The 576,716-nt window shown below is 39.3% G+C and overlaps 5 protein-coding genes, 2 long non-coding RNA genes and 1 pseudogene across 33 annotated transcripts in view; 3 read left to right on the forward strand and 5 right to left on the reverse strand.

The window, feature by feature from the left end:
* LOC110256047 lies at nt 7,593-82,256 on the forward strand. 22 transcript variants are annotated; one of them, XR_002337237.1, is made up of 7 exons: nt 12,600-18,174; nt 31,029-31,041; nt 40,630-40,684; nt 48,457-48,723; nt 78,273-78,283; nt 79,545-79,685; nt 81,935-82,256. It is a non-coding gene; the product is annotated as an uncharacterized LOC110256047 (long non-coding RNA). The 22 variants fall into 22 exon arrangements; XR_002337241.1 differs by lacking the exon at nt 12,600-18,174 and adding an exon at nt 27,607-27,696; XR_002337242.1 differs by lacking the exon at nt 31,029-31,041.
* On the reverse strand, nt 20,341-27,495 carry C1H9orf152 (chromosome 1 C9orf152 homolog). Its single transcript, XM_003122069.4, has 2 exons — nt 27,287-27,495; nt 20,341-22,350 (listed from the first exon to the last, which is right to left on the reverse strand). The coding sequence occupies exons 1-2, from the start codon at nt 27,477-27,479 to the stop codon at nt 21,824-21,826; spliced, it is 720 nt and encodes a 239-aa protein (XP_003122117.1). The 5' UTR covers nt 27,480-27,495; the 3' UTR covers nt 20,341-21,823.
* On the reverse strand, nt 73,540-87,360 carry TXN (thioredoxin). 2 transcript variants are annotated; one of them, XM_021083263.1, is made up of 5 exons: nt 87,130-87,360; nt 81,999-82,103; nt 81,742-81,801; nt 74,362-74,427; nt 73,540-73,799 (listed from the first exon to the last, which is right to left on the reverse strand). In XM_021083263.1, the coding sequence occupies exons 1-5, from the start codon at nt 87,343-87,345 to the stop codon at nt 73,737-73,739; spliced, it is 510 nt and encodes a 169-aa protein (XP_020938922.1). In that variant the 5' UTR covers nt 87,346-87,360; the 3' UTR covers nt 73,540-73,736.
* Nucleotides 104,925-105,565, forward strand: LOC110259655 (annotated as a pseudogene).
* On the reverse strand, nt 121,480-150,121 carry TXNDC8 (thioredoxin domain containing 8 (spermatozoa)). The gene is given in 6 exon segments (NM_001195372.1): nt 121,480-121,515; nt 122,718-122,783; nt 135,737-135,802; nt 141,116-141,175; nt 145,261-145,365; nt 150,098-150,121. Coding segments are annotated over 6 exon segments (357 nt in total).
* SVEP1 (sushi, von Willebrand factor type A, EGF and pentraxin domain containing 1) lies at nt 176,761-381,159 on the reverse strand. The gene is made up of 48 exons (XM_003122075.5): nt 379,900-381,159; nt 340,850-341,105; nt 337,516-337,692; nt 307,612-307,770; nt 305,876-306,055; nt 295,605-295,784; nt 291,588-291,785; nt 288,591-288,709; nt 286,327-286,456; nt 280,236-280,343; nt 279,364-279,495; nt 278,351-278,545; nt 276,358-276,479; nt 274,010-274,118; nt 269,837-270,001; nt 269,093-269,326; nt 266,613-266,774; nt 264,647-264,808; nt 258,963-259,124; nt 258,473-258,564; nt 256,890-256,986; nt 255,173-255,286; nt 254,447-254,560; nt 253,421-253,622; nt 248,382-248,539; nt 245,622-245,823; nt 243,451-243,626; nt 239,874-239,998; nt 238,779-238,902; nt 237,856-238,026; nt 236,656-236,829; nt 235,608-235,727; nt 229,543-229,719; nt 229,235-229,319; nt 228,081-228,272; nt 226,636-226,803; nt 215,076-215,748; nt 210,376-213,167; nt 207,543-207,768; nt 205,442-205,597; nt 202,820-202,883; nt 199,292-199,465; nt 197,454-197,630; nt 193,552-193,722; nt 191,643-191,738; nt 189,440-189,535; nt 184,214-184,307; nt 176,761-179,570 (listed from the first exon to the last, which is right to left on the reverse strand). Exons 1-48 carry the CDS (start codon nt 380,434-380,436, stop codon nt 179,549-179,551), a joined length of 10,719 nt encoding a protein of 3,572 aa, XP_003122123.2. The 5' UTR covers nt 380,437-381,159; the 3' UTR covers nt 176,761-179,548.
* LOC110256901 overlaps nt 391,716-576,716 on the reverse strand; it is a 206,996-nt gene continuing 21,995 nt past the window's right edge. The window contains exons 2-6 of one of the 2 annotated variants that reach the window (XR_002338980.1): nt 556,067-556,231; nt 514,731-514,853; nt 509,774-509,792; nt 466,138-466,261; nt 391,716-391,849 (exon numbers count right to left, since the gene is read on the reverse strand). This is a non-coding gene — a long non-coding RNA (uncharacterized LOC110256901). The remainder of the gene's footprint in view (nt 391,850-466,137; nt 466,262-509,773; nt 509,793-514,730; nt 514,854-556,066; nt 556,232-576,716) is intronic. The other variant, XR_002338981.1, reaches the window with a different exon arrangement.
* On the forward strand, nt 459,511-567,898 carry MUSK (muscle associated receptor tyrosine kinase). 4 transcript variants are annotated; one of them, XM_021074436.1, is made up of 16 exons: nt 459,511-460,296; nt 474,214-474,340; nt 482,305-482,456; nt 486,121-486,248; nt 487,972-488,113; nt 506,738-506,767; nt 514,751-514,875; nt 527,075-527,234; nt 538,985-538,991; nt 544,644-544,907; nt 548,457-548,632; nt 549,314-549,337; nt 556,069-556,270; nt 557,051-557,242; nt 558,361-558,509; nt 559,977-567,898. In XM_021074436.1, exons 1-16 carry the CDS (start codon nt 460,218-460,220, stop codon nt 560,657-560,659), a joined length of 2,640 nt encoding a protein of 879 aa, XP_020930095.1. In that variant the 5' UTR covers nt 459,511-460,217; the 3' UTR covers nt 560,660-567,898. The 4 variants fall into 4 exon arrangements, with proteins under 4 accessions (XP_020930095.1, XP_020930099.1, XP_020930102.1 ...); XM_021074440.1 differs by lacking the exon at nt 549,314-549,337 and having other exon boundaries at nt 559,977-567,897; XM_021074443.1 differs by lacking the exon at nt 506,738-506,767 and having other exon boundaries at nt 459,512-460,296; nt 559,977-567,897.

The following is a 576,716-nucleotide window of genomic DNA, read 5'->3' on the forward strand; positions in this document are numbered from 1 at the left end:
AATATGAGATCACAGGTGAATTGGGAAGCTTCCTCCCCGGTTTCCTCCTGCCTTCCCTCCACTTCCTCACCTCCCCCAACCCCCAGTCTCCAGCCACTCCAGTCCATTCCACGTCTTAACCCCTGGACCTAATTGTGCCCAGACCTTCTGTTTCCTGCTCTTCCTTACCACCACTCTGCTTCCTGGGGTCTCCATTCCAGCTGCCTCTTTCTCCATCTCTCCCACTTATACCATCTCCTCCAATGCCCCCCCCCACCTCACCACCCTGTACCTCCCAGGATATCCAACCATATCTTCCTGTCCTGAGCATCCATGGGCTTCTCTGTGGCATCTGCCAACCTCTGGGTGCCAAGAGTTCCGAATTTTGAGGGGAAGATGGGGTGGTGACAGATCCCTTTGAAAATTTGATCAAACTTGAACAATGAAGGGTAACATTTATAACACGCTAAGAATGTGACAGACACTTTCCATGATTTCCTTGAATGTAATCTATTTCTTACGACGACTCCATGCAGTGTTCTATTTTGATTCCCATTCCACGTTTCAGGGAACAGATACCACGTAGCTCCTAAATATCAGCGCTTGAATTTGAACCTGGGCTTGGATGCAAGCCTCACTTGTACCTACTCTCCCCATGAAAATGCACCAGCAGCTTCACATTCAAGGTCCAGTAGACCTCAAGATGCATGTGGGTTGGAGGGACCTTGCCACATCTCCTCCCACTGTGCTCTCCAGGAGGAGGGCTCTAGTAGACCAAGGCCAAGGCCGTGACAGGGCTCAAGTCTTGGGGCGAAAGCCTGGTTTGGGTGGCAGCAGCAGAGAAGTTTTTTTATTCAAATGAACTCCCTCTGGGCTCTTTGCTTTGGGATTAGTTCTCCCAGGAGAGGGTGGGAGAAGACGGCCCAGGCACCCCTGTTGTCAAAAGGGAACCAGAGGCGACTGCAAATGGGGTGATGAAAATGTGCTAAAGTTAAATTGTGGTGAGCGTGGCACAACTTTGCTTTGGCTGGAAATCACGGAATTGTGCACTTAGAAATGAGTACATTTTAGGGTATGTAAATTATACCACAACAAAGCTGTGGCAAAACCCAAGGGGATGGGGGAACAAAGGAACCAGAAGAGTCCAGGGCAAAGGAAACCCAGGAGACCGCACAGCCTCAAGTGGAGAGGAACTAGAGGAGTCAGGCCCACATGCGGCCACCAGCTCTGCAGCCAACCAGGAGGGCTTGCTGTCCTCCGGGTGCCTCTCTGGAGCCAGCAGCAGCTGAGTTGTGCCCAGGTGTGGATTCAGCATCCGGGTCCTCTTTCCATCCATCCCTGCTCACAGCTGGGGCATCACGCAATGTCAGGTGAGTCTAGCTTCACAGGACCAAGATTTGGCGGGTGGGGCTGCTGGGCACTCAGGCTGCTTAATGCAAGGGAGTGGGTGGCGGAGTCTGATGTAGTCAGACTAGAGTTTGCGGGGGGTGGTTCTTACTGGGGAGGCTTTTCCTGAAAACCCACCAGTGGGAGGCATTAACCTGTCTTGAGCAGAGGGCAGGTATGCAGGACTTTTGCTCTGTGGGGAGCAGCAGCAGGCCTGTGGCCACTTCCCCCAGTTCATCTCCCCATTTTTATTGGCTGCAAAGAAACTATTGCAGGACACATGATGCGTGAGGTTACCTTGGAGCATCGCTCCTTTTAGTTATGGGCTCCTTGGCCCACAAGAGTGTGGTGATTATAGCCCTTCCTGCATACAACCCACTCAAAATCCAGAACTGGAATGCTCGGGGGACAGAGAACAAATGGGGAGTTGAAAGGTTCAAGAGGTTTTCAGTGACATCAAGGCAAAGAATGGGGCCTCAGGAAATATCTAGAGGTGCTACACCAGCAATTTCTAAATGTTACCCAAGCATTCAGATGCTTTTTCTCAGAGAAGAGAAATGTTTGCATGATACAGACTTAAAACAAACAAACAAAAAATTCCACCAAGGAGTTCCCGTCGTGGCGCAGTGGTTAATGAATCCGACTAGGAACCATGAGGTTGCGGGTTCGATCCCTGGCCTTGCTCAGTGGGTTGAGGATCTGGCATTGCCTTGAGCTATTGCATAGGTCACAGGCACGGCTTGGATCCTGCATTGCTGTGGCTCTAGCATAGGCTGGTGGCTGTGGCTCTGATTTGACCCCTAGCCTGGGAACCTCCATATGCCGCGGGTGCGGCCCTAGAAAAGACACACAAAAAAAATTCCACCAAGCTATAGTCATCTCAGTGTCAGTTAACCTTGATTGGAGAATTACCCAGACATTTTGCTCCAAGTCCAGAGGCAATGGGACTCTGAACAACTGGAGTGGACCCGCTGGTCTCCCAGAGAAGTGAAGGCTTTTCCTTGCCTTCCCATTTAGACAACACTCAGCCTCTGCTCTGGTCTTCAGCTGGTAACAGTGATTTGCCTCTAAGGCACACGGCCAAACTTTTGAACATACATCCTTGCCACTTGGCAGGGAAGGGGGGGTGGGTTATTAAACACTGACCTAGCACTAAACCCAGAGTTTCTGGTGCAAAAGGGCTGGGGTGCAGCCCAAGAATTTTCTAACTAGTTCCCTGGAGATCCTGCTTCTGGTTCAAGGGACCTCTCTGAGAATTGCTGGTCTGGAAGGTAAGTAATGAACGGGGGCTGGGCCCTCTACTTATGTTTGAAAACTTGAGGAAGTGCAGGGTTTATAAGCTGCTGAGACAGTCACTTGTGATTCTGGGCTGTCTTTGAATATTTTGGGGGGGGGGAGGCTTTCACATGTTTGCTGAGCACAGCAACTCACCAGTTTGTGGGTCTTGGGTAAAGCGGGACCTGAACTTCATCCACACTCAGGTGAGGGGTCTGTGACCAGGGCTGAGCAGATTTAAGAAGAAAGTATCTAGGTTCAGGCTTTAACGTCAGGGGGCATTCATTAGAGCCTTGGGAGAAGGTCTTATCGTGCAGGCTGATAGCAATGTCGGGGCTCAGTAACACACATTTGTTTGTATAGCATGGTTGCATAATTTAAGATGAACTGCACTCAGCGGAAACGAATCTGACTAGGATCCATGAGGATGTAGGTTGGATCCCTGTCCTCGCTCAGGGGGTTAAGGATCCAGCATTGCCGTGAGCTGTGGTGTAGGTTGCAGACGAGGCTCGGATCTGGCATTGCTGTGGCTGTGGTGTTAGCTGGCAGCTGCAGCTCCGATTCAACCCCTAGCTTGGGAACCTCCACATGCCATGGGTGCGGCCCTAAAAAGACAAAAGAAAGATGAACTGCAAAGTGAGAGGTCATTCTGATCTGGTCTAGAATAGCATGTCTCAATTCTGACTCCGCTTCTATCACCTGGAGAGCTTTAAAGTTTGCATTCAGGAATTCCCGTCATGGCGCAGTGGTTAACGAATCCGACTAGGAACCATGAGGTTGCGGGTTCGATCCCTGCCCTTTCTCAGTGGGTTAAAAGATCCGGCATTGCCGTGAGCTGTGGTGTAGGTTGCAGACACGGCTCAGATACCGCGTTGCTGTGGCTCTGGCGTAGGCCAGTGGCTACAGCTCCGATTCGACCCCTAGCCTGGGAACCTCCATATGCCGCGGGAGTGGCCCAAAGAAATAGAAAAAAGACAAAAAAAAAAAAAAAGTTTGCATTCAATTGGTGTGGGCTGGAGCCCAGGTAGTCACATAAATTAAAAGCACCCCAGCAGGCTCTAACATGGAGTAAGCCTTGAGCATCACTGGCTGGTGCTGTTGCCTAGTCCTAAGGATACATTAGCATCATTCATTGCGGTTGTTTAAGCTATTGGACCTCATCCCTAGATATTCTGATCACTTTATCTAATGAGGGTCCAAATATGGGTCTGCTTTAGCAGCTCCTTAGGTGTTTCTAATGTGTATCCAGGAGTTAAGAATATTTGCTGGTGGAGGAAGGTGTTTGCATTATGACCTGAGCCACTTCAGAAAGCTCTTGGGGGCAACATCAAAGTGAAATGAGTAAAGGTCCTTGAGGGGCTGAACTGGCCCAGCTTATTGGTCCCAGGAGACAGAGCCGTGTGTTGGTGACTGAAGGAGGGGCTTTGCAAAGGGGCTTTGTTGTTTATTCTCTGAAACGGACTCTCCTCCCTCTGGGAAGCCTCTAGCCTCTGGCTGACAGCAGCCCTAGCAGGTAAACCTTTTGGACCAACTGAGGGATAAAAGCCACAAGGGGGCGCCAGAGGCTGCTCTGACCTATAGCAGGTGCACACAGAGTGAGAGCCAGAGTGGACGAAGGCCAAAAAGACAAGATTATTTCTAGCAGATAAAGCTGTGGCCATTTCTCCCATTTATCCCGATAAGTGTTTGCCAGTTTCCGTGGTGTAAATATTCCTAGGAGGGCTGACTTCAAGATGCCAACATTTAAACAACTGGCTCTCAAAATTCCTGAATATTCAATAACTGGTAGAGAACAAAACTACTGTAACTAGAAGACGTACAAGGTGACCTAGAGGTGTGGAGCTAGAGCCTAAATTAATAAGAGACTTCGTTGTCTGGGAATGGCTTTTATGAAACAGTCACAGCTGGTGGCAGTCAGAGATTCAGGATTCTGCCCATTTCTTCTGCTGATTATGATTAGCCCTTTTTGATACCCAAACCCCCCTGCCTAGGTCATGTGCCCACTCCTGTTGCCATGGTCTGTGACAGAGGAAGGGGAGGAAGAGATGTTGGGAAGACCAAATATGTCAAACAGCCAAGTTCATGTTGAAGACACGAGTCATCAGCCCAGTGTCTATGAGCAAGTTCGCTTTTAGTGTGTCTCTCTGATGTTTCTCAACCTTGGGGATCCAGCAGGAAACTCATGTTTGGGTCTTTCAGTGGAACAGTTGATCATTTGCAACCTCTAGATCTTATTTCTGACTTACGGAGCTGCTATGAAGATTAAATAAGGGGCTTGGTGAATGGTTAGTACAGATGCGCTCAGAGTTCCCTTCTTTTATCTTTTTATTCCATTTGTTTTCTTCCAGTTTTATTGAGATTTAATTGCATACAGCATGGGTAAATGTTAAGGTGTACAGCATAATGATTTGACTTTACATCATGCAATAATTATCCCAAAAAGTTTATAGAACACCCATCATCTCCTACAGATACAAAATAAAAGAAAAAATTTTTTCCTTGTGATGAAAACCCTTAGAATTTACTCCCTTAACTCACATACCTAACATATATAGCAGTGTTAATTACATTTATCATTTGTACATTACATCCCTACGACTTGTTTATTCCTCTCCCTCACAAGGGCAGAATTCCCTTCCTTTAAAGCCCTGCATTCAGTCAGCAAATACCAAGTGCCTACTATGTCAAGCTGAGTATATAAGAAGAAATTAAAATGAGGTTGGTTACAATGGCGTCAGCTAGGATTGGAGGAGCTTTCCTTAGCATTGGGACTGTAGGAACGAAGCTCTTCCAAGGTCAAGTAATGTTTCCACATATGCTTACTAAATAGAGTCACCCAGTGATCGCCTATACTGTCTTAGATGCTTTTAATTTTCCTTCTCCCTGGAGGACCCATACAATTGTGGTATAAATCTGGGCAAGGGAGAGATCTAAGCAATAGAAGTAAAAGCCAGAAAGATTCCAGAACTCACCAGTGGAGAGTCAAAGGATGCTAGGAGCTTGCAGACATTTAGGTATGGACTTTCCAAGACAAACATGAAGGCTACACAATCACCTCATCGGGAAGGGTGAGGTTCCTCTCGCGATTTTCACTGTTTTCCATTTGACTTCAAGATGCTCCCCTTTGCTTGCGAGTATGAAATGTGGCCACTAGGTGGCAGTGGTCGCTAAAGTAAAAGCAGCTTCCTCAGCTAAGAGCCTTCCTGGGGAGTCAGGAGGACGGTTCCCACTCTTCACACAAGACAGGAAACCGTTAGGACTTACATAACAGCTACTCCAAAAACACCGCAATGAAAACACCACTTGCACAGTCCGATATGGAGGGCAAATGCGGCTCTTCACTTACACCTCAGTGGAAAACTGACGGTTGCCACCAGGTGGCAGCAGACACCCACATGCTTCCGCCACTAATGGCCTATAGTTCTTAAGGGCTCGCTCTGCACCAGGCATTGTGCTGAGCAGTTTACAAGGATTATTTCCTTCAGTTTTTACAACACTCCTTCGAGGCACCTACTGTTGGTATAATCTCCATTTTACAAATGGGGAAACTCACACGCAGAGAATTCGAATACCTTGCTAAGCATCCTAAGACCAGCAGTGAGTGGGTGGAGGATTCCCGCTCAGGCAGCCTGTGCTCTGAACTCCCAAACTTTCCTTCTCATAGACTTGATTCAATAACACATCTCCAGGTTTGGGTCACCTCTACTTTCTCTTAGTAGAGCCTCTCTCCAGCACCAGCCAGTATCAAGGGGGAGATGGTAATATGACAGCTGAAAATTGGGCTTGTCTGTTAAAGCAGTGAAGGTATGGGGATGGGAATGGGGCATAGACAGTCTCTGTTAAAATGTGCAGCCACTGTCACTGAACGCCAACACAGCCTAAATTCTGGCTCTTTCCAAATGCTTCCCTGAGCTCATAGGCAAGTGGTCTGCCCTCTGAGTTATGGAAATCATAGAAATAATCTCCAGCTTTCCAACCTGAAGCATCTGTTTTCCTCAACTTCTCCTCTTCACACTATGGAATCACCCCCCCTCTAGGTGTCTGTTGCTGTATCAGGTAAAGGCAGACTTTCAACAAAGGGACTCAATCATTAATTCAGTGACTGAAAGAAGATAAGAGTTTATTTCTCGCTCACATTAGAGTCCAAGGGGAGAAGGTCTGAGGACAGTTTATTTTTGTCTTTTTAGGGCCATACCTGCAGCATATGGAAGTTCCCGGGCTAGGGGTCAAATCAGAGCTACAGCTGCCGGCCTACACCACAGCCACAGCAACGCAGGATCCGAGCTGCGTCTGCAACCTACACCACAGCTCACAGCAACGCCGGATCCTTAACCCACTAAGCGAGGCCAGGGATTGAACCCACATCCTCACAGAGATTATATCAAATTCTTAACCTGCTGAGCCACAACAAGAACCCCAGTAGTCTGTTTTAAGCAGTCTTTTAGAGTCAAATCTTCTCCATCCTGTTTCTTGTCACCATCAGACCTGTTGTCGTGGGGATGGTCCAGCCTTAGGAAATGGTCAGATGCAGTAAAGACATTTACTGAAAAACCAAGGGTGTCTGTTCCCTGGATCCTCATTATCTGTGGCTTCCCTGCATTAAGACAGAGGACTGGCTTCTAGAGATTAACAATGATTCCAGGACTTCTGCTGCAAACACAGGTGCTGGCAAGGGAACAACTTAGATGAAGTCCAAAGGAATAAGCTATTAAAACTTGATCAAGGGAGTTCCCGTCATGGCTCAGTGGTTAATGAATCTGACTAGGAACCATGAGGTTGCGGGTTCGGTCCCTGGCCTTGCTCAGTGGGTTAGGGATCTGGCATTGCCGTGAGCTGTGGTGTAGGTTGCAGACACGGCTCAGGTCCCGTGTTGCTGTGGCTCTGGAGTAGGCCTGCGGCTACAGCTCCAATTCGACTCCTAGCCTGGGAATCTCCATATGCTGCAGGAGTGGCCCAAGAAATGGCAGAAAGACAAAAACAACCCACCAAAAAAACTTGATCAAGTTTTCACATCCTCCCCCACAAAACCCTCCACATCTAGTTTGTGTAATTGTAAATATGGGAAAACATAAACTGTGGGATGAATAGTTATTGGGACAGATGAACATGAAAGAATCATTCACTCGTCCTGAAAAGTCCTCTGGATGGAGTGAGATACCCTGTATTTTAGCACAAAGGATAACGCATATCTCCTTGTGCCACCCAAATATGTGAATACCCACGTTCCACAAATCCTGCCCATCACAGGAGCAGCGTTGGCATGCTTAATGGGGACTAATGGGCGATTAGCCTGGGCTATGAGGCCACAAGAACGCTCACGCACGGATACAAACAAGGTGACGGTGTTCAGACACCCCTCAGTACGTTACCTGCCTCTCACGCAAGGGCAGCTGAGGAAGGCTTCCTGGAGCTTCTCAGGGTCACAGAGCTGCTTGTCCTTGTGTTGTTTTCTCTGACTCTGGTTGTAAACCATACAGATTAACCTGAAGAAGATTCTGGCGACTGCTATGTTGTTTAGTCTGAGTTAATCTCGTCTGGTCTGGAATGACCTCATGCTTATCTCCAGAGCGTCTGGGGCATGCCAGTGACCCTTGCTGACATGCTAGAATGCATTAATGAGAGATAAATGATCTTCTTTGACCGCAGGTTCACGAGTTGTTTGAGTATATAAACTGAACTCCGAGGCCCTTCAGCAATAAAACACTTAAGGTAATTCATGTGTAATTAACACATCTTCTTGATGCACTTTCATATTCCTAATCTTAATGGCACCCAAAGCACGGTCCTTGGCAGTCAGTCTGGGGACTTGGAAAGGTAAAGGCTCATTATATGGGGAACGAGGAGGGGCTCAAAAGAGTAACTCTCTGGTCTTTGTAAACGTTACCAAAAAGAATTCAGGGGATCCTCTTTACTTGCCAGTGAGTGTAGAAGCACAAAGCTCACTCCAGCCAGACCCTAGAACGTCTCTGTTCAAGCCCCAGGTCCACCTGCATCTATATCCAAAGTGGAGGAAGAGTAAACCTGGGGGGCAAGAGCGCAGAGATGGTTCTAGTCTCAGACTAGAGCATACACTTCCACTCTAATGGATCTAATTCCAGGAGGCTGATCAGTGAGTGAGCAAGGCTGGATATCCCTCAGAGACTCAACCACGTGCAGAGAAGTGACGAGGGTGGGGGATGGACCAGCTATCGGTGGAGGAAGGCAGCTGTGGAAAGGGGTGAGTGCCCAAGACAGAGCCATGGGGATGAGACAGAGGATGTGGTCAGAGAGGTCAAAAGGGAACCAGAGGGGGTAGCTGGGCAAGTATACTTAAGTTTTTTAAAAAGAAGCATTTATTTTTTTTAGTTAATGAATTTTATTACATTTATAGGTGTACAACAATCATCACAACCAAATTTTAGAGCATTTCCAACCCAAACCCACAAAAAGAATCATTCATTGAGGTGAAATTCACATAGCAAGCAATGAACCGTTTTAAAGTGAGTAAGTCAGGACACTTAGTACAGTCGCAAGGCTGCGCAACCCCCAGCTCTGGCTAGTTCCAAAGCATTTCCGTCGTCCCCAGCAGAAACACCGTCCCCATCATCGTTCAACAGTCGCTCCCCACGCCCCCCAGCCCTGGGCAACCTCTGATCTATGGATTTGCCTGTTCCGGACGTTTCATAGAAATGGAACCATACAATATGTGGCGTTTTATGCCCGGCAGCCTTGCTTAGCATCATGTTTCCAAGGTTCATCCACACGGTCGCGTGTATCAGCATCTCTTTCCTGATGAATAGTGAATTGTATGGACGGATCCCCTTTAGTTTCTCCATCCATCCACTGGTAGCCATGTGAACTATTGCCAGCATTGGGCTTTTGTGAACAGGGCTGCTCCGAATGGGCGGGTCCACACACCTGTTTGAGTTTGTTTCCACTTATTTAGGGGCACACACTTTAGGGGTGGAATTGCAGGGTCATATGGTAAATCTGCTTCCCTTCATTCATAACTTTTTTCTTTTTTGATTGAAATATAGTTGATTTACAATGTGTTAGTTTCAGGTGTACAGCACAGTGATTCAGTTATATATATATACACACATATGTATCAGTCATAACATACACACATATATACACCCATATGTATTTAGATTATTTTCCCATCTAGGCTATTACAAAATATTGAGTAGAGTTCCCTGTGCTACACAGTAGGTCCTTGTTCATCTATTTTATATATAATAGTGTGTATATGTTAATCCCCAAATCCTGATCTATCCCTCCCCACCTCAGTTTCCTATGTCTGTGGGTCTATTTCTGTTTTGTAAGTAAGTTCATTTGTAGCCTTTTTTTAGTTGCCTCATACAAGCAGTATCATGTAATTGTTTCTCTTTCTGATTTAACTTCACTTAGCATGATCGTCTCTAGGCCCATCCATGTTGTTGCAAGGGGCATGATTTCATTCTTTTTATGGCTGAGTAGTATTCCGTTGTATTCATACTCACTTCTAACCACACCCACCTTAGAAATTGGGGATTAGTAGAGGGTTGTTGGAGAATTCAGAGGCCCACCCCCTCAAGAGGGATGAGTAGGAGGAGCCTGTTCCCGGGAACCTGGGGAAGAGGGGATTTAAAGGAGCCCTCCAGCGGCAGGTGAAACGTTCTCTGAAGATGGAAACAGGGAACTGGGATGTGGCACACCTGTGAACCCCAGCAGCCTCCGGTTGTGCTGGCCGCTTCCCTAACAGCACAGCCAAGAAAGGGGCTGTGTGAGTTCCGCCCCATCTCCTGGACTGTGGGCACAAAGCCCAGTGCCTGTTTCCCCTGGAGCAGAGATGGGCCCCTCATTCCAGAGGGATGGCTTGTGGTTTTCTTGGATCCCATACCCAAGGGGTGGCCTGGAGAAGGGACGGCAGCAGAAAGAAGCTGGAGGTTGAGCTGTGCCTGCGCGGGAGCTGCAGGTGGCTGCAGCCTCCAGGGCAAAAGAAGAGGCTGGGCTGAGAGGGTGAGTCTCCCAAACCAGGAAAGGCAAAGTGTTTAATTCCTACTCTGCCCATCTCACAACCCTATTAGTCAAGGTTAAGGAACTCCCTCACCTTCCTCCATCCCAGCCCCTACTCACTTCCAACCCTAGAGAGGAGGGACACTCTCTAAGGAATTTGGGGACAGGAGCTTAGAGCCCCAGGTGAGCAAAGAGCTCACCGAGCTTCCCACCCCTCTCCCACCGTGGACATCCAGCGGCAGGGACTTGGGAGGAAGAAGCGTTACTACCTTTGAAGGAAGTGAGAAGTTTTTGTTTTCTTTTGTAAATTACGCCAGACAGGATGTCTTCAGTTCTGCAATGAAATTTTGTTTTGTGACTCAGAGGGGTCGGGAATGCGTTCCAATTCTGTGAGAGACCAGAAAAGTCACAGGCTAGCTGTGTGTTTCATCCGCGGCTGCGGAAGGCAAAAGCAAAGTCGTGTGTGACCATCTCCCAAGAGTCGAGCCTGTTCAGTGCATTTCAGGCATGTTACTTTTGTACCTTAAGAACGAAGCACGTGACTTTCCTCTATACCTGTCTCTTTTGTCCCAGCACAGAGTCTGGCTTGTGGGAGACGTTCAGAGTCTGGAGGTGTGCTCTGTTAGCAGACTGCTTGCTTGCTTATCACTGCACAGCAGCCCCGACTCATCAAGGGAACACAGGGCAGGGTCTGCAGCCATCAGCTGGGGCCTCCTGTACCTCGGGGGTGGGGCCTCTGTGCCCTTCCTATGGGGCACATGGCGTGGGGGGGGATCACCCCTTCCCGCTTCAGCAGAGGCTAACAGGACTGCCTTTCTTTAGGTCAGAATAGGAAAATGGGGCCAGAAGTTGCCAAGTGAAACTTGTTAAAATGCCATAGTGTCTCCAAAACAAGTGAACCATTCTCCACCTCTCTGTGCGCGTGCTTGGGACACAATGGAATATTTTTTCACTTAAAACAAACTTGCAAGAGGAAATGTACCCAATGTGCCCCATGCTTCCTGATCAGGCATGAAGGCAGGGGGCAACCTGTGTCCTGACCACTGGGTCTCAGGCTTGAGCCTGCGTCAGATTCACCTGGAGGACTCGCACAACCAGACCGCTGGCCCCACCCCCAGCCTTCCTGCGTCAGAGGGTGTGGGCGGGGCCAGAGGATTTTCTTTTCTGACCCGTTTCCAGGTGATGCTGATGCTGGGGGCCGACAGAACAGACTTTGAGAGCTGCTGAGCTAGCCTAGAGGAGACGGGCTGGGCGGCCCCTGGCGACCTCAGACCACTCTGAAATTGTTTAAGTGTCTTAAAAACACTCTTTGCCCACCCTCTTCACTTCTGGCTAAATACCATAGAGAGGGTTTTCAGGAACTTCTTTTTGTTATGCTTTTAAAAAATTTGTTTTTAATTGAAGTATAATTGATTTACAATATTGTGTTAGGTTCTAGTGTACACCAAAATGACCCATTATACATATTTTTTCAGGTTCTTTTCCATTATAGGTTATCACAAGATACTGAATATAGTTCCCTGTGCTATACAGCAGGACTTGTTGTGTATCCGTCCTACACATAAGAGTTTGTATCTGTTACTCCCAAACGTCCTTCTCCCACCCCCTCCCCCATGCTATACAGAAAATCCTTGTCATTTATCTGTTTTACATATAGCAGTGTTTATCTGTTAATCTCATACTCCTAATTTATCCCTCCCCTCCTTTCCCCTTTGGCAAATGTAAGATGTTTTTGTTTTTTGTTTTTTTTTCCCTAAGTCTTTGAGCCTGTTTCTGTTTTGTGAATAAGTTCTTTTGTTTTGTTTTTTAGATTCCAGATATAAGTGGTACCATATAATATTTGTCTTTCTCTGTATAGTTTATTTCACTTACTATGATAATCTCTAGGTTCATCCATGTCACTGCAAATGGCATGATTTCCTTCTTTTTTATGGCTGAGTAGTATTCCACTGTATACATGTACCATATCTTCTTCATCCATTCATCTGCTGATGGACATTTAGGTTGCTTCCATGTCTTGGCTGTTGTGAATATTGCTGCTGTGAACATATGGGTGCATGCGTCTTTCTCTGTCTGACTTTCTCTGGCAGCAGAGAGGAGCCTGTGATTTGGGGGGGCGGCAATTAGCCTCAGGCTTCAGGTTGCCAGTGTAACTACATGTGTTGTGGGCAATACTTTAAGAGGAGAGAAAGGCTCTGGATAATCTGGCAGGTGGCGTCTGAGTCTGGCAGGTGCAGGAATCCATGGCTGGGGCAGGAGCTGGGTAGGGATCTCTTGTGGGAAAGGAACATCAAAATGGGGTCAGTATTGCCAAGAGAGCTTGTTAAAGTGGAGCTTGGAGGCCCTTAAGGGAGTGCAACTTGGGCTTGTTTCAGCCTGGATGGACTCTTACCTTTTGACCTGATGAAGTTATGCAGAACACCTGCCAGAAACGTACCCTACCCTAACTCCTGACAGTCCATCCACTTATAGAACCCCCTACCCTAAAACAACTTGTGATTTCCTTAAGGACAAATATCTTCTGGTTCATGTCAGAATCAAATCACAGTTCTCACCAGGCAACTTATAACAACCCTGTGGCTTTTTGTCTTTGTCAGCCCTGACTCTTTCTTATATCTGTCTCCCCAATAGCAATTCTTAAGAATCCAAGTAAACTCATTTCAGGCACCTGCATTTTTATTATTATTATTTTGGTTGACACTCAGGACCCTCCCACACAAGAGCACCTGCATTTCTTGGGAAGGAGTGCAGGGCCAGCTCTCAGAGACTTGCTAACCTGGATTTGGACCTGATATTGATATTGAGGGCCCCTCAGGCCTCCCTTAAAACCAGTTGGAGGCAGGTTGGTAGGAGATGCAGTTTTGCCACCACAAGATTTTTCCTGCATCTATTTCTCCTATAGAGAGTTGACATGTTGCTGAGTCTTTTTTTAATTAATTTTTTTCTTTTCCGTTATGGTTTACTACAGGATATCAAATATAGTTCCCTGTGCTATTCAGTAGGATCCTATTCTCTATTCATCTTATACATAATAGTTTGCATCTGCTAATCCCAAATGTCACTCTCCTGCCCCCACCCCGGCAACCACAAGTCTATTTTCCATGTGAGTCCATTTCTGTTTTGTAGATAAGTTCATTTGTGTCATATTTTAGATTCCATGTATAAGGGATATCATCTGATATTTATTTTTCTCTTTCTGGCTTAACTTAGCATGATAATCTCTAAGTCTATCCATGTTGCTACAAATGGCATGATTTCATTCTTTTTTCTGGCTGAATAATATTCCATTGTGTACGTATACCACATTTTCTTTATCCTTTCATCTGTCCATGGACATTTAGGTTGTTTCCATGTCTTGGCTATTATAAATAGTGCTGCTATGAACATAAAGGGGCATATATCTTTGGAATTCTAGTTTTATCCTGATTTATGCCCAGGAGTGGGATTGCTAGATCACATAGCTGCCAAGTCTTGGTTATTATCCTGGACTTGGGAATTCAGGGGGTGGATTCATCAATGAATAGATAAAGGAGAGAGAAAAAAATTCCTAATACATAGAGGGTATATCAGCTTTCTGGATGGAAGTTGAGGGGAAAACTTAATGTAATTGGCACAAGTCATAAGGCCAAGAAATTCAACTCAAATGAAAAGTTCAGTCCCTTGAACACGGATTCTAGGAAACCTGTTGTTCATTAGCTGGAGGAGAAGCACAATTGCAGCCAGTAAAACATCTTCAGGAATGTATGTCAGATGGAAAATGTTGGGAATAGATGAGTTGGTTCTTGACAATAAGGAAGTGACCTAGAAGGATGTTTGTGCAGAGTAGGGATAACCAATGCCACAGGGCTGGGGAAAGTTTAATTTCAGGAAGCAGTATTTAGAAAAAAGAAATCAAATGGTTCTCTGGCATCCAGATGAAAGTACCAGTTTCACCATCAGCACTTGAGGAGGACTATGCTGCTATAGAAATAAGTGAGGGGACGGAGTCAGAAGCAGGTGGTTTAACTTACTGGTGGTAAAAGATAAACAAAGGCACATTAAACATTTTAAGAGTTTGAGAAGTTCCTGTCATGGCTCAGTGGTTAACAAATCCGACTAGGAACCATGAGGTTGTGGGTTTGATCCCTGGCCTTATTCAGTGGGTTAAGGATCCGGTGTTGCCGTGAGCTGTGGTGTAGGTCACAGACATGGCTCAGATCCCAGGTTGCTGTGGCTCTGGTGTAGGCCGGTGACTACTGCTCCGATTAGACCCCTAGCCTGGGAACCTCCATATGCCACAGGAGTGGCCCAAGAAATGGCAAAAAGATTTAAAAAAAAAAAAAAAAGAGTTTATTTGAGCAAAACATGGTTCCAGTTGAGCTGCACCAAACCAGAAATGGTTAGGAACACGCCATCAACAGGAGCTGGGGAGAGACTTTTATATAGAAAGGACTCAGAAGCACAGTAAGGAAATTGACTGTAGCTTAAAGCCCAGTTGGCTGCTTGTGATTGGTTGTCCTTAGGTTTTGATTTCATAACCTCGAGGCATTTATGAAAGTAGGTTTTGGTTTGCTACCAAAGGCCACCCAGGGCAGGAGAGCCACCTCAGTCAAATGGGCCTCCTTGTTTAATGAACTTAACAGATGTTAAGTGTTTAGAGCACGGTTCTGAAGTGTGGCTGCCTGAGTTTGGGTCTCCTTTTGCGATTTGCTGTGTCACCTTGAACAAGGTATATAACCGTGTCGGGATTATGGGCCTTAAATTTGGGGTACCACACTCACAAGTTGGGCTGCAGAGATCTTAAATGAATAGGACAGTCACCCCAAAGGAGAAGGATCCCTGTAGGAAGGACCTGAGCCTGGAGGTACCACCACAGAATAGTCCTAATTTTTCCAGAAGCTGAAAAAACTTTCAAATGCCTCTCTCAAAATGCAAGAAAACCAAGTAAAAAAAAATTGTTTTTCCGTATAATATATAAGATCAAAAAAGAGACTGGACGTAAAGTATTAGGTAGTGGTCATGGCAATGCTTCTGGGAGGCAGGTGGTGGGTAGGTGTGACATTCAGAGGGAGAACTTGACTTTAGCTCTCTAAGGAGGGTAGGAATTGGCCTCTTAGGGCCCTTCCCCCTACCATATCCACCAACTTCCTCCATCAACCACTGTGGGGGAGACGCCTTCCTGTATACACAGGTGCTAACAGAGCCGTAGTTGATGGGAGAGCAGGGGACCATGGCAGAAGCCCTTTCCCAGCCAGTGGCTTAGTTGGTGTCTGTTGTTGCAGCAGGAGGGCTGGAGGTGGCTATGAAGGAGCCTGAAGGCTTAATAAGAGAGCCAGGATGGAGCCACAGGCAGGATGCAGTATTCCCCAGGAGTAGACCTGAAATCCAGATGCCTGGGAAGTTCTGGACTTGGAAAATGGCTGGGGATTTTGATATTTCCCTCCCTTCTGCCTGGGGAGTTCTACTGCAGGATTAATTTCCTACCCAAAAGCAGCAACAGAGTCCTCTTACCCAGCTGAGACACAGGGAGGATGGGGACAGAAGCTTCTCTCTCGGTCCACAGCCCCCTCAGTCTAGTCCTGCCGGGGGTGGAGAAAGTGGGGGTGATACCATCAAATAGTGATTATCATAGGAGAGTTGTGATGCCCATGGAATCTTCCTTCTTTTCCCCCAAATGATGTATATAATCCACAATTGAAAAGGAAAAGCACAAAGGACTCCCCACATTTTAAGAAAGGATAGGTCTGTAGGCCAGCCGTAGTCCTGAGAGCTGTGGTTCCCAAAGTGTGTTCCCCACGCCAGCAGCATCAGCATCAGCATCAGAATCAGCATCAGCATCAGCATCAGCATCAGCATCCCCTAGGATCCTGTTAGAAATGCGCATTCTTGCCCCGCCCCTTCACAAGTGCTGAATGGGACACTGTGGGGGCAGGACCAGCCATCAGTGGTTTTAACAAGCCCTCTGGGTGACTCTGATGCCCATCAACATTTGAGAAGCACACCCTGGAGCTGGCTGAGAGACAGATGCCGTTTTGTCAGAATGGGCACAACCCTTTGTCTTCAGTGACTTAAGGCTGGCAGGACACTGCCCTTGGGCACTAACAAAGGCAACATTCCCAGGGTGAACCCATCCCCCCTTAAAGTGCCTGCCTGAGAAATTGCACCCATGCCAAAACAATTTACTTTTTCATTCTAGCCAACACCTGCAGGAAGATAGGTAGGGTCCTTGTCTCCTAGTCTCTGTGGGAGGGTAGGAACTGAACTCTGCTAAGACAGGTTCATATGGACCAACCCTACCCTTTCTTTCTGTAATTTTTCATTTCCCTGACTTCTGAGCTCCTGCTTGCCCTCCTCCCTACTCCCCCTTTCTCCCTTGAGATCACCCACTCACCTCTGGACACACAAGTGTCCACTTCCCTATTGCAGTGGCATACTAGTGATGCAAATCTGTGCTTTCCACTTTAACCAGTATTCTGCTTTGTTGGTCTTTGATGGGACCGTCAATATTTGTGTAGCGGCCATTCCCTCTTCCCCTGTTCACAGAAAGGTGAGAGGCAGAGAGGCCATGGAATGTGTTTTGTTTTGTTTAAGTTGCTAACATCTGCAAGAAAAGGGCCAGGCCACATATTATTCCCCAACTGGATGGCTGCTGGGCATGCAGTCTTGCCTGGTGAGATGGAGAGACTTCAGTGGGAAAGTGACCATATAGGACAGCCCGGAAGGTGGGGTGTAAGGGTGATCACAACACATAAGGGCAGAAAATACCCTACACTCCTACTCTTGTCCACAGGCTCAAGTTGGGCCAGCAGAAGTAGATGAGGCTGGAACAGAGGGGAAGGAGAGGTGGACTTCCAATGCAATTGTGGGGGGCTGGTGGGGGTGGGGAGCGGCTAGCATAACCATTCTCACAAGGGACCCCCAGGTTAAGGGAGCTGTTGCCGTGGTTTTCATCAGCAGAAGCCGCTAGGGGCCACCGCCTTTTCACCCCAAACCCGCAGACCCTAATCTGCAGGTCAGTGAAAACGATGTCAAGGGAAAAGAGACCAAAACTACACCACAGCCATTCACACAAAGGGTCTTCGGTGCCCGTGTCCCTTTACTCTAAAGCCAAGAGGCTGTGTGCATAGAAAGGGGAGGGGCGGGTGAGCAAGAAGGCCATGCCCCCCACCCCCCCCAATCTTACAGGTGAAAATCAAGGCTTTGCTTGGGGGTGGGGAGGTTGGTGGGATCTGACTTGACTATGAAATAGACATTTGAATTGTTTCAAGTCTTTACAACTGGAGTGAAAGCTTTAATGATGGAAGGCACCTGGAACGTTCAGGAATCAGGCTGGGCTTCCACGGGGGAGCCTGCCCCCTAGCCGGCAGGGTGGATTAGAATTGACAGCTACTCAGAAGGATTTCCCCCCACCCCCCCCGGGGCTCTTATGGCCTCATTTTACAACTGGGGAATCTGTGGCTCTGAGGGTTAAGTAACTCAGATCAGGTCACAACTACCAGTGGCAGTGCTGAGACTGGAGCCCAGATACACCAGCCGCCAAGCCCTGGAAGATGGAAGCCTGTCTCGCAGCAGCCCCTGGTGAGGGGAGTGGGGGTGGGGGGAGGTGGAGTTGCGGGGAGCCCTCCCTGTGGGCTGAAGGCTGGGTGACCCTAAGGTAATCTGCCCAAGACAGGATTTACAAGGTAAGCTGGCTCTTCTCAAGTTTAGGAAAACCTTATCTGCTAACACTGGGGAGAAGGTGGGAAAGGATATTTAGCTCTGGTCCTGACCAGCAGAGGAGGCGCAATCAGAGCAGAGAGTGTGACAGCCCAGACATAATCAGAGCCCTTTGCCCCAGCACGTTTAAGCATCTCTGGGTTGGGAGCAGTGTGCGGGTGTTTGGCAGAAGCAGCCTTGAGAGAAAGGAGAGGAAGGGTTCAAATCCATCCTTCCCCTTGCTCCTCTCCCTTCAAGCTCTATCACAGGGAACTCTTAATCCTCAGCTCCACCCCAGGCAGGAGGATGGCCCCATCCTGGGAGAAAGCCATGCCTCTGGGGCAAAGACCCTCTCAGACCAGCCTGGGGGGCCCTCAGTTGACTCTGACTTGAACTTGCTAACACTGACCTGGTCTGCCCTTGGCTGAAAAGTTTTCCCATATTAGGCATTGCCTCTTGGACTTTGGCCTCTTAAACCGGAGCCCAAGGAAAAGCGACTCTGAATGGAAGACTGTGGACTCTAGAAAAATGGGGGGCTGGGGAAGGTTTGCAGTTAGGGGAGGGACCTGTGTGAAGTCTTGCACTGTCTCTTGTCTCTGAGGTCTGAGACGTCTCACTCTAGGCTGTCCTCTTCTCCAGGTCACACCTCTTCAGGTGTCTCCTCCTCCCTCTACTCTCCTCTTCTGAGTAAGGATTGGAAAAGTCCTTAGTGATTTTCCAACTAAGTAAACTAGGAGTTTTCAAGAGTCCTTCTGGACTCTCTCCTGGCTACACTCTGCATAGATAAGCCCATGCTTTCTCTATATACTCTGTATACATATACAGATACATATACATATATTTCTCTGTATATACCTCTGTATACTCCAATTTGGCTCCTAGCCTGGGAACCTCCACTTCCATATGCCATGAGTGCAGCCGTAAAAAGAAAAGAAAAAAAAGGAAGTTCCCGTGGGACAGTGGAAACGAATCCAACTAGGAACCACGAGGTTGTGGGTTTGATCCCTGGCCTCGCTCAGTGGGTTAAGGATCTGGCATTGCCGTGAGCTGTGGTATAGGTCGCAGATGTGGCTCAGATCTGGTGTTGCTGTGGCTCTGGCGTAGGTCATTGGCAACAGCTCCGATTCGACTCCTAGCCTGGGAACCTCCATATGCCATGGGTGCGGCCCTAAAAAGAAAAAAAAAAAAAAAGAAAAAAAAAAGTACCTCTATATACTCATGACAGTTCAATTCTTACATCTTTCCCATAATTCTAGACTCATGTATCCAGTTGCCTATTTGATACCTTCATTTGTGTGTCTCTGAGCATCTCAAACTCAGTACCCTTCAAATAGAACTTGTAATTTTTCATTGGTAAATCCCGTTGACTCCATCTCCAAAATACACGTATATATCAAATGTATCTATTTTTTTCCCCGTCTGCTCCCACTTTTGCTTGAGCTAACAGCATCTTCCTCACTGAACTTGCCCTAGCCATTTTTTTTCCCCTGACATTACATTCTAACATGACCAATCTCCATAGAACAACCAGAGTCGTCTGGTCAAACTTTAGTCTCAGTGTAAATCTCTCAATGGCTACTTACTGTATTCAGAATAAAATCTAATATTGTAGGATGACCTGGCTCCTGTCTATTCATGTTAGTCATTAGTTCTGCTCAACAATATTTCCCTTTCTTCTTTCTGGGCACATGAAAGGAATGCACTTCCTCATACCCTTGAAGCGGAGATATACCCATGTTATGTACTTTGGCCAGTGCAACATAAGCAAAGTGATTTGAGAGTCAGTATGTGACAATCAATGCACTTTCTTTTCCAGTTCCAGTGATTAGAGAAACCAGTATTGAAGCAGCCTGAATTGTTGGTAGGAGAGCTGCCCTGGACATCTGCCCAAACCCACAGCAGAATTTTCATGAGTGGAAAAAAAAGTTTCTGTTGTGAGATTTGGGGATTGTTTGTTACTCGGCAAAACATAGCCTGTCCTGAATAATACACTGTAGAAAGAGGAGTTACTTGTGGGAATTCTCTTTAAAACAAAAGCAAAGGACAAAGTTTTTTCAGAGAATTTTCTTGTTTTTCATTAGACTATAAAAAATTAACAACAGACTCTTATTAATTATTCATAAAAGGAATCACCATGAATCCCCAAATTCAGGGTGGCCCAAGGAGAAGGCACATACATATTTCTGATAGGTAATGACACTCCTAGTTAATACCTCCAGATATGGGTGGGTGAGACTGGATCACCATGGGCAAAAAGGGAAGATGTGGGTAAAACTTTACCAAGAAAGAATCTGGCAGGTGATAAAGGCACCTTAGAAGTGTTTAAGTATCATTATTCAAGTTAAACATTAGCCACATTACGATACTTTCTTCCCCGTCACCCAAGTAACACCTGCTTCACTTTGTCTTTGGTTTAAAATATACCAGGAGGAATCTGAGTGATTCAAACCCTGCTGAAAAGGGAGCAATTTTTGAGGAATACATACTTTCCAAGCAGGAACATCTCTTTGCTGTCTTCTCTTAGGGTGCTATTACCATATACCTTCAATGATGGACAGTGTTTAATTTGGAGAGAGAGGGAGGGAGGGATTGAAGAAAGGAGGGAGAGAGAAGATAAACATGAAAGAAGGAAGGATAGAAGTAAAGAAGGAATTTCCGTCAGCTCAGCAGAAACGAATCTATCATCCATGAGGACGCAGGTTTGATCCCTGGCCTTGCTCAGTGGGTTAAGGATCCTGTGTTGCCTTGGCTATGGTGTATACCAGCAGGTGTAGCTCCAATTCGACCCCTAGCCAGGGAATCGCCATATGCCTTGGGTGCAGCCCTTAAAAAAAAAAAAAAAAAGAGAGCGAGAGAGAGAGAGAGAGAGAGAAGGAAAGAAGGGAGGAAAGGATGGGGTGGAGGGAAATAAATTTGTAATCAGACGAGAATGTGCAATCTCAATGAGACTAACCCTTAAACACACAAAGCAGTAGGTAGCATTGTTCTGACCCAGGGTGACCATACCTGGGGAGGCTCAAGCTGAAACGAGGTGGTCACTACCAATGCACATAGTGACTTCTCAGTCAGCTGGCCTCCAGACGTGGCAACGAGAAAAAGACAATTCTCAGAACAACTCTTCTCCAGAACATGTGAGAAACCTTCAGAAGATGCTGAAAACAAGATTGCCCGGGCCTGTTGACTCTAGAGCACTGCTAAGGTATCCATTGGCTAGTGTCTCTGTTTCATGTTTCAAAATTCTCTAGTTCTAAGGATGGAGCCGACGTCCATAGCAGCGTCTTCTTAATAGAAGCAGAATGAGGCTGCTATGATCAGACAGTGCTTTTTTCATCCTAAACTATGAGCGACTCTGGTCTGGGCCCACTCTCTTTATTTTTAATGACAGGACCATGTGTGCACTGTTAAGTTCATTTCCCACTCAATTGATTTAATCTAGTTCTGCAGTCAGCTAGAGGCTCTGGTGTCTCTGACCCCGGGATGCTTCGAAGAGGGTGTAGACAGCCTCAAGGTTGAGATTTTTGAGGAGAAAGCTTCAGGCTGGGCCATATAAGCCCAGATTCCGGGCTGCTTGGGAGATCCTGGGAGTTTTCTTCCGGGGAAATGGATAGTGAGCTGGTTTTCCAGACCTATGTGGGTTCTTTATGGAAAGGGGGCGCTGAGTGCCAATGTTTAAGCTGGATCCCCTTGCCTCTGTTTGGGTATCACCCACCTGACCTTCAGGCTGGGCTGCCTCTGGCATCCTGATCCCTTGCTGAGTCATCTGACTGTCTTCAGACAAGCCCGTGTCTCCTTCCTGAGGGAGCCTTTGCTCAGGCCCCACAAACTTATCCTTGTGCTTTACTTGATGACTGGTTTCCTGGCGGAAGGTTTGGACCAGGCGGTACATCTCTAGGTGTGTGTGCCATGGAGATTCAGAGGTCCAGAGACTGCCTCTGTCGGCCTCCTCTAGCATCCCCTCTGGCTCCGAGTCTGCCTCTTCCAGGGATAGTGAGTGCCTCCTCTCCTTGTTAATCCACACGGCACTGACCACGGACTCAGCAGGAGCAGGGATGTTCCCTCCTGAGAAAACAAAGCACCAGCAGGGTCACCCCTGGAAGGTACAGGGGCAGCTCTCTTTGTTGTGGGGGGGTGGTTGTTTCAGAGCTTTCAATCTGGAGGAAGGTCATGCCCAAAACATCAGAGGCCGGATACCTAGTACATTACATGTGTATATCCGTATATAGAGGGATAGTCCCAACTGAATATGAACTCACACACCCCCACACACTCACACCCCCATGAGCTTTTTCTTTCTAGCACACACACACACACACACACACTCATGCACAATTATTCATTCATTCAACAAATATTTATTAAGTACTTCTAATGTGACAGGCATTATTTCTTCCAGGTCCTGGGAATACTATAGTGAAAAAATCCACTACTGTATAGAGACAAAATCCAGCCCTTCATGATGTGTTCCAGGAATAAGCAAATGCATTTATAGTAAAGTTTCTGGTGGTAATCAATGCTATGGAAAAATTCAGCAGATAGAATTTACTAATAGACTTCAGGGTTTTTTTGTTTGTTTGTTTTTTGTCTTTTTAGGGCCATACCCGAGGCATATGGAAGTTCCCAGGCTAGGGGTTGAATTGGAGTTGCTGCTGTTGGCCTATGCCACAGCCACAGAAATGCCAGATCCAAGCCACCTCTGCGACCTAAGCCACAGCGCCCAACAACGCTAGATCCTCAACCCAATGAGAAGGGCCAGGGATTAAACCCACATCCTTATGGATACTAGTTGGGTTTGTTACCGCCAAGCCACGACTCCTAGACTTCAGTTTTTGACTGCAGTGAGGGAGTGGACCCTAGGAAGAGCGAGGGAACTTGCATTTCAGGCTGAAAGAATAACAGGGGGCAAAGCGCCCGTGTGCTCACCCCCAGGTATGGATTCACATATATTGGCCAGTGGAAGAGGTTATTCCTCACTTACTGGGTCTTGTGCCGTGGGATTCTAGTAATGGGATTCCCACCCAAGGCAGAGGAGGGGGCAGCTGTGTTCTGAAGCAGCCCTTCTTGGAGGCCTGGTCTTTATCCTTTTGTCCCATGGACACTGTTCTGGGAACATGTTTGCAACATCTATTGCTTCCCTGAACTGGCTTCAGGGGTAAGGAGGCAGGCAGGTGTCTCCCATTTCTGTTTTTCTTCTTCTTTTTAGAGCTGCACCTGCGGCATATGCAAGTTCCCAGGCTAGGTCTTGAATTGGAGCTCCAGCTACTGGCCTACATCACAGCCACAGCAGTGTCAGATCTGAGCCTCATCTGTGACCTACACCACAGCTTGTGGCAATGCCAGATCCTTAACCCACTGAGCGAGGCCAGGGATAGAACCTGAATCCTTGAAGAGACTATATTGGGTCCTTAATGTGCTGAGAGCCACAGCAGGAACTCCTCCTTTCTTTCTCAGGGACATGTTTTTACCACTTTGTGGAATGTGATCATTTCTCATCAACTCTTGATAGCAACGAGGGTTGGCAGAATGACTGAAAGGCACTTTCCTATAGAATCCTCTGAAATATCCGTGAAGCTCCCTTGAGCATTCTGACCTTTGTCACTGCAGGAGGCCCTGTAAGTGACAGAGTATACGGTGAGAGTGGAGAGATGGTGTTGAAGGAATAAAGCCAGAAGGAAGCCCTTGAACTCTAGTACTGGGAATCCAAAACACCTGCCACTCCATTTCTAGAACCTAGATCCGTCCCATAATGCTAAGACAAGATGAAGAAAGCTAGTTCCAGAGCTCTTCCTTCCATTAAGCAGCTTCCAGGATACCTGCCCTTCCAGATACAACTCAATGTCCTGAGACACAGAAATCTAGTTTTAGTGGGAGCCACTCTGTCTTCCTGGGTTTCTCTGCCATACTAGACACAGAGGATCTCTGTCTTCTAAATTCTATCTACTTGCTTGGCTTCATGGTATTAATACCTCCTGGTTTTCTCCCACCACTTAAGAAAACGGAACTGGGAGTTCCCGTCGTGGCGCAGTGGTTAACGAATCCGACTAGGAACCATGAGGTTGCGGGTTCAGTCCCTGCCCTTGCTCAGTGGGTTAACGATCCGGCGTTGCCGTGAGCTGTGGTGTAGGTTGCAGACGCAGCTTGGATCCTGCGTTGCTGTGGCTCTGGCGTAGGCCAGTGGCTACAGCTCCGATTCGACCCCTAGCCTGGGAACCTCCATATGCCGCGGGAGCGGCCCAAAGAAATGGCAAAAAGACCAAAAAAAAAAAAAAGAAAAGAAAACTGAACTGTTTTGTAAGACACACAGCATAAAACTTACCAATACATCATTTGGCGTCCAGTTCAATAGCGTTACGACAGTCACGTTGTTGGGCAACTAATTTCCAGAACTTTTTCATCTTCCCAGACTGACACTATACTCGTTAAACCATAAACTTTCCACCTCCCCGACCCCTGTCCCTAATAACTACCATTTCTTCTTTTTTTTCTTTCATTTTTTAAAAAGTTGTATTGAAGTAGAGTTGATTTACAATGTTGTGGTAATTTCTGCTGTACAACAAAGTGATTCAGTTATACTTACACACACATCCTTTTTTTTTTTTTTTTCTTCAGATTCTTTTCCCATATAGGTTATCACTGACTATTGGGTAGAGTTCCCTGTGCTGTGCAGCAGGTCCCCATTGGCCAGTCATTCCATATACCACGGTGTGCATATGCCAATTCCAAACCCCCAGTCTACTGTGTATCTCTACGAATTTGACTACGCGAGGTCCCTCCTAAAAGTAGATTACGGCATTTGTCTTTTTGTGAATGGCTTGTTTCACTTAGTATAGTGTCCTCAAGATTGATTCACCTATGTTCAAGATTCAACATGTGTGAATTCCCTTCCTTTTTTAGGCTAATATTCATCTGTTACCATTTTGACGTCCATCTTCCCTGACTTCTCTTTCTCTTCTTGTGCCTCAGTATTTGAGTATTCGAGGACTCCAACTGGCATCCCAGCCTCTTATCAATTACACAATTGACCCTCCACAACTTTGCCCATGCTGGTGGCTTCAGCTACCACCTATATGTCAGTGACCCCAGATCTATGTCTCCAGCCCAAATCTCTCCCCTGAGATCCAGCCTGGTTTGAAGTTTTACAGCCAACTATCTCAGGTGCAGCATATTCACAAACAAATTCATCTCTCCCTATAAGAAATCTCTTTCTCCTATATCCCCTAGCTCAATGAATGGTGCCACCATCTACTCTGTTGCTAAAGTATAGGCAGAATTGCTTTTTTGCCCCCCACCCCCAACGTTTTTGTAATCTTACTCTGAATTCTCCCTGGAGAACCACCTTATTCCTCACGCCCAGTCCAAGTGCTTAGATGTCCCTCCACCTCCGTGACATAGTGACCTAGTCCTCAGCCAGTCAGCACAGAAAGCCCTGAGGAGCTTGACACATATTAATTTATTTAATTCCTATACAATCCTATACTTTGGGTATTACGGTTATTTCTACTTGACAGATGAGGAAACTGAGTCACGGGGTAATTTACATGACTTGTTCAAAGCTGCACAGAGCAAGTCAATGACTGAGCTGGCACTCAGGCTCACCTTCTCTCCAGAGACCAAGGACAGGTACACGCCATCAGACAGCGCACTGCTTCTCACAGTAAGAGCAAGAAGGTGGACTTGCAAACTGCTAGAAATGCCCTAAAAGATCTCGACTGAGCCTTGGGGGTCAGAAGTCTCCCCTGGGGAAGCAGAGCCTGAGCATCCCTCCATGCATTAACCTGCTGGAACTCATCACATGGTGATGGAGGTGCCAGTTCTGAGTTACAGGATGCAGAAGAATGAACCAGGAGGAAGGCTGGGGCAGGGGTGGTGAATTCTATGGGGCGTGCTGAGTTTAAGATGTCTTGGGGATATGCCCATCACATGGGTTTGTGAGTCTGAATCTAAGTGTGTTAAATCTGCTTTCATTTGATAGGGGTTTAATTTAACAAATGCTTGCTGAGTGACAGAATGAATAAACACCCTTGAGGATGGGGTAGGGCTTTAGGAATCTTGCAGCTTATGCCCTGTAGAGATGGGGGACTACTTGACTGTGTCTGTTCAATTCAAACAGACCCCAATGGCTGGCAAACAGCCCAAGGCATGAGAGATGAGTGTCTTTGGCCCAAGGCAGCACACTCCCTGTCCTAGTCATTGTGGTCCTCTGGCCCCTGATTCCCTCCCAGCCTGGCCAAGAGCAGGGTGGGCTTTTCAATGAGTCCTGAACTGTATAAACAAGCACAGAAATTCCCAGGGTAGAGCCTTGACCTTCAGGGGGGAGTTCTTTCTATCTCTCTTGTCTCTCTGGGTTAGAGGAGGATGAAGGGCTGAGATGCGACAATTGCTTGCTGAGCCCTGGGCTCCAACCTTCTTCCTGGAATAAATCTGAATTGCCAAGTGGAAGAGGCTTCTTCCCTGGTGGAAGGGAAGGGCTTCTGGGTGTCATCGAACCTCCCTGGCTGTTCTTTGAGGTGTGAGGGCATCCTGGGTGCCTCTGGGGTCCCTGAGCCTGTGTTTCCTCTGGCTGGTGCCTGTGCTGGGGCTGTTGTCTTCACTCTCCAGGGATAGTTTCTCTGCTTTCCTGACAGTTCCTTGGTGAGACCCAGCCAGGAAGCACAGCTCCCACCCCCCCACCTGGCCTTGCAGAGTGGCCAAGCCCAGCTCACCAGGCAGACCAGTTCAGCAAGATTAGAGTCTAAGAGCAGAGGCCAGGAAGAGCGTGCTGCCTGCCAGCTGTCTGCCTGGGGGCCCCTGGCACAGTTGGCAGGGGGCCTGAGCCCAGCAGGGCTGCCCTGAACCAGCCTCCCTGCTCTGGCTCTGCCTCTGGAGGGCCTGCCTCCCAGCTCTTCCCCACCAGGAGGGTCAGCAGAGCCTTGGCACTGCCCACAGCTCAGCCATCCATTCCACCCACAGCCAGGCCCTCCTCCCCTTCTTTCCCTCCCCAGCACCCACCCAGCCCTACCTTTCTGGAGCACCACCACGTGGGCCTGAGCCTTCTGCTGCCGTCTCAGGCCTTCATACTGGGCTCGCAGGAGCTGGACACTGAGCAGGGGCCCTTTGCCGGGGGCCTGGGTCCCGGAGCCCTCGGCCATGAAGTGAGACCCCAGCTGCCAGAAGTGGGGCAGGGCTGGGCACGGGCAGGGCAACCCCTTCATCCGGATCCGGGAGAAAAGCAAACACTGATGGGCGGGGCTGGGGGAGGAGGGGGAAGGGGAAGTGAGGAAGGAGGGGAGGAGGACGAGGTAGGGAGGGGGAGAGGGACGGTAAAGAGAAGGAAAAATCAAAACTCGGAGGGGAAGGGTGGCTAGGAGGGAAACTGGAGCGGAGAGAAGGAAGGGGATGCGAAGAGGGAATGAAGAATGGGGGGAGAAGGTAAGAGTGGTGGCCGATGAAGTGGGTGGGAGAAAAGGGAGGGCAGGAGGAGGGAGGGGCAGGGAGTGAATAAAAGTGAGAACTTTTGACGGGCCGGGCTGAGGGGAGGAGCTGGGGATAGAAAGACAAAAAGCTCGAAGTCCTTTTGGAATCCAAGGAGTGTCCTATTCTGAGTCCTTCACTGCTTGATCCCAAGTGTAGAATCCGACCCTGTAGAATCCAACCCGAGAGCTACGGTGAAGCCTCCTGTTTCCCTGCAAAGCTGGAGCCAGTGCGGGGAGATGCCAAGGGCCCGCTTGGCTCATGCCTTTTGGACTGGACCCTGGATGCCTGTCAGTAAACCTGTCTGTCTGGTTGGCAGTTGGAAAAGGAGCTGGTGTCTTGGGGATGTGTGCCAACATCTACCAGGGCAGAGGGAGTCCCAGTGGCAAAGGTGCCCCCTGAGACCTCTACTCACCCCCTAAGGGGCAATCCAAGAGAAAGCCCAGCCCTAAAGTCACCGGGTGGGGGCGGGGTGGGCAGACCCAGGGAAGCCGTGGCCTCTAGCCAGCCCCACCTCTTTGACATTTGATGTAGCCTCTGCAGTCTCGACATTTCCAAATTGGTGTTTATCTTACCCACAGCTAGGTGCACCCTCCTGTTCCGCTTGGTTTGCCAGCCCCACCGTCTCTACATCCTCTTAGATTTGAATCCTAAACCCTTTCTCCCTTACACCAGCTTCAACCTATCCTGGCTCCATCTGGCCAAGTAAATTCCTTTCTGTCTCCTGTTAACATAATTACTCAGTTACCCAATATACCTACAAAGGCAGTGGAAACAGTAGCAGCTGAATTTAAGAGACATTTTGAAGAGTAACTGGATGGGATTGAGCTGTTAGAGGTGGTTTGAGAGATGGAGGGTGAATCTTTGTTGGCTGGTATATGCCGTACACATGTATGCTGTATGCTTCGTCCGGTGGTATGTGCTGCTGTAACAAAGTACCACAGATTGCTTGGCTTAAACAATAGAAGTTCATTGTCTTATAATTCTGGAGGCCACAAGTCCAAGATCAAGATGTCAGCAAGGTTAAGTTCCTTCTGGGGATTTGAAAAGGTATCTGTTCTATGCCTCTCATTTTGCTTCTGGTGGCTCGCTGGCAACCTTTGGCATTCCCTGACTTGTAGAAGCATCACCTGACCTCTACCTTTATTGTCACATGGTGGTCTCCCCATGTGTGTGTCTCTGTGCCCAAACTTCCCCTTTTGATCGAGACACTAGTCATGTTGGATGACGACTTACTCTAGTGACCTCATCTTAAGTCAACTATTTATATCTGCAAATGATCCTTTTTCCAAATAAGGTTACATTCTGAGGTACTGTGGTTAGGACTTCAAAATACAGATTTGCATGGTGGGGACATAATTTAACCCACACTGGGTAGGGAAATGGTAATTCTAGTCACAGAGGTGGCATAAGAGTGGAGCAGATTGGGGTGAGGGAGAGGAGGATGGATTTGTTTTAGATGTTATATTTGAGGTGAGCATGGTTGATGGGTCACCAGAAGGGAGTCAGAAACTTGGTAGAGAGATGCAAATGTTATCATCTATGAAAATGATACAATTCATTATTGGAAATGGTTTATCAATAGATGGTCACGCATATAAAGAATTGAGAGATGGTCCAAAGTTACTCTTTTTCCTTTTCAGTTTCCATTAGCTTGTTCAAGTTCATCTTTGATGAGCAGAAGAGAGGTCTCCTCTGTGCACTTCTACTTTCTTCTTTCTCTGCCCTTGACCCAGGGTCTAACTTCTTTCTCTTGGCATCTGGTCTGTCATCATATTCTAGCCATAAAAAGAGGGGTGAATGGTCTAGGCTGATGGTGCTTCTACAAACTACTTCTGTAGCACAAGTTCTGTGCAATTATATTTTTGTTTTTGTTTTTAAGGTCTTTCTCTCTTTTCCCCAACTCCTCAAGACCTCCTCAAACATCCAGGCTTGGGCTGGATAGGGCTCCATCAGGGGAGAGGGTATGCCCTCCTGGAAGATGGTTATGGAAGTGGAAATATTCACCCCAACCTCATAAGAATGAAAGTCTTCAGCCCATGTGTGGGAGCTGAATGATATTTGGAGTTGAATGTCTTGGAGTTGAATGAAATTTCCAACTTAGGAAGATATTTCAATATACCAAGCTCTAGCAAGACCAGTATTTAAAGGGCAGGCAGAAATTAGAAGGTAATATTGAAAATGGAAAAAGGGAAATCAAAATCATAGGGGGAACCAGTGAAGAAGGGCATCCCAGACTGTAAAGAAGGAAAGAAATGTTGCAAAAGAGCCAGGTGGCCCAAATGGGGGAGACAGAATAGCCCAATCACCCCTCCTGCCCTGGTGAATGGCATCTGAGAAATACATGCAGGAGACTGGTTCTCAGTCTGGCTACACACTAAAACTACTTTGGGAGTTTTTAAAGAAACATCAGTGCTTGGGTCCCTCCTCTAAATATTCCAATTCCCATAGTCTGGGGTGGTTTCCAAAGACTGGTCTAGGTCTAAAGTCTCCCCCACTGCTCTAGAGAGTCACCTGCCCACGTTTCTGAGTCCCTGGCTGTCTGGTTGAGAGACACATGGCAGGAAATAGCCCAAGCTTCTTCATCCCTTTTTATTATGAAGTCTCTCCAGCATAAGCTGAAGGCAAGAGGGGCCCCTCCATTCTAGGCCAGCAGCACCTGCCATATAATTAGACTCAATTTCGATTATATATTGGCATCTGTCAGTCTTCATCTTTTAATATGAATAGTTACCTTTTTCTATGGTTGCATCTTTGTAGGTGTTCTAATGAGAATTAGGAGGGTTTACCAACTGTTGGTTGCCTGCCTTTCAGAAGCTTAAACTCCTTTTAGTTCATATGGTTCCTCTCTCTTAACAAACACACCTTTAATCTATTTGGAATTGATTTTAGTGTTAGAATTTCAGATAAAGCATGAATCGAGCTATTTTTTTTTCCTCCAGGTAACTGCCCAGTTGCACAATACAACTTATTGGATCAACTTCCTTTCCCCGTGATTTGCAATAACAGTAATAAAAGTGTAAGAAAAAATTGGCAGGAGTATCTCATCCTGGAGAGTCTTCAGAAACAAATGAAAAATAAGATTGAGCTGGAACCCTTCCTGGAAAATCATGACAGTTACCACTAAAAGGGCATGCTATATTATTTAGGTGGATGCCCCAGGGGGGAGTGAGAAATACACTTCAAGGTTGCTCTGGGTTCAAGATAACCAGAGTAGGGATGTTATTTGAAGAAATATTTTCTTTTTTTTTTCCATGTGGTTTACATTCTACTGAACCTGAAAATGAAAGTCTGTGTTGAGAGGTAAGCATGTGTTTAATTTAAAAGGGCCACAATGATAGGGACAGCTGTCCTTGTAGCTATTATGGGAACTTACAGTAAAGGAAATTAGACCTAGAGGATTCAAGTCCACCCATGTTCAATGGACTCAGCTCTTCAGTAAGGCTGGGGTGACAGGGGTGTCATCATCACTAGGATACCATTCCGGAGAGGATCACTCAGACTAGAGGCACTACAAAGGCCAGTTATTTGTAGATAGACATTCAGAGACATGAACAAGGAGCCGGTAGGGAGGTGGTTTGAGAGCCAAAGGCCCAGAGAGCCAGGTATATGTGGGGGTGGGTGGTAGACAGGAGTGGATCCTGGAGAAGGACTTAAATTTTGAGTCCTTTTCACTAGAGACTCCAAGGAAAGCTTAAGATACTCTGATTTTGCTTTAAATTTTTTTCATTTATTTTTTTAAATTATAGTCGATTTACAGTGTTGTACCAATTTCTGCTGTATACCATTGTGACCCCATCATGCATAGATACACACACACACACACACACACACACACACACACATATACACATTCTTTTTCTCATACTATCTTCCATCATATTCTATCCCAAGAGATTGGATATAGTTCCCTGTGCTGTACAGTAGGATCTCATTGCTTATCCATTCTAATGTAATACCCAAATTCTGTGTCCATCCCACTCCCTCCTCCTTCCCCCCGGCAACCACAAATCTGTTCTCAGTGTCTGAGTTTGTTTCTGTTTTGTAGATAGATTCATTTGTGCCGTATTTTAGATTTCACATATCGGTGATATCATATGGTATTTGTCTTTCTCTTTCTGACTTCACTTAGTATAAAAATCTCTAGTTGCAGACATGTTGCTGCAAATGCCATTATTTCATTCTTTTTATGGCTGGGTAGTATTCCGTTATATATATGTACCAGTTTTCTTAATTCATTCATCTGTTGATGGACATTTAGATTGTTACCATGTCTTGGCTATTGTGAACAGTGCTGCAATGAACATAGGAATGCATGTGTCTTTTTGAATTACAGTTTGTCTGGATATATGCCAGATTGCTAGATTATGGGGTTGCTGGATCATATGGAACAATTGATTGCTGGATCATATGGTAGTTCTATGTTTAGTTTTATGAGGAACTTCCATACCGTTTCCCATAGAGGTTGTACCAATTTACATTCCTACCAACAGTGAAGGGGGTTTCCCTCTTCTCCACACCCTCTCTAGCATTTATTATTTGTATACTTGTTAATGATGGCCATTCTGACTGATGTGAGGTGATACCTCATTGCATTTTTGTTTATTTATTTTGCTTTTTAGAACAGTACCCATGGCATATGGAGGTTCCCAGGTTAGGGGTCAAATTGGAGCTATAGCCACCAGCCTACACCACAGCTGCAGCAACGTAAGATCTGAGCTGCATCTGCAAACTACACCACAGCTTACAGCACCACCAGATTCTTACCCCAGTGACTTAGACCAGGGATTGAACCTGTGTCCTCATGGGTACTAGTCAGATTCATTTCTGCTGAGCCACGATGGGAACTCCTGATGTTGAGCATCTTTTCATGTGCCTATTGCTTATCTGTATGTCTTCTTTGGAGAAATGTGTATTTAGGTCTTCTGCCCATTTTTATTTTTTCTTTTTTTTTTCTCTTTTCCTGTTGTTCAGTTGTTTGAGTTGTTTGTATCTTTTGGAGATTATGTCCTGGTCAGCTGCATCATTTGCAAAGATTTTCTCCCATTCTGTGGAAGCTACCTTGATGTTTAGCTTTTCCTCTTCTCTGTAGTAATTCACTCTGAAATTATCCACCCTTACAGCTTAGTGGTGTAGCCTTAGAAAGACCAAAAGGGCAAGATAGCCAAGGATAGGAAGCCTTCCTGGCAGGTCTTCTCCCTGGTTCCAGTGAAGGGGGGGCCTCATCTTATGGAGTGGACTGTAACTTGGGGTTCCACATAGACAGACAGTGTTTGTAGGAGAGCCAGGTGTGATGGGAAAGGAGTCAGGATGTTGAAGAGTGCTCCAGGGCAGACAAACTTCTAAGTTCAAGGTTCTCTGCCTTATATAATTAGAAAGATTCCTCTCTGAAAAAGGAGTGTGTGTGCCAGATGTATTGAAACAATAGTTAACACTTACTGAGCCCAAAACACCATGGGCCAGGTAGGTGCTAATCACTCTGTGTACATACACATTTTTCTATGATGATAAAATATACCTAACATGAAGTTCACCCTTCAAACCATTTTAAGTGTACAATTCAGTAGCATTGAGTAGATTCACAGTATTATACAACCATCACCACTCTCCATTTTCAGAACTTTTTATCATTCTGAATAGAAGTTCTGTACCCATTAAACAACACCTCTTCATTCGTCCCTCCCACCCATCCCTCTCTCCCCATAAAAATTTTTGGAAGTGCATCTGATTAGTGGAGCCCAAAGCACCTATACTCAGTGAAGAGAAGCCTAGCTGCAAGAACGTCTGGGAAATGTAGTTTTTTTTTTAAGTGTCCCAGATGTTATAAGATAAAAGAGAATTGAAATGGATGTTGACAAATGCAACCCACAGTATTAGCCACCCATCCTAATTCCCAAAAGACCAAGCAATTTCAAGACTCAAAATATAGATTTTTTTTAAAATGTATGCTGCATAATTCAGACTCTCTTCACCTAGAACATCTTTCACATTCACTACATGGTAGGCACAGTAGATTATTACAATGTTCAAAGAAATCAGTATCTAGTTGAATAGGTATATCCCTCTGAGAGTTCTTTGGTCTTTGCTGTCATTGTAGCAAATAAAAGAGCAATTGAAATAAATGATAGTGCTTTGATGCTAGGTTATATTTTAACTGAAAGAATGCAGATGTCTTGGTAGGGATCATGGTACAGATATAATGGAATATTTTATAGTCTTGAAATATAGGTAAAATTTATTTTTTACTTTGTATTTTTTTTTTAGGGCTGCACCTTTGGCATATGGAAGTTTTCAGGCTAGGGGGTGAATCAGAGCTGCTGCTGCTGGCATACACCACAGCCTTAGCAAAGCCAGATCCAAGCCATGTCTGCGACCCACACCACAGGTCATGGCAATGCTGGATCCTTAACCCACTGAGTGATGTCAGGGATCAAACCCACATCCTCATGGATACTAGTTGGCTTCATAACCCGCTGAGCCACAATGGGAATTCCTAATTTGTATTTTTTTTTATTGGGTAAAACTCAGATATCATAAAACTCACATTTTTAACTTTTTAAAAATGAACGATTCAGTGGCATTTAGTACATTCACAATGTTGTACAACTATTACCTCTGTCTAGTTATGAAACATTTCATCACCCCAAACAGAAACTCCATACCCATTAAGAAATTACTTTCCCTTCCCCTAGATCCCAGTCTGTCTTGATCACTAACTGCTCTCTGTCTCTACAGATTTTCCTCTCCTGGATTTTTCATATAAATGGAACCATGCAATATGTATCCTTTTGTGTCTGGCTTCTTTCACTCAGTGTGTTTTCAAGCTTCGGCTATATTGAAACCTGTATCAGCACTTCATTCCTTTTATGGTTGAACAATATTCCATTGTATGACTATATCAGCTTTTGCTTATCCATTCATCTGTTGATGGACATTTTGGCTGTTGTAAATAGCACAATTTTGAATGGTGTTTCTATGAATGTTGGTGTACAGGTTTCTCTTTGAATACCTCTTTTTAGTTCTTTTGGGTACTCTACCTAGGAGTAGAATTGCTGAGTCATATGCTTGTAGCGTGTTGTTTTCATTGCAAAATGTCCTTGGCTGAAAAGGTTGCATTTTGATGATATTAAAATATTTTATTGTGTTATCTGTTTTGGCTTTTCTGTTGATACACCAAGAGCTTTGCCCTGCAGCAAGCTAATTTTTGAAGCTTAGTTGGTTCACATGTTTGACTGTTTGGAAAGGAAGCTATAGTTTATAATTTTTCATTATGTAATGACTAACTCCTTGTCTAGAATCAAGATTTGGGAAATTAAGCATACCTCTCTTTTTTTTTTTTTTTTTCTTATGGTTGCACCTGCAGGATATGGAAATTCCTAGGCCAGAGATTGAATCTGAGCTGAAGCTGTAGCCTGTGCTGCAGCTGCTACAGTGCTGGATCCTTTAACCCACTGCACTGGGCCAGAGATTGAACCCGAGTCCCTGCAGCAACCAAGAAGCTGCTGTTGGGTTTTTAACCCACTGCACCACAGTGGGAACTCCGACAAGGATACCTTCCAATCTCTTTGTTCTTCTTTGCCCAACGCTGTTATTTCAAATGGATTAAACTCCATTGTGAAAAATGCATAAAAGTTTTCCCAAATGTATTTTGTTGTGACATATCGGAATCACTACTGTCAGGGAGGGGGACATTTTTCCCTCTATCCTTTTTGAGTTCTTGTGGCTGAACTAATAATTAAATTGATATAGGAAGATTAACAAGAGAAAAAGAAATTTGTGCAGCGAGAGGTCTCATAAGAATGGAACCTGAGAAGTAGCCAAAGCAGGCAATTTTTTACTTTTTGGACAAAGAAACAATCACTTGGTGAGGAATCGACAGGACAAAGAAACTTAGGTTTCAGGTGCTTGACTGGTGAAGAATCTAAATAGATTTTAGGCTTGGGGTGGAATATAAAGCAGTAACAAATTCTATTATATGAGCCTGTTGGTACAAATTCCCCATATGGTGACAAGGGTGTCCTTCTCTCTCCAGATGCAAGGACTGCACCTTTCACATGAGAGATTTACTTCCTGCTTTCAGGAAGACAGAAAAGACAGTCAGAGTGTCCCTCTTGCATTGGCCATTTTTTTCTTTTTTTCTTCTTTTTTTAAATTTTATTTCTTTATATATATATTTTTTCTACTGCACAGCATGGTGACCCAGTTACACATGCATGTATACATTCCTTTTTCTCACATTACATCTTCCATCATAATTGACTAGGCAGAGTTCCCAGTGCTACACAGCAGAATCCCACTGCTAATCCATCCTGAAGGCAACATTCTGCATCTATTTACCCCAAGCTCCCTGTCCCTCCCCTTCCCCCTTGGCAACCACAAGTCTATTCTCCAAGTCCAAACTGAAAGATGGGCAAAGGGCCTGAATAGACATTTCTCCAAGGAAGATATACAGAGGGCCAACAAGCACTTGAAACAATATTCAACATCACTGATTATTAGAGAAATGCAAATCAAAACTACCATGAGATACCACCTCACACCAGTCAGAATGGCCATCATTAATAAGTCCACAAATAACAAATGCTGGAGGGGGTTTGGAGAAAAGGGAACCCTCCTGCACTCTTGGTGTGAATGTAAGCTGGTACAACCACTATGGAGAACAGTATGGAGGTATTTTAGAAAACAACACATAGAACTACCATATGACCCAGCAATCCCATTCTTGGGCATATATCCAGACAAAATGCTACTTAAAAAAGACACATGCACCCGCATGTTCATTGCAGCACTACTCACAATAGCCAAGACATGGAATCAACCCAAATGTTCACTGATAGATAATTGGATCAAGAAGATGTGGTATATGTACACAATAGAATACTACTCAGCCATAAAAAATAACAAAATAATGCCATGGATGGAACTAGAGACTCTCATACTGAGTGAAGTAAGCATTGGCCATTTCTTAAGTAACTTTAATTCAAAATAATATGCCATTGTGGCATATACATATATATGTATATATACATATTCTTTTTTTTTGCTGAGCCATGAAGGAATTCCCATTGTGGCATATTTTGGGGTAGCATGCCCTGGGCTCCAATGTTATTTACGCAATTACTACCTCATGTAATGATTACATAAAATCATTAAGTGAAATGTAGAGGCAGTGTAGTGATTTTGGTTTGAATCCTGGCTTTGCCACTAAAGAGTTGCAAAATCTTCTTTCTTAATCTCTCTGTGCCTCAGTTTTCCCACCTGTAAAATGGGGCTAATAAGAGCACCTTTGTAAGGATATAAAGTCCTTAGGACAGTACCTGGCATGAAGTTTGCACTATAAAAGTTTGTTGAGTGTAAATTCACAGATTGGTCCAGATAATTAAAATACCATGTTGCCATTTGCAGCAACATGGATGGAACTAGAGAATCTCACACTGAGTGAAATGAGCCAGAAAGACAAAGACAAATACCATATGATATCACTTATAACTGGAATCTAATATCCAGCACAAATGAACATCTCCTCAGAAAAGAAAATCATGGACTTGGAGAAGAGACTTGTGGCTGCCTGATGGGAGGGGGAGGGAGTGGGAGGGATCGGGAGCTTGGGCTTATCAGACACAACCTAGAATAGATTTACAAGGAGATCCTGCTGAATAGCATTGAGAACTTTGCCTAGATACTCATGTTGCAACAGAACAAAGGGTGGGAAAAAAAATGTAATTGTAATGTATACATGTAAGGATAACTTGATCCCCTTGCTGTACAGTGGGAAAATAAAAAAAAAATTAAAAAAAAATAATTGTGTAATTACAATTTCCGATAAGAACTAGGTGAAGAGAATACTATAAATAAATAATGCATATGAAGTGTTTAGGTGAGTTTCTTGTCCTTAGAATGTACACAATTAAAGTTATCTATGATTATTCATTATTCCAAAATTATTATAATTTATCCAGTTTATTCGCCTGTTTAAAAAAAAATCCATCTTAAACTAATGTTTCCTGCCCTCTAGAGGGGACTTTGAGTCATAGCCACACAAGCAATTGAGAATCTCAGGTAGAGTGTTTGGTTTGTTTTGTTTTCCTGAAGTGCAGTTGATTTACAATGTTGCAATAATTTCTGCTGTACAACAAAGTGTCTCAGTTATACATATACACACATCCGTTCTATCTCAGGGTTGAGCGTTTTGGATGTTTTGGTAGCTGTTAAGAGCTCCTGCTGGCTGGGATATCCAGCAAGGTCATTCGTGATGCCTTGGCCCCATATACCCATAACTTCCTTCAGAGGACCTCCTTGGGCATGCTTGGTGCCGTGTGACCTCACCATCCTCCCTGGGCACCATCTACAGCTGTGAAGTGGTCTTGGGTAAGAACTCTACCAAATAAGTCTCCCCATACAGGAGGGTGATAGGCCCAGCTAATCAGCCTTCAAAGCAGATCAAGACAGAGCCAATGAATCCCAGTCAAAGAAAAGAGGTGGAAAGTATTTGAACCCTGATGATGGCAGAGTATCAAAGCAAAGAAGGCCTACTATTGACCAGCCAGGGCTGCCTCCCATACTGAAGACGGTGCGGTAGCCCCAGGAGTGTCGAGGTGGGGGCTCTGACTTGCCTTTTTCCTACTTTCCCTGAACATCTTTACTCAGGTAGTTCCAGTGTTAACCTAAAAAAGATGCTTTCATTATCCATCCCCTTGCATCTTTGCAACCTCCTGAGAAACAAGTATTTTTCTGTCTGTCTTAGGGGCTCAGAGACGTTGAGGTACTTACCCAAGATCTCACAGCTAATAGCACAAAATTGGCACCTTGCTATCAAAGTTCATGTTCATTCCACTACTTTATGACCCACGTTCCATGGTATTGAAACCTGAGTTAAATGGAGATATGAGATGAGATGTTCTCCCACAGTCTATTTTAGTAAACCCCCTTTTAGCAATAACAGGTAAAAGAATTTAAATCAGGTTATAATTTTATACAGTTTTATACAAAATTTATCTAGTCACTTATGATGGAGCATGATAATGTGAGAACAGGGAATGTATATATGTATGTATGACTGGGTCACCTTGCTGTATAGTAGAACGTTGACAGAACACTGTAAACCAGCTATAATGGAAAAAAAATAAAAATCATTACAATAAAAAAATGACATTCAGTGATTTTCATAGCTGGAATTAAAATTCACCATACAATTATTTAATTGAAATAATGTAATAAAATTCCCTGAGCGAATTATCACACATTAAAAAAAAATACTTTGTACGAGCTTGAAAGATAAGTTAACATCTAGGAACAGTTTGATCTCTTGCTCTGTCATCTTTCAGTTTTCCCTTGATCAACTCATTCTGAATCTGATCCTTGATTGAAAAGCCTTCCCCAGCAGTTTAGACCCATATTCTTGGGGATGGTTCTCTGTTTTAGTCATAGTCAGATGACCGCAGTCCTAAGATGTTTCAGCTAATTCAGGAGTTCTCAGCCCTAACTGCACATTAAGAATTTCTTGAGTAAATTAAAAAAATGACTTATGCAGGGGCTTCATCCCACACAGGTTGAATCCAAATCATAGGAGGAAGGGCTTGAGGATCAGAACTTTAAAACTTACTAGGGCGCAGCTGAGGCCAATAACCACTGAACTATGTAGATGGGTGGATTGGGGGGTTTGCGACTGGCATATGCACACTATTGTATGTGGAATGGTTGGTCAGTGGGGACCTGCTGTAAAGCACAGGGAACTCTACTCAATATTCTGTGATAACTTATATGGGAAAAGAATCTGGAAAAGAATTGATATGTGTACATGTATAACTGAATTACCTTGTACAGCAGAAATTAGCACAATATTTTAAATCAACACCAAAAAAACTTTTAAAAATGAAATAAAAAGATAATAAACATATCCAGGCGTTCCCTCCGTGGCACTGTGGGATAAGAATCTGGCTGCAGGAGTTTTCCTTGTGGCACAGCAGAAATCCAACTAGTATCCATGAGGATGCAGGTTCTATCCCTGGCTTCACTCAGTGGGTTGGGGATCCGGCGTTGCCATGAGCTGTGGTGTAGGTCGCAGATGTGGCTCGGATCCTGTGTTGCTGTGGCTGTGGTATAGGCCAGCAGTTGTAGCTCTGATTTGACCCCTAGCCTGGGAACTTCCATATGCCTCGAGTGTGGCCCTAAAAAAAAAGAATCTGACTGCAGCGGGGTTCAGTTCGCTGCAAAGGTGCAGGTTTGATCCTTGGCCAAGGTCAGTGGGTTAAAGGATTGGGTGTTGCCATAGTTATGGCATAGGTTGCAGCTGAGTCTCAAATTTAATCCCTGGCCCAGGAACTTTCATAAGCCATGGATACAGCTATAAAAAATATGTATATATCCAACAATAACTAACTAAATAAATGATCATTTGTCAAGCTACCTAGTTTTAGAGAAACTTTTAGGGTTCACACTCCTGGCAGGTCTGTTTGCAGACTGCATTTCTATGGTGGGATGGGGGGATGGCATGAAAGAATGTATGTAGTGCAGGCCTGAGTTTTCTGCCCCGTGTTAATACAGGTATGGCCTGAGCCCTCTGCACTGCTGCCTGGACTCTTGGCCCCTTACACATTCAAAGAGAAATTGCAAACCTGATTTCACAGATTTGCAGCCTGGGCTTTACTCACACCTGTAAATTTTGCCCTGGCTTGTTACCCAGGCTATGAGTCTCTGTTTATTTTAGACTGTGTTATCCAAGTCGCAGCCTCTGTTGTTTGCCCACCCTGTAGACATCTGAATAGCATGTTCATTTGTGCAGGGGTCCAGATGTGTACACTAAACTCCAGGGACATTCGCAGGAAGCCCCGCCCTTCTCTGCTTTTGTTTTGTCCAAAGATTTTAGCTGCATCTATGTCTTTTGGATCCCAGGAAACGTTGTTCACAGCCCCGGGCTTACAGAAATCACCCGACAGGAACTGGCCAGGTGAGAGCTGCTCAAGTTGGCATAATTCTCCTTTTGATTTTTGACATTTAATTCGGATTTTTGATATTCAAGTGGGCTATTTTTGTGTTTTGGTGGATCTGGCAATAATCCCAAGAGCACAAACTTTTTTGAGGATTGGAGTCAGGTTAAACATGGGCTGGGCCTTCAACTTTTTAGAAGTTATTTTTCGGAGTTCCCCAGTGCCCTAGCAGTTAAAGATCTGGTGTCTCTGCTGTGGCTTGGGTTACTGCTGTGGTGTGAGTTTGATCCCTGGCCTAGGAACTTCGGCATGCCACAAGAAAGCCAAAAAAAAAAAAAAAAAAAAAAAATGTTATTTTTCCATTTGTCCTGGGTTGATTCTTTTGCTGCAGAAACTCTGGATGGAGATGGGTCTGGGTGACTTCCTACTTCCTCATTGGTGAATCATGAAAGAATAAGCCTTTTATGAGCTTCTATTTAGCTTCTGTGTGCTGAAATTTAGCCCAGTTCCTTTAGTAGAGTGGAAGGTCCATTGAATGGTCAGGGAAGAATGAAAGTAGCAGGGAGGAGTTCCTGGCTCAGTGATTAACGAATCCGACTAGGAACCATAAAATTGTGGGTTCGATCCCTGGCCTCGCTCAGTGGGTTAAGGATCTGGCGTTGCCGTGAGCTGTGGTGTGGGTCACAGACACGGCTCAGATCTGGTGTTGCTGTGGCTGTGGTGTAGGCCAGTGGCTACAGCTCTGATTGGACCCCTAGCCTGGGAACCTCCATATGCCACGGGTGTGGGCCGAGAAAAGACAAAAAGACAAAAAAAAAAAAAAAAAAAAAAAAAAAAAAAAGTAGTAGGGAAACTGACTCTGCTTAAAAACAGAAATGTAAGGGAGAGAATCAGCTCTGGCTTCTTCATACTTGCCATCTGCAGAAGCAGATGAGGTTGGAGAAAATTTTTGATCCATCTAGAAACTAGAATTTGTACTTTCCTGGAAGGTTAGTTGGCATACTACCTGAAGACAACCCTTGACTGTTTATCGACAACAATTGCATTCCCCCCAAAAGTTCCTCTATGGAATTCCCCTAAGGGCTCAAGCAGAAGGTAAACCTAAATTAAAGAGATTTCAAGCTACCTACAAACATAGCAAAACAGAAAATTCCCTTAAAATAAAATTCCTTTAAAATTCTCTTCAAATGTTCATGACAAAGGAGGCACTGCAGAGCAGTGGGGATGGTAGAGATGATTCTTTTAATAAATCGTACTTGATTAAATGGGTAGCCTAAGGGAAAAATTAATTTTTTTTTTTTTTTTTTTTGCTTTTTAGGGCCTCACCCACAGCACGTGAAAGTTCCCAGACAAGGGGTCGAATCAGAGCAACAGCTGCCAGCCTACCCTCAGCCACAGCAACGTGGGATCTGAGCCGTGTCTACAACTTACACCACAGCTCAAGGCAATGCTGGATCCTTAACCCACTGAGTTAGGCCAGTGATCAAACCTGCAACCTCGTGGTCACTAGTCAGATTCATTTCTATTGTGCCACAACAGGAACTGTGAAAAAATCAATCTTGATCTCTGTCTCACATTATACCCCAAACTCAATTCTAAATGAATTATAGGTCCAAATGTAAAAAAAAAAAATCTTCTGGAAGAAATCATAAAATAATATTTATTTACTTGGGGAAGGCAAAGTTTGTTTAAATGGGACAGGAAAAATTACTGCTAATAAAAGATATTGTTGATAAAATGGACTGCATTAAAATTAAGAAATTCTTGATTTCCTATTGGAGATACCATTAAAAGTAAAAATGCAGAGTTCCCATCATTACACAGTGGAAGCGAATCCAACTAGGAACCATGAGGTTGCAGGTTCGATCCCTGGCCTCACACAGTGGATTAAGGATCCAGCATTGCGGTGAGCTGTGGTGTAGGTTGCAGATTCGTCTCGGACCCTGTGTTGCTGTGGCTGTGGCGTAGGCTGGCAGCTACAGTTCCAATTTGACCCCTAGCCCAGGAACCTCCATATACTGAAGGTGTGGCCCTAAAAAGACAAAAGACAAAAAAAAAATAGTAAAAATGCAAGTTACAGAATGGATATACAAATATTAGTCAGTAAATCATATCTAGAAAATGTAAAGAAATACAGATCAGTAAGAAAAAGATAGATATCCAATATAGAAATAATCAAAAGACTTAGGTACTTAGAAAAAAAGCCAATAAGTTTATAGAAAATGTTCAGTCTTTGCATCACTGAAGTCAATAGCTGAGCTTTTTACAGTAGGTATAAAATGAATGAAATATTTACTTCAACTTTCTTCTTCTGGTAGTTCAAAATACATATAATAACTGTTAGTTAAAATGACATTTGTCCCTGCCACAATCTAATTGAACTGAATATAAATTTCTTGTTTGAAAGTATGATCATTTCTTCTAGCTATAAATTCCATTTGAATCCTTCATCTTTGGTAATAATCATCTGTCTTATTGTTTTTTATTTGGCCATTCTAGCACCAAATTTTTTTTTATTCTACTTTGTTTTCAAACTTTAAAAAAAATGTTTTAAAGTATAGTTGATTTATAATGTGTTGATTTCTGCGGTATAGCAAAGTGACTCAGTTATATGTATCTATTCTTTTTCATATTCTTTTCCATTATTACAAGATATTGGATATAGTTCTCTGTGTTATACAGTAGAACCTTGTTATTTATCCATCCTATATATAATTGCCTCTGCTAATCCCAAACTCCCAGTCCTTCCCTCCTCCACCACTCCCACCCCTGGCAACCACAAATCTGTTCTCTATTATCTGTGAGTCTGTTTTTGTTACATAGATATGTTGGTTTGTATTGTATTTTAGATACCACATATTAGTGATATCATGATATTTGTCTTTCTCTTTCTGACTTACTTCGCTTAGTATAGTAATCTCTATATCCCTCCATGTTGCTGCAAGTAGCATTATTTCATTCTTTTTAATGGCTGAATAATATTCCATCGTGTTTATATATACCACATCTTCTTTATCCATTCCTCTGTCGATGGACATTTAGGTTGTTTCCATATCTTGGCTATTGTAAATAGTGCCACAATGAACATTGGGGTGTACATATCTTTTTGCATTATAGTTTTGTCTGGATATATGCCCAGGATTGCTGAATCATGTGGCAACTCTATTTTTAGTTTTTTGAGGAACCTCCATACTGTTTTCCATAGTGGCAACACCAATAGCACCAAATTTTAAATTCATGTGTACTACTTGCCCCTGTTTTAAGCAGATATTGTGCAATCTGTTACACAAAGATTTCTTAAGCAGGACACAAAATGCTTAGTTAACACTGATTCATTTTTTTTTTTTTTTTAAGAACTTTGAGTCAAGTCCTCTGTCAGCTGGGACTTTGTTCAATGTCGTCATTTGTTTACTGTTTACACACCTTTCCCTCTATTTCTAGCCATTGCATGTGTGCATTTTTCTGTGCACAAATGATGCTTCATATCCCTTTAATAAATATCTAGTTTACTATCATAAATACCAACATTTACCAGAAACAGTTCTGGAGGCTGGTTGTAAAACACGTAATGTGAGTAATAGCATGCTATTCTTTGAACTTTGATTGTAAAATCCAGTTTTTACTGTTTTAAAATGTAGGCTTTATTATTTCTACAGTAAGATATGGTGAGGCCAACAGATCAGATATCTGTCGTTGAAAAGACAGTTTGTTCCTCAGAGTTCCCAAGAAGAGGAAACACACCACGCCATGCAAGGGCCACGCAGGGAAGCACCAGGGTTAGGAGGCAAAAAGTGCAAGGGCACTTTGGCAACATGGGCAAGAGGCATCATTGCGGTTTCCACAGGAAGGAACAGGAGGCGCAGGATAAACAGCTGAGGGGTGGCTAGTTTAAGCAATTTCAGTGGGTTCTGGAGCAAAGGGACTGTCTCTGGGTGCCTGGTATCTGTCATCACAGCCTAGTGATGGCAGGCCTTGGGTCTGGATTTTCAGAATCCTAGGTCTGGGCTCAGTTCAGCTGGGTAGCAGGGCCCCTTCATTGCAACTTTTAGAAACACACCTATATTCATTTTTCATGCTAGAGGAGCAGATGTTGTGCTGGTAGGAGACACAGCTTGGGAAATTACAAGGAAGTCTTCCTCTTCCATACTTGTGACACATGGTGAGACTCACACTATGGATTTTTAATAGGATATTTTGTGGCAGTGGGAGTGGGGGGCTGACGAGGCCTGCTTGTCAACCCAGGTCCTGAAGTCAGTGGAGCCACAGAAGTAAGAGGAAAGAGACACAGAATTAGAGTGGGGATCAGGGGGCTACCGCCTTCAAGAGGCAATAGCAACCCTCTGAGCCAACTCATGGTTTTTATTTACTATTTTCTACTTCCCTGTATGTGCAGGGGATACATCAGTATTTTAGTTCAGACTCAATGGAAGCAAGATATGCTAGGACAGTCATTCCTAAGCACATAAAGTAATCATAAATGTTTTAGCCCTCCCAGGCCATAATTTGTTGTTTGCTTCAAGACATCTATGGCCTCTCCCACAAATCCCCCAAGGCTCCAGTCCTAAGAATGTCAGAGCTGAAGGTTTTCCTTCAGCAACATCAGTGCTTCAGCAATCTTGTTTTCAAAATGCCATTTTTTTTGATGTTCTCATTCGTTTTGCCTCAAGGGTCATGAGAGAGTCACAAGACTTTGTATAGACTGACCTCTACAGTCACTTTATGGCACCAGTCTTGTCTTTCCATTCTTTGTCACGTCGCATATTCATGCCTCCGACAGGGGGCCTTTGGGGTAATGGAGACAAGTGGATAGTGGCTCCAAGTGTGAGAGCCTGATAGAGGAGGCTGTGGATTGTGTGGGCTCCAGTAAGTCCTGCATGCTCATAGGTGCGTCCTGTACAAGCTCTAGGCATTGGCCAGCCTTGGAGGGAGCAATCCCTCCAGGGCCAGTAAGCCCCCAAATGTTAAAACATCAGAATAAAAAGACATACTTAATACACTCTGTTTGAAAGACTTGGTGTTAATGAAATACTGTATTTTCTACCTTGTTTATCTAATGGAAAATCATTACCATTCATTTACAGCACATTTGTGTTTTGCTAGATATAAGTTTATGCTGTCAAAAGGGTTAGAGTCACTTTCCATTGTCATTATCCAACCTGGTACCTGGCATCACAGTGACATAGCAGCATTCCAGAGGTTTTGTCCTTTTTGATACATTTGCTGGTTTCGTGAATATATTTTCTTTATCTTGCAAGGTGCGGCCCAGAGGTACATTTTGTTACTTCTGAAACATGCATTTGACATGAATAATTCTCTTTTCCATCTCAATGTTTTAATTAGTAACCAAGGAACACACACACACATATATCTCAAATAATATGAAGTTGCAATATTTAATCTAACTTAAAGTTCAATATAGGATTTTATAAGGATCAGTCATTATTTTTCATTATTTTTATGAGTAATTGAATCTTCATTAATACTTTATAATAATGTTTTAGTTCTAAATTTTACATGGATTATGCTAAATAAAAATCTGTTCATCTTTGTTGCTGCTAGTTTTTTAAAAATATAAGCAGCCTTCTTATTGAGAAATTTTCTATTTATCCCTTTCAGTTTTTTCTCTTTTGTTATTATTATCTATTTCTAGCATGATCTTGACTTGTATTCATCTCAGTGATCTAAATGATTTTAAAATGATGCATAAAAAATAAAATGGCATGTAGTTGCTTTCAAATATTCAAAATTTGAATATATTTTAACCTAAAATGTAAATTAAATGTTAGAAAATCAAAAAATTAGAATTGTTTTAAAAATTATTTTTCTCTTTATTGAAAAAAAATTTTTGGCCACCTCCCACAGCATGCAGAAGTTCCCAGGCCAGGAATTGAACCTGCGCCACAGCAGTGACAACACTGGATCCTTAACCACCAGCTCACTAGGGAACTCCTATTTTTCTCTTTAAATATTCACAATTACCTCAAAAAGTGATGGAGAAAAATATAAAGATTATTCAATGAAGGTAAATATTTCATTTAATCTGTGAAAATAAATCTTGTTAAATAGCTTTATAAAGAATAAAACTTTTCAATCCTAGAAGTCAATGTCCATCTGCAATATACATGTTTACCAGGTAAGAATCATCATTAGTATCACAGTTCAGACATTATATCTAGGCTTATATATTTATATCTAAAATCAAGAGCGATATAAATTCCATAATATCATAAAATATTTCTCAGTTGCCATGTGCAACTGTTGCAAACACTACACTATTTTGTGAGTACCTCAGGAACTGAGATTTGAAATATAAAGAGAAGCAAGAAGAATTCTCTAGCATTACAGAGATAATACCTTGTAATGCAAGACTCAACTCCTTCAAGGTTGAGAAGAATTAATGAGTTAATAACAGAAATGCACTCCTATATATAAAATAGTTAAACCACACAGACCTACTGTATAGCATGGGGCCTTATATTTAATTCCTTGTAAGAACCTATAATGGAAAAGAATCTGAAAAAGCATATATATGTGTGTGTGTGTGTGTGTGTGTATAACTGAATCACTTTGCAGTACACCTGAAACTAATACAACATTGTACATCAACTACAATAAAAAAAGAGTCAATACATGTTATTTTTTTTCTCTTACCACCCAATTCCACCCAGTTCCTCTCTGCCCTCTAAAGCAACATCCATCTCCTACATCATCAGGGACCTGAATGTCACAACTCTTAGTTTGTGGCAACACAAACAAACATGGAAACAGAACTGATGCTTACAAGAACAGTGACTTAGTAATTCTCTGAAGGGAGCCAGATACATTCTTCATGAGTTTCACTGAGACTCATTGCAATGTATGTCTTTTGGTGGATAGACGCACATATTTCTTTGGGGGTATTTAACACTCTGGTTAATTCTTAAAGTCAGCTTTTTCATCCTTTTTTTTTTTTTTTGTCTTTTTAGGGCCACACCTGCAGCATATGGAGGTTCCCAGGCTGGGGGTCCAATTGGAGCTGTAGCTGCCAGCCTACATCACAGCCATGGCAACGCAGAATCTGAGCCACGTCTGTGACCCACATTACAGCTCACGGCAATGCCCGGATCCTTAACCCACTGAGCAAGGCCAGGGGTTGAACCTGCATCTTCATGGATGCTAGTCAGATTCATTTCCACTGAGCCACAAAGGGAACTCCCAGCTTTTTCATCTTTATAATAATATCTGTAGGTAATGACAGAATCCTGTAGGTTCTACTGCCAAAATATCTATCACTTCTTAAACTTCAGTGTTCTAAGAGTTGCCTAGAGCCAGCTTATTTATAATGCAGCTCACTGGGTCCCACCCCTAGGATTTCTAATTATATAGATGAAGCCCAGGAATTTGCATTTGTTAGAAGTTCTCAGGATCACACTCTCAGAAATACTGGTCTACACCAGCACTTCCTCTTCAACTCCACACATAGGAACAATCCAAGTCCTCCACTTTCTCACTGCGCAGACTCCCCACTGATTTCCTGACCCCGGGGCATACTAATGTGACCAACCCTCATTACCAGTTGCACATCCAAATCACCTGGAAGATGTTTAAGACTTTACAGATGCCTGAGCTTCACCTATAGCAATTAAATCAGACTTTCTGGGGGTGGAGATCCAGCTATTAGCATAATTTTAAAGCAAACCCAGTAGATTCAACTAAGCAGCTGGGTCGAGAATGAATATTCTAACCCATCTGCTGCCTCCCATGGTCTTTTTTTACCCTGACTTAGAGTATTCTGGGTTTTCTTCTTTCCTAGAGCAGAGGTTCCCAGTCTGTATCCCAGGGAAGGCAAACAGACCACAGGTATGGCACACAACATTAATCCACCAGTAAGGAGGAGGCTCGAGGGACTGTGGGCTTCAGGACCAGTAGCATCTCCTGCAGCTCTTTGGGTGGTAGCCTGAACTGATGAAGTTTGGCTTCCTCTCCGCCATCCTGTGTCGACCACTGACGACTGCAGAGACGTACCCATGGAGATGCAGAAGGAAACACTGCCTAGGCACTCCAGAAATTCAACCCCAAGGTATCACTGGTTGGGGAAGGGTTGCGATGCAGCACAGGGCTGGGGGAAAGGCCCAGCTGCCCGCGGCAGCCCCCAAATCTCTGTCTTCACGTGTATTTGACACTTTTGCCTGAAATTCGCTGGTGTACCCTCTACATGGCTACAGGGTGACACTCCAACAGTGAGTGTGTATTCTAAGTTGCATTACCATTTGGAAAGATTTGGTTTGAAGACATGAAAATAAATTAGACATTTATTGGCATGATTACAGTAAATCTTAACACTATATCGTGCAAGGAAAGAGAAGGAAAAGCTGTTTTCTCAAATAATGTTTCAGATGTTGGTTGTTCCATTGTTTATAAAGTTGTATTACCTTCTTGTGTGATTAAGGTATTTTTGGTTGATGGTTATGAGCTATAATATGAAGAGAAAACTTTCAAAAGCGTCATTAGGGTTGTTGTTTGTAGCATAACCTATCAAAAAAGTTCCCAAATGTTGAAATTATCTACCAGACTTCAAGGTATCAGCAATATTATAATTGTGACCTACTTTGTAGAGTTTTTGAGTAAATGGAAGTTCACAAGCTGAAAATATATTTGCAACATAAAATCAATAAAAGGCTGGTATCCAGAATGGGCAAAGAATGCTAAAAAATAAGAAAAGGATGAATAGTAGAAAAAGGGGAAAAACTTGAACAGGTATTTCACATGAGACTGAGTAGCCATTAAGCATATCTGAAACGCTAGATATCATTCGGAGTCCCTGAGATGCAAAATAAATGTGATTGCACAGCCACTAAGCCAGATTTACTCAAATTTAAAACTTTGAGAAAACTTAAGCATTGGTGAGCATGTGGAGTAACAACTCTTTTTACCCAGAAGTACCTGGAAAAATTGGCATTATCAAATAAGATTGAGCAAACTCATGCTCAAGGTGTGGTTCATGGGTCAGCAGCACTGGCATCACCTGTGAGCTTGTTAGGACTACAGAATCTTAGGTCCTGCCTTAGATCTAATTGAACCAATTAGCATCTCAAGATCTCCAGGTGATTCTATATACATGTGCTAATGTTTGAGAAGCACTGCTCTATGATTTAGTGATTCCACTCTAAGCATTTACCTTGAAGAACTTCAATCATGGCAGCATTGTTTGTAAATAAAAACTGTGATTAACCCTAGTTCAATAAGAGTGAAGTGGACAAATTAAGGTGGAATACTATACAGTCAGAAAAATAAATGAATTACAATTATGCATATTAACATGGATAGCATTAGCAAGCATTAAATTGAGTGCAAGGAGCAGATCTCAGAATAATACATTTAGAATAATTCCATTTATGTTTGAATATGTCATATTTATTTCACAAGTGAACCTTTAAAGAGTTCATGGAAGCAAGCTTAAAGTTTCACATTAAACTAGGATGGTTTTTGTGGAAGTATAATTTAGTATTTAATATCCTTTCTAATAGTTTGGTTTTTGTATTACAATGATTTGAAATAAAATATTAGTATTTCACTAAGACATATATAGATGTCCCCAAATCCTTTCCACTTTAACCTGGTGGGCTGCTCAGATATTGTTTTTGTGTGTAGGTGGCTGTGTGTACCGTGAAGCAAAACACATTGCAAAGCAGAGACCTTAAAGCCAAATTCTTTCAAAGGCTTTCAAGGTCCCAGCCGGCCTTTGTGGTTTCATTGGTTGCTTTGCTTAAAATTCAAGCTGGATTCCTTGCCCTTCTCCAAAGATATCACCATGCCACTAAGCTTAGGTTACTTCTGGAATGCTCTGGCTGCCCTTTTTCTTTCCTTTAGGCCTTGGTCACATACTATCACCTTTGTAAGGGGTTTTCTCAATTCCTAAGCAGAATAATAACTCTTTCTTTTCCATAGCTCTTCATGACCTAAATCAGATGGTTAGCTGTTTTGACCTTTTTCCTCTACTAGATGATGAGCAACTCTAGAGCAGTATATAAATTACAGTATATCCACATAATGGAATACTCCATTTGCCTTCTTTTCATGGCCTAGTTTTTCTCTATGCTGTGGAACTGTAAATCCTGTATTCATTTTCATTATGGCATGAGTTTGGTAAAAGCGTAAAGCACTTAGCCTTATCTCTAGATTTATTTGTTATCCACTTTGGGGAAAAGACCTTATGTGACAACTAATGACTGAGATTTTTTATAAGGTAAGGTCTTTATTAACTCTAACAGCTTTAATAGTTTAAATCGTTAACAATGTATACTTGCAGCTATGAAGCATCTATTTTAACTGCTTGGTCCATAGTAAAGCAACCAAACTTAACAACTATGAAATTTTTTTCAGAGGTTGGCAGGAAAGCGCTCTAAAACTCTGTAAGTAGGAGGAAAGAAAGATCAAAATATTTGTGTTTCTCCCCTAAAATGTTTCTTAAGTTAAAAGATTATCTGTTAATGATCTTCTGCAGCAATTTGGATATTTACCCATCTCGCTCAGACAATCAGAATGAAACCCATTGACCACAATCACTGTCAGAAATCTGAGCTTCAGCAGGTCTGCTTCATCCCCTGGCTGTATCGTACATCTCCTCAACTGGTGATTCTCAATCTTGGCTGCATATCCAATCACCTGGTGCCCAGGTGACACCCAAGACCAGTTAAAACAACATCTCTGGGGGTAGAATTCTGTTTATTTAAAGCTCTCTAGTGGATTCCAATGTGCTACTGAAATTGAGAGCCATGCCCCTAATCCGACCAACGCCTGCCCCATGCTTCCCCCCACACCCCCAGTCCCTTTCAGAGTCCCTGCTGGAACCTTGATCAGGACCCATCTCAGTGTGTTTTTGAAACATGAGTTCCTGTCTTGGCTCAGTGGTTAATGAATCTGACTAGGAACGATGAGGTTGTGGGTTCTATCCCTGGCCTTGCTCAGTGGGTTAAGGGTCCGGTGTCGCCATGAGCGGTGGTGTAGGACAGCGGCTACAGCTCTGATTAGATCCCTAGCCTGGGAACCTCCATATGCCGCAGGGGCGGCCCTAGAAAAGACAAAAAAAAAAAAACAAAACAAAACAAAACAAAAAAACAGCTCCATCTTAATAGAAACCACCTAAGTGTTCTCTCTCCTCAGGCTTTCACACCTTACACACCTCAGATCAGGAGGTGATTTGAGATTTTCACTTGTTCCCAGTACCCCCACACAAAGCACTTTTTCTTGTAAAATCTCCTGCTCCTTTGAAACTCATTCATGCTGTTTTTACCCTCCTTATTGCTGCTATCTGTATTCCAACTCCATCCTTCACTGAAGATGGTTCAGGTCAAAAGACACCTTCCAACCCTATTCCCATGTTCTTGGCAACCCATCTAATCCCCTGGTCACAGATCCTTGATCCACTGGGTTCTGACCATCTTCCTCTATCCCCACTCACTACCCTCTCCTGGTCACCTTAACCCTTATCTTCCTTAGAAACTTCATTATCTCTAATAACTTAAAAATCCACTCTGCCTTCCATCTCCCATCTTTAGTTTGCTTGCTCAATCACTCCAGTCTTTCTTGACTTTGTTGAGACCTCTGATCCCCAGATCCACTACTTTTCCTCCATACCTACCACTTCTTTCTGGACTCTCTTCTCTACTCATCTGGTCTTAATTCTATACTGTATCAGTATAATCAATCCTTTGAAAATGCTACCAACTCCTTTGCATCCTCCCTCTATTGGACTTGCCTAAGATGCAATCCTGCTTGCACTCTGATGCTCCACCTTTGATTGGCTGCACTGAAGCAGCTGAATGTGGCTGGGAGTGCACAGAATAGGGCTTGGAAGTTCTAACAAACTTCTCATTGGGCACTCAACCCTGTGCAGAAACTGTGCTCTGCTTCCCTGCTTTGAAGACTACTATTTCATATATTTTCCTGAGAATTGCCTACTTGCTGTCCTCCCATTTCCATCTTAAACAATAGAAACCATATGATGGAAATTCCATCTTCCTATCTCCAAAACCACAACACTGTTTAAAACTGCATGCATCTTTTTTGCATAGGTTTATTTCTGGGATCTCTGCTGTGTTCTACTGATCTATGCATCTTTTTTTTAATGCCAATACCATGATGTTCTGATTACTATAGTTTTGCAATATAGTTTAAATCAGGGAGTGTAATGCCTCCAGCTTTGTTCTTTACAAGATTTTCTTGGTGTTGGGGGGCTTTTTATACATCTATGCAAATTTTAGAATTGTCCTATTTTTTTGTGAAAAATGTCATTAGAATTTTGATAGGGATTGTATTGAATCTGTAGATTGCTTTGGGTAGTGTTAAAAGGGACATTTGAACAATATTCCAACCCATAAGCACAAAATATCTTTTCAGTTATTTGTGCCTTTAATTTCTTTCATCGATGTCTTATATTTCTCAACGTACTTATCTTTTGCTTCCTTGGTTAAATTTATTTCTAGGTATTTCACTCTATTTGATGTAACTGTAAGTGGGATTGTTAATTTCTTTTATAATTTATTAGTGTTAGTGTACAGAAATGCAGTACATTTCTGTGTTTTCATATCCTGTAGAGTTACCAAGTTCATCTCTTTTAACAGTTGTATTTCTTATTGAAGTGTAGTAGAGTTACAATGCTGTGTTAATTTCTGCTGTATATTCTTTCTTTTCTAGTATGGTTTATCTCAGGATATTGAATATAGTTCCTTGTGCTGTACAGTAGGTCCTTGTTTATCCATTCCATATGTAATAGTTCGCATCTGCTAACCCCAACTCTCAATTGATCCTCCACCACATTCCTCCCACTTGGCAAGCAAACGTCTGTTCTCTATGTCAGTGAAACTGTTTCTGTTTCATAGATAAGTTAATTTGTGTCATATTTTAGATTCCACATATAAGTGATATCATAGGTATTTGTCTTTTTCTTTCTGACTGACTGACTTAGTAAGATAATCTCTAGTTCCATCCATGTTGCTGCAAATGGCATTATTTGGCTGAATAGTATTCCATTTTTTTGTGTGTGTATACCTCTGTTTAAAAATCTATTCATCTGTTGATGGACATTTAGGTTGTTTCTATGTCTTGGTTATTATAAATGGTGCTGCCGTGTACATGGGGTGCATGTATCTCTTTGAATTATAGTTTTGTCTGAATATATGCCCAGGAGTGGCATTGCTGAGTCATATGATAATTCCATTTTCAGTTTTTTGTTTTTTTTGTTTTTGTCTTTTCTAGGGCCACACCCATGACATATGGAGGTTCCCAGGCTGGGGGTCTAATCAGAGCTGTAGCCACTGGCCTACGCCAGAGCCACAACAACACGGAATCTGAGCTGCATCTGCGACCTACACCACAGCTCACAGCAACGCTGGATCATTAACCCACTGAGCAAGGCCAGAGCTCAAACCCGCAACCTCATGGTTCTTAGTCAGATTCGTTAACCACTGAGCCACGGCAGAAACTCCCTATTTTTACTTTTGTGAGGAACCTCCATACGCTTTCAATTTATAGTCATACCAACAATCTAGGAGGGCTCCCTTTTCTACATACCCTCTCTAGCATTTGTTATTTGTAGACATTTTAATGATGACCATTCTGACCAGTGTGAGGTGGTACCTCAGTATAGTTTTGATTTGCATTTCTTTAATAATTAGTAATGTTGAGCATGTTTTCCTGTGCCTATTGGCCATCTGTATGTCTTCTTTAGATAAATGTCTAGGTCTTCTGCCTGTTTTTCAATTGGGTTGTTTTTTGTTGTTGTTGAATTGTATGAGTTGTTTGTATATTTTGGAAATTAAGCCCTTGTGGATAGGATTGCTTGCAAATATTTTCTGTAATTATGGTGTTGTCTTTTTGTTTTGTTTATGATTGCCTTTTCTGTGCAAAAGCTTTCAAGTCTGATTAGGTCCCATTTGTTTATTTTTGTTTTTATTTATATTGCCTTGAGAGACTGACCTAAGAAAAGATTGGTAGGGTTTATGTCAGAGAATGTTTTTGCCTATGATCTCTTCTAGGAGTTTTATGGTATCATATATTATGTTTAAGTCTTTAAGCCATTTTGAGTTTATTTTTGTGCCTGGTGTGAGGGGGTGTACTAACTTCAGTGATTTACATACAGCTATCCAACTTTCCCAGCACCATTTGCTGAAGAGACTGTCTTTTTCTCATTGTATTTTCTTGTCTCTTTTGTCAAAGATCAATTGACTGTTGGTGTGTGGGTTTATTTCTGGGCTCTCTATTCTGTTCTGTTGACATGTATATCTGTTTTTGTGCCAATACCACACTGTTTTGATTACTGTACGTTGTAGTATTATCTAAAGTCTGAAATCAGATTAGGCCTCCTGATTTGTTCTTCTCAGGATTGCTTTGGCAATTCTGGGTCTTTTATGGTCCACATAAATTTTAGGATTATTTGTTCTAGTTTTGTGAAAGATATCATGGGTAATTTAACAGGGGTTGCATTAAATCTATAGATTGCATTGGGTAATATGGCCATTTTAACAATATTAATTCTTCCAATCCAAGAGCATGGGATAGCTTTCCATTTCTTTGAACCATCTTTAATTTCCTTTATTAAACTTTGGGTTTTTGTTTTTTGGGTTTTTTTTTTGTGTGTGTGTGTGTTTTGTCCTTTTAGAGCCGCACCCATGGCATATGGAGGTCTCCAGGCTAGGGATATAATTGGAGCTGTTGCTGCTGGCCTACACCACAGCCACAGCAATGACAGATCTGAGCCATGTCTGTGAGCTACACCACAGCTCCCGGCAACGCTGGATCCTTAACCCACTGAGCGAGGCCAGGGATCGAACCTTCAACCTCATGGTTCCTAGTCGGATTTGTTTCCGCTGTGCCACGATAGGAACTCCCTTTATTAAAATTTATAGTTCTCAGCATATAAATCTTTGACCTCCTTGGTAAGATTTATTCTAAATATTTTTTTGCTGTGATTTTAAAAGACTTTTTTTTTTACATTAATTTTCTGATATTTTGCTGTTAGTGTTAACAACACTGATTTCTGTATGTTAATCTTTTATCCTGCACCTTTCTGAATTTGTTTATCAGCTTTAGTAATTTTGGTATGGAGTCTTTAGGGTTTTTTATATGTAGTATCATGTCATCTGCATATAATGACAATTTTGCCTCTTCCCTTCCAATTTGAATATGTTTACTTCTTTTTTCTTGTCTGACTGCAGTGGCTAGGATTTCCAATACTATATTGAATAGAAGTGATGAAAGTGGGCATTCTTGTCTTGTTCCATATTTTAGTAGGAAGGCTTTAGGCTTTTCAACATTGAGTATTATATTGGCTGTGCATGTGTCAGAAATAGCTTTTATTATGTTGAGAGATTTTCTCTGTTTACCCACTTTGGTAAGTTTTTAATCATAGATGGATGTTCAATTTTGTCAAATGATTTTTCTGCATCTATTGAGATGATTATGCGGTTTTTGCCTTTTCTTTTTTCTTTTTTTTTTTTTTTTTGTCTTTTTAGGACCACACCCACAGCATATGGAGGTTCCCAGACTAGGGGCTAATCAGAGCTGTAGCTGCTGGCCTACACCACAGCCACAGCAATTCAGGATCTGATCCACGTCTGCAACTTACACCACAGCTCACGGCAATGCCGGATTCTTAACCCACTGAGTGAGGAAAGGGATCAAACCCACAACCTCGTTTCCTACTTGGATTCGTTTCCACTGCACCACAACGGGAACACTTGCCTTTTCTTTTGTTGGTGTATCACATTGATTTGTACATATTGAACCACCCTTGTGACCCTGGGATGATTCCAACTTGGTCATGACGTATGATATTTTTAGTCTTTTTGCCATTTCTTGGGCTGCTCCCGTGGCATATGGAGGTTCCCAGGCTAGGGGTTGAATCAGAGCTGTAGCCACCGGCCTATGCCAGAGCCACAGCAACACGGGATCTGAGCCGCGTCTGTGACCTACACCACAGCTCATGGCAATGCCAGATCCTTAACTCACTGAGCAAGGTCAGGGATCGAACCCGCAACCTCATGGTTCCTAGTTGGGTTCGTTAACCACTGTGCCACGACGGGAACTCCAGATGTAAGATCTTTTTTAATGTGCTGTTGGATTCTGTTTGTTAATATTTTGTTGAGAATTTTTAATCCTATATTCATCAAAGATACTGGCCTATAATTTTCCTTTTTGATAGTATCTCTGGTTTTGGTATCAGGGTGATTGTGGTTTCATAGAATGTCTTTGGCAGGGAGGGGGTGAGGAGGTCCTTTTCTTTTTGAAGAGTTTGAGAATGATCAGTAAAAGTTTTTCTTTTTATGTTTGATAAATTGCCTGTGAAGCCATCTAGTCCTGGATGTCTGTTTGCAGGGAGTTTTTTTAAAAAATTATTATATATTCAATTTCATTTCTAGTGATTAGTTTGTTCAAATTATGTATTCTTGATTCAGATTGGGGGCTTTATGTCTCTAGAAAGTTGTCAGTTTCTTTTAGGTTGTCAATTTTGTTGGCATATAATCATAGTATTTTCTGAGTTTTTGTATTTCTGTAGTATCAGTTGATATTTCTCCTTTTTCATTTCTTATTTTATTTGGGTTCTCTTTTTTATTGAAGTATATTTGATTTACAATGTTGTGTTAGTTTCAGTGTACAGCAAAGTTATTCAGTTATACGTATATCTGTTCTTTTTCAGACTCTTTCCCATGTAAGTTATTATAGAATATTCAGTAGAGTTCCCTGTGCTATACAGTAGGTCCTTGTTGATTAACTATTTTATAGATAGTAGTAGGTATATATTAATACTAAACTTATAATTTATCTCTCTTCTTCATATTTTCCCTTTGGTAACCATAAATTTGTTTTCAAAATCTGTGAGACTGCTTCTGTTTTGTAAATAATTTGTTTATCCTTTTTTAGATTCCACATAAATGTGATATCATATTTCTTTCTCTGACTTCGTTTAGTATGATAATCTCTAGATCCATCCATGTTGCTGCAAATGGCATTATTTCATTCTTTTTATGGCTATTTTTTCCATTGTACATATGTACCACGTCTTCTTTATTCATTCTTCTGTTGATGGACACTTAGACTGCTTCCATGTCTTGGCGATCATAAATAGTGCTACAGTGAACATTGGGATGCACATATCTGTTCATATTATCATTTTCTGCAGATATATGCCCAAGAGTAGGGTTGCTAGATTACATAGTAGGTCTATTTATAGTTGGTTTTTTGTTTGTTTTTTGAGGAATCTCTTTACTGTTCTCCGTAGCATTGTACCAGTTTACATTCCCACCAACAGTGTAGGAGGATTTCCTTTTCTCCACACCCTCTCCAGCATTTATTGTTCGTAAACTTTTTTTTTTTTTTTTGCTTTTTAGGGCCATACCCACGGCAAATGGAAGTTGCCAGTCTAGGGGTCAAATCAGAGCTGTAGCTGCCAGCCCATGCCACAGCCACAGCAATGCAGTATCTGAGCTGTGTCTGCAAACTACACCACAGCTAGTGTCAATGCTGGATCCCTGACCCACTGAGCAAGGCCAGGGATTGAACCCACATCCTTTTTGCTACTAGTCTGATTTCATTTCTGCTGCGCCAAACAGGAGCTCCTGTAAACTTTTTGATGTGGCTATTCTGACCGGTGTGAGGTAATACCTCATTATAGTTTTGATTTTCATTTCTCTGATAATTAGTGGTGTTGATTCTCTAGTAATTAGTGATGTTGAGCATCTTGTCATCTGTCTTCTTTTCACCTGTCTGTTCTTTGGAGAAATATTTGTTTAGATCTTCTGCCCATTTTTTTTGTTTGGCTTGTTTGGGATTTTTTTTTATACATAGCTGTATGAGATTAATCCTTTGTTGGTCACTTCATTTGCAAATATATTCTCCCATTCTGTGGATTGTCTTTTCATTTTATTTATGATTTCCTTTGCTGTGCAAAAGCTTTTTAGTTTAAGTCCCATTTGTTTATTTTTGTTTTCATTTTCATTACTCTAGGATGTGGACCCAAAAAGATTCTGGATGGAAATAGATCCAAAAGGATGCTGCAAAATGAGAGTTTTCCGCCTATGTTTTCCTCTAAGAGTTTTATAATATCTGGCCTTACATTTAGGCCTTTAATCCATTTTGAGTTTATTTTTGTGGATGGTGGAAGACAATGTTCTTTTTTTTTTATTATTTTTTTATTATTTTCCCACTGTACAGCAAGGGGGTCAGGTCATCCTAGATGTATACATTGCAGTTACAGTTTTTTCCCCCACCCTTTCTTCTGTTGCGACATGAGTATCTAGACATAGTTCTCAATGCTATTCAGCAGGATCTCCTTGTAAATCTATTCTAAGTTGTGTCTGATAAGCCCAAGCTCCCGATCCCTCCCACTCCCTCCCCCTCCCATCAGGCAACCACAAGTCTCTTCTCCAAGTCCATGATTTTCTTTTCTGAGGAGATGTTCATTTGTGCCCTATATTAGATTCCAGTTATAAGTGATATCATATGGTATTTGTCTTTGTCTTTCTGGCTCATTTCACTCAGGATGAGATTCTCTAGTTCCATCCATGTTGCTGCAAATGGCATTATGTCATCCTTTTTTATGGCTGAGTAGTATTCCATTGTGTATATATACCACATCTTCCGAATCCAATCATCTGTCGATGGACATTTGGATTGTTTCCATGTCCTGGCTATTGTGAATAGTGCTGCAATGAACATGCGGGTGCATGTGTCTCTTTTAAGTAGAGCTTTGTCCGGATAGATGCCCAAGAGTGGGATTGCAGGGTCATATGGAAGTTCTATGTATAGATTTCTAAGGTATCTCCAAACTGTTCTCCATAGTGGCTGTACCAGTTTACATTCCCACCAGCAGTGCAGGAGGGTTCCCTTTTCTCCACAGCCCCTCCAGCACTTGTTATTTGTGGATTTATTAATGATGGCCATTCTGACTGGTGTGAGGTGGTATCTCATGGTAGTTTTGATTTGCATTTCTCTTATAATCAGCGATGTTGAGCATTTTTTCATGTGTTTGTTGGCCATCTGTATATCTTCCTTGGAGAAATGTCTATTCAGGTCTTTTGCCCATTTTTCCATTGATTGATTGGCTTTTTTGCTGTTGAGTTGTATAAGTTGCTTGTATATTCTAGAGGTTAAGCCCTTGTCAGTTGCATCATTTGAAACTATTTTCTCCCATTCTGTAAGTTGTCTTTTTGTTTTCTTTTTGGTTTCCTTTGCTGTGCAAAAGCTTTTCAGTTTGATGAGGTCCCATGGGTTTATTTTTGCTCTAATTTCTATTGCTTTGGGAGACTGCCCTGAGAAAATATTCATGATGTTGATGTCAGAGAGTGTTTTGCCTATGTTTTCTTCTAGGAGTTTGATGGTGTCCTGTCGTATATTTAAGTCTTTCAGCCATTTGGAGTTTATTTTGGTGCATGGTGTGAGGGTGTGTTCTAGTTTCATTGCTTTGCATGCAGCTGTCCAGGTTTCCCAGCAATGTTTGCTGAATAGACTTTCCTTTTCCCATTTGATGTTCCTGCCTCCCTTGGGAAGACAATGTTCTAAACTCATCCTTTCATATGTAGCTGTCCAGTTTTCACAGCATGACTTATTAAAGACACTATCCTTTCTCCATTATATATATTTGCTTCCTTTGTCATAGATTAATTGACTATAGGTTTCTGGGTTTATTTCTGGGCTTTCTACCCTGTTCCACTGACCTATATTTCTGTTTTTGTTCCAGTATCATACTGTTTTGATGACTGTTACTTTGTAAAATAGTCTTAAGCCAGGGAGCCTGATTCTTCCAGCTCCATTTTTCTTTCTCAGAAATGCTTTGGCTATTTGGTGTTTTTTTGTGTTTCCACACAAATAAAAATTTTTTTTTCTAGTTCTGTGAAAAACAGCATTGGAAGTTTAATAGGGATTGTGCTGAATCTTTAGGTTGCCTTGGATAGTACAGTCATTTAAACAATATTGATTTTTTTTCAGTCCAAGAACATGATATATCTTTCTATCTGTTTGTGTCATCTTTGATTTCTTTCATGAGCATCAGTTTTCTGAGTACAGGTCTTTTTCCTCCTTCTGTGGGTTTATTCTCAGCTATTTTATTCTTTTTGATTTGATGATAAACAGGATTGTTTCCTTAATTTATCTTATCTTTTGTTTTTAGTGTATTTGAATGTGAGAGCTTTCTGTGAGAGATTTCAGTACATTAATTTTATATCCTATAACTTTACTGAATTCATTGATGAGCTCTAGTAGTTTTCTGGTATGTTTAGGATTTTTTATGTAGTATCATGTTGTCTCCAATGACAGGTTTACTTCTTTTCCAGTTTGGATTCTTTCTTTTTCCTCTCTGATTACCATGGCTAGGACTTCCAAAACTATGTTGAATAATAGTGGTGAGATTTGATATCCTTGCCTTGTACCTGATCTTAGTGGAAATGTTTTCAGTTTTTCACCATTGAGAATGATGTTAGCTGTGGGTTTGTCATATATGGCCTTCATTATGCTGAGGTATGTTCTCTCTCTGCCCACTTTCTGGGGGAGTCTTTTTTTTTTTTTTTAAATCAGAAATGGGTGTTTGAATTTTGTCAAAAGCTTTTCTTTCTTTTTTTTTTTTTTGGCATCTATTGAGACGATCATATAGTTTTTATTATTCAGTTTGTTGATGTGGTATATCACACTGGTTGATTTGTGGATATTGAAGAATCTTTGCGTCCCTGGGATAAATCCCACTTGATCATGTTGTATGATCTGTTTAATGTACTGGTCATTTTGCTAATGTGTTGTTGAGAATTTTTGTGTCCATGTTCATCAGTGATGTTGGCCTTTAATTTTCTTCTTTTGTGGTGTCTTTGTCTGGTTTTGGTATCAGGGTGATAGTGGCCTCATAGAACGAGCTTGGGAGTGTTCTTCCTCTACAATTTTTGGAAGAGTGTCAGAAGGATAGGTGTTAACTCTTCTCTATGTGTTTGATAGAATTTTCTTGTGAAGCTGACTGGTCCTGGACTTTTGTTTTTTGGAAGTTTTTAATCACAGTTTCAATTTCAGAACTTGTGATTGGTCTAAGCATATTTTCTATTTCTTCCTGATTTAGTCTTGAAAAGTTTACCTTCCTAAAAATTTTTTTTTTTGTCTTTTTTTCTAGGGCAGCTCCCGCAGCATATGGAGGTTCCCAGGCTAGGGGTCAAATCGGAGCTGTAGCCACCAGCCTATGCCACAGCCACAGCAACGCAGGATCCAAGCCCCATCTGCAACCTACATCACAGCTCAGGGCAATGCTGGATCCTTAACCCACTGAGCAAGGCCAGGGATCGAACCCGAAACCTCCTGGTTCCTAGTTGGATTCGTTAACCACTGAGCCATGATGGGACTCCCCTTCCTAAGAATTTATCCATTTCTTCCAGGTTGTCCATTTTATTGGCATATAGTTTCTTATAGTAGTCTCTTATGATCCTCTGTGTTTCTTTGTTTTCAGTTGTAATTTCTTTTTTTCATTTCTAATTGTATTGATTTGATCCCTCTCCCTTTTTTTCTTGATGAGTCTGGCTAATGGTTTATCAATTTTGCTTATCTTTTCAAAGAATACCTTTAGTTTCATTGATCTTCTATTTTCTTTGTCTCTACCTTATTTATTTCTATTCTGACCTTTATAATTTCTTTCTTCTACTAACTTTTGTTTATTCTTTCTCTAGTTGCTTTGGGTGTAAGGTTAGGTTGTTTATTTGGGATTTTTCTTGTTTTCTGAGGTGAGAATGTATTGCTATAAATTTCCCTCTTAGAATTGTTTTTGCTGTATCCCATAGGATTGGATCATTGTGTCTTCATTATCATTTGTCCCTAGGTACTTTTTGATTTTTCTCTTTGATTTCCTCTTTGATTTCTTCAGTGATCCACTGGTTGTTTAGTAGCATATTGTTTAGCCTCCATTTATTTTTTTCTTGTTATTGATTTCTAGTCTCATAGTATTGTGGTCTGAAAAAAATGCTTGATACAATTTCAATTTTATTAAATTTACTGATGCTTGATTTGTGGCCCAAGCTGTAATCTATCCTGGAGAATGTTCCATGTGTACTTGAGAAGAAAGTATATTCTGCTGCTTTCAGATGAAAACGTCTATACACATCAATTAAGACTATCTGGTCTAAGGTATCATTTAAGGGCTGTGTTTCTTGTTGATTTTATTTCTGGATGATCTGTCCATTGATGAAAGTGAGGTGTTCAAGTACACTACTATTACTATATTATTGTTGATTTTTCCTTTATAGTTGTTAGCAGCTGCCTTATATATTGAGGTGATCCTATGTTGGATGCATATATATTTACAATTGTTATATCTTCTTGGATTGATTTCTTGATCATTGGGTAGACACTTTTTCCATTTATAGAAGACCTTTCAGTATTTCCTGTAAGTTAGGTTTATTTTTTTTCTTTTAAAAGTTTAAATATTTTTGATACAGTAAAACCGTAGTTGTAGGTGTATCATCATCTTTTTTTTATTACTCAAATGAATTTATTTTTAGTTTTTGTTTGAGACCTTTTTTATCTCTCCTTTTATTCTAAATAATAATATTCCTGCATAGAAAATCTTAGGTTGCTGATTTTTCCATTTCAGGACCTTGAATACATCTTGCCACTCCCTTCTGGCCTGCAAAGTTTCTGTAAAGAAATTAGCTGATAGCCTTATGGGGGTTCCCTTATAAATAACTTTTTAATTTTCTTTGGTTGCCTTTAGAATCTCTTATCTTTAAATTTTGCCATTTTTACTATGATATATCTTGGTATAGGTCTTTTTGGGTTTATCTTATTTGAGACCCTCTATGCTTCCTGTACCTGGGTATCTGTCTTCTTTAGGATTAGGAAGTTTTCAGCAATAATTTCTGCAAATACATTTTCAATCCCCCTTTTTTTCTTCTCCTTTTGAGATCCCTATTATGCGTAGATTGGCATGCTTTATATTATCTCATGGGTCTCTCATATTGCTTAAATTTTTTTTAAAATTTGGGTTTTTGTCTGTTGTTCTAATGGGGTGATTTCCATTCTGTCTTCCAGATCAATTATACTTTCTTCTGCATTATTCATTTTGCAATTCTTGCCTTTAATTCAGCTTTCATCTCTGCAAATGGATTTTTCCAATTTTTCTTGGCTCCTCCTCATAATTTCTAGTTCCTTTTTTTGCAGTAGTCTGCATTTCTGTTAATCAGCTTGTTTTATTTTAATTTTTTTTGCATTTTTAGGCCTGCACCCGTGGCATATGGAAGTTCCCAGGCTAGGGGTCGAATCAGAGCTACAGCTGCTGGCCACAGCCATAGCCACAGCAATACGGCATCTGACTCGTGTTTGTGACCTACGCCACAGCTCATGGCAACGCTGGATCCCCAACCCACAGAACAAGGCCAGAGAGTGAACCCACATCCTTGTGGATACTAGTCAGATTCATTTCTTCTGTGCCTCAATGGGAGCTCCTGAAAATCTTTCTTAATTCTGTCAGTATTTTCATTATCTCCTTTTGAACTCAGTGTCTATTGGACTGAAGAGGTTTGTTTCATTGTGCCTTCAGGGAGATCTTCTTGGTCTTTTACCTAGGACTGGGCTCTCTGCTTCTTCAATTTACCTCTATTTCTCTTATTCTGTGAATTTTGAAGAAGTATCTACTGTAGTCTTGGAGAGCTATTTATATGGAGGAGTGTCCCTGCATAGCTTGTGTGGGTTTAATATTTTTGGTGTGAGGGCTGTTGTAGTATGGATGCCTTCTACCTCTTTCCTCAGTATGTGCTGGCCATTATCTCCTTGATATGTGTGTGCAGATATGGTGGCCCATACACACTTCTTGGGTACAGGATGCTGGGAACAGTCATTGGTGCCTACTTGCAAGTCTTTCAGTGGCAGTGACCTATGCCCACCTCTGGAGCCTGCAATAGCAATGGTGGCTGGTGCCCACCCCTGGAGCTTGTGTAGGTGGTGTCTTGTTTTCAGAGAGCATGCGTGGGGAAAGACGATCCTACAGCAGTCCTGCCCCTTTCCTCACATCCCCCACGGTCTAACAATTGTTCCTTGCCTCTCTGGCAGGCCCAGGTTCTTCTGTATACAACCTTGGTTGCAGCTGCACCACACTGCAGCACCTTCAGACTGACTCCATGCAGCCATCTCCAGTCTTATCTCTAGATTGGACCTCTGAAGCCCAAGCTTCAGCACCCAGCCCCTGCCTTGCACCAGCGGTCAAACTGGGGAGCACAGGGTGGTAGCACTAACCATCTATTCAGATCTTTCTCCGTTTTGCCTTCCACAGACTGGTTGTTGTGCTCTCTTCAGAGGCCCCAAATCTCCCCCTCCATCCTGGCTGATTTCCCTGCTGGTGAGAGGACTTCCCAGTGTGCAGGAACCTTTCCTCTTTTATAGCTCCCTCCCAGGGTGTAGATCATGTCCTGATTCTTTTCTCTATTTTTTTTTCTTTATTCTTTTGTACTATCTAGTTATGTGGCGATGTTCTCGCCCTTTCAGAAGACTGAGGTCTTCTGCCAGTGTTCAGTAGATGTTCTGTGAGAGTTTTTCACATGTAGATGTATTTTTGATGTATTTGTGGGAGGAGATAAGTTCCATATCCTACTCCTCTGCCATCTTCATCACTCTCCTCCAGAAGTTCTAATAGTTTTTTTAAAGTGGAGTCTTTAGGATTTTCTATATATAATGTCATAAACAGATAATGATAGTTTTACTTCTTTCCTTCCAACTTAGATGCTATTTATTTATTTGCCTAAATATTCTTGCTGAGACTTCCAGTATGATGTTGAGTAAAAGTGGTGAGAGTGGGTCATCCTTGTCTTATTCCTGACCAGCTGTTGGCCATAGAGTATAATGTTAGCAGTGGGCTTTGTCCTATGTAGCCTTTATTATATTGAGGTATGTTCCCTCTACACTTTGTGGAGAATTTTTTTATCATAAATGGATCTTGAATATTGTTAAATGCTTTTTCTGTATTTATTGATGATCATATGTTTTATCTTCATTTTGTTAATGTGGTATATCACATTGATTTTTGTAGGTATTAAATCATTCTTGCAATCCTGGAATCCCACTTTTTTATGTTTTTGGTTTTTTATTTATTAAAGTATACTTGATTTACAATATTGTACCAATTTCTGCTGTACTGCAAAGTGACCCAGTCATACATAAACATATATATATACACACACATTTCCTTTCTTACATTTCTCCATCATGGTCTACCCCAAGAGTCTAGATATAGTTCCCTGTGCTATAGAGTAGGACCCCATTGCTTATCCATTCTAAATGTAATAGTTTGCATCTACTAATTCCAAACTCCCATTCCATCCCCTTCCTTCATCTTTTTATGGCTGAGTAGTATTCCATTGTATAAACGTACCACATCTTCTTAATCCATTCATCTGTTAATGGACATTTTGGTTGCTTCTATGTCTTGGATATTATGGATAGTGCTGTTGGGAACATAAGTGCAGGTATCTTTTGATTTATAGTTTTGTCTGGATATATGCCAAAGAGTGGGATTGCTGGATCATGTGGTAATTCTATGTTTAATTTTCAGGGGTACCTCTGTACTGTTTTCCATAGTGGTCATTACAATTTACATTCCTACCAACAGTGTAGGAGAGTCCTCTTTTCTCTACACCCTCTCTAGCATTGTTATTTGTAGACTTGTTAATGATAGCCATTCTGACTGGTGTGAGGTGGTATCTCATTGTGGTTTAAGTTTGCATTTCTCTAATAATTAATGATGTTGAGCATCCTTTTATGTGCCTATGAGTTATCCATATGTGTTTGGAGAAATGTCTGTTTAGGTCATCTTTCCATTTTTTGATTTTTTTTTTCCTGTCATTGAGTTCTATGAGTTGTTTTTTCATTTTGGAGATTAGGCCCTCTTGGCTGCATCATTTGCAACTATTTTCTCCCATTCCATAGATTGTCTTTTCTTATTTATTTCTTTTTTTATGGTTTCCTTTGCTGTGCCAAAGCTTTTAAGTTTGATTAGGTCCCATTTGCTTATATATTTTTAATTCTATTGCTTTGGGAAACTGACCTAAGAACATTTGTGCAGTTTAGGTCAGATAATGTTTTGCTTATGATCTCTTCTAGGAGTTTAATGGTGTCATGTTTAAGTCTTTAAGCCATTTTGAGTTTATTTTTGTGCATGGTGTGTGTGCATATTCCAGTTTCATTGATCTACATAGAGCTGTCCAGTATTCTCTGCACCACTTGATGAAGAGACTTTTTCCCATTTTATATTCTTGCCTCTTTTGTTGAAGATTGATTGACTATAGGATTCTGGGTTTATTTCTGGGCTCTCTATTCTGTTCCTTGATCCATATGTCTGTTTTGTACCAGTACCACACTGTCTTATTAATTATTGTAGCTTTCTAATATTGTCTAAAGTCTGGGAGAGTTAATGCCTCCTGCTTTGTTTTTTGTTTTCTTTTTTCTCCCTCAGAATGCTTTGGCAATTTTGGGTCTTTTATGGTTCCATATAAATTTCAGGATTATTCTAGTTGTGGGAAAAATGTCACGGATAACTTGATAGGGATTGCATTAAACCTGTAAATTGCTTTGAGTAGTATGGCCATTTTAATAATTTTTCCAGTTAGGAGCATGGGATATCTTTGCATTTCTTTGGATCCTCTTTCATTTCCTTGATTAATGTTTTATAGTTCTCAATGTATAAGTCTTTCACCTCCTTGGTCAGGTTTATCTGTAGGTATATAATTTTTCTTGGGTGTGATTTTAAAAGGTATTTTTTAAATATTCCTTTTCTAATATTTCATTGTTATTATACAGAAATGCAACCGACTTCTGAATGTTAATCTTGTATCCTGCTATTTTGCTGAATTTATCAGTTTGAATAGTTTTGTGTGAAGTCCCTAGGGTTTTCTGTGTAAGTTATCATGTCATCTGCATAGAGTAATAATTTCACATTTCTCTTTCAATTTGGATACCTTTTACTTCTTTTGTTTGTCTGATTGCTGTGGCTAGGACTTCCAATACTATGTTGAATAAAAGTGGTGAGAGTGGGCATACTTGTCTTGTTCCACATTTTATTTTTATTTTTTTGTCTTTTTATTTTTATTTTTTGCCTTATTTTATTTTTTGCCATTTCTTGGGCTGCTCCCGGGGCATGTGGAGGTTCCCAGGCTAGGGGTCAAATTGGAGCCGTAGCTGGCAGCCTACATCAGAGCCACAGCAATGTGGGATCCAAGCCATGTCTGCAACCTACACCACAGCTCATGGCAATGCCAGATCCTTAACCCACTGAGCAAGGCCAGGGATTGAACCTGCAACCTTATGGTTCCTAGTCGGATTCATTAACCACTGCGCCACAACAGGAACTCCTTGTTCCATATTTTAGAGGAAAGTCTTTCAGCTTTTTGCCTCTGAGTTTTATATTGGGTGTGGGTTTGCCATTAATCATTTTTATGTTGTTGAGATGTTCCCTCTATGCCCACATTGGTAAGAGTTTTTATCATGAATGGATGTTGGATCATGTCAAATAATTTTTCTGCATCTATTGAGATGAGATGTAGTTTTTTAATTTTTCTTTTGTTAATGTGGTGTATGACATTGATTGATTTGAGTATATTGAGCCATCCTTGTGAACTTGGGATGTATCCTGCTTGGTCCTGGTGTATGATCTTTTTTATGTGCTGTTGGATTCAGTTTGCTAAAGTTTTGTTGGGAATATTTGCACCTATATTCCACGAAGATATTGGCCTATAATTTTCTTTTTTTGTAACATCTTTGGTTTTGGTATTACAGTGATGGTGGTTTCATAGAATGTCTTTGGGAGTGCTCCTTCTTCAATCTTTTGGAAAAGTTTAAGAAGGATGGGTATAGGTTCTTTATACATTTGGTAGAACTTGCCTGTGAAGCCATGTAGTCCTGGACTTGTATTTGTAGGGAGTTGTTTTGTTTTTGTTTTTGTTTTTCCTAATTGCATGTTCAGTTTCATTTCTAGTGATCTGTTCAGATTATCTACTTCTTTTTGATTCAGTTAAATTGATGGGCTGTATTTTTATTTTTCTAGAAGTTTGCCATTTCTTCTAGGTGTCAAATTTGTTGGTGTATAATTGTTCATAGTTTTATGTGTTTTTTTTTTTTTTTGTATTTCTGTAATAACCATTGAGGTTTCTCCTTTTTCATTTCTTATTTTATTTGGCTTCTCTCTTCTTGGTGATTCTGGCCAGAGGTCTGTCAATTTTGTTTAACTTTTCAAAGAACCAGCTCTTGGTTTTATTGATTACAGATTAAAAAACAATAGAAAAAAATAGATTTCTGCTGATTTCAGGTTTTGTTTGTTATTCTTTTTCCAATTCTTTTAGGTGGTAGGTTAGTTTGTTGATTTGAGATTTTTCTTCTTTTTTGAGGAAGACCTGTATCACTATGAATGTCCCTCTAAGAACTGTGGAATCCCATTGATTTTGAATGATTGTGGCATCCCATAGATTTTGAATGGTTTTCATTGTCATTTGTCTCAAGGTATTTTTTAATTTCCTTTTTCATTTCCTCATTGACCCATTGGTTTTTCAGTAGCATGTTGTTTAGTCTCCATGCAGTCAGTTTTTTTCACATTTCCCCTCCCCCCCAACCGTGGTTGACTTCTAGTTCCATTGTGATTAGAGAAGATGATTGAAATAATTTCTGTACTCTTAAATTGGTTGAGGTTAGTTTTGTGTGCCAGTATGTTGTCAATCCTAAAGAATGTCCCATGTGCATTTGAAAAGAATGTATATTCTGTTTTCTTGGGGGGGGGAGTAATGTCCTGAAAATGTCAATTAAATCTGTTTTATTGTGCCATTTAGGATCTTTGTTGCCTTATTGATTTTTCTGTTTAAATATGTCTATTGATATTAAAGTCTTAAAGTCAGGTGTTAAAGTCTTCAACTATTGTTGGAATAAATCCCACTTGATCATGGGGTATAGTCCTTTGATACAATGAACTTGTTTTGCCAATATTTCATTGAGGATCTTTGCATCTATGTTCATCAGGGATATAGGCCTGTAATTTTCTTGTGGTGTCCTTATCTGGTTTTAGTGTCAGGGTAATGCTAGACTCATAAAATTAGTTTGAAAATTTTCTCTCCTCTTGTACTTTTTTTGAGAGTTTGAGAAGGATTGGTATTAATTTCCATGATTCAATCTTGGAAGAGTTTTTTATTTCTAGGAATTTATCTATTTTTTCTAGGTTGTCCAATTTATATATAATATTCATAGCAGTCTCGTGATCCTTTGTATTTCTGTGGCATCAGTTGTTACACTGATTTTTGTGTTTAGATAAAGATTTGTCAATTTATCTTTTCAAAGAACCAGCTCTTGGTTTTTTTCTGCTATTGTCTTTTTGGTCTCTTTATTTCTGCTTTTTATTTTCTTCTCCCTACTAACACTGGACTGTATTCCTTATTTGAGGCATATGGTTATTTGAAACCTTTCTTGTTCTTTGAAGTGGGCATTTCTCACTATGGACTTCCATCATCCCACAAGATTTTATATGTTATATTTCCATTTTCCTTTGTTGCAAGGTATTTTTTTCTTGTCTGTTCCATTGGCGGTCAATGTATGTTGTTTAATCTCTAGATATTTGTGAATTTTCCAGTTTTCTTCTAGTAATTAGTTGCATATCATTTTGGTCAAAAGATGCTTGATAGGAGTTCAGGGTTTTGTTTTTGTTTTTTGTCTTTTTAGGGCTGCACCTGCAGCATATAGAAGTTCCTAGGCTAGGGGGTTGAATTTGAGCTGTATCCAGTGGCCTATACCACTACCATAGCAATGCAGGATCCAAGCTGCATCTATGACCTGCACCAGATCTCAAGGCAACACTGGATCCTTAATCCACTGAGCAAGGCCACGGATGGAACCTGCATCCTCATGGATACTAGTTGGGTTTGTTACTGTTGAGCCACAATGGGAAATTCAATATTTCAGTCTTAAATTTTTACCAAGGTTTGTTTTGTGGCCTAGCATGTTGTCTATCCTGGAGAATATTCCATGTGCCCTTTAGGAATGTGTATGCTGTTGCTGGATGGAATGTTACACATATGTCAGGTCTGTCTGGTCTAATATGTCATTAGAGGCTAATGCTGCCGTATTTTGTCTGCTCTCTATTTGTCTGGTATCTACTATTATTGCATCACTGTATTTATTTATCTCAAATAAGGTTGCTTTATATATCTAGGTCTTCATGACTTTCCTTTTATCTGGGACTAGTCTCTCCCAGTGTGCTCTGAATCTCATTCCTTCTTGGCCACACAAGGGATTCCCTTTTTCAGGTATCCTTTCCCCCATAAAGTTCATCCCTACTTATGTATCATTTCCATTAGCATACTGGAAAACCCACTGTCTCACACAAAAAATGCCCATTAACCCTTCCTCAGCTCTACTTCAGAGAAATTTTTGCATGAGTTCTACAGAATCTGCTTCCCTTTCTTTCTATTCTATCTACTTGAACATTCTTAACTGGTAAGCAATGCATAAGCACCTTGTTATGAAAAATCCAAACATATATGAATAAAACTAAAAACCATCAATCTCTACCTACCCTCCTCACTAGAAGTCGCTGTGACTAGTTAAAAATGTTTCTTTTAAGATCTTCTTATGCTAATGTACACACATATTTACCTATAGATACCTAACATGTCTTATGTTTAATACAAATGAAATTGTACTGTTCTGAATTGTTCACATTCTGTAACTTTTTTCACTCAGTGACTGAAATTTTATTTCAGTATTAATAGCTCCTTATTCTGTATTACCTAGAAAGGATCTATCATGTTGGATTTAATCATTTCTCTATTGACAGAGATCAAATTTTGTTCTTTTGTAAGTAATTCTGTACCAATCATCTTTGGACATATTTCTTCACAATTGATACTTCCTTTAGGATGGTATGAAGTGATTTTGGGTCAACTCTTCAGTTATCACTAATCTTGCTTCTATCCCTATCCTTCCATAAGAATTCTGTCACACCCTCCATTTTGTTTTCCTGTCATCTTGGTCTCATAACAGCATTTGATAATTGACATACCTTCCTTTTTGAAACGTCCTTTTCGCTTTTGGGATAAAACCCTCTTTTGGTTTTCATTCTTCTCTGGCTTCCTTTACATCTCCTTTGTTGGTTCCCATTCTCCTTGGTCTCTAGATGTTGGGCACTCATCAGGGTGTCTTGGGCCCTCTTTGCTCTGGATTCTCTTCCTGGGTGATCTCACACAGCCCTGTTCTTAAGAACCGTCTATATTGTAGGCTTTCATCCTATTCCATTCTACACTAGAACCCATCTGCATGACATCATTCATCTTAAATGTACACCACCAACATGTGTCTTTATATGTCCGGAGAGAACCTGACCCACTTCCTCTAATCCTTACCCCATTTACATGGCACCCCAACTACCTAGCTGCTCAAACCAAAACCCTGGTACCTGCTCTAGAAGAGGAATTCTACTAGCTACTTCCAGAAACCTTTGGATTGTCTTTCCTTGGATGTTAAAAAGTCAACACTCAGTTTATTCCCTTTCTACCACCTCTCTGCCATCCCCCAATTCCAGTTGTCATCATCTCTGGCCTCGGTAAATGTCAGAGCCTAACTTGTTTTCCAGTTTCTCACCTCCCTCTCCAAACCGTTTTCCAGAGAGCTGCCAAAACAAGCTCTTAATATCCAAGCACATTACTTCTGGCTTACCCTTCAATGGCTTCCCTTTGCACTTAGAACAAGGAAGGCTTTGGATGACTGGGTGCTGCCACTCTCTGGCTCTATTTCATGTCTATAATGTACCAAGTTCTTTCAGGACTTCACCTTGTTGCATGTTCTTTTCTCTGCTGGAAAGAGTCCCTGGCTGTTTTCTGGTCTTTTTTTTTTTTTTTCCCCCTTAATCATCAGATCTTAGCTTAGTCACCTCACAGAATCACTCCTTCCCAAGCAGGTTTCCCTATAATTCTGGATTACTGTGCCTATTTGTTTGTTTCTGGCATCAAAGGATGTACTGCAATCTAAACATTCTTTTGCCTGCCTCTCCAGAATGTTGGTTCTATGAGAAAGGTGTACACAGTTGTTTCCCTAGCCTAGCACAGTGCTTGCCATGTAATAGACATTCAATTATTTGGAGAATTTATCAGCATCCTGATTTTAGATGTGGAAAGAAAACCAGGTAAGGGCCCATCATTTTACTAGTTATTTGGATTGTTCCACTGAGAGGCAGTGTAGTGGTTCAGAATATGTACTTGGGCTCTAGACCCCTTGGTTCAAATCTCAGATCCTCCACTGACAAGTGTGACAAGAAGTTCCTAACCTCCCTGCCTATTTGCTCACTGGGATTATGGTACTCACTTCATAGGATTGTCAAGATTAAATAAGGATATTGATGGGCATATGATTAAATTCTATGATATTATACAAGTTTAAAAGCTTTCTTCAAACATTCTTCCAGCTCTTTGCTGTGTCTAGAACACAAGGAAGAATGTGAAATAGACACTCTGAGAATCAGAGTTCCCATGGTAATATTTGTTGGAAGTCCCCTGTGAACCACCTATGGAGAATTCCTAATTGCAATAACAGGACTCTGTTACCATTAGCAAAACTGGCAGCTCACTATACTTTTGGGACAGGAGTCTCAAACTAAAACAATTCTTCATGGGTGGGTATTACTTTTGGTCATAGGACCATTCAGAGAGCACAGATTTGCTTGCTAGAACAAAGGCAACCATTTTCTCTGTTCATATGGGTCCAAAAAATAACAGAATTTTAACATACTGCTCTATCACCTGTGTACTGCCCCAACAAGATTTTTCTAGAAATATACTACAAATTGTAAAGGAATCAGTGTCCTACAAGGTTACTAAAAAGTGACCAAAAATATATGAAAATAATTAGGACACTAAAAATATCAAATGATCAGTTTTCATTTATTTAAAACTATTCAAAGATACCAGGAGGTTTTAAAAAGGGTAGAGTTACTATTTTATTATCACTTATCAGATGGTGATTGGGTATATAGTCTTCATACTTGATCTTTCCTTTTTGTAAATAAAAAATTACAAGTTTTAAACAGCCAATGGCTGGTCATGTCTTCAGAAAACATGATTAGATTAATTCATTAATGGTGGCTTCAAGTTTTTCCTTGTTAGCTCCAGAAAATTCACCCACCTGTTGAGAATATTGAATTGCCATTAGATACAGCATTGCACCCCTATTCTGTTTATCAAGGGGAAAAATAGCCTCAAAAAGTCAAAAGCAAACATAAGATTTTTTACACAAACACTTTTTTTTTTGGTATTTTTAGGGCCATATCTGTAGCATGTGGAGGTTCCCAGGCTAGGGGTCTGGGATGTGAGCTGTGTCTGTGACCTACACCACAGCTCATGGCAACAGTGGATCATTTAACCCACTGAGCGAGGCCAGGGATCAAACCTGCATCCTCACAGATGCTAGTAAGATTTGTTTCCACTGAGCCATGACGGGAACTCCACAAATATCTCTTAAAGATAAATACACTTTGATACAAAGCACAATCACAGGTATTTAGTGACTAGCTTTAACAGAGATCAGTTATTAATGATCAGTTATCAGGGAGATGTCACTTAATGAAGGCCGTATGTAAATATTCTTAAAAAGAGGAAGTGGGTACGTGCTTTCCCATGTAAAGGGTAAGTCGCTTCCGTTTCTTCCTTTATACACCACACTCTCCTTCAAGGGCAGATGTACCTACCTTCTGTCCCTTTTTAAAAAACTGGAAGGTTGGCATGCATTTGACTTCACACTCTGAAGCAACATCCTGGGGGGAAGAGAAATGTACAAAAAGAGGATTAAGAACAAGAGTTAACACTGAGTTCTGATCTAAAATCTGATTGTTTTTTCTTGTTAGGCACCCACAACTCAGCATTAGGCCTTTTTTAAAAAGTATATTAAAATTGATATGATAATATGGCAGCGCAAAAGCCAAACTGGTGACATTCTCAATTAAAATTCTCACTAATACATACTCTCATCTGAGAGATACTAGCATCAGATACTGTACAATGACCCAAGTTATTTAATCCAATTATTCCCAGTTTTATTGGAGTGGGGTACACAGATGATCATAAAGGCTAAAGTTACTCATTTACAAAGGAACTGTTCAAAAGTAAAGCCATGGTAATCTAAAGGGACAGCTCCACACTCAGTTTTCTGCTTTTATTTATTTATTTTTTTAGCAGCACCTCACTCTCAAATATCTAATTTTGGGGGAAATAAATGCCATGAAAAATGTTTTTGGCTTGGACAAGAGTATCAGGTGAAGAGGTCCATTAGGGGACTGACTATGTCAGTTTGGCACTCAAAGAGGGTTGGGAGAGAAATGAAGAACCACACAGCCCTAAGCAGCAAAAGCTGTGAAGGACAACAACCAAGGAGGCAGAACTCCAAGAACCAGGTCACGGAAACTTTCACAGGAAAGAAAGCTCAGCTACACACACTGTGGCGACATCTGGTTTGGGATTTAGGAGTGAGGAGCACAGAAAGGAAAAAATGCACCAGGCTTTGGATTGAGTCACCAATTAATGGGAGCGCACCAGCCTAGCTTCACCTCTTCTGAGACTGGAAGAAAAGCACGGCTTTGTCAATTGGCATGCATACGTTTGGGCAGGAAGGGCGGGAGGCCCTAGTGTTTAGGAGTTCTTACCAGATAACCTTTACTTCTAATTTAAAAGCTGGACAAGGAAAAGCACAAGGGTAGTAAATGGCTGGAATAAAAAAAGGCTAGTACGTAATGATTCCCTCCTAGGCTCCAAGCACTGACACTCACTGAACGCAAGAGTTATAAGGAAATTGCCCAAAACTTGTGCTAAGACCATCTATCATCTTAATTGCACCAAATGTACAACTCCAGTAATTCCCTTGCAGTGTGAGCATCCAGGATGGACAACAGGGTGGTGAGCTGACAGGAAGATAAGCTGCACATGTCAAGGTTCTGGGCAAACAGTGGATGAGGAATCCGGAAATCAGAAGGTGACAAGTTGGAAGGGTAGAGGGGCTAGTTTAGCTAAAAGGTCAAAACTGGTCGTCCAGGGAACTCAGTTGGGCCCAGATAGGTCAATTGGCTTATGTAAGTGCTTAAAAAAAAAAAAATCTTTGAATTACTTGCCTGGCTGCAGATACCTCTTGGACTTGAGGATTTGGGAACACTGAGCTGACCCCTCCCAGCTCTGGGGGAGCAGCTGTTTATTGCAGTCCCTTCTCTTTCTTCCTGGCACTTGTAAGCTGCCAGCTGGATACTATCTCTCATGCAAGCAGTCGGCGGAAGCCTCAGTGGAGGAGGGTGTTGGTTTTGTTTTTATACCCACAGAGGAGAGGAAGGGCAGCGGTCGGTAAAGGGTGTGCCACCCTCTACCCTACTTCTAGTTACAGCTGCGTACAGGGCGCTCAACTGACCTGCAACAGAACCTACACACCGATCACAACTTCCAGAGGAAAAAAGCAAAGTTTTAGGAGCAGAAAGAGGGTCCCAGTCAATGGAAATGAGAAAGTCCAATCACTGATGTGAAATGCCAGATACCTTATGTATCCATCTATCCAGAGCTCAGCATTCTTGCATTGCTACTACTGCTTAACTTAAAATTAGTCACTAAAAAAGATAAATGCTCAGAGGTGGCATCAATGCAATCAATGAGAAAGATTCTCAAAGTGTTTTTAAAATCATGGTCCTATGTTTTATGTCTTAGAATTGCAGCTAAGTCTTTATATGGTAAATTTTTAGTTAAAGCATTACGAATTCCTCTTTCTGGGTGTGAAAGTGATCTTTAAAGGTGACACAGGATTCTTATCATAAAACTGGGGCTTTAGGTTGTCTGCAGCTTATGCACATCCTTGTGAATAAATTTAGGCTTGTCCCAAGGCAAAAAAACAAAAAAACAAAACCCTAAAAATGCAAGTGCTGAATTTAAGATCATTGTCATTTTTAATTATTCAGGTAAGTATAATCTACATTCAAGGCAGAAAAATTGGAAGATGGAAGCCATTCTCTCTACCTGCTTCTATAAACATGTATTATTTATGCACCTAAATCCATACAGTGTATATAGCATGGGTTTTATAGTGTACATGTGATGGACTTTTCCCCCATGAAAATGTATGCAATCTTTTTTTATAGTCTGAAAGCTATATGGATATATCATTTAACTCCTTTGCTGGCCAATATATAAAAGACTCTGATTTTTGCCTAATGTAAACACTTTCAACTTCATATATAAGCATCTCCACACTCTGGTTCAATCCCCATCCCCGAAAGCACTGCTAAGAGAAAAGAAAATACTCATTTTAAAGGCTCTAGATACACATAACGATACTTTGTCCTTTGAATGTGTCAATTTATCAGTGTATCATGATTTTGGACACAGAGTGTAAAACTTTTCATGTAATCAGATCCACGAGCCCTTCCATATTCACTGGAAGCATGGGCTTACATGGATTTAGAAATGGACTCCAGTTCTGCAAGTGAACTGTTCAGGCCCATTTCCTGAGTGGTCACTAAGAAAAGCAGTTAATCAAATTCTTAAGAATATAAGAAACAGGGTAGTTAATGTGCTGCACAAAATGTATTTTACATGTTCAGTATTTTCTAGAATTATGTTTGGCTTTCTCCTAGGTTATACTTGGGGATAAAGAACGAAGTAGAGATGCAACATCTTAACCCTGAATGGTTAACCACTAAATACATGGTTAAATAGATTTGAGTCTACTTTTTTGGACTTTCTAGTCCTGTCCATAATCTACATGCCTGATTGTTTGTTTAACTGGTGCTGTTAATCTACTCTATAGGGCTTGTCCTTTTCCATCCCCTAAAGACTCCCTTTTCCAACCAGTTTTTTTTTTTTTTTTCTTTTTCTTTTTTTGTCTTTTTCTAGGGCTGCACCTGCGGCACATGGAGGTTCCCAGGCTAGGGCTCTAATTGGAGCTGTAGCTGCTGGCCTACGCCACAGCAACACAGGATCGGAGCTGAGACTGCGACCTGCACCACAGCTCCTGGCAACGCCAGATCCTTAACCCACTGAACGAGGCCAGGGATCGAACGGGCAACCTCACGGTTCTTAGTTGGATTTGTTAACCACTGCGCCACAAGGGGAACTCCTCCAATTAGTTTTTTAAAAATAACTTTCCAGGATTTTCTTGACCACATTATTTCAGAATGTCATGATAGATTTCCCAAAAATGCTGGATTAGATCGAGGTAAACTTAAGACAAATGCGAGTATTGATAGTATATGAGTCAACATTCAGGAACACAGTATATTCATCTGATAACATCTTTTATGGACCCCAGTAAAAGTTTAGTAGTTTTTTTTTGGTCTTTTTAGGGACACACCCTCGGCATATGGAAGTTCCTAGGCTAGGGGTCGAATCAGAGCTGTAGCCACTGGCCTATGCCACAGCAAGGCAGGATCCTTGACCCCCTGAGCACGGCAAGGGATTGAACCTGCGTTCTCGTAGATACTAGTCAGATTCGTTTCTGCTGAGCCACGATAGGAACTCCAGATTTAGTAGTTCTATAACTAATACTTGGTCTCTATTGCCTTAAGTTAATGTTTTACCTTTTTTTCTTGTTTTCTATTACTTGTTCTATGGGCCAATTTGCCTGTTCCTGCAGTGATCTGAAAGGTATGCACAATTAAAAATTTCTAAGTCCATTATCTTTGAGGCTTTAAGACATTTTTTTTTTTTAGTAGAATTGATTTACAGTGTTGTGTCATTAAGACACATACTTGATCCTAAGTTTATCACTTCCTTCATTTTAAAAACAGAAAGCTAGCCACTCCCTAACGACAGCTCTACTTCCTGCCTCTTTTAAACAATCTGGAATTTTAAGAATTACATAGTAAAACTCACTTTTGGGGGGTGGGGTATACAATTTCTGTGAGTTCTGACAAGTGCATAGTCATATAAGCACAGCCATGATCATGATACAGAACTCCTTCCTCCCCCAAACTTCCTCCTTTGTGGTCAAACCCTCCCCCACCCCAGTCCCTGGGAGCTACTGACCTGTTCTCCATCCTTATGGTTTTGCCCAATCTCCCATTTTTATTAGCTTTTTATTAGAAAGTCTAACAGGCTAAGTTTTACCTTATTACATTTCCTTTCAGTGGATTCTAACTGAGCACTCTCTATAGCCAAAATAACTTCAAAACCTTACTGCCTGTTCTTTTTTCTTTTTTTTTTTGGTCTTTTTGCCATTTCTTGGGCCACTCCCGTGGCATATGGAGGTTCCCAGGCTAGGGGGGGTCCAATCTGAGCTGTAGCCACCGGCCTACGCCAGAGCCACAGCAACGCGGGATCCGAGCCGCGTCTGTGACCTACACCACAGCTCATGGCAACGCCGGATCGTTAACCCACTGAGCAAGGGCAGGGATCGAACCCGCAACCTCATGGTTCCTATCGGATTCGTTAGCCACTGTGCCACGATGGGAACTCCTGGCTGTTCTAATCAAAATGGAAACACATGGCATTCTAAAAGGTTGCAAAACTAAGGGGGTCTAAGTTAACTTTTAACCTCCAATATCATACCCTTTAGAGTTGGGAGTAGAGCCTGGTGTTAAGGCAACAAGCTCAGTCTATCATTTTCAAGAGTAGGATCCACAAGTCTTTATGAATACAGAACTGTTTTGTGTGTGTACCACACTCATGTCCACACCTCCTAAATGTCCATTGAAATCTATCACATTTAAAAGATAGTTTCTTCTGGCCTGAGTGTTTTACCCTGGGTCTGGAGTTCATAGACAAGAATTATCTACGTAAAAACTTTAAATAAAAGGGATGTTTTTAGGACTGAATTTATTTTAATGACATGACCTAATATTCAAAATAATGAGATTGATGTACTTTTTTTTTTTTTTTTTTAAATCCCTCGCCTGTATTCTTACAGTGCCAAAATGAGGGGATGGTCTTAATCTACAGAGTTCCAAAGCAACCAGAAGATCCTCTCAAGTCATCCAAAAAACAGCTCATTGAGGATGAAATGCTTTTGTTTCAATGACCTGCTCTGATAAGTCTGCTGAATGTCCAGGTGAGTAGGAGCTGGGAGCTTGCTGCTATGTGTACAGGGTGACCAAAAGGTTCCAGATTTAGTCCCATTTTTTATGCTGCAAAGGGCTATTTAGGTTGTGTAACACGTCATTAAAAGTATTCAAAGAAGAAAAAGGCTATGCTCAAAGAGAAAGGCCCCCAACTTGTGAGAGGGTCACTTCACAGTCTACAGACATCTAGACACTTTCAGGGTGACCAAGAGGATGCCAACCAGACCTAAAGGAGAAGCTGTCACTTAGATGTCTTGGCCTGTCCTGTGAATCTATTTCCCAAAGGTTTTGGATAGAGGCAGAGAGCATCCATCCTGGGCCCAGCATGGTACAGGAGCCAAATCCAGAGACTATGGCTCAATCCACCTTTGTTCCTCCTGTGCTGCAGTTCCATTATCTGTTCAGTGGGGTCCTTACACAACTGGTTCTCCTGGTTACCACCTGAGTGAAATGACACAGTGCAGGCAGAGGGCTTTGTGCACCATCTAGCATAGGTTAGTACTTCCAGATAGCAAGTGGATACATTATTTTTTATCTCAGAGGGTTGGCACCAGCTTCTCTAATTCCTTCCAGGTGCCATCTCCACCTGGCTAAGGTGACTAGATAGAAAAAAATAAGACTCTAGGTTAGGTTAAAAGGAGGAGTAAGAGTTTGAAACACATGCTATCTACTCTTAAAATAAAACCCTGGGACACAAGAATAACTCCTTGACAATCACAAAGATTTATTCATTCTACATCTACTACAGGCCAGGCAGGTGTGCTAGGTGAAGGAGAAACAAAGGTGATTGAGACAGGGTCCCTGATTCCCAAGAAACTGACAAACTAAAGGACAGCCACAGACATCATTAGCATAGCAGCTAAGCTCACTGTGTACTTAACAAACGCCAGGCTCTGCTCTGAGCACTTCACAGGTCTTAGCTCATGTGACCCTGACAACTGCCTTAGGATGCTGGATTAACACTGTCACTTTACGGAGAATCATACCGAGGCACTCACTGAGAGGCTACCCTTCCCAAGGCCACACAGCTAGTAAGGGATGGAGCTGGGAAATGAAGGCAGTCTAGAGCCACCATCGTCCCATTCCACAACCATCAATCCACGAGAAAGAGGGGCAGAGGACACCAGGGGACATGGAGGAAGGAAATTAACCTCGGCCTATGAGGAGGTAGCAGGAGGAGAATTCCTGGAGAAGATGTGATGCTTATGACTAGGAGGTCAACCAGCAGACAATAAGGATGAAAAATGTGCTGGGAATAAGCAATTTGGTATTGGGAGGTGATCACAGGCTTAGAAACCACACACCTGGTTTTACAGACCTTTGCTCAGTGAATAAGCAACCTTACAAGGTTGGTGGGGCAGGTATTAAGAGCAGGTCCTAGACAGAAGGACCCCAGGGCTTAAGGGAGAGGAGAATGAGCCTAAAATAGAAGTCACAGGGCCAGGACTGGAACTCAGGTCTAACACCTTTGTTGCCATTTCATACCCTAACCCCTCCCGCCCTGCTGGGGCTAAGTGAACCTGCCTGCACATATTTAAATCCTGGCTACTTGCTAACTGTAACTCCATGCCCAACTTCTCTGTATTTTCTCACCTGAAAAACAGGCATGATGACAGAACCAAGCATTAAATAAATCCATACTTGTAAGGCACATAGAACACTGTGTCTGGCACAAAGTGCTAAACAAGCATTTGTTAAATTAACCTTAGAAAATTCCCCCAAATTCTTCTCTCAGCACTCTATCAGGCACCTTGGTGCTTGCTCTCTTGTTGAGCATCTCAGAATGATAGGTAGAAGGCTAGTCACCTCTCTTTCTAAAAGCCCACATAAAAGACAGGTAACAGAAGCCTCAACCATTGCATTTAAGGATGGGATGTACGTAGCTCCTGACATACAGGATTAAGCTCATAACTGGCATAGTTCTGAAATAAACTAGCTAGGGTTGTAGCTCTAGTATTTTTCTTATGAGAACAAGCAATGTGTAATTCAGAGAAAAAAAACAATGCAAAAAAAGCTCAGCATTTTTTCACATGTCCAACCACGTACCTGACAGTCATCCACATCTACTTCAAGGAACACGACATTGGAATACTTTTCAGAGAGAGACTGGAAAATTTAAAATAAAATTTAAATTCAATGGGCTGCATGTGTCAAACCTAAATTGTTATGCTATGACTTTTAAACCAAAGACCCACCGACAGCAAATCAATACTTCTTTAACTGTCCTTCTTTTTCCTAGCTTTGTGACCACCAACCCAACCACACAAATAGCTTCACAAGAGCAGAAGGTGGTTAATACTTACATGGAAGAAAGGCTTGATCATTTTGCAAGGCCCACACCACGTGGCTGAGAAATCGACCACTACGAGTTTCTCTCCTGCACTGTTCAAGGCTTCCTGAAAAGCGTACTAAGAAGGGAAAGGAGAAAAAAGCATGTGTTAAATTTATTTCCAAAAGCCTTGATAAAATGTGACACAACACACAATTTGGAGGTCCTGCTTTCAGAGCTTATTTTTTAATTAAAAAGTGATAACAAAGAAAATAAACTGTTTCGAAAAAATCCTAAAAAGGTGTGATGTTACTTGGTAAAATGAAACAAGTACAAGGTATACAGTGTATCACTATTCATGTCTTCATAAATATAAAATAATTGGTTAATCCACATCTAAACTGGCAAACAAAAGGAAAGACATTTGCATTAAAAATGTCTCCCCATCAAGTATGTCAGAGAAAGACAAATACTGTCTGAACGCACTGATATGTGGCATCTAATAAAAGTGATACCAAAGAACTTATTCACAAAACAGACAGACTTAAAGATTTTGAAACCAAACTTATGGTTGGCAAAGGGGAAGCGGTGTGGGGAGGGAAACATTAAGAGGTTGGGACTGGCACACACACACTACTATACACAAAATCGACAAGTAACAAGGACCTCTGTATAGCACAGGGAAATTTATTCAATACTCTGAGGTAGCCTACATGGGAAAAGAATCTGAAAGAGGATGGAGAGATATGTATATGTAGAACTGATTCACTTTGCTGTACACCTGAAACAAACAACATTGTTAAGTCAACTATACTCCAATAAAATGTGTATTAAAACAAGAACTAAAGCATACAATTAAAGAGTCTCAGGGGGACACTAGACTGACTGTGATGGGTAGAGAGTATATGGTACATAACACAGCCATACAATATAATACAAATGAGACCTAACACTTCTAAACAGAAATATATTAGCCTCTAAAACAAGTTAAATAAAAAGTTTCCACATCCAATCTAGGTATAGGGTAGATATTAGACACTGAGTAAATGCTCTTTGATAGAAGGGGTCACACTTGAGTTGAGAAGGCCAAATCCTAACCACCAGGCCATTTCAACTGAATAAGTCACAAAGGCACCGAATTTTGCAACATTTTAAAAATGAACACGTTCTGATTAATACTGTGTATGGCAGAACACCCAAAAGTTCGAAAAAAGGAAAAAAAAATCAAGTAAAACAATCTCCAAACCCCTTACACTCAATCATTTTTGACATCAAACACAGGTCCTGGTACTCTTTTTAATGGAGTTTCTGGAATTGAGATCCTACTCTTCATCTATGTTGATTCCTGCCTTCACTGTTGACCAAATGAAAGAGTTTCAGTTCTTCACGAAGGGAATTTTCTTTAGTTACTTTCGTAAGCAAAGCATGTTGAATAAAATTCCACCAGCAGAAGGTGGAACCAACCTCCCTGAATAATTTACCAATGGTCTTGATACTGTAACCCTAGCAACCTAACCTTCTAGTTAACAAGGGACTCAATTTTAACTACAATTAGTCAGCTGGTGCTGACCAAAACTAAGGTCATAAAGAGAAATCAAAACACAAACATCTATCTCTGAATTCTTGGTTTTCTTCAAGGGGAAAAATAAAATGCCAGTCACATTGGTTTTATTAGCTCCCCCTCCCACCTCCTTTCAAAGCTGAGAGTCAGATCAGATCTGGTCCAGTTAAAAACAAAACAAAACACCAAAAGCCCCCAAAAACCTTAAGTGAATTCCTCTGAAGTTACTTCTCTAGATTTCTAATCTCTACCTTACTTTTTTGGGGGAAACAATTCACAAATGGTGTTCCCTAGAATAGAAGGTCATGACTTTTGTATCCTTTTTAGTTATGCAGGTACTAACCTGCATAAAACACAGCACACCTTTGGGTGTGGTGAGGTGTGTGGGTGTGGTAGAGGGGCACACAGAGTGTAAGAAGTAGAGAAATTATTTTTCCAAACCATCAATTTTTGCCAGATGAATTTCCTTCAAAGCCTTCCTTAATGTGATTTTTTTTTGGGGGGGGGTGTCAAACCAGCCATTCTTTACTGAAAGATACAAGTAAGACAGGAAAATAAGGAATGATGATGTCTGGTCAGATGAATGCATGGTTTTGTCAACATGGTTGGCCTTCAGTCAATGTTGGTAAGGTTACTTTCAACCTAGAGTATCTTTCAGCAGTTAACTTTTGGCTTCACTGAACATGAGCCACCAAGCCAGGTATATGTAAGACTCCATGACAAATTCTATTCTCCAGATACTTAAGTTTGCCTAAAACAGCTATCAATTTGAAGAAATGTTATCCTAGTAAGTGGCAAACCACAATTACTAGCTTCCAGAAATGACCAGTGCGGATTGATAAAGGTGCCCATCACTGACAAATATCGTGAAAATAAAACAACCAATCTGGGGCGTAAATAACAGCAGAGTTTAGCATCTCTTTTCCCAAACACACCTATTCCAAAGGTAATCAACAAGCATGAGAGTGGTTTGTAAAGCATTTAGCAAAGTGCCTGGGTGTAGAAGTTAGGAGCTGCATAAATGGCAGCAGCCATTCTTAAAACTGTTGATTGTTTCTCACATTTACAGTCCATTATCCCACCTGTATCCGAAACAAATCCCAGGGGCTCAAAATTACCCAAACCCCAAAAAGAGCTGTCTTGGATGGATGGCCAATGGCACCAACTTTGTCCACCAGGATGCAACTTTAACAGGCACTCAACATTTACAAGAAACATTCAAATTAGCTTAACTTTTGATTGATTCTGGATTGCGGGTCTGAAAATCAACTGATTCCTTTGGCTCTCTGAGTAATGAATTTCCTGTCACCCTGTACCTCTTGTCATTGATCAGAGGAGGAGGGGGCCATAACTATGACAACTCAAATAGTGAAAGTGTGTGCCAGGAACCTATCAATTTTCTGGGTGTAGTGTATGGATTCTGAGACAACTAATACAGACCAAAGATCTCATTCCTTTAGTGGGTTCTCAGGTTCTAATGATGAGGTGGCCAGACTCTGCAAAAGACTACTTCCAACACACCCATAGATTGTTACTTGTTACTCAGTAGATACTGAATAAAAGTATGTGGTTTAAAAAACAAAAACAACCCCCCCAAATACCTCAATTATCTCCCTTTTCAACCAATGAGAAGGGTGTGAATAAACCTTAAAAGGTTCACATCACTTGACCCAACCACTGCACTCAAGACCCTAAACTGAGGAAACAGCCTGAATTCCATTACCCAGAGTTATAAACAAAAACATTCACAGAAACATGGAAAACTGCCTAAATGCCCAACAATGTGTTCAGTTACTGAAATGATTACAAAAAGCTTCTAATTACATGGAAAGTGTTCAGGCTAAATTAGACCACAAATACACATCTCAGAAATAAAAATAATTGCAATTATTTTGTGGCTGCTTCTAGGAAATAGATCTCTCGCTTCCCACATTTCTACAATATTTTCACGTTTTCTGGTTGTAAAAGGCACAAAAAGATAAGGAATTATTAACAGAGAAACTTCCAAGTCAACTCCAGCATCTAACAGGTCGAAGCACTCCAGGCGGGGCCTTTCCTCTGCTTTACCCAGATAGGGGGTATCCAGGGGAAACGGTCTTGTGCCACAGTTGGCGCAACACCAATTTTCTCACACTCACTTCTCTGACTCTGCATTTAACATCCATTTCTTGAGGGGCTACAGTACACCAGACCCGGTGTTAGGCTGAGTTTTCCCAGCAGGAGGGCATTAAGTTTGCAGTAACTCTCGAAATGGAACACTTTTTGTCTTGGGCAGTCCTAAAAGGACAGAACCATGCCAGGAGCACAGAGCCGGGCGCGGCCGCTCCCAGGGGACTCCTGGCTCCAGCGAAACCCACCGATCGTGGGTGAATCACAGATGGGTAGGGCAGTGGAGGCCCCTGGGCCCGGCCTTGGGGACTGAGTCATTCCAAAGCCTGCGCTGCCGGAAACACGCCCGGAACCGCAGGAGGAGGAGTCCTGAGGGAGCGACCTGGACTTCACTTCCTAGCGGCTACCTGGGCCCCTAGGGCCTGACTCGTAACACGCGAAGGGGGTGGGGAGGGGCCTCCTGCTGGGAGCGGCACCCTCTGCACGGATGCAGAACGCATCATCTCTGCAGTCAGGCAGTGATGGGGAAGGCCGAGGGTCTCCGGCCTAGATCCACTCCCCAGGGAGGGCACGCCACCCAGCGCGGGTGGATCACACCGCTCTCCCGGGAGGGAGTGGCGGCGGGCAAGCCCGGGCTTTCTCCAAGGAGCCCTCCATCTCCTAACCGGCCCGTGTCCGGGTAAAAATGGGGGCCAAGGGCAGACTCCCTCCCCTCTTCACCCAACTAGAATGTCCTGGCAGGGAGGTGGCGGAGGCGCAGTGGGGGGATTCCTGGGCGCTCCCCACGCGCCTGTAGCCCCGGGGCGCACTGGTCACGCGGGCTCCGCCCTCCAGGGCTCCCTGCCCCACTCCTCCCTTCCTCTGGGGCGTGCTCCACCGCCTCAGGGGCGCCCAGGCCCGGGCTTCCAGCAGCTCCAGGCCGAGAAGCAGCGTCCCCTACCCCCAGGGATGCGGAGGGCCGGCCTGCCCACCACCAGCCCACCACCTCCCCCAGCTGCGGGGGCTTGGCGTCACGCCTTGGCCTGCCCCGGGAGCTCATACCTTGCTCTCAATCTGCTTCACCATTTTGGCTGCTGGGGTCTGACGAACGACCTTACGGTAAAAGAGATGGAAGCGGATCCAAAGCGGTGGACGGAGCAGAGAGAGCGCGCAGCCCGCTTTCCCTTTATAGCAACGGGGGAGTGGGGGCGGGGCGGGCGGGCGCGCGCGGCGTGCGTGTGGCGGGGGCGCGCTCGCTTGGGCATCCTGCTCCCGCCAAGGCGCCGGGGTAGGCTCCGCCTCCCGGAGCCCTCGGAGAGGGGGCGGGACTGCGGTCGGGGGCGGAGCCGGGGAGGGGCGCGGGCGTTGGGCGGAGTTCCAGGGAGTCCTCCGCGCCCCTCAGCACCGCCCACCTGTACCTGCGTTGGAAGTGGAGATCCGCGGGGGCCGTGGAGCGACCTCAAGGGACCCTACAGTGAGAGGAGGCGGACGGCTACCTCCAGAATCACAGGGTTACCTGCGTAGGGGCCAGCGTGGTCATCATCCGACGCTCCCAGGCCAGTTCAGGATTCCTCAAAAGGGTCGCCAGACCGTCACACCCCCAGTTCCGAGAACCCCACAAGTGCTGAGTAACGATAACCAGGAAGTCTCTCTGCGTGTGCGCCCCCGCCTCGTTTTCCCTACTTTTCCGCGATGGTTGTCGTCCCTCCTTCCCTCCTTTCAGTCCTTTCATTTTCACTGGTGAACCTGCTGCTTCGGCGTGACACAGCAGTTTAGTGCTGTAGTGACTGGCGGGGACTGGTTGGGCTCCTGCGGGTTGTAAGTGCGGTCAGAGGGACGCAGTTGTGACCCTGAGCAGGCCACCTTCCGGTGCCTCAGTTTTCCTTTCTGTCAAATGAGAATCACAATGGTTCCTAACTCCTGGCGGTAGTGTTTTGAGGATTAAATAAAGTGCTGGTAGAGTGGTTAGGGGGAGTGTTTGGCACCTGGTAAAAACTCAAAAAAAGTTATAATTAAAGCTGTTGTGAGTACTAATTAGTCTTGCTTGGTGTCGTGGGGTTGGGGGTGGGGATCATGCTTGGAGACTTTATTGTGGCACCGGTACACACACTTGTGTGTTTTTACTACCAGCTGTAGAGCCTGGAACAGAAAAATGGGCTATTTGTGCTGATACAGATTGGCTTTGGCAGGACTGAGGATTGTGGAAGGTATGTAAGCAGGCATGGTGAAGCCAGGAGGGCAGCAGCCGGAAGTGGGCAAGCTGTTGAGCTGGAGAGGGGAATGACAGCCAGAAGGCTGGAAAGGAGTGGGATTATGTTGGGAAAAGGAGGGTGGAGCCTGACTTTTCAGGTGGGGGCACTCTGGCTGCAGCTACATTTAGGTGTGATTGGCGGCCATGGTGAAACTGCTCCCTGGCTTCCCCCTCTCAGTCTTAGGCATCCTTCCCTCTGCTCTTTTGGACCTATTGTACGAAGTTTCTAGAAAGTTGAGGGCCAGGGGTTAGGGTATAGACAAGGCATACATTCTAAGGACAGTCCTAGGCAGAAGGAGGATGGGTTGGCCTGAATGCAGCAACCTTCCCTTAGAAAATAAGGACTAGCAGGACAGAGAAGAGGCATTATGGGTTATCAGGAGCCCAGTCTATGATCTGCTTTTCTACTGCTGTGTTTTCAGCCCAACTTACATCCCAGCTTCTAGGCCTACTGGTACCTTTACATGGGAGATGATAAATAATTGAGCTGTAGAAAGGAGAGGTACAGACCTCCATTGGCCATCCAAACCACGCTCAGCTGCCATCTCTTCAAGCATCTTCCAAATGTCCAGGACCAATATAGAGGCGGGTTATGAGGGATGCTCTGATTATAGGGAACAGGGAATTGGGAAGCTACCATTTGTATTAAGAGTCCAGACACTGCAATTAGATTCTCTGTCCTCATCCCCACTCTACCACTTAGTGGCTGGGTAACTCAAGTCTAAATAGACTTCCTGGGCCTCAATTTCCTCATGTATAAAATGGGAATAATAATGCCCCATGCTATTAGAAGGGTCAAGTGAACTAAAATATATGCAAAGTGCTTAGAATCATGCCTGGTACACAGTAAGTGATATATAAACTATGAATTACAGACTATTAATGGAATGGTGACACCCTTGTGGAATGATGGCAGAGGTGGACGGGGAGACTGTAAAACAGGTGTCAAGCCTAAGTGAATTAAGTTGTCAGGAAATTCATAATAAACAGGGAGCCCTAATAACATGAATCTCAAGGAAGAGGATTTTTTTCCCCCCTCAAAGAGTGAAAAAAAAAAAAAAAAAAGTGGGCTAGACTTGGCCCTACCCAAAGAGGATGGTCTACAGGGACTTGGGAAACTCGACTCTGTAGGATTTCAGTTGTGGCAAGGAGGTACATTTTCTGGGGAAAGTGAGGTAAAGGGGAATTCTTGGGACAGCCCAGTGAGGGAGGATCCCTTTGTGCAGAAAGGAGAGGGTGAGAAGAGCTGAGAGAGGGTTGATAGAAAGGCTTTCATTTGAGAGTTTGGCTCTGTGTATTATTAGACCTCTCAGTGGCAAAGAGAAATTCCAGCTCAGACTGAATTAACCAAAAAGAATTAGCAACTCAAACAACTAGGAACTCTAGGAGCCTAAGATGTCACAGGAGCTCCAGAACTATCCGTTCATTCTCAGTGGACTCTCCACCTACTTTGACTAGCCCCTCTAGGCTTAGGTCCCTATCATTTTATCCCCAAGGAAGAGCACTCCTCTCCCTGGTTACAGTCAGTGCCCTGGAGGCTGACCTTCACTGACTTGATCTGGGGGTGGGGGAGGGCATCAGCCTTGCTTGAACCATTTATTTCAACCAGGAGTAAGGAAAATCTAGGGTTTTTTCCAGAAAAAAGGGAAATGCATTTTGGACAGGTAAAAAATGGTATTTCTACATCATCAAGAGGAGGAGTAATGAGTAGCTTGGGTGTTGAGCTAGCTTTAGGTTTCTGGGTCAGCTCAGTCTGAGGCTCCCTGGGGGAACTAGAAAACTAGGTTTGCTGTCTTTGTTCAGGTTTGCATTTGAAGAAAATGCAGCTCCAGGGCTCTGAGCAAGCTTTTCTCAGATCATGGCTTTCTCTAAGTGTGGCCTTCTACTTCCTCATTCAGCAGAGCTGAAGGTACTTGATGAAACTGCAGATCCCTGGCCCACATGCAGGCAGACTTACAGAACCACAATTTTTGGAGGTAGATTGGTGGATTCTGCATTTTAAAGCAGCACCACAGGCGATTAGGTACACTAAGATTTCATAAACTTTGCCCTGGGATCTGCACAGGGAGGTGAGCATTAGCTAAACTTAAAGACTTTGTCCAGGAAGAGAGCTGAGATGAGAATACTACAGAGAACATGTAAGCAATATAAGATTAGGAACCCAAAATGTATGGTAAAGAAGATGGTCAAAGAAAAGGGAATAAATACAAGTGCGAAATAGTCATTCAGTGCCAGGCCTAGAGCTGGGTATATTGCATCATTTTTCTCAATATCTCCTAGGAGATAGAGTGAATTCTTCCCATTTTACAGAGAAGAAAACTGAGGCCCAAAGAGGTCATCTGGTCACAACAAGTGTGCACAAATTCTTATACCCTGGTCACAAAGTGGAGAAAGTGCCAGCAAAGCAAACCCTTTTCCATGGCACATGGAAGTTCCCAGGCGAGGGGTCAAATCGGAACTACAGCTGCCAGCTCACAGCAACGCCGGATCCTTAACCCACTGAACAAGGCCAGGGATCAAACCCACATCCTCATGGATACTAGTCAGAGTTGTTACTCCTGAGTCACAATGGAAATTCCCCTTTACATATCTTAAATATCCCTCATTTCACCAGTGAAAAATATCTAACACTCCTTTTGCTAATTTACAAACTCTAACTAGTAGGCTATTTGAATACTTTGCAGAAACTCCCTCTAGAACATTAATTCTTATTTGGGTGTTTTTCAAATGCTGATTTAAACACCCCAGGAGTGGACTCCTGATTAGGGTACTTCAACTGTTAAATTGTTTAGATTTTAAAAACTAATATGCATATAAATATATTTCACACTTTCAATGCTAAGTATTTAATGTAAATTTCAAACAGTGTAATAACCCCTGTGAGTGGCCTACTCTGCACACCACTGCTCTTTACATCCCTTAATCTGGGGGAACCCAACCCTTACCTTACACTGGACAAAAAAATAATTCAAAATTTACTATATAAATTCTGGAAGAAGACGTTGGAGATAAATCTTTGCAAGCTTGGGGCAAATATTTCTTAGGGAGGACACAAATTGCTAATTATAAAAGAAAAACCTAATCGATTTGACTTCATTAAAATTTGAGGTGTCTGTTCTTTGAAAAACAGCATTAAATAACTGGTAAAAAAAACCAATAAACATGGCTGTGACTGGAACACACCCTTCTCAAAAGAAGATATCTGAGTGACTAGTAAGTACACAAACAGATGCTCAACATTAATGATCATCAAGGTAAAAAAACAAAAACATAAAACATGGCTGTGATTGGAACACACCCTTCTCAAGATATCTGAGTGACTAGTAAGTACACAAACAGATAGATGCTTGACATTAATGATCATCAAGGAAATTCAAACCACAATGATTCAAACCACTTCACACCCACTAGACTGGTGAAATTTAAAAGATTCGGTGATAACACCGAATCTTGGTGAGGTTGTAGATTAACCAGAAATAACTTTGATGTATTGCTGATAGGAGTGTAAAACTGTTCATCTGCTTTGGAAAACAGTTTGATAAGTTTGTTCTGTTTTGCTTTAAATATATATATATATATAAAACTATATATACTATATATATATAGTTAAGCATTTAACATAGGGTCCAGTAATTCCACTTCTAGATATTTGCACAAAAGAACTTAAAACACAGATCTGCACAAAGACTTGCTTATGAATGTTCACAGCAACTTTATTCATAATAGTCCCGAACTAAGCTAAACCCAAATGTTCACCAACAGGTGAAAACTACCACCAATATTGCTAATTGAAGTGATATATCTTACGATGGAATATTTCTCAGCAACAACAACAACAAACTACTTATATACATAATAATATGCATGAATTTCAAAAACACTGTTGAATGGAAGAAGCCAGACATGAAAGACTATGTATTATAAGAATCTGTTCATGTTAAGTTCTAAGATTTATCTATAGTAACAGAAATCACTGTTCTGTAGTGCCAATGGGTTAGAGTAATCTATAGTGACAGAAAACAAGTCAGTGGTTTCATGATGCTGGGCTGAGAGGGTTACAGGAAGGCATAGAGAAACTTTTTGGTGATTATTTATTTATTTATTTATTCATTTATTTTGGTCTTTTTAGGGCTGCACCTGTGGCATATGGAAGTTCCCAGGCTAGGCGTTGAGTCAGAGCTGTAGCAGCTGGCCTATACCACAGACACAGCAATGCCAGATCCTAGCCACATCTGCAACCTACACCACAGTTCACGCAAACACCCAGATCCCACTGAGTGAGTCCAGGAATGGAACTTGTGTCCTTATAGATACTAGTTGAGTTTGTTATTGCTGAGCCACAATGGAAACTCCTAGATCTATACACTTTTGTAATTCATGAAACAATGCACTAAAGATGGGCACATTTTATTTCTTATGGGTGCAGATTATACCCCCGATAAACTTGATTTAAACAGCAAAAAATGTGGTATCTGAATGATCCTTTCTGGTCACAGAAGCTGTCCTTAAGACATTGAAACACAAAGCAGAAGAGAAGGGTTAAACTGAAACATTTAGGCAGTGCTCTAATTTGGGCCACATAAGTTTTAAGTATGGCTAACTCAAGGACAATGCATGCAAAAGTAGATATTCCTTTTATAGCTAAAATAGCTTATATATATAAGATATAAGATGTTAAACATATACAATCTAATTGGATGACCTGCCCTCCTTACTCTAAATTCAGAGACCTGAAGACTCAATAAGGGAAAAATATACGAGTACATAGAACCAGATAGCCTCTTTAAAAAGGACCACCTGGGGAGAATTTGAGAAAGCAAATGGTTGAGAAAGATAGGGTAAGAATCTTCACACCCTCAAATGAGGTAAAAAACAAGGATGTCTGCTCTCATCACTTCTAGTCAATATTGCACTGCAGTTATAGCCAGAGAAATTAGGTAAGAAAAAGAAAAAAGCATCCAGGTTGGAAAGAACTGAAACTATCTCTATTTGCAAATGATATGATATTGTATATTGAAAATCCTAAAGATCTGAAAAGCTACTGGAATCAGCATGTATAACAAGGATGCAGGATATAGGCTCAACAGATAAAATTAAAAAATAATTAATTGGATACAAATTTAATAAAATAAGTGAGAGAATTGTACAGTGAAAACTGCAAAATCTCATTGAAAAAATTAAAGAGTTAAATGAAGAGACAACTTATGTTCATTGATTGGAAGACAGTATTGTTAAGATGTCAATACTTCCCAATTGATCTATAGATTCAGTATAATCTCTATCAAAATCTCAGGTGATTTTATTTTTGTCTAGAGTTGACACGCTGATCCTGAAATTGATATAGAAATGAGAAGGAAACACAGAATAGCTAAAAAAATCTTTAAAGGAAAAAGCAAAGCTGGAGCATTCATGCTTTCTAATTTCAAAACTTCTCACAAAACTGCAGTTATCCAAAACAGTGTCATATCAGCATAAGGATAGACATATAAAGCATTAGGATAAAATTGAGAGTTTAGAAATAAATCTACACATCTATGATCAGTGATTTTCAAAAAGGGTACCAGACCATTGTGGGGAAAGTATAGTATCTACAACAAATGGCGCTGGGGCAACTGGATATCCCCAGGCACAAGAATGACGTTGGACCCATACCTTACACCATTTATAAAAATGAACTGAAGATGCATTAAAGACTTAAATGTAAGAGCTAAAACTACTAAATGCTTAGAAGGAAACACAGCTATACATTTCCATGGCCTTGGATTAGGCAATGATTCCTTAGATATGGCACCAAAAGAACAAGCAACCAAATAAAAAAATAGATAAAGTGGACATCAGAATTAAATATTTTTTTTTTGCTCCAAAGCATACCATCAAGAAGTGAAAAGAAAAAATTTAAAATTTGTATGGAAATACAAAAGACCCTGAATAGCCAAAGCAATCTTGAGAAAGAAAAACAGAGCAGGAGGAATAGGCTTCCTGACTTCAGACTATACTACAAAGCTACTGTTAACAAACAGTATGGTACTGGCACAAACAGAACTATAACCCAATGGAACAGGATAGAAAGCCCAGAAATAAAATCACACATCTATGGCCAATTAATCTAAGACAAAGGAGGCAAGGCTATACAGTGGATAAAGGACAATCTCTTCAATAAGCAGTTCTGGGGAAACTGGACAGCTAAATGTAAAAGAATAAAATTAGAATATTCTCTAAAACCATCCACAAAAATAAACTCAAAATGGATTAAAGATCTAAATGTAAGTGTGGATATTATAAAACTCTTAAAGGAAAACATAGGCCAAACACTCTTTGACATAAAATGCACCAATATCTTTTTGTCCTAGAATAACCAAAATAAAAACAAAAACAAACAAATGAGACTGTATAAAACTTAAAAGATTTTGCACAGCAAATGAAATCATAAACAAAAGGAAAAAAACCACAGATGGGAGAAAATCTTTGTAAACAAAACAACCAACATGGAATTAATCTCCAGAAATACACAAATATCTCATGCAGCTTGATATAAAAACAAAACAAAACAAAACAAACAACCCAATCAAAAAAATGGGCAGAAGATCTAAATGGACACTTCTCTAAGGAAGACATATAGATGGCCAAAAAGCACATGAAAAGATTCTCAACATCACTAATTATTAGAGAAAAGCAAATCAAAACTACAATGAGCTATTACCTCGCACTGGTCAGAATGGCCCATAAAAAAGTCTACAAATAACAAATGCTGGAGAGGGTGTGGAGAAAAGAGAACCCTCCTACACTGTTGCTGGGAATGTAAATTGGTACAGCCACTATGGGGAACAGTATGGAAGTTCCTCAAAAAACTAAAAATAGAATTGCCATATGATCCAGCAGTCCCACTCCTGGGCATATATCCAGAGAAAACCATAGCATGAAAAGATATTTGCACTCCAATGCTTATTGCAGCACTATTTACGATAGTCAAGACCTGGAAGCAACCTAAATGTCCATCAATAGAAAAACAACATAAAGAAGATGGGATATATATGTATGTGTATACACACACACACACACACACACACACATGTACAATGGAATATTACTCAGCCATAAAAAGCATGAGATAATGTCATTTGCAGCAACATGAATGGACCAAGAGATTATCATACTAAGTGAAGTAGGTCAGACAAAGAAAGACAAATATCACATGATATCTCTTATATGTGGAGTCTAAAAAAATGATACAAAAGAACTTATTCACAAAACAGAAACAGACTCACAGACTTCTAAAACAAACTTATGGTTAACAAAGGGAAAAGATGGAGGGGTAAATTAGGAGTTTGATGGAGTTCCCATTGTGGCTCAGTGGAAATGCATCTGACTAGTATCCATGAGGATGCAGGTTCGATCCCTGGCCTCATTCAGTGGGTTAAGGATCTGGCGTTGCAGTGAGCTATGGTGTAGGTCACACACACGGCTCAGATCCCACATTGCTGTGCCTGTGGTGCAGGCCAGCGGCTACAGCTCTGACTCAGCCCCTAGCCTGGGAACTTCCACATGCCACAGATGTGGCCCTAAAAAGCCAAAAAAAAAAAAAAAAAAAAAAAAGGGAGTTTGAGATTAAGATATACACACTACTATTTATAAAATAGGTAACCAATAAGGACCTACAGTATAGCACAGGGAACACTACTCAATATTCTGTAATAACCTATACGGGAAAAGAATCTGAGGAAGAATGGATATATGTATATCTGAATCACTTTTCTGTACACCTAAAATTAACACAATATTGTAAATCAATTATACTCCGATATAAAATAAAAATTAAAAAATGATTAAAAAGAAAGTGAAAAGATTTGGGTTCCCATCGTGGCTCAGCAGTAACAAACCCGACTAGTATCCATGAGGATGCGGGTTCAATTCCTAGTTGTGCTCAGTGGGTTAAGAATCTGGCATTTCCATGAGCTGTGGTATAGGTCGCAGACTAGGCTCAGATCCCGCATTGCTGTGGCTGTGACATAGACTGGTGGCTACAGGGCTCCGATTTGACCCCCTTCCATATGCTGCACATGCTGCCCAAGAAAAGAAAAAAAGAAAGAGGGAAAAGACACATACTGGGAAAAAAAATCTTGGTAAATCACATATTTGATATGGACTTGTATCTAGAATACATAAAAAACTCTTACAACTCAACAGTAAAAAGACAACTCATTTAAAAAAATTGACAAAGGATCTGAATAGACATTTCTCCAAAGCAGGTAGACAAATGGCCAACAGTACATGAAAGCATGTTCAACATCATTACTCATTATGGAAATGCAAATCAGAACCATAAGGAGATATTACTTTACATCTACTAAGATGGCTATAATAAGACAACAGCAAACGTTGGTGAGGGTGTGGAGAAATTGGAATGCTGATACATTGCTGCTGGAAATGCAAAATGGTGCAGCTGCTGTGCAAAACAATTTGGCCATCCTTAACAAATTAAACATATAGTTACCATATGATCTAGTAATTCTAGATCCTAGATATATACCCAGCAGGTAAATGGATTCATATAATACATGGCTTTTTCTGTTTGGCTGCTTTTACTTAGCATGTTTTTAAGATTTATCTATATTGCGACATGTATCATAATTTCATTCCATTTTGTGGACAAATAATATTCCTTTGTGACTATCCCACGTTTTGTTGCCCATTCATCAACTGATGGACATTTGGGTTGTTTCTACATTTTTGCTTTTAAGAAAAATGCTGCAATGAACATTCATGTACGTGTGTGTGTGTGTGTGTGTGTGTGTGTGTGTGTGTGTGTATGCATGCCAGGATTGCTGAAGCTAGTAAATACTCTGGCTTACAGCAAAAATGGCATTTTTGGGGGGAGCTATATCCACGGGATGCAGAAGTTCCTGGGAACTACCCAAAATAGCATGTTTTATGGTACCAATTTCCATGTTAATACATTTCTCAGACGATTGTAGAGATCCTGAACTTTTTCTCCCCTTTGATGTATCCGTTTTGCAGTTTACAGGCTTATTGCAGTGTTACTCAACGTTTAGTCATTTTTCTCAGGAAACGTATTTAGAAAGGTCATTCATTTTTCTAGAGAAGGCTGATAACTGGAACTTAATAATCCACCACACCCCCACATCCCCAGCCTCCAAACCAAACAAACCAGTATGTCGATTCCATTTAATCCTGCTTTGAGGGCAGGGTTTTGTGAAATAATATTTTCTGAACATTTTATCAAAATTATTCACAGACCTCAAACAGGATACAACTATATTTAACTTTCAGCCATTCCCACCTGAAAACAAGCCATGGGCTTTTAGCAGAAATGTAATCTGACCACCACCAAATACTTAAATACGAAGCAAAAAACAAAACAAAACAAAACAAAACCAAAAAACCCAAAAAACAAAAACAAAAAAATTGCAAGGTAACTGAATTAAAAGGCAATTGATCTTACAAACTCTCTGATTTTGGAATTTCCTCTATGCCCTTGAGGGAAAAGAAAAGCACAATGTATGGTTCCAGAATTGTTTCTTTTGGTAAAATTTCCCAGATTGCTTAGAAAGAAAAAAACAATACTATTGTATTATAACAGAACAATACTGAAGCCAAGTACCTTTTTTTGTATTGGCTCCTTCCATACTGCTGTCCCCACAATGGCAGCGTGAGTCTCCTTGACCAGTAGGAACTTAACTTTGATGGGGTGGAGACAGAGACAGGGGAGGTGATTTGCCTGAAATTACAGCAGGAAACCCTGGGTGAGACTCTGCCCTACAGCGATCCAGAGGTCCAAGCCCTTGGTCTGAGGCCTGGCTGTGACTAGTCTTCACTATGGACAGTCTCACACTTGCACGTGTGTGTTGGCGGGCAAACCAGTTGTATCACTTGATCTCTGTCCCATGTGACAGGAACCACACTGACTAGAAAAGGGCAATTCCAGGGGTAGGTCTAACTTCAGTCGTGACTTGATGAAAGTCAAGTGATGTCGCCAGGACCTAGTTTCTCTTTTATCTTTTGGTTCTCCAGGCCCTGATTTGCCCTGTTTTCAGACAAGCCTCTTCACTGTGGTAACAGCTGGGTTGCAAACTGTTAATTCCAAACCTAACTTTCTACAACTTTGAATCCAGTGAAAAAAAAACCAAAATGTTTTTTTCTCAAGAGTCCCAGTCCAGGTTTTTTTTTTTTTTTTTTTTTTTTGTCTTTTTGTCTTTTGTTGTTGTTGCTATTTCTTGGGCCGCTCCCGCGGCATATGGAGGTTCCCAGGCTAGGGGTTCAATCGGAGCTGTAGCCACCAGCCCACGCCAGAGCCACAGCAACGCAGGATCCGAGCCGCGTCTGCAACCTACACCACAGCTCACGGCAACGCCGGATCGTTAACCCACTGAGCAAGGGCAGGGACCGAACCCGCAACCTCATGGTTCCTAGTCGGATTCGTTAACCACTGCGCCACGACGGGAACTCCACCAGTCCAGGTTTTGCTGTGTCCTATTGGCTCTGATTAAGTGGACCAGTCAACATGGCCACGTATCTGGCCAGGCTGAGGTCACATGCTCTACCACCACTGGGCCTAGGATGGGACAGTTAGAAGCAGGACTCTTTAAAAGGAGCCTTAAGGGACCCCTCAGTTTCTTCAGTAGAATGGCAGGCTTTGGTTTCACTGTCTCTCTTAGATTTCACATAGTGTGGGAGCGATACTTTTCTCTGCAAAAATCAGAGGATGTGAGAAAAAAAGGAATGGCTGCCGGGTGGGGGAAAAAAAATTCACCACAGAGTTCCTGTTGTGGCTCAGAGGTTAATGAACCTGACTAGCATCCATGAGGACGCACGTTTGAGCCCTGCCCTCGCTCAGTGGGTTAAGGATCTGGCGTTGCCGTGAACTGTGGTGTAGGGTGCAGACACAGCTTGGATCCCTTGTTGCTGTGGGTGTGGTGTAGCTCTGATTCAACTCCTAACCTGGGAATCTCCCTATGCCCTGGGTGTGGCCCTAAAGAGATAAAGGACAAAAAAAAAAAAAAAAAAAAAAATCCACCACACGTATGGTTTTTTTTTGTTTTTTTTTTTTCGGTTTTTGTATTTTATGGCCATACCTGCAGCATACGAAAGTTCCCTGGAAGTTCCCGGGCCAGGGATTGAATCTGAGCTATAGCAAGGCCAAACTTTAACCCACTGGACCCAGCTAGGGATTGAAACCTCATCTCTGCAGAGACCCAAGCTGCTGCAGTAGGATTCTTAACTCACTGCATCACAGTGGGACATCCACCAACCCTATGTTTTAATAGCCTGTTCATGTTCAGAATTGTCAATGGTTAAGAGAATCTTTGCTTTGCATTTGGCTTCCAGAGCCAAATTCCAGCTGTCCTAGCTATGAGGGAGCGAAACTAGAAAAGCCTGAAGAGACTGTGCCCAGCTTATAAATACTATGTTCATCCTCAGCCAACCATGTTTATCATCACCGAATAAGCCAGTAGCTCAAGCGATCCAGTATCCCCTGGCATATGTGCAGGGTAGCAAATTTCACCATCTAGAACCAAGATGCTTCTTCCATGATCTAGAGGAGAAAGAAGGGCAGGGTTTCCAGTCTTTAACTATTAGTGTAATTCAATTGCTTCATTGGACTACCCAAGGACAATAGGAAAATTAGCATCAGCCACCATCCAAACAGAATTCAGGCCATGTATATGTATATATTATTCTGGGAATGTAAGAAGGTTAATAGGAATACAGTTTAACTTAGGAGCCCCAAGGTATTAATTACATTCTTCATGCTACAGGTGTTCATAATATTCACATTGCAAAACATAGTAGCAGTGAAGTTATGATATATGAAAATATCTCCCTCCCTGAAAAGAGTTTAGGTTTATTAGTCCAGACAGACTAAAGAAAAGGAAAAGTCCTAGTAAGGGACCTTTGTCTGCTTATGCCACAATTTTCCAATCCTAATTATTAAGTCATCGAACCTTCCAGAAATGTTTCCATGTTACACTTGGGTTAATTGAAGTAAGAGGCATTGTTGGGAAATTCCTTAAGCCACTGACAAAAAGAAGCTTGCAAAGAACCCTAGTCTAAGAAGGCCCAGACCTCAAAAGGCAGTGCCATGCTACTTATGCTTTAAAAGTATTCCTTTCCTGGAGTTCCTGTTGTGGCTCAGTGGGATAAGAACCTGACTAGTATCCATGAGGATGCAGGTTTGATCCGTGGCCTCACTCAGTGGGTTAAGGATCTGGCGTTGCCATGAGCTGTGGTGAAGGTCTCAGATGCTGCTTGGATCTGGTGTGGCTGTGTTGTAGGCTGGCAACTGTGGCTCTGACTCAACCACTAGCCTGGGAACTTCCGTGTGCTGCAGGTTGGCCCTAAAAAGAGAGAAAAAAAAATGTTCTTTCCTCCTTTTGTGTTTTGTACTGATATCAATGCTGAAAGGGCAGGTTCACATTTTTGTAGTGGATGTTGAGGTTTGTATGCTCAGGGTTCAGAGTTGCAGGCAACCTCAGCTTACATTGTATGATTTACTTGCACAGAATTTCTGGTAATAATGCCGAACTGGGCTTGGAAACTGAGCAGGAGCCAGCGAGGGAGATAGCAGGCTGGACTACAACCCCAAACAAGGCACAAACCAGTCTGGTGAGGACCCTTCTGCCATTGCCACTGAATACTTGGTTGCCCCTGGAAACCAGATGCCATTGGATTAGGGTTGTGGGATACAATGTAGGACACCAAAGTTCAATTTTAAATAAACAGTATATCATTTAAAAAGTATAAGTACATCCCGTGCATTATTTGAGACATAGTTATACTAAAATATTTATACTAAAAATTGTTTATTTTTTAATCTGAAATTTGAATTGAACTGGGTCTCTTGTGTTTTTATTTGCTAAATCTGGCAGCCCTACACTTGATGTAACATTGCTGGTGCCACTGATGTCCTTGGAAGCCAGCTACTACCTGCCACTCAAATGGATATTCCAGGAGGTTCCTGACTCTTCTGCATCATGGCTTCTAAAAAGAACCTGACTGGTGGCTCAGAGGGTTAAGGATCTGGCACTGCTACTGTTGTTGTGTGGGTTTGATCCTTGGCTCAGGAACTTTCGCATGCTGTGGGTGCAGCCAAAAAAAAAAAAGAACCTGACTGAGACAGTCATATGTGACCAGTGGAGTGTCAGTTACATGTCCCTGACCTTGCTGAGCGGGAGTCAGAAAGCTGACGGTGTCTCCATCATTAATGCAAAGTGGCCTCTGTCTTCTACTACATCTTACATTTCTCAGACATAGAAGTGGTTGGAATTCAGATATTGTGGAGGAAAAAAAAATAAATGCCTACCCTATTTTCTCAACATATTTTCCTTATTTTTATTTATTAAAAAAAATTTTATGGCAGCACCTTGGCACACAGAAGCTTTCTGGCTAGGGTCAAATCCAAGCCACAGCTGCAGGCCTATGCCACAGCAACGCTGGAGCCACAGCTTGTGGCAATACTGGATCCTTAACCCACTGAGCGAGGCCAGGGATCGAACCTGCATCCTCATGGACACTGTGTTGGGTTCTTAAGCCACTAAGCCACAACAGAAACTCCCATATGTGTCTTCTTTTTTTTGCTGCCCAGTGGCCTGTGAGTTGGAAACCAGGCATGATCATATAATTCTCTCTGCTTGTTTGGCTGGTTCAAGAATCCAGGTCTAAGCCAGTTAGTGGATGATATTTTACCAGGGATGTTTCTGGATTAGGTATGTGACCCATTCTGGGCCAAGGACATGAGTGGAAGGTTTGCTAGAAGATTCAGGGAAACGTTACCTTATTCCTGAGATCTTCACGAAGAAATGATCTCATTTTCCTCCAGATACGGTTGTGCATTGTCGCGAGGCCTGGAAATTCTGAGCTGTCTTGCTTCCAGCCTGAGATGAAGAACAGAGAGAGAAAACAGGGCAGAAAGCATTATGGTAATTGCAGAGGAGAAGGGCTGGAACCACTTGGGTGAATACATCCCCCTCCACCTCTCCTGCATTTGGACATTCAGTTATGTGCATCAATACATTTCTGTTTGCTTAAGCAACTTGGAGTTGGATGTTCTGGCCCTTACAGCCAAAAACAACCCAACTGAGAAAAGGATTCATGAATATGTGAGCCACCATTTCTGTAAGCTTATCATGTGTTGAATCTTGAAAGTTCAGCATAATGTGTTTTGATTGAACTAGGAATCGCTGCTCTTATGAACCTATGAGGGAAAGATTAGTATTTAAATGAATGCAACACAAACAACTAGAGATCTGCTTCATTAGGCCAGGGAAAGAAGCAGTTTATGATTATTGCCAGATTCTTGCAAGCCCCGAGAGGACGAGCCAGCCTCTCAGGGAGAGAGACACATTTAAATTCCTAGAAAGGCCTACAGGACAAACATAAACAGTATTTTAGAAAACTTTGCCCTCCCTCCTTCTTCCTGGACAGCTGCTGCTTTGGCCTGTCCAGCAACCCTGCTCATTTCTTGGGTAAAACACCCTGCTCATCCTTTGAATAACTCCCTCTCCTCCATGCCCTGTAATCCAGTTGGGACCAGCCATCCAGGTACCACACTGGCCCCTACTACTAGGCCCAAGGGTGGGCTGATGACTTCAGGCCAGTCAAACTCTCTTGGAAGAACTCAGCTCTCTGGAGGAGTGATGCAAGGAGGAAAATCATCAGAGTCATTCCTAGTCCCTCCATGGGTTCTTGCTCCTGAGATCCCCTGGAAATGCCTGGCTCTTGTCCTTCCTGGGGCTTGATTCTCTGGGAGTCTCTCCAGTGGCTTTGCAAAAGGTAGCCAGTGGCTGCCCAAATTTCTCTTGGAGTCTGCCCCAAACCTTAGCTGACACTCTCCACCTAAGCAATCCTTGAACCTGACCAAGCTTTCATTTAGGACTTACATTTTTTTGTTTGGTTTTGTTTTAAGGTCACACCCGTGGCCTATGGAAGTTCCTGGACCAGGGATTGAATCTGAGCCGCAGCTGCAGTCTATGCAGCAGGAATTCCCATTGCGGCATAGTGGAAATTAATCTGACTAGTATCAAAGAAGATGCGGGTTTTACCCCTGGCCTTACTCAGTGGGTCGGATATCTGGTATTATCATTAACTGTGGTGTAGGTCGCAGATGCAGTTCTGTTCCTGCATTGCTGTGGCTGTGGCATAGGCCAGCAGCTGCAGCTCCAATTCACACCCTAGCCTGGGAACTTCCATATGCCACAGGTGTGGCCCTAAAAAGCAAAGAAATAAAAAAATAAAAATCAAAAGAACAGGCAACCTATGCAGCAGCTGCGGCAATGCCAGATCCTTTAATCCACTGTGCCCAGTCAGGGATCAAACCCATGTCCCTTCAGTGACCCAAGCCACTGCAGTTTGATTCTTAACCCAGTATGCCACAGCGGGATCGCCAGGACTTACATTTATAAACGTAAAACCTGTTTATAACTGTGTCAACCACATGTGCAAAATATCAGATAATAGATTACTAGCAAAAACTTTACTAGCAACTGAAGTATTGGAAATTCAAGTATTTTTATGACAAAAGGATGACATATAGCACTTACTGTGTCTAAGACACTGTTTGTTTAACCATTGTAATCTAGTGATGTAAATACCACCATTATCCCTATTTTACAGATTTTGAAACTGGAGCACAGAAAAATTAAGTAACATGCTCAAGGTCATACAGTTAGTATGTGCAGAACTGCGATTCAAACTGTGACAATCTGACTCCAGTCCGTTCTCTGTGTAAAATCTGGCATCATCAGAATGCTGAGACTTAAACGAGAAAATCGACTTCGAATGAATAACATTGTTTACATGCAAAGCATCTTAATGCTAGAATGTCTTCCCGTCTAGAAGCAAGAGAGAGAAACAGAGCTGGCTGAAGCCCCTGGGGGTCAGACTCTCAATTTTGGAGCCAAATAAAAACTGCTTGGGTTTCCAGGGGGAAAAAAATCCTCATCTAATTAGTTAGCAAGTACAAACGAAGTCCAAACACCTGCTACTGTTTTTCTTTCACTGCTGCCAGGTGCTCCATGAGCGGCCTTGGATCAATAAGTAATCATGATGGAAGCTGAGTAAAACTAATTACATAACTTTAACTCATTAATTTCTTTCCATTAAAATGCCCCATAAAACCGGGATCTTTTAAAAGCTGCTCTCGAAAAGGGAGACTATAGGACTAAAGCCTTTTTCACATTTGACTCAGCTGTGAGATATCTTCTCCATGGTGTGAATTGTCTCATCTCAGTAGTATTAACTCTTGTAAGTATCTACGGAGTTATTCACCCATTCATTCCACTAAGCGTGTTAAGTACCTTCTGGGTACCCAGTAATGTCTGAGGCCCTGGGATGATGGTGGTGAGTATGCAGATGAAAATCCTGGCCCTCATGGTGCTGGCACTCCAGTGGGTGCTATAATTCCCCAGGTGCACAGTTGAAAAAGTCTGAATTTCTCCCAGTTCCTGTCCCCAGACATAGCCAAGGGAGGGACACTGTGGCTAAAGGCTGCCTGGCAGAGGTGACCATATATCTTCTGGGAGATAAAGATATTTCATTGCTGTGAGCCCAGGATTGCAGTTGAATAAACCATGCACTCTGAATTTTTGAACACACTTAATTCTCACAACAACCTGAGATCTAAAAGAAGTAGCATCACATCTCCTGAGACTGCTGCCTTCTTTTCTTTTGTCTCCCTTCCCAAAGGTGTACCCTTCCCTTCACTTCATATCTTGGACATAAACTTCTTGCTTGAGGTCTGTAAAGACTAACTAGTTTGGGAATGGAAAACCTGAGTTCCCATTATGGCTCAATGGGTAAAGGAACTTATGTTGTATCTATGAGGATGCAGGTTCAATCCCTGGCCTTGCTCAGTGGGTTAAGGATCCAGTGTTGCTGCAAGTTGTGGTGTAGGTCACAGATGTGGCTCAGATCTTGCATTGCTGTGACTGTGGCCTAGCCCTCAGCTGCAGCTCTGATTCAACCCCTAGCTTAGGAACTTCCATGTGCCAAAGGTGTGGCCATCGGGAAAAAAAAAAGAAAGGAAAAAAAAGCAAGCAAGCAAGTAAATGGAAAACCAAGAACCAATAGAGTCTTCTCAAACTGCCAAAGAGTCTGTTATTTTGGAGGATTAATTTCAGAAGGAAAAAAATGGGTCAAGCTTGAGAAAAAACTTACGTGGATTCTGCTGAGAAAACAGGAGCTTGGGAAATTGTGACTCATTCAACTGGGAAAGGACAGTGGCAGTTTTTGCTGAACTGCAAAGAACTCTTCTAAGCACATTATCCTGGTGGAGCAGTTCCAACCACCAATGGGAGGCTTCTACCTAGATTCTCTGCAGGTGTCATGGATGGTAAGGAAAGCCTGGAGGCACCTGATCTTTGGGAGCGTGAGTAAGAGACTGGCTTTAAAGTTGATGTTGCTGAATGTTCTCCCATTGAACATCTGCGTCCAGGCTTGTCAAAGTGTACCACACATATTATGATGGTAACTATTAATGGAGATGATGCTGAAAGTGTAAGACATAAGCCAAAGCCAGCGGCTATAGAATCGCAGAAGTCATTTCTCTACCAAAGAACCACCTGCTGAACAGACTTGACACTCCAGTGGCTAAGAACATTTGAGAGTGGAGACCGGAGTCATGTCCTGGGCTCTGGCACTGAGACATGCATACGTGGAGCCGTCTGAAGTGCCCTTTCTGAAACTATAAGGCCAAAGGATAGTGGCCTTATAGCCTTATAAATGAGACCACCAGGTCTTCTTCACCAAGACTTTGTATTCTGCTTAGTTTTATATAGATTTCACTTTATTTTTGTGTGTGTGTGTTTTTAGGGCTGTACCCACAGCATGTGGAAGTTCCCAGGCTAGAGGTCAAATCAGAACTTTAGTTTCCAGCCTAAGCCACAGCCACAGCAACACAGGATCCAAGCTGTGTCTGCGGCCTACACCACAGCTCACAACAATGCCGGATGCTTAACCCACTGAGTGAGGCCAGGAATGGAACCTGTATCTTCATGGATACTAGTCAGTTTCATTACCACTGAGCCACAATGGGAATCCAGTTTCATGTAGATTTTTTAATTTTTTAAAAAATTTTTTGGTCTTTTTGTCTTTTTAGGGCTGCATCCACGGCATATAGAGGTTCCCAGGCTAGGGGTCCAATTGGAGCCATTGGCCTATGCAGAGCTGATCCCTACAGCAACGGGGGATCTGAGCTGCATCTGCGACCTACACCACAGCTCAAGGCAATGCCGGATCCCTAACCCACTGAGTGAGGCCAGGGATGGAACCTGTGTCCCCATGGATGCTAGTTGGTTTGGCTTACCACTGAGCCATGATGGAAACTCCTCATGTAGATTTTTAAACAAGTTTTTTCATAAACTAAAAGCTATATAGAATGGAAATAAATAAATAAATAGCCGATGCACTTACTTCCACGTATTAATTTCTCTGAAGTTGAGGGGTGTTTTAGAAGCCAAGGTCTCTCCAAAGTTCTGTCAGCAGGGCAGTGTGGTGATGGATAAATTGCCCACAATATCATGCCTGGGCATGCATGTTCAGGTTTTCAGCATTTCACTTGAGTTATAAGCATTTTTGATACTGCATGTGTTGTTCTATTTGTTGTTTATAATGTTTTCCTGCTTCTTGTTTGAAACCTGTTGACACCTGCTGGTAAGATTGTGTTGCGGGATGGGTGCCAGTGGCATGGAAGAAAATTTCCTGATAGAGCTGGGGGAGTCATGAGTAGTGGAGTGCTTCTTTGGGAAATGCTGCTCGTCTAATCCTATTGATGGAACAGAGGGTGGTTTAGTATGGAAAAATCCACAGGTTTAAGAAAGCATGGTTGAATTGGTAGATTTATATTTCCTTTTCTTAGTCCAAGATCAAGAGTATCTTGGACTAGGAGTTCCCTGTTGGCCTAGGGGTTAAGGATCCAACATCATCACTTCTGTGGCACATGTTTGATTCCTAGCTCAGGAACTTTTGTGTGCCACAGGTGCAGCCAAATAAAAAGGGCACATTGGGCTTGATAAGATACAGAATTTCTCAGCTGAGAAAGCTGAGACACAATAATGTGAATTCACTTGCTCCAAACACCATAGCTAGCAAGTGGCAGAGCCAGGATTTTATCCCGAGTCTAAACACTCAGTTAACCATCATACTACATTCTTCTTAGTGTGCATGCAGTTCACTGAGGAAGGTTATTCAGCCTAATTTGCTCAATTAGCCAACCAGCTGATTCATCAAGTGCCCCATACACTGGAGACAGGTCCAGGGGTAAGAAAGAACTCAGGGCACATGCCTTAATAGCTCTTAATCACGTAACAACGGGAATAACTGTAAAGCTGTAACTGTGTGGCAATGAAGAATTATACAGTGCTATTAAAATGAAATGAAGGGTCCTTTTATTAGCTGGGGTATCAGAGGAGGCTTGAGCTAAAAGTAAGTAGGCAAGGAGGATGAGGGGAGTGTCTCAGAAAGGGGAAATGGCCTGTGAAAAAGCCATTGTGGTGAGAAAGGCATTAGCACCTTCCCAGACAAGAAAGAACCCAGAGTGTGGCTGCAGTGTGTGTGTGTGTGTATGTGTGTGTGTGTGTGTGTGTGTGTGTGTGTATAAAACTGGATCACTATGCTGCACAGCAGAAATTGACAAAAAACTGTAGATTAACTATACTCTAATAAAAAATTCACAGTAAAAAACCCCTAAATTTCGACATGGTGATATGGTTGTCTCAGTCTTTGGGGGCTGCTATAACAAAATACCACAGCTAGGTCACTTACAAACAGCAGAAATTTCTTTCTCACTGTGCTGGGTGCTGGAAGTCCAAGATCAGCATGCAGACACGGTCAGCTGAGGGACCTTTTCCCCGTTGCAGACTTCTTATATCCTCACCTGTCAAAAGGAAGCTCTGTGGGATATTTTCCATTAATGCACTAATCCCTTTCTTGAGGGTCCCACCCTCAGAACCTAATCACCCCCCCAGAGGCCCAAACTACTATCACTACTTCTCAGGGTTAGAGATACAGACATTCAGACCACAGCAATAGTTCTCTAGATTTATAAATTATTATATATAAACAGATAGTTGAAACAAAGCTTATTTGCCTATACGTAAACATGTGGCCTAGAGAGATGTATGCAATGGAATGAGATCATACATATTAATTATACCACCCTCAATGAATTCAAAGATGCATTTTTGTTCACTGAAATTAGAGTCTATCTTAGAACTGAAGCATGTCACATATTAATTGTCAGCATTTTTTTTCTTTCTTGGTGATACCTAATAACCTTATCATTGAACCTTACAAATGCAATGAAGTAAAGGCTACAGGTTCCTGGAAAGAGACTAAGATAGGTATGGGGGCTTGTACAATCTATTGAGGGTGATCTTTCACAAAAGCCTGTAAGAGAGGGAGTGAAGCAGGGGAGGAAAAGGGACAGAGCCAGGCAAAGTCTTAGGTCAGGACTAGCCTCTGGTTGACCTACAAGAAGAGGGCTCTGAAGCATAAGCCTTACCATAGTTTTACTCCCAAATTAGTCATTGACTATGGGTTGCCTCACCACCTCCTGGGCAAAGGGGAAAGGGCTCCCATCACCGAGGATAATTTTTAGGACAAGGCAGGCAGCTAGGAGCCATTATCAGTCAATACCCACACAACTGGGGTTTGGGGGCCTCCAGTTGTTGTAGGGGATCTGAGGGACATTACAGCATCCACTATAGGATTCCCACTCAGCCTCACGGTTCATAGGGCCCACAAAGTAAAAACCAGCTACTCTCAAGGAGAATAATCATTATCCTGTTACCATGTTATCTACAAGTCTTCAGCATACCCTTAAATTAGACTTATGATCGAGGGTCCTAAGGCTGTTTCTTCCAAGGCTCCCAAGGACTGGGCAACCAAACGCTGTTAGAGGCCACACATGCCACAGACACGGAGCTCTTCTGATCTCTGTGTGATAGATCTAACTCCCAAAGGACTCCAAGGATGCCTAATATTTGGGGGGAGGGTGGAGTAACCCAGGGGTGAAACCATAAATTAGGTGGGTATATCTTCTCTGTCCCCTGCCCCACCTTTCTAGAATCATGTACCCCATCCTAGCATTCTTTTCTCTTACCCTCTTCACCACCACTCTTCTTCTACCCGATCTCAAACTCTGAACTGTTCTCAGGGTGTTTCTTTCTCCCCTATTCCCAAAGAACTTACTTAAAAAACATTAGGGAGTTGATGTATTATCACCTGGGTATGTCTGCATTTTAAAGACCACTGAGATGAGGAGTTTGGGGTTAAAGTATACACAGTACTATATATAAAACACATAAGCAACAAGGACCTACTATATAGCACAGGGAACTATTATTTAATATCTTGTAATAACCTATAATGGAAGAGAATGTAACAAATAATATATATATTATTATATAACTGAATCATAGCGCTGTAGATCTGAAATTAACACATCGTAAATCAACTATATTTCAATAAAAATTAAAAAAAAATAAAGACTACTAGGAGAGGCTACCATTTACCATAAGGAAATGAATAACTATGGGTATAATTTAAGGCATCTGTAATCCTTTCTTTTTTTCTTTCTTTCTTTAATTTAAAAAATTTTTTATTGTTGGCATCTGTAATCCTTTAAACCATTCAATAAGGACGAGCTCCTCATGCAAACTATGCACATGAGGTAACTGAAAAAGAAAACAGAAAAGTTGGAAAAAAATCTAATTCTGTTCTCATCAATCTAAGCTGTTAGTCTTAGCTAATTCTCCCTCTCCCTTGCTGTATTTTGGCTTTCTCTGCACAAAGGAACAGCTGGGTGAGCATTCCTATGCTCTGTCAAGGGTACAGACAAGGTTGGGATAATTCCAATGTATGAATTTTCCTCACTGCAGTGATAACAACAGGAAAGACAATGACACAACCAACAGTTACTATTTTCTAGATGTCAGGTCCTTACAATCCCCAAGCCTTGTTAAAAAAGTTGTCAATGGATTTTCTGGTGAATAAGAGCTAAATCTCAATCTTGGGAATCCTTTTTTTTAACCTGGATCAGCTTGGGTACACATTAAAGCTGACCTAGAAATTAATGCTAAAATGATGAGAAAAATAAAACAAACAAACTTGGATTTCCCTGGTGGCCTAGTGGGTTAAGGACCCGGCATTGTCACTGTTGTGGCTCAGGTTTGGTCCCTGGCCTGGGAACTTCTGCATGCCTTGGGTACGGCCCAAACAAACAAACAAACAAAAAAACAGACAAAAATTGACTAATGCATTCTTTCATAAACTTAAGACTTAGCATGGGTGGGACTCTGGAGAAAACAGCACAAGATCCTAAGGATATGCAGCTGAAAGGAGACTTAGAGACCACACAAGTTCAACTTTCTCATCATACAGGTGAAAAAAATCCTATGGTAGGTAAATTGTTCAAAGCCGCAGAGTTTCAAGATGATTTGCTGGTGTGTGTGTGTGTGTGCGTGTCACGTGGTTATAAAATGCAGGTGCCAATGAGGACTTTGCTATGTTTAAGTCAAGGTATCTTGACTTAATATGGAAAAACGTATTTAATGATAGCTGTAGTTCAATGAAACTAGGAACTAATAAGGATTAATATTGGAGAAGGCCTAGAGTTCCTGTTCATGGCTTAGTGGTAACCAACCTGACTAGTATCCATGAGGACGCAGGTTCCATCCCTGGTCTTGCTCAGTAGGTTAAGGATCCGGCCTTACGTGAGCTGTGATGTATGTAGGTTGCAGATGTGGCTCGGATCTGGCGTAGCTGTGGCTGTGATGTAGGCCAGCAGCTGCAGCTCCGATTTGACCCGTAGGCTGGGAACTTCCATATGTCTCAGGTAGGGCCCTAAAAAGACAAAAAAAACCGACCAAACAGACAAACACTGACTTTCTAAATAGTGAGTATTTATTTGCACAAACTAGATTATCAATCATTCTGAACTTGTTCTTGAGTAGTCCAAACACTACATCATGGGGGTGTGAGAAGGCCAAACACTATCTCATGGTGATGTGTTCCCAATGGTGGGGGCCTATGAGTAGGGCGCACATCCAATGGAACATCTTGGCAGAAAATGTGGGAAGAGGAATTTTTATGTCAAAACTGTTCTTATTTGGAATGTGTGTTTTTAGGGCAGCTCCTTTGGCATGTGGAAGTTCCCAGGCTAGGGGCTGAATCAGAGCGGCAGCTGCTGGCCTATGCCACACCCACAGCCATGCCAGATCCAAGCCTCATCTGCAAACTACACCACAGCTTATAGCAATGCCAGATCCTTAACCTACTGAGCGAGGCCAGGGATCGAGCCCATGTCCTCGTGGATCCTAGTCGGGTTTGTGACCACTGAGCCACAATTGGAACTCCCAAAATTGGTTTTTTGTTTGTTCCTTTGTTTGTTTTTGTCTTTTTTAGGCATATGGAGGTTCCCAGGCCAGGGGTCAAATCAGAGCTGTAGCTGGTGGCCTATACCAGAGCCGCAACAACACCAGACTTGAGCCATGTCTACGAACTACACCACTGAGCAAGGCTGGGGATTGAACCTGCATCCTCATGGATGCTAATCAGATTCGTTTCTGCTGAGCCACGACGGGAACTCCTGTTCTTTTTTAAAATTGAGGTATAGTCGATTTACCATGTTGTGTTAATTTCTGCTGTACAGCAAAGTGAATTCAGTTATACATATATACACTATCTTTTTTCTATTCTTTTCCATTATAGTTTATCTCAGGATAGTGAATAGTTCCCTGTGCTGTATAGTATAGCCTTGTTTATCCATCCTATGTACTAGTTAGCATCTGCTAACCCCAAACTCCCAGTCCACCCCTCCCCCTCCGTTTAGCAACTGGAAATCTGTTCTCTATGTTGGTGAATCTGTTTCTGTTTCATAGATATTTCATTTGTGTTATATTTTAGATTCCACATATAAGTGATATCATATGACATTTTTCTTTGTTTGACTTACTTCACTTAGTATGATACTCTCTAGGTCCATCAATGTTGCTGAAAATAGCATTATTTCGTGCCTTTTTTTCCTACAGCTGAGTAGTATTTCATTGTGTGTGTGTGTGTGTGTGTGCATACGCCTGCCACACTTTCTTTTTTCATCCATCTGTTGATCAACACTTAGGTTGTTTAAAACTGTTCTTTACTATTCTAAAAAGGCAGAGCCTGACTCTCTATTTCTCTAGTATTTCTTATCTGTCCCAAATTAGTCTATAAAGAATTTATGAAAGAGAGTGTGCAATCCATGAGTAACCTATGAAGGTTAATTTTTGGCCCTACTCTATTCTACTGTGGTTAAATACTGTCACTTTCTGAAAAGCACTGAAACACTGAATATTTGAAAAACTCCAGTCTCTTTGGATGTCCTTAGGATGAAAAATCTTTATTGTATATGGTACTAGAGACTGTTGGAGGATACAAAAGAACTTAAATAAATCAGTTTGTTTGTTCATAGAAATTATATTCTAGTTGGAACAGTAGAAATAAAGACATAATCATTCTTATTCTCATCATCACTGGAACACTTGCTGGAGACAGGTCCCGTACAAAATAGTTCATGTATATTGCTCCATTTAATACTCACAAATACCTTTTAGAGGTATGGCCTGGTTTATAGATGACAAAACTCAGCCCTAGAGAAGTCTCTGCTTGGCTGTGGCCGAGTCATAACTGCAAATCCAGGTTTATCTGACTTTAGAACCTGTGATTTCTTCCATCACTGCAAACTACCCTCCCAGGAAGGCTTGGAAGCAAAACATGGTGATTTATTGCCTACCTGATTAATAGGGACAGAACTGGCTCCAACTTGGAGCAGATTTGCTCTCGGCTGTGGCTGCTATTTATCATGCCTGGCTTTGAACTCAGTAGACCAAGTTCTCACCCTCATAATGTGATTTGTGTGGAAGCTGATTGTAGACTTGTAAAGTCTATAGAAGCCATGCAGCCTGTGACTTGTTATTATATGTGTTAAAGACAAGCTAGAGGATAATGTAGACAGCTTTGCTCCTAGTTTGTAGATTATGAATGTGATAAGTATGTTATCTTTCCCCCTTGCAACCCTGCATGTCTAGGTAGCAATAGAAATGTCTTCCTGGTCTTAGCTGAAATCTTAGAGTTTTCTGTATGAGTCTTGGCAGAAGTCAAGCTGCCATTACTCCATCCAATAGTTATCAACCTTCTATAAGTGCTTGATAATGTCCTTGGTAATGGATGCACAAGGATGGAAAGACACACAACCTTTGTCTTAGGAAGCTAAGTCTTAGTGGAGACAGATGCAGGTTTACCAGATTTAGCAGATAAAAAATGCGGGACACCCAGTTAAGTATTGCATGGGACAGAAGTTCCCTGGTGGCCTACCAGTTAAGGATTCAGCATTGTCACTGCTGTGGCTTGGGTTTGTTCTCTGTCTCGGGAACTTTTGCATACCATGGGCGCAACCAAAAAAAAAATTGCATGGGACATACTTACACTAAAAAAGTATTCTTTGTTTACCTGAAATTTGAATTTTTACTAGGTACTGTGCATTTTATCTGGTACCCTAGGTACACTGCAGATATCACAATCCACTACACCCCTCAAAAGACGTTGGTTCTAATGGCTGTGCACACGTGGCTTCATAGATACATGAAAGAAGAAATGCTCCCCCATGTCTGGGACAGCCAAGGGAAGCTTCACATGATTGTGTGGGCCAATTTGAAGGAAGGGTGGGTTTTCTGGGTGATCTTAAGATTTGACAGGCAGAGATGTAGGGAGGAAACTGGAGATGTGGGAAAGAGTATAGAGTTTGAGATAAGCCTGGGTCCATGGGCAGTGGGAGGAGGGCAAATGTGACCATGAGGGCCAGATCATGAAGAGCTTTGGCAGAAAGAGGAATGATTCACAACTTCATTCTGCCATCAATAGGAAACCATCCCATCTCTAATATTTTTTTCACACAATCAGACTTCAGCTATATTTTTACAAAATGTCAGCCAGGAACCAATATGACCATGAGAGGTAATTTCAAGTAGTAATTTCTGATGATTTGGGGGTAGTTTGGGGAATGCAGCATTAAATAGTCTTGCATGGAGAATCGTGCAGGGAGAATGTTAATTCTTTTTTGTCAAATTAAAATTCTTCATTTTATTTTTAGAGGTATACTTACAAAAATGCATAGGCTTTATTTTTGAGAGTTTTAGGTTTGACATTGAGCAGAAGGTACAGAGAGTTTCCATATATTCCCTTTTGATTCCTTTTTTATTTTCTTTCAATACTGATTACCCAAGAATATAGTCTTTTTCTTTCTGTGCTTAAGGCATGCAGAAGTTCCTAGGCCAGGGATCAAACCTGCACCATAGCAGAGACTGGATCCACAGCCATGGCAACACTGGATCCCTAACCACTAGGCCACCAGGGAATTCCAAGAAGAAAGCCTTAATTTGATGCTATTCTATCTTTAACACCTCTCTAATAGTTATTCATCCTGTTGGAAGAGAGAGAGAAAAGAGAAGAGGAGAGGGGAGGGGAGGGGAGGCATTCAGGCTTTGAGTCTTTGACAAGCCACATCCCACGTTTCGTCACTGAATGATTTTGTTTCAATATATTTGCTTACCAAGTCTTCTTTTACTTCTGAGAACAGTACTAGTCTTCTATTTAAGGTATGTTGACATCAACAGAGGAATAGATAGAGTAGATGTGGTACATATATACTATGGAAAACTACTCAGCCATAAAAAATGAAATCATGCCATTTGCAGTAACATGGATGAACCTAGAGATTATCATGCTAAGTGAGTAAGTCGGACAGAGAAGGACAAATACCATATGATACCGTTGATACGTGTAATCTAAAAAAATGATACAAATGAACTCATTTACAAAACAGAAAGAGACTCACAGACATAGAAAACAAACTTATGGTTACCAAACGGGAAAGGGGGGGAGGGATAAATTAGGAGTTTGGGATTAAAACATATACACTATTGGAATTCCCATCGTGGCTCAGTGGATAACAAACCCGACTAGTAACCATGAGGTTATGAGTTCAATCCCTGACCTCGCTGAGTGGGTTCAGGATCTGGGGTTGCCATGAGCTGTGGTGTAGGTTGTAGATGCAGCTTGGATCCCGCTTTGCTGTGGCTGTGGTGGAGGCTGGCGGTTACAGCTCCAATTTGACCCCTAGCCTAGGAACCTCCACATGCCGCAGATGTGGCCCTAAAAAAAAAAAAAAAAAAAAAATACACACACACACACACACACTATTATGTTATAAAATAGATAACCAACAAGACTTACTGTATAGTACAGGGAACTATACTTGATCTTATAATTACCTATAATGGAAGAGACTAAAATGTGTATATATATATATGCAACTGAATCTCTTTGCTGTACACTCAAAACTAACACACTGTAAATAAACTATGCTTCAATAACATTTTTTATGAAGGTGTGTTGATAAAAATTTGTTTTAAAAGAAAAATATTCATATATAACAAGTGAATAGTATATGATATATTCTATTCAAGAATATATACAATAGATGAAGTATATGATAATAAAAGTGGCAGGAAAATGGTTAAAGCTTGGAAAATTCAGGGCTCAGGAATTCTGGCTGAGGTTGCAGTCCTACCTGGTGGCAAGTTCCCACCCAGGCTTTTCAGCACTGATGGAGGAGTTTTCTGGAGAAAAGCCCCATTGTTTTTAGGAGAATGAATAAGCTCACCTTGGGGAACAATGGCTTTATAGAAATCCAGTATAGCTGGCACTTCATATTCCTGGCTTCTGCATCCACAGATGGAACCAGTTGCAGATTGAAAATATTAAAAAAAAATTCCAGAAAGTCCCAAAAAACAAAACTTGAATTTGCCACATGGAGGCAACTATTTACATTGCATTTACATTGTACTTACACCTATTTACATGATACTCATATTGTTTTAGGTATTACAAGTAATCAGAGATGATTTAGAGTATCCAGGAGGATGTTATACACAGATTCTAGGTTATACACAGATTCTATACCATATATTTGAGCATCCACAGATTTTTGTATCCAAAGTAGGTGCTGGAATTAATCTTCCATTGATACCAAGGATTAAATGAGATAGTATATGAAATTCACCAGCCTCATTATTGCTAAAAAGAGTTCCAAATTGTTTTTGCCATTCTTCTTTGGTTCTAATGCCTCACCAATGTTTTTAATCAGTTTTTTGATGGACTTTATCAGTGGTGCTCAAATGTAAGTGTGTATCCGAATAATCTGGATTCCTCCCATGACTTTCCCCAACCCACATCACTTCTGATTTGGGGTGACTGCAGGTGGGGGGTATCTGAGAATATGCATTTCCAACAAGTTCCCAGGTTATGCTCTTGGTCCCAGAACCTCCCTTTGAGAATCCCTCTATGAGATCATCCCTAACAGAAATAAAACCCTTATGGCAATGCTTTCAGTCATGACTTGCCAGAACCCATGGTGAGAAATATATTTTACATTGTGACCCTAGTATAAACATACATATGCCTGTGTTTCATGAAATAATACTTATCATTACTGCAGTAAATGCACTCCAATATTTTATGTTTTAAGAAAGTGCTGGAGTTCCCATTGTGGCGCAGTCGTTAACGAATCCGACTAGGAACCATGAGGTTGCCGGTTCGGTCCCTGCGCTTGCTCAGTGGGTTAACGATCCGGCGTTGCCGTGAGCTGTGGTGTAGGTTGCAGACGCGGCTCGGATCCCGCGTTGCTGTGGCTCTGGCGTAGGCTGGCGGCTACAGCTCCGATTCGACCCCTAGCCTGGGAACCTCCATATGCCGCGGGAGCGGCCCAAGAAATAGCAAAAAAAAAAAAAAAAAAAAAAAAAAAAAAAAGAAAGTGTTGACCCACTATAGTGCATTTTATGGGTTCTATCTCAGTTAGCAAACACTGTTAGTGCTTGATAAATAAATACTGCCTTGGTGAAAATGCACAATTCAGCATTAGACAACATGGCCAAAAAGGAAGTGATCTCATTTTCTATTCCTTTCAAAATAGAAAGGCCACCATCGAAGTGCAGACCCTCCTTCTACTCGTAGGCAAGAGAAATCATGTTGAGATCTTGATTGCTCAAAGCAAGATGAAGACGACTTCGGTTTCCAGGGAATTCTCTGGGACTCTGACATGTATCCTTTTACTGTTGACATGGAAGGTAGGCCTGAAATAACAATGAAGAAAATGAAATACCTTCTTGCTCCAACATGTAGAGAGACGCTACAGAATGTAAAACCCTGGAGGCTGAGTGGGTGATTCCATCCATGGCACATCTGGGCATGGTATTCACTCTCCACCCTGCTCCTCTTCTCCAAAGACATTTTTGAGGATGTTCTTTCCAGAGGTCAGTGACTTATGTGAGTTGAGTGTTTATAGGTGGTCCCTGATTTTCATTGGTCTAATGTGTACACATTCCAAGTTCATGTGCAGAACGCCATATTTTCATTGCCACCAGCCATATAGTGATTTGCTAGCCATCTTCTTTACAGTGGCCTGTGCCCTGGGGAATGGGTGGAGGCCTTAGCCAAGGTGATGGGGATGAGATAGGCTGGGACTTGGGATTTGGGACCTTTTACTGGAGTGCTTGCACCTGGACAAAAGTCTCCTGGAGCAACAGAATACAAAAAACTATAAGGGATTAAAAATAACTGCATGCATGTGCAATTGGGGAATTTATGAACCATAATACACAAAAGGCCACAAACCAACTGCCATTTCTGAGGTGCCAAGAGCAAAAGCAGAGTAATGGGTGTGGCCATGTATACAGCACCACCAAGGGGGTGGGCAGACCACCTAAGCTACGCCTCTTGCCCAACCCACCAATTCACCCCTACTCTCAACCCACCAATTCACCCCTACTCTCAACCCATTTAAGCCCCCAACTCAGAGAGTGAGCAAGGGCACTTGTTTCTTGTTTTCACTTTCTAGTGCTGTAGCACAAGTCCCAACAAAGCCTTGCCTGAATTTCTCATCTGGCCTCTAATAGATTTCTGCTGATTAAAGAGTCCAGGGACCCAGGCTGGTTATGGACATATTCACTCCCCTATACTAGTGCCAGTCCTGGTCTAGGCCCAAGGCTCTCAGTCTAGCCCATAGCACCCTGGCCACATTCTTTGACTATTCCTCTAGAGCAACCAGCTCTGGCCTGGGAATCTTGTCTGGCCCAGCCTCTGTCTAAGCCTTACTCAGATATCACCAGGGCTCCACAGAACGGGATGCCTGGGAAATGCGGCAGAGTGACAGGTTCAGGGCCCAATGGGCTCTTGCTTTGGTGGATAAAGGAACTCTTTTTCCTCTGTCCTGGTACATCTGGGCCCAAAGATTTAAAGATTAGGGGCCATAAAACCTTCCATCCTTTCTTAGATGGTGAGGGCAGCCTAATGGGAAAGAGAAACACCAGACCTGATTTTGTGCAGGCAGGCAAACACTCAGATTCCATCAAAACAAGGCACAGTCCCCCTACTCTATAAAGGCTTCCATCTGCCCCACTGAGGCAGGGGTCTGGGTTAGAAAGTGGCAGCATTGTTACCTGAAAAACTGGGTTCTCTGCCAAGACACAACCAAGCCGAAGGGCAGAGGAAGGAAGCATTTCTTACTTGCAAGTAAAGAGAACGCCGGAGATTGTTCTCAAAGCAGTGTCTCCCAGAACCTCAAAATTGGGAAAGTTTTAAGCTAAGGGCACTTGCCTATTCATGATGGGTCTTGAGCAGAAGAGAATTCAATGGGAAATTGGGGCAAAGGTTGACAGAGTCCAGGCTTTAGTTGACTGAAGTCAGGAGGGTCAGAAAAATCAATATCATTATTCCTTATGTGGTCTCAGCTTGTAGTGGCTGTCCTCTATCTGGGTTGGGAGCCTTAGTTCTAGTAGAACTCAAAGACATGTATCGAATTGTTATGTACATTCCTTGATATACATATTCCTTGAGGAATTAGAACTGTGTTTTATCTCTGAACTATTGCTTCTTGACTGCCTTTCCTTCCTTTGTTCCCTTAGGATCATTAATTACTGAGATCTGTTCAAGGGCAAGCATTATAACCAGGCTTAGATGACAGAATCATTTAGGCCTAAAATGACTTCTCTAATGTCAGAAAGTTCTTTTTCTTAGGGGACCCCATACTCTATCTGCCTAAGACATCACTAGCAATAATGAAGACTTTCATAACCAAAGGAAAAAAAAAAACTTTCTTGGAAGCAAACTGCTCTTGTCATTTCCAAGTCCCAGTCTGTTTAACTGTGTGACCTGTAATTTTCATAAAATGTTTCCTCATCTTTAAAACCTCAGGTCAACAGTCATTTCATCAGGAAGCATGCCCTAACTTCTGGCCTAGGTCAAATCTAGGTCAAACAGGATGTCACGTGTTCACAACACTAATGCTTCTCTTCCTCCGTAGCCCTGTCAGGGAGGCTTTTTTTTTTTTTTTTTCTTTTTAACAAACTTTTAATTTTGGAGTAATTTTGGATTCACAAAAAGTTGCGGAGATACTAAAGAGAGTTCCCGTATACTTCTCACCTGATTCCTGATGTTAATAAATGACCATGGTATATGTCAAAACTAAGACACCAACCCTGGTAAGTACTGTGGGCTAAACTCCAGATTTTATTTGCATGTCACCATTTTTCCCACACATGTCCTTTTCCTGATGTGGTTGGTTTCACTTGGTTTCATGAGTCTCCTCTGGTCTATGCACTGGGCCGGGTACCAGAGCTTTAGAGATGAGTAAGAGAACACACTCTCACCCTATGGGAGTGTTTCAGCCTAAACATCCTATGGGTCAGGATAAGAGCGACTTAAGGCTAAACAGATGTCAAAAGCACTGGTACCCACGCTCCCTGCCAGAGTCCTCCTTTGGTTTGTCCTTTCCTTATGAAGCAAACAGTGATTAACTGATACTTGCATTCCAACGGACAGAGATACATTTATCATTCAGAACACACACAACAGCCTTTTTTTTGGTGTCAGATTGCTCTTTTTTAATCTTTTGCTATTGAGCTAACATTTAATTGGGAGATCAAGGAGCCTACATACTCTAGGTGGATATTTCTTTCCACATATTAACATCTTTGAAATCCAGATGCATCTCACCATGAGTGGCATCTCACTATCGTGGTGGACCAGGTGGCAGGTTTGACAAGGTTGTCAGTGCCTGTGTGTGCACAGATTCATCCAGGGCTGTTCACGTATGGTCACTTGGATCAATTTAGGAGCGTTGGTGATGCCCTACAGGTTGAGTTTAACTGCAGTTTAAAAGATCTTTTAAAAGAAAACACTGTCAGCATTGGAATGAAAAGTTACTATGGATGCAGAAAGGTCTGAACACATAGCAGGAAGATGTAACTTGGGACTAAATGAAGGGGCTAGTCATTGATGGAGTCCCTATTTTCTTGGAATGCAGCACCCTAGTGAAAGGAGTGCTGGACCCAGGAAAGGAGGACATTTGCAGGCAAATGAAATTACATTATATTTTGCTACTGAGATACATGAAAACGAGACATCTCACCACATGCTGGGACAGTGCACCTGAAGGTAGAAGAAATTCTATACGTCCCTTAGAAAAGAGGAAGGAAATTTCAAAGCGTTGGGTGAACTTGGGCAACTCATTTAACTAGACTGTGTCTATTTTATTTTCTGAAAGAAAATAGGGATAAAAGTAGTACTTCACTGTTAGGTAGTAGTGTGTTGGAACTAAATCTTAAGCAGTTCTCAGGAGCCCATTATTATGTACATTTTGTCCCAACTCCATGTTCAGTGATGTCATGTCAGCAGCTTGAAATTTACCAAGTATTTACACCACGGAAATTGGCAATCACTACAAACTGGAACTTTTTCCTCCCAGCGAGCCAGTTTAACATTTACTAGAACATGGCTACTTTTAGGAGGGTTGCAAAGGTTAAATGAGGTGCTGAATACAAAGGGCTTGGTACATGGCCTAGCACATAATAAGTATTTATATATGTGAGCATAGCTGTACATGCATGCTTTTATCCAATGACACTGTTCTATTATAAGGTGATATACGAGAAAAGAATTGTGTGTCACAAACAATGGCTCAGTTGAGAAGAGGCCTATATGTATTTGGAGGGCACCAGGCCAATAAGACATTTATTTGTTTCTTAATGGCTGTGATGGATTCTGTCTTTCACAATTTCTAGAAAACCTTCTCATTGATCTGGTATAACTCAGCTGTGCAGAGCCTCTGCTGTGAAGGTCATTACCTAATAAATGTACTCAGACTAAGTGGGAAGACCAAGGTAGAGAATGGAAATGGGCATCGTCTCTGATAGTGCAAGAATTTTCAGCAATTTTTGCAGTGAGATTGCATATTGAATTCAACCTGTAAAGCATTAGGAGAGAGATCAATAGAACCCTACAATGTTTACTGGAAATAAAAATACAAACGCATTCACTGTGGTCTTTGAAAACGTTGCAAGTGTATTTTGCCGTGGAGATCAGCTTACATGAGTTCTTGAATCTTTTCTTCCAGTTTTTTAACATCAGCTCCACAAAATTCAAAAATCTGTTCACAAATACACAAAGGTGAAATATTTATTGGTTCAAATATGGCAAAGATGAAGAAGCTTTGAGGAATTTTGTTCCTGTTTGTCAATTTATCCTCTCATTTCCATCATCTGCAAGATACTTTAAATATAAATACACATTAAACATATTAAATTTCTTACATTGTAATTATTTGTCATCTTTCCAAAACTGTTTTGCTCATGTTTTGCCAGATTTATATAATTCTTCATAATATTCTTCCGCACTAAGATCTAAAACATATTGTGTTGTTGGAAATGAGGAAACCCGGTCATTGAAACTTCTCAGAGCATTATATACTGATCTTGAGGGCTTGTTAATTCATATACATGATCCCCTGAATTTGAATGGCTTGTGATTTCCCATGCCTTGACTTTAGCCCAAGTAATAGTATCTTAATCAATTGATTCTCAGAAGTGCTTTTTTTCTCTTTTCTTTTCTTTCTCTTTTTCTTTCTTTCTTTCTCTTTCTTTCTTTCTTTCTTTTCTTTCTCTCTCTCTCTCTCTCTCTCTCTCTCTCTCTCTCTTCCTTCCTTCCTTCCTTCCTTCCTTCCTTCCTTCCTTCCTTCCCCTCTCTCTCTCTCTCTCTCTCTCTGCTGTTTAGGGCTGCACCAGTGGCATACGCAAGTTCCTAGGTCAGGGGTCAATTTGGAGCTATAGCTGCCAGCCTACGCCACAGATGCATCGACACTGGATCCATGCCATGTCTGTGACCTATGCCACAGCTCATGGCAACGCTGGATCCTTAACCCACAGAGTGAGGCCAGGGATTGAACCTGCAGCCTCATGGATACTAGTCGGATTTGTTTCTGCTGCGCTGCAATGGGAACTCCCTGAAGCACGTTTTCTTTTCAAAATCACATCTCTGAATCAAGATGCAATTCCACAGTGGATAGTATATTTGAAACATTTTTTTTCAGTGGGAGATAAAATAATGGTGCATCTGTCAATAAGCATCTTACATTTGATAAAACATGGAAGTTTATGATAGTTTGGTACCAACCAAATAAAGCATTTGAAGAGAAGGAAGAGTGTGGGTAAACTGAGGCTGAGATTGAGGGAAGACTTGAGTTTCCAATGAGGGAGGTTTCAGCAGCCCAAAAATAGTGTTAGGACTTTGTGGGCAGGGGTTTCTACTTTACAACTAACTTAGTGCTCAGTGTGCACCAGAGAAGTAACTGTGCCCCCATCTAATGGTTCTCCTTCCCTGGGTAGCAGTATGGTACCCGTGGGCATCATGGTTCATTCTATTCCTTGAAAGTAAACCCCACTCTCGTGACTCTGTCTTGATCCCATATCACTTACCGGTGTGCTCAGGGATCCACTTCCATAACAGCAAATTGCTCTTTTGATTCTTGAGAATAGGTTTACCTAAGTGTGGGTGCAGAATTTCATGATTTATCTGGGTTGTCTGGTTTGTAGCCATCTCCTCTATAAATAGTTCTCTTGGGCCTTGGCTATCAGGGGAGGAAGGTGCCAGAAAGGATCTGCAAAAGTCTCTTCCCCAAGGGTCAGTGGCAGCTGGATGGTGCCTCGAGGACATGAATGGAGATTTCCAGGGAGAGGTGATTTTCATGACCATGGGGTTATGGCATGCCTGTGCCCACCAAGGGCAGCCAGAAGCCACAAGTGCCCTAAGAGCCTTGGCTGCCATGGAATTTGACTTCTCTTCCTTCTAGATACATTGATCCTAGTCCAGGGCACCCATCACCCACCCTGTTACCTGAGCTGGGAAACTGAGGCCACTTAAACTATTCATATACATTCAGAACATTACATAAATTCCGCACACTTTGGGGAGTTATTACAAAAAAGAGCCCACCTATGTAATCATGTCCCCATCGAGATGTAGATAGAGCTATGGCATCTCACTCCCAGTCATTACCCTGTGCCCAAAGCCAAACACTATTCTGGGTTTTTCATCTCGAATCACCTTAGACTGTTTTTGAACTTTTATGAATGGAATTCTGCTGTACGTAGTATGTATTCTTTTGTGTTTGGCTTCTTTCATTCAAAGTGATGCTTACGAGATTTATCTGCGTCATGGCCATTTTTCAGTGTGCTTGTTCATACTCATTGCATGACTATAACACAGTTTATCCATTTTGGCTATGACCACCAGTGCTGCTGGGAACCTTCTTTTCCACAATCTTGTGGGGGCCTCTTTGGGGGGGCATCTGAGCACACATTTTGGTTGGGTTCTATTGTTTATCTGAAAGGGGGATTACTGAATTCAGCTTCAGGAAGAGATACACGACGTTACATCAGTGTTCACTCCACCAGCAGGGGATGAATGTTTTGTTTGTTCCACATGCCTGACAGCACTTGACATGGCCAGTCTTTTTCATGCTGGCCATTCGGGAGGCTTTAGGTGACATTAAATTTGTTTCTGAATTCGGTAGATTTTACCCCATCTGCTTCCACCTGGATTCTAGCAACAGCTTACACTGTTTCTCTTTCTCCAGTCTCATACCCATTAGGTCTCTTCTCCCCCTTGGAAGCTCAAAAACAGAAATCCTGTCATGCTATCCCCTTCTTTGTAAAATTCTTCAGGGTTTCTCCATCATCATAAAATCCATGCTTCTTACAGGGAGTCCTTGATTTTGTCCTTTCTACCTCTACTGTTGCTCTCTACAGTAAACTATGAACTCTCGCAACACTTGAGAGTCGGACCTATTTATTCATTTAATAAATACTAAATGAGTGCCTACCATGAGCAGGACATATAGTAAACAAAACAAGACAAGCACCCCGTCTGGTGATAATTGTATAATCTTATACTACTGGTGTGTGATTATCAAGTAACTCCTGACCCATGCCTGTGACATTTTATAACCCTCTGCTTTTTCCTATATTTAATTGCTTGCTAATCCTAACTATTCTCTAAGATACAACTCATGAAGACGTCCCCAAAGTCTTTCTTGGTCTTCTCATTGTACCCAGTGCAGTTCACTGTTAAAGAGTTGATCTTATTATCTGTCTTCCCTACTAGACTAAGGGTGGGGACTCTATTTTTCCCTCTGTAGTTTTAGTTTTAGATACTAAAACTATCTTGCCCACAACCTACTCAGAGTAGGGGCTCTATTAATGGTGTTAGGCTGAAATGAGTTGAGCTAAGCTGACTTCTGGTGATTGAGGTCCAAGACTGTGTTGTAAGTATCAAAGATTAGGTGCTACCTCTTTTATTCTTTCTTTATCCAGTTTGCTGAAGGCAAATGTTATATTTTTGTCTCCCTGTCTAATGTGAGGCTTTGCGTACAAGATTTTAATGAATGTAGTTAGTGAATGAGGAGTAGCTTACTGATAAGAGGTTATTTCATAAGTAGCTTTCTTTTGAAGGGATATATATATGCAAGGCCACTAGCATATAATTTCTGCTGCAAATGTTTTCTAATTTTAACCTGAATATTTAGCTGTACCCCTCAAAGGCACACTCCACTCTGAAGCATGAGGAAGTGGGTTTACCTCATTCTTGTCAATGCCTGCACTTTTCATCTATAGTTGCTACGCTAATGACTGCTAATGAAAATGATAAGCTCCAATTTGCAAAGGCCAGTGGGATGGATACAGGATGGTTGTACAGGCATAACAGAACCACCCAAGTCCAACAGTCAGGGAAAAAATCTCCAAACTTTTATCATGGACATTTTCAAACATACACAAAAACAGAATAATAAAGTGGATCCCCCTATTTATCCACCACTTGGGTAAAATCAAAAACATTCAATCACCTACAAAGAGTCTAGTCCTATCACTGGGAAAATGCAAAGGGGCCAGAGGGACAGTGACTTCTGAAAACATAAATTAAGGAGACTGGCTGGTGATGTACTCACAGGATAATTCTAAAATGCTTTGGCCAGTTGATATGCAGTTTGGTTGAGTGAACACTGAAGTTATGTTTGGACCAGCTGTATGAAAGCTCAACAATTTTCAGACGTCTGTAGTGAGTTAACAACAACAACAGCAGCAGCAGAAACAAAGTTCTCAAAGCCATAGCAGCAAATAACAACACAAAAAAGCCCAACCAATCAACCTACACAAGATACTTTGGGGGGGGATGGCTATAGAAATATTGAAATAGTATGATGTTCTTTCACTTTAGGAAGGGTTTATTAAGACATTGAACCTGATTAATAACATGAAAAGGATATGGCCAACAAGGGAACCTTTAAAAGAACCTTCTATTGAGAGGTGAACAGTGTTAATTACCATTTGATCCTATCTTGGCTTCTTTCTCTGACTCCACCTACACCCATTCTTTCCCCAGAACCACCTGCCTCAAACTGCAGGTGTTTTTACACTTCCTCTTTGACTTTCACAACACCCTGAGCAGGCCCTGAAAATGCCAGCTGGTCAATTAAGGCTTTGAGAGTTGAGCAAAAGCCAACTAAGAAGACACAGCCTCTTCAAAATAGTCTATTTCAAACAGTTTGGATTTAAAGGCACATAAAATCAAGAAAAGAGCATATAAAACAATCTATTCACTAATTTTTCCCTGATATATACTGGCCTTTTTCTCAATTTGTTCCAATAGTGAGATTTCAGTAACATACTAATTCACTTTCATTTTACTGTAGCAGATTTAGAAACTGCCTGTGCATTTGTTTCTTAGTGCACTGGTGGCAAAAATAATGTCTAAAGTGTTTTTCATCTTTCTATGCTAGGAGTTGGCAAACTTTTTTGGTAAGGGACCTGATAACTATTTTAGGCCTTGCCAGGCATATGGTCTCTATCAAAATGGCTCAAATCAACTTTCTGTACTATATGCAAATTTTATATAAATTTAAATTTTTTCTATAAAAATATAACAATTATATAATATAAAAGTATAGTTCATTTTTGATAATGATAATGTGGCAATAAACTTCCTTGTACAAAAAACCTATCAAATCAGCTATTGTGGTGCAAAGGTAGCTATAGACAATGTTTAAACAAATGGGCATTGCTGTCTCCAGGTAAAATTTTATTTACAAAATCTGGTGGAGGGTCCGACTTGGCCCTGGGGTCATAGTTGGCCACCCCTGGTCTATGCCATCAACTGAAGCTGCTACAAGATAGTCACTCAAAACAATGTGGATTTCTGATAAAGGGAAAAAGAGGCATGAGTCTAGTGTTGTGGGAACTCATCTCACTGAGAATAGGACAAGGGATTTTAAATCCTGGCCAGGGTAGATGTCATCCTGCCTGTTACTGCCAATGTGGGATGGAATTTTGTTCTCAGGGATAAAAATAGGATTGGAGCCATTCCTTTCAATGGCCTATACTCTTGTTCTCATGTTTCCATTTAACAATCTGCTCAACTGTTCACTATTGGGAAAACATACCTGTTTCCTCTATCCCTTCACTTACTTCTCAAGTTCAAAGGTGAGCTTATCAATTGAGCCTAGACAAAGACGTGAGTTCATGCCTCTCCTCCTCTCCCTCTTTGGGAGTGTTTGCTCAGTGGACAGGTCTGTTTTCCTTTAGGGAAAGCATATCTGAAGAGAGTCTAACATCTGCCTTCTACAGATAGCTCTGGAGAGTTATCACCCTCTGTCCTCACTTTGGGGGCTCAATAGCTGTGAAAAGCAGCAGTATTTTCTCCACCTGGGTAAGTAAGTTTCTCCTCTGCAGCCCCAGATTCTCCTATAGGTGGGTCACCTCAAGGTCTAGGTTCCAGGGATTGGTAGGAAGTCTTTTGATATGGGTCCAAGACATGTTCTTCTACTGCCATGATTTAGCATTACCGCTGCTTTTAACAAAGGTGACAATCTGATTTTCCACATGAATCCATGTGAGAAAAGAGGCAGTAGGTCTTGTTGCTTCCTCCTTCTGTGGCTAGGAATGTGGTCCTTCAAGTGTTCCTTGGGTTCTATAAAGCTGGAGTAGTGGACTATGTCATGTTGGCTTATCAAATTGCTTTGTACGAATATCAATAATGATGGCATGCACTTGGTTTTATTGTTGGGGTTCTTAGTTTCCATTGTCATGGCTGGCTGTGTAGCAATGGTTGTTTTAACCAGATATGTCTGTGACCAGTCCCCACATAAAAATACTCAGAGACTCAAATCCCTAGGCAGAGACACTCTACACATGGCCTTCAAGTTCATTGCTAGGGGGAACACTCTCCTAAGTATCCTTGGATGAGGAAGAACATTAGAAGTTTCTGCTAAACCTTTCTAGGCTCCAACAATGCATATCTTTTCCCCCTGATCCTTTAACTCTGTATTTTTTCTGTAATAGATCTTAGTTATAAATATGCTATTGAGCCTTGTAAATTCCTCTGGTGAATCACTGAATGAAACATCCCTATATTTCAATAATCTAAAATTTACAGAAGAATAAGGGCTGGGACTAGGGTGGAAAATTTAAGGAGCACTAAAAACTTAGTCATCAAGATAAATAATATCTTAATAAATATATATTTTTTGGCCATGCTCGTAGCATGTGGAAGTTCCTGGACCAGGGATTGAACCTGCACCACAGCAGCCACCCAAGCTGCTGCCACAGGGGAACTCATATATACATTTACATAAATGTGTGTGTACACACACACACACCTTTTTTCTTTTTTGGTTGCCCTGAGGCATATGGAGTTCCCAGGCCAGGGATCGGATCCAAACCACGGTTGCGAGCTACACACAGCTGTGGCAATGCCAGATCTTTAACCTGCTGTGTCAGGCCGGGGATTGAACCTGCATCCTAGCACTGTAGAGACACTGCCAATCCCATTGCACCACAGTGGGAACGTCAATAAATATCTTTCGAAGTATTAAAATTTAATTCAAAAAACCCATGATAAACAAAACTCAAAAATCCAAATAAAGACAAGTTTCTACACTACATGTGCAATATCTTGCCTCACTTGCCTCACCCAGATCCCTGCCCTGTGACAAGTAATTACTGCCTTTAAGTTGCTAAAGTTGAGAGCCTTATCTTTAGCAATGGTGCTAAAAGTTGTTAAAAGGGTGATAAATAGTTGTCATACTTCTCTGACTTTCCCTTCATGTCACAAAGCTCCTAACTCATCTAATCAATTAATCTCTGCCAATGTATCTGCTACTTATGAGGCTGACATGTAACCCCTTTTAGGGAATCTACACCCCTCAGAGCCCTGAAGACCCCATGAAAGTTCTCTTCTTTTCCCACTCACGCAGAATCCCTCTGTAACTAACACAATCCATTAAGGCTGAATATGTTGCGTAATTAATTTCTGAATGGTAAGATGACTTAGCATAAATGAATATTGTAGTTACTCAAAGAGTTGCAGAGGTCTCTTGTAACCTTTATTTCTAAATTTCTATTTATCTATACGTTTTCAGGGAGATAGGTGTATCAACTAGATCCTGGAGTTCTAATAATAGCTACATTTTATAGGGTGTATCAGGTCTAGTGCTAGGCATTTTATTTACACTATCGACAATTTTCATGACCATAATTCAAAGACACGTGAGACTATCTCTACAGCACAAAGAATGAAATGGTGCCTTAAGGTGGTTAAGGCACTTTCCTAAGGTCCCCCACTAACATGAAGCAAACTTGGAATTCAACCTATAATCATCTGAGTTCAGTGTTGGCAAAAGCTAGCCACAGACACTCTTTAAAGGGGTGGGTCAGATACTATTTTTTATAAACTTGAACAATGAGCATTTGGGAGGGTGGTTCTCCAGGGACCCCCGTCTTCCTCACTTTCACTGTCTCACCTGTTGTCCCTGCCTGACTCTTGAAGACACTGCGTGTGATCCCTGCTTCCAATCCTGTCCTCTTTCTAGCCCATGAAGGTGCTACCTGGAATTCTTTTATTCTCTGTACCTACTTCAAGGAGAATGCTTGCTGGAAATGTCTTCCATGACCTTATCTGGAACCCTGCGGTTTACGCACATAAGGACAATAGCTTCCTCTCACTTAATGCGAGAGTTCAGTTCTTCTGAATTATTCATTTGTGAATCACTCATTCGCTAGCATCTATGTACCCAGATCCCATTGTTCTCATCTTTTCTAAGTGCTTTGGGAAAACATTTTACTCTTATACTGAAAAATGAAAGATGGAGCCAGCTTTTAATACTTGGCCTATTTTTAAGCAGTTGCCCAAGACTTGCTAAATTGTTGTTACTCTTCCTTTCCTCTACTTCATACACTTAACACTGACTTTGGTCTGGAAGCAATGTTATTAACCAGGGGGATCTACTGATGGGCTTCAGAATGTCATTGAGTACCCTAGCACTAAACGCACATTTCAGTCTACATGCATATGTGTATTTTTTTTGGAGAGAATATGGTCTTTGCTGGATTTTAAGGGGGTCTCTAAACCAAATTTATGATCTACCTATAATAGAATATAGTGTAATATTCTTGTTACAAAAATCAGCCAAGGTTTTTGATGTATCATCTGAAAGACAACACAGGGATACACTCTTTGTTAACTCTTCCTTCCCCTCTTCCTTCTTCTTCTTTTCAACCACAGTTATCTTACTGGAACATGCTATGATGTCCTAGATGAAAACACCGTAGAATATAGCAGGAAGGAACACGCTCACCTTACTTATTACCTGAAATTTGCTTTGGCTGGCCTTTACCCTAAAGTTGTGGAAAAAATGCCAGCTATTGTTTATAGTGCATTCCAGCCAGATGTTCATCTAGCCTCTGCATGAAACCTTCCAGCACCAGGGAAGGCCCATTATCTACCATGATTTAGGTCACTGGTATGCAACTTCATTTGTTTTAATTTTTTTAAAGTTTTATTTTGTTTATATTCTATGGATTTTGAAAATACTGGAAACAAGCCAGATTCAAGGGCAAGATAAAATAACAAAACTGTTAAAGGATGATCCAGTGTGGTGATGGCAGTTAGGAAATGCCAGGAAGCTGAAGGTAAGGGAGGGTAATGTATTCGAGAAGAAGAGGTAATCTTGAGATTTTTGGCAGCAATGGAAATAAAGAAACCCAAGGGATTCCCTAAGTCTTCTGATGTAATGCAAGGAAGCAGATCATATTTCGAAGGGAAGTGAATATTCTCCAAACTCTAATGTTCCATGAGAAATTATTAAGAGGCTTTTTATACAATGCACATTTTAAAAGGCATTAATGGACAGTGGCTCTTTGCCAGCTGTTTTACCAGAAATGTAAAGACCTTTCTTATAACAGTTCTTCATAGAAGCTAGATTCTAGGTTTTTTTTTTTTTTTAGATAAAGAGTTCTTAATGGCTTCAAGAAGTCAATTTTCAGTTGCATCATCCCAGAAGAAAGAGAGGAGCACATTTTTGGAAGTGTTCTCAAAGAAGTGAATTTCATTTTTCTCTACCTCCAGGAAAACTGTTCATTGTCACTGTCAATTCTATTGAGGGAGGAGGGAATTCACGAGCATGGATCTTTTTTGCCTGGCCACCTTAAACTTCCTCTGTTTCTAAGGATTTTCCTGTGTGGACCACTACAACACAGAGCCTGGAGGGAATTTCAGAGATGTCATGGTTTGCCTGCAGCTATCGAGGCAATGGTTAGAAGTGGGGACTTTGTAGAATTCCCATCGTGGTGCAGCAGAAACAAACCTGACCAGGAGCCATGAGGTTGCCAGTTTGATCCCTGCACTCATTCAGTGGGTTAAGGATTCAGCATTGCTGCGAGCTGTGGTGTACGTCGCAGATTTGGCTCAGATCTGGTGTTGCTGTTGCTGTGGCTGTGGCGTAGGCAGGCAGCTGTAGCTCCAATTAGACCCCTAGCCTGGGAACCTCCATATGCCGCAGGTGTGGCCCTAAAAAGTAAAAAAAAAAAAAAAAAAAAAAAGTGGGGTCTTTGCAGAAGCCCTATAGGGCTGCTCAGATACCATATGCTGGAGGTTGAGTCAAAAGAGGTAAAAGATTTGTAATTCTGTGTCTTTGTTATCACCTCCCTCCTCTTTTGCACCTTTGTCTTTTGCACAGAAGATTGATATTCTTTGTCAAATGGAGCCAGCATTACAAATCTTTTCCACAAGTTTTCAAATGATATCTAAATTGATCCAGGTATGAAACTTTCTGTAGATATGATTATATATAAATACAAAAAAATTTAGGAGACATTTGATATTATGACATAAATCATCTGAAGGTTTTTTTTTTTTTTTTTTTTAAACCTCCATAACTAGCATGCTAAATTAGTACTATTCAGTGAGAAATTCCATTCTCAAGAAAATTTCTTGGGACCTGGGTATCCATACTGTAATCAGAGGCTTGCTAGATGACTCTGGAATTAGAATACAGGGAGGCAGGTCAGCATAACAGGGAGAGTCATCAATTCAGTTGATTTTATTTTCCTTTTTCTTTTTTCTTTTTTGTCTTTTTAGGGTTGTACCCAAGGCATATGGAAGTTCCCAGGCTAGGGGTTGAACCTGAGCTATAGCCACCGGCCTACACCAGAGCTCATGGCAATGCTGAATCCTTAACCCACTGAGCAGGGCCACAGATTGTACCCATATCTTTATAGATACTAGTAGGGTTCATTACCGCTGAGCCACAGCGGGTGCTCCTGATTTTATTTTCCATTGGCTAATTGGCCTAAAATTAAAATTTGAGATCCCTAATGATCCCTAGAATATAGGAATTTTGTTCCATTAATTCATTTTGTTCCATTAATTCGAAAGGGATCCTGTAGACCCCAGTTAAGAAATACTTGATTATAAGAGGTCCCTCTCCTGCCAAGGTGGGGGGGGGCTCTTCCACCTCCATACAGAACTAAGACCAAGCAGGGCCAAGATTTCCTCAAAAGCCTAGTTATGGATTTGCTCAAGAGCCTAGGCACATTATCAAATTGACAACCCCAAGTTTGTTTCATGAAACAGAGAGGAAATTGTTGAGCTATGAAGCAACATTATCTGCAGAAATGAAATCAGAAAGCTGTTCTGGGAGTTCCTGTGTGGCTCAGCAGAAACGAATCTGACTAGCATCCATGAGGATGTGGGTTCGATCCCTGGCCCTGCTCAGTGGGTTAAAGATATGGTGTTGCTGTGAGCTGTGGTGTAGGTCGCAGATGCACTTGGATCCTGCATTGCATAGGCATAGGCCACAGCTACCCCTAGCCTGGGAACCTCCATATGCCAAGGGTGCGGACCTAAAAAAAACAAACAAAAAAAAGAAAGCTGCTCTGAGCTGGAGAGAAATCTTCTCTGAGTCAGATTAATAAGAGGACAAAACCAGGATGGGAGGCAAAGCTGGTGGTGGGAAAGACAACAGGATTCACTTGCTTACTCATTCATTCATTCATCTGCCCACCCACTTATTAATCAACCCCCAAATGAGTATCTTCTATCTGGGGAGGTGTGATTGTCTTTCTCCTAGGCACTGGGGTTTCAAATCATACATGAACAATTCCAAGTGCTTGGAATAGCATGAGAAAAATACATGAAGTTAAGATCTGAGTCAAACAAAAATGGACTTTTAAAGGTAGACTGGGCCAACATTATGGAGAAGTTTGAAAGTCAGACTTGAATACAAGAGTCTAGTCTTGATTTTATAGGCAATGGAGGGGGAAGGATATCAAATTTTAAATAACATGAAATACAGGGAGCTGTGTAAGAATCTATTTGGGAAAGAGAACGGAGCTTTGGTGTGCACTTGGGGGTGAGGAGGGCTATTGCAATTTTTTTTGTTGTTTTAATGGCTGCACCTGTGGCATGTGGAAGTTCCTGGGCCAGGGGGAGAGTTGCACCAGCGACCTATGCTTCAGCTTGCTGCAACACTGGATTCTCAACTGATTGAGGCCAGGGATCGAACCCGCATCCTGACAGAGACAATGTCAGGCCCTTAACCTGCTGAGCCACAATTGTAACTCCTGAAATTAAGTTAAAGGTATTTACATCTAGAACTAGCAATGGGGATGAAATTACTAATGGAGAGAGGTAGAATGGAAAAAAGAATCTAGGGAAACGCTTCTATTTGAGAACAGCAGGAGACAAAGAAACTAGAGGAGAACTTGGGGAGGAACCAGTGAGAGATGCCAAAAGAGGAAGAAGTTTCCAGGAGAGAGACACTGATTAGTTAAAGATGTTTTTGTGTAATCAAGGAATAGCAGGATTAAGAAATGGCTATTTAAACTAGGTGCTGGGAGAGCCCTGGTGTCTTTCAAGAGAGTAGATGAGGGAATGAGTGGGAAATGAGAATTGAAAGCAGGAAATATATTCTATTCTTTCAAGAATTAGACCATGAAATAAAGGAGAATAGTCTGAGAGAACATCAGATATATTCATAAGAAACGTTTTAGTTGCAAATGCCAGAAAAAGCAACCCAAAGTTCACATAACTGAAGAATGTATGGGAGTAGTTGAGGCATCAGGTATGGATAGACTCAGGGTTCAATCCATGCCGTTGGTGCTTCTTGGCCTGACACGGCTTTCCTCTGTTTAGTGACTTCATTTTTAGGTTCCCTTTGGTGGCAAGCTAGCTGTAATAGCTTCAGCCACATATCTTTCCAAATTCAAATGCAATACAATCAAGAAAAGAAAGCTCCTTAAGCAAAGTCCTGAAATTAGTTCCGGCTGGTCTTGGGTTGGCTTGACTGAAGTGAAGGGCCCATTCACTGATGGAATTCACTGATTAGTCTAGCCCTGGAGATGGAGCCCTGAGGAAGCACATGGACTAAGCAGGGGAAAGGTCTTAGTTTCCTGGAGGAAAATCAGAGAACTGTTACTAGGGAATGGAGAAGGGTAGTCGAGTGGCAAACATAACAAAGATCCATACACGAAGTTTGAAAAAGGTTAACTGATGGATTAAAAACCTGGCAGAAGGGAGGGATGCAATCAAGAGATGATTGGAACTGACTTCAAAGGAGGAAGCATCATCATCTCTGAGATGGAAGAGAGGGGGGAGATAATAAGAGATGACACATAAAGAATGTGACAATATAAGGTGGGGGGAGTTGAGGATGTATATAACCAGTTTCAACTTTCAAGTACAAACACAAGAAAGGGAATGGGTAGTGTTATTTTTTTTTTTTTGGAAAAATTATTTAAGTCTATTGCTTCAGCTATATTACAGCAAATACATACAAATAAAGAGAAACTGAAGATAAAATTTCACAGCTAGTATATCAAATGCCCTCATTCTCTATACTGCAGACATAATCCTCACAAAGTTTAAATCCAATTTTTTTTACTTTACACAGATTATTCATAACTCCTATTTTTAATTCATTTTTTTAAAGTTCAATCATTAAGATGTTTTTAAAAATTTTAATACAATTTTGAAAGATTACTTTCCACTTACAGTTATTACAAAATACTGCTATATTCCTCATGTCAAACAATACACCTTTGAGCCTATGTCACACCCAATAGTTTGTACCTCCTACTGCTCCACCTCTATGTTGCCCTTCCCCACTCCTCATTGGTAACCACTACTTTGTTCTCTTTATCTCTGAGTCTGCTTCTATCACAATCCTTTTCAATTGCATACTGTTTCATAGAGTAGGTGTAAAGTGGCTTACTCTACTTTAAATAAAAGACAATTTGTTAGAAAGAGTGCTATAATTACTCTACACTTAGCTGTTTATTTTTCCATGAAGTTATTTCTTTAGCCAAAGTTCTTAAGAATGGATCATGTATGAAAGGAAATGAACAGTTTGTTCCTCTTAAGTAGGCTGCAAAATCCCCTTTTATAAGGTGGGCAAAAGTGTCAATGCTCCCAGCATTGGAATTACTGATAGAATTACTGATTTCTTCACATACCAAGTATCTGAGATATTTCATTCCATAAACACCTTCGGGATAACAGCATTACATACCCATGTGTGTCAGGAAGGGTCTACATTTTTTAGTTATATTAATTCACTTCATTTTCACAACCCTGTGTGTGGGGGCGGGGGAGACTTGTTTTCATCTGTGTTCTTACAGATACGGAAACTAAGATACCAAGAGGTTAAGTCAACTGTTAGGAGGTAGAAGAACTGGTTTTTGAACCACAGAAATTTAGAACCTGAGTGCTCATCCACTAGGCTGCATTACCTGGAGATACTTTTTGATTAACACTGGCTGAAGTGTCATTAAAAACTTGCGTATGTTTGTGCAAGAATGTCATCATGCCCTTTGTTGTAAGATTCTTCGTTGATGGTTCTTCCCCAGAGAGGGATAAAACTGCAGTATTTCGTTTGGATTTGGACAACTTGAACTGTCTGAATGGGGAGATTTATCATAATTCATTCATACTTTTTTCTTTACCCCCTTGCCAATATGTAAAGTTCAGAAACCAAGAACTACATTGCTAAGATTAAAAATAAATATAGTTGTTTCATCCATCCAGGATACCCCAGGCATTTTTCCCCCCCTAAGACTCTGATGGTTCTGTGATCTATTTCCGTCTGCCAGTTACCATGGAAACATACCTTTTGGGTTTGCTTGAACATCTGAAATGTGGGTATTGCATTGATGTGATAAGTTCTGGCCAACTCCTGGAAAAGAAGAAATGGCGTGAAGGTGAAATTTTGGTATTCTCTCTCTCCAGCAGGCATGGTACTTGATGATGCCTCAGGAGTTATGTTTGAGACCCCAGGGACAGCTGATACTTTCCAGATTCTTCTGCCAGGAACTTTTCTAACATATCCTCAAAGACTCCAGGAATGTTAAAATAGAAAATGACTGCTAATGCTGTGTATCACATTAATAAATTTGCGGATATTGAAGAATCCTTGCATCCCTGGGATAAATCCTACTTGATCATGGTGTATGATCTTTTTAATGTGTTTGTATGTGATTTGCTAATATTTTCTTGAGGATTTTTGCACCTATGTTCACCAGTGATATTGGCTTGTAATTTTCTTTTTTTGTGGTATCTTTGTTTAGTTTTGGTATCAGGGTAATAGTGGCTTCATAGAATGAGCTTGGGAGTGTTCCTTCCTCTGCAATTTTCTGGAAAAGCTTCAGAAGAAGAGATGTTAACTCTTTTTCTGAATGTTTGGTAGAACTCAGCTGTTAAGCCACCAGGTCCAGGACTTTTGTTTTTTGGATGTTTTTAATTACATTTTCATTTTCAGCACTTGTGATTGGTCTATTCATATTTTCTATTTCTTCCTGGTTCAGTCTTGGTAGGTTGTACCTTTGTAAGAATCTATCCATTTCTTCTAAGTTTTCCATTTTATTGGCATACAGTTGCTCATAGTAGTCTTTCATAATCCTTTGTATTTCTGCAGTGTCAGTTGAACTTCTCTTTTTTCATTTCTAACTTTATTGATTTGAATCCTCTCCTTTTTTTTTCTTGGTGAGTCTGGCTAATGGTTTATCAATTTTGTTGATCTTTTCAAAGAACAAACTTTTGGTTTCACTGATCTTCTCAATTGTTTTCTTTGTTACTAATTTCTGCTCTAGTCTTTATGATTTCTTTCCTTCTACAGATCAGAAACAAGAGAAGGATGTCCTCTTTAACCAATGTTATTCAACATAGTCTTGGAAATCCTAGCCATGGCAATTAGAGAAGAGAAAGAAATAAATGGAATCCAAATTGGAAAAGAAGAAGTAAAACTATCACTGCTTTCAGATGACATAATTTTATACCTAGGAAAATCCTAAAGAAATTATCAGAAAACTGCTAGAGATCAATTAATTTGATAAAGTTGCAGGATACAAATTTAATGCACAGGAATCAATTGCATTTCTATATACTAAAAATGAAAGTTCAGAAAGAGAAATTAGAGAAACCATCCCATTTACCATTACACCAAAAAGAGCAAATACTGAGGAATAAACCCACCTAAAGAGAAAAATGACTTGTACTCTGAAAACTATAAGACGCCAATGAAAGAAATAAAAAAAGACACAAATAGATGGAAAAATATACCATGCTCTTGGATTGGAATAATAAATACAGTCAAAATGACAATACTACCTAAGGTAATCTACAGATCAATGCAATCCCTATCAAATTACCAATGACATTCTTTACAGAACTAAAATAAACTATTTTAAACTTTGTATGAAACCACGAAAGACCTTGAATAGCCAAAGCAATATTGAAAAGAAAAAAACGGAAGTAGAGGAATCAGACTCTCTGACTTTAGACTCTACTACAAAGCTACAGCCATCAAAACAGTATGGTACTGACACCTATTGATCCATGGAACAGGATAGAAAGCCCAGAAATAAACCCAAACACCTATGGTCAATTAATCTATGACAAAGGAGGCAAGAACATACAGTGGTGGAAAGATAGTCTCTTCAATAAATGGTTCTAGGAAAACTGGACAATTGCACATAAGAGAATGAATTTAGAACATTTTCTAATACCATACACAAAAATAAACTCAAAATGGATTAAAGACCTAAATGTAAGGCCAGATACTATAAAACTCCTAGAGGAAAACATAGGCAGAATGCTCTTTGACATAGATCACAGCAACATCTTATTTGATCCACCTCTGGAATAAAGACAATAAAGACACAATATTGGGACCTAATTAAACTCAAAAGCTTCTGCACAGCAAAGGAAATCATATAAAAAAACCAAAAAGACAACCCACAGAATGGGAGAAAATTTTTGCAAATGACTCAATGGACAAAGGTTTAATCTCCAAAATATAAAAAAAAACTCACACAACTCAAGAACAACAACAACAACAACAAAAATTACCCAATTGAAAAATGGGCAGTAGACCTAAATAGACATTTCTCCAAAGAAGACATACAGATGACTATCAGGCACATGAAAAAATGTTCAACATCGCTAATTATTAGAGAAATGCAAATCAAAACTACAATGAGGTGCCACCTCACACCAGTTAGAGTGGCCATCATTAATGAGTCAACAAATAACAAATGCTGGAGAGGATGTGGAGAAAAGGGAACTCTCCTACACTGTTGGTAGGAATGAAAATTGGTACAATCACTATGGAAAACAGTATGGAACTACCTCAGAAAACTAAATATAGAACTACCATATGATCTAGAAATCCCACTCCTGGGCATATATCTAGACAAAACTTTCATTGAAAAAGATACATGCACACATATCTTCATTGCAACACTATTCACAATAACCAAGATATAGAAACAACCTAAATTCCTGTTGACAGATGAATGGATTAGGAAGATATGGCACATATATACAAGGGAATTCTACTCAGTCATAAAAAGTACAAAATAATGCCATTTAAAGCCACATGGATGGAACTAGAGACTCTCATATTGAGTGAAGTAAGTCAGAAAAGAGAAAGATAGATACCATATGATATCACTTATATGTGGAGTCTAAAATATGGCACAAATGATTTATCTACAAAACAGAAAAGATCATGGACTTATAGGACAGACTTGTGTTTGCCGGGGGGAGGGGGAGGGTATGGGATGGATTGGGAGTCTGGGGTTAGAGGATGAAAACTGTTGTGTGTGGAGTGGACAGTCAATAAGATCCTGCTGCATAGCACAGGGGACTATATATCTAATTGCTTGTTATGGAACATGATGGAGGTTAATGTGAGAAAAAGAATGTATATACATACATATGACTGGGTCAATTTTTCTGTGCAGCAGAAATTGACAGAACATTATAAATCAATCATAATAAACATTTTTTTAAAAAGAAAATGTCTCTAGTATTCCTGAGTTTTCTCATGGAAGAGCTCTAGGAGGCAGTTGAGAGATGGAGGCCAAAACAGAATGAACCGAACAGCTGAACAGATATGATGAAATGAGCTCTATTTCAAAGAAGTTGTGAAAGATTGCAGAAGGGCCCCAGTAGAACACAATACGGAAAGAGAATATTTCAAAGAATAAGAATGAGTAAAAATTTCTTGATAACTCACACTTGAAACATGGGTAATAGAAGATCTTGCATTTTTAGGTAAGGCCTACACATTTCTTTCTTCTAAACTTTATTCCTCTTCACTTCCCATCTTTGTGAAAAGATTTGGAGGCCAAGACACAAGAAAACACGTCCAATTGTTTTAATCTACTACAATTTAACTTCAAATGTCATTTTTTCTCTCATTTAAGAGTCAAAAGAAAATTATCCACCCACAGGATCAAAACAAATCTCTCCCCTGCTAACCATACTCTTTCTCTCTCAGACACAGAGACACAGACACACACACACACACACACTTATAATTTTCATGACCATAGCAATGACAATAATAATTACTATTAGAAAATTGTGTATTTTGTTTCACCTTAAAAGAGAAAGAGCTATAATCAAAAAGGAAAACAATAATACATGTTGGTGAGGGTGTGGAAAAATCAGAACCCACATATATTGCTGGTGGGAATGACAGTAGCTTAGAAGGCAATTTGCCAGTTCCTCAATAAATTAACTATAGAGTTACCATATGACCCAACAATTCCACTCCTGGATAGAAAGCCAAGAGAAATGAAAGTAGATCCATAAACATTTACACCAGTATTAGTCCTAATAGCTGAAAGTTGCAAACGACCCAAGTGTTCATCAAAGGATGAATGGATAAACAAAAGGTGGTATATTACTCAGCAATGGAAGAGAATGGAGTACAGATACATGCTATACCATGGATGAATCTTGCAAATTTATGTTAAGTGAAAGAAGCAAGTCACAAAAGACCATGTATTCTATAATCCTGTTTATATGAAATGGCCAGAATAAACAAATATACAGACAATGCAGACCTGTGGTTGCCTAGGGTTGAAGTGGTGGGTGGAAGGAACTGGGGGAGATGGCTAAAGGGAACGGTGTTTATTTCTGCAGTTGCGAAAATAGAAAACGTTCTAAAATTGATCGTAATGGCAGTTGCACAACTTTGTGAATGTAGGAAAGGCAGAGAGATGATAACCCTAGTTGTGTATTCTGAATGCATAGTATATGATTCAGCTTAAAGGACAATTAAACACTCATATTTTAATGAAACTTCAAGGAAATGGAAAAATGGAACTTATATCGTGTTCTGGGTAGTATGTCATACAGCTTGTGTACGTTATCTTTTCATATTCTGTTATTATTACCTTGCTTTCATATGGAGAAACTGAAATTTATAGAGGTTAAATGGTAAGATGTAACAAAACTATTAAAGGGCAGAATGAATGAATAATAGACATTTGTTTTTCTCTAGAGCTCAAGTTCAATGCAATGTATGCACAAGACACTTGTTATTGTTACTTTTCCCCATTATAAATAAATGAATGTTAGGAAGAATAATTTTTTTTTAGACACATGGCATGTATTGATAAGCACATTTTGATTAAAGACATGAAACTGATTCTTTTTAAAGGGGTCGGGTGAGGAAGAGAAGCTCTAGGATATAAGGCAAGGATTTCCTAGAATTCTCTGTGATGTTTAAAAAAGCCCACAAAAAACACAAACTGTAGCAAGGGGAAGGCAGAGTATGTTAAAGTGTCTGCAATGCATGGAGTCAGGTTTTAGAAATTTACTGATAATCTATTACAGGGGTGAAACCCATTTTACACTTGAGCCTGATTCCAAAGAACTGGTATTGTCTGTCTAGAGCAACTCTGCTGAGCAGGATTGTGGGGCAAAGTCCAGAGCAAGCTGTGAAGAATGTTGGGCTTGATCAGTGAATTTTCCCATAGTATGGGAAGGGAGGGGGCAGCAGGAGAGCCACATATTTACTGTCTTAAAAAAATTATGAAACATGTCAGAACATTATGAGAGAGTTTACTAAAGTTCATCACAAAAAAATTGTGAAATTTTTTGACTTTAAATTGCTTATAGACTCACTGAGATAGCATTTTCAATGACATCACACCAGATTTTTACATATCTACAAGGAAGGATGTAAGATTCTTACCCGAGCACTGTCCACATCTACATTGGCAAACATTACGTTTCGGTACTGCAGAGACATTGCCTTCAAAGCAAAAGAATAAAAATTCCCTGTTAGCTTCATGTTACTATTAATTCACATTCTAGTGGTGTCTTTTGGTAAAAACAAGACAAAAATGTTGAGAGCTAAGCATCGTTCTGGCATTGTTCTATTAATTGCCTAGACTCTCAAGTGCTGAAGTCAAAGGTTGGATCTTGCCAAAGTCAAGCAAATATCAGGGGCAGAAACCAGAGTCTAAAGTTTTGCTACGTGTCAAAACTAGATTTTACAGACTCCTCTTCCAGCTATCTTCCAGTTGGTTTCTGCCAATGGGAAGCATCCACAGAAACAAGGAAAATGGGAAGTGAGAGGAGGGAAAAACAACCCTTTCTTGCTCCAATTTGTTCCAGAAGTATCTTTGACCCTGGCAGTGACAATGGTGTGGGAATGGGCGTGGGTGTAGCAGATGCAGCAGAAGCCTGTAAATGTCAGCTCCTGGGTTTGTTGGTTTTGTTTTTTCAGATAGTTGTGCTCATACTTTAAAGACTCTTCATAGCATATTTCTTTGTGTTAACATCATATCTCAAGCATTTCCAGTGACCTGTTTCAAATGAAACCTCTCTTTGATGGTGACACGAAGTGTCCAGAACTTGTCCGCATGGAAACTACAGATGGGGCTGTCACTGGGGGCTGCTCCAAGAAGCATGGCGTGGGCTGATTAGCAGACATTAGGTGCAGGGTTCTCTTGCAGGGATTCTTTTTGGTTGTTTGTCCCTGGAACATGACCCAAGTGGGAGTTCTTTCTTAGTGGCTCAACAAGATGGGGAAATTGAGCGGAAAACGCTTGGATAATAAGCACAAAGACCTTTGGTATTTTAGCGTGCTTTTCAGACAAAAAAAGATGCTAATTTTGGTCAGCAGCATCTCCATGCCTGGCAGGAAGATGGTGTGGCCCATGAACTTTGGGGAAATTGACTTGCACTTTTCAAGTCTCAAGATATGTGGATGTTCCCAGTAGGAGTCAGGGGAATGGGTTTGACCTATGTGGACCTCTGATTCCAGGGTCAGATTTGATTTATGAAGCTTTCAGAGCCTCCCAAGTCTGACAGGTAATAGACAGAGTTATGACAGTCACCATTTTTGTATCGAGTAGTAGCTGGAAGACATGGTTCAACTATGGGTTCCTTGCTAGGCTTAGGTTCCTTTGTGAACATTGCCTTCCCTCACTATCCCTCTCCATCCACTCAGGACCCTCCTCTGCCCTCAACAACAACTCTTCCCTCTGCACATACAGTCTGTAATCATCTGGTCACCTACTCTGTCGCTCTTAACTCTAAAAAGTCTCCTGAATTTGATATTTCCTTTTTCCTCCCCAAACAACTGCCTTAGTTTTGGTAAACCCATCATTGTTGTTCACCTTGGGTTACCTGCCTCCATCTTTCCAACCCATGTTTATACAACACTGTCAAAAGCATTTTCTAAAACCCATAATTTGTCATGGCAGAATCTTTTTATTACTCTTCTATTTTGACTCTCTACAGCAATTCATGAAGTCATAACACAAGGGCTTTCTCCATTTGGGCTCAGCTTTCTTTTCAAGAGAAATTTTTTGCACTTCCATTGTGTACATTGTCAGTTAGCCCCCACAGAGTACTTGATATTCTATGACTGCCCCGTGCAATTTCTCAACAAATTTATAACCTCTCCTTCTCCAGAGATGCTCTTTTTAGGGTTCTATGCCTGGTGATCCTCTTAGCGCAGAGTCAGCAAACTACACCCCGTAGACCAAATCCAGCTCTCCACATGGTCTTGTAAATAAAGTTTTATTGGAAAGTATTTGCACATTCATTTGTGTATTTCCATTGCCTGTTTTTGCGCTGCAACAACAATGATGAATATATATGACAGAAACCATATGGTCTGCAGACTTGAAAATACTATCTTGTCCTTTACAGAAAAGTTCGCTGACTCCTGCACTCAGTTATCAAGGCCCAGATCAAAGAACTTCGGAATTCACTCAAGACTTAAAATTTAAATCACTTTAAAAAACCCACATTTGCTTATGATTTATTTTTTATTGTTTCAATACATTTTTTTAGCTGAGACACTGTGTGTAGTTAAATTTAGCTTTTGTGTATCTGAAAATGTCTTGAATTCTTCCCCACTGGGCATAGTGGCTTAGCCAGCTACTTTTCATTCCACCTTCCAACAGAGCCTGGAAAAGGGAAAGGGGAGGAATTCCTGTCGTGGCTCAGTGGTAACAAACCCGATTAGTATCCATGAGGATGCAGGTTAGATCCCTGGCTTTGCTCAGTGGGTTAAGGATCGGCATTGCCCTGAGCTATGGTGTAGGCTGCAGATGGGCTAAGATCCCACGTTGCTGTGGCTGTGGTGTAGGCTCACAACTCCAACTCCAATTTGATCCCTAGCCTGGGAACAAACTTCCATATGCGTGGGTGTGGCCCTAAAAAAAAATGACCAAAAAAAAAGGGAAAAGGGGAAGATTTCTCTGATTTCCTTGCAGTTAGAGTTCTGGATGCAAATTGGTTTCACCTATTAGATGCTTGCAGGTGAGACTTGGAGGGCAGAGAGGAGACAGAGCTACTTTATTTTTATCTTTGGAGACTCCTTCTAGGAAGCAAGACTGTAGGTGTTGGAAGGTAATTTTACCGGAGGCAGATGCCGGTGCCACACTCAGGGATCCAGGTCCTGGCACCAGCTTCCTGGTCTTTCATCTTCCAGATTCTAGTTCTAACTCCTGGACTGCTTCAAAAAATTATGATTCTGTGCAAAAGCTTTTAAGTTTAATTAGATACCATTTGTTTATTTTTGTCTTTATTTCCATTAGTCGAGGAGATGAATCTAAAAAGATATTCCTGTGATTTATGTCCAAGAGTGTTTTGCCTATGTTTTCTTCTGGGGGTTTTATAGTGTCTGATCATACATTTAGGTCTTTAATCCATTTTGAATTCATTTATATATATGGTGTTAAAGAATGTTCTAATTTTATTTTTTTTACATATGCCTGTCTAGTTTTTCCCAGCACTACTTATTGAAGAAATTATCTTTTTTCCATTGTACATTCTTGCTTCCTTTGTCATACATTAATTGACCATAGTTGCATGGGTTCATTTCTGGGATTTCTATCCTGTTCCATTGTTGTTTCATATTCCTGTTTTTGTGCCAGTATTACACTCTTTTGATTAGCTTTGTAGTACAGTGTGAAGTCAGGAAGCCTGATTCTTCCAGCTCCATTTTCTTTCTCAAGATTGCCTTGGCTCTTCAGGGTCTTTTGTGTTTCCACACCAATTAAAAATTTTTTTGTTCTAGTTCTATGAAAAATGCCATTGGAAATTTGATGTGGATTGAATTGAATCTACAAATTGTTTTGGTTAGTATAGTCATTTTAAAACAATTTATGGTTAATAAAGGGGAAAGGTTGAGGAGGGATGAATTAGGAGGTTGGGATTAACACATACACACTACCGTACATAAATTATCAACAAGCACCTGCTATATAACACAGGAAACTGTACTCAGTATTTTCTAACAATTTCCAAGGGAAAAGAATCTGAAAAAGAATATATATATATGTGTGTGTGTGTGTATGTGTGTGTATATATATTCTGAATCACTGTGCTATATGCGTGAAACAAACATTGTCAATCAACTATACTTCAACAAAATTTAAAAAATTTAAAATAAGCAGAGTTCCTGTCATGGCTCAGTGGTTAGTGAACCTGACTAGCATCCATGAGGATGCTGGTTCGATCCCTGGCCTCACTCAGTGTGTTAAGGATCTGGCATTGCCATGAGCTGTGGTGTAGGTCATAGACATGGTTCGGATCCCGCATGGCTGTGGCTCTGGCATAGGCTGGCGGCTATAGTTTCCACTGGACCCCTGTCCTTGAAACCTCCATATGCTGTGGGTGCAGCCCTAAAAAAGACCAAAAAAAGACCCCAAAATTATAAATAAATAAAATGAAGAAGTAGGCACAAATGGGAAAAACCAAACAAAACTATGATTTCATCATGACTCATAAGGGCCAAACTTTTATGACTTACAGGAAAAAATATTTGGGCACTTTAATTCCTTCTAAAACTGTGAAATAGATGCTGATGATACTTACATGAAAAAGAGGATAAATCCTTTTGCAAGGACCACACCATGTTGCTGAAAATTCAACTACCACAAGTTTGTTTCCGGCACTTCTCAAAAAGGTTTTTAGTTCATCCTGAGATGAGAACATAAATGAGGAAATGTGCACAATCACTGACTCTCATAAAGTCTTGCAGAGAATAAAATGACAGCTTATATAGGGTGCCCCACTCTATTGTTCTCCAGGAGTCCTATCTTTTCCTAAATGTTCCTGAGGGCTGGTGTGTGTGTGTGTGTGTGTGTGTGTGTGTGTGTGTGTGTGTGTGTGTGTGTGTGTGTAAAAAGATTAGCATCCAAATGGGTTGGTAATGGTGGTTGGTAATGGTGGGCCTCCCCTGGGGACAGACTGAGACTGGCCAGTGAGAGATGAAGGGTGGAGGCTGGTGGTGAATGGGTATTCAAGGTGGAATCTATATTTGATTTTTTAAACAAGGACCCAAACATACATTAACAGACAAGTTTAAAAGGAGAACCAATTTAACACCTTGAATCATTTCTTTCTTTGGTTTGGTTTGGTTTGTGTGGGGGGGGGGCTTACCATTATTAAAGCTATACTTAAAACCATACATTTAAGGATAAAAAAATGCTTCTTGGTGAATGTCTTAAGTGATTTGTCTATTGACTCACAATCATCTAGTTAGTTGATAGAAAATGATCTGTATATCATTCTGTAGATCACTTCCTGGGACCTCAGGTCACTGTATCTACACCTGATGGCCTTATGAATAATGTCCTAAGCTACTTATTTCATGTATGGCTTGTCTTTCCAAAAAGTCCCTATAGAACTCAATTCCTATTCGCTCCTGTGCTTTCATGACCCCTAACTGGCAAATGTAAGTGCTCATGGAGCTGCTGAATGAATAATCTGCTAATATACAGTGTTCTATTCAAGATTTGTATTTTCCTTTTCTCACTGGAATTGCAATAATCGTACCTAATTTACTCTGTTCCTGGTATTTTCTTCCTTAATCTTTACAACCACCCTATGGAGTGGGTATTGTTAGAACTATCCCCATTTTACAGATGAAAAAACTAATGTTTATTAACTTGCATGGTCAATCAGCTGGTGAGGGGTGTGGCTAGGATAACTAACTTAGAAAGCATGACTCTGGAGTCCATTTCCTTTACTACTACACAAAATCATCTCCTGAGTTCTTTATACAAGGATCACTCTCCCTTTCTCTTGCTCAAATGCCATCATGAGCTCATCTCTGGACTATTAATTAAGATGGAGGGATGGGGAGTTCTCACTGTGGCTCAGTGGGTTAAGAACCTGACATAGGGAGTTCCTGTTGTGGCACAGCAGAAACGAATCTGACTAGGAACCATGAGTTTGCAGGTTAGATCCCTGGCCTTGATCAGTGGGTTAAGGATCCGGCGTTGCTGTGAGCTGTGGTGTAGGTTGTAGACATGGCTCGGATCTGGTGTTGCTGTGGCTCTGGCGTAGGCCAGTGGCTACAGCTCTGATTAGACCCCTAGCCTGGGAACTTCCATATGCTGCGGCTGCATCCCAAAAAAGACCAAAAAAAAAAAAAAAAAAAAAAAAGGAAAAAAAAGAACCTGACATAGTGTCCATGAAGATGCAGTTCGATCCTTGGCCTCATTCAGTGGTTTAAGGGATCCAGCGTTGCTGGAAGCTGTGTGGCATAGGTCACAGATGTGGCTCAGATTTGGTCTTGCTGTGGCTGTAGTGTAGGCTGGAAGCTGCAGCTCTGAGTTGATGCCTGGTCTGGGAACTTCCATATGCTTCAGATGTGGCCATAAAAAGAAAAAAAAGATGGAAGGAAGGATTGCTAATTGAGTTAAGTCAATCCAGGGCCTATCACTGGAAATACAGATGGGGTTTATTCCATATAGATGGGCTACACTTTTTTTTTCTGCTTTTTAGGGCCCAACCTAAGGCATATGATGGTTACCAGGTGAGGGGTCAAATTGGAGTTACAGATGCCGGCCTACACCACAGTCACAACAATGCAGGATCCCAGCCGCATTTGTGACCTACACCACCGATCATGACAGCACCAGATCCTTAACCCACTGAGAGAGGCCAGAGATTGAACCTGCAACCACATGGCTCCTAGTTGAATTTGTTTCCACTGTGCCATGATGGGAACTCTAAGGTGGCCTACATTTTATAACAGGGGAGTCTTGACAATTACATTGCCATTTGGTTTACTTTAAAGAGGCGAAACTGGAGTTTCTGTCATGGAGCAGCAGAAACAAATCTGACTAGCATCCATGAAGATGCAGGCTCCATCCTTGCTCAGTGGGTTAAGGAACCGGTGTTGCCATGAACTGTAGTGAAGTTTGCAGACATGGCTCAGATCTCACATTGCTGTGGCTGTGGTGTAGGCCGGCCCCTACAGCTCTGATTTGACCCCTAGCCTGGGAACATCCATATGCCATGGGTGTGGCCCTAAAAAGACAAAAAAATAAATAAAAAAAATAAAAAGAAATAAAGAGGTGAAACTGATGACTCAAAGAAGACACTGTCTTCCTTTACCAATATTTCTCTAAGAAAGGGGTAATTAACTTCTCAGAGACCATGCCAAGCCTCCTTTTCTCACTTGCTTCTGAAGTTATAAGGTAGATACCATCTTTACAACTCCTCACTTCCCAGTAGGTGTTAGGTGTAAACTGGCCTAGTTGGTCCCACAAATTTGACTTGGCTAAGTTCTCTGAGGGGGGTATTGTCATGGTATGCGTAGCATCCCACATGTACCTACTGAGGCCTGCTCTATACCAGACAGTGGACACACTTCTAGGATATAGCTGTGGATGAAAAGATAAAACATTCCATCTCCTGCTTTCATGGAGCCTCCATTTAGGGGGAAGCCAACAGTAAGACTAGAAAGTAATATGTATAGTAAATTAGTGATCATTGCTAATAAAGAGAAAAGGAAAAAAGTAAAGCAGAAAATAAGAATGGGGGCTAGATTACAATTGATATGTAATCTTGATATGACATTGATATGACATTTGAATAAAGACAAAAAGGAAACAGACGACAATAGACCCTCAGGATAGGTCTCTTCTCTGAGGAGAAGAAGGCTTTTCAGAGGATGAGTGAGACCCCAACTCATTCTATGAGATTCCCAGACCCCCCCATAAATAAATAAATAGATAAATAAATAAATGAGACAGAGTGAGAGAGAGAGCAATCAAGAGAGAATTACCAAAATCATTATCAAGTGTGTGCTATTTTATCAAAGTTAGGAACTCATTCTATGAGATTCCCAGACCCTCCCAATAAATAAATAAATAAATAAATAAATAAGAGAGACAGAGTGAGAGAGAGAGCAATCAAGAGAGAATTACCGAAATCATTATCAAGTGTGTGCTATTTTATCAAAGTTAGGAACTCATTCTATGAGATTCCCAGACCCTCCCAATAAATAAATAAATAAATAAATAAATAAGAGAGACAGAGTGAGAGAGAGAGCAATCAAGAGAGAATTACCGAAATCATTATCAAGTGTGTGCTATTTTATCAAAGTTAGGTTGTAATGCCTTCTGTCAATCTGGTCAATATCATATTTGTGACTTTATATATAGGAAAATTTGGGGAAAGTGTCAAAAGTCTAAGTCTGAGGGTGCTGGTGGAGGGAAGTCCCTGGCCCATGTGTCCCCCTACCTTCTAGCTCCTGGCCCTCCTGTAATGACATTGGTATCAGAATGTCTGGATGATAATGGCTGCTCTAATCCTAAATAATGTAGGTCTCTAATTTTTAGAGGGAATTTTCTTCCTTATAAATAGTTATCCCTGGCTCATATACATAATTAGATTTGCTGTGAAGTATCACTGGATGATAGATAGAAAGTGGCTTTATGAAATACCACCTAAGGAATTGTTAATGCCCCGGGCCCATGCATATCTGAGAGTTCTGGTCTCTTTCCCAGGATAAGAGAAATGCATGGACTATTATACTTCCATAAAATTTCCAGGTACAACAAAGGTGAAATTCGTGGGATCAGGTACTGGATGGGATGTATTAGGAGCCAGCCTGGATCTAGCTAGAGTCAAAGCCAGAAGTGAGAGTCAGGAAGGCACAAAACTCTTTTGCATCACTTTTTTCTCTTGGATCCTCTCTAGAGAGTGCCTTCCCTGAGGAAACAACATCAAGGGAGTTCCCTACGTGGCTCAGCTATAACGAGCCCTACGAGTATCCATGAGGACTTGGGTTCAATCCCTGGCCTCACTCAGTGGGTTTAGGATCCAGTGTTGCCATGAGCTGTGGTGTCACAGATAAGTCTCGGATCCCATATTGCCGTGGCTGTGGTGTAGGCCAGCAGCTAGAGCTCTGATGTGACCCCCTAACCTGGGAAATTTCATATGCTTCGAGTGAGGCCCGGGAAAAAAAAAAAAAAAAAAGCTAGAAAGAACCAACACCAAGAGCAAGCATTAAAAAGAAAAAAAAAAAAAAAATCTCCCCTTGCTACAAAGTAAATGGAGGAAGTAATACTTAAAGTTGGAGTTCCCGTCATGGTGCAGTGGTTAACGAATCTGACTAGGAACCATGAGGTTGAGGGTTCAGTCCCTGCCCTTGCTCAGTGGGTTAACGATCTGGCGTTGCCGTGAGCTGTGGCGTAGGTTGCAGACTCGCTCGGATCCCGAGTTGCTGTGGCTCTGGCGTAGGCCAGTGGCTACAGCTCCGATTCAACCCCTAAACTGGGAACCTCCATATGCCATGGGAGCGGCCCAAAGAAATAGCAAAGACAAAAACAAAAAAAAAATACTTAAAGTTTATCAACTCTGTCCTCAAGATGATCTCTTTTGAAATATTCCTTGGAGCCAAATGAATACTTGCCATGTCTCTGATATTCTGCACCATGATTTACACCTGGGAATCTCTGATGATACTTTCTTGTTGATTCAGTTGGCTCACAGTAGCTGTCTCATTAATTATAGGATCCCAGCTGGAATATAAGGGTATCTTCTCTATGACATCATTGAACATGACATCCTAGAACCTGGAATTTTGGCAGACTCGGAGCTAATTTCATTTTTTTCTGCTATGACTAGTTAGTGTGTGGTCAGCCAAGAACTAGCCAACTGATAGCCTTGTGTACAGAATCAATAAAGTGTCTGTCTCTTTTCAACCTTCTACTACCTATTTTCATGTGCCCTTCCCTTTCCCAGCCACTGCCACCCCTGAATGAGAAATAAACATGGTGATATTAAATATATGAAAGCTATTTTCATTTAGGATTCCAATGGGATTATTTTGTAGTTGACAAAGATACTAAAGTTGGAGTTCCCATTGTGGCGCAGCAGAAATGAATCCTACTGGTATCCATGAAGATGCAGGTTTGATCCCTGGTCTCACTTAGTGGGTCAGGGATTTGGTGTTACTGTGAGCTGTGGTGTAGGGGGTGGATGTGGCTTGGATCTTGCATTGCTCTGGCTGTGGCATAGGCCAGCAGCTACAGCTCTGATTGACCCCTAGCCGCCTGGGAACTTCCATATGCCGCAGGTGGGGTCCTAAAAGGAAAAAAAAAAAAAAAATACTGACGCCTTCTTCCCATACTAATGTTTCTTGTAAATTTGGTTTTATGAATCAGAGTTCCCCTAAACTTTGTTGTTTTGTTCTAATTACTGAGGAGGTAATGAAGCTTCACTTTTATAGACCGGACCAGGTGTTGGCATACTTTTTGTCAAGAACCAGATAATATTCGGGGCTTTATGGACCACACACTGTCTTTGATTAATATTGTTTGGTTTTACAATCTTTTAAAAATGTAAACATTTTGAGCTGCTGGGATGTGCAAAAATAGCAGCAGCTTGCCAAGGCCTGTACATGATGATTCATCATTTTTCAGAATTTAATGTCAGAAAACACCCCAAATATAGCACTGACCAATGTTCCTCAAATCTTCTTCAGAGCAAAATAACAACCACCACAAAGTGAGAAGTAGAATTCTATAGTAAAAACCAGAAAAATCCTCCTTTCTGGTTTTTCCATTCCTCTATTCAGGTATCTCAGGAATGAGTCATCTAACTTTCTTTTTTGTATGCCTTTTATGTAGATGAGGAACTATGAATATTTCTTGTATAGCCTTGATCAGATTTTTTTCTTTTTCTTTTTGGCCTTGCCTGCAGCATGTGGAAGTTCCCCCAGTCCAGGGATTGAATCTGTGCCACAGCAATGACTTGAACCACTACAGTGATAATGCCAGATTCTTAACCTGCTGTGCCACAGTGGGAACTCTGGTCATGGTTTTTTTTTTGTTTTTTGTTTTTTGTTTGTCTTTTTGCCATTTCTTGGGCCACTCCCGCAGCATATGGAGGTTCCCAGTTTAGGGGTCGAAATGGAGCCACAGCAACACGGGATCCGAGCCGCGTCTGTGACCTACACCACAGCTCATGGCAACGCCAGATCGTTAACCCACTTAGCAAGGGCAGGGATCCAACCTGCAACCTCATGGTTCCTAGTCGGATTCGTTAACCACTGCGCCATGACGGGAACTCCCTGGTCATGTCTTTTACAGCAGATATTTGTCAGTTGCTTCCCAGCACCTGTTTCTTCTACTTTCTACTGAAAAATCCCACTGATTTTTCTGTGGGCAAATTTATCCCTTCTCTGTTTTATAGCAGCTATGCAATTTGTATGGGATTAATCTAACCCTAAATCCAGGGTTTGACCCTGATTTTTTTTTTTTTTTGGCCATGCACATGGCATTTGGAAGTTCCTAGGCCAGGGATTGAACCTATGCCACGGTAGTGACCTGAACCAGAGCAGTGACAATGCTGGATCCTTAACCTGCTGAGCCAAAAGGGAACACCTCAACTCTGATTACCTTTTCTTTTCTTTTTTTTTTTTAGGACCACATCTGCAGCATATGGAGGTTCCCAGGCTAAGGGCTGAATTGGAGCTGCAGCTACTGGCCTACCCCACAGCCACAGCAATATGGGATCAGAGCTGCGTGTTCAACCTACACCACAGCTCATGGCAACACTGGATGCTTAACCCTGCAACCTAATGGTTCCTAGTCTGATTCATTTCTCTTGCACCATGATTGGAACTCCTGATTATTTTAATCTAACCCACAATCCTATCTTTAGGCCAAGGGTTAATAAAAGAGAACCAGAAAGCAAGAGAAAGCAATTCCTAGCACTTGTGACAGTTACTGAAATTTCCTTGTTCTTTTATCTGGATGTACACAAGACACTGGCTGGCAGCTATATAAAACACACAGGAACCCAGTCTTTATTTAAGGCCAATGGCTCTGAAGGTAGTGAGATAACAGAGATAAAACCTGGATTTTTTGGCTTCTTGATCCATTGGGTGAAATGTTGCTGCAAGTGTAATCTACATCTGGAATTTTCATTACAGTTGAAATTGAATTAAGTTGGAGTTTCTGCCACTTACCTGGAAAACACTTAGAAACAGTATTATAAAAATCTCTCCATTTGGGTCAAACTGCAAGAACTATGACTCAACATCATTACTGTTTAAAAATTCCTCACACAAGGTACACAATATAAAAGCAAAATCTAACTTAAGGGTGGAGGAATCTAATTTCTGGCCTCCAATATGTCCAGACCCAAAATATTCATTAATTCTCTGAAATAACAATTGACCAACCGGCATTCTAAGTTTCTTCTGAGCCTCCTCTTATCAAGGGAGAACGTGGAAGGAAAGTAAGCTCTAGACACAGACAAATGTTATTTTTTCCACTTCAAAGTATATGAGGCACTAAACTTGCATTAGACAACTTGGTTTCAAGCCTGAGTGCCACTATTGCGAGTGCTCAAGCAAATGATTGCTTATCTGAGCTTCTATTTCCTCATCTGTGAAAAGGAGATCTCACCTCCTAGGGATATAAAGGCAAGAAAAAGGTGAGATAAAGGCCAAAAAAAAAAAAAAAAGTCTAGTGACATGTATACAGTACCAAGCTCATTTTCTTACCTCTCAGAGAACAGAAAGCAAACAGAAGTCAATGTTCTCCCTTCTAGCTGGAAGAACTCTAAAAAGGAGAGGCAACACAGCTTATAACCTAATGTCCCCAAGCCTTTGACAGCCCAAGATGATGGCCATACTATGGGATTGGCCAACATTTATAAGTGAGAATATTTTAGGAATAAACAAAGCCTCTTACTCATCTTGCAAAGATTCATAAGATCTGGCAACACTGGGCCTTTTGCCCTGTGTTGCATGATAACTGTCAGGAGGACAGCAGTGGCTGTCCTTCTGAAGGAGGTGTGCTCTTTCTAGATGAGCCCTGTCCCTGCCATCTTGTATTGCTTGGAGAACTCTAGATAGAGTGGCCAGATGCCTTTTTTTTTTTTTCTCGTATTTTTAGGGCAACATCTGGCATATGTAAGTTCCCAGGCTGGGGTCGAACACGGGCTCTGAGACACATCTGTAACTTACACCACAGGGCACAGCAACTCCAGATACTTAACCCACTGAGCAAGGCCAAGGACTTAACCCACATCCTCATAGATACTGTCAGATTCATTACCACTGAGCCACAATGGAACTCCTGCAAGATGACATTTTTGTTGTGGGTCTGTGGCTATTTGTCTATGTAATTACCTACAATAGTAAGTATCTGAAGTGTTTCTAATGTCTCAGTCCATTGTCTGTTTTATTCTTTTTTCTTTGTGCTTGGGGTGCTCTGCTTATTGATATTACTTGCCTGGCTTCTATCATCATTTGAGTTCAAGATTCCCAATTTTGATGCTTCTACCATCATAGCCAGGAATTTTTATTCACGGTTATACACTGAAGATCCTATCATCACCTCACCTTCTTTCTTTTTCATTCTCAAAGGGAAGATAGATATTTCTAACATACTGAATCTCTTCCAAGCCCCCAGTTGAGAACCACTGTTTGAAAGTGTGGGCTCTGTTCTTGGCATCGCTTTCTTTTATGTTATTTTGCAAATACCCTGTTAGTTAAGGTGATTGTGTCCACGCTACAGGTGAGATTATCAAGGTGCAGAAAGCTTAGACAACTTATCCTAGCCACAATTAATATAGGATTTAAGTCTGGGTCACCCATCAGATAGTAAGGAACACAGGGTCAGCTATAATCTGCAGGTCCCTTGGAAACCTACCTAGCCCTGGATGAATTCCCTCTTTTCTGCACCAAGAAGACATCTACTATGTATACCATGCTTCTGCTTATAGAATTACCTCCTCTTGAACTTCTCTCCACTGCATTTGGAAAGGAGATGGTACAGAATTAACTCTCAGGCACAGCTACTAAACCAACAAACACCTGCCATGTCCCTGGGTTCCCGGAAGTGGCACAAGTCTGGACCAAGACTTCTGCCTTTGAGCGCTAGGGCTGGTAGACTTTTCCACAGAATTCACCACAAAGCAGCTTATCCAGTCCAAGCAGCTTATCCAGTACAAGCTAATGGATCACAGAGGTCTGTTTATTCTCAACTAGAATTAAGCACAATTAAAATCCAGGAAATGACTGAATCCATAAGAATGGACATCTTTTTTTTTTTTTAAATGTTTTGCAGAGAAATTTTTTTGTTGGTAAGCAGGGCCAATTTCTAGTCCTGGGGAAAAAAAAAAAGCTCCTGGTCAAGTATTTTCTAGAAAAAAGCACTCCAGCCTTTCCCTTTGCACTTGACTGCCTTCTTTGTTTCCTGGACATGCACCCACGTGTATTTTCCTAGACTCATTTCTGACCTCATTGTTAGAATCATGAAACTCCCAGACAGTCTGGGTGGAGTTCCTTTTTGAGGAGTCAGGGTTGCATTAAAAAAAAAAAAAAAACTTATCCAGGGATGGAATCCCGAGAGTGGTTTGGGAATATGAAATCTTGAAAACCCGACTAGAAAAAAACAGAGAGTGGGAAGAAAAGAAGTAAAGAGAGAAGGGAGAAAAGAAGGCTGGTGAGAGGAAAAGAGGGAGAGGAAGAGCACAAGAGGGCAAAGTGAAAAAAATTCAGGAAAAATAAAAAATAAGAATGAAGAGATGAACCACTCCCATACATTACTTGTCATCCACCTGAGAACTTAGACACACCAAAGTGGGAAGGACCACCGGAGCAGATAGAGGACTAACTGATATAAAATTCAGATCATGGAGTTCCCATTGTTACTCAGCAGTAGTGAACCCAACTAGTGTCCATGAGGATGTGGGTTCAATCCTTGACCCTGCTCAGTGGGTTAAAGGATCTGGCTGTGAGATGTGGTGTAGGTCGCAGATGCAGCTCAAATCCCATGTTGCTGTGGCTGTGGTATAGGCTGGCAGCTACAGCTCCAATTCATCCCCTAGCCTGGGAACTTCCACATGCTGCAGATGTGGCCCTAAAAAGAAAAAAACAAACAAAACTCAGATCATTATTAGCCTTATCCTAAGGGGGGAAAAAAGCCAGTTCATTCTCTCTTATCAAAGTCTCCAGTAATATCTTCCCCTTTCTATCAGTTTAGCCTTTAGTGGAGTGGTGAGAAGGAGGAACCCAAGGCTATGTTAAGAGAGAAAGATGGAAGGGCTGTTTTAAAGTGCTCTTCAGCCAAGGTATAGAATTGGTGCTGATAGGGATGGAGTAAGGTAGTTACACAGGTGGTCGCAGAAGTCCCAGTAGGGGACCATGGATAGAGAGGGGAATGTAGGGAATTTTGGAAGATCCCTGTAAGTTACGATCACTCAAGAAAGCTATCAGAATGTCCTGGAATGAAGCAGGCTTGCTTAACTATAAAACCATAGTGACTGAGATATGCCTCAGGTCACTAAGTCAAAGATAAAAGGAGGCCTGCATTCAAGTTCAGCAAGATGATGATCCTTAGGACAAAGGAGAGGAATTTAAGGGAAAGATGACATCCAAAGTAGGAGACCCTCGTTATACAGAAACCTGAGATGATTCCACATCTTTTAGCAGATGTTAAACACCCTTCTGCTGATTTGAACGAGCACTGTGATGGTCCTAGTTTGGTCACAGGATCAAATACTCTCTTACCTGATATGAAGGAGGAGCTAATGATGGAAGCCTGACATCTACTCGAAGAATGAGGAAGAAGTTGGTCTTTCTCCTCCCCCATGTTCCTTGGACTATAAAAATATAGCCCACCTATCCTCAGGGCAGGGCCTTCTTGCCTGCCTGCTTGTATTCCTCACAAGCAACCTATCTTAATATATCTATTTCTTGCCTATCACTTTGTCTCTCACCTGAATCCTCAGTAAGCCCAGACACCAAGTGAGTGATTCTAATTAAAAAAAAAAAAAAAAGGCTTCAAATCCTAATCTGGGTTTAGGTTGGGTCAGAAGTGGTTCCATTTCAGAGCTGCTAAAGAGTCTTATTGTTCACAGACTAACAGTATCAGCATCACCACCTGGGAATTGCTGTAAAAAAAGAAAGAAGCTACAGAAACAACAACAAAGAATAATAAGTGACAGAAGGAGGATAGTGTACAGAGAAGATAGAGGATTTATGAGCGGAACTTTTCATTGTGTGGATGTGAAGTATGAGTTTGCTCTAAGACCTCAGTACTCAAGATCATACAGACCATGGCAGCACCTGGGAGCTGATAGACAAGCAGAACTTCAGGGCCTCCATCCCAGATGCACTGAATAAGATTCTGTATTAGAAGACTCCCCAGATGAATCTTAGGCACACTGGTCTTTGAGAAGCATTGCCCTAGAGATCCATTTCTATCAGGGAGCTGTCTGTGGAATAGAGGACCCCAGAGTATTAGCATCAGCGATGCCTGGGAATTGTGAGAAATGCAGATTCTCAGGACCCACCCTGGATCAGCTGAATCAGAATCCCTGAGGGTGGGGCCCAGATGTCTGTTTGCACTAGCTGCCAGGTGATTCTGCTGGGTGCTTAAGATGGAGAACCCCTAGGCAATTCTTTTTTCTGTTTTTGATAACAAATGATCATGTTGGTCTATCATGTCTCCAACACCATAATGATGCAAGAGTATCACTTAAAATATCTTGCACCCTGAGTGACTTGGGCCAATCCAAACAGACAAGAGCTGTGCATCAGCTCAACTGGGTGCTCTGTAGGTATTAACCCTTTCAGTTGCTGGATTGGGGGAGATCCAGGGTGTCCAAGGGAAGGGACTTGGATAGCCTCAGCAAGGTGGGCCCTGGAAGCAGAGGCTACCTCTTAGCCACTATACATTCCAATAATTTAACAACCGGTTCATCCGGCCATTCCTGCACATACCAGCTAAAGATCAGCCTTTTGATATTGCTGAAAAATTCAACACTCATTCTCCCTGGACATCAAGGGCAATGGTAACGTTCAGAAGTGAGTTGTTTACCAGGGAAAATGTTAATTCAAAACAAACAAGCGCAGGAATTCCCGTTTCTGCTCGGTGGTAACGAACTCGACTAGTATCCATGAGGATGAGGATTCGATCCCTGGTTTCACTCAGTGGGTTAAGGATCCTGCATTGCTGTGGCTGGCTGTGGCTGTGGCTGGCAGCTGCAGCTCTGATTCAGCCCCTAGCCTGGGAAGTTACATATGCCATAAGTGCAGCCATAAAAAGCAAAAAATAAATAAATGAACAAGCACATTTGCTTGGAGTTTCAGCATTGAGATGGGAATGTAATCTTCAGGGATCCATTTATTTGTAGGAAGCAAATCCCTGTTAGGTTCCTGGGCTGATGGCTAGTCTATGGGACAAAGCAGGAAGGAGTTATATTATTTGGAAGATACTTGACATTGGCTCAAGGTTATGGGGCAGGAGTCACAATGGCTGGTCATATGAACAGCACACATCTCTGGATAGTGGGGAGAAAAAGGCAAGAGGCAAAGGACTCACTGAAAGACCAAGACAAAAAATGGCCATTCTCATGTGTCACCCAACCCCTGCAATGTGCCTTCACAGAATTGAATGCAATTGTATGTTATTTCATTGTCAAAAACGTCCAAGGGTAAAGTGTTCACGAAAGTGAGTTATTTAGTATTATGGTAATTATAATCATCACAGGGTGATTTCTGCCAGCTTGGGGCAAACTCATGCCTCTGGCTTTTGTGGGCTGTAGCTGCCGTGAATGCCCAGGAGGTATGTAGAAACTATGGTAATTATAAGAAGAGACTGTACATCATTACCCCAGCCTTCTTAGATTTGGATCCTTAAAGTCCTTGGATTTTCCTTCAGGCATGGAAAGAGCTAGAACATGGACAGAGGTCATGTCACTTGGAGTGAGGGAGATGTTACATGTGAATCAGTTTAGAAAATGTAAACTGAATCAGCAAACTTGTTCTGTAGGAATAGAAAAGGACCTCAGTGTGCCCTTGGATAAACTGAGGCACAGGGCATCGTCAAGGAAAAATATTGACTAAAACCTTATCTTTGCTTCTATCCTACTGAGAGATCCCTTTGTTTTCTTTCTATGAGAGAACACTGGAGTCTTCACCTCTTTGCCAGGTGGCCCTCTCCCACGACTGCAGGTGGCTTACAGTCTAAAAGCCTCCAAAGCTTCTTGTAAAAAATCTGTAGTTAATTATATTTTCCTGATCGCTTTTACATAAAATAATTTCAAAATACTGAAAGCAGGAAAGTAGAAAAATAATTAACTGGGATGGTATCTCCAAGATTGTATTAATATTACCATGTTTATATTTTGGTGTTATATGTACATACATATGTAATTAAATCACCATTTTTGTTACTATGTGATTTTGCATTCTGCTGTCTCCCTTAATATGATGCCAGGGGCATTTTCCCATTGACTAATGTACTCAGATCACACAGTTTTTAATTGTTGCATACCATTCTATCTGGGTGTGTTATGTTTTAATTGACTTTTCTTATGTTCTCTACAAACTTACAATTAAAAACAATATCACATAAAACTAATGAGCGTTTTTATAATAAGTAATTGTGGAAACTTATTTTCCGTGAGTAATTTCATAGGAATATACTATTTTTTTTCCTGCTATACAGTATGGTGATCAAGTTACTCTTATATGTATACATTTTTTCCCACCCTTTGTTCTGTTGCAACATGAGTATCTAGACATAGTTTTCAATGCTACTCAGCAGGATCTCCTTGTAAATCTATTCTAAGTTGTGTCTGATAAGTCCAAGCTCCCGATCCCTCCCACTCTCTCCCTCTCCCGTCAGGCAGCCACAAGTCTATTCTCCAAGTCCATGATTTTCTTTTCTGTGGAAAGGTTCATTTGTGCCCTATATTAGATTCCAGTTATAAGTGATATCATATGGTATTTGTCTTTGTCTTTCTGACTTATTTCACTCAGTATGAGAGTCTCTAGTTCCATCTATGGTGCTGCAAATGGCGTTATGTCATTCTTTTTTATGGCTGAGTAGTATTCCATTGTGTATATATACCACATCTTCCGAATCCAATCATCTGTTTATGGACATTTGGGTTGTTTCCATGTCCTAGCTATTGTGAATAGTGCTGCAGTGAACATGCGGGTGCATATGTCTCTTTTAAGTAGAGTTTTGTCCGGATATATGCCCAAGAGTGGGATTGTGGGGTCATATGGAAGTTTTATGTATAGATTTCTAAGGTATCTCCAAACTGTTCTCCATAGTGGCTGTACCAGTTACATTCCCACCAACAGTGCAGGAGGGTTCCCTTTTCTCCACAGCCCCTCCAGCACTTGTTATTTGTGGACTTATTAATGATGGCCATTCTGACTGGTGTGAAGTGGTATCTTGTTGTAGTTTTGATTTGCATTTCTCTTATAATAAGGGATGTTGAGCATTTTTTCATGTGTTTGTTGGCCATCTGTATATCTTCCTTGGAGGACAGTCTATTCAGGTCTTTTGCCCATTTTTCCATTGGTTGACTGGCTCTTTGCTGTTGAGTCGTATAAATTGCTTATATAGTCTGGAGATTAAGCCCTTGCCCGTTGCATTGTTTGAAACTATTTTCTGCCATTCCGTAAGTTGTCTTTTTGTTTTCTTTTTGGTTTCCCTTGCTGTGCAAAAGTTTTTCAGTTTGATTAGGTCCCATTGGTTTATTTTTGTTCTTATTTCTGTTGCCTTGGGCAACTGACCTGAGAAAATATTCATGAGGTGGATGTCAGAGAGTGTTTCGCCTATGATCTCTTCGATGAGTTTGATGGTGTCTTGTCTTATATTTAAGTCTTTCAGCCATTTGGAGTTTATTTTTGTACATGGTGTGAGGGTGTGTTCTAATTTCATTGCTTTGCATGCAGCTGTCCAGGTTTCCCAGCAATGCTTGCTGAATAGACTTTCTTCTTCCCATTTTATGTTCTTGCCCCCCTTGTCAAAGATTAATTGACCATAGGTGTCAGGGTTTATTTCTGGGTTCTCTATTCTGTTCCATTGGTCTGTCTGTCTGTTTTGATACTAGTACCACACTGTTTTGATGACTGTGGCTTTGTAATATTTCTTGAAGTCTGGGAAAGTTATGCCTCCTGCTTGGTTTTTGTTTCTCAGGATTGCTTTGGAAATTCTGGGTCTTTTGCTATTCCATATAAATTTTTGGATTGTTTGTTCTAGTTCTGTGAAAAATGTCCTGGGTAATTTGATAGGGATTGCATTGACTCTGTAGATTGCTTTGGGTAGTATGGAATGTACTATTTTTAGTGATCTTGATGTGTAATGCCAAACTTCCTTCTTGAGTGCCTGCACCAATTTACATACACCAGCACATCTGCAAACTTGCTCATCTCATCATACCATCACCAGCACTAATATTGGTTACTATGACTTTAATTATTTTTTGTTAAACTGATAGGAAAGATGTTATATCATTATAATTTTAATTTGTATTTCTTAGACTACTAGTGTGGTTGAAATTATTACTATTTTTTATGTAAAACTATTTAGTATTTAATTTTTTATTAAGAGGTCTGACTTTTTATTTTTGAGAGGCTCTTTATATTTTAAGGTTTTTGATAATTAAGGTTTTTTTAGGTACAGAAATTAATTTTTTAGTCAAATCTACTGATCATGTCTTTTGTCCTTTTTCTGTTGATTATATATTTGAAGAGACAAATTCCTTCTGTGGTTATTAGTGTATATTCATATTTTTTCTCATAACAAAAATAATTTTAGTGTTTACAATAAAATTTTTTGGTAATGATTGAAATATTTATTATAAAAACCTGGGACAATTAAAATACCTGAAGGAAGAAGGATGTCTCCACTCATTAACAAATATTACATATATTCCTCCCTCATTGTATCCATGTACATTTTACTCTTTAATACTTTCACTATTTATTTTGTTGTTGAGGGAAAAGATGAGGATATATGTACATTTTCCTTGATTCCATTTACTGAATGTCAATCTTTCTTTATTACTTTGTGATATTCCCTATACAACCTACTGAGGTCTTAGCTGACAGGGCCTATTTAAGCATTTGTTTTTCTCCCAGTGATTTATGTGTTTATTCTTGCACCAGGACGCATATTTCTTTATTACATATTTAATTAAAATATAAAGCTAATATTACTTGTCTATTTTTCTTACCTGTGAAAAAAGGGGGGAGGGGTAAATTAAGAGTTTGGGATTAACAGATACATACTACTATATATGAAAAAGATAAACAACAAGGACCTACTCTATAGTATGGGAAATTATATTTTGATATGTGTAATAACCTATAATGGAAAAGAATATGAAAAGCATATATACACAGATATACAAACACACATGCATATATGTATGTAAGAAACAGAGTTATTTTGCTGCACCCTGAAACTAACACAATATTGTAAATTAATTGTACTTCAATAAAAAGAAAAAAAGAGCTATGGAAAAAAATCAGTGCTGGTCAAGTTATATAAAAAATATCTTTTGCACAAGGTGGACAATAGAGTGTTAGTACATGACATACGGAAATGTGAGTTGTATGAAAGTTGAATGTTTGAACACTGAATCCTCTTATGTAGGGCAGGTTTGAGATGAGGTGTAAAAAATCTAAGATTGGATAAATAGACTGGGGTTGGATTATGGAGGGACTTTAAAAAGAGGAGTTTGATGCTAATAAGCAATTAAGAAGGAACATTAGGGTTCCTGAGCCAGGACAGGGATGGGGGAAAGGCATGCTTTAGGAAGGGTTAGCATGCTAATGCTACACAGGCTGGAGGCAGAGGTACTTATTCAGAGATGCATGTTGAGACCTACAGAAATTCATCTCTGAGAGAATGAGGAATTTTGCAAGAGTGGCAATGGAGCAGAAGGCAATATTTTCTCCATACATATAACAGAAATGATGGCATTGGCTCAATAGATATTTGTCAAGTTTCTATATACTCTAGGTCTATAAGGGACAAGAAAGAGTCAGCAAATGCTACTGTCATGAGCCTTGTTCTAGAAGAAAGAGTAATACCACTGATCAAAATGGGAACATTTTCTCCTACTGTGTGGACTACTGGATACTCCTGTCCACTAGGCTCACCATAACTAACCCATTAGACACTCTGTCCTCATCAGTTTTCTCTAAAATAACTCCCAAGGGGAATCCAAACATTCCTGGTTTTGTTTTGTTTCCCATCAGTCCTTGGATGGGGAGTCCAGTTGTGATTATCATTCATGTGCTCTGACTTAGGGGTGGTTTTAGCTTCCCTCCATCTCCCCACGTCCCATGTAGGACAACTCCTATGGGGGATCTTCATATGGGAGGTCCCTATCATCACCTTATGTGGAAGGAAAAAAAGGGTCACCCCTCCCTTATTCTCCATCTCGGTCTTAGAAATGAGCCCTCCAGGAAGAACCAGCCTATCTCATCACTGACTAACTGACTAACACTGACCTCACTTCAGCATTTTGGTTTCAGTGTTTTGGCTAATTTTGTTCTCTGTTTGACTGTCATGAAACCAGCAGAAACCAAGGGGCCCCAGCCCTGTTTATGGTCCAAATATTCAGCCTTCTCCCACCTTTCTCTATGTTTTCCTGTCCATTACTCTGAGCCTCTTGCATTGCTTGGTTTAGGTTCCTCATCTTGTTCCTTGAATTTATCTCTAAAAAGCCTTCAAATCACCACTGTTGAAAAGTCTCTGCTTTTGCCTTCTGGTTCCATTCTGCTTTTACCCCCACCTACTCTAGCTCCAGCTCTAATCACCTACCCCACCAACAGCCCACATGGCTTTTGCCTGACTTACAGTTGGATACTGCCTGCCCAGAATCTACAGTTAGTTACTCTGTAATTTATATTTATTTATTTAGTTGGTTAGTTAATTAGTTAGTTACTCAGAGGGCACCATGACCTCTGATTTCTCCAAACCTACAAAAGTTTGAGAACTGCTGATCTATAAAACGAGGCTAGGATGACTTGGTCTGCCTACCTTGCTGAGTTGTGAGGATCAGATGAGATTTTATGTGGAAACTGGCTTGGAAGCTATGAACTGCTCCACAATCCATGCAATTGCTATTGCCATTCATTTAACACTGAGCAAACAGTCACTGGGCACCTGTACCGGGGCATAAAGATGACTGACATAGAAGTTACATAGAACTTAAATTTATGGAAATTTATGGAAGTTTCTCTTTGGCCTGTTTGGGCAAAATCCTCTTCTGGATTTTGATAATGTTCTTTCACTATTGAAACAAAATAACTCAAGTAGATGATTTGGAGCATCCAGTTACTTAAGTTATCTCCTCTCTCTTTCTCTCCCTTCTTCCCTTCTCCCCTTCCCTCGCTCTCTCCCTCCCTTTCCTTCTTTCTTCCCTTCCTTCCTCCTTCCTTCCTTCCTTCCTCCCCCTCACCCCGCCCCACTCTGTCTCTGTCTCTCTCTTTTGTTTCAAACCATGCTTTTGTACTTGCAATGTGGCAGACAAAAAGAGCATGTGCAGGGCATAGAAGAGGTAGATTTCAGGTATGTGTGCTCCTTTTCCTAGAAGCTATTGGATGGTCAGGTACACAGTTCGATGACTTGTGACTCTGCAGACCTTTCCCACTGTCGTTCTTTTCAATGATGCTTATTTAACATATGTCATGATCTCATTTGAGAGCTCTACCGCACTGAGCTACATGTTCTGCAGGATGTAGGAACGGCACATGGTCTGTAATTTCTAGCTTTCCCGATATGAACAATTCTTGGACAAAACACCATGTAAGAGCCTCCTGTTGCTGCTAGATTTACTTAACCATCCACTGTTGTCGCTTGAAAACAGTTTGGTGCTTGATCAGCACTTTTCACACTCTCCCTGGATGGCTTCCTTTCTTTCCTCCATCCTCTTCCCCCAAGAGATAAAGCCAAAACAAAGAGTAAAGCCAATGCCAACAGGCCTAGAAGATTATATTACCACTTTCAAAAAAAATTTTTTTGGCTGTGCCCACAGCATGTGGAGGTTCCCAGGCCAGGGACTGAACCCATGTCACAGCTGTAACAACATCAAATCCTTAAACCACAACACCACCAGGGAACTCTTCAAAAATTTTAAACTATACAAATTAAAAGTTTCAAAATGAAACACATGACTTCATTGAATTGCACTAATTAGGGAAGGTATGGAAGGAGGTTAGGGGTAACTGGGAGTAGAGAGACAGGAAGATTTGGGGAACAAAATCTCAGAGAATGGTCCTCTGGCCTACGCTGGGGAATTTTGTCACAAGAGAACTGGATTGCACACACAGTCTTCATAAGATGTTAGAAATGTGAGCAAGGCCATTTGGCAATCCCCATGGTAGATTCTTACAACAATGGGTGTGTGGGAAAAGGGATTTTTCCTCTTTAGCAAATTTATCACAAGCCAGTGTGATGGACACAGGTCAGCTTCGGGGGCTATGGATACTTGGTGATGGGAAGGAAAAGAGCAGCAAGTTCTGGAAGGAACTTCCCATGTACATTCCAAAAATGTCTCATTTCAACAAACCAGAGCCCAAGAGATAAAGAATGACAGGTGTTACTGATTTAGAAAAAAAAAAAAACAACTGTAAGACAATTTCAGGACCCCCAGAGATGGCTGAGAATACATTAGGGAGAAGAGAGCTGTAGGTTTTATAAGAGCATAATGCTTGGTAGAAAAAACATCTACAATCTAGAGGAGCTGTGGCAGAGTTCATACTTCACGTGCTTCCAGAAAACAGAGAAGGTGGACCCAGCGTGGCCTCAGAGGAGGCTTTTTTGCTTAATGCCACCAGGCTAAATTGTTTCTCTTATTTTGGCCAGAGAGAGTAAGATCAGATTTATCACCTTTTCCGCATCTATGCTATTTAGCAGGGCGTTGATCTTTGCAAGTAGTCCAAGGGCAATGCAGAGAAAAAGCAAAAGCAAAGGAAACTGTACTTTTCATCCAGATGCCCTCCTCCTCTACTTAGACTTCAGCTGAAAGCTCCACTAAAAGCTTCCCCTCCTGCTTTACACAACAATTTTAAAAGATGGAGGAGAAAACAGCTAAGCTGGGGACTGTGAAAATTCAGATACACATGAAGAGTCTTGAGACTTCCCCACTTCTGGAGAAGGGGTGGTGTCTGGCAAGGGGGACAGGGGAGATGGAACTTCTGGAGCAAAGAAATGCTGAAAGAATTGAGAGAGGAGAGAAGAGAAGGTTGGGACTGGGCCATTCTCCACCGTGTTAGGGGACATCTAAAAGGGGACACCATGGAAGTCTGGGTAGGGAGGTCTTACAGTTCTCTAGGTCAAGGGGGCCAGATATCTAGGCTAAGAGAGACAGTGCCTGATTCTTTTTCCCTCTATCTCTTATCACCAGTCTGTTAAGCTTTTATTTCATCACCTTTATTTGAGACAAAGAGGACAGAAACTTCTTTGGATCATGTGTGTATGTGTGTGCGTGCTTGTGTGTTTTTGCTCAAGAGGGAACGTAGCCAAGTTCTTCAATAGCATAGGGAGGAGAATACATCTCCAAGTCCACATCATAGAATTTTACTGTAATGAAAGAATGATGATGAATGAATCCAGCCAGGGAAGATCCTCGAATGGAGACAGTATTGAAGGGATCAAAGTTTAGGGACCTAGTGCCTGGTTGAGGTGAGGGTGTCAAGGACAATGTGGGATGTGTTTTAACCCTCTCCACATTCCATCCTCTCTTTGATGTGGACAATTGCTTCTTTCTTTTCTTTTCTTTTCTTCTTGCTTTTTATGATCGCACTTGAGGCATATGGACGTTCCCAGGCTAGGGGTCAAATTGGAGCTACATCTGCCGCCTATGCCACAGCCATACCAATGCCATTTCCAAGCCACATCTGTGACCTACACCACAGCTCACAGCAGTACAGGATCCTTAACCCACTGAGTGAGTCCAGGGATTGAACTCACATCCTCATGGATACTAGTTGGATTCGTTTCTACTGTGCCACAATGGGAACTCCTAATTCTCTCTTGACCTTAAATAAAATCATATGTAAGTCAAGCTCCATTTTCCAACCACTTCACTGCACCTATAAAGCCACTACAGTCTGGGCAATAATAGTGATGCTCAGTGCATTCTCATGCCCTTTTATTACATCCAGAAAGAGTCTGAAGAGGATGACAGCTACCTAGGGCTGCAAAGTACGTGCTCTTCTTAAGACTGCAGCCAAGAAAATCTAAAGGGGGGAGGAGGTGCTATTCCCTCATGGCAGTGGTCATGGTTCCAGTCCTCACTCTATGGCCAGGGATGCTGTCGTCCTGGGTGAGTCCCTCATCCCTGAGCTCCATTTAAAAAATCTGAACATAGAGTCCCTGGACCCTCAGGACCTTAAGAACTTGACTAGAGCCCTTATCTCTTCTGGTTATACTAACATTGCAGAGAATTATGCTGTCAAGAGGACTGAATGGCTATGGCTGATACCGCAGAAGCTGATTTAAGGAAAGGCACATTATCTGGGAAAGAGGGATATGATGCTGAAGGTCAGCACACCAAGCAAAGGGGAAAACAATCCTATCAGCAATTGGAAGACTCAGTGTTGCTACTTAAGGTGTAGGGGCGTAGCCCAGATACTACTGCCAAACAGACCAGCGAGCCCTTAGTGCAGCCTTATATGAATCACCCAGGAATTTGATGACAAGGCTGACAGTGGGTGGAGAAGCTACTCTAAGTATGTGAAAGGAATATTATAAATGGCATCTTAGAGGGGAAAGAAGGTGGATTTAGCTAACTCTTTTCTCCCCAAAGTCTCTGGTCAGCTGTTAGGGGAAACCAACAGGATAGTTGGGGGGCTGGAATGGTGGGGGATTCAGGATGTAGGGAGACCTTCTACAATGACTCATATGAACAGAAACAATAATGCTGAGGAAGGAAGGAGGCTTTCTCAAATCAAAGTTCAGGGTTTCAAAGAATTTATGTGTTTTTTTTCCTTCCTTCCTTCCTTCCTTCCTTCTTTCCTTTATTTCTTTCTCTCTTTCTTTCTTTCTTCCTTTCTTTCTTTCTTCCTTCCTTCCTTTCTTTCTTTCTTTCTTTCTTTCTTTCTTTCTTTCTTTCTTTCTTTCTTTCTTTCTTTCTTTCTTTCTTTCTTTCTTTCTTTCTTTCTTTCTTTCTTAAAAAATAGCAGGGTTTAGAGAACACAGAGACTCAATAAGGCTTTTCAAAGGACCAGGAAGTACCTCTAGAGCTTTGGGCACTAATTCACCCATGCCTGTAAGTTTCCACATGTTAGACATGATATTGATATAACACCAGGAGCTGAAGATTTCATTTGATTACTTATTGAATCTAAGATACAACGATGGCAAGATATACTATTAAACTTACAATTGTACCATGCAATGCCACTGTAAGAGACATTCCTATTTCAAAATGTTAAGAAAATATATTTTGGATAAATGAAGCATGTTTATCTCAACATGTTGTGTTTAAGTCTAACTTTAACTCCTACCCAAACACTATTACACTCTCTAGGGATGTGGTGAGGTAACTCTGGTCAAGGGTTTGTTAATCCTAAGGCCTTATTAGGATACCTGGGTCAGAATCCTGAACACCAAGCTGGTAGAACTAAATGGGGAGGGACACTGCTGGTGGGCTGGTAGCAGGGGCGCTGGGTGGTAATAGGAAAATTGATTGTCTTGGCAAATTGATAGCACAGCAGGACAGACCAAGGATAAGAGTTCTTTTCAACTCCAGTTCCATCAGCTTTCCATATTATTGTGATGTTTCTTCTCATCTGGCCCAACTGCCCAGACAGAATGTGGGGATTAGGAGATAAAAGAGCCTGGATTACAGTCCTGTGGACTGATAGCCTATTAGTATAGTAATGAAACTCACAAGTAAATGTACTTGATTGAGAAAAATGGACTGACTTGGCAAATTGTGTAAGGAGCTACTTAAACAAGACTAAATACTCAATCTTCCTAACAACTGGAGTAGGACTTTTTTTTGTTTGTTTTGCTTTTTAGGGTTGCACCCACAGCATTTGGAGGTTCCCAGGCTAGGAGTCAAATCAAATTGGAGCTGTGGCTTCCAGCCTATGCCACAGTCACAGCAACACCAGATCTAAGCCGCATCTGCGACCTATACCACAGCTCACAGCTACGCTGGATCCTTAACCCACTGAGGGAGGCCAGGGATCGAACCTGCAACCTCATGGTTCCTAGTCAGGTTTGTTACAACTGAGCCACAATGGGAACTCCTGGAGTAGGTCTTATTATCACTTTCATTATGCAGATGAGGAAAGTGAGGCACCTTGTCCAACTCAAGTAGCTCATAAAGGAAGGGGCCTGCATTGAATGTGGGTAGCTGAATTCCAGAGCTTGTGCTTTTAATCATGGCCCATAAATAAGAAATATATCTTGCCATTAGGAAATTCAGACATAAATTAGCTCTGATAAAAAGAAAAAAGTGACTTCACAGACATGTGTATGAAATGCTATGGAACCCAGAGAATGAAGTGATTAAGTCAATGCATCTTACATATTAATAAGAAAGCTGAACCTGAGAATGAATCAGCTACATTTTTTTTCCCCAAGAATTGACACATCTTTTTGTTCTATGGTTTCAGACCATAGGTTTCCAAACTACCATGCGTTTGCCTGTTTGCAGATTGAACCACAATGCATTTACTCCAAGTCTCCTGAATATCCAACACGAGGTTCAGATAACAGCCACCAAGTGTGATGTAGACACATTTTTTTTTATTGTTGAAAATTTCAAACACACACAAAAGTAGACAGGAGAGTATAATGAGCTCCTAAGCTTCCCTCACTCAGCTTCAGCTATAATCAACCTTCTGCTGTTCATGTTTTAGTTATAATTGACTATCCTTTCCCTGGCTATTTTTCCAGGAGCATTTGAAAGCAAATCAAAGCATGCATATAGTAAATCCTCTGGTGTGACTATCTAAACTACCAAGCCTCAAAAAATAATCAAAATGCCATTATGCCAACCAATGACATTAACAATAATGCCAAATATTCACCTAATTTCCAGCTTATGTCTAATTTTTCCTGATGACTAAACATGCTTTTAATGGAAGAACTTTCACTTATTTTGAGCAGAATAGAGGTAGTTTTCCCTCTTCATTGTATTCTGGAACATTTTCAAAGCCACAAAACCTTTCTAAGGAGCACATTAGGTTGCTAGGAAATCAAAACAAAATGAAAAATTTTTATAGATCACATGGAGAGTATGGCTTTATAAGGGTAAAGCCACAAAGTGGACTGAAAAACAAACACCCAGCAATGATGGAAATAAAATGGCATGAGCTAAGGGATGTACCTTAGAGGAGCGGGGAGGGGGCTGTGAGAACCCACAGATGCTAAGGAACAGGATGCTCACTTTGCAAAAGAAGGCTGGGCAGGTAACTCTTGAATGCTGTTTTATTCTTTTTCTTTGATCAAAGTAAATTCCCACTAGCAAATGTCTTCCAAAACCTCATCAGTTCACCAATTGTAGTTACATGCTGACCCTCTGAAGTAATCCAGCCATCAAGGTAATTATTATTATCTTCATCTTTTAGGTTTCTTCTTTGTTTTGTTTTTGTCTTTTCTGGGGGGAGGAGGGGCCGCACCTGCAGCATATGGAAGTTCCTAGGCTAGGGGTCGAATCAGAGCTGTAGCTGCTGGCTACACCACAGCCGCAGCCAGATGAGATCCAAGCCACATCTGTAACCTACACCATAGCTCATGGCAATGCTGGATTCTTAACCCACTCAGTGAAGCCAGGGATCAAATCTGCGTCCTCACAGACACTATCTGGATTCTTAACCCATTGAGCCACAATGGGAACTCCAGTTTTCTTTCATCTCTGACTTTTGAGAGGCAAATTCTGAAAAACTGAATTGAGAAATTCAGTTGTTTGCTTCTGAGGAAAAATCATATATATATATATATATATATGTGCATATGTATATGAGTATGTGTGTATATATATATGTATATGTATGTACACAAATATAACATATATTATCTAAAAAAATCATAATAGACTTTTCTCCAAAAAGACATATGGATAGCCAATAGGCACATGAAAAAATACTCAACATCATTAATTATCAGAGAAATGCAAATCAAAACTACAATGAGGTACCACCTTGCACTGGTCAGAATGGTCATTATTAATAGGTCTACAAATAGCAAATGCTGGAGAGGGTGTGGAGAAAAGGGAGCCTCCTACACTGTTGGTGGGAATGTAAGTTGGTACAACCACTATGGAAAACAGTAGGGAGGTTCCTCAGAAAACTAACGATAGAACTACCACAAGATCCAGCAATTCCATCCCTGGGCATATATCCAGACAAAACTTTCACTGAAAAAGATACATGCACTCCTATGTTCATTGCAGCACTATTCACAACGGCCAAGACATGAAAACAACCTAAATGCCCATTGACAGAGGAATGGATTAAAAAGATATGATACACATACACAGTGAAATAATACTCAGCCATAAAAAGAACAAAATAATGATATTTGTAACAACATGGATGGAACTAGAGAGTCTTATACTAAGCGAGTTGAGTCAGAAAGATAAAGACAAATACCATATGACATCACCTATACGTGGAATCTAAAGTATGGCACAGATGAACCTATCTACAGAACAGAAACAGACTCACAGACATGGAAAACAGTCTTGTGGTTGCCAAGGGCGAGAGGGGAGGGAATGTGATGGACTGGGATTTTGGGATTAGTAGATATAAACAATTACATTTAGAATGGATAAGCAATAATGTCCTTCTGTATAGCACAGGGAACTATATCCTACCACTTGTGATAGAACATGATAGAAGATAGTATGAGAAAAATAATGTATGTATGTGTAACGGGGTCACTTTGCTGTACGGCAGAAATTGATAGAACATTGTAAATCAACTATAATAAAAATTTAAAACAATATTATTTTTATGATACTATATTCCAGGACTCAACTAAATACATTTCTGCTATCTTGTATGAAAGCTTTTTCTCCCCACTAGTCTTTACAATTTCAATCTTTCCTTGGTATTTATTAAGGACCTACTATATGGCAAACATCACCAAGGATATACTGGTAAGATATCATCTCTGTTTTTTTTTTTTTAGCTATTTCTTGGGCCGCTCCCGCGGCATATGGAGGTTCCCAGGCTAGGGGTCTAATCTGAGCTGTAGCCACCGGCCTACACCAGAGCCACAGCAACGCGGGATCCGAGCCGCGTCTGCAACCTACACCACAGCTCACGGCAACGCCGGATCGTTAACCCACTGAGCAAGGGCAGGGACCGAACCCGCAACCTCATGGTTCCTAGTCGGATTCGTTAACCACTGCGCCATAACGGGAACTCCTCATCTCTGTTTTCATGGAGGGAGGGAGGCAGGCAAATGATAACTATTTGTTATGGGTTAACCTTGGAACCATAGTGGGGGGGGCAACTATTGGTCAGGGGTGATAAAAAGAAGGCAAGTCTACTCTACAGGAGGGGGAAAGGCATCAGGTTTAGCAGTATACATAAAAGGAGTTGAGTTAGTAAAGTGTGTTATATATCGGAAGGTGAAATTAGGAGAGAAAAGACAAAGCTTGGTTCTGCTTCTTAGGGGCAGGACAACTGTGACTAGACTTGGGTTGATTTGCTTTACCTTCAGTTTACTGTAGAACTGGCTGAATATTCATATAACGATGTCCATGAAACCAAGAATACAAATGAGTGGGTGGGTGGGCCTTCCTGTTGCCTCCCTTGTTCCACTTGTTGGGGTTATGAGTTTGATCATCTTGGCAGCCTGTATAGTGAGGAATTCACCAGAGCTCAGTGCCTGTTCTCTTTTGTTTTGGTAGGAGATGCCTTGGCATTTGAGTCTACTCTATTAAAACATGCATATTCCCATGATACCCTTCTCACAGGCTTCTGGGATTCCAGTGTAGCAAGCTGGGCAGTGATTTAAGACCCAGATCCTGAACTATTTTGATAGGGATTAAAATGTGTGTGTGTGTGTGATACAGCTTCTGGATAAATCTGACCTGTTGTTTCTTCTTCTGAATCTTAAAACATTTCTCTATCACACCCACACACACTCTCCCAGAGTATATTCATTCCATGCTCGAATAACCATGTGCATTTATCTGTTCTACTCATTAGCACTGTTGACTGGAAGGAATCTTGGAATGAGAAAGGGCAGAGCTCACTTCTATGTAAGTTGACCTTGGGGTGGAGGCAGAGGGGTTTAGAACAAAGTCAACAGCATCTGAGGACTCAAAAACAAGTGGTGATTACAATGGTGGGGTCAGGGGAGCACTAACTGGGAGTAGAGGAAAGTGACTAGGGTAAAGGAGATGATTTATGCAAAGGCCTCGAGATGAGTCCGTGGATACTCAGAGAAATGTAAGCCATTCGTCATGAAATCTTCTCAGTGTTGCAATTATGACTTATGGAACCTTTCGGGCTGTCCTTTAAACACAGCCTGGAGTTATTTGGTGGGGCTCTGACAAAAACCAAGGCTGCTTTATGATTAGGAACATTTTTGTTTGCAAACCTCAGAAATACAGGTTGTAATAATAAAGTACCATAGTTACAAACTCACTGGGAGGTGAGAATGCCAGCCATATTCTAGCTAAGATTTGTTTTCTAGAAACTGTGCTGTGGTTGGTTGCTCTGAACCTTAGCCTTGAACTTCAGGTGGTAGGCAGTGATTTCTAGATCTTGTACACTTTGTTTTCTGCCTCAGTTTTCTTAAGTGCAAAGAGGGAGCTTTGCAGAATTAGCTGAGATGGGCTAGTGAGGGGCCGAGAAGCTGGAAGGATATGGATATTTACCCAGCCACTGCAAAATGTCAGGCAGCCATGTGACTTTAAAGTCTCCCACTTTATGAGATAATGTAGGAGAAAATACATTTTAAATCACAAAGCAGAATACAAAGGTGTGCAAAAAAGACTTTGGAAATATTTCCCCTTTGAACATCTATTTCACAGATTCTCAATAAAGGATCCAGGTGTTTTTGAAGACTGGTACAACTGAGAAATGCAGTTTTTTGCTACCTTTTTGTGGTCCTTACCTTAATCCATTCTTTCAGGTTTTTCCAGTTTGTCCATTAGTCTTTATTACCTTTGCTGATCTAGTACACTTTAACTTAGAGAAGCATAAAAGAACTTGAACACTTCTGGGAAAAGTAAAAGATCCAGTGGACAAAATGAAAGGAGGAATCTTAATGACTCAGAGGGGCGAGGATCAGGTGTGTCATTAGACAGGTCAGGACTCATGTGGGTGGAGCAGACTCACTAGAGAAGGGCTCCTATGAGGAGTGGGTGTGATCAGCATTTCCTCCAAAGAGGAGGGGTCAGCAGTCTGTACTATAACATTTAGAGACACCCCAAGGGCCTTGATCTATGTGTCTCTTCAAAGCAGCTTGGCTGCGTTTGCAAAACTTTACAGCCCAGAAACATTTCACCAAGGATGATATATTTTTAAGTGACTTTGCCTGATGATTACTGCAGCTGGAAGATGTAGCTGTTGTACCAGCTGAATATATGTGGCCTTATAACATGCTTTCAGCTTTTTATTATTTTCAAAAGAGCGCATTACTCTCAGGTTCCATCCAATGCTACACTTTGGGCCCAGGTGACCTTGAATGGCTGGTGTATGAGATAATTCGGGGAAAAAAAAAATAAAGGCTGGATGTTGCTGTCACTGCTTTAACGTCAGAGTTAAGAGGGAATACTGAGTAATCGGTTATAATACCTTCAAACAAAAAAGTACTGCTGCTGCTATGTTGGTTGTTAAAGCAGCATAAAAAAGTAGCTCTGAGGTAACTTGGCTTTTAAATTTGAGGTATTGTTACATGTCCATTTCTTATATCTACTGGAGCATACAGCACAGGATATACTGTATAAAATACAGAGTTTCAATCATTAATTTAGTTCCTTAATCTGATCATCAGCAAATATTTTCCTTCTGTGTATCCAAGTAGCTCACAATTTATGGATATTTCCTCTTGGTAACAGTTTCTGTGTTTACATTAAATTAGTGATCAACTCTTCTCTAAAGTTTCCAGAAGGAGTGTTTAAACAAAACTATATGGAGGCACAATCTTTAAACTTATACATGTCAATGCATATGGTGGATCAATTAGGGTACTGAAAGGAGATATACTCATCAATTTGGGCTTTTACTTAAATTCATTTTTTATGAATTTTGGATTATTTTAGATGAATATGAAAGCATACTTACGAATGCAAAAGTAATATAGTCTCATTGAAGATAAGCTGGAAATAAAGGAAAAATTTGGATGAGATTAAAAACACCCATAGTTCCATGCCTTTGGGAAAATAACTATTAACAAAGTTTGGCAAATCTCTTCCTGTGAATATTGCATATGCATATGCTAGGCAATTGAGAGCACATTATAAACACATTTTCTATACAGTTTTCTACTGAGCATTATACCATAATGATATTTTTTGTGTTATTAAAACTCCTTTTAACTGTAATTTTTTTTTTTTTTAATTTAGGGCTGTACTCATGGCATATAGAAATTCCCAGGCTAGGGGTTGAATCAGAGCTGCAGCAGCCAGCTTATGCCACAGCCACAGCAACTCGGGATCTGAGCCAAGACTGCGACCTACATGACAGCTCACAGCAACGCTGGATCCTTAAACCACTGAATGGGCCAGAGATTGAACCTGAGTCTTTATTGGTACTAGCTGGGTTCATTACTGATGAGCCCCAATGGAGCACCACAACTGCAATATTTAGTGACTTTCTAATATTTAATTCTATAAATAAACCATGAATTCCATCACCAATTTCAGGATTTTTAGCCATATAAATTGTTGCTGATTTTTAATATTAAAAATGCTGTTGTAATTATCTTTAAGCATAAATATTTGCCTCTGGGTCAGTTTTTTAAAAAATGAGATTGCATCTCAGTCAGGTACTATTGAAGTAAAATGTATGCATGCATATTTTAAAGGTTCTTGATACAAATTGCCGATTGTTTTGGAGAAAGGTTGTCCTAGTTTATATTTGCTATAGATGTTCAATAAAATAATTTCATCTAATAGTGAACTGCATATTGTCATTAAAACAAACCCAACCACTACCATCACCACCACCAAAACCTTTGCCAAATTGGTAACTTCTGGGTTTCGAAGTTTCTTTTAAGCATACAAATTTGAGAAAATTTCTAAAAATTGTTTTTATGGTTTTAATATCAATATTTAACCCCCAATCTACCTTAAATTTATTTTATGTGGTAAGAATACAAGGTAAAAGAGTTTCAGATTTTTACCGATTGTCTAATGCCAGTCAATCAATATTTTCTAATATTTTAGAAAATATTTAATATTTTACAACAAAAATTTCACTGACTGTTGATGTTTTATTGGTGATTTAGGAGTATTTTTTTCTTCTTAGGGCCACACCCACCACATACAGAAGTTCCCAGGCTAGGGTCTAATCAGAGCTGTAGCTGCCAGCCTACACCACAGCAATAGCAGCAGAGGGATCTGAGCTGAGTCTGCGACCTACACCATAACTCACCTCAACGCAGGGTCCCTGACCCACTGAGTGAGGTCAGGGATCCAACCCAAATCCTCACGGGGTACTAGTCAGATTCATTTCCACTGCACCACAATGGGAACCCTGATTTATGAGTTTTTAAATAAATATTTCAACTTACAGGTATAGAAGTTCACACTGATGCTTTCATGATTCTTGATTCACACATGCACCATTTTAATTCTTTTTATGTTTTTGTTTTAATAAAGATGATCCTTTTTATTATTTTTCTTTAAAATATTTTCGTTTTCCTTTTCTTGTTCCTTAATGAACATTAGAATAAATAATTTGGTCATGTCTGCCTACCAAAAAAAAAAATCTAATATATCAAGTATGATTGAAATTATAATTTCATTTTGGAAAAAAAATCAATGTCTTCAGGACATACTGTCTTCTTATCCAGAAAATGCCATGCTTTTCATTATTTGATGAATGTTTATAGATATAACTGTATAATATTCTTCTTTGAGACCATATGACTTCTTATTTATATATGTATATATATTGTGAATGGAATCTTTTTCATTATATTTTCTATTTAAAAATGACATGCAGGAAAGCTCTTTATTTTTGTGTATGTATCTTGTAACTATATAGCTTAGTAGACCGAGTGTTTCTAATAGTTTTTTCTTGACTTTGGGTTTTTATCTTACAAGGTAAACCACTATCTTCTGCTAGAATGAAAATTGTGACTCTTAATTTTCTCATTTTTATACCTTTTATTTAAGAGTTTATATCTTATTACTTTGGCTAGAAGTCACAGAATAAAGTTCAAGGTTAACTAGATAGCCTTTTTGCTTTGTTTCTGATTTATAGAGAAGCATTTAATAGTTCACTATAGAACTGATTATAGTTGGCTAGACACAGATATGCTTTCGTATGCTGGACAAATACCCTTCTTTTTTAGAAATGTTAAGAATTCATTGTGAATATATTTAGTACTGAAGACATAAAAAAAATAACATTCTTCTGTAAATTTGTACAAACACTATGGAAAACATTATGGAGGTTCCTCAAAATAGAGTTAAAAAATAGAGTCGCCATATAATCCAGCAATTCTACTCCTGGACATATAAACTCTAGAAAAAATTATAATTTGAAAATATACATGCACTCCTATGTTCATAGCAGCCTATTTACAATAGTCAAAATATGGAACAACCTAAATATCCATTGACAGATGAATGCATAAAGAAAATGTGGTACATCTATACAATGGATTATTACTCAGCCATAAAAGGAACAAAATATGCCATTTGCAGCAACATGGATGCAACTAGAGATTCTCGTAATAAGTGAAATAATAGTGTAATAAAGGAAAAAAACAAATACCATATGACATGACTTGTATATGGAATCTAAAATATGACACAAATGAATTTATCTATGAAATAAGATTCACAGAGAACAGAGTTGTGGTTGCCAAGGGGGAACTGGGTAGGGGATGGATGGATTGGGAGTCTGGGTTTAGCAGAGACAAACTATTATATATAGAATGGATAAAAAAACATGGTCCTACTGTATAGCACAGGGAACTATATTCATAAACCGTAATGGAAAAGAATATGAAACTGAGTCATTTTGCCAGAAATTAACACAACATTGTAAGTCAAATACACTTCAATAACATAAAAAAATTCAACTACTTTTAGTATTAGTACTCTGTGAATCACATTTTGAGACATACGGACCTTCATATCATTTGCAAATGTCACTTCCATGGTGCTTTATTTCCTTGTTCTGTCTGCACAACACAACTAATTTGACTTACTCTGAAGTTGTAGATCTTTAAATCTATTTAAAATAATCCAATACAAATTCTATACAGTTGGTATACCTTCAGAACTGAGTTTCAGAACTGAGTTTTGTTTTCAATTGCAGTCGCTTTCCTTAGCTTAAAATTTCTGGTACTGGAGTTCCCACTATGGTGCAGCGGGTTAAGGAGCTGGCCTTGTCTCTGCAGCAGCTCAGGTTGCTGCTGAGATATTAGGTTCAATCCCTCACTCAGTGCAGTGGGTTAAGAATCCTGCATTACTGTAGCTGTGGTGTAGGTCACAGGTGTGATTCACATTTGATTCTTGGCCTGGGAACTGCCTCATGCCACAGGTGCAGACAAAAAAAAAAATACTGCTATTTTTCTTTTATTATTTAGATTTTGAGCTTTATTTTATAGTTTATGATTATAAATGACAAAAGCCAACATAGTTTGGAGGTTGATGGGGTATAAATTAAATAAAAGGAATACTCATAAGCATGGAAGATTGGTCAAGAGAGTGAATGTCGGGAGAAAGCAGGAGGAGGAGTCAATGTCTGGGGAGTGTAAGGCAGTGAGGAGAACCACAAGGACAATCAAGATCTTTTTCATCATTCCTGCATCTCTCCATCATGTTACAACTCATCCCATGCCCTCTGTGGAAGCAGTTCTCCCAAAGGATGGAGGTGAGTTGATTGTGATTTTTAAACAAAATAGAGCGTTCTGCCCCCCCACCTCCCCCCGGTAGTCTGAGCAAGTTTTTATCTCAGTAGGACAATGATGGAGATTCATGAAATGGTGGGGATTGAGAGGCAGCTCTGTTTTGCTTTGGGCCAACTCAATTCTTTTTTTTCAGGTGGCACCAGGAGCACAGTTCTGGAAATGTGCCTTCTTCCTTCCCTTTCTCTGTCCTCTTATTCCTATCTCCTCTCTCCCAAAGCAGTGAGTTGTGGGATTATGACCCAGAAATGGGCCTTGTGTCAATCTTCCAGTTCTTACATTTCTTACTCCCACTGTGAGAAGGAAGGGAGCACTGTATCATTTGAACGATGGTCATTATGCTTTTTTCCCCCATCCACTAAAGTGGATGCCTCTCGCTTTCCAAATATTGGGGAAAGAATTAGCTAGGCTACCCTCAGCACCAGAACAGCATTTTGTGTGGAGAGTAGTAGGTCCAATAGTTACTTTCTGATTACATAAAAGGAAACCTTCATTGTTACATATATTGCAGAGAAGATAGGACTAGCATGAAGGCTCTCCTTTACCGTAATTTCTCAGTACACTGCATGTAATCCCCAAATATGCTAGTGGCACAGATCATTAATCCTCTTCATCATTCCCTGACTACCTCACAAAATGGCACTATCCAGCAAAACATTATTTAGTAGCAAAATATATTTTAATTGAAAAACCACTGAGAGTAACTGAATAAAAATGTGTACCAGGAACTTTCCCAACAGACAGCAGAGTATGTACATTTTGTGAGAGTGGAGCAGCATCTATTTAATATATTTTTATATAGAAAATACAGGCATGTGTAAAAATGGAAACATGTAAGAAAGTATGTCACAAGAAAGAAAAAAATACAACACAAAATAAAAAGGTGACCACAAAGTAACCAGTTGATTAAAACAAGACCCAGCACCGTGTTGGAATGTCTTTGTAGAAGTTCCAGCATGTCCAGGACTACCAGGAAGAGATGAGCCTGCTTTTAGAAGAGCTGGTTGATTGTGCAGTGGTTAAAACCCAGTCCTCCTTTTCCTGGAACAAAAAACAAAGAGATTTAACAGAAGAGACTGAACTGGAAGGGGAACCAGTGTTTGGGGGCTGATTTCAAAATGGGGTTAAAAGTCACAGACACCTGGGCATCACCTGTGATGTTTAGATGGATGAGATTGGGGGTGGTCATTTCTTGAGAGAATAAAGGGGCAAGGAGAAAAAGTGCTAGTGTATGAAAAAAACCTGAGAATAAGCATACCTGAGTTTCAGTCCTGGCTCTGTCACTTATCTCCTGTCTGATAATCTGCTCATCTGTAAGACTTCGTGACCTTAAAGGTCTCTTACAGAATGAACCATCCAATGGTTTTTCATTTATGGCATTTGTAGAGGATCAATTTTCTGCACACAGACATCAGAGAGGACAAAGTCTCTTTCTTGAGGATTGAAAACTCTGGGAATAATACCAGGTCAGACTTATTCATCAGTAGAGAAGGCTACAGGTTGAGGGATTTAATGAATGCCGCACGGTCTTTCTCCACTAGCCGTCTCAGATGGTCGGGTATTTGCTCTGTCAACCAGCACTTATTGAGCATCAGTTTTTGTGTCTGTACTAAGTTTGAAGGAGATAGTCTTTAAGGCACTCCATCTTGTGGGAGAGAAGGAAATAAAAGCTATCTGTAAACATTTACTGTTTTCTCAGAAAAGCTTTCTCCTTCTTCCATTTCAGGGAATTATATACTCCACCTTTCTTTCTTCTGGGAATTGCCAGACTCCTCCATCCTTTACACAAAGGTTAGGTGAAAGTTTTAGCAAAGTGACTTTTCACGTTGGTATAACACAATCCAACCTATTATGGATCACCGTTGACTAATCCATGTGGGCCCTTGAATCAGTCTGGATGAGTGAGTTCTCCTCCTGGATTTTTAAACTGAGTCAGTACACTATTTTTGTGGACCCCATGGTGTGACATGTAAAATGTGGGAGCTGCAAGCAGTTCTGTTCTCTCATATGAACTCAACAGCAGAGGAAACCACTCTGCAGCAAGACAGAGGATGGAGAAGATGCTGGAGAGAGGAAGTGAGATGGGAGGTGGAGAGGCTTCAGATGGCTTTCAAGTTCTCAGTCTGGTTGTCCTGACATTGAGCCAACCCATGTATTTGGGGTCCATACAAGGGCCCTCTGTTACGATAACAAATTCCTTTCTTTGCTTAAGCCAGTTAGGGCTGCAGTAAGAGAGTCCTAACTAATTAAATACTGGTCTTCTAGAAAAATCCATCACAGTCTAAGGACAGGGTGGTGGCTGCCTGTTCCTCTGGGCTTACCTTTGCTTGAATGTAAATGCCTCTCAGGTTTTTATGATTTGCCATAAATTTTTTTTGATTCCTTTATCAACTTTCTTCATAAAAAAATCTAGACTTTTTTTGAGTCATTGCCATTCTTGGTCCTTTAATCTTTTCTATCTTTTTATTTATTTTTTTGCTTTCTTTTTTACCAGAAATTCTCTGCAGTTTGAGTGTCATTTTCTCAATTTCTTTCAACTCTGCTCTCAGGTAAAACTATCATCTTTCTCTTGGAAACTTCTAAATATGCTTGTACAATCCGGGTTTGTTCTTTCGTGTTCAGTTTTTTTCCCCTCTGGCATATACTGGAGATGATATGAAGAAATTCACTGGCATGAGGCAGATTTTTTTTTGTTGTTAATTATGTTTGTATTTAAATAGATTGTCTTTGCAGATTGACTTTGATATTCCAATAAAAATGAAATAAAAGGAGATAGAAAAATAAAAGCCCTCTTTTAACTGGATTTCCAACTTTTTAAAATGAATACAGAAATATCCATTTGGGTTTAATGATTCCAATAACATGGAAGTAAATGTACATAATATAAATATAAATGATGTAATACAATAATGTATATTGAAAGTTTTAAAATGGAGCTGGTAATATTTCAACATTGCAAAATTTGTGAGGACAATGCTTTAACATTGAAAATATTTTATCAATGGCATGATGCAATATGTAATTGAAATGGTACATTATTAGCATGAAAACAGACCCACAGATCAAGCAAATAGAGAACTGAGAAATAAATCCACACATTTATGGTCAATTAATTTATGACAGCGGAGCCAAAAATACACAATTGGCAAAGGATGGTCTCTTCAATAAATGGTACTGGGAAAATTGGACAGCTATGTGTGAAAGAATGAAACTAGACCACTATTTTATATGATATAAAAAATTAACTCAAGACTTCAGTGTAAGACTTGAAGCCATAAACTCCTAGAAGAAAGCACAGGTGGTAGGCTCCTTGATATCAGCCTGGGCAATGATTTTTTGGATTTGACACCAAGAGCAAAGGCCAACAAAAGGAAAAGTAAACAAGTTGGATTCCTTCAAACTAAAAAGCTTCTGCACGACAGAGGATAGCTTCAGCAAAATGAAAAAAAAAAAAAAAATCTACCAAATGGGAGAAAACATTTGCAAACCATGTATTTGGTTAGGTGCTACTATCTGAAATATATAAAAAAACTTATACAACTCAACAACAAAAAAAAACCATCTGATTAAAGCATGGCTAAAGGATCTGAAGAGACATTTTTGCACAGAAGGCTACAGAAGGCCAATGGGTAGGTACATGAAAAAATGTTCAACATGATTAGTGAATTATCAGGAAATGCAAATTAAAATCATAATGAGATGTCCTCTCACATCTGTTAGAATAGCCATTATCAAAAGGGCAAGAAATATCAAGAGTTGTTGAGGATGTAGATAAAAGTCTTGGGCTCTGTAAATTGGTTCAGCCACTAGGAAAACAGCAAGAGGGGCCCTCAAAATATTTAAAGTAAAACTACTATACATGTTAGCAATTCCACTTCTGGGTATTTCTGCAAAGAAAATGAAAACACTAACTCCAAAGAAATATCTGCACCCTCATGTTCATTTCATTATTTACAATAGCCAAGACATGGAAACAAACTAAGCATCCACTGATGGATGAATGGACAAAGAAACACACACACACACACACACACACACGCAATGGAATATTATTCAGCCATACAAAGAATGTGACAACATGGATGGTCCTTGAGGGCATTATGCAAAGTGAAATGAGTCAGACAAAGAAAGATAAATATCGTATGATCTCTCTAAAAACGAAGCCAAAACCAAACTTAACAGAGAAAGGCTTGTGGTTGCCAGAGGTGGGGGTGCATTAAAAGGTTGAAAAGAATCAAAAGGTACAAGCTTCCAGTTATAAATAGGTCATGGGGATGTAATATAGAACATGGCAATTATAAACAATACTCTATTGCACATTTGAAAGCTGCTAAAAGAGTAAATTTTTTTTTCTTGTCTTTCTTAGGGCTACACCCACAGCGTGTGGAAGTTCCCAGACCAGGAGTCAAAACAGAGCTGTAGCTGCCAGCCTATGCCACAGCCACAGAAATGTGGGATCTGAGCCTGAGACCTACACCATAGCTCACGTCAACAAGAGATCCTTAACTCACTGAGTGAGGCCAGGGATTGAACCCACGCCCTCATGGAAACTAGTTGGATTTGCTACCACTGAGCCACAATGGGAACTCCCTAAAAGAGTAAATCTTAAAAGTTATCACACACACAAAATTTGTAACTACGTATGGTGACTTATTGTGGTGATCACTGGGCCATATATATACAATTATTGAGTCATTATGTTTTACACTTGAATGCAACAACGTTGTACGTTAGTTATACCTCTATAAAAAAGTTTAAATTATTTTAAGCTATTTTTTCCATTGATTTATTTTTGTGATAATCTTTTCTTGACCGTGATATTGATCCAGTTAGAAATGAGCAACCAGGAGTTCCCGTTGTGGCGCAGTGGTTAACGAATATGACTAGGAACCATGAGGTTGCAGGTTTGATCCCTGGCCCTGCTCAGTGGGTTAAGGGTCCGGCGTTGCTGTGAGCTGTGGTGTAGGTCGCAGACGTGGATCGGATCCCATGTTGCTGTGGCTCTGGTGAAGGCCTGCGGCAACAGCTCTGATTAGACCCCTAGCCTGGGAACCTCCATATGCACAAGAGCAGCCCAAGAAATGGCCAAAAAAAGAAATGAGCAACTAATTACCAGAGCACATTTTCCCATAAATTTTCTTGTAGTCCATTAATTACTGACTATACAGTAAAAAAAATGAAACAAAAATTTTGTCTTCAAAAATATACACTTTTTCATCAATTTCAATACTACTTTTTACTGTAATCAGGAAAGCAAATGAACATCAAGAAAACCTACTGAGTTTATTATTCACTAGCAGCCTTGCATATGAAGGATGCAATCGTCTTCAAGAAGGCAGTTCATTTATTTAATTAATGCTTTTTTCTCTTTTTTTGTGGAAAAATACAGAATGTCTCATAAGTTTGTATGTCATCCTCGTGCAGGAGCTATGCTAATCTCTGTATTGTCCAATTTTAGTATATGTGCTGCCAAAGTGAACACAAGATTGTTTTATTTGTCAAACCTTAACTAGTATTTCCTTGCATTGGCTTTAGTTCAGGTTTAGAGAGTATCTCAAAATGGATATTTTGGGGTAGAAAATGCTTATATTCAAACTAGAGATACCTTCTGGCTCTTGAGACAACTTCGCTTGAATTTCAGCCTTTTTATGTTATAGATTAATAGCAGTTTGGGGTTGTCTTACCTGGAACAGTCATGTCCTGTCCAAGCTGAGAGACAATGGCATCGGTTTGGTCTTACGCATTTTCCACCATTTAAGCAGGGAGACTGGCAAACAGCTGGGATGAAAAATGCATGCATTTATTTAATGAACACTGAGCAAATCTGAAGATGCCCATGAAGGCGTGCAAAGGAAGACATGACTCTGCTTTCTGCTCTAGCCACTACCATACTTCATGGAAGGTATTCTGCATTTCTGCCACTTAGCTCGACTTCGTGTCATTACGTGGTACCACCTCCCTTTTCCCTTCCAAGTGAGTCATTTTTCATATTTAAGTCCCAGGTTAAAGTCTACCTATACTGAAACCTTTGCTGATAACTCCAAGTCCACTGATTTCTCTCTCCCTTAATCTTTTTGTTTATGCAACTGATCTGACACATACTCTTCTGAACTATAAATTATTCATATGCTCAATGAGACTATAAATCTCTTAAGGGAACCAGCATTGAACTCTATGACTGATGGAATCATTACATCAGACATCAACTCTTAGGACAATAAATCAGGCACATAAATTGTCTAGCATAACAGATGATTCAAAAGCACTTTGTGCTTCCTAGGAAAGGTATATCATGGCCATTACCAAATTTAGTTGGAATTACAGAACCTGGAGTAGAGTTAAAAATTAGCCAAAGATGAAACCATGAGTGAACACTCAGAGATTTACTATTCAGACATCTTTCTCATGAGCCAAACTCTTCATCTGAATTAATCTACTTTTTTATTTATTTTTTTTTATAGCCACACTCACAGTATATGGAGGTTCCCAGACAACTGGTCAAATTGGAGCTGTAGCTGCTGGCCTACGCCACAGCAATGCCAAATCTGAGCTGTGTCTAAAACCTACACCACAGCTCATGGCAACGCCAGATCCTTAACCTGCTGAGCGAGGCCAGGGATTGAACATGCGTCCTCATGAATACTAGTCAGATTCATTTCCACTGAGCCACAACAGGAACTCCTGCATCAATCTAGTTGTTAAAAAATCTACCATAAAAAAGGAGTTCCCGCTGTGGCACAGTGGGTTAAGAATCCAACTGTAGCAGCTTAGGTCGTTGCAAAGGTGTGGGTTCCATCCCCAGCCCAGAGCAGTGAGTTTAAGATCCAACATTGATACAGCTGTGGCTCAGATTCAGTTCCTGGCCCAGGAAATTCTATATGCTGTGGGGGTGGACATAAAAACAAAAAACCCACCAAAAACCTAAGGTTGCTAAAAACTGATAAAGCCCTAATACCAGTCAGTTTAATGTATCAAAGAGAGAATAAAATGCCTCTCAGAAGAAAGCTGGAAATGAGAAACATTTTCAGTCATTATTTCAGCTTCATTAGAGCACAGATAGGCAGGCCTCCCCAGATGAAAATCTCATCTGCAGTGAGATATAAGTAAATGTCACTTCTTGAGTCACCCATGCATAAGATATGGGAAAAATGCCAGCAATCCAGGCATTTGGCCAGGACTGAAAGAGAAAGGACAAGAAAGCAAACACCAGCCTTTGCCCTTGGGGAGCTTTCTTGACCAGCAGACCAACAGAATGCTCGTATTTGAAATATAACAGGAAGGAAATCAGGAAATAAAGCAGGATTAAAAAGAGCAAAAGTAAAACCCAATAATCCACAACTAACTCTCCGTTGATTCTGCTTGCTAATATATAGATCCCGTGATGATCTTTGTACTACTATAAATACAATAAAATTTATTGAGCGAAAAAACATTATTCCTTTGCAAGAGCATGATTTAGGAGTACCTATCTGTACTAACAGATTTTTTTTTATTATTATTTTCACCTCTCTGTTTAAAAGCCTTCCTCCTTGCCTGTAACGTGGGTGGCCCCAGTATTCCATTCTTGGCCACTTACTCATGCTATGTGTCTTCTGGGCAGACTTATCCTCCTCCCCCAACCCCCGAAATGTCTTCCCATGAGGACTGATGGATCTCTATCTTCAATCTAAATGTATCTTCTGGGAAGCTAAACCAGCAGCCAATTGCCCCTCAGACCTCGCCCTTGTAGGTTCCACTGGACACTCAAACTCAGCACATCCGTACCTCACTCTTTGCCTAAACCTTCAAACCCATTCCTCTTAGGTTCTCCATCTCAGTATAGGGCACTCCCTTCCATTCAGGAGCCCGACCTGGAAACATCAGTCTTGACTCTCCTCAAACCTTTACTCCCACAATAAATCTATAACCCAATAGTGTTGATTCATCTCCCTAACTTCTCTCAAATCCATCCTTTTGGGTTATTGTTTCTCTAGACTTCATTACGTCTTGCCAATTTTACTTGATAACTCGCTAATGAGCCTCCCTATTTTGTTTTGTTTTCTGCCCTTCTTCAAACTGCTGCCAAAATCATTTTTCTATAAGAAAATCTGATCACATGATTTTCCTGCTTGAAACCCTAGAGTGTTTTCCATGGCTCAGAAGACATAAGCCAGCATCTTGAATTTGGCATGCAACGTGCTTCCTAATCCGGCTCTGCCTGCCTTTACAGCTTCTTTTCCAGTCACACCCCTACATTTCCTCTATGGTCTCAGCTCTGCTTTGCTGATCACATCCTTGTTACACTTCCATGCCTTTGGCTAGAATAATCTCCTGGTGACATCTCTTGCTCTTCCACTGATTCTCTGCTTACGAAGACTTTTCTGAATGTCTACCCTTGGGCAGTTTACTCATCTTAAGTGTTATCTTTTTAGCAAATTCAGTTACCCCAGTCACCTACTTATAGGCCATTCTGCATCCCTTTTCCTTTTCTAGACTGGATTCTGGAGGGCAGGAATCCCTGTTTTATTAACATACTTTTGTATGTTTAAAACTTAGTGGGTGTATGTGTTCAGGTAGCTGCTGCAAGGTGGAAAAAGGAAAGACTATATGGCTCATGTCATGAAGGAGCTTAATGTGTTAGGGAGCTAAGAAGAAGAAATGCAAATAGATCAGATCAATTGGGCTCTAAATGTCAGAGTTCTATCTAACTGTGTAATATCTATAGAAATGGAATGTTAAAAAATAGATGATTGTGGTATAGAGCAAGTTTAGGGAAAAGAGGAAATTTAGACAGGGTTTTGGAGGTTGAGTCCAGTGTGAACAGAGAGAGGAAGCCACTGCAAAGGACAGGATGTGACTGGTAGGATGGGAAACAAGGTGTATGAGGTGTGCTGACCCCCGTCTAGGTAGCACCTCGGGAGTTGGAAGAATCTGAATTGGATGTGGGGACAACAGGTGACAAGTTTTAGGTTCTTTTTTTTTTTTTTTTCTTTTTAGGGCCACACCCACAACATATGGAAGTTCCCAGGCTAGGGGTTGAATTGGAGCTACAGCTGCCAGCCTACACCACAGACACAGAGATGCCAGATCTGAGATCTGAGCCACGTCTGCAACACCAGATCCTTGACTCGCTGATTGGGGCCAGGGATTGAACGCACAACCTCATGGTTGCTATGAACGCACAACCTCATGGTTGCTAGTCGGATTCATTTCTTCTGCACCACAACGGGAATTCCCAGTTTTAGTTTCTTAAACAGGGTGAAGACTTGCCCATGGCAGTGTGTAATGGTGCTATTTTAGAAGTAGAGATAGGAAGGTCAAGTAGTACAGTCTGGCCATGATCCAAAGAAGAGATCTTTTACTAGCACTGGGGATAGAGTAGGATGCCAGAGACACTGTTCAGGAAGGAACAGAAGGAGTGCTGATGCTGGTAACATCAGATGAAGGGGAGGGAGAGCCCAGGATGTCTCCTTCTGGAAGCATGGTGTGATACCTAGGAAAGGGCATGGCTGGTTTTCAGGAAAGTTCAATTTTGTGGGCATGAGAAGTATGAAATTGATAAATACTCGATATTGATAAATATCAAAGTTGATTTGTTATAAAGAAAAACCAAAGAGATTGCTTTAAGAGTTTCAAGTGAAAGCATTAAATTCAGCCTCTGGTATAGTTTTCCTTTCCTGTGCTCATAGATGGCTCACTTTTGGCTTTATGTGTGGTGACTGCACGTGGATTTTGCCTTTTTAAACATTCATTCCCATTTCCCTGGCTGACTTACTAATAGCGCCCCTTTTCATTTTTAGAAATGTCCCAGTTTGGAGGCTAAATTACATGGTCATTCCACTCTTGGAGCTCATGACAAGCCCTGGCGTCAGGAAGCCCATTCTTTTTCACCTCTTACCCCAGGGGGAAGGGGTGTAACTACTGTTTACAGGGGGAATAGTGGAGTGTCAGAGTTAACACTAAATAAATCTAAAAGCTCTATTGTTTTAATAGTTCCTGAAACAGGACATTGAAAAGATAAAAATTTATCATTTTAAACTGACTTATTAGATAATTACTGTAAAATCTATCACATGCGGGCACTATGCCAGGTACTGAGAATATAAAGATCACAAAGAAATAACCCTGCCCTCAGGTGGCATATAATCTAGTGCAGGCAGGAAAAGATCAATAATCAAGTAATTAAACAGATACCCAAGTACAGTGGGATAAATGCTGTATTTGAGTTAGGCGAGGATGCTAAGGGGACATGTTTGTCATCAATCAATCAACAACAGTTTGTTACCATCTTCCATGATAAGGAGCCAAATCTCTGATAGTTTTCTTTCACTTTAACTTATATTTATTTAGAGCCTTGATCTTTCTAAATAGTACCATGATTTCACTTCATAGAGATTAAAATAAATATTCTTCTGAACTACTGCACTATGTCTTCTCTATGTTCTGCAAAACAGAGCCAATGGCAGAGTTCCTGTCATGGTGCAGTGGTTAATGAATCTGACTAGGAACCATGAGGTTGCGGGTTCTATCCCTGGCCTTGCTCAGCGGGTTAAGGATCCGGCGTTGCCGTGAGCTGTGGTGTAGGTCACAGACACGGCTCGGATTCCACATTGCTATGGCTCTGGTGTAGGCAGGCGGTAGCGGCCCTAGAAAAGGCAAAAAAGACAAAAAACAAAAACAAAAACAGAGCCAATGGCACAAAGGCGGTTGACAGTGGAGTCGGCTCAGATGCTCTGTTTTGTCACATAACCCCCAGAGGTGCCTCTGAGGCAGCCGAGGGTTCAGCTTTGAGATCCCCATTCAAGAGACAATCTTGGGGAATTTCTGAAAAACTCAGATACCCCTCTGAAGCTGAGTCACACTTGTTAAGTGTCCTCTAGAGCTTCATCAAGCCAAATCACCCAGAAAACAAACGATAAGAGGAGGCCTACCTGTATGACAGCGGGACCCTGTCCAGCCAAGTGGGCAGTCACACTGATAAGGGGCCACACAGCGACCGCCGTTCAGACAGGGAAGGATGCAGATGGCTAGAAAGGAGATGGAAAAGGATTTGATCAAAACACGTGCTCAACTATGTTCGGGTGTTCAAAGAACATTTTCTAGGAGGAGTAAAACCTTGGATAACCCAATAGATAATCTCCCTGTATGTGTCGTGTTTATTAATCAGTATCATTGGGAAAACACAATTGGGAAAGCCAGTCTTGACCCCGAGCCTGATGTAATGACTTGAAAGCCAAGTGCACTCTTTCCGAGAGGACACACCTCGATCGAACCTAAGCTAAGTGCTTTGCTTTCTCTCCACAGAATAACCAGAATGTTCTCCATTTATTACTGTTTCAAATTTCCATTACAAATTACATAAAGTGCTCTAAGAGGGCTTGGCTGCTTGGAGGTTCTCTTAGCGTCTTGAATGAAATGGGAAGATGGGAGTGAGCAGAGCTCTTCTGTGGGCTGCTGTTGGCAATACGTTAGTAGTGATAGGATGACTCACCCTGTATTTCCTTGGAGCTGAGGCCTGATGGTGACTGAATCAGGCCTCCACTATACCCTCCAAGGCAATCATTTCTCCTACTAGAAGTTACTGAGCTCTGCAAAGAGGCATAGTCTGTTTATAACGAATGAGATTGTCTACTGGCTTGGTGCTCAAAGCACGGTTCTCAAACCCAAAGCATTGGTATTACATAGGACTTAGCTAGAAATGCAGACTCTGGTCTGGACCCAGACCTACTGAATCAGAATCTGCATTTAACCTCTCCCAGATGGTTTGTGTGCACAGTGAAGCTTGGGAAGCCTTGGCTTAATGCAGAACAGACACATGTTCAGTGAATTAAGCCGGGTCTGCTGTTAGCCCAGGGTAAATAGTCCCTGAGTTGGTGGTCCCTTAGCCTGACAGCAGGTCTTGTGTGGAAGCCCTTAGTGGGAAGGGAGGATTAGGGAGAAGAGAAAGGAAAAATGAGATTCTCTTCTTCCTGAACAACTATGAGAACACTAGAGTTGTTAGCAGCCTAGATTTATTTTCATCGTATATTTTCCTTTCCAGATTACTTGCAGTAGTCGCACTTAAAAAAGTTTTAGAATCTCTTATAAAATGCCTGGCCTTAGGAAAAACATATAAATCCATGGCCATCACATTAATGACTTGTGATTTATATACTCCCAATGAAATATGAAACCATTTAATCCATATATACATAGATATGTATATATAATACATACATATAAATATATATACACAATGTGTGTGTGTATATATCTATATATATATATAGATATAGATATTGAAAAATAATTTAGGAGTTCCCGTCATGGCTCAGCAGAAACAAATCTGACTAGCATCCATGCGGACACAGGCTGGAGCCCCTGCCTTGTTCAGTGGGTTAAGGATCTGGCGTGTGGTGTAGGTCGCAGACGCGGCTCGGATCTGGTGTTTGGCTGTGGTGTAGGCTAGCAGCTATAACTCTGATATGACCCCTAAGCTTGGGAACCTCCATATGCTGCATGTGTAGCCTCAAAGAGACAAAAAAAAAAAAAAAAAGAAAAAGAAACATATTTAAGACAGTAAAAAATTAAGATCACTTAATTACATTCTCCTGGAAGTCCAAATTTAAATGCATTTTCATGAGGATTGAAATTCTACATTAATTTAGCAAACATTGTGTAGATATAGGAATACCGACTTTCCTTATTTCCTTAATTGGGAAGAACTACCCTTAATGAATGGTGGGCGCTAAGTCTTACCTGCAGAGTACAGTGTTATGCAATGCCATGAATTTATGTTAACTGCAGCAATGACTGGCAGAGAACATAAATGGTCTTGAGATGAAGGAGACCAAAGATGGGAAACCTTCTATGACAAGCTCCTTCCCAAGAATGTTTCTGGAAACTTGTGTCAGGAGGCGGGTGGAATGGCTTTGAATGGATCTTGATAACTGTATTTTCAAGGTCACTAATACTCTAGATCTTCTGCAGCTAATTGACATACTTAGATCAGCCTTAAAGACTCTGTCTGGTCTGCTACAGGATTTAATGAGTGAATGCCTGCCATTAATAAAGCCAGTTCCTGGTAGCAACCATGATTTGGCAGCTTCCAGGAAAACCACTGGGACTCAAAGTAAGATCTGAGAACAGACTCACGCTCTTCGCAGAGACGCCCCATCCAGCCGTCTGGACAGAAACAAGCATTGGGGCGTTGGCAGATACCTCCATTCTGACACGGGAATCGACAGACAGCTGGAAAACAAGCAGGATGCATCAGAAATGTAGGAAATTAGGAGTTCCCGTCATGGCACAGTGGTTAACGAATCCGACTAGGAGCCATGAGGTTGCGGGTTCGGTCCCTACCCTTGCTCAGTGGGTTAACGATCCGGCGTTGCCATGAGCTGTGGTGTAGGTTGCAGACGCGGCTCGGATCCCGCGTTGTTGTGGCTCTGGCATAGGCCGGTGGCTACAGCTCCGATTCGACCCCTAGCCTGGGAACCTCCATATGCCGCGGGAGCGGCCCAAGAAATAGCAACAACAACAACAACAACAACAAAAAGACAAAAGACAAAAAAAAAAAAAAAAAAAAAAAAAAAGAAATGTAGGAAATTAGAGAAGGGTGGATGTCAGAAAATAGAAATGTTCATTCACATTTCATAGTATTTCCCTGAATTGCATGTTAAGGGAGAGAAACAAAACCCCATCCCAAGATTTGGTTGGGGATGAACATGAGGGACTGAGAAGGGACATAAACAAGTTTGGGTAGTTCTGAGACTATCAAAAATTTAGTAATTTAGGGATTCGGGGCAGGAGGGAACAAAGTGGTTTATATAAAAGATAGTCTCATTTGATTTGGACCCAGAGAAATACCCCTCCCAGAAGATTTGAAAATTCCTTTCCAAAGGAGGCCTTTGATGCTCAGCAGCTATTTATATAAACCACTTTGCTCCCTCCCTTCTGTCCCAAATCCCCAAATTACTAAAACTTTGACAGCCTCTATGATGCAGGAGATAGATGGGCTCCAGGATAGACATTTACAACTGGCCTCTTGTTAACATTTCCTGAGGCAGGAGGTAGATAGGCTCCAGGACAAACATTTAGAACCATTCCCCTGTCTACACTTCAAGATAGAAACAACAACAGGCACAAAGTGAATAACTGCTATTCTATAAACTTGTTAAGCAATGGTAATGGCAGAATGAAAAGAGGGGCTAAGCCCTGCTTGGGCAAAAGACCGAGAGGTCACATACTTCCTATTCTCAGGGTTCGGGAGACCCCAGGGTAACAAGTGCAGAGAGACCCCTCTGGGCCAGAAAGGGAGAGGGTGCCAGGCTGTAATCAGTCTAGATAACCTTCCCACAATGCCTCACTTTGGAATCCATCTTGGCCAAAAGACAGGCATGCAGATCAGGGAAGGGCCCTGTGTCTGGACAGGTGTGAAAGATAAAACAAGATAATTGGCCAAAGGAAAACAAAGACCCAGAAGAACTGTTCTATATAAATGATTCAAGTCACCTCCCTGGCACTCCTCATTCAGGGGGACTCCCGCAGCACCCACACTTCTTTGGGTGTGTATTACTGCTTTGCTTCTGCCTTAGATAAATAGACGACCTCTCTGTGTGCTCTCCCACACATTGTACTGGGTTTCTGACAATAAACGTCATACCCGTCTTTACAGTCTTTGCCTCCTTGAAACATTCTTGCTTTCAACAAGGGGCAAGAATCAGGGTAATTTAGCTTTTAGCCTCTACAAGGTCCACTTCCTGAGCAGAGACTTAAGATCTTCCGTCAAGCCAACATGCACTGCTGTCTCTCCAAAATCATCAGAGCTACTCAGCCTAGTCTGTGTCCCTCCTGAGCTCGTCATAGTCATCCCTAGGTTGGATTTTATTTCTCTTTCAAAATCCAAAGCCACAGGGTTAAGGAAAATGACACAGATGTTAAAAGAAAACTGAAAACCAAGGAAAAATAAAATAGCATATATACAAGTTCTTGGCCATATTAGACTTCCATATACATTTTCCTACAGCTTCACTAAGAACTAACCATTCAAATAGTTCCTTACCTCTGCAGACAGGAGGTGATGTCCAGGTTCCATTCTCTAGGCAAACACTCCTTAGGGAGCCCTCCAACATGTATCCACTGTAACATGAGTAGGTGATCATGTCCCCATACTGATAATGTACGCCTCGGGCAATCGCATTTTCCACGTGAGTTGGTGGACCACATGAGATTTCTATAGCAAAAGTAAACACAAACAAACAAATAAAACCAAACAAACAAAAAACCCAAAAAACATTAAGCTCCTGGTATACTACTAACCCAGCCAGTGGATGGGAGAGAAGACAGTCTCACCTCTAAGACTGAATTAAAGACGAAAGATAAAATACATAAAGGTAACCCTTTTCCCTACATAATATCTAAAAGACACTGGAAACTAAAAGCATCATCTGCTGCTGTCTAGAAGTATTAGCTGTATAAGAACAAAGATTTTATCTTCTGACTCACATGTTAAAGTGGAGCTATTTTATAGTCAAGAAGTCTTGCTTTCAGAAGTTCCCATTGTGGCTCAGTGGTAACGACCCTGACTAGTATCCATGTGGACACCATTTCGATCCCTGGCCTCCATCAGTGGGTTAAGGATCTGGCATTGCCATGAGCTGTGGTGTAGGTCACATTTGCTGCTTGGATCCCCGGTTGCTGTGGCTGTGGTGTAGGCTGGTGGCTATAGACTCCTAGCCTGGGAACTTCCATCTGTCGTGAGTGTGGCCCTAAAAAAATAAAAAAGAGAGAAAAAGAAATCTTGTTTTCTTATACCACCAAAAGAACTGCAAGAGAATTTTAATGATGGATGCTGATCAAATAAGATGACAAGCAGCATGGGGATTATTCGGAGTCTATCTTTTCAGAGTAAAATTCATGAGCTGCTACTGCAGATTCCAGCATGGCTATTTCATGAGTGCCTAGGACAGTGCTTGGCATACAGTGGGCTCTTGATACATACTGGGAAAAATGAGTAAATGAATGACTATTGTCGCTAGCTTGAGGATGTTCAATTTACACAGCTTGCTGAGGTTTCTGAAATTCAAGGTTTCATGTTATTGCCCCCTCTTTAAGACTCAGAAGCAATGACTTTCTTCCTTTGGAATGTGTAAGACTGAAGGTTAAACTTCTCTTTTAAAAGTGCATGTCCTGAATATTTACATAAAATTTTTTTGCAATTCATTTTGCTTTGAGAAATTTTTACAAGAATAAACTAGATAGAGTCGTTCTGTGGTGCTTCACAAGGCAAGGACTGGATTGGAGTCAGGACTCCCAGCAGTATCCGGTTTGTATAAAGCTAACTTCTGGATGAGCCTTCATGAACTGGCCTCAAAAAATGTCACTTTGTGGTCAAAATATTACAGACTTGCCAGAGGGGATGATCATTTTCTCTGACTCTTCTGAGTTTTCTTTTCCTTCTAAGGTTGTTAAAAGTAGGCATTCAATCCATCAGATAACAAATCTGTATTAATGCCTACTATGTACTGGAAACGGAAAATAAATATATGAAGAAAATGCTGTGCCTTTGCTCAGACAAATGGGTGAGGACAGACAAAAGAATACTGTCATACGGCTTAAAAAGAGCTGTATTAGAGGCCCAGATGCCATAGTGTAGAGGTGAATGTAACTAGTTAAGCCTAGGATTGTCATGGTATGAATAGCAGCGACCGGCCTTTGGACCAGATGCTAAAGCTTGAGTGAATCAGGGGTCTCTTGTTTCCAGGTGGGGGACCAGCCTGTGAAAAGGGTGATGATGGTTGGTTCATAGAAGAGGTTACCAAAGCATGGATTCCAGGCCAACTATGTGGGAGTCAGCCTTGCTTCCTATTAAGGATGTAAACTTCTAGGCTTGCTTGTTTCTGAGTCTGCATCTTACATACTCTCCCCGGGAGATTCTCATGCATACTAACTTTTAATCCCTGATTTGTAGTGACAGATATTAGGATGAGGTGAAAAAGATGAGGAAGGTGCCTGTTCGGGTCCCTCAGGAAGAGTATTTGTTCTCAAAGACTTCCTGTCTAATAGAAAATGCAAAAGAGGGGTTGAGGATAACAAATAACCATGGAAACTGTCTCCTCTCCTAGGCAACCCCTGATCTTCTCAAGAATATTGAGGAATAATTAAGCATGCAATGAAGGAACATTTGTAATAAGTGCATGTCTCTCCTTGTTCTTGCTTCCAGTGCTCTGACTGGTACGTCTCTGGGAGCCAAGACCAGTGTGGGGATATGTGGGCAGAATCAGGCCACTTGGCCTGCTTTTGCTCAGGCCGGTGGCTTCCAATGAGACCAGACAGTCAAGGCTTATACTTACTTAGTTCTTCCCACTTCACTAGGGGTAGGTTTCAAACCCTTGCTAAAATTATGGTACATACTTTCCAGAAGTAAAATCAAAATTCCAATGCTTCAGTGTGCTGCTAACTAAAAATTCAGGGACCTAGGGCTATTGTACAACTCTACCTATTAGGAGATATTGCAACTATATATCTATCTATTCATTTGTTCTTTAATACAAACCTCTAAGATAGGAATTAGTGGTGCTATTAGCAAATGAGAACTCCAAAGTTCAGAGAAGTTTGGGCACTAGCATAAGTTTAGCATTAGAAAGTTTTGAAGGTAGACTTCAAATCCAGGTACCGTCAGATTTCAGAATTTCCCATGGCTTTCATATGCACATTTTTTATCTCATTAATTGGAGTGCAAATGTTCTGAGGAGGAAAGTCCCTGAAGACATAATATATTTTTATACTGTATAATAAGGTATCTCAATACCTTGCATCTAGTTAGACGCAATGAATATTTGTTAGTTGAGTGCTGCAGAGGAATTGGCCTGGACCATAAAGGAGAACAGGATATTGAGTAGGAGAGATGCTTTAAGTGTATTATTAGATATCAAGAGCAAAGGAAATAATGCCATTTGTGGCAACATGGATGGACCTGGAGATGATTATACTAAGTGAAGTTAAGTCAAAGACAAATACCATATGATAACACTTGCAGGTGGAATCAAAAAAAAAAAATGATACAGGAGTTCCCATCGTGGCACAGCAGAAACAAATCCGACTAGGAACCGTGAGGTTGAGGGTTCAATCCCTGGCCTCGCACAGTGGGTTATGGATCCGGCGTTGCCATGAGCTATGGTGTAGGTCGCAAACACGGCTCAGATCTGGCATTGCTGTGGCTGTGGCATAGGCTGGAAGCAAAACCTCTGATTAGACCCCAAGCCTGGGAACCTCCATATGCTGTGGGTGAGGCCCTAAAAAGACAAAAGACAAAAAAATAAATAAATAAAAAATAAAATAAAATAACACAAATGAACTTATTTAAAAATCAGAAAGACTCACGGATTTAGAAAACAAACTTATGGTTACCCAAGGGGGGGATAAATTAGGAGTTTGGGATTGGCAGAGACACATTGCCATACATAAAATAGCACAGGGACCTACACTCCATATCATGTGATAACCTATAATGGAAAATAATCTGAAAAATAATAGATATAGATATGGGTAACGGAATCACTTTGCTGTACACCTGAAACTAACCCAACACTGCACATCTACTCTACTTCAAGCATTAGTTTAGGGACTCTGATACTGTGGAGAAAAATGTGTAGTTTAGATTGAATATCTTGCCCACTCTTAGAGAGTACATTTTGAAAATCTGTTCAGTAAATTCTGGTCAGGTAGGTTCTAGCCTAGTTTGGGAAATGTTTTTTCTTTTTATGCTTGGAATTCACAAATCTTTAAAAAAATTTTTTAAGTAGCAACACAGAAGCTGATAACCATGATAAGACAGAGATCTAAATACCTATATTTAAAAAAAAAAAACAAACACCTATAGTTAAGTTACCTGCTTGAAAATAATCAAAGATAAGAAAATATTCTACACTCATGAAATTAAGTGGATTCCACATGTCAGCTTACTTTCACATTTGGCACTCGTCTGCGTCCACGTCTCGTCGGGGCGGCAGGTAATGATGCTTTGACCCTGGAGCAGGAACCCTTCCCTACACTTGATCGACACGTTCTGATCAACATAAAACTCCTTTTCAGAAAGCAGAGCATTCTCAGGGATCACAAAAGGGACAGGGCACGGATTTGCTGTTAAAAAGAAAAGGAAATGCTTATTGATATTTTCCCTCTGAGTTTATTTCTTTGAAGGCAAAGCATGAACTCTGCAGGAGAAGGGTTCTCAGTGATGATAATATGAGGCTGAAAAATATAGAACTGCAGGAGTACCCTGGAGTTCCCATCGTGGCTCAGTGGTAACGAACCCGACTAGTATCCATGAAGACATGGGTTCGATCCCTGGCCTCACTCAGTGGGTTAAGGATCCAGCGTTGCCATGAGCTGTGGTGTAGGTCACAGATGCAGCTTGGATCTGGCATTGCTATGGCTGTGGTGTAGGCAGGCAGCTGTAGCTCTGATTTGACCCCTTGCCTGGGAACTTTCATATGCTGTGGGTGCAGCTCTTTAAGGTAAAAAAAGAACTTCAGGAGTTCCCACTGTGGTGCAGCGGGTTAAGAATTTGACTGCAGTGGCTCTAGTTTTGATCACTGGCCCAGTCCAGTGGGTTAAAGGATCTGGTGTTGCTGCGGTGCAGGTCGAAGCTGTGGTGCAGGTCGTGGCTATGGCTCAGATTCAATCCCTGGCCAGGGAGCTTCCATGTGCCATGGCTGTGTGTGTGTGTGTGTGTGTGTGTGTATTTATTCAATTGTTCAAAATATTCACAGATTTGTTTTGTAGCCACATGAAATTATCTGTCAGGATAAATATCAGATAAGATCTGAAAACACCAAGCTATTCACAAAGCTATTCAACCACTAATGCATGGTCCTAAAATTCTAAGATGGCAAATTAAATATTTGTCTCAAATTATGGTCCTTCAGTGGGGAAACCAAAGGCATGCTAGAAATCAAGAAATCAAATATTCCCTTCATATTCGAAGAACATTAAGAATATAGAATGACTCATTTCACTCTCATTGGACTTTCTTTCACTGAACATCCTTCAGAAATATAAACCAGAGCAACACCGGCCATTTCTAAGTGGGCTGGACATAAGGTTAGACCCACATCATTATAAACAGAATATCAGAACTTGAGTTGCAGAGTTTGCCAGGCTTACTGATAAATATGAATTCTTTTCTACAGGTCTGAAGGAAAGACAGGAAATGATAATAGTGCAAGGACTTCTTGCTGTAATTGTGTAATGCACATATCAACACAGATTTCAAGCAATTTCAGTGTTTCTAATTTTCAATGGCCACAAAAGAAGTCTTTGTGAGTGAGACGGGCATCATCTGCATTCTGAAGACTCGATTACTGCATTCTAACACTTCAAACAATAACCAGAGTTCTCTGAATTTACACTCTGCTTGAGAATACTGTCTTCATTCCAGAGGTTATAATTAATTGTCCTCTATTTACTATACTTACATATACTTTTTTATATTAATATTGCATGTTAAATATATTTTCTTTCATCATCCCCAATTTCATTATACATTTATGTCAATTTTTTTTTCATTATGCTGCATTTTCTGTGAGTGCCTTGGACTTGTAATTATCCAAGGAATGTGATGAAAGGTGATTCTCAGACAGGATATTTTATATAACACAGTCAACATTAAAAAATATCCCACAATATTTACTTTGGATATGCAAATCTCCCTTAGCAGAGTTTCCACTATGTTTTAGACACTTGGGGAATTAATTATAAAGCTGAAACTGATTTAAACCCCTCCTAAGGTCAACACACACGTTTGCAGAGAGGAACTGGGTGGCTCCAAGTCTCATTTTCAGTGCAGGAGGCCTCAGGCACCCCTTCAAGGCTGTAGCCTCTGTTGCAGGAATAGACCACGCTGAGTCCAGCGGTACTGTTTTCAACTTCAGCTTTTCCATTCAGAAGTTCAGGTGGAGCTTCACACCTGGTTTCTACAAAGAAAAACAAAAGCCTCATATTAAATGATTCTCCCAAGTCCTCTTTCCTTCTTCTGCTATAATTGCTAAAGTTACTCAGTGCAACATGCAGATATTAAGCTTACTTGTGATACGTGCTGAAGGAGGAAAAAAAACTATCATGAATAACTTTTGGATGAGTACATGCAGACAATTAAAGGTTGGAATTTTGCCCTATTGACTGGATCAGGTGTCTTTATGTATACTGTCACCTTTTGTTTTAATCATGCTGAGGGTATGGATGAGCAGGTGGCTAAATAAAGGAATTCTCACTTGTTCAGTTGCTACAGTGGCCAAGAACCTTGCATACATTAATACATTTATTTCTTAAAACTCAGGTGGACCAGATAAAATACAGGACATTCAGTTAAATTTGAATAACAGATAAAACAACAAATATATTTTAGTATAAGCATAGGCCCAGGATTACATGTAAAATATTTATGTTTAAAACTATTTTAATCTGATTTAAATTTAACTGCACGTCCTGTTTTTGTTTGTTTATTTTGGCTAAGTTTACAATTTTACTTAAAACATCTCTGAGATGATCTCACTGCTGAAGTGAGGCTCAGAGAGATTAAATAACTCGGTCAAGGTCATACTGCTGGTAAGGAAAGATAAGAGATAAAATTATTGGAAGGTGAAATATAATTGTGAAGTATTAAGAACAGGAAACCACGAGCTCGGGGGAAAATTAGAAGACATTTTAAATGGCTTCCAAGGATTTAAGGTCTCCACAAACTGATGGGTAGTTTCAATGTAGTTTTAAAGAATGATTTTGCATCAGTGAGAAATGTTAACAGGAATGTGCTAGGATCATCTTTCCTAAAATCTTAAAAACTGATTCTGAGTATTGATTTAATTATCTTTGTGAAGGCAGCGGATATGGTCCAGATCCCTCACTTCTGCATCAGTAGAAGGTCAATTCTAACTGTACATAGGATTCCCTGGGAAGCCTTGATGCCTAGGGCCCCAGACCAGACTAAAAGAATCAGAATCTCTGGGTGGTCGTCTAGCTTTTGGTACTTTCTTAGAAGCTTTCCAAATGATCCTAATGCTCACTGAGAGTTGAGAGCCATTGAATTCAATGCTAACTGGCTTCTTTGGGCTTCTTTCAGCCTGGTCAGTATTACCTGTATTGGGACCATAGATCTCAGCTTTTTTTTTTTTTTTTTTTTAGGGCCATGCCTAAGGCATATGTAAGTTCCCAGGCTAGGGGTGCAATGGAGCTGTAGCTGTCGGCCTACACCACCGCCACAGCAATGCGGGATGCAGGCCGCATTCAACCTACACCACAGCTCATGGCAACACTGGATCCTTAACCCACTAAACGAGGCCAAGGATTGAACCTACCTCCTCATGGACCCTAGTTGGGTTTTTTAACTGCTGAGCCATGAAGGGAACTCCCAAGATTCTGCATTTCTAACAAGATCCCAAGTACCACTGACGCTGCTGGTCTGGGAGCCATACTTTGAGAAGCTCTGGTCTAGGGAATCCTACTGATTTGAACAGACTTCCCTGAAGTCTGACTGATACAGATATCAATATATTTAATAATTAAATTATATAAGGATCTTATAATAGGTTAATCAGAATGAGCACTTTTTTTCCCCTAGAAATATTTGTATTTTTTATACACTGAGGATAAAAGTACATAATAAAAATATATCAAAATATTTTTAAGCCCTGAATGACAGGATTAAAATTATTCTGTTGGCTTCTCTATATTTTCAAATTTTTTTTTTGCAAAGAACTTGTGTCACTTATTTATTAATTGAGAGGAAACCACAGAGAATAATAGGATTTTATAACTATCTTGCAATTCAGAGGTCAAAACTATACAAACCATTATCACTGTAGTTTGAATTAAACTTGCTGTAAATGGAAGCAATTGCCTTACTGATACCACAGCAGTGACTTATCAGAGACTTATGTGTTTCTTCTTCACGCCCCTCTCTCCTTCCCTGCACATACATTTATACATATTTGGATCATGACTAACTGAGATTAAAAAATGCTATTATCAGGAATGCCCAATGATGCCTGTCTGTGACTTGAGATGTGACTTGATGTTTATGCATGGATACACACTCACACATACACACAAGTTTTTCAGAAAAAAATCACATTCTTCTTTGAGTTTCAGCCATAAAAGGTTGCTGAACAGACTTAAGACTCCTATTACATATAAAAACAGCTCATTCATTACTCCAGAAGATATGGTTAGAACAACAGTGAACAAAAATTCAGGCATCTAGTGTCCTCGTGTTAGCTCTGTCACTGACTTCATTTCTGACACTGGGTGGTTCACGTCCCCTCTCCCTGCTCCCCTCTATTAATGGGTGAACTGAAGGGGCTGTAATAGATGATCGAAGCAGCACCTTCCAGTTTGAAAATGTTATGACTCCTCTATCATTTCTAAGAGAAAAAAATTCAAGCTTGCCATTTTGATTGGTTTGTAACTATTGTATCTAAAGACATTGGCAGAGGAATCATGTGAGCTAGATCCTGGGAATTAAGTCACGTGAATTCACCCACATCTTGCTAAAAAAACTTGGTTGTTCCCGTACAATGAGATTACACAAAATTCCACCAAAAATGTGAATGTTCATTTATTGAACAGATATGCCAATGACATTTTAAGAAGATGTCAGTATTTCCCAGTACTGTTACTCAGGCAAAAGCTCTGAGCCTTTAATTTATAATTAAAGCCTACTAATTTATAATTATTTTGGAGAAAAATCCACAAAAAGAAAGCAAGTGAACTCAATAATTAACTAGTTTCTAAACAAAATGTTTGCCATTCCAGAGTCAGCAATCCTGTGCTCTATTCTAATTTAATCATTAATCTCTGGGACAGTTTTTCACTCTTTTATTGGTTTGGTGCCCTTGGGCATAAAAGCCCATTCAAAGTTCTCATACAGGAGTTCCCATTCGGGCTCAGCGGTAACAAACCTGACGAATAGCATGGGGACACAGGTTCAATTCCTGGCCTTGTTCAGTGGGTTAAGGATTCAGCATTGCTACAAGCTGTGGTGTGGGTTGCAGCTGTGGCTCAGATTCCGCATTGCTGTGGCTGTGGTGTAGGCTGGCAGCAGTAGCTCTGATTTGACCCCCAGCCTGGGAAATTCCATATGCCTCGGGTGCGGCCCTAAAAAAAAAAAAAAAGAAAGTTTTCATATAGCTCGTGGAGTTAACTTTTTAAATTATAAAATAGCTCGTGGAGTTAACTTTTTAAATTATAAAACGACTGATAAAGAAAAGTGTGGCCATATAGTTATTTTGCATCCTTAGCATCATTTGTGGGGGATCAAGTGTCATTTGACTTACTTTTGCACGTCGCCACCCCTCCACTCCACTGTCCGTTCTCCTGACAGACCCGTTCCCTGCTCCCCTGTGGATCAAGGAAAACAAGTCATTGACAAGATGCTACTTCTATAATGAAAAAATAAGGGTAAGCAGAGTCATCTCAGCTGTGAACTTGAAACTCTCAGCATCATGATGCTAAATGAATTTAGTAAATAAATATAGTTTTAGAGGTAGGTTTCGACTTCCAAAAATGTTTTCATCAAATTGCCTCAAAATTCATATTCTGGAGGACTAGTGTAATTAAGGTACAGACTTTGTTTCCCTTTCATTTATATATCAAGTAGTTAAAAATCAATAGGAAAGATGGGTGGAGAATGAAGTCTCAGTGAGGTATATTTGCTTAGGGGATTTTAAAAATATTTTGAACTGAATTTTCAATACCTGAGAGGTACAGTAAAGGTAAATTAGTTTTTTTATACCCTTGAACATGTCAAGATATCTTCTTGGTATCAGGATTGAATTTTTGACCCTGTAAACTTATCCATTAAAGATAAGCTTAACCTACTAAGTCCCCATGTAAGTAAAATTTTAAATATTTCAAGTAGAAATCTTTCTTCCTTCCTTCCTTCCTTCCCTCTCTGCCATCTTTCCTTCCCCCCTCCTCCTTCTTTTCCCTCTTATTATTATTGTTTTTTTGGTCTTTTTAGGGCCGCAACTGCGGCATATGGAGGTTCCCAGGCTAGGGGTCTAATCGGAGCTGCAGCCACCAGCCTACACCAGAGCCACAGCAACGCAGGATCCAAGCGGCGTCTGCAACCTACACCACAGCTCATGGCAACGCTAGATCCTTAACCCACTGAGCGAGGCCAGGGATTGAACCCGAAACCTCATGGTTCCTAGTCGGATTTGTTTCTGCTGCGCCATGACGGGATCTCCCCTCATTATGATTTTTATATATTTTTAAGGCCACACCTATGGCGGAAGTTCCCAGGCCAGTGGCTGAATCAGAGCTGCCAGCCTAAGCCACAGCCACAGCTACAGCCATGCCAAGCCACTCCTGTGACTTATGCTGCAGCTTGCGGCAACACCAGATCCTTAATCCACTGAGCAAGGCCAAGAATTGAACCCATATCCTCACAGATACTAGTTGTGTTCTTAACCCGGTGAAGTCAGGACAGGAACTCCACTTTTTTCTTTTATTGGAGTATAGTCGATTTACAGTTTTGTGTCAATTTCTGCTGTATAGCAAAGTGACCCAGTCATACATATACATATATATACATATTTTTAGGGCCACAGGTGTGACACATGGAAGAGTTCCCAGGCCAGGGATTGATTCGGAGCTGCAGCTGCTGGCCTACACCACAGCCACAGCAATGTGGGATCCAAGCAGAGTCTGCAACCTACACCACAGCTCATGGCAACGCCAGATTCCTAACCCTCTGAGCGAGGCCAGGGATCAAACCCTCATGGATATTAGTTGGGTTTATTTCCACTGAGCCACAAGGGGAACTCCTATATACACATTCTTTTTCTCATACTATGTTCCATCATGCTCTACCCCAAGAGACTGGATATAGTTCCCTGTGCTGTAGAGTGGGACCTCATTGCTCATCTATTCCAAATGTAATAGTTTGTATCTACCCACCCCAAACTCCCACCCAACCCACTTCCTCCCTCCTCCCCCTGACAACCAACCACAGGTCCGCTCTTCATGTCCTTGATCTGTTTCTGTTTTGTAGATAGGATTTTAATATTACAAAGCAGGTGTGCTCTTGAGACCTAACTTGATTTATGGTTAGAACTGCTCTGAGGAGTTCCCTTCAAGGCGCCGTGGAAACAAATCTCATTAGGAACTTGTGGGTTCGATCCCTGGCCTTGTTCAGTGGGTTAACGATCTGGCATTGCTGTGAGCTGTGGTGTAGATCGAAGACGTGGCTCGGATCCCGCGTTGCTGTGGCTCTGGCATAGGCCAGTGGCTACAGCTCAGACTGGACCCCCCCTAGCCTGGGAACCTCCATGTGCCATGGATGTTGCCCTAAAAAGGACAAAAAAAAAAAAAAAAAAAGAACTGCTCTGAGGAGTTTTCAGGCCACACCTGCCATGTGGGACCCTGGCATCTCAATCAAAACCCCTCTAAGTTATTTGAGCCCATTGCTTGAGGAAATCCTAGCTCTGCACACCCAAATCCCTATGGTCACCTCCCCATAGTGACAGATGGACTGTCCTGTTGCACAGTATGATTAACAGGAGGCCAAAACACAGGTTTAAATGACCAACTGAGATCAGAGTACCAGTCTTGTGGCTGGTATACAAACTTCCTCTTATTTTCATGGCTTTAATTTTTAAATTTGAGACTTTTTTGCTTTTTAAAATTATAAGTCATTTAAAATATTTCCTATAAAGTGTTATATACATCTATAAAGTGTTCTATATGTGTGTGTGCATTATATATGTACGAAGTATTATATATATGTGTTTTATGTGTGTGTGTATCTTAGATATAAGGTAACAAAGAAAAAAGTAACAAAGAAAAAATCTTTTAGGACCAAAATCAATGAAACAAAATGGTACAATACTAAACATATACCTAAGTATATTGCAAAAACAAATGAACTCTAGTTGAATAATTTGTTTGCTTACCTCTAGTTCATAGCCAGTTTCACAGTGATAAACAATTGTGCTTTCAAAGCTGTATTCACTGCCAAACACAAACCCATGTTCTGGACTTTCAGGTTTCCCACAAGAAACTGGACTGCAGGATTCATCAGAAAATAGTGGCTCCCAGGTGCCATCCAGCTAAACAACAAGTTGTAAGTTACATTTAGGAATTAGTACTTCTGAATGAAGAAGTCTGCAAATATTAGCCATATTATAAGGTAATCCCTAATAAGATAGATAAAGGATGGATACTTTGGTCCTACTTCTGCTGATTTTTATCTTTGGCCTTAAAAAAGACACATTGATTATTAGATGGCTTTAATAGGCATCACTAAACAACTTTAGATATGTCAAACTCAAAAAAACAAGCATTTTCTTGCCAAGGGAATCCTTTAAAAAAAAATCAAGAACACCAAGAAGTATGTTTTCATTATGATGCATAAACACTGGATGGTTGATACAAATATTCCATGATTTATACTAATACATCCTTCTTACATAATTCTACATTTCAGTCTAAAATTTATGAGAAACAGCAACTTTTAGGTAAATGACCCAAATTTAAAAAGATGGCTAGCTTTTTTCTCCATTCCAGCATGAATACTTGAAAATACTCTATCGTACATTGTAAGTCACATAGTTGAAAAAGACACACAGACACACACACACTTCATTTTCCTGCCTCCACAATTATAACCAACATTTTTTTTGGAGGGGGGCTGCACCCATGATATATGGAGGTTCCCAGGCTAGGGGTCGAACTGGAGCTACAGCTGCCAGCCTACATCACAGCCACAGCAATATCAGATCCGAGCCGTGTCTGCAACCTACACCACAGCTCACTGCAACACCCAATCCTTAACCCACTGAGTGAGGCCAGGGTATTACTACTAACTTTTAAAAGCTACATAGAATTGTTTTCTTTTGATATATCTGAAGCTTATTTTGGCATATATTAATTTTTCCCCTAGTAGTTAAGTCATTGTATCAGCATGATTTTTTTTTTTTTAATTTTATGGCTGCATCTGTGACATATGGAAGTTCCCAGGCCAGGGATCGAATCCACATCCCTGGAACCTGAGTAGCAACCTGAGCCACTGCAGCTGGATTCTTCACTCACTGCACCACAGTGGGAACTCCCAGCATGATTTCTTTATTAATGATTCCTTTCTTCACTATCTTGTGATGAATCCTTTATCAGGATCTACTTTTGACTGATTTCTTTCATTCCATTCATTTTCCCTTATAGCAAATTTTATACTAATACCACACTAATAGGAACTCAGAAATTTTAAGTAACTTTATTAAAGTGACACATGTAGGAAGTAGAGGTAGAATTCTATTCCAATTTACATTTCTGCTACTTTCTACTAAAACTGGAAGCATAATTGGTAACAGTCAGGGCTCATTTCTACACAGAGTGTCTATGCATGATTAACTTGTCATGGATCTCTTGTTATATTTTAACATTTCATCTTCCTTTGGCACTTTGTATTTACCCTTGGCACTTTCTTATTTTTAAAAATGGGAATATTGGAAGGAAAGATATATTTTTATATTTCTACCAAAAAATTTTGCAAATTATTTGACATGATTGGAAACTTGAGGCATTTTCTCTTTTCAGGACAGCAAGATATTGCTTGTACGGCTATATCTATATCTATATGTATATCTGTATCCACCCACTTACACACATATGGTATAATATACACTTACACATGTATCCACACACACACGTAGTATAATATACCCTTACATATATTTTCACACACACATGAAATATAATATACACTTACATGTATATCCACATACATATACATGATATAGTATACACTTATATATATACACACACACATACATATGTAACATAATATACACTTACATATATATCCACACACAGTATAATATACACTTACATATATACATACACATATAGTATAATACGCACTTAGATATATACCCACAAACACTCACATATACGGTATAGCATACACTTACATATATATCCGCACGCACACACACACAGTGTAATATACATAAATGAGTTACATCTACATGTTCTAATTAAGACAAGGCATCTTACCTGACAGGTTGATATATTAACTCCCTCATAGGTATACCCTTCTGCACATGACACAGAAACTTGCTTATTTACACTGAAATCATCCCCATGAACAATTATATGTGTTAGGTTTGCTGGCAGAGGACATTTTTTAGGGCTGCAGGAGATTCTCTCAGGGAACCAATGGCCATCTTTCTGACAGGTGAATGTATCTATATCTGTATCCATCATATAACCTTCCAGACACCTGCAATGGGGAAGCAAAACGAGTGCCTTAAGGGGAGTGCAATAGAGTTGGTGAGTTATTCTCAGACTCAAGAAACTGTTATAAAGTTCAGTAGACATTTTCTGTGATATATTAAAACCAACCCAAATGTCAGAGGGATGGAGTCACCACGTAAAACTAGGGAGATACAATGATAACTGGATCAATCCTTAGTTCTCCATTCAGGATTATCCAAGTCTAAAGGTGCTTCACACATTGTTGACATGATTTCCCTTTGTTCTGGGTATCACTGTCAAATTCATTTTTATTCCCCAAATATCTAACAGTTCAAGAAATTCTAGACCAAGTCCAAAACAGGCTCAGATACTAATAAGAATATAACACAATTAATATTTACTGGGAATCTACTTTGTGCCAAGCACTATTCTAAGCCTTTCACATAGGGTACTTCTTTTCATCTTGTTTAGTAGATATCGTGTTCCAGTAGTACGAGGGTTCAAACTCAGGTCAAACTGGCCCTAAACCCTCTATTATTTTTAAAATTTGCATTTATTCATTCGGCAGATGTTTACAGAGCACTTATTAAATGCTAGTCACTATTCTAATTGCTCTACAAACATTAACTCATTTAATTCTCATGTCAACTCTATCAATAGGTGTGATTATTATCTTTATTCCCATTTTGCAGACGATGAAACAGACACCAGAGAGATTAAGTAACTTCCCCAGGGAAGCAACAGTGCTGAGATTCCTACCTAGGGAATCTGGCACTACAGTCCGTGCTTTCACCCCTATACTATGCTGCTTTTTATTTGTTTTTGCTTTTTAGGGCTGTGCCTGTGGTATACAGAAGTTCCCAAGCTAGCGGTTGAATCGGAGCTGTAGCTGCTGGCCTACACCACAGCCAGAGCAACACAAGATCCAAGCTGCATCTGCAACCTACACTACAGCTCACGGCAACATCGGATGCTTAACCCACTGAGGGATGCCAGGGATCGAACCTGAGTCCTCATGGATACTAGTCAGATTTGTTTCTGCTGCACCAAGATGGAAACTCCTGCTTTTTAAATTAAACTGTTTAATTAACAGAGACTTATTAGGTGGATATATTTTTAAAATTTCACACACTACCAGGCTAGGTAGGAGGTGCAGGTTTCACAAACTTGCAAAGAGATCTGTTTACTCATAAGTGGCGATCTGAAGATAATCAACACACAAGGAATAACAGAGGAGTCTTATGAAGCAGGCCGTATTGTGACTTCTCAAGATATCTAATAACATCAACATCCAAAAAGAAAACTGAAAATGTATTTCAAAAGCAAGGAATAATTTTTGCTTTTCTTCTTGGTGCATAATCCACTAATCATTAGCTTCTATATCATTGACAATCCTCCCCTGGGTCTATTTCTTTCTTTTCTTTTTTTTTTTTTTATTTTCCCCCTGTACAGCAAGGGGGTCAGGTTATCCCTACATGTATACATTACAATTACATTTTTTCCCCCACCCTTTGTTCTGTTGCAACATGAGTATCTAGACATAGTTCTCAATGCTATTCAGCAGGATCTCCTTGTAAATCTATTCTAAGTTGTGTCTGATAAGCCCTGGGTCTATTTCTTACTGTACTTAAGAGAAAATGTGTACAACAGACCAGGTGAAGAAGAGTTACTGAATTATAAACAAAATCTAAGAAGCCCATATATGAAGGATAATCCATAATTCCTTCAAAGATATCAATAAAATATAAATTGATTCAGATGGTTGAAATGTATTTGTACATTATGGGCATTTATTCTAATAAAAATCTAATTTATAAATTCATTCCACATTTTCTCATCTTTTTTTTTTTTTTTTTTGTCTTTTTGCCATTTTCTTGGGCCGCTCTCGCGGCATATGGAGGTTCCCAGGCTAGGGGTCGAATTGGAGCTGTAGCTGCCAGCCTACGCCAGAGCCACAGCAACGCAGGATCCGAGCTGCTTCTGCGACCTACACCACAGCTCATGGCAACGCCAGATCGTTAATCCACTGAGCAAGGGCAGGGATTGAACCTGCAACCTCATGGTTCCTAGTCAGATTCGTTAACCACTGTGCCACAACGGGAACTCCATCTCATCTTTTTTAACTATCACATTTTAGATGGGGAACTTTTCAGCAAAAATCACCAGGTATGCATTAAATGCTTAGTTTGTTCAGCATTTATGTTGACCAATGAAAGTATGTGATTTTTTTGACCTGAAGTCTCAGATTTTGCCTTATTTCCCCAACATTTACATATATGAATATAATCATTAGGCGATACCTCAGAAATTTTTTAGCATAACATTTAAAAAAGAGCTGGTGATTTAAGGGATATTACAGCTAAAGGATCTTGCTGTTCCATGAAGCTCAACAGGATATAATAATAATTATATTAGGAACTACAATCTGAAAATGTAGAAGTTTATTTTTATAAGCCAATGGATTTATGCATAATTATGGGTAGAATAAAGCCGAGTGTTAAAAGCTTCAGTTTTGGGAAAGCAGTCCAGAGATGGCGTTTTCTTCCCAATTAGCTAACGTGTGGACCTATCCCTTTTCATTTCATAACCCTCCTGCCTGTGCCCCTCAGAGACTCTAAAACCGTGGTCTTACCTGAGTCTCACTTTACTTTCATAGGTGTGTGCCTCTCCAGTGGCCACGGCATTGGGAACAGATGGTGGGGGTCCACAGGACAGGGGCTCGCAGACTGGATAAGGCTGGCTCCATGTCCCTTTCTCTGTACAAGTCAGATCTGAACTGCCTTGCATTACATACCCGGACCTGCAGTTGTAAGTTATCACATTTTCCTGCAAAGAACCACTCTCACTGACGAATGCATTTGGTATCACTGGGGGGGAACCGCAAAAAGTGTGTTCACAGCTTGGGAAGCTAGTGCTCCACTGGCCATTGGCTTCACAGGTGATTTCTGAAAGTCCCAGGAGCTGGAAGCCTTTGAAGCACCGAATCCGAGCTGCCTTTCCACAACCAAAATCTGTCCCGTTGATGGCTCCATTTTGAATTACTGGTGTGGAACACCTGCAAGGCAGGCAGGAAGGTGGGCTGCCACTCCAGGAGTTATTGGAGAGACACCTTCTGGAAGGACTTCCATGGAGCTTGTATCCGGGAAAACACTGATACTGTATATGCCCCCCATGATAAAAGGAAAAACCATTAGGAAAGCCATGGGGTAGATCTTCAGGAGGCCCACAGCTGACTGGTTTACAGAGAGGAAACTGGGCATCCCAGTTACCATCTGACTGACAGGTGAGTTTGGGGGCACCGTGCAACATGTAGCCCTCCTGACAGCGAAACTCCACCTCCTTCCCAAAGCCATAGTCCAGGCCATCCATCACCCCATTTGCCACCTGTGGTGGTGGGGCACACCTGACAGGCACACACATGGGAGTGGTTCCGCTCCAACTTCCATCAGCAAGACAAAGCCGACTGCTGGCTCCCTCCAACAGGAACCCCACATTGCAAATGTACTCAACCTCTTTTTGGAATGTATACTCACTTCCTTTCACCTGGCCATTGGCTAAGACTGGGGGTGAACCACAGTCCACAGGAATACAAACTGGCTCTTTCCCATCCCAATTCTCATTTTCTTGGCACGTTCTCCTCTCAGTGCCATTCAGCACATACCCAGGATTACACTCGTAGTACAACACACTCAGGTACGTGTAGTTGCTTCCTTTGATGGAGCCATTCAAAATTGGATTTGGTTTTTGGCATGATATGGCCTCACAGTGTGGAGAAGTGCCACTCCATTCTCTATTCTGCAGACAAAGTCTTAGGTCAGAACCCACCAAAGTGTATCCCAGTTTGCAGCTATACTGCACAGCGCTGCCCATGGTAGTCTCCGTAAAATGCAAAGAGCCATGTTCGGGGGCAGCAGGGAGGTTACATTCAATTGAAATGCAGGATGGAGCACTGCCATTCCAAGTTCCGTCTTCCTGGCAGATCAGCACAGGGTTCCCCAAAAGTTCGTATCCTGGATGACAGGTGTACAAAACCATGGTGTTGTATAGAAATTTGGCTGAATGTGTAGCAACAGACCCCTTTGTGTTTTCCCAGGTTTTACCCACTGTTTCCAGATGATGAGGAGGGTGAGGAGTCAGATATGGAACTTCCATCATGTCTTCTTCTTGGGTAAAATACCCCTGACCATCTTTGACTTTATTACAGTCTCCAAAATCAATGTGAGGAGGGAGACCACAGTCTACGGGTACACAGGTGGGGATGGAGCTCGACCAGCCCGATTCTTCACAGGTCTGCATGGCATGACCAGCGACCTGGAACCCAGGGAAGCAGCTGTAGATGATCATGGCACCATAGCTATAATCTGCACCTTCTACGAACCCATTTTCAATGGGCTGTGGGGGATCACAGTGGATGGCACTGCAAGATGGGACATCCACATCCCAATCACCTGTCTCTAAACAAGTCAAGGCTTTGGGGCCCTCAAGTCTGAAGCCTCGGTCACAAGAGTACGTAATGGTTTGCCCATAGTGTAGGTTTGTGTAAGAGAACTTGCCATTCGAAATCTCCTTGGGTTTGGAGCACTCAATAGGTTTACAGGTTGGTTTTTTCCCCAGCCAGTGACCGTCTTCTCCACAAAGAGTGGTAGTATTTCCCACCAACTCAAAGCCTGGCTTGCAGGTATAGAGAGCTGTGCTCAGATAGGCAAGACCTTGCACATCAATGATGCCATTGAGGATTTCCTCGGGGTGGGGGCATTCTACTGGAACACATTCTGGCAGTGGAGAGCTCCAGGTCCCATCAGCTTGGCAGAAGGTGGTAGGATCTCCTCTTAGGAAAAACCCATCCACGCAAGAATACTTGACAGTACTTCCAAAATGAAGAGCAGAAGAAGGAGCAGGGACACCAAAAGAAATCAGGGGAGGTGGGAGGCAAAGAACCATCTTACAGACAGGAAAGGAATCATTCCATTGCTGGGATGGCAAGCATTTCAGGACAGACGGGCCCTGGAGGGCATGCCCTTCTTTACAGGAAAATGTCACCACTCCCACATCTGTGGTCAGCTCCTTCAGTACAAGCTGGTTTTCCAAGAGAGGGGGCTCTGGGCACTTGGTGGGCATGCACTTTTGGTTCGGCTTCTTACTCCATTTGCCAGATTTCAGGCATGTCCAAGAATGATCACCAATAAGCTCATAACCCTCATTACAGAAAAACTGAACCTTGGACCCTACTTCAAAATTTTCTCCTTTCATGTAACCATTCTGGATCGGGGGAGGCTTTCCACAGTTGAGAGGGATGCAGGACAGAGGGGATTCACTGTGCCAGTGGCGATTGGCTTGGCAGACAAATACAGGACTTCCAACTGACTTATACCCAGGGTTACACCGGTATCTCACTTCACTCTCAAAGGTCCTGCCGGTTGTATGCTGGATAACGGAGAAAACAATGAAGTACAATTTATACGACAGATAACATAGCAAAATAAAATCAATCATAGTTAAAAGAAAGCTAAACTAAAATGCCTATGTTAAAACATAAGCAAATGAGGACTTCCATTTTTTCCAACAGATCCATTTTATTTCTTTATTTTAAATAAAGGAAAAGGATGGTAGGAGCCCAAGTTAGATAATCCCTACTGTAGAAATGTTTACCACAGCGCTGAGCCCATAATAAATAAAAGATCAATAGTTTCTAAATTGACTGATGAATTGATGGAGCAATACCAAAAATTATAAATTACTCGGTATACTCAAAAAAAGCTTGCCGACCAAAGCAATGCTATGGTTTTTGTTTTAACCACAGAAAAGGAAACATACTTATATATACACTACATTTTTTTTTAAATGTGGTGAGATAATAAAGTACCAAGTTTTTTTTTAATGGATATGGTCTTAAGACGACTGTCGGAGTTTTGTGTTCCTTCTTAAAGTACTTTTAAAGATCCCTACCATAAGAGTGGAAAATCAAAATTAATATTTTATCTTTTAAACAGAAATTTTAATATTCATGGTTTCAACAAATATATAAGTGTACAATATAGTAAGAGGTCATTTTTGGCAATAGAAAGATGAATTAGTTGTGAAAACATTAAAGTGATCACACTGGTTCTTTTGTTGGTGAGAATGGTAATGCCTAGCTTCCGTGAGGCAGTAAATGGCTTGGTAGTTGGCCAGTTATGATTCTTATTCTCCCTCCCACTTAGTTATTTGTTTGGTTTACTCCTTTACTTCTTGGGTACCCCCATATGCACATAAACATTATGCCATCATAGACCTCATCTGTGTTACTAAACACTAGATGTCCTGTGCTTATCTGGCACTTAGTAGGAGCTCCAGAAATATCTGTTAAGTGAATAAGTGAAGAAAGCCTCCTTATATATACTTGGATACTCTCTTCCAGTGGGAAGCTCATACATCTGAGCAAAGGTCATAAATAAAAGGCTTTTACTGTTTTAGAATATAAAGGTGAAAAGGCACTCTCTATGTATGGGTTTTAAAAAATCTTTAATTAGAACACGGTCTGCTCTGATTGCTCTTGGAGTTCCCACTGTGGCTCAGCAGTAACGAACGCAACTAGGGTCTATCTTGCCTCACTCAGTGGGCTAAAGGGTCTGCCATTGCTGTGAGTTGTGGTGTAGGTCACAAACATGGCTTGGATCTGGCATTACTGCCTAGGCCAGCAGCTGCAGTTCTGATTCGACTCCTAGCCTGGGAACTTCCATAGGTTGCTGGTGTGTTCCTAAAAAGACAAAAAAAAAAAAAAAAAAAAGCTCTTGATTTGGGGGAATAGAATCTTATGCCTGTTTTCTTGATAGATTTAATGAGAAGACACATATCAGTGTGAAAGAGAGATATGTGTGAATCAGCTATAAACCTTGGTTCTAATGAAATTACCCTTAGGTTTGCTAAAAGAAAACTGCCAGAACTGCCTTGTCGGGTGGTTTACCCCATCATTTGTCTAAAAAATAGAAAAAACAGATTTCTCTAGGTTCCAATTAGACCTTGATTTCTATAAAAATAAATGATACATCCATCTTGGAATAACTTCTATAAAGCAAAATACTATTTCCTTGAAACTGTTTTATTCTAACTTCATAGTGATGGCTAAGATATGGCTACAAAGTGTTTCAAGTGTCTGTATGCTAGTAAACAGTAGAAAGCTATAGATTAAGAGGATTCATAACCTCTACCAAATTATTTCCAATATTTTTTACCTATAGACTGAGCCACTTCTGTTACTCAACAATTAATCTGTTCACACCCCCACTTCAGAATAAGCCACAATGGGCTGACCCATGGACAAAAGCCATGGACTCTTGTGAATCAGTCCCTTACCTCCAGAAAGCCATTCTCAACCTTCGGTGGTTCACTGCAAGATACAGGGTGGCACGTGGGTATGGGGCTGCTCCACTGTCCTGTGGCTTCACAGGCACTCTTCTTCTCCCCTTTGATGTAGAACCCCCTGTTGCAGCTATAAGCCACTATGGCTCCAAAACTGTAGTTAGATCCAATTGCGTAGCCATTCAGGATGCTTGGAGGCTCTCCACAGCGCACGGGGATGCACTGGATGGACATGGGGGAAGGGTTCCACTGCCCACCTCGCATACATTCAATCTTTGCAGAGGTATTTAGTACGAAACCCTCCATGCATTTGAAGCTCACAATGGAGCCTGCTGCAAATTTTGCTTTGCTCAAAGATTCCAAGATGCCATAGGAAACCGTGGGAGGTTTTTCACAAAAATGAGCTATACAATGGGGCATGGTCTGACCTTCTGGGGGAACCCACTGGCCCTGGGCATTGCAGAGGAGCTGGGAGTTGTCTGCCAGGCTGTAGCCATCTGAGCAATAATAGAATGCAATGTCTCCAAATAACCGATGGGCGGTCTCTGGAGAGGCGTGTTCCACGACGGGGGGCTCATCACAGGAGACTGCCAGACACTGCTGGTCACTTTCACTCCACTTGCCACTGGCCAGGCACTCAATGGTGTCAGGACCAGCCAGGGTATAGCTATGAGGTTGGGGAGAAAGGAACAATAACTAAGAATATTTGCATTTTCTCATTGTTTTTATTTATCTTTTCAACAATGACTTTACTTTTATTCTATGTTCTTTAAAACAATATTTACTATTTGAACATTGAGCTTAATGGCCTTCATCTAAGATACACATCTTATACCAATATTAGGGCTTGTTTGGAAAAGGAAGTAGCTTTAATATTTTTGCTATTTAAGAAACTAACTGCTACACATATCTTTAAAAATAAAAATGAGGAATAAGCTATGGTCCTGTTTGACTCAATTCAGAGTTGGAACTTTATCTACAGGTGGTTTCAGTTGTTTGATTTGATAACTAATCTTTGAAACTAAAGCTCTGATGAACCCTAGGTAGCCAACATATAACTCTTAGTTTTCCATATTCTTAAACTCAGTGAACTTTAAACCAGTCACTATAATTTCATTCTCCAATATTTCACAAAACCGTTAGCTATGTGATCACTGTTAAATGCAGTGTCTCCATATGGCTCTGCAATTCAACGAGCATGAATAAATTTTGCTTAATTTCACTTTCTCTATGCACGAGGTATTTTCCCATACATGATCATAGATCGATGACTTACAAAAATCTTCAATTAAGCTCCAGTGCTCATTCAACAAAGCTGAACAAATATCTGGACATGCAGTAGTAGAATAATTACATTTGAGTCATTCTTATTTTCATTCTTTTTTTTTTTTGGAAGAGAAAGAGGACAGAGGTTTAGGAATGTCTACCATCTGATCAGCTCATCATTCTGATATTAATGAAGGGGAAGGAGACTAAAAATAATTTGGCATCAATTTAACTCTGCCTAGAACTATTAATTGCTTCATTTTACAGATGAATGAATGGCCAAGAAATCTGTCAAAAGTCACACAGTACAAGCAGCAGAGTTAAGATCTGAATTTGGTTTACTGGATTCCAACACTATTTTCGTTTCCATGATGCTGCTCCATCTCCCTCTCTCTTGTTAAAATGAGGTAGGTTAGGTCACAATTGGTGGGTATCTTGTGGACACCATATGACAGTGTCACTAGTACAAATGATTTGACCCGCCCTTCAGCAAAGATTCTCAAATCATCAGTTAGCAAACATTTCTCTGGAAGTCCCTTTTAGTTTCCATAAGGAATCAGCTATTACAGGCTGGAATTCCTTTACCTTCACTGGAAAGATTTATGACACCTATAGGAAATAGAGAGATAAGGGGGGGGAATATAGAGCATCATCAGAGATGTGTGTATCTGTTCTACCTACAGTTATTTATTGTGCTATGGATAGAAGTGGTCTTGAAGTGAGCACTCATAGCTGCCCCCAATAGCTGAGCACCATCTCCAGTTAGGGTCTGCTAGAGTTCACTGTCATGTATAAGCTCAGCTCTTCGGATGAGAATCTGAACTTGACAAATTTTTGGGTGGGCTTCTGTCTTAAAGGATCTGGGAAGATATACAAAGACAGCAAGTTAACAGTATCCTTTTATTATTAAAAACCCACTGTCCCAGTTCTGAGTGCCTAGATTTGCTATTCCTGTACAGAATGTGCACCATTTATAAAGACTTTTTTTTTTTAAATGGCTGTACCTTTGGCACATGGAGGTTCCTGGGCTGGGGTCTAATCAGAGCTGTACCTGTGGGCCTAACTACTTTATAATCATGTAACAACTTCAGATCTGAGCTGCATCTGTGACCTACACCACAGCTCACGGTAACTCCAGATCCTTAACCCACTGAGCAAGGCCAGGGATCAAACCTGTGTCCTCATAGATACTAGTCACATTTGCTTCTGCTGAGCCATGATGGGGACTCTTGTAAAGACTCTTGATGTTTCATATTTTTATAGCACAATTTATATCCTCTGCACACTTTGAACCATGAATCATTAAGTTCATGGGTCCCTTGATGTTGCTATTCTGTTTCACTGGCTGAAGTTCATAGACATCACCTGAGACATCCCTGATTTATGAAGATCCATTGTGCCATCTATATGTGCTTCCCTTATGTCAAGGGACTAGCCACTTTGAGGCAGAAGCCTCTGCCTCCACAACCTTCCTTATTCCTCACTTTAGAGGGCACAAAAAAACTGTGTTTTGTAATCTGGCAGCACTTTGTTAGGCTTCTGACCTGCTGGAAAATTGCCATCAATGCCTCCTCCCTCATGGAAAATCATAGCAAAAAGCTTTGCTGTAAGGTCGTGGAAGATTACCACTAAATACATGTATTTTGAATAAATGAATTCAAAGAATGCATTTTTGATACTGCCCATACTTTCTTAGCGCCTACATGATCCCTTTCTCTGACCTGAGAGCTGGGCTTTTCTTTATGACTCTCCATCAACATTTGGTCCTTCATTTGACAATTAGGCCGTGCTATGTGCTAGAGTCCTTTTCTTAGTGGTCACTAGCCAGGGCCTTGTGGACACATCTGTGTCCCAGACGAAGGAGCTTCTGAGGGGAGTCGTGAGCAAAGTAGAAAAGGAATCACTTCAGACAGAAAAGTAACAGGAGCAAAGAAATGGGGGTGTGATACAGCGGGAGCCTTCTGGGGACGTACAGTTAGGAATGGCCTAGGAACATCTGGAAAAGGAAGCAGTGGTCACTGCAATCTTGTGTGTTTTTGACGGGTTGTGATGGCTAATGCGTGAAGAGGGGCCAGGCACAGATGAACTGCAAATGGTTCAATTTGACAATTTTTTTGATAAGGACTCTCATAAGATTTCAGCAGAAAAAAAAATGTCACTAGAACAGGATGATATGTAAGTGGCTTATTACCTGGATGACCCAGAGAGACTTCTATTGGTTAATAGAAGTAAGCTAGTTGGGCATTTTTTATCTTGTGAATGTCACAAAATTCTGTCCTTAGCCCAAAGGTCCACCAGTTTGTAAGCAACACATCACTGTAGGATGAAGGATAAGAGTTTTTATAGGCCAGTTTATGCTTCTAATCTTACCAGATAATAGTTAACAAGGATAAAATGGGAGGTCCTGAATAGGGATAATAAAGAAAAATTGCACAAAGGGAAATCTGGCTTAGTGGCAGCCAATGGGAACGACACCAGAGTTTCATCAAATGAGATGAAATGAGTCAATGCTGACATCTTTCAAAGGGTTATTGCATTCCTAGGAGCTCAGTTATCTAGAAAGAGAAGAACAGCACTGAAATAAATACTTATCTTTTAAGAACCATGTGTCAGCCCCTAGATTTGGTGTTTTTATCTTTATTGTAGTTATATCCTGATTTGCTATGTCAGTGTACATTCTGCTCTGGGTATCACATTCAAAAAGGGCTATGGATCTACTGGAATAGGATCAGAGGAGAGTAACACACTTGGAATCATGTCCATTTATGAGAATGAGAAAGGCGGATTTGAGATTGAGATGGCTGAAATGTCCATCTCCCTACACCTTCACTTCCAAAGCTATAAGCCTGGTCTTCTAACCAGCGTATAAGATTATTTTTTAGTCATAGAAAGAGATGAAGGGGCTGGGCCCTTACGAAATCTCTCAATTGGCTCTAATGATCCATTTGTAGGAAAACCTGGGGACCAAGCTCTCAATAATTGAACAGCTGGTATTTCAGAAGAGCAGATAAATTTACACTGAGTGGCTTCAAAAGGTAGAAATAAAGCCAGTGCTTTAGACTAGATGACATAGTTGGTGAAGATGGGGGCAGGGTGTTAGTAAAAATAAATATCTTCTGAAATACCTGGGTTAGTCTTTTAAGATGCTAAAGAAGGATGTATTTTCTGAAGGACAAAAAAAGAGGAATTAATTTGTAGTTATTGCCTAGATAGAACTATAACTGATCTCTGATCAAACTGCTGCACCATTTCATTATGTCAGAAATCTAAACGAGCATTAAGATTTCTGGAGGACATATTTCACCTGCTTATGTAAAAGAATCATTTAAAAATGACAAAGTTTTTACAGATAAGATATAGCCTATAAATGTTGGCTGCCAAAACAGGAAAAACTGGAATTGGTACAAATCTAAAACATTAAAATTAGCACAATATTGCAAATCAAGTACATTTTAATAAAAAACCTGAAACATTTAATTTTATTCTGTGTGACATTTTCTATTACTCAAGAGACATGGGAGACACCTTTTGCATTATTATTTTAAATCAAGCCATACATATTATAAAATAAATTGTTTTACTACATAATTCCAAGGAAAAATCTTCCATCAATATTACAGTTATGTGACAGAAGGACACATCTTAAGGTGAACTGACTGTAACATATTATTGTATTTCTGGAATAATAATGAAAATCCTTTGAAAATGGGTGGAGTAATCTTCAGATTCAATTTTCAGAGATTTGATTCATGGGCCTGGGAAGCTTTATGAGAAGGCTCCTGCGTGGGCTATTAGCTCTTTTGAAAAAAACCACTTACAAGGGCAGCACGCTGGATATTTAAAGAGCTGAAATTTAATAAGAGCAATAGAAAGCATAAATCTGTATCAGTGATTAATTGTTTTGAATTGGAAAAGATTATAAACAATGTTATCTTAGCAGAGCCAATAACTACATTAATTTATTTGTTTATTTTTGGCTACCCATGCGGCATGCAGAAGTTCCCAGGTACCATAGCAGTGATATGAGCCATAGCAGTGTCAATGCTGGATCCTTAACTGCTAGGTCACCAGGTAACTCCAGCTACTGCATTTACAAGTCTGTATTTGAGAAGACTCAAAAGGGAAAGAGCCTCTCAGGATTTCAGGATGTCAATGACACTTCTTCCCTCTGAGTTTCTTCCCAAGAGAGTACACATAAGAGGAAAAAAGAAAATGGGAAACAAGTGATCATTTTACCAATTGGGAGAAAAAGCTGAAAAGCTCCAGTGTAATGTTTTGATAAAAGGTGAATTTGGAAAAGACCAATTTCAGGGCAGGAGGCAGAAATGTGACTTCTTTGACTTTTCTGGCATTCATCTTACTACTCCAGTCTCCTACAGCCTCTGCTCTTCCATCCTAAACTGGAGAGGGCAACTTCCCCTTCTTAATTCGAGGCAAGACCTCTGCAAAGCATAACCAACATAAGAAGAAAAAAATAGACCAAAGAAACTCTGCGTGTATGTGCACCCAACCAATAAGCAGGAGTGGGGAGCTGACAAGGTGTGCAGGGCAGTGGGCTATGTTAGGCAGCCCTAAGGGAAGAGAGGGAGTTGAGGGGTCTAGGGAAGGAGACAGGCCTTAATGCTCTTATCAGGCCAACAGCATCTTAGAAAGTGGAAAGGGACAGCAGGCTAGGGTCTATTACACAAAAGCCATGACTTGAACACAGTGATTCTATCCAGAATGAACACAGTGCATGCCTATCTATGCCAATCAATCCCTCAGTGGGGAAGAGATGGAGAAGGAGTGAAGAGAGAGGACAAACACTGACTTCTAGTTCTGGCTATAATATAACCACACACCCTATTTAATACTTGATGAATTACAACAGAAATGATTTTAAATGCATAGCTTAGTGGACAAGAAAGGAAATCTCCATGTGTCAGAAATGAAGAGGAAATTAAAAAGAGAAAATAATCCTTGGACTGGACAGGAAAGGGAAGAAGAGATGATAGGAAATATAATCTTGGAGTTGAAGTAGACAGTAATCTCCAGCATGAATCTATGTCCTAGAAGGACATTCACCAAAAGCATATTCACCAGAATAATTCCATCTAGAGGCCCAGACGGATGACAAGTGAGATCTCCATATTCAACAGGGCTTTGGGTAAAAAAACAAAGTTACTGGCTAAAATAACAGAACCCAGGCGTGTACCTCATGTGGATTTGAGGATGGATTTATACCATTAACTTGGTATGAAAGCCTTCAAACTGATAAATAAATGTAAACTTAGGTTCTTGGCTGGTGATACTCCTGGGGCATCTAGTAGAAAAAATAATCCATATATTCGGACCATTGTGGAACTATCATCGACAAAACAAGCCCCAAATACTAAGGGCACAATATGAAATTACAGACTTATACATGCATGTTCTTCATCATGAATAGGTCGGTAGACAGGACAAATAGCAAGATGAAAGCATCAATAAATAGAAAAGGTGCTCTAAAATCTAAAAAAAGAATATGAAATGAATGTGTTGAAATAATTACAAACAAAAAATTCAAAATCCTATTTAAAAACAAAGACTATGTAAGAAGAAATGTTCGAAAAATAAAAACAAATTCTAAAAATAAAAATACAGAAAATAAAAATATAAAAAATGGACACATTTCAAAAGCAGGCTACAGGCAGTAGAGAGAAAAATTAGTGAACTGGAAGGTATATGTGCAGAAATTACCTAAATGCAACCCAAGTTTTAAAGAGATGGAAAATGTGACAGGTTAATTAATACACGTGTAAAATAGAAGAACTCCAATATATATCTAATAAGACCTAGAGAAATAAGAGTAAAAGTTAAGAAGAGGGAATATTTGAAGTGAAGATTGCTAGATTATTCTAAAATTGGTGACAGACACAAATTCTCAGATATAAGAAGTACAATGAGCCTTGAACAAGATGAATGACACTAAATACAATTCTAGTAATACCACAAACAACAAAACAATAAAGACAAATAAAAAAAAAACAAAGAGAAAGTGCATTACTTATATTTTGTTTTGTTTTGTCTTTTGTCTTTTTAGGGCCGCACCCTCGGCATATGGAGGTTCCCAGGCTAGGGGTCTAATCGGAGCTGTTGCTGCTGGCCTATGCCAGGGCCACAGCTACACCAGATCCAAGCCACATCTGAGACCTACACCACAGCTAATGGCAACACCGGATCTTTAACCCACTGAGTGAGGCCAGGGATTGAACCCGCAACCTCATGGTTCCTAGGCTTTGTTTCCTCTGTGCCACGACGGGAACTCTGAAACACATTACTTATGAAGGAACAACAATTCAACCCGTCTTTCAACCTCAGCATTTTGGACCAGACTTTGTTGTGAGGTTCTGTCCTCTGCATTGCAGGATGTTGTTGCAGCATCCCTGGACTCTACCACTAGATACTAGTAGCATCTTTCCCTCAATTGGGATGAACAAAAATATCTCCAGAATTTGCCAAATGTTGAGAACCACCAAATCAGACTGAGGGAATTTTCAATAGCAACATTAGAAGTCACAGAGCAATGGAATAGTATCTTCAAAAATGTCTATGGAAGAAAACTATTAAGGTAGACCTGTACACTCAGGTAAACTATAATTCAAGAACATAGGTCAAATACTATAATTTTTCAGACTAAGACTGTATAATGTACTGACTCTTGACAAAAGGAAGCTACACAAGATGTGCTTCATGAAGTAGAAACATTAAACCTAAAAGGAAGGAGTGGGATGGAAAAAGCAATGGTGATGAAGAGATTCACAAAAATGTAAATATACATAATCATTGAGTGTGTTAACAATGACTAAATTGCAAAGTTGTAGATTAAGAGGGAAGTTAAATGTAGATAGTGTTAAGACATTTGAGGTGGGGGGGTAACAGAAGTGAATGTTTTCTAAGATCTTGGAGTTGTTCAGCAGAAACATAAAGATACTCAGTATGATCTCAGGGTAGGAAAAATGTCTTAAATCTGACACACACACAAAACAAACTCTAAAGGAAACAGTGGACAAATATTAAATGCCATCCAGTATAAAGTTAAAAAGATGCACATCTCATGACCGAACAACTCCAACTTCTGGTGTTGAGGCCAGAGATCATCTTCCTTCCGTGTACCAGGAGGCATCAGCACAGATGTTTACTACAGCACTGCTGTATCAGCTAATCAAGTGGAAATCAATTAACCCGCTACCAGAGGGGACTAGGTAACTTGGAGATTGTTCATCCTTACAGGGAAGTACTTATCTAATAGTTAAAATGAATTCTGTTGATTTGCATGTATCAGTAGAGATAAATGTAAACAGATTGTTCATCCTTACAAGGAAGTACTATCTAATAGTTAAAATGAATTCTGTTGATTTGCATTTATCAATAGAGATAAATGTAAACAGATTGTTCAGCCTTACAAGGAAGTACTATCTAATAGTTAAAATGAATTCTGTTGATTTGCATGTATCAGTAGAGATAAATGGAAACAAAACATGACATTAAATAAAAATCAAGCTTCCAAAGGATATTCAAGAGTACGAAGCAACGCATACAAAAACTGAAACACAGAAATCGACAGAATATTTGTTTATGCAGACATACATATGTAATACAGAAAAAAATGCACATTCACTTTGGGGACAGTGGGAAAGTGATGTGAACAGTCATTCTGGTTATTTTGTAACTTTTTAAAAACTTTTTTGGGCCGCACTCACGGCATATGGAAGTTCTCAGGGTAGGGGCTGAATTAGAGCTGCAGCTTCTGGCTTACACCACAGCCATCGCAACGTCAGATGGGATCCTTAACCTACTGAGCGAGGCCAGGAATCAAAGCCTCATCTTCATGGATCTGAGTCAGGTTCTTTATCACTGAGTCATGATGGGAACTCCCTAATTTTGTGATATTGTATTTCTTTTATAAAGAGAGATCTACAATAGCTATGGCAAACTTTAGCATGTACTTTTATCTCAGCAATGGATACATAGACAATTTAAATAGATTATTCAATTATTTTTGTGCTTTTTTTTTTGGTACATTTGAATGTGTTATTAGACATCTGCCCAGAAAAAAAAAAAAAAGAATAAGACAGAAGCTTTCTTTCAGGCTGGCTATTCTCATAACACTCCAGAGAGGAGTAAGTGTATGTCAAGGGGAAAATGTTCTTCCTCTCACTAGAAGTTTTACTTTCAGCAAAATTAAACTATCTCCTAATAGCTATTTATATTTTTCTTTTAGAAAAAAAAAAGGGTGGTAGTGATCTATGACTATGTATACTTTCTATTAATTTGATTAATTACTGAAGATAGTTTCCCCTGTATTATTAAAACATCATCACTTTATATAACAATGATGATACAGAAAATATCAATAAAGCCATACTTATATGGTACTTCATGCATATATAAGGCACTTTGATAGAAATGGCCTCACACCCCTTAACAGCTATATGATTTCAGTGGGCAGTTTTGGTTTCCATCTTTTTATAAAAAGAAAGCTCCTGCAGTGACTGCTTAGAGCAGAAGGGTAATGTAGCTGAATTCCTTCTCACGTCAACTATAAAGTGGGAATACTATTTCTTTTGCCAAAGCCGCCTCTTTGTAGAAGGGAGCACATGAGATAATTCATGGGAAAGTGCTCTGAAGCATGGAAAGCCCTCTATGAATATAGGGATTTGTTGTGATCTTCATTATTGCCTTTACTGCTTCTTTTAATAAATCCTTTTTGTATAACATATAGACTTCACATTAGGCAGATACAGAACTCTTTTTTAAGATATAGGTGAATGATTCATAGAGAAAAGGAGAAAAGTGGGAATTTTTATATGATCACGATCTTTGAGAGTATATGCAAAGACAAAATTCTAGCAAGAGAGAAAGTAAAATGTCACCATCATTTTTCTTGGGGAAATTTTTAAAAATGTATTTTTATTTTCTTGTTTTATATGGTGATGACATGCTACTTTTTTAATCATTAAAAAACCCAGAAGTTGTCAGTACCTAGTTATTATCTGGAACATTTGTATCTGATAAAATTTCACATTTCAATGACTAATCTTAAAAAGTACTATGCAGTTCATTAGGAAGAAATTTTTTAATGAGTCAATCCACAAAAGAAAGGATCATTGAAAGATAATTCCTATACTGACATTTTAATATTCGAGATTTCTTTTTTCACTTAAGAAGGTGTTCAGATTTGGAATTTCTGTCTGCTATTTATGCGAGTATTTCACGTTCAAGAGCTTTCTGCCAGAAAATCCTGGCGCCACCTGCTGGCGGTCCTGTCCTAGTGGATGAAATAATTTATTTCACCTGGATAGGTGAAATAAACACGGACTTTCATGTTACAGAGGCTGTAACTCTTCAGTCCTAACATCATAGTAACAGCACAGTTCGTTGAGTTATTGAGTTATTTTCTGGATAGTCCATGCATTATACCATTTTATTTCTCACAATATCTCTAAGGAGTATGAACCTTTCATGAACTCACAGAAGCACGGAGAGGTTGGTTACACAAGTGAGTGAAGGACAGAGCTGAGGAACACATCACGAAAATGGCAACCCCTCTGCTATCACTCATCCCAACTGTGTGAAAAGCAACTGTGGCACATCTGGAGTGTGAAAGCTATAAATGATTACTGGTGAAGACAATTATTGAGGAAGCAGGGAAAAAATGAGCAATGAAATGCCAGTCCAGTGATCTGGGACTTCATCACCCCTCAATCATTTATGGCCTGCCTGAGACCCTAAGCAAATCTTCACCTCAGGGGGACCCTCTCCTTCCTCTGGGCTTTACATAGTTTTTCTGAGGATAAAATGACATATCAAGTATGAAAGCACTTTGGAGAAATCTGCTTCCCGTTTTTTTTTTTTTTTTTTTACATTTTATCTCTGAATTAAATGAGACAATTAAAAATGTAAAAATATGATCTCTATGATCTTTTTTCATGCAGACATGGCATCCTGTTGCTGTGCCCTAAAGTCTTGCCTTTGGTTATGCACAGAGCAAATACACAAATGCTTCTTTAAATGTGCTTTTTCCATCTTTAATTAACGTAGAAAGAGATTTTTCCACTGCATTGCCCAACGTCCATTATTCAAGGCCTAATCTGATAAATTGCTCTAATTCCAGAAAAACACTGTTTCAATGGAGAAATATACTTTCTTTCTGTGGTCAGGAAAGAGCATTCTGCTCTCTCTGGCTTTGGCTGCCAGGAAATGCAATTCAGTGTTCGATGGAGCCCATGCCCTCCCAATATTTCTTTCTTTCAGAGGATTTACTCACCCTTCTTTGCAAGTGTAAGTGACAGTATTCCCAAAAGAGAAGTTACTCCCGGTGATGACAGCGTCTTTGATGGTGGGGGGCTCTCCACAGAAGACGAGCCCGCAGGTAGGTGGCGCTCTGTCCCAGCTGCCGGAGGCGGAGCATTCAACGACGGAAGGGCCCTGCAAGCTACAGGAAAGAGTGACACCTCTTCTTTCAGTGCCTATTTCTTGCTCTGGAAGTGAACTAGGAAGGACTTGGAAGAGAATGGGGACACTTAAGGAATTTTAATACAGAAAAACAAAGTTTCTCCGATTTTATTGCTTTATATAAAAACAGGGGAAACTTGAGCTGTCTATAGAGTCATTTAGAAGGATTAATAGGCTAAAACAACTGGGGTGCAAAATAAAATGCTGATTGCTGGTGCTGTTGGGCACTCCAAACCTTGTGATTAGCAGATGACTTGGATGGGAAGGGGAACAGGCTGGTTAGGATCCAGGGATAAGGGAGACAGACACCCAGGAGGTCCGGATAACTGAGGTCAAAGGGTGGTGTCCCTGCCATGAGCCTGGGCATATGAACAGGGGTGCTCATCACTCTGACCCATGGTCTGCTTTTGAATGTGAAAACCTCTTAGCCCCATGGTATGGCTTGGCATCTACCTTCACTTGCCAACCCAATTCTTTTTTTTTTTTTTCCTTTTAGGGCCACACCTGTGGCATATGGAAGTTCCCAGGCTAGGGGCCAAATCAGAGCTGCAGCTTCCAGCCAACTTATGCCACAGCAACACTGGATTCACGTGGCATCTGCAACCTACGCTGCCGCTTATGGCCACGCTGGATCCTTACCCCACTGAGTGAGATCAGGGATCAAACCCACATCCTCATGGACACTATGTCAGGTTCTTACCCCTCTGAGCCACAACAGGAATTCTGCCAAACCAATTCTAATTATATGATTTAGTCCATTTTCTGTTCACTGTTTCACTTCCAGATCCTGTTGGCCAAGTTTTTGATCACAACCTGACTCTTTCTATTGTCCCTTCTGTTGAAACATACACACACACCATTAATCAAATTAACCTCTTCATAGTATTAAAGACCCAGGCTCTTATCTCGACATGATGTTTACAATATTCTATGCAATGTTTTGTTTACCAAGAAATCCCCCACTAAACCATTTCATTAGGTGTCGTGTTATGCTTCACAAACACTTTTTGCTTTCATGTTCAATGTCTGAATGTTTATAGTGCTTAATGAGAGCTGCCAGAGTCAAAGTCAGATGGACTATTTCCACGGGCATTAACTCTGGGCTGAACATCAAGAAGTCTACACATTTGAGAAGGTCTCGTAGTCAGAAACTTATATTTAAAGCCAGTCAGTCACACGCCAATGAAACCCACTGCGTAAGTAATGAGTAATAAGGGGGTATTTAGAAGGAAACTTGGCTGGTGTCTAGGCCTGTACCTGTATCCAGTCTCACACGAATATGTCACAGTAGAAAGGTAGGTAAGCCCGCTCAAAAGATATTTCCCGTGACTTATGTCTTCAGGGCTAGAACACTTGACCAGTTCACACACAGGAGGAGAATGGCTCCAAGAACCGCTGGCGAGACAGGATGACTCTTTCTCACCCTCCAGAGTATATCCTTTATTACACCTAAAGAAGATAAAAGAAAATGACAGAAGAGACTTTATGTGGCGTGACTTTATCTGTGCCAAAACCTCCAAAAAGACGGAGAACTTATACATCTCCTCGGAGAATGTTTTTCTCTACTGAAATCAAGCTTCGAGGAATTTTTTTCAGGATTGAATACTACGCATCTTCCCCATATGGAACCTGCTGCCTGATAAGTAGAAGGATAGATTTAAGGATTCGGCCTGCCTCCAGTTTGTGTCATGGCTTAGTAGGAGCGAGCAGAAAATTCCTTTTTTTTTGGCCACCACTCCCACATGTAGAAGTTCCTGGGCCAGGGATTGATCCTATGCCACAGTAGTGACCTGAACCACTGCAGTGACAACACGGGCTCCTCACCCCATGAGGCACACAGGAACTCCCAGAAAACTCCTTTTTTAAAAATTTATTTTATTGAAGTATAGTTGGTTTACAATGTGTCAATTTCTGCTGTAGAGCACAATGATTTTAAATACACACACACACACACATTCTTTTTCATATTCTTTTCCATTACAGTCTGTCACAGGATATTGAATACAGTTCCCTGTTCAGTAGAACCTTGTTTTTTATCCATTCTCTACATAATAGTTTGCATCTGCTAATCCCAAACTCCCAATCCAATCCTCCCCCAGCCCTCTGTCCCACGGCAACCATAAATCTGTTCTTTGTGTCTGAGCATCTGTTTCTGGCCAATAGAAAATTCTTGGTTGGAGAGGGGGCCTGTCTTGAATGAGTCCCTAAGAGGCTATGGAGGAAGCCCTGCAAGCTCATGAATATTCCTGGTTATAAGCTGGAGCTCTGGATCCAAACCCAAATTCATAATTCAATTAATTCCATATTAACTCAAAAACATCCTCTGGGGTTACTCTTTTGTCTTTTTTCCCATATATCACTGCCAGCATGCCATCAGCTTCTATAAGGTGGCATTCATCGTGGACACTTACCTGTATGTTACTTTACTGCCATAGGTAAATGCTGATCCGTCAATGCCACCATTTTCTGGGACAGCTGGTGCACCACAGGAAATAGCTTAAAGGAGAAAAACCAAAAGCCATTGCTTTTCTTAGCTTGTGTGTGCAAAAATCTCTAAAAACTCAAGGGCGGATCTAGATTTTTGGTTACATTTAAGTATGAGCCTCATATGGGGCTTTAAACACAAAGAATATTGATACAGCAGAACACCTGGCATTTCTCCACCTTGAACTCTACGACTGCCAAACACCATATGCATGAGGCAGTTGACTCAACATACCTTCACAATTTGGTATCTCATGACTCCATTCTCCAGACTCCAAACATGTGATTTTGGCCACTCCCATCAGCTGGTGTCCGTCTTCACATGAGAATGTGACTTCAGCACCCACGGTGTAAATCTGCCCAGAAGAGTGGCCATTTTCTGGATTTCCTGGGGCCTTACATTTTATAGGTTCTTGAAAGACAGAAACAGTTTTTTTGGGTCAGTAGATTGGCTTTCACACAACCATGCAAGATCTCCTAGCAAATGAATTGTACTATAATTAAGGTACCAGTTAAATTCTGTTTTTTTTTTTTTTTTTTTTGCTTGTTTGTTTGTCTTTTTCTAAGGCTGCACCTGCGGCACATGGAGGTTCCCAGGCTAGGGGTCGAATCGGAGCTGTAGCTGCCAGCCTATGCCAGAGCCACAGCAACAATGGTTCTGAGCTGCGTCTGTGACCTATACCCCAGCTCACGGCAACGCCAGATCCTTAACCCACTGAGTGAGGCCAGGGATCGAACCCGCAACACCTCATGGTTCCTAGTCGGATTCGTTAACCACTGGGCCACAACAGGAACTCCAAGGTGCCAGTTAAATTCTGAAACAAACAAACAAAAACAAAAGCTTCTGAAGGGCAAGACATGAAGTCCAGGGACACATGAGATGATCAGACCAGAATTTACATTTAACAGGCATTTTTAAAGCAATACTTTGAAATGGCAATGAGTAAGAAAAATAAACAAAACTGACGAGGCCCCCTAAGCAGCCGTTTATTGAGGAAGTAATGGTGACACCAGGGCATGGCTCAGAAGGGCTTAAGTCCCTCCTCCTCCCCCTCAACCTCATTCCCACTTTTAAAGAGCTATTGACTTTCGCTCAAGCTGATGTAAAGGCTATACCAAAGCACATTTAGGAGAATTCCTAGCCTCCTTTTCCAAAGAGCCTACAGACCCTTAGCCTCTTAGATGCCAATTTCGAGTCAGTCACCACTTCTGGGGGGGGAAATAGTTAAAGGGAGATTTAGGCTAGAGTGAACAGCAGGAGTAAATAAATACTTAAATGCTCAAAAAGGAAAGATATACTGATTCCATTGCTCTGAAGATCATTATGGCTCTAAAGTCAAGGGCTTTGAAACCCTCATAAAAAGTAAAAGCAATTTAAGATTAGAGAATTCTTTCATTTCTGAAAGAGGAATTGCTAATTGCTTTCTTGTAGCTGCTTTCTCAAGATTAATGCAGAAAGACGTCAATGGGTTGAGAGATGGGCCAGTATTATCAAAATTCTCACAAAATACAGAGATGTGCCTAGATAAGATGTCCATTTTTTTTTCAATGATATAATTCCGTGTGGTGGAGGCAGAGGAAAGATACTGAAGGTGAAGATGTGATGAAGCATCTTCTTTGCTCTGATTGAGGCAGAAGCAAATATTGCTTATATTTCTAAATCCACCCTATTCTTATAAATGTCTTGTACTATGTAGACATTTTTATAATATTCTGGTGATAAAGTTAGCTCTTGGTTTTGTTTTTTTTTTTTCTTTTTTTTTTATTATTTTCCCACTGTACAGCAAGGGGGTCAGGTCATCCTTAGATGTATACATTGCAGTTACAGTTTTTTCCCCCACCCTTTCTTCTGTTGCGACATGAGTATCTAGACATAGTTCTCAATGCTATTCAGCAGGATCTCCTTATAAATCTATTCTAGGTTGTGTCTGATAAGCCCAAGCTCCCGATCCCTCCCACTCCCTCCCCCTCCCATCAGGCAACCACAAGTCTCTTCTCCAAGTCCATGATTTTCTTTTCTGAGGAGATGTTCATTTGTGCTGGATATTAGATTCCAGTTATAAGTGATATCATATGGTATTTGTCTTTGTCTTTCTGGCTCATTTCACTCAGGATGAGATTCTCTAGTTCCATCCATGTTGCTGCAAATGGCATTATGTCATCCTTTTTTATGGCTGAGTAGTATTCCATTGTGTATATATACCACATCTTCCGAATCCAATCATCTGTCGATGGACATTTGGATTGTTTCCATGTCCTGGCTATTGTAAATAGGGCTGCAATGAATATGCGGGTGCATGTGTCTCTTTTAAGTAGAGCTTTGTCCGGATAGATGCCCAAGAGTGGGATTGCAGGGTCATATGGAAGTTCTATGTATAGATTTCTAAGGTATCTCCAAACTGTTCTCCATAGTGGCTGTACCAGTTTACATTCCCACCAGCAGTGCAGGAGGGTTCCCTTTTCTCCACAGCCCCTCCAGCACTTGTTATTTGTGGATTTATTAATGATGGCCATTCTGACTGGTGTGAGGTGGTATCTCATGGTAGTTTTGATTTGCATTTCTCTTATAATCAGCGATGTTGAGCATTTTTTCATGTGTTTGTTGGCCATCTGTATATCTTCCTTGGAGAAATGTCTATTCAGGTCTTTTGCCCATTTTTCCATTGATTGATTGGCTTTTTTGCTGTTGAGTTGTATAAGTTGCTTGTATATTCTAGAGATTAAGCCCTTGTCAGTTGCATCATTTGAAACTATTTTCTCCCATTCTGTAAGTTGTCTTTTTGTTTTCTTTTTGGTTTCCTTTGCTGTGCAAAAGCTTTTCAGTTTGATGAGGTCCCATGGGTTTATTTTTGCTCTAATTTCTATTGCTTTGGGAGACTGCCCTGAGAAAATATTCATGATGTTGATGTCAGAGAGTGTTTTGCCTATGTTTTCTTCTAGGAGTTTGATGGTGTCCTGTCGTATATTTAAGTCTTTCAGCCATTTGGAGTTTATTTTTGTGCATGGTGTGAGGGTGTGTTCTAGTTTCATTGCTTTGCATACAGCTGTCCAGGTTTCCCAGCAATGCTTGCTGAATAGACTTTCTTTTTCCCATTTGATGTTCCTGCCTCCCTTGTCAAAGATTAATTGACCATAGGTGTCAGGGTTTATTTCCGGATTCTCTATTCTGTTCCATTGGTCTGTCTGTCTGTTTTGATACCAGTACCACACTGTTTTGATGACTGTGGCTTTGTAGTATTTCTTGAAGTCTGGGAGAGTTATGCCTCCTGCTTGGTTTTTGTTTCTCAGGATTGCTTTGGCGATTCTGGGTCTTTTGTGGTTCCATATAAATGTTTGGATTGTTTGTTCTAGTTCTGTGAACAATGTCATGGGTAATTTGATAGGGATTGCATTGAATCTGTAGATTGCTTTGGGTAGGATGGCCATTTTCACAATATTGATTTTTCCAACCCAGGAACATGGAATATCTTTCCATTTCTTTACATCTTCTTTGATTTCTTTGATTAAAGTTTTACAGTTCTCGGCATATAGGTCCTTTACCTCTTTGGTCAGGTGTATTCCGAGGTATTTGATTTTGTGAGGTACAATTTTAAAAGGTATCATTTTTTTGTATTCCTTTTCTAATGTTTCATTGCTGGTATACAGAAATGCAACTGACTTCTGAATGTTAATCTTATATCCTGCCACTTTGCTGAATTTATTAATCAGTTCAAGTAGTTTTGGGGTTGAGGCCTTAGGGTTTTCTAGGTATAGTATCATATCATCTGCATACAGTGACAGTTTGATCTCTTCTCTTCCTATATGGATGCCTTTTATTTCTTTTGTTTGTCTAATTGCTGTGGCTAAGACTTCCAAAACTATGTTGAAGAGCAGTGGTGAGAGTGGGCATCCCTGTCTTGTTCCAGATTTGAGTGAGAAGGCTTTCAGTTTTTCTCCATTGAGTATTATATTTGCTGTGGGTTTATCATAAATGGCTTTGATTATATTCAAGAATGTTCCCTCTATACCCACTTTGGTGAGGGTCTTGATCATGAATGGATGTTGAACTTTGTCAAATGCTTTTTCTGCATCTATTGAGATGATCATATGATTTTTGACCTTTTTTTTGTTAATGTGGTGTATGATGCTGATTGATTTGCGTATGTTGAACCATCCTTGTGAACCTGGGATGAACCCAACCTGGTCATGGTGTATAATTTTTTTGATATGTTGTTGGATTCGGTTGGCTAAGATTTTGTTGAGAATTTTTGCATCTATATTCATCAATGATATTGGGCGATAGTTTTCTTTTTTGGTGGTATCTCTGTCTGGTTTTGGAATGAGGGTGATGGTGGCCTCATAGAATGTCTTTGGGAGTATTCCTTCTTCTTCAACCTTTTGAAAGAGTTTAAGGAGGATGGGCACCAATTCCTCTTTATATGTTTGATAGAATTCACCTGTGAAGCCATCTGGTCCTGGACTTTTATTTGTAGGGAGTGATTTTATGACCTCTTCAATTTCATTTCTAGTGATCGGTTTGTTCAGTTGTTCTGTTTCTGCTTGATTCAGTTTTGGCAGGCTGTAAGATTCTAGAAAATTGTCCATTTCTTCCAGATTGTCAAACTTGTTGCCATACAGTTGTTCATAGTATTCTCTTATGTTTTTTTGTATTTCTGCTGTATCCGTTGTGATTTCTCCTTTTTCATTTATAATTTTGTTTATTTGGGTTCTTTCTCTCCTCTTTTTAGTGAGTCTGGCTAGGGGTTTGTCAATTTTGTTCACCTTTTCAAAGAACCAGCTCTTGGTTTTATTAATTTTCTCTATTGTTTTTTGAGTCTCTATTTTATTGATTTCTTCTTTGATCTTTATAATTTCCTTCCTTCTGCTGGCTTTAGGACTTTTTTGTTCTTCTTTTTCTAATTCGTTTAGGTGGAGGGTTAAGTTGTCAATTTGGGATCTTTCTTCTTTTTTGAGAAAGGCCTGGATTGCTATAAATTTCCCTCTGAGCACTGCTTTCGCAGCATCCCATAGATTTTGAGAGGTTGTGTCTTCATTATCATTTGTTTCAAGGTAGTTTTTAATTTCCTTCTTGATTTCCTCATTGACCCATTGGTTTTTTAGTAGCATGTTGTTTAGTCTCCATGGAGTAGGTTTTTTCTCTTTGCTTTTCCCATGGTTGATTTCTAATTTCATGGCATTGTGGTCAGAGAAGATACTTGAGATAATTTCTACGCTCCTAAATTTATTGAGATTCGCTTTGTGTCCCAATATGTGGTCGATTCTTGAGAATGTTCCATGAGCATTTGAGAAGAATGTGTATTCTGCTTTTTTTGGATGTAGTGTCCTGAAGATATCAATTAAGTCTAACTTTTCTATTGTTTCCTTTAGGATCTCTGTTGCTTTATTGGTTTTCTGTCTAGAGGATCTGTCCATTGATGTGAGGGGGGTATTTAGGTCTCCTACTATGATTGTATTCTCATCAATATCTCCCTTTATGTCTGTTAATATTTGTTGTGTGTATCTGGTTTTGTTTTTCAGAAACTGGGAAGTTAGGAAAGGCGCAATGCTACGTCAAAGTGCCTCTGTCTATTTATTGAAGTATAGTTGATTTACGGTGTTGTGCTAGTTTCAGATGGACAGCAAAGTGATTCAGTGTGAGTATATACATTCAGTTTCTTTTCCGTTATAGGTTATTACAAGATACTGAATACATTTCCATGTGATAACCAGCAGGTCCTTGTAGTTTATCTATTTTATGTACAGTAGTGTGTATCTATGAATCCCAAACTCCCAATTTATCCCTCTCTCCCTTCTCCTTTTTGGTGACTAGACCAGATCCGTCTATTTCTTCTTTGTAAATAAGTTCATTTGTAACATTTTTTCAGATTCCACATATAAATTATATATAATATTTGTCTTTCTTTGCTTATGTATCTTTTGAAAGATAGGTTTTCTTTTCTATCTCCCATTTGAAGTTGAAAATGTCTTATTTTTTAAAAATGTATTAAAGTATACTGTTCCCTTAATTTATATTGTACAACAAAGGGACCCAGCCATATATATATATATATACACATATTTTTTCTTTTTCATACTATCTTCCATCATGATCTAACCTGGGAGACTGTGCACAGTTCCCTGTGCTATACAGTAGGATCCCACTGCTTATCCGTTCTGAATGTAATTGTTTGCATCTACTAATTCCAAACTCCCCTGCCACCCGCTCTCTAAAATATCTTATTTTTAAATAACATACATTTAAAATAGATACTTGAATGAAAAACTTATAATAGACTTCCCAGTTACACATAGACTAGTTACCTGCACAGTTTTTGCCATCTCCTGTGTAGGGTGGGGTACATGAGCAGATGTAGGATCCATTTGTATTCAGGCAGGAAGCGTGCTCACTACAATCTGACCCAACTGCACATTCATCTACATCTAAAATGAAGACAGTTTACAAACAGTAAAGTTGATGGATTTTTCTTATGTAGCGAACATGTTTTTACCTTTTTTTTTTTTTTTTTTTTTTTTTAATGACCATCCCTACAACATCTGGAAGTTCCCAGACCAGGGATTGAATCCGAGTCACTCCATAACCTACACTGCACCAGATCCTTTAACTCACTGCACTGGGCTGGGGATAAAACTCACACCTCTGCAGTGACCTGAGCCACTTACACAGCTGGATTCTTAACCCACTGCATCACAGTGGGAACTCCTGTTTTTACTCTTAAATCATTATTATTAAAAAAAATCATTACTTATCACTTAACATATAAAACTACATATTTTAAATATGTATACAATTTAAATATGTCATAATCAGGAGTTCCTGTCATGGCTCAGTGGTTAATGAACCTGATTAGGATCCATGAGGACACGGGTTCAATCCCTGGCCTCACTCAGTGGGTTAAGGATCTGGCATTACCGTGAACTGTGGTGTAGGTCACAGATGTGGCTTGGATTCTGTGTTGCTGTGGCTGTGGTGCAGGCAGGCAGCTGTAGCTCTGATTTGACCCCTAGTCTGGGAACCTCCATATGCCTTGGGTATGGCCCTAAAAAGACAAAAAAAAAATGTCATAATCACATTGAAGATAGACAATAAAAGCTTTATTTTCCCAGTTTATAGGTGGGGAAGCAGAAGAATAGCAAGAGATCAAGATATTCTTATTATGGAGCTTGGTAAAAATTTAAAACATGGTTGGCACTTGTATGGACAGCTGCTTTGTCACTACGGTTTGCCTGGGGCTTACTGGGATGAGATGAAATTCACACTGGCATACCATTAGAGCCTCAGGAATTTGGGAAGCTTCTTTCCCACAGAGTTACAATAAATCCACATAGTAACTGCCAAGATTTATCTCACCAAGGCATGATGGTGAAATGCCATTCCAGCTTCCGTTATCCGTACAGAACATCCTTGAATCACCCAATAAATAGTAGCCATGATTGCACTGGTAGGTCACTGTGCTGCCAGCATGGAAGTCCTCAGCTGAATAAAAGCCGTTCTCCAAAGGGGGTGGCACTCCACAGCTAATGCCTGTCATGTGACCAGGAAAAAAACGTCACATTAGGAGCAAATTACTCAATGACCATTTTATTTATATTAAACTTGGAGTTGAGTTAAACATGAACTTTTAACTGCATGCAAACATTAGATTAAGAATGTTCTAATGTTTATGAGATTAAGAATGCACTGTAGGGGTGGTGGTAGGCTGTAGCCATACTTGTGTCCAGACTGTCTAGCATAGATTACTGTCTGGCTCACAGTAGGCATGCAATTCATTCATTTATAAAACATTTATGGAGATCCTGTGACCTGTTAGACACTGTCCTGTTGCTGAGGTTACAGTAATGAACCAAGCAAAATCCCTGCCTCACAAAACTTATTATCTAGTCAGAGTGGAGACACCAGAAATAGATAAATATGTGTCAGGTGGGAACAGATGCTATGGAGAAACTTTCTGATCATCGAATCTATAGCAGCAGCCTTGCCTCCACTCCACTCCCTCACTCTGTATCTCTCTACCCTGCTTTAGTTTTCTTCAGTGCCTTGACTTTCTTATTTAGTATCAATAAATGACATTGTATTTACCTGTTACTTTCTGCCTCTCCTACTACAATGTAAACTCCCTAAGAGGAGAGACGTTTTTTTCCAACTGCTCAATCTCCAGAATTTAGATCAGTACTTGGCACACACCAAGTACTTTAAACATTGTTGAGTAAGTGAACAAATGGGTACATCCAATTCAAGAGATCTCTTACTGATTTCCCACCCAGCAGTAACCCATCTCCCTTTGGCCTCCAGCCCCCACACCTGTCTTTCTCTCCCATCCAGTTCCTTGGGCCACCTGGGTGCATTCACAGGTGGTGGTCTCTTTGGCTCTTCATCTCCCACCTCCCTAGTGTACAACACACATCATCACACAAAGGAAGCATTCAATGAATATTTACTATGTTGGCCACTATGAAGTTTTTAGCTTTTATCTAGCATTCCTGAAATGTGTTCTTTGGGTGCAAATGTTTTTCAAGAGCTACTGAAATGCCTTCAACAAAGGCAGCTCACGTTCACAGCGAGGCAGTGGTTGTGTCCACTGTCCTTGATTCAGGCAATACTGCTCAGGGTTCCCGATCATCTGGAAGCCCGGATCACAGAACAGACTGATTTTGGAGCCTGGCTTTACGTCTCCTGATGCAGTCCTCAGGTGAGGTACTGATTCTTCTAAAGGTGGGCAATCTGAGGGCAAAGAACATAGGTTCAGAGCTTTTCAGTAACACAGTGGCAACAGAACCAAGATAAAGGTTTCAGATCGTAATTGCACCTGCAGTTGAGAGCTACTCTGTTGGTATTATAACAAGTTGACAGGTAACCACATCCCTGGCAGGCTAAAGTTCTAGAAAAAAACTACTCGAGTCAACAATGTTCTCTCTTTTGGCAGAAGTCTGATGAATATTTTTAAGGGAAAAAAACAGCATTTTTGAAAAAATAAAACGTTCTTATACTTATCAAACCCCACCGATTCTAGGACATCTTCAGAAGCTTGTTTAAATACACTGAGTCTTAGGGGGCAGTTTTGACTCATTCAGAGTTTGGCGATTCTGTGAGTGGATTACAATATCCATTTCTTTTCTCCCTGTACTGCCTGCCCCTAGGTGACTGCTAGAAAGTACAGAGCTGAGAGAGTAGCCCATCTCAAACAGGAGGACAGGACTTTTTAACCTTATCCCTCTTCTCATCCTATTTTCCTTATTGTGTTTTACCTTTGTCTAAGTTTCTTGTACAGTTATTCTGTACCCTGTTATACAGAATGTATTTACATATTAAAGAAAGAGATCCTTTATATGAAGGGAGGGTAAAGATGAATTATTAGGTAAACAATACATGGACAGGCCCCCACTGTTTGGCCAAGAGAGAATCAAATGCCTCCTTTTGCAGAAAATCCCAGGGCAGTCAAGAGACAGTAGAGTCTAAAGAAGAAGGAAACTAACCAGAACAGAAAATGCTCTTGGAATCTATCTTCACTCTCCCCACAATTCCCGACAGGAAATCAGGCCAGGCTAGTACGTTTCCTTTACTGAGTTCCTCTGGGCATGATGTAGCCAGCGATTTTACCTGAAAGTTCGAAAATGCATCTTTAGACAAACCTAACTTGTTGCAGTAAGACTGAGTTATTATAGCTTAATTTAATCCTACTGAAAACATTCACAGATTTGTGAGGGGTGGTGGTGGGGAGCAGACTTTTGTACAGATGGGATGATTTCAGGGGTGACAGGAAAGTTCTCTGGTCTCTCTCTCTCTCTGCCACCCCCATCGTTCCCTCTTACAAGTATTTCATTGTCACTGGAAATTCTGAATCTCTCTTTCTAGAATGTCTTATCTAAAACTTTGGAGTTTGTTAAGGTATTGTTGGGATTTTCCCTTTCTACTCTCCTGTCTGGAGATCTCCACATCAGAGAGTTGAGAAGGCTGAGGTGTAGGTAAGTTCTGTTACTATCATAATAAGAGCAAACATTTACCAAGCCCTTACAACCTGCCAAACATACTTCAATCTTACATGTAGGATTTTGTTCCATCCAGCCAAAATTCTGTAAGCAGTTATATTTGCTTGTCTTTCAGAGATAAGACAACTGTTAGAGGGATGGGGTAGCACGTTTAAAATCATCACCATGAGTTTCTGGTAAAAACTGAGATTTGAACTCAGGCTACTGGAATGGCTTTAACCTCTAGTTCATCTGTTACTTTCTATGGGTGATCTTGTGCCAGCCCTAAATTTCTGCTTCTTTGGTCAGAGAGATTGCAAGTATTCTCTGTGATCCTTTCTAGCTTGGAAATTACATGATTTCATGAAACAGTCGTGTCCAACAATATTTAAAAGCATCACCAAGAAACCAAAAAGAAGATTGACTGACAGTAGCCATAGATAATTCCTGCCTGGCTAGACCATAGCATCAAATGATATCGGTGGTCAATTATGAAAACTCAGAGGTGGCAGTAAGATATGGCATTTTAGGCTGTGCACATTTGTACTAGGTTTGTACCTTTGCATCATCTCATTACTGTCATACACTGAAAATGGAATTGACCTGCTGTGGAGACAGGACATAGTCCCAGAGGTTGAGCTGGCTTATGGAGCCCACAAAAGATTCAGCTGGGTTGAATCCCTCTCCTTTTATGTCTTGCTCTTGCCCAAGAACTAATGCACCACCACCTAAAGAGAGAGGAGAGAAAAAAAGGAGGAAAACTGGCCTGATTGTTATTTCTAAAATGCTCTCTTAATGAAGGCATAGCTTATATAAATACGTCAGGGAAAATTATTGAAAAGCTAAATTACCTACAATCACTGCATGATTTACCAATGAGATGAATTCATGTTATATACATATATTTAATTTTATATTATATATATATTTAATGTATTATTCTATGTATTATGCATTAATATGTACTTAATAATTCATTATATATTTAATATTTCTATATTTTTTATAGAAACAAAAAATAGTCAAAGAGGATTTAGAATATACTGGATTTATAAATATTTAACTATAAAAACTACTTACAGTCATAAATAGGTATACAATATTTTATGTCAACAAAATAGCTAAGTCCTATTTTGTCTCCTTTGTTCTAGGAAATTACCCTCCATACTGCTGCTCTTCATCTTCTTATTCTTCAGCCTACAATGTTTAAAGTTCTATCACCAATTCCAAGGAAGCTTAAGTTGCCAGTGGCGGCCTAATTGCTAAATCCAATGAACCTCTTCAATATTCACCTCTGGTGACTCCTCTGTATTACCTTCTTCTATTAAGCATCTCATTCGATTAAAGTGCCCTTCCTGGGATACAGATGGTTGGTGTTTCAACCCTCTACCTTTCTCCACTCTGCTTTGTGCCCCCAAAGGTTGATGCCTATGGATTATATCACCTGGTTTCCTCAGCCCTCTGACTTCCGTTTGTGTCTGGCCAATGGAAAGACCAGTCTGAGCTAAGAAAATGGGATGAGAGAGAAGTTTAATTTCCTGGATAACTTCCTCCCAGTCAACAAATGGTAGAGGCTGCTTTCCTCTCTCTCACGTCATGGCTCCTGCTGGGTAATTCCATCACTACAGGTTTGCCTAATTACTGGCGACAACTCGCACTTCTTGTCACTTGATGTCTATCTCCTGTGACTTTCCACTGTTGCTAGTCATCAGGAGTTCTACGACCACATTTTGGTTCTCTTAACCTTTCCCACACTTCTTAAAATAATTGCTTCATGAAACCCTCCTTGTGCATGCCACCCGTCTCCTGCCAGGCGCCTGGCTGATTCCTTTTGGTTCCCATGACAGCACAGCATCCTCATCTCATTCTCCTTGAACCTTTCTGTACATTCTCAGTCTCCCTTCTGTGCCTGCCTCTTAGATGCTGATGCACCCAGGTTTCCATTCTAGTCTCCCCCTCTTTTTTTTTAATTTTTTATTACGGTTTATTTACAAAGTTCTGTCAATTTCTGCTGTAGAGCAAGGTAACCCAGTTTTATATATACATATATATGCATTCTTTTTCTCATATTATCTTTCATCATGTTCCATCACAAGTGATTGGATATAGTTCCCTGTGCTATACAGCAGGGCCTCATTGTTTATCCACTCCAAATGTAATAGTTTGCATCTACTAGCCCCAAACACCCAGTCTATCCCACTTTCTCACCCTCCACTGCAACCACAAGTCTGTTCTCCATGTCCATGGGTTTGTTTCTTTTCTGTGGATAGGTTCATTTGTGCCATATATTAGATTCCAGATGTAAGTAATATTATATGGTATTTGTCTTTCTCCTTCTGACTTACTTAGTATGAGAGCCTCTTGTTCCATCCATGTTGCCACAAATGGCACTATTTTGTTCTTTCTTCAGCTGCTCCCCCTACCTGATCTCACTCTTGCCAGGTGATATCTGTAGAGCTCTCATTCATTATTTCCTGACCTACATCTCTTTCTTATAAAATTCATAATTAAAAATTAATGCATACACATCGATGGCAATTTAAAGAAAAAGCACAAAAAATTCCTTTTACCCAGAAATAATCATTTAACAGGTTTTTTCTTCCTAGGTTATGTATATTTTTCAAAAAATTTTTAGTATGTGTGTATGTGTGTGAGAGATTTTAAGACACACAACAGAGAATTCTACCACATATGTTGTAAGCTTGCTTTTCTTCTTGAACATATTCTCATGTTATGAGTTTTAATAGCTATTTTATTGTGTAAATGCACTATGATCCATAATTTTCTTTTTTAATTAATTTATCACCACTCTTTATTGGATACTAGAGTTGCTTCCAGGTTTGGTACTAAGACAATACTGAGATAAATACATTGACATATATATATTTGTTCAGATCACTGATCACTTCTTTTAGATTGATTCCTGATAGTGATCTGTTGGTTGCATGCAATGGGTTTCTCTAAGGCTCTTGACGAAAGTTTCTAAACTGTGCTGCATATATTCCTATGACTAAAATTCAAACTCAGTATGTCTAAAACCAAATACAAAATCCTTCCCACCCCCAATTCCTGCTCTGATAATTGTCCTTTCCTGAGAATTCTTCTCAGCTAACTGACTCTTCGATAAACCTGGTCACCCAGTGGGAGCCACTCATTCACTAAGGTCTGTCAACTGGAGCTTTGCAGCTTTGCAGTACTGATGGACTGGAACTCCTTATTGCTGTGATCAGACAACTATCTCCATGGGTAGCTACTATTATAGTTCCCTTGTTTTATTTTCCTATTCCTTTAACCCACCTTTCATTCTTTCTATTAAGACTTAATTTTTTAAAGAGAAATTTTTTTTTTTTACCATCAATGAAATAAGTGCTCATTATGAAAATATTGGAAAAGAATAAAGGAGAGAAATAAAAGTCACCTGAAATCCTACCACCCAGAGAAGGGAGAATTAAAACAAAAAGAGCACTCCAAATTAAATATAAAAAGGAGCCACCACCCCACTTTATAGAATAAAGCTTCCTCCTGCAGAAACACTTTTCACATTTCCTTATTTACTACAGGGAACCTCCAACCACTCTTCCTCATATGGCATATGTCATAGAAGGACCTAGATGGAGCAGGCTTATTGTCAGCTACAAGGCTGAGAATCCTGAATTGCCTAATACTTTTGCATTCCTTCAAACTCACTCTTTAAGTATTTGCTTTAAATGCATTTTTAGAAGAATTTGAATTATATCAGAAAAAGGGCACAAAAGATGGATAGCTATTAGCAGCACTCCAGCCTGTGTTCTGGACCTATTTGTATACTGTGGGTCCTGATTACAAAACCAAACCAAACTTAAAACAAACAGAACCAACCAACAAACAAACAAACAAAAAACCCCAGCAATTAATTTCCTCCTTGGAAGATAGTTTAGTAACCACCCATTGTTTGTTCAGCATACTTTTTGGTAGTCTTAATATAGATCCCAAAGTCACTTCTTACACAGAGTCACACAGCTCACCTAGGAAGGCCTTCTAATAATTCACAGTCAGGATAATCAGGGGTTAGGAAATGAGAGAGCAATAACTGTTGACCTTTGTCTGAAACCAAAGACACGAAGCCAGCACACTTGATGTTTATCAGCGCACCACCACCTCTGGCATTAAATGAAATTATATTTCTTTTACTAAGACATACCAGGGATGGCTGAACCAATGGAGAGGCCCATACCACCGTCAGATAATTTCCCATCGATATAGACTTTCCAAGCTCCATCAACACTTGTCCAAGTGATTGCAATGTGATGCCAATTGCCGTCATTCACGGCGGGACAGTCTGTTATTTTTTCCTTGCCATTCACATAAAGAACCCAGCTGTGGAAAGATTCCAGGGGGTATAGTCATCAGTCATATGTTGTAATCCCATCTGTTGGTCGTGTTGCTATTTTTCTTCTTTTCTTTCTTTTTTTCTTTTTTGTGGGTAAGGCACTTCATGTAAAAGCAGTACTTTTTTTTTTTTTTCATTTGGTCACATTTCATAGAAACAGATTTTATTTACAAATTACTCTTTACTGTAGGTCATTGAAAATGAGTTAATGTTTCTTAAACACAGAGGGGAGGAAAAAAGTCTTAGGATGAGAAGAAGTCAATTCAATTTGAGATAATTCACCAACTGTTCCTCCATTCTACAGAGTGAGTCAGGAATGGAAGGAATGAGAGTTATACAAATGTCAGACTGGTTTCCTTCCTCTAGAATGTATGTTCTTGTGATAAGGAATAGACTTTAGAGACCTCATGGGAAGCCAGTCTTGTCTCTCTGTTGCCAAAACAATCATATGGCAGACAAAGTAGCTCTATCCAAGGAAAAGCAAAATTTAAACTAAACAAAGGTGACCAACCACAAGAGGGTTCCAACAACCATGTCATTAGAGAAATGTCAACGTTAACAAACAGTTAAAAGTGAAACACCTTCAAAAGCAAATGGAGGAGAAGAAAAGTTTAGGAACAATTGACAAGGAAGGTAAGAATTCACTTAATAACTGCCAGTTATTCACTGAATAACTCAGCCCCTATTCAAGATGTTTATGAAAAAAAATGATATTTTAAAAACGTGAATTTTTTCCTCTCTGTGTTTTCCCATTTTCATCCCCCTATTCAAGCAGGCAACAGTTTTCCTCTTTATAGACCTTCTGCTTTGGGGAGAATTTTGCAAATTTCTTGAATTTTATTTCTGAAAGCTTAAGTCCACTAAGAAGAGGGTGTTGAGTATGGGAAGTTTACACCAGAAGAGTAAGAATTTTGTGGAATGATGAAAGAGAACTCAGTGGGCCCCTGAGGCCTGCAACCTGCTCAGTGGCAAAGGGCCACAAATTTGGGTGGATCTGAGATGAAGAGGCCATGTAGTGCCCCACAGAATCTATCTAGACTGAGGGCATAAACTCTCAGCCTTGCAAGGATTTAACATGTGTCAAAGAGCCATGGTTGGGAAAGGACCCCAGAGGCTGAGGCAGTAGACAGCTCAGAGATCAGAAGGGTAGACAGATGTCCAGTGACAGAAATCCTGCCCAAGTCTGCGGGCTTTCAGCTAAACTCTGTGTGCTTTAGATGATCTGTGAGTATCTAAGACAGGAAAAACAGTGAGTAGTGAAAAATTAGAGAAACAACTGAGGCTATTGCTTCTGGGGTCGAGTCCTGTGTCTAGAATTAATTGATCAAAAAAGACATAAAGAAATGTCATTGTGCACACCTGAGACTATAGACAGATCACAGTCAATACAAGTGTCTCCCTTGGGTCAACAATATTACTGAACACTGAATCCCTTGACCCTTGGCTGCTCTGATACATAAATAAGGGAGCACCATCTCTGTCCACTCCCAGGGTGTAAGATTTGGAGCAAAGCATTTAGTTTCCCTGAAACTTTGTTTTACCATCTATGAAAAGAGTGTTACTTTCTCGAGTTATTGTGAAGGTCAAGTAAAGTAACATGTAGGAAAATACTTGGCAAATAGCAAAACAAGATACATATATAAGGTGGAATTCCCTGGTGGTGCGGCAGGTTAGGGACCTGGCATTGTCACTGGTGTGGCACAGGTCATTGCTGACGTGACGTAGGTTTGATTCCTGGCCTGGGAACTTTTGTATGTTGCAGGTGCAGCCACACGAAAAAAAAAAAAAAAAAAAAAAAAAGCATATATACAGTATTATCACTAAAACTTGGTCTTCTTACTAGACTTGCTCAGATGCTCTGATTATTGTCACCCTGCTGTCCTGCAGGAACAGATGACACCCCTGCCGCCCCAAACCCCATGTCTGTTCTATCTTGATGCCAGGATAAGTCCTAGTAGGGCCTTTCTGACACCTCTGCTTACCCATTATAATCAGTTAGAAGGAAGGTATTGTCACTGCCATTCTCAAGTGCATAGGAAATGGGTGTCCCATAGTTGTTGATGTCAGAGGATTTCATCCAGAACGTGCAGGTTACAGCATGGAGAGATGGAAGCACGCCATCCAGCATGACATAACCGTAGATGCCAGACACTTCAAAATCCAGGTTAAAACTTGAAGACTGTTCTGCAGCAAATAAGAAAAGTATGAAAAGTACAGATGGCAGATAGACATGTGAAAAAGATGCCCAACACTGCTAATTATTAGAGAAATGCAAATCAAAGACCACAAGGAAGCATCATCTCACACTATGCTGAATGGCCATCATCAAAAAGTTTACAAATCATAAATGCTTGAGAGGGTGTGAAGAAAAGGGAAACTTCTTACCCTGTTGGTGGGAATGTAAACTGGTGCAGCCACTACGGAGAACAGTATGGAGGTTCCATAAAAAACTAAACATGGAGATACCATATGATCTAGCAATCCTGTTCCGGGGCACATATCCAGAGAAAACTCTAATTTGAAAAGATATGTGCACTCCAATATTCATAGCCCTATTTATAATAGCCAAGACATGGAAATAACTGAATGTCCATGGACAGATGCCTGTGTAACGATGAGATATATATGTATGTATGTGTGTGTGTGTCTGTGTGTGTGTATACACACAACAGAATATTAATCAACTGTAAAAAGGAAGAATGCCATTTGTAGCACATGGATGAGATTATTATATTAAGTGAAGCAAGACAGACAAAGACAAATATATGGTGTCACTTATATGTGGGATCTAAAATATGCAACAGATGAACTTATTTTAAAAACAGAAACAGACTTACAGACACAGGAACAAACTTTTGGTTATCAAAAGGAAAGGGGGGATAAAATAGGAGTTTGAGATTGGCAGATACAAACTACTATCTATAAAACAGATAAACAAGAGCATCTATTAGACAGCACAGGGAATTACGTTCAATACCTTATAATAAACTATAATGGAAAAGAATATGAAAAAGAATATTTTCATATTCACCTGAATCAGTTTGTATATATCAGAAACTAACAAAACACTGTAAATCAACTACACTTCTCCCTAAAAAATAGTATGCAGACCATGGCACTTATGAGGCATTTTTCGATTGTCTAAGGCAACCTGCAAGTAAGCAGTACCATTGTCAAAGAAGCTTGTTTCAGTAAATTTAATGATCTGAGAAGTAGTTTTAAAATTAAGTATGTGTTATTTACAAAATATACAAAAATTCCTTTTTTATATTTTGTCTTTTATTATTATTATTTTTATTGAAGTTTAGTTATTTACAATATTATATAAGTTTCAGGTGCATCTAAGAAAAAAAATGTGAATCCCTATGTTGTGCACCTGAAACATATAATATTATAGGTTCCTAGGCTAGGGTTTGAATGGGCACTACAGCTGCTGGCCTATGCCACAGCCAAGTGATGCCAGATCCAAGCTGCATCTGCATCCTACACCACAGCTCACGGCAATGCCAGATCCTTAACCCACTGATTGAGGCCAGGGATCGAACCCACATCCTCATGGATGCTAGTCAGATTCATTTCCGCTGAGCCACGACAGGAACTCCGTGATTCAGAATTTTTAAAGGTTATATTCCATTTATAGTTATCATAAACTACTGGCTAGCTTCCCTGCACTGTACAATATATCCTTGAAGCTTATTTATTTTATACCTAGTAGTTTATACCTTGTAACTACCCTAGCCCTATCTTGCCCCTCCCTCCTTCCTTCTCCCCACTGGTAACCATTATTTTGTTTTCTTTCTTTTCTTTTTTTTTTGTCTTTTAGGGGTGCACCCATGGAGGTTCGAGGCTAGGAGTCAAATCGGAGTCATAGCCACAGGCCTACACTACAGACACAGCAACAGGGGATCTGAGCCACGTCTGCGACCTACACCACAGCTCACAGCAACACGCAGATCCTTAACCGCTGAGAGAGGCCAGGAATCGAACCCATGTCCTCATGGATGCTAGTTGGGTTCATTAACCACTGAGCCACAATGGGAACTCCAACTAGTTTGTTTTCTATATCTGCGAGTTGTTTCTTTTTCGTTTAACAACTTCTTTTTAAACAAAGCCATCAGTGAATATCTAAGACAGGGAAGTGGAAGGAAGTGAAGAAATGGGGAATAATTGGATGAAGAGGTAGGGCTGGGGAGTCATTAAAGATGAGATGCTCAGCGCGCATGTGCTGATGAGAATGACTCAGCAAAGTGGAGTAACTGATGTTGCAGGAGAAGGAGGGGTCACTGTCAGGGCAACCCACCATCCCTGCTCTGGGCTCTGGCTCCTCCCCATTTCATGAAGAGTTTGGCTTTGCTCTAAGCCTGCATATTCCCCCGACTCAACAGAACACAAGTCCTATAGACTCCAGTGCTCTGAGAAAGCGATTTAGCCTTGATTCTCAAACACATTCATGGTCTCTGGTTTTCTAAATCAAGTGAGTTTTCAAAATGTCCTTTCTAGACCTGCAGAACACAGAGTTCTGCTAAATTTGATTTTCTCCCATTCCCCCTTACATCTCTAAGCTTCAACATCCTCACATCTGGGCTATTAGAGACAACATTACCCAGCTTACTGGGTGGCTGGGAAGATGACACTAAGCACAAAATGCTTCACAGAGTTTTTGGTGTATGTGCAGGTAAAAGTTGACGTTATCATGCCACCCTTGTTAGTATCATTATTAATAACAGTGAGTTCACACATACCTGTTTCACATCTGCTGCCTGAAAATCCCGGCTGACATTTACAACTGTATGAGTTTAACTCATCCACACAGGTGGCCTGATTTCTGCAGGGGTTAGACTGACATTCATTGATGTTCAAGTCACAACGGGGCCCTGTGAAGCCTGCTGCACACAGGCACCTGAAAGAAGACAAAATGTTGTAACAATAAGAATAGTTGCAAAAAAGCTTTAGAAGTCTCCCATTAATGACGATATTGTCTTAAAAGACTGAAAAGTTGAAATGCTAATATGACTGCACTTACATGTGGAATACAAATATATATGCATATAAATATATGTATTTATATAAATATACACACATATCTCAAGTTTATAGAACAAACTGGTGGTTCCCAGAGGCAGGGGGTGGGAGGTGAGAGAAATGGGTGAATTGTTTTCATTTTTCTTTTTTTCACTTTATTTTTTTTTTTTTTTTTTTTTTTTTTTGTCTTTTTGCTATTTCTTGGGCCGCTCCTGCGGCATATGGAGGTTCCCAGGCTAGGGGTCCAATCGGAGCTGTAGCCACCGGCCTACGCCAGAGCCACAGCAACGCGGGATCCGAGCCGCGTCTGCAACCTACACCACAGCTCACGGCAACGCCGGATCGTCAACCCACTGAGCAAGGGCAGGGACCGAACCCGCAACCCCATGGTTCCTAGTCGGATTCGTTAACCACTGCGCCACGACGGGAACTCCTTTTTTTCACTTTAAATTGAATTTTTTAAAAAAGACCCTGAAATGCTGAGACATATTTTCCACATTAAAACTGTGCTTTACTGTTACATTTTTTTCAGTTCATTAAAATAAACCTACTTAAGACAACATATATTTGGAATGTTGTAGTAGCAAAAATAGGTTAGAAAGTAGTTCTGGTCAAGGTTATTTATTTTTTTTATTGTTTACCAATAGGCCTTTTTAATCTTTTTTTTTTTTTCCCAAGGTGAGTATTCATATACTGGGAATGCCTCTCCCCATAGAAGTGCTAAGAAAAAACATAAAATGTCCAATGCTCTCCTAAAGGCTTTGCATATATTAATCAGCCTTATAACAATGAAGTAATATTCTTCTTCTCACTTTACAGATGAGTAAATTGTGGCTCAGAGAGGTTAATTTGGTCAAGTCCTCTTGTTACTAAGTGGTGGAGGAGGACTTTGACCTCAATCTAGTGCCTTGTTTTTTTTTTTTTTTAAACTGGTCCTGAAATATTTTAATCTTATATTACTAGTTAGGAAGCACCTGCTTAAATTCCATACAAGGTCTGGGTGTCTTTCTTGCTGTGGTTATTATTTCCCACCCACTCCCCCAGCTTTATTCAGAGCTAGTGGATAAATAAAATTGTAATGTATTTAACAAGTACAATGGGATGATTTAATGTACATATACATTGTGAAATTATTATTACAATTGAGTTAACACATCTATCACGTCACATGGTTACTGGGTTTTTGGGGTTTTTTTGGTGAGAATGCTTAAGAGCTACACTCTTAGCAGATTTCAAATATATAATGCAGAATGATTAACTAGAGTGATCACGTTGCAATTAAATCCTCATAACTTAATCATTTTACAACTGAAGTCCATACCCTTTGACCAACATCTTCCCCAAAGCCCTGGCAACCACCATCAGATTCTCTGTTTCCACGAGTTTCACTGTTTTGTTGTTGTTGTTGTTTTATTTTTAAATTAAAAAAATTTTTTTAAACTGTTGTTTGTTTTAGTGTCCACACATAAGTGATTTGTCTCTCTCTCTTTCTGGCTTATCCCACTTAATACGATGCCCTCCAGGTTCATCCACGTTGTCAAAATGGCAGGATTTCTTTTGTTTTTTTAATTACTGAATAATATTCCATTACTATACTCTGTTATCTATCTAGATATACTATATAGATATCCATATCTGTATCTATATAGTATGAGAGATATAAACCCCAAACATAACTATGATATTTATGTATATCTTCCACAGATTATATGTCTTCTATGTTTTTTTGCATTTTTAAAATTATAGTTGATTTATATGGTTGTGCCAATTTCTGCTGTAAGGCAAAGTGATCCAGCCATATATATACACACATTCTTTTTCTCATATTATCTTCCGTCATGCTCTATTCCAAGGGACTGGATATAGTTCCCGATGCTGTAAAACAGGACCTCATTGCTTTTCCATTCTAAATGTAATAGTTTGCATCTACTAACTCCAAACTCCCCATCCATCCCAGTCCCCCCTCTTCCCCTTGGCAACCACAAGTCTGTTCTCTATTAGTGCCTTGTTCTTAATCAGTATGCCACATAGTCTCTGTAGTATGCAACAAACCTTTTAAACCCTCAGAATGGAAAATACGTCTGATAGAGTCAAATGCTGGCAAAGGCGTCATGAAATGGGAAATCTCAGTGAGGAGCACTACCACTGGGCAATGGAAAGGAAGTGGAGGGTTTGCCTTTCCAGAGCCGTGCATGTCCATCTCTAGTGTGAACACTAGGAGGTTACTGCCCAGGTGCACGAGGACACGTGCCACAAATGCAACAACAGAGCATCATCCTACATGTTCATGGAGAGGCGAATGAGAAAAGAAACCATGGTATAATCATCCAATAGAATACTAATAAGCAGTTGAAATGAGCAAGCTAGAGCCAAATTATCAACCCTGATAATATGTTAAGTGGAGAAACAAACACAAAATGCAAAAGGATATAGATATAGTACAAATATCATTTATCTAACATGTAAAACGATATTAATACTGTTTATTAAGTCATATATGTAGTAAAATATAAAGTCTTAATGAGAAAGTTATACACCCATTTCAGGATAGTGATTATTACCAGAAAAAAAGAGGTGTGTGTGTGTGTGTGTGTGTGTGTGACATCAAATTTACCTTTAGAATTTATTTCCTTAAAACAAATGAAATGAATCAAACATGGCAAAAGGCTAAGGTTTGATAACTACTGTGATGAGAGCAGGAGTTTTGTTATTCTTTGTAATTTTGTGTATGTACATATTTTTTAAGTGAAAAGGTCTTGTATAATAAATGTACTTAATATTGTTACTAGCATGTGTATATGAGGACCTCTTTGATATTGGCCTAATGGTGATAATATGAATAAATGGTATTTGGGGGTTTAAAAGAAAATCTCAGTTGGAATTGGTGGGAATCTTTACTGAGTTCTCTGTATTTGACGGTAAATCTATTTTGGCTAGAATTTCACTCATCTTTATCTGTCCATGCTCAATATCATCATAGCAGTTCAATATCCTTGTCTATGAAAGAGATTCCCTTTGGTGGCAACTAACATTCCTTTTGAATTAGAAGAGTTTACCTTCACCTTTCCTCTAGTTAGGATTTAGACAAATTTGGTATTCATCAGTGTCTTGGACCCTGGGGAGAGTGTGGAACTCTTAATATTCATCTGGAAACTTCTCATTGCCTGGGGTTCCATGCTGTATGCCAGAAGAGATAAAAATCTTTCATCTACACAAAGGGGATGCTACACTGATAAGACCTCATCTCCACAGTGAGAGCTAAAGTCTCATGGGCAGAACTGACTTCCTATTTCTTCTGGGCAGCATCCTGGCTCTTTGGTGGGGGATGGTAATGGCAGGAGGCTGGACTGGAAGGGGACTGGCAAACATTGAAACTGGGGTAGACCTCTTTTTAATTTTTTTTTTTTTTGCTTTTAACTTTTGAAAACTTATAGAATCAGTTGCTTTTTGAGGACAATAAATTTTCCTAATATTCTGCGAGGAAGATAAGTCAGTCTTTTGTACCGCAGAAGCCACAGATCCTACAAGTGGGAAGGGATGGAACAGGGCAGACTTCATAATGATAAAAAGAAAAATGCTGCTTTTCTTTTTGTCTTTTTAGGCCACACCTTTGGCATATATAAGTTCCCAGGCTAAGGGTCAAATCAGAGTTGAAGCTGCTGGCCTATGCCACAGCAGCACAGGATCTGAGCCATGTCTGAGACCTACACCACAGTTCATGGCAACAGTGGATCCTTAACCCACTGAGCAAGGTCAGGGATCGAGCCTGAGTCTTCGTGGATACTAGTTGGGTTCGTTAACCACTGTGCCACGACGGGAACTTCAAATGCTAGTTTTCAAACTGTATTCTACTGCCACCCTAAGAGCCGCCTCAGGAAGACAAAGTCTTCCCCCTCAACACATAAGACTATTTCCAACCACAAAAGCTTAGCTTTTATTATTTTATTTGTTTACACTCTTATTAGACTTCTTTGGAACCAAGGGTTGCTAAACTAAAAACAAATGTTTAAAAGCCATGGTCACAGCATGTAGAATGATGCTGTGATGGTATGATCACACAGGTCCTTTTGATTTTACCTAGTGGGAAAACTTAGCTAAAACACAGAACATTCAAAACTGAGATCTGGGAGTTCCCGTCGTGTCACAGTGGTTAACGAATCCGACTAGGAACCATGAGGTTGCGGGTTCGGTCCCTGCCCTTGCTCAGTGGGTTAACGATCCGGCGTTGCCGTGAGCTGTGGTGTAGGTTGCAGACGCGGCTCAGATCCCGCGTTGCTGTGGCTCTGGCGTAGGCCGGTGGCTACAGCTCCGATTCAACCCCTAGCCTGGGAACCTCCATATGCCGCGGGAGCGGCCCAAGAAATAGCAACAACAACAACAACAGCAGCAAAAAGACAAAAAAGACAAAAGACAAAAAAAAAAAAAAAAAAAAAAACAAAAAACTGAGATCTGTACAGTGCCTCTGAATATGTTTCTGTATAACTGTGCTTCCTTTCATCTTCTGTGATTCCCCAAGTATAGAGCAGTGGTTCCCAAATCTGGCTGCGCATCAGAGTCATTGGAGAACTTAAAGTATACAGGTCGCCTATTTTAAAATTACAGACTTCACTCCAGACTTAGGGAATCAGAATATCAGGTGGTGGGCAGATTCTGCTACAGCTTATCCTGGGGACTCAAAGTAACACCCTGTAAAGACTGCAAAACGTCTGAACAGTTAAGAAAATAAAAATAGTGAAAAGAGCCGGACTTGGTCTTTTACCTGAAGCTATTGGCACCATCTTTGCAGGTAGCTCCATTTTTGCATGGTTGACTGAGACACTCATCCACGTTTATCTCACACCGGGTGCCCAAAAATCCAGGTGGGCATTTGCACATGAACCCCCCAAGCTGATCTTCACAGGCTGCATTATTTAAGCACGGGTTTGACTGGCATTCGTTGACTTCTGTTTCACAGTGCAGGCCTGGGGATGGGTGAGGATGAGAAAGAGCTCACTTGTTAACCCCCTGGGAGAGCTGGGCTCAGGTATTGATTCCTTGGAGGATGCCGCTTCTAGATGATGGGAATGGAGGCTGCAGAGCCACTGGCCTACCAAACTTGTTTGAGATCCATTCTTTAACAACTCTGGCTTTTCTAAATCATTTTAGGATGGTGTTTTTGGTCATCTGCTCTTTTTTATCTTACCTCTTTCTGCAACTAACATTAGTAATGAATATCTAATTGAGATGATGTTAAAATATAAAACTAGCAAATTTAGTTCAGTGTTTTCCTCTGTTTCTTTGACCCTGCCTATTTCCTTCACTTATATTTTTCTGTTTTTGGACTTTAGAACTGTGTGTGTGTGTGTGTGCGTGTAAATACACGCACACACACACACAGATATACACATACATACATATATATTTAACCCTATAATTTGGCATCCATTTACAATATGATTTTATCTAATTTATCTCCAGTTCCTTCTTGAGTGTTTGTCTTATCATATAAACTCATGTCTTCTCTCTCTCTGTCTCTGTCTCTACACACACATATATCCACACACAAGTACAAGATGTTTTTCTTAACTGTTTGAGAGTAAATTGTAGACCTGATGTCCTTTTACCCTAAATACTTCAGTGTGAATTTTCTCAAAAATAAGGGCTTTCTCTAATGAAATCACAGCACAGTTATACAATCAGAAGAGTAACATTGGCATGCATAATGTTATGTGTATATAGGGTTAGTAAATCATTTGTGGTGGTTTACTGGACTCCAAGACAATGAGGAAGAGTGGAAACATCTTACCCATGTATCCTTTCACACACGTGCAGCGATAACCAGCCAAGCCATCAACACAAGTTCCTTTATTCAAACAAGGACTGGAGCTACACTCGTTTATGTTTTCTTCGCAAAGCTGACCTGCAAAGAATCACAGAGTATCTGAGCTGGAGGAAATCTGAAAGGAATTTAAAACTTATTGTTTTCAAGTAAGTTGTTCAGGTGTAAAAGCAGAATGATTGGAAATCATGGAAAAATACTTGTGAAAAATATTGCCCTTTGCCGAATATAATTATTTGCTGACTGATATTCTACTATATGTGATTATCTATCTACCTACCCAACTATATGGTACTTTCTGTATCTATTCATCCCTTGATATACACTTAGGTTGGTTCCACGTCTTGGCCATTGGCTATTGTGAATAATGCTGCAATGAACGTGGAAGTGCAGATATGTCTTTCAGAGAGTGATTTCACTTCCTTTGATGGACACCCATAAGGATTGTTGGATCATACGGTAATTCTACTTTTTTTGGGGGGGAGGGGGAACCTCCATGCTGTTTTCCTTGGTGGTTGCACCAATTTACATTCCCACCAACAATGCACAAGGGTCCCCTTTTCTCCATGTCCTCATGAGCTCTGTTATCTCTTATCTTTTGAGAATAGCCATCCTAACAGGTGTGAGGTGATATTTCATCATTTTAACAATGCTAAGGTCTATGTTGTTAAAACGAGAAACTTCCCCCCTTACCTGTGTAACCAGATGGGCATTCACAAATGAATCCCCCAACTTGGTCTTTACAAATTCCATTGTTGTGGCATGGTGACGAGCTGCATTCATCAATGTCTATCTCACATTTTAAACCTAAAATGCAAACCAAACCCTGAAGGTCAGTCAAAGAGAGGATGAACAGAAACACAAGTATGATCATTTAAAGGTAATCATCCCCCAAATCTGAATTTATGGGGAATGATAACGGTGATGGAAAAGGTAATATTTGTTAAGTGCGACCATCTAGTTAAGTGTTTAATAAAGGTATTACTTCTTTATAAGCAGATTTAAAATATCTTTAAAAGGATACATAAAAGACAGCAAAAAGATCCCAAGTTAGAAGTAGAGGGGGAAAAGGGAAATCTGGAAGCATAAAATGGAATCAGGAATTAGTTTAATTCCAAAGTAAAAAGTATCGAGTCATATATACTAGCTACAAAGGCCATGTGGCTGAGGAGTGGGGGTGGGGTGAAATCCTGCCAGATCTCAGCTCATATGCCGGGTGTCCTAGAGTGGGGTACATCTTCCCACAGGGCATTCCTAGGCTATCTATGGACTAGCTCTGCCAAAACCCATCTTCTTTGACATTGGCGGTGGGCGGGGGGGCAGGTCTCAAAATGTGCCTTCTGGACCAACAGCATCAGTAATCCCCTGGGAATGTGATAAAAATGCAAATTCTAAGAGCTTCCCTAGACCTACTGAATCAGAGATCCTGGGGTTGGGGTCCAGCAATCTGTTTTAAGAAGTCTTCAGATGATTCTGATATACATCAAAATTTGAGAATCATTGTCCTACATTATGCATTTTCTCAACCATCACTAACATATAAAATTCTAGGACAAGAAAACTATTTCTTATAGAATGGTGGGACAAAAATTTTTATAAAAATTGAAACATACACACACGCACACAAACTGAAATAAATGGAATGACAATATTCTGTATTTTGTTTTCCAATTCTCTTTTTCTTATGTTGTGGTGAATTCTTTTATTTAAATACCACTTTTCTCATTAAAAATACTTCAAATTGGTTGCATGAAACTCAAAAAAAAGGTAAAACTGTATTTCTGTAAGAAAACAGGAAAGTATTTTAAATAAATTACAACTTGAAGATATAGTTTATTTCTCCTCAAAAATTATGTTTCTGGGCTGAATTGGAATGTGAACCAAATTGCAAGGAAACATAATTCTTATATAATTCCTACATAATCAAGTTCAAAGCCATACTGTTTTTCCAAGCACAGCTTCCAGAAAGATAGAAATAAAGTAACAAATTGAGGCTATTCACAAGAACTTCCATTCGTGTGAAGCAAATAAGAGAAACTGGAGTTTGTTTATAAATGTTTACCCTGGACAATCTGTTCTACGTTGAATGTCATGCATTTAATTTGTGTTAGAATGCACTCTTGGACATGGCCTCTGGAACAATATTCCAATTAAAGCTGTGAGTTATGATGTGACTTTTTCAGAGAGAAGATGATTCTTTATTCTTCCTCCAAAATGTGCAAAGAAAAGTGTCATTCATAAGATATGTATACTTTTTTCACTTACTAGTTTCCAAATTTTTGTGCATTGATACCGTCTAATGTTATCTTACAGCATTTATTTTTAATGTTTCAAAGTGTGATACTACAGGTCACAATGATGTATGACAATGTATTAAAAATACATTAAGATTTGCATTCCTCTGTGTTACCTGTATATCCAGGTGGACAGAGACACACATAACCACGCCCAAGTTGTTGGCAGGTTCCACCATTGTGGCAGGGGTTTAAGAAACATTCATGGAAAACCTACCAGTGGTAGAAAAGAAATTCATCAGAGACAAAACACTACTCGTTTCAAAGCAATTCTGAGTAGGGAGTTAGTAGATTTGCAATGTTAGACAGCTGGTTGCTGTTTCCAGGTTAAGTCCAGCTAGACTGCAGCCTGCATAACGTTGGTACCTGCCATATATGGGCACAAAGGCTAAATGTTATTTGTTTTCTTTCTTTAAAAAAATTTATTGGAGTATAGTTGACTTACAATGTTGTGTTAGTTTCAGTTGTACAGCAAAGTGCATCAGTTACATATATGGGCCATTTTTCAATATGGGTCATTACAGAGTATTGAGTAGCTTTCCTGTGCTATACTGTAGGTCCCTGTTACTCATCCATTCCATTTATCATAGTGTGTATATGTCAGTTGCAACCTCCCATTTTATCCCTCCCCAAAGCGTTTCCCCTTTGGTATCCACAAGTTTGGTTTCAAAATCTTTGAGTCTGTTTCTGTTTCTTGTGTGTCATTCTGATAAGCCCAGGCAGTGTCTCTAAATGCTAGCTGCATGTTAGGCTCCATTTGAGGTGTTGAAAAAGTATACTTAGGACAGGGCGAAACCTAGATCATCTAAACTGGGCATCTCTGGAAGTGGTATCTGTGCATCACTACTTTTTAAAGTTTGCCAGTGGATTCTAATACATCTGCAGGGTTGATATTCTATCAGCTTACTCCAGTTGGTCTTACAAATTTGTGTGTCCATTGGGTTCAGTTTCAAATATGACTTACAAAGCCATTGTAAGTGAGTGTGTTTGGATGTGAGGATGTAGAAAAGTTAAAATAAGAAATATAACCTCATTATACTCCCTAAAAATCCTTAAAGCCAAAAAAAAATACTTAAAGCCAAGGAATGTATTAAGACATTGGACAAGGTGCATTCAGACTAATGGCTGAATCATTCAAAATAATTGGGCTTAACTAGTCCTTAAAAAAGGGAAAACAATTTAATTATGTTCATGAGTCAAGTTTCTTAATTTTTAAAAAACCCATGACTTACTCAAATATTTTTTTTTTTTTACTGGCAAACAAATTCAATCATACATTGCTCAATACATGATTTTTTTTTTTTTTTACTGGCCAAAAAATTTAAATAACTTTCACGAAGGCTGAGTAGCTCTAGTCAGACAAGTCTTTGGCTATTTCAAATGCTCATACTCAAATGATGGATTATGCTTATGGTGAGTATTAATTATTAGTGAATCAAAAGATGCTTCATGTCTACACATCTCTATGCCAGACATTGATGGGAAAAAAATTCCATTTTTGGTTACCTAGAACTTATAATACTGAATTTTTGGAAAATTCATATTATAAGCGAATATAATTATTCATTGATAATATTCATAAGTCTTGGTTACTTGAAGTTTCGCCTCTGGTTGTTTTCCTCTGTGTGACATATATAAGGACAAATTGTTTTCCAAGCATTCCATTAGAGAAAACTTTCTAAGTATAAAATGGACTTGCCTGACTACTGACTTCATATTTCTTTTTGATATGTCCAGGAGCAGCGACAGGCACTACGCTCTCCTCTGCTGCTGAGAAAGTTGAACTAAAACCTAATAAAATTAATGGAAAAGGATTTAAAAAACATACTTGTATACTGGATATATTTCCGATAAGTAAACATTACTTAAATACCATAGTCAAGATTCTAATTCTCAGAGTGGGTAAAGCCACATGTATTTTGATTTGGTAATATAGAAAAGAAACATAGAGATGGATGGAATGTGTCATTAAATTCTAGACTGTTAGAAATTTAGAAGTTATAAAGCCCAACACTGCCAAAATGAGAATCTCTGAGTCACTGTCATCAAAAAGACCTCAAAAGGACATTTTAACACATCCAGACACCCACATGCACTGAAAATAGTAATATTCAGAATTGAAGCTACCACACAGATCAACAGAAGTCTCCAACCGAGGATTACATAAGAAATGAAGGATATCATCTTACTGGAACAATCTGTGATGGATCTGGCACCGGTGATGGTTGTGGTTCCATAAAAAGGACAAGATAAGCAGAAGGACTTCCCTGGATTGGGTTGGTAGTAGTCTCGAGGACATGGATAACAGGGCACTAACCCAGAACGAGAGAATTCACCCACTGGACAAGGCACTGCAAAAGAAAGAACAAATCCTTTGTGCCTATGATACAATATACCCCAATCTAAGAGAGGTACATTCACCTTTGGTTGTAAGAAAGCTACCAAATTGCTAACATTTGCTCTGCATGCATTTAATACCCAGACCATTTTATCACTGAGATAAACATTTTGTCGTTTCCTTCCCATCTTTAGCAATACACATGAACTCAAAAAAAAAAAAATTCAGAATTAGCCACATAACATTGCATTCTGATTTTTCCACTTAATATTATACTCGAGCATTTCCCACATCATTCCCCAAAATCATTAAATAACATGATGTTTAATAAATGAAAAATATTACATCTGATTGACAGACCATAATTTCATATTTCCTCTACTATTGAACACTTAGGTTGTTTTAATTATTTGCTATTATAAATAATGCTGACATGAAATTTTATACATAAATATTTTTATATAACTCTGATTATTTCCTTGGGATAACAGTTGAATTTGAGTAGTTGACTAGTTAACTCAAAAAATATGAAAATTTAAAGCCATAAATATATCATGCTTGAATCATTAAAAAAACATAATTCCAATTTATAGTCCCATTGGCTGTATATAAAACTGCCCTCCTCACGGCAGGCTCACTCGCATTAAAAATGATCATTTAATATTTTTTCTATTTGAAGATAAAAATGGAATCGCACTGTTATTTTAATTTGCATTTTGATAAGTCGCATTTTTTATCAGAAATGTTTATTCCTCTCATATAGTTGTCTATTATTTACTAGGGGTCTTTTTAAATTTTTACCTTTTTTTTTCCTGTTTAGAGCCACACGCATGGCATATGGAGGTTCCCAGGCTAGGGGCTGAATCTGAGCTGCAGCTGCCAGCCTACACCATAGCCACAGCCACACCAGATCCAAGCCACATCTGCGACCTACACTGCAGCTCACGGCCATGCTATATCCTTAACCCACTGAGCAAGGCCAAAGATCAAACCTGCATGCTCACGGATACTAGTTGGGTTTGTTACCCCTGAGCCACAAAGGGAACTCCTATTTTTAAACATTTTAATATAATTTTGTGTTACACACGCCTTTCATAAGCAACACGCAGTTAACCATTGTCATTTAACCAAGTTTAAAATTCTCTTGCCAATATTTGGTGGAATATAAGAAAAGAGTCCTAAACATAATACAAGCTTGGATTTTCTTCAATATATTTTGGTTACATCTGGCAGAGGGATATTAGGGTACCCATAAGTAAATCCTTGGGTTGGGGTTTTAAACTGTGATCCAAAGATAAATTCAGGTGGAGTATGTGAACTGGAGTCATTTGGGTGACCTAAAACCATTATAAACTGAGGAAATATTGAGACTTGTCTGCATATATTTAAGTATAAAAGATAGAATACAAGGAAATATTTGGGGACATGAGCATACTTACAATTTGGGCTTTGGATTCTTGATAATAAATATTATTATAGAAGAAATAATTACTAACATGGTTTAAAAATTTAGAGATGCTCTAGGGAACAGAATAGTCCAAATGAATGCATCTTTAATATTTTTTTTGGTATGGCAATAAACATGAAATAAATGATAACACATTTGCTGTTACCTCAAGATAGATCAAATTTCTTCAGCAAAAACATCCACCCAAATCTTTTGCAAAAGAGCTCTGTTGCATAGCCAACTGACAGAAAGTTGGTTTTGAATCAAGAGATAGGAGATGATATAGATTTTAATGCATATTTAGTAGAAAATATTTCTGGTGACTACATTTGTTATATTCAAGAAAAGTTTTAAACTATAAGTACTTTTGTTTCACCAAGAATAAATGAATCTGCTCTGTTACTAGAGGCTTGAGCTTTGCACAACATAATATAAGCCTACAGACTTTTAAAATGTGTTTTCTGGATCTCAGGTTTCCAAAAATGACTGCCTATTTGAAAAAGGTACCTTCCAAATTGCTAATTAGTTAATTTAAAGCATAACCTTCCACTGATAAAAATATAACATTTCTGTTTGAGAGGATTCCTATGAGTGTATCTGATATGCTAGAAATATAAAAACCTAAGATGCTATAATGAGTTAAACAATTTTTTGCACATTTTTTTCAGTACAAATTTACCCTTAAAAGATAGAGTATGGAATCTAAAATACGGCACAAGTGAACCTTTCCACAGAAAAGAAACTCATGCACATGGAGAACAGACTTGTGGTTGCCAAGAGGGAGGGGGAGGGAGTGGGATGGACTGAGAATTTAGGGTTAATAGATTCAAACTATTGCCTTTGGAATGGATAAACAATGAGATCCTGCTGATTAGCACTGGGAACTATATCTAGTCATGGTAGATATCTCATGGTAACATGAGAAAAAAGAATGTATACGTGTATGGGTAACTGGGTCACCGTACTGTACAGTAGAAAACTGACAGAACACTAAACCAGCTACAATGGAAAAAATAAAAATCACTATTAAAATCTGAAAAAAAAGATCATGACCCTAAAAAATTGACAATTAGATTATCAATTTTAGTACACAATTACACTATATACTTTAATATTCAAAACTTACACCGATATAATAAGAAAATCTTAGGATTAAAAACCAAAAGCGAATTGGCATCTCAATAGAGCCAACATGTTGTTGTGATGTCTATAAAACTTTGCTTTTGACCTAGAAAGCATAAAATAAATCTTTATGTGGAAATTAATTCAGATTACATTCCAAGTGCAGACAACTGTCATCACAAATATACTTTCCAGGAGTGGATAATCAGCATTTAATACATAATTATATAATTATAATTTATATTAAATCAGCATTTGATATGCATTTTATATTTAAAATTTAAACATATAATTTAACATATAATTTATATATGAATGTATAAATATACACATATACATAATAGCACTATCTACTATATAATATTAAATACACACACGACATAGTTCTTAATGGATTAATGTCATAAGAAAAGAAGGGAGAAAATTTCATTTTGAATCTTAGCCAAAGAAACTACGGTTTCTAAGGCAAAAAAAAAAGGAAAAAAATCCTTCTCATCTCTTCTATTGTAGAGAAAGGGGGAAAAAAAATCTAAATATGCTCAAAATTAAAATAGAATTGAAAATAGAGCATTGAAATGGCCACATAAAAAGTAACCCCTGATGGTATTAAGGAATAAACACAGCCAGGGAACAACATGGGGTTTGCCTTTTAAGTCAGTTTCCTATGACAAAGCCACAAGTCAAAGCCTCTCATTCTGAGCCTCCTTTTAACTTCATCCTAGAGGGTCAGGATAAGAAATGTTATCTTGCTCCATAGATAATCTTTCCTTGTAATGGGACCACATATAAACAACATCATCACCAAAAACTCATTTATGGGACATATTATTTCGATAAAAATCATTAAAAAAAACTGAAAAATTTCAGACTTTTGAGTTTTGTAACCAAAAACTCAAGATTATTTAATAATCCTAATAAGTGAAAAAAAATGAAAAGTACAAAGACTGTTACATTATGTTAACATAGTAATAAAATATATAATTGCTGTATTCATTAATGATATTGTAAGTTCAAGAGGCTGAAGAATGCAAAAAGTGATACCCTAGCAAAAAATAAAAGAAACCCTATGACATGTCCATAAAAATTAATACAGAAAAAGAGATAAAAGAGGAGGCAGGGAGGAGGTTGAAAACTAAGGAAAATATATGAGACCATTTTAGTACTCACACACATTTAAAGTAAAAGTAAAATGGTATTTATCCAGCACTGCAGGGGAAAGTGTCATTTCGTTATTATCAATTCCCACTCAGGACAAATAGAATGTGGTTAAACATTGCTAGGAATATTAGGAGAAATGGAGCAGTTACCAGAAGTTTAGAGATTTTCCGGGAATTATAATTACTTAATTGCAGTAATTTGGTATTAGAAAACCTCAAGGCTTATTTGGAAAGTTAAAGAAAAAAAATTGTCAAATATGAACTTGTTTCACTGTAAAAATTCTAACTGCTTTTGTGGTTGGAGGAAGGGAGGGGTGGAAAGAAAGTAAGAGAGAGAGAGGACTTTTTCCTGCAGAATTTCTTCCAAACTTAGCTTGTATACTGACAAAATAAGAGTCACTGGTAGATCTTCTTCAACCATAATGTGAGGCTGTGTTTGACTTTTAATTAAAAAGTCCACAGCTGGTGTTTCACAATGCACAGGGTTTACAAGTTTCAAGCAGGTCCTAATTAAATTCTCTTCCCAGCTCTTCACTGAAACATTAGGTTGATGAACATTACTCGTTCAATTCCTCAAGTCTAAGATGCTTTCATCTACTGTGATTCAAACAGATGGTGCATATAAAAACCTAAAACTCAAAGTATGTATTCCCTGTAGCACTTAATTTATGAGGACTACAACTCCCAGGATGCAATGCTGGATACTCCCCACCCCCTTCCCTCCACTGTACTCAAACATCCTAAGCATTTATTTTCTAGGAATCTCAGTCTCTAACTGGATGCACATGTATATATGACTGGGTTGCAATAAGGGTGGGAGGGACACACGCGTGTGTGTGTGCATGCATGCGTGTATGTGTGTGTGTGTGTTTGCAGTTTGAGGGAATCGGGAACCAGCAGACTGGTTTCTTAAAAACGCCACTCATCAATAAGGGAAGTTTTTATATATCAGATTGCCAGAGACCTTAGGTTTTTAAGTAAGGATATAAAGAATGGGGAAGATACACAATTTTTTTTAAAAAAGTCATCTTGTAGCCAGGCATGCTTGTTCTGTTCCCAGTGATGTAGTAGGAGGAGGCCAACAACTTCGAATTTTTTTTTTTTTTTTTTTGCAAAGTTCCACTGACTTTGCAAAGTCCTTGCAGTTTTTTTTTTTTTTTTTTTTTTTTTTGGAGTTTCTGGCAATAGGCTGACCTTGACTGTCAGACCTAGTTTCATTGTCATTCTAAGTTTACATCCTTTATTTTGGTTTCTGTCTTCCAGTTTTTACACTGCTGGAAAATAGCACTTGCAAAGATGTTGGAAGTATTTGAAAAATGGAACTCTCATCTTTTTATTTCTGTTTAAACCCAGGGATTCTTAATGTGTGGTCCCTGGACCAAGTAGAAATCAGCACCACTGGAGAACTAGTTAGACACGCAGATTCTCAGGCCCCACACCTCACCTGCTGAATTAAAAATTCTGGGGTAGGGCCCAGTGATCTGTGTTGTAACAATCCCTCCATGATGATGTTTTTATAAGTGAGGGATCTAAGCTCCTAGTTGAGACGTACTGCTCTATCATAGCACTCAGCCACATGGCTGCTAATGTTGAGGTCTGGGACCATGCCTTGCATTTCTCTGGAGTTCTTAATTGCACCACCACGGTGTTTATATTGACTGGCTGAATATAAGGACACTGTCTTTGAAGAGACAGTTATTTACATTCTTTGCACACAGTAGACATATGGTTTGGCTGAAAATATTCCCCTCTTCCATGCAGAGAACCTAGGAGGCTTGCAAAAAGAGCGATGTCTAAGACTCTGATAACCTCCACAAGCAGAAATGTCCACGGCTCCTCTCTTCACAGTCGAAGTGTTTTCTGGACATGAGAGGCACCCTCGGGAACCAAATGCTGGCTGATAGCTGCCCAGCGGACACGATTCACATGTCTCAAGCCCATTTGATGAGTAGGTGCCTTGTTTGCACTGAGCTAAAACAAAAAATGCAATATGGTTAATAACGATTATGCTGTCTATACAAAATGAGCCCTGTGTAGCACAGGGTTTTCTGCCTTTTAATTTATTTAGGATAGAATGAAGTTCACAGAAAACTCCAAGCATACACATTATATTTTAGACTTCCTACACTTCTGTATACTAACAAGTTTTAGACTCTTTTCCAGTTACTTTTTTTTTTTCCTTTTTAGGGTTGCACCTGAGGCATATGGAAGTTCTCAGGTTAGGGGTCGAATTGGAGTTGCAGCTGCCGGCCTACGAACACAGCCACAGCCACAGCAATGCCAGATCCAAGCCATGTCTGTGACCTACTCTGCAGCTTGTGGCAGTGCCAGATCCTTAATCCACTGAGTGAGGCCAGGGATCGAACCCTCATCTTCATGGATACTAGTAGGGTTCTGAACCCACTGAGCTACAACGGGAACTCCCCCAGTTACTTCTATTATGGTGTTTGACCCATAGAAAATGTTGATAAATAATTTGGGGAGGAAGGTGGATGTTTGCATCTCAAAAAGGCACTGTCATAAGAATAAGAATAATAATAGGGAAACCTGTTCGTGTACAAGTTCTCAGTTTGTGCACTCTGCTTTTGAGTGGCAGAAACAAAACTCCAAATTGGGCTAAAGTCTCCTATGTTGGCACCCTTCTCATTCCAAATAAGAACTGGCCCTCTTACCTCCTCCTGCTTACAGACAACATTTCATCTGAGGAGTGGCAGAGTAGGAAGTAAAAGTAGTCTTAGCATCAGGCTCACAGAGGTTAATTAGGCAACTTGCCAAAATTCATAGCAGTGGTTTTATAGCAGAACAGGCCTATGGCCAGCTTCCCCAACTCCTAGTGCACTGTCCTTTCCTCTGCCCTTATCCTCCAGAGGAGTCTCATCTTCAGCACTGTTAACATTTTTCTGCATTTCCAATCACTGAGCATTGCTCTTGAGTTCATGTGTCATTAAGCATCCACATCTGCATTTGCAACTAAAGCACAGAGGCATAAATTTGAAATTCCTTCATTTTAACTATTTTTAAAAATTTTTAATGGCTGCACCTGCAGCATATGGCAGTCCCTGGGCCAAAGACTGCACTCGAGCCACAGCTGCTACCCACACACTGTAGCAGGGGCAATACCAGATCCTTTAACCCACTGTGTTGGGCCAGGGAACAAACCCTTGCCTCTGCAGTGACCCAAGCCACTGCAGCTGGATTCTTAACCCACTGCATCAAAAATGGGAACTCAGAAATTCTTTCTTTTAGGGTGTCTTCCCATAAATTTAATTGTGGAAGAAAATGTTTCCATTAGGAAAGTTCATTGAGAGTAACAGCATTTTGAAAATACTGCATATTTTAGTAGCAAGATTCCATGCATATGTGCCTATAGTTATTCATCCCCAAATAAACAGAGAGTTAGTTAATTTTTCATCAAATCAAATATTATACTGGTGAAAAACAATCTATCTGATGTTTGCCAAGAGTCATGCAAGTCCTTTCCACCAATTAATTTGAGAGTCACCAAAAAGTTTGGGCTTAAGTGATGAAAATGGATTAGAGTTATTGACAAGGAAGTGTGATTTAGAGAGAGCAAATGGAATGTTGCAAAAGGGAAGATGAAGAGACGTCTCGAAAGTGGGGGAAACATTCAAATAATAGTTGATCATTAAAGCAAGAAAAAACCAATTGATGAAATTGCTTTTGGTGATGTTCTTCTCTCATCCTATTTGATGTGGAGATTTCATAACTGGAAACAAAATTCAGGCTTCTGGGCAAGATGGGCCTTAACCTTTACCTTTACATTCCGAGCTACTTCTTGAATGGAGATATTCGGTGTAAGTCCCAGTTGGACAGAGTTTGCACTCGAGCTGCCCTTCTTCATCTTGATAGGAGCCCATCAAGCAGCTTTCACAGACAGAATGCTCCAGAGAATAGTATGTTCCCAAAGGGCAATTGACTGAAGAGAAAACAAACAGGAAACACTGACTATAGTATGACACACACTCCTTTTCCCTAAGGCGTGAGAGCAATAAAGGCTGTTTCCAGATACCATTGTTTATGACTTAAACTTTACTGCCAGAGGTCCACTCACAAGATAAACCTTCTAGAGATGTAGTCCTAGAAGCCAATAGTAGGTTCTTTTTTTTTTCTTTTTTGGAGAAAATGCAAATTTTTGTTGACCAAGTTAAGGGCTTCCATGACAGGGGCTTTAAAGTGTGGGTTAAAGCTGTAACAACCTAGATGATCCTGGAAACATACAGCTAATGAAGAAAAGGCTGCTGGAAGAAGAGGATAAAACAATGTATGTTTAGGTTAATTTGGGACTTTGAGATATTAAAAGTGGTTTCTAGTTCCTGTCGTGGCTCAGTGGTAATGAATCTGGCTAGTATCCATGAGGGTACAGGTTCAATCCCTGGCCTCACACAGTGGGTTAAGCTTCCAGAGCTGCCGTGAGCTGTGGTGTAGGTCGCAGACACAGCTCAGATCTGGCATTGCTGTGGCTGTCGCGTAGGCTGGCAGCTGTAGCTCTGATTCAACCCCTAGCCTGGGAACTTCCATATGCCATGGGTGTAGCCCTAAAAAAGACTAAATAAATAAATAAATAAAAATGGTCTCTTAACCGTTCCTCTGAATGGTTTCCCTTATGAAACAGACTGCTTGGCTATTATAGCATCATTTCTAGAAATAGAATCAGGCACAGGTGGTGACCCTAAAACACGTGAGTGATGTAGATCTTTGTCTCTGCTTGTAAGAAGGACTGTGGGGTTGAAGGCAAGTCCGGAGCATCCTCAGATCCAAGGGTGCTGAGGAAACAGGCGAGTTTGGGAACTTTCCTTCCTTCCTTGGAGATCTGCTCTACTATTTGGCAGAATTTCTGAGACCAAAGTGGGATGTTAACTGCACTGAAAGGCTACTGTCAAAGTTAGTGTTCTTATAGAGAGGACACCTGAAATTAGTACCTGCGTCATTCTGTGGTGTTAGAGTGTGTAAGAATTACCTGGGAACTTATTAAAATGTCAGATTCCAAGACCCTGACTCCAACAGGTCAGATGCCTCCATTCTGGGGCAGGGCCCGAATCAAGCTGCATTTTGACAGGCACTTTAGAGGATGCCCAAACAGACAGTCGGAAGACCATGTTGAGAAATGCAAAATGCTGGCCAAGGCAATTCCTGATTTTTTTTACCCACGAGTTGAAAAGGAAATCAAGGGAGGCTCGGAATGACAACTTTAGTGTGCTTTGCACGGGTTGAGTTTATCACACTATGCAAAACCCAGCTGAGCTCTGGGAAGAGCAGTGAGAACAACTGAGGAAGGTTTTCTGACCAGGAAACAAGATTCCATGCCTAAAGAGAGCTTAACACAAGATTCACATCATTTGGGTGTGTTGAAGGTACAGAGTTTAGTTAGAGATGATCCTGCTACCTGTAAACGTTGACTCATTTGGGAAGGAGAGTGGAACTGATCTAGATTGAGAAAGTCCAGAATATGGGTAAAAGCTAGGGGGCTGGGGGTGAGAGGATGGGGAGTGGCAGCTTACGGGGTCTGACATCTCCTCTGGGAGTGAGGACCATATTTTGGAATTATGATAGAAGTGATGGTTTAATGACTTTGTGACTGTATTAAATACCACTGAGCTGTACACTTTAAAATGGTTAAGTTTAGGAATTCCCTGGTGGCCTGGTAGTTAAAGATCGGATGTTACCACTGCTGTGGCTCCAGTTTTCCCTGGGCACACCAAAAAAAAAAAAAAAAAAAAAGTTATTTAAAAAAATGGTTAACTTTACACTACATGAATTTTGTGTTGGCTGCTTGGGTGGGAATCTCAGCAACACCAATTCACCTTTTAAATGGTTAACACTTGCTGGCTAAGTTCTTAGCCTCACTGGCTTCAGTTTTCTCATAAAATGTGTTTAATAATAATGGTGCCGCATCCAGTTATTAAACAGGATTAAACATGAGACAGGCTCAACTGGCACGCCCAAATGGACAGAGTATTATTTTTTTATTAGAGTTGCTGCTAGAAGCTGTGAGGTCTGAACATCTACAAATAAAACAAAGATTTGAGTCCTTCACCTAAAATAGTTCTCTTGCCCTGACCGTGATAGTGGTCAATTATACTTTTGAGACAAAACTGTAATAACAGTCAACACATCACAGTAGTAAAATGTATGTTTCATCTCAATATCCCTTCAGAGTTGTAAAAAAATATTTCTTCTCATCTCATTTGACCCAAAATGTCCCCAGTATTCTTTGATAACAGCAAGAAGTCTTACCACACATACGCCCTCTGAGCACAGAGCCTGGTCTGCAGAAGAGGAAAGCCTTCTCCGTTTCTAGGGAATTGCTGTCAGCTACAAGCATCTCAGACGCAAGCTGAAAGGAATACATGGGCTCCTTAGTGAGGGTCCTTTTCAGTCGATTTGTGATGGTTTCCAACGTCTTAATGAGTCGTTGCTGATTTTCCAATTCAAGGGTATCGTTCCTTTCATCCGGTAATGGCACACTAGCTGAGATCAAAACAAAACGAGACATAACACACACACACAGTGTTGCAGAAAGCCATTTGTAGTGGGTTTTTATCAGAAAGAAATGGTATCTTCTGGGAAAAATAAACTCAATCTTAACCAGTGCTTACTCAGCAATTAGTACATGGCAAATATTTAAAAACAACACAGTTTGTTTTCATCTTTCTCTCCTATGCTGGATCACATCACCTTTTTGAGGAGTTCTTCAAGATCACATGTTAAATTCCTACAAATTCTCGCTTTTTAAAAACATCCCTTAGTTCATCATGTCAAGATGAATATAAAACAGGGGCTTGTTGCTATGAGAACCATAAAATACATCTGTTATATTAATTACAAAAAATGACAAAACTCAGGTGATTGTACTTGCCCTGATTTTCAGTTCCAGGGTCATTTCCTAATAATGGTAACAAATAGAAAATTTGAAAAATAGGTCTCCAATCAAGAGTTTCTCATCATATCAACCTTTTTAAAGGGACAATGTATCCTTACCTGTGATGTTAAAAATTAACTTGATTTTGTGGTCGGATAACGGGGCACTTCTTTTAATTCGTGAAGATCTGGCTTTCCCAGCACTTGTGGGTGCTTCTCGGATGGTGTCTAAGAAGTCATCGTATGAGTAATCCAGCCTGTTAGCTGCACCCCAGCCGCCAGGTCCTGGACAGTTGGGGCAGAGAAACAAAAGATTCTACAGTTTCATCTTTATCAGGGTTTATGTTCTTTCTTTCTTTCTTTTTCTTTTTTCTTTTTTGGCTGCACCCACAGCATGCAGAAGTTCCCAGGCCAGGGATCGAACACATGCCACAGCAGAGCCACAGCCCTGACAACATTGGATCCTTAACCTGCTGAGTCACCAGGGAACTCCAGAGTTTAGGTTCTCATGTTCTAGACCAGTGCTTAAATTTCCCATAAAGTACCAGGTGCAAAGTTTCATCTGTGATCTTATATTGTAGTTTGGAACGCTTTGTTTTAAATTTAAATGATCAATGAGTTACATTAAATGTACAAAGAAAAGTCTCTATAGAGCCATGTAGGCATTTAAACCATTCTATCTTTGACCTAATAATTATCTTAGCTTGAGATGTAAATGGAAAGTAGGTAAATAATTTGAATCAATTCCTATTTCCTTTCAGGGTTTGCTCCATTTTTGTGTTTTATTTAAATATCAGCTTTCTAAATTTAATGCACAAAAACAGATTTCCTTTTGTGAAGATTATTCAAGACATCTGCATCACAGTTAAAAGGTGGGGGTAGATTCTGAAGGCATCTAGAAGTTAAATGCTTCCAGAGTTCCCGTGGTGGCTCAGTGGTTAACCAACCAGAACCTGACTAATATCCATGAGGATGCGAGTTCCATCCCTGGCCTCACTCACTGGGTTAAAGATCTGGCGTTGCTGTGAGCTATGGTGTAGGTCGCAGATGAGAATTGCTGTGGCTGCGGTGAAGGCTGGAGGCTATAGCTCCGATTGGACTCCTAGTCTGGGAACTTCCATTTGCTGCAGGTGCAGCCCCAAAAAGACAAAAAAAAAAAAAAAAAAAAAAAAAAGTTAAATGCTTCCATATGCAAGGCAACTATGCTGGAAGCAACACGCCTGGATGTGATTGTTTAGCTGTCTTCCATATCATTGGGATCAACCTCATGGATTCAGATTGTGGCCTCTTGATATTTGATGTATGGCTGTGCAACCTCGAGGTATTTTCATCTCTCTGAATCTCAATTTCTTTATACATTTGGATAATTATTCTTACCTCATAGGTTTGTCTGTAGAGTAACTAAGCTAATTTATAGAAACCATCTAGCTTATATTTGATTCATTCTAAAATCTCGGTGGTAGGAAATGATATTAATATTGGTCTAGGCATACTTTTATTGCTTACTTAGGTGCTTTAAACATCAATTCTATTTACACAGGCTTGTCCACTTAAGTATCTTGGGTTGTGAGAGTTGTTTTCTTAATTCATGTGTTTGGATATTGAAATGAACTGGGAATCAATATTTTTGTTTTTCACTTAAACATTTTTCCTACAAGTGTCATATAGCCATTATAGGAAAAAAAAAAAAAACAACCCAGATGAACAAAGAGAAAAATATAAAAGAAGACCTATAATTCCACCACATGGAAATAATTACCATAACATTTTAGGCCAGAATTTTTTCTATGAATATAGAAACACACATGTATACATTTATGCATATATATGTGTGTGTATATATATATATATATACATATAATTAGAACAAAAATAAATATACCACATTTTTAGCAAAGTAAGATCATACTGTGTGTATAATATCTGGTAATCATTTTTCGAATTTCCTCAACAATATAACATTTCTGTGTCAAATGGTTTCATAATCTCTCCTATAGCAATACTATAAACTAGCCAGGTTTCTATTTTCAGACTTTTAGTTTATTTCAAAATTTTAGAACATCCTTATACATACAGTATTTCATAAAGTTTAAGATACTATCAATGAGAAGATATATCCCAATTTCAAAGATGTCCAAATGAAAAATGTACCTCTTAGGATTTATGAAATGTGCTACATGTCTGCACATTAGCATGGCTTTTATCCTGAGAAATACAGGATAGAAGTGGAATTTCTGGCCTGAGCATTTTTAATCCTTTAGATACATACTGTCAAGTGCCCTTCAATTTCTCTTCGACACACAATATATGAATATGATTTTTTTCCCTGAACACTCTTGCCAACTCTGGGCATTATATGATTCTTATTCAAATTTGTTAATCTGACAGGTCTAAAATAGCATCCTACTTTGAATTACATGCTTATTATGAAATAAAAATCCTTTTAATATATTTATTGGCCCTTTGTCTTTCGTACATTATCACTTGCCAAGGTGTTGTCAAAAATACTACACTGATCTTGTGACTCTATTGAAAAGACACTTGAGGAGGAATGCTTGTCCCTTAGCATAATTTGTGGCACTTATACCACATGACATCTGGATCCTTATAAGATGATAAATATTGCCCATCTTAAAGCCTAATGATGAAACTGACTCCCTCTGTGTGTATCCTTGTAGCCTTGCAAACTACCTCCACAATCTGGTTGGAGGGGTTCCTGGGTCACATGTAACAGAAGAGGCATTGTTATTATAGATGTGCCACCACCAACTCCCCTGCTTTAGATTTTTCTATCTAAAACTTTAATGCCCACTATGTTCACTGAGACGTAGCAATAGTTAAAACTGAAAAACGACCTAAGGTCTACCAATAGGAAATTGTTTCTATAAATTATGGTCAATTGATTGATAAAATACTAGCCATTAATAATAGCCATTAAAACTACTGAAGTATAATAGTGATGACATAAAAATGTCCTCAATAAAACACTAACTAAAAATTCATGTTTATAAAACAGTTTGGGTCTACATACATATGCACATATAGCTACATATACATTCATATATTAACAGAATTATTTCTGAGATGGAGGGGTTATCTTTATTTTTTGCTTTGTTTTTTTAGCATTTTTCAAATGTTTGCAATAAACATATGCACAAATAGTATTTGTAAATTTAAAAAGTCTAAATCAACAGCCAACATCACTCTTACTGATAAATTACTAAAAATATCAATATGATTAGTGTCAGAAACAAAAAGGATGTCTGCTTAATGTGAATTAATATTGTCCCAAATAACCTTCTAAATACGTATACTTGGATTTCATCATTTTAATCTTTAAAATGGCCCTGTGAGTTCAGTACTCTTATATAGCCAATTTATAGATGCAAAAACCAAGGCACAAAGTGGTTTGAGAACTTGTTCAAGACCACACAGCTAGTAAGTGGAGATGCCAGAATTTTGGACCTCAGTAGTTGGTTGTAGAGTCCATGTGCTTTAACTACGACACAATTCTGTTATTGCTATTATTTTAAAAAGTATTGCTCTGCAAGTTCTGGAGAGTTTTGTAAGAATGAAATAAAAGTAAATATAATTACTGGAAAGGACAAATTTTGGTAATCAAGAGACACAATTGAAATCTTTCAGACATATGAAGATGGTATGCTAAATGGTCAAAAAAAAAACCCCAATAAAACAAAAAAAACACCTAAATGGTCAGATGTACCAGCAAAAAAAATCACATGGCACACTTCAGGATAGACAATAAAAATTATAACCACATAATATTGTATCTCCAAAACAAGAGAGAAAAAAAGTGTTCAGAGTCTACATGAAGAAAACATCAGAATTTCATTTGAAGATATATTAGATTTGAATAGATTGAGTCTTAACACATTCTGGGTGAGGAATCTGAATATTTTAGACATGTGACTATTTAAAATAAATGGTTTAATTGCAGTTTAAGTTAAATGCCACATAAAAATGACTAACTATTCCTATTCTCTTCTAAGATATAATACAAACATATGAATTTTGCAATCATAATGTGACGTAGTTTCTTAGTTTTTATCATTCTGAAGAATGTTGGCTAATATTTTGAAAGAATTTGATACCCCAAATTTAATAAAGCTCTAAAAGATCAGTAAGCACAGTATCAAATTATCCAGTCATCCTAAAATACTTGATGCATACATGAGTAACATTCATTTTTCTCGTTTGCACTACTATTCTGGAATGATTTTCTTAGTTTGCAGATCAGTTTTGCAAACCACCCACACAAAGTAACATAATTACCAATTGCAAAACCATTTTCATAGTCATAATTATACTCAAGGCAGTATTTTTTGGTCAGGTCCTCCAGTCTGCAGTCAATGTCGTCAGCATCACTACAAAATGATGGCACCTGCACATAAAAAAATGAAGAGGACACAATGTACTTCACATCTGGGTGTGCCTTGGACAAGCCCTTTGATTCTCTGGCCTTCACATCTCTATCAGCAGGCAGGAGAGGCAGCCCTAAGGCTCTGCATGTCCTTAAAAAGACTCCTGACCCTACCCTTCCACCCTCCCCTCCTTCCTCTAAGTGCCTGTGGACCAGCAGGATTAGCCTCATGCCTTTTCTCTCTGTTTGCATCACTTATCACAAGAAACCTGGGACTCCCGGGATATCTCTTGTCTCTGAACTTTCACCCCATTTGGCTTTTTAAAAATTGAAGTGTAGTTGATTTACAATAATACATTAATGGAGTTCCTGTTGTGGCACAGCAGAAGTGAATCTGACTAGTATCCATGAGGATGGGGGTTCAATCCCCGGCCCCACTCAGTGGGTTAAAAATCTGGCATTGCCATGAGCTGTAGTGTAGGCTGGTAGCTGCAGCTCCAATTGGACACCTACCCTGGGAGCTTCCATATGCTGTGGGTGTGGCCCTAAAAGCCAACAAAGCAAAACAAAAAACCAATATTACATTAATGTGTCTTCAGATCCCTTTTCTCTGACCCAGTGTCTCAATCTTATCCAAGTTCTCAAAACCTTCCTTGATGCCATCCAAAGCTCACAGTCAGTAATTAGCCAGTTATTTTTTTTTTTTACCACCTCTCTTGATATTCTCTTTGTTCTGGCTCTCAATGAAACCTAACTTCCCAGTTTTCTTAGGTGGTGGGTGTGAGGCAGAGGAAGTGTCCTTCTCACCCTTCATTGCTGTCTCCAGATCATGCTCCCATGAACCTCTCAAAGTCTCAGTTTTGAAGCTCCTGCACTCAATTCTATCTCACATTGACTCCCTTTGTGGCTATCACCCCTGCTCTGAGACACCCGCTAATTCCAAGAACACTTACGAACTGTCCCTGTTATAGTTCTTGGTGATTTCTATATCCATCCAGCTAATCCTTCCATCACCTTGGCTTCTCCATTTCCTCCTCCTTTTCTGTCATTCACTTTGTCATTCACTTTCATTGTCATACCCTCAGATCTCATCATTACCAGGAACTGCACCCTTTCTTACTCCCAAGAATCCAACAATCCCTTGACTTCATCAGGATCTATAATCCACTGACCCTACCACCTCTTCACTGTCCCTCAGCCTCTGATGTCTTCATTTCCTTATTTACCCATCTTGAATTTCATGGTCCATCCCTATGAATGACTTCGTTGCACAAATTTTCCTCAATTTGTTCGTTTGGAGAATTCTGAAGCCTGTGAAAATAATTTCTCTGCTTTCTCCACATTTGCACCCACATGGCCAACTATAGCTTAGATGAAAACACAACTCTGCTTACTACCACCCCTACTGCATTTCTCTAGTATCTTCACTTATGCACTCCTGGAAAATTATGTTATCCATCTTCTCTTTTCTCAAACAATTCCTTCCCATCCTTACTCTAGGCTGTTCAGTCTGCATCTTTTTTCACAGACCAAGTAATGACAAAAGTTCCTGCTTTCACACACTTCCACCACCATGTGGACTTAACCATGTATCTGTGTCCCTATACATGCTGCTTCCTTCAGGCGTCTCTTCCTTTCACACTTTACATCAAATCTACTACTACCAAATCTACATTCAGGATTTATCCAAAACTATGCCACTCATTCTGTTGGGAATATGTATGTGTGTGTGTGTGCGCCCGCGTGCATGCGTGCGTGCGTGCGTGTGTGTGTGTGTGTGGGTGTGTGTGTGTGTGTGTTTCATCATTTCCTGTCTTCCATATGCTCAATAGAATTAAACACATTGCTTTGCTCTCCTGCAATGACTGAAAGAGTCCTCAACAAAAAAAGCATGAAAAAGAAAATCCTCTAAATGTTCAATTATCTCCTCACCATAAAAGAAGTACGGTCTACAGCGGCATTTTTGTCATACTTTAAATTACAAAGCAGACATTCTCAAACCACATGGACCCCAAGCTTCTCTTTCTGACTCAGAGCATTTTAAAAAATTCAAAGTGCTTTGGTACAGATTTACTTATAATTCACTCCAGAAGTCTAGAACCTATGAATAATTCTAAATGTGAGGAGCAAGTCTGGGTCACAAAGAAGAAGGCAATCAAGAGGATAAAGGATTTCTACTACAGGTGACCCAGAGAGGCCACGAAAACTCAACAGCGTCCTTTAAAATATGGCAAGCAGCAAAGGAATGCTACTGACATACCATTTTCCCCAGGGTAGTCTCAAATGCTTCGGAGAATTTCTTTAATAGATCCGTGTCATCACAACGAGTTGCTTTGTACAGCATCTCAAAGGACTTGAATCCATGATTTGCAAAACGTTTTACTGGAAAATGTTGGAAAAAACAACTTCAGTTGGTTAGTGTTTTCAAAACAAAGATTTAGTTTTCTGTGGACTAACTGTAACTTAGTATTTTCATCCTAACATGATTTGTGGGATTGTTATAAAACCAAAAGATGACAGTTAAGGAACATTTCCAGGCATTAATTGATCATAAAAAAACATGAGGCAAGCAGCCCTGTACCCAGTTATTCAGTGATTACATTGGCTTTGATATATTATTCTTTACTATCCCATAATATAAAAAAGGAACATTTAAGGGAAAAAGAGATAAAAATTCTTTTCATTATATTCCTGGAAATCTTTGAAAAATCCTGGCTGTATCAAAGATATTATAATTTATAATTATATACATTTATAACGTTTATACTATACTCTTAAACAAAAGACACTGAAAATTTTCTGAATAACATGTAAAATTATATTTCTTGAAAGTGTAATGTCACAGAGATAAATTTCTCTTTGGATCAGATGCTTAGAAGTTAGATTCAGCAAGACGTCTTGAAATATGCAGAGACAATGCCTAACAGCATCACTATTAAAAACCTATTGTTTAATTCTTTGGTAGCATTGAGTGATGTTGCTTGTATTTACTTCCCAAATTGGTGGTAAAACAGCTGAAGTAAGTGGGCTTTACCCTTTTTTTTTCTTTCTTTTTTTTTTTTTTTTGTCTTTTCCAGGGCCACACCCATGGCATATGGAGGTTCCTAGGCTAGGGGTCCAGTCGGAGCTGTAGATGCCGGCCTACGCCAGAGCCACAGCAACACCAGATCTGAGCCACGTCTGTGACCTACACCACAGCTCATGGCAACGCCGGATCCTTAACCCACTGAGAAAGGCCAGGGATCAAACCCGCAACCTCATGTTCCTAGTCGGATTTGTTAACCACTGAGCCATGAAGGGAACTCTGGCTTTACTCTTTTTTAAGACATTGGCATTTAAACTTCATGTATGGTGCCATATTAAAGAAAGATTCACTCCAGAGAACATTATGTACACTAGACAAAGGTTGGGTTATTTTTACAATGATATATATTGAAGATTACAGGATAGAAACTTCATGTATGGTATTATAACAAAGATTCACTCTTGAGAACATTATGTACACTAGACAACAAAGATGCTGGGTTATTTTTACAACGATATATACTGAAGAATACAGAACAGCTCTAGATCTAAATCCCTTCTAAAGAGAATATGACTGGTCTCTCATTCCATCACATATGTTGGCTCCTACTTTAGCCATAAGCTCTTCTGCAGAATAGAAAACTACAAGTTCAAGTTTACAGGTCTAGAACAACATGCTGACAAGTCTCTTTGGGTAATTCTGATAAATAGTAAAAAGAGGGCCAAGATGGTTTTGCCACAGACTGAATCTTGTCCAACAGGAATGCAATCACTAACAAGACTCCTGTGGACTAATTTTTTTTTTTCTTTTTTGGGGGGCAGCACTCGCAGCATATGGAAGTTCCCATGCTAGGAGTAGAATTGGAGCTACAGCTGCTGGCCTACACCACAGCCACAGCAACATGGGATCCGAGCACATCTGCGGCCTACACCACAGCTCATGGCAATGCCAGATCCCCGACCCACTGAGCAAGGCTAGGGATCAAACCTGCATCCCCATGGATACTAGTCAGATTCGTTTCCACTGTACCACAACGGGAATCCCCCGTGGACTAGTATTTTAAACTAGCCGCAAACACTTCAAAATTCATGGCACCATCTTACACTCACAAAACCTATTCCTTATATTAAGGCAGTTCTTCTCTTTAATGCTTAGAAACTTACACATGCAGGCAGACACATGCATATTCACACATACAAAAGGAGTCCAAAAAAAAATTAGAACTTACTAGCACAATCTGGCCATTCAGTGGAATATGGCGGTCTCCAGATACCATCTTCATAAGCACAATAATACTTGTCAGTAGACCCTTCTGTGAAATCATACCCTTCTAAGCAACTCAACGTGCAATTAACTCCAGTATTATCTTGAGTACATATAAAATCTCCATTTATAGGTGTAAATGGAACTTCACAGGGGGAACCTATGGGGAAAAATGTATAATTAATGTACAGTGGTATAAGAAATATAAAATCCAGGAGTCCAAGCTGAATTTTGAAAAAAAAATTTCCTCTTATCCACCACTATTCCTAGAAAACTCTCATAATAAATCCTTAGGGTGGGATAGCTGGAATGTCTGCTTTTTGACTGCCAGGTGGGTATAGTTGAAAAGCTGTTCCCATGTATAATTATGTACAATTAATTACCCATGTGTAACTGTACGTATTTTATGAAAAGCTAAAATTATTTCTGATTTGAAGTGATTTTTGACATTCCTTTAACAAAAATGAAGACCAGATAACATTACATAAAAAATACATTTTCAGAATCTGTTTCCTCAAGCATTCAAAATAGGATCATGACAATAATACTTTGTAGCTTTGGAGGAAAATGCTAATAAGTTTTAATTAAGACTACTCCAGAAGATGGAGTTCTCACTTTGGCACAGTGGGTTATGACTCTGACTGCAGTGGCTTGGGTTGCTGCAGAGTTGCAGGTTTGATCCCCCGCCTGGCACAGTGGGTTAAAAGATCTGGCATTGTTTCAGTTGGAGCTTGGATTCAATCACTTCCCATGCTGAAGGTGCAGACATAAAAAAGAAAACAAGTCTACTCCAGAAGAAAATATCTTTATTTACCATGAAGTTAAGGAATAATCATTGGAAACCTCAAGAAAATCTTCCAATACCCTAACTTTTAAAATCTACCACTCATAGCCTATTTTCTTTCACAAAATAGAATGCAAGAGCAATTGCGTATACCCAATGTCAACTAGATTTCTGGACACTTGTGAAGAGCATACCTTTAATGACAATGTGGATGTCACAAGTTCTGTTATTGCCTGAGGGGTCAGTGGCTGTATACCGCACGACTGTCTCCCCATGAGGGAAGAGGTCTCCTGGTGAATGACTTCTGGTGACGGCCAACATGGCCCCTAGAAAGGAAAGAAGGGCAAAGAAGGAATCAAACCCAGGGGTTATTGTGGGCAGTCACTTTATTTGATTTGGATTTTCAGTGTCCATTTATGCAAACCAGCTGGGCATTCTATTCGTATTTATTTGGCCACTTGTAGAAAACAAAAGACATAATCTTATACTATAACACAGAAACAGTTGACTCAAAATCCTCATTAAATTAAGGCACTCTAAATTATTTTCCTTCTCTGTGAATATTGTAAATTTAACTAGGAAATTGATTTAATTTGCATTTTTATTGTTTTCAGGGGTTTGGTGAAAGCTTTCAAGTGAACTTCAGTTGTATTTATTTATTTTCTTCTGTTTTCCTGCGAACGTTCATAACTTTTTTGGCAAATGTTTCATAACTGAGTATGAATATGTAGAACTACATTAGATTTACCAATAGGATGTATAAATTATGCCTTCTAATGGAAGCCTAAATACTCAATGAATTTATTAGAACACTTTCAAATAAAACATCTTGCAGTTTTAATAAATGTCCACTGAATACTGAATGAAAGGAAAAGCCATAAATAGGTAAGATTATTAATGTTAAATTATATATAATTATCCTAGCATTAAAACATATTACCATATATAGTTACTCATTCTACTTCAATAGAATTTGTTTTTCATTTCTGTTTTATATTTGTAAAAGCTTTGTAAAATAAAGTATAATTTGTTTGGCATGCTGACCACAAGATCCCTGCATTCTCACCTGAGTTGTCTGAGAACTGAGGCTCATCCCAGGTGGCAGGATGCTCCTTCTCTGAGACCTGGATGGGAGGCGGGGACCTACACCGGTCTATGCTCGGTGGTTCGACATCTAAAGAATACGAAATCAGAGAATGAAGTCACAACTGATGTTCAGAAATGATGAGGAGGTTTGCAAGATCGAATAGAAGCCTATTTGAGCGGGCAGAGACCCCTGACCTTGTTAGACACAAGGCTGGTCCTGGGCTCCTTTGGTTATGAGGTATGTTTTATCCCTGATCTCAACATGGAAAGAAAAGGCCGATTCTTGCTATACCTCCCTCTGCCAGCTGAAGAAGAAATACCAGATTACTAAAATCACCATGAACTCTATGAGGTGAAAGGCATTTCGAGATGTGGTGAGTGTTCAGTTTGTAAGTTTTGCCAGTGGTAGTTGAGTTGATCCACCTAAAAGTGAAGAGAACCTCCCCAGGTAACTGGAAAGCTTGAAAGGACCAAAGCATCATTTCAATGGGATCATTCCCATGATCCTCCTCTTAAAGGAAAAGTCAAGCCAGGGCTGATGGATGGCTACATGGAAGGATAAATGGGCAGAGATCTGAGTCATGCTGTAGAATGCGGAAGATGTTTAAGTGAGAAAGTGACATTGCTGGAAGGCTAGGAGGTTAATGTCTAAAGGTGGGACTCTGGAGTCTGATTCCTAAGGTTGATAAATTCCAGGTAAAGAAAAGAGCCAGGTGTGGACATGAGAACAGGGGGGCCAACCATGTTGCTAAAAATGCTGGTATTTCGTTCTTTTTGATAGCGGAGTAATATTCCATTGTGTATATGTACCACATCTTCTGGATCCACTCCTCTGTCGATGGACATTTAGGTTGTTTCCATGTCTTGGCTATTGTAAATAGTGCTGCAATGAACATTGGAGTACATGCGTTTTGTGAGTCGTGGTTTTCTCTGGATAGATGCCCAGGAGTGGGATTGCTGGATCAAATGGTAGTTCTATGTTTAGTTTTCTGAGGAATCTCCATACTGCTTTCCACAGTGGTTGCACCAATTTAAAATCCCACCAACAGTGTACTAGGGTTCCTTTTTCTAGGGTTCCTAGAAACTATCATGCTAAGTGAAGTCAGCCATACAATGAGACACCAACATCAAATACTTTCACTGACATGTGGAATCTGAAAAAAGGACAGACAGAACTTCTTTGCAGAACAGATGCTGACTCACAGACATTGAAAAACTTATGGTCTCCGGAGAAGACAGTTTGGAGGGGGGGGGATGTGCTTGGGCTGTGGGATGGAAATCCTGTGAAATCAGATTTTTATGATCATTATACAACTACAGATGTGATAAATTCATTTGAGTAATAAAAAAATGGAAAAAAAAAAACAGGGGGGCTAGAACAGAGAGGGGTGAAAGCCACAGTGGAAATGATAGAACTACAAGTCTGCTGCTCAGCACTATAATCCACATTGAAGGGGGGTTTGAGGGGACAGGGGTGAGCCTGGTTTCAAAGCTCTGATAGAATGTGGTGGAAAATTTAGGATGCCAGTAAAGGACAACAGAGAAGGAGGAAATTTTAATATAACTCTTCATGAATTCACATATTTGAAATGTCCTTCTGTCTGTAATAACATGCCTTTGAGGGAGACTGGACAAATACTAATTTTCTAATTATATAGGTGAGGCATCTCAAACTAGGCAAACTTAAGACACTTGGCTGAGGTCATTCAACTGGTAAATTTCAGTCACAGGCATCAAGACTAGGATGATATATGATCTATGATAAATGGAAACACATACTCTGAAATTAAATGAGCTATACCTGTGAGAATATATAGATTTCCATTTTAAGCTAAGTCTTAATGAATACATATTGAGTTTTCCTCTTTTCCTCATGCTTGTCATTTCCTTAGTTCTCTTGGTTTACTATTTTCCTAGGCTGCAAAGTCTGTCGCGCAGAGATGGAGCCTCTTCTGCTCACATTAGCTGCATGGCACAGCACCTCGCCCATAACAGAGGTTCAAGAAAAGTTGCTGGATAAAAGAAAAGAAGGAGGGAATGCCCACAGGAGGCCAATGCACTCGGAGAATGCTGAATCACATCAATTCAGAGTTAAAATTTAAAAATCCGGAATTTCCAGTGTGGCTCAGTGGAAACAAATCTGACTAGTATCCATGAAGATGTGGGTTTGATCCCTGGCTTCACTCAGTGGGTCGGGGATCTGGTGTCGCCAGGAGTTGCAGTGTAGGTTGCAGATGTGGCTTGGATCCTGAGTTCCTGTGGCGTAGTGTAGGCTGGCGGCTACAGCTCTGATTCAACCCCTAGCCTGGGAACCTCCATGTGCCATGAGTGCAGCCCTAAAAAGCAAAAAAAAAAAAAAAAAAAGAAAGAAAGAAATTAAAAATCTGACAATATTGACCTATCTTCCCAAGAGCAGTTGCAAATGAAAGAGTTCCAGGAGTTCCCATCATGGCTCAGCTCAATGGTTAGCAAATCTGACTAGTATCCATAAGGACCCAGGTTTGATCCCTGGCCTCGCTCAGTGGGTTAAGGATCCAGCGTTGCTGTGTCTGCGGTACAGGCCAGCAGCTATAGCTCCGATTCGATCCCTACTCTGGGAACCTCCATATGCCGCAAGTGTGGCCCTAAAGAGATGAAAAAAAAAATGGTTTCAAGATTTTTTTCAGCTTATCTGATTTTAGCCAAACAGTTTAAAGTTGAAGCTCAGGGACAAGAGAGCAATAGATGAGGCCAATGGCTGTCAAAGAATTGGAGGTCCCACCAGATGTATTGCCTCCAAAAGAGAAAGTCCATATCCAAGCAAGTGAGGCAGCATTCTGGGAATGTTAAGCAAAAGCATTCCTGTTTCCTCTCATTTATCATTAAGACACCAACACCCTATCATCTGAGGAAAACAAGAACATGTAGGCTTTGGAATATTTTTCTGTCTCTGTCTCCCCCTCCTTCCCCCCCCCCACCTTCCCTCTCCTTCTCCTGTCCTGCCTCCCTCACATTTCCTCTCTCTTTCACAATTTGAAAATTCAGTTAGTGTCTAGCTAGACACTCAAGCACACATTTTACATGTTGCCATGCTGACTCTTCATTGTAAAAAATTAAAACTTGGCCAACTCTTGAATCAGAGTACCATGAAAACAAATCCAACGTATTTTTCATGTGACTGGTAAAGTTCATGTTTAAAACAACACTGAAAAAGCAGTTAAATCAACTGAGCACTATGGCATGAACTAGCCTGATTTTTGTTCGAGTCTTTTTATTTACTTTTTTTTTATTGCTATTTTTAGGGCCGTACCCACAGCATACGGAGGTTCCCAGGCCAGGGGTTGAATTGGAGCCTCAGCTGCCAGCCTACACCACAGCCACAGCAACTTGGGATCCAAGCCACATCTGTGACCTACACTACAGTTCATGGCAACGTCGTATCCTTAAACCACTGAGCAAGGCCAGGGATCGAACCAAAACCTCATGGTTCCTAGTCAGATTTGTTTCTGCTGCACTACAGTAGTGAACTCCGAGTCTTTTTATTTGCTTTTACCAAAACCTATCATTTCTAGGGTAAGAAGCCAATTTGATACACATTAGTTATTTCAACAGGTTATGTAACATTCTTAAAATGAGGTTATGTAACATTCTTAAAATAAGATGAATTTAATGTACTGAATTTTAAAATAAACATTAAAATATATCTGATGGAGGTTCCTTAAACTAAAAACAGAGTTACCACAAGATCCAGCAATCCCACTCCTGAATATATATCTGGAGAAAACTATAATTTGAAAAAAATAGCATGCACTGCAATGTTTATAGCAACACTATTTACAATAGCCAAGACATGGAAGCAACCTAGATGTCCATAATAGATAAATGGATAAAGATGTGGTACATATATACAATATAATACTACGTGGCCATAAAAAAGAATGAAATGCCACTGCAGCAACATGGATGGAACTAGAGATTATTATACTAAGTGAATTAAGTCAGATAGAGAAAGACAATATCATATAATATCTCATATGCGGAAACTAAAAAAAAATATAAAAATGAAATTTACAAAAGAGTAACAGACTCATAGAAAACAAATGTATGGTTACCAAAGGGGAAAGTGAGGGAGAGAGGGAGGGTTAAATTAGGAATTTGTTAGCAGATACACACTACTACATATAAAAAAAACCCAAAAAGGACATACTGTATAGCACAGGGAACTATACTCAGTATCTTCTAATAACCTATAATGGAAAAGAATATGAAAATAATAGATTTATATATATGTATAACTGCATCACTTTGCTGTACACCTGAAACATAACACTGTAAATCAACTATCCTTCAATTAAAAAAATTAAATTAAAAAATATATACCTGAGACAAAAATAGCAAAATGTTAATATATTTACATAGAGCTTAATGCGGCAGGCACTACTTGAGGTGGTTTGCATGTCATAGTTAAAAATTTCACAATAACCTTATGAGGTAATATATTTATTCTATTTAGGGATGAAGAAACTTAGGCACAGAGAAGTATTGGTCACATTGACTTAAGTGGCAGAGCTGGATATGGACTCAAGCAGTTTGGGTTCTATGTCTGTGCTCTTGATCTCTCGAGAGAACTACATATCCTACTTCTCCATGTACTAAGTCTTGCTGGTGTGTATCTGGTATCTACCGACTATATATTGAGTTGACTGAAAGCACAAAAACCAATTGGGAGATGATACAATAAAGCAGGCCAAAATTAAAAATAAATTAAAATAAAAAAGGACTGAGCTATAGCAGTGAGAAGTGAGGATGGAGATACTTGGACAGATTTCAGAGATATAAGGAGATGAAACCAGCAAAAATGGATAATTTATTGGATGTGGTGATAGAGAGAGAAGAGTCAAGAATGACTTTCAGATTCTTGCATGATAGGTAGGTCTGTGTTCTTTTTTATTTTATTTTATTTTTTTTTATTTTACCACTGTACAGAAAGGGGATCAAGTTATCCTTACATGTATACATTACAATTACATTTTTCCCCACCCTTTGTTCTGTGCAACATGAGTATCTAGACATAGTTCTCAATGCTACTCAGCAGGATCTCCTTGTAAATCTATTCTAAGTTGTGTCTGATAATTATTTTATTTTAATTTTATTAGAGTATCATTGATTTACAGTGTTGTGTCGATTTCTGCTGTATAGCACAGTGACCCATTGTGATCCTCTATCATGGTTTACCCCAAGAGACTGGATACAGCTCCCTGTGCTGTACAGTAGGACCTCATTGCTTATCCATTCGAAATGTAATAGTTTGCATTACCAACCTCAAACGCTCCATCCATCCCACTTCCTGAGATAAGAAATATCTTAGGTTTGGGTGAGTTTGAAATGTCTGTGGGGCATCTACATGGAAAAGCCTGGTAGGAAGTTTTATATATTGGTTTGGATTTCAGGAAAGAGATCTAATCTGGAGAGAAAAATCTGGGAGTTGGCAATTAACAAAATTACTAGGAAACTAGAGATAAAGAGAAGAGGACGAAACCTGGAATCCAGGGGATGATCCAACATTTGAGAGTTGGTCTAAGGAAGAGAAGCCTAAAAAAAGCAATGAAGAAGGGTACATGAGAACAATGGGGAGAAAAACAAGACTGGTGTCAGAGAAGCGAGGAAAAATGAGGCAGTTTTAATAAAAAGAGCTTCATTAATAATGTACAATCAATGGAAACATTATGTAAAATTAGGATTAAAAAGGGTGTCTTAGGAGTAACTCTAGAAAGCACTGGTGATCTTGATGAAAGTAGTTATATGAGTTCAAGGAGACAGAAGCCAGACTTGAGTGACTTCGAGAATAAATGGCAGTTAAGCTGAAAGAGATGGCAACCATTGAGAACTTTCCAAAAGGATCATCTAGGAAGGAATCAGAGATACAATGATAGTTAAAAGTTACTTAGGTTTCAAAGAGGAAGTGGCTTGAGTTGGCTTCAGGGCCAGAAGAGAATCAGTGGGAAGGGACTTGTTGAAGATAAAGGAGAAGCAAAGTCCTTGTGGGTACTGGGTTATTTTCACAAACCAACCTAAGTAATTTGAAGACTTACCAATCACCTTGATGTGGAAAGTGCAGCTGGCTTGGTTGCTGGATAGATCAACTGCAGTGTATGTGATAGCAACATCTCCAATTGGGAAAAGATAAGGTGGGGTAAAAGCTGGGTAAACGTGGATTGACACCTTTTGGAGATGAATAAATATTTTGACAGTTAAAGTTAATATCAATAGCATATTTTTATTTTTTGGTTTATATATTAATAGCAAAACGGCACTGAAAATGACAATGATATTTTACATATAGCAAAAAGGAAAAAAAATATCAGGCACAGCCTTTGGAATATTTACTTCCAGACTATTCTATCTATACAGTTGATAGAGTTGGGATACATATAAAATGTTGTTCCTTGTTTCTTAAACATCGTTTCTTTAAACATTTTTATGCTCTTACATAGTTTTTAGAACCTATGATGTTGCTTAAATGTCTTCATAACCTACAGAATAAATATATGGTAATTTTAAAAAGAAAATCTATTCAAGGACATTGAAATTGGTCTCAAATTCTACTGTTATAAGCAGCACTAGGTTGAACGGTTTTACAGAGATAATTTAAAAATATTTTTATTATGTCCTTATAATAAGTCTCCAGAAACAGAATTATTAACCTCAAAGTCATTTACATTTTATTGGTAATAAAAATCAATTTGTTTCCCAAATAATGGTAAAAATTTGTATTCCCATTGTTCATAGTTGATGGTATCAGTGTCAAATTTTCCAAAGTTCTCTGATATATATTAAATATTATTAATTTTTAGTTAAATCCAAAACATGGTACCATGGTATTGTTTTAATTTGCAATTTCTTAACATATTATGGTAAGATTAAATTCTCATTTGATTGTATGATATAGATATATTCTTTCCATTTTGAGTGGTATGTTCGCCTTCTTAGTTCATCTAAAAATTGTAATGTGATAAAGATAAGTTTATATGGATATGCTATTGAATAAGCATCCTAACATTTGACAGGTTTGAAGCATTTTTCTCTACTTTGCTATTTGTCTTTTAATTGAAATGAAAAATAACTTGTATAGTCAAATCTGTTTGTCTTTTCCATTATATTTTAAAAAAATATTTTATCACACAGGTTCTACATTTACTATAAATTCTCAGGGATCCTGAAGTATGTCCCTGCACTCTTCTTGGTGTTTGACAATAATGATCATGATAATGGTGCTGATAATGAATGTTTTCATTGGCCTTTTAGTGAAAAGTGGAAACTACACATCACCTATAGTACAGTTGGCCCTAGAAGTCATATTTGCACTTTAAAAATCAGATTTAAAACTTAGCTTGTCTTTTGTTACCTAAAGATAAATACCATGTGATCTCACTTATATGTGCCAAAAAAAAAAAAAAAAAAAAAAAAACCAGGATCACATATACAGAAAATCGTTTTACAGTTGCCAGAGGAGGTTGTATGGAGATGATCAAAATAGATGAAGGTGGTCAAAAGGTACAATGTCCACTTATAAATAAATAAGTCCTGGAGATATAACATATAGAATGATAACTGTATTTAATAATATACTTTTTTAAAGTTATCACAACAGATTTTGTGTGTGCATATGTATGTGTGCATGAGCATACATGTGTTCCCTCCCACCACATGTCCTTCAATGGCACAAGTTACATACACATTTACACGCATATATGCAAACCACATGCCATAAGGGCATCTTCATGTATATGAATACTAGAAGTATAGATTTAAGAGGGAGTTAAATTCCTAATTCCTTTTCTAGTATCTGATAGATAATTATCTCAAGCTACTCCATTTAGAATACTAAAATACTGTGTTCTGAATAAGGCCAATTTTTAAAAAAAGCTGACTAAGAAATACTGATGTTATTTTCTTCAGACTGATCAATATGCATTCATTTCAGGATCATATTTTTAAAAATAATGTTTATGAATAGGAACTAAGACTGATCCCACACCTTTTTAAAATTTTCTTAAAAGATCATTAGAGTCTAGCATGGGGCAAAGAATTCTCAGCCAAACTATCTTAGTGCATACGCAATACAACAAATCCGCAGAATGAAAGTTTACGTTTTTAGAAATTTTCACCTGAGGTTTCTAATGCAAAACTCAATGCTGATCCTTCTTCTACCAGATGAGGTATTAACATTTGTGAGTAGCATGTATCTAGAAAGAGTACTATCACTAGAACATTAGTAAGTTTTCAATAGCACACATATTTGCAGTATATCTAGAATCCATTTGAAAAAGGATGCAAATTTTTGCTGAAACCTTACCTTTTCCCCAGAGTTGTCTTTAGCTGTTGGGATTTGCCAAGTGATATTAGCAGAGTCTTGCTGTTCTTGAGTCTCAGCCTCTATGTCTGCAGGACAGCTGATTTGAGGGGCTTCCACATCTGCCCAGAAAATATACCAGTTAGTTAACGTGTTGATGTGAAATTCTAAGTTATTTAAGAAAGGTAAGGAGGAGTTCCTGTGGCGGCTCAGCAGAAACGAACCCAATTAGGATCCATGAGGATGCAGGTTTGATCCCTGGCTTTTCTCAGTGGGTTAAGGATCCAGTGTTTCCATGAGCTGAGCTGTGGTGTAGGTCACAGACGCAGCTCGGATCCCGCGTTGCTGTTGTGTGCAGGCCAGCAGCTGCAGCTCTTGATTCAGCCCTTAGCCTGGGAACTTCCATAGGCCATAGGTATAGCCCTAAAAAGCAAAAAAAAAAAAAAAAAAAAAAAAAAAAAGAGAGAGAGAGAGAGACATAAAGAAAGGTGAGGAGATAGTAATACTCTGTGACTCATGTTTTACAAACTGTTTCCTGACTGATGTGGAATTTGCAGGTGCATTCAGGATAACGTACCTCAGCATGGCTTGTGAGGTGCTTCCTGAATGGGTACCTGTTACCCTCATAGCCTCATCCCTTCCCAATCCATCCCTGACCAGAACTCAGTCTCCATGTTAAATGCTCCCAGCCTCATGAGAGCTCCATGGTGATTCCTATCCCTGGGCCTTTGTCCATGTTCTTTTATTTTCCTAAATCAATGTCCTCTCTCCACTTTAATCAGCTACTTTAATTCTCAGCTTAGACCCAAGCTCCTCAGGTAGCTTCTCTGACCCCACTGGTCCATTTTAATGGTGCACTCCACCAGTTTCCACAGCCCTCTGTCCTTCCTAACCATAACTTGTGCCATTTTGAAACTAAACTTTCTTCTTCCCCTCCCACCCCCAAATTTAGGTTCTTTGAATGCCAGGATATATCTTGTATCATTGTATAATATAGTACCTGGAATATAACAGGAGCTTGATAAATATTTTTTGGATTAAAAAAAAACAGAAAAAAACGAATGTTGACTGTGGCAGGAAGGAACTGCATTTGAAAACAAGGCTTTCAAGTAAAATTAGTGTGCCAAATGTGCTGTCAAAACAAACAACAAATTAAAGCCAGTAATTTTTTCTTGCAGTGTGAAATTTTGCAGTACAGAGACTGAATTAGATATGGTAACATTCCACATAGCCACATAAGTCTCTGTAGAGCTAAGTTCTTATTATGCAATATGATAAATTCTCTTAAGTTATGTTAAATTAGGTCTTCTGTAACTTGCAGCTGAATATATCCAAACTGATTTGGGTCTCACCTTCTTGTTTCTTTAAAATTTTATTCAATTTTATTTTTTTTTCTCAGAGAGCTAATACTTAGACAATTTTCCCCCACAAAGATGCATTAGTGTATTGAATCAAAAATCTAAAAAGGTATTTTATTTTTTCTTTACATGTGAGTAACAGCTTGAATGGATTTGGGATGTAAAGTTTATATCTATTTTCCCTCCTCTGTATTCTTAGGACACTGCTCCATTTCCTTTTGGCATTTAGAGTTGTAAATGAGAAATGTAGCGTGAGTCTGATTCTTGTTTCCTTTGTGAAACTTCTCTTTTTTCTCTGGAAACTTCATTTTCTCCTTAACTTTGGATCTTGGAAATTTCACTGGGTATTGTGAAATTACGCCTGCCCAACCCTCAGAGGCTTTTTTTTTTTTTTTTTTTTTTTTTTTTTTGGCTATTCACTGCTTACTTGAATATGGATCCATAAACTTTTTTGGTAATGGGCCTTATTTTTAAAATTTTTTATTGAACTACAGTTGATATACAATGTTGTATTAGTTTCAAGTGTACAGCCAAGTGAGTCAAATTTACATACATATACATACGTTTTTCAGATTGTTTCCCATTACAGGTTATCACAAGATATTGAATATAGTTCCCTATGCTATATAATAGGTCCTTGTTGGTGGGGGAGGGATACATTAGGAGTTTGGGATTAACAGATACACACTACTTTACATAAAATAAACAACAAGGTCAGAGGCTACTTTTGATGTGAAAGTTCAAGCCCTTCTGTAGTTCAGGGAAACTTTCTTCTTACCAACAGGAAAATTCTTTTCCTCCATCCCTTTCCCTCCCTCCTTCTGAAACTCCTTATTGAATGGGTATTGGGGTTTCTCAAACATAGGTATCTTTTAACTTCCATTTTTGGGCTTGATCTGTTGAGATATTCAAGTTCCTTGTTTATTAGTTCTCTATTCTGAGGAACTCTCAATTTACTTCTTCAAATCATTAATGCTGCCTTCAGCAACATCCACTCCACTTCTTTGCCCTTCTCTTAGAGATATTTATATTTTCACTTCTCTTTCTTGCTCTCAAAGGCTCCTTTTCATAGCAACCTGCTCTTGTTGCAAGACAATGGCAATGTTCTCCTGTGAATGTATTGAGATGCAGGTTTCAAAGGGCTGAAGACTTGCTCTTAAAAAAAAAAAAATTAATGTAGTCTCATCTGCTTTATATGAGCCAGAAATTCCTCCAGGATTTTTAACTCCCAGTGGAAAACTCACCTGATTTCCAGCTCGAATATTATTCTCAGTTTTCTATTTTTTCTGTCATTGCCTGGCATACTGTAGTTGGATTTTGTAAATCTGCCATTTTGAAACAGACATCTTCACAGCACATACTGGGGTTACATCTACCCTTTTCCCATGGGTTTGCAGCAAAAGTTGCAAAGAGAGACAGTCCCACACTATGCCCATGTGTCATTATATAGGAATTGGGTTTTTTTGTATTTTTATTTCCCCAATACATTATTTTTTTCTACTATACAGCATGGTGACCCAGTTACACATACATGTATGCATTCTTTTTTCTCACATTATCATGTTCCATCATAAGTGACTAGACACAGTTCCCAGTGCTACACAACAGGATCTCATTTGAACCTGGCCAGTGAGGAAACTACCTTTACAAGCAGCTGTCTGAATCTTGGCACTCCATTTTCCTGAGGGGGTACATCTCACTTCTTCTCTGACTCCCGATAAAATGAATCCTTGGCGGCAACTGAGCTGACAGATCATCCCAGGTTTGGCCAGATGCTTGCCACAGCTAGGGGGTGACACGATGACACCTTTGGGCTTCTGAAAGGTGGAGCAGTGGCGCTCTATTGTAGGAGATCGAGAAAATGTTATTTGCGTTCCCACAATTTGCAAATGTCACAGATTTGCTTTACTCAAGAAAAATACAACAGTGCTGCTCCAGGATTAACCTAAGTCAATAAATGATGTCTACACATGACACTGAACAAATGTTGTATTGTAAATAGCTCAAGCATCTCTCTTTAGTTACCTTATGTTATTTTACCAGGATACCAAAACCTTGAAAGATTTCTAGCTAGGATTTTAATCAGTGCTGACTGTGACTTGAATCATTTGCTTGGAACACCTTCGTTCAGTTTGCAGAATATTACTTTATGGCTCTGGAGTAAGAGAATACTATATTCTTTTATAGAATATACTATTTTTTAAAAGTTTGAAAGAGTTTCATTGATACTTCTGTCCTTTATGGAGGAGTAATTAAATGCTGATAACATTTCCATTTCTTCGTAAATTACTCTTAGGTGACTATACATTTGCTTTTCTACTCTTTCTTGATTCATTTAATAATTTTCATTTTCTTAGAAAATCAGGCATAACAAATGTATTACATAGTATTTTACTGTTCTTTTAAAAACTTCAGATCTCTATGTAGTTCTTTGTCATAGCTTCTTAGAAAGATTCTATTTTTGCATTTTTCTTTCTTCTATTTTCAAATATATTTTATTACTTTATCCAAAGATTTCCCTCTTATCCTACTGCATTCCATCCCCTATTACAGTTCATTTTTCTTTACTTATTATTACATACTTCTTTCAATTTTTCTTGCAATCATTCTTTTCCTAGCTTTTGAATTTGTTTAGTTATTTTCGTTTTTATCATTTAACAATGAAAAATATATAACTGTGAAATTATATCAGTGCATAATTTAGCCCATACTTTGGTTTTAGGATTTTCCCAATTTCATAGTTTATTTTCCAATTTTATTTTTAAAATTTATCTTTTGTCCATTTATTTCCTTTATTTCTCTTTGTACTGGAGTCTTTATAATTTTGTGTTTTTGCTAGTTCCATATGTCAGAAAATGTTGAGAACACTGACTTTGTTATATATGTTTCAAATAATCTTTCCTTTTTGCTGTATGCATTTTAATAATGTGGAGAATTCATTTGACAGAGAAATTAAAGTCTATTACCCTTTTGATTTATACATACATTAAAATCTATTGTCCTTTTTATTTTTAGAAAGTTCTTCTCCATTAAAAATCATATTTTTTCTTATATTTCACACTTTAATTTGCCTGATTAATTCATTAAATTAATTTGGTGATTTTTTAAAAAATGAGGTGAGAATCAAAACCAACTAATTTATAGATGAGTTGGTTTTTTCCCCACTGATATCAGAAATTTCCTTTATTGAATATTATATATTCTTCTATAAACTAATTTTTGTTTCAGTCATGTTTGCTTCCTTTGCTCTGTGGATCATTCAACTGTTCATGTGTTATTTTAATCACTGTGGCTTCATAATTTGTTTATGATGGTGAGAACAAGTTTGCACTCATTGTAACTCAAGTTCAAATTTTCTTGTTTTGCATCTATTTTCATTTCTATCAATTTTTAAAGTGGAAATTTTCATAGTAATTATGGTTGTCAGAATTTGGGGGCTACAGTGAGCTGTTCCGCAATAAATTATAGGTGAAGTTGTAATTTTGTCTTGATGGTTATACTTCATATCTACCAAGATTTGCATACACTTGAAAACATTACAGAGATATGCACAATAATTTGAATTGTTAAAGTTCAAATAATTTAAATTAAATTTAAGATTTAAATTTAAATTCTTTAAAGAATAACTCCACAGTAACCTTATTAAATGTATTACCATTTTTTTGTTTGTTTGTTTCTTTGTCCCTTTAGGGCCATAGCTGTGGCATATACAGGTTCCCAGGCTAGGGCTCGAATCAGAGCTGTAGCCGCTGGCCTACGCCACAGCCACAGCAATGTGGGATCCAAGCTGCCCTACACCACAGCTCACAGCAACGCTGGATCCTTAACCCACTGAGCGGGGCCAGGGATGGAACCCACAACCTCATGGTTCCTAGTTGGGTTCATTAACCACTGAGCCACAATGGGAACTCCTGTATTACCTTTTTTTTTGTTTTTTTGTTTGTTTGTTTGTTTTTGTCTTTTTGCTATTTCTTGGGCTGCTCCCGCGGCATATGGAGGTTCCCAGGCTAGGGGTTGAATCAGAGCTGTAGCCACTGGCCTATGCCAGAGCCACAGCAACACGGGATCCAAGCCACTTCTGCAACCTACACCACAGCTCACGGCAACGCCGGATTGTTAACCTACTGAGCAAGGGCAGGGACCGAACCCGCAACCTCATGGTTCCTAGTCGGATTCGTTAACCACTGTGCCACCACGGGAACTCCTGTATTACCATTTTTAGTGACAAACTGGGTCCTTCAGAAGAAAAGCTGGTCAATCATGGAACCAGGGAAAGAGATGACTGTCAGGAATAAACATTAATACGTAGACAGTAGTTCAAGTCTAAGAAGACAATGTCCCAACTAAAGGGATTTATTGAAATTTGCTATTCTATTGTCAAAGCAGCCTTTTTATGTGATATAGATACATCATTTTCACTTCCTTTAATTCTATGAACTATCTGGAAAAGTTAACTCCCTTTGTTTTGGTTTTAGGCCAACTAAGTCTGTGGTCTGGGAACTCTCATAAGTCTCTGCCTTCAGGGAAATACCATGTCTATCAGACCTATGTCTTTCAATACTCATAATAGTTAAGTATCTCATTGTTAACAAACTTTATTTTTTGACTGTGCCACCAACATTCAGAAGTTCCTGGGCCAGGAACTGAACCCACGCCATAGTAGTGACCCAAGCCACAGCAGTGACAATGCCAGATCCTAACCCACTGAGCCATCCGGGAACTCCCAATAGATTTTACTTTTAATTATTATAATTTTTAATGCTTACTACCCCTCATAAGTTTTCTGAGCCTGCACAATGAGGGTCATCTCTTGGATTGTAAGCCCAACATCCTTCCTGGGGACACTCTCCCGTAGTACAAGCCCTGGATCCAATTCTAGGTTATATTAGAATAAACCTATAAATCAATGTAAAAGGAATTGAGATAGTTACACTATCTAGTTTTTCCACCCAGGAACCTGGCATATCTCAATTTATTCCCTACCCATACTTGTTGTTCTTATCTTGGAAGTTGGTTATTTAATGACATACCTGTTAGTGCTCCCAGGTATACTGTATCTGACACATAGTAAGGATTCACTAAGTGGTAGATACCATCGTTTCATCATCATCATCATCAACATTGTTACTTTGTCTACTGAGTATAAGATGCAGCAAATTGGGAGAGCTACTGAGTATTCATTCTGGACCTCATCTCAGGAGTGAGATGTCATTACTCTCAGTGAAGCACAAGGCAGAAAATCTTCTGATACAATAAAATTTTATGGTCCATTTTTAAAAGTCACTGGTTTATAATTCTGTCCTCTCGTCAACAAAGTGAAGGTAAACTGTGTTTTAAAAAGTGAGGGAATTACACAACGTTCCCTGTAAAAACAATCCATCCAAATTGGCCCTAATTAAAACAAAAATCATTACCATTTGAAGCTGTAAACTTTAGGGAGTTGGAAAATTGGATTCTGGCATAGGAGTCTTTTTACCAATGGAGAGGGAAAAACCACATATTTGTTCATGTATCTATAGCACCATATATCTGTATATATGGAGGTGTATTGATACCCATTATGAGTCAGTTCGTAGTTCTAGGTCTTCTCAGAAAACAGGAGGAATCAGAGAGCAAGAGAAATGAATCATCCAAGGCATGATGTCTTCAAAGAACTTACCCACACACCGGGGCTCTAGACCATCCCACTGGCCATTTACTTGACAGGTAAGCTTGGCACTTCCTTCTAGTCTGTATCCTTCATCACAGGTAACCAAACACACTGTCCTGTAGGACATTTCCCCCATAGAACAGCTGAGGTGGCCATGTTTGGGTTGGCGGAGACGAGGGCATGTTCTCACTATACAGAATGAAAACAGATCACATTCTACTCAATAAGGACAAAGACAATAACTACATTTAATGACAACTACAAATTGCAAACAATAAATAACACACCCTTATTTACTGAGTTAGTATGAGATGATTAAAGGCCTATCTTTGTTTTCTTTTTGGTTTCCTTTGCTGTGCAAAAGCTTGTCAGTTTGATTAGGTCCCATTGGTTTATTTTTTCTTTTATTTCTGTTGCTTTGGGAGACTGACCTGAGAAAATATTCAAAAGGCTGAAAACAAAAAGACAACTTACAGAATGGGAGAAAATAGTTTCAAATGATGCAACTGACAAGGGCTTAATCTCTGGAATATACAAGCAACTTACACAACTCAACAGCAAAAATCCAACAACTGAACTGAAAAATGGGCAAAAGACCTGAACAGACATTTTTCCAAGGAAGATGTACATATAGATGACCAACAAGCACATGAAAAAATGTTCAACATCATTGATTACTAGAGAAATGCAAATCAAAACTACCATGAGATACCACCTCACACCAGTCAGAATGGCCATCATTAATAAGTCCACAAATAACAACTGCTGAAGGGAGTGTGGAGACAAGGGAACCCTTCTGCACTGCTGGTGGGAATGTAAGCTGGTACAACCAGTATGGAAGTATCTTAGAAATCTATACATAGAACTACCATATGACCCAGTAATCACACTCCTGGGCATATATTCAGACAAAACTTAAAAAGACACATGTATCCATATGTTCATTGCAGCACTGTTCACAATAGCCAAGACATGGAATCAACCCAAATGTCCACTGATAGATGACTGGATTAGGAAGATGTGTGGTGTATATATACACAATGGAATACTACTCAACCATAAAAAGAACAAAATAATGCCATTTGCAGCACCATGGATGGAACTAGAGACTCTCATGCTGAGTGAAGTAAGTCAGAAAGAGAAAAACAAATACCATATGATATCAATGATATCTGGAATCTAATATATGGCACAAAGGAACTTTTCCACAGAAAAGAAAATCATGGACTTGGAGAACAGACTTGTGGTTGCCAAAGGGGAGGGGGAGGGAGTGGGGTGGATTGGGTGTTTGGGGTTAAGAGATGCAAACTATTGCCTTTGGAATGGATTGGCAATGAGATCCTGCTGTGTAGCACTGGGAACTATGTCTAGTCACTTATGGAGCATGATAATGTGAGAAAATAGAATGTGTACATGTATGTGCAACTGGGCCACAATGCTGTATAGTAGAAAAAAATTATATTGGGGAAATATTGATTTTTAAAAAAGCCTATCTTTTATCAAATGTGTTGCCTGAACAGCATCACTGGGTTCAGCCTCTGACTATAGGTGGGAAACTTAAGCTATTTAGGTAGTCTGGCCCTCTGTGGATGCTGATGGCTGTGGGCTGGGGAAAGTTGACAAAGGGAGGTACTTCAGCCTTCAGCTGGGCCTTTGCTGTGATTTCCCAGGCTACATTCCAACAAAAAGAAGGGCTCTTTTCCAGAACAGAGATTTTAGATTCAACTTGGATTTCACACCTCATGGGCATATCCTGGGCCTTTCAACGATCTCAGCTGCTTGACAGCTGCCCAGCTTCTGCCATCTTGAAATCCAGTATTCTACTCTGATCATGATTCTGGTCCTTTTAGCCTTTTACTCCTTGCTTCCCAGACGCGTACGGAAAATCCTAGTGCACGATGATAATCTTGACTTATATGGTATTTTGCTTTTGCTGCTGTGGCAGAGACTGCTAGTTGTCCATCCAATAACCATTCTTCCCAGTCTTATTCAGCACAGTAATATGCACAGCTAGAAGATAACAATTCCCCACTTCCTTCACAATGAATGAGAGCCAATGAGATATACACTAAGATTGTATGGGAAAAGCTTTTTAGTGGGGCCTGTCACAATTGAAGGAGTACTTTTTTGCCTTCCCCTCTTCTTCTTCTTTTCCCTAAAATACAAAATGAAGGATCACACCCCAGCATATTCCAGGATGCTATAGGATAAGTATCATGTCCTAAGATCATAAAGCAAAACAAATAAAAGCAGCCTGGATCTTCGTTGACAATGAAGCTATCACACTGGCTTTGGATGACCTACTTCTGTTCTTCTATTTATTTTTTGTGTGCTTTTTAGGGCCGCACCTGTGGCATATGGAAGTTCCCAGGCTAGGGCTCGAATTGGAGCTGCAGCACCGGTATACACCACAGCCATAGCTATGCTGGATCCAAGGCACGTCCAAGACCTACACCACAGCTCACAGAAATGCGGGATCCTTAACCCACTGAGCAAGACCAAGGATCAAACCCACATCCTTGTGGATACTAGTCCGGTTCATAACCTGCTGAGCCACAACAGGAACTTTTAGATGAGAGGAAAACAAATCTTTAATTGTCTTAAGACCTTGTCATTTGGGTCACTGATGCCAGTAGCTATACCCACTACTTAACCCCTCTGCCTAGCATCAGTTTACTTCTCCTTTCTTAATTTTCTTGGGAAGATCTTTCTCCTCTTATAGCTCATGGGATTTGTGTGTGCTCTAGCCTTGCTCACGGGTAGAGCATGTGAGCCAGGATCACATTTCCTGGGTCTGAGAGGTGACCAGGTACAACTAGTGACATACTTCCTTTCTCTACCAGCTTTGAAACCACGATGAAAGAGCAGCTGGAAGGGTATTTACTAAGCTCTGGGTTCTGGAAAGGCCTCTGTGTCTCAGCCAGCCTCAACACCCCAGCAGTGGAAGCACGATGGGGTGTCCCAAGAACCATGCCTTTCTCCAGTGCTGCCACTTCTGACACTCTTGCCTCAACAATACCTAAATTACAAGAATTTCTTCTGCAGACTCCCAAATGACATCTGTTCTTGCTAGAGTCTATCACCACCTAGTCCACCGAAATTCCATGAAGTGTCTTAGAGTCCATCACAATCAATCCCATCCCACCACACCCTGTTCACGACAATCACTTCATCTGCCAGGGGCAGCTCATACAGTTCTGAACCAAATCTAACTCACAAACTCATGCACCTGCCCTCTGGAATACATAATCAGTCTCCAGTAAAGCCCCTCCTATCCTAAACTTCTCTTATAAACTTTTCCTTCACTTATTATCCTGGTAAACATGTAATGTCTCTTATAGACAGAGCCTGGAGGTGAGAGAAGTGTCTTCTTTGTTCCCTGTTGACTTCCCAGATCATTCTTTTCCCCTTCTTCCTAAAACCTCTGGCTCCCTGAAGTATCATATTCCCAACACCCTGTACCCCTGCAATTATCTGCTCACCTCTGGGCCACTTCTCATTCTTTGATGATTTTATATTCCCTCTATCTTTCTCTCTCACACACACAAAGACACAAGCTGGGGATTTTATAATTTATGTAGATGATCATTCCAGTATCCTAGAGTCATATTGCTCGCATCTCCTCCACTGGCCACATCCTTCACCTTATTTCAGCATCCCCTCCATTACCTTATCCTCTAGACCTTGCCATCACCAACTCAAACATCCCATCTCTGGCAACAATGTCCTATCTTTCTGGATTACTCCAAGAGCTTCAATTCTATCATTTTCTATACCTCCCAGAGCCTCTGATCTATTGTGTGTTCTTCTTTAGATAAATTCTCTAAAGAGTTTATACTCTTTCTATACTTCTTTTTCCTCCAGTTCTAGCTTAGACTCAACCCAATCAGGATATCAAATCAGGAGAAGGGGGAAGGAGAGTCAAAGAGGAAGGAAAGAGACAGAATAAAAGAGGGGAAAAGAGATGAGAAGGGGAGGGGAAAGTCAGGCGATAAAGAGGAAGAGAAGAGGAAGGGAAATGTGGAAGAGAATGGGGAAAGGAGAATGCAAGGAAAGGGGAGAGAGAGAGATGGCGGCTGCACAGACTCATGCCCATGCACCTTTCCAGCTAGGCATGCACATCCTGGTCACAGATACACAGAGGGGACAAGAGAGTGGATTCTTATTGAATATGCCAACATATGGGTGCATATACTCATTTTAATAGCTTACAGATACTCTCCTCTAAGCATCAGGCATTGTACAAAAACCAAAACCAACTCCTACAAAAGACCAAAGTTCAGTTTGCTCTTAGATAACACTCTTGCAACACTAAAGGTCCAAAGACAACATAGTAATCTCTAAGTGTTTTTGAACCAAGTCATCTGGGACTGAAGAACTTTGTTGGGACTCTGTGAAAGATGTGCTTTTCTTTCTTCTACCTTTATGCATTTACCAATTTTTCATACCAAGCATGTAGTTACTTATGATGAAAGCTGAACTTCAAAATAATAGGAAAGGAAGTGGGGGTAATATATTCAGAGCATATTCAACTGAAGTCATGGTTTGACAGAATCTACTCTGAAGAAACCCATCAAATTATAGTTGGCAGAACATAAATACTGGATATATGAAATATATGTTTAGGATTGATTACTCCTCAGAGAAAATTCAAGTAGAGGTTAAAAACCATTAACCCTAGCCTTTCAATCACTGGGATGGTTTGGACTAAAGTCAGCTATTAAAGATAAATGAGTAGAATGATTTTGCCTTCCCCATGTTGATTTTTATTGAATGTGTCCATCATGCAAGTAGACTCTTTATTGATTATGTCCATCAAACATGTAGAGATATTTTTGCCTTCCAGACTTTGACTTTGCTGGAGGGTGCTCATCAAGTGTGGCACAATGCCAAGTGCCAGGTAGGATTACAAAATGACTAAGATGAATTACCATGATCAAGATATATAAAAATCTAGAAAATCATATTAAACAAATGCTTTCCAATCCAATAAACTGCTCAAATGACTCCAGCTTTCCAACTTGAGACAAAATGAATCTGCAACGTCTCTCAGGAGAACTGATAGTAAATTAGAGCTGGTGTTTCATACACATGCAAATTATATTGCTTCTCAAATGTTGGTTTTAATAAAGTTTCATTGCTCCTCAGGGAAAACAAAGCATATGTAATAATTCCTATTTAGTTCTTAAACATTTTATCTTATTTTCCAACTAAGACTGACCATTTTTTATTATTTTTGATAGGAACATGCTTATCTAGTTTCAACTTTAAAAAATATTTTTATTTCAATACGCTGAAAAATTCTGCAATAAATGTTGGGCTTACATTCATGTTAAAGCAAGTCTTATATATTTAGTCTTTTTAGAAAACAGCGATTTAGTCTTCTAAGAGAGCAATCTACTAGCTAGCAATGTGACAACTTGCTCTGGTTCTCATTTGAAAGACACTGTACTTTTCCTCAGAGTCACACTTCCTGTCAATCTCCCAATTGTGACAGTATCTATACTGAATATGAAATAAATCTGATGTTAAAGGTAGGTTTCTCACTGTTGCTCGAAACTTTTTCTCAGGAAAAATACTGTCACAAAATTTACTTTATTGTGATGTTGTTTAGATAGTAATCACTGAGAATCAACTAAGGAATCTGTACCAGTTTAGGAAAAAAAAAAAGCATAATTCAGATAAAATTCAAATTGTGGCAATTACCATCCTGGCTCGAGGAAACGAATCTGACTAGCATCCATGAGGACACAGGTTTGATCCCTGGCCTTATTCAGTGGGTTAAGGATCTGGCACTGCCATGAGCTCTGGTGTAGGTCACAGACATGGCACAGATCTGGTGGTGTTGTGGCTGTGGCATAGGCCAGCAGCTGTAGCTCTGATTCAGCTCCTAGCATGGGAACCTCCATATGCTGCAATGCGGCCCTAAAAAATAAAAAAAAGACACACAAACAAAACCAAAAAACACCAAAAGAACCAAAGTTCTAACTGCTTTATGAAAATTGGAAGAATATGAATCAAGCTTGGTTGGGATTGGCATATACACACTACTATATACAAAATCAATTGGCATGAAGGATCTATTATATAGCTCGAGAAAATCTATTTAATACCCTCTGATAGCCCTATGGGGAGAGAATATGAAAAAAAGAATGCATATATATATATATATGTGTATATATATATATGTGTGTATATATATATATGTATGGCTGGTTCACTTTGATGTACACTTGAAACTAACATAAGGCTGTAAATCATCTATATGCCAATAAAAATATTAAAAAGAATCAAGCCTATTAGTTATTATTTAACACTACAAAACATTCGTATGTAACATGAAACTTGTAAGAAGTTTTATATGTTACACTGGTTTTATATTTCTGCCTTACTTTTAGGAAGATTTTTTAAGAAAAAGAAATAACTGAAATTACCCTCTGTCCTCATAATTAGGTGTAAATTAGATCTGTAAAATGCTACTCTCTCCTTATTATTCATCCTGAAACAGAAGTGAATCCCCACACAGATGCCATATTTTACTGAATCCCAAATGCCTCAACTATAAGGCACATTATTTTATATGCTGCTTAACAATGAAACAATAATATCTGTGAAAGGATTGAACGCCACAGATGTTAAGGTGCATCTCAGTTTGGGGATATTAAAATGTCAGGGGGGAGAAGTGTTTTAGAATTTATGAATTACAGTATATGTTTCATAGACCAGTATCTCAAGGACAGGCATAACTTGGAGATATTGCAGGCTTAGTTCCAGACCATGCAACAAAACAAGTCACACATTTCTGTTGGTTTCCCAGTGCTTATAAAAGTTATGTTTAAATACTATAGTCTATCAAATGTGCAAATTAGCATTATTCTAAAAAACAATATACAACCGTTAATTAAACACACCTTACTGCTAAAAGATGGTAACTATGATCCGACAACTCAGGGTTACCACAAACCTTCAATTTGTTAAAAAAAATGCAATATCAGCAAAGCAAAATAAAGCGATGCATAATAAGATGAGGTATGCCTGTAACTAAATCCCTGAATGAAGAGCTAGAGGAAGAGCCTAAGTATCTTCATTCAGGACAACTTTGTTCACTGGAAAGTCGGGGAGTAGCTTTGGGGGTGAAACTGAAGGGATCTTAGGAAATACATATTCTGGAGCTCATTGCTCTTATTTTGATTAAAGTTATTTTATTTATTTTATGCAAAATGCATAAAAGACAACAAGCCTTTTTAAAAATGGGACTGCACAACAGGAAATGACACAAGTGTACCATCAATGCATCTGTCAAAGTATTTATCCATATGTATATTTGTTAAATTTTCAGGTGGTTGTATTTTAGGTTGGTTAAGCTGGAAAATGCTGTCAGAATCCCCCTATTGTGGGCCAGTTTAGGGTTAATCAAAAGAAGAACCTGCTCTTGATTCTGGAAGGCAGAAAGCAGCAGCAGTCATCACAGGCAGATTCCATGATGGACAAATGCAGACACGCCCAGATGGTTCCAGCCTGACTTTGCTCACCTCCATCCCAGAGCCCAATGGCTGACCCTGTTGACCTAAGGCAGCCCCAAGCTCACTACTGGGTTTCTGACTGTAGAGCATCATGGCGTGGTTACACAGTGATGAAGCTTCCCTAAGACCTCGGAAGATGCTTCTCCCTGGTGGTTCCATTTCAGCAGCTGGGTGAGCTTGGATTCTCAGATGGAGGTGGTAGTAGCCCCTGGGATGCTCCAATATCTCTTCTAGACTTTCCCCTTCCCACCTCCTTCTAAAATTGTATAAGGTCCGATTCTTAAAAAAAGTTACTTATCCCATAATACAGATGATGTTCTGTACAATTTCCTGTGCTTCCTGACTGACCCTGACACCCAGAGCACAAGGGCTAGGAAGAGGGCAGGACAGGTCTGGGAACACACATATGGAAGAGGTTAGGGGGTCATCCTATCCAAGCTGAGGAGGCTGGCGACAGGGAGGGCTTATATGTGGGGACCAAAGGTGGGTGATCAGACTAACAAGGCTGTCACTTGCAAAGGGATGGCTTCCTGAGGGGGCATGGCCATTTCTTATGATACTGACGTAAAGAGTCAGGCTTTATCCTAAAGGGATAGTCTGCCTTATCCTAAAGGGATTTCTCTTCTTTAGAAGGCCAGTGAGTGGAAAGTTAAAATGCCATGTTTTCTACCTTCTGCCATGAGGTATTTGGAAGAAGACGTAGAGCTTTTACACAGAACTTATGACTACGTGACTTGACAGGAATGTATCTAAAAGCTTCCTCTAATTTCTTCCGTAATAGGCTTTCTACCATTTGAGACTGAAATGGCAATGACTGAAAATGTCTCTGCTTTGCGTTCCCACATATACAAGAACTTGTCAGACTTTACAAATCTAGGGTCTAATTACTTTTTTCAGAATTCTGGAGCATACTCATCTTCTCATATTTAGAATGGCTAATAATGGACTCAAGGCAAGTCTGATTCTCTTTCCTTTATAGGTAATGTATTATTGCTAACTGTGAAACAGGCACAATTTTCTAATTTTTCCAGGGCTTTCAGAAGTTTCACTAAGATTATTTCCAGAACATGGCTCTGTTTTCAGTAATTTTTTTTTCTGGCACACAGTAAGTGATTCTAAACTGAGTATCAAAGATTTCAGTCATGTATACTTTCAAGATTTCAGCTTGCAGATGTGGTCTTTGATCTTCTATTAGTTATTTTCCTCCATTCCACTCTCTCTCTGGATTCCTAATCTGAGAAGAGCCTATTTCCTGTGATATTCTCATGTCACTTTCTTTCATCACTAAAAAAAAATCTTTCAAATGTTGCTCTACTTTCAAAGGAATTTCTCGAGTCAATTTTCTGATTTATGAACTTATTTAACTAAGTCTATTCATCATGTTAGGAATCTTTTGCTTGTCCCTAAAAAAATCTTTCTGCTCTCGGCTTTCTCCCATTTCTTGGAGTCCTGGTCTTATTTTACCAATGCGATTGCCTTTGAATCTCAGTGATTCCCTTTTTTTCCCTTTTTCTTTCAGGTCTCCTTTGTTAAATTTGCTAATTCCTTCTCCTTTTGTAAACACAGATTAAAGAGTCTGGAGTGAAATTTGACTTAAGCAAATTCATATTCATAGATGGGTTCAGTATTGCCAGCTGATGAATACAGTGAATGTCTCCCAAATGACCTTGAAGTTGTGAGTAGGCTGGCTTCCCTTTTGGGTGTGGCAGCCAAGAGAAGACCAGAAGACAGAACTTCTCCCCCTCCTTCAGTGGGCTGGGTGATGTAGGGTCTCAGGGCAGTCAAATCTGCAAAATGTATTGCCGAAGGATGCCTAGGGGATGTAGCGTGGGTAAGGTTGCCAAATAGAGCATAAAAACAGAGAAATGAGGCTATCCAGTTCAATGTGAATTTCAGAAAAGCAACAAATAATTTTTTGTGTAAGTCTCAAGTCTTATATGGAACTTCCTTGTACTGAACAGTTATGTTATTTATCTAAAATTAGAATCCGAGTGGGTGTCATTTGGCAGTGGCGGGGGCAGGGGGAGTACTGTATTCAGAAGCATCATGGGTAGGGATTCTCAAGTCCTTTGGGTTGCTCCCCCTTTTCTTAGATGATCTTCTCTTCCGATGCAACCTGGAAAACCTGAGCAAGTTGGCCAGGCCATAGTTGTAAGAAGTGGGAGAGCAGGTCTTGGAAGGTGGCAAGAGTGGAAGTGAATTAAGGTACTGTCAATTTTGTTTGTTGTTTCTCTGTATCTTGGGTTCTACTTGAGGTACTGCCCTCTTCTCTGTTGCCTGGATGAGGCTCTATGGGATCTCATTTAAGTAAATTCCCACTTTCTATAGTATACTATCTATTCAGAGGGAAGGCTGGGGATGTATATGTTGGCAAACTGCTCGTGTCACAGGATAATGGTGTGGTTCACCAAGTCCTACCATCAAAGCAGACATCAAAGCCCCACAGTGACCATCCCCAAACTCTCCCTGGACACTGTCTTGGCTGCTTCAAATCTGAGGTTTAGGGTAACCTGTCCTTTTCCTTCCCAGGCAGGGCCTTTCTTTGCTTGTTCATAAAAGAAACACAAAGGATAGGGTTTATGATCATGTGGTCAATTGAACTTAGTCGTTCTGACTTTAAACTTCCTATAATTTTTCCTCTTTCTGTGGTCTGTGGTCCATGAAATCAAAAGAAACAAAGAATTTGCTAGTCCATTAGAGTTTAAGTCAAGGAAATCAAGCAAGAGAATAAACAATGTGAATTGGCAGGCTGCATACCTCTGCAGGAGCTCTCAGAACCGGACCACAGACCGTTGGGTAGACACAAGAAGATGCTGCTTCCCACGAGGTCAAACCCAGGGTGACATCGGACCCCACAGGCTGCATTGAAGTGGTTGTTGCAAGTATTCTGGATAAAGTAACCATTTTCAGGAGGCTTCAGGGCAGGGCAGTGGACAACTAACATTTAGAAAAGGAAATTAAAAAGCAAAGTTAATCTGGTCTTTGAAAAAGCCTCCCCCCTCCCCTTTTTTCTGATTGAGAGGACATTTTATACATAGAGCTAAATTACCTACAGCATTCCCACTGATTGCACAAGAATTTCTAAGTGTATATTGAGAAGAACACTTACATCTCATACTTATTAGTAGATATTCATTTCCAATTGAATTTAAAAACATACCAATTTTTTTTTTTTTTTAAGGGCTGCACCCATGGCATATGGAAGTTCCCGGGCTAGGGGTCTAATCGGAGCCGCAGCTGCAGGCCTATGCCTCTATTACAGTAATGTGGGCTCTGAGCTGCATCTGCAACTTACACTGCAGCTTGCAGTAACGCAGGATACTTAACCCACTGAGCAAGGACAGGGATAGAACCTGTATCCTCATGGATACTAGTTGGATTCTTATCTGCTGATCCACAACAGGAACTCCTAGAGATTATTTTTTAAGCTTTAAAATGTTTGATCTTGATGTCTATGTGGATATGAGATTTTTTTGTTCTTTTTTTTTAAATTTATTTTTTATTGTTATTTCTCCCAACACACTTTTTTTTTTTTCCCACTGTACAGCATGGGGACCCAGTTACACATACATGTACACATGATTTTTTCTCCCATTGTCATGCTACATTGTAAGTATCTAGACATAGTTCTCAGTGCTACACAGCAGGACTGTATTGTTAATCCATTCCAAGAGCAATAGTTTGCATCAGTTAATCCCAAACTCCCAGTCCCTCCCACTCCCTCCATCTCCCCCTGGGCAAACCACAAGTCTATCTCCAAGTCCATGATTTTCTTTTCTGTGGAGAGGTTCATTTGTGCTGTATGTTAGATACCAGATATGAGTGATATCATATGGTATTTGTCTTTGCCTTTCTGACTTATTTCACTCAGTATGCAAGTCTCTAGTTCCATCCATATTTCCGCAAATGGCATTACTGGGCAAAAGATTTTCTTGTTCTTGACCTTCATTTATCATTAGCTATTTCCTTCTCAAGTAAAGTAGCAGAAAATAAAGAACAAATAAGGCCAGCAAAGCATGTCTGCCACAAATGCCAAGAACCACTGCTTCTTGTACATGTTATTGGCTAATTTAATATTTTTAATTTTTTGTATGAATTATATAAATGCATTTCATTTACAAAAATATTTTCTTTAAATGGATTTAACCATCACCAGGGCCCAAACCAGCTCACTTGCTATTGAAATTTATTGTTAAGTTTGTGACTTCTCTCTCTTAGATTCATTTTTTACCTTTTCCAATATTAAATCTTTCTGTTTTCATAGTTCTACCACTCCTGGAGCCTCAGATTCCTTTCTTCTAAAGCAAGATCTGAATATATTCAGTGATAAGAAATGCTACATAGTAAAAACAAGGAATCCCCCTCCAAATATGATTAGAGAAAGGAATATTAAAGATTATGCCCAGTGAACTAGGTAAAAACACCAAGCATCACGTCCCTGAAAGAGATCAGCTTCTCTATTTTCCATCTGCCGGTGGTGTTGAGCTATTTACCTTCACAGGTCTGGCCAGATGCTCGGTACCCCTCCTTGCAGACACAGTCCTCAGGGGATGTACTTCCAGGTGGAGAAGTGTGATTTTCATCAGGACATGGAAGGCAAGTGCTGATTCCTCCTGGAGAACCTTCTGGTTTGTAGGTCCCCGATGGGCAGGCTGTGGGTAAGTCAGGGAAGTCCATTTTACGTGGTATGTCAATGGCCAGTTAACAACATTTTGGAAATGAATTGGGGAGGGGAATCCCAAACAATAGCTTTTCATAGAAAAAATTGTATAATTCAAGCAAGAAGAGAAACCAAGATTTTTTTTTTTTAAACAAATGATGGAGATTGCTATCTGCAGGTAATGAAGTGGCCTCTTTGATGACCCACAATGAGTTACAATCTCAACACATCATGGCCTGATACAGCAGGGCTTATTTGTAGAAAAATTCAAAATAGCAGCATACAGACATTAAGGAGCTTAAAAAAAATCAGTGATACTCAATGAATAAAAAAAATCTTGATAAAGACAGTACACCCCATAATCTGTCACCCCCTGCAACCTGTGCAGCTGCACCTTCCCCACTGCACCATCACGCACTCCCAGCAGAGGAGAATAACTGTAGATATGCAAAAAGCACTGAGGCCTTTGTTTCTGCTCAAAGCACTGGACAAAGGAGGAAGAGAAAGTGAAGGGCTTGAGGGGAAATGATCCTACTGATGGGAAATAGGCCCTTTGAAGAAAAAAGAATCACTGACCCTGCTCTTCCCAGACTCAAGGAAAAAAAAAAAAAAAGATGAAAAGCAGAATCTAATTAACTTTGCTTCATATCTTCCCTAGGTACTGACAAAGTGACTTTGAATCTGAACTTACTCTCTCTGGAGTTACACATCTGTAATTAATAATTCAACAATAGAGAAATTGTGGAATAAAGGGACTTGCAGCATTAGTTAAGCCAAATAAACGTAGCATAGGCAAGTATGCATTACATTATTGAAAAAAGAGTAGCAACCAGGTAATGCGCACTTATGTGAGGCTATTTTATACAAATTACCTCATTTAATCCTCACAGTATTAAGTAGTGTTAATAGTTATTAATATTATTAATCAGTATATTTATTACTATTGTGTCCATTTTAAAGATAAAATGGAGGCTGAGGGCAATCTGATGATTTGACTAAAGTTACTCAGTTACTAGGTGATGGAGCTAGAAATTTTTTTTAGTACTTAACATTGGTTTATTATAGTTTTATGATGAAAATTCAAAATAACATTTAACATGTTCATAATTAGTAAGTCAAATATTTTCAAATGATGGTACATTCCATTCCTCTTCCTCTTGTCATTTGTTTATGGCCTGTTTCCAGGTAGATAAGCTTCGGCTTATTTAGTTCTTTAAAGACTTTCAAAGCTTACAACAAAACTGAGATGAAGATTATTGCCAGAATTTTAAAGCAAATATTTACATAGCAGTCACTATGTCCCAGGGACTGTTCTACATATTTTATAAGTACTATCTTTTTAATCTCTTTAAAAACCTATAAAGTGACTAATATCATTAATCTCATGTTACAGATGAGAAAACTAAGGCAATAAGAGATTAAATAATTTGCCAAAGTTACACAGTGAGTAAATGGCAGAGTTGGGATTCGAACCCAGATAATTGCCATCCAGAAGCTACACTTTTTAGCACACATGTGCTATGTCCAAACCCAGGTTTCCTGAACACAAAAGTCCTTGTTTCAATAGCTATAATATGCTAAAAACAGAAACAATCATTATTGACAGAAAAGACACAGAAATATAATGTAATTTTTAGAAGAAAATAATCAAGCTTCTAACAGTCTTGATTATATTTAAAAACAGAAGTTAATATGTTCCCATGTATATGGAAAAAAATTCTAGAACTTGATAAATTTGTAGCTATTTAAGAATGAAAGAAACATTTTAATAATAGTTATAATGATGTGTGACATGAAAATGCTTCAGCAGGAAAAAAGGGAACACTACTTCAAAGAATCATAGTATTAAATATTGAATTATTAATTATTCATATTACTGAGTAGTCTTTTCTATAAAAAGTTCAGTAAATATTTGCACAGATTTTCAAGAAGATACAAAACAACACTGTCTCCTTTAAACAGAAGTCAGCAGCTGTAGGAGAAAATGATTAAGATAAACACACGGATGGAAAAGAAAACAAGCTGTAACAGCAAAATTAAAGTTGTCATTGGAGGTAATAAAAAGAAGCCATAAAATTCTAGAACAACAGAATTGAGTAGACCCTGGAGAAGTAATAGTTGTGAGATTAATGCAAGAATATATTCCTTACTTGAAGTTTTAGTGCAATAAAAATTCATCAAGTTCCAGGCAAAATTAATAAAAAGAGATTCACACATAGAATAAAGGAAAAGTATTATAAGCATCTACGAAAGAAATGCAAAATAATAGGGAACATCAGACTGACATTTCGTTTCTCCTGTGCAGAAACAAATGCTATGAAAAAGAATGAAATAATATATACAGCTCTGAGGGAAAATATTATGAATCCGAAATTCTATTATCTGAGCAAGCTATTAGTAAATATGAGGGAAGAAAAGACATTTGAAAATGTTCATGGCTTCATGGACATAAAGATGTATTTCACAGAAAGGAAAGCCAAGTACTCAAGTATGAAGGAAAAAAAAAAGTATTTAATAAATTGCTTGAGATTAAGATAGTAGTAGAACACGTGGTATACTGCTCAATACCTTGCTAAAATGTTGTGATAATGAAAACAAATATCAAATAAAGCCTCTTCTTAAAAAGAAAGACATTATGGTCTAAGGAAAATAATAATCTCTATATATTATAAAGAAGATGATTTAAAATCTGAGAGAAACTGAGGGATGATTGGGAAGAGGAAAAGGTGAAGTTTTCATTTCTTTTCAGATACATCAATATTACAAAACCAAAAGAAAAAAACATAGGTTCAAACTTGTACACAAAAATACACTTAATTATAAATAGAAAAGGAATGAAAAACCTCCATATCGGTGGAGGAGAAAAACCCTAAATAATAAAGACAGAAAAACGTAGGACAAGAAAATAAATACCAAAAAGTATTAATAAGAAAATGGCATAAACTAAGATAACGGAAATAAAACCAAACCTATCAACTGCCATCAGTAATACTAATGTGTTAATTTAACTCTATTGATAAGATATAAACCTAAAACAAGCCAGACATACAGGTTAAAAAGAATTGAATATACAAAGATATGTTACATATTTTGAAAAATCTTGAAAAAGCAAATTACTACCTTGAGAAATGAAAGCTTAATACATAAAGAGATTTATATAATACATGAAAAAGATAAGATTATTTACTAGAAAAGTTGACAAAGAATAAGAACCGGAAATTAAGAAAAATGAAAATGACTAATAATCATAGGATAAACTGTCTGACCTCACTCATAATGAAGAAATGCCAAATGATGACTATCTCTGAATTTGGCAAAAATGTCAAAGGATGTTAATACCCATTACTGGTAGGCATGGAGGCAAACAGGCTCTCTCCTATTTTGCAGAGTAACATGAGGGTAGACATCAAAAGGAACTTGCCATTGATATAGCATTTCATTACCAAGAATTTGTCCATGTGAAAGTACACATTTTTACCTATATATTTAAGTATGTATATTAAATATGTATTATTACACAGCATTGGAGACAACACAAATGTCAGGAGATGGGGGTTTTTTAAATTCTTATGACACATCCAAAAAAATATTAGTCATAAAAATACAATTATTGACAGACAAATATGGCCAAAAAGCACATGAAAAGTTGCTCAACATCACTAATTATCAGAAAAATGCAAATCAAAACCACAATGAGGTATCATCTCACACCAGTCAGAATGGCCATCATCAAAAAGTCTATAAACACTGGAGAGGGTGTGGAGAAAAGAGAACCCTTTTACACTGTTGGTGGGAGAGTAAATTGGTATAGCCACTATGAAGAAGGGTATGGTGATTTCTTCAAAATTAAATATAGAACTACCATATGATCTAGTAATTCCACTTCTGGGCATGTATCTGGGAGAAAACTGTAATTTGAAAAGATACATGCAGCCCAATGTTCACTGCATCACTATTTACAACAGGCCAAGACATGGGAGAAACCTAAATATCTATGAACAGAAGACTAAAAAAAAGAAGATGTGGTATATATATACAATGGATTATTAGTCGGCCATAAAAAAGAATGAAATAATAGCATTTGCAGCAACATGAATGGAACTAGAGATTATCATAAGTGAGAGAAAGATGAATATTATGTGAGATCACTAATATGTGGAATCTAATAAAAAATGATACCAAAGAACTTATTCACAGAATAGAAATAGCCTCAAAGATTTCAAAATCAAACTTATGGTTACCAAAGGAGAAAAGTTGGGTGGAGGGACAAAATGGGAGGTTGGGACTGACATATACATGCTACTATATGTGGAAGGGATAAGTAACAAGGACCTCCTATATAGTACAGGGAAATCTACTCAACACTTTGCAGTGACCCACGTGGGAAAAGAATCTGAAAAGGAATGTACGTGTGTAACTGATTCACCTTGCAATACACCTGAAACTAACTCAACACTGTAAGTCAACTCTACTCAAAATTTTTAAAAAAAAATACAATTCTTGACATGGAAAAGTCAAACAAATTGCGTAGCTAAGAATAAAAAAGCATGTCAAACACTATATGAATTGTATGATCTTTTGGCTAATAAATGTATGAATGACACTTGAAAGAATGATCTAGAAGGCTAGGTATACATGGTGTAGTCATGTAGAATTACGAGGTTTTCAGATTTGTTTATTTTTGCTGATCTACATTTTCCTGTTTTGTCACACTGGATTAAGTGTTGTGTGAAAATAATTAAAAGTAAATAAAAATTATATATAAGAACGTCATTGTCTCAAATGCTATGTTTCATTTCACATTTAATGGTTCTCCGACCTCAGAGATCACTTTGAATCCTCCTCCATCTCCTTCAATATACAAATGAAAAGCATGTTGTTTGTATTTTACTCCTTAAAAATCCTCTGAATTTCACCCATCCCCCGCCCCCATCAGCATTGCTCCTGTCTTGGGTCAGAACTCATCATCTCTCTTCCAGGTTTTTTCAAAGTCCTTTTACTGGTCCCTCAGGCTTTATTTCTCATCAATCCATCATAGATGTTATTGTCTGAACATTTTTCTAAAATGTAAATTTAATTAAATCACTTTTTACATAAAAACTACATCAAGAGTCTCTTCAGCAAGTGGTGCTGGGAAGTTCATAGAACCTCATGTAAATCATTGAAGTTAGAAAACGCCCTCATACCAGACACAAAAATAAACTCAAAATGGCTTTAAGCCTTAAATATAAGACAAGATACCATAAAACTCCTAAAAGAGAACATAGGCAAAACATTCTCTGACATAAATCATACCCATGTTTTCTTAGGTCAGTCACCCAAGGCAATAGAAATAAAAGCAAAGCAAAAATAAACAAATGGGACCTAATCAAACTTAGAAGCTTTTGAACAGCAAAGGAAACCACAAACTAAATAAAAAGACAACCTACAGAATGGGAGAAAATATTTGGAAATGATGCAACCCAGAAGGACACAATTTCCAAAATATACAAAGAGCACATACAATTCAATAACAAAAAACCCAAACAACACAATTGAAAATAGGCAGACGACCTATGTAGATATTTCTCCAAAGAACATACAGATAGCCAACAGACACATGAAAAGATGTTTATTATCACTAATTATTAGATAAATGCAAATCAAAACTACAATGAAGTATACCTCACATGGGTCAGAATGGCCATAATAACAAAGTCTACAAATAATAAATGTTGGAGAAGGTGTGGAGAAAAGGGAACCTTCTCACACTCTTGGTGGTAATGTAAATTGGTGCAACCACTACGTAAAACAGTATGGAGATTCCTCAAAAAAACAAAAAATAGAGTTGTCATATGATCTAGATATCCCACTCCTGGGCATAGGTCCAGAGAAAATTCTATTTGGAAAAGATACACGCACCCCTATGTGTTCATAGCAGCACTATTCACAATAGCCAAGACATGGAAAAACCTAAATGTCTCTCAACAGATGAATGGGTAAAGATGATGTATGTGTGTGCATGTGTGTGTGTATATATATATATATACTTATATATATACACACACATACAATGGAGCAATACTCAGATATAAAAGAATGAAAATAATGCCATTTGCAGCCACATGGATAGATCTAGAGATTATCATACTAAGTGAAGTCAAAAAAAGCAGGACATTACCATCTCACTTATATGTGGAATTTAAAATAAGACACAGATCAACATGTCTATGAAACAAAAACAGACTCACAGATGTAGAGAACAGACCTGTGGTTTCCAAGGGGGGAAGGAGTGGAGTTTGGGATTAACAGAGGCAAACTATTACATACAGGATGGACAAACAACAAGGTCCTGCTGTACAGCACAGGAAACTATATCCAATATCCTTCGATAAACCATAATGGAAAAGAATATGAAAACTAATATATTTTGAATCATTTTGCTGTACAACAGAAATTAATACAACATTGTAAATTACACTTCAATAAAAAATTTTTAAATATAAAAAAATTTAAAAAACCCTGCACCAACAGGACGAGGCCCTCTCTCTTTACTGTGATCTACAAAGACATTGTTGATCTGTCTGTAACCTCCCAGCCTGTCTGCTGCAATGAACCAGGGAATTCCATGTACTAGTTGGAAGCTGCTTCAGAATCAAGTAGAGACCGGTTTTGTATCACATCTTCCTGACCTCAATCTGCTGGACTTAGGGAGTGTGTCCAATTTTCTTAATTTCTCTGAGACTTGGTTTCTTTGCATATAATGTCAGCAGTACTTCCCTTATAAATTGTTGCTGGGATAAACTGAAATAATGTGAGTAAAGCAACAGTGCCAGATGTGGAGTTGGAATTCAGTACATGTTAGAATCATGTCCCCAACTCTTAATTTTATCAATGATACAAGAGATGATTATACTTCTTTTACAGGCTTGCTGTGCCCAGTAGATGCTCTGGTGCTTGGAAAATGTGATCTCTTTTTCCCTTTCCTGTCTTCCACTTAGCTCCTGCCTCTGCATATGCTTTCCTTCCTCTGAGGGAACCTCTAGCATCCTTCAAGATTCATTCTTCAGAGCTCCACCAACTTTTTCAGATGGATTTTGTGCCTTCATTTCTGTGTCCTGGAGCACATTACCCTCACCTCTGCTCTGATATGCATCACACTTATGCTCTTGTCTCTTTCTCTCATGGGGAACATGCTCTTGTAAGTTCAGAGAGTTTCCCAGTCACCTGACCCAGCTATTGCCCATCCCAGTGCCTGAGCCAGCAGTCACTCAAAGGAGGACAAGAGAGAACAAGCTCTATTGGAAAGTTAGTGTGGAGGAAGGATCAAAGTCAGAGGGAGTAACAACAGGACCAGATGAATGGACATCAGACTAGGATCCAAAATAATTGAGCAGCTCTCTTGGCTCCTCTGCTAACAAGCTATGGGGTCAGAGGCATGTGACGTTTTTTTTCTTCTCTTACAAAATATAGACGTTATAATTTATGATTACTATGACCTTCCCAAGGCTAATACTTCATAATTCTATAAACAGAAAAATACTAAAAAATTAAAAAAACTTTTCCTATGAGCACATTTTATCTACAAATATCATAATTTATTTAAAAATAATATTACATAAAAGGGAACTAATCTTAGACTATTGCTCTCCAAAACATTTTGAGTAATCGAGAGTTTACAACACTGGAGAACAGCGTTTTGGATAAAAATATCCAAAAGTACACTTGGAAATGTATTGTGAAATTCATAATGATAATAGAAAACAGACTTCAGGAGAACTATTTAAAGGCATTGCACAACTCTAGTGGGAGAGGTGTAATCAACTTCTTTGATTCCCAAGGGGGAAAATTCCTCATTTCAAACCACGCAAAAGTTGAAAAGACAAAATTAACTGTGGTTTGAACAAATTCCACAAGTGATGGTAAAGGGCTAGGGTATGATTTTCTTTATAATGTGAAATGATTCCCTTCCTGGAAATGCACCAAATATTATTTAATTGCTCTTTTTGCTGTTGTTAAAATAAGTACTTTCTCTTTTCAGAAACATCTTAGTGGTTATCAGCTACTATCACCGGAAGGGTGATTCTTGAAGCTATTGTGTTGTGCTAATAATATTAGATTTTTCTTCAGTTGCCAACATAATTTTTTGAGTGAAATATGAATGAGTTTGGAATGTATAATAAACAGTCTCCTTCTCTAAATATCAATTCTTTAGAAGATGATTTCAGTTAACGATATTTATTACACAGTAACTTACACTTTACAAAATTCCTTCTTATAATCTGACATTAATTTTTTAAAATCTCTATAAATATTAAGAGCTTCTGTTCTTTGCACAATTCACCTTTACAGTTAATAAATCTCTTAAAGAATATAGTTTTGAGTCAGTTGCATCAACTGCATTCAAACTGAATGACACACAACTCCAAGAATACCCATTCATGTAGATGATGATGATACCCATTGTACAAATCAAAAGCCTTAGTTTCTGCTATATCTAAGTAAGGCATCAAGCAAGTTTATTTGGGCCCCCAGAGGAAGATCTTTATTATTACAATATCATGCTTCTTCTCAAATGCATGGATTCATTCTGAATAAGGAATCTGTTCCTATAAAGAGTTGTGCTAGGATTTTGAGCAGAAAGATGCACAGCACTAGAAGAGAACAAGCTTTCCCCCAGGCTGAGCCAATACTTGTCACAAATACAAGGACCTAGGCATATGTTCAAGGGACTTTCTTTCTACTAAATCTCCAAGATCCTTTCTATTTTCACCAAGGAATTAGATGAGGAGACTTTTAACTATCATGGATTCTGTATATCTGAATCTGTGTAAAATGAATTTGCGTTCTGCCAGTCTCCATGGGATTAGTCAGCTGATATGGCTGGAATACAAATTATTTGGACCAACTTGTGAATGTAGGCAACCATGTGGTACCATAGTAGAAAATGGCACCATAGCTGTGGGACACCAGGTTGCAAATGAAAACACCTGCTCAGATGAGAAAGGCGATTACTGATGGATTAGGATAAATCCATCTAAAAATAAAAAACAAAACCTCCCAAACTGTGTCCAAAAGAAGATGCATCAGTAAAGTAAGCATCATATGACAAGAATACATGTGCATGCACACATACACAGATAGACATAAATTCATATATCTATAAACATATCTATCATGCACAAATACAACCTGAGTACAGCATACTTAGGCAAAATCTTGTTAGTTGAAGACTGCGTATTCTTAATTGTTTTAAGATGTTTACTGTCTGGGTAAGAAATGTGAGATCATCCTGCATTTTATAATTAAAACTTCATGGGTTAGAACTTTGAGGAAAGGCCTCTGGCGATCATAGAACTATCTGTAACTTTACTTTTTTCTAAAATAGCTAATAACTCAGAATTGTATAAAGAAGAAAATAAGGTTTACATAAGCTAGACTGTTCTGGTTTGTCGATTCTTTTAATGTTTAACATTTTCCTTTCCTCATCTACTCTTACCTTGGTTCAATAAGAAATGTAAGGTCTTTGGAAATATGGATAACATCAGCGGCTGTTTTCCATGCCCACTGTTGCCATGGTAATTTAGGACCTTACTATTTTATGAACTGATGATCTGTAACTTCTATACATCCATTTATTCTTCTAGGTTACTTTAGATTCAATGATTTCTGGCCACAGATGCCAAATTAATATTCCTATATCATGGCTCCCACCATGCTACTTTCCTGCTCAAAAATCTTCAGTAGCTTACAGTTGCCCATTGACCAAAGGCCACCTCTGTAGCCTGGAGTTCAAGTCCCAGCATAATCTAGTGCCTGCTCCTTACCTTTCTTACCCTGAATCCCACTTTTTCCCACCTATACAAGCTAACTTCAGTCTCCATCACAAGTCTGGACTTTCCATTATCCACAACAGTACCCCTGCTGTAACTGTCCTAATCCTATCTTCCAAATCCCCTCATCTCTATAACTAAGAATGAATATGTTTGAACAGATATAGTATTTTTATATCACGTACATCACATTATTTTTATTGTGATTCAATCGCAGTTGCTTAGAACTAGATTCACCATAATTCTTGGCTCACAGAAAACATTCCGAATTCTTTGTAGTAATTATAGCCCTATTTCATATTAAGCTACATTAAGGCAAGTACTAGGCAACGATCATGTCTTTTGAAGTACCTAAAACATATTCAATAAATAGTTAAAGAGGTCAATGAACAGGTTTAAAAGACTTTCTTCTGCAGTTTCCATAAACCCTGATTCAGAATGATCTGACCTGCCTGGCATTCATTCTGATGATCTGTGTGGTCTAATCTACTGCATCTTGAAGCACTTCACTCATCTAGTCATTTTTTCCCTTCCATATCCCCATATTAAAATGTTTGGATTATTTCCTGAATATCTGCGTGTAAATAAAATTGTGAGCCTTTCACTTTGGCAATTACAATGCTTTCAACACATTAAAGTTCACCATGTCACCACCTTTCTCCCATTTCATCCCTTAAAAGAGGGTGTGGTGCAAAGGATCAAGTGAGAACCCCTGGATGAGAATTCTGCTGATTTCTACTGGCTGTGAAACTGTCTGACCTTCTCTATGTTATGTAACCAACTGGAGAACTGGTTTTTCTATTATGATGTAAGGGTGATCAAGTTTAGAATGAAGGGTTGTAAAACTAACATGTATGACCCTCTGTAGGGATGGAAAGGATATGACAGGTAATGAGATACTTGGGATAGGGAGAAGAATTAAGATACAGCTTTGCTTGTGGTCTTCAAGAGATGATTAAAGAGGGACAAAGTACTGCCTGTCATCTGTTATATGACAACATATGAGAGAGATGTTATCCAGACTTGAGGCAGGGGTGGAGGGGTCAGGTAAGCTTTATTGGTCAAAGTGAGATCAGAGGTAAGGCCAGAACCAAGCATAGCAGGGGGGGGGAAGGGGTGTAGAAACGGAGTCATGGCATTTAGAATGGAGGGAATCAACAAGCAGAGACCCAGAGGCAAACGAGGGCAAGGCTGAAAACATGAGTTCATTCCAGCTGGAGGACAGATGGGTGGGGCTAGAAAAGTGAGTGCCAGGACCATTAGGGCTGGTTAGGCTACTTTCAAAAGCTAGGAGTTTATCCTTACAACAAGAAGAATAGTGACAACGTTTTAAGTTAGGGTATGTGACAAGATCATTTTGGATGCCTTTTGGAGAATGATTCAGAAGGACAATGACATTTCATTCTCAAACACATGGAAAGATTAATTCAGCCCCACACATTTCTAGACATAAGGATGATTTAAGAAATTTGAGCTATAGTTAATTAATGGGTTGTTTTGGCTTAATTGCTTTAATGTTTTTCTTCATAACTCTTTCTAAAATTGTTACCATTTATTGGCCATTAATCACTTCTTCCCCATTTTCCCTTTGGTTACTTTTGGTTTTCTAGGGAAAAAAAGTCACCATCAGGAATAGGATGTGAGAAAAACTGACATCACTATGTTTCTACAAAGGGCGACGCAAAAGACATAACACATAAAGAACAACACTGATGTTGGAGTGATACAATCATCGTGGAAACACCTGCCAACAGAGAAGAAATGATGCACACGAAAAGCAGAGGAATCTGTTTTTAGGAAGATGGAGTAGAGACACTTCCTTAGTCCTTCTGCTGAAGTTCAACTAAATCCTCTAGATGTTATATATAAAATACACATGAAATGACAATGATAAGAAGGCAGACCAGCTAGGGACCTCCAGGTTCAAAGAACAACATGGTAGTGAGTTCCTTGGGTTTCTTTTCCTTATATATTCCAGACTTAGAGCTAAAGAAGCTGGCAACCCCAAAACACCCATGGGGATGAACAAAAAACTCCCCAAACAAGATACAGTTATCTCAGACAAAGGATGAAGAAAAGGGCAGCCTAGCAAGATAGAACACTTTTGGACAATAGCCAATCAACTGCTCTGCTCTAGCCAAACACCACAGAAAAAAACTGTGGTCTGACCCCAGCTATATCAGGCAGAAGCCAAGTGGGGAGCCTAGACTTCCATTCCTGCAAAGTTCTATAAACACCTCTTTCAGGGTTGGTGTCAGAGAATGCAGAGAGATGGGTCTTTCACGCCAACAGAAACAACAGGCATGAGGATTGTGTCCCACTTCCATACCCACCCAGAAGTAACAAGGGGTCCCTCCCTGCCCCCATGAGACTGGGTCTCAGAGTAGGCTTAGTGGGCAGTGAGGACTTGCACCACTACCAAGCAGTAAAGAGGTTCCTTCCTTGTAGCGTTAGCGGAGGTCACATGAGGAGCAATCACAGGGCACCCCTACGACTTCCATCCAGGATGGTAACACTGGACATTTAGCAAAAAGCCTGAACTTCCATCGACATCCAACAAATGAGGATCCCCTTCACACACATACATACATATCTGTGATCAACAGGGCAAAATGAGGAACCTAGATTTCCACCTGGCAGGAAAAAGCCAGTGCTCCGCATCTCACTTCCTCGGCTGGAGGAATGATTATATAAAATTCTTTTTTTCTCACCCAGTAGAACTTTATTTTTTTTTTAAGGGAGGAATTGTCTCCTGAACAAAGGAGAGGTCATCTTAGTCTCAACTTTCTGAGCTTAACATTCTTGAAATGACAAAATTATAGAAATGGAGATCAGATAAGTGGTTTCAAGAGGTTAAAGTAGGGGCAGCCAGGGGTAGAAGGGAAGTGTCTGTGGTTCTCAAAAAAAAAAAAAAAAAAACATGTAATGGATCCTCATGCTGGTGGAACTGCCCTCATCTTGCTATATCAATATCAATATCCTGGTTGTGATCCTATATTACAGTTTGCCAAGATGCCACCATTGGGAAAAACTAGGACAATGATATAGAGGATCTCTCTGTATTAGTTCTTAAAACTGCATGTGACAATATTATCTCAAAAGAAAACGTGTAAAAAATTTTAAAACCAAAAGGCAGATAAGCAAAACTACGAGGTACATCCAGAAATACCCAAGTTAGAGGAGCTTCATCTTGGAACCTGGGCGATCTGGGTCTCTACAGAGACACAGTTGATTGGAGGTCAAGGATATTTCTTTATGTCTAACCATTGCTTTATACATGGATCAGAATATGAAGAAGAGTATGCATGAGTATTAGATGACTAGAGAAGAGTATTCCTCCTGCATAAATTCATAAATTGACCCTCTTATTCATATATCAGTTTCTACAAAATTTCACAGTTCCTCATGAGGGTCACACATTTCTCTTTCAAATTATCCTTAGGAACATTTTTTCTTATCATTGTTCTTTTGTTTGTTTTGTTTTTGTCTTTTTTAAGGCTGTGCCCACAGCATATGGAAGTTCCCAGTATAGGGGTCAAACTGGAACTGTAGTTGCCAGCCTACGCCACATCCACAGCAACACAGGATTTGAGCCATGTCTTCGAACTATGCCACATCTCATGGAAACACTGGATCCTTAACCCACTGAGCAAGGCCAGGGATGGAAATTGCATCTTCATGGATACTAGTCAGGTTCACTACTGCTGAGCCACAACGGGAACTCCTTTCTTATTGTAAAAGGGATTTCATCACATTTTAAAAACAATGTTTCTCTATAAAAATCCATTGACTTAGGAGTTGCCTTGTGGGTTAAGCAGGTTAAGGATATGACGTTGTCATGCTGCAGCTCTTATAGCTACACTAGCATGGGTTTGATCCCTGCCCTGGGAACTTCCACATGCTGTGGGTGCAGTCAAAAATAATATTGATTTAAAGTATTTATTTTGCAACCTTTCAAATTATTAATTCTAGTGGTTTTCCATGGATCTCTTTGGATCGATTTTCTAGGATAACAATATCATATGCAAATAATAAAACAGCTCTTTTTTATTTAAAATATTAAATACTGATGGTGAAAAAGAGTGACCTTGCCTTATAAATTTTTTATGGTTATGCCTTCACATACTTCACATGTGTTCGCACATGATTACTTTTCTTCCTCATAACTTATTCTGTAGTTCATAACTTATTCTCATATAACTGTTTCCATATTTAGCCAAAATTTATAAATCTCAAGATTTTATGGAAAATTTCACAATCACTAACATTATGTAACCTATAGTAATAATGGGTTGCCTTGTACTTGTTGCCTGATCATTTAAATGGTAAAAATCCATCACATCCTAGAGTGCTCTTTTGACTGTCAATTAAAACACAACCCCAAACCATTCATTATCCATACCTACACACACATACACACACACTATACCATGGTTTTAGAGCTAAAACTGGAAAATAATCTCAGTGACTAGATAATATAAAAGAGATAAATGTGTGATTAGATTAGCCACTTCCTATTGTTGAGCTCCGTCTTCCAGATGGCTTACTTTGAGTTTAAGCCAGGGCTGCTAAGGGTCAGTACACTTGTTCACCTTCGTTTCTCTAAAAAAGGAATGGAAAATTCCCAGGAAGTTGGGAACCAAGCAGAGTTTCCATATGCTGTGTTCTAGTATCTAAACACACAATTTGCTTTACTTATTTACTCATTCATTCATATACTCACAATTTATTAATGATTGCTCCAAGTCCAGTGCCATGTAGCAGAGGTGATAAAAAGAGACATACTCCTGCCCTAAAGGAATTCACAGATTATCAGAGAAGAAATAAAACCTACCCCAAATGATGACACTATGTGATAACAGGAAAAAAAAAAAGATATTTAAGAGAACCAAAAAAATCTAGATTTAACTGTGCCAGGGAAAAAAGAAACGAAAGGGAAAGTTTCATAAGACCAGTGAGTTTGTTATGAATCCTGACGGACTGTTAAGAACTGAACAGACAGATGAGACGTGGGATATTCTAGTCAAAGTGGAAACAAAAACGCACAAGCATGGAGCCATGAAAGCCACCAGCAGCTGGAGCATAAGATACTGCAATGCTCATACCCACGAGACCATTTAAGCCCAGTAGAATCACATGGTTCTGATATTTATTCTAAAACTTCAAAAAAAGATATAGTAATGTTTTCTGAATCCTGCATTAAAGCATTAATTCAGTTTGTCAATATAGAACAGGCGCCTCAACCTCAGTAGAGGCTGGCATTTGGAACTTGTCACAGCTGTTTGGTGTATTGTAGGCTATTTAGCAGCGTTCTTGGCTGCTAGCCACTAGCTGACAGTAGCTCCCTCCAGCTATGACAACCAATAACGTTTTCAGACACTGCCAAATATCCCCAGGGTCGGGGGGCAAAATCTCTCCCTGGAGAACCACCACTCCCAATGGTAGAGCATAATAACATAAATTAATCAAGTACTTACTATTATGCCAAGCACTGCAGCAAGCTTTTCACACATAGTATCTCATTGAATCTTTATAACAATCCTATTGTTATTAATCCCATTTCAACAACCAAGAGGCTAAGGTCCACAGAGAACAAAGCACTTGCCCATAAAAAGACAGTAAGTGACAGAACTAGGTTCATCTGTAGCATGCACGCCACCAGCTGCAATCCATAACTACTTATAAACGCAAGGTTGTTTAAGGATGGCATCCTATATCTTGGCATCTCTAGCATTTAGCATACTTCCAGGGCCCGTCATTTCTCTAGCTTGGGCTATCGTTTTCAAATTGCTAACACTGGCTTCCATCCACATTTGGCTAAGCATCTAACATTTAATTGTGAGCATCAACTCGTGCAGATCCCATGGAGCCGAACACTTGAGATGCTAAGCTATAACTTCAGAGCAACTGCTTATTTTATACGTAGCCTGGAAAGAGCAACAAAGTAGTTCTGGATCATTTCCTTGACGGATAATGACTGTGTAATGAGTGCTATGGACGAACTGTAGGCAATAAAATGCTGCAGAGACAACATGGATTCTGGGCTCTGAGAAAGCTGGGTCTGCAGGCTAATTTCTTCAGAGATGAATGACATTAGAAAAACTTAAAATTTTTTCACAGTCTCTTCTGCAAACAAGGCAAGACTTTGCAAGAGGCATGCAGATGTGACATTAATCATTTTGGAGAGCCAGTTTCCAGGACCTCATCATTGCTATGTACTTTTTCCTAAACTGATGTTCCAGAGAAAGTGTCGGTGGCACCTTTACGCAACTGCCTTTCACTCACTTTTCAACAGAAATGTGTACTTTTCACCCTTTCTAAATCTTGGTGCATTGCCTCAAGGCAATAAATGTTACAGCACAATTCAAAAGCTTGGTATTTGGAGATCCTCCAGATTAAGGCACCATAAGGAGGTCCTCTAAGAAATGGCTCTAGTCCGGCGTGCCCGTTGTGGCTCAGCAGTACAAAGCCGACTAGCATCCATGAGGACGTGGGTTTGATCCCTGGCCTTGCTCAGTCGGTTAAGGATCCGGCATTGCCATGAGCTATGGTGTAGGTCCCAGACACGGCTTGGATCCCATGTTGCTGTGGCTGTGCTACAGGCTGGCAACTACAGCTCCTTTAAACCCCTAGCCTGGGAACTTCAATTTGCCTTTAGTCTTTCACCTATTTCAGTTAAATATCTTTCAGTATTTCCTAACATTGGAAATGGAGTATTTTGGTTCATTTCTGGGATGTTTTGAATTCAGATATATTGTAGGGGTTGGTGGGGGGAAGGCACAATTCACCTTCCCTTTTCAAACCCCTGAATACTGTCAAGCATATGCCACTTCTTTATAAGAGTCCCATGAATGCAAAGCAAGGAAGAAAATATCCATAAGCAATTTCGAAGGTGGTGGCAGCTTGTTTCATCCAGCTAACAAATTCTCTGCCTTGTTTATCAACTGTAGAATTCCGAAGTAATGTGCCTGCCACTAGAATGTCCATTAGCTTATTTCACCTTTTGCTGTCAGAAAATAAATCTGATTTGGAGAATAGGTTTGACTGGGGATATTTTCACTAATAGGTGATATGGTAGCTATTCGTCCAGAAATGAAATAAGCTAAATCCATAGTTCCAAGATGTGGATAAAAAATACATTAAGGCATATATTAGGGGAAAATAATTTCATCAAAAACTATTGAATTGTTAAAGGCTTATTAAAATGTGTACTGGTTGCTTTCCCCCAAATCGACTAGGTTAAACAGAGTGCTTCCAAGTGAAATTGTTAACAGGTAGTCTTTTAATTAGTCTTGGTCAAGTCCTAGTCTCTGGGGTGGGGGCTTCCCAGACATTTGAGAAAGCGAATGATTATAATGATAGGCTAACAACTCCCTTTGCTAGTAAAAAAATTTTCCAATTCCTTAGTTTCAATAAAATTGAAATTCACCCTATGTGACTAATCAGCTAAGAGATCATTTGCAATCTTTTGACAGTAGATAACATGTCATTTTGGACATTAAAATCAGCAACTCCAAGAACCAAGTGAGTGACACAACTTAACACAACTCTTTCAAGTTTCAACAGAACAACACAAGGTTTTCAGCTCTAAAACCTTTAAAACAAAAAACAGCAATGAAATTAATGCTCTACGTGCTCTTATTCCAAGAGTGAATAAGAGAAAGCCACGGATCCATGAATTACTGAGTAATCTATCTCATTAAGGGATCAATCTCCAATAGTATCTTATTTTTACACATAATAAGTATCAAAACATGTAATATTGTTTGACAAACTATATATAAATAACAAGTGCAATAATAACTCAATCTATTAGCAATTTTGGTCACAGAAAATGTAAATATTTCAATTAATATCAATTTTTGTAGCAGAGAAGTAAAAATCTGTGATCAATAAAGTCTTTAGGATATAAAACTGCATTGCATTAGAATTACATGGTAGAAGTGGAGTGAAAGAGATAAAACATGTAAAATTTTTGCATTTAAAAAAAGTTGCTTTTGAGTTTCCATTGTTGCTCAGCAGGTTACGAACCTGACTAGTATCTGTGAGGATGTGGGTTCAATCCTTGGCCTTGCTCAGTGGGTTAAGGATCCCGGCAATGCTGTGAGCTGTGGTGCACGTCCCAGACGTAGCTCATGGCATCTCATGGCATTGCTGTAGCTATGGTGGAGGCTGGCAGCTGTAGCTCCAATTTGACCCCTAGCCTGGGAACTTTCATATGCCACAGGTGTGGCCCTAAAAAGCAAAAAAAAAAAAAAAAAAAAGTTTATTTGTTCATAAATGATTATTATTCAAAGGAATCAGATATGCTGCAGTATTTAGATTTCAGTGGATATACTTAACAGTGAAAATAGTTTTATTTTAAAACATCAGTATAATACTATGGAAATGCTACCTTTTACAAGGTGGAAGAAGAAAAAGACAAATATCACATGATACGATTTACAGGTGGAATCTAATAAAAATGATACAAAGGAATTAAAAACAAAACTGAGGCAAACTCGGAATTCAAAACCAATACTATGGTTACCAAAGGTGAAACCATTAGGGGAAGGCAAGAATTGGGCGGGGTGGGAATAACATATACACATGACTATATAAAAGAGATGGATTAACGAGAACCTACTGTATAGCACAAGAAAATCTACTTTATGGGAAAAAAGGGATATATATTTTTATATATGACTGATTCACTTTGCTGTACACCTGGAACGAATACAATATTGTAAGTCAACTGTACTCCAACAAAATTAAATTTAAAAAATAAAAGTCTCACAAACAAGGAAAACAGACTTGTGGTTCCCAAAAGGGGAGGAGGTTGGGATTAGAAGATATAAACCATTATACAGGGAGGGGATAAAGGAGGCCTACTGTATAGCACAGAGAACTATATTCAACGTCCTATGATAAACCATAATGGAAAAAATACTAAAAAAGTGTGTAAATACATATATATGCATATCTGAATCAACGTGCTGTGCAGCAATTAACACAACATTGTAAATCAACTATACGTCAACAAAAATGGAAAAAGGATTTTAAGAATTAAAAAATAAAATTCTGCTAAAAAGTTTATATAGCCCCTTAAAAATTAATGAGGGGCACACAGATTTTCAATTTTTCTTAAAGGATTACATGAGCAAAGCCATTTGAAGACCACGGATTTCACAGATGTTCAATGTTCTCCCTTTGTCTCCTTTTCATTGTTGCTGGAAAGAGTTACAATATGGGCTGGGGAAAAGGAGAAGGGAAAAAGGAAGCTTTTACAGTGATAAGCAGGAATTGGTCACGATCCTTCTTTTGACCATTTTAGAATCTGGGGTATATTTTTACGAGTATTTCTAAAGAAAACAACATACTGACTTCAGGAGGTTCCTGTTCAAGACCGTGATGTAGGAGGATCCTGGGCTCACCTCCTCCCACAGACATACCAAATCTGCAGCTACACTGGGGCAACTCCCTCCGAAGAAACCTAAGAACAGTCTGAGCAACCCCACACAGCAGGCAAACGAGGGAGAAGCCCCTCATCACGGCAGGCAGGAGGGGCTGGGACACAGTCTCCCCAAAACCCCATCCCGGTCACAATCAAGAGAGAACTCAAAACCCTTCTTTCTGGGGAAAGAAGAGTTTGAATCCAACTTCGAAGACCTGCATCTGAGACCAGTGGGACTCAAGACCCCCAGCCTATAAGGAACTCAGAAACGCCTCTTAATGGGTTCCTGTGTGACTCACCGGTCCCAGGACTCAGCCCAGGGCCAGCCTTTCCAGAGGCATCCAGCCAATGTTTGAGGCTCACCTGCTAAACTTTAAGGCTCTGAATTTAGCACACACTACAGCCCGCTGGCTGCAGGGCATCGTCTTCCCTTCTTCCTTACTCTAAACACTGGGTATCATCTTTTTTTCTTTCCTTCTTTCCCCCATTAGATGTCACTTGCACATTCCCCCTCTGCTGTACCCTAGTGCCATAGCATCTCCCAAAGGGGAGCTTTCACACATGTCGTGTATCCTGGATTTTGCGGTTGCTGCGTAAGGGATGTCCCTTGATTGCTTGGATCTGGAGGCCAGTGGGGCTTGGGCTTAGTGGGTCTCAAAGGGCTGTAACCAATGGAGAAAGCATTCTTAAATAGTCTCCACCCCTAAGAGACCGGAAGAGGCGAGCGACCCAGGAGTTCAGACTTTCTATGAAGGCAGCCTATTGGTTGATCATCAGAGTGGCAGCCTGAGGGGTAGGTTTCCAATTAAGCACAAGTGTAAGTGCTAAAGCTAATCCTTTCCAGGGCTTTCCAAGGGGAGGTGCTGTCTTCATGCTCTCCCTAGTCACGCTCCAAAATGCCCGTATCTCATAGAGAGCAGCTTTCACATGTCTGGTACCCTCGTTTTTGCAGCTGCCACCCAGGAGATGCCACTTCAATGCCTGGCTCTGGATGCCGGTGGGCGGGCGGCTGGTGTTCTTGGTTCCCCTAGGATTGCAACAACTGGAGAGACAGATTGTGGCTGGCTGCCACCCCCAGGGCACTGCACAGACAGCAGACTGAAACACAGCCCTCATCTTTCTGAGGAACAGGCCTATTTGCTTTTCCAGGAATCTGAAGGGCAGGTTCGGCTTTGACAAGCAAATAGAGGCCGAGAGAGGTGCTGGCAGGGTACCCAGGCAGCTGGTGGCCATGTTTGCCTGAGGTCTCCGCCTCGCCACACCTTACCAATATCTCCTGGAAAGGAGTTTGTACATGCATCTGGAGCCCCAATTTTTCTGACTGCCACCCGGGGACACCTCCAGATCACCTGCATCTGGTGGCCAGCAGGTCTTACATGGGAGGACCCAGAGGATGTTATATATTTGCATACATTAAAAGCTGCTGCCTGGAGGGTCTGACTTCCAAACAGCTAAATCTAGGTGCTGACTGCAATCCTCCCCTTTGGGACACTGACAGGTCTTGGAACAACCTCAACTGACGGGAGCCATTAAAAATAGGCCGCTTGGACATGGGAGTTTCTGTCATGGCTCAGTGGTTAACCAACCCCACTAGTATCCATGAAGATGCAGGTTCGATCCCTGGCCTCACTCAGTGGGTTATGGATCCGGCATTGCTGTGAGCTGTGGTGTAGGTCACAGACACAGCTCGGATCCTGAGTTGCTGTGGCTGTGGTGTAGGCTTGGAGGCTGTAGCTCCAATTAGATCCCTAGCCTGGGAACCTCCATATGCTGTGGGTGCAGCCCTAAAAAGACAAAAATAAAATAGGCCACTTGGACAATCAAAACGGTCCAAGAGACAATCAAGAACTGGGAAGGGTTGAACCATAAGGGTCCTCTCCTAATGGGGCCACTCTTTCCAGTCTGGGAGAGGTGGGTGTTTTGTCTCAGGCACAGAAAGCACCACAGAGAGTCGAGTAAAATGAAGAAACAGAGGAATACATTCCCAACAACAACAGCAAAAAACAAGACATGATGGAAGATAATATGAGAAAAAGAATATACATATATGTATATATATTGCATGACTGAATCATTTTGCTGTACAGCAGAGATTGGCACAACACTGTAAATCAACTATACTTTAATTAAAAAAAAGACAAAGCCTCAGGAAAAAAAAAAACTTAGTTAAATACAGAGAAGTCATTCACCAGATACAGAGTTCGCGGTAAGAATCCTAAAGATGCTCAGGCCACTTGGGAGAAGAGAGAAGACTGAATGAACACACTGAGAATCTCATCAAGTACGAAACAGAAGTTAGAGAGCTGAAGAATACAATAACTGAACTTAAACACAAGATACTGACTTTGGAGTTTGATTATGTTTCACACCTAGAGTGGCATTATATGTGATTTCCTGTTATAAAACTATGATAGACTGGAAAATACATGGAATTTTCTGGACTGAATATACACTAGGCTAGTCCTGGCAGCAGTGACCCTTCTGCCTCAAGTGGATGGGAACCAGTGTCAACATGCTAGCAACATTCCCTCATAAAAAGCAAACAGTAATACACTGTACAAATTCCTTACACCTTACAAATCCATTATTAGGCACCGCTGGGGATGTTTTGGGGGAAAAAAATCAGCTACGCTCTGCTCAGAGAACAAGATTTCCAAATGTTCTGGTTTCTATTCAAGAATTTCTAGAGCTCTCTGTCCTTTCTCTCTCCAAAGAAACGACATACTATTTAGACAGGAAAATGTGTGTGTGTGCAGAGTGGAGGTGGGGATTTGTGTGCATATATTTACATGGGTAATAAGAGATTCCTACATAAATATTCCACTGTTTCCGCTTCTACAGTGTATTCTCCTTTTAGGAAAAATAACATAACAGGGGCTTTGGCTCATTACCTGGTCCTCAGCCTTGGTCCCCCTCCAGCTATAATTTTCAATCTTCTAATCATCACAAACTCACTGAAATGGAGTCTACGCCTGCAAAGCAGTGGCCTCAAGACAACTATTGTCTCCGTCCTCTGTGTTTCTCAAATCCCTTCAGGGAAAACACACAACAGCTGCAACCGCTTGGATTTACAACAAGAGTTCACTGGCTATTCACAGCTGATTATGATGATCTAGCCATGTAAAATGACTCATCTAGTAAATTAACCATGCACTATATTTGATTTACTGTGGACAAAATTTAAGCAAACGTAAATATTTTGCATTCAAATAAATTAAATACGTTCTTAAAAATTCCTGACCATGTGCCTTTGACTAAGGCTCCAAGAGGTGTCCAAGGCAGACGTGGAAACCACACAATTGCCTAAGATTTCAATAATGAGTTCTTGTCCGTTTAAGATTCTGGTATTCAATTTGGCCTCTTCACTACTTGCTTTTCTTGATGGGCTCTGAAGGCAGGCAATGGAAATACAGAGTGAACTAGAAAATCACAGCCCATTAAATCACTAGTCTGATGAAGTAAGAACAAAGAAAATAGTTGGGTGTGGTGGGAAAGAGTCTCAGAAGAAGCACGAAGAAAAGGTCTGGGGAATGAAATCGTGTGGTATTTGGGGGAAATTATAACTAGCTCCAGATTTTAGCTCAGTGGATAAAGAGAGGTCAGATCATACCACCTTTACTCTATGGTAAGGAGCTTGAAGTTTATTCCATGAGTCACCATTAAAAAACAGAAGAGAGTCCTTGTCATGGCTCAGTGGTAATGAACCCAACTAATATCCAAGAGGACACAGGTTCAATCTCTGGCCTTGCTCAGTGGGTTAAGGATCTAGCATTGCAGTGAGTTGTGGTTCAGGTTGCAGACGTGGCTCAGATTCTTCATTGCTATAGCTGTGGTGTAGGTCAGAAGCTGCAGCTCCAATTCAACCCTTAGCCTGGGAACTTCCATATGCCGTGGGTGTGGCACTTAAAAAAAAAAAAAGGACAAATAACAGTAGGAGTTCCTCACTGTGTCTCAGTGAGTTAAGAACCAGACAGGATGTGGGTTTGATCTCTGGCCTCACTCAGTGGGTTAAGCATCCAGTGTTGCCATGGCTGAGGCATAGGCCTGCAGCTGCAGCTCTGATTCAACCCAGGAACTTTCCTATGCCACAGGTGTGGCCTTAAAAAAAAGCAAAAACACAAAAACAAAAATGGTAAGCATGATCAGATTTGTCTTTTATATAATTCATTCTCTTCTCTTCCTGCCTCGTGTTAGGTTGAACTGCATGAAGCTGCTATCTTGTGGGTTGAAAATAATAAAATATTGATGACCTCATGAGAATCAAACTAATACTTCATAGAAATTTGAAACTATGTTTTCAATTGGATTTATTTGTTGAATGTCTCTCTCTATAGCTAGACTATAGGCTCTGGAGGCAGATAACTTGGGTTAATAGAGCAGGTCTATTAGTCTAGTTGCTTAACCACTCAGATTTTAGTTTTCTTGTCCCTAAGGTGGAACCATCCTCCAGAGAGTTACTGTGACCTTTATATGAGTTAATATATATCAAAGCTTTAAGTGCTGTCTGGAATATAGTAAGTGCTATTTCAATAGTAGCTATTATTATTATCAGCAGCAATTATTGCTACTGTCATCGTCAAGGTCATCACCACCACCACCTCCAAAGGCCTGTATTAAATGTGGGGAAGGAGGATAATAATCCTAGAAATTGGAAGCTCCTTCTTTTCACTAGATTCCCCAGTTTTTCAGTCCTCTTTCCTTAGCTGAGTTCAATAAGTAATCCTAGAAGGGTGTTTTCTCACCCAGCTCATGACGCATTAAAGTCCCATACCTGAATTTCTGAATTATACAAAGTAGCTGCAGTAAATGAAACTGAGTGATATAGGGTTTTTTTAAATGAAATATCATCAGCCTTTTGTAAAGCACTGATTTTATAACACCTCTCCCTCAAAAAAAAAAAAAAATGATAGGTGAGTGTTCCTGGCCTTTCCACATTTTCCCCAAAAATAATGTAGAATCAAGAGGAAAGAGCAAAAAGGACAAGAGGTTTGAGCGAGGCCTTGGGAGGCATGAGCAAGGACGTGCGTATGGCAGGGGCTGGGGCTGAGGGGAGAGTTGAAGAGGTAAGTACAGAAGAGTATGGTTTCTAAGGGAAGGAATGCATGAGCAAAGGGAGATTTTAAAGAATTGCTGTGGTCTCTATTTCCCCATTTTAGAGTTGAGAAAATGAAGCAAAGGATTGGTATTATTTTGAAATTTATTTTGGTGGCTGAACCTGATTTCTTTCATTGCAATGCCCCCTTACACTGGACTACTTGGAGAATAGCATTTTCAGTATTACAGTTGTGTAGGTCCCATCGTGGCTCAGTGGTTAATGAATCCAACTAGGAACCATGAGGTTGTGGGTTCGATCCCTGGCCTCGCTCAGTGGGTTAAGAATCCAGCGTTGCTGTGAGCTGTGGTGTAGGTGGCAGACTCGGCTCGGATCCTGCGTTGCTGTGGCTGTGGCGTAGGCCTGCAGCTACAGCTCTGATTGGACCCCTAGCCTAGGAATCTCCATATGCCGCAGGTGCGACCCTAAAAGGGCAAAAAGACAACAATAAATAAATAAATAAGTATTTCAGTACAGTTGTGTTTGAAATTCTCCTTTCCTAGAAGATTTTTTTAAATGTTAATTTAGCTTTTGTCAAATATGGCTTTTGTGTTCAGCGTCTTTATACAATGAAACACACATGAACAAAGCATTATTCTATTTCCAATGATCTATTTGTTATATGGTTCTCTCTTCCATAAAGCCTATTAGCACACACCCTTCAAGACAACCAGCTGAGAGCACACGATTATTGTGAAACCAAATCGAAGAAGTTTTAAGCCAAGGGAAATTAAATACCAGTTCAAATATAGTAGATAATGTCTTATGAAATTAAAATCTTTGGGATTTCCCTTGTGGATCAGCGGGTTGAGGATTTGGCCTTGTTACTGCAGTGGCTTGGGGTGCTGCTGTGGCACAGGTTCCATCCGCGGCCTGGGAACTTCCATATGCCATGAGTGCAACCAAAAAACAACAAAAATATTGAAGTCTTTGATAAAGTATTACTTGTTAGTAATTTCTAAAGAATATCTTCAGGCTTGCATTGAAGTTAAAATGTTATATGAAAAAGACTCACAATGAATAAAATCTTTCTATGCATCAGGGTCTTGTCCATGGATGTTCCTGTGACAGTGGTGCTCAAGCCATTTTGATCAAAGCCACTGCCCTGGCCAGGGTGCTGAGTGGCCATTGTTTGAGGACCCATGCAACCCAGATCGCCAATCACCCAGAGCAATGAGGGACAAAGAGAAGGAGGTTGCAGTAACATTGTAGTGATCAGCTTTCTTTAAAGTCTCCCAGGGACCACTGGAGACATGCCAGCATAAGGGAAGGACTACAGACTGGGAACTGGAAGACCTTAAGCCTACCTTTGCCACAAACTTCCCATAGATCAGAATGGAATTTCCTCACCTCCCAAGTGAATGGTAAGGAGAAGCCTTACAGAGAACTCTGGTGTTCTGCTTGTCTATGAAATTAATTATCAAATACAATGCCTCAGCATATAGCTTTTGCTTAATCAAGTGAACCACCTCTACTTCAACATCCAATGGCATATTATCCCACTGCCTTTTCTCACCCAAGATTCTTGATTTTCACTGGAGACTCATCAGGTCAATATGGAATTCACCTCCAGGAGTGGCAAGGCTTCTTGATGGTATTCACCCACACAGAGGTGCCTGATCTTCCCCACCGCACAATTCCTCAGGTGAGGACCACTGGTCTATCCCAGAAGAGTGGACTTTACAAAATAGATGGTATCCCTTATCTTCATTCTTGGGATACTTATTCTAATGTCCATTCATTAGCTTTCTCTTAATAATTATATTATCTCACAATAATGATTAAAAATAAAAGCTACCACTGATTGAGAACTGATGTGTCGGATACTGTCCTAAGCATTCTAAGTATATTCTCTCAATTATCTGTCTACACCTATATACATGTGTTTGTGTGTATATATATATGCATATGTATAGGTATACTTCTAAATACATAAGTGTGTACATATATACATATATGTACATGTATACATATGTAAAACTATACAAAAAAGTATATATACATTAAACTACGCCATTATTAAGGCCATTTTATAGAAGAAATTGAGAATCAGAAGGAATTAATCATCCAAAGCCACACAGTTTGTAAATGTCAGAGGTTGAATTTGAGCCAGATCTTTCTGTGCTTTTAAATACTTTGAGCACAGTTCAGTGTTTATGGGCTCTGAAAAGCAATGTATACAAGAAGATATTTTCAAAAATGCAAATTAAACAGTTTGATATCTTGGAAACAGGACTTAGAAAAAAATATCCCGGGTCCTGCTGATGGACAGTGGGAAATGCCATCTTGGGCAAACTGGTCCTCTTTCTTGACACCTCAATTTCCTTTTGCAGAATGAAGAGTTTAGAGAAGATAATCTCTAAGGTTCCTTCTGGCTCTAAAGAGAAACAGTTTGCTTCAGAAAGGCATGGTTGCTACAATGACGATAAGTACTCAGAATTTCAACTATTCCAAATGAAAGGTAACCCTTCTTCTGAAGCAATAAAATAACTATCATCTAGTCATCCTTTAGATCGTACAGAGCACAATCTTAGGTTAACCCTTCCTAGAGACCTTTCTTCATACCATACACCCCACTTTGTGATTACAAATTGTTTTGTATAGTTAGACTGGAAGTTCCAAGAAGACTGGCACCATGTCCGTCTGTTCACTCTGCCTAGCTGGCACAGAGAAAATGCTCAGAAACCTTTGTCAACCAAATGGATTTTTTTCTTTTCCTTTCTTTTCATTCATTTATTTTTATGGCTGCACCTGCAGCATATGAAAGTTCCCAGGCTAGGCATCAAATCAGAGTTGCAGTGGCCGGTGTATGCCACAGCCACAGCAACTCCAGATCTGAGCCACATCCGTGACCTACACCACAACTTGTGGCAATGCCAGATCCTTAACCCAGTGAGAGAGGCCACAGATTGAACTGCTTTCTCACGGACACTATGTCAGGTTCTTAACTCAATGAGCCACAATGGGAACTCCCAGATCAATTTTAAAAGGGGCTCAGAACCTCTGGGTCTTCAGTACTGGATAATTGAGAGCTAATATTTTTTTCTTCTGTTCCCAATGATAAGAATCTAGCAATGAGTCTTCTGTGACATAGGAAGGTTATACTTTATTTTCTCTTAGCTCATTGGCATTCAGGAGAAGCCAGTGATGAACACTGCCTCCTGCAAACATACAAAGTTCAGCTCAGAGGTCTAATAACCATGTTCTCTAATTTCTAAGGAAAAAATTTTGAAGATGACAATATCAATATTTGTATCAATGAACTGTATCTAATTGAAATCTTGCATGTAAGGAAGACTTACTGACTTAAGAGAAGGGATAGATAAATGAATCCTTTTGTGCTTGGTGTTCTTGACTGGACCCAGCAGCCAGAGTTCTTCTGTCCCCTCTACTGAGGCTCCACTGACAGGGCCACCCAACCTCATACATTTTAAGGATTCCTGTGCCTTTCGGCTTGGAATGCACAATGGGTAGCAGCCACCACAACTTGAGTAACTGGGAGGCAGTGGGTTTGTGAGCTGGCCCCCTCTCTTTCTGCAGCTTATCCCCTGGGATGCAAGATTATAGTGCCCAGGAGCAGTGGGGGCTGGGTGCAGCATGGCTGAGGCTGCCAGGCAGCCACAGGGAAGTGGCTCATTGGCAGGGAGCAGTTCAGTCTAGGACCACACGGAAAGCAGACATGCTGACTACAGCATGCAGCAAAGAAACCGAGAGCTGCTGCCTGTGTTTGGTGGGCTTGGACAGGAGGACGGAAGGAGGGGGTGTTGGGGAGCGTGCCAAGCTGGGCTGTTCATGAAAGTGTGGGAAGATTCAAGGGGAGGCATTTTGCCAACTCAGAGGCAGTTGGGCTGATCCTTCCCCCTCTTTTTTTCTGCTTAAATGAGAAATCCTGCTGGGTGGAGTGGGAGCAGGGCCAAGAAAGGAGTGATTCTGCTGGGAGAGCATGGATGGTCGGACCCAGGAAGGCTGTCTGGCAGCTGGGATCAGGGGTAGGGGGATAGGAGAAATTAAGAGAACGGAGATGAAGGTTAACAAGAATAAAATTGAGAATGGGAGTTTGGGGTGAGCAGTTGCAAACTACTATGTATAGAATGGATGAACAATGAGGTCCTACTGTATAGCTCGGGGGACTATATTTGACATCCTGTAATAAACCATAATAAAAAAGACTATAAAAAAGAATATATAATTGAATCACTTTGCGGTACTGCAGAAACTAGCACAATACTGTAAATCAACTACACTTTAATTTTTTTTAAAAAAAGGAAGAAAAGCAAGTAAAAGAAGAACACAAGAGGAAATACCCCAGAAGGAGAAGAAAAGAGAGAAAGCAGCTCAGGCCATGACCTGGGAGGTTCTCCTGGGAGAGAACCACATTTCTGTGTTACAGAGCAGACCTACCTACCTTCCAAACGTCAGAATGAAATAATGTCTCCAGGAAACAAGCAGTGAGAGACCACACAGGACAGTATAAAGTAAACCCAGTGCCCCTAAATTCTCCTGGTGGGTGTTAATTTCCATGGGAATATATTTTCCCCAAACAGCAAACCATGGAAGAGCCTGTAAGTTCTAAGACACATGTTGCCTTTTAAGCAAAACAGAGCAGACAAACAAAATGCTCTCACTGAAAAACCCCATGGTACATTTAAATATTTGATATTTCCTAAAATATAATTTAGAACACAAGAATCCTAAGTTGCTCTTCTTGCTTTTCTAGTAAACTTTTAAAAATATGATGATCCCCCTGGAAGGAAACCTAGAGGAGGTAAATTGCAAATGTCGAGGAAGTGAGTTCCATTCTGAAGTGAGGTCATTTTTAGAGCTTTTTGATGTCCCTTCATGGAGACTCAGGAAGAGCTAAAAGATTATAGAGTGAATGTCACATTTTTTGGTGACAGTTACAAGTTACATGTGACCTGAGGACCAGAGGCTTCCATCCTGGGCAGGCATATTTTGGTGATGTGGCTTCTGACTGATTACAAATAAAAGGCGCCAGATCTTCTTCCTTCCCAAATCTGAACCTGGACTTCAAGGGACCATTCTTCCTCTCAGCATCCTGCCCCCACCATGTGACCAGGCCTGAGCTAGCTTGATGGAGTCTGAGAGGCCACCTAAAGGACATCCCTGTGGTTCCAGACCAGCCATTTTAGATCAGACCCCAGTGAGCTGATGCCCAAACAGGTAGGAGATCCCAGGTAAGACCAGCAGGGCAGCCAACCCCACTCACTGCCAAGGACAAAAGCATGAGTCACTATAGCTGAGACCGAAAGTACCATCCAACTGACCCAGAGACTCACAGGCAATAACAGCCACTTCATGTTTTAAGCCACTGGGTTTGGAAATGGTTTTTCTATGGGGAAACGGATAACCGAGGCAGTTATGCAGAGAGCGGGCACTCACCTGTGCATTCGTACTGCAGACCTTTCCCATAATACCCCTTCTCGCAGATGCATTCAAACTGACCCGTGTGCGTCCCACATTTACAGCTTGCCATCTGGTCACAGCAGTCTTGGCCGGCTTCACACAGATATGAGCAATGGGACATATCCTCTTGAATAAAACTCCCAGAAGGCAGATCTACCAAGCACATGCGACAGGGGGAAAGGTCATCAAAAAATGCAGGAGCAGTTGCATGTCACATACTCTTGTTACCCAACTGAAGCACAAGCAGAGAAAATATCTTTTCCTACCAGTCTCTTTCCCAACCGCTCCCCACCCCCACCCAAAGATGAACGTGTGTGATTGGTGCTATTACAGACTAGGAATTGATTTCAGCAGATAATTTCAGTCTGGGACCTCATCCTAAGTTCTTGAGGCCAGCCAGGGTCAGGCAGAAATTTAAAGTACTTCCAGCGAGGCATCTCCAGATGCAGCAGGAAGTTGTGCAGTCAGTTCTCCAGGTCAGTCCCCTGGGCTTCCACACCAGCTCGCAGTTAGGCAGCAGTAACCAGATTTCCAGAATCCTTGTTCCAATAAATAAATAAAACTGCAATCCTGACTGCTGCATAAGGGGGCTGATTGTGAGCTACTGACTTCAGAATTAATACCATTCCTTCCATAATTATTTGATTAAAGGCTGAAACAAAGACACCACACAAGTGGCATAATAGAATTGGGATCTATTCTTAATGAATTTTCACATGTTGTGTAAAAGGAGACTATACTGATTATCTGAGCCCTGCTCTGAAATGAGCCATACTGGGGATTCCACGCAAGGCAGCGTTGTTCTGTTCTGAACAGGGCAGGGTAAGGCTGAATATGAGGTATCAAGAATGGATGGCTAAGAACCAGGCAAACAAATAAGATTCATTTAACCTGTTGAAGAAATGCAAGATCTAGCCTAAATTCCAGTGCTAGATCCATGATGCTATACTCAGATATCAGGATGTGCCCATACTAGGGACCCAAACGGATATGTTTCAGCAAGACACATGAATTACCACTGAATATTTGGAAAGAGGATTGGTGATGGCCTTAGTTATGGAACATCTGTTTCTGCATTAAGACTGAATGAAAGATAAGGACAAAGTCAAGGGAAGATCCCATCTCTAAGGGAAAGAGACTAGGACCACCAGGTACCCTATTAATGCTCCATCCAGTAGACTGCGGTGTGGGTACAAGAAGGTGGGTACAACATGAGCATTTAGGACTTAGCTCCAAGACCAGGGTTTATTTGGCGGTAGACTAACTTAGGGAGTGACAGAAATACAGCTATCAAGACTGATGCACTGGCATTTAGTTCTGGGAGAGAGAGAAGTGAACAAGATGCATAATGGAGAAAGCTATTATTCTGTTACTTATGTCTCTTGAGAACAGCCACAAACATGGTCTTGAGACCAAAGGTGGATCCATCCAAATGAAAAGTAGCTTCAGCAGACTCAGGTAGAGAAAACAAACTAGTGGTTACCAGTACGGGGAGGGGGCACTAGCGGGGTCGTGGAGCGGGAGGTACAAACAACTGGGTATCAGATGGGTTCAAGGATGTAGTTTACAACATGTGGAATAGAGCCAATATTTTATAATATCTTTACATGGAAAGTACTCTTTAAAAACTGTATAAAAAAAAAACCTATATTAAAAAAGTAGCTTCAGAGGAAGTGAGGTTCACTTTCTTTGCCCCGACTGTGTCTTTCCAGTAAAGACAGGAACTTTTCTTACAGAACCCAGAAACTCAATCAGAGCATTACATATTCGATATTAGTTTCTTGTAATAAAAGGGATGTCTTCAAAAACCCTGTTATGCCATGGTAACCAAAGGCCTTTCCTAGAAGATTCTGTCCCACCCAGTTTCTGACTCAGCTCAAATTAGGGTGGAATTAGGGTGGAAGAGCCCAATCCTACAAGACACAAGGTTGGCAGGACTGGAAATGAGTTCTCTACAACACAGCTAACACCACCCATAATTTCCTAATCCCACCTAAAGAAACAGCCACCCTTCCCATTCAACACATCCCTTTTCCTGGAGAAAAGGGGAAACAAAGGAAGCCCCAGTTACTGAACTTCTTCCACATGCCAAACACAGGATGAAATTTAAATATTTCATTTAATTCTCTTGACAAAACTATAGGTTATGTATCATAATATCTCCATTTAAAAAGTGGAGGAAACTGAAGCTCATAGATCTTAGAAAATCACCCAAGATAATAACAATAATGGACAGTTATTACGGGGTTAGTATAACAAGCCCTCGGTAACTTTTCTAATCAAACAATCCTATGAAGTAGGTACTATTCTCGTACCCTATTCTATGAATAAGAAATCTAGGGCGTGCAAAAGTTAAATGATTGACCAAAAGCTCTCAGTTGGCAGGTGACTAAGTGGGATTTTTTTTGTTGTTGTTCCATCCATATGCAGCCTGAGATGCTGCTCTAAACTCTTCTCTTGTGAGAGTAGGGCTGATTTACTTATTTTGAACATCACTAATTGCTAGGAAACCTTGTATGGCCATGATTTGCTCATCACACTGAATCTTTCACATGGATACCTGCAAAAATGAAGGTTAATTTGCTCCATGGCTTTGGTTTATGGCTAGATCTCCTGCCCACTCCTCCTCTAAATCTGTACTTTCTCTCCTGGATCACCAAGACACACGCCCATACTATGCCCGGAAGTTCATCTGAATTAAGCCATACAACGAAACATCCTTATAAGTGATATACAAAGAACTCTGATAATTGGATTTACTGATGCTATTCCTTGTCGCTGTCACTGCTCTTCAGTATATACATAAGCATATGTATCTTCAAACTGTCAGGTCAAAAAGTGTGTGTTGAGTATTGATTGTCCCTATCATCTTCTTGTATATTTCTGGAAACATTCTGCTGAGATTCACTATGCATGTCACTGAATGTTTACTTCATCTTTCCAGATAAGTGTGAATGAGATCTCAGTCAAGGCTTCCCACTCTGTGTGTGGTCTCAAAACACACCTCTATTCATTCCTGATTCTAACTGTTCCAGGTGGGAGCATATGGATATTGCAGTGAAAATATAGCACAGCTGTTCAAAAACAAAACAAAACAAATACTCCTGTTGCAAGGTCAGATTGTCATCTTCACTTATGAAGTTCAACTCATCTCATGATACACAAAGGACACGTGGGCACCACATTCAATGAAGAAGACCTCATAGGGTTTGGTATTATCGACCACCCACCCCCACCCACCCTGGCGAGTGTCAAGCAGGGAGGAAACCCCACTTAAAGGCACCGTGTTATGCTATTAGGTTTCCCTTACCTTCATGCAACGCCCGGCGAGCTAAAGCCTCAAATTCTTCAAAACTGTGGAGCAGGTAACAGTGCTCCTCCTTTGGGGTGGAAGCCATGTCATTCAGTTCTCGGATGTTTCCTTGCCATATGCCAAAAGTGAAGATTTCCACTCCAAAATCTCGCAGCGATGCTGCAATGGGTCTAGGATCTCCCCCATTGGAATATCCATCAGTGATGAGGAATATAACTTTTGTTGAGTTTTCTCTAGAATGACGAAGAATTTGCTGTAATGAAATAGGCAGGGTGAGTATGAGTTTGTACTGTGCTGTCACCTGCCTCCCTTATTAGGTCAGGCAGCATTTCATGAGAGTGAGGAATGGAATGCAGATCAGGGAGGGTAAAACAAAAATAGGCACAGATTAGAGCCTCCAATGGTCTTCTCGCGGAGCCACAACAAACCTCAAAAGCATTTCAAAGGCATCATTATTACCATCATCATCATGATCATCATTGCCATAGAGCTTGCTAACAAAGAGCAACAAATGTTTATGGAATGAATTTGTATTAATACTATCAACTATTGTTAAACTATTCTTATTTTTTAGGCTCGAAATATGGGCCAAAATATCTACTTCCTAGCATCTATCCACCCACTTACCTACCTAGCTGAACTATTTCACAATCATACACTAAAAGCTGAACTAGGACACTTAACAGAATATGTCTTTTCCAGAGATAATAATGGCTTACTTGCTTCCTATATTTGTTTTTCCACTGCTTCTCCAAAGTTGTAGAATGGATTCAATACTTCTTCTTTTTTGGACCACCCAGTGTTAGCAAAAAGTCAGCCAGTTTTGGTGGTGTCCTATCTTCATGAGAAAATATTGATTCACTCAGTTTGATAGTGGGTTTTATTACTTTAGGACAAGTGAATTATGCTTTATAAAGCTATATGCTATTCCCTCTCTATCGATGAAAGGAAAAAAAATCAAGCCTTTTTAAAAATCAAATCTGTTTATTGCCATTGATACTTTTTCAGCATCAAACTGTAAAGGCACAAGAGACCCAATGGTGAGTTTGGCTTGTAATCTAATTTGCCATTCCTGCTTTTCATTAGAAGTGGGTAGGGCAGCTAAAAAAGTACCAGAGTATATTTCTGGCAAGTTCTTAGAAGGAATTCAATGTTTCTTAGGCAGTGACATAATAAACACTACGTTTAGAAGATAGGAAGAGCAACTATTATAACCTATGTTCTGTTAAAGTTAAAAGGAGATATTATGATTTAATATGTTCATATTAAAATGTTCTTGGAGTTCCCGCTGTGGCTCAGAGGTAACAAACCAGACTAGCGGGTTCCATCCCTGGTCTTACTCAGCGAGTTAAGGATCTGGCATTGCCATGAGCTGTGTAGGTCACAGACGCAGCTCGGGTCTGGCTTTGCTGTGGCTGTGGTATAGGCCAGCAGCTGTAGCTTGGATTTGACCCCTAACCTGGGAACCTCCATATGCCAAGCGTGGTGGGTGCGGCCCCCCAAAAAAATTCTCTTAAAGGGGATGTAACTCGGGTATAAAATCCGCATTCTCTCAGAGTATATGATCAAGGTCTGCAGAAAGTATATTTTATTAGTATGTAATCAATAGGTATTTATTCTAATTCAATAATTTCTGCCAATATTTTTTAGTGTTTGTGAGCTAAAGGTAAAGCTGTTAAACCTGAATGTAATGACAATTAAACTAAAAGTTACTCTGGAAAATATCTGGAAAGCCACCAATTTGAGAAGAGGTATTTAAATGCTTCACTCTAGTACTCAGAAGCCAAGTGAAATAAAGGAAAATAAATAGAGTAGGTGGGATCACACTGAAGACAAGCATGGGGGAGGCACGTGTGGTTGAAAAACACGTAAGGTACTAACAGAGACATTTTCCAAATACACCAAGAGTCTCAAAATTCCTGGTGCTTTTTTCCCCCTTTAGCTTCAAATTTATTGGCATAAATTAATCACAATAAGATCTATCTGTTTACTGTCTGCATCAAAATTCTTGGCTCTTAAAGCTTAAAAAGCTGCACCCTTGATGAATAACATGAAGATTTGGGATGAACACTTGGAAATGTGAGATATTTCCTCACTCCAGAGAGGATGTCTGAATGACTATCCCTCAGAAAGTACCCAAATAACAAATGCTGGCAAGGATGTGGAGAAAAGGCAACCCTCACATTCTGTTGGTGGGAATGTGAGTTGGTGCAGCCACTATGGGGAACAGTATGGAAGTTACTCAAAAAAACTAAAAATAGAACTGCCACATGATCCAGCAGTCCCACTCCTGGGTATATAGCCAAAAAAAACCCAAAAAACAAAACAACCCCCCCCACCAAAAAAAAGTACTAATTTGAAAAGCTTCATGCACCCAATTGTTGACAGCAGCACTATTTACAATAGCCAAGATATGGAAACAACCTAAATGTCCATCAACAGAGGACTGAATAAAGATGTGATACATATATGTAGTGAAATACTACTCAGCTATTAAAAAAGGGACAAAAGTGTGCCATTTGCTGCAGTATTTATGAACTTGGAAGGTATTACACGAAGTGCAATAAGTTAGAGAAACACAAATACCATATGATTCACTTATATGTGGAATATAAAAAGTACAACGAACTAGTGAATATACTAAAAAAGAAAAAGGCAGACTCACAGAACAAACTTGCAGAGGCTACCATTGCGGAGAGGAAAGAGGGGGTGATACAGGAGTGGGGGAGAGGGAGGTACAAACTATTGGGTCTAAGATAGGCTCAAGGATGTCCAACATAGTGAATACAGTCAATATTGTGTAATAAATGTGAATGGTGTGTGACCTTTAAAATGTGTATGAAATTTTTAAGGCTTTAAAAAAGAACCTCTGAGGAGAGGAAGAGGAAGAGTTCAGGTTAAAGGAGAATGAGAGACTTCAGGTGTTACTGTGAGACTCTGCCCTACACCAAGCTCCCGACACCCCCAACTCAGGCACATAAGATTGACTGACATCCCTTTATAGGGATGGGTATAGGGTCCTCTTTCCATGTGGATATTTGGGATAGCGGACAGTCCCATAGAAGTGCCTCTGGGCACAGTGACATGGGGCAATGGAATATAGCTATATGGGCTGTTAAAGAGGAAAGGACATGATGAGATTTCTGTATGCCTGGGGAGGCTCAGGAGAGAGAGAAAAAGAGAGAGAGAGAACAAAGTGGAAACTCCCAAAGGAGTTTTGCGATATTAAAGATGTGGCAGTAGAGAACAGTGTGGACCATGAGAGCCATGTCTCTCTCAGGTGATATCAGTATGAAGAAATCCTGGGACCCCAGGAGATCGCTGCACCAAGAGTGACAAAGCTGACCAACCTACTTGCCGATGAGCCATGACAACCGAGAGAACTCAAACGATTCCAGAGAAGGAACACGCAGGCTATGTCAGAGGGAGCAGAGGACATCCCCTCCCTTGCTGCAGTTTTGCAGAAGCCCCAAAGTTAAGACTCAGCTGGAAGGAGAAAGGCAAGAGGGAAAAACTCCTGAACTGGCTCAGTTTTCAAGAGTGAAGCAGTGCTTGAGACATTTCAGAGGTTGGGTTTGCGTGGAAGTACCCAGATGGAGTTTTCTGTCATTAGGGGGATTGGAGCCTCAAAGTAGAAATGACAGTATTAGAAAAATAAAGAATTTTGAAAAAAATTTAATGGGCAGATAGTGGAATATTTTCTTTTTTACAAACACATTTTCTCTTCCTGATAGAACTTTGTGATACCTTGGAAAGTAGGTAGAAACACATCTTTTGGAATCTTGCCATCCCCACCTTATTTAGAGGGAAAGGCAAAGGCTAGAGGTGAAGGGCAGGGTGGAGAGGTTATTTTATTTAATCCCTTTGTAACACGGCTTGAAGATATTTCCAGGTGACAAAGGCAAGGAGAGCTTCAAACAGAAGACTAGTCTTCTCTCCAAATATAATTTCCATGAAGGCAGATATTTTTTCTTTGGTCTACTTTTTCAATTCTTTAATTCTCCAAGTCTAGGACAGTTGCTTGGCAAGTAGTATACATTTAACCAATATTGTTCAATAAATAGCAGCCCATAATGCAGCTGTTGCTCGGGCCAAAAACCTCAGATTCACCCTTATCTCCTTTCTCTTCTTGTATATTACTTTAGACAGCTTCCTGACCCCAAGCCTAAGATGTTCTCATATTCTTTAATACACCTTTTTTTTTTTTTTTTGGTTGTTCTAGGGCTGCACCCATGGTATATGGAAGTTCCTAGGCTAAGGGTCGAATCAGAGCTGTAGCTGCCAGCCTATACCACAGCCACACAGAATACAAGCCACACTTGTGACCCGTACCACAGCTCACGGCAACACCAGATCCCCAACCCACTGAGCAAGACCAGGGATCGAACCTGAGTCCTCGTGGAACAACATGGGAACTCCTAATACGTCTGTTTTTTAAAATTATTAAATCCATACATTTTTCTTTGATGTTGAGGTAGACATTCCCTTTATTTTTATTCAATTTGATAAGCAATTTCCCCCAAATCAATTATTGACCAATCTGTTCTTTCCCTGGTTAAACTCTCCTCATTCTGTGTTTTATTGACGTATTTGCCTTTTCTTGGCCAACACCATGTAGTTTTGGCTACTATACTTTCACAGTTTTTTTTTTTTCATATCTGGTAAGGAAGCTATAATATCCTTTTTGTTTTCTCTGTTAAATTGTAGTTAACCTTGAAATTTCTCTTTTCCATTGGAGCTTCAGAGTCAGCTTATGAAATTCTTCATTATTTTTTTTCTATCTAACCATTTGATCCAACAATTCCACATCTAGAAATCTATCCCTAAGATACACCAGCAAAAATACCAGCCCCAGTAGAAATGACTGTCCTTAGAATCCTGACTGCTGTCTCCAAATATCATTTCCCACTGGAGGGAACCAAAAATTCTTGAAGAATTGATTCATTTCAGGTCTAGGCCAAGAAGCATACAATATGAGCTTAGAATAGTCCTGTCATGACAGAAAGCAAAAAAGCTCTTAAAGGTTATAAGGACACGTCAAGGAAAATTGGAAGCCAGTCTGAAGAAGCTCCTTCTGTCCTTCTGGCCAAATAAGGGCAATGTGAATATCAATAAAAATAATAATTGTGGGGTTCCCACTGTGGCACAGTGTGTTAAAGATACAAATGCAGGGAGTTCCCGTCGTGACTCAGTGGTTATCAAATCAAGTAGGAACTATGAGGTTGCGGGTTCGATCCCTGGCCTCGCTCAATGGGTTAAGGATCCGGCGTTGCCAGGAGCTATGATGTAGGTCGCAGATGTGGCTCAGATCCTGCATTGCCATGGCTCTGGCATAGGCTGGCAGCTACAGCTCCAATTAGACCCCTAGCCTGGGAAACTCCATATGCCATGGGAGCGGTCCTAGAAAAGGCAAAAAGACAAAAAAAAAAAAAAAAAAGATACAACTGCAGCAGCTTGGGTTGCTGTGGAGATGCAGGTTTGAACCCTGGCCTGGCTCAGTGGGTTAAGGATCTGGTGTTGCTGCAGCTGTGGCAGAGATTGCATCTGTGGCTCCGATTTGATCCCTGGCCTGGGAACTTCCATATGCCATGGGTGTGGCCAAAATAATAATAATAATAATTGAAATTAATTTAAATGTATATGTATTGTGTATTTACATTTTCAGTTAGTACACACCCCAGGGGGAAAAGCCCTATCAATATAAAAAAAATAAATGGAATAAACTGAAACACACATGCATTTTTTTAGTTCAGGGCCAACTCCAAGGAAAAATGCAATTATCTGTTAGGGATGGTATGAAGTGAGACATTATTTTGTCTTTAAAATTATACATCAAGTTTCAAAGGGTAATCCCTAGTTCTAGTACTCCAAGATGTGGTAAGTTACATTTACACCATCCTTGCTCTCCATTAAGTGATGTTGTTCCCCTCTGAAATCACATCCTAACATCCAAGGACATTCCTCTAAGCTTCTGCTCATTTTCTTTACTCTCCCTTTTACAAGACTGTGGCAGTTAACTGTAAGCAAGACACTAAACAAGTGACAACTGTGATGGAAAGAAGAAGAGAAAAAAATGTAAATTGTCTTTTTTTTTTCAGTATGATATTCTGGACAGTGCTGGCACGGAGTATGTGTTCATAAATATTTATTCAATGAATGAATTAATGAATGAGTGGAGTGGATAAACTCTAGGATACTCTGCAGAGAGTCCCTTGAGTGTATTGGTCTTGAGTGAGCAATATGTATGGAATATGTGGAATGTATGTGTATGCTGTATTTGGTAGAGTTATGCACAAAAAAGATAAAAGTTTTCTTTTTGTGCCTCGTTGTCCTTCTGACACGAACAAATACCATCCTGTAACATTAATCTTAGCTCCTGTCAATAACATTCCTTAACATCCGGGTTAGAATTTGCAGAGATTTCTGGCTGTGCTAGTCATTACATATAAAACACTTTAAGCTGTGATTCTCTTTTTCTTCTCTTCTTGCAGAGAACTGCTGAGTATTTACAGGAACCATTCTATCTGTTGGCAAGACAATATATTAAGCTTAAAATAGTAAGAAAAATTGCAGGACTAGTAGTCCAAGTAAAGAATTACACAAGATCTGGGTTTGGAATGCACTTTTAAGACAGAAGGAGAGTGGGTGATTTACTGAAAATAATTTACCCCCTCCCCCAATCTTTGTGCTTCATCATACTTGAATAAAAACATAATTCAATAAAAACATTTTTTTCATCCCACAGATCCAAGAAGTAAATAGATCTGTGGTAATGTTTGTGGAATGTGGTAGTGGACCAACTCTTGATCTTCCTTTTCGTGTTTCTGAAATAGTTTACATCATCTGCAATCCTTTGAAAGGCATTTAAGAAATAGAATTTTTTGGTCCAGAATACTGAATGAGGCAAACCCTTTGTGGCCAAAAAAGAAACTCCACATGGACTTTGCATAGCAAAAGGTTATCACCATCTGTATTGTATCAAGCCTCTGATTAGCTTGTATAAATATCTGGCGGGGAAGTCAGCTCTCCTTGTCCAGTAAGAGTCATTAGAATGATAAAAATGCAGGGTTGTGTAACATTGTTCTAACACCCGAGATCCATCACCATTTCACAAGACTGCAATCCCCCTCCCCGCTCCCTCCAAGTCAGGCCACAAGGAACAGTTTTGAAAAATGATCTTGAAAGAAAAAGAGAGATTACAGCAAAGCTGACCTGGGGACAATATTTGCCCTTGGGCTTCATTAATTAAACTACTTGTAGATATAATACCAATTGCAGCACAATCTTAGCTGCAATTATCCATCATAACCAGTCTTGACTGAGGATGGTAACTAGAGAAACTCAGAAGCCACTTTTTTAAAAACTTGATTTTGTGATCTATTTTGTCACCTATTGTGACTCTATAAGAGCCATTTCCCTCCAGGGAGCAGAAAACTAGCAAACTGTGCCAGGATTTCAACTTGTTTTCCACATGTATTTTTTCCATGTTAGAAAACAAGACACCATAAGCTACTTATAATACTGATCAAACGAGACGCCATAAACTACTTATAATACTGTCATCATCCTTGAAATTCCAAAATTTCACCAAGCTTCGTCTGTTATTTGGTTAATATTTTTAATTTGAATATTCAAATAGTCTTCCGTTCAAAGAATGTTTATGGCTTTATATTTTTGAATATCTGAGAAAAGTTATCTGTTGGTTCATCATTTTCTGGACAAGTCTATGCTTTTTTCATTTTTATCTCATCCTACTTCCTTTTGAATTTGGTGGAAAGGTCTCAGGCTTTTCTTCCATATCACTGGTTTTACATAGTGTTGTGTCTTTTCTCTTCTACTTCCAATTAAAAGTTATTTGCAATTAGAATCCTGGACCTAGAGATTATCATACTAAGTGAAGTGAGTCATAAAGAGAAAGATGAATACCATGCTATCACTTATATGAGGAATCTAAAAAAAGATACAAATGAACTTACAAAACAGAAATGGACTTACAGACATAGAAAACAAACTTTTGGTTACCAAAGGGGGAAAGAGGAAGGGATAAATTAGGAGTCTGGAATTAACAGATACAAAGTAATATATATATATATATATATATATATATATATATATATATATAAAATAAACAACAAGGTTGCAGTGTATAGCACAGGGAACAATATTTGATACCGTGTAATAACCTATAATGGAAAAGAATTTGAAAAAGAATAAATTATATATAATGGAATGATTTTGCTATACACCTGAAACTTACACAACACTATAAATCAATTACACTTAAATTTTTAAAAGGCACCTGAAAAATCACTTAAAAATTGGCACCTTAAAAAAAGAATTAATCCTGGCATTGCATTTATTTTCCTGGTTACAGTATTTCTTTGTTTCACAGTTTTCTCTTGATTCCTTTCCGCTCCTCAGCCAATTTTGTTTTCTTTTCAGTCCTTTGTTTATCTTATTTCTCATCACCATTTCAGTGTTTTATTTACTTATGTAGAGCACATGGAACAAATGCTTTCTAGGATTTAGTTCTGTTTTGCACAGTGAATTAATTCCTGAACTATATCCATATCTATATTCTATCTTTTTTTTAGCAAAAAAATTTTCAAGTCAGATAGAAGTTTTTGACCTTCTTTTTCCTCATCCATGAAGGAAGAGCTAAATAAAGCCAGTCAAAGTGTTTGCAGCAAACAATTCACAAGTGTGTAAAATGAGTGTTAGAATACATGGCTCTAAATTTTGCCATTATTATTATTATCAACAAAACAAACTGAAAAACCTACCCAAGTGATCAGTGCGGAGGGTTAAAAAGAAGGGTTTCCACTGTGCCTGGAAATACTGGCACATCTAGATCAGCTCTATCCAATGGAACTTTCTGTGAGAACTGAAATGTTACCTGCTCTTTTCAGTATAGCAGCCAGGAGGCACTTGTGGCTGCTGAACACTTGAAAGGAGAGGTTATTGCAATTAAGGAATTGAATTTGTAATTATATTTAATTTTAATTAATTTTAATTTAAATAGCCACATCTAGCTAGTGGCTACAATATTGGACCATGCAGGTCAAGCTAGATATGGACTCATCCCAGAAAGGAAAAACACAAAAAGTCTAAGCAGGCCCATAAAAGTATTCTGTAAACTCAAGAACTACAAAATCAACTTGGAAGATTTAGAAGACCACACAATTTAATACTGAAATAAAAAGAAAGTAAGCATAATAGAATGGTACTCACATCATTAGGATTTAGAAAGTCATAGCCTCTATAAAAACAGGAACTGAAAGCCACAGAGAGAGAACAGGCTAAGAAGAAAACAGAAATGTGTAGGAGGAGAGGGATTTGATAAGAAAATAATGCTAGGAGACCAGAAAGGCAACGAAAGACCTAGAAATCCACCTTGGTGGTAGTGAGATAAGATGTCAGGAATTCAAACTAATACAGTTTAGTACAAATTTTAAAGTAGAAGGCTGATGACTAATCTCACTTATAAACCAGATGCACAATTCCAAATAAATACTTCCATCCTGAATTCAAATACTATGCAAAACACAGAAAGACAAATATCATATGATATCATTTATACATAGAATCTTAAACAAATGATACAAATAAACATATTTACAAAACAGAAATAGACTCACAGACATAGAAAACAAACTTATAGTTACCAAAGGGGAAAGGGAGGGAGGGATAAATTAGGAGTTAGGGATTAGCAAATACACACTACTGTACAGAAACAGATAAACAACAGGGACCCACTGTATAGCACAGGGAATTACATTCAATATCTTATAATAAACTACAATGGGGGAGTTCACATTGTGGCTCATGGTTAATGAACCTAACCAGTATCCATGAGGACACAGGTTCAATCCCTGGTCTTGCTCAGTGAGTTAAGGATCCACCGTGGCTGTGAGTTGTGTTGCAGATCGCAGACACGGCTTGGATCCTACGTTGCTGTGGCTGTGGAGTAGGCCAGCAGCTGTAGCTCCCATTCGAGTCCTAGCCTGGGAGCCTCCGTATACTGTGGGAGCGGCCCTAAAAAGACAAAAGACATTAAAAAAAAAAAAACTATAATGGGGAATCTAAGACAGAATAGACAGATAGATAAATAGATCAATCGATCTATTTATATATAACTGAACCACTTTGTTGTACACCTGAAACATCGTAACCTAATTATAGTTCAATAAAAAATAAAAATAAAGTGAACCTATATAAAAAATAATATTCATAAGATCTTCCTCCTTTACTCAATGTCTTTCTCCTCAAATGCAAAAATACATGAAAATTCTTTTGAAGCAATACAACACAATAATTGCAGCAATTAAAAGAAAACAATAAGCCAAGATACTAAAAAGGCATTTAGTGAAACTAGGTTTTGCTTTTTCTACAAATTAAAAAGTAGAAATAAAAAGATACCTCAGTAATATTGACAGCATATCTATCTCAAAGCAACAACAAAAATCATGCTCAACTGTGAAAACCTAGCATATTTTCCAATTAGATAAGGAGCAAATCAGCAATTCTAAGTATTTTCACTCTGATTTAAAATTCTTTTGAAATTTCTAGCCAAGGCAATAAGGCAAAACCATAATGAGTATTGAATTTCTTAAAATCAAAAAATCAAAATTAGAAAGTAAAGAACTAGAAAATATTTTGATCATGTTTGTCGAATACAGTACTAAGGTCCTTAAAATATACAGAAATTTTATATATCTCTAAATGAAAAGAATGAGAAAAATAATAGAAACATGGGTGTTTTAACAAAACAAACACAGAAAAAGAAAGAGAGATCTATTTGTCAGAAAATGTGAAAAACATTTAACAATACTAACAACCAAAATAATGAAAATTAAATAATAGAAATACTATTTTTTCACTTCTCAAATGGTCAATCATTTTTTTTTTTAAAGTTAAAAGCTGTATGAATTCCCACTGTGCCATCTGGTGCTGTTTCTGCAGGAGCTTGGGTCACCACTGAGGTGTGGGTTCAATCCCTGGCCAGGTGCTGAGGTATGGGTTTGATCCCTGGCTCAGCACTAAGGTGGGAGTTTGATCCCTGGCCAAGTGCTGAGGTGCAGGTTTGATCCTTGGCCTGGCTCAGTGAAAGGATCTTCCATTGCCATAGCTGCGGCGTGGGTCACAGCTGCAGCTCAGATTTGATCCCTAGCTCAGGAACTTCCATATACCGCAAGTGCAGCCAAAACAAACAAAACAACAACAACAACAACAACATTGTAAAACTTATTGGGAAATAGTTACTTTTATTGGGAATGCTACCTGGACTGATAATATTCAGGAGCGCCTTGTGACAAAGTGATCAGAGCCTCAAAAACTTTATGTGATAGGAACTGCAATTCTACATCTAAGAATATCTTTAGGAAATAACCGTGATATACCTAAAAAAAAATGATCAAAAGAATGTATATTCTAGCATAATTTGTAATAATCAAAAATGGATACAAAATAAAATTCCAACAACAGGTTACTGCTTAAATAAATTACACGGCAATCATAAAATATCCTCATAATAATATTAAATGTAAAAAGTAGGTAACCCCAAACAATGATTCCATTACATGCATGTGCATGCATGTGTGACTGTACTGCATGTGTGCACATATGTATATGTATGACTGACAGCACGTACATCAAAATGTTGAGTACCTCTTGGTGTAGTACATTTATGGGGTTGTATTAACCTCCATTTTGTAGCTTTATATCATTCCCAAATTTTCTCTTTCTCCTTCTTCTATTCATCCCCTGGGGAATGTCATGTGAACTCAGGACTTTGAGTCTCACCTATACATTAATGGCTTCTAAATCAATGCCAAATAAATTCAAATTTCTAATGTAAAGTTCTAGTGGCCTGTAGACACCTTTGCCAGAATGTGCCATATGCCTCTCAAACTCAACACATCCTGTCCCTGCACAAATAAGGGTTCCCTCCTCCTTTTTAAAAATATGTAAAATATGACAATTTAATCTATCCTACTTTACAAGTCTGCAATTGCAGAATAATACATGGTGCCCTCTTTCTGATCCCTCACCTTTTGTAACCTGTTCAGACCTATACATTTCACCTCTGAATTACCTACCTGCCTCACAGTCCTATTGCCCTAGCCTTGGTTTAGGTATCAGATATTGGTTCTGTCTGGATTATTGAAAAATAAAAGCTGTTTGAAGCATCTCCAGCTGAATCTTCTCTTCTTTCAAATCCATTGTCTGGCCTGTCATCCAAGTTATCTTTCTAAAATACTGATCTAATCATGTTTGAAATTTCCATGGTTTTCCTTCTTTCTGCAAAATAAAGTTTTTTTACAAGTTATTTTCTTGTCTAGTCCTAAACAATCCCTCCAGTCACAAGCCTTACCAAATCTCTATCTCCTGCCTACTTCCCCAACCCACCTCTAACACCATATGCTCCCTGTATCATTCTATTTGGAGGTTTTGAAACATATCATGCTTTCCTATGTTTGCTCTGCCTAGAAATTAACAGCTTTTTCTTATCTCCCGCTATGTCTACCTCCACTTTTCACAGTTCTTCAAAATCCAGATCAAAGTTCATCTCCTCGTTGAAACTTTCCCAAACATTAAATCTACCTCAGTTCCCACCATGACATTCCTTTGTAGCAACCCTATCATAACCACAGATAACACTTATATCTGGCTGTGTCCCATACCAGTTAGCAAGATACTCTATGGCAATGGTGACTCATATTTTTATTCTACTCATGGTCAAAAAACAACTATGAAATAAGTAGATGAAAGACAAACAAGCAAATGCCTTAATTTTAACCAGTTCTGTGTCCAACATGCAGAATAAGCTAATAAATTCTAGGCTAACATTGTTGTTAAATTCTGTTCTGTGATTGTGAAATGAAAAGTCTTATGAATGTTACAATTAAACTTATTTCACCAAAACTATATCGAGCTTCTACTATACACTAGGTACTACGCTAGGGATTTTTAATATACTGTTTGATGACACAACAGAACCATTCGCTAAAACGCATAAGCCAAATGTAAAACAGTGACAAAAATGTAACTGGACAGAGTATTCTTTAGAAATTGAGCTTTCCTATTTATACTGCAACATCAAATCAATTATATTTAGTATCTCTTATTTATTTAAAGTATGTACTGAGTCTCCCTAGACTGAAATTCTAGAATGAAAAAAAAAAAAAAGGTTGGCTAGAGTAACACTTAGGCTATTTATTACAGTCTAGTCAATCATAGAAGAACCAGGGGGTCAAAAAAGAACTTAATTTCAGATTTATGGTCACAGGGTTTTCCACCCACATACATGCTTTAGTTATTAAACACAGACAGAAAACATTCTGAAGTGGACCCATTGGGACAGCCCATCAAATTGGGAAATGGTGTGCACAGGAGTTGATGAGTAGCAGATTTAATCCAGACTGTAAAAAAAAAAAAAAAAAAAAAAAGAATAAACACGCAAAAGACCAAACAATTTTCCAACAGTGCAGAATTCCATTACCCATCCTATAAATAGGCCAAGAATAAAGAAAATCTGGATGGCAAAAAGTCAGCGGAATCTAAATGACAATAAAAGCAGGCTAAGTGCTGTGTCACTCTTAAACGGATAATTTACTACAAAACAATGAAGTCAAATGCAAATTTATGATTAATATTGTCATCAGCCAGTTTATAAAATGACTTCAGCTAACATGCTAAATGTTTATCCAACATGACTGAGTAGCAGTTAGCCCATATGAGAGAGTCTATTCATGTGTCTCATATAAAGTGGTCAAAGGAGAAACCAGGATAATCTTGAATGATACTTGGGCATCGGTTTATGGTTTTACAGATGACTTAGGCAAAGAATACAAGGGCACTTATTTACTATGATAGAAAGATCTATCATAGACCAATGAACAAAAACACACTTGCAACATTCTCATTAAATTTAATAACAAGGCTAGAATGTCCCAACACTTCTATGGAGGAGGACTAGCTAATATACTGAGGTGAGAAATGGAAAAAGCATAATAAAATTTTTTCATACTTCAAATGAAGGAGAATCAAATTAAAATGAAATACTGAAGGATGCTGAGGAAGAGGTATGCACAAAGATAAGTGGTTTTTTAACCTTTTTTTTTTTTTTTTGGCTGCACCTGCAGCATGCAGAAGCTCCCTGGCCAGGAAGCGAACCCAAGCCATGCAGTGACAATGCTGAATCTCTAACTACTAGGTCACCAGGGAACTCAACGATAACTGCTTTAACTGCAAAGTTCCATGGTAACAATTGACCTGTTGTGATAAACTTGAAAGGTAATTTTAGGAGAATTTTATTGTATGGGTAAATTTTCATTATGCAGGTTTAAAAATCAAACTTATAATAGGTGCTTTTACTGTATTTATACATAACTACAGAGGAAAGGATCAAGATGGCAGAGGACTAAGACGTTGCGCTTACCTTCTCCCACAAACGTATCAATAAAACACATCTGCATGTAAAATGATTCACACAGAACATCTACTGAACGCTGGCCGAAGAACATAAACCTCCAAAAAGGGCAAGAAATTCCTGACATAACTGGGTAGAACAAAAGAGGGAGAGAGAAAGAATCAGGATGGGACTAGCATTCCTGAGAGGGAGCTGTGAAAGAGAAAAGGAACCCACACCCTGGGAAGCCACCTAACCTACTGGGAGATCAGCTGAGATGGAGGGACCTCGAAGTCACTGAGAAAAGTGCAGCAGCTGGACTAAGGAGGGAAAAGTAGAGTGAGAGCTGCACAGATCATTTGTACTACCGCCCCGGACGCCACAGCCTGAGATGCTCTGGTGGGGGCTGGGTGCTGAGACTCAGGCTCCGGAGGTCAGTTCCGGGGAGAAGACTATGGTTGGCTGTGTGGGGAAAGCCTAAGGGGCAAAGGAGCAGTGTGCCACAGGTAGGGGAGCAGTGTGCTATGGGCTGGGAGTGGAATGCCATGGCAGAGAGTACCCGAGAGGAGGTCTGGGCCCGCAGAAGAAGCAAGGCATCATTGTTGGGGAGGATGAGAACAGGGGCATGTGGACCACCATAGGAATCTCCTTGCACATTTACATGGGCTCTTAGAGGGCGGGGCACCTTGGGTGCAGGTTACAGGTGGCCAGGCACTTCTTGTGTAGGCTAAGGGAAGCTGGGGGCTAACTGTGATGTAGTGCCTCTTGTATGATCTACAGGCTGCAGAGATGGACTGTGGTGGTCATCTAGGAGGCCAGAGGGAGGCATGGTCTGCCACCACTGGGAGCCTGTGAGTGGGCTTCACCTGTGGCTCCACACACCTCAGGGGTTGGCAAAAAAAAAAAAAAAAAAGGGTGTGTTGGAACTGGGCACCACGCATTGTTGTTCTCCCCCCTCTGGGAACACACCCACCCTGCTGCTGCCACTTCCAAATGCTCTGGGCACTGCCCAGACACTTGATCACTGTCACTTCCCAAGACCCTGTAACTAGGAGCAGCCTGAGCAGCACCTCCTGTGTGGCCTAAGAAGGACAGGGTGCATCTTACATGGTCTACAGGTGGTGAGGGCAAACCACCACAGTTATCTCTAACTCCAGAGGTGGGCATGGCCCGCCAGCACTAGAGGTCCATGAACAGGCACCACTTGTGGCCCCAATCACATCAGAGGGCACCACAGAGGAGGGCACTGCAACTGAACACCACCAGTTGTTGCTCTCACTCTCCTGGGAGCATACCCGCCCTGCTGCTGCCACTACCAAACACTCTGGGCAGTTGCCACATGCTCGATTACTATCACTTCCAAGGAACTCACAACTAGGAGTAGCCTATGCAGCACCTCCTGTGTGGGCTAAGTGGGACAGGGTGCTTCTTGTGTGGTCTGCAGGTGGCAGAGGAAAACCACTCCAATTAGCACTGACTCCAAAGATGGGCATACCACTAGGGGTCCCTGAACAGGCACTACTTGTGGCCCCAATCAGAGGAGGGCACTGCAATCAAACACTACTGCTGTTTCTCTCACATCCCAGGGAATTCACACACCTTGCCATTGCCACTGCCAAATACTCTGGGCACCTTGAAAATCTGCCTGAGGCACATTATCACTTCCCAGGGCCCTGAAACTAGGAGTAGCCTCTCCCACCTTCCTGCAGGTCCTTGCTGCTATTAAGAGCCTAGCAACCAGGCACTGACTACTAGCCCAACCCATTGCCTCCTTCTCCCTGGAAACATACTCAGAACCCTGGGGATAACAGCCAGCTCACACCAAAGAAAGAGACAGCAAATATCCAAACTCCCACACCAAAAATAAACAGTAATACCCCACGAAATACAAAGAGGTGATGTTGCATAGAAGTAGCCTTACAAGACTACAGTTTGGTTTCCCTAATCTCTCAGAAAAAGAAAAACACAAGCAAGATGAAGAAGCTCAGGAACAATTCCCAGTTAAAAGAACAGGAGAATTCACCTGAAGCAGCAAACACTGAAATAGACCTCTGCAGTCTGACAGACATTGAGTTCAAAAGGGAGACAGGGAAAATACTGAAGGAATTAAAGCTGAATATAAAGGAATTAATAGTGGATATGAAAAGTAATGCAGATTCTTTAGAAAGGAAATAGAAAATATAAGGAGGAAGATAGAAAAATTAGAAAATTCATTTGCAGAGATGCAAACTGAGCTAAGGGCACTAAAGAGCAGAATGAATAATGCAGAGGAATGAGTTAGTGACTTGGAAGATAGAATAATGGAAATCACCCAGTCAGGAGAACAGACAGAAAACCAAATGAAAAAACATGAAAGCAATATAAGAGATCTATGGGATAATATAAAGCAGGCCAATCTATGCATAATAGGAATTCCAGAAGGAGAAGAAAAAGAAAAGGGGATTGAAAATACATTTGAAGAAATTATGTCTGAAAACTTTCCAAATCTGAAGGAAACTAATATCAAGATACAGGAAGCACAGAGGTTGAACCCAAATAGCCTCACACCAAGACATATTATAATAAAAATGGCAAAAGATAAAGAGAAGATTCTAAAGGCAGCAAGAAAAAACAAAGTGTTAATTATACAGGAACCCCCATAAGGCTATCAGCTGATTTCTCTACAGAAACACTGCAGGCCAGAAAAGAGTAGCAAGATATATTTAAAGCTCTGAAAGGAAAAAATATGCAGCCTAGAATACTCTATCCAGCAAGAATGTCATTTAAAACAGAAGGGGAAATAAAGAATTTCTCCAACAAACAAAGGCTAAAAGAGTACAGCAATACTAAACCCACTCTAAAGGGCCTTCTCTAAATAAAAAAAGAAGTAAGAAGAAATAGGATGGAGGAAACCACAATTGGAAAGCAATCACTTAAATAAGCTAGCATACAGATCTGAAAATGGAAAAAAAAAAAAAAACTACTATAAAAGCAATGATAAACACAAGGAACAGCAAAAGGACAAACATGAAGATGTTAAAAAAGGAATTCAAAATCTTAGAAGGTGGGGAAGGAAAGTAAGAAAATTGAGACTTTTTTTTTAATAATGTGTTTGAGCCTATATGGCTACCAGGCTAAAGCAAGCAGATACAGGAAGGAGTTAACATACTTAAAAAAACAGGGTAGCCACAAATCAAAACCAAACATTACATTCACAAAAACTGAAAAGAAAAATACTCAAGCATAAAAGAAACAGAAATCATCCAACCAAAAAAAGAAAGGAACAAAGGAGAAACATAGAATCAACTAGAAAACAAGGTTTAAAATGGTGATAGATGTAAATCTATAAATAATTACCTTACATGTCAATGGACTGAATGCTCCATTCAAAAGACAAAGAGTGACAGATTGGATAAAAAATCAAAAACCTACAATCTGCTGTCTACAAGAGATTCATCTTAAGGCAAAGGACACATATAGATTGAAAGTGAGGGTATGGGAAAAGATATTTCATGCCAATGGACAAGACAGGAAAGCAGGAGTTGCAATACTCATATCAGACAAAATAGACTTTAAAATGAAGGCCACAAAGAAAGACAAAGAAGGACCCTATTTAATGGTAAAAGGATCCATTCAAAAAAAGGATATTACAATTATCAATATATAGGCCCCTAATATAGGAGCACCAAATACCTACAACAAATACTAACAGACATAAAAGGAGAAATTGATGGTAATATAATCATAGTAGGAGATTTTAACACCCCACTCACATCAATGGATAGATCCTCTAGACAGAAAATCAATAGGGCAACAGAGATCCTAAACAACACAATAGAAAAGTTAGAGTTAATCAACATTTTCAAGACATTACATCCAAAAAAAATCAGAATATACATTCTTCTCAAGTGCACATGGAACATTCTTAAGGATCAATCACATACTGGGACACAAAGCTAACCTCAACAAATTTGAGTAAAGGAAATATTTCAAGTATCTTCTCTCACCACAGTCACATGAAACTAAAAATCAACCACAGGAAAAGAAATGAGAAAAAAAAAATGAACTACATGGAGACTAAACGTACTACTAAAAAAGCCATGGGTCAATGAGGAAATCAAGAAGGAAATTAAAAAATACCTGGAGACAAATGATAATGAAGACACACATTCAAATTTTATGGGACGCCACAAAAGCAGTGCTTAGAGGGAAATTCATAGCAATATAGGCCTTCCTCAAAAAAGAAGGAAAATCTCAAATAGACAACTTAACCCACCACCTAAATGAATCAGAAAAAAAAAGAACAAACAAAACCTAAAGTCAGCAGAAGGAAGGAAATCATAAAGATCAGAGAGGAAATCAATAAAATAGAGATTCAAAAAACAATAGAAAAAATCAATAAAACCAAGAGCTGGTTCTTTAAAAAGGTAAACAAAATTGACAAACCTCTGATCAGACTCACCAAGAAGAGGAGAGAAAAAACCCAAATAAACAAAATAAGAAAAGAAAAAGGAGAAATCTAAACGGATAATGCAGAAATACAAAAAAAAAAAAAAAAAAAAAAAAAAGAGAGAGCGAATACCACGAACAATTACATGCCAACAAATTTGACAACCTAGAAGAAATGGACAACTTTCTAGAGACTTATGGCCTGCCAAAACTGAATCAAGAAGAAATAGATCAACTGAACAGGCCAATCACTAGAAATGAAATTGAATATGTAATAAAAAAAAAAAAACACTCCCTACAAATAAAAGTCCAGGACCAGATGGCTTCACAGGCAAATTCTACCACACATACAAAGAGGAACTTATACCCATCCTCCTTAAACTTTTCCGAAAGGTTGAAGAAGGAACACTCCCAAAGACATTCTGTGATGCCACCATCACTCTAATACCAAACCCAGACAAAGACACCACCAAAAAGGAAAACTATAGGCCAATATCTTTGATGAATACAGACACAAAAATTCTCAACAAAATTTTAGCCAACCAAATCCAACAACATATAAAAAAGATCATACACCATAACCAAGTGGGATTCATCACAGGTTCACAAGGATGGTTCAACATAAGCAAATCAATCAACATCATACACCACATTAACAAAAGAAAAGTCAAAAACCACATGATCATCTCAATAGATACAGAAAAAGCACTTGACAAAGTCCAACATCGATTCATGATAAAAACTTCTACCAAAGTGAGTATAGAGGGAACATAACATAATAAAGCCATTTACGACAAACCCATAGCAAATGTAATACTCAGTGGAGAAAAGTTGAAAACCTTCCTGCTAAAATCTGAAACAAGACAAGGATGCCCACTCTCACCACTATTATTCAACATAGTATTGGAAGTCCTAGCCACAGCAATCAGACAAACAAAAGAAATAAAATGTGTCCAAATTGGAAGAGAAGAGGTAAAACTGTCACTGTACGCCAGAAGACATGATACTATACATAGAAAACCTAAAGACTCAACCCAAAAACTACTGGAACTGATCAACAAATTCAGTAAAGTAGCAGGTTATATTAACATTAAGAAATCAGTCACACAGATGTGTTAAATTCATTTGAGTAATTTAAAAAAATAAAAAAATCAGTTACATTTCTGTATACTAACAATGAAATATTAGACAAGGAATACAAAAATACACCTTACAAAATTGCACCCAAAAAAATCAAATACCTGGGAATACAACTGACCAAGGAGGTGAAAGACTTATATGCTGAGAATTATAAAACATTCATCAAGGAAACTAAAGAGGATTCAAGGAAATGGAAAGATGTTCCATGCTCCTGGGTTGGAAAAATTAATATTGTAAAAATAGCCATACTACCCAAAGCAATCTACAGATTCAAGGCAATCCCTATCAAATTACCCATGACATTTTTCACAGAACTAGAACAGATAATCCTAAAATTTATATGGAACCACAAAAGACCCAGAATTGCCAAAGCAAAAACCAAGCAGGAGGCATAACTCTCCCAGACTTCATGCAATACTACAAAGCCACAGTAATCAAGACAGTGTGGTACTGGTACCAAAACAGACATACAAACCAATGGAACAGAACAGAGAACCCAGAAGTAAACCCAGACACCTATGATCAATTAATCTTCAATAAAGAAGGCAAAAACATAAAATGGGAAAAAGAAAGTTTTTTCAGCAAGTGGTGCTGGGAAAACTGAACAGCTGAGTGTAAATCAATGAAACTGGAACACACCCTCACACCATGCACAAAAATAAACTCAAAATGGCTTAAAGACGTAAACATAAGACAAGATACCTTCAAATCCTAGAAGAGAACATAGGCAAAACATTCTCTAACATCAACCTTACAAATGTTTTCTCAGGTCAGTCTCCCAAGGCAACAGAAATAAAAGCAAAAATAAACCAATGGGACCTCATCAAACTGACAAGCTTTTGCATAGGAAAGGAAACCATAAAAACAAAAAACAAAAAGCACAACTTAAGAATGGGAGAAAATAGTTTCAAATGATGCAACTGACAAGAGCTTAATCTCTAAAACATACAAACCAATTATACAACTCAACAGCAAAAAAGCCAACAACCCAATGGAAAAATGGCCAAAGACCTGAATAGACATTTCTCCAAGGAAGATATACAGATGGCCAACAAGCACATGAAAAAATACTCAACATCACTGATTATTAGAGAAATGCAAATCAAAACTACCATGAGGTATTACCTCACACCAGTTAGAACGGCCATCATTAATAAGTCCACAAATAAATGCTGGAGAGGGTATAGAGAAAAGGGAACCCTCCTGCGCTGTTGGTGGGAAAGTAAATTGGTACAATCACTATGGAAAACAGTATGGATATACCTTAGAAAACAATATATAGAACTACCATATGACCCAGCAATCCCACTCTTGGGCATATATCTGGACAAAACTTTCCTTGAAACAGACATATGCACACGCATGTTCACTGCAGCACTATTCACAATAGCCAAGACATGGAAACAACCTAAATGTCTATCAACAGAAGAATGTATTAAGAAGATGTGGTATATATACATGATGGAATACTACTCAGCCATAAAAAAGAATGACATAATGCCATTTGCAGCAACATGGATGAAAGTAGAGACTCTCATACTGAGTGAAGTAAGTTAGAGAAAGACAAATACCATATGATATCACTTATATCTGGAACCTAATATATCGCACAAATGAAACTTTCCACAGAAAAGAAAATCATGGACTTGGAGAACAGACCTGTGGTTGGCAAGGGGGAGAGGGAGGGAGTAGGATGGGCTGGGAATTTGGGGTTAATAGATGCAAACTATGGCCTTTGGAATGGATAAGCAATGAGATCCTGTTGTATAGCACTGGGAACCATGTCTAGTCACTTACAATGGAGCATGATAATGTGAAAAAAAAGAATGTATACATATATGTTTGACTGGGTCATCTTGCTCTACAGCAGAAAATTGACAGAACACTGTAAACCAGCTATAGTGGAAAAAAATCATTGAAATAAAATTTTAAAAATTACATATATATCACACATATACAAAAAAGTAAAAGGCAAATTCTCCTATAGTCACTATATTTTTGTTTTATCTAAAATCTATTAATTGGTATTTATTTACATAATAAAGAAAAGAAGAAAATGATTTCTAGAGAAATACTTGTCTATGAAAGTTAGTAAAAAACAATTCTGAGAGGTTACCCTTAAGTTAAAAGTATCTGCACAGTTTCCTGAAAAAAAATTGATGAAGGACGCTTTAACCATACTTGGTTATCAATAAAGATTCAGCATCCACTTAATTAGCTTAAACAAATCAGAGAGTTTACTGGAAGCATATAAAAATATCTCTCCAAATCCAAAGATCAGGGAGAAAAAATGGACTTCAAGAGAATTGGAACTAGGAATGATCAGGCCACAGAACCAAGGTGGCTTCTCACTCTAACTTTCCATCTCTTTCCTTCTGGGGCCATGGTCTGTCTTGTCTCAGCTTCTATCTACACATTTTGTTCATTCATGCTTCCTCATCCTAAGGCGGTTTCTGCGTTTCTCCATGTACAGGATTACCTAATTCTCTAGCTACTGGGAAAATAGTTCTACTCAGAGCTCCTTGTGCCCAAGTCCAAATTCCCGGGAGATGGTAAAAATGATCCATCTCAACCACTGGATTGCAATACAGTCTCTAGTAGATTAAACAATCTTATATTTAATTATAGGCTTATTTATTTAATTAATTATTTAATTATTTATGTAATTAGAACATTGACAATGTTCCTTAAATATGCATTGGATACAATCTAGTTCATTACCTAAGGTACTTGAAGAAAGATTTTCCTAAGCATTGATGATCATGGAGCCAATTGCTAAAGTGGGGTTTTCTTATCTGAAGAAACTGCTAAAACAGTCATAAGGGAGATTATTTTTTCCTCTGGTGAAATGGAATGGCATATTAAAAAAAACACAGGAATGTTATGATGCAAGGGAACACTGAGTATCACAGGTCAGGATGAACTGAACTTAGTTGGAAGCCTAAGTGTTATCCTGAGGTTTGGCATATTAAAATTGTAAACTTAAAATTACACTCTGACATTTTGAGACATGGACTAGACCCCAGAAATAAAAAACACTGATTTTTGGCTTGAGTCGCATTTTCATTTTAACAAAAGTTGTGAGGCTAAGTGCTAACCTTGGATTAGAGGAATCAAAGAAGTCAGAAAACTAGATAAATGAAGAGGGCAGAGGCAGATATGTTACAAACAGAAGATATAATCTCCCAGTGCCTCAGTGGCTTGGTCTCTGAAAGAACTGATGCTGCAGGATCTGTTAAGGTACACGAGATGGAAGATGCTGGCCAGTGTAATTATATTGTAAGAAAATGGCATAAACAACAGAGTTCTACTGTATAGCCCAGGCAACTGTATTCAATATCCTATAATAAAGCATTATGGAAAAGGATATATATGTATAACTGAGTTGTTTTGCTATACAGCAGAAATTAACACAACATTGTAAATCAACTATACTTCAACAAAATATTTTTTTAAATGGCATCTGAAAGGCAATTCCCTGGACTGAGCAGGGGTGAAGGAGATGAGCTATACAGGTCATCACTTGGCCTGTGGGATGCAAATAGAGATAAAACGAAGTAAGTCAGAAAGAGAAAGGCAAATACCGTATAATACCACTGATGTGTGGAATCTGAAATTTGGTACAAATGAACTTATCTACAAAATAAGAACAGACTCATGGACCTAGAGAACAGACTTGTGGTTTTCAAGGTGGGGGAGGAGGGAGTGGGATGGGACAGGGAGTTTGGGGTTAGTAGATGCAAACTATTACATTTAGAATGGATAAGTAATGAGATTCTACTGTTATAGAACAGGGACCTATATCTAGTCTCTTGGGATAGAACATGATAGAAGATAATATGAGAAAAAGAATATGTATAGAATATATTTATATATAGTTATATTTATGACTGGGTCACTTTGCTATAGAGTAGATGATGCATTGTAAATCAACTATACTTTAATAAATAATAAATTTGCCTTAAAAAAAACCCAATATATGTTCAAAGCAAAAAGCTCATTACTTGCGGATATTAGGTGCTTTAGAGAGTGTCCACTCAAAACATTCCCTAAATGTTCACTCCTCTGTGTCTGCTCTACCAGGTCTTCTACATGGTCATCCACATACCCAAGCCCCACTCCCAGCTGCTCTCTCTGCCTCAGATCCTTGCAAGGAACTGCATTGCTGAGTATGGATCAGTGGGTCTTGTACCTACTAGGTCCTGGGACAATAGAGCACAGAGGCAACATAACATGGTGGTTCAAAGTTTAGACTTTGAGCCCAGACTGCCCGGATTTGAAATCCAGTACCTTGACTTGCCAGCAGTATGACTTTTCTTCCACTCTCTGTGATTCAGTTTCTGCATCTGTATTTAGGGAAAGTTAACAACAACCTAACTGAGGGGATTTTTCTGTGGCAAGGATTTAATAAATCCATATAGGGAAAATGCTTGGAGTGGGACCTGACTAGTAATTACTCACTAGTATTATAGCGATTTGCAAAAGAAACCTTTAACATGATGCTGGAATTCGTCCAACAAGTGATAAACCAATGACAATGAAACAAATATTTCACTCAAAGCTTTGAATGAAAATAAATCATCAAGGAGTTCCCATCATAGCTCAGCGGTAACAAACCCACTTGGCATCCATGAGGACATGGGTGTGATCCCTGGCCTCACTCAGTGGGTTAAGGATCTGGTGTTGCCCTGAACTGTGGTGTAGGTCACGGCCATGGCTCAGATCCATGTTGCTGTGGCTGTTGCAGCTGATTCAACCCCTAGCCTGGGAACTTCTATATACTGCACATAGGCCCCTAAAAAAGCAAAAAAAGAAAGAAATGAACAAAAAAGAAAATAAGTCATCATATTTGTGGAGCCTGACAAGACAGGTCGGGGGGTTAGGGAAAATTATGACTTTATACCTAAAATCCATACAGCCTCCACCTGAGCCAAGAAGGAGGTGATAATGTCCCAGGCAGAGGAGGAGAAAAAAGAACTGCTTGAACCTATGCTGTTATGATAACATTGCAGAAGAGATTAAAGGACAGTGCTGACAGCGATAGGGAGAGAAGACATGAATTCAAAACCTCAAATGCCTGCAACACTTTTCTGAACTGGATGGAGTTCTCACCAGAGGTGCTGTGGGGTTTCCCTCCTGGGCTAGATTTAGGAGGTGGAAAAAGGTAAGGATTCATACCTGAGATTCTACTCAACACTTTAGATTGTTGCCCTGGGAAAGTGGTCCAAAGGCTGAATTTGCTAAAATTAATATCATCTATCACTTAGGAAGGCAAGCATCCACTGAATATTCCTTTGAGATGATGTCATAATTATCCTTGTTTTGGTTAGAAGAGAAACAGTAAAGCTATCCTTGCTATACAAAAGTTAAAAATATTGAATACACTAAAGATAAGTCTTTTTAAGAACTCTAAAGCTATAACGAATATAATTTTCTGGGTCCTGCAGGAGATATAAAGTCAAATAAGATGGGAACTTTGTCCTCAACAAGCAGAGGGGAAACAGACAATCTCTGGACAACAAGTGCAAAAGGAGAGGCATGTACCACATTTCCCTGTAATTTCCCAACTAACTAGAGAGCTCTCTCCAGCATTCCCCCATATTTGGGAAAACATCATAAAGGTCAATACAGATTACTCTGCAAAGTTCCTGAAAAGAATTACACTGTGGGACTTCAGCAACCTCTACCTCCTATATTCTGATATTGGGTTTTATACCATGAAACTATAGGAGAAAGAGGGGAAAAAATGAAAAGAAATAGAGAAAAAGTCACGGGTGCTTTCTGTGTTTGTGGACTAACCATTGCTGGCCCACATGTGTGTTCTTTTCTGATCCCACTTCCAGTGGGATACCCAGGAAGCTCTCACTGTGGGGGTTGTCTGCTTAGCAGGCGACGAATGACTCAAGTCCAGTTCGCATCCACGGTTCTCCTTCACCCATGGAAAAAAAAAATCACACATCCTTGCTTTGCTAAAGGCTGGGAGGGCAGGCTGCCTCCCTGAGACCCCTTTTCTACCTGCAACAGCAGACCCTGTGGGTACCACCACCACCCATGTCTCAGCATCTGTATCTCTTTGACTGAGATACACTTAATTCACTGGCAGGGCAGGTGAGAGTGATAGAAAAGTTATGCTTTCCAGAGAGCAGCCCTCAACAGTGATGGATGAGGGGAGGTCTATAAATGTACCAGATCCTTCTCCACTGTGCTTATTCTAAGCCTGAATTCCACCCTGGCTCCTAGTGGGATTAAGCCCTAATTACCTTTCCTGTAATGACTGGTTCCCTTCCTGTCTCATGTCCCCACTCTCCAAATCACACTTCCTAGGATCACCCCCCAAATAAGCTACTTGCACTCGAATTCTCACCTCGGTTCAGCTTCCAGCAGAACCCACACTGAGACACTGGCTGTGTCTCTGGCTTACTTTGTCTCCATTAATTAGGCAGAGCAGCAAATTAAGGCTTCTGCCCAAGTAAATGTCCAACTGATACAGAAAATGCTGGTCTCCCCCGCACTTAGCTGCTGGAAGGGGAAAACCCTCCATGAGGCCAGGAGAGATCAGCCTTTCAGTATGATCTCTGCTCTCCCCGAAGGCAAAGATCCCAGTGTCTGCTCGGCTTCTCTGTCTTAGCTTTACCTTTGCTTCTCAGCTCTCTGATGGATGACTACATGAGGGCCTGCTCTGCACAGCACCAGTGAAATCCAAGGGAATGTATCATTCGCGATTGCTGGTGGCTGTCTTTAAAATGTGAAATATTCAGTGCTTGTTAGTTTAAGCCATGGGTCCCAGTGCCAAGGTGGGGACAACAGAGAAAGTCCTAAATCACATCTTGTTGCCGATGAATACCCAAAACGTTGATTTTTACTGTTGATTATATACAAATAGCCTAAACTTTGGTATCTTTATTGCTAGAAAAGTTTCAACAATAACTGCCTGCAATCACCACTTTAGGAGCAATACTTAGAGCCAAGACTGCATATTTTGAAGGAAATGTGACTAAAAAGAGAGAAATCTTGGCTAGAAACAGTACTGTGAAAAAACACAAATAACCAAAAAAAAAAAAATTGCTTAATTTCCTTCAAAGTCAATTGCAGATTCATCTGGAAAGGTAAAGCCTACAGAACTGGATTAACACGAGAAGGCCCTATTTGCAGATATTGACTCGGTTGGTGTAAGTCAAAATGAGTGAGCCAAGTTGAAAGAGACACCATTATCAAAAACCACTATCAGACAACACACCTGAATGTGCCTAAACCCTCTCCATCAGTGGCAGCAGGCAAAGAGGCTGGCTTTCACTGCATAGGACAAAAATCACACTAAAAATGAAGCTAGAGGGCTAGAGAATTGATTGCAGAAAGTGGTTGAGGCAATTATTTCATTTACATGTGATGATATTAATGGGTTAGAGCACATCCTTCTTCCCTGAGAACGTTCTTTGGTGAGAGAGAATAAGAGAGATTGACAGGGCAGTGGGTCAGCATCCGTCTGCATGTGTGACAAGCCAAAGCAGGGCCCCGTTCGCCTGCCCTCTCAGCAAGGTGATGGCGTTGATCGTTTCCACCATCTGCAGCCTCAGTGCTCTGCTCAGTGTCACATCGTGGCCAGCCATCCGGATACCCACGGGGAGCCTGCCAAGCACTATCATCTGTGTGCAGATTTTTATGTGAGTCTGGATCCTCAAAACGCAAGGTGACACTAGGAAAGAGGAAAGGGACAGCTGAAGGGAGTAACAGAATCTGTAGGGTCAGGGCTTTCAACCCAGGACAGTTCTCCGGTCAGACTAAGAGATTCAGTGCAACAGAGTGTGGCATTCAACAAAAAATAAAACAAAACAAAAAATGACTGGAATTGTTTCACCTCAAATTCCTAACAATCAGCTAAAAGCATCATTTTATTTCTTAAAAGCAGAGCTGTATTATGGGCTAGAATGCAAAGTTCTCATGGCAATTTAGATAAAAGCTGAGACTCAAAAGGAATTTTAAGACTTGAGACCGAGCGCTTCAGGCTATGCCTCCAGAAGCCCCAAAGGCATGTCATCAGTCTGTGCCCGTCTGAGCAATGACATTTCACTTCCTGTAAGTAATACATGTTTGTTATAACTAGTTTTTCAAATACAGAATAAATGGGATTTATTTAAACAGGAAAACATACTACCCAGAGATAACCCCTGCTAATATTTTGACTTTTTTTTTTCCTCTCCAGTTTTTCTTTCTGGGGACATATATTTTATGAAATCAGACTTTTATATACACAGTGTTATACAGTGATGATAATCAGAGAGTTTCGGCTCATTTACTACAATACTTGGCAAATTTATGATGTCATTAAATAGTCTTTAAAAATGTAATTTTACTGACTGTACTACACTTTAGCCTGGATATGTTTTTATTTGGTTAAACTTGGAACTTGGCTGTCTCTAGTTTCTGTGTGGGGTGCCAGCCATCAGAGTTACCCTCTGGTTCCCCCGCACCCCATCTCCCAGCCTTCCCCCAGGGAGGAGCGCTTCCTCAGTCCCTCCCTTCCCCTTCCCTTTGGTTTTTGGCTGGCTGCCCCATCTCTGTTTTATAGGGATGCTCCCCGTGCCCAGCACTGCCTGTTCCTGGGGAGGCAGGTCAATCTATTTTAGAGATTTGGTATTAGGAAGCTGGGTACCCAGGCCACATTCTGCATTAATCAAGAGATGAGGGCATGTCTGATTTCCCACCTGCCTTCTCTGTTGTATTAAAATTCAACCAATTTAGAACTCAGGAGAGGTAAAGAAAGATGCCATGGTGAAGCCCTCCCAAACCAGAGACGAACTGTCTCTCAATTCCTATTCCAAGGAATTGTGTGTATCTTGAATTCTTTCTTCCTCCCTCCCTCCTTCATTCCTTCCTTTCTAGGGCCACACATGCAGCATATGGAAGTTCCCAGGCAAGGGGTCGAATCGTAACTATAGCTCCTGGCCTACACCACAGCCTCAGCAACGCCAGATCCAAGCCAGATCTGGAACCCACACCACAGTTCATGGCAACACCGGCTCTTTAACCCACTGAGTGAGGTCAGGGATTGAACCCGCATCCTCATGGATGCTAGTTGGGTTCCTTATCCCTGAGCCACAACAGGAACTCCTTGAATTCTTTCTTATGGGACCTTCCTTGATTGGGAATAACTTAGCTTTATGATTTACAGTTTTAAGACTCTGCAAACATACTGACAGTTTACCATATTCTGGAAACATGCTACCCATTTTAAAATATGTATTGTGAATGTTCTACTTTAAAAGAGCCTATTGAGAGGAAGATCTTGAACAGAGAAGAGAGAAGGAGAAATTCTACTTGGTAGAAGGTCTTCCTTGGCTGAAGGAAGAGACCCTTACTCTAATAAATGTAAGAAAGTATGGTTAAATGCAGATGCACATAAGTTTATAGGTAACTAGTGGAAATTTGAGTTTATATCTGAGAAAAAAATAAGAAGTGTACACGTTTTAACCCTATACACACATACACATTTTAAATGTCATCTTTGAAATTTTATAAAACCATATTTTACACTAGAAATGAGTATGTCCCATAACTAGGTACACCAGGATGAGCATTAAATAATGACGGTCATCAGAAGCATTTGGAAATTTTAAAATAGTGCATCAAACTCACGTACCTCAAAATGTATTTTATACACTCTAGCAATAACTTACAACTGGAAAAATACCCAGCCTGGACTTTACTTAGTAAATGACTAAGTCAAGACACTAAGTAAACTAACTTTGCTTAGCAAATGATTCAATCTTGTAATAAGCCCTGCTAAGAACTTTCTGTTAACTGTTTTTCTCTACTAATCTTGTAGGAAGTTATCTGGTCCTTAATTCTGAAAGACATCTATTCGCCTAAAACAAGGCAGTTGTCACTATTTCAACATAGGTAGCAATGAGACTCTATCCTCAAGTTTATAGCTTTCATGGTCACTACAGCTATGAAAGAATGCTCTGAATTTGAAAAATTGTTATTGCTTAACTCTTTACACAAAGCAAACAGTTTGAATGACCTCATGAGAAAGGCAGATAGCAAAGCAGATGAATATGTTGAAAATCTTTTCATCAAGATTGTAAGAAAATACACCTATTAATGCACTGCAGATTTCATTTTCTTACCACTATCACACTCATTTCATATACAGCACTGTAACGACATTCATGGGCTACAACAACATCTCACAGAATGTCTCCTATCCGCAATTGGCCTCCAAACCAAAGCAGGTTACTATATGCAAGCAGTTTCTATGCCAGAAATCCATTCTTCACATGGCGTGGGGAGATTTAGAGAATACTCTTTAAAATCTATGGGAAAGGAAGAGATAGTACAGAACAGGAAATTCCTCTTAGTGTAGAAGTCTCTTAACCTGACATCTTCCTCTGAAAATCCAAAGAAGAACTGTGTTTTCCTTAGAAATATTCATTTGGCTTAACTAAATTAACAATAAAATATTGATTTTATTTTGTGGGATGCATTTTTTTTCCCATCACTCTCAATATAATCTTTTATTTGGGAGTGAATGTCATGTTATTTAGAAACTGCTAAGAAACTAACATAGGAAGTTTCCATGGCCAAAATTTAAATGGATTGCTAACTTTGATAGTTTTGGATTTTTTTTTTAAAAAGTGTATAATCTAGCACAAAGACAAAGATATTTTTTACTTAGGTAAGGCCTGACTCTTCAACCTTGAGCTGGGTCAGCCAGTGTCTTTTGTGCAAGAAACAAAGTGGGATTTCCAGATACCTCTCTGGTTAGACACACGCTCTTCCTAACACACTGACTTGGTAAAGACCACTTATTACTTCCTCAGAATCCACTCTCTCCTTCCTTTTCAGTAATAAAACTCATAAAACTAAGGATGGGCTTGAGACCAAGATTTCACCAATGAGATATATGTGGAAGTATTGTGTGAATTGCCACAGAGTCTTCTTAAAGAGCAAAATGACTGTCTTTGCCCCTCCTTGCTTCCTGGGATCTGGAATGAACCCCTGATGGTTGGAGCTCCAACAGCCATCTTGGACCATGAGGTGATCTGAAGATGACAGAGCAGAGGGCTAAAAGGAAGGATGCTGGGTCCCTGAGGAGATCACAGAACTGCCATATTAGCTCTGAATTTTCTACTCAAGACTTAATTTGAGAAAGAAATAACTGGTTGTCATGTTTAAGCCAGTGGTACTTTGATTTTTCTATTATATCCAGTTAAACTTAATCCAGTTAAACTTAATTCACTCGATTAAAAAGGAAGCTCAGAAGAAAAAACTAGAAGGGATTAAACCATCTCAGGCTCTGCCAATGATCGGTCCATGTTAGCGTGTGGAACAGCAATCAAGCACCACAGAATGAAATTCCAAGTGCCAGGTGCCAGGTGATGATGCTGATGAGCTCAGAGAAATCACACTCAGAATTGTGACATACTCCTGTTTGTCAAGAATAAGCCCAAGCCCCGATTTTTAAAAAATGCTATCTCCTGGTTTTTAAAATGCTTGCCAAAATTAATATATATATATATTAAATATATATTTTTAATCATGCAAGTACATACACATACATATGTACCCGCACACACATACATATGTCATACATATGTATATATTTCACACACATTGAGGACCAATTGAAATGTACCCATGGAATAATTGTGGCCTTAGAGCTATAGTTTTTGCTCTCTGGGTTAGGCTGTTGGGGATTTTATCTTCTATAACACTTTTGCGGCTCTGGAGATGGAATTCCCTACACCTCCTTGGCTTTTGATACAACTCAATACATGGAGGTGATACCGTAAAATGTGGGTAGGAATGGAGGTGGGGGGAGAGGAGGAGAAAGACCAGATGACAAATCAGAGGACTGGATTGACTCTTCCTTTGGCATTTACTTAGCCTTGTGCATAGCGTTTAGTCACCTAACCTCTCCTAGCATCCTTGCCTTTTCTAAAAAAGTGATTCTGTAAAATCATAACCTGAAAGTGCTTGCTAAGTTACAAAGCACTCTGCAAATGAAAGGTACGAGTTCCCATTGTGGCACAGCTGAAACGAATCCGACTAGGAAACATGAGGTGACGGGTTTGATCCCTGGCCTTGCTCAGTGGGTTAGGGATCCAGCGTTGCCGTAGCTGTGGTGTGGGTTGCAGACATGGCTTGAATCTGGCATGGCTGTGGCATAGGCTGGCAGCTGAAGCTCCAATTAGACCCCTAGCCTGGGAACTTCCATATGCCATGGGTGCGGCCCTTAAGAAAAAGGGCAAAAAGACAAACAAATATCCAAATGAAAGGTATATCTGGTCAGGAATGAATACAGTTAATAATTTTACTTTATGGTCACTGTTAAGCACAAATCCTCTCTAGCACATCTGTACCATGAGGACACTGGGGGAGACTTTCCTATCCTGTGACCACAGAAGTGAAAAAGGACAGAGCCATCTGCCCTTGCTCTGTGTTTAAGCATTCAGTCTTTGACCAAGTACTCTCATGATGTATTTCAAACAAACATAATGAAACATTGGCAGCCAAGTATGATAAATATCTTTAACATTAGCCCAGGTACACATTCTTATTACATATCAGTGTCTGGTGTGCTGGGAATAACCAAACTAATAAACAAAATATGCAAATGCAAGACTAAGAATACACTGGAATTCAGTGTTTGAGAATTATTTGTGCTCTCTCTTTCTCTCACTCGCTCCTGCTCTCTCTTTTCCCCCCAAATGGATTTCAGCCTCATCTTTGCTTGGAAAATACAGAAGAAGTCTGGATCTATTTCAAGCCCTGAGGTTTCATTCATTCAATCACATTTCTAAAGTACTGATGGGATTACCAAAGAAGTTCCTATAGAAGACCTAAGCAACGTGAGAATTGTTTAAATGCTTAAGAAATATGAAAAGAAGAGTTCCTGTTGTGGCTCAGTAGTTAACGAATCCGACTAAGAACCATGAGGATGCGGGTTTGATCCCTGGCCTTGCTCAGTGGGTTAAGGATCCGGTGTTGCCATGAGCTGTGGTACAGGTCAAAGACATGGCTTGATCCCACATTGCTCTGCCTCTGGCGTAGGCTGGCTACTCCAGCTCTGATTGGACCCCTAGCCTGGGAACTTCCATATGCTGCGGGTGCAGTCCTAACAAGACAAAAAGACCAAAAAATAAAAATAAAAGGAAAGAAAGAAAGAAAAACAAACACAAAAGAGAATGTTTCCAGAGGTGCATTTAGAAAGATCATCTTTCCAGCATCAAAAAAAAAAAAAAAAAAAAAAGAATATGGCCCTTCAACACTGAGCAGTTCTCAACATCTAAATCATGCAAATCATGCTCCTGAAGCCACTGCAGATCCTATGACTCCCCCCATCTCTTCCAAAAGGGAAGGAGAACGCAAACTTCCCTTTTTTCCTGCAGCATTTGGGCCATCAGAAAGGCTGCTGCACAGGCTATACTGGTTTGTCCTATGAATATAAAATAGTTCTAATTTTATTCATCAGGGTTTTAATCTAACAGCATCTCCCCCAACTCCAGGTTTTATCAGAATGCTTAAAAGCAGATAGATTTTCCCCCCATGAGGCTGAGAGAGCAGGAAAAGGTGTGAACAAGTACAAGAGCAGACAGATTACGTTATGTCCTCTCCTTAAGCTAGGAAGACTTTCTGCCCATCTAGTCCCAGTTTCCTCACCGTCTAATGCTCAGATTTTTGGTGAGGCAGCACATTCCCCACCAGAGGATCATATTTCTGGAACTCTGAAACAATAAAGCAAGCAGAGACTTTTTTCAAAGGAAGCTCCATGCTATGATTGTGTAACAGATATTTAGCAAAAGCGAAGTGGGAGTGAGAGGCTCTGATTTTATTATGACGTGAAATGCTCAGGAGTTGAAGAGTCTTGCATTCACAGAGAGGCCAATCCAAATTAGGCAGTTTAGGAGAGCCAATGTATAAATACATGGTAGGGCAGGAAACCAAGAAGGAAGGTCATTGTGAAACAGTCAACCACTGGCAAGGAAAAGCTGAAGAGCTTTTTGTTGACTTTGTAAAAGCCCTTCATGTAATCAAGTTCAAGGTGCTAAATATTTCCCCCATTTATTGAATGCGTCTCTGGAAGAATTTGTACCAACTATAGATTTCACTGCTTTAGTCCTGTCTTCTTTGATGAGTGCTGGGATGGCGTCCAAAAAGAAAACATCTACACTGCAGTTCATCCATTCAAAAAAAAAAGTCCATACATAGAGTTTCCTATCAAGTTGTACAATTCTGACACCACATTTAAAAAATGAAGCCATGCTGTTATGTTTTCCGTTTAGTCAATCACATGTGTTGAGAGATAACAGCAAAATTCTCATTGGTAAAGGAAAAGCTCCCTTTCAGGATTTTCCATAAGAGGAGTAAGATGTCTGAATCGTGAGGGGCAGCCATGTACTTGCAAGTGTGTATCTATGTGCATGTTTATGCCTTTGCATATCTGTCTGCCTGTGTTTATATCTGTGTACAGCCATGTGGTCATTCAGTTGCAAATGGAAAAGACTTGAAAAACACATTTTCCTGGGAAAAGTCAAAAACATCCCCAGGATTTTCAATTTCACATATAGGCCAGGTCACAATCCACTGCACTATTACCATCCTGCACACGCCTGAGAATTGGACAAGGGGTCTCATGTCCCGGATGGAATGTCTACAGTTTCCAAACCACACGACACAGCTTAACTGTTTTCAAACTAATTCCACAATAAAACCGGCTTGCTGATCTCTCTGCCAAAATTCACATTCAAATTTCTATTAAAGCCATTTCTCTCTCTCTTTTTTTTTTGCTTTTTTGTTTTTTGTTTGTTTGTTTGTTTGTTTGTTTGTTTTTTAGGGCCACGTCCACAGCCTATGGCTAGGGGCTGAATCAATCTTAGCTACAGCTGCTGGCCTACACCACAGCCACAGCAATGCCAGATCCAAGCCGCATTTGCAGTCTGTGACCTATATCACAGCTCATAGCAAACCAGATCCTTAACCCACTGAACAAGGCCAGGGATCAAACCTGTGTCCTCATGGATACTAGTCATATTTGTTTCTGCTACACCACGATGGGAACTTCACTAATGCCATTTCTAAATAGCAGTCTTCTTCAATCAATTTTACCCATAAGATCATGTTTTAGTTATACCTAAGAATGCTCATCAAAGGCTTGGCACAGTTACAGTAAACACATGGAGGTTTCCAGGTTAGACAGGCACTGAGTCCAGCTGACCTCCTCCTGCACCTTCTTATAACCCAACCAAGATGAGGAAAGGAAAATAAAGTCAAGGGAAAGTTCAGTTCACACAAACTTTTGAGCAGCCTCTGCTTGTTAGATGACAAATGGATCCAGACAGAAGAAAGGCACTGGAACCCTGTTGGCAATTCCACCTTCCAAGACAGGATGTAGTATTTGGAAGAAAAAAGCTGAAAGCAGGTCCTGAGGAGAGCAGTGCGTACTCAACTCATTATCCATTTAACCATGTTGGATCAAGAGGACTAAGAGGCCCCAGGCAGATCTGGCCAAGCCAAACAGAGGAGCTTGTCTATGGCAAGTCTTTCCCTAATGTGGTGGGGTTCTTCTCTGATGGAGTGGGCAGTGCCGTCAGGAATAAGGCCAGTACTGGGGACTTCATGAGAACCTGGAATGGAGGCCAACAGCCTACTAGGTCTGCAAAACTGAACTCTGTCTGGCACAACTACCACAATAAACAGAGGGCGATATTTCATCTCTTAAATGCAAGAGCCTTTCAAACTTCACAGGAAAGGGGGGAAAACACAAATGGAAAGAGAAATAGATTCAGTAGATGGCTAAAATGATAGATGCTATCGTCATTAACAAAATTCAAAGGCAAGTGAAACACAGAGGGAAAAAAACTCTGCATTCTTGGCAGAGGGAAGGTTAATATCACTAAGATTTAAAAAGCATTTACAAATCACTAAGAAAAAGAATCTCTCTCAAATGAGAATGGATAACAATCCCAAGATATTTTAATAGGCATTCAAAAAAGGAGCTATAGATGGCCAATGAGATATGCTGCCTCCTGCATACAGACCCAGACACTGCATGTAGGGTACAATTTGGTACCATTTTTGCAGAGGAACTTGGCACATGCATCAAAGGCCTTAAAATAATGGGCATCCTCTTTGAAGGAATAATACCTAACGCTTCATAAATGTGTGCTAAGGAAATTATTAGAGACATGAGCAAAGATTTAGTTGCACAGTGTTGCTTTGTAACAACCTAAATATACAATAATAGTCACATGATGAAAATAAAGGCACATCTTATAGTGGAACACTGTGTGACCATGAGAAATGATGAAGTAGAGGTATATTTGTTATAACGAAAAGAAGGCTGCAAAATATGATGGAAAAGTCAAGTTACAAAAGAGAACATAATAAATCCCTTGGGGCAAACATCTATGCATGATATATGTACATGTATGAAAACATACTACCTTGGCAACTGGAAAAAGTCAAAAATGGTATGTACTAAGATATTACAGTGTATTTACAGAAAATGTTTCTGATTATTTTATTATCTATAATAAATACTTATTACCAATAAAATAAAAAATATTTTTAAAGGATGAATCAAAGAGACTTGAACAAGAATCCAGATGCAGATTGATGTTTTAAAAAATCAAGTGTTTCTTTATATCAAGAATAATTGTTTAAAATTTAATTTGAAAAGATGCTATTTATGACAGCAATACTGACCAGAATACCTTTAGGTCTAAATTTGAAAAAATGTATAAAAGACTTAGTTACTAGAAATCTACAACTGTACTGCAGGATACAAAAAGAACTGGTTATAAATGGACATACTTTTGACTTGGAAGGACTATTATTAGAAAACGTAGGAGTTCCTGTTGTGGCGCAGTGGAAACAAATCCGACTAGGAACCATGAGGTTGCAGGTTTGATCCCTGGCCTTGCTCAGTGGATTAAGGATCCGGTGTTGCCATGAGCTGTGGTACAGGTCACAGATGCAGCTCGGATCTGGCATTGCTATGGCTCTGGTGTAGGCTGGCAGCTACAGTTGCAATTAGACCACTAGCCTGGGAACCTCCATATGCTGCATGTGCAGCCCTTAAAAAAAAAAAAAAAAAATGAAAGACAAAAAAAAAAAAAAGAAAATGTAAATAGTCCCCACCTTAATTTTCTATTTCATCTTTTGTAATCAATATTCTGGATGGTTTTATTTGGAATATGTGAAAAGGAATTAAAAGTTCACATTAAGTAATAAGTATATAAGAATTGATTTAAAAAGTAAAGGGAGAGAGAATTTGCACTACTAGATATTTAAATATATTGTAAAGTTATAATAATTAAATCACTTTTGCAAAGCTTTCAAATAATAGATAGTAGAAGAGAATATCCTATCATCCAGGATGACATAAAATGTCATAGAAGGTCAGGAAGAGATCAAATACCCTTAAACTTCTAGTGTATGATAAAAGTGTCATTCAATAAGTTGGAAAAAGATGGATGGCTAGTCAACAAATGATGCTGGGACAATTGGCTAACTAGTCATTAAAAATTAAGTTAGACATCTTTGTCATACCATACACTAAAATAACCCTCTGATGGATTAAACTGTTAGATGGGAGAATACTTCTCTGATTTGAGAAACAAGAAAGCCATTCTAAGGAATGGTATGCTCCTAAGGACAAAGTTTAATAGATTTGAATATATAAAATTTTAAATCATCCATCTAACAACACTACGGTAAACAAAAGTAAAAGGCAGCAAACTGGAAAAACATTTGCAGCATGTACAAAAAAAGAGTTACTGGTCTTCCTACACAAAGAGCTTTTAGAAATCACTAAGAAAAACAAACATACAAACATGCACCATAATTGCCAAATGGGCAAGAGTTACTACCAGGTAATTTTCAAAGGAAAAATACAAATGCCCAGTAAATGTATTAGAAAATGTTCATCTCCAATAAAGCTAAAAAATGTGAATTTGCTAAAATGATACCTCTAGTCATCTATCAAGCTGGAAAAGGCATTAAAAACATGAGCACATGTTACTGGTAACCAGGTGGCAAACTTACTGCTGTGATACTCTGCTGGTGGGGATGTAAATCCATGTGTCTCCAAGGGGGAACTGGACAATATGCATCAAGAAGTTTACAAATGCTCATATTCTTTAATTCGGTCACTTTATAGAAATTCTTCTTAAAGAAGTAATCAAAGGGGTCCGTAAGTATTTGCGTTTATCATAACTTAGTTAATAAAAAACCTAAGTGTCCAACAATAAGTGACCGGTAAAACAGATTACAGTGCTTGCATTTCATCCGAAGAGTATGCAAGTAGCACTGGTATATAATAACTACATTATATTAGATACATAATAATGTAGATCATTTCATGATATAACAAATGAAAAACGTAGCCTACAACACAGCAAGACACCAGTTTGGTTAAAGTGTGTGCAGATGTGCATACTGGGCAAAGGTTCAACAACATATAAACGGTGGCTTTTCAAAGGTGATGGGTTTAGAGGTGCTCCCCGCCCCCCTTTTGGTTTCATTCATTCCACAAACATTGGCTTGCTACCACGTGTACAACATTTCTATATGTTCCAAATTTTCTATTTGAATGTGTTACTTCATAATCAGAAAAAAAGTTAGATTTTGGAAAAGACTTCTTCAAAGTGCTAAAAATCTTATAAAGGACTCAGAACAACCAAAGGCATATTGCAAACATAAAATCACATATTAGACAACAGGTCACTCGACCTCTTACCTTTAGAGACACTTTGTAAAACGTACTCACCTGTTCCAGTTTGGCTGTGGTCTAGCCCTAGGAGTTTGAATATGAACAGCATCTCAAAGATCCCTTCCTAAGAGGGTCCTCAAAGACCACTTAATAAGGAGCGTGACAGCTCCTTAAGCCTTTAAAATCCATTATCCCAAGGGATCTTCCCCCCAACAACAGAAGGATAGGTATGATTCTGACGCTGGGGATGGGGAGGCTTGCCCGGGGCTGAGCCCGGCTTAGAGCCGGGCAGGCAGCGGCGGGTGGTCAGGGCAGGGCAGGGCCGGGCCGGGGATGGGAGGGCGGGCACCTTACCGCTGCTTGCTGGAAGGCGCCCTTGGTGTAGGTGCCACCGCCGCGGTAGGTGATGGCCGGGATCTCGCGACTGAGCAGCGCGCACTTGTGCTGGTGCGCGCGACGGGAGGAGATGTAATCGACGCGCGGCACCACGTTGTTCTTGGACGAGAAGGTCACGATGGCCACGCGCGTGGCCGTGGGCACCACGGGGAAGTCGGACAGCAGCTTGCGGACGAACTTGAGCTCGCTGAGGAAGTTGGCTTGGCCCACGCTGGACGACTCGTCCACCAGGAAGACGAGCTCCAGGCGCTCGCTGAGCTCCCGCAGTCTCCGCACGCGTCGCCGGAACGCCTGGCCCAGCCGCTCCACTTTGCTCTCCGCCGCCGCCGAGTCCTCCCCGGGCGTGGGCAGCGCGGGGAGCCGCCCGGGAGCCCCGGGCGCGGCCTCGGGGAAGAGGCGGAAGCTGAAATTGCGCGACGGGGACAGCTGCTGAAAGGTCGCCCAGCCCGAAACCAGCGCCAGACCCCAGCAACAAAAGGCCAGGCGCGCCCACATCGCGCTGGAGACGGAGCGGTCGCCCGGAGCGCAGGCGTCGGCCCGACGCGGAGAGATGCTCTGCCGCCCGGCTCACGGAGGGGCGTGCGCGGCGCGGGGCGCGGGACGGCGGCCGCGAGACTCAGCAGCCTCTTGTCTGACACTGGGGACACAGTCCAGACTCGGCAGGCCGGGGACAGGGGAGGGAACGGCGCGCGCTCGCTACTCCTCTCGCTCTCGTCTTTTCCCTCTCTCCTCCTCCTCGCTCTCCCTGAAGCCTATAAAATGTTTGAAGGAAAGGGGGCAGTCAAGAAAAATCTCTCGCTTCCCTCCTTCTCTCACTCTCTCCCTCCTCTGTCTGTCTCTCCCTCTCCCCTCTCCTTTCTCTATCTCTGCCTCTATCTCCCTCCTCCCCCTCTCATTCTCCTCCCGGGATCAAGCCAAAGACTCTCGGAGATTCCATGACACCAGAACCCCGCGTCTGTCAGGCTGTCAACATTCCCGCAGCAAGCGCACCAGCGCCGAAGCCCTGATTGATCCCATATGTCTGGCAGGAGCTGCAGAGGAATTCACTGGAGATGGATCCAGATACCGAGAGTGCCACAGTAATTGGAAACACTTTGTAGAGGAAAACACACGCGGACTAGCCAGGGAGTTGAAAGCATCCTTTGAAAATTGCTTGCTCACCTTTTGTGTCTCTTTTTCCCCCTCTGGTGCCTCAAAGCCCCAAGTAGATGTTTATTTGACTTTCCTGGTGGGGATTTCTGATTAGTGGTGTGTGTGAGGGTGCACTCTTGAGGGCCAACCTCAGATGCACCATCTAGGGGTTGCATCTGCTCCTGTGCAGCCCATAGCCATGACTTGTCATGGTAGTACATTCAAGCATTTATTTATTCATCCATTTGTTCACTCCTTCATTCACCAGATGTTTTTGAGCACCTATGGTGTGCCAGGACACCTGGAATATGAGGAGGAACAAAAACTGACATAGATCTTGTCCCCAAGGAATTTAGAAGGTAGCAAATCAGGTGACCATTAACCGGGTATTCCAGAAATAACATATACAGTTACAGCTGACCCTGCTAAGTGTATGAAGACCTTAAGCAGAGAGATCTGGCCTTGGGAGCCTTTGCGGAGGATGTGAAGTTTGCTCTGAAATCCGATGATGAGTAAGGGTCTCTTTCCTTTCTCCCAGTTCTCACCTATGTGCCTGTGGTCTCTTTCAACAGGTGAGATTCACAAAGGTCCATTTCCTTGGCTTTAAATGGCACCTGGTTTATTACTTTGAAACACATGTTGTCACCTGGGAGTGGTTTTTCCAAAACAACACCCCAAAAGGGATGGTGCAAATGCAAAGGAGGAGTAAACTTTGTATAAGAGGCAGAAAAAAATGATTCCAGCTAGGAGTCAGGAGCCCTGGGTAAATAGGCCTCTGCAAGTATATAAATCACCCCAACCAAGAAGCTTCCAATTCTTGGCTTCAATTTCTGCATCTATTTCATGACGGAATTCAGCGATAAAGTTTTCTTTGTCTCTAATATCAAATGATTTAATTCCATCTATATTTAATGAAATACCTTCAGAATGCAGGGGCCGAAATGTTAGGGGTCTGGAGTCCATTTGCCTGTGCGAGATCTTGGCCCTGTCATTCACTGGTTGTCCCACCTTGACATCAGTTTGCTCACCTGTAAAATGGAGGGATAATAATAGCATATTAAGGGTTACTGTGAGGATATAATCATAAAAACTGAGTTCGTAGGAGAGTGCTTTGAATACAGCATGTACTCTGCAAATGCTGGTTGCTATTTTTGCCACACTTCATCATAAATACTCTTCAAGTCCTTATTTTTCTAGCAATATTTCTTGACCATCTACTGTGCCAGAATGTGAGATACTAAAGATTTAAAGCTGAGTAAGACTCAGTTCCAGCCTTGCAGAAGTTCAAGAGCTATCAGAAGAGAACACAGACTTGCAAAAAATTTCAGAGCTGTTAGGACAATTGCAAGGATGGAGAAGAGGGAGCAAACAAAAGAAAGTTCTCAATCTTTCCAGGGAATAAGCAAGAGCTCATGTGAGCTGTGACTTTTCAAAAAGAGAAGGTCTATCCAAATTTCCTCTACTCTGTGTTATGTCAAATACATCATTAAAAGCCAACATTTCAGGACCCTTATGTGCCAGGCACCATGGCAACTCCTATGTGTACAAACTCACAGGATCCCCACAAAACCAGGGAGGTAGATGATTGCTTTAGGACTTTTTGGTTGCAAGCAATAGGCACCCAACTTCTGGTTGTTAACAGGGAGGGATTTCTTGGCTCAGTAAGTAACTGGAGAAAGGGCGTGGAGTAGACTGATCTCAAAAAAAGCTTGGAAAAGGAAATCAAGAACTACCTAAGTCTTCCATTTTTCTCTAACTTCTGCTTTTCTTTTCATGTTAAATTTAGATTCTGTCTTCAGATTTATGACTTGAGAAGACTCTTCTCCATGAGCTCACGTTTAAAAACTCAACAAAAGCAACCACTGCCACCACCTTAAAAAAAGACTCCACTGGAGCAGGCATGGGTTATAAACCCATCCCTTAACACAGCACTGTGGTTGAGGAGATGGGCCATTATAACTGTTCTAACTTAGGTCATATGCTCACTGTAGCAGAGATTCCTAGCCACCTACCTACCACATCTGGTCCCCCCCGCTTTTTTTTTTTTTTTTTTTGGTTTTTTAGCATTGAGCCTGAGGCATATGGAAGTTCCCAGGCTAGGGGTCAATTCAGAACCACAACTGTCAGCCACAGCAATGCCGGATATGAGCTAATCTGCAATCTACACCACAGCTCACAGCAACGCCAGATCCTTAACCCACTGAGCGAGGCCAGGGATCGAACCTGTGCCCTACTAGTCAGGTTCGTTGCCACTGAGTCACAACAGGAACTCCTGGTCTGCCCTTCCTGAACATCAATAGAGCTCCTGAGTTTTAGCTAGGCACACAGGTACCCGAAATAAAGATTACATGTCCCAGCCTCCCTTTCAGATGGATGCTGCCATGTGCTGGGTCCTGGGCAATGATATATAAATCCTGGTTTTGTGTGGCAGCTTCTAGAAAACCTCCTCAAAAGACAGCTGCTTCTTTTGCCTGTTGTCTTTTCCTTTTACCCCTTATTCCATCTTTCTATCAGGAATGTGAATATGGTAGCAGATCTCTAGCAGCCCCCTTGGATCATAGGAATGATGGTGACATTATAGCAATGGGTGAGTAGTAACCAGGGAAGAGCCCGGGTTCCTGCTGACTTCACAGAGCAGAACCATCATCCTCATCTCAGATGGCCTATCTAATTTGTTTTTATATTGTCTTCCTGTCACATTCAGCTGAACCTGATCCTACCTCATAAACTCAAATCTGTAGCCATGGAGGCTCTCCTCTCAAAATATATCCTTTCACAAATGCTATGGCAGAGAAAAGAGGACATAGAGAATTGTTCACTGCCCCCCTAAAATGACACACATCATTTCTGCTCCATTTCACTAGCCAAAGAAAGATGCATGGCCATGTCTAACTCCAAAGGTAAGGAAGTGAAATCCAACCATACTCCCAGAAAGTAGAAAGCTAGAAATATTTGGTGTTGAATCACATAAAATTAGAAGACAACTAAGTTCAAAAAGCAAAGTAGAGGGGAGTTCCCTTTGTGGCATAGGAGAAACAAACCTGACTACTATCCATGAGGATGCAGGTTCAATCCCTGGCCTTGCTCAGTGGGTTGGGGATCTGGTGTTGCCGTGAGCTGTGGTGTGGGTCCCAGAAGCAGCGAGGATCCTGTGTGGCTGCAGCTGTGGCTGTGGCCATCAGCTGTAGCTCCGATTCGACCCCTAGCCTGGGAACTTCCATAGGCCGCAGGTGCAACCCTAAAAAAAAAAAAAAAAAAAAAAAAAAAAGCAAAGTAGGGACAAAAACCCTGGGAAGCTTAGCCTACCCCAAATTAGGGAGGTTCCTGTAAGAACAAGTTATAAATTAGTTTCTTTCTTTCTTTTTTTAATGGCTGTACCTGCAGCATATGAAAGTTCCTGGGCCAGGGATTGAATCCGAGCCGCAGCTGTGGCATTGCCAGATCCTTTAACCTACCATGCTGGGATGGGGTCCGAGCCCACACCCACACGTCTGCTGTGACCCAGGCTGCTGCAATCAGCTTCTTAACCCACTGCACCACAGCGGGTACCCCTAAATCAGTTTCTGTAAGGATTTCTGGTCTTTAAGTTTGAGATAGTAAATTCACCTGATGCCTTCTATATTACATATACGTACACAGTAGTGGCTGACTCTGGCAAGAGTTTACAACTGAGCAGCTGTGGCCATTAGATTAAATTCTTCTTTTCCATATTTTTCATTGCCAACCCTCCTTGGAGTCATTGTCTCTTTTTGGCACAAAAAGCACTGAATTATACTAAAACAGAGTTATCCAAATGTCCTTTAAAACTAAATGTGTCATATAGTAATGCATGTACATATTCAGGGTCACATTAAATAACACCACCTATCGACAGTTGTAGTAAATGCCTTATTTTTAAAGGATTGATGAAAACACTATTTTGAGGTCTCAGCTGTGGGTCTAGGTGCATCTAAAGCTCTCTGGATAATTCTGACGTGTGTCCTAGGAGTGAGAGCTTCAGGCCAACATACTCTGGCTCTGTGTTTTTCCAAAGGGCTGAAGTCAGGCCAATGTTCATGGTCCTTGTGGTAAGGAGTGGAGGCTAGAGAATTCTTGCCTGCATGTTATTAAGACTGCCTCTCCAAGCTTGGCCCTGCTCCCCAGGGCTTGCTAATGTGTTAGACTCTCTAGTCTAAAGCAGTGGTTCTCCATGAGGTAGGATGCTGCACCTCACCCACTTCCCCAGCCCCACCACCAGGGAGCATTGGGCAGTGTTGGGAGATATCTGTGGGGCAAACAGGGCTACTGATATTTAACATAGAGGCTGGGAATGCAACTAAACCTCCCACAAGGTACTGGACAGCCCCCACAACCAAGAGTCATTCAGCCCAACATGTCAGGAGCAGCAAGGTTCAGAAACCCTGGCCTACCGACAAAAAACAACGGACACACAAGACACACAAAATGATGAACTTTCGCTATGGCAAAAACTAAGATTGAGAAGATACTGAAATGACATAATGAAGCCAGAATGATAAAAAACTACCTGAGATTCATCTCATGACATAAAGACTTCCATGAAAACAAAAAAAAGTGTTGGTGATATAAGGGATGGGGGATGCATTATAATTTATTTCACCACTGCGCCCTGATCAACAAAAAAATGGTCCTCAGTGTCTGTCTATCCATGGGGACTTGTATAAAGGACACAAAGCCTCATCCCACCCTTCACTTCAACAAAATCACATTAAAGTAGATGCTGTGAAAAGAGAGGGAATTGTGGAGTTCCTGTTGTGGTGCAGTGGAAACAAATCCCACTAGGAACCATGAGGTTGAGGGTTCAATCCCTGGCCTTGCTCAGTGGGTGAAGGATCCAGAGTTGCTGTGAGCTGTGGTGTAGGTCGCAGACATGGCTTGGATCTGGCATTGCTGTGGCTGTGGCGTAGGCCAGGGGCTACAGCTCTGATTCAACCCCTAGCCTGGGAACCTCAATATGCCACAGGTGAAGTCCAAAAAAGCAAAAAAAATAAAAATAAAAAGAGAGAGAGAGAGAGAATGAATTTGTGTGCAGAGAGAGATGGAAGGGAAATGGAGGAAGCAAGCAGAGAATGGTGCTGGCAAAGGTCCTTCTGAGATGTCAAGAATCAAGTCTAAGACACTGTAGCAGAGAAAGGATAACACGTCAGTTTCCATGCATGTTGGGAATAGTGTCTTATTTTGTTTTCAAATCTATCACATCGTGTGAGTGAATCACAGTGACAGGCAGGAGTGACAGGAGAAAGATGCCAGCTTGTGACTGTACAAGAATATCTTTTGGTTGTGAATTTAACCAAGATGTTCTCTCATTTAAGAGACTGAGGAAAATATGCCACCCTGTATATTTCTTTAAGTAGCATTATCCAAAGATGGAGTTCATGATGGAAAATCCTAGCAAACAATGAAAAAGCAGTCAATGTAAATAAATGTTGTCAATCTGGTTATAACACTAGATATTTTAAATGGTTAAGTATACTCCATTGTATGTGTTTTATCTCATTTAATCCTGCCAAAATGTTTTTCAGAGTGGTACAGGTACCATTGCTCATTCACGATAGAAATGTATGAGCTCTAGAGGTTCTGCATCCCATCCAGTGGTATTGTGTGTTTGTGTGAAATTCTGTGTCTTCTTTAAGTCCTATGGAAAGTATTGATATTTTTGTTTTAGCTGGCAGGGGAGGTTCTGGTCACAATCAGTCTTCTATGGGAGTTGGCTCCAATGTTAGTTCAGATTTCAAAGTTTTGGCAAGGCTATTAGGATTTTTCCTGTGTGTGAGCCCCCAGGGTTAATCTGGGACCTGGCTGGTGTTCCTTCTTATAGTCAGTTACTAATTAAGATCAAATATATGCATGGGCAGGGAGTTCCCTTCATGGTTCAGCGGTTAATGAACCCGACGAGGATCCATGAGGATGTGGGTTCCATCTCTGTCCTCGCTCAGTGGGTTAAGGAGCCGACGTTGTGGGGAGCTGTAGTGTAGGTCACAGACATGGCTTGGATCACGTATTGTGTCTGTGGCTGTGGATATATATATATAGGCATCTCAGAAGTTCCCAAGCTATTTGCTCCCCATGATCTCTTCATTATACCACAGTTTTCTGGGGGACCTTCTTTCAGTCCTTTGCCCCTAAAATTGAGACTGGTTGCTTCACTCTCCTGCTGGTCACTTCTGTGACAGTGTTTGCATTTGGACCAAATGGCAGGAAGACAATGCCTTGACCTCTTGAATTTACAAATCCACCAATAAGAGAGGGTGGTTCTCCCTCCAAGTTTTGGCTCCTACAGATTTTTGTTTCTTTGTAGTCTATGCCATCACTGCTGCTGCCAAGACATTATCAAAACAGGGAGAGGAAAAACAAATACACAATTTCTCTTTCTAATCCCAAACTTGAATGCCTCTTCTGGAGCGCTCTCTTTCACACTGATGCCTCCTTTTGGGTTTCAGACTGTTGCACTGAGCCCAGGGGATCCTGGAGGGGAAGAAAATGGTAAACTTACTGCTGGTTCAGAGGTATTTTAAATTTTGTTCTTCCTCCCCAAGTCACCCACTACTGTTCATTTTTCTGAGTCTTCAAATAGTGGGTCCATGTACGCTATAGATTTTATAGTTGTCATCAGATAGGGTGTACTTGCTCCATCTTACTCAGAACTAGTACCACTACTTTACATTTGAGTAACATTTTTATTTTCCTTCATTATTCTCCCAAAGTTATCTATTCATTGAAAGTTTTGTATTTCTTCTTAGGAAGTCTTAATAATGTACCTTTTTCTTAGGAAATTGTCCTTAAATGTAGATTTAAAAATTAACATAAAAATTTAAGCAGCAAACATTTAAATTATTGTATTCTCAACCATATGTATGGTGTTATTTAGTTTCTTTCTGATGTTATATACTGGTAAGTTCCCAGGCTAGGGGTCAAATCTGAGCTACAGCTGCCGGCCTATGCCACAGCCACAGCAATGGGATCTGAGCTGTGTCTGCGACCTACACCACAGTTCACAGCAATGCAACATGGCTCACAGCAATGCCGAATCCTTAACCCACTGAGCAAGGCCAGGGATCGAATCCACAACCTCATGGTTACTAGTCAGATTAGTTTCTGCTGAGCCACTATGGGAACTCCCTGTTTTTTTTCTTTTGATTACTCTCCTAAGCATTTTATCTATTTTGTTGGGCCTTTTAGAGTACTGACACTGGATTCTTTGTTTTCTGATATATTAAATTATGTTTTTATCATGAACAGTTTTTTGTAGTTCCTTGACTTCAGTGCTTTGTTTATCTTCATTTATTCTGTTTTTTAAGTAGAGCTTTTGCAGATAAAATTTCCACTGACTGTAACTTTAGCTAAATCTCACATGTAGTGTCATTATTGTTTTCTAAACAATGTATAATTAGACTTTTATTTCCTCTTTGGCCCAGAAATTATTGAAGTGGGAAGTTTATTTTATGTTGTTATTTTTACTTGTTTGTACATTTTGTTAAACTATGCTGAAATTAGTTTTCAAGTTTATTTCATTGAGGTCAGAGGATAGGAGTGTACATTTTTTATTCTTATTGGAATTTCTTATGACCTAATATATAACATCCATTAAAACATACCATATATTTTGAACAAAAATAAGCATTTTTTGGTTGTGATATAAATTCTTCTATCTTATAAATCAATTTTATTGTATACATTATTCAAATACTCTATATCCACAGTCATTTTAATCTATTCCATCTGTTCAAGACTGAAAGTATGTTAAAATCTGGTATGGTCACTGTCTTTGACAATTTTTACTTGTAGTTTCAGTGTTTGCTTTATATTTTTGTGATATATTTAAGTTTTATGCATAAATGTTTGTAATAGTTACATATTCTCTGTGAACAAAGTTCTACTCATTAAGAAGACAACTGCGTAACTTCCAACAACACAAAATCAGCCTTTATTCATTTCCTATATTCACCTTAACTTTTACTATGGATGAAACCTCAGCTTAGTTCTAATGATAATTATCATCCTCAGTGTCATCATCATCATCAATATCATTGTTTTCAATTTGCTTGATATTTCCTTACTCCGTCTCTTTGTCTCCTTTTCTAGTTTGTCTCTCTTTGAAATGGATTAGGAGGATATTAGATTTCTGATAGATTAAAGAGAGACATACAAATTAAATCATAAAGAAACCGTAAGAATATATAGATGAACATTCATAAGACTGTAGGGTGTGGAAGAATGTTTTAAGCATGTAAACAAAGGAGGAAATCACAAAGAGAAATATTAGCTTATTTGACCATATAGCAATTAATACTTTTATCATCATAAAGTACTGTAAACAAGTTAAAAGGACAATAATAAATTGGAAAATGGCAGAAAACAATGTTATCATTCTTATATATAAAGCACTCTCTTAAGTCTATGTTAGCAAGACAATTGAAAATGCAGACAAAGCATAATGGAAAAGGGGTTCACAGAAGAATAAATTCAGGTGGACACCAAGCATATGAACAACTATAGAATTGCATTTATAATGGAAATATACATGATAAGAAAACCAAGACTTTTTTTTTACATTACATGTTGGCAAATATTAATGAATTTATATTCAACCCCAGAATTGGCTAAAACTGGATTGGCAGACACAAAACACATGTGCTTGCATTCTTCCATCCCTCCTTGAGGTTAAACACCACTAATTTATCTTAGCTTTCTTTGCTGCTGGACCCAGATGTGGTCTTGCAGTCCTTTCAAGGAGTACCAGGTCACTACTACTAATTAATTGGTGCTAGTCCTCCACATGGAATGTATCTGCCATTTATAAAGTTGGATGAAAGTGGAACTGTTCTGCATGGTTAATCCTTGGCAGCCTAATTCAATAATATTATTTTTTTTAAGTAAGGTATGATAATGATCATATCCTTTAGTTAGGAATCCTCTCTAAGGAGATAATCAGAGATGAGCACATACATTTATGTACAGGACTAGAATTTACAGTACAAACTACAAAAGCAGAGTGTTGGGAATACTGGAAATAGTCTTAACATATAATATAAGAATGGCTAGATAAAGCATATTAAATGCATAAGAAGAAAAATTATATAATCATTATGCTTATGCTTTCCAAAAAATTGCTATAAAAATACCAGTACATTCTATTAAATTGGGAGGGGGAGGCCAAAAACAAACAGGTGTTATGAACATAGAAAAACATAAGAAAACACAAATACGTAATAATGTTTAAGTAGACCAATAGTGAATTATTTTATTCATTCTATTTAAGATTCAGAATATAAACAGTTAAGCTATAGAGTATACCTCTGTATTCAGATCATTGGAAGAGGTGACTGATGATTATTCCTGGAGCTGGACTGGGGCAGTAGGAGGCTCCTTACCTGCTCTCCTGTCTTTGCAATGTATGTTCTGCCCACCATTCCCACAGTGGAAATTGTTTTTAAGGATGCAGCCTTGAGAGAGTAATATGGTGTTGAGAGCATCTGGATGGTATAATGACTGAACCCAGTTACAATCTCTATACAAACTTTTTTTTTTGTGTGTCTTTTTTGTCAGTGATAGCCTATGCTTGAATACTATAATATTATAAACCTCCCAAATGTCTATGTATTTTTTTTTTTTTGTCTTTTCTAGGGCCGCTCCTGTGGCACATGGAGGTTCCCAGACCAGGGGTCCAACTGGAGCTGTAGCCACTGGCCTACACCAGAGCCACAGCAACTTGGGATCCGAGCCACATCTGCCACCTACACCAAAGCTCACGGCAACGCTGGATCCTTAACCCACTGAGCAAGGCCAGGGATCGAACCCGCAACCTCATGGTTTCTAGTCGGATTCGTTAACCACTGAGCCATGACGGGAACTCCCCAAATGTCTATGTATAATATAGAAGTGATTTTCAAATTCTGGCTGTATGTAAAGAATGTTTTCCAATGATCTATTGTTGGGTGTGAACATAACTTAATGACTTAAAATTTTGTTTTTTGTCTTTTGTCTTTTCAGGGCTGCACCTGTGGCATATGAAGTTTCCCAGGCTAGGGGTCCAATCAGAGCTACAGCTGCTGGTCTACACCACAGCCACAGCAATGCAAGATCCGAGTCATGTCTTCCATCTACACCACAGCTCATGCCAACGCTGGATCCTTAACCCACTGAGCGAGGCCAGGGATCGAACTGGCAACCTCTTGGTTCCTAGTCGGATTTGTTAACCACTGAGCCATGATGTGAACTCCTAAAATTATAATTTATTATTCTTGTTCACGATTCTATGAGATAACTGAACTCAGAAGCTGTGGCTGGAGTCACCTACAGGCTCAATCCAGCGGCATGACCGAGATGGCTTCTTCAAGCACTTGTATGAAGCTTTATGCATCTGCATGTGGTTCTCTTACCAACAGAATAGTCCAAACTTTTTATCTGGTAGTTCACAGCCCCCAGGGAAAGGAAGCAGAAGCAGCTAAATCTGTTAAGAGGGATAACTGGAGATGAGGTGATATCACTTCTGCCTTATTCTAACGGTCAAAGCAGTTATAAAGCCTATCTGGACTCAAGGGGGTGAAGAAACAGACTCTACCTCTTGATAGGGGAGCACTGAGACCATATGACCAAAGATCATATGGCATGAAAAATATTATTGTGGACCTCTTTGGAGTATTAAAAGCAAATCTGTCACTTTTAGGAATCTCCTATCTGCTCGTCAACTTGCCAGCTTCATACGGGAAGATTCTAATTCCTCAAGAGCTTTAATATATTCATCTTAAATGGATGTAGTCTAAAAAAAAAAAAAAAGAAAAAAACTTCTCTCTTATTTCACTACTCGATAAAGAACCAATTTACAGTAGCTTAATTTATCCCTTATGGAATGGGATTTGACCTCAGACTTACGAAGTTTGCAAACTTGTACAGTTTAAAATGAAGCAACCTACTCCACTAATTTCTGTTTACCCTGCTAATTGTGCATTGTTTTCCTCCAGCCAGATGTTTCTTATACTTAATTTGCCTAATAACATTCAGATTAGAAAACCATCCTAGCATTAATATCATGCCCCAAACATACCCACATTTATTTTCCATATCCTTGGCTCTTTCTAGATCTGCCTTGCATTTTTCAACATCCTTAATTTCTATTGAACCCAGATGGCATCTCTGTTTGCCAGGAAAGAAAGAGAACAAAACATGTGACAGCATTTTATATTCTTCCATGTTACATGGAAAAGGCTTGAAGATATAATATACTCTTAAAGATCATGCCGATAAGCATGATTTTACAGAGTATATTTCCAGACCTGAAACCATAATACTCCTAGAAGAAAACATAGGCAGTACACAGTGACACAGGTCTTAGCAACATTTTTTCGGATATGTTTCCTCAGGGAAGAGAAACAAAAGCAAAAATAAACAAATGAGACTTAAGCAAATTTAAAAACTTTTGCACAGTGAGGGAAACCGTCAACAAAACAAAAAAGTAACCTAGCAAATAAAAGAATATATTGGCAAATGATATATCTGATAAGGAGTTAATATTCAAAATATATTAAAAACTCATACAACTCCATATCCAAAAACAAACAATCTGATTGAAAAATGGGCAAAGACCTGAAGAGGCATTTTTCCAAAGAAGACATACAGATGGCCAACCAGCATATGAAAAGATGCTCAACATCACTAATTATCAGGGAAACGAAAATCAAAGCCACAATGAGATATCACCTCATACTGGTCAGAATGACTATCGTCAAAATGACCAGAAATAACAAATGTTGGTAAGGATGTGGAGAAAAGAGAACCCTTGAACACTGTCGGTGGGAATATAAATTGGCACAGCCACTATGGAAAACATTATGGAGCTTCCTCAAAAAAGTTAATAGAAACTACCACATGATCTAGAAATTCCACACCTGGGTATGTATCTAAAGAAAATGAAAACACTAATTCAGAAAGACATATGCACCCCAATGTTCAAAGCAATATTGTTTACAATAGCCAAGATATGGAAGTAACGTAAGTATCCATCAATAGACAAATGTAAAGGATGATATATATATATATATATATATATATATATATACACACACACACATATATATATACACACACATACATATATATCATCTCAGCCATGCAAAATAATGAAATTTTGCCACTTGCAACAAATGGATGAAACTGGAGGGTATTATGCTTAGTGAAATAATTCAGACAGAAAAAGACAAATATTGAATGTTTTCATAAACATGGCAGCTCATGACTGAGGACTTGTGGAGTTCACACATAGAATCTAAAAAATAAAACAAATGAATATAACAAAACAGAAGCAGACTCACAGATACAGAAAGCAAACTAGTGGTTATCAAAGAGGAGAGGGGTAGAGGGAAGAGCAAGATAGCTGAAGGGGATTAAGTACAAACAAATAGGTATAAAGTAAATAAGTTACAGGATGTAATACACAGCACAGGAATATAGCCAATATTTCTTAATAACTTCATATGGCATATAATCTATAAAAACATTGAATAACTATGCTGTACACCTGAAACTAATACAAAATAATATAATTATCGTTCAATTTATAAAAATCATGCACACCAGGCGTTTCATTTAAGAAAGTGTTGTAGGCAACCATTGAAATGGTCCCTAATGGTCCCTAATGATCCCTGCTTCCCGATATTCTTGTCTTTTGTAGTTCTTTCCCCCTCGAATATGGGTTGACCTAAATGACTCACTTCCAATCAATAAAATATGGCAAAATTTTTGGATGTCACTTTCAAGATTAGATTACAGAAGAATCTGTTTCCCATTTTGCTCATTCTTGCCTCTCTTGTTCAGAGGAAAGCCAGTGGCCATGTCATGAGATGCCCTATGGAGAGGCCCACAGGCCAAGAAACTATGTCTCTGGCCAACAGCCAGCAAGACACTGCAGCCTGTCAAAAGCCTTGTAGGGAGCTTTGAAGTGGAACTTCTGGAGCCTGTCAACAGCCATATGAATCAACTTGGAAGCAGACCTTCCCAATGTCAAACCTTAAGATGACTGAAGCCCTGGGCAACATGATGGCTGTAATTTTGTAAAATACTCTGTGCCAGAAAAAAAACAGCCTGGCAACACCTGGAATCTTAAGCCATAGAATATGCAGATACAGATGTTTGTTGTATTAAGCCACAGCATTTTAAGGTAATTTGCCATGGCTGCAGCAACATGGGCACCTAAAGCCCAAAGAGAAAGCTCATGTCCTTGACTCAAAGAACAAATAAAAGGGTCCCCATGATTCAAAGAGTTTGGAAAGAATCACCACTATTTTTTTCTCTCTTTTCTCTTGCTACCTCATCCTGATGGCCATCTCAGTAACATGGCCTGCACAACTTGAAAGAAACTCTGGCTTTCTACCTAAAAGCCAAGAAAAGGGACTATAAGAGAGAAAGGGTACAGAGGAAATTCTAGGGAAGAAAGATTCGGAGAAAGAGATTCTCTAGTTCTATGTGTGAACTCCACAAGTCCTCAGTCATGAGCTGCAAATGCAAGGGACAAACACAAAGAACCACAGCTTTGAGACATGCAATATAAACCAGTATCCACATCCCAAACTAACCCCTACGAGGTACTCACATGGAGCAGGCCTAATCAGAACAGAAAAGGGGCTTTGACAATTGAATTTACATGAGACTTTCCACCTGCAGGAGGAGAGACAGAATGTGTGGTCTAAACCTAACTGGGTTTACTTGCTATTGAAACTAAATAAAACAAAAGACCAACAAATGGACATCTCCAGAGTATTTTAACGAGACCTAGAATCTCACAATATAACATTCAGAATGTCTGGGAGTTGCCGTTGTGGCTCAATGGAAATGAATCTGACTAGTATCCATCAGGATTCAGTCTTGATCCCTGGCCTTGTTCAGTGGGTCAGGATTCAGCATTGCCATAAGCTGTGGTATAGGTTGCTGTGGCTGTCACATAGCTCTGATTCACTTCCATATGCTGTGGATGTGTCCCCACCAAGAAAAAAAAAAAAAAAATATATATATATATATATATTCAGAATGTCTAGGATTTAATTAATTAAAATTAATTCTAAGGAAAAAAGAAAAATCCTATGGCTTTTTACCAGGAAGAGAAAAATCAACAAATACAGGCCCTAAGATGGTCTAGATATTTGAATTATCAGACAAAGATAATAAGGCAGCTATTGTAAGCATGTTACTAAGGCAAAGGTGAACACTCTAAAAATGTATTAAAAAGGAGTTTTGAGGAGATAAACTCTAAAAACAAACTGAATAGAAATTTAAAAAGAGAAAAATGCAATAACAAATTAAAAAAAAACTAATGGATGGGCTCAATGAGGATGAGCAAAGGAAATATGAACATGAAAATAGATAAATAGAAAGTATCCTATAAAATTGGATTGTGATGATCATTGTACAATTATAAATGTAATAAGTTCATTGAGTAATAAAATAAACTAAAAAAAGAAAGTATCTAATTTCTATTGACTCTAAAGAGTCAAAAAAAGACTGGGGGAGAGAAAAACAATAAGGTCTCTGGCAACTGTGGGACAATATCAAAGTTCTAACTTTGTTTCATTAGAGTCCAAGAAGAGAGAAAAAATAGATTGATGCTATATATATATATTATATAAAAGAAATAATAGGTGAACACTTCTTAAATTCAGTGAAAGATATAAATGCACAGATTTGAGAAGTTCTGAGAATACTCACAGGATAGACTCAAAAAATGTCCAGATACACTGTAATCAAACTCTCAAAAACCAAAGATTAATATATATATTATATATATATATATATATATAAATTATACATATAGCAGTCAGAGACAACAATTTGAATGACTATGGATTCTCATCAAAAACCATGGAGACCAAAGTGGTTAAATAACCTCATTCAAGTGCTGAAAGAAAGGAACTAACAGAGTTCCTATTGTGGCTCAGCTGAAACAAATCTGACTAGCATTCATGAGGATGCAAGTTTGATTCATGGAAACAACCTAAATGTCCATTGACAGAGGAGTGGATCAAGAAGACGTGGTACATATACACAATGGAATATTACTCAGCCATTAAAAGGAACAAAATACCAGCATTTTTAGCCACATGGATGGACCTAGAAATTATCATGCTAAGTGAAGTCGGCCATACAATGAGACACCAACATCAAATGCTTTCACTGACATGTGGAATCTAAAAAAAGGAGAGAATGAACTTCTTTGCAGAACAGATATTGACTCACAGACTTTGGAAAACTTATGGTCTCCAAAGGAGACAGTTTGAGGGGTGCGGAATGCACTTGGGTTGTAGGATGGATATCCTATAAAATTGGATTGTGATGATCATTGTACAACTATAAATGTAATAAATGCATTGAGTAATTTTAAAAAAGAAAAAAATCATAGCATTGTCTAATGGAGTTTTTAATGTGAGTATATGAATATATATCACAACCATAACATAAAGAAAGTGATGTAATGGAACCCATGTGGTTTTAAGTCTTATACATTTCAATAAAAAAATGGAGACTTTCAGGTTAGATTTTCAAAAGGACTCAATTACAAGTTGAATACCCACTTTAAATGTAAATATAGTAGACTGACAAAAGCAAAAGGAAGGTAAGAAATATACCATGGAATCACCAATCAAAAGAATACTATAGTGGCTATATTATCACAAAGAGAATAGATTTTAGAATAAAGAAATATTCTCATGGATAAAAAAGGACATAAAATACTGATAAAGGGGTGACTTATACAGGAAGACATACTATCCAAGAAGACATAACAGTCCTTAATGTATTTGCTCCTAAGAACAGACATCAAACTACATGAAGCAAAACCTGACAGAACTGAAATAAGAAGTAGACAAATTAACAAATACAGTTGGAGATATCTATAGTGAATAATTAATAGAACTTGACAGAAAATCAATAAGGATATAGAAGAATGAACACTAACTGCCATTTATAGAACACGCCATACAATAATAACAGAATATGTATTCTTTTCAAGTGTTCATAGAACATTCACCAAGATAGGTCATATCCTGAGCCATAAAATGAGCCTAATAAATTTATAAGAATTGAAAATCATATGAAGTATGCATGCACTATAATGGAATTAAACTAGATATTAATAACAGAGAAACACCTGGAAAAACCCTAAACATTTGGAAATTAAACAACCCATGTGCCAAATAAAAAATCTCAAGGGAAATTAGAAAGTATTTTTAACTGAATGAAAATGAAAATGTATTTTATGGAACTCAGCTAAAGCAGTGCTTAGAGAGAAACTTATAGTATTAAATACTTATATTTAAAAAGAAGGAAGGTCTCAAGTTGATCTTCTAACCTCATATTAAGCAACTAATAAAGAACAAATTAGGCCCAAGACACATAAAAGAAGGAAATAATGAATGCATTATTAGGGGAGTACACTCTCTAAATAAAGGAAAAGAAAGAAATGAAGTGGAAAACAGAAAAACAATGAGAAAAATTAATGAAACCAAAGAGTGGTTCTTAGATTAAAACTCAAGCCAGAGAGATCATGTGGGGGTGGGGACATGCAAATTAACAACATCTGGCTGAAAAGGGAGCTATCACTACAGACCCCACACATTATAAGGACAACAAAAGAATACTGCAAATAACTGTATCACACAAATTCAACAACCTATATGAGTTGGACCAATTCCTTAAAAATTGCAAACTATCAAAAGTCACCCAAACTAAATTTGAGGGGACTAGAGGGTATCTATCTCAGGAGACTCTCCAGGCTTTATTCAGGACCTGTGCCTGCTCTAGTGTGCTCTTTCTCCAGCCTCAGGATGAATTCTCATCTCCATAGCTCCAGCTTCCATCAAGGCTTAGTCCCGAATCTTTGTCATTGATTCATCAGTCTACCCCTTTTGCTATGAACATCTAATTCCATTCCTCTCCTCTTTCCAGACTACCTTTACAGATAGAAAATTAATACAATCTTTAGGAACCTTGAACAGCTTAGGTTGTGCAGAAAAAAATTGAAGAGTGTCTGATTAGCCTCTCTTAGGAATCCCTGTCCTTGTTGCTCTCGGCCAAAACTTTCTCAGCAGCAGGTATATACTTGGTATTAGTAAATATTGGTTCAACCTGCTTACCTGCTACTCTCTCCATCACCAAGGGGATCTCTTCACCCAGCAACACTTTCGAAAATCGACCAGTCTTCACTAGCATGTGGTTTTTCTCATGAGCTTTATTTCCTGCTTTAAAGGACCAACAGAGTCCTTAGAGGAACGAAATTCCCTCCCTAAATAACTGTGGCAAGATTAGGACACTACAAGGACACCTGCTCTAGCTCTCCATTCTAATTTAAAGGAGAATTATGTGTGTTTTGTACATTTTATGTCTGTAGATTATGTTTTATGGATCAATATCTAGGGTTTTTCCTCTCTTGTCAGCTTTCCAATTAGTTTGTGTTAGTTTATAGAAAATACATGTGCCAAAAACATAGTTCTTATCTGTGTCTGAAAGTGATGAAGTTGTTTTTACCAATTTCTTATAAAATTGGAGTAGAGTCCCCAAACTGACACTGCCTGTGAGGGACAAATATATACTCCCAGGCAGCATTTGGCAGTATCTTGACAGGCACAGAAAGGTGCATTCCTGGCAATGATTTGGGAGAACACAAAAGCAATGGAGTGTGCAATAGATTTACTAGTTAAGCCAAAAAGTTATAATGTCTGACTCTCCCATCCCCCTAATTAATATGGAGTTCTTTAAACCGCTAGAGATGGGCCCCATTCCTCTCCTACACTCCCTGGGAATTCTAGCTGTCATCCAAAACCCTCCCTATGACCAGGAAGACCTGGTGTTCATGGTCTCTCCAAAACTGGACTTCTCCTCTTAATTACATGTTCACTTATTTTCCACTGAAGTGATCCCCTTCTTTACAGAAACACATGAATCCTCACCTCTCTGAGCTGAGCCTTGGCCCCTTGGTCTTTGTTGGTTGGTTTTTCAGAACCAAAATTAGCAAGTGCCCATTCTGGATTTTAATCGAATATAACTCCTACTCACCTCTTTCTTCCCTTTTAGAAGTGGGCAGGCCCTGCCTACCATCCCCTCATGCACATAATTACCTCTTTCTTTAGGAAAAACAGATATTTTCCCTTTGGTTCCCTTTCTAGTTTCCCAAGGAGTAAAAAAGTTAGGGCTTAACTTTTTTTTTTTTTTTTTTTTGCTTATTTGTTTGTTTGCTGCAGCATGGAACATGGCTTGATGTGGGATCTCAGTTCCCAAACCAGGGTTTGAACCCTGGCCCGTAGGGATGAAAGCACAGAGTCCTAATCACTAGACTACCAGGTGACTTCCTTTAATTTTCACTTTGTAATGTTTTCTATATGTGTGGAGTGGATTAGAGGATTTATATTAGATTAAGTGAAGAAAAAATACAGAGTGTGAGATGAATGATGAATGAGGAAACTTTATCAGATAAACCCAAATGCCAGAGGATGATAACTTCCTGATAAAACATAATGTCATCCCATAATTTAAAGTCATTCTGAGAACTACAGCCAGTTTGAACATTCGAAATGAATTTTCATAGTCTCTTTCCTTTAGAATACTGATTTTCAAATTTGAGTGCACCTCGGAATCATCTAAGACATATTTTAAAATACTGATATCTAGATCCTACGCACGAAGATTCTGATTTAACATATCTGAGTTGCAGCCTGGGCATCAAGATTTAAAAATTTCCCCAGGTGACCATATTGTGCAACAAAGTGACTCTGTTGCTTAGGAAACTTCAAGGTGATCAGAATCACCAGGAGAGTTTGATAAAACGTAGATTGCTGGAGTTTCTGATTCAGGTGGGCGGGATGGTGGCCTGAGAATGTCCATGTCTAATGAATTCCCAGCTGAAGCTGATGCTGTTCTCAAAGCCTTACTTTGAGAACCGCTGCACTCATGCTTTCACGTGCATATGAATCATTTCTTTGTGCCTCTGATTCTGTTAAAAGGCTGGCTTGTTTCAGTAGGTGTGGGATTGGCCCTACGATTCTGCATTTCTACTACACTCTCAGATGATACCAATATTGCTGATCCCTGGACCACACTTCTACAGCAAAAAATTAGAGTACAGGAAGTCAACTATTAAGAGTAGAGAATTCATTAAATAAACTCAATTTGGGGAAAAGACCAAGAAATAAATTTAGTTCCAAAGAACCAACTTGAAGGAAGTTTTCAACTATATTATCAATATAATTATACAGATAGATAAAAACTCCATGATCTTTGAGAAATTAACAAAAAATGAATAATATCATATAATAAGAAATTCAAAGTGACTCTGAGTCTTTTTTAAGGTAAAAGGAACATCCCTCCAAAGAAAATCCCAATATTGAATGATTATTTGTTTTTAATGGCTTTATTGAGATATAATTTACTTATTATAAAGCTCATCTAATGGACTTGGAGAAAAGACTCGTGGCTGCCTGATGGGAGGGGGAGGGAGTGGGAGGGATCGGGAGCTTGGGCTGATCAGATACAACTTAGAATAGATTTACAAGGAGATCCTGCTGAATAGCATTGAGAACTTTGTCTAAATACTCATGTTGCAACAGAACAAATGGTGGGGGAAAAATGTAATTGTAATGTATACATGTAAGGATAACCTGACCCCCTTGCTGTACAGTGGGAGAATAAAAAAATTATAAAAAAAATAAATAAATAAAGCTCATCTATTTAAAGTGTCAAATTCAATGGTTTTTATTATATTTATAGGGCTGTGCAACCATCATCATAATCCAATCTTAGAATATTTTCATCATTCCAAATAGAAATCTTGAACCATGGGTAGGAGTGCACCATCACCCTGGCTCTCCCAATCCTAGGCAATCACTTATTTACTTTCTGTCTCTATAATTTTCCTATTCTGACATTTCATATAAATGGGATGATACAATATGTGGTCTTTTGTGCTCGGCTTCTTTCATTTAGCATCATGTCTGTCCTTTAGTGTAAAAATCCTATCGGCATTATTTATATATAGTTTTTCTGGTGATATTTAAAAAGTAATGCTCAGTTTTTGCATGTTTATTATTTTTCAAGGGCAAATAATCAGTCCTAACCAACTATGTCAAAGCAAACTAGTAACCCACATTCCTGCTTTTAGGTAAATAATAAACATTCTCAGATTTGACTCTGACCATTCTGAAAAGTAGGAAAAACACATGCAGATTCTGTTCGTGATGCAAATGATTTCCTAACTTACTGGTGGGTCTTCCTGATATTCTTACCCAAGTGACAAGTTTCTGTGAACTTAAGAACATTTTGTTGAACTTGAGTATGTACAACTAGTGCCTCTTAAATACAGCACACCTATTATAGTCTGACAGTTTTCCAATGATCCACTTATCAAGTAAGTTCATCTGGAAGGGAAAAGAAAATGTCAAGATGCTCGAAATAAAAATAGAACATTGGTGGTAGTTTGTTAAAAAAAAAAAAAAAAAAAAAAAAAAAATCACTGTCTGAAAAGTGCCTATTAGAATAAGAATTGGAAACACCAGGTTCATGAACAATTGTTGTGGGGTCACTTCCACAAAAAGTTCTAAATATAACAATTTTGTTTCTGCTGACCACCCTGTATTTTTAATTTATAGCCTTAAATTTAGGGTTAATAATTTTTAATACTCTTTCTGGTCTGCAAGTGTTTTTTTTTTTTTTCCATTTCTACATAAATGACTAATTTCTAAAATTTTTTAGTACTTTTATACTTTGAGTGATAAAGTTCTTATAACAGGGTGGAGGGAGAACATTTGGTCCCCATTAACTTTTCATACACATTTTAAAGCAGTGGCTTCAGTTTTAGGAACTCCTGAATTTTATGAAACATCAGAATGTGACATATCCAAATTCCAAGACCATTTGCAAATAACCAAGCAAAGCGGCACTTTAGTGTGATAGCTAAACCCTAGATTTAAGATGCTAGGTTTTAGAGGAAGGGACGGATATAAAAGTGGCAAGAATGAGAAATATCAGGAAATGTTAAAGGATTGGATAAGGTCATCTTTCAAAATTAGGAATAAGACAGCAAATTTTAGCAAAAAATAAAATTAAATTAATATGTATGTTTATTTCCTTCAAATTAGAATTCTCACCAGTCTGAGAGCTCATATCTGAAGGCATAGAAGCTACGGGTGACTAATGCAAGTGACCATGACATGATGTGGTGATAGCATTTCTAGGCTCTCTATAACATGAGATGGTTCTACTAGATACTGTTTCTCAGTCTATTGGGGAGGGAGAAGCCTATGAAAGTTATGGATCCTCTCTCAGAACAATTCAGAGTTTTGCATAGAATTTCCATAGAATCCAGATGCCTTGAGGATGACTAATGGGTAAGGATCCCTAGAGCCCACACAGTACATGGCATATATTAAGTTAGGGTGAATGGTGAATATATTTATAAATGATAATAGTAAATAGCTTTGTTTCATGAGTTGAAGAAAGAGAAGAAAAAAAAAAACACGCTTATTTTATAAATGAAATTTCATTCAGGTTAGCGATTAACGAAAATTCCTCCCAGATTCTGGCAACACGCTGTCAACATCCATAATCAGTATTTGCTATTTTGAATGCTCATTCTTTTCTGTTTTAATCAGTACTTGGGGGCAGCCTAGGAGAGGATCCATTTAGGGACTACTGACCATTAATTGCTTTGCACCAAGCACTCTGGTAAGCAATTAGCCTGCATTAGCTCATTTCATCCAAACAAATCCCAATAAATAGGTTTTACTAATGAAGAAGTTGAAACTTCAAGTAACTCCTAGAGTTGCAAGACTATACCCAGAAAAGAACAGAGTTGTTTCATGAAGGGAACAATGTATAAAACACAAATAATTTTTTTTTAAAGAAAGGGAGTTCCTGGAGTTCCCATCATGGTACAGCAGAAACAAATCTGACTAGGAACAAGGAGGTTCGATCCCTGGCCTTACTCAGTGGGTTAAGGATCCGGCATTGCCATGAGCTGGTGTAGGTCTCAAACTTGGCCCAGATCCTACAATGCTGTGGCTGTGGTGTAGGCCGGCAGCTACAGCTCCAATTGGACCCATAGCCTGGGAACCTCCATATGCCACGGATGCAGCCCTAAAAAGCAAAAAAAAAAAAAAAAAAAAAAAAAAAAAAAAGGCAGTTCCTGTTGTGGTGCAGCAGAAACAAATCCAACTAGTATCCATGAGGATGCCAGTTTGATCCCTGGCCTTGCCATGAGCTCTGGTGTAAGTCACAGACACCGCGCAGATCCCACGTTGCTGTGGCTGTGGCATAGGCCAGCAGCTGTAGCTCAGATTAGACCCCTAGCCTAGGAACTTCCATATGCCACTGGTGCAGCCCTAAAAAAGGGAAAATTAAATTAAATTTAAAAATAAATTAAAAAAAAGAAATCTACCTTCACTGGCCCAATCATTACTAAAGATTTCTGCCATATTCTAAAAACATACTGTTAATACTAATTTTCAGTTTGTTATTTTGGATTGTCATTATTTTCTGGCTTTTGTCAATATTTTAACGGGAACTCTGGGCAGGTTAAATGAGCGGCAGCTAGTCAGAGGGCAGTTTAGCTCTCCCAAAACCCAATCTGACCAGAATCGTCATTTTCCTGACATAGTGCCAACATTGCCGTTTGGCTTCCTTCTTAGTTTTGAGTTGCCCCAAGAACCTGCTACCTGAGTTATAAACGGAACCTTATTTCATGTTCTATACCTGCATACTTTTCTTTTCCATTCATCCTGGTTTTGTGCTAAATGGGAAACTAGCTAGAAGGATTCATTGTGAGGTTGGGAAGAACACAGTCTTTTTGTAAAGACCATTGTACTCAAACTTAATTGGTAGGTTTGACATGAATGTCAATGGGGAGTGAAAATAACAATGTCAGCAGGTCATGGAAATTGCTCCCACTGTGATCATCTGCTTTCTCTTTTCAGTCTTCTAGGCCCCTGCCTTCTCCTTCCAGCATTTGAAAGCGTCCTTTATGTATCTCTCTGGTTTGGGCAGCATATTTTCATACTCTACAATTGTCTTGGGTGACCTCATTCACTTCTAAGTAGTTATGCCATGTGAATCTCCATTTTCAGTCCAGACCTCCCTCCAAACTCAACTTGTTTAATCTCTTACAACCTGCATCCACCCATTCAGGCTTTCATGGGCCTTTCAAACTCAACATGCCCCAAATGAAATTATCCACAACAATCCTTCCATCTCCTGTCCCATCCATGTCCCGCCTACCATGCATCTGAAAAAAAAAATTAACTCACTACCCCATAGTAAAGGCCTGTTTAATTATCCATGTGAAGTTCAGAATCCCCTATGTTACTTGATCCATGTGGTATTTTCCTTTATTAATCAACCTCCTTCTGCATATATGAGTAGGAAAAATAACATCTAATTATCTTAGCAGGAGATGTGCAATTATTTTAAGGCTTTTTCAAATATATTTTTGTGTAATTAAAATGATGGTCTATCTTTGAGTAAATTATAAATATTCAATGCAGGAGTTCCCATCGTGGCTCAGCGGAAACAAACCTGACCAATAAGCATGAGGATGCAGGTTCAATCCCTAGCCTCACTCAGTGAGTCAGGGATCCTGCTTTGCTGTGAGCTATGGTGTAGGTCACAGAGGCGGCTTGGATCTGGTGTTGCTGTGGCATAGGCCAGCAGCTACAGCTCAGATTTGACCCCTAGCCTGAGAATATGCTGTGGCTATGGCCCTAAAAAGACCTAAATAAATAAATAAATAAATAAAAATAAAAAAGTAAAATGTAATATATTTGATGCAAAATAGTCCATCTTTATAACTTTGTAACTTTTGGCTTAGAAAACATTAGTATTTTTACTCAAGCCATCTGGGTTTGGGAGATATCATGTGTTTTGGATAATTACATGTGAAAAGTGTTTTTTGATCTCTAAAATTTACTTAAGGAATTCTGTTTGCTAAATTTCTTTTCCTTTCTATTTTTCTGAGATTATTACAACTAACTTGCAATTCAAAAGAAAAGATTTATATTTAAGCACTTTCAAGTGAACATCACAGATAGCAAATGATCACTAAAACATTATCAGCTGTAGATGACTCAAATGTTTCCTTGCCTCGCTGTCTTGTTTTGATGCGATTTTTCCTCCACACTTAAAAAAATCCTTCAGTACCATCTGCTTCTATAATACTTTGTCATGCTTTAAAAATTTCATTCCCAGACCCTGTAGTTTGGAAACACCTCCATGAAAATTTCTTAAAGAATATTAATTGGAAAAAGAGTTTCCATTCCTCCTAGCTTGTTTCTTAACAAACAGCAGATGAATTACTCAGGAAACACAGAGCTGCATAATTTTCGTTATTATCAGACAGTTCCCTTCTGATTTTCCCTCCGACCTTATGGCTATATTGTGCCTGAGGAAACAGTATTTCATGTGCTATGTACATAGCTTGAGCAATAATTTTCCTTTAAAATATGCAGATCTAGTTTTATAATCTGAACCATAAATATGATGAATTTCCATGCAGCCTCATTCATTTTATAGATAAACACTTAACAAATGACTAGATCACCAAAGTAAATTCTCCAAGGGAAGTTGATAGAAGCAATAATTCCAAGAAAAGAAATCTGATAAAGTAAATACTCTTCCTTGATGAAATTGAAGCATACATTCAGATAAACATCAGACTTTTCCAGTTTGGGACAGCAGTAATGGAAGATTAAGTGGCTCACTTTTTCACTGTGTACAACTCAAGTCTGATATTGATTTAGAAACAGAAATATGTGGTATTAAGATAGTGCTGCTGAAGCTGTAGTAGAAGAAATAGGAATAGGCCAGCAGTCTCCTTAGGGAAGTCTAAATATGGCCATATATTTACAAATATTTCCAATCACTATTCAAGATACATCAAGCACCTGCTGTGTCTAGATTCTACATTCGTTTCTGTAATGAGTTGATAATGTTCTCAATCATTTTAAATGAATGGTCAATCATCTTATAGATACAACTGGACTCTCTTCCTCTAGCATTTTCTTCTCCAATCCATTGTCCACGTACTAACCAGAATGAACTTTGCAAAGTTAAAATTATATTACATGCTACAGTTCAAACTCATGGTTGCACGCTTGCTTACCTCTTTGGCCTTGTCACACGAACCTTGCTCTCTGGCCACTCTGAACGACTAGGCAGTCACAGAAGTCAGGCCTTTGCCTGCATTTCCCCCACCCAAGTGCTTCTTTCTCCTCCTCTCCTTGTCTGACTCCTTTTTGCCTTGACATTTAGTTTCTGGCCTCAATATCTCCTTGGTCTCTAAGGGACAAAGCCTGGTCAGGTGAGCCTCTTATACAGTCAAATGCCCTACACCTGAGCTTGACTCCTCAGATAACCCTTTTATGAACCACATGGCATGCCATGCTTCCCACATTTTAGCACCTAACACAGCAAGGTATTAACATGTCTGCCTCTCTTCCTCGACTGGCTACCCATCACAGTTGTTTTTTTTATTTTTTAAAAAAAGTTTTAATAGTTATTTCCCCAATACATTTTTTTTTATACTGTACAGCATGGTGACCCAGTATACGTGTATACATGTATACATTCTTTTTTCTCACATTATCATGCTCCACCATAAGTGACTAGACAGAGTTCCCAGTGCTACACAGCAGGATCTCATCACTAACCCATTCCAAAGGCAATAGTTTGCATCTGTTAACCCCAAGCTCCCCAACCACCCTACTCCCTCCCACTCCCCCTAGGCAACCACGAGTCTACCCTCACAGTTGTTTACTCTGGAAATCTCATTATGTAAAATAGGGTCGAGGTGACAATTTGCTGAAGGAGGAAATAGAAAAGTGACAGGCATTCCCCCCATTTATTTTGGTGAGGTCACTTGATCCTGGTATGTGTGTGAAGTTAGGGAAATTATCCATCCCTGGCCTCATTACTTGACTACATGGATTGAAATCTTTGATGGTAAATGTACACACTTAAGCATATTCTCCTTTTTCATGTTCTAATTTCAATTTGTTAGTAACATGTTTGGTACGAAATCAGCGATGCCCTGCCTTTCCTTTTAAAAAGACTGAGTGGCTTATTCTCGCTTATTCTCGCTTTGATGTATTATTTTTTTCATTTTTTAGGGCTGCACCCGTGGCCTATGGGTTTCCTGGCTAGGGGTGGAATCAGAGCTGCAGCTACTGGCTTACGCCACAGTCACAGCCACAGCCAGAGCCAGATCCAAGCCATATCTGCAACCTACACTGCAGCTCTTGGCAATGCCAGATCCTTAACCCACTGAGTGAGGTCAGGTATCAAACCCACGTCCTTATAGATACTAGTCAGGTTCATTTCCGCTGAGCCAGAATGGGAACTCTGCTTTGATGAGTCAAAATACAGGGCAACCCTGAAATCAATTTAAATTTGTTTTCTTTCTTTTCCTTTTTTTTTTTTTTTTTTTTTTTTTTGAAAGCAGGGTAAGAGGTAAAAATGAACTAATCTAGATAAATAAATATGCACTTAGTATAAAAATGAGAACTATGTTTGGATAAACTGTTTGGTCTGCATAATATAACATACAAAACTACTGAACTTCTAAAAAAGCTTTATTTCATTGGGATCTCAAATATATACTGATTTGGAACCTTAGCGTTACAGTGCAATTTTGAGCTATTATCTATAGATTCCGAGATCACATCTGTAAACTAAATAAACTTACAACCATGTGTATCTGGGATGAATTCCATCAAAACACTAACAATAGTTTATCTTTGGTTGAATTTTATTTTCCTGTATTTTCTTAAATATTGACAATGAGCAGGCCGAAAAGAAAACCAATAAACATTTTTAAACACAGGAAAGAGCAGGAAAGATAATGGCATTGTTCAAAAGAGAGATTAGTAATATCAGCGATCTGTGACAGTCTTGCTTTTAAAATTCTATTATTTTATGACTTCTCCATGTACAATGCAAAACATAAGTAGATTTCAATCCATACTAGGTGCAATAGGGATTCAAATAGAAATGGCTGTCAAATATTCTTTCACAATATAAATAACCAATGAAAAAGTTTACATATGACTTTGATCATAATAAAAGGTGAATGCCTTGCACATAGTAAGCACTCATTTTGTGCTAAATGAATAAATCCACCAATTGGTCAATGAATGTTAAACGAAGTTTGGGTATTAAAATTCTGTCTCTGCTGCCCTCCAGTGGCTCAAAGGCTTAACTCTGAACGTCTTCAAATCAGGTGCCTTTCATTGTCAGATCTTTGAGGGGAACGTGAATGTTCAGATTTGGGGGCTTGGTATTTCTCTTGGACGTTGTCTTTTATTTGTTCTCCGAGATATTACTTTGGTGGATCCGGACTAAATCCCCCAAATCAAATGCATGATCCACCTCCTCCCATTTGCAGAAGGTTAAACTTCAACAGTAGTAATAGATGGTGTCAATACTAAGATTTATACATTCACGGTTTACAGAGATTTTTCACTTGTCTTATCAGATGAAACTCCTTGTAAGAAATAGTGATAACAATGATAACAATAATTTCAGTTGTTTTATTAGAAATATATGATCCAGTGATCCCACTCCTGGGCATATATCCAGACAAAACCATAATTCAAAAAGATATATGCACTCGCATGTTCATAGCAGCACTATTCACAATAGCCAAGACATGGAAGCAACCTAAATGTCCATCGACTGATGAATGGATTAAGATGTGGTATATATACACAATGGAATACTACTCAGCCATAAAAAGAACAAAATGATGCCACTTGCAGCAATATGGATGGAATTAGAGACTCTCATACTAAATGAAGTAAGTCAGAAAGAGAAAGACAAATACCATATGATACCACATATCTAGAATCTAATATTTGGCAAAAATGAACCTATTTACAGAACAAAAACAAATTCATGGACATGAAGAACAGACTTGTGGTTGCCAAGGGGGGGAAAGGGAGGGAGAGGGATGGACTCGTAGTTTGGGGTTGGTAGATGCAAACTATTGCATTTGGCGTGAAAAAGCAATGAGATGATGCTGTGTAGCATAGGGAACTATATCTAGTCACTTGTGATGGAAGATAATAGAGGATAATGTAATAAAAAGAATGTGTATATATATGGGTCACTTTGCTCACAGCAGAAATTGACAGAACATTGTATATCAACTATAATTAAAAAAAAGATGTAGTACATATACACAACGGAATATTACTCAGCCATAAAATGAATGAAATAATGCCATTTGGAGCAACATGGATGCAACCAGAGATTACCATACTAAATGAAGTAAGTCAGAAATAGAAAGACAAATACCCTATGTTATCACTTATATCTGGAATCTAACACACATCACAAATGAACTTATCTACAAAAGAGAAACAGACTCATTGACATGGAGAACAGCCTTGAGCTTGCCAAGGGGGAGGCGGAGGGAGAGGGATGGATGGGGAGTTTGGGGTTTGCAGATACAAATTATTACATTCAGAATGGATAATCTATGATGTCCTACTATATAGCATAGGGAACTATATCCAGTCTCTTGGGATAGACCATGATGAAAAATAGTATAAGAAAACATGTGTGTGTGTGCGTGTGTGCTTTTATATATATAAAAGTGACCCAGTCATACATACATACAGATATATATATATATGGGTCACTTTGCTGAAACAGCAGAAATTGGCACAGCATTGTATTTTTTTCTTTTTATGGACTCACACGCAGCATATGGAAGTTCCTGGGCTAGGGGTGGAATCAGAAGTGCAGCTGCCTGCCTACTCCACAGCCATAGAAACACCAGTTCAAAGCTGCATCCGAGATCTACACTGCAGCTTGGGGCAACGCCCTATCCTTAATCCACTGAGCAAGGCCAGGGATCAAACCCGAAGCCTCATGAATACTATGTCAGGTTCTTGACCCACTGAACCACAATGGGAACTCCATGGCACAGCATTGTAAATCAACTATACTCTAATTAAAAAAAAAAAAAAACAAAAAAAAAAACAAAAAAAAAAACTTTTAAAGAAAAGAAATAACTCTGGCCTCTTTTTAATATAAAAAGTAGGTGATGGTGTGGTTGTGTGCTATTAGTTACAAAGATTCACGTAAGTGATATACCTTATGAGCAGCCAAGAACTCTAAACTTATACACAATCTAAAATCAGTGCTATAGAAAAATGTCAACTTAGCAGCAAATGCCATCACGAATATCAGTTCTGCAACTGTGTGAACCACAGAACTGTGCTTTTGTACTGCCCTGGTCTGTGTCCTAAATTCAGCTGGTCACTAGAATAGGTGCAGGAGAAAACCTTTTCATGTCTAGGAAAATGGAGTTTTTGACATTGGCTCTGAGCTAACAGCCAGATCTCCTGTGCTTCCGGCCCTGTCCTAGGGTTTTAGATAATGATCTTCAGTTGAGTTACCTTCTAGATGACTTCTTAAAATGTTTACCTTCCCTTGTTACTGTGGTTCTTCTGGAATTTCCTTTTAGTTTTAGCCAAGGAAGTCTCTAAATTCCTTCCTAGTCTGCCACCATACCTCCGGGTGGTGTGTTTATTTCCTTTTTTTTTTTTCTATCATTTTGAATTATAGTCTCTTGCTTTATGTTTCTTAAACATGACTTCTTCCTTTTCTGTAATATGTCCCATTTATCTTTCATAATAGTATTTGTGTTTTTCTCTCAGACTATTAAATTTTGTGTATTTTATTGATACTTGGGTTTATTTAATAATTGTATAATTTTTCTACTTCTTACTTCACAGTAATTTTGCAACTTGTTTTCAGTTCATAATATAGTGGGAATATTATTTTAAAAATTATTTTTAGAACTTTCCTTTTTCTTCTTTAAGTTAGGGGTATTTGGGCTGCTGGTTTATTTCACATCAAAATGAGGATTTATGAGCTAGATCTATTGTTTTCTATATTGAACTTCGATTCCTGCTTTCACCTTTACTGTGTATTTGATTATGTATTTCTTTGGTTTACTTTGTTGTTTTCCTTAATTTTTTTCTTTTTTGTTTTTAGTTTTGGTTTACTTTGTACTTTTTCTTGCACTTTGAGCTGGCAATTTAATTCATTTATCCTTTTATTTTTATTCACAAAAGTTTTTAAGGCTTTGAATTTCTTCTCACCAGTATTTTAAATATATCCAATAGATTCTGATACGTAGTGTTTTCATTGTCGTTAGTTTTCTTTTTCTTTTTAATCTTTTTAAGGCCGCACCTGCAGTATATGGAGGTTCCCAGGCTAGGGGTCGAATTGGAACTGTAGCTGCTCCTCTACACCACAGCCACAGCAACACGGGATCCAAGCCCGTCTGCAACCTACCCCACAGCTCACGGCAAGGCCGCATCCCAGGGATCAAACCTTCAGCCTCATGGATACTAGTCAAATTCGTTTCTGCTGAGCCACAATAGGAACTCCTGTCGTTACTTCTCAATCATTATGTAATTATAGTTTGTATTTTCCTTTCACCAATTAAGCAATAGCTGTTTAATGGAAGACTTTAAAGTTGCCAGTTCATATGTTTATTTGTTTGTTATTATTTTTTTTAATTTTGGGGCATTGTGATAAATGTATAATATTTCTAATTCATGGTACTTATTGATCTTTTCTTTGTGACATAATATACAATCAATTCCTATGACTGCCATGCACACTTAAGTGGGTACACTCTATTATCAGAGTTTGAAGCTTCATATACCCTTAAGATCTATCTTATTATAGGTCTGATATTTGTGGTCTCAAGTCTATCATACTAACTTATAATTATTATATTTGCTGAGTTTTTTTCTATACATTATATTTGTCCTTTGCTCTTTTAAACTTTCTTTTCCTATTTAGAAAGTTGTAGTGATTACCCTTATCCGGGTATATATATATATATACATTTTTTAATATCCTTAGTCCTCTGTTTCCTTATTTAATCTTTCACTCATAATTTCATTAGTTTTTTCTGACATCTATTAATTCTCATCTGTTTCCTATATGTATAAAAAATTAATGAAATTATTCTCCTTTGCTCTTTTGCTCTTCCTTCTCTGATATTTTAGTTGTGTTCTTTATACCTGTCAAAGATACCACACACAACTTATATAACATACAATATATTATTCTACCACCACTGTTCATTTTTATTGCACTATGGTCTTACGTAGCTCTACAATTAGATGTATGAAACATGTACCAATAGTCTTTTTTGTCTTAACAGTCATATCTTGATTAGAAGATGCTCGTTCTCTAATGAATTCCTTAAGAAAGGCTACTGGATACAAAATGCCCTGATCACTTGCTCATTTAAAGCACCAATATTTGAAAGGCGACTTGGCTTTATAAAATTCTTGGTTGTACATCCTTTCCTGAGCTTTTTAAAAATTTTGCTTCATTGATGTCTTGCTTAATATATGTTTTTCTAAGAAATGTGATGCCAGTCTAATTATCTTGTTCTTGTAACTTTTTTGATTTTTTTTAACCTGGTGACCATAAGAATGTTTTTCTTCATCTTTAAATTCTAACAGTTTTACTAGGATATGACACAGCATTGATCATTGTAGGTCGATTTTCCTTTGTACCTGACAGATCATTTCAATATGTAAATACAGGTCTTATTTCCAGAAAGTTTACTTAGATTATACATTTAAGTATTAGTTCTACTCTGTTCAGTGTTTCTTCTTCTGAAACTCCAGTTATACATAAATTAGTTCTTACTTGAATACATCAACCACTTTTCTTTGGCCTTTTAAAAAACTCTATTTTTTCATTCCCATGAATGTTTTCTTACTTTAATTCATTGTGTTTTATTAAATGTTCACTCATATCTTCTCCTTTGCAAGTGCCCCATAATTTAGTGTTATTTCTTACATGATTTCTGCTTCCTACACCAAATTCAGCTAACTCCCATTTCATTTCTTACTATTCTTGACTTCTGAATTTTTGATGTAAGGTGCCTTTTTTTCTTTTTTTTTTAATTCCCAAATACTTGTTTGAGAATATTTAAGTTTGGAACATTGGGCTATAGTTTCCTTCTGCATTGTTTTCTTCTGTTTAAGGGAAAGTTCATCAGAAAATTGTTTCTGTTTTTGTTTGTTTGTTTTTTTTAGGGCTGCACCTGCAGCATATGGAAGTTCCCAGGCTAGGAGTAGAATCTGACCTGTAGCTACCAGCCTACACCACAGCCACAGCAACATGGGATCCTAGCCACATCTGCCACCTACACCACAGCTTGTGGCAACGCTGGATCCATAACCCACTGACCAAGGCCAGGGATCAAACCAGCACCCTCATGGACCCTAGGGAGGTTCTTAACCTGCTAAGCCATAACAGGAACTCCAAAATTGCTTTAATTTTCACTTCGGTTTTCTTTCTTCTTTTGGTCTTTTTAGGGCCACACCCCCCGCATATGGAAGTTCCCAGCCTAGGGGTCAAATCGGAGCTGTAGCTACTGGCCTACACCACAGCCACAGCAATGCCAGATCCCAGTCGTGTCTGTGTCCTATACCACAGCTCATGGCAATGCCAGATCCTTAACCCACTAAATAAGGCCAGGGATCAAATCCACATACTCAAGGATATTAGTCAGTATGTTACCACTGAGCTGCAGTGGGAACTTTGTTTTCTTTTCATAGTAATCTCTACAAACACTGCGTCCCTGTTTGGGGTAGATTTTTAAGATTTTTAATTCAAAAGCATCTTCTTCTGTCAGTATAGCAAAATATAAGTTCTTTTTTTTCTGTAGGGAGCAAGGAGACTGGTTATGTGCTTTTTGATATTTTTATTCCCTTTTGTCTCCTAGGACTCAAATTTCTCTCTTGCTCCATTTTTCATTCACTGTAAAATTTCCAAGATATTTCTCCCATCTGTTTAACCTCTCTATCCCCTCAAACTTACTGTTGTCTAGTTCCCTCCTTATATCTTCTGTACATTTTTCAGTCCCTTCCATGAGTTCAGTGCTCTTTTTCAATATTTTTACACTTAGGATTGGTTTTCTTTATCTAGAAGTAATTTCTAGATTAATCTAGGCCCACTGCCAGTCTTCTTCACTCTTTCATGGAGTTTTTATTTTATAATGTTTTTAAATTTTTTTTTTCATTATAGCTGGTTTACAGTGTTCTGTCAATTTTCTACTGTACAGCATTGTGACCCAGTTACACATACATGTATAGATTCTTTTTTCTCACATTATCATGCTCCACCATAAGTGACTAGATATAGTTCCCAGTGCTACATAGCAGGATCTCATTGCTTATCCATTCCAGTCATGGAGTTTTTAATAAACTTCTTTTGCTCTCCACAGATAGCTCTGTCAAGAGTGTGAGTGATAGTTCACTGGTACTTTATTTTATTTTTCTAGTTTTACATGTAATTGGACGTTTGAGAGTTTTGTATAGTTTTATTTGTTCTTCTTGTTGTTATGACTTTTTTAAGAGGATACATTGGGAGATTTGAATCTGCACTGCTGCCATTGTTTTAGCTTCCCTAAATTCCCCCAATTTTATTTTTAAGTGGTAGATTTTAAAATATTATCAACTCAAAAGTAACTGTGAAAATAACATGTATTTTTTAAAATTTTATTGGAGTGTAGTTGACTTACAATGTTGTGTTTGTTTCAAGCATACGGCCAAGTTAATCAGTATACACACACACACACACACACACACACACACACACACACACACACACACACCCATTATTTCTCAGATTCTTTTCCCATATAGGTTATTATGGAATATTGAGTAGATTTCCCTGTGCTATACAGTAGATTCTTATTACTTATCTATTTTATATATAGTAGTAGGTATCTGTTAATCCCAAACTCCTAGTTTATCCCTCCACTCCCCACGTTTCCCCTTTGGTAACCATAAGTTTGATTTTGATATAATGCGTATTTTTTGAAGCAAAAAAAAAAAATCCTATAAAGTTTCATGAGGTGGCTCACAGAAAAAGACATATCTAAGTCTTCAGGTCTGTGCTCTGAGAAGAAATGCTACTGGGATACAAGAATCACTACTAACGATCTTTGAGATATCAAAGGAACATGGGACTGTTGCAAGGATATTACAAGTGGGTAAATACTGTTGAAATGTTCATAATATGAAAGAAAGATTATGTGAGATAATTACAGCAATTTTGACTTGGAGCCTAAATCATGTCAGAGAACAGTTATTTAAAAAGTAGTTTGGAGTTACTTGGATGAAGCACTAGTTGAACATGGGTTCCTCGTGAAGAAGTGATGAGATCCTCCTGTATGACACAGGGCACTCTATCCAATCACTTGTGATGGAACAGGATGGAGGATAATGTGGGAAAAAGGCTATAGATATATATAGATATAGATATGTATAACTGGGTCACTTTGCTGTACAGCAGAAATTGGCAGAACATTGTAAATCAACTATAATAAAGAAATAATAAAACAAAAAAGGAAGTACTTTCAGGTTAACTAGATGACTTTTTTACGATGGGATGGGTAATCTTAGGAATTATGTAAATATAATGTATCTGGAATTGAGAAGACATTGGACAAATCTTTTATTACATCCTTTCAGGCAAAATGGAAAAATACAAGCCATGTTATAATATCATCTTTTTCTTGTTTCCTCTCAGCTCTCAGACCTCTCTTTGTGTCAGGTGTTCACTCCACCATATAAAAGAGCTCCAACAACACACTCTTTTTACTATCATGTTCTAAACAATTCTCCCTTGTTTGTTGCCTGTGTATTTTACCCCAACTTCTGACCTGATTCACTTCCCCATTTATGACTTTACCTTGAGCCTTGGAACTATCGCTCTTTACAATTTGTCACTAGCAGCTATGCTTGGCTAGAATTCATATTCTCTCTTTGGTGACTTCTATTGAATTACCAATTAAAGATGATAATTTATCAATTAAAGATGACAAAACTATAAATAAAATGAAGGGATAAAAGAATGGCAGAGTCCATACTATTTTAATAGTTCCATATGTAAGCGACTCTAAGGAAATTCCACATGATTTTTCTTTATATATTCCTCTTTTTCTTAAATATTGTAAAATGTCTAATTTTGATAACTATCATCTTCTCTGAGTTCTAAACATTTTATTGCTGTTGTTCTGAGGAAACACTCCCAAGATGATCAGCAGATGGCACTGCTAACCTGAAGAACCAATTCCTAGATGAATTAAAAATTGAAGGTGTAAGTTGTTAATAAAAGGCATCACTTTTTTCATTGTGTGCTGTGTTGGAGAATACTGAGAAAATAAAGTTAAGCAGATGGAAGAAATTTTAAAATCAGATAAATAACATAAAATCACTATGATATTTTAGGGCATAGTCAGGTTTTATATTCACATGTCAAACAAAAATGGAAAATATCCTACAGGAGCTTAATGATCAGGTTTTTTAAATGAATAATGTATTATAAACAAATTTCTATGTCAGCTTTCTCAGCCACACGATTTTTTTATGCCTATAAAAGCATACCATAACTAATGATACTAATAAATAACATTTTGTCTGAAATTTAGGTTATTTCCAATTTCTTCTTCTCATAAATAATGCTGTCATGAACATCCTTGTGCCTAATTTCTTGGTTATAAGCATCACATACTTAGTTGTCTCCCCATAGGATAAATTGTTAGAAGTAGAACTGCTATTTCAAAATATATCTATTTTTAAGGTACTGTTGTTGTCAAATTGATCATAAGAAAGGCTATGCTAATTTATTTTCCTTTTTCCTTTGATTTATATACCTGAACATTATATTAAAAATAATGTCCTTCAAAATATATAAAAATATACCTTTTAAAAATTATATGTCTTTGATTCAATATTTCAAAATTTTATCTGCTTGATTTTCATGAAGTTCACATTCATGTCTTTTACCCCCTTTTAAAAATAGAATCATTCATGATTTCTCTGCTTATTTTGTAAGTACTCTGTATATATTAAGGCTATCACTGTCACTAAATACCCCAATGCCATTAACCCAAGAGTTATTAAGAAGAGCATTATTTTATTTAGAAAGAATATACTTTCTTTGTAAAGTTTATTAAACATTTCTTTGAGTATTCTTTTATGATTAATTTTAATAAATGTCCCCAGGGGTGATGAAAAGGGTTGGTCTACCCTTTTATGCTACAGAATTAAAATTTTACAGTCCTGTCATATTTCTCAAATTCACTATTTATTTATTTGTTTTGTTTTGTTTGTTTTTTGTCTTTTTAGGGCTGCTTCTGAGGCATATGGAAATTCCCAGGCTAGGGGTTGAATCAGAGCTGCAGCTGCCAGCCTACACCATGGCCACAACACCACCAGATCTGAGCCACATCTGTGACCTACAACAAATCTCATGACAATGCTGGTTCCTTAACCCACTGAGTGTGGCCAGGGATCAAACCTGTGTCCTCATGGATACTAGTCAGGTTAGTTACCACTGAGTCACAGTGGGAACTCCTATATTATTTATTTTTGACCACTTTACATTTCATGAGAAGAGATGCCAAAATTTTCCACAATTATGTTTCCCTTCATTTATATTTGTTTTTTCTTTACATATTTTATCATTATATTATTTGATGCATTAAAACTAATAACTCAAGAGTTTCCATCATGGCTCAGCAGAAACGAATCTGACTAGCATCCATGAGGATGCAGGTTCTGATCCTTGGCCTTCCTCAGTGGGTTAAGGATCCAGCATTGCTGTAAACTGTGGTGTAGGTCGCAGACACGGCTCAGATATGGCATTGCTGTGGCTGTGGTGTACACCAGAGCACATCTCTGATTCGACCCCTAGCCTGGGACTCTCCACATGCAGCAGAGTGGCCCTAAAAAACAAAGACCAAAAAAAAAAAAAAAAACCCCAAAAAACTAATAACTCATATTTTATGTGTAGATTTTGCATTTTAGCTTAAAGAAAGCCCTTTACACTATTCCAACAATTTCCTTTTAAAAAACCCTCAAATTACTTAGTATACTTCCTAATTAATATGTAAATTAGTATATTATAAATATATCAGTTAATAGATGCTTCTAAAGTGGTTGAAAACTTTGATCTTTTCAGCAGATTTAAACATTTAACTCATAATATTTCCTGTTTCGTCTTTTTTTATTTTATGAGTTTTATTTTTTCCATTTTAGTTGTTTTATAGTATTATGTAAAATACATATTTTATATACAGTATTTTATATTATATATAATATTCTATATATATTATACTATATATAATATATAGTATTTTGTAAAATATATATTCTTTATGTTATATAACATTATATATTATATTATATTATATTATATTATATTATATGTTCTCTATATAATATATATAGTATTCTGTAATATATATATTCTTTTTCTCACATTATCCTCCATCATGTTCCATCACAAGTGACTGGATATAGTTCCCTGTGCTATACAGCAGGAGCTCATTGCTTATCCACTCCAAATAAATAGTTAGCGTCTATTAACCCCAGATTCCCAGTCCATCCTCCTCCCTCCCCCTCTCCCTTAGCAACCACAAGTCTGTTCTCCAAGTCCATGAGTTTCTTTTCTGTGGAAAGGTTCATTTGTGCCATATATTAGATACTAGATATAAATGATATAATATGGTGTTTTTCTTTTTCTGACTTACTTCACTTAGTATGAGAGTCTTTAGTTCCATCCATGTTGCTGCAAATGGCATTATTTTTGTTCTTTTTCGTGGCTGAGTCGTATTTCATTGTGTATATATACCATATCTTCTTAATCCATTCATCAGTTGATGGACATTTAGGTTGCTTCCATGTCTTGGCTATTGTGAATAGTGCTGCAGTGAACGTATGGGTACATGTATCTTTTTCCATGACAGTTCTGTCCAGATATATGGCCAGGAGTGAGATTGCTGGGTCATATCTTTCCTATGTTTTTTTCAATGGCTTCCTTCAAACAGTCCCACAGGTCTATGTCATCTCATACTATAAATTAATAGAATTCGAATTCCATCATATAAATGCTCCTTAATGTTTAAGGAGATGCCTAGTTGGAATAGAGTATTTCTCATTTAAATTAATGGATTTTTTAAAATAATGGCATTCACTTAATGACAGGGTTTTCAGGATAGGTATATTTACTCATCGAAACATCTACACAAGGTAGATTATTATTGTTACTATTATTATTTACTGCTACTAACACCACTACTATTACTACTACATTTTAGACATGAGGAACAGAGAGATTAAGTTATTGCCCAAGGTAAAACAGCCAGGATCCATACCCATGTCACCAAAATATCTGAGTATGGTTTTATGTCCACAACCAAGCCAGAGAGAGAAAAGCCTACCGACAAAAATCTCAAAGTGCTGATTTGGTTTAAGACTCTATAGGACAATGGTGTATGGCACAATATTGCTGGTGGCTGGGGTACCCAGTAGCAGTACCTTGGCAGACACAGTGGAGACTAATTAGACAGCCCAGAGAGTATTACAAGACAGTCCCTTTGTCAGGCCTGCTGACATTATTACAGTGAGCAATAGAAGCAGTGACAGTGATGAGTGGCACTTACAACTAAGGCTTGCAAGACTCTGACGGAAGGGATGGTATAAGAGAGGAAGATGATACAGATATGGAGGTCATCAATACTCAGCTGTGAATTCAAGCACATCACCCAACCCCTCTCCCCCTTGGGACTTCCAATGAATCTTACAGATTCCAGAAAGGACCTGATGCCACAGGAGGGGGTGAAGTTGAAGTCAGAACATTTTGCTTACTTCTTGGCCAACTGTCCTACTTTTACCTATCTGCTAGCATGGTCTAATAAGTTCAGGATTCTACTATGGGGAGGGGAAGCTGTGTTAACAGAGCAAAAGCAATGTAACCCATTTGGCAGGAGTTTCTTGTGCAAAACCCAAAGGATGGTTTGCATATCCATGGTTCACACCTGGCCTGCAAGGCTTTGTGATGGCTTAGATCCACTTATCCCCTGATCCTAAGTCTGGTAGTGTTTTCACTAAAGCACATGCAAATGATAAAAGCATGGCTTGGAGGATAACTAACTTAGGATATAAGAAGAATCACCCATGGGTTACACACCATAGTTTCTTATGAATGATTACTAAACTAGTCAGAATGAATATCTATCATTTTACCTGCAGGGCTGAAGACTTAGCTCTGCCAATGACCCTGTGCTTTGTGTGATCTTAGGGAAAGCATATATCTGAGAGCCTTGGTACAACCACCAAGGGTGACCACAGACTTGCCATATTTCAAGTTACACTGACCCTCAGATTAAAACAAGCCTCTCTCTTACGGGTAAAATTACCGACAAATGAACCGAAAGTTTTTATACTTTTGATGATGATGAAACTAGATGTGAGTGTAACTAGGCAAAAACAAAATAAAACATATGATCCAGAAATCCCATGCATGGGCATATATCCATGGAAAACTATAAATTAAAAAGATACAAAAGTTCCTGTTGTGGCTCAGTGGTAACAAACCTGACTGGTATCCATGAGGATGCAGGTTTGATCCCTGACCTCATTCAGTGGGTTAAGGATCCAGCGTTGCCATGAACTATGGTGTAGTTCACGGACATGGTTTGGATCCCACATTGCTGTGACTGTGGCATAGGCCAGCAGCTATTACATTTCTGATTCAACCCCTAGCTTGGGAACTTCTATATGTCATGGTTGTAGCTCTAAAAAGACAAAAAATTAAATTAAATTTAAAAAGATACACCCACCTCTATGTTCATAGCAGCACTATTTACAATACCCAAGACATAGAAGTAACATAAATGTCCATCAACAGAGGATTAGGTATAATTGGTTTACTTTTCTGTACATCTGAAACTAACACAACTTTGTAAGTCAACTATACTCCAGTAGAACTTAAAAACAAAACAAAATGGTGACTTTCAATGGCACGAAAATTAGATCTCCTTCAAACTTCATTGTAATATTGGCAGCCAGACAACAGTAAAGTCTATACTCAAATTCATTGCCTTTTATCCTTATAGCTTTCAGTGGATATTCTTTGATTATACAAAGCCTCAGTAAACAAAACTGCTGTGTACATTTCCTAAAAAGAAAAAATACTTTACTCAATAGAAAAATGAACTGAAATTCACAAGATGATTTTCAGACACATAGAACTGAGAAGCCCATGAAAATATATAGAGTTGCCTAAAGAGTATTGTAAACATAGCACAAAAAAAAATGGTTATAAATATTTAAATTATGTGTTTGTTTATAAATTTATACATGCACACGTATACTTAAAAGTGATACCAAATTATGGTGGGTAGTTTAGAGAGTCAAAAAAGAATAAAGAAAAAAATCATTTCTAATTATACCTTTGGAAAAAAAAATCTTAACCTTTCAGTGTATTTCCTTTTGCTACATACATACATACATACATGAGTATGTTGCAAGCCATACTATAAATAAAGTTTATTCTTTCATTTTAAAATTTGCTAATGTAGAAAATCTAGAAAAGTCTTAATTTATAAAAATAATACTTTTTAATATTTCTGCATAATGTTATATTCTACAGAAATTCTATAATTTCAAAAGATTTATTTTGGGGGATTTTAGATCATTTCTACTTTTCGGGGCTATTATGCATAACATAGATGTACATGTCTTTTAATCTCTCTGTTGGATAGAGTCCTGAACATGAAATTAATGAGTCAAAGGGTATTGTCTTTGCAAAGCTCTTGATAAAAATTTCCTCTTAATTTATACAACCACCATCTGTGTAAGAGCATATTGGTCTCACTATGTCATCGATAGCAATCATCATCCTTTGAAAGTATGAATTTCCAATTTGAGAGCAAACAATGACATATCTTATTCTATTTAGGCCCTATGCCCTTTCATAGAAATCCAAATTAGGGTATTTTCCCTGGGTAAAAATGAGTTCCCAGGGAGTCATGGTCTGTCTTGATACATTATCTAAACAAACCGAGTCTACATGCTAACTACACACACCCCTCAGCCACAGCATCACAACTTTCTACCCTCCCATCCACTACTCACCCTCTATATTGTCTGACTTTCTAGCCCTGAGCTAATGTCCTTTCATGGTACCATCCACCATATAGACTGGAGCAAAGCAAGTTAGGGTTGGGGGCAGGAGCATGGTATATTAAATCCTGCCCATTGACCAACATTCTCCTACAATCTGTTAATTAAAAATAGGGAACCAATTCTTACTGGTGTGTTTGTTTTAACTCTTTTATGAGATAAACCTCAGTAATATCAGGGATTGTCCTTCTTGTAGTCATCAGTGGCTGACTGGCACAAGATCAATGCTTGTACTCTATTATTATGGTACCAGCTGCATAGAGGCTCATGGACTTGCTTTGCTCTTCAAGGTAGAATGGTAACTAAGAAATTTCATGTACACATTAAAATTCATTACTTGTATTTCTTTGAATACTGATCAGTTTGAGAATTTGTATGGTATTAGATCTTTGTAATTCTAAGATTTTTCATGTATTTTATTGCATTTCATGTTGGAATTTTTTTTTTTTTTATAGCCACACCTGTAGCATATGGAAGTTCCTGGGCTATGGGTTGAATCGGAGATGCAGCTAAGGCCTACACCACAGCCATAGCCACACCGGATCTGAGTCACAGCTGCAACCTATGACCCAGCTTACAGCAACGCCAGATCCTTAACCCACTGACTGAGGCCAGGGATGGAACCTGCATTCTCACAGACACTATGTTGGGTTCTTAACTCACTGAGTCACAATGGGAACTCCTGGAATGTTTTTCTTATTGATTTATATGAGCTCTATTTGCACTGTGGCTAGTAATCAACTGCAATTTCTGTAACAAATATTTCCCCTTAATTTCTCTTAGGCAAAGAATTGTTCTACCTCCTTCCTGATGTCCATGTGTGAATTTATGTGTGCATAAGATTCCTGGACATATTTCGACCTTTAAAATTTTTTGGCCACACTCATGACATGTGGACATTCTAGGGCCAGGGATTGAACCCAAGCCACAGCCATGACAACACTAAATCCTTAGCTGCTAGGCCACCAGAGAACTCCCACAACTTTTAAAAATTTTCCTTTTTATTTACAGAATTGCAATGACTTTACATATGTAACCAACTATGTATATATGGCTTCACCAATAACACACCATCAGGATCCGGGAACTGCAGGGCCAGGGCATGGCTAAGCAACTGCCAAGTCACCCTAATAGAACCAAGAGCATCATTGTCAAAGACCAGAATATCCGGACCTGGCAGTCTGGACTCCTGCCAGGGGTGCTGGGACCTGAAGACGGCCAGGGAGCTCCAGGAATACCAATCCATATTTCAGATAATGAAACTATACACTAGCCCCTGAGCAAACTGAGCACTGGTGGACATAGCCAATGGCCAGCAGGGCTGCAGTACATCTGTGGGGGCCAGAAATACATGGTGGGCTATAAGGATAGCACCTTCCTCCATGCTCAGCTACTCTCCCCTCCACCAATTGTGGGTAAGCGTTGGGGTGGACAACTTGATAGGTATCACCTTGATGGCCAGGGTGACCAAGGTGCTCCTGAAATCTCCAAGGTCCAAGGTTCAAGGTCCAAGGTTCAAAGTCCAAGGTCCAAGGGTGACCTGAGATCTCCTACATCATGTGCTGTGACTGTCCACCACCAACTTCCTGATGGTCACTGGGGTCCAGAAACTGCTCCTGGTGTACTAGATCACCTACTGAGGTGCTCATCACTACCATCCCAACTCTCAGGGTCCCTTTTTTGTCTCCTTTCTCCAAGGGATGGGGGGAGGCGGTAGTAGTGTAGGGCTATGGTGGGTGGGCTGAGTTTCTTTGGCATCACAAGATTGGACGGGTGATCTCTGTCATTTGCATAAAGCAACTGGGGAAAAAAAGCAAACCTACTCATATATGTATTATGTGTATAGGCATGTGTTTACATACATATTAGTGTATGTCACATCTCTGGATTTTCGGTTATATACCCTGTTAATTCTTTTGTCAAAGTTCTATTTTTCTTTTTTTTTTTTTTTTTTTTTTTTTCTTTTTAGGGCTGCATCCACAACATATGGAGGTGTCCAGGCTAGGGGTCTAATCAGTACTGCAGCCACAGCCTACACCACAGCCACAACAAAGTCAGATCTGAGCCACGTCTGTGACCTACACCACAGCTCACGGCAACACCGGATCCTTGACCCACTGAGCGAGGCTAGGGATCAAACTCATATCCTCATGGATCCAAGTCAGGCTCATTAACCGGTGAGCCACGAAGGGAACTCCCAAAGTTCTATTTCAATTACCTTCGCTTTGTAATTTTTTAAATCAGCTAAGGAAAGTTTGACTTTGCACAAACTCACCATAAAATACCGTTTTTAGCCCTCAAGCTTGTAAGCAAATGTGTACATTAATTTCCCACAAGAAACTTTTATTACTGGGTAAGTGTGATACGTACACATTGTTCACGTGCAAGGGGAGTGGGAGACCTGCAGTCTGTGGGTTAGGAAGGGACCGTGGCTTGTGCTACCAGCTGGCCTGTGGCATGGCAGAGAATGTCTCCAGCAGTCACAAATCACATCTGTTTGTGCCTCTATTTGTTAGACAATCTGGCACCAGGAACAGCTGAGAAGAAAGATTTGAAAACAGCTTGCTTGATTGATGTGTCTAGAGTTATCTCTAAATCCAAATAAAATGTTAAGTACTATCAAGAAATCATAAATCAGGCATGACACTCTTTGAGCCATGAGAAGGTCCTGTTCAGGCTTTTATGACACCCATTTGGGAGAGACTGACTGGCATTCAGAGAAAAGAATTTAGATCTGCTTGTTCTATATAATTAATTAGGTCATATTTTTAACCCGAAGGAGCTGTGAGGTGGAGCACAGGGCCTGGCATTTAAGTCATGGTGATGAACTAGGGTTTTCAGCCAGGTAAGAGGAATACAGTGCCAACTAAGAATGCAGAAGGCAGATGATACCAAAGAATATGTTGGGAGAGCAGCTAAGATCTAGGAGATGTGTTTGTGGGTAGCGAGACGGTGACCTGAACAGGCATGAACAATGCAGAGAACAATACAGTAGGACATGGCCTTGGGGGAGTCCCCAGTGCTGACCTTTATGGGTTACAAGAACTTTTCAGTTTCACATTTGAAAATCCTAAAAGCCATGTGAGAGTGCAAATAGAATTCTTCTTCAGGCAAAGCTTCAAAAAAAAAAAAAGTTTTCTTTGTCTGTTGTATTAGATGCCATCAGTTAGTGCCAGCTTTGCCTAATTTAGGAGGAAAAGTAATTACTGGAAAAATATTGTGAAGCTCACAGACTCAATAGGAAGGCTAATGAATTAAACTTGAAAAATAGGTAAAAACCAAGGAAAGTTTAGGCAGGAGGCACTATGTTAAAGCCACGTCCAGGAGCAGCTGGACTCTGGTGATGTCTTAGCACCAGTACCTTTTCCCTGGCCTCTGCTGCTGCTGTGCACCATGTCAGTGGATGAATTCTCAAGTGCCTTTGGCTTTTGCTGGCTTACAACTTGAAGTTGCAGTCAGGTGATCTGATTGGCTGATCCTGGTCACGTGCCCACCTAGGTTTCGAAGCAAGTAGGAAGAATCTGGAAACTTGGGCTTCTTTCATCTAAGGCTGGGCCTTGACACTTTAGCAAGACACCTTGAGAATAGGATGGGAGAGAGCCTGGGTGTTAAGTAACAAACACACACACACACACACACACACACACACACACACACACAGATATACCAACAATGGATTTCTATACCTGAAATATCAACATTTTGAATATGTTATTTATATAATAAAAAATGTTTCTGTTTTCTGCAGTCAATGATTTGTTTTTAAAGATCGATTTCTTTCTTTCTTTCTTTTTCTTTCCTTCTTTCCTTTTCTTTTTTAGAGCCATACCTGCAGTATAGAAGTTGCCCAGCCAGGGATCGAATCAGAGCTGCAGCTGCAACCTACACAGCCAAGGCAATACCAGATCTGAGCTGCATCTGCAATCTACACCTCAGCTTGCAGTAATACAGGATCCTTAACCCACTGAGTGAGGCCAGGGATCAAACGTGCAACTTCACAGAGATAATACCAGGTCTTTAACCTGCTGAGATACAATGGGAACTCCAAGATCTCTTAAGGTCAGTTGTTTTCCACTTTTGGTGAAAGAAATATTTTTTGTTTATTCATTCTTTTGATAAGGGTCTTATATATCTCCCTAGTAAAAGGGTGATTACACCCACCTTGTATTTCTCCAAACATCAAGGTTTTTCATAAGGGAGGTTGGTCTCCAGCCCCTTGGCCCATTAGCCCAAATTGAGTTGCAGAGGAATCTGGGGCAGTGGGCAGTCTTGGCAGGTAAATCTCATTTCTAGAGAGTTTCTCATCTGTGTCTCTCAAAAGTCTCATGCCTGATACTCCATCTCATCTGGCTGGAATGCTTTCCTGGTGCAGCATAAGACATGGAAACCTAACAGAAGACTGTTCCCCACCTCCACCCACCCCCGTTTTAGCATGTTGAACAGTTAGTAGCATTAACTTTGGCAAGAGTTTTCAGTTTGCCCACAGCAACCTGATAAAGCTGTCCAGGGCTCAGACCTCTCGGCTTAGCCACTCTCAAATCTTGTTGGATTCTTCCAAGGCACCTACACCAGTGAAGACTAGTAAGAAGCAGGTGCCTAAGACCCCCAGGAGGAGGCTTTTCCTCTGATCTTATGGTCCATGTTCAACTCAAGCCCAAGACCACAGAAATAAATATATATATATGGCATTCAGAATTTCTCCTTCATGTTTGAAAGCCTCTAATTTCTAAGGTAAGAGATTTGCAAGTCAATCCTGATTAAGCTTCTTTAAGTAGATCCCATGTGTCCTGTAATTAACAGAAATTCTAGCATTTGGATGGTACCCTTCCCTGGTTTCCTATGTGAATGTAGCCTTTTCTTCATTTCTAGTGAATTTCACATGCTACTGGGAAAGGCAATGTTAGCCATCTATGGTCAAGTAGCTACCTCCCCACAGTTGGTAACATCATCTGTCTTTGTCCTTTTTCTGTTTTATTTCACCTCTTCCTTTGAGTCCTTGTCTCATGCTTTCTCTCAGCACTCATAAAAAGGTATGAGGCAAAAATGAATTAGGCAAGAAAAGAAGTAATACATTTCTCTTACATCCTCACATCTTGGAGAGGCAGTTTCCTGTGAGCTCTGCTTCTTCTCCCTGATCTCACATCTACCTAGCTAACAACTTCTCAGCTCAAATACTCTCCTCTCTGGAGAGTTACCTCAGACAGGTCTCACTCCTGTGAGACCCCACATCTGTGCCCACAGCTCTCCCAATAGTGCTCTGCATATGCCCCCCTCACCCCCATTATGCTCTGTCATCCTTTCCCATGTACTCGCCCATCTCCCTGGCCAAACTGAACTCCCTGATAGAGCTACCTACCTACCACTGGATTCCGATGGCCATGCTGAGTGAATTAAATGAATGAACAGGTTTGGAAAAAAGAGAGAAAAGACAAGAAGAACAACTTTCTTAGAACTTCTAACCTGTTCCTAAATTGGATCCCATTTAAGATCTCTCATGCTGTTTTCAACTGACTGGGGGAGACAAATGTGAAGAAGAAAAAGCAAGCTGGATAGTGGACTGATAACCATTTCTGTTTGTTCTCCATCAAAAGCATAGTACATGTGTTAGAGGCCATCTTGCTGTAAATAATTACTAATAGCCAATAAGTATATAAACACAGCTTTTGATACTAGTTTTCCATATCATCCCCATTTCTTTATAATAAATGCACTATGCTGCAATGGTAGAAAAACGAATTGTCCCCTATGGAAAAGCTACCCATCAGCCCCCCGGCCCCTAAACAATATACAATCTTGTTTTTTATGGCTCTCAGCTGCACCCTGCCTGGAAGATGCTTTAGACATGAGCCAGCTTTTTACGTCTAACAAATGCCCAGTAAAAGACACTTCGAATTCCAGTTGGACTGAACTTGCCCCTGCTCCAGAGGGCACGTAAATGAATAAATACATCGTGCACACACATATGCACGCACACAATCCTCAGAGCAGCTGTGTTATATTATAAGTTGGAGGCCCTTTGTTAGTTCAGATGTTTCAGGTCTGTAAAAGCACTCTGGAGAAGAAATAAATATTATGAGTAAGTCTCGTTTCCAGGCTTGTAGTGGGGAAACACTTACTAGCAGAGTTTACTACAGCTTTATACTAGAACAATCTCGTAAAAGAATACCAGCATGACTCACTCGGCACATGACTGCTAAGACAAGATGGTGTTTGTTTTATTCCCTAAATATTCAAAACATGATTTCATTCAGACCTTTTCCCCAGATGGACTTTCTTTTCAATAAAGCTCATTAGAATAATCATGGATCATGGACTCCCAACCTTTCTTCTTCTTTTTTTCCTTAAAGTATTCATCTTCCTTTTACTTTACTAAATATTGAATATTAATAAAATTTCACCACGAGGGAAATGTATATATTTGAATCGTCAAAGGAAGGTCAGGAAGCTGAACAGGAACTTAGTGTGGAATCCAGATCATTCCTTTTGTGGAATTGGTCTTTCGCTTTGAAGGCTTGGGGTCTGAAGTTGACAAATTCAGTAACAAGAAGAGAATGTGGTGAAGATTGATATAAATGTGACTTTGTTAATTTACAAGGAGAAGGGACTCTTACAATAACCAAACACTCTAAATCTGCCTATCAGTGCATTCTCTTCTTCTTGTCAAACCCTTTGAGAAGCCAAATTATAATAAATAGGAACAAGAGGACAGGGAGAAGTTGATTTTTAATGGCGCCGAGAGCCTGATTTGTCCATCTTCCTATGAGGTCTTGTTAAAGGGATTAGAAACACTTTGCCATGCTCTTCCCAAAGCCTGGTACATTCTTTCCCCATTCTTCACTAACTTTTCCTAATCCATTTAATCTTACCTTAATTATCACTTTCTTAGAGAGAAAATTTCTGGTCTTTTTATCTAAGAAAGGGCCCCTGTTATATACTCCAGAGCTCACTGTAATTTCCCTTTGTAGCACCTACTTCAATCTGCACTTAAATACTTATTTGTTGCTTTGAGTCCTATCTACCCGTAGACTGTAGGCTTCAGGAGAGCAGACGCCATGTTTGTCTTGAGTCCCACAAGGTTCTCAGTACCACCGCAGTGCCTGGCCCCTCTGCAAGCATTCAGTACATATTTGTCAAATGAATAAATGAATGTTCATCCAGAAGCTGCCCAGAGCTGTGGCTAAAAGCACAGGTGCTGGATTCAGGCTCCCTAGATTGAAATCCTGACTCTGCTTCTTAATAACCATGTGAGCTTGAGCAAATTACAGAATGAGATCCCTTATCTGTAAAATGAAGACAGTGATACTGCCTGCCTCACAGCATTCTAATGAGGATTAAATAAGTTAATGGATATAAAATACTTGGAGCAGTGATTGGCATAGAATAAACACTCAAGCAGAGTTAGCTCTTAATAGTAATAGCTTAATAGCTTCTTTCAAAGCAGAATTCTAAGGAAAATTAAGTCTGCTCAAATTCAATATCCCTGGAACATTATCAGGATGGGTAAAATTAAGACTAATCTCTGAAAGTATTTATTTTTGTTTCCATAGTTTAGCAGAACATCTTTTAAATTAAAAAATCCTTAATGTTCCCATCGTGGTTCAGTGGTTAACAAATCTGACTAGGAACCATGAGGTTGCAGGTTCTATCCCTGGCCTTGCTCAGTGGGTTAAGGATCTGGTGTTGCCATGAGCTGTGGTGCAGGTTGCAGATGTGGCTTGGATCCTGTGTTGCTGTGGCTGTGGTGTAGGTCAGCAGCTATAGCCCCGATTGGACCCCTAGCCTGGGAACCTCCATGTGCCGCAGAAGCAGCCCTAGAAAAGGCAAAAAGACAAAAAAAAAATCCTTGAATTAAATATGTGGATACATTAAAACAGGTCATAATACTCAAGCCCTTCCAGCCTGGAATCCACTTTGTCTTCTTTTCATGATGTTTTGTGCCTATAAATTTATCTGCTATGCATGGGTGTTAAAGCTTAACTCTAACGGTGGCTGTATTATCCTTATTTCTGAGCTTTTTGGGGTGCCCCTCTGTAACAATGAAGAATGGACAATGATATTCAAAGTGGACATTTTATAAAATTCAGAAAGGAAGAACATAATGAATATACACAATTCTGTAATAACAGAGGTAACCATTATTGTATTTCTTTTCTTTTAAAGGCTTTAGTGTAAACACTGAGGGGCATGCACCATATTTAACAGTTGTATATTATAATGTAAAGCAAAACTCATGTGGTTGTTAGAGTCTCACACAGTGATATGTGAGAAAGCATTACTAAAACAACTAAAGTGAGGCAACCACCGTTTTCCCCCCTCACTCTATAGATACCTGAAATGTGTCCTTTGATCATTAGCTATAAGTGCTATTCGAAGAGCCTATTTTTGGGAGTTCCCTCTGTGGCTCAGTGGTAACCAAACCGACTTGGGACCCATAAGGATGCAGATACCATCCCAGGCTTCATTCAGAGAAAGGATCCAGCATTGCCATGAATTGTGGTGTAGGTTGCAGATGCATCTCAAATCCTGAGTTGCTATGGCTGTGGTATAGGCCAGCACCTGCAGCTCTGAATCAACCCGTAGCCTAGGAACTTCCATGTGCTACCCCCTCCCCCAAGAAAAGCCTATTTTTATGCACAACTGAGCTTTTTAAACTTGAAATTAAAATACATTTATTTATTAAAACCTGCACCTGGAGTTCCCCTTGTGGTGCAGTGGTTAATGAATCTGACTAGGAACCATGAGGTTGCAGGTTCGATCCCTGGCCTTGCTCAGTGGGTTAAGCATCTGGCATTGCTGTGAGCTGTGGTGTAGGTTGCGGATGTGGCTTGGATCCTGCATTGCTGTGGCTGTAGTGTAGGCCGGTGGCTACAGCTCTGATTAGACCCCTAGCCTGGGAACCTCCACGTGCTGTGGGATTGGCCCTAGAAAAGACCAAAAAAAAAAAAAAAAAAAAAAACCCTGCACCTTCTTTAACTTTAAGGTTATTTTGATATTATGTGCCAAATCAGGCCTTTCTGATATGCCTTTCCAGATTTGAGCCAAAATTTGCCCAGCTTTTCCCTCTTTGATATCTCCATATTCTTCTTCTCTCACATAGGAACTCTGTTGTTTTCAGTCCTTAAGGTTATATTTTAACCTGTGTCTACATGAATATCCCACAGACTAAATCAGTATACTGAATCTCATAATTGGACCAAACTCAAAAATCTTGTTTGCTGAATTTCTTCTTACAAGAAGTAAAACAAAACAATAATAAAAATAATAAAAATAACAATAATAAAAAATAATTCTGAAGTAAACAGAAATAAAAGGGAAGATAACTCATGTTCATGGATTAGAAGAATTAATATTGATAAAATTTTCATATTACCCAAAGCAATCTACAGATTCAGTCCAATCTCTATCAAAATTCCATTGGCATTTTTTTTCACAGAATATAAAAAACAATTCTAAAATTCATGTCCACAACAAAATAATTGAATAACTAAAGTAATCTCAAGCAAGAAGAGCAAAGCTGGAGGCATTACATTTCCTGATTTCAAATTACATTATAAAGCTAAAGTAATCAAAACAGTACGGTATTATATGAAAACAGACACATAGATCAATGGAACAGGATAGATAAGAAGTAAATCTATACACATATAGTCAACTATAATCTTTGATAATAAAAACAAGAATGCACAATGGGAGAAGGATAGTTTCTTCAATAAATGGTGTTGGGGAAACTGGATAGTCCTTGCAAAAGAATGAAATTAGACATCTGTCTTATACACACAAAAAAGGAGTAAGACTTAAATGTATAACCTAAAACTTTAACACTCCTAGAAGAAAACATAGGAAAAATCTCCTTGACATCAATCTTGACAATAAGTTTTTGGATTTAGATACTAAAAGCAAAGGCAATAAAAGCAAAAATAAACAAGTGGGACTACATCAAACTAAAAAGTTTCTGCACAGCAAATGAAGCTATCAATAAAATGAGAAGGCCACCTATCTAGTGGGAGAAAATATTTGTAAATCATATATCTGATTAGGGGTTAATATCCAAAATAAGAAGAACTCATATGATTCAATAGAAAAAAAAAACAAATTAAAAATGGGCAGAGAAACAGAAAAAGACATTTTTCCAAAGTAGACAAACAAATGGCCAACAGCAACATGAAAAAAATCACTAATCATCAGAGAAATGCAAATCAAAACCACAATCAGATATCGCCTCACACCTATTAAAATGGCTTTCATCAAAAAAACAAACAATAGCATGTGGAGAAAAGAAAACTCTTTTGCACAGTTGGTAAGAATAAAAGTTGGTGCAGGAACTATGGAAAACAGTATGAAGGTTCCTCAAAAAATTCAAACTAGAACTACCATATAATCCAGCAATCCCACTTTGGGTATTTATCCAAAATAAATGAAATCACAACCTTAAATAGATGTCTGTACTTCCATGTTCATTGCAGCACTATTCAACATAGTCAAGATACGGAAAAAACCTGAGTGTCCATCAACAGAACAGACAAAGAAAACATGTTATATACATATGATGGAACATTATCCAGCCTTTAAAAAGAAGGAAATACAGCTATTTTTTGACAACTTGGATGGACCTGGAAGATATTATGGTAAGCAAATAAATCAGACAGAGAAAGACAATTACTGTATTTGTGGAGATGGAAAAAATGGGTAGAAGTTGGTAAAACAGTACAAACTTTCAGTTATAAGACGAATAAGTTCTGAAGATCTAACATACAGCATGGTGATCATAATTAACAATACTTTTTTTTATACCTGAAATTTACTAATAGAGCAAGTCTTAAGCTTTCTCACACACCAAAAAAGATAACTACGTGAGGTGATAGATATATTACTTAATTTGGTAGTGCAAATAATTTCACAATGTATATATAAATCAAATCATCACATTATATAATTTAAATATATTATACCTTTATTTGTTGATTATACTCAATAAACCTGGAAAAGACCTATAAATTTTCCCCTTGAATTATCAACTGCAAAGAGGTGTGTTAAACTCTTCTGCAATAGTTGGAATGATTCAATAATGGCTGTAGATTTGCCAATTTCTCATAGTAATTCTATAAATTTTTGCTTTATATTTATACAATTTATACATGCTATATATATGCTATTTATATTATGCATGCTTATATATAAGGTGCATATATATATATATATACACACACGTATATATGATAGTGGGAGAAGAATAGACATTAATGAAACACAATGTACAAATATAAAGCATCTTTACTGTTATCCTCTTATACATGTGATCATATTGCAAAAGGTCACATTTCACACATAAAATAACACAAGATACCTATTTTACCTGTTAAATTATCATAGATAGAAAGCCAAAGACCATACAATTTCACTTATATATGGAATCTCAAAAACAAATGAACAAACATAACAGAAACAGAGTCTTAGACACAGAGAACAAACAGGTGGTTGCTGGAAGGGAGGGGAGTGGGGGGACAAGAGAAATAGGTGAGGGAGATTAAGAGGTACAAAATTCCAGTTACAAAATGCATGAGTCATGGGTATGAAATGCAGTGTGGAGAATATAGTCAGTAATAATGTTAATGTCTTTGTATGGTGACAGATGGTAACTAGAATTAGCTCGACGATCATCTCGTAATGTATAGAAGTATCAAATCACTATGCTGTGTACCATGAACCAACATAGTGCTGTAGGTCAATCATTTTTCAAAAACAAATATAGAAAAGAATTTTGTTTTCAGGTTTGTGCTTACCTCAGGCAGGGGATGCAAGGGACAGCCAGGGGTCGAGGGAGAGGGGAATTGGATCAAATGATCAAAAGGCACAAACTTCCAATTATAAACAAGTGCTAGGGATACAATGCACAGCATGATTAATTAACATTGCTGTAGTTACATATGAAAATTGTTAAGAGAAGAAATCCCAAGAGCTCTTAACATAAGGAAAATTTCTTTTCCTTCTCTTTTCTTTTGTATCTGTATGAGATAGTGAATATGCACTAAACATGTGAGAATCATTTCATGATATATGTAGGTCAGATCATTATGCTTATACAGTGCTGTATGTCAACTCTATCTCAATAAAACTGTAAGAAAAAAATTCCAGTTCAAAAATGATGTCATGATGGAGTGAAAATTGGTGACATTGGTAAAAATATCTGGCAGGAAATTTGGAAACATTTGTCAAGGGCTTCTTAAATATTCATATATGTTGACTCAGTAATTCTATTTCTATATATTTACCTGAAGGCCAGAGGATCACATGAACAGGAATGGAAGAGAGGCTGACAATTTATTTCTAAGGTTAGAAATCGGAAATAACTAAAATGGGTGAATGATTGTACAGATTATTGTATCTCTATATATTAAAATAAAATTTGTAATAATCAATATTAGTAGACACATACACCAAACAATAGGCAGTGTTCTTCAGACTTTAACATATATTTTCTCTATATGTAACATGAAAGAAGTTGAGAAATAAGTGTACAAAGATGGCAATAATACTTGTTTTCTAAATCTGGGCACTATTATTAAGTGATTGACTTCTGTTTTTAATTGTTCTCAATGTTTTATGATTATTCTTGTTTCTCTACAAATGGCTAAAGTCAGAAAAAGATTTTTAAATAGAACATGTCAGCTAACAGAGTACCTAAAAATCACCTCAGACTATCGTAGTCTTCAAATATTTCCTAGACCAGAGAAGGACAACCAGCAACTGTTTTATTGGACTATTGACAAAGACACATCTCAAAAACTTCAATTCACTCCTAAAGCTATAAAAGCACAGAAAATGTCTCTTTGAGTGTGTATTGTAATAATTCATAAAGTCCTATATAAACCACTGCTCAAAATCTCTGTAACTTTCCCTCATCTGCACGGTTCAGTCTGGCTGTTGCTCTGAGCTAACCTCTCCTCTGGTCCATAGGCCACACACACTCAGGCTTTGAAAAAGGGCCAGAGGCATAGTTGGTCTGCCTATCCTAATCCTGGTGATTACCAGCACATTACAAAAATAAGACTTATCTGTGGGTTTATATTTTTATTAAATTAAATCTCCTGAGAGTGTCAGGATTCTGCATAAACCACAGTTATTAGTCCTTGCATCAGCTCAAAGAGATCACTGCAAAAATAGACTATGAATAAATTGACCACATCATACTGATTCAGTGTGCAACGTAATTTTCTAAGTGTTATTTTGTGCTGCTGAGCCACTGAGCTGTTGAGGGGCTAAATGAAGGCTTCTCTTTCCCTGAGGTGGTATGTTTTTCAAAACTGGAAAATTCCTTTCCAGGCAACTTGGGACATGGGTATCGACTTCCTGAGCCCTTATTTATCCAACACATCACTATAAGGGTTCTGCGCTGTTTATAGAAAATGCTGAAGATGTATCCAGCCTCTTGTCAAATTCATCTTTAAGATGACTGAATTCAGTCATCTCAAGAGGTATATTCAGAGTCTGTGTGTGCAACTAGCAATTATTGCCAGGTAAGGAGAAGGAGGAGCTGACCGTATTTGTTTTTTGATTTTTAGTCACCTGGCAAAGAAGAGGGCTAGTAATTTGGGGAAGCAAATGACAAAGCTACTTTAAATATGGTGTCAGCAGTTCAAATATATTATGCTTTCATTTTCTGAAATGAGGGTTTCATAAATCAAATTAAACTGCAATTTAATGGACACAGAGATCTCCTAAGAATTTGGCATGTGAAATATTGTCTATATCATCTATGCTCATGTTAGCCCTTAATTCCACAAGTTTAAAATTCCTGACAAGGTCACCAGCAACCACCCTGTGGGCAAATCAGATGGACATTTCCCATCCCTAAACTCCCTCACCCTCTCAGCAGCACATGACAGAGTTAACCACTCTCCTTCATGAGAAACTCCCATCTTCCCAGGAGAACGCACATACCTGGTTCTCCAATTTCTCTGGCAACTGTTTTTCACTCTCTTCTGCTCTATTCACTTATTCTTCTCAACACAGCTTCTAAAAGTTGGTGTTCCTAAGAGCTCACTCCTGGGACCTCAAATTTGCCCTACCTATGCTTTTCCATGACAATGTCTGTTGTCTTATAATTAAACAACATCAATATGCTGAAAACTCCCAAATTTATACAGAATCCCAAGCTTCTTTTCTGAGCCTCAGCCCTAAATCCAACCTGCTCAGCAGACATTTTTATTTGGATGTCACAGAGACATCTCAAACTTCACATCTAAATCCAAAATCATGATTAAGAACATTTTCCTTCCTGTTTTTTTTTTTTTTTTCATCCAGTCTTCAGCACCTTAGTAAATGACATCACATCCACCCAGATATTCAATATAAAACCCTGGACATCATTTTTGTTTCACCTTCTACCTCACCAAGTCCTGTTGTTCTAATACCCCAAATGAAGGAGCAGTATTTTTTTTTTTTTGTCTTTTTAGGACCACACCCTCAGCATATTGGAGTTGCCAGGCTAGGGGTCAAATCGGAGCTACAGCTCCCAGCCTATGTCACAGCCACAGCAATGCCAGATCCGAGTCACGTCTGCAACCTATACCACAGCACATGGCAACACCAGATCCTTAACCCACTGAGTGAGGCCAGGAATCAAACCTGCATCCTCATGGATATTAGTCCACGAGGATGCTTTCTTCATTTCCTCTGAGCCACGATGGGAACTCCAGGAGCAGTCTTTTTATAACCTAATATCGGAAGTGACATACTATCATTTCTGCTGTGTTTTATACAGTAGAAGTGAGTTATTAAATCCTGACCACTTCAAGAAAAGGGGATTATAAAGGGGTATTCCACATTTGGGGGCTATCTTAGAGGCTGCCGAAACATCCCACCACTTGGGGCAGGCTTGGAAAGGATGGCTCTGATCCTTCTGCAATGCTCCAAGCTCTGCCAAGAGCTTCTCTCCTTACATTGCCACAGGAAGCAGTTGTTGATGTTTCTTTTGGATTCTAGTGCCTGGCACGAGGCCCCGCAATGACCTGCTGAACTGAATTGAATGGTACATTTCTAAGCCATAGTCAGAATACGTAAATAGTGCTGGTGGTTAGAACTAAAACTTATGAAATAAGAAGTTTCCTTCAGAGGTGATCTAGTTCAGCATTCTCCAATCTTTTCCACAGTGCCCTGAAAAGAGGCCTAATGCTTTTGAGTAATATCCGGTAGGAATCTAGAACACTCCAGTAGTTATGACGAAGTTGGAAGGAGACAGGTGGTAAGAAATAGGAATGACTTTATCATCCTGGCAGGGGCTTAAGTGATGGTTTTTAGCTTTCTTTGTGTCTCTCTGCCTCAGAAAACTCTGGATGAAGTTTAAGATTGAGGAAAGCAATGCACCCTGGGGTATGTTGAATGACTGGCCAAAAGGGACCTGCTGTATAGCATAGGGAACTCTACCTACTATTCTGTGATGGCTTATGTGTGAAAAGAATCTGAAAAAGAATGGATGTGTCAGAGTTCCCATCGTAGCTCAGTGGTTATGAACCAGACTAGTATCCACGAGGATGCGTGCTCCATCCCTGGCCTCGCTCAGTAGGTTAAGTATCTGGCATTGCCGAGAACGGTGATGTAGGTTGCAAACTTGTATTGGATCCCATGTTGCTGTGGCTGGGGTGTAGGTTGGCAGATGCAGCTCCGATGATTCGACCCCTAGCCTATGAACTTTCATATGGCACATGTGTGGCCCTAAAAAGCAAAAAAAAAAAAAAAAAAAAAAGAAAAGAAAAGAAAAGAAAAGAATGGGAAGTTCCTGTTGTGGTACAAAGGAATCGAATCTGATTAGTATCCATGAGGGCAGGTTTGATCCCTGGCCTCACTTAGTGGGTCAAGGATCCGGCATTGCTGTAAGCTGTGGTATAAATCTCAGATGTGGCTTGGATCCTGAATTGCTGCGGCTGTGGGGTAGGCCAGCAGCTGCAACTCCAATTCAACTCTAGCCTGGGAAATTCCATATGCTGCATGCACAGCCCCAAAAAGCAAAGAAAAAGAAAAAGAATGGATCTGTGTATATGTATAACTAAATCACTCTGTTGTACAGCAAAAATTATCACAACATTGTAGATCAACTACAATAAAACTTTTAAAAATGAAAAAATTAAAATAAAAAAAAATTTTAGAAAGATTGAGGAAAGCAAAAAAGATGAAGCTATAGGAGAGCAGCTTACAGGCACTCAGGTATTAGTTTTATTATAAGTGGAACTGAGGAAGGACATTTGCTTACCACTACCCCCAGGTTCCCAAATGATAAAGGCCAGGAACACCCAAATTAAATTAATTCTTCCCTACACAGAATATTCCCAGAATTCCAGCCTGCCATTTTCCCCTAGTGACTTGGGTAAATAACATAGATAATCTTTCTTCTCTACTGAAAGCACTTCAAATACCCAGCACTATGACACCAGTCTGGCTTTTTCTTTAGCATTGAGTATGCCTTCAAGCAATCACCTCCCCAAGCTGCAAAATGCAATTCTGCATGATCTAACACTCTAAATGCTACTCTGGAGCAAAGGAAAAAATAAGATCTAAGAAAGTAAGTCAAGGAAATTTCTTTTAATGCTTCACTCTCCTACCCAAAAACTCCACCGCCAGAGCCTAAAATTCCTGGGAGAAAGAAGGATATTGTTTCATGCATTCCCTGTTTCATCATAAACATATACATCAGAAACTCTGCTGGGCACAGGAATCACAGAAATCAGCCTACGATAAGCTCACTTTCATGAGCAGATAGAAATTCTCTTGTACAGTGGTATGTAATACAGAGAGACAGGGCCACAGGATTAGGGTGCTTCTGAGAATAGAGAAGAGGGCATCCTATCTGAGCTGGGTCATCAAGCAAGCCTTTTTAGGGAGGTAAAAATCAAGTGGAATCTTGCAGGACAAGCTCTGATTGGCTAGGCACATTCAGCGGAAAGGAAGCCATATGAAACGGCAGAGAGGCCAGAAAGAAGGTGGTGATTTTAAGGCACTACAGTTATTCCTCACAAAGAGGGTGAGGAAGGGATGATAAGAGCAGAGAACAGAGGTTTGCCCTGCTAGGGAGTGTGGAGTTTATTCCCCCCAAACAGTGGGAAGCCATAAAACATTCTAGGCAAGTGAACAATGTGGCCAAATTTATATCCTAGGAAGAACTGTGACCTTGGTGAAGGGAAATGATTGGCAGGGAGACCCATTAGGGGGTTGCTGTAGTGAACAGACAATAAATTAAAGAGGGCTTAAAGTAAGGCCCTGAGGGCACTGAGAAAGGAACAAATTAGAAAGGCCTTCAGAATGTAAGCCTGATAAGACTCACTTTCAGCTTAAGGTTAAGGAAAAAGAAGGGTGTCCCGGGATGACTTCCACTTAAATGGCTTGAGAAGCAGAATAGAAGGGGGTGACATTTACTGAAACTAAAGATAAAGGAATCCCCACATCTCAGAGAAGATGCTGAGTTTATCATAGGATACAGTGATGTTACAGGGACTTAGGATTTCCTCTGCTGGTAGGATCTTGGATTCGTTTAAATTAAAAGAGATCTTCTGGTCAGTAGAAATTTAGACTCTGGGTCTTGAGAGTTTGGGGGAAATGATTTGGGTCAGATTTCATCAGCTCTGAAAGCATAATACCTTCCCAAGCTGTCTCCCACAAGTCCCAGTAATATCTTCCCTCTACTGTATAGGGATTGGGGCATGTTGGGACACAAAGAGTAGAGACTGTTTTATTTAAAGATATAGCTAGCTGTATAGGATTAGCTCATCATTGATTAAAAACTTACTCTAAAGATACACTAACATTAAAAATCATGTTTTTCAGGTCCGTTTAGAGCCACATCAACTTGAAAAAGTTCTTAATTTATGTCCAACTCTTATTTATTAAACCACATTACATATGCCAGTACTATTCTAAAGTACTTGCCTTCACTGAATTCGCCAAGAAGAGGAAACACAATCTGAAAAAGAATGGATGTGTGTATATATATATAACTAAATCACTCTGTTGCACAGCAGAAATTATCACAACAGTGTAAATTAGCTCTACTTCAATAAGACTTTTCAAAAAATGGGGGAAAAAGAGAAAACACATATTCTCTATCTTTTCCACTGATATTTTCATTTATAAGGGTTTGAAACTAGGTCTGGTTTCTGTAGATATGTCGGTTTCCAGAAATACTTTAGCTCAATGACAACTGTAGAAAGCCATTATGAAGATATGGCCCGTAAATGACATTTTGTCTTAAACATCTCCTTGCAGTGATGACAGAAAGCAAAGTTGGAAGGTTTTCTGCCCTCTCATCTCACTGTTAATTCTAGTTGAAGGTTAACCATTTTTAAGATTTAAAATATTATATCTCAACTGTTGAGTTTCAGTTGCTGTGGGACAGCCATGTAGGTGACCAGATATACAGGGGTTTCCAGAAGAGATTTAATTCACAGATACAGGTGTAGGAGTCATACATGTATAGCTGTTGTCTAATGCTATAAATATGAGTACAAAAGAGGAGTGCTGAGGGCCGCAATGTTGGGGGAAAAAAAATCAATGTTTAACATATACATGGGAAAGAAAGGGTTTTATGAAGGAGACAACAAAAAAATAGAAGAACAAGAAAGAGCACTACCCAAAAAAGGCAAGTGAAAAAGAATTTCAAGTAAAAAGAACTGGCCAATATTGTCTTGTGCTGAGGAAAATGCAAGATACATACTGAGATATCTAATAACTTAGGTAATAGTTTTTTTTTCTTTTTGATATTTGCCTTTCAGCAGAATGTTTCCCAAGGTAGATTTGAAAACTTTATGTAGTCAAATGTATTCATCCTAAATGACTTCTAGCTGTTGTATCATAGGAAAGACATTTCCCACAAGAATATATTTTATGCAATTTTTCATGTATTCTAGTACTTTTCATTGTTCTGGAATTTTACTTTGGTGTAATATATGTGGTACATATATAAGTAATTTTTAGGTGGCTATTCAATTTACATAATAAGTTATCTTTTCCCACTGCTTTAAAATGCCATCTTTATCATTTATTCAATTTCCATTGATCTATTTATAGGTTAGTACCACACTATTTTAATTACTATAGCTTTACAGTATGTTTCAGCATTTAAAAGGAAGATTACCCCTTGTTTGTCTATTTTTTCAACAATTTTCCCTGATCATTTTTGCTCAGTTTCCATCTATGCATCCTAAAATCAATTATTCTAGTTCCAAAAACACTGTTAGAATTCTACTGGATTTACTTTAGTGTAGAGACCACACAATCTCAGGAAGCAATAAAACTGTGGCTTACCGTTTTTCTTCTTTTCAAACTGCACTAGGAGTAAATGAAATACTATTACAAGTAGTTATCCTTTAGATCTCTAGTTCTAAGAAAGATGACCTGAACTAGGGGTACATGCATAGGATTGATGTAAAATCAAGGTCCCAGTAGAGGGGGAAATGTACTTTTCTGTATGCTAAGAAGAAAACAAACCCCTAAACCTTTCCATCACTTGTTTACTTGATGTTTTAGGTGTTAATGTTACCCAACAAGATTTGCTTGCCTGATGATTAGAAAGCCAGACTCTTAAGGTGCCAAAGTTTGCAGCAGAGAAAGGGTTCATCACAAGGTGGCCAAATAAGGTGACAGGTTCAGGTGAACAATCTCAAATCTGCCTCTGTAAAGTTAAAGGGCTCAGGATATTTATGGGATAAAGTTGGGGTTTGGGGAAAGGTTATTGGAGATAAGAAAAAAGTGAGACCCTCAAGTCCTGTGCAAGTGCAAATTAGCTTCTGTTTTCATGTGTGTTAGCATGTACTGAGGGTGGGGCTTCTGGCCCTCTGTCGTCAGTAGGTCACTGAGAAGACAATCTCTGCATGCCCAGCTGGAGGGTCAGTCTTAACCAGCTCAGTCTCAAACTGGACACAGCTGACTCCAAGTTTCCAAAGAAACAACTTGGGCAAACATCTTGTTGTTTAGGCTATATGACACTTGGAGGAAATATGAATTTTTGTAAAAAAAAATTAAAGCAAGTTTGATCTGGGGAAGGCTGGTTACAATTTATTATTTATTAACGGCTAACTGAAGACTGCCCTCATTTCACTAATGCATGAAGACAGGTAGATGCACAGAAGTTTAGAGTCAATATTGATGACACTAGGCTAAATAGCTAAAATCCAGTGATCAAGACTCCCATTCATAATCCTGAGCATGGCAAAAGCAGTGGATGAACACAAATGATAGGAATCCAGTGGAGAAACTCTCAAGGTCTGAGGCCAATAATTCCTAATGCTATCATCTCCTACTCTTGCAGGGAAGTCATTACCTCCTGCATTTCCATGGACAACTGGAATGCTTTGGGGGAGGAGATTAAGTTTGAAAGCAGTAAGTTATGATGGTTTTATTTTTTGTACTGGGCACCAGGAAGTAGAAAGGGAGCAGTGACTTGGATAAAAACCCTGCATGAGTTGTCTGGTCTCCCTTAAGCCGTGTCTGCTGAGGAAGTTACATCTGGTCCCAGGGAGGAGAAAGCATATACTTACCTGCCTCCCAAGTTTATTAGGCTAAGTCCTATCAGAAACCTGACTGATCTCATCAGTAATTATGTGTACATATTGAGTCAACATCTAAGCCAGGCTGCTCACCATGACTATTCACACAAATTTGTAAAGAAGCCTGGATGGGAGTTCCCGTCATGGCGCAGTGGTTAACGAATCCGACTAGGAACCATGAGGTTGCGGGTTCGGTCCCTGCCCTTGCTCAGTGGGTTAATGATCCGGCGTTGCCCTGAGCTGTGGTGTAGGTTGCAGACGCGGCTCGGATCCCGTGTTGCTGTGGCTCTGGCGTAGGCTGGTGGCTACAGCTCCGATTCGACCCCTAGCCTGGGAACCTCCATATGCCGCGGAAGTGGCCCAAGAAATAGCAAAAAGACAAAAAAAAAAAAAAAAAAAAAAGAAGCCTGCATGATTCACCTGCCAATGGCAGGACAGGTCCAAGGTGATTTTGGAACACCACGTGCCATCCCCATCCTTCTCCCAGAGTCATTGGATAACCATGTTTTCTGTTTCCCTGATCTCTGTTTGTATTCATCTCAGAAGATAAAATTATCAGTTACCTTGACTAGTTTAGTCTCTAGGATTGTACGGTCATTAAAACACTTTATAGGAGTTCTCACTGTGGCTCAGGGGTAACGAACCTGACTAGCATCCATGAGGACACAGGTTTGATTCCTGGCCCCACTCAGTGGGTTAAGAATCCAGCATTACCATGAGCTGTGGTATAGGTTGCAAATGTAGCTTGGATCTAGTGTGGCTGTGGGTAGCAGCTGCGGCTCTGATTTACTCCTAGCCTGGGAACTTCTACATATTGCAAGTGCAGCCCTTTAAACAAACAAACAAGCAAACAAACAAATAAAAACACTTTATAATAAAAGTGTATACTATATCTGCAGTGTAGATGCAGTGGTTTGGGGGGAGGCAGGAAACATGCTCAGGAGGCAGACATACCTGCATTAGAATTCTGCTTCCATCATTGACTAGTTACAAAACTTTGGACACTTTTTAAATTTTTTTGTCTTTTTGCCTTTTCTCCAGCCGCTCACGCAGCATATGGAGGTTCTCAGGCTAGGGGTCTAATTGGAGCTATAGCCACTGGCCTATGCCACAGCCACAGCAATGTGGGATCTGAGCCACCTCTGCGACCTACACCACAGCTCACAGCAACACAAGATCCTTAACCCACTGAGCAAGGCCAGGAATCGAAGCTGCAACCTCATGGTTCCTAGTCGGATTCACTAACCACTGAGCCACAACGGAAACTCCCACATTTTTAACCTTTCCAAGCTATGGTTTTTCTGATCTGCAAAATAGTCATTTATTGTTGCCATCAGCAAAAAAAAAATGACTGGTTAATTTAGGAGAAAAGGAATTTTTTGGAAGGCTATTGGGTGACTTATGGAATCCTTGGGAACACTGAAGAGCAAGGCAGGGACCTGAGGCAGTCAGGTGGCAAGCACTCTGGCCAAGATCTCAGCAGAGGAATAGCCTGGTCAGAGTGACACAGCTCGGCTGCTGAGTCCTGGGCACAGCCACTGGCAGCACTGTCACCAGACACTGGATACTGCTGAGGCATTGCCATGACTGCATGCTGCTCTTGGCACCTCTGCCACCGAACACTTGATGCCACCACCACTGGAATGAATTCTAACTACCTCCTTCTTTGTGACACTTGTTCCAGATTCACAGTTCCAGCAACAGCGTCTGATTGTCTGAGCTTATGTCACTTGTCCATACCCATCTGGTAGGGTTGACAAGAACAAGTATTCGCCTTTCTTGGCTTTTATAGGGAGAGTTAAACTTGCCTCCTACTAAAACTCATACAAATACAGAAAAGGTTCAAACACAGAGTTAAACAAAAATAAAAACAAAACTTCACTATGGAAGATAACACCCTCCTTGCAAAGACGCTTTTATCAGTAGTACTTGGTCATAAAATGACATCTGCAGTTATCATAATTTTTAAATAGGCATAATAAAACTTTAACCAAGACATAAATTGAATAGTATCATTGTACTTGACTTTTCATATAAATTCCTTTTTTAAAAGACCTTAGTTTTTTAGAGCATTTTTAGGTTTACAACAAAATTGAGAAGGAGGTACAAAGGTTTCCCATATACTCCCTGGCTCCACATGGGCACACCACCCTCATTATCAACATCACTCACCAGAACGGTACACTTTGTTAAAAAGGATGATCCAACACTGACACATCATAATCGCCCAAAGTTCATTGTTTACCTTAGAGTTCAGTCTTGGTGTTGTGTATTATATGAGTTTGGACAGATGTACAATGACATATATCTTTCCATCGTTATATAATACAGAGTATTTTTCACTGCCCTAAAATTCCTCTGTGTTCTGCCTATTCATCTTTTCCCTCCTTCCCCTGTCCCTCAGAACCACTGATCTTTTTACTATCTCTATAGTTGTGCCTTTTCTAGAATGCCATGTAGCTGGAATTATACATTATGTAGCCTTTTCAGATTGGCTTCTTTATCTTAGTAATATGCATTTAAGTCTCCTCCATGTCTTCTCATACCTTGATAGCTCGTTTCTTTTTAGCATTGGAGAATACTCCATTGTCTGGATGTACCACAGTTTATTTACCCATTCACCTGCTGAAGGAAAGCTTGGTTGCCTTCAAGTTTTGGCAATTATGAATAGAACTGATATCTATGTGCAAATTTTTGTATTCTCATAAGTTTCCAACTCCTTTGGGTAAATACCAAGGAGTGAGATAGCTGGATTACATTGTAAGAGTATGTCTAGTTTCGGAGATGGGATTAAGATGGCAGAATAGAAGGACTGGAGCTCAACTTCTCTCCTAAAAACAACAAATTTCACAACTAAAGGCTGAGCAATCTTCAACCAAATGGACTGGAAACCTTAAAAAAGATACCCTACTCCAGAAGAAAAAGAGGAGGCCACATCAAGAGGTAGGAGAGGCAATTTTGTGATATAAACAACCCCATATCTCCTGGGTGGGAAGCCCCACAGACTGGAAACTAACTGGTTCACAGAGACTCACCTACAGGAGTGAAAGTTCTGAGCCCCACATCAAACTCCCACATGTGGGGATCTGGCACTGGGAGAAAGAGCCCCTAGAGCATCTGGCATTGAAGGCCAGTGGGGCTTGTGTGCAGGAGCTCCAAGGGACTGGGGGAAATGGAGACCCCATTCTTAAAAGGCGCACACGGACTTTCATGTGCACTGGGTTCCAGGGCAAAGCAAAGTCTCCATAGGAATCTGGGTCAAACCTGACTGCAGTTCTTGGAGGACATCCTGGGAAAACAGGGGTGAATGTGGCTTGTAGGGAAGGACATTGGAAGCAAAGCTCTCAGGAAAATTCAGCAGCTTGCCTTTCTCTGGAGGTGGCCATTTTGGGAAAATCTGGCCTCACCCATCAGTCAGTGCTGAGAAGCCCCAGGGCAAATGACAATCCAGGTGAGATCACAGCCCCACCCCTCAGTAAACAGGCTGCCTAAAGACCCCTCAGGCACACAGCTGCCTCTAATCCCATCCAGAGACTAAGCCCCACCCACCAGAGGGACTAGAATCAGCTCCACCTACCAGGCATCAGCTCCTCCCATCAGGAAGCCTACACCAAGCCCCCATACCTACTTCAGCCACAAGGGGGGCAGACATCGGAAGTAAGAGAGGCTACAACTCTATTACCTGTAAAAAGGTCACCAGACCAAAACCTATAAAAATGAAAAGACCAGAGAACTATAACTCAGATGAGGGAGAAAGGAAAAACCACAGAAAATCAGCTAAGCAATGAGGAGATTCTCAGCCTCCAGGAAAAAGACATTAGACTGTTGATGCTGAAGATGATGCAAGACATTGGAAATAAAATGGAGGCAAAGACGGATAACTTACAGGAAACACTGACCAAAGAGATACAAGATATAAAACAAACAAGAGATGCAAAATGCAATAACTGAAATAAAAAATTCACTAGAAGCAGCTAACAGCAGAATACAGGAGGCAGAAGAATGAATAAGTGAGGTGGAGGACAGATTAGTGGAAATTACGGATGTGGAAGAAAAAAGAGAAAAAAGATTGAAAACAAATGAAGAGAGTCTCAGAGAACTCTGGGACAACGTGAAACGCACCAACATCTGCATTATAGGGGTGCAAGAAGGAGAAGAGAGAGAGAAGGGGACAGAAAAAATATTCCAAGAGATAATAACCAAAACCTTGCCTGACATAGGAAAGGAACCACTCACTCAAATCCAGGAAGAGCAACGAGTACCATATAAAATAAACCCAAGGAGAATACACCAAGACACATACTAATCAAACTGACCAAAATTAAAGACAAAGAGAAAATCTTGAAAGCAGCTAGGGAAAAGAAACAAGTAACATACAAGGGAACCCTGATAAGGCTATCAGCAGATTTTTCAGCAGAAACTCTGAAAGGGAGTGGCATGATACACTTAACGTGAAGAAAGGAAAAAAACCTCCAACCAAGATTCCTTTACCCAGCAAGGCTCTCATTCAGATTTGAAGGAGAAATAAAAACCTTCACAGATAAGCAAAAGTTGAGAGAATTCAGCAACACTAGACCAGCCTTACAACAAAGACTAAAGAACTTCTTGGGCAGAAAAGAAAAGACAGCAATAGGAAACAAAAATTCCACAAATGACAAGGCTCACCAGTAAAGGTATATATACAGTAAAGATATGAAATCATCCATGCACAATTACACCACCAAAATCAGAAATCATGAGAAGAGGAGGGTACAAATGCAGGACACTGGAGATGAACTTGCAATTAAGAGAACAACAACTTAAAACAATCTCATATACATATAGACTCTTATATCAAAATTTCAGAATAACTGCAAACCAAAAATCTACAATTGATACACAAAGAAAAATCAAATCAAATACAACATCAAAGAGAGTCATCAAACCAGAAGAGGAGAGAACAAGAAAAGAAGGAAAGAAAAAACAGCAACAAAAACAAATCCAAAGCAATCAATAAAATGGCAATAAGAACATACATATCAATAATTACCTTAAATGTGAATGGACTAAACGCCCCAGTCAAAAGACGTAGACTAGCTGAATGGTTACAAAAACAAGACCCATATATATGCTGTCTTCAAGAGACCCACTTCATTTTTAGGGACACATACAAATTGAAAGTGAGAGGATGGAAGAAAATATTTCATGCAAATGGGGATCAAAAGAAAGCTGGAGTAGCAATACTCATAACAGATGAAATAGACTTTAAAATGAAGAACACTTCAAGGGACAAAGAAGGTCATTACATAATGATCAAAGGATCAGTCCAAGAAGAAGATGTAGCAATTTTAAATATCTATGCACCAAACACAGGTTCACCACAATATATAAGGCAACTGCTAACAACCTTAAAAGGACAAATCCACAATAACACAATAATACTGGGGGACTTTAACACCCCAGTTACAGCAATGGACAGATCAACCAGACAGAAAATCAATAAGGAAACACAGGCCCTGATTGATACACTAAACCAGATGGACTTCATAGACATTTATAGGACATTCCATCCAAAAGCAACAGAATACACATTCTTCTCAAGTGCACATGGAACATTCTCTAAGATTGATCACATCCTAGCCTACAAATCCAACCTTGGTAACTTTAAGAAAACTGAAATCATATCAAGCATCTTTTCTGAACACAATGCTATATGACTGGAAATCAACAGGAAAAAATATGCAAAAAACACAAACACGTGGAGATTAAACAACATGCTGCTAAACAACCAATGGATCACTGAAGAAATCAAAGTGGAAATTTAAAAATACCTAGAAGCAAATGACAACAAAGATACGACATTCCAAAACCTATGGGATGCAGCAAAAGCCGTTCTAAGAGGGAAGTTTATAGCAATACAAGCCTATCTCAGGAAACAAGAAAAAGCTCAAATAAAAAAGCTAACTTGACATCTAAAGCAGCTTGAGAGAGAAGAACAGACAAGACCTAAAGTTAGTAGAAGGAAAGAAATCATAAAGATCAGAGCAGAAATCAATGAAATAGAAACAAGGAAAACCAGAGAAAAGATCAACGAAATGAAAAGCTGGTTCTTTGACAAGATCAACAAAATTGATAAACCCTTAGCCAGACTTATGAAGAAAAAAACAGAGAGGACTCAAGTCAATAAAATTAGAAATGAAAAAGGAGAAGTAACGACAGACACCACAGAAATACAAAGGATCATGAGATTACTATATGCAACTAAACACCAATAAAACAGAAAACCCAGAAGAAATGGACAAATTCTTAGAAAATACAATCTTCCAAGACTAAACCAAGACGAAATAGAAAAGATGAACAGAACAATCACAAGAACTGAAATTGAAACTGTGATTTAAAAACTTCCAACAAACAAAAGTCAAGGACCAGATAGCTTCGCAGGTGAATTCTATCAAACATTTAGGGAAGAACTAACACCTCTCTTTCTGAAACTATTTCAAAAACTTACAGAGGAAGGAATACTCCCAAACTCATTCTATGAGGCCACCTTCACCCTGATACCAAAACCAGACAAAGATACCACAAAAAAAAAAAAGAAAACAACAGGCCAATTTCACTGAAGAACATTGAGGAAAAAATCCTCAACAAAATACTAGTGAACCACATCTAACAATACATTAAAAGGATTGTACATCATGATCAAGTGGGATTTATCCCAGGGATGCAAGGGTTCTTCAATATCCACAAATCCATAATACACCACATTAACAAACTGAAGAATGAAAAGCATATGATCCTCTCAATAGACGCGGAAAAAGCCTTTGACAAAATCCAACACCCATTTCTGATAAAAACCCTTCAGAAAGTGGGCATAACGGGAACCTACCTCAACATGATAAAGGCCATATATGACAAACCCACAGCGAACATCATTCTCAATGGTGAAAAGCTGAAAGAATTCCCACTGAGATCAGGAACAAGACAAGGATGTCCGCTCTCACCACTACTCTTCAACATAGTTTTGGAAGTCCTAGCCATGGCAATCAGAGAGGTAAAAGAAATAAAAGGAATACAAATTGGAAAGGAAGAAGTAAAACTATCCCTATTTGCAGATGACATGATACTATACCTAGGGAATCCTAAAGACTTTACCAGAAAACTATTGGAGCTCATCCACAAATTTGGCAAAGTCGCAGGATACAAAATCAATACACAGAAATCGATGGCATTTCTATACACTAACAATGAAAGAGAAGAAAGAGAAATTAGGGAAGCAATCCCGCTTACCATCGCATCCAAAAGAATAAAATACCTAGGCACAAACCTACCTAAAGAGACAAAAGACCTGTACTCTGAAGACACTGATGAAAGAAATCAAAGATACCACAAGTAAGTGGAAAGTTATACCATGCTCATGGATTGGAAAATTTAATATCATCAAAATGTCTATACTACCTAAGGCAATCTACAGATTCAATGCAATCCCTATCAAATTACCAAGGACATTTTTCACAGAACTCGAACAAAATATTTTAAAGTTTGTTTGGAAGCACAGAAGACCCAGAATAGCCAAAGACATCCTGAAAAAGAAAAATGGAGCTGGAGGAATCAGGCTCCTGGACTTCAGACCATACTACATAGCAATAATCATCAAAACTGTATGGTACTGGCACAAAGACAGACATATAGATCAGTGGAACAGGATAGAAAGCCCAGAATTAAACCCCCACACCTACAGCCAATTAATCTATGACAAAGGAGGCAAGAATATACAATGGAGAAAGGACAGCTTGTTCAATAAGTGGTGCTGGGAAAGTTGGACAGCCACGTGGAAAAGAATGAAATTAGAATACTCCCTAACACCATACACAAAAATAAACTCCAAATGGATTAAAGACCTAGATCTAAGACCAGACACTATCAAACTCTTAGAGGAAAACTTAGGCCAAACACTCTTTGACATAAACGACAGCAACATCTTCTCAGATCCACCTCTTAGAGTATTGACAATAAAAACAAAAATAAACAAATGGGACCTACTCAAACTTCAAAGTTTATGCACAGCAAAGGAAACCCTAAACAAAATGAAAAGACAACCCAAAGAATAGAGAAAATCTTTGCAAATGAATCAACTGACAAGGGATTAATCTCCAAAATTTATAAACAATTTCCTCAGCTCCATACCAAAAGAAAAAAAACCATCAAAAAATGGGCAGAAGATATAAACAGACAGTTCTCCAAAGAAGACATACAGATGGCCAAAAAACACATGAAAAGATGTTCAATGTCACTCATTATTACAAAAATGCAAATCAAAACCACTCTGAGGTACCACCTTACACCAGCCTGAATGGCCATCATCAAAATTCTACAAACAATAAGTGCTGGAGAGGGTGTGGAGAAAAAGGAACCCTATTACACTGTTGGTGGGATTGTAAATTGGTGCAACCACTGTGGAAAACAGTATGAAGATTCCTCAGAAAACTAAAAGTAGAACAACCATTTGATCCAGCAATCCCACTCCTGGGCATCTATCCAGAGAAAACCATGACTTGCAAAGACACATGTATACTCCGATGTTCATTGAAGCACTATTTGCAATAGCCAAGACATGGAAACAACCTAAATGCCCATTGACAGAGGAGTGGATCCAGAAGATGTGGTACATATACACAATGGAATATTATTCAGCCATTAAAAGGGATGTAATACCAGCATTTTTAGAAACATGGATGGACCTAGAAATTACCATGCTAAGTGAAGTCAGCCATACAATGAGACACCAACATCAAAAGCTTTCACTGACATGTGGAATCTGAAAAAAGGACAGAATGAACTTCTTTGCAGAATAGATACTGACTCACAGACATTGAAAAACTTATGGTCTCCAGAGGAGACAGTTTGGGGGGTAGAGGGATGTGCTTGGGTTGTGGGATGGAAATCCTGTGAAATTGGGTTGTTATGATCATTATACAACTACAGATGTGATTAAATAAATAAATAAATAAATAAATAAATAAATAAAATGGAGTACAAAAAAAAAGAGTATGTCTAGTTTCATAAGAAACCACAAACTGTCTTCCAAAGTGGTTGTACCATTTTGCATTCCCATCAGCAATGAATGTGAGTTCCTGTAGCTCCACATGCTTGCCAGCATTTGGTATTGTCAATATTCCAGATTTTGGCCATTCTAACAGGTATGTAGGAGATAAGTTTTAAAATTACTTGAAAATCCCACTGGCAGCAGCAATAAGGGGCTGAACAGCCTATGGTAGAAGACTGAGGCAAAGTTGACAAAATTTGAAGATTAACAGCCACCTCATACATTTATCTAACAGATGGCTGGTAAAATTGACATTCACAGTAGGTAGGGTGGAGAGCTTCTTCCCTCAGTGTTATTTAAGCCAGATGTAAGAAATTGAGGGTCTTTGAACTGTAGCCACATTAGAATTTTTCATTGGACTTTCAGATTGATCTCCTGATGTTGCCAGAGGGGTTACATGAACCAGGAAGAAGAGCTGAATTCAGGGATATGACCAACAGGTTAGAGGTCTCATAATGTTTTTGTTCCATAGTCTAGAAAAAAGCTGGAGAAGTAGGTCTGTAGTCTGGAAAAGCCCCTGTAATGCATTGGAGTATCTAAGAGGTATTTCAAAGAAGCAAAGAGTGGTTGATGTAGAATTAGTGTAATCATTCTTTGAAAACAAGTAAAGAGGTAGGTGAAAGCAGGATATAATGATTGAATGATTCAAAAAGAAATTGTTGCCACGAATGGGAATATTGGCATGACTCTCTCATCTGTTATCTCATTTGTGCTCCAGGAAAACCTGGAACTCTTAAAGAGGCCACCCAGGGTATCTTTCCATTTGTTCTCCAGATCTATTTCTACCCTGCTCTGTACCTGTGGAAACTGACATCTTTGAACTCTGCCAATGGGCTTTCTTGCCCTTTTGTTTCTTTTTGGGCTTGGTCATTGGTGAGCATCTACAGAAATCAAAGACATCCTCATGAGCTGGCAGAACCCCTCAAAAAGTTCTTAGCTGCTGTCAGGAAGCTCTCTCTCAGCACAGTCACCACTGCTTCTAGGTTCCAGTAATTGTTTTTTGGCCTCTTTAGCCCTTGGGCCTAGAGATGGCAAAGAGCAACAGTTGGGGTTTACAGTTTCCACACTAATTCTTGTGGTTTCCCAACACTTTAGACCTTTGTATATCTTACTTTATTCTATTTGAGTGGGACATCTATTTTGCTGTGGGACCCAGAGAGCCTTATTTATATATATATATTCTGAGATATATAAGGTATACATTGACCTTTTGGAATTTCCTGCCAGCATAAAATTAAATACTGCATTTTCTATGTTCACTCAATTGTTCAAGTTAGAAATCTGTCTTTCTGAACAAATCATTCTGATTCACCTTTCCATATTTGTCCTAAATCTATCCTTTCCTCGCTATCCACACTTTTACAACCTCATTTTTCCACATGTGAATAGCAACTAGCTACAGAACTAGTCTCCAATTTGAGAGATGATTTTAACTACGCAGAAGCAAAATGGCCCCTGGTCATGGGCTATGTTCCCAAGGTGAACTCCTAAACTGACTTGAATCTACCCACATTCACGGAAGCCCTCCCTTTTCATTGCATGCTCCCACTGTCCACTTTCCTACCTTCTTTGTCCTGCCAGTATCATCCCCTGTTTATTGACCATATCTGCTCTCAATATGTCCATTTGCTTTCTATCATGGTACTTCATTCTCTCTTCTGGAATGCTGTTTCCTTGGGTTAATATATCACTGACAAATACCTTTGCCTCCCCCCATCCCCAAAATAAACATAACCATTCAACATCTGTCATGTGGAAAGCTGAGAAGTGTAAGAGAAAAAAAAATCACACCAGGGTAGATGAGAATCGTTATAACTATATAGAGAACAACCTCAACTGTGTGATCTCTTCTTCTACAGGAAAACAGTTTTAAATGTTCTTTGACTGCATCTTCTACTCGGTAGAGATGACAGAAGTCATCAGACGAGGACTCAGAAACTCTTTGTCATTCTTGCCTACAAATTTCCCTACTTATCCTCGTCATCATTTTCTTCTATTACAAGATCCTCAGGAGTCCAGCCCCTGTTGCCTTCCTTGAGACCTTGAACTTCTATTATCTCTTTTCTCTTCTATGGCTTTAACCGCTTTCTCTCTACAGAATCCTTCATGACACAGCTTCAAAATAAATGAAAAATAAATAAATTCTGTCTTGATGCAACCTCTTCCTCCAGATGCTGCTTAACTTTATCCCTTCATTGTCACTCTTCTTGAGAGAATCGTATTAACATACTGTCTCCATTTTTCCACTTCTTATTCACTCTTCCATTTCTGTATCCCACTCTGATTTCTCTCCTTCCCTACCATTCCCTGACGGCCTTTCATCAAGGTCATAAATTACTTCTACATTGCTAAGTTCAATGGAAACCTTTCTGTTCCTTCTTACTTGACCTCTCAGTAGCATTCAGAACACTCGTGGCAAGTACTTTATCCTTCTGGAAATGCTCCCTTCTGTTCCCTTCCCTTTAGTGACACTCTATCAATTTTTTTTCTGTCTCACTAGCTGCTCCTTTTCAATCTCTTTCTCTAGCTTTTTATCTCTTACTGACTCTTAAAGGGTGGGATGTTTCCTGGCTCAGTTCTAGGACTTCCCCTCCTTCTACATGCTTTCCTTAGCATAGTTGATTCACTTGTATAGGTTTAACTGCAAACTACATTCACATGGCTTTTTCCTGCTCTTAGAATGAAGTTCTTACTGAAACATACAAGTTCCTGAATAACCACACCAACCTGTCTCTGTAGGTTTTACCCTTACTTTCTGTGCTCCAAACACACTGACCCTTTTCATATCCATGACATCACCATGTTCCTTCATGTTCTGGATCATTTCCATACTCACCCACCTCCCCACACTACCTGTTGGGATGGTCTACCCCTAGACATCCCTAGTTTAGTTGTCTTATTTTTACTTATCCTGAAGGGTTTAGCCTCACTAGAACCTTCTCAAAGAAACATTTCTTGAGCCCTCAGACAAGGCCAGGTTCAATTCTTGTATAATTTTATAGAACCATGCATCTCATGAGAGTATAATTTAGCCAATTATTGATGTAACTGTATAATATTCACTCCATCATCAGAAAGTTTATTGCTTGTTTCTTGCTGAATGTCCAGCACACAGTAGGTAGTCAATTTAATACATTCATTCATTGAACAAACATTTTAAGAGTTCCACTAAATTTTATAAGGTATAGGTTCCCCAGATACTGATGCATCTCTGATATCCTAACAATTAATCAGACATTAAATCCATTTTTATTTCTTTTTAGGGTCACACCTGTGGCATATGGAAGTTCCCAGGCTAGGGGTTGAATCAGAGATGCAGCTGCTGGCCTATACCACGGCCATAGTAACACTGGATCAGAGGTGCGTCTGCGACCTATGCCGCAGCTTGTGGCAACACCAGATACTTAACCTACTGAGTGAAGCCAGGGATCGAACCCACATCCTCTCAGAGACAACGTTGGGTCCTTAACCCACTGAGACACAACAGGAGTTCCTAAATCCCTTTTTAAAAACAGAACTCCAGAATACCTCTTTGGAGTTTTCTGGAAAGAGGAATCCACATGGCATTTCTGACCATCCACTGACAAGTGAGGCAAAGAACTAGGTCATCGCCCTTTGTGGTAATTAGAAGGGACTCCTTGCCAAAAGTCACCAGATGTATGAGGGCAGAGTGCAGACCAGGAGCCCTAGCTGATGAAGTGCTGACCCCAGTGGAAATGGGGCTGGTCTCATCAGCTGCTGTATGCTGACTTCCAGGGTCTCTTTCAAGATGTGGCTCAGAGTTGTGCTACCTGTCTCTTGGCCAGCTCTTAAGATGAAGAAGCAGAGACACCAGCGGTCAGAGGACAGGTTTACTTGGTGACTGAGCGCCTTTTACTAAAGTAAAGACTGGCCATCAGACCCATATTCTCTCCACATGTCCAGAAAGAAGCCAAATACATGGCTAGAAGCCGGTCTCTACTACCGGCTGAATGAGCCTGCTTTGTAAGGAAGAGATTTGCTTGTGTTGTGGGATGGAAGACCACTTTGAATCTGGGTTCCAAAAAACTGCTACAGTGAGCATAACTGGCTGACATCCTCCAGCTGCTGCACTTGGGATCTGCTGCAGTGTTCATGCGTATGCCACACTCTCCACAGGCTTTTCTTAGCTCATGCTTGATTCATTTTTAACCAGCACCCTCCACACATCCAGGCTTGATTTTTCCCTCAACAGAGTTTTTTCTCCCCTTAGCTTTGCACAGTATCATATCATCACCTTCAGGCTCAGGACGTGGTGGAATGTGAAGTCAGGGATAATATTTTGGGGTCACTGGTCTAGAAGGTGCGATTCTATTGGGCTCAAAGGGGGCACCATCATGCTTGTTCCATATTTTAGGGGAAAGGGAAAGAGAGTAGAGGGTGCGTATTTGACTAAAGAGGCCCCTTAAGGGCTCCCCTTGGACTTTATTAATGGCTTGTACTAGTCCTGAGCTGAACTTTAGCTCACAAATCTACAGTCATGAAAATTTCCAAACCTTGTGCTTTCCCTAGTGCTTATGGGAATAGCACTCATTCTGCTCATCCTGCCGATTTCTAAATTTCACATTTAAAAAATGAGCTAATGTCAAAGTTTCCCATGAAATATCTGGCATTCCAAGTCGAAACTACTATGAGGTGCCACCTCACAAGGGTCAGAATGGTCATCATCAATAAGCCTACAAACAACAAATGCTGGAGAGGGTGTGGAGAAAAGGAAACCCTCCTACACTGTTGGTGGGAATGTAAACTGGTATAGCCACTATGGAAAAACAGTATGGAGGTTCCTCAGAAAACTAAATATACAACTACTGTAGGATTCAGCAGTCCCACTCTTGGGCATATATCTGGGAAAAAACTTTATTTCAAAAAGATACATGCACCCTTATGTTCACTGTAGCACTATTCACAATAGTCAAGATGTGGAAATAACCTAAATGTCCCAATGGACATTGAATGGGCAGGTGAATGGATTCAGAATATGTGGTACATATATACAGTGGAATAATAGCCATAAAAAGAACAAAATAATGCCACTTACAGCAACATGGATACAACTTAGTACTTCACTTCATACTAAATGAAGTAAGTCAGAAAGAGAAAGACAAATGCCATATGATATCACATACATGTGGAATCTTAAATGTGGCACAAATGAATCTATCCACAAAACATAAATGGATTCCTAGATATGGAGAGAAGACCTGTGGTTGCCAAGGGGGGTGGAGGAGGGAGTGGGAAGGACTGAGAGTTTGGGGTTAGTAGATGCAAACTATTACATTTAGAATGGATAGATAATAATGTCCTACTGTATAGCACAGGGAACTATATCCAATCTCCTGGGATAGATCATTTTGGAAAATAATATTTTTTAAAAAGAATGTATACATATATATGTATGACTGAGTCACTTTACTGTACAGAGAAATTGGCACAACATTGTAAATCAACAACACTGTAATTAAAGAAAAAAATAGGTGGCATTCACAGGATTTGCTCAAAGCAGAAACCTCATCAAAATTATATCTCATCTGTTAAAATTACATCAGAATTATTCTGATTGCAATTTAAGGAATGAAACTCAAGCCAAGCCATAAAAGAGGGAGAATTTATTAATTTCAAAAATAAGGAAATCCAATGGATAGATCTGGCTTTGCACACTACTTCTTATTAATGAAGCATGAAGCCGCCAACAGCTTTGGTTTACTTGGTCCCCATAGGTAATGATCTAAGAAGGAGGAGCTTATTTTGAACTAGGTCCAGTAAAATATCAGGGAGACCTTGAACCCTAAGCCAGCTTGAGCCCTAAGCCCATTTCTGAAGTAGTCACTATGACTAGGAGTAGAGCTATTCTACATAGAAAAATGTTTACAAAATATATAATGGACAAGTGATATAAATTACTTCCACCCAGAGGATTTTTTTATACTCTTATGAATTAGTGAGAAAAATGACCTAAGAAGAAAAGAGACAAAAGTCATAGAAAAGGAAAATGATGAACAAATATATGAAAAATTCTCATTACTAGTAGTACTCAGTGGAATCAATGTAAGCGAAACAATGAAATTCTCCTTTGACTCTATTTAAATGTAAAAATTCAAAGGTAAGTGTCTATGAGGGTATGGGGAAATGGATTCTCTCATACATTGCTGGGGCATGTTTAAATATTTCATCATACTTCCACAATTTAGAAATCTATGTAGCCAATAGAAATAATGAGGTAGGGCTGTATATATTAACATGGAAAAGTTTCCAAGACATATTGATCCGTGGGAAAAGGCAATTTGCACAGAATGTTTTAGAAGCTATAAAGGTGCACCTTCAGGAGAATCCGCTGCAATCAACAGCCAATGGCAGCTGATTCAGTGAACTTGTGAGGCCAGAAAATGAGGGAGACACCAGTACAAGGGGAAAAAACTTAAAACCATGTGGTAAATGCAATGATAGAGGTGTGTACAATAAATCAGAGAAGCTCAGAGGAGGCAGACCTAAGGCAACGTTGGGACAATATGGGATTTTTGGTCTAGGATGGCTCCCAGGAGGAGATGATGATCAAGCTGAGAGAAGCACTACCTGGGTGGAAAGGAGCAAAAAAAACACTCCAAGAGAGGTAACAATAGGACCAATTCATGGAGTCAAGAAAGCTATACACAGTGAACCATCAGCAGATTGCTAAATATTAAAATAAAGACATGTATACTACTGGTGGGAATGTAAATTGATTCAGCCCAATGGAGAATAGTATGGAGGTTCCTCAAAAAAGCTAAAAATAGAGTTACCGTATAATCTAGCAATCCTGCTCCTAAGCATGTATCCAGAGAAAGCTATAACTTAAAAAAAAAAAAATGCACCCCTATGTTCACTGTAGCACTATTTACAATAGCCAAGACATGGAAGCAACCTAAATATCCATCTACAGAGAACTGGATAAAGAAGATGTGGTACATATTTGCTATGGAATATTACTCAGCCACAAAGAACAATGAAATAATGCCATTTGTAGCAACATGGATGGACCTAGAGATTATCATACTCAGTGAAGTAAGTCAGACAGGTAAATATGAACATCATATGATATCACTTATATGTGGAATCTTAAAAAAATGATACAAATGAACTTATCTACAAATGGAAATAGAGAGATAGAAAAAAATTTGTGGTTACAAAAGTGGACAGGTAGGGGGAGGAATGGATTGGCAGTTTGGGATTAGTAGATGCAAACTATAATATACAGAATGGATAAACAATAAGGTCCTGCTGAATAGAATAGGAAACTATATTCAATATTATCCTGTAATAAACCATATGGAAAAGAACATGAAAAAGAATGTATATATGTGTATAACTGAGTCACTTTTCTCTAGAGCAGAAATCAACAGAATATTGTAAATCAACACTACTTCAATAAAATAAATTTTTAAGGAGTTCCTGTCATGGCTCAGTGGTTAATGAACCCAACTAGTATCCATGAGGTTGCAGGTTCGAACCCTGGCCTCCCTCAGCGGGTTAGCGATCCTGCATTGCCACGAGCTGTGGTGTAGGTTGCAGACGAGGCTCAGATCCAGCATTGCTATGGCTGTGGTGTAGTTTCAGCTGCAGCTCTGATTTGACCCTTAGCCTGGGAACTTCCACATGTGGCAGGTGCAGGCCTAAAAAGCAAATAAATAAATAAATATTTTTAAAAATAGAAGCATAGATTGTAACAGGTGGAGCTAAACAGGTAGGCAGAGTCCAGCAGGGCTTCCTACATCATATTAGAGAGGTATGGACATTTTTCTTTGTGATGAATAGCCCCAGATGACTTTTGAGCAGACAGATTCTCTGAAAAGAGATTAGAAAACAGTAAGACACAAGCAAAGAGAACAGACAGGAGGTGACCACTGCCATTCCAAGAAGATGAATGTCTCAAAGGAAGGCTGGGATAGGGTGACACTGGTTGAAATCAAAGGAGGGGGAGAAATCCAGGAACACAGGAGTTGGTACAATCTGTAGGGACTGGTAATAATTGGATGTGGGAGGGGGAATAAAAGGTGGGGATACGTCATGATTAGATACACCCAGCCTTCTGGGGTGAGTGGGGTAAAGGGAGTGAGCTGAATCAGAAGATCAGGAAGATTGCACCTCAGAGAATACAATGATGGTTGCAAAAGGCATCTGGTATTGTCTTCTATCACTGTCTTAAAAGGGATTCTAAAGGGATTTTCTTTCCCTTGTTCCTCCAGCCCTTCACTTGCATTACTGGCCTAAGTGGATACTCACCAGCTGGCCGTGTCCATCATTACAGCCAAGTCTGAGAATTCCTGATTATACTTAGAGCCTGTGGAGCTGCTGACACAAACAGTCATTAGCAGACGACCCTTTTGGAACAAACCATGCTTTAAAATGTAAACTGTGGGGGCATTTTCCTTGTGTTGTCCAGAAAAGAACTTTCTGCTGCCTGAGCCTGGATTAATCATGAGAGAGCTCGTCAACATTCCACTGGTACATATTCTTACTTTGGTTGCCTTCAGCGGGACTGAGAAACTTCCAAAAGGTTGGTTGTGAGCGATCTAATCTTCTATTGCCTTGTCACTGTTCTAAAGTTGCATGTATGTGCTGCGAGCATGACTGATTCATATTATGGTGGACTTGGGTTTTACTCGGTGAAGTAGGTGTGCAGTGTTTGGAGAGGGTGAAAACTATATAAATAAGCAACTGATTGATGGTCTCCATTCTACCACCTCTCCCTCCCCTGCTTAAGCTCTGCAATAAAAAGTTTAGCCCTACAATGCACGCAGAGCCCTCACTTGCAGGGAAAACATTAGCAGGTAGACTGCAAGTTATCGAGGTCAGTCTGTTTACGTGTATGTCAAACTTCAGGGTGGTCTAAATGGAGGAGGAAAACCTTTTCACATCAGGTTTGCCAGGAATAGAATCAACCCCATTCCCAGACATCTCGAGTGTTTGCTTCTGAGCAAAAATCATTTCCATCTTCAGTTTCAGCTTTGCAAAATTCTTAATCAAGGTTTTGGTTATCCCCCAGATCGGAATTAGAGAAAGTCGCACACACAAGTTGTCTATAAAATGAAAGCCAGAAGAACAATGGGTTCTCAATAACTGTGAGACTGGAGTCATGATTTGGCTTGGCAAGAGTCTGTGAAAGGTTTTTTTTTTCAGAGCCTTTGGAATGTACCGGAAATAACACCACCTCAGGGGAAAGGAAAGCAACTTAAGAAACTGACAAACACCTGTTGCAGTAGCAAGAATGTGCACAGTTTCTGGCCAGTGTATTATTAAGCTGAGATTAGCGTATTTCAAACTGGGAAGAAAGGAAAAAGGGTGAATTGCAAAGGGACTGAGGGCTTCATTGAAAGCTTTTTTTTACAAAGACATGAGAAAGCACATTGAATGATATCAATGACAGTGTTTTCAAATTAAAGGTGTTACAGTAGAGTAAAAAGAGTGCTGTGTTTTATGATACACTCATTTTCCCTCCGCATTACTTTATGAAAGAACTGAAGAAGCTCGTATTGTGTAGATAAGAGAAGGTAGTATATTGTATGTAGGTGGGAAGCATAGCTCAGATTTTGTGGTTCACTAGAATTTCTGGACCTACAAGGTCAAAATTCACATGCTAACAAGATACAGCTTTCACCAACAGTCTGATTTCATAGACTTGAGAGGGTTGTGTTGCTTTCTTTTTCCATTTGACATGAGCGGAACGGTATGTTCAAATGTATTTCAGTGTTTAAATACCAACTAACATTTTAAGGCATCTCCAGATAAAAGAGAATCTAGATCTTATCAATTGCTAATAATAGCTAGAAAGACTTAACATTGGCTTCAGATTATTTTAATACTTCCTGATCATACAACGGATGTCCGGTAAGATAGCACCTGGGTGTTTGGACTTAAGGACTGTTATAAATCTATTTGTGCTATTCTAAACCATGAAGTTACAAAAAAATAACAAGGTTAAATGCTAAAATTTATAGAAATCCAGTCTTAGAAGGAGCAGAACAATTGATTTCTGGTTCAGATTAGAATCTCACATGTACGCGCACGCACACACATACACACACACACACACACACACACACAAACACCTCCATATGAAAAAAATCCTAATTTATATTCTAGGAAGAGATGACTTGTAGTTTCCAAACTTTACAGGTAAAGAGAAACTATACTGAAAACTTCAAAATATGGTGGCATAAATGTAACAAAGCCAAAAAATCCTGGCTTCTAAATAAAATACCCAAATTGTTAACTCAACTTTGTTTTTTTGTTTATAATTTATTTACCATATAATTATATTGTAAAATTAAAAAAATAAAAAATATATTTTTGCCTACCCTATTCTATATATTGTCAAATCTAAATTAACATGGGTTTTACTGTAAAGCACAGGGAACTATATCCAATCAGTTGTAATAGAACAAGATGGAAGATAATATGATAAAAAGAGTGTGTGTGCATATATGGCACAAGATTATAAATCAGCTATACTTTAATTTTTAAAATTAAAATAAAAAAATGAATATGGGTTTAACATCAACCTTAGCCAAAACACCAGGCCTGGAAGAGCAAACATCTATGAACAGTTCTGAGAATAAACATTATCATGAAAAAGCAATTCTTAAAATTTTAAATGTTGAACTGTGTGGAATATATTGGTACAAAAAAAATAAGATGTAATTATTTTAATACTACTGAAAGTAACGTAATTGTTCTATACCAAATATCTCCTACTACTTATTTTCTCTATTTTTGGCAGAAGATAACAAAAAAGAGATTTTTAGATGGTATACCTTTTTCTTAAGTCCTTTAAAATAAATGAATGAAGAGGTCTGCACCATAGTATATCAAAAAATAAACTGACACATTTAAAATAGTGCAAGAGGAGTTCCCATAGTGGCGCAGCAGAAACGAATCCGACTAGGAACCAGGAGGTTGTGGGTTTGATCCCTGGCCTCACTCAGTGGGTCCAGGATCCAGCACTGCCATGACCTGTGGTGTAGGTCACAGACGTGGCTTGGATCTGGTGTTGCGGTAGCTGTGGTGTGGACTGGTGGCTATAGCTCTGATTAGACCCCTAGCCTGGGAACCTCCATTTGCCGCAGGTGTGGCCCTAAAAAAGACAAAAAAAGACAAAAATAAAATGAAATAGTGCAAGGGTATTCCATGCATTCTTTTCTAACTATCAGCATAGCATTTCCTCAATTAAATTAATACCCAACTTTGTAGAATTAATAGTTTATTGTTATAGTTTTAGTTTAATTTAGATTCCTACTGTTGAAAGATAAAGGGAAAAGTCACTATCTTCTGAATCACTTCAACTAGTGATACTTTCAAACATGAGCTCATTACCAAACCACAGCATGGAGAAATTTATAAACCATCATGTATGAAAATAGCCAATGTTTCATTGAACATTCACCTTCATTGCATACTTCAAAGATATTTAATGTTTATCAGGGAGTATTAAGTGTATAGTGGGATTTTTCTGTATGAGTACAGGAGTCCGTGTAAGCAGCACTAAATTTGTTTAATATGCACAAAGACCTCCTATCCAAACTCCACTTTTAAAACTATCTTATTACAACCATACCTCGAAGTTCTTGATTTTTAAGTGATTTAGCTTTAGATATATTTTAGTAACTTCTACTAAATCATCTATGCAGGGATAGGAGTCGCAGAGTCAAGATATGACTAAGTCAGAACAGGCACAGCTGTCATTGAAATCCAGGACATCAAGTTCTCGATGGATGTTTTATACTGACGTACATTGAAAGAGCAACTCATTCCATATTTGGAGAAACAATCACTTTTAAATATCACTGACCTTAAAGAACAGAAAGAAAGAGAGCAGAAATGGCAAGATTTCCACCATATTTCCAAAGGCGAAGTAAGCAACTTCTCAGTGAAATCAGACATGAGGTCCTTAGGGGAAAGTGACAAGTGAGGGATGAGTAGAGGGCCCAAAGGAGGTGGACTCATTCAGGAAGATAAGAGAAGTGGACCAGGGAATGTAGAAGGACCATATGTCCCCACCGAGACCCTTCTGGGGCTGGGGACTACGCCCTCCATTTGTGGTCCTGATTTGCACTATTGTTTCACTTTATCCAACAATACTTTATGACCATAGGAGCAGCGAGGACAGCTGGTTGGATTAGTTCAAGATTGGTACTTTGCAGGGTCAGTGCCACTAAAGCTAGAGAGTAAGGGAACTGAGATTATATGGCAAAATACCATGCAGTATAAGTCAAATAATGAAGAAAGCGAAACGAGCGTATTTAAGGCCTGAAAGAGAAGGTTAAGATCAAGTTCCTTTTCCTGGACTCGTGTCTTTCTATGTGTCGGTGGGAAAGCACGTAGTCTCTGTAAGCCTGTTTCTTCAAAAAAAAGAAGGACCTACCAGTGTTCAACATATAATGCTATGTACCGTAGTTCCTATTGTGGAGCAGCAGAAATGAATTTGACTAGTATCTGTGAAGATGCAGGTTTAATCCCTGGCCCTGCTCAGTGGGTTAAGGATCCGGCATTGCCATGAGCTGTGGTGTAGATTGCAGATACAGCTTGGATCCCACGTTGCTGTGGCTGTAGCTTAGGCTGCTACAGCTCTGATTCAACCCCTAGCCCAGGAATTTCCATATGCCATGGGTGTGACCGTAAAAAGCAAAAAACAAACAAAAATGCTATGGACTATGCTAAGGATTACCAATGACTGTGAAATGATCACTCCTGAGGAACATGCACATTTTTAAATGAGTCCCCCAGATATCATGTCTTAATCCCAAAGGAAAGCTCAATTTCAGAAATTCTAAAACTGACCCAGAATTCCTCCCCGCCTGTGCCCATTTCATTTGTGAAAGCAAGGACCAAGAGTGGGCTCTGTGACAGAGAATTCATGATATAACATTACTAAGTGAGAGAATTATAATTATTGAGATTATCAATGAACCTTACAGGTTCTAAAGCCATCATAATAAAGAATAACTTATATTTGATTTCCTCACCAGTAGAATAAATGCATCAGTTTCTAAGATATGCCAGGTGATAAGCAATACTGAATCTCCTCTTTTCTTAGGGGATTTGAAAAATATCCAACACCAAACTGTTTCCTCATACTGAAAAATCAATCCTGGATACATGATGTTGGAAAGATATGAATATGTTCCAAGTGTCAGCCCTAGTTTTACTAGAACAGAAAGGAGCAAATACACCTGACTTCTTTGTGTATTCAATCATTTGGTCATGTCAATCAGCAACTGGTCGATCAGAAGTTGGTAGGTCAATGGCCACGTGCTAGAGCCCATAAAAGGGTAATATCACATCCTCTCATCCAGCAGCTAGCATTCAAGTTAAGTTACTCTTTGGGTACAGAAAAGCATTGTGTTTCATGTATTTCTTGGTCATGCGGTCCTTGGATTGAGGGAAGAAATAGTGTCCTAGTTTAAACAGGCCCTGGCTGAGATGAAAGCTGGATAGCAGAACAAAAGCAAACAGAACACAGTCTGCTGAGTCAACAAACATCATTAAAAACAGCTATGTTACTGTGCCAGCAAAAATGTGAAAGCAGATTCATTTGGATAATTTTTGGAATATGGGCAAAGTGAACTTAACCAAGTATGTTCTACCTCTAGAAACTGATACTGATGTAAATCTTTTTTTTTTTTTTTTTTTTTTTTTTTTTTGCTTTTTAGGGCTGCACTTGCAGCATATGGAGGTTCCCAGGCTAGGGGTTGAATCGGAGCTGTAGCCACTGGTCTACACTACAGCCACAGCAATGCGGGATTGGAGCTGTGTCTGTAACCTATACCACAGCTCACAGTGACACTGGATCCTTAACCCACTGAGCAAGGCCAGGGATCGAACCTGCGTCTTCATGATTGCTAGTCAGATTCATTAACCACTGAGCCACGACAGGAACTCCCGATACTGATATAAATCTTATTTTATCACTGGTGTGTAATTAGCACTACACTGAAGACATGGTATAGCTTAGAGTTTAAAATAAAAAAATAGGAGCTTTAAATCAAACTTACCCTTGAACTTAGAGAACAGACTTGCAGTTGCCAAGGGGAAGGGGGGAGGGAGTAGGATGGATTGGGAGTTTGGGGGTTAGCAGAGACAAATTATTACATTTAGAATAGATAAGCAATGGGGTCTTACTGTACAGCCCAGGGAACTATATCCAGTCTCTTGAGATAGATCATGATGGAAGAGTATTTAAAAAGGAGTGTGCATGTGTGTGTGTGTGTGTGTGTGTGTGTGTGTGTGTGTGTGTGTGTGAATGACTGGGTCACTTTGCTGTATAGCAGAAATTGGCACAACATTTTAAATCAACTATAATTTAATTTAAAAAGACAAAAAAGGAAAAAAGGAAACTTACCCTTAAAGTTCAGTTGCATCACTTCCTGCTTTTGTTTTATTTGGGCAAGTTATTTAACCACCTGTAGCCTTCATTCCTCATCCGAAAATGGGAATAGTAATAGCATCATCTGCCTTCATGTTTGCTGTGATAAATAAATGAGATCATGAATGGAAAATATAATACATCGCTGACAGCAGGCTCTTAATCAATGTTAGATGCTAAAATTATCAAAAACAGAATCATACCTCACATAAAATTGTCATGCCATGGAACATTAAGGGTAAGCTGTTAATAAAGTTCTTAGTAACAACTAATATATTTTTCCAAGTCTAAATTTATCAGGGCATTCTAAGATTTACTTCTTTGATCTTAACTGTTCTCAAGAGTTTGAATCACCCTATTGGAAAGATAATATTAATAGTAAGTCTGTTACCTCTGTCACTTCTGCATTTGCATATTGAAGAAGAAGAAACTAATGAATGAAGTTTGGGTTTTTGGTGAAAATAATATATGACTATTAAGAGTAATTTAAAAACTACAACATATACAAAAGTTGAAAGGAGAAAGTCCCTTGTACTTCCAGCACTTGTTAACATGTTGGTACATTTTCTTCCATTCTCCTGCATATCCTAAAAAAAGTATCATAATAAAATTGTTTATATAATTCTGCCGCCTGCCATTTTTACTTAACACTAACACATGAGCATATTCTATATTATCAATATCTTCAAAATACCATTTGCAGGGACTGTGTAAAGAGTATCCTGTTTAGGTAACAGTTGCTACTATGTTTAACATTCGCTCTCTGAGGAAAAAAAGCCCCTGATATGCTGCATTTGTTGACTTCTATAGTGTTGAATGCTCCAATTGTAGCCAAATTCAAAGTATCAAACAAACACTAAGTTGGGAAGAGATGTCCAATAGCATGCCTGTATATACAATTTCTACAGACATTAATATAAATAACCCCAAGAATATGGAGAGTAGTAGAATGTAGTAAAACAACCAGGAAGTGATAAATGTTGAACATTCTTTTTAACATTATTTAATTATAAAATTATACAACTTAGCTTTTAATAACAGCTTTATTCAATTGTCTTATAAAAGTTCTGAAAAATTAACACCTGACTCTTGCAACCCAATACAAGCCAGCAGCTCCTGCAGACCACAGTTAACCAACAAAGCTATATGCCTAACTCTTCTTCTGCTTTCATACAATTAGCACATTTAGTATAATCAATCTGTTTTGTGCCATGAAATTCATCTGTGTTCTTTTCCATTTTGAGAATATTTCCTTGGGATAGACCCCTAGAAGTAATTGTTGCTGGAGAAAAGCTGAACAATCCAGGTTTCTATCTCTCAATCATAGAATCAAATAACACAGAGTATTCCATGTGAGCCAAGGACAATGATAAATGCATTATGTATATTCATTTACTTAATCCTCATGACAAGTATGTGGCAGTTTTATTGTTAATTTCCATGTACAGCTGAAGATGCTAAGGCACTAGTTAAGTGACTCGGTGAAAGTGGGAAGTAATGGAGTAGGGATTGAATTCAAGCCTGTGCTAAGGCCTCTCACTGTTTAGTTGTTCAATGGTTTTTCTTTTTAAGCAATGAAAGCATTCAGTGTTAACACTAACCTTTGAGCCCATCACTACCTGCATCCCATGACCCAATTATAATTTTTTTGTTTTTAATCTTTTAATATCTATGTGATTATGCAACTGGTTATTTCATTCATTAGTTATTTTGAAAAATATACTTGTTTCTTAAGAGATTGACTTTCTCAAAGTTTGTTTTCAATTACAGATTTGCTTCCATTGCATTGGAAAATTAGCATTTCTGTGGCTCTTTATTATGTGCTCTAATTTTTATTATAAAGATAATATATATTAATTTCATATATTTTAATATTATATTTTTCTGTAATACTTTTCTAGAAGATACAGAAAAACTGAAATACAGAATTACACATAATGCTCACAGTTAGGGGCAAATGATTATAATATTTTGGTACTCATTTTCTCCCACTTTCTTGTGCATGTGTGTGTATATGTGTGTAATTTTCTTTAAAAATTTAGGAGCCTATTACTTCACTGTGATGCCTTCTGGTAATTTTAATTTTACTTTGGCTTTGTTTCTTTTGAGTTTATGTATATATATGTGTGTGTGTGTATGTACATATATATATATTTGTCTTTTGAGGGCCACACCCATGGCATAGGGCGGTTCCCAGGCTAGGGGTCTATGCCAGAGCCACAGCAACGCCAGATCTGAGCCGTATCTGTGACCTACACCACAGCTCACAGCAATGCCGGATCCTTAACCCACTGAGCAAGGCCAGGGATCAAACCCACAACCTCATGGTTCCTAGTCGGATTCGTTTTCCACTGTGCCACGACGGGAACTCCATGAGACTATATTTTTAAATAATTAAGCTTGATGATTGTTGTAGTTTCCAGATGGATTGTTCCCTTTATTAAGTACTGTTTCTCTTTTCACTCTGTAAATGCTTACTTATCAACTTATGCTTCATTTTTTCTTATATTGGTACACTTTACTGGTTTACCACTTTGATTGATGTTTACACACATTCCCTTCTCTTTATTTCCAAATTTCTGTTTTAATTTATTTAGGCATGCCTCTTGTGTTCTTTATCTTATATTATAGTGTCTTTCCATAGATGAGTTTATACCTTAGAATTTACTGTGATTTCTGATATATTGGAGCATATGTCTTCAATATTAATTTGTATCTTCTGCTAACCATACTTCTTGATTTATTTATCCTCATTTTCTGATTCTTTATCATTTTTTAAATTGATACAGTTCAAGTCCTTTTTTTTTTCTCCTACTGTTTTGGAAGATTTGGTTTTTAACCCATTAGCTTAATGGTAACCATTAAATGAAATTTTAACATATGCCTCTAACCATATATTTTTCTCCTCATGTTTGTAGTTATTTAGTATGTCATCTTTCTGTTTAAAGAGCTTAGAATATTTTAATAATCCACTGAACTTCTTCCCTAAACTTTCATCTTGTAATTTGTCTAGAATTTTAGTTCCACTCTTTTTTAAATACAAAATTAGGTGACTTTAAAAAATGTATATTTTACAGGTCTAAAATTGCAATTATATTTTAACACCATCTACACTTACCATAGATTCTCATCCCTGGCCCCTTTCTTTGGGGTACAAATTATTTCTTACTGAGTTTATATGCTTTTGGTAACTGTTTCAGAGAAGGTCTGAGCAGTAAACACTCAATATTTGTCTGTTTCTTTATTTTATCTTCATTAAACGTTGATTATCTAAGCTGGCTATAGGATTCCAGGTTGGAGTTCCCATTAGAGCTCAGTGGAAATAAATCTGACTAGTCTATATGAAGACACAGGTTTGATCCCTGGCCTTGCTCAGTGGGTCAGGGATCTGGTGTTGCTGTGAGCTGTGGTGTAGGTTGAAGACATGGCTCAGATCCCACATTGCTGTAGCTGTGGCATAGGCCAGCAGCTATAGCTCTGATTCAACCCCTAGCCTGGAAACCTCCATATGCCATGGATGTGGATTTAAAAAGACAAAAACAAAACAAAACAAAAAGAATTCCAGGCTAACAGTTACTTTTTTTCCACCTTATTAATACTGATCCATTGTCTTTTGGTATCAATTATTGGTGAATAACTTCAGGTGAGTTTATTTTTGTGTGTGGTGTTAGAGAATGATCTAATTTCATTCTTTCACATATAGCTGTCCAGTTTTCTCAGCACCACTTATTGAAGAGACTATCTTTCCTCCACTGTATGTTCTTGCCTTTGTCATAGATTAGATGACCAGATTAGTTTCTGGGCTTTCTATCCTGCTCCATTGATTTATATTTGTTTTTGCACCAGTACCACACTTTTTTGATGACTGTAGCTTTGTAGCATAGCCTGAAGTCAGGGAGCCTGATCCTTCCAGTTCCATTTTTCTTTTTCAATATTGCTTTGGCTATTCAGGGTCTTTAAAATTTCCATACAAATTTTAAAATATTTTGTTCTAGTTCTATGAAGAATGTCATTGGTAATTTGACAGGGATTGCATTGAATCTCTAGATTGCTTTGGGTGGTACAGTCATTTTGATGATATTGACTCTTGCAATCCAAGAGCATGGTATACCTTTTCATCTGTTTGTATCATCTTTGATTTCTTTCACTGGCATCTTATAGTTTTCAGAGTACAGGTCTTTGGTCTCTTTAAGTAGGTTTATTCCTAGGAATTTTATTCTTTTTGATGCAATAGTAAATGGGATGATTTCCTAATTTCTTTTTCTGATCTTTCATTGTTAGTATATAGAAATGCAATACATTTCTCTTTATTAATTTTGTACCCTACAGCTCTAGCGAATTCATTGATGAGCCGTAACAATTTTTTGGTAGTATCTTTAGGATTTTCTAGTTATATTATCATGTCATCATCAAACAGTAATAGTTTTACTTCTCCCTTTCTAATTCAGATTCCTTTTATTTCTTTTTCTTCTCTGATTGTTGTGCCTAGGACTTCCAAAACTAGGTTGAGTAACAGTGGTGAAAGTGCTACATCTTGTCTTATTCCTGATCTTAGCATATATGCTTTCAGTTTTTCACCACTGAGAATGAATTAAAGACCTAAACGTAAGGTTGCATACTATAAAACTCCTAGAGGAAAACATAGGAAAAATGCTCTCTAACATAAATCGCAGCAATATCTTGTTTTATAGAATAATGACACCTCCTAGAATACTTATAATAAAAATAAAAATAAACCACTAGGACCTAATTAAACTCAAAAGTGTTTGTGCAGCAGAGGAAAGCATAAAAAAAAAAAAAGACAACTCATGAAATGGAAGAAAACTTCAGCAAATGATGCAACAGGTAAGTGCTTAATCTCCAAAATATACAAACTCATGAAACTCAACAACAAAAAAACCATACAACTAAATTAAAAAATGGGCAGAAGACCTAAATGGGTATTTCTCTAAAGAAGACATATGGATGGCCAATAGGCACATGAAAAGATGCTAACATTACCATTTATTAGAGAAATGCAAATCAAAACTACAATGAGGTACCACTACACACCAGTCAGAATGCCCATCATTAACAAGTCTACAAATAACAAATGCTGGGGAAGGGAACCCTCCTAAACTTTTTGTGGGAATGTAAATTGGTACAACCACTATTCAAAAACAGCATGAAGGCTCCTCAGAAAACTAAACCTAGAACTACCATATGCTCCATCAAACCTACTCCTGAGCATATATCTGGACAAAACTGTAATTCAAAAAGCTACATTCACCCCTATGTTCATTGCAACACTATTTACAATAGCCAAGACATGGAAGCAACTTAAATATCCATTTACAGATAAGTGGATTAGGCAGATCCGTGGTTATATATGCAATGGAATAGTACTCAACTATAAAAAAGAATGAAATAACAGCATCCACAGCAACATAAATGCAACTAGAAATTATCATATTAAGTCAAGTAAGTCAGAAAGAGAGTGACAAATACCATATGATATCACTTATATATGAAATCCAAAATATGGCACAAATGAACTAATCTCCAAAACAGAAATGGATTCATAGACATAGAGATGGACCTGTGGTTGACAAAGGAGAGGGCAGTTGGGAGTGAGATCTATACAGATTTGGGGTTGGTAGATGTAAACTATTACACTTAGAATGGATAAGCAATGAGGTGCTACTGTGTAGCACAAGGAACTATAGCCAATCTCTTGGGATAGAACATGGTAGAAGATAGTATGAGAAAAGGAATTATGTATATGATTGGGTCATTATGCTGCACAGCAGAAATTGTAAATCAACTATACTTTAATAAAAATTTTTTAAAAATAAATATGAAAAAATAATTTTTTCAGGTGACCCTAATTGGAATTCTTAAGGTAATTGATCTTAATAGTAAGATGTAAGCTTGGTTTTTATCTTTAATTTTCTACAGTTTTAATCCACTATATCTAGGATGAATTTATTTTTTCTTTATTTGGTTTGATTCTTGTGGAAACTTTCAACCTGATTATTCTTTTTTTCTCAATTTTGAAAAATGACCAGTGATTTATTCTTTTACATGTTATTCTTATGCTATTCCTTCTATTTTATTTTTCTGGAACTTCTATTAGAAGTATATTGGTGCCTGTACAACTTTATGTCTCTTAACTATTCTTTAATGCTTTTCATTTCTCTTTTTCTTTGTATTGCATTCTGTATATTTTATATTTAGCGGTTATTTTAGCACAAAGCTTGGTAAAGGGGGCCCTTTATGCCTAGATATAAAATGTAAAAGATGTCATTTTATCTAAAAATCCCCTCTTACTTCAGCTACTCTCTCTCAACCTTTTAAAAAAGTTATGTCCTTAATAGAGGCTTCATTTAAACAATGCATTAGTCAATGTGCTAGCCCTCTGGATAGAAAGAGGTCTAAGATGTGGTCCCTGACCCAAAGCTTAAGGTTTTTATAACAGAGTGTGGGACAAAGACATAAACATATCATTCTAATAGCATCTGTGTGGCATGTGCTTTAAGAGTGACATACTTAGGATGACCCAAGGTTAAAGAAAAGAGCATTTGGCTCTATCTAGCAAGTCAGGGAAATTGGGAGAAGATGATGCTTAAATTGGATCTTAAGAAAAGAATAACACTAACAAAAGAGATGTGGGCTAAGGGGAGCATTCCCAACTGCCATTCCCCTTACTCTCAGTTGATGAGTTTGTCTCTGAGTTTACTGAAAAAACTAAGTTCCATTTAGATAGTGGATGCATCTTTATGGCCAATGTGCCAGTTTGTTCTCCTTGTTTCATGAGGCTGTCACTTCCTACCCTGCATCTAAAATTTTGCTCACTACTTACTTGGCTTTCATATGTACTTTGCATCCTAACCAAAATGATCATATAATTTATTGTCCAAACTCAGGTATTTGAGGAATATTGTACCTTTTTTCTTCTTATTGTCAAGTAATAGGCTATTGGATGGATATTCCACATTTTGTTTACCCATTACTCTGTTAGCAGATACCTGAGTTACTCCACATTTAGGCTACTGTAATGGTGCTATGAACATGTACCTGAATCTCTGCTTCCAATTCTTTTGGGTATGTACCCAGAAGTAGAAATGCTGGATCATGAGAACTCTACGGTCAATTATTTGAGGAAGCACTAAATTTCGATTAGAAATTGAATTCTAATTGAAATTTTTTTCTGTTTTTTCATAGTGGCTACACGATTTTACATTCCCACCAAAGATGCACAAAGGTTCTAGTTTTTCCACATCCTTGCTAGTATTCATTGTTATATTTCTTTTTTGATTATAACCATTCAACTGTGTGTAGAGTAGTATCTTACTATGCTTTTGATTTGCATTTCATTAATGGATGATGATTTGAGCATCTTTTATGTGCTTGTTATACAGTGTCCATCTGTATACATTCTTTGGAGACAGGTCAATTCAGATCCTGTGCTCATTTTTTTGCTTGGGCTGTCTTTTGATTATTGAATCTTTTTCTAATATACTCATATGTGGATGTGAATTCTCTTTAAATGTGATGAAGCTTCAGCTTCAAAACCTCTCATTCATAGGAGCTCCCTTCTAAGACTCCAGTGGTCTCTAGCAATGTGTTCATATATATTTTAGTGAAATCTGAGGGAAATTGTTTTTAAACAACAATTGTTAAGATTGCCTTCTATTTCCACTTCTATTTTCCTTCAGTGAAATTTTCCTTCAAGTTTATTGGTGTTAGGGAGGCAAGAGAAATTTTCTAATTTATAATTTTATATTTTTTTTCTTAAAATGGGCACTTAAGTTATACAATTTTGGGCTTCACAAAACCTGGATCTGCCCCTATTCACATATAATAAATTCTAAGTTAGACTTCCCCGAAAGCCTCTTTTGATTCTCAAATGCCTCATTTGGAAGTAGAAACAAAATACTTTGCGTAAAATGTTTCTCTCATTTTGGCAAATGTCTGCTATGGGGAAATGTAATTCTCATTCAAATACGCTTACAGAAGGGTTGGTAAGCAGTATTGTAGAATACGCTCATCTGATTTCTCCTCTCCCCTCAGCTCCTGTCATCACCACTCCTCTTGAAACAGTGGATGCCTTAGTTGAAGAAGTGGCTACTTTCATGTGTGCAGTGGAATCCTATCCCCAGCCGGAAATTTCCTGGACCAGAAATAAAATTCTCATTAAGTAAGTATTCTGCCTTTTTCCAGCAAGAAGGCCCAAGGCCACCCTGTGATTTATTTTTGTCATAAATGTATCACAGCTCTTGGCAGCACTAAATTTCACCTTCTAGAATATGGAAAAATGCAAATTGCCTCATTTTATAAATGTAAGATTTGAACTTCAGTGAAGTTAAGGGAATTGCCCAACACAAAGCAGTGACTGAATTGACATGGAGAAGTCATGGCTATTTCATGGGCCCCAAGTGAGGACCTCAAGGAAGTTTCACAGTAATTAGAAAACACTCTGATATCCTAATTCTGGGGGTACATTAATTCTGGGGAATTAATGGGAACCAGCCTCATCTCCTGTACTTCCAATGTCCCAACCAAGTGATGCATGTCATCTAGGAATCTGACCTCCAGGAGACCATGACTTTTTCTTTTGAAAGTCAGAAAGGACTCCTGGTATATAGTCAGGCAGCCTCCCAAACAGATAAAATTCCCACTTGGCATACAAAGGTTATCCTATATGCTAAGTGGGAATTTTATCAGTTTGGGATCTGTAACAAAGGGAACAGATAGCTTGCATTAGGGTTAGAGTGTATAACTGCTCCATAGACTGGGGTTCATGAACTTGGATGGGGAAAAATTATGTCCTTGTTTTCACTAAGCTCCAATTGAAATTTAGGGCTTCTGATTGTGGCCCATGCTGTAATGGGGGAAACTACCCCATGCTGAAGTGGCCTTAAAGTACTCTACCAGGCAAGCCATCCCAGAAGTCCCAGGATAGGAAGCCTCAACGGACCAAATTGAAAGGCTTAAAATACAGTTTCTTAAATCAATTTCAAACACATAGATAGAAACATGGGGAAAGAAACAGGCCAAGTTAATATACTTAGGAATCTTGGCTCACTCAGTGCTTTATATGTTCAGTCTTTCTCTCCTGTGCCTAAGATGTCCCTACTGTGGTGTTCTTACAAGAAACAGAGTCGAGGTTGAGCAAGGGTCCAAGGTGGAAGGTCCCTGAAGCCAACGACACATATTTATTCTGCTACTGAAGGGATGCAGAGATGAGTACACATGGCCGGGGCTGTAACTTGCCAATTCCCCTGCTCAACAGTCATGGATTTTCACTGTGTTTCTTGGATAGAGGTCATAGGACCATAACAGGGCCATATTGCGTATCACCAGAGGGTTGTGGTTTTAGAAGTGATGAAGTTGTCAGTCTAGAAGGGGCACAATTATGAACTTGTCTTTCCATTTACCATAAGTAACACTCTTCTTTGTTCCATCTTATTGTTCATTTATTCCATATAACTCTGATAAGTTGCTATTTTACTACTTATATTCAACATATACTATCAATTTTGCCTATATTTCACAAGTCACTAGCTTACTCTTTATCTCTATTTAACACAAATAACATTATTAATATTTCATAAGCTATTAGCTTTACAATTTATATGCTTCATATTTTTGTTTTATCTATCTTACTTATATCTTTGTCTTCTACAAGAAAATTGAATATTCCTACATAATACAGGAAAACCTCATTTAATACAGATCATGAATAACAATGGTAATAAAAGTACCATTTTCATTTCTGATTTTATTGATTTGAGGCCTTTTTTCTTAATGAGTCTCAATCAAGACCGAGTTTATCAATCTTAACTTAAAGACTTAGCTTTTAGTTTTATTGATCTTTTCTATTGTTTTAATTTTTTAAGTTTTATTGAAGTATACAATGAGTTACAATGTTGTGAAAATTTCTACTCTACAACAAAGTGATTCAGTTATACACATACACACATCCATTTATTTTTAGATTCTTTTCCCATATAGATTATCACAGAATATTGCATAAAGTTCCCTGTGCTATACAGCAGGTCTCCATTGGCCAGTCATTCCATATGCCAATCCCAAACCCCCAATCCATCCCTACTCCCTCCTGTCTCTTTGATAACTATAAGTTTGTTTTCAAAGTCTGTGAATTTGTTTCTGTTATACAAATAAGTCCATTTGTATCCTTTTTTTAGATTCCACATATAAGCAAAATCAAAATGATGTTTGTCTTTAACTTCATTTAGTGTGATAATCTCTAGGTCCATCCATGTTACTTCAAATGTTATTTCATTCTTTTTTATAACTAATATTCCATTGTATACATATACCATATCTTCTTTATTCATTCCTCTGTCAGTGGACATTTAGACTGCTTCCATGTCTTGACTATTGTAAATAGTGCTGTAATGAACTTTGGGGTGCATGTATCTTTTCAAATTCTGGTTTGTGCCCAGAAGTAGGATTGCTGGATCATATGGTAATTCTATTTTTAGTTTTTTGATATTTTTTGATTTCCTCTTTGATTTCATAAGTGACCTGTTGTTTGTTTAGTAGCATATTGTTTAGCCAATATTTGTTAAACTCAAAATGGATCAAAGATCTAAATGTAAGACTGGATACTATAAAACTCCTAGAGGAAAACAGGCAGAAGACTCTTTGACATAAATCACAGCAATATTTTTTTGGATCTGTCTCCTAGAGGAATGGAAATAAAAATAAAAATAAACAAATGGGACCTCACTAAATTTAAAAGCTCTTGTACAGCAAAGGAAACCATAAACAAAATGAAAAGACAACCTACGGACTGGAAGAAAATATTTACAAAAGATGCTACCCACAAAGGATTAATTTCCAAATATTCCAAAATATACAAATAGCTCATACAGCTTAATATCAAAAAAACAACCCAATCGATAAAAGGGGGAAGATGACTCAAATAGACATTTCTCCAAAGAAGACAGACAGATGGCCAACAAGCCTATGAAAAGAACTTCAATACTGGGAATTCCCATTGTGGCTCAGTAGTTAACAAACCTGACTAGTATTCATGAGGACACAGGTTGGATCCCTGGCATTGCTCAGTGGGTTAAGGATCTGGCGTTGCTGTGAGCTGTGGTGTAGGTTGCAGATGAGGCTTGGATCTGGCGTTGCTGTGGCTGTGACGTAGGCCAGCAGCTATAGCTCTGATCCAACCCCTAGCCTGGGAACCTCCATATGCCACAGGTACAGCCCTAAAAAAAGAAGAAAAAAAAAAGAACTTCAATATTGATAATTATTAGAGAAATTTAAATCAAAACTACCATGAGGTATCACCTCACACCAGTCAGACTAACTTAAAAAAGTCTACAAATAATAAATGCTGGAGAGAGTGTAGAGGAAAAGGAAAAAGGAACCCTCCTACAAGTGTTGGTGGGAATGTGGACTGGTGTTGCACCTATGGAGAGGTTCCTTAAAAAACTAAAAATAGAGATACAATATGACCCAGCAATCTTACTCCTGGGCACATATCAAGAGAAAACTCTAATTCAAAAAGATTCATGCACCCCAATGTCCATTGCAGCACTATTTACGATAGCCAAGACATGGAGGCAACCTAAATGTCCAGCGGTAGAGGAATGGATAAAGAAAATGTGATACATTTATACCATGGAATATTAGTCATAAAAAAGAGTAAAATAACATCTTTTGCAGCAGCACAGATAGACCTAAGGATTATCATACTGAGTGAAATAAATCAGACAAAGACAAATATCATATGATATCATTTATATGTAGAACTAAAAAAGCAACACACAAATGAACTTATTTACAAAACAAAAATATACTCATAGACATAGAAAATAATCTTATAACTACCAAAGGAGATAGGGGGATAAATTAGGAATTGAGATTAACAGATACAAACTACTACATATAAAATAGGTAAACAACAAGGACCTACTGTATAGCACAGGGAACTATACTCAATATTGTGTAAAAACCTATAATGGGAAAGAATCTGAAAAAGAATATATACATGCACACACGGGTGTTTAATGTAACAATTATTTTACTATACACTTGAAACTAACACAACACTGTAAATTTATTATACTTCAATTTTTTAAAAGTACCTGTAACATTATTACAGTAGATGTTATAAATAGTTTAATACTCATTATGATATAATGCAGTGTATTATTTTTGCTTATATATTGAGATATTATAATCTTCCCTACTTTGAAGTTATAATAGTTGTTAGAGAGTAAGCATTCAGTATTCAAAATCAATATTCAAAGACTAATCTCTCCAGCATTGTCTTTTAACTTGCATGGGAAGGAAGTTTGATGCCTACATTGTCAAATAACTTTGAAATATATTTCCCTGTCGTCCTCTCATATGTTTATCTTCCAATATTACAAGGACATGAAGAAATGAACAACCAAAGAGATTTTTCAAATCATGTGAAGAAAATCAACATTATAAGTCTACTTTAGGAAATCATAAATACAAACTTATTCTAATGTGACTTATAATACTATGAACAAAAATTAATATATTAATCATATATTTTATATAAAATATTTTAATATATTTAAATCTCCTCTTTATTGTAAGACAAAAATGTTACAAAGAAGTAAGAAATAAATGGAGTGATAGGTTCAAATAGTTTTTAGTCAAAGGATATGTGAAATAGGAAGAGATTGTGTTTTGAAAATACAACTGAGTACTTCCTGAGGAATAATGAATAACTTTACATGGGAGACACCTGACAAGCATTAGCTCAGCCAGGTGATAAAAGTCACTATCAACAGTGAAAAATCATATTGATAGTAGTACCCTTGTTATGATGTGATGAAATGGCACTCTGCCAAAAGTTACAAACCAAATTTAATTATTATAAAAATATAAAAGAAATTCTAATAGAGGAGCATCCTACAAAATACTCTACCAGTACTCTTCACAACTGCCAAGTCAACAAAAATAATAGAAGTCACAGAAAATGTCAGAGTTAAAAGAAGACTAAGGAATATGACAAATAAATATAATGTAGTATCCTGGATGAGATATGGAACAGAAAAAGACATTAGCTAAAAACTAAAAAAACCTGAATAAACTGTGACTTTGTTAATAATGTCTCAATATTGGTTCATTAATTGTAGCAAATGTACTACACTTATCTAAGGTGTTAACAATGGGAACATGTATGGGGTGTATGGAAATTTTCTATACTAGCTTTGCAATTTTCCTATTAATCTAAAACAGTTCTAAAAAATTCTCTTTGACATAAATCATAGCAATATTTTTTGGATCTCTCTCCTAAGACAAAACAAGTAAAAGCAGAAATAAACAAATGGGATCAAATTAAACTTAAAAGCTTTTGCACACAGCAAAGAAAAAAAAACTCAATATCAAGAAAAACCAAAAAAACCCAATCAAAAAACGTGCAGAAGATCTGAATAAACATTCTTCCAAAGAAGACATACAACAAGCACATGCAAAGATGCCCAACATCACTGATTATTAGAGAAATGCAAATAAAAACAACAGTGAGATATCATCTCACACAGTCAGAATGGCTATGATCAAAGTCTACAAATAAATGTTGGAGAGGATATGGAGAAAAGGGAAAGCTTGTACACTGTTGGTGGGAATGTAAGTTGGTGCAGCCACTACAAAAAAAAAACCAGCATATAGGTTCCTCAAGAAACTAAAAATAGAACCATCATATGATGCATCCATCCCTTTCCTGGGTATACCTCAGAAAAAACAAAAATACTATTTGAAAAAATACATGCATTCCAAATTCACGGCAGTACTATTTACAATAGCTAAGGTATGGAAGCAACAGAAGTGTCCACTGACAGATGGATAAAGAAGATGTGGTATATATATTACTCAGTCATAAAATAAAATGAAACAGTGCCATTGGTGGAGTATGCATAGACCTAGAGAGTATTATGCTTAGTGAAATGTCAGAGAAAGATATACTGTATGATATCACTTATATATGGAATCTAAAAAATAATACAAATGAGTGTATATGCAAAACAGAAACACATTCACGGATATAGAAAACAAACTAGCAGTTACCAAGAGGGAAGAGGGGTGACAAGTTAGGGATATGGGATTAAGAGATGTAAATTACTTTGTATAAAACAGATAAGCCACAAGAATTATTATATATCACAGGGAATTATAGCTATTATCTTGCAATAACTTTTAATGGAGTATAAACTGTATAATTACTGAATCACTATGCTATGTACACCTGAAACAAATATTATATTGTGACTTAACTATACATCAATTAAAAGGGGGAAGAAATATCTATTTTAAAAAATTATAAACACTTAAGTGTCCCTCACAGTTCAAAAGCAATGTATGTACTTTAATTAGGTAACAATGATACAACAGATTATAAATTTAAAAACTTTATAATTCACAGGGGTGGCTGGACTCTTGGTCCACCAGCACATCTGTAAAATATTCTAATATTCATATTTTTCCATGGAAACATATACAGCAAAAACAAAACAAAGCAAAAATTACATAAATGAGTATCATGGCTACCCTCAGTTATTTAATTGATTTAATCAACTATCCAGTGAATATATTATCTTCAGTCACATTAGACCAAAAATTGCTGCATCTCTTTTTTCCTCAATATGTGATGGGAGCCACCTGTCAAGATTAGAAAAACAAGAATCCATTTCCTTTACATTTTTTTCCATGTTATGTTAGTTTCCTATTCCTTCTGTAACAAATTACTACAAACTTAGTGACTTGAAACGACACAAATTTATTTTCTTACAGTTTTGGAGTTCAGAAGTTTGAAATAGGTCTAGTTGGGCTACAATTAGGGTGTTAACAGAATTACATTCTTTCTGGAGTCACTAGAGAAAAATCTGATTTCTTGCCTTTTCTAGTTTCTAGGAGCTGCTTGCATTCCTTGGCCTCTTCCTTCATTTTCAAAGCCAGCAATTCCATCACCCCACCCATGGCCTCCATTGCCACATATCCCATTCTCTGATCCTACTGCTTCCCTCTTCCATTTTTAAGGACAATCATGATTACACTGGGCCATCTAGATAATTCACAACACTCTGTTTTAAGATCTTTGACATCTGCAAAATCCCTTTTGCCATGTAACATGACATTCACAGGTTCTGGGGATTAAGACACGGATCTTTTGGGGGGGATTTTCTCTGCCTAATATACACATTTTTGCATAAAGAATCCTAATTTGATCATAAAACCCTCTTGTATGTTGATGCTTCCCTTTAAATTTCCTTCTGCTGTCCTAACTCCCGTCTCAAGAAACAGGGTTTTTTTGGGGATTTTTTTTTTTTTTGCATATCATTTAATACAATAAAATATGTAAAACACATATTTTTACAGTTTGAACATGTTTTGCTTCCTATGTATCCCAAGGAGCTAGAACTGTGCCTGGCACTTGTTAGGCACTAAACAAATATTTGATTAATGAACGAACAAATGGTTAACTGATAGCTACTTCTGTAAATATTTAGCCCTTCCTTTTTTTTTCTTTTTCTTTTTTTAATCAAGTATAGTTTACAATGTTGTGTTAATTTCAGGTATACAGCAACGTGATTCGGTTTTTATTTATATATATATATATATATATATATATAATCTTTTCCAGATCTTTTCCATTATAGATTATTACAAGATATTGAATATAGTTCCCTGTGCTATATAGCAGGTCCTTGTTATTTATCTATATTCTATATTGTAGTGTGTATCTTCTAATTCCTTTCTGCCAGTCACATTTATGTGTGTGTATGTCGATTGTCTAGCTGCTACTTCCCAGTAAATATGGGAGAAGACCCATACATCCTGGGTAATGATATACTTTCCTATAAAAAGAAAATTTGTGTTTGGTCTTATCAATGAACATCAGCTTTTGAAATTATTTTTGAAGGACTCAATGGTGCATTGATTACTGGAGCCAAGAAAAGATTCGAAGATGATGTTAACTTTCAATTACCAAGTCAGATTATTCTCTTATTGAGAGCTCATTCAAGCTTCCTCTTGTCTTTAATCTGCTTCCTCCATTGACAAGTCCTCTGTCTGACCATTCGATCGTAGCCCAAAAAATCACAGATGAGGCTCTAACCTGCCATATTCCTCTGTGACCCACAGGCTCTTTGATACCCGGTACAGCATTCGGGAGAATGGTCAGCTCCTCACCATCCTGAGTGTGGAAGACAGCGATGACGGGATTTACTGCTGCATAGCCAACAATGGTGTGGGAGGAGCTGCTGAGAGTTGTGGAGCTCTGCAAGTGAAGATGAGTGAGTTGGAGAAAGAATCATCCATTGATTTCAAAGCTGACTTGGCACACTTTGAAGTAGACAGTAAAGGGAGCCTCCCAAATACCTGGAGGTTCAAGCAGTGAGACAAGTTCAAATTCAAATCACAACCTTGAGATTGTCAGGTCCATACCTCTTATTCCTGCCAACAATCACCACCTACAGTCAAGCCTCATAGTTCCTTATTCTCTCCCATTTTCTTGCCTTTATATGGCTCTTTATCTGCTCTACCCTGACTTCTTTCACTCAGGAACTTCCCTTTAAAATCTTTACCCTGTGCCTGTAAAACAGTTTCATTACAACCAAACATGCTTTTCACCTCTAACTTCTTTGCAGACGCTTCTTCAACCCTTTTGCCTTACTCGATTTTCTTGAGTGACTCTTTAAACTTGAGTGACTTTTCTGCATAAAAGGAGGCTTTAGCCCTTCCCCATTTAATGTCAGCAAGGCTAGCATGTGCTGATGGTTAATGGCTGTTTTAAGCTATTATATTTTATATTCCTGTGCAAAACTTTTCCTCTCGTGAGGGCCTATGCCATCTTGACCATTCTCTAACTCTACTCATCAAGTCATCTACTCACCTCTAGGTCCTATCCCATATTTATGGAAGACCTTGATTCCAGATTTATTATCTCTATATCCGCTCCCACTCTTGCTATTATCCTAAGGGATTTTAACAGTCATGGAATAGAGTCACTATCTACTGCCTCCTATGGCTCCTTGGCCTTCACAAGTCCAGTGATATTTGCCTTAACTCCTTATCAGTTTACCACATCTATGACCTAGTCACCCCAGGAAATGGACAGTATTTCAAATATTAAACTCCAGGAGGTCACATCCTGAACATGGACTTTTCTATTTCCAGCTCCATATGATGAGGGAAGCAGTTTCCCATACTCACAATCTGTCTCCACACAGAGGCACAAACCCCATCTGTCTCCTTTCTCAGCTAAGAATGAAGTCTAGCTCTCTCACGCCCTCCTCCCACTCCATACAGTCACCATCACAGTCACGTTCTCCTGCCCTTGACTCCTCTCTGGTCTCTGTTCCATCACTGATCCCCAGTGAGGACTTCATTCAGTTCTCTCTTCTACATGGCGTGGCATCATCAATCATGCCCTCACCTGCATCCTCAAAATCTCATGACTCCTTGTGCTGTAGCACCTGCTGTTTGCAAACTGTAAACCTTGTAATTATATAACTTTATTTTCTCCTCTCTGACACCACCCTATTGAAGGGAAAAATCACATAAACATGCATGTTGGTACTGCACCCAGTACAATGGAATCCAGTTCCAGCAGGAACTTTATTGAGAGTTTCTGTTGTTGATGTTCATCACTATTTCTTATATTTTATCTTTCCATTTTGTTGTTATTGTTTGCTGGAGGAAGTGGGATGTGGTGGGGAAGCTGATATGGGGGTTCTTTGAATAAGTAGGTAGGGCTGTACCCACAAGCATGCGGGGTAGTAAGAACACCAAGTAAGGAGGTTGGGTTGTTCTCTTTCGCTGAAGAATGAAGGCTTGATTCTGAAAATAGAGCATATTTAAGTACTCCACTACCTTGTGGTGCTACTTTTCCTTGGAATGTTTCCCATATTCTTTCTGGCACTAATGTTATTGATTTTGATTCTATCTAAAATCCTCTTCTCTTCCCTCTTTTCTCTACTCTCTCCCTCGGAAAGCTCACCCACTCACGTGGGTATACACTGGCATGGCCATCCCAACTGTTTAAATTTTGGAATGCTTCCCCACTGCTTGGTAAAGAGCTGCTTCCTGAGACCTTCAAGGTCCCCACTCCCATGGCCATTCCTACTACCCCAGGACCTCCTTCAGGAGCTCCCTCTCCCAGCATCCTGCTTCAACACAATGACCAATTCTGATTAGTCAGTGCTCATGGCTCCACCTGAATCATGCTGAGAATGGGAATCCATGACTCCACATCAATACTAAACTTATTCCTAGTTTACTTTACATTAAGTTAACCACGAAGGTTCTCCTGACCTCTCACCAACAGATTACATCTATATCACTGACAGACTAGGAGTTATCTGCTTTACACAAAGGTTTTCTCCCCAAGACATTATCTGTGACTTAGATTTTCCGTAGGAATCAGTATAGGGAGCCCCATATAAACTTCTAAGCTAAGCTTTTGCCAGTACCTGTATGACAACCCAACTCACAATTAAGATGCCTACTCAACCTACATGTAGGTATTCACTGTCTTTGATTAGGAGTAGTGTGTGCTTTAGATAGCAGGCAAAGTGACAAAGTTGGTATTTTCTTACAACATGTTTAAAGTCTGTCTTGTATTTTTGCCACAATATGGGATCATGCAAACTCTAAATGGCAACAAATGCCTAGATTGAAAATCAATAGACTGTGCAGTCTTTGCAAATATTACTTACAACCACCAGAGAACAACATCCCTGCCCACGCACACACAGGCACTTGAAGCAGAAGGAAAAAAATTCTTATTTCATGCTCTTTTTTATCAAAGCAACAAACTGATTATGGCACATAAACTGAAAGGAATAAAATGCATGCATTTCTCAGCACTTTCTCCTACAAAGATAGTCCTCGGTCTTCTTTCTGTAACATAGGATTCCTAAATAATAAATGTAGTTTTCATTATTTTATGATGTTTCAAACAGTAAAATAACTGGCATCCTGAACTCGTCAATTCTTCTATACATCAGATTTAATAATATCTTTTTCTGAAAGCTCAATAGTGGAGAATAAAAAATTATCTGACATAAACTCTTTCTTCTGAAAAAAAATAATTTAATAGTGTTTCACAGAACAGTATACACAAGTTTACTTTGCAGAGTAGAGTTACTCTGAATTTTATGACAGAATTTCTCTGATAACAGATATAATAACATTTGATTTACTTTCTAGAGGATAAATTTGTCTACTTTTAATCAGCAAACTTAAAAGTAAAATTAAGATGGAAACTTAAAGGAAAGTAGTCATAACTAAGAATTATATAAAAATATAATCTTACAGAAAAATTTTATTTTCATATATGTTATGAATTAAATAATGTTGAATTGTTATGGTAATAGTTTATCTTAGTCAATCTTTATTAACTCTCTTTTAAAGTGATGACTACTATGATAATTTCAAACTCCTAATATGTGTTATGAACTTATTTTCCAAATAAGATAAATCTAAATTTTAAACAATATTTCTGCTTGATAGCCACTAAAAACGTGTCTTAGCATCTGGTGAATTCTTTTGTGTGTGTGTGTGTGTGTCTTTTTGTCTTTTTGTCGTTTCTTGGGCCACTCCTGTGGCATATGGGAGGTTCCCAGGCTAGGAGTCAAATCAGAGCTCTAGCTGCTGGCCTATGCTAGAGCCACAGCAACACGGGATCCGAGCTGCATCTGCGACCTACACCACAGCTCACGGCAACGCTGGATCCTTAACCCACTGAGCAAGGCCAGGGATTGAACCCGCAACCTCATGGTTTCTAGTCAGATTCGTTAAGCACTGAGCCATGACAGGAACTCCAGCATCTGGTGAATTCTGTAAAGTAATACTCCTAAAATCATTTTTTAATGGCTATTTAGAATTAAACATATAATTAGAAATTCTAATAAAGCCATGTTGCCTTTTTAATTTTTAACTGTCATTTTCCTTTAGAACCTAAAATAACTCGTCCTCCCATAAATGTGAAAATAATAGAAGGATTAAAGGCAGTTCTACCATGCACTACAATGGGTAACCCCAAACCATCAGTGTCGTGGATCAAGGGGGATCGCGCTCTCAGGGTAAGTGATTATTTTGTTAAAACAAGTATATGCAATGTATTTTCAAATACAATACTCATTTGCAAATTCAGTTATACACTCATAAGCTTTTAGTATAAAATTTTCTCTATGTACAACATTTTAACTAAACTTAAATATTTCTTTTCCTATGAATGCAACTTGTAAGGCATTCCAGTTGCAGCTGAGTAGGGAAAAAAAAAAAGAGAGAGAGAGAGAGCAATGGGAGCCAGTAGTATGAGGAATGAAAAAGGAGACAGAGCAGAGCAAAGTCACAATCTTTTTTGTTGGTTGGTCGGTTAGTATTTGAATCATTTATTTTTTTTAACATTGAGACTTTGAAACTCAAGAGATTTAAAAGATGGAACTACAATTCAAGCTTTAGACCTGAAAATGGTTTCTAGGAGGAGAGAGAAAAATGAGGTTTGAAGGAAAATGTATGAAAACATTCTGGAATGAAGTTAGAGCATCAAGACTTAAGACTGGTGAACAAACACCTTGACAATGACTTCAATCACATATAATAGTCAAACTAGAAAAGTGTTACTCGCATGCTTATTTTGCACCACTTTTGTATCTCATACCTACCTTTATTGATAAACTACAATACTGCATCATCAATGTCTCTTTCCATGCTCGCAAAACCTACTAACTTTGAACTCAAAGAGGTCATAGACATGTTTCTCATATTACTAGTCTCAGAATATTCCATTGGGAATACAAAGGTGTTGACAAATGTCAATTAACTGAAATGAAGTATAAATCAGTTAAGTTTGTTTTATTTAAAATAAAACAAATAGGAGTTCCCACCGTGGCTCTGAAATGAATCTGACTAGTATCCATGAGGACACAAGTTTGATCCCTGGCCTCACTCAGAGGGTTATGGATCTGGTGTTGTGATGAGCTGTGGTGTCTGTCACAGATGCAGCTCGGATCCCACATTGTGTGGCTGTGGCTGATTCAATCCCTAGCCTAGGAACCTCCATATGCTGTGGTACAGCCCGAAGAAGACAAAAAATAAAATAAAACAATTTTTTTTTGATGGCTACCCCCATGGCATGTGGAAGTTCCTGGCTGGGAATCAAATCTGTACTTCTGCAGTGACCTGAGCCACTGTAGTAGAATTCTTAACCCACTGCACCATGGTAGGAAACTCCAAAACAAATCATTTTAATTTTTAATGGTAACCTGTATAATTCTCTGACTTGCCCTTTGTTATAAATATTTCCTACAATAAAAGCAAGAGGTAGCTCTATATATACTACTGAATTTAGAGTCCCTAAAGGGAAGATATTTTAATTATAAAGGCCAGTTTCTGTATTTGTAGAAATTTCCAATTTTTCAAAGGATGTAAGTTCCCCTAAGGATACCATATAGGCAGTAAGTATGGTTGTTAAAAGTAATGCTTTTAATCAAACAGACTTGGATATGACTTTTGTAGAAATCAATTAAATTCCTGAAATAAGGCTTGTTGATTTAGGACATCAAATAAGCCGGGGGGGGTCCTCATATAATGAAAGAAAATAAAAATGTCTTGTGGGATTATTATTAAAATTTGGGTAATTTTATACTATCTCATTTATTATCATATGTTATGCATAGTAAATGCCAAATAAATGTTAGAATGATATTTGTGATAAGAGTGGTAATGATGACAATGAAATACAGCAAATGTGTCTTTGACAGACCCATGGACATTTTAAATTCCTGTCCTTATCTCTGGCAGGAAAATTCCCGGACTGCAGTTCTTGAATCTGGGAGTTTAAGGATTCATAATGTGCAAAAGGAAGATGCAGGACATTATCGCTGTGTGGCAAAAAACAGCCTGGGGACAGCATATTCCAAATTGGTGAAGCTGGAAGTTGAGGGTAAGGTGCTGCATTCCTTCCCATTACAGAGTTACCAGAGGGCTTCACGCTCTACTGTGGAGGCTGTACTTCTGCTTGCAAAACAGAGATGCAGTAGGTAGTTCTGTTTCCTCAACTTCTCCAGATATTAGACCATCAGATTGAGACTTGAAAAATCAAAGAGAAAAACATGTTCCCTGGTATAACAGGTCATATTCCATCTATTGCCCATCTAGTGACCAAAACAGACTAAATTCACTGTAAAGCTATGGATATAGATATAGATAGATGATATATAACTATATAGATATAGATAGATGATATATACATATATTTATATATGTATAAATATAAAATAATAAGATACCATTTTACGACACCTGATTGTCTTGAACAATTCTCCCTTTTTTATAAATTTGAAGTTATTTTATCTTTTTCAGCACATAAGACAGATCTTAAAAATGCATCAAAAGGGGGGAAAAAGTAACTACTTTCCAGATTGTATTCTGTCACAAAGGGTTGAGAAAAATAAAATACTGATTCAAATATATAACTCCAAATGGCCCTACTTCTGTGAGTTTCAGTCTCAAAATAGTCTTCATTAAAAAAAAATTTTTCCTCTAATGTCAATTAATTCAACAACTGGTTGTGAAAGCTCTTCACTGAGAAATCAGAATCCAGATTGAGCTAGGCATTCTATTCTATGCATTTGGTCATCAGATCCCTCTTGACCTAAAATTACATCATATTTTGCTTTAAAATAGAAACTACCAGCAAGCTTGTACTAGGTGAGTTAACTGACCAACTCTTCCCAGCTCTTCCCATTACAAGCCTTAGCATTAACCTCTCTAGCTCTCAACTTTGTTATCTGTAAAATGGGGTTTGTTGTGAGTACTCAATGAGATAAGCTATTGATAGAATTTAGCAGTGTCTGACCCTTTGAAAAAACACTCAATAAATGTTGATTATAAGAATCATCACTTTCTTTTGCTTTTCTATTATCTGATTGATAAAGTGATTGGACTATCACACCCTGGTATAAATTACAGTTCAATCAGGGAAGACTTCAAAGTTACCACTATAGCTTACTTTGTTTTCATCTCTGTCTTTGGCCAAAATATACCCTTTCCTACATCACTTCCTTCTCAATCATACAGTTGTCTATTTGCTCCTTTAAGATTATTTTTATTTCCTAGCTAGAACTTCTTCTCATTTAATTATCTCATTTCAATTAACTGTTCATGGAAAGGAATGCGGCTGGTGGGAATGGTGGTTGTCATATGCAAAAAGGATATATTTTTAGCACACCTGCTAGAATTTAATATCTTTTAAGTTATCAATGCTATTTAAAGCTCAGTCTGCAACACCCAGCTGATGTAACTTATTCAGTGAAAAATGAACAAACATACAAATATACTCCGTCACACTTTCAGACACAATGAATGTCTACCTGGACTCAGTGTTTCCCTGAACCATATGTGGAAGGATACAGAACTAATGTTATCCATTTGTATTCAATACCATAAAGATTTTCCTCTTCAAGATATAAATATAAGTCCTGTATATTATAACATCTAACATTGATTGTTTATCTTACTGTCTTCAAAGATATCAAAACAATTTGCATTAGCCTTGGCCTGGGGAAATATTTCAATTAGCTGGAGTCGAATTACACAGTCTGGTCTTGCCTTGCCATTTAATTTTGTATTGTGCCTATCAGTAAAGCTGAATCCTGTCTCCTTTCTTCCTAACGTTGAAAATTTTATGTTCACTGTTTTTATTAATAGATTTTATTATTTAATGAATATATGCTAGGGATTTTATTAAACTTGCTAGTACTGAGGGCACATAATATCATTTAAAGTTACTCTAACATTAGGAAGATGCCCATTTTAGCACACATGTCTATTTCTACTCCATTCTAGTCCCTATTAAAACTGTCAACATACATGAAAATATGTGATGCTTAGGCACAGTTGCTGGTACATGATAAACATTTAGTAAATGGTATCAACTCTAATGGTTACTATTAGAAAACAAATATTGCAGGAAATCTGCTTGGCCTCTTGACGCTCTGAATGGTTGGCTTCTGCATAAAGAAATAGTTGAGGCATGTCCACAGGATCGAGTATAGATAAAACCTATTGAAAGGAAGGGTCAACTCAACCAATAACTCAGAGCAGGTGAAAAAGCGACTAAGAAGTCACTGGAGGAATCTCCATGCCTGCAAATGCCTGCTGTCTTGACAATGGTGAGGGCTGAAATGAAGCTGGCCAAGGTCAGTTGGGACAGTGCATCTGTTACAAAGTGTACCATTAACTCTGCAAATGAATTTGAGTAAATCAGAATGAGAGCCCTGTAAGTGCTGTTTGATGCTGGGCTCCACTTATGGCAAATAGGTCTGCTAGGGAAAGATAGAGCTTGTCTGCCATTATGAGCTTCTAATGAGGTTAAGCATGCCAGGTTATGGATTTGGTATAGTGTGTTCACTATATCTTAGCAGCCATAACAAGCATGAAAGAAACACCCTTTGACACAGAAGTAAAGCTCCCTTTCTAGATTGCCATCATCAAGCTGCTAGGTCTCTGGAATGGCAATGTAAACATATTCTAGCTCTCTGCCTTGTCTTAAAAGTTTCATACAGCAATGTGCAAAATTACTGATGGAACCATCTAACTCAAGCATGGCCAGACATAAATCTCTTGCTAAAATGATGAGCCAATGGGATGGCTAATACTCTAAAATGCTAGATTATTTTATTTAATTTTCACAGTCAGTCAGTGAGGGAGGTCCTATCATTGTGCCACTGCAGGAAACAAGAGGATCACTCACTCAAGGCTACACAGATAGAGGTGCCCCAAAGAAATTGAGTAATGCTGAGTACTGTCGGTTCTATTAAAGAACAAAGAGAATCATGTGTGACATTGTCAAGGGTAGGGCCAGAGTGGGGATGTGGGAAGAAGCCAGAATTCTGTACATGATGGAGAATGGGAGCTGGGAAAAAGTGAGATAGCAGATGTAGACAATTTTTTTATATAAATTTGGCAGAGAAAAGGGATGAGCCAAAAAAAAAAAAAAAAAAAGAGCAGTAGCTGAGGAAAATATGGCACATAGGTAATGTTGTTTTGCAAGATTTCTCTTTTAAAAAGATTGAAATCCTAAAAATTAGCAATGTTAAAATATTAAGGAGAAGGAAACCAGAGAGAAGGAAACTTTGAATATACAGGAGAAAAGGGGACTATTTAAGGGACTATGGTGCTCGAGAAGGCAAAAGAGATATATTCAGCAATAAACTTTATACAGGGGGTGCCAACATGTCTCAGTTTGCTCAGGAGAGTTCTGGTTTACACCTGTTGCCCTGGAATAATTATTAATAGAGCCCTTCTTTTACTTTCAAAAATACCTCCGCTTCAATAGTAAATTATATGATCATTGTACATAAACAGGAAGAAGAAACTTCCTTCCTTGTAATATGAAGAAAGGGGGAAAGGGGTATATTCCAGTATAAATGAGTTCCTACGTTTGTGGGTGGAATCTGAGAAAGCTCTGTTCTGATGGGCTCTATTTCCGCTAGGAAGTAGGAAGTAAGGTTATCTTCTGAAAATACTTCTATAAAGGGGGGCAGAGGGATGAGGAGAGTGGCAAGGTTTTAAAATAGCTGTGGGGATTGGGGAGATGACTCACAGGGAAACTAGGCTTACTGGGCAACATTCAGGTTTTAGTGAAGGACATGACCGTGAGTATGCAGTAGCATCAATTTGCTTTGTTGCAGGTATCCCCCCCAGGGGTTCTCAGCAGTACAGCTATAAGTTGAAAAAAGTAGGAAGCCAAATCCAAAGGCAAGAAATAAGCTTTGGAGTTTTGTCAGGAAGTAATACAGGGAAAAGGATTTTGAGAATATTTTAAAAGCATGGTTGAAATAATGACTCATGGAATCTTTATGTACTAAATACACAAACCTGGGATTAACCACTTAGAGCTCCAGTCATATGACCAACAAGAGCACATGAAAATCTTCCTACTACAAACACCCAGAAATGCCAGGTAGTTGTATAACTCATAAGGATAAAATGTAAATATTCAGAAGTGGAATGAATAGAATTTGGAAAACCAGAGCAGTAAGATTATGAGCATTGTTCTTCAGGTAATGAGACAAGAGCCCATTTCTATAACATGCAAGATTGATTTTAAGACTCGTAAAGGGATAGAAGTCAAGGTCTTAAGCTCCTGTGAAGTGAAAGTTAGCACTGACATTCTTGTATTAAGCTGAGAACCACAAAAGTGAAAAGATGGACCAGAAAAACTCTACCCATTTGCGTAAAAAGACAGTACAGAGGCTTGTCTGTCTCTTCATAAGGAGAAAAAACAAGTCTTCTTATGAATGAATAGCCCGCTCTCAAACTATATCTCCTTTAGATTTGATTTTGAATTCATATTGCCATCACTGCCAATCCAGGAATCCCCAACTGGAAAAATTGACATAAAAATTACTTTCAGTTCTTCCAAAGAAGACATAGAGGTGGCCAAAAAGCGCACGAAAAGATGTTCAGTATTGCTAAGTAATAGATAAATGCAAATCAAAACCACAATGAGGTATCACCTGAAATTGGTTAGAATGTCTATCATCAAAAAGTCAAAAAAATAAAATAAAATAAAAATAAATGTTTGGAATTCCCATTGTGGCTCAGCAGAAATGAATCTGACTCACATTCATGAGGATGTAGGTTTGATCCCTGGCCTTGCTCAGTGGGTTAAGGATCTGGCATTGCCCCGAGATGTGGTTTAGGCCAGTGGCTGCAGCTCAGATTCGACCCTTAGCTTGGGAATCTACACATGCTGTAGGTGTGGCTCTAAAAAGACCAAAAATTAAAAAAAAAAAAAAAAAGTCTACAAATAATTGGAGTTCCCATAATGGCACAATGGAAACAAATCCAACTAGGAACCATGAGGTTGTGGGTTCGATCCCTGGCCTTGCTCAGTGGGTTAAGGATCTGGCATCGCCATGAGCTGTGGTGTAGGTCACAGACATGGCTCAGATCCTGCATTGCTGTGCTGTGGCGTAGCCAGCAGCTGTAGCTCTGATTGGACCCCTAGCCTGGGAATCTCCATATGCCGTGGGTGTGGCCCTAAAAAAGCAAAAAAAAAAAAAAGAATCTACAAATAATGTTAGAGAGGGTGTGGAGAAAAGGGAACCCTCATACCCTGTTAGTGGAAATATAAATTGGTGCAGCCACTATGGAGAACAGTATGGAAATTCCTTTAAAAGCTAAAAATAGATCTACCATATATCTAGCAATCCAGCACATATCTGGACAAAACTATAATTCGAAAAGATACATGTACCCCAACTGCAGCACTATTTACAACAGCCAAGACATACAAACAACTCAATTCCCCATCAACAGATGATTGGCTTAAGAAAATATGTATACAATGGAATATTACCAGGCTATAAAAAGGAATGAAACATTGTCATTTGTAGCAACTTTCATGGACCTAGAGAATATTATGCTTAGTAAAGTAAATCAAATACAAATACTATGTCACTTATACATGGAATCTGAAAAATAATAGAAATGAATCTACATACAAAACAGAAACAGACTCACAGACACAGATAACAAACTTGTGGTTACCAAAGGGGAATGGGAGGGAGGGACAAATTAAGATTATGAGATGAACAGATAGACCTTACTGTATCTAAAATAGACAAGCAACAAGGATTTACTATATAGCACAGGGAATTATATTCAAGATCATGTAATAACCTATAATGAAATGTAATCTGAAAAAAAAAAACTAAATCACCTCACACCTGAACCAACACAATACTGTCAATCAACAATATTTCAATTTTTTAAAAAAGAAGAAAAATTAGTCCCAGATCAAAAACAGGGATTAAAAAATAACACCTAACTCTTGGATTGTTGCAATGATTACATGAATTAATACTGGCACACTAAACACTATATAATTATTTGCTGGGGGTTTTTTTGTTTTATTTATTCAATTCTTATATAGTGCTTACCATGTGCAAGGTATTATCCTATCTATTTAGAAATTTTAACTCATTAGCAATATTAATGTTATCATAAGTGAAAAAGTAAGCTAAAGAGCAGTATGTTATATATTATATATTAGAATATGTATACCAAATTGTTAATAGTCATCATCTCCACAAATAGAATTACATGGGGGGTTACTTTCTATCACATACTTTATATAGTTCAATACTTTTTGAACTTTTATGAAGAGACTTTCATAATTAGGAAGGATTAATACTTGTATTTATGCTTTGGAAAAAAATGATTTCTTCCAAATATTGTTGTATTTTATTTTTAATTACTCAATGAATTTATTACATTTATAGTTGTACAATGATCATCACAATCCAATTTTATATTGTCAATATTTTAATAAAGTGACATCAACCTTTCTGATCATTGGTTTGATATATTATTTTTATAGCTTTGTTGCTCCATTCTGCTTTAGAACAAACTCAGGGATGGGAAAAGTTTTGTCAAAGACAATCGATCCTATGTTGATTAGCTAGTCCCAACACTTGGCTATTGGCTGAAGAATGTTTGGGTTGGGGTCATGATAAACAGAGCCTGGAACCTGCCATTTCCCTAGCAAAGGAATTAATCTATAATGACAGTAAACTGAGGAAGGTAGGGAGCCACTTCGATGGAGTGGGAAGTGAAGGGGTTTGGAGAGCAGCAGTTGCTGGCGCGTTCTGGTCCCATCTGACTCTTCTTTCTTACAGGTGGAAACCAGGAATTTATGTTTCTATAGTGGCTTGGGGGCTCCAAAATGAAATTCCCATGTGGGTTCTGATTTCTCAATGAACACTTTCTACACTTGGTTGGTTAATACTGACTCATAAATTAAACTACAGGTAAATTCCTGTAGAAACGTAACACACTTCTGGATCAGGATAATATAGGAATACTGATTAGCCATTGGCAGGGAACTCTCTGGCTTCCCAAGTCCCATGGTCACTTGGAATGCAAAAAAGAGCTGTCAATCTCACAACTGTGGAGGTTCTTCCTTTAGAAAGGTTAACCCCTGTCTCAGGTATCTGTGTGAAAATAGGCTTTAGGATAGGTTTCATGGCAGGATGTGATGAGGGCCAGAGAAATCAATATGTCATATTTCATAGATTCTAAATGCTCATTTTAAAATATTTTACCATATTTGGAGTGAATCTCACAGTCACTGGTATCATATGAGAAGCATTGGCTGATTTTTTTTTGTCTCCTTATTGTGTATTTTAATGTATCTAAAATTGAGATTTGTCTTACCCAGATTAAAGGCCATCATACTTCATTGGTGGCATCCTACCTCCAGCTGAGATGGTTCCTTAGCTGTCACCAAATATGAGAATGAATACTCAATTATAAAACAAAGCTAAATCCATTTTATTGGCTCATAAAGATCTCCTTATATTTACCTAGAAATAGTCCTTCTGTTTGAGAGCATTTCTTTCAATTAGTTCCTCACAGAGATAAAAACATTTTTAGTACCATAACTCCACATAGTCTTCATCCCCGCCCCCTGCCCCCACAACATTTGTTGCATTACTTTTGTTTGGTGGAAAAGAGAGACAAAGTGATTTTTCCGTGCCCTTATAGAAGAAATTCTCTTCCAAGTTAAGAGACAGTCTTGTCCATTTCTCCAATAGGCTTCATGTTCTAAATGGGGTACAGTGAGCATCCAAAGAATGATCTATATTGTTTCTCTTATGTATCATTAACTGAAACCGTTTTATCTGAGTACTTTAAAGGTCAGGAAGACAGATACTCAGCGGCAGGGTGATACCATCACAGAGTAGGGTGATTTGAGCAGTAAAGTTGGAGTTTTCAAGGAGAGGCTGCCTGCAGGGAGGCTTTGAATGACCTCTGAAGTACCAGATTCTGATTTTACTTTCTCATTTTTGACCAGAGGGATATTCTTCCTTTAAAAAAAAAATGTACTTCATAATCACTACACCATAGAAATTACATGCTTTTAATATAATAATGCAATTGTTCTTGCTTTGATAGCTGGAAAAGTGATTATTAAGAGTTTCTAAATGATGGGAAATGGTCCTCTAAAAAACTACAAATATGTACTTTTTTTATATTTCCCTTATATTCTAACAGACTTCCCTTACACTTTGCTTAGAGTCCTTGATTTCATTATTACGATTTATTTATTTGAAGCTGAGGGCAGATCTTATACATCCTGTGAATACCACATTGAGAGGCATCCTGCTTTGTGTATAGAAACTGGTTGAGTATAGAATACCTGAGACCAGATTAAAATAGATAGATGTTAGAAGGCACTGGGCTCCCTGCTTATTGCATTTTCTATTATTACCTTGTTTCCCCTTGGAGGCTTAAGCCATTAAGGAAAAGACTGGGCAGAAGACATGCTAGAACCAAAGGTTCTCAGACAGCCATCTCCAATGGGAAGAGACGGTTTGGTACCAGTAAGAAGCTGTAAATGAAAGCCTTAGAAGCAGACCAAGAAAAGAATGGAACCCTTCTACATAGAGGGCTATTGTAGGCTTCCTAATGTTTAAACAACTTCCTGTTTGTAATGGGGCCTTAAAAATAGATCCATGTCTCCACTCTTGGGAGAGGCATTTGGGGGGGTTAGGAGGGAAGATCCAACATTTGGCAAATTTAAGTGGCTTCAATTCAAGTTTCTCCAACACCGAACAGGGCACTTTAATGTTGCCAATACTTTGCCATCTGAAAGGCTTCACCACATGTCTTTAGGGCTGACTTTGTCTACTGGGGGCTTTTGTTGTTGCAAACATACAAAATGTATGAGAAGAATTATATATTTTTCTAAAATATACAATTAAAATTATATTTTTTCTAAAATATACAATTAAAATTATATATTTTTTATTTTTTGCAAACATATGCAATATATAAGTAGAATCCTAAAAGGCCAAAATGAATACATGCACACATATAAAAACAAATACATGCACACATGTACCATCCCAAAGGCAAATACCGAGAGATCTAAGGGATCAGGACTGTGTTCAAAATGTTAGACTTTTGGCTGTCTCCTTTCCTAGAAATGAGATGTCCTTATGCATCTAGAAAAGTAGAAGTGATCATGCAATGTTTACACACACATTTGATTTGCTTTTTCCTTTGTTTATGCTGCAGCTCTTAATATGACAAATGCCACAGAGAGAGGTATTTAAACCCCCAATGTGTGCTGTGCTCCAAGTGATTGCAGTTTTAATAAAATTTGCAGTGGCCCAGTTCCCGGCATCAATTTTACCTGTTTGATGCCACTAACAGGTTTGATTTGCTGTCATGAATATACTGTGTATTTAAAAACCAAAGAAAAGTAAAAGGCATAATAAACCTTTGATAGCCCTGGGGGCTATTATGGGGAAAATTAAACCTGCATGATTGATAGAGTGCATGCTCTAAAAGATAGTTTGATCCGTTGGTTTTGATTTTAGGGGATATTAAGCTGCATTCTCATCTAAACATTCGGTAGTGCATTCAGAAAGCAATGGCAAAATGGTCTGTTAGTTGAAGAGTTGTCAGTAAAGTTCTCTATAAGAACAAAAAAAAAAGGTTAAATAATGATTATTCACTAAACACATAATACTTCAAGGGAAAGAACAGGCCTTGTTTAATTGCTTTGAAGAAAAGAAATGTGCTTCAAATATTTATCTTAAATTGTTTAAGATAATAGAATTGATATAATGTTGACATTACATTGTTTGACATGAAAAGTTATTATGACCTAAAAGTTGGCATACTCTAATTGGAGTAAGCTTTTGTTTTCCCTGTTTAGGTATTACAACGAGATGTACAAGTTCAAACATACATTCTCCAAAAAGGAAAAATTCTTTCCTTCTCTTTAATATATTAATTCATCCAACCAAGATTCACTGAGCAATATTCCAGGCACTGTGAGATACAGAGAAGGTCATGTTATTACTAGGTTTAATTTCAAAATGCAGCTGTTTTGAATCAGGCAACGGTATCATGGAAAGCTATTAGGACTCCATGGCAATATGGAATTCAAATAATACATTCACTTGTTTCCTTCAGAAATCAAATATATGACTTTCAAATTTTAATTACTATATTCATTTCCACCAATGATGAATTATACAAGGCATGATTTTGGAAGGAAACTTATACTGGCTAAAATGTACCAGCTAAATGTACTGGCTAAAAACATCTCTAGATTCTTGAGAAAACTGCCCATGGCTCCAGAGCCTTGAGTCAACTGCTTGAGTTCAAATCCTGGCTCCACCACTTACCACTTGTATAACTTCAATAGCTTACTTAGTCTCTTTGTGCCTTTGTTTCCCTACTTATAAAATGAGGTGAATAACAATGTCTATCTCATAAGTTATAAAAGGATGCACTTAAATACCATAGTTAAAGCCCTTACAAGAGTGCCTGGCACAGAGTAATCACTAGATAATAGTGATCAATGTTAGTTCTAGGTCGAATGTAACTTCTGTACAGCAGAAGCAATGACTTAAACATTTGTCAAGGCATTTACAGGTCTTTATTCCATGTGTCATCTTTGTCTTTGAAGCACAAGCAATAAAGTTCAATGGCAAAAACCAAAATTTTATTTAAAATAGAGCTGATGTTTCGTTAACTTTGGTTCTATCCAGAAGAGTAATCATAAACTTATTAAATAAGAAGTGGGCCCTGGAAGTTATAGCTCAATCCTTTAATTTGTAGATAAAGACCAGAGAAATGATTACATTGCCCAAGTTAGCCAAGAGCTTATATGTCTTAGTTCATAGACCAGGACATCTTTCATTACCCTATTCTTGAGTCTTCTCTTTCTCTATATTTATATTATGTAGATCAGTACTCTGCAGCATTTAGCATCAGATAGATTCGGGGGGTGTTAATACTAACTGTGCCATTTACTAGTTATGTGAGGTTGGATAATTTACTTAACCTCTGAAAATCTATTTCCTCTTTGTGAAATGGGGTGATATTACTTGGAGCATCGAGTTCTTAAAATGGACTGAGATAGCATACACACTGTGTCTACAGGGTAGCTCTTTGATGAACATTGGCTGTTGTTGGCCTTGTTGTCTGTTGTTTACATTTTTATAAAGCTAGATGACTTCTCTCCAGCAAATATTGCTGGTTAGGCTTCTCAAATTTCATAAATAGAATGTCAACATCACCAACTGTTCCTCTTGCTTCCAAAGAACATAAATCTGCCCTCAATCAGCAATGCTTTGTCCCTGCATTCTTGGTACTTGTTAGAGATTATAACTTTGGTTTGGCCTCACTGTGACAAGTGAGGTAAGGATGCTTATGTAAGGAACTATATGAAGACGTGTCTTTACTGGAAAATTGGGAGGGAGTTGTTAGGAATCAATTTGTCCAAAACAAAAACAAACAAAAAACAGTACAACAACATGCAATGCAAGGCAACCTTAGTGCATATCCCAAGCTCACATCTTATTTTACTTGCTGTAGAAATAACTGTTTGCCAAAAATATCATTGAAAATATCAATCTTTCCATCACTCATTGCTCTGAAAGCCATCTTAAGTGAGAAACTGCTTTAAAAATTTAGTGCCTTAAAATTTTTTTTAACTAAAGGTCTCTCCTGAGAAAACCAGCATTTCATTTTCCTTCCTGTAGTGAGAACTATGTACTTTATTTTCTTTGACTTTATTTTTTGCCCTAGCTTGCATGTATCTCGGAATCCAATGAGAAGCTTAGTGATAGCATCTGTTACACTAAACCAACAAGAAGTCTCTTTTCCTTGATACTAATGTATTGTTATTTCATTTAATGTATTGTCACATCACTGTTTATACACACTTCAAAAATCTCTATGGAAAGACAGGGAAATAACAAAGTTGATGGACTAATGGAACTCCTCCTCCAAGGTCATGGTTCTCAAGCATAGCGCAGGTCAGAAGCATCCATAGATCTTATTAAAAGGCATGGCTCTAGGATGCCTTCCCAGAGATTCAGATCTGATCATCTGTGTTAAGGCCTTTCAGCAATCTCCCAAAAGATCCTTACACAGTCTATGAACTATACTTTGAGAAACACTGACTTAAGGATTTCTACCTGGAATGTATTTATTCCAGATGAAGCTTAACAATTTAAGGAGGAAGTTAGCTTATTTATAATTAGTAGAATAAATGTTAAGATAGCTTCCAATTTATTCATTTGTTAATGCTTACTATATTCCATGAGGTAAATCCAAGGATACAGAGATATACAAGGCATGGTTCAATTCTTGAGAAGTTTTCAAGTTTAGTGAGGAGGATGGACATCCAAGCAAATAATTACAGTAATTAAAGTTCAATGTATTTGCAGTGATATGAGTTTGGGCAGGATGCACAGGCAGGACAGGGGAGATAGTGAGAGGTCAGGGAAAGCCTCAAAGAGGTGAGGTCCCATAGGGCTTAGATTGATGAATACCAGCTCATAGTACAGATAATATCTCAGTGAGTGAAGGAAAAAGGCAGATTTATCATACAAGCACAGGCTGACACTGACTCCTAAGTGGAAAATAAAAGATGGACTAGACAGTTTGGGACAGTATCTATTAGAGGTGTTATGAAAACGGAATGAGCTGCAATCTGACTCATAAGTTAACATTGAGTTTATACTCTATGCTGTCTTTTCTTGGACATCATTTTTAAAAGGATATATATCTACCATCCTATCAGCATGGGAACCTAAGTTGGGAGATTTATCTGCAGTCCTATATGGGCATTTAGAATCCTATCTCAAAGGCTACAGAAATGTTGCCAAACTGAGCCACTTTAGATAGCCATGGTATCACATAAGACTAAGGTCCTTTTTTTCTTTTCCCAGCTAAAATTTCTGGTTAGCTAATAGAAAGAAGGAAGGATTGAAGGAAGGAAGGGAGGGAGGGAGCGAGGAAGGAAGGAAACTCTGGTTCTTATTAAACTTCAGTTTCTTTGACTGCTGTCAGAGCTCAGCTATCTTTCTTTTCATGAGATTAGGTCAAAAATGTTATTTAAAAGTAAGTTAAGATTTTGATAAATACACTATAGTTATATAAGATGTCAACATTAGAGGAAATTGAATCAAGAGTACCTGGAAACTTTCTTATCCTTCTTTTATAGCTCTTATGTAAATCCAAAATGAATTGCAAATAAAAACCTTTTGAAAGGGTAAACTAAAAAAAAAGGTTTCTGTCCTAATCATTAAGCAGTTTCACATTTTCTCTCATTAAAACCAGAGAATAAACTTTTTAAGAATGAAAAAAAAAAAGTGAATCAGAACCAAAATCCAACTTATTCCTTGGCTTATGGTTAAATTTGTAATATATTTTCAGAAACATTTTAACAAAAATATTCCTAATAGTTGCTCTAGCTACATCTACGACGGAAATCAAACAAATTCACTTTGTGTGGCTCTTGTCTGATTTCCTTGGTAAACACGTCTTACTCACAGTCATTATTCACCATCCATATTTACAAGCTGGGAAAATGTTATTATCTCAAAGGCCACAGAAATGTTCCCAAACCAAGCCACTTTAGAGAATCAGAATGTCACAGAGGCAAGCCAGCCTGACTTTGAGGACTCAGAGAAGACAGTCACTGTTTGTGAGGGTGCCGTGTGTGTTTTCTAAAGGAACTCATGCTCTGAGTCCTTTGGAGGTGGAGGCAGAGTGGATAAATCTCTTTATGCAGTTGCTCCGCTTCAAAGAGGACAGAAATGCAGTCGGTGGCAACACACCAGGATCGGGTTTCTTTGCTTTAGCCACCAAGAAGTCAGGAAAGGAAAACCAGGTATTTACTTGGGTGTGTTGTTACTATTGTCAGGTTTTCTTTAAATGATTGGAAAACAGAAGAAGAATCTGTTCAGAAACGAAGCACCATAGAGCCTCAATATGATTATTTTCAACCACCTCCGGGCCATTTCTTTCAAGTAAAAAATTCAAAATTCAAAATGGCCCTTTTTCTTTTTTGTGGTGCTTATCTACTAGCAAGCATCTCAGACTCAATAATTCTTAAAATATGATGCTAGAATAGATAAACGTAGCCTCTTTAAAAATGGATTCCAATAATCTAATGTTGACTAGCATCTATGTTTTAATAACCGGACCTGAGGAATGGATTTCTCTTTCTCGAGTGATTCTTCTCAATTGAGGAATGTACTTAAGCACATGATTTAACACCTACCTAAAGGTTATACAACCCGATCAATATCTGAGATGCAGACGGCTAAGGCAGATTGAAATTTTTAAATAAGATAGAATAAAACAATCTTCTCTCTTTGAAGGCGGTTGGAAAAACAGCTTTCATCAGTCAGGAGGATACCATAGAGATAGAAATACCTGAGAAAGGGAGTGGGGGAAGGGAGGGAAGGAGGAAAGAAAGGAAGGAAGGAAAGAAGAGCTAGGAGACATGGCTTCAAAATTAGCCTCCAGTGCTTTCTAGCTGTGTGTCAGTTGCTATATTAACTGCTTTGTACAAATCATTTCTTTTAGTCTTCTGCATAATTCCATGAGTTGGGTGTTGCTACCTACATTTTCTGCATGAAGAAACAAGTTCAGAGAAGTTAAGCAATAGCACAGATCAAATAGATAGTAAGCAGCAGAGCAGATCCACTTGCCTGGTTTGTTGTAACGGTATTGTGTATAACTGTCAGGAAATGATTCTAGCAATACAATTCTGATTTCCCAATTTCTGAGTATGTCCTTAGAAAAAGCCCCAGAATGGTATCCTTAGAGTGCCAGACAGAGGTCTTTTTAAGATATTGCCTATGAATAAAATTATAAATAATACCATCCTACAAAGATTAGAGAATGTGCAATTTCAGCCTCCATGGAGACCTCAACTCTAGGCAGCCAAATGCCTATTATCTTCCTGGCTTTCCTCACTTTTGCATTAGAAAGAATGGAAACCTTCCCATAGGTCTGCCTATATTCTCTTCTGGTTTCATTTTTCTCTTTCCACAAGGTCTACATGACCTGTATTATTTTACTAAATATATTCCTTTTATTTTTATCAGAGAATTTTGATGGCTTTCCTCCTCCTATATAATAATACATTTCCTCCTCCAGATTTCACTTCCCAATAACTAATACAGCGAACTGAGCAGGGAAAACTTAATTTACCTTAGGATCAAATCATATTTACCCTCCCCCACACATACACACATTCACACTCAAAACTGAGGAGACAGACCTTAAAAAGAGCAAATATAAAAATGAATACTGGATAGTCATGGCTTTCAATGGAATTAATGACCTAACTGTACGATTATATGAATGCAAATGAAAACTTATGCAATTTTGGAGTTCCTGTCATAGCTCAGCAAAAACAAATCCAACTAGTATCCACATGAGGATGCAGGTTCGATCCCTGGCCTCACTCAGTGGGTTAAGGATCCAGTGTTGCCTTGAGCTGTGGTGTAGGATCTGGCATTTCTATGGCTGTGGTGTAGGCTGGAAGCTACAGCTCTGATTCAGCACCTAGCCTGAGAACTACCACTATGCCCAGGTGTGGCCCAAAAAAGACAAAAAAAAAAAAGAAAGAAAGAAACTTATGCAAATCTTTACTTATATAGGTAAAGTATTTAGAAAGAGTCTTGCTATCCTTCAAATTTGTGAGACTCCATGTATGTGTGTTAGTTTTTGTTCCAGGTACCACAAGATTAGAGGATAAATTAAGATAAGAAGGAAAGATAAGAGGTTCAAAATGAGCAGTCAGAATGTGAACTGGGATTAGCAAGCTTGAAAAAATGAAAATATTTGGTGGACTTTTTTTTTTCATTTTTGTCCAATGGATAGAAGTAGAAACTAGGTCTTTGAGTGGTAACTATAAGGAGATTGACTTCGCTTTGATTTAGAATAAATATATACATATATTTAAATATATAAGTAAATAAATATATATGTGTATATATTCAAACACAATCATTTAAAATGAGTTGCTATGATAGTGTTGAGTTCCCTATATATCAAAGAAGTCAAGAAATTGATGGGTATACTATTTAACTTGGCTGTTGATTATACCTGATCATATATCCCAATATGAGACATCTCAGATTCTCTAAATGTCCTACAGGACAATCCCAAGAAAGCAGAATAGGAAAATGAATCACTATCCAACTCCTTTTTAAAGTATTCCCTAGTTTTACAAGAGACTGTGCTGGACTTCAGGGGAAAGAAGACACAACAAAAGTGTGCTATGCTGTTCCTCCCCCCAACCCCCACCATGCCCTGCAGCAAGAGGACTGCACATTGGAAGATAAGACTGATGCATTACACACAAAGCAGTTAAAAGAGAATTTAGCGATTAAGTGGGAATAAATACCAAGAAGCAGAAGGTTGAAAATTGATAAGTGCTAAAACAGTAACTTCAGAAGTTTAGAGGGATCGTAGTAGGCTAGGTAAGCAGGATACACAGAAAAACTAGGACTACAGTTTGACCTTGAAATAATAAACCATCTCATTCATGGAATGAGTGTACTCAACCTTAAACAGGATTTGTAGGTATTCTTGCATACTTCTCTCTAAATGAAAGTAACTTCAATTGTGTGTGCATGTGTGTGAATGTGTGTACATATGTGTGTATATTAATACACGAGCATATATAAATATGTGAGTATAAAGATGTATGTTTGTATTTGTGCATAGAAAGAAAATTTGAGAGCCTATACATGAAAGTGTAGTATTTAGTAGAACTTCCAAGCCTCCTCTCAGGAAAATGGCAATTCTTGGACACTCTTTCATCTCTTGAGTTGGTCCTACATATCTGCTGAGGAGGAAATGGGTGCATTCTTCCTCAACTGCTTCCAAGTCCAAACAAATCAAGCAAAATGAGCAATAACAACAATGATGAGGTGAAATATAGAAAAGGAAAATCAGCATTGCCCTCAGAGTCCACTTTAAAGTAATGTCTGTAAAAATCAAAGTATTGGAAAGAGACTGAAGGTTTACCTGCAGTTGCTCCAGAACCATAAAAAGAGTAGTGTACGTCATGAGTAATTAAGTTTCTCGAAACTTCCTGAGGCCCTTCAACTTTAGTGGAACAATATAGCAGTCAGATAATAAGGACACTTAATATTCCCACAGCAGTCCCATGCCCATCTCAGGCACTTATAAATAGCTATTTGGCTGGTGAAATTAAAAAAAAAAGGGTTTTTGTTGTTGTTGTTTTTCCCCCCAAGCTTAGAAATAAGCATAATCATGCTGAGGAACTAGAAAGTCATGCCCAGCCCAAAGGCATATTCAAATATAATTTTTCAAGCCAAATTTGATCCAACAATGGACCTTCATTCGTTTTTTCTGATTATGGTCTGTGTTACAAACAGGGAATTTCTGCGGTTTTCAAGTGTCCAGATGACCGGTTTTAAGTATGAAAAAAAAACCTCATTTTTATCCAATATGACCTTGATGCTTAAAAAAATAAGAATGTGCCACAGACTTGATTGTTGGGGTAAAGGAAGTTCAGACAGAGTAAAATCTAACTGGAAAATTATAAGTTCATTTAAATTTAGGAGGGTTGGGTGTTCAATATAAAAATGAAGACATCTCTCTGGGATGCTAGGTGAGAACAGAAGACTTGGTGTCTGAAAACTTGGAGTGGGATTTCTAGCTCTGCATCTGCAGCAAATCTGAATCTCAGATTCCTTGTCTGGAAAAAATGGGCTGAATAATATCAATTATGTACAATCACAGGGATAGGGTAAGGGCTAAATAAGATAATGTACCATGTGCATGAGAGTATCCATAATCTACAAAGAGCTACACCAAAGTATTATCATGAGTTTACAATAGCACTGTTATTTTATATGGTAAGCAAATACCGCACTTGACTTATCACTAATTCAAAGAAAGGTCTAAATTGACATGAAAAAAGAAAGGGGAAAAAAAAGTAGAGCTCCATGTGGGAATTACATCTGATAAGGTTACAGTAAACATTTTAGAATAATTAATTTGGTAGTTGTCTCTTTTCTGGGATTTTTAAAATTTTTATAAATTCTCAACTCCATATACCCAATATAGACATTTTAAAACACATTCTTCTTGGTGGCTTGCTTCACTGGTAGGTTCCTGAAAGATAATGATTGGCTCCTCTCTGTTCTCTGAGCAGCCTCTGGGAATTGATTCAGAGGAGAGAATCTCTGTTGGTTGTAGGCTCTGTTCTGCAGAAACCCCCTAATCCTCTGTTTACCACAACATGAGTCTATTGCCATAGAAATGATAGCTGAGATCCCAGATTCATCATCACTGACTTCACAGCAGGGCCTCGTAAGAGGAGAAGCCACGCTAACAAGGAGGAACACAATTTATCAGAATAGCAGGCAGTCTGTTGTCTTGAAAGAAAGGGTTATTGTCAACATTAAAATAAAAATGCATGAGTGAGCCATGTTGTTGGGTATGCTGTAGTTCATTTTCTGTGTAATACTGCCTGGCTAAAAGTAATCATCTGAAATTTTATGTCATTTAATAGTTTGCTTTTAAAAGGTCAGTGGTTTCCCTCGATTGATTGCATTTGTTTCTTATTGAAATAAGAAACAAGCAGATCCTAACTACTCTTGGACAACGATGTTTCTGTGCTCAAAGATTTCCCTTTTCATGATGTGTTGTTTTTGTTTGTGTGTTTGTGTTTGTTTTGTCTTTTTATTAATAGAAGAGAGTGAACCTGAGCAAGAAACTAAAGGTATTTTTTTTCTTTCTGCACTGCTTCTATTTAAATGTATGGTTCTATTCAATTGTCTATTTCTCTGACTTTATAAACAACTCTAACTGCCATGATTTTGTAAGGAAATAACAGATGATGTATGAGAGATATTAACTCAGCACCTAACAGCATTATTAGATGGGCTATTTTACTGTATAACAGAGTTATTGAGCACTTACTTTTATTAAGAAAAGACTGAATCAATAGAAATGTTTAAACGCTGCATCCCAAACTCTGAAAATACAAAACAAATGAGAATATAAATCTTGCACAGACTGGAATAGAAAGCTCCTTTGACCAAAAGTTCTGGGGAGGGGATGGGAGGTGTTACAATCTTTGGAGACATGAAAAATGTCTAAGTGCCAGCTTAGGTTTTTATTGTTATTACTCCAAGTGGACAAGTATTATGCAACTGCTCCAAACCAAACCAAATCAATCACACTGTTCTAACCTAACTTTCGTATACTTTGGATGAAATTCACACATTCTCATATAATACAGTTGGGCTCTAGGAACAAACCCTAAGGTGCTGTTTTTTGAAACAGTACCTCCTTATCTTAGTATTTCAAATAAGGTATCTGAGAGGTTTTCCTATTTCTAAGCATCGGGCTGCTTATAAGTAAATTTAGATAAAGTCACTTCACCTCCTCCTGTGTGATTTTTTTATTAGTTTTTGTTTTTGTTTGTTTTCAATTTACTTCTCTCAGTCAGTGCTCCTTTGAATCAAACAGCCTAAAAAGCCCCTTTAAGGGAGGCTAGAAAAGAAGAAAGAAAAGAACGAGAGAAAAAAAAATCTAAACAAGCTCATTGTGTCCTTTGAAATAATTGCTCAGAAACAGAATTTATAAGGGACTTAAGTATTCCTCTGGTCCTATTCCCTTAACAAGAAAAGAGAAGCCATTCATCTCAAGCCAAACTGCTTATTAATTTCAGGATTTAATATGGGTCCCCTGACTGTTAGGCTTTCCATTACACCACCAGTGCAATTTCAGAATGAAAAATGACTCTACCTCCTTATTATAAATTCAGATTACTCCTCAAAATGACAGTTAATAATAAAAGTTATTATATATCTGAAAGTACTTTGAAAAGTAGAACAAGAGAGATGGGACAGGGTTGGGCAAGGGAAGAAGGGAGGGAGGGGAGGAAGCAAGGGAGGGGAGGAGAGGGGAGAGGTGGGAAGAAGGGAGGTGGGAGGCAGGGAGGGAGGAAGGAAGAAGGGAGGAAGGGAAGGGGGGAAAGGGAAAGAAAAAGGAAATGAGAATACAATATGGTTACATTATAAAGGACTATGGAATCACTGACTGCTTAAGCCCGATTCTGAATATAGGATTCTCAACCGCAGTTGGCACCATAAACTTACCTAAGAGAAATCAAAGCCCAAACTCAAGAATAGATAGCATGAGAGGAAAAACCAGGGATAAATAGATGGCCCACATCTATTTCCCGTGTTTCAGATGAACAATAACATACTTGCCCACCATAAAGCAATTAGGGAAGTCTTCACAGTGAATTTAGGAAGATGATGGATAAAACTATCTATAGAAAGAAGAGTTAGATTTCTTTAAAAATTCATATCAAAACAATTGTAAGCATTTTCCAAATTACTAAGTAATGCCATGCCCTGTCTATTAAACAGCTTGTTTGTGTAACAAAAAACACTTTGATATTGTCTTTCATGCAAATAAAAGGCAAAATTGGGACATTCAAGGGACATTTTATTGGAAACATTTGATAGGAAACTGATCGCATTACTTTTAAAAATGATGACTTGAATGATTTTCAGTTTGTGGCTACCACTAAAACAATGGGAATTTATTCTTGAACTATGTCCGTTTATTATTACAGGTATATTTGTAATCCATGGAGTAGTCTGGTATTTATATTTAATGGCAACTGGCTTTATTGTTTTTAATGTTTGATAAATGTGGTTTACCTATGCTTGGAATTGGGAGCAAACACTGATGGGTATAAAAATACCCATTTTCTTGCTGATAAAGCTGGAATGAATAATAAGGCTTTCTTTTCCTTCACCCAAGAATTAGATTCACATCCCTTCTGATCCTTCGCCACTCCTCCACTTTTCACCTAAAATTGTAGGATGGAGAAGCCCTGACCTGGGGCACTTACCTATTGCACATTAACCCCATACCTTTCTTGTTTGCTGGGTAGCTGGGAGAATGATGGCCCAGACAGGGTTGAGATACGCATCACTTATGCAAGTCTCTTTCCCCATTCTCACCAATCAGAAGAGTTACTCTTTCATTCACTCAACAAAGTATCCATTGAGTGCCCACTATGTACCATGCAGGGATCTGGGTTGACTGATAAACTGATCAATCATTTGTCTCTCAATCAGCCTGTGTTAATGAACAAGGGAATTTCCACCTTTGTGATGCTTACATTCAAAGGAAAGAGACAGCCAAAAAACAAACGAATCAATAGTTATGGCATGGTGATAAGTGCTACGAAGAAGACACATAAACAAGGCTAAGGAGATTGGGTCAAGAAAGCTTCATGATAAGAAGACATTTGAGTCAAAACCCAAAAGACACTGGCGACCTTCATTGAGGGATGGAAACTGGAAGGAAGCTCTCTTTCAACACAGAAAAAAGAGACAAGTTTCTTTTCTATCTTTTGACAAGAAGGTGGGAGTGCAGGAAAGGTCAGCTTCCCTTTACTTCTTGGCTTTTTTTCCCCTCTTAACTCACCAGGCTTAACAATGAAGCCATAGTCAGCCAAGGCTTGGTCATGAAAACCATGGTCAGCCAAGAGTCAGCTCCCTTGGAGGAGGAGACCAACAGTTGTCAGCACAACCCCACATTCATGAAGCCACCTGCAATGCAACAGTGCTCTTTTCTGTACCCACCTGTGCCCCACTGGACCTCCCAGAAGGTTCTGATATGGGACAGAGCAGCACACTCATTAAATTAACTTCAAAGCTCTAGTGACCTCTAGAATGATGATGGACTCTGTTTTACTTACCATCTCACATAATGCTGAGCTGTGTTGTGCAATATGGATCACCAGATGTTTTGCAACAAGCCCAAATGATATTCCAAATAATGTAATGCCAGGCAAAAGAAAAGAAAAAGCCATAAATTACACACACACACACACAAAAAAAAAACTTTCCTTTATGACTAAATTTCCAGGAAGAATTAAAGTCCCTAAATGAAAATTCTTGCCTTCGTAAATTAAAGCAGAAAAAAAAATCTAGATTTCATACTTTTACAGTTTCTTATGTTTCTTATCTTTAGCCAGAAGGCTCTCATTCAGGTTCAAGGGTATACTAACCAGTGTTATCATCAGTAGCTTCTGTCTACACTTTCACAGCATTCATGGGATTGAAAGAATCCTACTCTCAATCTTTCAAGGATCTTTCTTTTTTTTTTTCAGATTCCCAGAAGCAATGGCACCCATGAAATAATCACTGCAGGAGTCTCACACTCAGAAATTTCTAGACATACAAGTATATCCCCAACCTCTACAAGAGTCACTTCAGCCAAATGATGAACGGGGATGCAATTATGTTGTGCAATCTAGGTCTCCATTTTTGTTCCCAGAAAACATCAGAAAGGGAGAGAATAACTGGGCGTGCCCTAGCTCGGATGTCAGTCAGTTTGTGTTAGTTATCAAGAGCCCACAACCTGTGAATTGAGACTAAGTTGGGAGAAATCTCCTATCACATAGTCAGGTGGGGGTACCATGTTTCTCACTGGGGAGGAAATGTACAGTGCCTTCTAACTGGTTTGTCTTCTTGAGAAATTTAGACTTTCCCATGGGGACAGCCTCTGTCATCTGGTCTTGATTGACACTTCCTTCCAATCCATCCAGCATATTAGCAACTTTGTATTTTCTATTTCACCTTGGACCCTTGTTTTTCTGGAACTCCATTGCAAGTGCAGCCTTCACCCCCTATTTTAAGCAGGCATTTTTAACCCTGACCACTAGGCTCTCAGGACTGGCTCCCTAATTTATAGGCCAAATGCAAATGACAATGTAGGGCCCCTAGCTCAAAAATCACTTATAAGTTCAAGACATGGGCAGCAGAAAAATAAGCATGGGGCCCTCTGAGCATGGTTCCCTGTGGGACTACACAGGTCACTCACTCTTGGAGCCGACTCTGCTGACTACCATAATGACGGCTATTTCTCTTGCAATGGAAATTTTCATGTTGTAAATACTGTCTGCTAGTAAAAGTTTGCCCGGAATGACACATTTTGTTTCAACTTGTAATCATCCCCCACAGAGCTCTGATCTAAAACTGTTTCTAAATCTAAAACAATTTCCTATTGTGATCCAGCAGACATGAACACAACTAGCATCCATGAAGATGTGGAGCAGATCCCTAGCCTTGCTCAATGGGTCAAGAATCCAGCATTGCCATGAGCTGTGGTATAGGTCGCAGACATGGCTAGGATCCTGCATTGCTATGGCTATGGTGTAGGCCGGCAGCTACAGCTCCAATTTGACCCCAAGTCTGGGAACCTCCATATGCCACAGGTTCAGCCCTAAAAAGACCAAAACAAAACAAAAAACCAACCAAACCAACAAAAATGTTGTGGTTACTTCTGAACTCTTAGAACTGATAAATCTATCAAATGATCCTCCTCAGAACCTTACCTATCTCAGGTTTTAGATTTGCTAGTAACTTAGGCTACTTCAGTGGCAGAAGTTATGTGTCCTATTGCATGTTTTTCTGGAGCAGAAGGGCAGGTTCCATTGCAATTGTTAAAAATTTTAATGTTAAAGTTTTTCAGTCTTACAAAAAAGTAGATACACTAATATGATAAATTCCCAAGTTCTCATTATGTAACAGCAACAATGATCAAGTCTACCATTTTTGTTTTATATAACCCAGAACCATTTTATTGCTGCTGGTTTATTGTAAAGCAAACCCTAGATATTTTTATTATAGTTGACTTACAATGTTCTGTCAATTTCTGCTGTCCAGTAAAGTGTCCCAGATATATATATATACATACATACATATATATATACACACACACACATTCAGTAAAGTGACCCAGCTATATATACATATATATACACACACACACACATTCTTTTTCTCACATTATCCTCCATCATGTTCTATCATAGGTGATTAGATATAGTTCCTGTGCTATACAGCAGATCTCATTGCTTATCCACTCCAAGTGCTATGGTTTACATCTACTAATCCCAAACTCCCAGTCCATCTCACTGCCTCCCCCTCCCTGTTGGCAACTACAAGTCAGTTCTACATGTCCATAAGTTTGTTTCTGTTCTGTAGATAGGTTCATTTGTGCCATATATTAGATTATAAATATAAGTGATATCATATGGTATTTGTCTTTCTCTTTCCAGCTTACTTCATTTGGTATGAGTGTCTTGAGTTCCATCCATGTTGCTGCAAATAGCATTATTTTGTTCTTTTTTATGGCTGCGTAGTACAAACTCTAGATACTAATTCAATCAACCCATATGTACTTTAATGTAAGGATTTTTTTAACACAATCACATTACCTTTTTCATTACTTAGCCCATCCCCAATTAGCACTAATTTCTTAATATCACTTACTACCAAGACTTTGCAGTTTTTATCTGATTGTCTCAAAAATGTCTTTTTCCATCTAATTTGTTGAATAAGAATCTAAACAAAAATTCACACATAACTTTTGGGACTATGCCTCTTAAGTCTTGTCCAGTCTATAATAATTTCCTCTTTTTCTTCTTTTTATCAAATGTTATTTATTTATTGAGGAAACAAAATAACTTGCCCTGTACAATTGTCTATATCCTTGATTTGGTTGGATTGTATTCTCATAGTACTGTGATTTTTTTTGTTTGTTTTTTGCTTTTTGTCTTGGCCACACCCATGGCATATGGAAGTTCCCAGGCTAGGGGTTGAAATGGAGTTGCCAGCCTACACCACAGCCACAGCAAAGCGGGATCTGAGCCACATCTGCAACCTACACCACAGCTCACAGCAATACCAGATCCTTAACTCACTGTGCAAGGCCAGGAATCAAACCTTCGTCCTCATGGATGCCAGTTGGGTTCACACAGGAATTCCCCTCATAGTACCGTTTAATATAGTTTTCAAACCTCTAAGTTTTTTGTAGATTGATAATTAGACCCTGGTACTTACTTAAAATCAAGCTCAGTTTTGTTTTGAGTTTGGAACATAGGGATATTCAGCCATATTTTAAACATCTAACCCACTTTTTTTTTTAAAAACCTGTGCCTTAAGGTTGGCACCTTCCTTGTTTTTCTTCTCTTGGATTTTGGCTCAGTATTTGTATTTCTAGCATGCTCTTCTGTATTCTATCTCTTAGAGTCCTCCATATTCAAAAGATGGGATGGTAAATTAATCCAGGCCTGCAAATCTGAAAATTAGAACCTGCAAAAAGCACCCAATTGTCAAAACTAATCACATCATCCTTTATCTCCTTGAATTATGTAATCCTTTTAAAGAGGTATTCAAAAACTAGAGCAAATTCTGCTGCCTCTGATTTATCCTTGTCCTGTACATCTCCTGTCTAGTACATACTATCTCCCCTGTACTTCAGAATTCAAACTCCACAAATGTCACAATTTTAGAAGAACTAAGCATCAGAGCAGCATGTTGGTTGTGATGTCATAGTCTAATATTATGTTCTTAAGACCTGGAAAACAAAAGGTAAAAGCAAAAAAGTCTTATATTTGCAGGAAATGGGCAATTAAAAGGATCCCATAATGGTCTACAGAACACTGGATGTGAAGTCAGAGGACTTGAGTTAAGATTTCTCACCCATTCGTTTTTTTGTGACTTTGGAGAAGCAACTTAACTGGCCTTTGCTTTCTACATCTACTTGATAACAGCAGAAATCTAGTTGACCTCTGAAGTGTCTTCCAAGGTTAGCGATTCTGATTAATCACTTAATCAGAGGACTAAAAATCCTCTGATTTATTGTACATTCTGAACCTCATTTCCACGCTTTAATTAAAAGTAAAATTTCTTCTCATACCAAAAGAACTTCCTTTTATCTAGCTAATGGGGATTCAGCTCAATAAAGAATATAAATTACTCATGCTCCTTCCCACTTTTGCCTAAAATATTCCTTTCCTTGGGGGCCCTTTATCATTCATCTCACTCTCTGAAAAGTTCGCCAGATTTTGTCTGTCCTCCCACTATGAGATGGTTGAAGGTATAAAGCATTAATTATTCCATTAATTCAATTAAATAGTATGACTTTGGTAGGTACTCTTCTACATACTGAACAAAACAGGCAAGGTTCTGGGTTGCTGAGGACTACAGGGAGTTCTACTGCAGGGGGACATACAATAGACAAAAAAAAAAAAATCAGATAGTGGTCAGGCCTATAAAGACAACAAAACAGAATGATGAAAGAATGAATGAAGAGTAGGTTAGACTTCATGTTAGGTGGTCAAGGAGGTCCTTTGTGAGAAAGTGGCACTTAAACAGAGACTTGGATGGTACAAGGAAACCACCACGTGAAGATCTGTATGATGAGTGCCCCAGGCCAGTGGATGGCATGTGCATTTCCTAAGTTGGGAAATGTCATATCTGGGAGTGGTGGTCAGTGAGGGTCATAGCATTCATGGCTTAGAAGCCAGAATAGCATTTGGTATTATCCTTAAGACAGGGAGAATATGGAAGATCCCTCACAGGAGAACATGATCTGATTTTCGTTTCTTTTATTATTAATTTTTTTATTAGGGTATAGTTGATTTAGTGTTGAGTCGATTTCTGCTGTATAGCATAGTGACCCAGTCATATGTACATACAGATTCTTTTTCTCATATTATCTTCCGTTATGGTCTTTCCCAAGAGAGTGGATGTGGTTCCCTGTGCTATACGGTAGGACCTCATTGCTTTGCCATTCTAAAAGTATGATTTGCATTTCTTAAAGACCACTCCAGCTGAACCATTCCCTTTAGGAGAGTCACTCACCACTTCTGTCTTCCCAACAGTTTTTGCCAGAATCCTGCGGGCTCCTGAATCCCACAATGTCACCTTTGGCTCCTTTGTGACCCTGCGCTGCACAGCAACAGGAATCCCAGTCCCCACCATCACCTGGATTGAAAACGGAAATGCTGTGAGTGCCCTGGATGGGGACTTGGCTGGGGAAGATCCACTGGTGGTGAACATCAGGAGAGACCACATGTTTGTAGATTTACTTTGAGCTCTGTCATTGGTCCCACCTGTACCTCCATTTTTCAAAACCTTCCAATATCTTTATCCTAGAAGTCACTGCCTTAGATATTGAATTCCAATATCTAAGGTTTCCTTCTTTCCATGTATCATGGGGAATAGTAGAAAATCAAATTCATTTTTTATGCTTTTGGGTCAAAGGGAAGTGGTAACAATTTCTCCTCACACACAACTCATCAATTTAAGAATTAGTTCACTGCTGGAACCTACTTTGATGAAAACTAACCCAGAATTAGAATCCATGTCTGTTAGTGCAATATTTTCATTTCTAATATTGGTAATCATAACTAACATTTAGTGAGTGAGCTATGATCAGGCCCTGTTCTAAACACCTTACATAAAAGCATTCATTTATTCATTCTACCAATATTATTGAGCATCTCCAGGGCATCAGGCATTATTCTAGACATTGTGGATACAGGCACAAACAAAACAGGAATACGTTCCTACCCTCAAATTGCTTACATTATGATGGGGGAAAACAAACAATAAAGTAAACAAATAGTAGAATCTCTAGTCTATGTAGATAGTGTCAGATGCATAGAGGAAAAATAAACCAAGAAAAGGAGGAAGTAAAACCTTAGGAAAAGATTCCATTTTCAACAGAGTGGCCAGAGACACCTTACTAAGATGAAGATAGTTGAGCAAAGATCCAAAGAAGCAGAAGGAGGAGGCTATGCAGATACTGGGGGAAAGACAACCAGGAAAAGTCTGTGAGATAAGAGTGAACCTGGTATGTCCAAGGAACAACCAGTAGGTCAGTGTACCTAGAGGTGAGTGAGCAAAGAGGAAAGACGTGAGGGGTTGTGTCTAGGAGTTGTGGATCCTACGGTCTTGAAACAATGTGGCTTTATTTAAGTGAGGTGGGATGTGCCACTGTAGGTCTCATTCTGATGTCTGTTTTCCTGTTGACTCTACTTCATCGAGTTTTTTTTTTTTTTTCTCCCTGTTGGATACATAGTTATCTTTGACTACCTGCTGTTCATTGTCTTTTGGAGAAAAATGTCAGGGATTAATTCAATGTCTGGATAAAGGTAATTTTCTCCAGAGAAAATGTTTGTTTCTGTGGGGGATCAGGGGCTACGACTAATCTTGGACTGCTTTAAACTAAACTCAAGGTTTGAAGCTCTGTAGACATCCCAGATTATCATAACAGAGTCTTCAATTCTTTATGTGAGATTCTTCACTTGTGGTTTGCACAGATTATATCTCCCTGATATACATTGATGTACATTTAGTGTATCTCTTATTAGATTCTTCAGTTTTATGGAAAGTGAGTTTTGATTTCTGCTTCCTCACTCCTCAAAACCATCCAAAGTTAAAATATATGTGGTTAGAAAATTGTCTTAGGGGAAAGAGATGTTTCTAAGTTTGTTACATCTATTAAAAATATTTTCAAGAATTTTTTTTCTTGGTCGAGAGTTGATTTGAAAAACGTAGCTCACCAATATCTGAAAGAGGAATCCATCATGGATTATTACCATAATTATATGTTATAGACTTGTCTATTTATATTTGGTTTGCACTCATTTTTTAGTTTCTGATTCTCTTTGAGAGGTTAAGAATATTTTTAATCTTAAATTAATGTGTCTCTAATATAAATATATTTTAAAGCCAAATTTCTTGTTATCAATTATTTCAACTTTTTGATAAACAATGTAGTTTTCTACTTTATTATTTTTTGTTTTTTTAGGGTAACACCTGTGGCATATGGAAGTTCCCAGGCTAGGGGTCGAATCAGGGCTGCAGCTGCCAGCCTATGCCAGAGCCACAGCTATGGGGGATCTGAGCCACATCTATGACCTATACCACAGCTCACAGCAATGCTGGATCCTTAACCCACTGAGAAAGGCCAGAGGTTGAACCCATATTCTCATGGATATTATCCAGGTTTGTAACCTGAGCCACAACAGGGACTCCCTAGTTTTCCACTATAAATTGAGAAGCTTCCCTTATGAATCATTATTTCATTTTTTGAATACTTTATTTTTTTGGTTTAATTGTGTTATTCTAATTTACTCTGATTTTTAAAAGAATATTGCACCTATTTTTAAAAATGGGAATGGTCTGTTTTTTATGGGCTATCATCATTAGGTTTTGTTAACAATATTATATCAGCCCATAGGATCAATTGGCAAGTTTACATATTTTCCTTTGGTACAGAACTGGAGGTGAGGAACTCGAGGTGCAAATCTCTCTTAAACTCAGGACTGGGTCACTATGCTGTACCGCAGAGCACAACACTGTAAATCAACTATACTCTATTTAAAAAAAAAAGAAAAGAACAACAACTGCCCTTAGAACAATGAGAAAAAAAATCAGGGACATTTTCCTTTATTGTTATCTTTAATTATTGCTTCTCTCTTTTCTATTTCTGTTTTTTTTTTTTTGTAATTCTGCATATTTTTTAATTATTCAATGAATTTTATTACATTTATAATTGTACAATGATCATCACAACCCAATTTTATACCATTTCCATCCCAAACCCCCAGCCCATCCTCCAATCCCCCAACCTGTCTCCTTAAGTTTTTCAAAGTCTGTGAGTCACTATCTGTTCTGCAAAGAAGTTCATTGTGTCCTTTTTTTAGATTCCGCATGTAAGTGATAGCATGTTATTTTGGTGTCTCCCTGTCTGAATAACTTCACTTAGTATGATAATCTCCAGGTCCATCCATGTTGCTGCAAATGCAGTTATTTATTTCCTTTTAATAGCTCAGTAATATTCCATTGTGTATATGTACCATATCTTCTTTATCCACTCCTCTGTCAATGGACATTTAGGTTGTTTCCATGTCTTGGCTATTGTATGTAGTGCTGCAATGAACATTGGAGTACATGTACCTTTTCGAGTCATGGTCTTCTCTGGATAGATGCCCAGGAGTGGGACTGCTGGATCAAATGGTAATTCTATTTTTAGTTTTCTGAGGAATCTCCATACTGTTTTCCACAGTGGTTGCACCAATTTACATTCCCACCAACAGTGTAATAGGGTTCCCTTTTCTCCACATTCTCTCCAGCATTTATTATTTGTAGATTTTTTGATTATGGCTATTCTGGCTGGTGTAAGGTGGTACCGCATAGTGATTTTGATTTGCATTTCTCTAATAATGAGTGATATTGAACATCTTTTCATGTATTTTTTGGCCATATGTATGTCTTTGGAGAATTGTCTGTTTAGATCTTCTGCCCATTTTTCTGATGGGATTGTTTGGTTTTTTTGTTATTGAGAGATGCAGGAGGCATTTATTCTCTCTTTTCTATATATCTCTCTACTTAGACTTCTATTACATCTAATACAATCCTTTCAATCTTTCTGTTCTGCAATTTTGTAAATGGACAGATGGAGTCCTAGTTAGTCTGTCAAATTTTTCTCAGGCTCTAATGCCCATCATAAATGTCCACCATATGAACTCTCTAAAAGAAATCTCATTCACAAGCTTTAGCAATATGGACCCTCAGCCTATGTAACAATCCAAATTTCTTCAGCTACTTTATTGACCCCCTCAAAGTCTGTTCCTACTTATAGCCCTGCTCTCTGACCTTAGGGATAATCTATGACTCTCTAGGGAACATTTATTCATTCTCCTCTCAGTAAACTTTTAAGTTTCAGTTACTTCATTGATAGTAATTTTTTTATCAGCCCAGTCATATCATTTTGAATCCTCCAGAAATTGATGAAAATTTCCAATCCTTTGATTATGATACCCTTCCACCTTCTATGGATTTATTTTTCCCAATTTTTAGATATTATTTATCTTTTGGGATTTCAGGTAGAAAAAGGAGAATTAAGCATATGGGCTAAAATTATTATTGTAACTCAGGTGTTGAACAAGCATGACCTGCTTATAGTACATTATTTAATACCTTCTCTGTCCTTTTAAGTTTTTTCAACAGGAAAGGTTCTTTTTCTACCACTGAAGTCTACCCCAAGCAGGGGTAGACTGTGATGTGCATACTTCAAGCAGACTCTGTGATTTTTCTGGTCAGTTTTAAATGATTTTAAATCACAAACACCATCTCAATTTAGTGATTTTAAATGTCTAGTCCTAAGTAATAACCAAAGCCTCCAACTGGATTCACAGATGAGACCTTTCCCTTCCACCCTTCCCAAGACTATTGCATGCATGCTACCTGCCTTTCACAAATGTCTTGTGGTTGGCTCCTCATCTCACACTCAACAATCTTCCCTCATTTTCTAACTGCCATTTATGACTCCTACAGCTTTGGGGTAGGATGAAGGGAAGAGTGGTAATTGGAGTGGAAAAGTTCTAACAGCTGACACTCTTCTAAGTTATACCCCTGTGGCTAAAAGTATTTAAAACTCTTTCCATTATGGATACATTCCTGATTCTTCAGAAATCAAGAGATATTCAAGATGACACTAGTGATGCATTTTCCTCAGGATAGCCCTAAGTTTATTAGTTCATGAAAGTTTCTTTATTAGGAGCCCATCAATCCTCCTCAAGTCCTTTTGGAAGGATTGAAAATATCTCCCAATCAGATCTTCTATAAAACCTTTGTATCTACAAACTCTTGGTTCCAGATCATTGAGGAGAGTAACTCTCTCTGCTTCCTTCCAAGAGAGCTGCTAAGCAGCCAGGCCCTTCTTTTTAGATTTTTATAGCTGGGATTTAGGTATTTTCTGCTGTGTCAAATATCAGGTGTGCCAGGGTCCTCAAGACCCTGAAGTCTGGCAGTTCACTAGGACTCATAGAACTCAGAATAGCAGTTACACTCATGGTTACAATTTATTACAATGAAAAAATACAGACTAAATCAATAAAGGGCAATCAGTTGTCATTTTTCAATAGAGTTGCATGGAGAGCACTTAATTCTCCCAGAAATGATGTATGACAACATGTACAAAGTATTGAACCAAGGAAGTGCACCTAACCCTAGTGTAAGTTGTACTTTGGTCATTTACATAAGCATGGAGGGCTCACATCACTGACCATGCTAGTCTCCAGCCCTTCCAAAGGTCAAACAGCATAGCCTAGGGTTTCTGGTGAACAAAAATAAGTATTTAACTATAATTTACAATGTTAACATAAACTGTCTGGTATGGCCCAAGATCTCAGGTATACAAAGACTCTCTTATCAGGCAGGATATTCCAAGGGATACAAGGTTATCTCTTAAGAGCAAGGCCAGTCCTTTCTTTGGAATGTGCAATGTTTGAGCTCAAGTCAAGCTCAGGTCCACTGCGTTAACCCTATACTACCAAGCAGGGAACATATATCAACTCTCCAGGGGTTCTTATGGAGGATCATTTTCCATGTCTTAAGATGATGAACTGTACATTTAAACCAGTCCTTTGGGTGTGGTAAAGTTAGCACTTCATATAGCTAAATAACTCAAACCGTGATTAGTCATCTAGGGGTTTCTCAACTATTTTCATTTTTTCATGTCCTCCAGAAAGTCTCTCTCCAACTTCTTGGCATCTTGGCTTCAGTGTCCATCTCGTATCATAATACAACTTATCCACAGTAGCATTTTAAAGTTACAGGAGTGTTCCAAATGAAGAGAAAAAAGAAATAGAGGAAAGGGAGGAGAGGGAAGAAAAAAGAGGAAGACTAGATCTTGGAAAAGGAAGGTGGGGAGGGGAGAGAAGTTTATGGCAAACAGAGTGTGTCTGTGTATGAAATGTTGATGGACGTAGTAAACCATGGAAAAGATGACAAATTCTAAGGCTCCCCTAACTAATGAAAAATGTCATCTTGCAGTGGCACCCTTGAAGGCTTACAATTCATTTATTATTTGGGTTTTGACTGCTGAATTTGCTGAAAGGGATTTTTTTTCTTTTCTGATACTTGAACGAAAACACTTTTCTCACAATTTGTTATTAAAATTGATTCACCTTATTGTTTATCATCCATTTCTTCAAAATACAGTGAATAAACAAATGAACACCACATTAGGAGCTTGTAACGTGAGGTATGGTAGAATGAGAACTAGGTGGAAAGTTTGAAGACCTAAATCATAAATGCTCCTCTTCAGCTAACATAAATTTGGGAAGGGCAGGGGGTCCATTTACCACTCAAGACTTTAATTTTTTCTGTGTCTACAATGATAGAGATTCCAGGTGGCTGGAGAAAATGTTTTCCAATATGACATATAGGCTAAAATTCCCTAATTTTAAGTTACAGTAAAGTAACTCGCAGTCTTGTTCTTTAGCTCTCCAATTAAATTTCAAATGTCATTAAAATTCAAATCTTGTTTGGCATTATGTTTTGTGACTCTTTCATGAAGCTGTCACAGTTGTCTTGAGCTTCTCAAGGTAGTATAAAGATATGCCCTAAGAAAACTGAGGGAATAATGATGTGACTTTCCTAATTTGTCTTACTCTGTAAAAACAGTAATATAAAAAAAATAGAAAGACATATGCTTTTAAAAGATTCAGCATTTTTCCAGCTGAAAACTGGAAGATATATGATTATTCTCTGTTGGAGCTGAGTAATAAAAAAGCCTGCTTGTTTGAGTTAGTTTTGGTCTTATTGAGACTCCAACTTAGTCTTTCAAAATGTGATTCACAAAAAAGCAGAACACACAATAGATTTTTTGCCTTGGATTCTAAAACAGGAATAAAATAAACCAAGAGTGACTTTCTTCCAAGAAGAAAGCAAAAGGACATTTGCAGTTTTCATGGCAGGAGACAGTAACACTCTTAGAGCCAAGTTTTGTTCTTGGTGCTACTATCCAAGTTCAAATAGCAACTGAGATGACTTTGCTCCGTGCTGATGCAAATCACAGGAAATGGAGGCAATTTCAGGCAGTTCATGTTGCACAAGTAGCCAACCAGAAAAGGCTATTGAGGAGAACAGGGAAGAGCCTACAACCCTGGTGTCATTCAGGGTGGGTGGGATGAAAACAAATGCAGAGCTGGGAGCTACCTGGCACAGAATATAACAGGGTTTGAACTGTGGCTTTTCACTAACTACAAGCCAGTGAACTCACTTCACTAACACACAACCAAGTATAACGAGTACTTTAAGAGATGGGAACACTCCTTTTCTCTTCTTCCATGAACATGCCAGTAAATGAAAATCCTGAACAATTAGAGCCAAAGAACAAAAGAAAGGCAAGCCTTTCTAAAACAGGAATAAAATAAACCAAGAGTGACTTTTATTTTATTTTATTTCTGTTTTAGAAAGGCAAGCAATGTGCCTCCAAAGTGATCAAGAATTCTTTTGCTTTCTTCTATGGAAATGTCATTCACTTTTCATGAAAATGTGCAGTCTCAGATAAACTCAGAGTGAGCCATAAGATTCCTTTTGTTTGACAACATTGGAACTAGTAGTTTGGTGTGGATAGAGCAGAGATTAGTTTTCTAAAAGAAAATGTATTTGATAACCAAATTTATTGGAAGTTGTACTCATTTCTCTATTATGTTGGCATTCAAATTAAAAATGTAGAAAATCCACACATCTCTCTGGCTTTGTCCAAGCAATACAGTTCCTAAAACATGTTAAAAGTAGAATCAGGGGAGTTTTCATCGTGGCGCAGTGGAAACGAATCCAACTGGGAACCATGAGGTTACGGGTTCAATCCCTGGCCTCACTTAGGAGGTTAGGGATCTGGCATTGCCGTGAGCTGTGGTATAGGTTGCAGACACAGCTCGGATCTGGCATTGCTGTGGCTCTGGCATAGGCCAGCAGCAACAGCGTGATTGGACCCCTAGCCTAGGAACCTCCATATGCCACAGGTGCAGGCCTAGAAGAGGACAAAAGAAAAAAAAAAAAAGAATCATTTTAATTTATTAGGAGAATTTTATAAAATAAATAGCCAAAACACCTGTGTTGAAGATTATGATTTTTGAATCTTCTTAAAGGGAGGCTTACCTATGTTTTATACATATTTCAAGAGGCAGTATTTTTGCCTTTTTTTTTTTCTTTGCTTTTTAGGGCCACACCTGTGGCATATGGAGATTCCCAGGCTAGGGGTCGGATCAGAGCTACAGCTGCCAGCCTACACCATAGCCACAGCAACAGGGGATCCGAGCCCTGTCTGTGACCTATACCATAGCTCATGGCAACACCGGATCCTTAACCCACTGAGCAAGGCCAGGGATCGAACCTGCAACCTCATGGTTCCTAGTCGGATTTGTTTCTGCTGCACCACGATGGGAACTCCCAAGAGGCAGTATTTTTGGCTTAAGGTACACAGGTTTTGAAATCATCTTACTAACTGTGTAAACCAAAATAATTACATACATCAAGAGGAATATTTCAGCAGCCAGGTTGAAGGAGGTCAGTGTTCATGGCTATGGTGATTAGAAATGGCATGAGAAATTCTCTGTCTGTTGTCCCTTTTTCTATGATGCATAGATAGACATTATGATGATTCTCCAAACACAGATCTTTTGGGCCATATCCTAAAGTTCCATGAGATATTGATAGCCAGTTAGGACTATTTGCAAGATAAGGTCACTGAAGCCAGAATACCTTTCAGAAGTCCCCTCATGCTGAGGCCAAATCATGATGAAATTACAGGATTATCTATAAGTGGGGGTCAAATATCTCAAGACAGCATTATTAATGTGTTAAGGATATGTAAAAAATATTCCAGTGTTCCCACAGCTGCACAGTGGGTTAAGAATCCAACTGCAACAGTTCGGGTTGCTGCAAAGACACAGGTCCCATCCCCAGCCTGGCACCGTCAGTTAAGGGTCTGGCATTGCCACAGTTACAGCATAGGTCACAGCTGTGGCTTGGATTCAATCCCTGGCCCCAACAACTTCCATATGCCATGGTGTGGCCATAAAATTAAAAAAAAAAAAGTCCACCTCCTACGCAGCCTCCTTCAGAAGGCTTTTACATATATTAGATCAGGTGTGAACTAATATGCTTATTTAATAGAGCTCCCTGTTCCATGGCCTCACTTGAGGCCAATGTCTCAAAAAAGGAACACACACAAAGCAAAGAGCTATTTATCCAGCTCTTCCAGGTCAGTATGCTTGGGTGACTTGGCGAAATAATGTATTTACTGTAACACCAGAGAGAGTCACCACCATTAAGTCCTTGGCTTTGCCTTGCCATACCTTGGTCAAAGCTCGCCAGAATAATCTGAACTCACCCCTGTGAGCTTTTAAACCTGAGGGGCAAAATGATCAAAATGGAGGGCAAAGGGTTGTTTTTAATTTTAAGTCATCAAAAAATACTAAACTGTTGGTCAGAATGCTCCATGAAGAAAGAAAAACAAATTCAGATGATGACTAACAAGGCCTGCTGCGTGTGAGTCACAGACCAAATCAAGCCTCTGGAAACAGGAGGAAAAGCTCTTAGGAACCACATCGTAATCAAGCAATGAGCCTTGGAACTTGCTGGTCTGTTCGCTGAACTATGTCAGCACCTGGATGCCGTCCAGGAGAAGGGAGGTCAGGCGGTTTAAAACTCACTTCTCTTTCCTCCCAAGAAAGTTTCCAGTGACCTTGAGAAGTGACTTTCTTAGGTGTGAACATGAAAATAGTATGAGTTTCGCCAGCATTGGGGAGATTACCTAGTTCTGAATTGTCTCCTAGGCATTGACTACATAGACCTCCTTCTTGAAGCAGAGAACAAACTTTCCAAAGGAGGAGGGTAACTGTTCTACAGATTTCACATGTATACACTGCAAAGGGATGCTATTTATAAACAAAATATCCTGAGAGTGTAACACATATTGACTAATGGAGGTTTGAGGTCCTCAGATTTTTCCTCATTGTTGCTGTGCATTAAAATTCAGGGAGAGTCCAAAACTGAATTCCAAATTTTTCAGTCCTTTGGACCTAATTTGGACCCTCAAATCCATCAGAACTTGCACTTCTGATGACGACAACAGTGATGAATTAGGTTTGAATTCCCAAATGAGTGTATGTCCCTTAAAGATAGTTTTCTCTCTGCCTTGTCAATTTCTCATAGCGTCTAGGCTGCTTATCTGGGGAAAATGCCACAATACTTGATCTGACCTGGGAAGTATTCCCAGCTAAGGTAAATTGATGCTCACATAAACCAGTGTTTCTCATAAGGATGGAGACTGGTAGCACAGGTAAAGAATAAAAAGGCAAAGAAGCTAATTGGACAAACTTTCCCTGCTGAACTGCTACAGAGCGGGCTTGGTTCCAAGGCCAGCCAGCCACCTGGCAGCAGAAGAAAGGGAAGCTGGTCTCACTTCAGGGCTTCCCTCCCCCTAACTGGTCTAACTGTAAAATCCTCCTTTACATGAAATAGTGAAATAACCAACTCCAAGATTCTCACTCCCAGCTTCATTCTCTACTACTAGGTAGAAAGGTCTCTTTCAAGGCTGCCATTATTCCCACCCCCAACTCCTCCAAGATAAGGTTAAGGTAAACCATAGCTGATTCTTTAGTTGTCATTCCATTCCCACTCCCCTGAGACTAGCATTTTCCCTGCATGTAAGCAGTGATAATTAAAGAGTAATTACTGAGGAAGTCCCATTGGGGCTCAAGCAGAAATGAATCCGACTAGTATCCATGAGGACGTGGGATCAATCCCTGACCTCGCTCAGTGGGCACTGCAGTGTGCTGTGGTGTAGGTTGCAGACAGCTTGGATCCCATGTTGCTGTGGTGTAGGCTGGCAGCTATAGCTCCAATTCGACCCCTAGCCTGGCAATTTCCATATGCTATGGGTGCAGCCCTGAAGAGCAACAACAACAAAAAAATGCCACCACCTTAACAATGGCATTTACATCAGACATTTATTTTGTTCACAGTTGATCTGAGGTTATTACTGTTACCGTGTTCTTGTTTTCTAATGACTATTTATTCCCTTTTCTAGGAATAGGGAAGGCACTAAAACATAGCGATTCAAAGTGATTCATTCATAACAATTCTTTGGGGTCAGAGAAACTATGGTATTAATTGTAATTCTACAACCCAATAGAATGTGCTGGGCAGCTGTCTTTATCTCAGAGTTGGAATGATGATGACTAATAAGCACTAACATAAACTAACCTCTCAATTATGTGCTAATATTGCATTGATAGCCTGACTCTTCAAGACCACCTGATTACAGCATATGGACACTCCCAGGCTAGGGGTCGAATCAGAGCTACAGCTGTTGGCCTACACCACAGCAATGCTGGATCTGAGCCTCATGTGACCTACACTGAAGCTCTCGGCAACACCGGATCCCCAATCCACTAAGCGAGCCCAGGGATCAAACCTGTATCCTCATGGATAGTAGTTGGGTTTATTACTGCTAAGCCACAATAGGAACTTCAAAGATGCTTAATTTTCTGATTTAAGCAGTAAGGCATGATGCATGCCATGCCTCAGAAACAGAATTGGCTTAACAAGCATTTTTCTTGATAATCATCCATCTATCTGATGGGCATTTATGGGGAACTAAATAGGAGTTAAGAAAGTAAGTCCAAAAGTCTGCAACCTCTCATAACTGACTGCCTCTATCTTCAAGCTATAGAGACATATCTTGAAGAATTCACACAGTATATTTTTCCTACCTTGCATTATTTACCTATTTCTATATCACAAACATCCCAAACCATAATGGCTTAAAGCAAGAACCATTTATTAATGCTCAGAAGTCTATGGGTCAACTGGGTAGTTTTGCTGATTTGGGTCAGGATTGCCTGATCTTGGCTAATCCAGTTCCAATGATGGCAGGTTGATTGGGTGCTAGTTGGTCTAGAATGGCCTTACTCATATATCTGGTGGTTATTGTTGGCTCTAAGCTGGATCAGTGGGGATAACTGGGCCATATGTGCCTCATCTTCCATCAGGCCAGCTCTCACTTGTTTCCAAGAGGCCACTGGTTCCAAATGCAACAACAAAGCAAGTCATGATGTGTAAGAACTTTGCAAGTATCTGTGTCTTACTGAAACATGTCCCAAACATGCCAATCTAAATTCAAAGCATGGAGAAAGATCCTGCCTCTTGAGGGAAGAACTACAAAGTCACAGTGCAAGGTCATGGGTAAATGGAGAGAAAAGTTTTTGGCAATTTTTGCAATCTGCCACTTGCTTTTGATTCTAATCCTGATCTTTTTTTTTCTTTCCAGTCTACTGATGTAGCTTATTAGGAGATCCTTGGAGTGATTCTGTTTTCTTTTTTTCCAACTCCACCAGGTTTCTTCTGGGTCCATTCAAGAAAGTGTGAAAGACCGAGTGATTGACTCAAAACTTCAGCTATTTGTCACCAAGCCAGGACTCTACACATGCATAGCTACTAATAAGCACGGAGAGAAATTCAGTACTGCAAAAGCTGCAGCCACCATTAGTATAGCAGGTATGATAGAATTTCACAAATGCATTGCTCCAGGAGAGAAGAGAGTTGGCACTATTCCATGGCATCTCGCATTAGGAAAAAAAAAATTTTTGTTAAATCTCTTACTCCAGTCCTATTTGGGATATGTCTTCCTCCATAGAGATACTCCAGAGGTTGACCTTGATAATTGATTTTGGCTGATGTGTTGCTTCAAAAACTCAATCCTCAAATACCCACCCAACTGATGGGTGGATAACAGCTTCTAGGAGTTCATTTCTTTCTATCTCTTTCCCTTTAATTCTTTTCTTCCCTTTCTTCTTTTATTACTCCCACTCCCTCACTCCTTCCCTTTATTTCTTTTTTTAATGATTTTTATTTCATCCATTATAGTTGGTGTATAGTGCTCTGTCAATTGTACAGCAAAGTGACCCAGTCACACATTCATATATACATTCTTTTTCTCATATTATCCTCTATCATGCTCCATCATAAGTGACTAGGTATAGTTCCCAGTGCTATACAGCAGGATTTCCTTGCTTATCCATCCCAAAGGCAATGATCTGCATCTGTTAACCCCAGATTCCTAGTCCATACCTTTCCCTCCTCTCTTTCTTTCTTCCTCCTCTCTCTCAAGGTTAATCAAACTTTCTAAGACCCTCAGAGAGTAAGTTGGCAGACATTTACCATGGTTGTGCCAATTACTGCATGGCTGTCTCTCGAGGACATTTTTACTCATGAGTATGTGATCTAATTCATGGTCTTTCCCCCTTCCTGTTTCACGTAAGTGACAGCGGAACCTACAGGTATTTTCAAAGAAAAGGGCCGATACATGGATTTCTAGGATATTTGTGCTGAATTATAAATGTTTCTTTTTGAAATTTAAATGTCCCAAAGGCTTCTGAGAACATTTGTGGAATTCCTAGAGCTGGAAACAATCCCTATATCAGGAAATGCCAGGCATGCTATATTCATAGCATGCCTATGACCCAAGGGTCAGCAGAGAGTGGCTTGGCCTCATATGTAAGGCAAGCACTGGTAGAACCTGTGCCCAGGGCCAACTCCTGAGTCTGCTATTCCTTATTACAGTGCCACTTCTTTGATCTTCCCTGATGGAGAGATTTCCAGTAATATTTGTGATTTTTAGCATGAGGTAAATAAAGACACAGAGAAATACATTGGAAACATTGGACAAGGCTGTCACTCTGAGGCATGTCTCTAAAAAAGAGGGACTTGAAAACTTTCTGCTTTCTCCTCTAGGGATATATCTGTCTTCAGTACCTTGATACATCATATCAGCTATTCTAGATGGGAAGTCATTTTCCCACAGAAGGGTGAAACTCTTAAAAGCAAATTCAATTCAGTTCAACAAATAATACATTAAATGACTACTATTTACATAGCACTTTGTTGTTTATGAAGCACTGTTCCGAGCATGGGTTCAGTGCATTGGTTAGGGAAAAGACAAAAACTTAACAAACAAAGGGGATCGTTAAATCATGGAGTACCTGTCTTTCAGAGACACTCAGTCAGAAAAGGAGGTCCTTTGGCCACATACATATGGCAGAGACTCTGATCTATGCAGAAGCACAGACAAAGTACAACAATAGAAAAAAAAAAAAAGAGATTTTAAGGGAATCCCTGGGAAAGGGGTACCATTTGAGTTAGAGATGAAAAGGTTGAAATGAGTTTAGAAAATAGCAGTCATGATGGAGCCTGGGGGGTGAGGTGGAAGACAGGAAGAAAGGTTTGAAATGTGACCTCCACCCGGGTTAGGAAGATCCTGGGTAGGTTAACTGTATTCCTCAATCAGAGGGAAGTCATTTCATTTTTTTAGAGGAGACAAGTAGCCTTTATCACATCAATAGACATCTAGTATCAAAACATAAGGAGGCCTGGCATGCAGTTAAAATGCTATTCCAGGAGTCTGGAAAAGTCATGAAAGTCTGGATAACAGCAGCAACAATTGCTAAAGAGAGAAGAGGGCAGATGGCATGAAACCTACCAGGAGGAAAGGATGAGATTTGAAAGGGCTTGGATGTGGTAGAAGGAGTTAAGATGTGTCCTAGATATTGCGGAAATATTTGAGAAAAGTATCTAGGACAAACAATAAGAGATAAAACAAAACACAAGAACATGAGAAACGTTCAAGGGATAATAAAATAAAATTTTTGATGGCTTTGAATTACTTGGAATTATTCTAGTCTCACTATGTCATGTTTTATTTGATATTTGATGAAGACCCAGTATTAAATAGATAAATACATATCTATGTAACCTATACCTATATATTTATAACATATGTGTGCATTTAGAGAGAAGAAATATTTATATTTTGCTATTTATATATATGAATATCCAATCCAGGAAAATAAACTGATCTAATCTAGTTTAACCTATACTTCCATGGGTTAGAAGAGAAAAATTAAGGTTGCTAATCTGAAGTCTCATTTCAGTTAAAGATCAAGACCCTGCCATGTCTATTCCTCCCCTTTCTCCTTCTATCTCTTCCCCAGATGGAAGGAGAGACAGAGACAGGAATTTATGAAGTGGTATCCTTTGGGCCCATCCTGGTCTTTGGTAAAGCCTACAGCTGGAGAACTAGTGAGTTCATCTCTTGGCCTGGTTGTGACCCAGAGGACCTCCCTGTCTGGCTCAGCCCCATCAAGGCTCTCCCTGCAGCAGCAGAAACCTCTACATCTCAGTCAAATCCTTCATCGAGCCCTTCTCTTGAGCCTACTCTGCAACCTCTGCATCTGGGTCACCCTGGCTCTTGCTGCAAGGCCAGGCATACTGCAATCCAAGTCAGCTCCTTCCTTATTCCTCATGGGGCCTGAAGCAACTTCTGGGTCACTGTCATGTTACACAAAATCCAAAAAGTGATTCAGATCTACTAACTCAGTTCTGCTGTCTACCCAACCATGTCAGGTTACCATTTTTACACTACTGACATTTTCACATGTCAGGGTAGGAGCCCTTATAAGGTGTCCTGCTTCCCAAATAAGAAGTAGGAAAAACTCCCTCTGCTTTGGCTTTTTCCTTAGTTTATAATTTACCTCTCTCCTAGGATTTTGGTCCAGAGAAAGAATCTATAAAATGTGTATCTGAATTCTAAATTCCCCTACTTTCCACCTTTCTGCAACATACCAAGCTGGAGGGAATGGACAGAGACTCCCCTTTTAGCATGGTAACCTTTGGAGGCTACCTATCATAGGTATAAAGATGGGTGTGAAGGCAGTTCTATGACTCATAAGAAGAACCTGGTAAAATGGGCATATCTTCTCCACAACAAAGGCAGATCCATGATATGATGTGATCTCCAAGATGCTAAAAGGACTACAGAGCATAATTGTCAGCATCCTTCATACTGCAACATCACCCTTTTTATCTTTGTCCTAGTTCAAATGAGAGCCTGATCCAACCCCACTAATAAATGGAATATACCAACAGAGGAAGCTATAAGCCTAAAGAAAATAATGATATCTTTTGGTAGTAAAAAGAGCCTTAAAATGTGGACAGGCAGTACAGGAAGACAGTGTCCCAGAATTCAGAGAGAAATGGTCAATGCTGAGACTAGATCAGAGTGAAGATGAAGGCAATCATAAATAGCAGCCTGGGGAAAATAGTAGGAGAATTTGCATGGGGGAAAAGAATGGTGGGACTGGTGCTTGGATTGGCACCAGCAGTAGAGAGGGCTAGAAACCTGTTGCACCAACAGAGGTAAATGCAGGTCAGGAACAGTGACCTCAGTAGGGTCATCCAGACTGAAACCAGCAATGACTTGACTTATCTAACGGGTCTGGTAATGCATGTTTAGCAAGTGTTAGGTACTGTATTTGAACCAATAAATGTGAATCCATCTGCTCAAAAAAAAAAAAAAAGTTACTAAAATGAGTAAAGAGGGATTCCCCCATGGAGCTAATTCATAAAAAACTAGAAGACCCTTTTGTTCATCCCCAATCTAGTTTTCCTGTTAGATCCCACTTATTATGAGACTTGAAGCTTCTCTGCTTTTCCTAAAATTTCCTCAGGCAGGTCTACTGAACATGTCTCATGGGTGCAAAGGAATAAGACCTCTGAACTCCATGAGACTCCTGCCATTTTTCTTTTTCACCTTGACCTGTTCCTTTCAGTCTAAGCTGCTAGATGGCTCATAAAAGTCCCCCTGCCATCACTGAGGAAAGTACCTCCCAACTCTGGAGGGCTCCCTGAACCAATATTCCAGGGAAGTGAAGCCACTCTAGTGAGAAAGAGATCCATGGAACCACTCTAGTTCAAAATGTTTCAAAGCATGGCTTTATGCTTTTCAGATCTCCCAAAGCTTGGTTGTTACTTTGCTTTCTCCATTTTTGCTTTTGGCCTCTCTCTCCATTGGCCTCTGATGGGCTGGCCAGAAGTACAGAGCCTGGTGCCCTCCTTTGACATCCTAGCAATGCCTCCTTACCCCAAATTCTCCTTTCTCCCATTTCAGTCATCCTCATCCTCCCCTAGTGTTCTGTAGTCAACAGCCCCCTTTGTCGCATTCTCCATGTTTCACTTTGAATATTTCACTCCACTTGTTTATTTACTCATCCCAGCAGGAAAACTGGGAAATGGAAAAATCTGGTCTAGTACTTAGGATTATGTCTAATGATATTCCTAGTGTTTGAAAGACAACAACAACAACAAAAAAAAACAAAGATCAGCCTTCATTTTCCCAAAATTCTTCCATGTGTATGCCCAAATTCATATGCATTATTTGAGAAATTTGATATACTTCTTTCTGACTCATTTACATTTGCTGTTAGTTATCAAAAGGAGCCAGAAAAACTTTTGGAAGCTCTCCCTATGAACCAGGAAGTTCCATTTCCCCTCCAGTCACAACCTTGAAAGGCTCAAGTTGCAATTTAAACTCACCAGGATGCTGGGTTATTGGCAAGACGCCTTCTCTTTTTCATCAGAACACTCAGCCCTGTGACAAAGACCAGCAAGATAGCTCATGATCCCTGTAATGAGCACAAACATGGAAGAGCCAAAGGCCATCCAAATAGACACAGCCATTAATTCTACCAAGCATTTAAAGAAGAATTAACATCAATCTTTATTACCTTAATACCAAAGCCAGGTAAGGACACTATAAAAAAACCACAGGCCAAAATCTTTGATGAATATAGATATAAAAATTCTCCACAAAATTCTAGCAAACCAAATTCAACAGTACATTAAAAGAATTATATACATCATGATCAAGCAGGATTTATCTCTGGGATGCAAGGATGGTTCAACATACATGAATCAATTAATGTCATATACCACATTAATAGCATGAAGGATAAAAATCATATAATTCTGTTGACAGATGCATAAAAAGCATTTGAAAAAATTCAACATATGTTCATGATAAAAAAAAAAAAACCCTCAGCAAACTGGGTATAGAAGGAACATAACCTCAGCACAGTAAGAGCCATGACAAAACCATAGCCAACATCATACCCAATAGCGAAAGGTTAAACACTTTCCCTTTAAGATTAGTAAAAGGGCAAGATGCCCATTCTTACTATTTCTATTCAACTGGAAGTCCTAGACCAAAAATTAGGCAATCAAAAGAAGCAAAAGGCATCCAAATTGGAATGGAAGTGAAATTATCTTTGTTTGCAGATGATACAATCTTATATGCAGAAAATCCTAAAGACTCCACCAAAAAACTGTTAGAACTAATCGATGAATTAAGTGGACTTTCAGATACAGAATCTACATACAGAAATCAGTTGTGTTTTAATACATTAACAACAAAACATCTGAAAAAGACGCAATGCTATTCCATTTACAATAGCATCAAAACCAACAAAATATTTAGAATAACTTAGGAAGAGAAAGATCTTTACATTAAAAATTATAAGACATTGATTAGAGAAATTGAGGACACAAATAAATGGAAGATATTCTGTGCTCCTGGAGTGGAAGAATTAATACTGTTAAAATGTCCATAGCACCCAAAGCTATCTATGGATTTCACGTACCCTATTTAAATTCCTATAGCATTTTTCACAGAGATAGAACAAGCAATCCAAAAACTTGTATGGAATCACAAAAGATCTACAATAGGCAAAGCAATCCTGAGAAAGAAGAACAAAGCTAGATGCATCGACTTCTTGATTTAAAACTATATTACAAAGCTACAGTAATCAAAACACTATGGAACTGAAATAAAAACAGAAATCTAGACAAATGGAACAGAACCAAGAACCCAGAAATAAACCCACACATAAACAGTTAATTACTTTTTGCAAGAGAGCTAAGAACATACAATGGGGAAAAGACAGTCTTTTCCATAAATGGTATTGGGAAAACTGGATAACCATATGCAAAAGAATGAAACAGGACCCCTACATTACACCACTCACAAAAATTAACCTGAAATAAATTAAAAATTTAAACATAAGACCTAAAACCATAAAATTCCTAGGAGAAAACATAGGCAGTAAGTTCCTTGACATCAGTCTTGGCAATGATTTTTGGATATGACACCAAAAGCACAAACAACAAAAGCAAAAATAAACAAGTGAGGCTATATTAAACTAAAAACCTTCTGCCCAGCAAAGGAAACCATCAATAGAACTAAAAGGCAGCCTATGGAAAGGAATAAGATATTTGCAAATATATATAAGGGTTAATATTCAAAATATATAAAGAACTCATACCATTCAATAGCAAAAAACAAATAATCTCATTTTAAAATGGGCAAAGGAGAAGAGACATTTTTCCAAAGAAACATACAGATGGGAAATGAGTACATGAAAAACTGTTCAGCATCACTATTCATTAGGGAAATGCAAATCAAAACCACAATGAAATATCACCTCATACCTACTAGGATGGTTATCATCAACAAGATAAGGGTTAGCAAGTATTGGAGAGATACTACCATCAAAGGTAGTATCTACCACTGATGGTAGAATTGTAAATTGGTTCAGCCATTTTGGAAAGCTATAGAAAGCAGTATAGAGTTTCCACCAGACATTAAAACCCAAATTTGGATTAATAGAAAAATGGGCAATAGACTTGTTTATTCTTTATTTATTCCTATTGAAGTATAGTTGATTTACAATGTTGTGTTAATTTCTGCACTTTCACATTCATTGCAGCATTATTCACAATAGCCAAGATATGGAAACCACCTAAGTTTTTGTCAATCGAAAAATGGATAAAGAAGATGTGATATATACACATAATGAATTATTATTCAGCCACAATAAAGAGATCTGGCCATTTGTGACAACATGGATGAAAAGTGAGGGCATTATGCTAAGTGAAATAAGTCAGCCAGAGAAAGGCAAACACTGTATATCACTTATATGTGGAATCTGAAAAAGTCTGACTCATAGAAATAGAGTACAGTGATAGTTACCAGGGGCAGTGGGGTGGGGGAAATGGGGAGATGTTGGCCAAATGGTACAAACTTCCAGTTACAGGACGAATAAGTTCCGGGAATCTAATGCACATTATGGTGATTATAGTTAATACTGCATTATATACTTGACAGTTGGTAAGAGAGTAGATCTTAAACATTCTTACCACAAACAAGAAATGGTAATTATGTGACATGATGGAGGTGTTAGCTAATGCTATGGTGGGAATCATTTTGCATTATATAAATGCAGCAAATCAACATGTTGTGTACTTTAAACTTATACAATTTTATATGTGAATTACATATCAATAAAGCTGGGAAATCTACAGGGATTCAGTAGAGGAAAACACTTAGTTCCCATTCTCAAAGGCATATAGGTCCTTCATGAGATACTGAGGTCCAGAGTTCTGCTTATGCTTATCCAGGCTGAGGGTAAAGGAATGAGTCTATCCCTCTTCTAATTTAAGCCATTCCTCATTCTACCAACACCCCCACCATCTGCAATGCCCCTTCTTTGGACTGACCTCAGAGTCTGGGGCTTCTGGTCACTAAATTTAAAGCTCAAATGAAAATATGTAGCATAACCAACATTGGGAAATAGGGAGAAATCTGATGTGGTAGTATTGGTATTCCTCAGCCTCCCAAAATGGGCCTCATTTTTATTTTTTTTAATTTGTATTGAAATGTAGTTGATTTACAATGTGTTTCAGCGGTATAGTAAAATGATTTAGTTATACATACATGTGTGATATGTGTGTACATACATATATATGTATATAATGTATATATATTTCAGATTATTTTCCATTATAGGTTATTATAAGATATTGCATATAGTTCCCTGTGTGATGCAATACATCTGTTGATTATTTTATGTATGTACTGTGTATATTTTAATCCCAAACTCCTAATTTATCTCTCTCCGTTTTTTCTCTTTGGTAACCATAAGTTTGTTTTCTATGGCTGTGAGTCTATTTTTGTTTTGGAAATAAGTTTATTTGTGTCATATTTTAGATTCCACATATATGTGATATCATATATTTGTCTTTCTGCCTAACTTCATTTAGTTAGATAATCTATTTCATTTTTTTAATAGGAAAATGGACAATAGGCTTATTTATTCTTATTGAAGTATAGGTGATTTACAATGTTGTGTTACTATTATACAAAGTGATTCGGTTATGCATATATACATTCTTTTTAAAAATATTATTTTCCATTATAGTTTACTATAGGATATTGAACATAGTTCACTGTGCTATACAGTAGGATCTTGTTGCTATACATTCTATATATAATAGTTTTCATCTACTAATCCCAATTGCCAATCCTTTCCTTCCTCACCCACCTCGCCCTTGGCAGGGGGAGGTGCAAGTATGTTCTCTATATCCATGAGTCTGTTTCTGTTTTGCAGATAGGTTCATTTGTGTCATATTTTAGATTCCACATATAAGTGATATCATGTGGTATTTGTCTTTGTCTGACTTACTTCGCTTTGTATGATAATCTCTAGGTCCGTCCATGTTGCTGCAAAGGGCGTTATTTCATTCTTTTTATGGCACAGTAGTAGTCCATTGTGTATGTGTACAACATCTTCTTTATCCATTCATCTCGTGTTTTTATTTTCTATATTTTGAATTGATTTCACATTACAGAAAAAAAATAGAACTTTGGATTCTATTTCATAATCGATATTGCTGATTCAAATGTACTACCCTGTTGCCTGCCCTTTCTTGTGTCTCGCAGTCACACTTCTGTGTCCGCTGCAATGTTATCCCCAACTGTGAGACGTGGGGTGATCATGTAGCAGGATTTCGTGACTCCCTCTCCGACCAGTGCACAGCCACAATAGGTAGAAAGTGTTCTTATCAACAATACAGACCGCGTCCCCTGGCGTTTCATGGTGGTTTCATCTGGTTTCAAATGGATTAAAGGTGTTTGTTTTTAATACAAGGGAAAAGAATAAATGACTAACAGCCAGTAGCCACACTAAATTGCTACCAGCTGTTCTGCAGCTAAGCCAAGGAGGTAAGCATTCTTTTTACAAACAGGCAGCTTTCTTATATGAGATTGGCTGTATGTTTTAGAAAAAAGCCAATGTATTACTGGCTTTTCCAGATAATTGAAGAGCTATTACAAATATTGATGACTGTTGGAAATTCCTGGAATTTTTAAAAATCTAGTTTTGAGATAAAAGCACTTGTTTATAATTGCAAAGTTCTTGGACCCCTTCCCTGCTCCCCACCCTCCCCTCTAAAAGAAAATGTGACTGGAGAAATTTCTGGACAAAACACATGGAAGCCTAGTGAATCATCCTTTGATCTCTCAATATTCTTGAGAAGACCAGGCACCCTTAAATGACCTTGATTTTTCTTTCCTTACTTGTCCTTGAAACAGAAGCCTATCTAAGCCTGTTATCTCTTCCCAAGCTCTATGACTGGATTTTCTTTGGCACTGGTTCATCTCCCTGGTATTGAATCCTCTTTTACATTTTAAATTGAGGGCTCTTTCAGATATAAAACCTTGGCCTTTTCATGTTTTAACAGGTTTCCCTGCTTAGCTACTATTAAATTCTGCCTTTACCCCTCCAAATGATATACTTTTTCCTCTTGAATTTCCTTCTATTTCTTCCATCTGTTCTATCTCTACAGGGGCAGAATTGCCATAAGGTTTGGATCATGTAGGCTTCTCATGTAGGTTGGTTTCGTTGAATAAAAAGTCCATAAAGATGAAAAAGAAGTTGCACACAAGGTTAAAAAAACTCAGTCACCTACTTCCACAAATGTAAAACAGAATGATTACAAATATAATTTATGGGAATTCCTGTCATGGCTCAGCAGTAATGAACCCAACTAGGATCCATGAGGACAGGGGTTCAATCCCTGGCCCTGTTCAGTGGGTTAAGGATCCAGCGTTGCCATGAGCTGTGGTGTAGGGTGCAGATGTGGCTCAGATCTGGTATTGCTGTGACTGCTGTGACTGAGGCATAGGCCGTCTGCTGCAGCTCCGATGTGAGACCACTAGCCAGGGAACTTCCATGGCCACAAGTGCGGCCCTAAAAATGTGTGTGTGTATATATATATTTTTTTAAGAATTCAAAAATGAATTCCCCTGATAAATCAATCTTCTTGATAAATACATATATTATGTGTTTATAAGATTTATCAAGAAGATTGATTTATCAGGGGAATTCATTTTTGAATCCTTAAAAATGCTGAAAGAATAACACCCAAGTGGACTGAACATTTTCCAAAGGAGTCAGACCTCAACATTAGGAGAAATTCTAATAAAGCAAATTGGTTTTAGACACAGCCTATGTTTTACTTTTTACTTTAATAGCGGGGGTTAGGGAGGACAGGAGGTGGTAACTCACAAAGTGCTTGGGGAAGAGTGTGAGGTATGAGATTTCCTATACAGAAAGAGATGGAACCGTTCAGAAATACTGGTCACGTTACAATCCCTCCCCCTACCAAGAGCCTTCATGCCTGGGGAAAGCCTAAGCTGGGACTATTCATACCAAAAGCCCCATAAGTCACCCAAGGAGAGGGGCAGTCCCCTCGGGGCCCTGAGCTTTCACCCCTGGGGGCAAAATTTGTGGGGCCCAGGGCAAAGTGAAGATGTGAGGCCCTTTGCTTAAAAATTAATAAGTATTTCAAGATGATGACAGTAGAACATTAAACTAAGAATGGGGCCTTTCTGAGTGTGGGACCCTGTGCAACCACTTGAAGCCAGTGGGTCTGTGAGAATAACAGCTTCCCCACCTGTCCCTTCTCTCCTCTTCCTTGCAACCTCCACATCTTGCTTTCTTGCTGCAAAGTCCCTGGGTAGCTAACGGAGAGAAATTCTGACCTACAATACTCCCTGCGCTAATGATGCCATGGTAGAACTCAGCTTGAAAAGAAGAATACAGTTCCTGGGAGTTGCCATTGTGTCTCAGCGGGCTAAGAACCCAACCTAATGTCTGTGAGGATGTGAGTTCAATCCCTGGCCTGCCTCAGTAGGTTAAGAATCCAGCATTGCCACAAGCTACAGCAGAGGTCACAGATGAGGCTCAGATATGATGTCGCCATAGCTGTGGTGTAGGCCAGCAGCTGCAGCTCTGATTCGACCCCTAGCCCAGGAAGTTCCATGTGCCACGGGTGTGGCTGCTTAAAAAAAAAAATCAGTTCCTGGAGACATTTAATATTTTCTTAATCCCCTTCTCTAAATCTGCTTATTAAATGCAGTGTCTGGCCTCCTAGCAGAAGCAGAGAACTTTTCAGAAACTTAGAGGTTATAGGTATCAAGATTATTTCTTAGAAGCCTTGAGATGAATATGTACTAACTTTCATTTCTTTTCCCCTTTAATTGGATTTCCTGTGGGAACTTCCTTTCCGGTTAATAGAGTGGAGGTAAGATATTGCTATTGTACCAATGTCTTGCTTTGTTTGACATGCCTTTTATTGAGAATCTACTATTTGTTGAGCACTGTAATCTTTCAGAAACTTTCTAATTTCTAATCCTTTTAATACTCTTACAAAATGATGAAAATGAAGATAGGCAACATCTGTTGACTACTTACTATGTCTCAGGCACTGTGCTAAGAGCTTTACATGCATTTTTAAAAAATGTATCTTCAGGGAGTTCCCGTTGTGGCTCAGCAGAAATGAAGCTGATTAGTATCCATGAGGACACAGGTTCGATCCTCGGCCTCAACCAGGGGGTTAAGGATTTAGCGTTGCCGTGAGCTGTGGGGTAGGTTGCAGGTGCAGGTTGGATCTGACATTGCTGTGGCTGTGGTGTAGGCCAGTGGCTACAGCTCTGATTAGACCCCTGGCCTGGGAACCTCCATGTGCTGCAGGTGTGGCCCTAAAAAGACAAAAAATTAACTAAATAAAAATGTACCTTCAGGACATCCCTGTGAAGTGGGTCCTGTTATTATCCCTATTGTACAGAAAAGAAACTAGGAGAGTTTCTTTGAACTGGAGAGTTCTAGGGACTTATACCCTGAAGTTTGAATTTCATATAATTTTCACTTCTTTTGATTTTTTTTCCCCAACCATTCAAAAATGTAAATACCATTTTTAGCTCACAGGTGATACAAAAATAGGCAGTCAGCCACATTTGACCTGCTTGGTTCTCTTTGCTGATCCCTGTCTTAGGGAGTGAATCACATGCAAAGACACTAGGCGTAAAAGGTTAAAAATAATTCCAGTTCGCTTTGGAGACTCAGAGTGGCAAAGAGCCCTGGCCATACGTGTGCTAGGGAAGTATGACGAAAGACCCCATAATTGCCTTATAAGGCAGATTTGTCACTGCCAGAGGAGAGGGCCAGCTCTAAGGAGTGTGGAGAAAGAAGATATGGAGTGTCCAATAGGGTAATAGGCTTGCCTCAACCAACCAGGCCATGGTAGGTAATCTAGATGTGCCCTTGGACAAAGTACTATGTGTTCAAAGGGAGTAGATGTCTCTCTCATAGAAACTGGAAGGTCATATTTAAAAATAGTGGACCCCATGGAAGTTCCCATTGTGGTTCAGCAATAACGAGCCTGACTAGGATCCATGAGGATGTGCGTTCCATCCCTGGCCTCACTCAGTTGGTTAAGGATCTGGCATTGCCATGAGCTGTGGTGTAGGCTGCAGATGTGGCTCAAATCTGGCTTTGCTGTAGCTGTGGTGTAGACCAGCAGTTCCAGCTCCGATTCGACCCCTAGACTGGGAAATTCCCTATGCTGCAAATGCAGCCTTGAACAGCAAATTAATTAATTAATTAATCAATTAATTAATGGACCCTTGAACAATTCAGAGGTTAGGGGCAGCAACCAGCATGCCCCATAACTTTATAGGTGACCTTCTATACATATGGTTCCTCCATATCCACATCCTGCATCCTTGGAGTCAACTGACCACAGCTGGGACTGTGCATTACCATAGCCTTCATTGGAAAGAACTGTGTATAAGTGGACCCATGCAATTTACACCCATGCTCAAGGGTCAACTATATTCTATTGAATGTGAGTCATACATGTTAAAGCAGAGAGAAAATAAAGGTAAAAGTTGTGAGAATCCTTTAAATATCCCATCTGACCAAGGAGAGTTGTTTGTTATAAAAGAAGTTTAAAAGGGGGGACTCGGGGTCAAATATCAGCCACTGCTTCTACAAAGAGAAACTTTACAGAAAGAGAGGTCAGCCAGGTTTAGTCTGTCAAGAGGCAAGAGAGAGACTGGCTCCATGTGCAATATTAACTAGCATTTTTGGAGTGAGTCCGGCAGATCATTCCAAAATAACCAGCATTCTGTGAACAGATCCCTGTGACCTCAGCCCCACTGTTCAAATGAGCAACAGGCCCAGCTGCTTCTGGTGTTGCTCCATTTGCTGTCCCAAGAATTGCACGTGCAGAAACACGACTTCAGTTGGACCAAAAGGGGCCTCATCACTTACAAAAGACAGAAGCACCAATGAACATTTTTTTGCCTTCATCTTGTTCCTTAGATTTTGCTGTGAGATCCTTAAACAGGTTTTTTTTTTTTTTTTTAAGTGATACAGTTAAGAGGTTGAGGGAAAAAATAGCTCAAACGGTCTCCATATCTTGCCTCTGAAATGTGATCACTGTGTAAAATTTGAAATATGTAAATTGGCAAAAGGTGGGGATTAAAAGGAAAAGAAAATTGTTCAAACTCTGAAATTGTGACTGGGCAGCCTCTTTAGGTATGTATGTGTGTGTGTGTGTGTGTGTACACACACACACACACACACACAGTAAAAAGCAAATTAAAATGCAAGCCACCCACAAAAGAGAGGCCATCTTTCATTCACACACCGTTTAGCACATTTGTCCTCCCTGTGCATTTCAAACCACTCGCTCTATCCTTGTACATTTATTTGGTCCTGTATATCCCTTACATTGTGGGGCTAATTGAAGGAAAGATATACAACCAAAGCTAAGTCTTAAATGCTCCCAGACCACCACAGAGACCCAGAAAATTAACAAGAACCATACACTTTGTATTTATATGGCTTTTCCCAGCATACAAAGGGTTTTTACAGGCTACTTATCCTCAAACCAGTAGGAAGAAAAACCAAAATTAAAACCAAGCTCTTCTCACTTCTGTTCAAAACCTATTCTGCTTTTTCTCTTTTTTTCCTCTTGTATTATATAGTTATTGCTCAAAAGTAAATGACTCACCACTATTAAGCCACAATGAGGTTGTTCTAAAGATTTTTCTAGGGCTTTTTTAAAGAGAAGCAGCAGAAACCCAGATAGAAGAATTGTTAATTGATTATTAGTAATTGTTATCTATGAGGCTCTTCTGATTAATTTTTCTTTTGTGTAACTTTTCTTAGTTTCCAGTGTTTTTTAAATGGTTTTTGCTTACATAATTAAATAAAAAAATATAACTTTTTATATTTAAAAAATCTTCATGGAAAAATAAAGTCGTTCAATAGTTACAGTCATTCACTGTCCACATGACAGTGGAACCTGGATGAATAATTTTCAGTTCAGAGAGATTTGGAGAAATATCAACCCTCTACCTGACACAGTGTTTTCTAAATGAAAAGAGTTATGCCTGCTCTTATCTATCCTTGCTTTTTACAGAAGGATTAATATGTGTCACCATTTTGTAAACCAGTTTGATGTATTTCAATTATCAGTTATTCAGTTTCTTTTTCTTTCTTTTTTTTTATGTCTTTTTAGGGCCACATCTGCAGGATGTGGAGCTTCCCAGGCTAGAGATGGAATCGGACCTGCACCTGCCAGCCTACACCACAACAACACCAGATCCTAGTGGAATCTGCAACCTACACTGTCACTTGCAGAAATGCTGATCCTTAACCCATTGAGCAAGGCCAGGGATCAAACCCACATCCTCACAGAGACAATGTCAGGTCCTTAACTCACTGAGCCACAACAGGAATTCCATTATTCAGTTTCTCAGAGCACAGCACCCTTGCTTCTCTAGAACTTTCTTTGTGTCATCATACCCTGGGTTCCCTAAGAGGTTGAGCCATGAGCTATTTCTCTGGGTGTTTTCTCAACCTTGTATGGTCCAAATTTTCATGGGAATTTTTTGTTTTCTTATTCAAGGCTTTCATTTTTAAAATCCCAAATGAATTACAAGTAATGCAATAAAATTCATATTGACTAGTTAGTAGAAGACTAGTATAAATGAGAGAATGATTCCACATTACAAAACATTGCTTTAAAATATAGTATTGCATGGAGGCTCATCATTTTACTTGAATGAGTTGTATCTCATTTAATAGATTTGCTTTAAAAACCAGTCGATAATGATTTCTAACCAATGTTTCCATTTCAAAAGGTATCTGTTAACAATCTAAACATTTCCACAAATTCCAATTTAATTTTCTTACTCTAAAATCATTTATGTAAAGATAATAAAATGCTAAATTCCAAGAGATGGCAGTTCCCATTGTAGCTCAGTAGAAACAAATCTGACTAGCATCCGTTAGGACACAGGTTCAATCCCTGGCCTCACTCAGTGGGTTAAGGAGCTGGTGTTGCTGTGAGCTGTGGTGTAGGTTGCAGATGCTAGGACCTGATGTTGCTGTGGTTGTGGCATAGGCCAGCAGCTACAGCTCCCATTCGACTCCTCGCCTGAGAATCTCCCTATGCTGCAGGTGTGGCCCTAAAAAGATGAAAAATAAAAAAAAAACAATAAATTCCAAGTGCCACTTGAATTTGCTGTCATTGTTAACTACCTATCTGATGGAAGGCATAGGGATATACTGAGACCATCACAGAGCCTACACATAATAAGTTCTCAATAAATACTTGCCAGATGAACAAAGGAGTTATTATAATTGCCAGCATTGCATTAAGGGAGCAGTAGATATGCAGAGAAAGCACCAACAGCATTTTCCATTTTCCTTACTGTCGTCTTCAGTTGCTATAGGCAGATGAGCTTTTAATCTCATTTTTGTGCTGCCACTACAGAATTTACAGTGCTTTTCCCCTTATATTACCCATGCACACACAATTAACCCAGGTTGAGGATAATTACTTACATCACTTTACAGATTAGAACACTGGGACCCTGTGTGACCAGATGACTTTCCTCAAGCCACATAGTGAGAAAACAGCAAAACTGAAGATGCTCCTTTAGTCCTTTGCAAGCCATAGCCAATACTTTCTCCTCCCTGCATGGCTTTCTTCTTATTCTTTAATGGAATGCTGACAAGATGTGTGATGGAGAGGATTGGACTCTGGAAAGTGTGTGCTCCCAATTCAAATACTTCATTATTGTGAAATTTAAGTAAACTCTGTTCACAAAGCTGCAAGCTGTTTGGATCAGAGCAATTATTCAGTCACTGATTAATCATCATGATGAGGATGCTTTTAGATTATTTGCTAGGTCAGCTTATTTGTAAGAAATGTGTTGTTGTCATGGCTTAGCAGTAATAGCCTGACTAGTATCCATGAGGACATGGGTTTGATCCCTGGCCCTGCTCAGTGGGTTAAGGATGTGGCATTGCCATGAGCTGTGGTGTGGGTCACAGACGCAGCTTCAATCTAGCATTGGCATGAGCTGTGGCATAGGAAGGCAGCTACAGCTCCGATGTGAGCCGTAGCCTAGGAGCTTCCATATACTGCAAGTACGGCCCTAAAAAGACAAAGAAAGAAAGGAAGAAAGAAAGAAGGAAGGAAAGAAGGAAGGAAGGAAGGAAGGAAAAGGAAAGGGAAGGAAGAAATAAAGAAGGAGGGAGGAAGAAAGAAGGAGGGATGGAGGAAGAAAGGAAAGGAAATGTGAAGTCCAATTTTATTTACGATGTAAATAATAAAAAATATTCCCATCCATCCTGGCCTTGATCATTTCCAAAGCTTTCCACAAATGTGATCACACTTGATCCTCATCCTAGCCCACTGGAATAGTAGAGGGATATAATTGCTGCTGGATATAAAGACAATATTCAGATGGAAACTTTCAACCAATTTGTGAGTACAGTCTTCTATTTCCATGGTACAGATGTGGAAATGGGGGGGGGAAAGCAAGTTGGATGCTAATAGCCTGCCATAGGGAATGCTGTTCTCTGCTTCTTGCAGTCAACCACAGAAAGAAAACAAAGGCTACTGCGCCCAGTATAGACGGGAGGTGTGTAAAGCTGTCCTGGCAAGAGATGCTCTTGTTTTCTTCAACAACTCCTACGCAGACCCTGAGGAGGCCCAAGAACTACTGGTCCACACGGCCTGGAATGAACTGAAGGCAGTGAGCCCGTTCTGCCGGCCAGCTGCAGAAGCCTTGCTGTGTAACCACATCTTCCAAGAATGCCACCCTGGGGTAGTACCTACACCTATACCCATTTGCAGGTAAAATTTTAAAAATAAATAACTGGGGAATTTCCATTTGTCTGTCTGCAAATAGGAAATGTTTTCAAAAGGAGAAGTTGTCATGTGCCATAGTAAAGCTGGCTCTGGTCCAGAATATAATTAATTTGGACAAAATTCCTAACATCAGAATCATTTATGATACCCTATAATACTAGGGCTCTGAGCTAGAAATTGTCATCAAAGTTATAATATTCTATTAATTTTTTTTTTCTTTTTAGGTCTGCACCCACGACATATGGAAGTTCCTGGGCTAGGGCTTGAATTGGAGCTGCAGCTGCCGCCCTAGGCCACAGCCACAGCAATGCTGGATCTGAGCCGCATCTGTGACCTATTCCACAGCTTGCAACAACACTGGGTCCTTAACCCCACTGAGCGAGGCCAGGGATTGAACCCACATCCTCATGGATACTAGTCAGATTCTTAACCCGCTAAGGCACAACAGGAACTCCCTATTACATTTCTTATTGCTCACATCATTATCATATTCATAAATATCCCTGCTTTCCAGGAAATAAAAAAAAAAAATGAAATCTTAAACTAAAACACACCTCATTAGTAAGCCAAGATAGAGAAAATATAGACTACAGTTCATGTGTTTTGGTATTATTGCCAGTAAATATGAGATCTTGGTGAAAATTTCAGAATACTAAAATACATTCCTCCCATGGAGCTCTCATTGTGGCTCAGCAGGTTAAGAAGCCGACTAGTATCCACAAGGATGCAGGTTCCATCCCTGGCCTAACTCAGTGAATTAAGGATCCAGTGTTGCCTCAAGCTGTGGCATAGGTTGCAGATGTGGCTCCGATCCAGCATTGCTATGGCTGTGACTTGGGCCAGCAGCTGCAGCTCCAATTCAACCCCTAGCCTGGGAACTTCCATATGCCGTGCGTATGGCCATTAAAACATAAAAAAAAAAAAAAAAAAAGAAAAAAAAAAGGAAAAGAAAAGAAAATACATTCCACCCAATCTCTTAATTTTAAGTACTGACACTCTTGTTTCATGGTGGGTGGAGGGAGTGGAATAGTTATAAAACAGATATTTCTTTAAACCTCCCATATGCTTTCCATGTTGAAATTTATAAATCCATGTTCAATAGAATTATCTTTGCCTTTATTTACTTCTTGTATAGAAAGTACAGGAATCAATCTAGCTTTTGAGCTAAATAGAATAAAGTTGAAATATTGTTGTACTGCTTTCTAGAGCTACGGGGTCTTAGCTACTTCAGTTTCTTATCTGTAAAACAGAGTTGGAGGATTAAAGGATAAACTGTACCCATGGTATATATTAGAAACTAGATGGACACTGTTTTCTTTTCATGAAAACTACCAACAGAACACATTTCCAGCTGTTTTGATAAAACCAGGAGCTATTTAAACATTGAAATAATTTTAGGGCACTCTGCTTAGCATAAAAGGACTACAGTGAAGTCATTTTTTTAAAAAAGAATGCTCCATTCTTCAACTTACTGCAGATTTTGAGAATTTGGGAACATTATGAGAGCAATATAATTTGTTGTTTCTTCACTTCATATCATATTTTCCTCAGACTTGACATCTAAGTATCTCTGGAGGAACAATCAGAATGAAAATTGAAGTATATCTTTGTCTAATAGCACAAAATACTTTTATTGAGTAACTTTCCAACATGTATACCCTAGATCAGTTTTTGAGCATAGGCTGCATTATATGGAAAATGGTTGTTGTTGATTTTTAACTCTAAGATGTATGTTTTAATTATAACACAGCCTCCAAACAGGTCTCTGGTCATCTGTTTTTGTTTGTCCCATATTGACTGTGCACAGTTTAATTGCAATGTCTGAATGCAGAAAGATGTGCTTAAGTGACATGAGGATGGGACCAGGCAGAATAAGAAGCAAGCCAAGAAATGTTTCTCCAGCTCCTCAGCCTCTCAGAAGCCTTAAAGCCCCATTGTTCCCCCTTCCCTTGCAGACATGCTAAGAATCTGTATCCCATTGCTGTGCTCATCACCCCCATGGTATCATCCCATCACATTTTTATGCATAGCCCTTCATTCAGTATAAGCTCAGTTGGTCCCAGGCAAGTGGTTGCCTGGGAAAGTGGCAGTGCAGGCATGCATATTAAAAAAACATGTAAGTACATATACACACGTATGTACACACTGACACATGATTTCCTCCTCTCTGGAAACTTCAGATAATGAATGAATGACATTGCTGTTATTATCCTTAACTTCTTTAATTACTTTTGATTTCCTCTTAGGATGAATGCCAAATATCTTTTTAAATTTTTTTTTATTGGAGTTCCTGTCATGGCTCAGTGGTTAACGAATCTGACTAGGGACCATGAGGTTGCAGGTTCGATCCCTGGCCTTGCTCAGTGGGTTAAGGATCTGGCGTTGCCATGCGCTGTGGTGTAGGTCGCAGACACGGCTCGGATCCTGTGTTGCTGTGGCTCTGGCATAGGCTGGAGGCTACAGCTCCGATTGGACCCCTAGCCTGGGAACCTCCACATGCCACGGGAGCGGCCCTAGAAAAGCCAAAAAAGAAAAAGACAAAAAAAACAAAAAAACAAAAAAACTTTTATTAAAGTATAGTTGATTAACAGTGCTGTGCCAATTTCTGCTGTACAGCAAAGTGACCTAGTCACACATATGCATACACTCCCCTTTCTGATGTTATCTTTCATCATGGTCTATCCCAAGAGACTGGATATATGTAGTTCCCTGTGATATACAGTAGGATGAATCCCAAATATCTTAATTTGGAACTAACCTAGTTTCTCCTGTGTTGTCTATATTTTTTTCTATATGGTAAGTTTGACCAAATATTAATCCACAAAATTCTAATGAATCCAACTAGTCACCTAGTCTTCAGCCTCTTCACTCATACTATAATATAGAGACATTCCAGCTTCATATTCAAATAGACAGGACTCTAGCTTTCTCAGATGGAAGTGCACATAGCAATGGTACAGGACTCAGCTTCTCCAAGGCTAGGTCCACATGCCCTCCTATAACTTTCCAGGAAGCTGATGCTTTTCTGTTTCAGAGAACAAAGCATGCAGAGCCACCAACTGTGTTCCTCAGCCTCTGCGCATTAGCCCTGATTATAGGAAAACCTCTCAGGCTGGAAACTGCTTGACAATGATCCATGACTTTAGTATGTGTGCTTTTAAAGCTCTGTGTAACTTGTTTCTGTACCTCTGTAAATACTTTAAGATTGAGATGAGTTTGAGGAAAAAAAAAAAGAAAAAAACATATATGGGATTCCTAATCTATTACCTTTTGAACTTGGAAGTTTCTTTTCTCCAGTAGCATTAATTATGTTTTCAAAATAAACAAGACAGCATTTCATCTCATAGGATAATATACTATATTGCATAATGTCTCACATTATTTACAATAAAAATATCTTTACAAAAACACTTTTGCAAGAACAGACAGTGCACTATGATGATGTTTTGAAAATACAGGATTTAGGCTCCACCGTCAATTTGGCTTCAACATGGCTATGAGTCATCCAATTCTGTTCTCCCTAAATTATCTTAGAGAATACTGCCTGGCGGTCAAGGAGCTCTTCTGTGCAAAAGAATGGCTGGCGTTGGAAGAAAAGACCCACAGGGGACTCTACAGATCTGAGATGCATCTGCTCTCTGTGCCAGAATGCAACAAACTCCCCAGCATGCACTGGGACCCCATGGCCTGTACCAGACTGCCATATTTAGGTAATGGAGCTCTCACGAGACTTTGGAGGTTCAGAGAAATTTACCATTTTGAGAAAACTAAGGTGTGAATTTAAATCTCCTAATATTTCTAGGCATTTCTAATTTTTTTTTTTTTGAGTTCTGCTTTCCTTCCATACCTAATAACAGACTCCTACTGGTCTCCTAATTGCATCAGTTAGCATAAGGATTTTATTCCATCGGTTCTAAAAGAAATTAAAGAACCCTCCTTTTAACTGCTGCTTGAGATCTTACCTTACTTCTTAAGGGAATCTGATGAGAGCTTATAACATTTTCTGGAATGTGCAGAGAATGGCTAAGAAACATCTCACATTTTGCCAAAGGAGTGGAATAAAGGGATAAAGTCCTCTTTCTTAGCCCGTGAAGCTGATTTTTTCAGCATGCAAAAATAAGCCACATGTTTGAAAATGCTGACCTCACAAAACAAAGCTGAACCCTTGCATGTTGCTTTAATGAACTTCATTTGTAAAGAACTGTGTGGTTAGCCCTAACAGCTGACTTAATTTCAAAGGCGAGATCCTTTCGCATTCAAATGCGAAGAATGTCTTGCCCGTTGTATATCAAAAATCTGAAAGAGAACTTGCATTTCTTAGCATTCTCTCACAGAACATATGAGATGTCTGGATGTTCATTTAAATCAAATTTTTATCCTTTCCCCTTCAGATTATAAAAAAGAAAACCTAACAAGTAAGTAATTTTGTTTGTGCCCTTGGAACCTTATGTGTATGTAACTGGATTCGTGCATGCGTATTTACACCCATACTTCATGATGTCCAGAACAGAGTGTACACGCCTTCTCAAAGGCTTTTCACAATACTCACCCAGGGTAGAACACACCCTAATTAGGCCCTGGACAGCACCAGATTTAGTGAATGACACACATTCTATCTCCTGCCTCAAGGTTTTGAAGTGACTTTATCCCTTCTATGGCTATAAAATAAGCCAATTTAAAATAGCACCTTGTGATTTTGCATTCATGAGTTTTCAATCACCTAAAGCTTGATAGATGAAAACAAACGTTTATTTTTTCCTTGAGCCAATTCATGCTCTTCCTTTGTGACAGCAGATCCTTCTTTTGGAAGACAGGTTATTTTTTAAGACAGCTAATTTGCAGTATAAAGTTTACAGGATCAAATCAAATAATTTCTAAAAGGGTCGCCTCAAGAGTTCCCGTTGTGGCTCAGCAGTTAACGAATCTGACTAGCATCCATGAGGATACAGGTTTGACCCCTGGCCTCGCTCAGTGGGTTAAGGATCCAGAGTTGCTGTGAGCTGTGGCTGTAGGTCGCAGATGCAGCTCGGATCTGGCATTGCTGTTGCTGTGGCGTAGGCCTGCAGCTGCAGCTCTGATTTGACCCCTAGCCTGGGAACTTCCATATGCCTCAGGTGCAGCACTAAAAATACCAAAAAAAAAAAAAAAAAAAAAAGGGTCATTTCAAAATCCCTAGGAGGTCATTTGAGAAGGCTGCTCATAAAGGGGTGTCCTAGAAACTAACTTGTATCAGATGGTACTTTAAACCTACCACAAAGCAGAAATCTTCAGAATGAAATTTGCAAAAGAAACTTATGTCAGTTAACATCCTCTAAGCTTTGTGTTTTAAGACTCAAATTATATTCGTTTCCTTGGATAGATGTTCCAGGCCTAATTGCTTTTGCACTTGGCTAAATGCCAGGACTTGATTTTACCAGCTTACTTAAAGGAATAAGACTAAAAGTCTTTAAAAAAAGAATGCTACTGGTCACAACAGAATCGCTCAGAGCTGGTAAACAAGAACAGCTATGGAAAACCCTAAAAAAAATATCATTCTGGAGGCCTATCAAATTGTTCCCAACTTTAAAGAATGAAAAAAGAAATGTTTTAATTCTTTGTCCTATAAGCAGCTGAAGTTTACTGTGATTGGACTTTTAATTGATGACTGTGATTTTTATTATCCTTTGATTGTTTACTCATTCATCCATTCAAGCATTCATTGAGGGTTTACTGTAGGAAAAGTGCTGCCCTTTAATCCTAGATTAGATAGGAATAACACACACAAAAGCATCCATTTTTCTGCCATGCACATGGATTAGAAGGAATGGTGAGCAGCATAGATTAGCTAAATAGTTTTATGAAACGTTTGGTATATGTTAAAAAAAAAAAAAAAGAGAACTCCCAATGTCATAGACTGATCATTTCCTCTGACCATATGGTGAGGATTGTCTAAAAATGGGCTCCCTGGGTTAAATGCAATTATTATTAAAGAAACTGGCTTCAGGTAGTTTGAACTGGAACAGAGAAGGCGCCTTTAGATATAGTGTCCCATATTCTGAGGGAGTGTATAAAGCTCTGAAATATTTCTTAAAGAGTTTCTCAAATTCTGAGTGAACTCAAGAATATCACTGGTTCACTTTGAAGGGTGATGGAAGTTTTAAAAAAAAAATTACCTTCTTATTTGAACAGTTTTAATAGTTTTCATCTTTATAACTTCCTTTACTGAAATGAAATATCTTTTTTGAGCATGTGATGCCTTTGTAGTATATACATCCCCTGTCTGCTCAGCAGGCATTTCACTATTCCTGAATTCCAGGATTCTGTAGGACTGCACAGGCTGAACTATTTCCTCAGACTGGGTCTTGGGTAACAGCATCTCTGAATCCTCAAATATCTTGAGAATAGCTTTCTTTTACCTGGATAGTTGAAAGCTAGAGGAGCTAGGGATGGAATTCTTGAATGATATTTCTTTTCTCTCTGTAGTCTAGAGATGTGCTTTTATTCCTTTTTTGCTTCTAGTTTTGGAAATGGGTAGCATGATATGAGTCTGGTTATTTTTTCCTGTTAAGTAATTTGCTCCATCTGTCTAGATAGAAACTTTTAGAGTTTCTCCTTCTTCTTGTTGTCTGTGTGGTAGATATTCTGTATAACAGTTATTACTGATCATCTCTTTTCAACACCACATTTGAGACTTCACCGGTAGCTTGAAATCAGCCACCATGGAAGTCAGGATGCAGCCAAGTGATCTTTCTAAAGCAAAAGCTGACCATGCTCCTTCACTGTTTAAAACTCTCTAATGGTTCTTTCCATTTACTGCTAGGCAACATCCAAATTACTAGAGTTTGCATGCAAGGTATTTTATGACCTAGACCTGAAAGCTGCAGCCTTACCTACAACTTTCCCCAACTCAACAATGAAACTTATAGGTACCTTTTTAGAAAATCAAATGCTTGATTCAGATTCTGACACACGTTATTCTGTCTCTGTGGAATTCTATTTGCCTTCTCTTATTCCCCCCAACTCCCTTTCCCCACAGCCACATGCATGCATACACTTTCCACTGGTTATCGCCTACTCACCCTTTATATTTAAAGTTACTCTAGAAAACATACCCAGGATGCCTATACCTGGGTTTGGGCTACCCCTGGATTCTCACAAGCATCCTTGTTCTCACCACTTTTGTGACACTCCTTATATTTTATTGTAATCATCTGCTTGCTAATTATTTACCATTTGAACAATTTAATATAGAGACTCTTTCATATCTACCACAGTCTCCTTGACACCTAACAAGCAATATTCATGTAATAAATACATTTATGTATGGATGGATGAGTGAATAAGACTCCCTTGGTGTTCAGAGGAAAAGGATAAAGAGATGAAGTTGATGACAGAAGAATAAGTAAAAAGGAAAGAAATAGGAGATCCAAATTGATCTTTTGAATCCAAAGAGATCACTGATGTTGCTCTAGGGAAGATGAGAATAGATCAGAAACAATAAACAAGGAATGACAAAATAAAATTATCCCCAAAGGAAGAAACAACTAAAGCCATGAAGCAAAATTCTTGCTGAATCTATACTAATTTTTGCATCTTGAGAATAAATCTTGCTAAATCAGCATGAATTTTTTTTTACTATGCCATTAAATTCCAATTTCAGTTTTGTTTTTTTTTTTTTTTTTTTTTTTTTTTGCTTTTTAGGGTCACACCTGCAGCATATGGAGGTTCCCAGGCTAGGGGTCTAATTGGAGCTATAGTTGCTGGCCTATGCCAGAGCCACAGCAATGCAGGACCTGAGCTGGGTCTTCCACCTACACCACAGTTCATGGCAACGCTGGATCCTTAACCCAATGCGTGGGGCCAGGGATTGATCGAACCTGCATCCTCATGGATGCTAGTCAGATTCATTAACCGATGTGCCACAAAGGGGAACTCCCACCTTCTGATATTATTGATAAAAAAATACCCTTGTATTTACTAATGAGATTACACTGCCAATGTCACAAACTTCATTACCATCCCTTACATGTTAAATACGTATGACTTGCTCTGGTGAAATCCAGATGCAAAAATAGTCACCTCTCCCTATCTCTTAATGACCATGTTAATGATTTATTATCAGCAGGGAGTTTAGCTCTCCAATTTAAGGCCCCCTCCCTACTCATCTTGGGCTAATCTTTTTAAATCTTTGAATGACTCAGTCCAAAGAAAGTCAAAGCAGCTTTCAAACAATCACAGAGGAACTGCAAAGTCTGCTAAGTCCACCGTTTCTATGATGCTTGATTAGAAATGCGTCACTGGTCCTGCACAGATATTTGACTGCTGTGCTGATGTTCTCCTTTCAGGTGACAGCTTGAGTCACAGCAGGGATCAAATTGGTTCTCCAAAGGGTTCAAAACCACTTTCTTAGCCACTGGTGCGCAGCCACTGGTGCTCTAATCACTGTGCCCATGTCTAGACCAAGTCATACAAGGGCACCCCTTAAAATCTCTACTTTTACAAGAGTCCTGTTTCAAATGGCTTTAGGCATCTACTGCAATAAGTTTTCTGGTGACTGTGAAGTGTTATATAAATAGATTTCCTTCTATTAAATCATTATTCTTTTACTATACTGTAGTCAATTGCTAATATTTTGTTTAGGATCTTTTAAATCTATGTTCTATAATCTATGTATGCACTTTTCTTTTGTGCTAACATTGTCAAGTTGTGATATTAGTATTACAATAACTTCCTAAATAATCTGAAAGATTTTTTTCTTACTGGAACATTATAAAACTGTGGAAATCTTATTTCTTCCAAGACTTAGAGAATATAACCATAATTCTGTGATGACTTAAGTTTCCTGGTTATGGCTATATTCAGATTTTCTAATTCTTCAGATTTGGTAATTAATATGTTCCCATCATTTTCCTTAGTTTTTTTTTTAAATATTAGTCGATAATTATATACCATTTCATTTTTATTAACCCTTGAATCTATTGTTAAAAGTACTTTATCATTCCTAATTTTGTATGTTTGTGCCTTTCTTTTCCTTTTAAAATTAAAATGTCATTGATTTGACTACTTTTAAATATTCTAAGACCAACTATTGACCTATTTTTTAATTCTCTCATTTGTGTTATGTGTATTCTAACTTACTAATTTTTGCTTGTACATGGCTGTTACTTTATCACCTGTTTTCTTTTGTTTTCTGTAGTTTTTGTTTCTTTTCCAAAGTTTTGATTTAAATGCTTAGTTCATTTACTTTCATTCTTTTTATCTAATGGAAGGAGATAATGCTATCACTGAGCACCTCCTTGGCCAAATTTCACATGCACTGTTAGGAAGTTATTTTGTAATCTGTAATGATGGCTATTTTCTACTCTTCTATTGAAAAGTTATTAAATTTTTTTCAATGTCCCATTGGATTTTATTTAATATACTATTAACTGCACTTTGATCAAAGAATAGACCTGCATAATTTCTTCTTTTGAAATTCACTGAGATTCTCCCTTTGTGGCCTGACATAAAAGGTTGTGTCTGTCACCATCCCACAAATAACTGAAAATAAATTTTATTCTCTTTTCAGGGTATAAAGTTCATTCTTCACTATTAAGATAGTCTCGTTGATTGTATTATTAAAATATTCTCTATCCATGTTTTTAGTCTTTACTCAATCAAAAGGATTTAAAATATAATTAAGAATATTGTATTAATAGATATACAATGGACTTTGCACCCTATGAACAGAATGATATGAATGTGGCATTATTTGGTTTCCAGCAGTGACATAAAATTTACCTTATTTATGTATTGCATTGACCATTTATTTATTTATTTATTTATTTATTTATTTATTTATTTATTGTCTTTTTGCCTTTTCTAGGGCCGCTCACGCGGCATGTGGAGGTTCCCAGGCTAGGGGTCTAATAGGAGCTACAGTTGCCGGCCTACACCAGAGCTACAGCAATGCCAGATCCGAGCCGCGTCTGCAACCTACACCACAGCTCATAGCAATGCCGGATCCTTAACCCACTGAGCAAGGCCAGGAATCGAACCCGCAACCTCATGGTTCCTAGTCAGATTCATTAACCACTGCGCCACGACGGGAACTCCGCATTGACCTTTTAAATAGGAGTTTGACAGAATTTCAACTGTTAGATGAGTAAAAACTCTCATTTGTGTCCTAATATTTCCATTTTAATCTTCCATTTTGTTTTTTTGTTTTGGAGTTTTTTTTTTTCTTTTTTTTGTCTTTTCACCTTTTCTAGGGCCGCTCCCACGGCATATGGAGGTTGCCAGGCTGGGGGTCAAATCAGAGCTGTAGCTGCTGGCCTACACTAGAGCCACAGCAACGCTGGATCCGAGCCACGTCTGTGACCTACACCACAGCTCACGGCAACGCCGGATCCTTAACCCACTGAGCAAGGCCAGGGATCGAACCTGCAACCTCATGGTTCCTGGTTGGATTCGTTAACCACTGCGCCACGACGGGAACTCCCCCATTTTGTTTTTAAGCCAACAAATATGTATACAAGCTCAGATTTAAACAATCCTGACTTCAAGCAGAACTTCATAAAAATATTTAACAAAAATTTCCATGCTTGTTGTCAGGTCATAAACAATATGAAGAGTATAAAGGACACTAGCCCAGGATCTTCATTTGTCTTGGAAAAAAAAAATATTTCCTTTCTCTGAGTCTCATCTTTAAAATTCTGTGATTCTGGAGTTCCCGTCATGGCGCAGTGGTTAATGAATCCGATTAGGAACCATGAGGTCGTGGGTTCGATCCCTGCCCTTGCTCAGTGGGTTAACAATCCAGCATTGCTGTGATCTGTGGTGTAGGTTGCTGATGCGGCTCGGATCCTGCGTTGCTGTGGCTCTGGCGTAGGTCATTGGCTACAGCTCTGATTGGACCCCTAGCCTGGGAACTTCCATATGCCGCAGGAGTGGCCCAAGAAATGGCAAAAAGACAAAAAAAAAAAAAAAATTCTGTGATTCTGCAGCTGGGTTTCCTTACAACTAGACCTTATTGGACTGGACTTTATAGATATATAAATAGGGAGAACCTGACACATTAAAAACTTAGTCTTAAAATTAAATTTAGTTTAGTGATTGCTTAAATACAAAAATTGCTTCTAAAAAGTTTAAGAACGAATAATAAAAATAAAGTGTTGTTTACTTACAGCATTCCCACCAATGACATCCTCAAAGCCGAGTGTGGACATTCCAAATGTGCCTTCCTCCTCTTCTTCCTCCTTCTCTGTCTCACCTACATACTCCATGACTGTAATCATCTCTATCATGTCCAGCTTTGCAATATTTGTGCTTCTTACCATAATCACCCTCTACTGCTGCCGACGACGAAAACAATGGAAAAATACAAAAAGGTGAGATAATAGTTTAAGTTAATCACAGGTAGTAACCTTTTAAAAACCTTTATATATTTAGCACTGACATTGGAGAAGGGAGGAGGACTATATAGAATACTGCCCATTTCTTTCTGACATCCATTGCCTTGCTTTAAAATTAAGCACCCTGACCATGACCTTTAAAAATGTCAATGAGGAATTCCTGTCATGGCTCAGTGGAAATGAATCTGACTAGTATCCATGAGGACACAGGTTGGGTCCCTGACCTTTCACGGTGGGTTAAGGATCCAGTGTTGCCCTGAGTTGGGGGTGTAGGTTGCAGACATGGCTTGGGTCTAGCATTGCCGTGGCTGTGGCGTAGGCCAACAGCTACAGCTCTGATTCGACCCCTAGCCGGGGGACCACCATATGCCAGGTGTGTGGCCCTAAAATGACCAAAAAAAATTTTTTTAAATAAAAATGTCAATGATTTTGGTATAGGATCACATGTCCTAAGGCTAGTTTTTCATGGCTGATAGACTCTAAACCACAATTTGGAAGATTATAGCTGTTCTTGCTCCCTATAAGCCCTCTCCAGCCCCACTGCCATATTGGCTAGTGACAAAATTCCTGGGGAAAAGAAAAGTGTCTTTAGGACTCCAACCAAACAAAATGCATCATTGCTCTTGATCTTCGGTCAAGTTAGTAGAGTGTGCCTTGTTTCCTCCTAAACACCATGTCTCTTCAGAACCTAAGTCTGAGTTCAAAGATCTCACCTGATCCTCAGCTCATCATTGATCTTATTTGTCTTCACTGCAGAGAGTCAGCGGCAGTAACCCTCACTACTCTTCCTTCTGAGCTTTTGCTGGATAGACTTCATCCCAATCCCATGTACCAGAGGATGCCACTCCTTCTGAATCCCAAATTACTCAGCCTGGAGTATCCCAGGAATAACATTGAATATGTGAGAGATATCGGAGAGGGAGCATTTGGAAGGGTCTTTCAAGCCAGGTAAAGTTGCCCGCACAAAAAACTTATCCACTGAAATACGTTGTGTCTGAAAAGTTACCAGGCTGTAACCTTGATGTCTGATATGAATAATAGTTATCAAATTAGTTAATTATTCACATCATTAACTTTATTTGTATTGAGTACTGTACTTTGAATCTCAATAATTTACCCTCTCTGCTGGAAAATAGAGTTAAGTACATGGAGAGCATCCTTATCCAGTGTTCAAATGAAAAGCAATTAGCAAACTTTAATTAGATTTCCTTTTCAGTGGAGAATTTTGTCACACATTTTGAAGTCATCATTTCTTGCATTAGTTTTAGTAAATATTTCTCAAATCTCTTCCATGTTCAGTTGCTATAATTTCCACTTCATTTAAAATTTTCTTTGAACTAGTGTTTCAGTTTAAGAACTCAGGACCTGACGTGTGGATATTAAATAGATGTCCATGAAACGGCAAGACAGAAAAGGGAAAAAATAAATGCAAAGATTTGAGAAAACAATGAGCTCAAGAAAAGAGTATGTATTAGGGCCCGTGCTAGACCAACTAATGGCTTTGTGTAAATTGGAGTAAAGTACCCTCTCTGCATGGACGTAGTTCCATAGACACAGAGCTGAGCCACAGAATGTGAACTTGTCACACGTGGCAATTGTCACTTTGGCCTGGTGCTCTTGAGTGGAACCCAGCCTTACCTCTACTCATACTGGCCCCAGTATGGAGGTGACGTGATTAAAGAAAATCTCACACAAATACTTACTGGGGACCGAAAATATGCAAGGCACCATTTTAGGCCCTTTAGGGATATAAGGATGAATACATGGTCTGGAGACGAAGGGGTTAGGATGGTAATGCTAATACTTTGGATTTCCTATAATTGATAAACAGTGCATTTTTCAAACTTTATGTTGAAAATAGCCCCAGCGATTTTTTTTTTCTTTTTATTAGTTAAGAGTCAAGGAGTTTTATGTGTGAGCTGCCATTGGCTTCTTTCTTTGGTTCTATGGCTAGCCTATGGGAAAAGCCAGGAAGAGGGAGATGTGTATAAATGTGGGTAGTTATAATATGACTACGTGTGATTCTCCCGATTTTTGATTTCTGGCTAAATAAATGTATCTTTCAGGGCCCCAGGCTTACTTCCCTATGAACCTTTCACAATGGTGGCAGTGAAGATGCTCAAAGAAGAAGCCTCAGCTGACATGCAAGCAGACTTTCAGAGGGAGGCAGCTCTCATGGCAGAATTTGATAATCCTAACATTGTGAAACTCTTAGGTATGAAAACATAAATGAGGAAATGTATTGCATCTGAAAACAGAGGCTTGCCAAGTTTTTTTTTCCTTCATAATGCATTTATATTTTTTCCTTTCATTCCTTGATCAGAGAGATGTCTCTGTTCCTCTCCATAGAATATTTTCTGTATCAGGAAGTAGAACATTTCACTGCATCACCGAAGTCCAAAAAAAAACTGAAGTTTTTAAAAATTTCTCAGAGAACTATTTTGTCATTTATTTTTTATTCTTATTTTCATGTTTGTTTGTTTGTCTTTAGGGCTGCACCCATGGCACATGAAGTTCCCAGTCTAGGGGTCGAATCAAGAGCTACAGCCACCAGCCCACACCACAGCCACAGCAACACAGGATCCAAGCCTCATCTGCAACCTACATCACAGCTCACGGCAATGCCAGATCTCTGGCCCACTGAGCGCAGCCAGGAATCAAACCCGCATCCTCATGTATACTAGTTGAGTTCGTTAACCGCTGAGCCACAATGGGAACTCCCTTTTCATTTATTTTTTTAATTTACATACTACATATAAATATACTGATTGCCAAAGTCCCTGGAATTAAAAACTAACTGCCAAATAAACAAGCCAAGATAACAGTATTCTCGTTTCTCTTCCTTTTTGAACAGAGTTCTAATTTTTGCCTGAAAAAAATACTTACTATTTTTATGCTGATGTGAAATAGGGACCCTCTGATATTTCAAATTGTCCAGTTTCCCTCTCAAATACAGCAAGACTTTAAAATTAACGGTGTCTTCCTGGTATTAAATCTAAGACTCTATTTATATTCATTTTTTTTTCTTTCTGGAATGAACATGATAAATTCACCTATTTGTTTTACGGCAGTAACCTGAATACTTCATCTAAGATCTTGGATTGTTTTTGTTCTCTTTTCCAAATTTCATACAACAGTGTCTTTGTTATCGTTCTTCAGAAAGCAAGAAGGAACACAGAGCAATGGAATTACATACTCAAAGCAAACATCCATTCATAAATTCATTACCCAGTATTTACAGAGTACTTGCTCCCCAGACCCGGGGTAGGTGTGTGGAACTGAGAGAAGACTTAAAGACATGATCATACTTTTAAAGTGCTAAAATATCGGACAGAAGCCTCAAATAATGGATGATTGTTAACAGGCTGGTAGATAAAATGAAGGATTAAGCATTAAAGGATGATGGAAGGGAAAATCTAATCCTGCAAGGGTCAGAAGCTGAGGTACCCTAGGAGGAGTGGTAAATCACGCTGAATCTTAAAAGATAAATAGGAGATGTTTACACAAAGCAAGGGAGGGTCACAGGATTTGACTAGGATGCTGTCAACAGAAATTCAGGGCCCAACGTTTTCCGATCTGGTCATTTGCTTTTGCAGTTTTTTTTTTTTTTTTTTTTTTTTTTCCCTCCAACATGTCACTTTAGAAACCTAACCTCTAACAAGGGACATGATTTTGGTTCCAGGTGTGTGTGCCGTGGGGAAGCCGATGTGCCTGCTCTTTGAATACATGGCCTTCGGTGACCTCAACGAGTTCCTCCGCAGCATGTCCCCGCACACGGGGCGCAGTCTCAGCCCCGGTGACCTGCCTTCCCAGGCCCAGGCCTCCAGCCCCGGCCCCCCACCCCTCTCCTGCGCCGAGCAGCTGTGCATCGCCAGGCAGGTGGCAGCGGGCATGGCCTACCTCTCGGAGCGCAAGTTCGTCCACCGGGACTTAGCCACCAGGAACTGCCTGGTGGGAGAGAACATGGTGGTGAAGATCGCCGACTTCGGCCTCTCTAGAAACATCTACTCAGCCGACTACTACAAAGCTAACGAAAACGATGCCATCCCCATCCGCTGGATGCCCCCGGAGTCCATCTTCTACAACCGCTACACCACCGAGTCCGACGTGTGGGCCTACGGTGTGGTCCTGTGGGAGATCTTCTCCTACGGCCTGCAGCCCTACTACGGGATGGCCCACGAGGAGGTCATCTACTACGTGCGGGATGGCAACACCCTCTCCTGCCCGGACAACTGCCCCCTGGAACTCTACAATCTGATGCGCCTGTGTTGGAGCCAGCTGCCAGCCGACAGACCCAGTTTCACCAGCATCCACCGAATCCTGGCACGCATGTGTGAGCGGGCCGAGGGAGGCCTGAGCGTCTGAGGTCCCAGCCATGCGAAGAGGACCCTCCAGCCTCCTCTCAGACTCTGGGAGCCAGAGGCGCCCAACGCCAGAGGCCCCCAAGGGGGCCCAGAGAGGAAAGAATAGTAGAGGCACGGGTACCTCCTGTTTCTCAGAAAAGACAAAGACTGCGCAGAACTCATGGGTGGATTGAAAACGGGTGACCGGAAAGGCGGCGAGGAAAAGTGTCAGGTAACCGGAAGGAAGTAACTCCTCTTCCTCTTGGGGAAACGTTTGTATTACATATTGTACGGGAAAGAACGTCATCCTGTTTGGTTCCAGAATTTGCTGGCAGCAGAGTCAGACTCTGCTGTATTCATTTTTAGTATGAAATGCAGTTGAGAGCTTCATTTTTGAATAGACTTAATTCCTGTCCGTGAGGAAAGGAGTGTATCTTCCTGTAAGAAATTTAGCTCAAGCACAGAAAACTGAAAAGAAGGAAAACCCATTTATTGTCTCCCCACCCAAAGACGGGTGTGGATTTTTATTGAATTTCTTTCTTGCGTTTAATGCACAATTTGTTTGTATTCCACAGAGTTGTGGTTTACTTTACTGATAGGAGGTTTCCAAGGAATAAAATGATAAACCAGCACAGCAATATTCTTATTGTGATTTTTAGTTCCCTTTTTTGGTCTTTGTTCTTTTTAAGAAGTTTTTCCTTTGTGTGCACTTGTCATGAATTTAATCTGCTTATTCTATTCCTACAGTTTTTTTTTTTCCTTAAAAAAAATCTTTTGTGGCTAATTAATTGCCTTTATTGTTTAATTTTTTATTTTATTTTTTTGTTTTTCCAAGGCTGCACCCATGGCATGTGGAAGCTCCCAGGCCAGGGGTCTTATCAGAGCTGCAGCTGCCCGCCGTAACCACAGCCACAACAATACCAGATCTGAGTTGCATCTGTGATCTCCACAGCAGCTCATGGCAATGCCGAATCCTTAACACACTGAGTGGGGCCAGGGAATCAAACCCAAATCCTCATGGATACTAGTCAGGTTCATTACCAGAGAGCCACCATGGAAACTCCTTAAATTACCTTTTTCATTGAAAATTTTGTTGATACCTTCTTCTTTGCCCTAATCTTTATTTCTTCCTCTTTCCAGGACTTTATGTTCTTTTTTAGTTATTTAGCTATTTTTTCCCTTTTATTCCATCCATACAACAAATACTCTGGCAGAAATGATAACTTTCTAAATTAACATTATGGACTGATATGCATATATCTTTTGCAAAGTATTACCATTTTCTTTAGTACTTGCTTTTGAAGCCACACATTTCAAAGTTGTCATTAATTTTATTACCACAGTCTAAGGCAATAAATTTCTTAAACCATAGATTATAGTATGAGATTTCACCAGATGCTCTTGAGGCTCTGAGTTATATCAAACCTGATGTTTTTGTGCATTCTGACGGTTTTTCATCTTCTAGAAACCAATTCCATAGGCAGCAGAATTAATATAGGGTTGTTTACCAATTTTCTGTGTGACTATTAACCTACCCTGTCACAGCTTATGATTCTTAAAAAGAAAAACAACCCTCTGGAACTCAGATTCTTGGTCCACAAGATTTCTCAGTGAAGACCATGTGATATATCTTTATCTGAAGCCAACATGGATAATATGAGTTTGTTCCTGATATAGATAGTATGAGCGCAAATTCTCCTGAGAAGCAAATAAACAGGGAAGAGACCATAGCAGTCTGCTCTATACCAGCTTACTTTCATTCAAACACATTGGCAGTGAGGGCAGTAGAGCAATGGTCTGAATTCTTGATCTTCAACTGTCTGCTGGAAGGCTCTACCTGAAATCTCCAGATGCACCTGCATGCAACGACTTCGTCATCTTTGCTGGAAAACTTGCCACTTCTTGGTCATAGTCACTCCAAGCAACCAAGCAGAAACAGTTTTTCTCCTTCTCCTTCATCCATGAAAACTCTATCAGTTTTACTTTCAAAAACCCTCCTGTGCCCACCATCTCCCCTTCTATCCATCTGCCCATTACTCAAACTCTATCGCTGCCTATTATATCATCTTTCTCCCAGTCAGGACAGTGCAGATTCCATGGGCTATGACAATGCTTGCTTCCTCACAATTCTGATTTACAAATAAGGAAACCAGAGTTAGGACTGGGATCTCAAGAGTGGCATTAGGTTAAAATCATGATGTAAGTCCAAAATCAAGATGTTCACCAAAGGACTAGATAAGGAATAAGGTTGCAGTGTGAGTCAAAGACAGAAGGCCAAGAGGCCAGCAACACAGAACATTTGGAGAGGACCACCAGCCAGTCTGAAACTTTCCTGTAGATGTTCATGGCATGACTTCTGTGTTGTATCTGCTCTGCAGACTTCACAGACATCTTCAGGTTTCCTCAGCTAACAGTTTCATTATAAAAGAAAGACATGGAAGTCAGGCCCATCAAAAAGGCTACTCCATAGAAAAGCAGGGCCAGGGCAGTTAGAGTCACTTGACCTGCCATGGGGCTATTGTGGCAGAGATCATGCCACCCCCCAGAACCAGGTTTCCATAACCCCATTCTACTGTCTTCCACTTGGAGCTCTGCTCTCCTTCTGCTCTTACTTTCCTCTGCCTTCCTCCTGACTTCTCCAGCCTCATGGATTCTCTGTCTGCATGTCCTTTAGGCTCTGGTATTCACGATCGCAAAGCAACACAATCATGGAGATATAGGTAAAGACGGTGAATGAATAAGTGAGCAAGCAAGTAACTATTATAGAAATAATCCAGTTTATTAAATATGTAAAGGCACTGAAACCTAAAATCTCACCTAGAAATCCCATGACAGTAAGTAATATCATTAGCTAGCATTTAATGAATGCTTGCCATGTTTATTCTAAGACCTCTAAATACAGATTTTTTAATTGCAGTGAATGTATTAACTTAAAACACACCACATCCCTGTGACATCAGCACTATCATCATGCCCATCTTTTAGGTGAGGAAACGGCAAAGAGAGATTGTACAACTGGTCCAAGCACACAGAGCAGCAGAGTCCAGGCTATGACCAAAGGAGGCTAAACCCTCAGTCACCATACTGAGGGGCTTCAGATGATTATAGAGCAAACAACTGAATTGCAATGACTCTATGGAGGTGATTTCTAATTTGCATGTAGTTTCAAAACATACACCATATCCCTTATACTACTACTCATAACATTAACTAATAGCAAAAAAAGTATTTTTTGGCATTGTCAACTTGATCAAAAAATCCAATAGGTGTCATGTTAATTTGTTGTTGTTAACTCTAAATGCATTTTCAAGTTAGTCAAGATCACCATGTTATTTCTTTAGTGCTCATCCCAAGGTTCTGTATCTCAGGGACATGGGCCCATTATCTACCAGTATTGTTCTCCTTTTTTAAATATAGATTTTCCTTTCCCATTGTAAAATCATTACATAAGTTCAAAACAGAAGATCAGGAGAGAGACGGGGCCTTTGTTACCAAGTGTTAAACAGGCATCAGTGAGGCACCAACACGTGATCATGACAAGGGTTCCAGGGATTGCACATGGCACTAAAAACACACATTGCCTGGTAACATGATGGAGCAGAAAAAGAGCACTCTTTCCACTTTGCAGGATATTACAAAAGCCCTATAGCCTGTAACAAATGGGCTATTTATGTAACATAAAAGCCTAATTTAATTTCTGAACAATAGTCTGTTTTATGGACATACCATAATTCAGTTAATTTCTTCTTTTTGAAACATTTGAGTTTTTAAACTGAAAACATTTGAGGGTTTTGTTTTTTTTTTAATTTCACGATTACAGACAATACTGTATTGGTCATCCTTATTTGCATATGGCCATAATTATCTCTTTATGGAAATTCTGAGAAAGGGAATATCCAGGCCAAATGGCACTGACAAAACTAAATGGCATGTGTTGTCTTTTTATCTAGAAATTTGTTCCCTTCTCTGCCTTGTACAAAGAATCTCATAGCCCTAAACATTTGCTGTCCTACATAGAGAATTAATTCTCTATTTTTGAGAAGACTTTTGTTTACTTGGTTATAGGAAAAATGGTGATCTCGTTTTGATTTTATTTTTAAATTACTAGTGAGGTTGAATTATTCTTGTTCCTAGGTCATGGATAGTTTTTATTTTGAGAATCATCTGTAACTCATTTTTCTATTGCATAGTTCACTTTCTAACTAGAAATTTGTAAGTCACTTAATAAATAGTAAACCTTTGTCATACTTTTCACAAAAGAAAATTTATACATATTTTTATTTGAAAATAGCATTTGCTTTATTATTGCAAAGGCAATACTTGTTTATTTTTTTAAAGAAAAAATAATAAGCAATAATACACATATAAAAAGAAAATGAAAAAAACACCAACTAGTGGTAACTAACATTAACTTTTATAAATATTGTTCCAGCCCTTTTCAGGTAGGTAGGTAAGTAAAAAGATAGATGAGAGATAGAGATAGATAATCATTTTAAATGAAAACAAGATCATACTTTTAGATTGTTAAAAGCTTTGTTTTTAATCACTAAATGTATCATAAACATCTTCAACATCAAGAAGTATTCATGTGCAACATAACTTTTGATGATTGAGTAATATCTCATTACATGAACTTATAATTTACCTAACAATTATTCTATTGTTGGACATTTGGTTTATTTCTACTTTTCACTATAAAATACAGTATTTTGATAATACTGTTTCTAATTTGTGAGCAGCTATCTTGAGTGATTTCTTTATATATAACTCCTAGAATTGGAATTTCTAGATCAAAGGGTATATATGCTTTTTAAAGCATTGACAAATTACCCTCCTAAATTATTTTATCAATGTATAAATCTCCCAACTAGATCAGAAGCCCTTTTCTTTCAACCTCACCAATACTGAGCATTAGCATTTTAATAATTGCCAATATAATAGTTCACATTTTTATTTTGTAGCTTTTGCTCACATTTCTTTAAGATAAGGTTGAACATTTTTTTTCGGTGTTTGGAGGACAATTTATTTACTCTGTGATTTACCTCCTTTTGTTATTTTTCTTTGGGGTCTATCTTTTTCTTTTTACTTTATAAAAACTTTATATATTGAGTTAAATTTTGCCATACATGTTTTGACCACTTTATCATGTTAAAAATGTTACTTCTTTTTGTCTTTTACTATCAGATTTTACTAATCAGGAAAGAATGTTGAATTTTCAGTCTATTGAGATGACTGTAGCTTTTTCCTATCTGTTAATATGTAGAAATGTATGAATTGATTTCCTAATGTTGAAATATCTTTATGTTCTGGAAATAAACTCTCTTTGGGTATCACATCAGTATTTTAATTTACTATCAAATCTGTTTCATTAACATTTATTTGCATCAGTATTTATAAACTCGTGAAACTAAAGGTTTATCTTTTCTCTGTTAGATTTTGGTATCGGCATTATGCTATTTTCAAAATCTTAGGAAGTCTCTTTCTCAGTGACCTTGGTTAGCTTTTTTTAAAAAATTGTTACGTATTAATAAAAGCAATACATGCACATGATCTTTTAAACACTCCTAAGAAGGGTAAACATAAAAAATAAAGGTCCCCTCCTTCAAATCATCTCTAATTCCAGCCTAAGAACAAACCACTTTACCCATTTCTGGTTTCAGTTCTGCTGGAAATTACCACTGCAATTCTAATAAATAACTTACATGTCTTTCTGAACTGGTCAGTTAAAAAAGGGGTGTAATATCTCCCTTCATAAAAGATGAACAGGTTAGAGCACTTTTACTTAAATCCCTCTCAATTTCCTGAGTTATGTTAATTATTATCAATTATATTGTTTACCATTATAACTTTTAAAAATACTCTTAAAGGCTACCTATCAGTTCTGGATACAGTTAAAACTCTCACACTTCCTTCTACCACTTTCTCCCTCCTATGTTCTATCACCTGTTTCTATGCTCTACAGCTGCTTCTATGCTGTCAGGATCTATAATATTTGTATTTTGTTCTGCAACAAATTAAGATTTGAGTGTTGACTCTAGGTTGATTCTAAGCATGAAAAAAAATCAATGTCTACAGTAAGTAGGTGGTTTTGTAAATATTTATGAATTTCCACGCAAATAGTTGTATTCAGTTATTTTAATTTGATAATATATTTTAATATCCATTAATTCTTTTTACATCCTCTATTTTACGGCTGAAATGTCATTTAAAATATCACAGAATTTTACATTCTGTTCTTTATTTTTTTCTTCCTCTTTCTTCTGTCTCCTTCTCATGCTTTTTTTTCCGCAAATGTCTGGCAATTGTTGATTTAACATCTATAATTACGAATGAAGAGTGTTTTGATTCCTCTTGGTGTTGGGAGTGTCATACCTTTGCAATTTTGTTAGAATGTTTATGCAGCATGGCCTCTCTTCAGCAGGATGGCTACCTGGGGACTCTGCCTATATGGTTTGTAGGGAGGGCATAGGCAGGCTGAGTTAGAACTCCCCCAACTGCCAAAAGTGCTGAAAATACTCTACTCTGAGGAAATAATACTTTGGTACATTTCACTCCTGGAAAAAGCTGTTACTCCTTCACTCATGCCATCCCCTGTGAGAGTCCAAGATTCTCCCTCTCTTCTATCTGCTTCCCTACCTAGATTCAACGTGCACAGCAAGGGCCCTTCTCAGGCAAACCCTGTCCCCTATGCGCCCCCCCTCCTCGCCCCCATCTATTCAGAGAGCATTTCGTGGGGCTTCAGCTGGTGCGGAAGACTCTCAGTCCACCTGTTCTGTATACAAGCCTCGAGTTGACCACCCTGACTGACAGCCCACAGGCTGTGGTGTGCTCTCTTGCATCTGCCAACTCAGAGCCTGGTGTCTTTATCCACATGAAATCATTTCCCACCTCCCCTGACAGCTGGCTCCTGTGTACAGCAGGCTGTAGTTTACATTTCCTATGCCTTCCATGATTCATAAATAAGACCGTTAGATACCTTCTGCTTTCCAAATAATTGTCAGCACGATGGCACTTAGATTGGTTTCGGCATGTACATAGACTTAGTCTTATTCATATGTATTGAATGTCACATCAATGACATCTTGGGAGGAAAGGAAAGGGTTCAGTCAGTCTACCATTTTGATCAAGAAGCCTCTCTCGAATAGTTGAAGTAGCTTAGGAATTTCTTAATTTTTGTTATTAAAGTATAGTTGATATATAATGTTGTGCCAATTTCTGCCATACAGCAAAGTGACCCAGACATACATATATACACATCCCCTTCCTTATATTATCTTTCATCACAGTGTATCCCAAGAGACTGGATATAGTTCCCTGTGCTATACGGTAGGACCTCATTGCTTATCCATTCGAAATGTAATCATTTGCATCTGTTAATCCCAAACTCAGTCCATCCCACTCCCTCCTCTCTCCTCCTTGGCAACCATAAGTCTGTTCTCCATATCTTTGAGTCTCTTTCTGAACTTAGGAATTTCTTGCTCACTCCTCAGTCTTCTTTGTTGATTCTTTCCTCCCTCTCCTTCTCCTAGCCTCTTAAGTTTGGAACATACCACAGATCAATCCTTGGGCAGTATCTCTTTTCTTAAAGTTTATTTTATTGAAGTATAGTTAATTAACAATGTTGTGTTCATTTCTGCTATAAAGTGATCCAATTATACATACATATACATTCTTTTTTGTATTATTTTCCATATGGTTTATCACAGGATATTGAATTCCCTGTGCTATACAAAGACCTTGTTGTTTATCCATTCTGTATGTAACAATTTACATCTCCTAACCTCAAACTCTCAGTCTATCCTTCCTTCTCACCTTCCCTTTGGCAACCACAAATCTATTCTTTACATCTGTGAGTCTGTTTCTATTTCATAGATTTGTTCATTTGTGTCATATTTTAGGTTCCACATATAAGTGATAACATATGGTGTTTGTCTTTCCCTTTCTGACTTCACTTAGGAAGATAATCTCTAGTTCCATCCATGTTTCTGAAAATGGCATGAATTCATTCTTTTTTATGGCTGAGTAGTATTCCATTGTACATATGTACCATATCTTTATCCATTCCTCTATTGAGGCAGCATCTCTCTTTTATGTATAGTTTCCTTTAGTGATTGCATCTAGCCATCTCATTCATGGCTTTAAATATCACCTATCTGCTAAAATTTTTATCTTTAGCTCTCTCCCCAGTTTCATACTCATACTTCTAACAACATATTATGGATGAGAGTTTCAAACTCTTAAAATAGGCTCTCTGCTCTATTATGAGCTTGATCTACAATCAAAGCTGAAAAGTGCTTCAGAATTTGGTATTTCTTCTCATAATGGAGAGGAGCCTCAGAGCCTCTTTAAAATGAGACTCTCTAGTTGCATCCATGTTGCTGCAAATGGCATTATTTTGTTCTTTTTATGGCTGAGTAGTATTCCATTGTGTAAATATACCACATCTCCCTAATCCAATCATCATACTGACTGAAGTAAGTCAGAAAGAGAAAGACAAATACCATATGACATCACTTATATCTGGAATCTAATATAAGGCACAAATGAACCTTTCTACAGAAAAGAAAATCATGGATTTGGAGAATAGACTTGTGGTTGCCAAGGAGGAGGGAGTGGGATGGATTGGGAGCTTGGGGTTAATAGATGCAGACTATTGCCTATGGAAAGGATTAGCTATGAGATCCTGCTGTGCAGCACTGAGAACTATGTCTAGTCACTTATGATGGAGCATGATAATGTGAGAAAAAAGAATGTATATGTGTCTGTGTAACTGGGTCACATGCTGTACAGTAGAAAAAATAAAACATATTGGAGAAATAAAAATAAAAATTAAAAAATAATAAAATATAAAATGAGAGCACACTTTGTGTCTGGGTGTTGCTGCAGACTTGGTACCTATTCTCAAGAGGGCTGGTTATGACCTTTTCAATAGTGTCCAATACTCTCTCTCATTTTTATCACAACTTCAGGAACTCAACAGCTTTCTGCATAGAGCCATTACCCATTTCTGATTTACATGCACTAAACATGGTCTATGGGTCACTCTAGGAGAATTGGGGAGGGGAAAATTTGATGCTGTGTTCATTTTACCACTTTGACCAAAATCTTCCTTATTGTGGGGAGAATTTTCCCTGTTCTCATAGATTCAAATTTTCATAGCAAATGTATTTCAGGTCCCTATTCCTTTAGTTGTTTTAGGTCAATTTAAGTAGCACACTCATCAACATACAGGCACGCATAAACCTTTACTTTGGTCCTGATCACCATAGAAACAACTGTACCACTCACTCAGTGGCCCTCAGTCCTGTGAGTCATCACATCACCATGATGTAGTTGGAAACTACTTCAGCAGGGAAAGGCCTAAGGGGCTGTTTTTTTTGGTTTTTTTTTTTTTTTTTAGTCATTTCCTGTACATTTCTTATGAACAAAAACATACATGTGTCTAGATACTTGCCTTGCCTTCTAAAAGATGATGTCATCTGAGTGTCCAGCAAAATAAAAGTGGAGAGAAATAATTACAACTTCTCAATCTTTACATGTCTTCCTTACTGGATTCCTCTTAATTAAAAAACTTCAAAGAGATCTAAAAGGGATACTTTTTCTCATGAGCTTCGTCATCATACCTGTAATTACGCAAGTAGCTGTCATTACTCTCCTTCAAACCACAGCCTCTGGAAAGTATATACTACATTTAGAATTGTGCCCCTAAGAAGAGAAGCCACCTGCACTATCTGAAGTGAGGTCAGAAGGATGCTACCCACAAAAAAAAAAACCCAGACTAAGATACACACTATCATTTTCTGGGTGTGCGCTTAACTATTTAGAGCTGTGATTAAAATTAGAAATGTTGGACATGACACTGCTTTCTTTCTTTTTTAGTCCTGTTAGCACCATAGTGGTTTGTTTCATGTTCCTTCTTATTTCAATTGATGCTTTACTCAAGGATGGACAAAACATATGATTTACTGTCAACTCCACTTTTGCTATCTTGGTTTTTAAAATGATTGGGATGTATTATATTTCAGGATCTGAAGAAAGTTCACCGAGCATCATCTAGGCATTCATTTTATCTTCATAGATCACCTCTCAGGAGAGAAGAATAATGTGAGCATCATTCTATCCACATCATTCTGCTCAGGTCACTTTGCTTACGGCAACTGGGGAAAAAAGGGCCACTCTGATAGCAGTCTCTCCTCCAATGTACTCTCAGAAGTGACAGGCAATGAGGGATAAAATAAGTGGAAAAGAGAGAAAAGCCTACAGAGAGGTGATAATGAGAGGGCAAGAGACCACAAGTAAATTTGACTTTTTTTCTTTTCTTTCTTTTTTATTTTTCTTTTTAGGGCCACGCCCACGGCATATGGAAGTTTCCAGGCTAGGCATCAGATCAGAGCTGTAGCCACTGGCCTGTACCACAACCATAAATAGATAGGGATCTGAGCTTCATCTGTGACCTATACCATGGCTCACAGCAACGCCAGATCCCCAGTCCACTGAGCAAAGCCAGGGATTGAACCTGCATCCTCATGGATACTAGTTGTGTACATAACTCTATGAGCCACAACAGGAACTCCCAAATTCAATTTCTAAGAAGGCAAAAAGACCAGGAAATGCCTGAGGAGTCACGATTTTTAAGATGTTTTAATAGAAAGCCTCCATTTTTTTTTTAATTTAATGGCTGCATCCACAGCATATAGAAGTCCCCAGGCCAGGGACTGAATCTTAGCTGCAGCTGTGACCTACACAGCAGCTGTGGCAATGCCAGATCCTTTTAATTCACTGCACCAGAGCCAGGAATCCAACCTGTGCCTCTTCAGCAACCCTAGCCACTGCTGTTAGCTTCTTAATACATTGTGTTGCAGCAGGAACCCCAATAAACCTCTAATTTTTTAGGGAAAACTTCTTTATCTTGTTTTCTATGGCTGGCAAAGCCAGTTTTCAATGATGAGATCAGTTTCGCAAAGCTTTATGAATCACACTTTTTATTTTCACACACAAGACAATTTTGGAAGGAAACATGCCTCACTCATCCAATTTTTTTTTTAAGTGTGGAGAAAATTCAGTTTTTCTTCTGAAAGATCTCTTTTCTTTTTGCAGTAAATGTGAGTGTATCTAGCATTTGCCCAGAACTTATTAGGACTAGGTAAACCATTGTGTCTACAGCAGAATCAACAAGACGCCTCCAAGACACCACAGCTCTAAAGGAAACACCATTAATCCTTTGACATGAATCTTTTACACTTAGATTCTCCACTTAAAAGGTCTGTACTTGAGGGAGTTCCTCTCATGGCTCAGCAGTAATGAACCCAACTAGGATCCATGAGGATGCGGGTTTGATCCCTGGCCTTGCTCAGTGGGTTAAGGATCTGGCATTGCTATGAGCTATGATGTAGGTCATAGATGAGGCTCAGATTCCACATTGCTGGTGGAAGGCTGGCAGCTGCAGCTTTCATTTGACACCTAGCCTGAGAACTTCCACATGCTGCGGGTGCAGCCCTAAAAAAAGACCCCCCCAAAAAATATGCACTTAAGTTTTTTTTCCCCCTGAATATTGCTTTGTATTATTTAGTAGCCTGATGGTTTTTCACTAACAATAAATTTGGAACATTTTTATATTTTAAATATAAACTTTATTTTAATGGATGTATGATAAATCATTATCTACATTTTGCATAAATGACAGCAGATAGGGTCATGAAAGGCATGGACTCAGGTACTGACTCAAATCCTAGCCATTGACAAATCTCTCTATGCCTGAATTTTCCTCATTTATAAAATGAGAATGATAATAAGACCTAATTCATAGGTTGCCAGAATGATTAAAAGGGTTAATATGTGGAAAATGCCAGTAAAGTGCCTGATACTACCAAGAACCTTGCTAATATAATCATGTCTCATTTTTGCTATTAAATAGGAAGCTGCCATGAATCATAGCTAAGTAAATAGCTACCAATAATTATATATAGCTAGGAGTTCCCGACGTGGCTCAATGGTTAATGAATCTGACTAGGAACTATGAGGTTGCCGGTTCGATCCCTGGCCTTGCTCAGTGGATTGAGGATCTGGCATTGCCGTGAGCTGTGGTATAGGTTGCAGATGTGGCTCAGATCCAGCGTTGCTGTGGCTCTGGCATAGGCCAGTGGCTACAACTCTGATTCGACCCCTAGCCTGGGAACCTCCATATGCCGCGGGAGCGGCCCAAAGAAATAGCAAAAAGACCCCCCAAAAAAAAAAATCCCACATATAGCTAAATCATTGCACATATCTTAATAATTAATACAATAATAGAGACTCAATATATATTTTTAGGCATTTCAACATCGGTTGCAAAGTTACCCCCCAGAAATCTTGCAACAATTTTCACAACCCACAGCAATGTATGAAAGTAACCATTTCTTATACCAGCTACCTTAGAATGTCATCCAATTGTAATATGTGTCCACCTTAAAGGATAAAAGAGATATTTCATCTCCTTTCATTAATGTGATTTTTTTGTTATTATTCCTGGAGACATTTTAAATTATGTTCACATATTTTTATCAACGCTTTTTGGTCCTTTTGTGAGTTGTTGAGTACATGTTACTGTTTCTTTCCTGCTGATTGTCCTTTACCTGTTCAGTTTTAGCTTTTTGGAATTCCTATCAGAATACTGGACCTAGAACTTCCCTTTCTATTCGTTATCTTACTCTTGTTGTATTAATTTCCTATCATTTTCCTCCAGAATAAATGGTTCAACCTGATTTTCTAATTCATGACAGCTCTTACCTAAGGATTCAATCAGCCTTTAAGCATTTCCCTTGCATTATTTAATTTTTATTTAATTATTTTTACTTATAATATATTCATGTGCGTCCACCTCCAGAAGTTATAAAAAACTACAGAGCATACTTCTGCTCTAGAAAAACATAGTAGATGTGCTTTTCCCTATTCTGCTCACCAACTATAACTAAAAACCCTGAATATCATATATGACACAAGCATAAAGCTATGAAAGTAGAAAAAAGTAGATGGGCCAGGAAGAAGGAATGACACAGTGGTAAGTTTCCTAGAATTTCCTTTGGCCTCAAATATCTCAGATTTGGAGCTGAAGAACCAGGAAACCCAGAAACACCAATGGACATATACCCATAATGCCCTAAATGAAGTCTGCTCTCTCTAGCCAGGAGAAAGGACAGCCTAGCAAGAAAGAAAACTTTTGAACAATAATGGCTCTACTCCAGCCAAACACCACAGAAAAAAACAGCATTCATTCCCACCCAGGCCAGCAAAGGCTGGACGACCTAGGCCTTCATCCTCCCCCAGCCATGACAAGGTACTACGGGAATGACATCAGATAAGTCTGAGTGGTCAGGAGCTAAGACTTTCATCCTTACTATGTTCTAAATGAGTGTGGAGAAAGCATTGAAGGCCAGTGTATTATAAATGGGGGAGGCAAAGATGTAAAGGGAGGCAGAGCTTCTATATTTCATGTGAACTAGTAGAATGTCAACACCAATCGACTATGATAGGTTATATATGTACCTATAGTGGAATACCTGGAGCAAACACTTACCGAACTATCAATAGAGATATACTTAAATGCCCTACTGAGGAGTTCCCATCATGGCTCAGTGGTAGCAAACCCAGCTAGTATCCACAAGGACATGGGTTCAATCCCTGGTGCCACCCAGTGGGTTAAGGATTCAGCATTGCCAGGAGCTGTGGTATAGTAGGTTATAGACACAGCTGAGATCTGGCATTGCTGTGGCTGTGGCACAGGCCAGCCGCTATAGCTCGGATTGGACCCTTAGCCTAGGAACTTTCATATACCACAAGTACAGCCCTAAAAAGACAAAAAAAAAAAAAACAAAAACTACTACTGGTACATCAGAACAGAATTCTGAAAAATGTTCAAGTAATCCACAGGAAGTGAGGAGAAAGAAAACAGAATGAAAAAAGTGAAAACGAACAGAAAGCAGCAAATTAAATGGCAGACTTAAGCCCTAACATATTAATAATTACATTAAGTGTATTGATTGTGGTTTTTTTTTTCCATGTTTGGATGGGCTTCCTGTTCAAGACGGGAGACAGAACACACATGTTTGCCTCACCACCTGGGGTCTCAGTGGACTCTAGATTTTGATACATTTCTGGGAAACAGAAAGCAGATGGAGCCTTGCTGACGGAAAACAGAACACAGGAAACAAAAGAAGGATGCAGTAGACTGGAAACCATTCTTCTTGGCTGAACTCTTGAAACTGTTTCCCTGGATCTACTAACTAAAGCGTTGTCATCTGGCATTCGAGTCCAATGGATGGTGGTCTTTCTGTTGTCAGCGTCTGGGCCCTATCAGTAAGTATTTTGACCACTCCACCTAGTAATAAATCTTTTCAGTCATTGCTTCCTCCAACCCATCCATTAATTTTTTATTCATTCATTCATTTTTTATTCATTCATTTTATTCATTCATAGTCAAATTGGTCAGATTCCAGTCCCTCTTGTAGGTGCTGGGGAAACATGAGTGAACACAATGGACAAGGTCTTGGGTGTGGTGGTTTCTGTTCTAGTAGAAAACAAACAATACACATGAAAACAAAGATACAAACAAGATCATTTTAAATAGCAATGAGTGCTAGGAAGGCAGAGACATTGCTCAACCTAGTCTATTTCTTCTACCTGCTCACCACAAAGTATCAATGATTACATGGCTACAGCATTCCAGCATCACTCAGGGTAGATGGTACACAGCCTCTACCCTGAGTGATGGGGTCTTCATCACCAATAGCAAGTGACACAACTCTAGACTCCCTTCCTTAGGGCGTGCTTCCTCAGACCACTCCAAGATCACTGTTTTAGGGCAGTTTTCCTAAGAGCCTCGCCTAAGATAAGGACTCCTACGCCAGTGACTTACAGAGGAAGTGCCCTCAGGGGAAAAGTCTTTAAGAAAGGAGGTAAACAGAAACGGCCACAAAGGAGCTGGGCAAAGGAGTGGTTTCAGCTGAAGTGTGACTCAGCTTGATGTCACTGAGCACCCCAGGGCATGAGTTATACCACAGAGGTTGTCCTCCTCAGAGGCAAAGGCAACTAAACCATTATGCCTGTGCTTTGGTCAGCCTTGGGCTAGAAGCTTTCACGGGGCAGGCAGGGGAATGACGGCAATCATTCCCCTGCCTGCCTCCGGTATCACCACTTGACACCCATGCTCCCATCCCTGGATGGCAGTCCTCTAGAGAGAAATGTTACTGTAGCAGCTGGAGGATGGCAAAGAGGATCTGAATGGAACTTTAAAGCCTCTGCTACACCACTATGGTCTTCAATTCTGCCACTCTGGGAATGCGGCTGAAGTTCTTTTCCATGTGCTTCCCAGACAGTCTTCTCTCATGGATCATTATCCAGATTCACCTATTTGTACCCTGCAAAACAATCCTCAAAGTTTCTGACTTGTAGGTAGCACCTTTCCTAGTTACCATTGTTAATATAGTGCATAAATCCTCTCATTGGACTTTTTTTTTTTTTATTGACTCCACTTAAGTTTGGAAGAGGAGAAGGTTTTGAAAAAAATGACACAAAGGAACATATATACAAAACAAATAGACCCACAGACATAGAAAACAAATCTATGGTTACCAAAGGGGGAAAGGGTTGGGGGAGGGATCAAATAGGAGTTTAGGATTAGCAGATACACACTACTACATATAAAATAGATAACCAACAAAGACCTACTGTATAGCAAAGGAAACTCTGCTCAATATTTTTTTAATAACGTAGAAAGGGAAAGAATCTGAAAAAGAATGGATATATACATATGTATAACTGAATCACTTTGCTGAACACCTGAAACTAACACAACATTTTAAATCAGCTACACTTCAATTTAGAAAAAGATTAAACAGTATGCTAAGATCACTATCTCGAATTCAAAGTCTGAGTTTCTTGACTTCTGGGACTTTTGACTTGGAAATAGTCTTCTCGCTGGGTTTATTTTTATGGATCTTGCTAAAGAATCATGACACATTCGCCTTTTGTGTGAAACTCATCTCTTAACACTGCTGGTAGATATGACATGAATCCCGGTAACACAATCAATCTTTCAGGTTGGT

Source organism: Sus scrofa, chromosome 1 (genome assembly GCF_000003025.6).
Source record: "Sus scrofa isolate TJ Tabasco breed Duroc chromosome 1, Sscrofa11.1, whole genome shotgun sequence".
Taxonomy (NCBI): Eukaryota; Metazoa; Chordata; class Mammalia; order Artiodactyla; family Suidae; genus Sus; species Sus scrofa.

Excerpts from the sequence above, each read along its gene's own strand:
- C1H9orf152 (XM_003122069.4), bottom strand. The coding sequence starts at position 27,479 with ATGAAGGGGTTGCCCTGCCCGTGCCCAGCCCTGCCCCACTTCTGGCAG. Across the intron at positions 22,351-27,286 it reads CGTGGTGGTGCTCCAGAAAG|GAGGGAACATCCCTGCTCCT; the intron begins GTAGGGCTGGGT and ends TTGTTTTCTCAG.
- TXN (XM_021083263.1), bottom strand. The coding sequence starts at position 87,345 with ATGAAAGGACTGAAAGGAGGGAAGGAGGGACGACAACCATCGCGGAAA. Across the intron at positions 74,428-81,741 it reads TAGATGTGGATGACTGTCAG|GATGTTGCTTCAGAGTGTGA; the intron begins GTACGTGGTTGG and ends TCTTCCCCCCAG. Across the intron at positions 73,800-74,361 it reads TTTTTAAAAAGGGACAGAAG|GTGGGTGAATTTTCTGGAGC; the intron begins GTAGGTACATCT and ends TATTCTCAACAG.
- SVEP1 (XM_003122075.5), bottom strand. The coding sequence starts at position 380,436 with ATGTGGGCGCGCCTGGCCTTTTGTTGCTGGGGTCTGGCGCTGGTTTCG. Across the intron at positions 341,106-379,899 it reads GCGCCTTCCAGCAAGCAGCG|CAAATTCTTCGTCATTCTAG; the intron begins GTAAGGTGCCCG and ends ATTTCATTACAG. Across the intron at positions 259,125-264,646 it reads GGACATTTCTGCTTGTGGAG|TGCCTTGTCCAGTGGGTGAA; the intron begins GTTATCAGAGTC and ends TTTCTTTTGCAG.
- MUSK (XM_021074436.1), top strand. The coding sequence starts at position 460,218 with ATGAGAGAGCTCGTCAACATTCCACTGGTACATATTCTTACTTTGGTT. Across the intron at positions 460,297-474,213 it reads GACTGAGAAACTTCCAAAAG|CTCCTGTCATCACCACTCCT; the intron begins GTTGGTTGTGAG and ends CTCTCCCCTCAG. Across the intron at positions 556,271-557,050 it reads CAATGGAAAAATACAAAAAG|AGAGTCAGCGGCAGTAACCC; the intron begins GTGAGATAATAG and ends TCTTCACTGCAG.